Source organism: Mustela erminea, chromosome 6 (assembly GCF_009829155.1).
Source record: "Mustela erminea isolate mMusErm1 chromosome 6, mMusErm1.Pri, whole genome shotgun sequence".
In the NCBI taxonomy this organism is placed as follows: Eukaryota; Metazoa; Chordata; class Mammalia; order Carnivora; family Mustelidae; genus Mustela; species Mustela erminea.
In genome coordinates this window covers 124,626,220-125,202,935 of record NC_045619.1, presented here as the reverse complement: position 1 = coordinate 125,202,935, position 576,716 = coordinate 124,626,220, and the positions used below count along the sequence as shown (strand labels likewise).

Below are 576,716 nucleotides of genomic sequence, written 5' to 3'. Positions count from 1 at the left end.
TCCTTCCTCTCCTTTTCCTTCCTTTGGGAAGGGAAGCCAATGAGGTGGTGAGCCAGTCTGACCACAGAGATAAGGGTGCCCCCCTCCCAGCTGGCAGAGTGATGAGACAGACGGCTGCCCTAACCACCCTGAACGGCCAACACTTACCTCGGGAACCATAGGAGAGGGGAATTTGTTGTATCATCTGAGTCCTTATTGTGGGTTCCTGTTGTTATAGCAGGAACTGATACACACACAAGATTAAGAAAGAAGTTAATTTCTTGTTTTCAGCTACTGGTGTCTATTTGGTAAGACATGTTGGAAGGCAGATTTATATTGCTTTGCATTACTAAACAATTTTTTTAAAAAGATTTTATTTATTTATTTGACAGAGATCACAAGTAGGCAGAGAGACAAGCAGAGAGAGATGGGGAGGCAGACTCTCTGCAGAGCAGAGAGTCCGATGCGGGGCTCGATCCCAGGACCCTGAGACCATGACCCGAGCCGAAGGCAGAGGCTTAAACCACTGAGCCACCCAGGCACATTGCTAAACAATTTTTAAAAAACAATTCCCCCGTGTACTCCAAAGGAAAATAGTTTTCTCAAGTTGTGTCTGTGTAAGCTGATTATTTCCTCTCTTCTACTCTCGGCTCACTTAATGTCTACTTAGAAAGTTCTGTTTCACTCTAAGTTGCTAGAGGGAACTTTCTGTTAGTGAGTATGAATGTTCCATTGCTCTGTGTCTGTCCTGCAATAGCCTGCAGGGGACTACTTATTAGAAATATGGAATTAATGTCTCCTAAGCATGTTTAAATTAATAAAAATAACCTCTGGGACATGGGCTGAAGAGAAACTCTCTTAAACCCTGTTGAAAACAAGCCACTTTTTCTTCTTTTATACAATGAAAAGATTAAAAACATTTTTTTCAAAGGCAATTCATTTCAATTATTGACAAATAAAAAAATGGAGTGAAAAGAAGAAAACAAAAAAGTCTCACAATCCTACCATCCAGTTGGCAACTTGACATATACCCTTTCAATTCCTTTTCTATGAATTTATTTGTGTGGACTAAAACCAGACTGTATTGTATACAGTTTTAGAATTTCTTCTTTAAAAGAAAAACCAATAAATAAATAAATAAATAAATAAGTAAAAATAAAAAATTAAAAAAAAAAAGAAAAACCAAAAAAAGAAATAAAACCCCAGCTAACCAACCAAAAAAAAACCACAAGTATTTTGGTAAACACCTAAATTTGACCGACTAAGGTGACTACCGTAGTTGAGAAGACAGACTGGGCTCTCACAGAGGGAAGGCGGACCTCCTAAGGGGTGAATCCAGACCTACCGCCCAACTGTGTCTGTTTGTGAGCGGTGTGAGGTAGGGAGGAACGAGCAGCGCTGACCCACCTATCACCTGTAGAAATGTCACTCTTGATCTACAAGCATGAGAATTCCCTCAGCCTCTTGTAGGACTCTCTTCAACTCTGGATTGCAAGCTATTTCTTTATTCTTTCTCTTTGATTATGGTGATAAAATACTTGTTTGCCAAGTTCATTCAAAGTAAGAATCTGATATTGTTCCTCTACGTCTTACAACTTTTCCTTTAGAAAAAGCAAGAGGACGAGGAGTGTTTATTGCACGTGAGGCATGGTGTAAGCACGTCGCACAATAACGCTTAAACCCCATGAAACCTTATGGGGTAGGTGGTGCTAGTCCCTTAACCAAATTTTTCACATTGCAAACTGGAGGCTCGGAGAGACTAAGGAACTTTCCAGGTTATTGGAGCTAGCAGGTGTCAGCGCTGACATTTCAACCCAGTCTCTCGTTGTCTCCCAGACTGAGACGAATTTACTTTTGCATCTTTTTCTTGAAACACCCAAACTCCATTAAATCTAGGATACCATAGATTGTAAGACATATCATTATTTCATGTTCCAATAACACAGAGATGTGCTACTAAGGGTACTTGTGAGATGCATCTCAGTTTCTGAGAAGTGACAACCTGAAAGCATGTAAGTCTTAGAATCGATGCAATATGATAAAATTGTAGAACCATCTCTTGTCGAAATAAGTGGCTAATGGTGTGTAACCCACTGCATGGGCCGTGCTGACCACGTGACTTCTCAGCAGATGGAGTATATTCTTGGGGTGAGGTCTAGCAGGCAGGGCTGTACACAATTTTCAGCTCTCTCACAGAAATAGTGGTTATGTGGTTGGATTTGCTGCTGCAGTTGGATAAGTCATTATTATTCCTGCCAATGGTCCCAGAAGCTAGGGAGTACCAAGCTGCCTACAGCTACTTGAAAATAATAGAAAAAGGAGAATAGGAGAATAATGGATGAGGTGTAGGCAGCACTTTGTATCTGCGATGCTGAATGTGGGACATACACATCCAGCGGTTCTTTCCCCGCGATGATGTATTGAACAACTACAATAGCAACATTTTGTAATTTCTAGGAAACATCAGCTGAGAAATTATAACTGAAGGAAGAAATTAAATCAGTTCTGGCAGAATTATTCCAGGAGCGGAGAACAAGACTGGCAGAGGAGTGAGCACTGAGCCTGGAGAAAAGCCGGCAGTGAGGAGGGGAGAAAGAAGAAAAGGAAGAGAGTGGGGGACGGGAGGGGGGGCCGAGATAAGGGGGGGGGGACAGCCACACACGTGCTGAATCACAGAAGTCCAAAAAGGGCAGAGTTTCTTAAAGGCTGAAGTGGTCACTGGGGGTCACTGGGGGTCAAGACTGTGTGGTGGTCAGAGTTAACTAGATCTCTCTGGGGAGAATCGGAAGGCAGAGAAAACCCCTTGCCTTTCGTTATTTTGTCAGAAATGTTACAGAGGTAAGCGTGGGATGCGCTTCCCACACCTGGCTAGGCAGATCCGTCCGTGCCATATCTGTTCTCATTTTCCCTTTGACATCGGAGCTCACTTTCTTCCACCTTTGGAAAGCCTTCCCGGGCTGAGACCAGGACCCTCCTCTGTCCCGATTCCCTCCTACCCCTCCCGCTGCGTGTTCTCTGTTCCTTCCACTTTCACTGTTGACTTTCCTCCTGATTTTATCCTTAGCCTTGTTCTCTTTCCTACCTTGAACATGCTCTCTTTGGAAAATCTCGTTTATACCCTGTTTGTTCTTGATGCCTTAAAACACCTTCTAGCCTAAGCCTCTCACTCAGTTTTTGACTCAGTTTCCCTTCCTTCCTCCTTCCCTCCCTTTCTTCCTTTTTTTTCCCCCTCAGTTTTTCTTTTTGATAAATTCCACCGCCTACCATAGGCAGGTATGAATGTACTTTAGGTACTCACTTTGCCCTCAGCTCGATCGTATTTTTTCTGCCCTCATTTTCCTTCTCACTCTCTAAAATCTCTTACTTGAACTTCAGTAGTTTTCCTGTCTTTCGTCATGGTTCACTTTAGTTTTTTCCCAGTGTGAGCTCCTTGATGACACATCAGATCAAGTTGATGAAAATTCCTCAATGTCTCACCAGTGCCTACAGGTTAAAACAGAAACGCTTTCCCCCAGGATACAAGTCCCTTTGTGATCTGGCCTCTGTGTACTTATCTGACTTCTTTTGTACCCTTGTCCATTCATTCATTTAGGTTACATAGTAAAAAAAAAAAAAAAAAAAAAAAAAAAAAAAAAATCAAGTTCTTTCTTTTGAGGTCAACTTAGAAATATTATGACTCTTTTTATGAATCTGGCAAATCTCAACATTTTAAATGGAGGCTTTGATTAATATTTTGCCTCATCTATAGCTCTAAACTTTTATATATTTGAAACTGCACTTATGACCAGTAACTATATTGATTCCCTTCCAGAACACTTCAGATATCTGGCTGTTAAAACTTCCTAATTTTTTAGTTCCTATAAACCTGATAAATAAACATAAATATAGCCAACCTTAATTCTAAGTGTTGATGTGATATACAAACTTCATAAAATTCCAATTTAAAATCGTAAGTCTAGGGGCACCTGGAGGCTTAGTTGGAAAAGCATGAGATTCTTGATCTCAGGGCTGTGAGTTCAAGACCCACATTGGGTGGAGAGATTACTTAAATAAATAAACAAACCTTAAAAAAGCTCCAAGAAAGAGAACTCTATTTAAAAAAAAAAAATTGTTGTCTAAATTAATCTAGTTATAAGTGTTAAATAGGAATTGCAAGTTTGACAAATAACTAAAAGGCCAAATTCTTTGACGTATTTTGAGTACTATACTATCAATAGATACATATTCTTTAATATCAAGATATTAGTAGTAAAAGTTTCATACCCTCAAACATTGCTATACTTAATTCTAAATCCTCCTGAGGTTAAATACATTTACCCACTAAATGTAATAGTCATGGTTAGGGATTGCCTTCCCAAGATAATTTAATGTGACATAATTCATGTCTGTAACGTGGTAGGACCCTTGCCCTAGCCTAGTTCCTTTGTCAGGAACTCCAAAACTTAAAGAACGTGGCCACATAATTCCATATTGTTTAGATTCAACTTATTACCAAATCTTCTGTTAACAGTGTACATAAGCCTACATTCGTTGATTGGATTTTGCATGCTAATCTTTTCTTCTCGCGGCACAACCCCTCAAACTTGACAGAATTCTGCATTTCCTATCCATGGGCTTCTTGTCTGGGAGAAGCAGACAATTTGTGCAGATATAAAAATCATTTCCAGCTTAATTCTGCAGCTCTCTCAATGGAAGAGTCACAACTTCAAGCCATTCCACTGTTACCTGGCTCATGTAGTATGTGCACAGTAAACGTTGGTTCGATTAATGCCACGACTGAGTGTGTGAATGGATATCCGGTAACAGAATAATTTTCATAACTGCTACTTATTTTCTCTGCCTTCAAAGGAAGGCACAAGAGGCCTGAGCAGACAGTCTGGCACGGTCTGTATTGCAAGCAGACAGTCCCGGGTGCACAGTTCTGACATGACTGTGACAAGAACTTCAGCTCCTCATCTGTCAAACGGAATAGCAGCATCATTCCAGAGTTGTTGAAGATTAAATTATACATAGAAATACATGCATACTGGGGCACCTGGGTGGCTCAGTGGGTTAAAGCCTCTGCCTTCGGCTCAGGTCATGATCCCAGGGTCCTGGGATCGAGCCCTGCATCCGGCTCTCTGCTCAGCGGGGAGCCTGCTTCTCCCTCTCTCTCTCTGCCTCTCTGCCTACTTGTGATCTCTGTCTGTCAAATAAATAAATAAAATCTTAAAAAAAAAAAAAGAAATACATGCATTCTTATATGTGTGTTATAAACAGGATTGTGTTTCTCCAAAATTCACATGCTCAAGCCCTAACCCCCATTCCTTCAGAATGTGACCGTATTTGGAGATGGGGCCTATAATAAGTTCAAATGAGGCTATTAGGGTGGCCCTCATCCAATGTGACTGGTGCCCTTAGAAGAGATTAAGACACAGACAGAGACCTCAGGGGCATGCTTACACAGAGGGACAGCCCTGTGAATGGGCGATGAGAAGGCGGCCAAGGAGAAAGGCCTCAGAGGAACCCACCCCTGCTGGCACTTTGACCTTGGACTTCCCACCTCAAGAAATGGAAGAAAAAAACTTCCCTTGTGATATACAAACTTTTTTGTTATAGCTCTTCAAGCAGATGAATATATGTCTCTATATATGCATATTACTTAGCACAGGGTTTGGCTTAATAAAAGGCATCATTCTTGATAACTCCTCAACTATCTCAGTGAAGCCCTAACATGCAAACTGTCCATTGTTTGCTGGGTTGCAAGTGCTCTGGAGGCATTCCCTCGCTCCCCGTCTGTCTCAGATCCAGCACCCGCGTCTGCGAGCCTTTCCTGGTCTTCCGGGAGGGATCTTCAGGTTCAGGATCCTCCTCTGAAATCTGGCCTACACCGTTCCCCAGGCACTGCCGTCATCCGGATGGGTAAGCCCCTCACCAGACGGGGGTCTTGTTCATGATGGGGTCCCAGGCACCGGGCACGGTGTGTCACGGAATTTAATTCAATGAACTGTGCATAAGTTTCATGGAGAGGGTAGGTGTAGAGAGTATTTACTCTGTCTCGTTACACCGCAATAATAACGTTGTGGGTTAAGGGTCAAGGTTTCCCTTCCATGTCGGTTCCATGTTCTTCTCCCAGGGGTCCCCTCTGGAGCCTCCCAGCATGGCAGTGAGCTTGGGCCATTCTTATCTGCTCCAAAGGATAAGACACAGCCCGTTTCACTTGCCACAGAGGCCTCTTCACAGCTGGGCCTGCACAGCATCTGCTTCATTGACCTGTAAATGACAGATACCGCTTCTCATCAGAAAGGTTCTAGAACATCCCTTGTTTTCCAGAAGCTCAGTCAGTTAGCTGGGTTGGAGCAACATTTCCTGTGCTATTGTTTCTGTTGATGATAGAGGCAGCGCCTTTGACTCAGGAAGACAGATTCGAACTGTCCTTGTACACTTGATTCCCTTGTGAGGGACAGGGCAGGATGCTTACACTTTGCTCTCCTAGAAGGTCATCTTGAACTTTATATGTGCCCTGAACTTTCCCTCTGACTAAGCAACAACAACACAGCTTCTTGGCTGTATCTTATTTGCTTTTAGCGACAGCAAGGGGTGAGCCATTGCAGCACAGAAATAACCGAGATGTCTTTTGTTGTTTTAGCAACTGTTCACATCACTCTTGGCTTTCTTTATTTGATGAGAAGATAGTGGAGAAAAAAGATAACGGTTATCTTCAATCAGGATGTAGGTATTTTTACAAAGTAATCTTACCCTAGAAAATGATTTGAGAATACATTAAAAAAATATAAAGGAAAAATATAAGGAAAAGGGAAGAACAGAATTACTATAATAAATTGTAAAACATCATAATTGCCATAAGGGAAAAATCCACAGTGTAATTAAATGAGTCATTATCAGAGTGTTTTTCGTAATTTAAAAAATTGTTTTATGTGTGCTACCTCTATGAAAATAGTTGGTAGGACTATAATGGATGAAATATAATCCTTTCCTGCATTTCTCTTTCTTACATGGCATTATACTGGCTTATTACTTTTTTTGCTTGCTACACTCACATATACATTTCAAGAATTAAGTACTACCTGAAAACAGAAGAAAGGCAAAAGCATATCAAGTATGTGCATTGCCTCTTGATGTCTATTTATTTCAATATTAATGTGGTATCAGTGAATTCAGCAAACGGATTATAGATGCTAACAGATAATGGTCATTTTTATCAGCTAGGGTAAGTAATCAATTCTTAATTGTAAGTAATCAATTCTTAATTCCAATTTGGAATAAATACTAATCTGGACTGGTAATAAACTGGGCACTTTGTTTTGCAGAAAGGGGGAGTCAGTTGTTACCCATAAGGGTATCGCCAGGGGTAGAAAAACGACTAGCCGTCCACCAAATGCTGCTCTCTCCATGCTTCGTCAGAGCTAGCATGGTAGTGGGATCTTGGCTGGGTTTCCAGGGACTGCACGTCCCCGCTCTCCTCCCAACGTTGCAGCAAGGTGTGACCACACCAGTCAGCGTTCAGCCATGGAATATACACAGAAATGTTGGGAACAACTTCCAGTTCACTTGCCTCGGAGGAGATCTCTGGCCTTGAGCTCCTCTCATTCCCTCTTTCTGGCAGTCTGGTTTGCCTACACCTCAGACAGCCTTGCAGGCCATGTGTTGAAAGAACACGGTTAACCATCCTGGAATTCCTCAGATGGACTCTTAGATGAGCAAGACCTAAAGATAATCAGTCATTGAGTGCTTTTTTTTTTTCTTCCCCTAAATATGTTGTCTTTTAGTATCCTCCTTTAACACTGCTGCTAGAGGTTGGAACTGCCCCACTTTTTTTTTTTTTTTTAATATTTTATTTATTTATTTGACAGAGATCACAAGTAGGTGGAGAGGCAGGCAGAGAGAGAGGAGGAAGCAGGCTCCCTGCCGAGCAGAAAGCCCGATCCGGGGCTCGATCCCAGGACCCTGAGATCATGACCTGAGCCGAAGGCAGAGGCTTTAACCCACTGAGCCACCCAGGCGCCCCCTGCCCCACTTTTTAATCCAGATGTGTGTTTTAGGTTCCCATTGGGTACCACTCCTTTGAACTTCTCTCTTCAAACCCCCTGTAGTCACTTCCCAGCTAAGGACCGTGGCATTTGCTCAGTCTGGAGGCATGCCTCTCCCCTCCAGCCTGGAAAGTGCTCCTCCACCAGAGCTTTCCTAGGCAAGAAATTAATTTCAAAGAAAAGCCCTGGCACAATATCATTTTATTCTCAAAATTAAGTTTTCTTAACTACAATACCATTGTCACATCTATTAAAATTAATAAGAATTCCTTAATATTATTGGGTAGTCAGTCCATATTATTTTTTCTGGTCTTTCCTAAAATGTATTTTTTATTTTTAATTTAAAAAAATTTTTTTTTTTAATTTTTAAAATTTTTTTTTATTTTTTATAAACATATATTAATTTTTTAAAAAGATTTTATTTATTTATTTGACAGAGAGAGATCACATGTAGGCAGACAGGCAGGCAGAGAGAGAGAGAGGAGGGAGGAAGCAGGCTCCCCGCTGAGCAGGGAGCCTGATGCGGGACTCGATCCCAGGACCCTGAGATCATGACCTGAGCCGAAGGCAGCGGCTTAACCCACTGAGCCACCCAGGCGCCCATATTTTTTATTTTTTTAAAAGATTTTATTTATTTATTTGTCAGAGAGAGAGTGAGCGAGAGCGAGCACAGAGTGGAGGGCAGAGTCAGAGGGAGAAGCAGGCTCCCTGCGGAGCAAGGAGCCCGATGTTGGACTCGATCCCAGGACACTGGGATCATGACCTGAGCCGAAGGCAGCTGCTTAACCAACTGAGCCACCCAGGCGTCCCTAAAGTGTATTTTTTAAAAGATGTATTTATTTGTCACGGAGAGAGCACAAGCGGGGGGAGTGGCAGGTAGAGGGAGAAGCAGGCTGTCCACTGAGTAAGAAGCAGGATGCGATCCCAGGACCCCAAGATCATGACCTGAGCCAAAGGCAGACGCTTAACCGGCGGAGCCACCCAGGTATCCCTCCTAAAATGTGTTTTTACAGTTGGGCTTTTCAAATTACTATCCAAAGTCCTCACATTATATTGGATTTTTGTCTCTTACATGTTGTTTTTCCTCTATCAGTTCTCATCTCCCTTTCGCTACTTGCATTGATTTTTTTTGGTAAAACCAGGTCACTTGTCCAATCTGTTAAATATACCTCAGATTTATCAGATTTCTTTGTTGTGGTGTCATTTAACTTATTCTGTATCAGATCTTTTAGCAGACATTTTAGTTTGGCCAAGAGAACAAGCTGTGAGTTCTAGTTCCGTTACTGATAGTGTTACTTTGGATACGTTGCTTCTGTGACACCGCCCCCCCCCCCACACCCAGCATGCCTTCATTTTTCTGCTTGAAAACTAGGGGTGACAGAAATCTGTTCTATCTTTAGGAAATCATGAAAATGAAATGACATGCTCCACGAGGTAAGAATTAAGGTTCTTGGGAAGAAAGCCCTGTATAAGAATGGTTGGAAAAACTTTTCTTGGGGTGGTGGCTGTAACAGTGAATTTAGAAGTACACAAGCTTTCGTGACATGTGGGAGAAGGCATGAATTCACTGGATGTGGAGATCGATATTCTCTTCCTATCTGCACATACACCAAGGTTTCTGGATCTAAATGGTAAAGGAGGGGTGTAAAGAAGCAATACAATTCAATTAGAAGTGTCACATCACATTAAGCTTACTCTGTCTGTCTTCTTCATTACTACTTCCAATAACCAGGAGTACCAGCACAGATCTAGCAGTTTCTTCACTCCCCAGTGGGGTGATAACAGCAAAATGGCAGGAAAAGAACACTTGGGACAAGAAACTGTATTGCATGGGGTGACAATATGATGTCTGAAGAGGCCACGGGCCTCTCAGCTTCCACTCACAGACCCCGAAATCTCAAGTTAAAGATTGCTAGCCAATTTACAGACTCTGTCCTGGTGGTCTCCTTGCCACCTGCCTGCCGGCCGCCATGTTCTCTTTACAAACCCGAATTCCTGGGATGGTCTGATGTAGGACTCCCTCCCTTGTTCCACTCAAGTCCTTTACTGGGCATCTCTTGCCCTAAGTGAATGGGAAAGCTCTTAGTTACAAGACAGCTGGTCGCCATGTCCTCTGTTGGGTTGGGACACCGTGGCCAAATGTAAAAAGCTCAGGGCAGTCTTTTAAGTTCGGGAGACTGAAAAATAATTTCAATATCAAGAACCTAAGGGAAAGCACTGGTGATCTGAAGTCTGCCCCGTGTTTTGGCAGGACTTCCTACAAACCCTACTCCCCCTCCAAGCGCCAAATACTGCGTGGTGTCATTTAAGCAAGCACCTCTGGGTTCCTTAGTCAGCCTTTGTTAAGGGCATATCTGAATGGAACATGATATTAGGCAAGGAAGCTTTTTATTTAGTTAATGGGTTATGGGGTATCTTTCCAAAAGATACACATCTACCTGAAACCTCAGACTATGTATGACCCTATTTGGAATATGGGCCTTTGCAGATGGAATCAAGGTAGGAACCCGGAGATGAAATTGCTCTGCTTTAGAGTGGGCTACAATCCAACGAGTGTCCTTGAATGAGGCAGGAAAGGGGGACACAGAGAGACACTAGGGCAAGGTCAGGTGAAGACAGAGGCAGAGATGGGAGCGATGCCGCCAGGAGCCAAGGAAGGCCTTGGACCGGTAGAAGATGGCAGAGGCAGGGAACGATTCTCCCATAGAGCCTTTGGAGGGAGTGCAGCCCTGCTGACCCCTTGATCTCACTCCGGGCCTCCAGAACAGTGAGGCGATACATTTCCATTGTGGTAAGCCACCAAGTTTGTGGGAAGTTGCTGCAGCCGCTGAGGCTAACACGCTTGGCCTATGTGAAGACTTTAGTCTTTGCCTGCCCTCATACCCCTTGCAAGGAACTTCAGTTGGAAAAATTATTTCCCTGTTCAGGTAAGCCCCAAATCATACTTTTTTGCAGACAGATGCTGATAGTTCTTGGAATGGCTGAGGTTTTAGAGAGAAGCAGAGTACAGATTATAGAGTTGGCCATCTGGCCCCTTAGAAGGGATCTGACGGTTTACAGTTGTCCTCGTGAGACCACCTGGTGAGACCACCCTGGTCCAAAGTTACGTTCTCAGGTTTGCAGATCCAAAGACATTTATTCTTTTTAGGGTGCCTAGAGTGGATTGCATTCTTAGGGGATAAGTTGCAGAGAATTATAAACTAAAAAGATGGCTTGTAATTTGAGATAGGAAACATAGCTCCGTAGTGATGGAAATGTTCCTATACGTTGTTCAAGACTCTTCCTTTCTAGGTTTAGAGTATAGACAAACTAAATTATTCACAGGAAATCGCTTGCTGGGAGAGTAACTCACCCACGCCCATGTTCTCCTCCCCTTTTTTGGCTGGGGGTCATGTGAGAATGTGAGCAAAAGCTAGGAATTACCTCCCACCAAGTCTTAAGAGTGGGTGTACTTTCTCTACCCTCTCCTTCCCTATCCCCCTCCTCTCCGCGCCCCCCCAATGGATAATCCTCTAAGGACTTGGGGAGGCCAAAATATTAAATGGTCTCTGAATGACTGTGGGAGCAGAGCCTACCTGTGCCCCAACTGACGGTCGTTGGAATGCGGCCCCGCAGAGACATAAATGTTATTGCTTTAAACCAATGCAATTTCAGGGTTATCCATTACACAGCATAACTTACACTAAGAAATACATTTGGTGAGCATGAAATGAGAGTGAGGGGATTTGGGTAGTCCTAGAGAATGTTGCGTCCAGACGGCAGTAAATCTGACGGACTCCCCCTCCTGCACCATGGAGTCGGCTTTCCAGAAACTGGTGGGCTTGTGTTCTCAAAGCTAGGGACTCTTGACCTGGAGAGTCCTGGATAAACACTGACAATTCTTGCTCTGTGGGGCTTGGATTTTTCCAGCCTCTGTGCTGAGTATCCTTGTCCACTAAACATCGTCATCACGGAGGGGTCTAAGCTCAAGTCACATCCTACCACACTCCCTGAGTCCTGGTGGATTGGATTAGATTTGGAGAGTCTCAGACTTTCTCTCTCTCCCTATTTTTATATTTTTATTTATTTGAGAGAGAGAGAGAGAGAGAGTGCAAGAGAGAGAGCACGAGTGGGAGAGAGGGAGAAGGAGGATCCCCTCCAAGCAGGGAACCCCATGAGGGGCTCAGTCCCTGGACGCTGAGATCATGACCTGAACTGAAGACAGGTGCTTAACCAGCTGAGCCACCCAGGTGCCCCTCAAATTTTCTCTCTCTCTCTCTTTTTTTTTTTTTTTTTTAAAGATTTTATTTATTTATTTGACAGACAGAGATCACAAGTAGGCAGAGAGGCAGGCAGAGAGAAAGGGGAAAACAGGCTCCCTGCTGAGCAGAGAGCCCGATGCGGGGCTCGATCCCAGGACCCTGGGATCATGACCTGAGCCAAAGGCAGAGGCTTTAACCCACTGAGCCAACCAGGCACCCCAAATTTTCTCTTTTGAGTTATATATTCAGATGAGTGATCTTAACATTTATATATTATTATATATTTATAATGTATTTTATAATTTATAAATTATATGTAATTTATATATTATATAACTTTCTGCTTACTTCTTTTTAATTATAAAATTAATGCACAACATGGTAAAGGCAAAACAGAAAAAATAAAAGGTGGGGCACCCAGATGGCTCAGTCCTCCCCCTGCAACCCCGCTCGTGCTCTCTCTCTGCCTGAGACAAATAAATAAAATCTCAAATAAGATAAAAGATAAGTCTCCTTTTCTTCTTCCTCACCTATCCCCAAAGGTAAATTGTGATAATAGTCTCTTGTTTATCCTTCCAAAAATCTTGAATGCATAAACACACACACACCATTTGCTGTATATCTAAAATTTAAAAATACAAATAAATGGTATTTCATTATTTTTTACCTTGCTCTTTGCACTTTTTATACAGTAATACAATAATATATCTTGGATATTCTTGAAAGATCAGAGATGAGTAAACATACTTCCTGCCTCTTGGAGTATGGCAGGGGGCAGGTAAATCAGGAGCGTGAACGACCTAAAATCTAGAGTATATGATTAGTAGTATTCGAGGGAGAAGCACGATGTGCTATGCTATTTGAAAGGGCAAAGGAATTACATGAGTTTTTCTTGGGGTGTGCATCTATGGAAAAAGTCCCTCTTAGTGATTGAGTTCCTTCCATGTGTCAGGCACTGTACCCAGTGCTTTATGTACAGTATCTCTTGAAGTCACAAATACCTCAGTGAGGTAAGTATTGCCCTATTGTCCCCATTTTATAGATCAGATCATGGATGCTCAGAGTGCCAACTTAACTTATCAAAGTTCACACTGGTAGCATGTGGCTTTACAGCGATTTCAACTTCAAAACCCATGCACACTTTCCGCTTCACTTGCCTCCGAACAAAAACTCAGAATGACTTATTCCAACAGTGGTCAAACCGCGGAGTCGTGGGCTGGAACCGTTACAAGTCAGTAGACAGGTCTTTCCCTTCTGTGATCAACTCTTAATTCGTGTGGACAAGGAAGCTCTTCTGTCTTGTTGAGAACAGGTGGCTGTGTAGCTTCAGGCAAGAGCCTGAGCACATGTGTGTTTCAGTTTCTTTATCTTTAATATGGAGAAGTGATAGTGAATGTCTTCCAAGGGTTATGAGGGTTCAATGCGTTAATGCACCTAAAGCATTTAAAGAGCGCCAGACCCATAATGAGATCTCAGTGCATGTTGGCTATGATGACTCTGAGTAAAGGTGTCTGTGGGATGGAGAACAGGAAGGAAAGTAGGGATGGGGGGAGGCCACAAAAGGGAGGCTGAATGGAAGGGTCAACCTCCGAGAGGGCCTTGAGGCCAACATGGACACACAAAGCAGAAGCTATGGACAGTTGGCAAGAAAGTAGGCAGAAACTAGGGAGGAAATCCCCTGTCCCATGCCCTCCACCACACATACTCTATCTCCCCCACCTCCAAGGTTTGGAGGTGAAGAGAAGGCAAAACGGTCCAGATTCACTGAAAATCCCCACCTCAGTCTCTTGCTAGATCAGAGTCAAGCAAAGGAGGTGTGACTGACCACTGGGGAGTCACCCTGAGGTCACCTGGGGGAATGCAGGGCATTATGTAGGAAAGAAGACTCCAACATTTACCTTTTTTTCTTTTTTTTAAAGATTTTATTTATTTGTTTGACAGACAGGGATCACAAGTAGGCAGAGAGGCAGGCAGAGAGAGAGAGGGAGAAGGCTCCCTGCTTAGCAGAGAGCCCAATGCGGGGCTCGATCCCAGGACCCCGGGATTACGACCTGAGTTGAAGGTAGAGGCCTTAACCCACCGAGCCACCCAGGCGCCCCCCAGCATGCACCCTGAAGTCATCGGTGCTTTCAGTAAATGACAGCTTGCTGTAACTTCTCCACATACGCGTACTATTTCCAGCCTATGCCCATGGTATTGTGCTTGAGGCATGCGGCAACCAGCTCCAGAGGGCACAGCCTTGGGAAACGGTGGTGACTGCAATAACTCTTTTCCCTTAGCCACCGACCTGGAGTTCCTTCTGATACTGAATGAGGAGCAGAGCTGATGCAAGAACTTGACCTTTTCTCACCTGCCTGTCTGGCTCTCCGTTGGCCCAGGCTGAGGGGCTGTTGCCAATGTTTGCCTCTTACATTCTACTTAAAAAAAAAAAAAAAAAAAAAAAAAGTCCTATGGCCCACCATAGTCTTATGAATACTGACTGCCAGGTTAGGTCAAGTTTGGAGTCTGGGAATCATCCCATCTTCTCAGGGTAAGCGTCTGAAGACTTGCATCAGAATCACCGGTTTATGTGCTGGGGTGTTGGGTAGACAGGCAAATTCCTGGGTCTCATCCCCACAGATGGGCTGAGTCAGGTCTCTGGGGACCAGGCCTGGGAACGTGAATTCTAAATCGACATACCACTTGAGTCTGATATGCAAAAAGTTTGAAGATTATTGTTTTGGGGGTGACCTTGCCTGTCTCTTATCTACTATGAGTTGATCTTAGAGTGGGCCATCTTATCTCCAAGTGCTTATGGGAATTCTTGGTGCCAGTGATACTTTTGCTATGTTCATTATGTCTTGGGTTAAAAACTCTATTGAGTACTACTGAGTATTCCTGGGGTGCTTGGGTGGCTTCGTCGGTTAAGTGTCTGCCTTCTGTTCAGGTCATGATCTCGGGGTCTTGGAATCGAGCCCTGCATGGGGCTCCCTGTTCAGCAGGGAGTCTGCTTCTCCCTGTGCCCCTTCCCCCAGCTCATGGTGTGTGTGTGTGTCTCTCTCTCAAATAAATAAATAAAATCTTAAAAAAAAAGAAAGATTCCGGAATGGGGTGATCCTACCTAATCAACATAGTCACGACTCTGCTGCACAGAGTTGGCAAAACTGGGTTTATAGCCTTTTCTTCAATTCTGTCTTAATGAGGCTACTTTTTGTCTGGAAACCACCTTCAGTCAAAATAGCTTATTAACTGTTTCTTATAATAAAGGCATAGGCTCTTAAATGATTAGCATTTCAAATACTAAACAAGGCTGTTATTTATTTTGTGTTCCTCCTGCTCAATAGCAGTGAAGTTAAGTTAGTTAAACCAGGAGGCCCGAGGTTTGAGGCAGCTCTAATGCCATGGGGGCCTACCTGAGCAAACCAAAATCTAAGCCGGAAATGCCTCAAGGTTATGAACTTGAAATCTCAGGACAGCCAATCACAAACAGCCAACTAGGCTTTAAGCTGCAGCCAGTCAAATAATCTCCGTTCTTTGCTTCTGTCTTTCCTCTGTAAAAATCCCTTCCTTGGCTCCTGTCAGAGGAGCTCTCCTAATGACTTCCAGTTTATTACTGCCTGATTCCCATCGATTCATGCTCAATAAACTCCTAAAATTTTTGATATGCTTCCGTTTATCTTTTTTTTTTTTTTTTAAATATATTTTATTTATTTCTTTGATAGATCACAAGTAGGCAGAGAGGCAGGCAGAGAGAGAGGAGGAAGCAGGCTCCCCACTGAGCAGAGAGCCTGACGCGGGGCTCGATCCCAGGACCCTGAGATCATGACCTGAGCCGAAGGCAGAGGCTTTAACCCACTGAGCCACCCAGGCGCCCCAATTCCGTTTATCTTTTAAGGGTGACTATTGGAGGCATGCACGAGGAAAGCACTTTTCTTTTTTTTTTTCTCTTATATTTATTTTTAGTGAGAGTGAGAGCACGCATGTGAGTGAGTGGGGGCGGGGCAAAGGGAGAGAGAATCTTGAGTAGCTTCTGTGCTATCCGGGGAGCCTGATGGGGGCGGGGCAGGGTGGGGGCTTGATCTCATGACCCTGAGATCATGACCTGAGTCAAAAGACTCAGGAGAGAGGCGCCTGGATGGCTCAGTGGATTAAGCCGCTGCCTTCGGCTCAGGTCATGATCTCAATGTCGTGGGATCGAGCCCTGCATCGGGCTCTCTGCTCAGCAGGGAGCCTGCTTCCTCCTCTCTCTCTCTCTCTGCCTGTCTCTCTGCCTACTTGTGATCTCTCTCTGTCAAATAAGTAAATAAAATCTTAAAAAAAAAAAAAAAAGACTCAGGAGAAGAATAGAATAGGAGGCTTACCCAAATGAGCCTCCCAGGCATCCCAGGTAAACTCTGACAAAAACCATTATTCATTGGCTGAAGGAAATCTATCCCAACAGAAAATCTGGGTTGTGGCAGGAGGGAATACACAATAGGAGAGGGAGCTCGGAAAACAGCATGCTTGTTCTGATGAGGGTAAATGAATTCTAATGCTTGCCTAGAGAGCAGTTGGATGGTTCTCTGGTTCTCCCTGACTTTTCACATTCACCCACATCTCTCTGACCACGGGGAGGGTCCCATCCTCCTGTCGTCTCTTCTCTACACAATTAGCCCCTGGCCCAGGCACTCCAGGCGTCAGGCTGATTTTCCTGACAAAGAGGGACACGTCAGCGGCAGCGGCTTGCACACAGTGCGCATCCCCAGCTGTCTCAGGAGTGTGACCGTCGCACCCCAGCGACAGCCTTTTTGAACAGGAGACTTTTCATATAACGTCAGATTGCAACCAAGTGGCATCACTAACGACGATTCCTCTGGAACGTCTGCCTCTTAATTCGCGGGGAAATGCAAACCCCAGAACATTCTGAAGGCTTTACTTTTGACCTCTTAAGACAATAATGTGATTTGAGAAGGGAGGGAGAAACGTGAGAGTTAAATTTCTGGTCAAAGAATGTAGCATCTTCCTGCCAGGTGGCTGCACCTTAGAAATAAAAGAAGCAACAAAAAATAATGTGGATTTTGTGTCTATCATGGTGAACAGAGTACTATTTTTATGTAGTTTGTGCAGAATTAGGAGGATTAACTGCCTTCACAGTGAGTTTTAAAATGCCGACTGTAGATGTGTTTACCTATCTGTTAGGTTAAATTAGTCTACATTTTTAAAGCCTCTGTGTTGTGGATGGACGTACATTCCTGTCTGTGTACATGGGGAAGGAAGTTAGACACTGGCAATTTTCTGAAACATTCCCTCTCCTGATGCCAGATTTCCTATTGCTAATCCCTTATCCTGATCCCTCTCCTAGGGAGTCTTGCTTAACCCCAAACCTGTAAATCTTCTGGGCAAAGAATGTTGGCTGACAAAGCACGAGGCTTAGATTTTTAAAGTGACACAAGGAATTTTTGTTCTATCTTCTAGCGGGCTGAAAAAGATTTTTATCAATTTGATTCATCACTGTGAGAGCGGTCTCATGGTAGATTGAATTTCCTCTGAATTTTTAGAGAGGTAAATGAATAAATTGATCCTTTTATTTATTTATTTTTTTTAATGTCAGAGAACCGGTTGCCGTAGTTACTTCTTGATTTTTCTGCATATAGCTTGTGTACGTATGTTGTAAGCTTATTCGTGGCAATTCAATTTCTTGCTATACCTTGCGGGCACTGATACCTTCCTGATTTTGTTTTGTTTAAGATAACAATACATTTATTTTGAAAAAGTGTTTGGGAAATGAACATGTGTAGAGCTGCATTTTTGTATCCTTCTCTCTTCTATTGTGGTTCTGCATTTGCCTCCATTTCCTGGGACTGTCTTCCCGCCTAAATCTTTGGAGCTGTATTTTTCCTTTCTTTCTTCTTCTTCTTCTTTTGGTTCCCTGAAAGAGAGACTCTTCACTAATCACTAGGGAAATGCAAACCAAAACCACAATTAGATACCTCGTCACACACATTAGGAAGGCTATTAAAAAAAACAAACAAACCAAAACATCAGAAAATAATAAAGCCAATGAGGATGTGGAAAAATTGGAATTCTTCTGCATTGCTGGAGGGAATACGAAATAGAGCAGCTGCTGTGGAAACCAGTATGGTGGTTCCTCAAAAATTAAACATGGACTTACCATATGTCAAAGAACTGAAAGTAGGGACTTGAATGCATAGTTGCACACCCATGTTCATACAAGCATGATTCACAATAGTCAAGTATCCATTGATGGATAAATGGAGACACAAAATGTGGTGTATGGATGCAATAGAATATTCTTCAGCCTTAAAGAGGAAGGAAATTCCAATACATGCCAAAAAATAGATGAAAATGGAAATAAGCCAATCACAAAAGGACAAATACTGTGTAATCCACTTATACAAGGTGCCTAGAGGCATCCAAGTCATTGAGACAGAAAGCAGAATGTACAGGGGTGGTCGCGGGGTGTGGGGTGGGTAGCGGGAGGGAGGGGGAGCCAGTGGCTCAGGGGTACAGAGCTTCTGTTAAGGAAGAAGAAAAAGTTCTGGAAATGGGTGTTGCTGGTGGTTTGCAGAACCATGGAAATACACTAAGTGCCACAGAGCTGTATGCTTAAAGATGGTCAAAATTGGAAATTTCATGTTATGGAAAAGAAAGGCTTGTCCATTGTGATTTTACAAAATGCAGCCTTTCCAGTGACTCTCCCGTACTAGTGGGCTGCCGACAGCACGGATACCACCTTAGTAACACAAAGCCTGCCTCTTCACTTGGGCTTGCTTTAGCCTTCACCTTCTCCAGTCCACGCAGGAAACCGGAAGGTGGGGTGGTGCACGAAGACGGCCGGCCCTTCGCAGGGACGTTGCAGTCAGTCCTCGACATGTAAGACCCGTGCCTGGCTCTGAACCATGCTGGAGTCAAGTGTGCTGGTGTCCAAACAGTCTGGTCTCTTTGCCAAAGCATGGTGATGAAAAGGTCCAGGAGAGAGAAAGTAAACTCATGCTGTAGACATCGTAGGGTAGGTCACAGTTTCCTGAACTTTCCGGATCATCAAAACCCTTCTGGATGATTGCAAGCCTCTACCTTAAGTTTCTGAAATCAGAAAGTCCAGGGGACAGGTACTGGGAATCTGGTTTTTTTTGGGTTTTTCTTCATCAAGCATTTTGGGGGATGCCTAATGATCTGGAAAGTTTGGTATTATGTGTCCTAGCAAAATTCATTCAAGAGGCCCTAGCCCCCAAGGTGATGATATTTGGAGATGAGCCTTTGGCTGTAATTAGGGAGTAGATGAGATCATCAGGGTGAAGCCTTGATCCCATAAGGGTCCGTGTATGGAAGAGACCAGAGAGCTCACCCTCTCTCACCACATACACACATGAAGGAAAGGCCATGCGAGCCCCCGGTGAGAGAGCAAGCCATGAAGAGCGGCTCTCAGTAGCAACTGAATCAGCCAGCACCTTGATCTTGGACTTCCAACTTCCAGAACTGTGAGGAAATCGATTTCTGTTGTTTAAGCCACCTGCTCTGTGGTGTTTTATTACAGTAGTCAAAGCTGTCTTTGGGAAGTATTCACGATGGTCAGAGTGCAGGCTTGGTTACCTTCTACAAGGAGCAAAATCCTGGAAATCTTGAGGCGTTTTTTTTCTTCAAATGTGGGTTCTGTTGCTGCTCCACAGAGCCCCTGTTGGAAAAAGCTAGTTGGGATGCGTCCCCCCTCTACTGGGCTTGCTTATGCCTGTGCGGGGTGGAGGGGTTGCTTGTGCCGGTGAACCTGGAGGCAAAGCTGGTCACTGATGGCAAGTATCTCTTACTCAGGGAAAGGGACGAGGGTGCTGCCAAGAGGTTGTGCTTGTGGTGACTTCTGGAAGATGCTCAGGGTCTTCCCTGCTCCGCCAGCACCACGGCACACCCGTTAGTTGAAGCTATGTGCTCGGTAACCCCGGTAGTGTAGAGAGTACAGTGCCGGGTATTGGACGGTCCTGAGATAAAAACCGCACCAACTTCCTGCTCTGCACAAACTTAAAAATAGCTATTCTCATCTTCGCTTTAGATGTACAGAATTAAAATTATCTTACATTACATTGTATTTATAGGACACATTTTATACGTATTAAAGTAATTATGGGCAAATTGCAAGCTTCTAAAGTTCCAGGAACTGGCAGCTCTTTTGTTTTTGGAAATTGAGAGAATGAGAACCAAAAAAAAAAAAAAAAAAAAGGAGTTTTTATTTTTCCATTTTGGCTAAGCCTCAAAAATTCTCATACCTTTACAGAGGGACTCAGAGACTCTAGATTTTGTAAGGTTTTCTGGATTTTCTTAATCTTTCCTGTTTGGTCTGGATATTTGAGTTTCTACTGGTATATACTGGTTCTATTTTTGTTCAGCTAATTTTTTTCTATTTCTCAATCTTAAGAAATTACCACTTTGGGGAAGAGTTGTTTTCCATCAAAGGCTTGGATAAGTCATTTGAGCTATGCCAAATTGGCCTTAGGAAAGCTTCCTATGCAAACTGATTTTTTTCCCTCACTTGGTATTTACATCTTCTCTGGTATTTAAGATGTGATTTTTTTTTTTTTTTTTTTTTTTTTGTCTGAAAGATGAGGTGAATAAACAAACACATTCATTGGAATAAAAAATGTTTGTTTCTGGAGGTATTTGTAACCAGGCAGGTCAGATTTGTACCTGAATATGTATTGAAAGAAACAGTATTTATCTGTCTCAAAAGGCAGTCAGTTATATCCCTCAAAAAACCAGGAATCTCATACTGTGGTCCTTGACCAGGTGTGTTCTCCTTATGGGCTAACACAGACTTTAAAAAAAAAAAAGGTACTTTTGGGGGAATTCTTCCAGGTGAATGAGGCAATATTTCATAAATTTTCATTTTTGTCTTTAATTTATAGAGATACTTAACCACTAACCTATTGAGTAATTGAGAATAGCTATGTTTCTTATATAGCTCAACACCCCAAAACCAAATAACCCAATTAAAACATGGGCAGAAGACATGAACAGCCATTTCCCCAAGAAGATATACAGATGGTCAACAACTACCCAAAAATATGTTCAGCATCACTTACCATCAGGGAAATGCAAATCAGAACCACAATGAGATATCACACCTCACACCTGTCAGAGAGGCTAAAATTAACGACCTGAGAAACAACAGGTGTTGGTGAGAATGTGGAGAAAGAGGAACCTTCGTGCACTGTCGGTGGGAATGCAAACGGGTGCAGCCACTCTGGAAAACAGCATGGAGGGCCCTCAAAAAACTAAAAGTAGAACTATCTTATGATCCAGTAATTGCGCCATTGCGTAAGTCACCCAAAGAATACAAGAACATTAATTCAAAGGGATACATGCACCCCTATGTTTAAAGCAGTATTATTTACAACAGCCAAGTTGAGGAAACTGCCCAAGTGTCCATCAATAGATGAATGGATAAAGAAGATGTGGTGTAGATACACAATGGAATATTATTCGGCCATAAAAAGAGTGAAATCTTGCCATCTGCAACAGCATGAATGGAGCTAGAGGTCATAATGTTGAGTGAAATACACCCATCAGAGAAAGACAAATATCATAGGTAGAATTTAAGAAATAAAGCAAACTAGCAAAGGGGAAAAAAGAGTCAAACCAAGAAACAGACTCTTCACTACAGAGAACAAACTGATGGTCACCAGAGGGGAGGTGGGTGGGGGAGGGGGGAAACAGGCAATGGGAGGAAGGAGGACACTTGTGATGTATGGAATTGTTGAATCACTATACTGTATGCCCCAAACTAATATAACACTGTATGTTGACTGGAATGAAGATAAAAACTTAAAGAATAGCTATATTTAATATTTGATCTATTTCATTTCCAGCATTTACGGATGGTACTACCTCAATATTCTAAGACGTTGGCTGCCATGTGCGTAATTTTGGTAACATTATGAAGCACGTCCTCTGTAGATGCTCAAGGAATTTCTGGAAACTGGGGGAAAAGATGCCGTACAGTGCTTGGGTACATGTGGCTGTGCTTTCAAATGGCTGGTAATCATGCTTTTACATAACAAATTCCAGTTAGTTTGAGTGATGTTTGGTGATGGTGATAGTGGTTATGGTGTGTATTTTCATGAACACTATTTTTGGCCTATTTTGTATTTGTGTATTTTCATGAACACTATTTTTGGCCTATTTTGGTTATTTTCCAATACCTCATCTTGAATCCACACATGGCTGGGCTATTGTTCTAGTACGATTCATCCATGTGTCTTTCACCAAAGTTCGTAGTATGTAATTTTCCTAACAGTTACTTGTGCAGGGACAGGTCACTGCTGATCTGCTACCAATCCATTTGTGTTCTTTAAATAACTTATATAACACTTAGCCAATTGGAACATTTCTGGGTTCCCTTTCGGGTAGAGGTAGCGTTGGGCTGCCGTGTGAAATCATGTGATTGCTGCCTCTCCACTCTATATGGACAGAGTTCTCTCCTACAGGTAATTCGGAAAGGCTGAGGTAGGGCAGGCTTTAAGATCCTTCCCTTTGCTCAAAAGAATGTGGTTGGGAGCCACTGCTTTAAATCAAAACTTCCAGGAATTGACTATTCGAATGTACATCTATCATGAATGATTTTCCTATAAATCAGTGAATCTCAAGTCTGGCTGCACATTAGCATCTCCTGGGAATTATGTTTAAAATATTGATGCCGAGTCCAACTTCAGACCAATTGAACTGAGCTGTCTGGAGGTGGAGGCCAGGCGTTGCGTTTTTTTAAAAGCATCGGAGGTAATGACGAGGCTGAGTGAAGGTTGAGAATTGCTATGAATGAACGCCTTGACCTCCTTAGGTCTATAAAAGCAGCAACAACTGCCATTATTATCAAGGAAGAGAAATCTCATAGAGACAAAAACACGAGAAGAGTATTGTAGAAAAAAAAAAGAACATTGTTTTGGGAGAAATCATTGGTTCAAAGGGCGTCTGACTGCACGGCAGTAACAGTAAATAAAGAAAACACAGAGTTATACATAAAATCTAAGTGTGCCCTTTCACTTTACAGTTTGTATTATTAGATGCTCCCGTTAGGGACAGCATGACGGGGGAGGAGCGAGGAAACGCGTCAGGCAGAGAGGAGGTGTTAGGAGATGGGGGTGCAGGGGAGAGGGACGTTTGTGAGAGCAGGGGGCCAGGGTCATGGAGAGCCAGCTAGAGGCAACTGGTGGGGTCGTGACAAGTGGGGGAGAGCAGTGACAGAGGGAACTGGCAGAGGGAATAGATGAGGCCTCGCTGTGGGTCAGATACCGTGGACACAGGGATGGGGATTCAGGAGCAGGAGAGGGGGCAAAGAGAAGCCAAAGAGCAAACTGGAGTCGGGCAGGAAAAGAGATGGGGCTTCAGATCTTTAGACTGGAGGTGATGCACGAGCTCTCCACCCCGTGAATCAGCCAAGGGCCCAGTTTCAGGTGAACAGCACTGCAGAGGGCTGGGGCCAGCCAATAATGGAACTCAAGGTTAACCCCAGAAATCCTGAAATGTCCCCTTACCTGACACATGCCTGGGACCAGAGCCTGTAGGTACAGTAGGAAGAACCTTACTTTTTAATAAGTAAATCTTAAAAAAGCAAAAAAACCCCCCAAAGCAAAAAACAAACAAACAAAAAACAACAACAACAAAACAAAACCCAAACCGGAAGAGGCACCTGGGAGGCTCAGTTGGTTAAGCATCTGACTCTTGGTCACGATCTCATGGGATGTGGGAGGGAGCCTTGCAAAGGGGGAGGGGGGGTAATCCATGCTCAGCAGGGAATCTGATTGAGATAACTGACCGCTAACCCTCCCTCCTCTTGCCCACATGCTCTCTCTCTCAAATAAATAAATCTTTAAAAAAAGGGGGGGGGGGCGCCTGGGTGGCTCAGTGGGTTAAAGCCTCTGCCTTCGGCTCAGGTCATGATCCCAGGGTCCTGCGATCAAGCCCCACATCGGGCTCTCTGCTCTGCAGGGAGCGTGCTTCCTCCCCTCTCTCTCTCTCTCTCTGCCTGCCTCTCTGCCTACTTGTGATTTCTCTCTCTGTGTCAAATAAATAAAATCTTAAAAAAAAAAAAAAAAGAACCTTACTTCACAGGTTCTGATTGGGCATAATCCTCCCACAGTCCCAGCAAAGATGGCTTCCCCCCAGGAATGGCGGCTTCCATCACATCCTCTTCCCGCTCAGCCCTTTACATGTCCCGTTTTCTACCTCAAAGCCCAGCTCCGGGCACTGAGGAGTGTGGCTTGCCCACCGTTGCTACTCCTCTCCGAGCTAGAGAGGGTGCTAGGATTTCCCGAGTTGAGTAAATGAAGTTTTGCAATGGCTCTTCATCCCCTACTTCCTAACAGAGGAAAAGTCAAACTCACCTTAGTTAGCAGCGATTCTGCTTTGGGGTCTCGGGACTCCGCAGCACAGACCTAGGCTCATCCTGGAGACAGATAAGGCTTAGTGCTGCTGACCATCAGCTGGTGGAACTCGATGAGCCAAATTCCCTCCCGGGGAGCAGAAAAGAGGTGTAGGAAGAGGGGAGAGAATGGAGGTCCTTCAGCCTGGAGGGCACTTATTCCCAAACTGGGTCATCAGTTTGCCGGAATCACTTGAAGAGGTTTCAAAAATGCAGATTCTGCAGCCTCCCCTTTGAGGGGCAGATGTGGTGGGTGGAACTGGGCACAGCAGCTCTGCTCTGAGAAAGCTCCCTGGTGGCCCCGGGGCCCCCACAGCCAGGCCTGGGAGCCGGAAGTGACACCTGTGGGTTGTTTCTACTGCATGTCTCCCCGCAGCACAGACTCTGGGAGCCCAGTCCGGCTCCTGGGCCCCTGGCTTGCTGGTGGTCCCAGGCTAGGGTCCCTGGAGCCCCTGAACATCCCCCTCTTGCTTCCTATGTCTTGTGAGGGCTAGCTCTGTGTTCACTCCACTTGGGGAGGGCTGCGTGGGCCTGAGTTCCCGGGGCGGCCGGCAGAATCTGTCCTTGGCAGCTGCCTGAAGCTCTAATCTCAGCCGGTTCTGCTCCAGCTGGCTCTTTCTTGGCGTCAACTCAAGAATTCTGGCATGGTGGAGTTTCTCCTCTGAATCTGGGGATGAATGCCCACTGCCCATGGAGGGAGGAGCTGGTGCTAGAGGGGGCTGGGGGGAGGTCAGCCTCAGGCCTGGAGTCCTTGAGGGGGGAGGGGGGCATGCGAGAAAACACACACATTAACCCTTTAGTACCTAGTAACATTTCAGTATGGACTAATCCACCCGAAAAGGTATTTAATTCCTGGGTGAGGAAATGAGACATTGCAGTTAGGTCTTCAAGGATTACGACAAGTCTGGGAAAAGCCTTGGACTGAACTTTCTTAGCTTGGAAAGAAGGCCAAGAGTGGCTGGGCTCCAAGGCCTGCTTCTGCCCAGGCATCTGTTTGTTCTGTAATGATTAATACTGTGGGCCAGGCACTGTTCTGGGTACCAGGGACACACACAGTAAAGAGGGCCGAGAAGGCCCAGCCCTGGTAGAGTTCGCAGCCTGGTACCCGTGCCTGTAGCTGTCTGAGGAAGGTGGTCATGAGGGTGGCCACTCCAGAGGAGACCATCGGGCACCGGACGCAATTCAAGGATAAACTTCCCTTCTTTCCGGTCACCCTCAGGGCTAGCTGTGAGTGGGTAGCGGACTTCAGAGACAATGTCATTCTCCCACACCAGGAGCACAGCCACCGCTGGCCAGCTCCAGGAGGGGCCCTGCTGTCCATGTGGGCATGGCTGCCCTGGATGGCCAAATGACTCAGAGACACTGGCTCTGGGAACAGGAGTCTTCTTTTAGTATTGGATATAATAAAGAAAGCTGAAGGCTGGAGAGACACCCACAGGTCTTAAGGGACTAAAACTAAGACAGATATCTAGGAATTAGGTGCCGGGTAATGTCATACCCAAGATTTTGGCTTTGGACTTGTAAAGTGCTGGGGTCGATAGTAAGAATCTGCTTTTGGGGACGCCTGGGTGGCTCAGTGGGTTAAGCCGCTGCCTTCGGCTCAGGTCATGATTCCAGGGTCCTGGGATCGAGTCCCACATCGGGCTCTCTGCTCAGCAGGGGGCCTGCTTCCCTTCCTCTCTCTCTGCCTGCCTCTCTGCCTACTTGTGATTTCTCTCTGTCAAATAAATAAATAAAATCTTTAAAAAAAAAAAAAAAAAGAATCTGCTTTTGGCTTCTGTTCTGCAGGAAACTGAACCAGGCTAATACTGAAGGTGTAAAGGGAGCGTACAAAGGGATACCAGGAAGCCTGGAGGGAAAAAAAAAAGAATGGCGAATGAATGTATATATATGGAAGCTGATTTTCGTGTGGAAAAAGTGAGAGATTCTTACTTTGGAAAAGGACAGTTACTAAGGGCTGCGCTGAGTTCTCTGCAGTGTCTCCTTCCCTCTCCTGTGGAAAATCAATCCATTTTTCTTCCTCCTTCTCATTCCTTGCATGCCTTCTCCTTTACCTCTGCCCTGACTCAGTTGTGCGAATGCCAGAGTCCAAAAACCAGTTATGCAACTGGATGCACTATGAGGACAGACACCCTCGGGGGTGGGCGCGGCGATCCTCGCCGCGTGTGGGCGTGTGGCTGGTGGGACGCTGGACACGGGGTGGGCCTCTCCTCCCTCCCCCTGCTGTCGGGGCGCCCCGACCTGCCCAGGAAAATGAGCCCCCTTGCTGCCGAAAAACTCTAGAGGAGGAGAGGCCTACCGATCGCCCTCCATAACTTCTCCCAGGTCCAAAACCCTCATTGCCAGAGATTGTTTTCTGGCTGAAATCACTCCTGTGGAAGCCCCAGCGCATTTCCTTTTGTTCGGTCCTCACCGGAGACGGTGAACAGCTGGTCTCCAGCCTCTGCGGAATATCCCTTTAAACCTCGCCCGCCACTGTTAAATGGCCTCTGGGCCTTCTCTTCCTCAGACCAAGAATCTTCCCTTCTTCCCCCCATTCCTCATGGGTCCTATTTTCCAGCCCTTTTCACATCTTTGTTCTTTGAATGCTCTCAGATTTTTCTAAGATATTCCCCTTTGGAAGTTATTTGAAGGAAAACAACAGAAGGGTCTTTAGATGTACTCCATCCCGGCAGCCTGCTCACCTGACCACAAACCTTGGCTCTCCTCCTGGCTGGGTGGCTCGGGGCCAGCCTGTGCCCGACGACTGAGCGGCCGGTGACCACAGGCCAGGAGCGGGAGGCCCCAGCTCATCCACACTGAAAACAGAGCCCGATATTTGTCAGACTCTCAAAGACTTGTTAAGTGAACTCTTGCCCCTGTGTTGTCTCAAAGGGACTTCTCTTGGACAGAATGGGCAGTGTGAACCCTGATTACATATGGTGAAGGAGCCCTTCCCTAAGAAAGGCAAGAAAAGATGACGTTGAGAAAAGTCTCATGGTTCTGTTAAGAACACTGGTGCCTCTGGCATGTTGCCTTCTTAGTATGGGGACTGGGTAGAGTTGGGGGGCTCTGGTACCCTAGGGTAGGAGACGGGTTGCAGGTGCATGATTGGGGGGTGTGTGGATGAGGGTGAAGGCCTGTAGAGTAGTTAGAAGGACAGCTGTTCAAGCAGAAACAGAGGAACTGGCTTTGTGGACTTCAGAACAAACTGCTGATGGAGGCCAGTGTACATGGGGACTAAGCAGCTCAAGAGAACCAAAAGTGGGGAGAGATTGGGAGTAGCAGGAGGAGAGAAAAGGGGGGTTAAGAGGAAGAGTAAGTCTAATGTGAGGCCTGAGATCTTGGGGTCTGAGCAGTAAGGATACTAAGGCACTCCTTAGTTAGCATGCTGCTGGCCTCTTTGCAAGAGACCAAGGGATTAAAAGAGAGCTTTATTTAGAGGCTAAGGCATCTGTCTCCGCGATACATTCACAGTTGCATTAAAAAAGACAAAATGTCAGGGACACCAAGGGATGAGATATTCTTAAGAATGTCAAGTTAATACAGAGGGAAAGAGTGTGGTTTCTTCCTATATCAGGGTCTCATGTTATTCTTCTTGGAACCCACTGATTCCATGTAGATGCTGCCTCTATTCCCAACAGCACAGTCCTACAGACTCTAATCCACATATGTGTGTGTGTGTATGTGTGCATTTGCACACACAAACCTGCTAACCTACTGTGTGCGTATGTGGTCAGCTTTGGCCCCTGTATCTTTTTCTGCGGTTCTTGGCCCAAAAACTTGTGAAGGGGGAGGAGAAGCCCCCAGACACAGAGTGTTTCTGTGCAGGAAAATGCGTGTGGGAAGGCTTTGAATAGAGGAAGAGAAGGGTGAATTTAGGTACTAGTTGCTCGGTGGAGAGCGTCCCAGAACGTGTGGAAGAGGCAGCCAGGTGTCAGAGGAGCCAAGGTGCTTCACATGAATTAACTCCCTTGGTCCTCACAGCAATCCTGGAAAATGGGTGTTATGATCATTATCCATTTTTTACTACTGTGGAAACTGAGGCCCAAAGTGTTTAGTCACTTTCCCAAGGTAGTTCACTTAATAGATGCTTGTTGACTGAAATAAAAGCCTTAAGTGCATGGTGTTGGTTTGAATTTGAGACAATTTTTAATCCTCCAGCCTGCAAATGGGATGATTTCTACATTCAGGCTTTAAACACCTTAAAGCATAAAAATATTTCTGGTGAAAAAAAAAATATTTCTGGTGAAGCTGTTAAGGCACCTTCTCCTTTGGCAGCAACTCACTGGCCCTCCTGCGAATTTTGGTTTGAATGCTATTTCATTTCGCCTCTGTAGACTGGTAAGAGACTAACTCCTAGACCCTGGGAATAGCATTGCCCTCATTTCTGAAGCCAGGCGGTCTCAGTTCCTACCTGGTTCTGTCTTCAGCAGTGAATCGTGGCCATTGTCACTTTGGGCGGGTTACTACAACACTCCGAGTGGTAAAGAACCGGTCTGGTCTACGTGGTTATGCCTCCGACAGGCCAGACATGGGCGGGGAAGGGGTGATCTTGAAGCTGCCAGAATGTCAAGTTAACACAGAGAGAGCACGTCCCAGACTCCAACTCTGGAAGCTGTGCCATGGCTCTCACTCGCTTTTGGGGACATGAGTCATGAGACCAGACACCTGTTAGATATATTAAGCGAATTCTAGTGACACCTTTCCCATTTCCCACACCCCACCCATCATTAGTGCCCACGGTTTTGTCCCGAGTTCGGGACTGCTCCCATTTTGCTTCCTCTCCAAGTCACCACTCCAGTCCTGGCTTCATTATCTCTCCTGTGAATTGCTTCAGTCACACCTGAGCTAGTTTACCTTTCCACCCAGACTCCTTCCTTTCTCAACCCCACAGCATGTTATTTGAAATAACCGTCTCATCTAATAGTCCCCTTCAATGGCTGCTTGTTACCCATGAGGTAAAGACTGAGCTGGGAGCCATCCTATGGATCCCTGCACGTTGGTGCCCATTGCCCCCCTCCAGCTTCATCCTGCTGGTCTCGTGCGTCCCATGCCCTGTGCTCCCCGTCGCTGGCCTTCTTGGGCCCCTCACCGTCCATGCCGCGGGGCGCCATACCGACCGTGCCTTTACAGAGTGCCTGCTCTCCTTGCACTATTGCTCCCTTCTCTCCTTCCAGATGCCCCAGTCCTCCATACCTCAGCTCAGGGGGCACTTCCTCCAGGAAGCTCTCTTTGACTAAGTCAAGCCTTCGTGCCTTACTGCCAATGAACGGGGTCCTTCCTGCCAAGCCCGAGGCTGGTGTATTGCAGAGGCTTGAGGAATATTTCTTGAATGAGGTGTACAAAGTCTTAAAAGCAGCTGTGCAGGGGCGCCTGGGTGGCTCAGTGGGTTAAAGCCTCTGCCTTTGGCTCAGGTCATGATCTCAGGGTCCTGGAATTGAGCCCCGCATCGGGCTCTCTGCTCAGCGGGGAGCCTGCTTTCCCCTCTCTCTCTGCCTGCCTCTCTGCCTACTTGCAATCTCTCTCTGTGTCAAATAAATAAAATCTTTAAAAAAAAAAAAGCAACTGTGCATTTTGTGCAAGTTTGTTGGAATGAAACTTGGCTGATTCTAAATGTTCTCTCCCATTTCAGCCACATGCCATGGTGTAGAGGGCGCTGTACCGGCCACTAAAGCCCCCGTCAAACCCGAATGTTCCAGATTCCTCCACTGCCTTGAAGGCCTGATGAAGAAATGTACATGAAGCACTTCATAAGCTAGAATGTTCTTTGGAAATTAGAAAAACGCAAGACAGGATCGTGGATTAGATTCAAGAGATGAACACTGCGGCTACCTCCAGACCATTCTCATAGATTATACTGAAAATTAAGGTAGGTCTACATGGTCTTGAGTGAGTAGAAAAACATTGTGAGAGCATTGGACTAATGTCTCCTTTCTGGAAGTGAGAGCCCAAAATAGACCAAGTTAGCAATAGCAGAGACGCTCAGAAGGCCATCATTTCCCTGTGATAACTCACTGTTGTGCCTTGAAATGCAGTGTGCTCCTTGCAAGTACGTGTGCTCTGTCTGGGGGGCTGATGTGGATAGCTTGTTCCAGCCGCTATTCCGTGGGGCCTGGCATCCCACTGAAGAGGTGGTGATCTCTGAGGCTGGGCCATGGGATCAACAGGAAGCCTGTTTCTGCAAAGAGAAAGCCGCTGCCCCAGTGTTGGGTGAGCTAGGGTTCGATCCTCGTGTGGGGTGAGGGAATGACTAGAGAGGGCAAGACGGACTCAACCAGATGCCTTCACTTCAGGTAGAGGTTTGATTCCCTGATTGTTGCCTTTAATAACATCGACATTTTAATAGCAGGGGAGAGGGTGGGGGCCCTCGGGTGGGTGGCTGAGTTCTCGGGTTTACTGCGGCCATTGTGGGGCTCTGGGCTATTTTCTGCAAAGCTGCATGAATACAAAGCCTTTAGAAACTTAATTAAAGAAATAAGAAATAAGACTTTTATAGGAAAGGGTGATGGTGGGGTGGGGTGGAGAAAGATCCTATTTCTTGGTCTGCACGGCGCCCTGGGAAATCCTCCATTTATGAGTTGGTGGGGAAGCCCTTCTCCAGGGACCCTCTGTGTTCCTGGCATTTGTGCTGCGGAGTTCTTTGGAACACAGGGGGACCGGCTCTGGGTTCTGGCCACTGAACTTGAAATCTAGGCAAGTCAGATATAATTAAGACATCAAAGGGCCCAGTAGGTCAATAGTGTGTGACCAAGAGAGTGTACCGTTTTACTTGGCCAGGTTACAGAGATACTAAGAATATAACTTCGACCGAGATGATATGTCAGTGATTGATGGGAACCAGACTCAATGAATTGCCTTCTCTGATCCACTTCTGTGGCAGTAGCTGACTTTCTAGGCACCTCAGTGAAGTATTTAACCCTTCTTGAGTTTCCTACCCATCTGGTTTCCCAACTTAGACCATATAGTACATCTTTAGAAAAGTGTTTCAGTACTCTCTTAAGAAAGTATAAGCATTATTACAAGGATTGTTTCTGGTGATAGTGACCATGTGTTGATATGGGACTATCATTCTAAGAAAAAAAAATCCATCTTAGACCACTCCATTGACCCACTAGCCTTGAGTCATTTATCTCTGGTCTGTCCCTTTGCCCTCTCCCCATGGCTGTAACTGGCAAGGTCCTGTTTCCCCTCTCTGTAAGGAAAGAGGAACAGTCTGAGAGTAAAATTCAACAGTTCTGAGGTTAGCGTCTCAGAGAATGGACTTTTGAAATTTTAGAAAATTATGCTATATGCAAGATATTTTTTGAGGAACTAAACATTATTATATATATTATATATATTTATTCTTGGGTGGGACTTCATATGCTTTATTATTTTTAAAGATTTTTATTTATTTATTTGAAAGAGGGAGCGTGAGCAAGAGCACAAGTATGGAGAATGGCAGAGGGAAAGGGCGGGCTTGATCCCAGGACCCTGGGATCAGGACCTGAGTGAAAGGCAGACGCTTAACCAAATGAGCCACCCAGACGCCCCAGGAATTTATATGCCTTAACACATCATTTCACAAATTCCGGAAACACCTGTGTTTTCGTATATTCAGCTTAAATACAAATGGGCCAGAAGTGGAAGAGGAGAAGGCAGTGTCAGGAAGAAACAGACTTTTCCTCTATCCTCTTAAATTTTGTGCTTGGGGCCTGCAAATTAAATTGACATAAAACAGATCAGCAAGAGAACAAAAGATTTAACTACCTATTTAGCCATGGGAGTTCACAGAGAAATGTGACTCCAGGCAGTTGTTAGATTTGGGGGTTTATATACCTTCATAATAGGGGACAGGGCAGGGCAAAGAGGGCACTTTTGGGAGAAGAAATGACTTTTGAAAGATAAATGGGACCTTTGATAGATGGGAGATGACGATAGTTTTTCCACCCAATACTGCTCCTTCCATGGGCCAAGTGGGCTCCTGCCTCTGGACATCAGTTCTCCCCCTGGAATGACTCCTCCCCAGGGCTTCTCTAGCACCAAGCTGTGGAATCCCAGTCCCGTCTTTCCGCTTTCTTCTTAGCTCCTCTCACATCTAATATGTTTGCCTGTTTGCGTGCACGGGAATGCAAACTCCATGGAAAGAAGGGCTTTGTTTTGCTCATTTCTCTAGCCCCACTGGACACAGAGTCCTACACTCCATAAAGGTGAGCAGGGCAGACTCAGTCGCTGTTCCTCAGGGCTTACTAATGGAGGGAGAGCTAGATAAGGAAAAGATACTGAATCTGTGACACAGTAAGTGCCAGGGGAGGGGGGAGCTGTGGTCCCAAAGGCGGGGGTGGGTGTGGGAGGGGGAAGCCCTGCAGAGCCAGTAGCTCCGTGGGATTGCTGTGGGCGCTTTCCACCTGTCCGTCTGTTCATTGTACGAGGTCTCTAGAATTAAGCTGAGCGGAAGCATGGGTCTGTAGCCCCTTATGAAAGACCAAGTAGTATGAACGGCTTGCCGGCTTTGATTTCATATAGATTCAAGTATCATCATTTTATCAGTTTTAAAAAAATTTCTTCTTTGTATGCCGTTTTCGTTGAACTCCTTGTGTGGTTTATAGAAATGATGATGGTGATGCTATCAGTTGGGTGGTATGGTGAACTCACGGTGGGTTTCTCTTCTTTCTGGAGAGTACCTTTCTCCTTCAGTGAATTTCTCCATTATTCCATGGGGTACGCAGCTAATACATAATTCTCAAGTCAGTCTCCACTGAGATTCTGTCACTTGCCAGTGACCCACTCGTACAGGGACTATATGATGTTGACAGTGGGTTCATAAATTAATTGAATTAAGATCATTTTTTCCTAACATTTCTCTCTGTTCGCCTCAACGTTTGGTATGGCATTGCACACAGAGCAGGTGCTCACAAAAATTGATGACTTTGATACTTGTTTTTTTTTTTTCTTTCTTTTTGATGACTTGGTACTCTTAACACACAAACACACACCAAGAGAATGGAGACGTGTATTTTGACAACAGTTACAATCTTGGATAAGTATTAATTCAGAGCGTTTTAATTCCTATTTTAGTGTTGCTCTAAAAATCCAGTGGTGGTGGCATATGTATCCCCAGAAGAATTGTTTCTCATTTTGTGTTGGCTCGGGCTGTCCTTCAGTTGCCTGCAAATAATTTTCTTACCAAAAAGACAAGATGTGACCTCAAAAATGAATTCCCAGTGTGAAGGATACGGTAGGGGTTGAGGGGTGTAACATTAACACCACAACACCGACAATGCAAAGCTCTAAGGTAATCCTTTCCCTGTGTCTTCGCAATTAACGTCATGTAGGAATTATCGGTCCCATTTTACCCAAAGAGGAAACAGAGGTTCAGAGAGACTGTGTGATTTAAATGAAAATCAGAGCCAGAGCCTGGAGAATAGCCTGGAATTCCTGCTGAGCTCCCTTGGGAGTTTTCCCTGTTGCTGGGGGAAGATCATTAACCTCTCAGGGCCTTCTCTGCAGATTTGGGATTGTTTTGCTATCTCACGGGGAGGCCGCCTGGCTGAAGGAGATTTATAATTGTTTTCAAGCTTTCCAGGCTCAAAGCGCCTGTGCAGAAAAGTCGGGGGCCCTGACTCTTTCCAAGTCCACCGGGCACGAACAGCTTTCCAAACCCGAATCCAAACCACATTACTTCTAGTTTGGAGCCCTTTGGGTCCAGAGTCTCCTCTGTGGAAAGCTGGCGAGTGGCTCTTGGGCGATGAAATGACTGCTTAGCCCATGCAAGCCCCTTGACCTTGCCCTCCACATCACAGAGAAAGCGGCTCCGGGCCCGAAGCCTGGCAGCAAACAGACCTGCAAGCTGTAGGGATCCCTCTTCTAAAACAGATGGCTTTTGACCGCCCTGGAGCTGGGCCTGAAGTCTGTGGTGATGTGGTGGTTAGGTGGTGGCCGTGAGAAGGCACTGGGGCAGGGCCCGCTGGTGGCACCGTGTGAGGCCATCTGGCTTAGACTCATGTTAGGATTGAGCCTACCAAGGACATTCACTCTGTCTGGTTACTTGCCACAGCCGCCATTGGAAGGGAGAACCTGCTCCAGTGGTCCCTTGGAAGAGCTGAAGGGGAAAGATGGAGGGAAAGGATGGGGAGGCAAAAGGGGAAGGGCGTGGCCCGAGCATCCCCGAATCAGCTTCCTGGTTATTTTCAGCAGCTAGGTGCCCTGGGTATACCGTGTTGTCTTTCCTTCTTTCTGTCATTCTTGTGTTTTTGCTCTTTTCCCCTCATTGCATACAAATGTCTGATCTTGGGGGTGCCTGGTTGGTTAAGTGTCTGATTCTTAATTTTGGTGCAGTTGGTTAAGTGTCCGACTCTTGATTTTGGCTCAGGTCATGATCTCAGGGTCCTGGGATCAAGCCCCGACTGGACTTGGGGCTCTGAGCTCAGGGGGAGTCTGCTTGAGATTCTCCTGCTTTCTGCCCCTCCCCCACTCAGGTGCACACATGCACGCAGGCCCTCCCTCTCTGAGATAAATAAAATCTTAAAAAAAAAAGGGGGGGGTACTATCTGATTTTTGAAATACAGGCTTCTTCTAAAACTGCCCATTGTAGGGAAGGAGAAATCACTTCTTCTCTACCCTTCTGAGTTTTTGTCTGAGATCTCTGTAATAAAAGACAGATTAACAAGGAAAAAAACCAAACCACCAGGGGTTTATTAACATGTACATCTCACGTGTGGAGAGGGGCCCACCGGAAAAAATGAGTAACTACCTTAGCTGGCTTAGAATCAGGCTTTAATACCATCTTAATAGGGAAGAGGAAGGGGAGATGTAGTAGGTCTTTTAGGGGAGAATGAATGATTTTCAGGAAAGATAAGTGGGCCCATAGAATAGATGGAAGGTAGAGTAGTCTCCTTGTATCTGCGGGGATGTTTCAAGACCTCCGGATGGAATGTTAAAAAGAAAACCACAAGTCCAAGGTGGAGCTACTTGTCCTCAGAAACAGCAAACCAGCCCTTTCCAGCTGCAGTGTCACCCTCTCCAGGAGTGGGATTTTAAGCCAGTCAGTCTGGAATTTTCTGATCAGCACCAATGACGTAATCTATCATGGGGGCCCTCTGTATCCTTGCCTTCTCTGCCCTCTCCCCCCACTCCTGCAAGATGAGGTCATCTGTATGATAAGCCCCATTGCCCTTCTCCTAAGGGAAGGTAACTTTGCCAGAAATAATCTTTTCCTTTGCTAGTAACTTCTGGCTCCACCCTCCTTCCTATTAAAACCTTCCATTTGGTACAAGTCCTTGGAGTTCCCCCTCCACTTATTGGCTGGGATGCTGTCGGATTCATGACTGGCTTAATAACGCTGATTAGATCTTCAAATTTACACAGGTAAAAAAAAAAAAAATTTTTTTTTTTTTTAGGTAAAAATTAAAAAAATTTTTTTAAATGTGTTTTTTCCTATACACACATACCTATGATAAATTTAATTTACAAATGAGACACAGTAAGAGATTAATGATAACAAAATATAAAATTACTGTGACTCTTGATCTTAGGGTTTTGAGTTCAAGCCTGTTGGGGGTAGAGATTACTTAAAATAAACATATAAAATAAAAAACCCACAAATACTAAAATAGAGCAGTTCTAGCAATATACTGTAATCAAAGTTATGGGAATGCATCTGTCAATATACTTATTGGACTGTACTCCCCCTTCTTGTAAGGGGCCCATGTGATAAGATGAGTGAGGTCTATGACATGTTAGGCTACTAGTGACTGTCATCTACTTGTGGACCTATGGGTGATGGGGGGATTATCAAAACTACAAATAAGGGGGGACGACTCTATGGTAGAAAGTGATGAACTCTGTCTGGGTGTGGTGTCTACTTCTAGTCTCTTCTTTGAGAGGGGTCAGTTTTCCCTGATGGATGAAACTTAGGGGTGGCATGTCTTGAGCTCCTATGGCCATATTTCAGGGACACATGTTCTGCTACTGGTCACCATTAAGAACTTGATAGGTGGAGGAGTGTGTGTGAGTCAATGAACTTGTTGGAACCAGTTGTCTTATGGAGAAAAGCTCTGAAATCCTCTGAGCAGAGGGTGAATGTATGCTCTCTCTCGGAAAGGACAGACTTGACCTCAAAATACAGGCAACACGTTTGCATCCATTTTGAAGTTTATTTATTACTTTAGAGAGAGCACGCCTGAGTGGGGGAGGGGCAGAGGGGGAGAGAGAATCTCAAGCAGACTCTGTGCTGAGCGTGGAGCCTGATGCAGGGCTCTATCTCACGATGCTGAGATCATGACCTGAGCCGAAGTCAGGAGTCCAGCACTTAACCAACAGAGTCATGTCGTCCCCTGCATCAGTTCTAGAAAATGATAATTTCTTCTCAAAGATGTAAACAGTAATTAGAAAAAAAAAAAAAGCCAACATTAGGCAGTATTTCACAACGCAGAGAGAAGATTCTCAGAGGGAGCCTGCTGAGGTACTGTGTTTGTTATTCCCACGCGGCACTGCTTCTGAGGAAGAACGGAATTCGCTCTGAAGAGAGAGTCCCATCTGCGACCTCACTTAAAGTCCTGGTTTTACTTTGGCCCCGGTTAGAAGGGACAGAGCTGACACTTGTAACAGCTGCTCCCGGCGAGAACGCAAATACTGGGCCTTTGTCCCCGCAGCCACCTCAGGTAGCTGATGTTAGGACACAAGTCCAGCTTGACTTGCAATACAAGGCAAATGCCCTGATAAATTAGTTGTTCATCAGATAATTCATCAGGTTTTCTTTTTCCCACCTTACAACCTTGAAGGTCCTCGTAGCAGTGAATCCATAAATGCCATGTGCTCCTCTAACAAGGTTCTGCCAGCAGCACATGCCCCGGGTGCTGGGACAGTCCTTGGATACTCCTTGCCTCTTCTTGATTGTTGCAAGTACTTCCTTTTCTGAAGTCAGTGAGCCTGTTTTTCTTCCACACTAGTGGGGGCTGAAATCTGTTGTCCGAGGCCCTGAATAAAGCCCCATGATGGGCAAACGTCGCTTTCTCTCCCTTAACTTTGAAGTAGCCCCAATGCTCATGGGTGGGTCCACCTGTGAAAAGCCAACACGATCTGGTCCTCGACTGATACTGAAATGAACCAGGTTGACCTAATCTCCTCTCAAGTAACTGAGAATTTTCGAACTGACCTGTGGACAGTCAGCCAGGGTTACTGTAAAGATCCGTTCCGTCTGTCCTGCTGGGGAATGCAGTCCCGAGCATTCCAAATGGATTTAATGAGGATAAGGGGACATGCAAGCATGGCTGTCACGGAGCTCTTGAACGTCCTGCCCTCTACAACCCCAAAGAAGACCGGATTCTAAACACAAATGGAGTCGCTATGGGAAGTGCCGAATTTGTGGCAAAGTAGGTGTCAGTCACCGTTAATGGGCCATGACCAATGGGACCTTTCTGCCTCTTTCATCTTCACCCTGAAGGTTTTTCCCTAATGAAAATGTGCTAGGAGGAATGGGGTTGGGATAATGATTTCCTTTCTTTCCCTTATGTTGGCTTCGGCAGGCAACTTCTCCTTTAATAAAAAGCACGATGGGCAAGTGTGAGAGCGTGGAGCTTGAAGTCTGAGACAAAACCCTATCAGAGAATGCCAGACGTCCACCGGGGGGAAATTGAAAACCGATTCCCTTCCCCACCCGGGGAAGGCACCAGCAACCCCTCTGCCTGCCGCACTCGCTCTTCCACGCCCAGACCCTTGAAGCCGAAGATTTTCAAAGAAGTAGGGTGTGTCGCAGCAGCTGTGGCATCAAACAAAAGCAAACAGATTAAATTAATTTAGGCTTCAAAATCAGTCCCATTCTCTAATTCATAAAATACTTCAAACACGGCGAGAAATGTCATCTCCCAGATGATTGGGGCTAATCCACTTTCTCTCTTTTTCCTCTTGCATCTGAATGCAAACTATCAAGACATACCTCACCAGTCAAAATAAACTCCTCACTCCAAATGCTTCCGTCAGCTTTTAATAAGAGTCTTTGCTCCGTTCACAAAACACACTCCGTTCCTAACGGGCTTAAGGGGCTGTGTGCAAAAAAAAAAAAAAAGGAGGAACAATGTACTCATTAGAGTCTGTTAAGTTGCCAGCACTCAGCAATTAAAAGGTATGGCCCGTGGAAAAGCTGCAAAACAGCAGTTAGTCCCATTGTCTTCTCATTAACGAGAGTGTTATTTTAGCTCTCCAGGTACCAAGCCCAAGAAACAAAACATGCTTGGCTCCTAAGGCACTCCAGGAAAAATAAGAAGTTGTTGACAGCTAGGACTTGCGGAAAGCACCGTTTATACTATAAATAAATTTGCACATCCTTGTGGTTGCAATAAATACACTTCCACGCCCAACTCTGTTGGACTAGATGCAGACGCCATTTAAGGGGATGTCAAAGTCCTTCCCCAGCAAAAGGTTCTTGTCTTCCTTAGGATGTCAGAACGGGTGCTGCTGAGGAATGAATGAATGCCTCCCCTTGGGACACAGAAATTTGGATTTTTTTTTTCCCCCTGCAGCAAGCTCTGTTGTTGACGCTGTGGATGCAGGGCGGGAAGGGACTGTGGAGACATGTGTGCACTCGGCCTGAGCTCCTCGCTGCTTGGTGATCACTTAAAAAATGATGACCGGATTCTTTCCCAATTGCCAAGTGTGAGTACTTTGTGGCAGCGGGGAATGCAGCTCTTTGATTCCTGCATTCCTCCTGGTTTCCCTGTGTGGGTGAAAAAACAGCCAAGAATGTCAGTGATTCAAATTCTCTTATGTTCTAAAGAAACAAGATGAGGCAATATGTCTTTCCGATGCTGTCAATGTACAGTTTTACGTTTGATGCTGATGTGCCTTTCTATCACGACATAGATACCTTCATAGTTTTTCTTAGGATTTCGTCAGAAAAATGTAAAGCATTGATTCCCTTTTTAGGTAAGTAGAGGAAAGTTCCCTTTTTAAAAGACTAAGCACATGGAATTTTAAAAAGAAATGATAAAGACAGTATTTACTGTAAGATTAAGAGTAACACTGCAGTCACTTAAGGCTTGAACAGTTCTCCCGAAGAGACGTCCCTAAAGTTACTTTCTCAGTAAATTGCAGTAAATTTCTCAAGGGCCTGATGTTTAATTTACCCTGACCCATACATTTTCTTCCTCAATGCAGTCTTTTGCATGGACAGCGTACAGTGTGAGAGACCTCGGATAAGAACATCATTGTGCAACTTCAGTAAGATGCTGGTTTACACTTTAATGACCAATGTGCATTTTCAGGATTTTGCTGGATAAAACCATACCATGCTTTGTTCATTAAAACTTGATTTGGGAAAACATGTAAATCTTCTACAAAATAAACACACAGTCTTGAATTGCTTGCTTCTGATGAAAGGCGCCCCAGAAATACCCTGCGTGGAGAGGAAAATAAAACCACTTTCAGCTAGAGGGAACTGAACATCAAATACCTTGAAAATCAGATGTTTTGCGCTTTATTAAGTGAGACTCAAGAGCGTTACTAAGTTCTAGCCTGACTGATTTTTCACTTTTTTGGAAGAGAAATAAGTCTGGGCATTAAGCTCATAGCAGTCATTATAATCTACATGTGGATTTAATTATGCAAAAACATTAAGGTTTTTATTTTTCATAATTGTCATCGTCATGATCCAATTTCCATGTCAAGCCTGGTGCTGAGTGGAAAGGATCACAGCGGCTTCCAGCTCTTCCAGCCCTTCTTTGCCTCCGTGGCATGCCTTCCTCCTCTTTCCCAGGGATTTCTTCCCTCCGCTTCTAGTGGGACCCACTGAAAACTGATTGGAGGAGCTCAGTAAAGCTCTTAAGGAGAGGAACAACTTTCCTGAGGTCTAGGAGAGGGGACTCCTTAAGATCCCGGACAGAGATCTAGGATAGGGAAATGTGATAATTCCTTTTGCTCTGCCTGTTAACTGTGTGCATTAGGGTAGAATATCCCTGCAAATACGGGGGACGGTGGTTTCAATATCCTGCAGACAAGACAGTCGTGTGTGTGTGTGTGTGTGTGTGTGTGTGTGTGTGTTGAGAACTACAGTGAATTGGATGGCCTTTAATGTCAGATTGTTTCCAACCTGCTTTATTGCAAAATGGATTTGAGGCAGCTTACAAAACACACCATGGGGTAAAAATCAAGAGAGCAAGGTTGGAAGAAAGTACGTTTAGTGCAAGGGGGTACAGACTTTCTGCAAAGGGCCAGATTGGACAGACTTTTGGCCTTTCTGCCCACACAGTTTCTGCCTCAACTATCAGTTCTTGCTGCCGTGTCACAAAAGCAGACACAGAAAATAGTCCGGTGGACCAGCGCATTCGCTGAACAAAAAACAGGAAGCAGGCAGGTTCTGCCATGAGCTGTCATTTCTGACCTCTGGTCTAGACCCAGAATATTAAAATTAAGCCGGCATAAGCATATTACAGGGAACTGTATCACTGAAGGGTCCCCGTGATTGATCAGAGGGGTCTCCATTTAGGTATGAGTTTCCTAAAGGTCAAAGCAAAGAGGAAAACTGGGCTGATGTTTAAAAATGATGCTCTCCGCGACAGTACTGCTCACTGATCGCTCTGAAGAAGTTCTGGTGTTGAGGCTTTGATTATCTTCCTAAAGGTCCTGAGGCATTATGTGGTATACGGGATAAGATAGAGCATCATATTTTCAATTAGCAATAATCGCGCCTCGGATAAACCTCATTGGCTACGATACTGCCACTGCGCAAAGCTGAGCATCATATTTTCAACAGCTAGCTTCTTAGAGCTGCTGCTAAGCATCCCTTTAAGTGAAGAAGGGCATGACGATTCCGGGGTGCAGTTCAGAAAAACGAATTTGAGAACATAAGGCATTTGATTTGGGTTGCCGGTGGTCTGGGCTTGCATCAATGTAAAATGGAGACCATTTAGCTGAAGGAATGAGCTGCACGCTTGTCTTCGAGACAGTCGTCCATGAATAGAATTGTTCTTCTCACACCCGGCTTCGGGCAGGTGATAGGATTCCCTTATAGCTACAAGGCCCTCATTCAACCAAGGGGCGGTTCCTTTCCTATTCATTCTTTCAGGTTCAGGATCAATCGGTCCAATCAACAGGTCCGATTGCCTTTCTATCATAAAACATAAAAGAAAATCAGATGGCAATGATTTTCATGACTTGAAACTGCTTCACCCCCTGGAGGACTGGTGTCATGTTGGTCACCCCGTATTTAGTGGCTTCTAGGTGTCGGATACTCGGCCGGGCACTCCATATGCACAAACCCGTTTTATTCACACACCATCCGGGGACACATGCTACTGTGAGAATTCCTTGTTTCCAGGTGAGAAAACTGAGCTCAGAGAGATTAGCAGCTTGGCCAGCATCACTATGAGTATATAGGTACGAAGGTAGGCTCTATCTGCCTCTTAACCAAGGCCCTTAGCTTCCATTGCTCTCCACAGAGATCTCTTGACTTCCTGGATTCCAGACCTTGACATGACTTTCTGGTCTTCTTCATGATTTTCTGGATGTCGGGCTTGCTTGTCTGTTATGGTTGTGGCTCTGCAGCTTCTAGAACCCTTACCAGGCCTTGATGTCTCATCATAGAATCCTGTTCAGATTTTCACCTTAATGACTCAGATCTTGACTCTTTGCTGGTTTCCACTTCCAGTGTTCCTCTAGTCCTTACCTTCTGCACCCCACTACCCTTTTCTTGGTCATACTTGTCATTACTTCTACCTTCACCCCAGTGTGAACAAAGAAAGAATTTTCGGTTCCCATATGATTGTTATAATCCGTATAGCTATGGTTTACATCTGGTTTTCTGAAGGCCAGTTGTAGTAAGGGTATATTCAGCCTCATGGTGACACCTGCGAGATCACTTGAAATAACAGGGTTGCTTTCTTGTATGGCCGTTCTCTTCAGACATAATATTAATGGAGACTTCATAATAATATTGGTAGCATTTCATTGGCTTGGCCACACCCCACAAACAGAGAATGTTAGTAATTTTCCATGACCAGCTCTGGGTTACAAAGAATGTTATTAAATAAACCATTGAAGATATGGAGATTCCTGAAATGGCAAGTATTTTCTGTTGTCAGTGATGAAAACCAAGTATGCTGTTCACATTGGAGACATGTATAACCCACTGGACCCTTTCAAGAATGCACTGGGATGGAATCAGTGACTAAGAGAGAACAGAAAATAAAACCCATTCATTCACCCAGTCGTAGATAGGCCGAGAGAGCCAAGGTCATTGCTAGGAAGATAATCTGAGGGCCAAGTCTAAAGGGAGGGGGAAACCAAAGATGGAAAAATGGGCCATGATGTAAAAAGCCAGAAGGCATGAGAGCTGCGTGGAATGTGGCCTGAGGAATGGATCAGGGCGAGAAGTTCAAAATTAAGACCTTGACCTGAGCACTAAACCCTTATGCGACTTGGCTGCTGAGAGCACTAAACCCTTATGCGACATGATGACTCTGTGGCCCCTGAATGGGATTTTTCACAAGTGGCAAGAGTTACTCTCCTCTGTGCCGGTGGCTGCCCTCCTCAATTCTTGCAGGATCTGAAATCTCATTAAAATAATAAGTTCAGACAATTTAGAAGTGGAATAGCTTGTCTCGAAGAATTTCAGGGGAACCATACAAGCTGTACCAATTATCTACTGGTTAATGGCACGTTTTTGTGACGATGAATCTACTCTTCAAGAAGCAGAAAATTAAAATAGCCCTTTTCACGTGGCAAACTTAGACTTTAAATAAGGTCACAGTGACCCATTTAGGACGGGACTTCTTAAAGTCAGTTCACAAAAGTGAGGGTAAGAAATGTTATAACCCAGTGTGAGATTTGTTAATTTTACGCCAGACTCAGGAGAATCTTAAAGCCCTTAGTGTTGGTCAGATGTTGGCTTGTATGTGATTGGTGTTCAGTCTCTTTATTTACCCAGCTTTGAGGAAGGTGAGAGAGAGAGAGGGAGGAAGAGAGAGAGAGGGAAAGAGAGAGAGAGAGAGAGAGAGGGAGAGAGAGCGAGAAAGAGAGAGAGAGAAAGACAGGAAATCTCCCTAAGCCCTTGAGAGGGAAACTTCTTCCGAGAAGAACCAAGTTTGGCAAGTCTCTGAGGTCTTTGTGAAATACAATAAAATTTGCATTTATATAGCACTCCTTATGCTCTACTTTATATGTGCTATCCATATTAAATAAAAACACAATTAAGAGTTAGTTCTAAAATACCAGGTCAAACATATCAAACAAAATCAGGAATGGCAATTAGTGCTAGAATACCAGAACAAACAGATGGCTATTGAGTTTGGATTTAAGAAGAGAAATGGGATGTGCCAGTCGCATATCAATAGAGGAGCAAGTCTGGAGTTTGGGGGACAGGGGCTGGAGGTTGGGCTCGGAAAAGCCAAGTCAAGACAGTGATCAGGCCTGCAGAGGGGACTTCTTAGAAGCAGTGAAACGTCAGTGCAGCTAAAGTCCCCGGGCATGGACCCCGTGCCAGGTCCTGTGCCCTACGCTGAGGACCCAGAGATAATCAGATGGGACTTCTGTGGTCAAGCTGCTTACATAGTCCAGCAGAAAGAAAGAAAGCCTGTGTGAAACACACTGGGGGGGACCGTCACTGTTTGTGGCAGGATATGATTTTATTCCAGGGCAAAAATGAGCCCATTCTGCCCCAGCTGCCCCCGAAAACCAAACAGCTCTGAAAACCGGGAAGACTGTAAGATGGAGCTGAGACGTTACGATCTTGAACTTTCTCCCACAGTGTGAGTGTTTGTATGATTCACTGCAGCCGTATTAGCATGTCTGATGACGGGGTCTTACCCTCCACTCTGCTGGGTGCGTTGCATCTAATCTGATGCAGTGTGTGTGCTGTATTTCCTTTCTCAAATCCCAAACGGTCTGAATTCTGAAATCAGACTTCAAAGGTCTTGGATAAAGGGTTACGACCTGTCATAAAATGTTTTTTTCCCCAGCCTCCGTTTCTTCACTATGTATTGCCTATCATATCAATTCAATATCTGGTTCTGCTTCCCAGGCCCCGGCCGAAATCGCTCTCACCAAGGCCTCTCGTTGCCAGAGTCCCTAGCTTTGTCTTTGTCTCTCTTTTCCTAGATCCGGGGGAGAAGGCCAAGCATCCCTGTCAGCTCTGGCTCTCACCTTGACTTCGTTCTGTGAGGCCTGAGTACTTACATTTCCGGCAGCGTCTTGACCAGGACTGTTTTGTCTGCAACTTTCCTTAGGCCAGTGGTGCTCCCCACAGGGCCTCCCTCAAAGTAGGATCTGAGAAATGACTGTAATGAAAGAAAGAATGCCCCCAAACTTGGATCTCTGCCCTTGCGCTCACCACTCTCTGTTCCCAGCTGTCAGCTGAGCAGAGGCTCCTGATTCTCCACATTCTGGTCTGACTTGTCACTGGAATTCTTTTTCTAACTGTTGTGGACAGTTACTGACCCCTTCACTTACTTAATTGTCTGGATAGCACCTCCTTTTTAAGTTTCCCCTCCAAGGTCACACACACCTTTGTGTCCATGTGAACGGGTAGGAACAGACCTTGCTAGAAGGAGGGAGACTTTTGTATTTATTTATTTATTTATTTATTTATTTATTTATTTATGTATTTTTGCTATTTTTACTGTGCTTTTGGATTGTTGAACCTCTGCAAGTATTCCTGGAAAATAAGATCATTTCTTTGTCAGAAAGAAAAACATTTTGGGACCAGCAAAACTAGGAAGACAGTAGAATGATCTGTAGTTAGTACCGGTCATTGCGGGGGCGGCGGGGCGGGGGGGGGGCCGGAGGGGGAGGCACAGGAGGAAATGATAATGGCTGGTACCATGAATGGAGGGGGTACATGTCATTAGACATTTGTCACCCCAAGAGCAAATCCTAATGTCAGCTGTGGACATTGGGTGATAGTGATGCGTTGATGGAGATGCAGAGATTGTAACAAGTGCACTGCTCTGGTGGGGGATGTTGATAGTGGGGGATGGTGTGTGTGTGGGGGTGGGGGTCTGTAGGAGAGTCAGTACTTTCTGCTCAGTTTTGCTGTGGACCTAAGGCTGCTCTAAAAAACTAAGTCTGTTAAAAAAAAGAAAAAGGGCATGTAATGAGCTTGAGTGCTTGGGATTTTGTTCTGGAGGCTTACTACATTAATAGTTTTTACGGTCGTTGTGGACAGATTGATTATTCATATGAGGAAGAAATAGTCTGTTTCTGCTCAGCTCCGTGCACTCACCCAGTCTGGATCCTTGGGAGTCCCTGTGGATTCTGCTCAGTCCTCCAGGTCCGGGGAATCTCAGGCCTCCCCAACCCTCCTTTGGAAGAGCACTTGTACTTGCCTTCTCTCTGACTTTGGCCATCCCTGTGGGTCAGGCTCCCTTCGGGTCACTTCTAGAATACTGTTTCCAGAACTAGACATTTCTCCTGGATGTTTCAGCCTCTTTCTCTATCATTCTATACAGGATTATATATTAATAATAAGATTAATTATTAATAATTAATAAGATATACAATATAATTTATATTATAATACATAAAATATTAATAATAAGATGACAATATGTTAATAGTAAGAATTATATATAATTCTTGTTTGACTGAAATGCATTTGTCTGCTTTCTTCATATCATTTCTTTCCTCTTCAAGTTTGGGCTTTTTAATTGATTCTGGAAGACCCCAGTTCACCATCCATTGCGTCCTACCGATTGTCTGTTTCTCTTTCCAGCACCCCCCCCCCCCCCCCGTCTTCTCTGTCCCGGCACTTCTCCAGGCTGGAAATTCTAGAATCTTCTTCCCCAGTCATCGTGCTCCACTTCTGTATGGGCTTAGGTTTGTTTTGTTTTTCTAGTGCCTTGGGCTGTGCTGTAAGCTGAACTCTGAACTCTTGATCTCTGTGGTGTGGTGTTTATGAGAGTATGTGGGGAATCAATTTTATACATAGAGGCAAGAACTACACATCTGGAAGAGACAGTTGTGTGCCTCCTGCCCATGTGTTCTGAAGCTCAGGCTGGTGTCAGCTTGCTGAGGGAGCAACACTTGGGATTACATGTTGTGAATCCCGTCCATGTGAACGGGTAAGAACAGACCTTGGTAGAAGGAGGGAGACTTTCGTTTTTATTTATTTATTTATTTTTGCTATTTTTACTGTGCCTTTGGATTGTTGAACCTCTGCAAGTATTCCTGGAAGATAAGATAATTTCTTTGTCAGAAAGAAAAACATTTTGGGACCAGCAAACTAGGAAGACAGTAGAATGATCTGTAGTTAGTACCAGTCATTGCGGGGATTACACTTGGATTATACTTGGTCTGGAACAAACCCGGCCCATGAGAACTTGCAAGATCTGCTTTGGTACTAGGCAGGCTTAAGCATCTTATTTCAAAAGGTTAATTCAAAACTGGCTTCTTCTGGAGTCTTTAGGGGTTTTCCTGACTTTTCCAGAGAGGCAGGGTGTTTTAGAGGTTGGGCACTATGGTGTAAAATTAACCTCTCTGATCTTCATAACTCTTAAAAGGCTCAGGAGAGACAGGATTATGAACAAATCCCATGAACCGCGGCTTGGTGATAGCATAGCCCACGAGCCAGATACAGATGGTTGCCATATAGCCTACAAGCCAAGAATGGTTTTTACATCTTTAAACTGTTGAAAAAAATTTAAAAAGAACATTTTGGGACATGTGAACCTTAAATGAAATTCAACTTCAGTGTCCATAAATAAAGTTTTATTGGGACACAGTCATGCTGATTCCTTTCCTTTCTGCCTGTGGAGGCTTTTTGCTACCATAGCCTGAAGGTGTGAGACTGAATGGAATATTCGGAATATTAACTCTCCGGCCTTGACAAGAACGCCTGCCGTCCTCGGACATGAACACTCAGGCAAGTACACGCGGAGGACATTCTTATCACTGCCGCGATGTTCCCGAACGCCCCTGGGACGTTGCGTGTTCTCACTGTCGGGTCCAGGAATCCCCTGACCCCAGGGAGAGGCCGTTCAAATGAAATACAATGGGAATAGCGCCCCCTGGAGGAGGCCGGGTCGGAAGCAGCTGCGTGTGGTGGAAAGGCCCCTGCCCTCTAAGGACTACATGGCTGTGGAACTCTGGCCCATCACCTAACTGCTCTGGGCTTCAGATCCCCAAATCTGTAAAAAGGAGGAGGGGTGTTGTACTCTCAGAGGTTCTCAAACTTCCTTTCTCCCTCCCTCCTGGCCTCCTCCTATGCCTTCTTCTTAGCAGAATCTCCTACTCAATTACGTTCTCACATAGACCCCTAATACATGAAACAGCCAAGAGAGGAACATCTCCACTAGAGGAGGATACCAGCCTGGGTCCCTCCGTGGAGCACTGCCCAGAAGAAACTCGAGAAGTCCTCTTAGCCCTCCCAGTTAAGGCCCTCTCCCCGACAGCAGCCCAAGCCCACAGCTTCATCAGACTAGTTGTAGAGAGTCTGTTGGGACCTGCTGACCAGTCCCACACACTCCAGACCACGTGTTCTGGTCAACCCACCAGAATTTTCTGTGATGCTGGTTCTTCCCCTCAGGGGAAGATCATCACCCAGATGTTCTTAATAATCACAACGGCTAAAATTTACAGAGTACTTACTACCTGTCCAACGTGGCTAAGCCCTCAATGTTGTGCCTTTTGTCATTTAATGTAGATGACAATCTAGTGAGTAGGTACTTGAATTACTCCTCTGTTGCAAATGAGAAGGCAGCCCTGGAGAAGTGCCTTGCACAAGGACATTCCACTATTGAGGGTACAGAGGCTGGGAATACACCCAGGCCGTCTGACGTCAAAGCCCATCTCTTTAGAGGAGGCCTCATTCCTCTCAGGCTAATTTTTTTTTTTTAAGTTTTATTTATTTACGTAATCTCTACACCCAAGGTGGGGCTTGAACTCATGACCCCCAAATCAAGCATTGCCCACTCGCCGATTGAGCCAGCCAGGTGCCCCACTCTCAGGCTACTTTTCAATCAATGGGTACGAGGATTTATTTATAACTCACTTGCTGTGTGTCTTTGGGCACAGACTTAACCTTGCTAAGCTTCAGTTTCCTGGTAGGTCAAATGGGAATAGTGACAGGATGAATAATTCCATGTGGATAAATGGGATAAACCATGGAGGTAGTGCCTGGTGTTACTCAGCGCTCAATAACCATTACCTTCTTTTATTATCACGGACCGTCATCCGCTGCCTCTTGCCTTCTTTTTGAGTCCCAGTGAACTGTCCCTCTGAACACGAGGCTCAGAGCCTTTCTATGATAACACAGTCTGCCTGGACCATCTTTAAGGTCATGTCCACTGATTTTACGGAGGTCATTTTTGAAAGACCCAGTTCAAGGTTGCTTTCTTTAGGGGGTCTAACTCTTTTCACTTGCCCTAATGGCCAAGGTAGCATCTGGTTTTATTGAGCCTCTATCAATAATACCTTCTTGTTCCTTGATTGTTCTCTGTGTGTGTGTGTCTTACCTTTTCATCTCCACTACCAGTCTCACCGTGCTGGGACAGATACTGGCTACACAGGGCCACAGAAAAAGCATCAGCTTTTTCATCTGAAAGATCAGGGCTTAAATTCTGCACCTACCCTTGATTAACTGTGTTTTTACCTCCTCTGTAAAGCCGGAGCAGTAATTCTTCTCTTACAAGATACTGTGCCATTAAATGAGGTGGTATCTGAAAACTTGTGCCCAGCCTGCCTATAATTGCTTCCCCCTTTTTTACACTTACGATGACGGGGTTTTGTGTTCCATAGTTTTTCTCTGAAAACCAATTCAACAACTGGGTGCTGAGGGTGTAAGAGGCAAGTTCAGTTTGAGTATGTCTCCAGCCTCCCAACCAAAAGTGCTATCTGTCCCTGGAGGGTTGAGATCAGCTTGTGATTTTTCTTGAGTTTTAATCACTAAGTGAGGTCTGTAAAGATAGAGGTAGGCCTTGCCCTCTAGGCACTGAACATCTACTGGAAGACGGGATACACCTTGTGTGTGGGATGTACTCAGGACCTCAGGCCAGGGCTCTGGAAGTTTAGAGGAAACGTATGGTGCTGCCTGGTTCTTGCCCTACAGGTGCTCACATCCTGGTAGGGCCGTGTGACAAACCACATGCAGTAACGGTCTGAAGGAGGAGGCGGTGTGATTGCCAAATGAGGGTCAGAGGCAATAAGCAGATACCGTAGAGTTCAAGAAGGGCTCAATTTCCCAGAAGAAAGGCGCCAATTCAGCAAGTCTGCCTTTGAGAGAGGCCCTGAGAATGAGACATTTGGTGACCACCAGAATACCTTCCCACCTGCCAGTGGGAAAAGATGATCTCAGTGACAAGTCCAAGTAGGAAGAAAATGAGAGTAGTTGAGAATCTTGCGCTGAGGAGAGCCCAGAAGGATTTGTCAGCACTCAAGTAAGTATCAGAGGCTGATTCATTAGTCGGGGCAGAGACACTGTTGCAGAGATAGGCAAGGAGGTGAAGACTGACAGGGCCTGACATTGTAATGGTTCATGAGATGTCTGAATTGATGACAGTGGGTCCCACCCCCTCCTCCCTCCCGCAGACTTTGAGATGCGTGGAGTCAGCTTGTGAGATAGAAAGAAGGATCTGGAAATGATGCTGGGCGCCCAGTGCTGAGGTCCTCCGTGATGCCTGTGGAACACATGCCCAGCTGAATAAATCATCGAATGAGCAGAACTGGAAGAAAAATGAGAAAAAGGTAGGGCTTATTCTGCTTAGTGTAGACAGATTGGTTTTGAACTCAGATTTGTGTGAACTAATAGGGACATTGGCCCTGGGCCATGTACCTGCAGTGCATGGATAGTTAAGTTTTGTTGACATGCCTCCAAACTCCTTGCAGCTCAGTTTTGGTGAGAAAAGGCTTCCCTGAGGGAGTGGTGGAAAATTCTAGAAAGTGGGTGCAGGTCTTAAGGTCAGGACTTGGAAAGCTGCTCACAGACACTCTGTAGGCTGGGGCCTGTGGTGTTTTGTTTTTTAAATTTTTTCTTAAGGATTTTACGTATTTGAGAGAGAGTGCGAGCAGGGGTAGGAACAGGAGCATAGGGGGAGAGAAAGCAACAAGCAGCCTCAGCACTGAGTGTGGAGCCTGATGCAGGGCTTGAACCCACGACCCTGAGATCATAACCTGAGTCGAAATCAAGAGTCAGATGCTTAACTGACTGAGCCACCCAGGTGCTCCAAGTCTAGATTTTTATAAACCCAGGAAGGAGGTAAGCCAAAAGGTCTATGTTAGTTTAGGTTCTAACTTAAAGCAGACAGGCTTTTGGGTGTAAGTAGTTTTGTCAGAGGGATCCCAGGAGACACAGTAAAGGAGTTGGGGAATGAGAAAAGAAAGGGAGAGAGCTAATATAGGATATGTTACTGAGTGAGTTGCCTCTCAACGGGGACCCAACCTGCTAGGGACACATGGAGACTGTTTATTTGGAATTATCCCGTCTAAGGTCAGGAAGCTGGGGAAATGGATCCAACTGCCATGGTTGAGGGTTGCTCCTTCAGTGTTGTCTGTCAAGAGCAGGACTGTGTCTGAGGTCAGAGATACCCTCAGGTGGAGAGATGCAAGATGCCAGGATATTCGTTAAATGGTTTAAAACAACACACATTTATGATCTCGTCGTTTCTATGAGTCAGGAATCAGGACGCAGCTTAGTTTGAAGACCCTCTGCCTCTTGGTCTCTCATAAGGCTGCAGTAAATGTGTGGACCAGAGTACAGGTCTCATCTGAAGGCTCAGCTGGGGAAGAATCCATTTCTAAACCACCGACATGATTGTGGGCAGGATTCATGCCCATGAGGGCTGTTGGACTGAGACGATTGGCTTCTTGCCACCTGCTGGCTGGATTCTGCCCAGCTTTTTGCCCGATGAGCCTCTCCAAAATGGTAGCTTGCTTTTAAAGCCACAAGAGAGTCGTCTAACAAAATGGAAGTTGGAATATTTTGTGACCTAATCACGGAAGTAACATTTCCTGCCTTGCCATATTCCTTTGGTTAGAAGCAGGTTTCTTATGGGGCCACAAATATTAGAAGGTGAGGACCACTGGCGCTGCTATGGAGCCTGCCTTCCACAGCCAGGGTGGGCAGAGGGAGTGGGGAAGACTGACAGCATCTGCTATGGAGGGTAGCACATTCTGGCAGAGGGAAAGGGGGTACTGATGAGGGCGGGGAAGGAGTGAATCACTGTTTGGGTAGCCCAAGCACCCCAGGGAGTCTTTGATCCCAGAAGAGGGGACTCCCCTGGCCACCCCCCTCTTGGCTGGGCAGAGCAGCTCTCGGCAGCATCCTAGCTGTTAGGTCTCAGCCTCCAAGGGTACAACCAGAGTCTGAATTCTGAGGGGTGCTCTTATCTCTGCCTGGTGGTCTTTCTTGTGTTTGCCTGCAGAATTGTGAACATGGGACTGCACAGTAACGCTTGGTATAAGCTGTTGGGCATAGGGAGGGATTGTCTTCTCCTCACAGTCAGCAGAGCTGGGCTGTGGAGTCCTGTGATGCTTCACTCTCTGCTCAGCTCAGTGTGAGGGAGCCCCCCCAGGCTGGGAATCTCTCCCTCCCACTCCCTCCGGCACTATTACACAGAAATGAAATCTATTTCTCTGAAGCTCCTTTTGGTCTTTATTCTCCTTCAGAGAAAATCAATTCCCTCTTTCCCAGGACCAGCCCTCAAAGAAAAAACCTGCTTCTTTGGATTCTTCATCCTGATGAAGTTTTAAACATGGTGCTCTGTGTGTGGTCTGTTCAGAGCACATGTTGGAAGGGTGAGTGGGAGGGCCACCTCCCCACAAACCACCCTTCTATTAACCTTGTCCAGGAGCCCACATGGGGGCTCCCCACCCCCTTTGGCTGGCTGTCACATTCCATCACTTGAAACCTCCAATCAATAAATGACTCAGGTTGTTTTCAGCGAGCAGCTGCTGAGTCAAACCTTCAGTCTCTGGTACCTGGGCGTGCTTTTGTTTTGGTCCGAGGGAAGGTAAAGGAGATCTGTCCATTTTGCACTCTCAAGGAGAGAGATGGCTGGCGGGGTCCAGGGCTTGAAGGAAGAATTGATCTCTCAATTTTATGGTAAGATGACCCTAATGGATATAGTAACAACAACTTAGAGCAAAGATGCGCACTCAACTGTCCACGGAGGATGGATATAAGAGACACTAATAGCAACTAACAATGACTTAACCATTTACGCCGCCGTTCTGCTCTGATGACCTCATTTAGGCTTCAAAATAATGCTGTGATGGAGTGATTAACGTGCCCAATTTATGGCTATAGAAACCACCTTTTGGAGACACAATGCCACATAGCTACCCGATGGAAGATCTGGAACAAGACCCCTGGTATTTTGCTTCCAAATTCTGCACTTAGTCATTGCAGGATTCTGCTCGCCTTAATATAGACATGGTCTTGTAAACTTTTCAGTCCTTGCATGTTTTTATTGAGAACCTACTAAGATAGCAGAAAGTATAAGGTATGTCAGAGTTGAAAGACTTGCCCTTGAGGAGTTGATGACCTTTTGGAATGAGATAAAATCTATACACCAAACCACTAAAAAAATATGGAAAGCAGGCTTAGACTCTCTCAGACTGTAAGCTTCTATAACATTCTGTCACAGCTGTAATAGCTTAAAGATGTGTGGCTTAATTGAAGATGCTTCATAGAGGGGATCTCAGTAGCTTACAATCATTCCTGAGCAATGTGGCACAATTAAAAAATTAACATTTTTCACAGAAAGACGACAAAAACTTGTGGGGGAGTTGCAGTATCACTTATGTCCACCAGATGATGCCACTATTCAGTGGAATTCTAGAGAGTTTGGCTTTGGGGATACACGTACAGTTGTGGTAAGTTTGAAATAATAGCTAGAAAGTCATTTTAACCTGTTCCAGACATCGATAACTTTCCTACTATAACTTTCCATGGAGTACATGCACGGAAGCCACAGAGAGTCTGAAAACAAATAGAGGAGCAGTCAGATTTGTCTTATGTAAATTCTGTACCTTGAGTCATTTCCCTCACTACCTTTTAGCATGAGCTCTGTGCCAGTCAACAGACCATGGATGAACAGAAATGGTGGCAGAAAGTCATTTCTGGAGACGGAGGCTGGGAGGGCTGGTCACCACCTTGGAGGTAAACTTTGTACTCTGTTCGGCGTTTGCTCTCACTACATATGCAAATATATTCCCGACAGCGGGTCTTGATAAGCAACAGATCCTGCCCCATGGAAAAGCCCATGTGGACAGCCTGATGCAATTATATTCAGCATTAATGAGCTGTGGGCTCCATCCTAATGTGCTGATATTTTGTTAATATTTGATAATGAAAGAGAATAGAGCCTTTGAAGTCAAAATGTTCTGGTGTTGCTGGATATTTTTAACCACGAACATTCATTATTTTGTTTGACAAATTGGCCTGCTTTGGAATATTAAACACCCAGTCTTTAGCGAGTGAGGAAGATGAAAGACCTCCAACTATTGTGCTCACTGAGACTATTTCCCAAGAAACCCAAAGCCCTCGCAAGGATTTCTCTGGCAGGTCCCATCTCTGGGATCCCAGCCCTCTCTCCCTGGAGGGGCTGTGACAGGCGTGTTCATTTGCCTTGTCCTCTGCCAGGAGGAGGGCCTGCTTGCCTGAGCCCAGGCCGCCTGAGCCAGAACCCAGGGCTTTGTGTCACATTGCTGTGCCGGGCGGCTGGCCCCCGCTCAGAATGCTCAGGAGGCACGTGGGCTCTGGATGGCTAAGGCACTGTTGAGAATGCCCTCGTGGAAGGCCAGCTGGGGTGGCAAGTGTCCTCTGTTTCTCTGTGGTTCGCAGCAGGAACTGGGAGAACCCTAGGGTGTTTCTTTTCCCGCATTCTCGTGAGAAGCTCAGCGCTGGCAGTGGCCAAAACACAGTTTAGATATAATTGTTAATCAGTAATGATTATGATTGTGAAAATGCATTAAGTATTAGGTTCTAGACACCATACAAACTGCTATGGATGTATTATTTTTATTTAACTCTTACAACGACCTATGAGTTGTATGTAGATCCCAAATCCACCCCACACCCTTGCTGGAACAGGCTGGACTTTATAATTTCCACTCTCTTCTGAGTGGCCATGCACTGGGGGAGAGGTGCATTTCAGACACCAGGGCTGAATCATGGTGGATGGAAGGCCAAGCCAGTCCTCGGGGTCTCCTCTCCCTTGCCCGTGACTGGTTTAGGAACGAGCACGTGGTCACGTGGTCTGGGCTGCTACGCATGGGCCTGAGGGCCATGCAGAGATCTAAAGGGGCACCATTCCCATCGCAGACATATATTAACCGATGAGAGCGTTCAAGCGTGAAGATTCTGGGTCTTCTGGCTGAATTATAGGGCAGCTCTGTCCCATAGATCTTTCTGTGATGATGAACACGTGCTGCACTTTCCAATCCAGTAGCCATCAGCCACAGGGAGCTACTGAACACTGGAAACGTGGTTGGTGGGACTGAGGAGCTGAATTTTAAATTGTACTTAACTTTAATTAGTTTTAAATTAAATTTAAAAAGCCCTGGGTGGCTATAATGGCTGCTCTACTGAACAGGGCAGTTCTGGAGCATAAATTCATGCCAGCACCTTCCACTGAGAACACCTTTAGGAGAGCCAGCATGGACCAGTCACTGCCAAGAGCAAGCAGCTGGGTGCCCCCAAGGCTACATCATGGTGTCTGAGGAAGAGTTGCCTTTCTCCAATTTGCATAAAGGTGGGCTGTAGGCAGACAGCCGCTCTGAACGTGGCGCATGTCTGGACAATGAGATAGGGGGATAGGACTGCTGGAAGCTTCCAAGGAAACTTTCCAATTCAAAGAAGACATATCAGAAGAAACAGCTCCCCTTTCTTTTCCTTGTTGCCGTTGTCTAGAAAGTGTCTGGAAGTGCAGCAGCCATGGTATTACCAGCATGAAGATGAAGCCAATGTGCAGAGAAACTGAACTAGAGTCCTGATGGGCTGGGTTTAGAGGCTGCCCTGATTTTGGATTTTTTGTCATGTAAGATTAAAAAAAAAAAATCTGCGTATTGGCTAAACCCATAAGGGGTCTCCATTATTTGCAGTTGAAAGCAACCTCACAGATACTCCTGTATCTGTTTTAATATTTATTTATCTTGTATCTACTTTATTGATCTTATATTACAGATGGGATCACTCAGGCTCCAAGTCTTTACAAGCTTGTCCAAGGTCACGAAGCTAGTCCTTTGCAGATTTGGGTAGGAGTCAAATCCAGGTCTGTCTGACTCCAAATTCCCTGTCTTCATTACGGTGCTGTATTATCTTCTGAATGGACTACAGATTCCCCCGGTTTCAAGAGTCATGTAGAGCCTTTTGCTCTATTTCCTGTGAACGTGTTAGTTCCTCCATTCTCCCAGTGTGGGTTGCCTTTGAGCTGGAGAAGTTGCTTACCCTGGATCTGCCCCGGCTTCTGAATTCTGTTGAGCTATGTAGCCAGGATGTGGCAGTAAATCTAAGGGACCCAGGTTCAGTGATCCTGAAAAGTGCGGGACTGGGAGACTGGGAGAGGATGGCGACCGACCAGACCTCTGTGCTTCTGAGCTTCCTCTCTCTCTAGGGGATGGCATTCATCCTCGAGCTGCTGTGTCTCCACGTGCAGAGGATTCACACACCTTCTCCTCTCCTCGGGCTCCAGTGAACGGCCCAGAGGCTCACTCTTGGGTATCAGAAGGCCCTTCAAACTCCAAAGGTGGAGAACCAAGCTCAGGATGTTCTCTTTTATTAACCACAGTGCTTTCCCTAAAGGTTCAAGACTGCTTGAGAAAAGGGGTCACCTCAGAGAGCAGTCTGGATACATCCCATCTCAGGAGAACGCAGGCAGCCGGCTAATGCTTTGGGTGAACTGAGAAGAGTGGAGGCTGATGCCTGCAGAAGGGCGTCAGCTGGCTCCCTCTGCTTTAGCCCTGTAGCCCTCTGCTCCCCTGGGGTGCAGTGGCCCAGGTTGCTCCTGGGCCTGAGCTCCAGTTCCTCACATGGTAGCCATGGGCCGCCTGAAAGGTCCCGGAGAAGGGTGCATCTCTGTCCCACACTCCATTCTGGGGGCCCATGAGAGAAGACCCTTGGGGACCATTGGGCTTTTCCAGCCCCATCCCCTCGGCTCCCAGGCTGTGTCCCTATGACGCCACCTCAGCTGAGGCCCAGGTAAAGGCGATGTGCTTCAAACCCCAGGCAGAGTGTAAGCTTCTTAGTGCAAGACAGGGGACAGTTTCCTCAACTGCAGTTCTCTGAAAAATCGGAATACCTCAGGCAGCAAGTGGGATGATTAAATGGACTGATAGATGTAAAAGGAATTAGAATAATGCCTAGAACATAGTATGTGTTCGATTGTGGCTGCTGTTAGTATGATGACTCTTGCTTTCTTGTTATTATGAGAGCATCAAATGACAGAAGGAAATCTGGGCATCCACTAGAGACCCCAAGTAGATAACACATTTGTGCCTCCTGAAACCACCCGGGAGGAGGGGCTGTAGGAACTGTTTTCTGATGGCTTCTCTGCCTCTGACACTGAAAGAGGACCCTGTTCCCGGGTTAGTTAGTGCATTTGTGTAATCTTCTGTCTGGGTAATTGTCTCCCAACGTGCTATTTAGAATGTCTACACTGTGCATTTAAAGAGTGTCTTGTAATCATGGTGTACTGGAAATCACTACACTTGCCAGCAATTATCACAGAATCACAGGCTGGAAGGAAGGGCAGATGTCATTAAGTCCAGCCCCCTCTCTCCCCCCCATACAGGCCTGGCCTTATCTCACAAATGGGGCTCTTTCGGGGGGAAATTCTTTAAAATAAAATGTGACCTTGGGTCTGATCACTTCCTGAGAGAAAGAACAGCCAGCCCTATACTTAACTGCCCACAGCTTCGCACTGGTTAAAGCCTGCATTTGCTTTCCTATCCCAGATGAATTTTGCTTTCCGGGCCTCCGGGGTTTCCAGCCCTGGTGCCGGGGGCCTTGCAAGGGGCATGGTGTTCAGAGGCCCAGTGGGCACAGGCCCAGAGCCCCTGTGCCCTGGAGCCAGCCGAGAGTCAAGCAGCATGGGTCCCCCAGGCCAGGGGAGAGAGAGCACCGCTATTTCTAAATCCTGTGACCCCCGGGGGCAAGCTTCTTGCGGTGACTCCAGGACGCCCAGGCACTCGCTCAATCAGTTTCACCTCCTCCCCAGCCCGGCTTCAGGGGACGGCCGATTCCGGGCGACATCCATCCTCCTCTGACATTTTCCCCCCGGGGCCAAGGTCGTTCATTCTTGGGGTTCATTGGAGCTGTTTCCATGGCGACGGCCACTTGTTGAGTTTTGAATCTCCCATCGAGGTCCTTGCAATTTGCCAGCTAAGCCACCGATCACCAGGCGTGTGTGCCAGGTTAATAAGACAAAGTCTGTTTTATTTTATCCTTGCCTTTTTTGTCTGCCTTCAGCTGGGGGCAGCCTCACAAAAGAGAGGGCCCTTTGGCTTTCAGAATTCTTAGGCCTCTGCTCATTATCCCAGGCGCTATTTGGGGCTGAACCAGCGTGCGGTGCGTTTCCCGGGCTGTCTCTGGGCCACGTGGAGCAGCCATGGCAACAGGCTGGGGGCGTGGCCGCACCGGCCCGGTCACGTGGGGCTGCTTTGATTTGCACGTGAGTGTGTGTCGGACCTGTCCACCCCTCCCCCCGCCTCCCCCCATCTGTAGCTTAGAGGTAGGGGGGCTTAGGAAGGAAAGATTCCATTGCGTGGGTCCGTGGCCACTGCTGGAGGCTAGAATCAAAACGATTTTGCTTTTTTATTTGAGAGGATCCTCTAAACCCTGTGTGACCCTCCGTCGGTGACAGAGAGCGGAGAACCCTGGAGCCTTGTGGTCTCCCAGCGCCCAGCCCTTTCCTGTGTGCATAAGACGCATGGAGTCATTCTCCCATTCCCCAGGGGGTGTTTAGACTAATAGGTGTAAGTGAAGACCTGCCAAAGGTATTAGTGATGCAGGAGAATGCCTACCCCCAAGTAGAACAACAGACGAAAGAGGGCCGCTGAAGGGAGCTGCAGATCTAGGCGCTCCTGGCCATCCACCATCCTCTTCTTGGTGACTTAAAAATGCCTCTTGGCCTCGCGTCTCCTGCGGTGCTACTGCGCAGCCCCGCAGAATTTTTAAGGACCCGGCCGGCTCGTTTCTCCCTGTATTTTGCAAGTTAGTCTGCCGCATTTCGTTGTTGATTGCTGTTGAGCTTTCAGAAAAATCTCTCCAGAAAAATTCTCTGATCCAAACGATCTGCTGTTGTATGTGTGGCCGGGACTGCGGTTTGGACACGCGGGAAGGGTAACATTTTTCTCTTTTAGGAGCTACTAGGTGCAAGAGCGGGCTGACTGGGGTGCAGAAGAGAAGGGCTGGGCCTTCAGAAAAAGGCTGGAAAGCCCTGCCTGTCTGGTTTCATCACGGGTTTTAACGGAGTACTTGAAAAAGGAAAATAGAAGGACATAATGATCCAGAGCCTAAGGCTTCTTGGCTGCAAACAGACAAAATACTTGGACGAATGAACACAGAAATCAAGGGCAGTTTATAAAGCGGTGTTACAGTACAGATCTACTCTAAAGGCGGGCCAAAGAAAGAGGGGGAAATTGTCTAAATTAAAAGGAAATGTTTCTAATTGCAAATAGGAAAATGGAACACGTAAGGATAGAATAAAGAAGCCCATCAGACTGTGTCTGGAGCCAGCAGGCCCTGCCGGCAGCTTTGGCACACTGTGGGGCCTGGGCTCTCTCCAGAGTCTTCCAGCCCTCTGGGAAAGTGGCTCTTAAGCGGATTGGGTTGGATAACCCACTCTGGTCTGGGGCTGTCCTCAAAGAGCCAGAGACTGCAGAAGCCTGGACTGGATTCTCAGGTGGATTGGTTAGTTTTTGGCCTTTCTGGAGACACTGATCATGGAGGAGTCCTTCTGTTTTAACATTACCCAGGTCACATGGGTTCAAGCAATCAGGAAACGGTGATTTCGCCTAACAAGCAAGCCCAGATGGAAGGCAGGGCTAGGCTGGTTGGATCCAGTGTCTCAGTGATAGCACGAAAGATGGGTTTCTTTCTCTCTTCCTGCTTTGCTTCCAGGGGCAACAGATTTATCTGAAGGCTGGCTTCTGTCCTCGTTATGAGGTGGTTGCTAACTGCCTTCAGGGCGATGTGCTTACTCATCTGTGGGACGAGTGAGTCTACCTTAGGTCATTGCCCTGTTCCCCAGGTGTATGCTTGTAATCGCTGTGGCCATAGAGATGCCGGGGCTGATTGCTCTAGGCCTGGATTATGACCCATGATGACTGATGGCTGGATTCTGCAGCCATCACTGTGGCGAGGGGGTGGAATGCTGCTGACTGGTTTAGGCCATTTAGGGTCTCCTCTTGGGCTGGGGGTGGGGGCCAGCCCCATCCCAAATGCAGGGCTTTGCCACAGGGAAGATCAGAGCTCCTTTAAGGGAAAATCTGGGTCCTTTAAGCAAGAGAAGCATGGGAGGGGGTTGGATGCTGGTGAAACATCAGTGTCCTTTCCAGGTTCTGATGGTTTGGGTCAGAGGCGTCTAGAAGGGGATGGTGGGCAAGTGAGCAGAGGGTAGCGTTTCATCCTAAATCCAAAGAAGCCAGAGTGGGAATGAGCTAGGAGCCTCTTTGAATCATTTTCATAGTCAAACCCTTACTTCCTCCTGCATCCATGTGTTTTCTTCTTGCCCTTCCCCAAACATGGACCCACCAGCACAGCCTAGCGATTAGAGTGCATGCCTCAATGTGGGCACCGCCATGAGCTGTAGAACTTGGGGCAAGTTACTTAACATCTCTGGCCTTCATTTTCCTGGTCTGTAAAATGGGAATATAATAATAATAATACCTCTGCCACAGGATTGCCAGGAAGTTTAAAGAAATTAGAACACTTAAAACATGTAGGATAGCACCTGACTCAAAGTGGGTTCTCAATAAATATTAGCTATTATTATTGCATTGAAAAAGTCTCTTTCTTTGTCATGTCCAGCATGAGACAAAGGCGGCCTTTTGATTTATTTATCTTCCCAGGCACTTCCCCGCAGTGCCTGCCACATGGAGGGCTCAGTAGATCTGTGCTGGATGGCTGGAGAGGAAGATAGCTGGCCAGTGGTTTAAGAGAGCCGAAAACTGGGCAGAGGGCAGCTGGAGTGTAAGGCTGGCACTGTCAGAGTGTTGTCTGGCACGAATGAGGTCACTTTGGGTTTCTCTGTTACAGTTGGCCTGTCATGAAGGCAGTTTGGCTCCCAGCCCGCTTCTACCCAGCTCTTCCTTCCCGCATGTCCCTTTGATGAGGCTGGCGCTGCTGCTCACTGTCCTTTGCCATGCTCATGCCCGCTTCGCAGCCTTTGACCGCACTAGCTCTCTGTGTAGAATGTCTTTTGACTTCTTTTTTCCGTCTAAATTCCACCATCTTGCAAGACCCAGATCAGACGCAGCTCCCCTCAGGAGCCTCAACAGCCCAGTGTGATCCCTTTCTTTCCTGAACTTCCCAGATAGATAAAAGTATTACTTCCTGCCACACCTTTGGCTCAGCTCTGCTAGCTTCAGCCTCAGCCTCAGAGGCAAGTTCTGTGTAAAGCGAACCAAGTCCATGACATCCCACATCTGGAGAACACCTGGAATCACTCAACTTTTGGTCCCAAGAAACCTCTCTTGGAGGCTCAGGGGAATTAAACCCTGAGGGGGCCAAGTGAAAACCACAGTGAGGTGCCACTTCCCACCCATTAGGGCAGCTAGAGTCGAAAAGTCCAATAACAACAGATGGCAATGTGGAGAAATTGGAACCCTCATATTCTACACGGGGGAGTGTCATGTCAAATGGTATAGCTGCTTTGGGAAGTAGACTGGCATTTCCTCAAAGGGTTAGGCACACAGTTACCATTTGACCTGGCACTTCTAGTCCTGGGCATATAACCAAGAGAAATGAAAACTGAAGTGCACGCAACACCTTGTGTTATTTGTAATAGCCAAAAAGTGGAACCGCCCAAATGGACATGGACCGATGAATGACTGTGGTCTATCCAGACAATGGAATATTATTTTCAATAAAAAGAAATGAATTACTCATACCTGCTGATGGACCTTGAGTGAAAGAAGCCGGAAACAAAAGGCCACCCATCCTGGGATTCCATTTATATGGAATATCCAGAATAGGCAAATTCATAGAGACAGAAAGTAGCTCGGTGGTTGCCTAGGGCTGGGGGAGAGGAAAGGTGTGTGGGGGGGGATGGGGAAGAATGCTAATGAGTACAGGATTTATTTTTGGAGTGATGAAAATGTTTTAAGATTGGTTGTGGTGAGGGTTGCACAAATCTGTGCATGTACTGAAAACCTTTGCATTGTGTACTTCCAGTGAGTGAGTTGTTTGATATGTGAATTATAATAATGGGGCTCAATTAAGCTGTTATAAAAACAGATAAGTGAAGAAAAACCTTACAGAGGCATCTTCACCAGTGCAACATGAGTGCAGGTGAATACAATGCCCTGTCCTCCCATCCTTGAAATGGACAGTTCTGGGGAGGCATTCTGGATGTTTCTTGAAGGTTCTGCCTCCAGAACTCCTCTTGTGTATAGTAATGGTCTGGATAATGTTCCTTTTTATTGTCATTATCTCCCTCACTATCTCACTCTTCCTGCTTTCTTGGAATCACATTGCAAATAAAATACCTATACTGCAGGATGTTATTTCAGGCTGTGCCTTTGGGATCACCCAAATCTGAGTCAGCATGCAGTTCAGACATAAAGATATTAGACACTATATATATCTATATATATATGCATATATGCGTGTATATGTATATGCACATATATTTCTCTTTTTTTTAAAGTTTGATTTATTTACTTGGCGGGGGGAGAGAGCATGTGGCGGGGAGGGGCAGAGAGAGGGGAGAGATTCCCTTTTCTAGTTCAACCAAATTGTTACCTCTTGTGGAAACAGGCCATGACTTAAAGATCGTTAGTGTTTTTTAAACCCCACAGCAAGGGAGGGGACCAGTGCTTAGCAGCCATTATATACCAGAATATGTATGAGAATACATATTCTCATATACTCTCAAAAGAACTCTGTGAGGCTCTTACTATGATTCCATTTTGCCAAAGAGACCTTGGCTCAGCTCAGAAAGATTGAATTCCCAAGGCTTACTGAGGACACACAGCCAGGAAGTTTGCCGAGTTTACCGGAGACACACAGTCTGGTAAGTGTAAGCATATTTATTTAGGTATATTTGAACTTCAGTGGCATATAGTAGATTAAAAGTAATACTGGACGGTAGACTGTAGCCAAATTGGTAGCTTTTATTCCAGGAACCAAATCATATAATTTTAATATAAAATGTTTGATGGATTAATGCATTTCTAGAAAACAGTAGGGGTATGCTGATAAATATTTAGCAACTGGCACTCTGGGAGAAAAGGCGGGTTTTTAGTGGTTGTCAGTTTCTGTAGTGTCAGTATCCCCCCTGCCACAGTCAACACCAAGCTGTCAGTGTGGAGTTAGGAAAAGATACTGTCTCATACACCAGTATGTATTGTATTCTTCCTTATAGATACAATAGACAGAAGTAACCCCAACAACACAGACGGTAATAAAATGCAGAAACATAGCTAGGAAGTAATAAGGTTAAGTATTTGTTGCTTTTTGTTTTAATACAATTTATTTAATTGTAAATATATATAATTTAATTTTTAGTAATGGTCATGTTTAGCAGCAGGCTTGCAGAATCGCTGGAAATCCACCAGCTTTCAAGGGCCAGCATGAGCTGCCTCCCCATGCTTCTGGACTGTGGCTCGGAAGGGAAATTAAAAGAAATTTTACTAATGAATTTATCTTCAAAATTTGTCTCGGAAGGCAGGAGGTGAATCACTTGCCATTGTTGGATTACTCCCTGAAGCTAAAAACGCAAAATAAATAGTAGTTAAGAAGGAATGTTTTTGATGCAGTACTGCCCCATGGGACTTGCCTATTATTACTTATCCAATTGAACACTGTCCAATACAGTGGGCCAGAGCCACATGTTGGCTCTTTGAACACTTGAAATGGGACTAATGAATTTAAATGTAAATTTAAGTAGCTGCAGGTGGTTACTGGCTGCCACGTGGAACAGCACAGCTTATACTTTGGTAAATAATTTTTAGTGGGGCTTTATTGTGAAATCACGTGCCCACTCTTAGCTTGCATCACCCCACTCTGACTTAGCCTGTCTCCTCTTATTGCTTTCTACTCTTAACTTGGGTCCTGTCCCCAGCTCCACTGGTCTCTTTTTTTCCATCCCTAACACATATGCTCAGCTGATTCGCATATCTGGCCTTTGGGCACGATGTTCTTTCTCTGGTCCCTGGACATGTCTCTCAAGGGTTATAAGTACCTGACTTTGGACTCGTCTTCTTTTCAGTTTCCCCTTCAGACTGAAGTTGATTTGTGTGGGGGGTGCCTCAGAGGGTGCCATGGTACCCGAATTTGACAATTGTCACATGGGCTTCTAAGCAGAGGGCTCTAGGGAGATCAGCTTTCCATGGATCCACCGCAGCACTCTGTATGGCTAACGAGGTACTTCTCCATCAAGACTCTGACCTCAGCAGCCAGACAGAGTGGGACGTTGCCTGTCACGGACAACTGGCTTTGCTCTGTCCAGTTCATGTTCTAGGACCCCAGTAAGTAAGACACAAGCCCAAGAGGTAGGCAGTCAAAGGGTTGGGTATGGGGAGTCTGGTGGCTACTAGTGGGTGCCGCTCCAGAGGTGGTCCTAAACTCCCTCACATCATTCATATATTTCTGGTACTTTTGTCCCTTTGTGGCCGGTAGGTCTTTGGAGTGGTGTCTGAGCTAGATGCCAGTCGATGCCTTAATAACCCATGTACATTCTGCTGATTAAGAGTCCCATTATGACTTTGAAATTCTCTCTATAAAAAGTTCTAATTGGATTAGAAATCCACCTATCTTATCGTAAGACGTTTAAATATTGCATTTCACAATAAAGAAAATAAGTAACTAGTAGTCTTTAAACATAGTTCCAACTGTTGTACACTTTTCACGGTTGTAAAAATAGTTTTTAAGTTCTTTAAACTCTGTCCCATATTTGTGCAATGTTCCTCACTGATGATAACTTTCAAGAATTCGAAGACCTCATCCTCAAAAAGTTGGCATTTTGGCCATCATTGTTGCAACTTTATATAAACAACATATTCTTTCAAGTAAGCTCAAGCTTTCATTTAAAAACCTCAAAAAGATTTATTTGGAAATCATGCAAATTCATATTTAATATATTCCCTAATTATTGCCTTTTATTCTTATTATAATTGTATAAGGTGAAGAAGTAATAATCTTTTCCCACTAAGTATTTTATAAATGGTTCCCTCCCTCTATCTGTTCTAGTTTAGCCCTGCATGCCAAGTCAGTATTTCTTTCTCTGTGTGCTGTGACTTGAAAAAGTTTGGGCAGTCATGCTCGGATTATCTTTCTCCCTTCCACGCTGCCTCTCTAAATCTGCCTCTGTTTGAGACTCATGCGGGAGCCAGAAGCTTGGTTTCTGCCTTGCGGTGATAGGAAGGGCCTGCTCCTTGTATAGCTCTCTCATTGTTTTCTACATTCATATCTTTTCTTCCGAACGATGTTGTACATTCTTTAAGTGTCGTATCTATGGATACTTTTGGGTAATTCAGGTCCTTCAGAACTCTTGGCAACAATTACAAGATCCAAACTAATTCACCTAAAATGAAGAAGTGGAGTTTAGGGGTGCCTGGGTGGCTCAGTTGGTTAACCATCTGCCTTTGGCTCGGTCATGATCCCAGGGATTGAACCCTGTGTCGGGCTCTCTGCTTGGCAGGGAGCCTTCTCCCTCTCCTTCTGCCTCCTGCTCCCCCTGCTTGTGCTGTCTCTCTGTCAAATAAATAAAATCTTTAAAGAAAAAAAAAAGTGGAGTTTGTCTTCTTTCTATTTCCGTTAAAGTGCTTATCTGTGTGTCTATCTGGTCACCTACCAGCACATTTTGGCTTTTCTTGTCTGCCTTGAGCGCTTGCGTGAATTTCCACCTATTCTGCCTGGGGCACTTACTTGCCTTGGGGAAGATTAGGATTATTACACAGATATGCAAAAAGAAAGAACGAATCAATGTTAAGTGTTTGATATCCAAAATAGGTTATTTCAGTCCAGAGCAAGACTATTGAAAACCAGACTTTGAACTAGAGGAAGTGTTTTCAGAGTTTCTTAAGCTCCTTTTAATGCGTCAAACACTGGGAGGCTTGAACGTTAGGCTTTTCTGTAAGCCAAGGCTGTGATGGGTGTGGGAGGTAGGAGACTCTGGTGCCTTTCGGTCCTGAGGATGTTGAGTGAAGAGGCAGAGGTAGAGGAACTCAGCACCAGGCCCTTGAGTCCTGACTTCCCTCCTTGGATCAGTACCCCGGGATGTGGGGCTAGTTCTAGATGGGATGAAGGGCTGCTAAAAGCCGAGGAGGTTTATTATACCCCGTCCCCCATTTATTGGTCTCTTGGAAAAGAAGAAAAAAATAAGATTGCATTCACAGGTTTCAAGTGAACATGAATTTTGGGAGGATACTATTCAATCTACTACAGAGGCAGAAGAAAAAAATAAAACACTGAACATTCACCCCAAAGAGGCTGACCTAACTGAAAGATGAGGCAGAGATGCCACGAACTGGTGAGTTTAAATTGCCCTCCTGGACCCTGACCGCTCCCCAGAGGGATGGGGGACCGGGGCGGGGGCGGAGATTACGTGGTTATGGAAAACGAACAAGTTCCATTTTCCTATTCATATCTGAGTAGTGTGGAGGTTAAAATCGCCACATCGCTATATCTGGCCAGCCACTGCTCCAAAGGGGAATAAAAGAAACAGACACTACCAAATCACTACAATCAAGGTAGATGATCACAAGCGAAAATAGTGCAGTTTGTGGGAGCCCAGGATGGGGGAGGAAGGGAAGAAAATGATTATCCTAGAAACCTAGGTTTAAGAGGAACAATTACAATTCATCAAAAAGTACTGCTTCTAGCCCTGAGTTTCTTGGCAACCAAGAAAAGAAAAGAAAGATGAAAGATTACAGGACCTTATTATTTAGTACAAGGAAGCATACCATAATGCCACAAGATTAAAAAAAAATATTTTTAAAATACTGGATCTGAGAGGGCCCGTCAAAAAGGGCATTTATAGAGGGAACAGACTATCATGAAATGTGATTTAATAGAAATGTTACAGGAAATTCAAGGACACTTTTCTTATGACATTTCTTATATCTATCCTTAATATAGCTAATTAAAAAAAAAGATGTTATTCATTTATTTGACAGAGAGAGAGGGATCACAAGTAGGCAGAGAGGCAGGCAGAGAGAGGGGGAAGCAGGCTCCCTGCTGAGCCGAGAGCCTGATGTGGCGCTCGATCCCAGGACCCTGAGATCATGACCTGAGCCCAAGGCAGAGGCTTAACCCACTGAGCCACCCAGGCGCCCCAATATAGCTAATTTTAAGCTAAGGTTATAATATCAATTTGAAGTTCCCAAAGTTTTCGCATGAAAAGTAAAATAATACATTCTGAGTATATAACTTTCTGGGAAAAAACTTTGAGAACCTAGGCATTGCATTGTCCCATATGGTAGCCACTAGCCACGCAAGTTTACTTAATTATAAATTTGAATTAATTAACATAAAATGAAAATAAAAATCCAATTCCTCTCTTATACTCATCATATATTGAAGTCTCAGTGGCCACATGAAGTTAGTGGTTACTCTTTTAAACTGTGCAGAGAAATTTCCATCATTACAGAAACTTCTATTGGACAGAGCCTAGAGGAATATATGGAGGTATCTTTTGGGTAAGAATTGTTTTGCAAACAATTCCATACTGAGATTTTTTGTGAGAATACAAAGTTTTAGATAAACTCGGGAAATATCGTAAAGGATTTTAAAGATAAATTTAAGGTTTTAATATTTATTTTAAATGTGATACTAAATGAATATACTAAATAAAAATGAAATAGAATGTTTAAATAAGATATTTCCCTTACCTAATACCATACAGAAAAATTAACTCAAAGTGGATCAGAGACAAAAAAAAAAAATCAAAGATCTAAATGTTAGACCTAAGACTATAAAATTTTTAGAAGAAAACATAGGGCAAAATCCTCATGGCCCTGGATTTGACAGCTTCTTTTTGATGTGACAGCAAAAGCACAGACAACAAAAGAAAAGAACAGGCCAATTGGTCTTTATTAAAATTAAAAGCTTTTGTGCAGCAAAGGACATTATCAACAGAGTAAAAAGTCAAACCACAGAATGGGAGAAAATATTTGCAAATCATATATCTGACAAGATATTAATATCCAGCATATATAAAGAACTCCTGACTCAACAACAAGAAAAGAATTCAATTCAAAATGGGCCAGGGACTTGAATAGACTTTTTTTTTGGGGGAAGGGGAGAATGCAAGTAGGGGGTGGCAGCAGGGGCAGAGAGACTCTTCAGCTGGCTCCACGCCCAGTGTGGAGCCCAATGTGGGACTGGATTTCATGACCCTGAGATCATGACCTGAGCCAACATCAAGAATCAGATGCTTAATGGACTGAGCCCCCCAGGCACCCCTCTGTGGGTTTAAACCCAAATATAGATTCATGTTCCTACCACCACACGGGAATGTGGAATAGATCTGTCACCCTTCAAACTCCCGTGCACTATACCTTTACAGTCACACCCTTCCCATCCCCCAGCTCTTTCAACTATTGATTTGTCCTCCATCACCGCCGTTTTGTCTTTTCCAGAATGTTAAGGGAATAGAATCATGTAGTAGATCACCTTTTGAGACTGACTTCTTTTACCTAGCATAATGCCTTTGAGATTCATCCAAGTTGTTGCATGTATCAATAGTCTGTTCCTTTTAATTGCTGAATAGCATTCCCTTGTATGGATATACCACAATTTAAAAAATCAATTTATGAGGTTAAAGACATTTGTTTCCAGTTTTTGGCAAATATGAATAGAATTGCCATAAATATCCACATATAGGTTTTTCCCTTTTCTAAGATAAATACCCAGGGATGGGATTACTGGGTCATATGATGAGTGCGAGCAAACCATTTCCCACGGGGGTATGCTATTTCATGTTCCCACTGGAGGAGTGTCATTTGCTTCACATCGCATCAGGACTTGGCGTGTTACAAATATTTTTTAAGCACCTGGCCTACTGCAAGGTAGTAGAGATAGAAAGGAAGGCAAGACATAATTCCTGTTTTTGAGGCATTTGTGACCAAGTTTATTAAAAGCCTACAGCAATCACGCATCAGATTGCATGTCTCCCCCACACCACCCGCAATACTGAGTTGTTCTCTTCAAGCAAATGTAGTTTGTTGTTGTCTTTTTTTTTTTTTTTTTTTTAAGTGTTGTCTTGATTGTGATGACATACCAACCATGACTTTATAGTGGGCACAAACTATGTATTATCAATTTCAGAGATATTTTTGTTTTGGGGCCCCTGGATGGCCTGGTCTATTAAGCATCTGACTCTTGATCTCAGCTCAGGTCTTGATCTCAGGGTCATGAGTTCAAGCTCTGAGTTACTTAACCGCCCCCCTCCCCCCGGCCTTTGGAAAGCTCATTCATTTTTTCCTGTCAGAATGGTTCTGTTATGAGAAGACTGACCCTCAATTTAGAATTTATTTCAAGATTAGTAGACATGAGTAAATATAAGAATAAACCACTCCTTTCTTATGAGGGTAAACAGCTTGTAATCAGCAGTTGATTTGATAAGTATCATTAAGTTTGTCTTATCTATTCAGTAGGGTGTTCAGAAAAGAATAAAAAACAGACAATAGTTCAGAATGTACTTTGTCAAAATTGCTAAATTCTTTGACGTTTCTCAGAAGATTGGGCCCAAATCACTGGGTCCACTAGTGCTCAAACTTACTGCTTTCTTGGGTTGAGTATCTCTTTCTTTCCAAGTGTTTTTCTTCCAGCGTGTAGACCTTTATAAATGCGGGCTGGCTTTTTTTTCGTAGATGGCGTGGATTTCCTTCTTGGATGGGGTCAGGTAAGGTGCCTCCTTTCACCACCAGGGTAAACTCAGGCACCTCTCTCTTATCTCCTGATGGCTCTGGCCGTAAACAGTGGCCATAAATGGCTGATTGTAAACGGATGGTCACCAGCCAGAGACCAGGTTCTTTGTTTCATCTCTTCCGATTTCTGGAGGCTTCTTGCACAACACGTGGTTTATACCAAGAGCTTTCCTTCCCAAAATAGTAATTTTTTGTAGTATTAATGCGGCTGTTCAGATTTAGGTATTGGAAAAGGTTTTCTGATTCTCTGAATCTCTTCTCAAGCCAAAAGTAAACTCGAGACAGCCTGGAGTAAACACCCGTTCCTTCTTTCAGATTGACCGCAAGGCTCGGGCGGGACCTTTGGAGAATGGTACACCGTCAGCGGTGGGGCTGAGCTGTGTCCCACACACTCTTCTGCCATTGGGAATGGGGTGGCCCTCACCATCCTTAGGAATTCCTATTTGATTAGGCGAGTGGTTCTCAAAGAACCAGCATCAGTGCCACCCTATCTGTGAACTGATCAGAAATGCAAATTCTCTGGCCGCTTCCCAACCAGCTAAATTGGAACATCTGGGAGTAGGGCCCAGGGAAAGTTCAACAAGCTCTCCAGGTGATTCTTCTGCATATCGATGTTTGATAATGACTAGTTTGGAGGTATCCGGTTTCTAGAGACAAAATTGGCCTCTTAGAAAGTTGTAACTTGGGTGTTGGCATTATTTCCATGGGAAAACAGTGTTTAAAAAGATAGGTCCTAAAAAAAAAAAAAAAAGATAGGTCCTAAAGGCAACAGTCTTAAATTTTAATCCTAGATCTACAGCTTAACAGCTGTGTGAATGTAGGCCTGGTATTATTCTCTCTAATCCTCAGTTTTTTTGTTTAAATCTCTGAAATAGGGAGAGTGAATATACGCTTTCAGACCGCAAACTCAGGCTCACCGAGAATAACTTTTCTTTTTTGGGAAACCAGTCTTTAGGCTCTCTTGAGACTGTGTTCTACCAGATGAAAAAGAAGTTCATCATTTTCGTTAATACGGACTAATAATTATTCAAGAAAGGAAATTTAGTCGTAGTACATTACTTGGCCGTGCAGTGGAACAGGGTTCCTGACATCAAAATAGTTTACTTTAAAAAAAATGCTGATTTAACTAAAACCTACAGGATAAATGATTTGGGGAGGTTGGGGGATGGGAAAGTGGAGAGCTACCTGTTGATCTACCCTAACAGGAAGTTAACGGAAAAATACCCAATATTGGGAAGTCATTATACAGCAGCACATAGTTTGGTAATAAAATCACTGTAAAAATAAGCTTAAGGTGTAGCAAGCTGTGACTCACGATTTGGGCCAGGGAAGGGTGGAAGGGAGTGCGACAGAGGACTGCGCATTTTTGTTACAATTCTTTTCAGTCAAAATGAAAAAGAAATTACGGCTTTTCTCTCCAGTTATTTTCTTGGAGTTCCAAAAGTATACTTGGAAACTGAGGCTCATTTTTTCTTTTGCGTTTCTTTGGAGCACCTTTCCGCGGAGGGGGGGGTGAGCGTAGGACGTGCTCCCGCCGCTAGAGGGCGAGTGGGATGGAGGAAGGAGCCCAGGCGGCTGTTTGAACGGGTTCTACCACGTGGCGCTAGAGCCGTGTCCCCTTCGCAGGTCGTGGCTGTGGACGTTGCAGGAGAGAATGCATGTAAAGTGCTGGGCGCGGTTCCTGGCGTGTTGTAAAGATCCCATAGCTGTTGATAACTAATCATGATGTTAATGTCGTGATACATCACACCGAGTGCCTATCTACAAAGAGGCTAGGTTCTGCTTGACCCTGCCGGTTGACAGAGCTATTGTTTCTTTTTTTGTCAGAGGTCTGGACATCTTGATCCGAAGTCTGCAGTGATTTTAATCCCTGCTATTAGATACTGTAATAGAGTCCTACGCTCACCCCTGGAGACTCACCAAGGATAGCAATCAACTTTCTTTTCTCCCTCCCTCCCTTCCTTTTTTCTTTCTTTCTTTCAAGATTTTATTTACTTATTTGACAGAGCGAGAGCGAGAGAGAGCATGTGCACAAACGGGAGAAATCCCTGCCAGCCAGAGAGCTTGAGGTGGGACTTGATCCCAGGACCCTAGGACCATGACCCGAGGCTTAACTGACTGAGCCACGCAGGTGCCCCACAATCAGCTTTCTTTCTTTCTTTTCTTTTCTTTTCTTTTTTTTTTTTTAAGATTTTATTTATTTATTTGACAGAGAGAGAAATCACAAGTAGGCAGAGAGGCAGGCAGAGAGAGAGCGGAAGTAGTCTCCCTGCTGAGCAGAGAGCCTGATGCGGGGCTCCATCCAAACACCCTGAGATTATGACCTGAGCCGAAGGCAGAGGCTTAACCCACTGAGCTACCCAAGCGCCCCCACAATCAACTTTCTTTCTAGGTCCCTGGATCATTCATTCTTTCAGGTGTGTGTGGCCGAGAAAGCAGGCCTCAAAGGATTCTAGGACACTCAGAAGATTAGAAATGCTATCCTGTATGAACTCCGCCGCAGAAAGATCCTGTTGGATTTCCTAAAGCGGTGGTGTGCTCAGGGTTCACTGTTTCTTTTTCCTTCCTGCTCTTCCTCCTCCAGCCCTTGCTAACATTGCATCAGTCTCCCTACTTGGTTTCCAACTCCCTTGGATAGAGCTATGTGGACAAACTAGCTCTCTCTCTAGTCCTGGCTTGAAAGATAATAGTCAGTTCTTTTAGCCATTTGATATGCTGAAATGTTCTAAATACTTTGGGAATACAAACTACCTATCGAATCATGTGTAAGATGCTTCCTTAACTTCTCTTTGCCCGGGGAAGCTGTAGACCCCTCAACCAGTACAACAGAGCATTTCTTTTTTTTTTTTTTAAATTCTTTATTTTTTATAAACATATGTTTTTATCCCCAGGGGTACAGGTCTGTGAATCACCAGGTTTACACACTTCCCAGCACTCACCGTAGCACATACCCTCCCCAATGTCCATAACCCCACCCCCTTCTCCCAACCCCCCTCCCCCCAGCAACCCTCAGTTTGTTTTGTGAGATTAAGAGTCCCTTATGGTTTGTCTCCCTCCCAATCGCATCTTGTTTCATTGATTCTTCTCCTACCCACTTAAGCCCCCATGTTGCATCACCACTTCCTCATATCAGGGAGATCATATGATAGTTGTCTTTCTCAAACAGAGCATTTCTTAAATAAAATATGGATCAACTCAAGAACCAAGATGTCCCCAGACAGGTGTGAGATCCCAGGTCCTGGTGTGATGTTTTATAAAACATCACAAGTCTAGTCCCTCCTAATTCTTCTTTAATGCTGGGGAAGGTTGTCACTTTGCTGGCCCTATGGGACCTAAATGTCCCTGCGGCCTGATTTCCCCATCAACCCGGGAACCTCCTCACCCAGGGTCTTGCTCTCCAGGTGTGGAGAAGAAGCTCCCATGCCCTGCTTTCTTTCCAGCCTCTAGCAAATGACTTCTTCTGATGATGACAATTAAGCCTCAACCACAGAACATTTGGGAGAGTGTGTACACTAAGAACATTTTTCTAGCACAAAGGCAGAAACGTCAGGCAGGATTGCATTAGTGCTGTGTTGACTGCTTTGCAAAACACCCGTCACTCGTAAGGCTTGTTGTAGGAGAGATGTTTCCAGATGTCCCAGGACGGGGAGCAGCCTCAGACATGCTGCCGGAACCCAGCCTGGGAGCTGCTGGCAGCTTTGTGTCCTGGCTCTGTCCAGTCAGGCCTTGTGCTCTTCTTGGTTTTTTTTTTTTTTTTTTTTTTTCCCCGCACTGGCATCAGGGTTTTCTGGCTTTTGACTCTGTGAAGGAGGAGCTCATTCCATGTTTGAGAGCTACTAACATAAAACTGGGACATAAGCTTGAACGTATGCCCAGGAATAAACACGTGAAAGGGTAGAGAAACATGTTTCAAACTGGGAAGAAATCCTCTTTTCACAAATCTGTGCAGCTGATAAAAATAAAGCAACAGAAGCAGCAGAAAATATGAGAGTGAAAACCCAGAAAATGGGGCCCAATAGAAAATGTTCCACATGCCAAAAGTTTTAGACAGTTTGGGACATGTTCTGATACTGTTTCTCTTGCCCTGTTCTGTTTCCGAAAATGAGTGCTGTCCATTTTTTTGGGGGGGACATCATAGAAGACATTAAGTTCAGGAAATATAACTTTGTTATATATATTTCCTTCTAACCTTTAGGTTTCTCTTACTCATTACAAACTAGCCAAAATTAAGAGACGATATTTTAAATTCTGAGCTTGTAACCCCATTGGTTATGAATTTAAAAAGCACACGTAAAATCCAATAGTGAGTTGTAATGATAGTAAATGCTACTTTTATATTTAATATACTAAACATAATGACTTTTTTTTTAGCAAAACAAGTGATTAATATTCATCAGGCTAAATTTATAGGCAAAGAATAGGTATAATTCTAAACTAATAAAAGGACTTCCAATGTGTCAAATGTATTGAAAGGCTATAACCACGAGCTCAGCAGAACCCAACTTAATATTTGGTTTCAAGAATTTGTGGCTTAGCTTGTTTGAGTTTAGAAGTATTTCTTTCTTTTTTTCTTTCTTTTTTTAAGATTTTATTTATTTATTTGAGATAGGGAGTGTGAGAGAACAAGCATAAGCTGGGTGTGGGAGCAGAAGGAGAGGAAGAAGCAGGCTCCCCACTGAGCAGGGAGCCCAATGCAAAGCTCGATCCCAGGACCCTGGGATCATGACCTGAGCCGAAGGCAGACGCTCAGCCGACTGAGCCACCCAGGTGCCCCGAATTGAGAAGTATTTCTGATAGAAAGAGTGGTATCAGGCATGAATGGGTGATTAGGGCAGTCTATAAAATTCTATTTAGCTCATATTTTATGGTACCAACAGGAACACTGGTATTAATTACCACTTATGACTTTTAAAAAAAATAATTATTTATTTATTTGACAGACAGAGAGAGATCACAGGTAGGCAAAGAGGCAGGCGGAGAGAGAGGGGGAAGCAGGCTCCCTGCTGAGCAGAGAGCCCTATGCAGGCCTCGATCCCAGGACCCTGAGACCATGACCCGAGCCGAAGGCAGAGGCCCAACCCACTGAGTCACCCAGGCGCCCACTTATGACCTTGTTTAATAAGCAAGTCTGACCTGAGTTTTGACTAGGTTGCCCAAGACCACCGTTTCTCTAGTTCTGGCAGAAGGGGGTGAAGTGTGGGGTTTGCAGAGAGCACACTTCCAGCCCCCTTCGAGTTTGTAGAAGAGTAGCACTCCAGAGATTCTAGGTTTGGAGCTCTTGCAAATAGGTCCTTCTCAAGAACCTGTAAAGTGTTGGAAAGGACTGGGGCTGGCGTGGGAGGTGGTGGAACTGGGGCTACAGGCCATGGGGTATGGGGCTCAGGGGGGTCTGTTTCCCTTGGTATCTGTAGCAACTACCAAGATCTCTGAGGAAATAATTTAATCTCTTCAATGGACTATTTCTGGGAATTTTGATTTCTTTTTTTTTTTTTTTTTAAAGATTTTATTTATTTATTTGACAGAGAGAGATCACAAGTAAGCAGAGAGGCAGGCAGAGAGAGAGAGAGAAGGAAGCAGACTCCCTGCCGAGCAGAGAGCCCTATGCGGGACTCGATCCCAGGACCCTGAGATCATGACCCGAGCCGAAGGCAGCGGCTTAACCCTCTGAGCCACCCAGGCGCCCGGAATTTTGATTTCTAATGAAGAGTAAAATATTGAGCATCTGAACATAAGGCCAAAGCTAATCATAATGTGCTTGTTTAAAAAAAAATGTAAAGTGTTCCTTGCTGTTTCACCAGGGCAAATTAGAACAAAATAAGGATGGTTATTTAAGAATTTGGGGCACTAGAGATAATCAACCCAGGCCATTCAGGATAGGAGGTTTGGTGTTTCAGAATTATTAAGGCTGTGTGACTTGACCCATGAAACAAAAAGATATATTTACCTGAAAGACCATTTCTGGTGCTGTTTTAGCATATCACAGAAACAAGAGTTTCAGGCATATAGTTCTGATAAAATAGCACTAAATCTACGAAGGCTTTGAAAGGGAATTTAGAGTCAAACGTGCGTAGCCCTGGGTTTCCTGTGTTGTCAAGGTAACCAGAGCCTTCTTCTTCCCCTGTAACTTGAACCTGCCAAACCAACATGAGATACCTCACACGCTCGCTAATCAGCCACCTGCCACAGAGTTATACAGTTTTCTGTGGGGTCGAGTAGCCTAAAGGCCCCATTTTCTCCTCATCTTCTTTGCCTTCCAACCTTCTTCGGTTGGGCCTGCGTTTAGAGAGAACGCTCTGTAGTCGCTTTCGTGAAGTCGCAGAGCTGGACGAGGTCTTGAAGCTTTTAGGAAAAGGTACAACTCTTCAAGACATTCACCTGGGCTACGTGCCAGGTGCCAATCCATACACCTACCCTCTGCCCTGAGAGGACTTCAGGAAAAAATGTGGGAATGCTTACTTATTTGGCTTTCTCCCAACTGCTGTCCAAGTTGATGTCATGCAAGGCCGGCCCACGTGGTTTTCTACCTGAGAGTCCAGACTCCAGTTTTGCTTTGCGTCTCAGGAAAATTCAGATCAAAGCAAAGAAGAATGTTCATTCTGTGGACATATGGGTCCAGAGTTCCCAGCGTTCAGGGGCTCTGCCAGCTCCTGCCTGGGACGCGGGGCTGAAGACGAATGAGTCTCTGTGCTCAGGTTTCCAGACAACTGGAGGGTCTAAGACAAAAAACACAACCTTAAATTAAAGGTGAGATATAATTAGCGTCATCAGGGAGCTCTGAGGACATGAAGAAAATGCTGCATGAGCTCCAAGGAAGATGAGACATTCATTGGATGCAGGTAGCCGAGAAGGCTTTGTTGAAGATGTGGTATTTGAAACAGGCTTTGACAGAATTTCTATAATGGGCTTTTTTCCAGGAGGAGCATAAAAGGAGGACCCACAAAAACGGGCAAGTTCATTCATACAAACGGTGAAGTGTTTAGGCTCAGACTCCGGGCTGCCCGGGTTTCCATGCAGCTCTATTGCATTCTACTGTGTGACCTTGAGCAAGTCATGAACCTCTCTGGGCATCCGTCCTCCATCTACAAAGGGAGGGATAATGATGATTAAATCATTTAAAATGTATGAACTCTTGGATCTGTTCCTGATGTATAGTAAGCACTTTGAAAGTGTTAGCTATTGTTTTTGTTGTTAGGGGAGTGTACTAGGAGGTATAGTGCTTATGAGACCAGAGAGAGTTTTGGGTTCATTTTGTGGCCCCAAATATATCAGATTTTAGTTTTATTTAACTTGATCAGCAACAGGAGAGTCATTATCAGAGTTTATGTTTTTAATTTTAATTGTTTAAAATTAATTAAAGTTGGTAAGTAACAGCACCAGAACGACAGAACATCAGGAAGGAACAACACTGTAAAATTCAGTTGTTAAACATGTGGTACAGTCTTTTTTGGTTATATTTCCAACCATAGCCCCAAAGTGCTAAGCATGTTAACTTTTCCCTTTGGTGACTGAGACTGTGAATTAAACTGATACAAAACACCTGTAGAAAGAATTACTGAATGCTAATCTTGTACAGGTGGAGAGAAAATCGATTCAGGGAGGAACAACTTCTATTTTCTCATATAAATAAAAACTATGGAGGCTATGAATGTCAAAGCCGGTGGCCTTGAACCCTTCTCTACCATAAGGGGCTACAAGCCTGTGCAATATATCATTAAAAAAACAAGTCATTTCTTTTCCATTTTGTAATGTGTTCTGGGAGATTTGACTGATGACCTATATTTCAGGAAACATGAATGATTTCCACATTTCAGATGAGATCGGTATGTCATAAATCAATACATGATGTAGTAAAACACTTTTTTCTGCCTTGACACAGCCTTGATCTCTAATTAGAGGTGAGAACAAGGTAAATGTTTTTTTTTTTTAACAGCGAGCAATCTGTAAGAATTTTATTGACCCAAAATGTTTTTATTTGCCACTCTCAGTTCATAGATGGTGGTTAATGTATTGCCTCGAATTGCTTAGGCTCCTTCCCATTCACTTTTTGGAGAACATTTGTTGAGTCCTAAGAACATTCGCGCTTCCGGTTCTTCTGACCGGAAGTCAGAAGTTAGAAGTCCGTGACCTCTCCCAGGCCCTTCTTTGATCTCTGCAAGTCCGCTCCTTTCTCTCTGATCTGGAGGCCTGGGGTGCTGGTTGTATCTCCCGGCTAAGCCTGTTTTGACCTGTTCCAGAGGAAGTTAGCTGCTCCCTGTCACCTCCCTTCAGACAGATCAATGACTTTCAAGTGTTCTGAAACTAAGGGAGAATATTATGAGCGACTGGTCACTGAGGGGCTCCTGTAGATGCTGCTGTCTTCTCTGGAACCATGAAGAAAGCACTAGATAGATTTGTGATCCCTGTCTGCTGAGGTTATCTCGGGCTAGGACAAAACTGTGGGCTGGAGGAGAGAGAGGGGGATGATGAGCACGTCAATATTTAACTATGTAGGGGAGGAACAATATCTTTTTCCTTCGCCCCTTCTAGATTCTTAGCTGGGTCTCTGTAACAAAAGACCCATGAGTGAGAGAAAAGCACACAGATTCACTTAATGTCACTTTTACGTGACATGGGAGACTCTAAAAGGAAATGAAGAGCCAAAGGATAGTTAAGTCTGTGTGTTTTCACCCTAGGTTGGAAGGAGAGTGGAAAGTTGTGGAAAAACATGATAGGACAGAGGAGATGAGCTACATGTAGAAAGCTGGAGACACTTGGCAAGGCCTGTATATTCAGAGTCTTCTGGGCATCCCTCCATCTTGGAGATAAGGTGTTCCCTTCCTCTGGTGTGTGGGGGGCCACCTTCAATGAAGGTCTTATGACCCGCTTCACGGGAAGGTCAGAGAGTCCTTTCTGCATCTGCCATTTCTCAAAACCCTTCAACTTAAAATATTCAATACGCTAGGGTGCCAAATTTTGGGGGTAATGTGTCCTGAAGTCCATTAATGAGAATGATTTGATTTATCTGAATCCAAGCAACCATGGCATTGGAAAGTCAAATCCACTCACCCCCATCAAGAGCTCTTTCTTTGTAACTCCTAAAAGGAGTATTTTCCCAGATTGTTTAGATTCTTTGCAAATACGTGCTTATGCCAGACGGATGTTAGGATGGAAGAATCCTTCTTAAGTTATAAGTGGCGAAGGCTAAAGGACCAAACACACTCTCAAACTTCTGAGCAGTGTGTCAGGAGTTGGAAGCAAGTTGAGACATGCAGGGGTGGTAGGAAGAAATGATGCTGTCCTTGCTGAAAAGAACTCTGTAGCCCAGGAGCTCAGAGGGGTGGTTTCTGGGGCCACAGAAATATCTGGATGGGAGAGTGTTTTATTGACACTCCAATAGGTGACTTTTTTGTTTTGAAATAATTATAGATTCAAATGAGCTTGCAAAAATAGTACGTAGAGTTTGCATGCTCCCTGTCCAGTTTACTCCAACGGTGACATCTTATATCCCTGTAGTACAGTATCCAGGAAATAGATGAGGTAGGTGACACACCTTTCTCCATTTTTTAAATTGTGGCAAAATACACATGAAATTTCCCATCTTGACTATGTTGAAGGGCACACTTCAGTGGCATTAGGTACATTTCAGACTGCTGTACAACCACGGAACTCCAGAACTCTTGCATTTTGCCCAACTGCGACTCTGTGACTCTGTGCCCATTAAACACTAACTCCCCATTTCCCCTCCACTAGACCCTGGCATCCATCATCTACTTCCTGCCTCTGAAGTTGACTGCTCTGGCTACCTCCCGTGACTGGACTCATGCAGTACGTATTGGTCTTTTTGGGACTGGTTCGTTGCACTTAGCATAATATCCTTAAATTTCATCCATGTTGTAGCAGGTGCCAGAATTTCCCCCTTTCTGAGGCTCAGTATTATCCCACTGTACGCGTGTGCCACAGTTTGTTTCTCCATTCATCCATCAACGCTTGGGTGGCTTCTTTCTTTTAGCTGTTATGAATAATGTTGCCAGGAACATGCCTGTACAAATACCTCATATAAAATTTCAGCTTCTGTACCAAATTTTCTGCTCTCCTTACAGACCCAACTCTTCAAATACTTTTTTGGGGGTACCCCAGAGATCCCTTGCTCTCTGGGGTTCCTCCTTCCATACCACACCAGTTGGCCCTTTTGTTCTTGATAGCTCATCTTCTTCTTATGGTTGATCCTTACTCTTCAGAGCCTTCTCTACTCGGTCTACACATTCTCTCTGGAAGGTCTTTTCTAGTCTCAATGCTATAGTGATTCCTAAGTTCTGGTGAATCTCAAATTTTTCTCCAATCCAGACTCCTTCCTCGAACTCCAGATTTAAATATTCCACTGCCAGCTCACCATTGCGTGGATCAAATAAGCACCTCAAACTTAATTTGTCTGAAATAGAATTACTGACTTTCTCACCTGAACCTTTTGGCCCCCCGGTTTTATCTTCTTTGGCGAATGGCAACCCAGTTCACACAGTTGCTCAGGCCTAAAATCTAGGAGTTGTTTTTCATTCCTGTTTTTCCTTCATATCCCACGTTTCCCACCTTCAGTTGTTCAGTGAGAACTGTTGACTCCATCTTCAAAATGTACTCCAAATATGGCCACTTTTCCCTTTATCTACCCCAGCATATCTACCCCAGTCTGAGCCATAGTCATCTCCCCTTCATATAAGGACAACAGTGATTATTAAAACTATGAGTCAAGCTCAAGTCACCCTCCTGAACAAAACCCTTTAGAGGCATCCTTGAACACAACATCAAATCCAAGTGCAGCCATGCAGGTTAGAGACCCACATAGTCTGGCTGCTTCTTTGCTCTCTGAACCCTATTTCCTACCATTCTTCTCCATGTCTGCCCTTGCTGGTCACACCCACCGCTTTCTGTTCCTTGGACTTGACAAATTCATTTTGCCTCAAGACTCTTACTTTCTCTCAGAGGAGGCTTTCTCCAGACCCTGGATAGCTTGCTCATTTGCATCATGGAACTCACTGCATCTATATTCTGTCCCAACTCCTCTCATATCCCTCCCCCACCATGATCCTTCATTGCTCTTTTTATTTATTTTTTTTTACAAGGTTTTACTTAAATTCCTGTTACCGTTACATGCAGTGTTATATGAGTTGCAGGTGTACAATATAGTGATTCAGCACTTCCGTACATCACCCAGTGGTCATCACGACAAGTGCGCTCCATAATCCCCATCACCTGTTCCCCCCTCCCCCCACCCACCTCCCCTCTTAGCCTCTTTTGTTGTTCTTTACAGCAAATACCTCTGTAATAAATAATATATTTTATTATTCGTTTATGTGCCTGTCTTCTCCACTAGAATATACGGTCTAGGAAGGCGCCTCTTCTGTCTTTCTTGCTCATTTCTGCTTCCACTCAGATGTGGCAACTGCAGAGCAAGTTCTCAGTAAAAATGAATGAATGAGTAAAACTGTGTCTTTATGCCTTGAGCAATGCATTACTATGAACCAACCGATTGCCCTTTGTTCAATGGATCCCCCTTCCTTTGGGCAGAAAAGCCACAAAAAAGCCAAATTTTAGTACTTTCACTTTGTGTAAGTAAGCAGAAATCAGCTTGCGTGGAGGTTGCCTTAGGCTCTTAACACTAGCGACTGTTGGTTTCCAGTCTGCAGATAACCTTAAGTTCAAAATTCAAATGGTGTTGAAGTGGCCTCTCTCATTCCAAGAGGGGATAGAAGGGGGTCTAAGAAAGAAAGTGAGATTGTTGACACAGTCAGCCTTGAAACCACCACTCTCTTCACCATAATTTAAGTTTTAATAAACCATGTCAAAAGCTCAGAAGCACAACATGGAAAGGAAACCAATGTTTTTCTTTCCCCCCTTTTTTTCTCTTTTTATTTTTCTAAAGTGAGCAGTTACTGGATCTCAGGTAATGTGCTTTCATAGGCACGCTCGGTTCATTTTTATGTTCTAGAAAAGGTGGTATTCCTCCTTGTCGAGACCAGGAAATCGAGAATTCCAGAATGATGGGCTTGCCACAGGTCACAGTTCAAGGCAGACCAGGTTTAGGAGTGGCCTGACTCATTCTGAAACCTGGCGTTCTTTCTGTGTCCTCACAGTGCTTCCCATGGGGGAAAACTAGGGCGAGAATCTCATAGGTATATCTGAATTATTTTTATGGGCTATCAAAATTCCAATTTAAAAATGAAATCGAATGTTTGCATCTAAAAATGCCACAGCGGGGATCTCTAACCCAAGAGATGGAATTAGCTGATGAGCCATGAACTGGAGAAAGAAAAGTGGATTCATTTTGAAAAACATTGTCCGCGACTGCGTTTGCGAGGAGGCCATCCCAGGCAGAACACTGTGCTGTATAACGTGGGTTCGAAGGAAAAGGGAAGGTTCCTGCTCCGAACAATTTCTGATCATGCCAGGCCTCCGCATGAGGTTCAGGATGTGCCTGTTAGGTTGACCCCCCCGCCGGGCTCTGTGCTGGCTTGTATCGTCCCCGTTTTACACATGAAGGTACATGACACGTTCAAGGTTACCAGCTGGTGCATTACGGAGATGTGACTGAAAGCCTGGCCCATCTGCTCCTGTCTACACCTTATCCATTTGGATAGATCCCCTCCGAAAGACTTGAGAGACAAAGACTAGAAATGAAACAACTGGGAGTAAAACCATGTAAAACAACACCGCTTACTCTCCAGCAGTAACATGAGAGCCGAGAGGGTTCCAGTCAATGGTGAAATCAGGTGTGGTTAACGCCACAGGAGACAGTTGTCAAGAGTAGTATGTTTTTCTTAAACGTTCTGTAGTTTAGAGAAAATATTAATTCATTTTGGTCTTTTTATTTTTTTTTAACATTATCCCCCATTGGTGAAACTAGATTATGATATGGGATGGTCTAAGTCAAGGTAGATTAGGTTGTGTTGTGGTAACCATCAGTCCCAAATCTCAGTGGTCTAAAGCAACAAGAATTTTTTTCTCCTTGCATTGAAGGGGGGGCTTGGGTCTCCCTGGGTTGGTGGGGGGCTATGCTTCATGTTGTCACCGTTCCCACTCTGCAGGCAGACTATGACAGAGGGAAAAGAGCTCTGGAGGGTCTCAGGCCTCACTTCCATGGGCCATTACAAGACACTGTGTCCCACCAGACACAAGGGTTGTAGAATGTGCAGGCAGCTAGAAATATTCCATGAGCTAAGCCAGACTCTACCACAGGCTTCAAGTTAAAGGAAAAGTCTCATTTTTTAAAAAAAGATTTTATTTATTTATCTAAAAAAGAGAGAGAATGAGTGGGTGGAGGGGGAGGAGGAAGAAGCAGGCTTCCCACTGAGGAAGGAGCCCAATGTGGGGCTCCATCCTAGGACTCCAGGATCATGACCTGAGCTGAAGGCAGATGCTTAACTGACTGAGACCCCGAGACGTCCCTGGGGGAAAAGTTTCATGGTGTGAAATTACTGTGTATCTTGCATAAAAAATTTAGTATGATTATGTTTCAGAAATTATACTCATGGGAAATAGGATGAGATTCAGGTTAAATGCGTGATGACTATATTTACTTTTTAAAAATTACTTTGCTTCGCATTGATCACTTAGAAGTGGTTTTTAAAAATCATTTTGCTTTTTCTTAGATTCTAATCTTAAAAACTGTACCAGCCTCAAAACAAAACAAAACAAAACTGTACCAACCTCTATACCTGTGTGTAGAGAGTAATCCACTTGGAAGGCAGGTTTGAGAATCAGCAAGATGGTTTCTGATTGTCTTTCGCCAATTCAAAGGAACATTCATTAGAAACTTAGGATTATTAGTGTTAACTTCAAGGAAGCAGAATAAAACAGAATACCCATTCCACATGAAAATGCCATTATTTTCCTCTTTCCTAACTCCTGTTCTCAGAATCTGAACATTCCAGAACCACCTTTAAAAAATTTAAATGTCTAGGGGCGCCTGGGTGGCCCAGTGGGTTAAGCCTCTGCCTTCGGCTCAGGTCATGATCTCAGGGTCCTGGGATTGAGCCCCACATCGGGCTCTCTGCTCAGCAGGGAGCCTGCTTTCTCCTCTCTCTCTCTCTGCCTGCCTCTCCACCTACTTGTGATCTCTCTCTGTCAAATAAATAAATAAAATCTTAAAAAAAAAAAATTTAAATGTCTAGGGATGCCTGGGTGGCTCAGTTTGTTAAGCGGTTGCTTTCGGTTCAGGTCATGATCCTAGGGTCCTGGGGTCGAGTCCCACATCGGGCTCCCCGCTCGGCGGAGAGCTTGCTTCTTCTCCCTCCCGCTCTGCCTGCTGCTCTCCCTGCTTTGTACTCTCCCTCTCTGTTAAATGAATAAATAAAACCTAAAAAAATTCTAAAAAAACCAAAAAACAAAAAATTCAAATATCTAAGAATCAGTGCTTATCCCAAGATTGTGCCCCTTAACATGCGCATTTTTACCATCTTTCTTTCTCAAGGGGTCCTGGTAAACCGGGTGCCTCCGAATGATCTTACTGATACCTGAGTATCATTCGATGTTTCTTGATGAGATAAAATGTACTTTGCAAAACCCTATAGCTTTTCTCTGACCTGGGGGAGATGGTTTATAGCCAGAGAGGGTGGGAAGTCAAACACTTGCGAGAGAAAGGTTTCCTTAGGCCTGGAGACCACTTCCGGTGATCACGAGGAAAATCAACATTTCCATATAAAATTAATGTTCATTGCCTTTAAATTAGAAATGTGCCATATGACATTTTTTTTTTAAAGGAGAGACTATATAAATAAATAATGATCTAATGCTAAAACTCCTGAAAGTTTGGGCGTTCTTTCAATAGACAGACAATAATAGCCCTGAAATAAGGAATTCGCTGAATGGAGGTAGGAAGGAAGATCTGAAAAAGTCTCTAGGAGAGGGAGGGTACATTGAGATGAAGAAGCCATCCCATAAGTAGGTTTTTAAGTTCACAGATCAGAATATTTCCAATAGGAAAAATAAATTACACTTAAACCTAGCCATCTAGCAAAAAGCAAAAAATTATTAGTGATTTGAGATTTCAGCTGTTTTGTAGAGCAAAGTATTAAGAATTAAATTGGATGAAATCTTATCTGTGAGATTCGGGGCTGGGGGAGGTGGGAGAAATGCATATTTTAAGAAAACAGTAGTGATTTGACCAGGTTGGAAATTTTAGGTTTAGCAGCAATAAGGTATCAGCGATCTCCCTCCCTACTAAAGCTTAAAAGTTCTACCAACCAATGGCAACAATTAACTGGTAGCATTTGTAGGAGAAAATGAGACTTGAAGAGTCAAAACAAAGCAAACAAAAGGAAGCAAAATCTGCAGTTGGAATGAATTATTCTCTAAGGTTTCAAAACAGTGGAAAAGAAACTTAGACCAAATCATTAAATGTTACAAAAGCTCCTCTCAATGTCAAATATTCCTCAACTGGAAAAGGTAAACTTCAAAGTAAGATACTGGTTTAAAAAAAAAAAAAAAAAAAGGAAAAAAAAAGAAAAGATACTGGTGTGAAACCTGTGGTAGTGGGCTGGGCAGAGCTCTCCTTGTATCCCACGCCGGCCCTTTGGTTCCCCATGTGGTTCTCTGGATGGCTCAGAGGGGAGGCTGGCTACCCTCCTTCCCTGTCACCAGCCCCCCATGACCAACCCCTGGGGGGCTCCTAGGTGTGAATATTTACATGCCAATGTGGATAGATAGTACAAAGATCAGTGAGAGAGGACAGAATCCAGGAAAGTCACAGCATTTGGAAATGTGAACACTCAATTCTCGGAAAAAACTTGCCACAGTTTTGTTTAAAAAGTAAGAAATCACGCATCTGTACTGCCCCCCGCCCCCCCATCCCCCCTCAATTCCAAGAGCAACGAGAGCGGACAAGCATATGGTTTGGCAGGCTGTGGTTGCAGGGGGCTTAGTTCTCAGGACGGTAGGGGAGCTCATTTATATCAGCGATTTTTAAAAAATGCCAAAACGAGGATATTTGAGACAAAACCAGAATGATAGACATGATTGAGATCTAGGAGTACAGATAAGTTTACATACTTTAAAGCTCCTGAATCCCACTAGGTTGTAACTCCTAACAAGCACAGTTTAGTAGCAAGAGTTGTAGCTTTTAAATCCTCCCTGACTACTTTGTAATTTACACAGCCCTCAGTTACAAAATATAGAAATGCCATTACCTGTAGTCAGTACTGTCCCTTCTTACTCCATTCCAGCCCTGGCCAAAGGCACACCCACAATGTACATCCTTAGAAAGTTTTCCTTTTTTAACAAACCAATGACTAATGCAGATATCTTTTTAACCTGACCACACACTCCCAATTTTCAGTTAGGATTTTAATCCCTACTTAACCAAGGGGAGCATTTATTTCCATGTGGAAACAGGCAAGGTCACTGAACATTCAGCTGTTTCCTTAGTGTCCTGGCAAAGGAAATGGGTAAGACAGCTTTCTAATAACGACTGCTCTTTACTGTAAGCCTCATTTGGGGCAGAATTGTCACCAATAACACGAAGCCCATAGAGTTAGGTATTCTTAAACTCCTTTTACGGGTGAGAACTGAGGCTCTGAGTAGCTAAGTACTGTATCTGGGGTCTTATAGCTGATAACTAGCGAGCTTGGGTTTGAATCCTTAGTTGTACTATACCCAGACCTGTGTTTTTCCAAAAGCAGGGCTCCTTCAAGCTTCAGGGTTTTCAGGTAAACGGAAGGCAGTTTGTGCTTGGAACTTGCTGGCCTCCCTGGCAAGATCCAGGAGAGCTGTTTTGGGGGTGTGGCTCATGGAAGTGGAATTGGGGGGTACATTTAGGTGGGGTTTGGTGGGACGTAGTTATGTGGGTCAGGGTCACTCTACAGACATGCTGTGATTGGCTGCCGGTGGAGGAATGCGTCTCAGGATTATCCTCTTGCCCACTGTGGCGACTTGTCTGGAATTGTGAGTTGAAGGTGTAGGGCCAGAGGCTGGCGTGTAAGATGAGTTTGTCCTACAGTGACTTCCAGAGATAGGAGCGGACGAGCAGCTCATCTGTGAAAAATATTATGGTGGAGGGTCAGCTGGTTCATGAACAGATTATTCCATTTTCCTGGATTTTGTGATATGTGTGGTATTTATCAACCTTTAAGGATTTGTTACTAGTTGTGAATTCTTTTTTCATTCTAAATAAATATTTTTTCGTGCTACATTTTATGTTCATGATCTTCTATTCTTTTTCTTAAGGGATGCCCACCCCTGCAACCTCCTCCAATTGTACAAGCTTCAGGTCTCCTAAAAATTAAGTCCTGTCCCTTACATTTGGTGGAAATTCTCCTGAAGTGAATTTCATGAGCATCACAAAATGCCTAATTAAAGTAATTTAACACCGGTATACATTCTTACTTTGTGCAGATCTAACCAAATTTTATGTGAGTTAAGAACAGAGAAACTGAAATTTCATTTTAATTATGTAGGTCTGATCTTCAAGTTATGACGATTAGGAGTTTGGCCAAGTGGCAGGTGTCGTCTCTTCATGGGGTTGGAGGTATCAGGACGTAGTGAGGTGGTCGAGGAGTGTGGAGCCGGTGTGGGGATCAGCCTCTCTGCCACTCATGGCTGGGGAAGGGGACTAGATCCGATGAGATGGGGTGGGGCCAGTGGGTACCTCCTTTAAAGTCTGTGTTCCTCCCTCCTCCCTCTCTTTCTTTCTCCCCACCCCCCCACCGTGTGTCTGTCTGCCTTTCTTTCACACAAGATGTTCTCCTCAAAGAATCTAATGCCCCACGTTAAACCTAAAAATATCAACAGTGGTTAATTTTGAGAGACTGAATTAGAAGTGAATTTCATTTTCCCCCTTTCTACATGTATACTTTCTGATCGTTTTGTAAATAGCATGAGAGAAATAAATAGATTCATATGAGGAGCCCTTCCCCCACTGCACCCACAACCTTGTGTGTATACGTGTGTGTGTGTGTGTGAGAGAGAGAGAGAGAGAGAGAGAGAGAGAGGGAGAGAGACAGATTTTACTGCAGAGATTATTTCCCTTTCCTCCCTCTTTTCCTTAAGATAAATGCATAAAGGCTCACTAGTGTCTTCTTAACTCTCTGGGAACTTCAGAGAATGCCTTGTTTCACATTTAAAGCAGTGTGCAAAATACAAATTTTTAATTTGAGAAAACATACGATTGGAAGCAATTTTCTTGGACTTCAACTTTTTGTGTGTGAGTGTGAGCTATATGTGAAGGGGAAGTCCATGAGCAAATTACCAGTTAATTGTTGGGAACTAAAGAACATGGACGCAGAAATTAGTATCTAATTACCTGTCTATAGCATTGTCATTCGAGACACGAAACTGCCGAGTTTTATAATTGTGGGGAAAATCTGTTCCCTCACGGCACTGATATTTTTATGAAAGCCCCCGAGAGACGGCTTGGTTGCCTGGAAGGATGCATTCTGCCTTTACTTCACCAACGGTGAAGGTGTGCGGGTCTGGTGCCCACCTAGGCTGGGACGTCCTTTGGGTACAGGACATAGGCAAATTTCAGTAGTTCTTTTAAAGACCAAAATATTTAGAGTGAAAATGGAATAATTTATTTAGAACATGAGCTGAATTCATATTACAGTGAACGGCCATCATAGAACTGTTTCCAGGGTTTTCTTTATTTACTCTCGGCTTTTCAGGCCGCCCCAGGCCTTCTTCAGCCCTCTCTTTGTGCCTCAGGACATTGTCATTGCAAGGTCCTTAGAGCCCTGGCTAAACGGCTCATTAACACTGCTGGCTACTTGTCAGGGTCTCCCCGGTTTCCTTGCAGTGTCTTGGTTAAGGAACGCACACAGTAGGCTTCCAGACGGAGCTGTTTCCAATGTCCATCGCTCAGATAAAGTCCTTGAGCATGAAGCACAAGGTTCTCTCTGGCCCCCCCTTTCCTATCCTCCCCTCCCCACTCCCTTCCTTCCTGGAGTCTAATCCCCTCCAAGGTCCGCTTTCTCCGGCAGGACTGAGACCGGGCACTAGGTGTCTGGCTTTCCCAAAGGAGCCGTATCAGTTTGCAACAGAACCAAATGCACACACAAGCTAGAGGCAGTTGAACCGTTATGTGAGACGGGACTGCAAAGCCCATTTTTTTCTGCATTCTTTTGAGTATATGTGTGGAAATGGGTGCTCCATCATAAGCTATCATTTGCTTTCTTATTTCTTTATATATGATTGAAATATATGTGACAACACAATGCTAGGTCAGTTTCAGGTGTACAGCACAGTGATTTGATAGTACTCGGTGCCCATGACGATCACTGTGGTCACCATCTGTCACCGTAAGATGTTGTTACCATGTTATTGACTACGCTGTACTTTTCATCTCGGCGACTTGTTTATTTTATAACTGGAAATTTGTACCTCTGAACCCCCTTTACCTACCTTGCCCATCCGCCCCCCTCCCCTGTGTGCAGCCACCAGTTTGTTCTTGGTAAAAGACTGTGTGCTTGTTCATTTGTTTTGTTTTTAAACTAGCATCATCAATCCAGCTCCAGGCGATGGTCAGCAAGGAGGGCTTGGATTATTTTGTGATTAAATGGGCTAAAATATGGGTACATTTTCACATAGTGCCCGGCACGCGGTTGGCACTCTGGTAGAAATTCGGTTTTCTTCCTTTTGTCACGGTGGTCCGGTTCCATTTGTAGCTCTGCGACAGTGTGTAGCTCTGCTCCACACAGAATCACTAGGAACTTAATGAGCTGTCTCTCCTCCAGTGCCATGGGCTGTGTCAACACAATGCTAAACATTGTGACAATTTTTGACTGAATTGAGTTAACTGACTGAATGTTTTGAAGTATTGACACAGCAGCTAGAAGAGTGAGAAATGTAGTCAAGCCAGCTCTTCGGTACGACGACAAACGGCAACCATTTCAAGAGTAAAACTAGGATAGATACGTGAGGAACCCGTGGACATGAAGTGGCCACAGGGCCGTCGGAAATCACTTGCACACACGACCCGGCTTAGGGAGCGGACGGGGAGATGGGAATCTGAAGATACCCCCAGATCACCGGACAAGCAAAGCAAAGCAAAGTGGAGAAACCACGTGGTCTTACCCCTTATACCAAAACCTCCTTAAGTGATACCAAAGGAACAGCAGTAGAAAATGGAAAGTTTTTGCGAATTTTTGAGAAACGGTGGGTGATGGTTTATTCCTTCTGATCTCTTCAGCCGTTGTCTGCCTTCAATTCCTTCCTGTGATGGCTCTGAGGATGGGTTGAATGCTCTCTAGTGCCGGGGATGGGAAATCTTTACAAGGAAAGTTGGGGCAAGGATTGTTCTAATTGGGAAACACTCGTTCCGCAGTTTGTTAATGAATTTTTTTAGAGAGTAAAAAAATTTTGCTCTATAGGTATATGTAAATAAGTTGTTATGTATGCATATCATAAATAATACATTTAGTATTATATCTCTGCTCTCCTAAACACAGGATATATAAGTATTATATATAGTACATCTACAGTGTTACCTCTCAGATACGCAGTGTATCATTTTATATGTACTGTATATAAAACATTATAGGTATTATATGTATAATGTATAATAATTATGTATAGTACATAATATATGGGGCAGAGAGAGAGAGTTGAGTAATTTTCACTGCACACATGCTTACCAGCATGGTTACTCTTATGTAAGAGCAACTGCATTTGATGGTAGCTCAGCAGGTCATTTCTGACCTAAGCAGTCGGTGAGAAACTGTCTGCTTCCCCAACTACGATCAGGGAATGAGTGACACCATGGCTACAGGTCGGTTTCCATCAACACAACAGCTCTTCGTTTGAGGATCCTTCTCTAGCCAAGAGTGAGCTGGCAATGACCAACTTAGTTGACACAATGAACATTGGATACAGCAAAATGTTACTTGAACCAAAGGACTCAGTTTTGTTCTGAGTTGGGCATCTCTGTGTGAGTGGAGACCACAGCTAGTTCGCTTTCCTTATCAGGGAAGCCAGGCTTCTGAAGAGGCTAGTTCAGGTCAGGCGGGATCAAGGCAATAAAGTAACTATGATGACTGGTGTTTCACTCCAGGTCTTTCCCTCCTTACATGGCATTGATAAGGTTGATCCAATCACTTTGTGCAGTCATCGACTTGACACCGTCTATCACTCACTTCTCCTTGTGGCCTTTATTCCTACTCATTCTATGGCACCTGATTGAGGGTATGGATCTTTTTTTGCCACAATATTTTACAGTGTTTCCAAAGAACCTAGAGGGCACGCTTGAAACAATAAATGCAACCCAGCTGAAATGAACTCCTGCTGGCTAGGAGAGCTATAAATGTCAAGCTCCAGGATTTTAAAGACTTACACTGGCTCACACATAGCTTGTACATTTAGAAGCATTATTGAGTTGGGAGATAATGACGGTCACATGTTGAGAATAGAATATGACATCTTAACGTATGCTCTTCGTCTCTGTAAGTCTCCCGAGTCCAATTATTGAAACTTAAAAATGCCGCACTTCAGTGCGTGAACTGTGGAACCAGTGGGAATAATTAATACCCCAATTTTAATCTATTTACAGGCTTTACAAAACACCTAGAGTAACAGGGAAAAAACAGGCTTGACAAAGACATTTAATTGTACAATTTTCACTTTGAACTTTGGTTTATAAAAATGTACGTGTTCCCACTTAACAATGCCTGCCATGTTGTATTGCCTAATGTTAATTTTATTTCTGTGTCTTGGTATAATGAGAGAACAGTTGTCAAATCCATTAGAAGTACATGTACTGTGCTGAAGAATCTGGTTTTATAGGTTAGGATGTTTTCCTTACAAGGAAAACCTCAAATGATCTTAAACAGAGAGGACACTGATGGGCTCACATAACTGGAGGGATGTGGGCTTTAGGGTTACTTAGCCTGGTGGGCTGGTTTTGTTGGGGGAAATAATTCCAACGGCTGTGCCCTTATTTGGGTCTCGAGTTAATTCGCTGGCTGCTTCCCTCACTCCAACAAAGAGGTACAGCCGTGCTCCTGGCTCCTGGTGCAACTCCCTGTGATTTTGTTGGAAGAAAGGAAAGAAAAATAGGGGGAGGAGGAAGAAGGGGCCAGGAGAGCCAGGGAAAGAGAGGAACAAAGAACGAGCCACAGAGCCGTAGACATGGCTTACAAAAATCGCAGTTGGTGGTACGTCTTAAGAAGTCTGGGCTAACACAGCTCATCAGGTGGGCACAGTGGTGCAGCCATCCTTCTGGATCCATGTTCTTTCCATCTTGCTGCTGGTCCTGTAAGACTCATGTCTACCGTTCAAAAAGAAGTTAACTTTGTCCTCCTGTATCAGGACAAAGATAAAACTTCCCTGAGAGCTATCGGCAAGTGTTGTATCCTACCCAAGATCATTTTTCCTTCTTCCTCACCAGCAGAACCCTGACGGTTCTTAAGAGAGGCAATGTGGTCATTAAAAAAATACACATTTCCACAGGTTAGACTTTCCAGATTCAGAACCGCCGCCCCCCCCCCCCCCCCCCAAAAACAGGATGCCCAGCATGGGACACACACACTTATACAAAAAATTATTTGTTTTTCTGAAATTCAAGTTTAACTGAACGTCCTGTATTTTATCTGGCAACCCTACCCCAGCCTTCCTTGAAGGTAGTGTGGCCATGAAAGAGACCATCTGCTCGAGGGAGCTTCCGGAAAGTCTTTGTGAAAAGGGACCAGACTTACCCTTCTGTCCTTTGCGTTTTCCCTGCTTCATCCTGCCCAGACTTGGGACAGAATGTCCAGAACTGTTTTGTAGCCAGAGAATATGCCATTTAAGGATTGCAGAGAGACGAGGGGAAGAAGCCTAATTCCTTGGAATCTCTGAGTTGCCTACCCAGATTTTTTATTATATAAAAACAAAGCCCTTCCTCGGTTCAATCACCAGAGCTCAGTTTCGGCTACATGCTATCAAATGCAGTACTGATGCACCAGGCTTTGCAGGAAGAGTGAGCTAGAGGCTGGCTGGTGGGTCACCCAACTACTTGTTTTCTTCCTTGCCACATAGCTAGACTACACTTCCCAGCCCCTGCCGTGAGTTGAGGCTGTGTGACTGGGTTCTGGCCACTGGAAAGTGAGTGAAGGTCATGTACCTAACTTTCAGGCCTGACTCATGGTCCCTCCCGTCCCATATCTTCAGCAAGAGCAAGGGAATTGTAGGAGATACTGGATGAAAGCAGGCTGGTCTGGGATGACTCATGTGGACCCTCACTGTATTGTGATGTGAACAAGAAATCAACATTCTTGGGTTAAGCTACTGAGATAGTGGGTTCCTTGGGGTCAGCCAAGTCAATGATAGCTTTCTGAAGAGAGAGCACTTCAGGCCTAGGATTCCAAGCACGAATCCTGAGGTTCACTTTCATTGGATTACACTTCTGTCCATCCCGTACTCCGGGCAGTGCAAAGTTCTGTCGGGCTTAAACAGATCATGGTGCATCCTGGAGCTGGGGCTGGGGCCAGCTTTCCTTGAGGTCTGCAGTCAGTCAGGGTCCCAGCAGGGTCCCACAGAGTAATTTGAGGAGAGTTTAATGAAGTGACTATTTACAAAGATGGAAGAGTGTAGGGAATTCACAAAAAGACTACAGTATTCTGTAGCTACTGACGTCAGCACCTTAGTACTCCCAGGCCTGAAGAGTGGGTTGGTGAATGGTTTCCAGAGCCTAGAGACAGAGGTACCATAGATACACATAGCTAGTGGGGGAGAGGGCTGCTTGTCCAGGCACACAATGACAATGGGCTCAGGAAGGCAGCCAGCCTACATGCTAGAACCAGTGGGAACAATTATCCTGGCCTTCTTTTCCTGCTTTCTGCTCTCCTTCAGGGCTCCTCATTGACTAAACCCAACTGGAAGCCCAAGGTCATGAGTGCCCATGATGGAGCCCATGCAGATCAGGTGTCCAGGAGAAAGTAAGGTGGAGAAGTGAGGAAAGTGGATCTGGAGGGGACACCTGACGCAGGCTGTGTGTGTGAAGAGTCCAGACTAAATCCAAACCTGGGTTCTGTTAAGATGGCGGAAGAGGGTAAGGAACAGTGGGGAGCAATCTGTAGTTTCTCCCTCACGGGTTCCATCTCAGGCCCTGGGGACCAAACACATGATGATAACTTATCTTTTCGATAGAAATCTTTTGGCCAAAGCACAAGTACATAGAAGGAATGGCTTCTGAATTTTCACGCACACGATAAGTTCCAAGTTCTGGAAGATGTCAAATAACTTATTTATCAAAGCATTAGAGTTGCCAGGACAACAGAATTTAATTTAGTGGTGTTCGATTTACACATTGCTTTAATTCTCCTGTTAGAGCGACTTGTTTAATTCTGTCTCCTTTGGTTTGGAAAGAGTTCCTGCTAAGAGCGATTATAATATCAGTACTATCCACTGCTTTATTAATATTTTTATATAATCCCGTGTCTGTTTTATTGGCCGGGACTTTTTGATCTCTTGTAATTGGTTTTATTCCAGAACATCGTGTTGCAACTGATGCTGAAGACAATCTTAGTTCTGTACTTTTAGTACTGAATAAATTCCCATATTGATTCACACTTGATGGCTAATTGTTTGTGCATAATCTTAGCATTATTTTTGCACCTGCTGATATTAATCGTAGCAGCCCTGGTGATGCGTTGTTAAATTATATGTTAAATGGTCTTGAAGATTCTCATATATCACCTATGGAAGCTTTTCTTAATGGCATGTTTAGGAAATTTTTACTGACAGTCATGCTTTCTTATGCGATACTATCCCAGTGAGTTAGGTAGAGCTGGCAGGTATTGTTGTTATGTAAACTTTTCGTAAATAATTCTTATTATTGAGCACTCATAAGCATATCTAAATATACGGTGAAAATAAGCATCATCTTTGTTCTACCAACCAAATATAATTTTGATTACTATATTAGGTATATATCCCTTCAGAATTTCAGAATGTTCTACCAGATTTATCTATTTTTCTTTTGGAATCCCACTGAGTCTACTGTGTTCTGACTTTTTTTTTTTACTTACAGCATGAGGGTTTTTTTTTTTTTTTTAAGATTTTATTTATTTATTTGGAAGACAGAGATCACAAGTAGGCAGAGAGGCAGGCAGAGAGAGAAATAGGAGGAAGCAGGCTTCCTGCTAAGCATGGAGCCTGATGCAGGGCTGGATCCCAGGACCTTGGGATTATGACCTGAGCCGAAGGCAGATTAACCCACTGAGCCACCCAGGTGCCCCAATGAATATTTTTTTCATATTAAAATACATACTTTAGCAATCACTCTTAATATCTATAAACCATCCTACCACAGATATAATTTAGTATTTCTTTAATTTTAGTATTTGGTTTGTTTCTAATTTTTTGCTTTTAGATACATTGCCTTGAAAAAAACTATGAACATTCCTCTTTGAGCTTTTGTCCAATTATTTCCTTTGGACAATTAGCTAGAACTGGAACTGCTGGACCACATGGGAAACAAAATGTCAAAGCCTTTGATACCTACCAGGGGCCGATATTGTAATCATACCTTGCAGAAAGCATCCCTTCAGGGTTATCTATCTACTATTTGCCTTGAATCAGTTAAGGATGCGTTTTACTTTTGATGACTTTTGTAATTACTTTTGTAATTTTGGACAGTGAGACACTGGTAAACTCTCGTTTTCATGTCTAGATTTAACTTGGAGTGCACAGTGAGTGTTCTTAGTTGCAAGCCACAGAAATGCAACTGATGGATTTAAGCAGAAAAGTAATTTATGGAAAGGTAGCTCTCTGAATCCTCTGCAGGGCAAGGGGCAAGGCTGGTGCGACCGGGGTGCGGGGCTAAGCAGCCTGGACAAGTGATGGAAAGGGTGAGGCAAAGCTGGTCTGCTGTAAAACGCTCAAGGTCATAGCTTCCTGGCTGCCCTTCCGCAGACTCTCTTGGTGCCCTGCCACAGCCCTTTGGCCTCCACTGCTTTTTCCATGGTCATGGTTCTGGAAGTCCCAGTGATTCTCCACCTTCGGGCTGACTCTGGTGACGTTCTGCCCATCCCATGTCGGGCAGGCTGGATGTCTCATTATCTAATGATAATGACCTCAGGACAAATGAGAATGGAAGGATGTATCGGTTTGCTTGGACTGCCGTGACTGCACACAGTACACTGGGTGGTTTCACAGAAATGATTTCCTCTCAGTTTTGGAGGCTTGGGGTGTCAAGACCAAGGTTCAGGCTGATTCCATTCCTGGTGAGAGCTATCTGCCGTACTGCTGGGCTCATGTGGGCCTTCTTCCAAGTGAGGGCTCTCTGGTGTCTCTTCTTAATCCTATAGAATAAGGGCCTCACCCTTATGACCTTTAATTTTAATTACTTCCTTACTCCAAATAAAGCCACCCTGGGGGTTAGGGCTTTTAACATATGAATGTTGAGGAGGACACAAACATTTGGCCCATGACCCTCCAGATTTTTCACCTCTCAGTGGGCTATGTCGTGGGACAGTCTCTGCAGGACCAAACCTCTTGTGCCCAAAGGGGCATGACCTGTTCCCTGAGACACCCTGTATGATGTTCTTCTCTTGTCCTACTTCCTGTAATCGTGGCCTAAATAAACCACTTGTCTTCAAATCTTAATCTCAGGGTCAGCTTCTGGGGGGAGGGGCATCCAACTGGATAGTTGGGGGCCAAGGGATGCATTCCTGAAACAATGCCCCAGATGTGGGGAAGGAGCAGGCTGCACTGTGGCTGCTTCTTGACTCCGGGGTCAGCCTCTGCAAGGGGGCGCAGGGGGACCCGCCAGCATGCTGGCTGCTGGGGAGCCTGGAGAAGCAGGCATCTGAGATAGGCAATGGAGTTTCAGGTCTTCCAAGTCAAGACGGAGATCCAAACACCTGCAGTCAAAAACCACAGTAAATGTCCTCTGGGAGGGGTCTCCTGTGTATTTTTGCCGGCGTACCCTATTTTCGCATTATGGAAACAGGTTGCATTCATACCTGTTGTAAAAGCCGTTGTTGGTCAAGAAAATACTGAGATTTCCCCCTTCCCTGCTTCTGTATCCTTCAGCTCCACCTCCGTTTCAATTACAGAAGCAGTAATAAGGCATTGGCTGCAGTTCCACCAAGACAGAAAATTATCTATTGGCCACTCATAGGCTAAAAGAGAAATGAAGTGAGAAATTCTTCTCCCCAGATAAAAACCCATGGGGTTTCGGCCACAAGTTGGAGAACTTTTTTAGGAAAGCAATTTCCCAGTTCTTTTTACACTAACTTATATAGATGATTGTGGATCCTCTAGGGAAAATACCCAGCTCAGGATTTCTGAAGTTCGGATGTGGGAGCGTCTGGCCATCTGGGCCTGGGTGGTTGGCTGCACAGAGAGTCTTGGGAGAGACAGATGATTTATTGGCAGTGAGGGAACAGCATGGTACCGCCCTTGCTCCTCGTCTCGAGTCCTTGCTGCAAGAGAACAAGCAGTGTATTAATCAGTGCAGAGTTTTAAGAGTACCTACAGCAATGAATTGTTTCACGATGCATGGAGAGCACGGAGACTTTGTTCCCAATCTCACAGTGCTAATTTTTAAAGTGAATTTGCAAATACGCTTCTAGTAAGCGCCTTGCCAAACCTACTGACTCTCATATGCTTTTCCTCCTCTGCAGGGAGTTTCCTGCGGAGTGAACAGAAATTCTCCAGAAGCTGGATAAATTGCTCTAGGTCTACATTTGCCAACGATACCATACTTATTAAAGAAAATGTTTTCACTATTTTCATTTAGGTGAATCAAGGCTATTTTCTACAAGCTTATGCCACTTGCCTTGCCGTAGATATTTCTTTTCTTTTTTATTTTTTTTTTAAGATTTTATTTTATTTTATTTGACAGAGAGAGAGGTCACAAGTAGGCAGAGAGTCAGGCAGAGAGAGAAGGGGAAGCAGGCTCCCCGCCGAACAGAGAGCCCGATGTGGGGCTCAATCCCAGGACCCTGAGATCATGACCTGAGCCGAAGGCAGAAGGCAGCGGCGGCTTAATCCACTGAGCCACCCAGGAGCCCTGCCGTAGGTATTTCTAACATGTGGGTGAACTGAGAAGACATCGCAATAGAAATTTTCAGGGTATCTTTTTTAACCTTACAAAAATAATAATCGTGATAAGAATCACTCACATTTGTATGATACCTTTGTAAGCACCATAAAATTAGCTGCCGTTCCTATCCATTCACATTTAATCTTCACATTAAGGAAACAAAACAGAACACCAAAGTGACTTCATGAGGTGCCCCGGCCAGGTCTTTGCGATCTTTACAGAACTTCTTTCATTGCCAACAGTGTTGTTTATATGGTATCAGAAAGTAGAGAAGCAGGGATAGGTGTAGAATCATGAAAGAAACTGGGGGACAGTGTGAGATATTGGACGGATGCAGACAGAGAAAGATGTTTGTGAAAAGCCACAAGTCACTTTGTATTTTTTCAGACCTATATGGAATAAAAATCTGATGGAGTTCATTCTCTCAACTTTGACACGATGTATCCACTATTAATTTATGAAGTCGAAAGAAACTTTTCTAAACTATCAGTAGTAAAATGTAAATTTTGATTGACAATGCTAGAGGAAAGACTAAATTATCTTTGTGTCATCTCTGGGGAAATAGGACAAAATTGATGCTATCGGAGACAATGTATAGGAAATAGTCTTAGAGAGGCATGGCGGACACTTAAAGAATAAGGTTACTATTGCAGATTCTAGATTTTATGATGTTTGTGGCATTTGTCACCTTATGAAATTTGTAATTTGTTGTATATTGTAATATGTTGAACATATAAATACGTTCACATTGACTTTGGTATTTAAGATTTTGTATTCTTTTCCTTGAAGAAGTGCTCCAAAATTGTATTAACCTCAGAACACACAAAACCTGGATCTTCCTATCTATGAAGATAAATGTATTAGTTATGTCCCAAGGTAAATTCTTTTCTTTTTTAAAAAAGATTTTATTTATTTATTACAGAGAGAGTGCACGCATGAGAAAGAGCGAGTGAGAGAGGGCAGAAGCAGGGGGAGGGGCAGAGGGAGAGGCAGGCTCCCCACTGAGCAGGGAGCCCGACATGGGGCTCCATCCCAGGGCCCTGGGATCATGACCTGAGCCAAAGGCAGACGTTTAAGTGACTGAGCCACCCAGGTGCTCCAAGGTAAAAATTTTTAAAAGTAATCTTTACATTTAATGTGGGGCTCAAACTCATAACCCTGAAATCAAGGGTTGCATGCTCCAGTGATGGAGACTGCCTGGCACCCCAAATTCTGACGCACCCTATGGGCCCCGGGGAGACTGTCTTCAGATGAGACCTTTTCACAAATATTTATATAAATATATATATATATATATTTATATAGCATATGTAGAGACACAGAACCTAGCACAGTTAAGAAGAGCAGGGCTCCTTTCTGAGAAGAAGTGGAGGTGTCTTCTTTTATTGTGAATTAGACAGGTCATTGAACTAAGAGCCACTTGTCTCTCCATAGCCTCACCTTCAGCATATGCCTGTTTTGGTACAGCCAGCAAAATTCTGTAGGAGAGAACTGGCCAGCTGCGGAAAAATCAGCCTCTTAGATCATCTTCATGACCACAAACTCACTGAGATCCAGGATGACAGTCAGCCTGCCTACATGGGTTTGGGGGTGCTGGCTGACCACAGGTGGCCTCTGTGCTGATTCGTGGATGCGATGGCCTTCTAACCAGCAGCTACTTCGTATACCATCCTGCCAACCTCTCTGGAGTCATGGCCATTAGGAAGGTATGCTTGGGATCTGTTGCTTCACACAGTCCATTTTGACTCACCGGGTCAGTACATGAATCCCTTTGCCTTTAGTCCAGTTTCCCAGGAAATGGACTCTGAAACCCTGAGTCTCGGAATAGGTGGGTGACTGGGGAGCCCTGGTGCAGAGCAGCGAGGGACGCAGGTCCGGGGCCAGGCGGACATGGGAATGGGATTACGTTGCAGCCGGTTCCTCGGGCCTCCGTTCATCTGCATGAACCCATCTTCCCTGTGGGGTGGCCCCAGGGGTGTGCCAGAGCAGCTCCTCCGAGGGCTGTCTCTTCCCGCCTCAGTGATCAGCAGCACCGTGTTGTAGCTTGCAATCCACTTGGGCAAGAGTTTTGATACTGCAGAAAGCTACAAAGTCAGGCTTCCTCCAACCCCCAGCCAGTTGTTAAAAATAAATGGACATCATCCATGGTGGAGGTGAGAGAATCCAATATTATTATTATTATTATTATTTTATTTATTTATTTATTTATTTATTTTTAAAGATTTTATTTATTTATTTGACAGAGAGAGATCACAAGTAGGCAGAGAGGCAGGCAGAGAGAGAGGAGGAAGCAGGTTCCCTGCTGAGCAGAGAGCCTGATGCGGGGCTCGATCCCAGGACCCTGAGATCATGACCTGAGCCGAAGGCAGCGGCTTAACCCACTGAACCACCTAGGCGCCCCTTATTATTTTTTTAGAATCCAAGATTCTAATTAGCAAGGGTGTTGGGAGTTTTCAAAGGGTTTGTGGAAGGACTTCTTTGTATTTAGAAAATCTTTCAAGAGTTCAAAGAAGTTTATGTTTGTTTTTTTTTTTTTAATGAAATTTTAATTATGAATTCAGGCTGATCTTGGTGAGGAGTTTGGGGACAAGTTTCACGGACAGAAAACATTCATTTAATATTGAGTGGTTGGAAAGAGAATGGTTGCTTTGGATTACCAAAGAGCTGGGTGGGTTTTTAGGGAACGCTAGGGGACGGCCCATCACGTGGCAGCCCCTGGACAAATCCGTCACCAAAGGGGAGCTCCATCACTCTGCCCAGGAATTGTAGCAGGCCCTGGGGGCTGGGGCCAGCTGCCATAGAGGAACGGATGGGACACCTCCAGCGGCCTGGCGATGGCGGGGGTGGGGGGGGCTCTCACTTCCTGCTTCCCTCCCAGTAAGTCCCAAAGATATGGGAAAGTTCTCTGAGTTTTTGCCCCGTTAGAAAAATGAGATCTAAGTTAGTTTTATCAAGAGCTCATAAAAGGGAAGGACCCCAGTAGCCAGAAGGACTTGGGGACATCCAGGCGGCAGGCAGCTGTGCACCACAGGGAAGAAGCTGGTGTTCCGAGGACGACGGTGAAGAGTGTGACGAGCAGGTGTCAGACTCTGCGGGGGAGCGAGGGGAGATTCCTTGTTCTCCGAATCGTACGTTGTCCCTTCTCCACTGCAGTTGCTACCTAAAAACATGGGTCAGGATTGAATGGCTGCTTTTGAAACTTAGGATTCATTCATCTTTGGACCCCTTCCTTAAGAAGAAAAGCTTTTAGACATATTGTAGAACAGCAGTTCTCCGTGCTGGCTGCCCGTCCAAATTACCTGTGAAGCTTTTAAATATACAAATGCGAGCTGCAGATTCAGAATTTCTGGCACCAGGGCCTTGGGCATCTGTATGTTTAAACAACCTCACAGGGATTCTGATGTATCGCCAGGGCTGGGCGCCATGGCTGTAGGAAACCATTTGATAAAACTCACCAGAAGAGAAATAACCATTTTTTGCAAGTTGAAGATCAAAATTAAATATGTCATTATCTTTAGAGGAACCTATGCCAATGTATCCTCCTCATGCTTTTCGTTTGTAAGTCTGAGCTCCATCCTAACTGCTAACTAGCAATGTGAGAAAATGAAATAACGTCCCAGCAAATTGCACTTCGTGGAAAATGCTGCTGTGCATTTCCTTAGCAGCAAACTCGTGCTGCAAGAAAAGATAGGATTATAAGGAAAAAATTTAGAACAAGAAATTGAGTTTTTTTTTTTTTTTTTTTTTTTTAATGCTCAATCATGAGCACTCGTTGAATGCTCAGTTAGGAGACTGGGTCAAAGTGACATCAGAGAGTGGCTTAGGAAAAAAAAAAATCATTCTCAAATCAGTTGTTGAAAAGAGGCCTGGTACAGGAGAGAAGCCAAGCCGTGTCCTTGAAGCCAATGGAGTAGAGAGATCCAAAAATAGAGAGCTATCACCAGCATTAATAGTGTGAAAGTCAAGGAAGGAAACAAAATACTCTTTGCAGGGTTTTATCTAGGTAGAACTTCAACTGATGGCTTTCATTTGGGCTGTGTGGCTATAGCCCTTGTGAAATCAATTTAAAAAAGGTTTTCGCAGAATCCTTGTGGTTGGTACCATTCACCACCAGTATTTCCGTGTGCTGATAGCATATTTCAGTAATGTTGATTTACTTAGAGCTAATAAACTAATAACACAGATATTATAAATTCTAGGGGTAGTGGGAGGGAGGTGTGCTCTGTGATGTAAAGACAGAGAAGACGCATTTGGTTTTTCAACTCTTGGAGTCCCACTTCTGCAATTCCATGCTGACATCCAGTCTTTAGCTAGTCACTGAAAGCCCCCGTCTCATGGATGAGGTGGCCCGGCAGGTTCACGGAGGGAATCTACTCAGAGGGAATAAAAGTCTTCGCAGTGACAGATAGCTGATTTAATTACTCGAATATATTGTATATTTGGGTCTGTTGTGATTGTTAGGCTGAGTGTCACCCTGACAACTTGGAGATTTATGTTTTTAGAAAACCTCCTAAGTAGAGCTAATTTTACGGCTGTCACTCAAGTTGAGCCAGGTGTATTTCCTCGTTTATTATCGCCTGCTTTTCTTCCTTGTGGTTTAATCTTGCTGAGTGATGTCTCTCCCCAAATTTGAAGAGCTTCCTTTCATAAAGATGGCTGTACGTATCTTAAATTCCAGGGTGACTGGAGTGACTTGGTAATAATCCTGATAGGAGATAAGAGAGCGAGGCAGACCTTTGTAAGAGATTTTTAATTCTATCAGTTAGTAATCTGTGATATTCTAAAAGGTGCTTAGAAATGCGAGCCCGTTTAGATGCCTCCCTCTCCCTCCTTGCTTATGCTCCATCCATCCAACGGGATCTATCCAGGTCCCGTTTACCCGGTGTAGCTGCTGAACACCGACGGGGTTCTTCCCCACTGTGGTGCCGTAGGCAGATCAACCCTATTCTTTTTCTTGGACGATGTCATGAGCTTTCGATCTGATTTCCTGAAGCGAGTCTTGCAGATATGCCGATGATGCTCTGGAACGGTCAGGAGTCTTTTGGTAGTCGAGGACTGAAAACTCGAACCAAAGTAGCGAATGCAGAGAAGGAACACATTGGCTCATATAACTGAATCGGGCAGGTGTAGATCTCTGGAGAGAGATTTGCTGCGGCCTCAAAACATGGGCATAGGACTTGCTTTTTTCCCTCTATTCTTGCCTCCTTTCTTCCCAGGGCTGTTGGTTCAGAGACTGGTTCTGTGAAGCTTGGAGAAAGGTGCCCTTCCCTTTAGTAAGCAACATTTTAGGTAGTATACTTTATCTCTCTAATAAGAATAGAATTTCTCTAATAATCATTTTAGTAATGCTACATAAGTTCTTGAATATGAAATAATAAAAATTAGGAATCACTTGCAAATCAGTAATTAGAAAATAAAAATGTGTGATTTGATAATTTGTTGCAAAATAGTTACATGCCTTGCTTTTGACATCAATGTTAACTTGCTTCAGTAACTTAATTCTGTAAAAAAAAGTTTGCTAGACTGGACAGTATTTCATGTAACTTTGACAAATTTAAATATTTAAAAGTCCATTTTCATTTTGAGAAGCTTACTTCTTCAATGGGGAGAAACAGAATGGCTTGTCATTTTATCTTTGAATCTAACACTTAAGAGAAACATGCATGTAAACAGCTGCTAAATTTTAACAGCAGTTAATTTTCATGCTAAAGAAATCTCTAGGACAACAAATAAACAGTGCTATAGTCTAAGTGACAGCCCACGCAGAGTTCCTTACAGAATCCCGTAAAGATTTCAGGGCATAATGCAGGGAGAATTTTTGATACCATACTTGAATAAGCTGTAATTGGCTATAACTATTATCAATATTGGCTATAATTATTATCAATTATTACTCAGACTTCGGTCATGGAATCTACATCTCTTCTCCTTTTGTCATTCTGGTGCTCAGTGGTTGCTCTAGAATGTCTATAGAGAAGGGCTTTGGAAAGCCATCTGGTTGGAAAGAGCTCTGTAGGACTTGGCTGGAAACAGTGTTTGCACAGCAAGCTCAACCCTTCTTCAAACTTGGATTGTATGTTGGGGGCTGGGGGGGCTGCTGGAGGGGGATGAGGGCTGTACAGGTACTAAAGCTTTCCCCACGTACCCTGTGTGCGCCATTTTTGGTCTGCGGCCATCTCAGGTTTTTGGCCCTGGCTCTCTGAATTCCTTGCAGTCCTCAGTAATCACTGTTCTGTCTGCTTCCCGCCACTGGCTGAGTTCCTTCAGATCTTGGACATCCTTGAATTCCTAGACTTCTGCAGGTTCCAGGTCTCCAGGTGCTGACCTCTTGTATCCCTCATATTTCTGATCGGGTTCCTCTTTCGCAGTTCACCCTTCCATCTTGGTGACTGGCTTGCTACCTCCTGAGCTTTTGGACATTCTCTTCCTTCTGTATGGAACACCCCACCCCCTCTTGACTGCCTAGCAAACTTCTTGTCTTTGAACTGCTCGGCTCTGAGTCAGTCTTGGCCATCTTCCACCCCTGGAGTACGGTGTGCCTCTAGGGGGCTCTAATAGCATGTCCTAAAAAGATTTTATTTATTTGAGAGAGGGAGAGTGAGCCAGAGTGAGAGCACCAGCGAAGGGAGGTGCAGAGGAAGAGGGAGAGGGAGATGCAGGTTCTCCACCGAGCAAGGAGCTCCATGGTGGGGGACTCCATCCCAGGACCCTGGGATCATGACCTGAGCAGAAGGTAAACGCTTAACCTTAAAGAAGGTTAAGCGTTTACAAAAGGTTAAGCGTTTACCTTAACCCTTAAGGTTAAGGCACCCAGGAGCCCCCTATTTTATTGCTTTTAGACTGTGAGCCTCTTGAGGCCAGGAAATTTGTCCTATAACCTTTTATTCCTATGCTTATCAATACGACTGGTATTTTTAAAAATACACATTTGTTGCATTGAGGAATCACGAACTGCCTAGAAACTTCATTGCCCTGAAGAAACCACCTACTCAGAAGTAGTTTTGTTAAGAACACAGGAATGATGAGTTACCCCCAAGACACCCTCTACTGCATAAATCATTAAAGAAACTAAATCCTGGAAACCCCTTTGTGAAGAGTAATCAATAGCCTTCTTCCCCATGTTGCTCCTGCTAAGCCTGTAAAAGTGAGATTCTAAAGACTTGGCTGTACAGACCTTTTACTGTTCTTCTTTTGAGGCCTCCTGTGCAATTTCCAGTTTTACCAGTTGGGGAGCTTCCTATCATCAAATGTTCTGTGGGAAAGCATGTCAGTCCTACAAAGGGAGGGGCTGAGAAAATGATCTTGAGGTTGATGGGATTTGTTTTTTGATAAGAATGACTCACTGTGTAGCATGCCTTCAGCTAAAAATAATAATATTTTAAAAATGTACCTATTGTCAAAGGCTTTGGGTGTGTGCCCAAATGATTACATAATGGGATTCCAGAAGCCAGGCGCAGAGGCTGGGTTCATACTTTTCTTGTGGAACCAGCCTCTCTGACATATGCGAAATAACAACAAAAGTTCCGACCAGAAAACTCAGGTGTTGTCCTGGCAGCAGAATAGGATATTCCACAGAGAAGAGCTTTCATTGATGGGAAAAATGTGGGGTCTGTGTTCCTAACCTGGAATCCAGTGGCAATACAGAAGTTTCAGCTCTTTCTAATACTGAACAGTGGGGAGGAATCCCAACTCCAAAGTCAGGCAGCCTGGGTTGAAGTCCAAGGTCTTGCTTAATTTACTTCCTGTCCATGTGCCTCATTTTTCTCATCAATGAAATGGGTTTAATTAAAATATGACTAGTGTCTCTTGATGAGTAAATTAGCCAATGTATGTGAAATACCTGACATATCGTAGGCATCTGAGAAATGTTAGTTGATGTTAGGCCAGATTTAGGAATACTGGGGGCTACAAATTGGCAAATTGAGTAAGAATACTTTAGTGGAACACTAAACACTGAATATCTTTATTCTCTCTAGGGACACCTGGGTGGCTCAGTCAGTTAAGTGGCTGGCTCTTGATTTTGGCTCAGCTCACCATCTCAGTGTCCTGGGATCAAGCCCCACCCCAGGCTCCACACTCAGTGTGGAGTCTGCTTGAGTCTCTCACTCCCTTTCTTTCTGCTCCTCCCCCCACTCATGTTCTATTTCTCTCAGGTAAATAAAGATCTTCAAAACTGCATCTCTCTATTCTTCTTCTTCCTTTTTTAGAAAGAGATTTGTTTATTTGTGAGAGAGGGAGTGTGTGTGGGATGGAAAGGGAGAGAGAACCCGAAGCAGACTCTGTGCTGAGTGCAGAGCCCGACATGGGGCTTGATCCTGCAACTCTTGAGATCATGACCAGAGCAGGAACCAAGAGCCCAATGCTTAACTGACTGAGCCAGCCAGGCGTCCCTGCCTCTATCTCTTCTAAGTAGCCTTAAGATTTTCTCCATCTGCAGAGAACTCTTAAAAGCATTATCAATTATAAAGGGGGAAATATTTACAAATGAAAAAGTGATCTGTGAGCAATGCCCAATTCTTTTCTGAAAATAACCTACTCTCAGTCCTCAGAGAGAGGGGAGAGTCGAATTCTGAAGTAATTTGGAAGTATTCAGTTACCATCACTTCCCTCCAATGCTAAAATACAGCTGGTTAATAGAAAGGACACATCTATTACCTGGTTTTATTTACTTGCTGATTACATTAGCGTTTTGTTTTTATTCTATATTATATTCTACAATTCTGCTTATAGAGTAAAAGTAGTTATTCTATGTTATATGAATGTGTTTCAGTATCAGTAACTGTTCTGACCTGTAGATCTTCTATTTTTAACAAAACGGTTCTTAATGCTCATTTAGGTGTTTGATATAAGCAGATTATGACACCCAAATTGCATTAAGAGATTACTTATATTGTATAATCCACTTCTAATTATCAATAAATGGATCATCTGTACTTCAAATTAGCCTTGGATGATCCTGCTTTCCAGATTCTTATTAACTAGTCAGAGAGGGTATGGGATCCAGGACCTTTTGTTGCTTTTTTGATCAATTGATATCAAGTATTGGGTGCCCAGAACAGACCAAGCTTTGCACTGGGCCAGCAAGATGAATTATCCATACTATACCAACAGCCAAAGACTTTATAATTCCATGGAGGATGTGCCTTCTTTTTGCCCTAAAGCAAAACAGCCTTTTTATTCAAAAGACCTCAATTCTGGGATGATGTCTGGGATGCTGAAAAATTCTGAAAGGGTGACTTGATTCTAGCTGTGATTTTGCATCAGCCACAGGTGGGACCTGTGTCAGGGAGACCATTCTGAGCAGAGGAGCAGAATGATAAAGAATGGCCACGTTAGAAAAACCCTTCTAAATATGCTAAGGCTTTAATGGAAAAAGTAGAAAACACACAAAAAGAAATAGGTAATATGAGCGGAGAGAGGAAGACTCTAAGATTGAATCGGAAGGAAGGTCTAGAAACAAAATCCACTGTAACAGAAATGAAGAACATCTTTAATGGGTTGGTCAAGAGACTGGACATGGCTAAAGAAAGAACTAGTGAGCTTGAAGAAATGACAATAGAGTCTCCTAAAACTGAAATTCAAAGAAAAAAAGGACAAAAAAGATAAAACATCTATGAAGTCTGGGACAGCTGCAAAATATCTAACATCTGTAATGGGAATGCCAGCTAGAGAAGAAGAGAAAGAAACAGAAGCAATATTTGACACAATACCTGAGAATTTCCCCAAATTAATGTCAGACACCAACCCACAGATCCAGGAGGCTCATAAACTATCAAGTAAGATAAATACCAAAAACAAAACACAACTAGACATATTCTATCCAAACTGCAGAATATCAAAGACAAAGAGAAATCTTTTTTTTTTTTTTTAAGATTTTATTTATGTATTTGACAGGGAGAGCATAAACAGGGGGAGCAGCAGAGAGAGAGCGAGAAGCAGGTTCCCTGAGCAGGGAGCCGACTCTGGGATGGGCTTGGTCCCAGGATCCTGGGATCATGACCTAAGTTGAAGGCAGACACTTAACAGACGGAGCCACCTAGGCACCCTGACAAAGAGAAATCTTGAAAGAAACAAGAGGAAAGAAACCCCTTAACTACAGAAGATCAAGGAAAAGAACTGCATTGGACTTCTCTTCAGAAACCTTGCAAGAAAGAAGAGAGTGGAGTGAAATATTTAAACTGTTGAAAGAAAAAAAAATCACAGATGTAAGATTCTGTATCCGGTGAAATTATCCTTCAAAAACGAAGGAGAAATCAAGACTTTCTCAGACAATCAGAAATAGAGGGAATTGTTGCCAAGGAACTTGCCTTGCAAGAATTATTATTATTTTTTAAAGGTTTTATTTATTTATTTGACAGAGAGGATCACAAGTAGGCAGAGAGGCAGGCAGAGAGAGAGGAGGAAGCAGGCTCCCCGCCGAGCAGAGAGCCCGACGCGGGGCTCGATCCCAGGACCCTGAGATCATGACCTGAGCCGAAGGCAGAGGCTTAACCCACTGAGCCACCCAGGTGCCCCAACCTTGCAAGAATTATTAAAAAAGGATTTTCAGAGAGAAGGAAAATCATCTATGTCAGAAACTCAGATCTATCTAAAAAAGGTGTTAGAGGGGCACCTGGGTGGCTCAGTGGGTTAAGCCTCTGCCTTCGGCTCAGGTCATGGTCTCAGGGTCCTGAGATCGATCAAGCCCCGCATCAGACTCTCTGCTCTGCAGGGAGCCTGCTTCCCCCCTCTCTCTGCCTGCCTCTCTGCCTACTTGTGATCTCCCTCTCTCTGTCAAAAAAAAAAAAAAAAAAAGGTGTTAGAGAAGGAATAAATGAAGGTAAAATAAAAGATTTATTTTTTATTATTAATTGATCTAAACATAAAACAGTTGGTTTGAAACAATAATAGTGACGCATTCAGTGAGTATTGCTTATGGGTAAGTAAAATGAATGACAGCTATGTTATAAGGGACAGGAGGGAAAAACTGGGAATACTCTGTTTTAAGATGTTGCACTGTCTGCAAAGTGTTATAATACTATTTGAGAGAGGGATCGGATTAGTTGTAAATGCATGTTGCAAACTCCAGGGCAACTGCTAAAAAAAAGTTAGGAAAAAAAAGTGTAACCAATATGTGAGGAGAGGAGGAAAAAATGGAATCCTGTAAAATGCTCAAAAGACAAGGCAGAACAAAGTGGAAGGAGAAAAAAGATGGGGAGTCTGGGTGGCTCAGTTGGTGGAGGGTCTGACTCTTTTGATCTCAGGTCTTGATCTGAGGGTTGTGAGTTTGAGCCCTGCACTGGGTGTGGATCCTACTTAAAAAAAAAGAAAAAAGAAAAAAAGGAACTAAAAACAAAGGCAATGAATAGAAAATAGTTACAGATATGGTAGATATCGATCTAACTATATGACAAATTTTACTTGAGTTTATAATCAAAACCACTCCCTAATGGGGTGATTAAGAGCAAGGGCTACAATCAGACCAGCTAGTGTTCTGAAACTTTCTTTTTTAACCCTCTCTGTCTTGGGATGCCTCAGGGGCTTAGTTGGTTAAGCGTCTGCCTTCAGCTCAGGTCAGGAGCTCAGGGTCTTGGGATTGAGTCCTGCATCGGGCTCTCTGCTCAGCCGGGAGCCTGCTTCTCCCTCTCTCTCTGCTCCTCTCCCTGCTCCTGCTCTTTGACTCTCTCAAATAAATAAAACCTTAGAAAACAAAACAAAACAAAACCAACCAAAAAACTCTGTTGTTGTTGTTGTTTTAAAGATTGTATTTATTTATTATTTTACAGAGATCACAAGTAGTCAGAGAGGCAGGCAGAGGCGGGGGCTGAGCAGAGAGCCCCATGCGGGGCTTGATCCCAAGTCCCTAAGATCATGACCTGAGCCAAAGGCAGAGGCTTAGCCACTGAGCCACCCAGGTGCCCCCAAATAACTCTGTTTTAATCATCATTTTAAAAGGGCAGAATAATAGTACCAATCTAATAATACTATTGTAGGGTTTAAATGAGAGAGTGTATTTATACATTAAACTTTTATTTTTATTTTTTTAAAGATTTATTTATTTGAGAGAGAGTCAGCAAAGTTAGAGAGAGCATAGTGGGGCAGGGGGCAGGGGGTCTTGGTGCAGAGGGAGAGGGAGAAGTAGGCTCCCTGCTCATGTGGGGCTTGATCCCAGCACTCTGCGATAGTGACCTGAATTGACGGCAGATGCTTAATCAACTGAGCCATCCAGGTACCCCATATTAAACTTTTAGTACAGCATCTGGTATATAGTAAGCTTTCAATAAATGCTGCCTATTGGTATCTTCCAACAGACTTAGGTGTTCATTACATTTACTAAATTCTTACTAAAATATTTATTAAGTACCTTCAATGTGTTAGGTATAGGTGATGTGCTGATACAATTTGGATTGTGCTTATTTTATTAATAAAAATACTACACAATATGTGTATATAGAAGAATTAGAAAATATATCAAGGATGAGTATGTGTTTGAGAGAGAGAATCAAGGAAGAAAAAATCCTACCATTTAGTAAAAACCATCATCAACACCTTGACAAAGATCTTTTCAGACCTTTGAGTATGTGTATATATACACATATATATACATATGTATTTATATGTATATATAAACATACACATATATTTATATGTGTTTTATAATTTATATGTATAAATATGTATAGGCACATATAATTTGTATATGCATAATATGTATACGAACATATTATTTTTATGTATATATAAATGTACATATATACACATATGTGTATATGTGTATGTAACGATTCCATACATATATAACCATTTCTTTCTTTTTTTTTAAAAGATTTTATTGATTTATTTGACTCTGAGAGAGAGCAAGCCCAAGCAGGGTATCATCAGGCAGAGGGAGAGGGAGGGGCAGACTCTCAGCAGAACAGGGACCCTGATGCAGGGCTCCATCCCAGGACCCTGGAATCATGACCCAAGCCGAAGGCAGATGCTCAACCGACTGAACAACCCAGGTACCTCTATATGTAACGGTTTCTTTAAAGGGGATCATTATACATGTATTTTATTTGCATTTACATGTTCATATTTACTATACCTGCACCATCTATCTCTGCATACACTTTTAAGTTTTAAAAGTGTACATTAATTTACATGAAGTTTTATAGTTTAAGTCACTCTTCCCTTTTATTCCATCATGGGAATTCCAAGAGATGCAAATGGGAATGAACTACAGTCTTCTTACCAGAAACCAAAGCCTCCATAGACCAAATCTCTTGATGTCTTTAGTGAGCTTCACTGAGAATTCAGGCAGTGGCAGGAATATAATTACATTTTCCATTCTTAGCTGGAATGTTGGAAAGTAAAAGAAAGACAAAATGGAAGGTCTACAAAGGTCAGATATGAGAATTTTCCAAATAGCAGAATCTCTTGCATATACTACTGGAATTTTAGGAAAGCCGGGTTTGGTGGGGGGCCAGTGAGGGGGCAACAGAGCTGGAAGACAAGGTGAAATTCTCTTTGCTTAGCTTGATGGTGAGCTTGGAGGAGCCCCACCCTCCTTCATTCCTGCCCACAGGGAGTCCCAGGAGATGGGGTGTGTGTGTGTGTGGGGGGGGGACTCTATTTCCCTCCCAGCAGGTCTCAGTAGTCTGGGAACCAGCCTCTCCACCCCCTCGGGCTCTTCTTGGCACCTACAACAAGGGCTATGGGGTGTTACCAGGCACATTCTTTAAAATGCGAAGGAAACAAAACAAAAACCCACACCCTAAAGTCTGTCCCACAAACTGGTCATTACTTCCTTTTGGTTCCACCTTACTCTCTAATGGAGCAAATGAGGGACTACTTGAGTGACAAGTAGGACTGCCACTTCTAATGGCTGAGGGGAGCCAGAGGGAGCCTGGGTCAGGCGGACAAGGTGAAGTGGTGGAGAATATTAGGCAGTGATCTCAATCACAGAGCCCCCTTATGCTTTCCAGAAGAGCTTTCTGGTGAAAGTGATGTTTATGGTAGAAAATTTGGAAAATATGGATAGAAAAGAAAATACAAACCTACGGTAATCCCACCTCCGCTGATATTTGAGTGTACCCCAGTCCAGCATTTTCTGTGGGCATTTACTTACATAAAATTAACAAAGATGAGATCATAGCAAACACTTGTTTTTATAACCTGCTTTTTTCCCTTAACAAAATACTGGAAACATCTTTCGTGTCATTAAATGCTCTTTAACGTTATGTTATACCTTTTCACTTTAATTTTTAAGAGGTACTCGGTTACGACATTACATCTCTGTTTTGTTTTATTTGAGCTTTAATACGTATTTTTATTGGATGAAGCTGCCATAGGGGCTCGGGTTTCTCTTTTATTGAATGAAAGCTCTTTTCTCCATCTGTCTCCATGTGGTCTGTTCTGTTCATTTCATTTCATGTATATTAGTCACGCTGAAGAACACCTACTTGTTCTGGTACGGGCGGCTAATGGACACGGTTTGTACCATGCGGGTTTGTGAACTGGTGAGGTGTGGACAGCACACCTGCTTGTCTGATGAGTCATGGTGCATGGAGGGAAAACCACCTTCCTGGGCTTTCGGTGAGATGTCAGCCCTCTTGAGGGGGAGGCGAGCGGGAAGCCAGTGCATTAGCTCAGGTTGTCCCTAGGCAGTCTGGCCACAAGACTTTTTTTTTTTTTTTTTTTTTAAATAGGGAAACATCTTCTAATGACCTTGAACCCACAACCAACTGAAAAATGATAATTATGGCCGAGGAAAAGTGAAACAACAACAACAACAACAACAACAACAAAAAAAAAACAAGAAAAAACAAAACCACTGGTCACTTGAATGACCGGCTCCGTTTTCATTAGGGTGACTTGTCTCCTTCACTCATGACAAACCTGCCCAGCAATTATTTTCTCCTTAAGGGAGGCCTTCCCATGGAGCTCATTACCAGGAGCTCAAGTAGATTAAGCAACTGTATCAATTTGTGGATATAAAGTGAAACATATTCTGCTTTTGTCAACTACACAAATGGTATTTGTCCTTGACGCTGCTCTGTTGACTTTCCCAGCCTTTTGATTTTTTTGAACTGCATTTGTGGGCCTGGCTGACTTCAGCAATGACAGAGGCGCGCCTCCCTGAGTTTCTGGGACCCTTGGCTTTTGTTCCCCGCGGTGTTCCCTGTTGCGCATGCTCAGAGGTTCCTGGCTCTCTGCACCCTCCCAGCTTCCTTCTGCGCGCCACAGTGCCCTGTCTGTCGCGGGTCAAATTCCCTCCTTCCCTGTGGTCGATACCCTGGCCACCTCCATCTCTCCTTTCACTCCTTTTCTTCTGCACTTTATTTCGTCATTCCCCATCTTCTGTCCCCTTCTCACCTTGCTTTGTGGTGGCTCATTCACCTGCGTCACCGCCTTTTCCAGGCTGCCCACACCCTGTTCTGACTGGAGATGAGCGGATCAGCCGTTTAGGATAATAATATAATAATAACATTATATGTGTAATATTTATTATCATAAGATTATCTCTCAAATCCATCCAAATTATAAGGATCACAAATATTTACAATTTTAATATTAATTTTATATGATTTCATAATTATATTAATTTAAACATTCAGTTATAAATATGGATAATTATATTATAAATATAATTGTATATTTATCATTATAATACTACAATAATATTTTGGATAAATTAGGTTAAGTAAAATATATTACTTAAATATCTTCCACTTCTTCCTTATAACTTTTGAAAATGTAGCTCCTGGAAAGTGTGAGATTATACATGTGAATCCAGTTTGTGACTCTCACTAATTTTCTGTTGGGTAATACATATGCAGATCTTTGCGTGTTTTCTTGGAATGTGCTGTTTTCCAATTGCTAATAGCAATTTTCTTTTGAGGTCACTGTGATGTCCTTGTTCTTAGCTACTTTTGTTTCTTGGGAATGAGAAGACAAGAGTATATGTATCCTTCTGTTTTAATTTAAGCTTAATTTAAAAGAGAAAATACTCCCACAGCTACATCTTATCTGGGGTCAGATTTTGGTCTATGATGATACTTGGATTTAAAAAGTGAGCCAAGGGGTGCCTGGGTGGCTCACTTGGTTCAGTCTCAGACTCTTAATTTTGGCTGGGGTCATGGTCTCAGGGTCAGCAGATCCAGCCCACAGGGGGCTCCAGAGTCAGCAGACGGTCTGCTTGAGATTCTCTCCCTCTGCACCTCCTCCTGCTTGCCTGCATGCTCGCCCACGCACGCGCTCTCTCAAATAAATAAACAAATCTTTAAAAAAAATAAAAAAGGTGAGCCTAGCCCTTCCTTCATTTTTGTTCTTGAACTTCCCTTAATATTCTTTTTTTTTTTTTTAAAGATTTTATTTATTTATTCACTGGAAGAGAGAGACATGAACAGGGAAGAGAGGCAGAGGCAGAGGGAGAAGCAGACTCTGCAATGAGCAGGGAGCCGCAGTGCGGGGCTGGATCCCAGGGCCCTGGGATCAGGACCTGAACTAAAGGCAGATGCTTAATTGACCGAGCCACCCGGGTGCCCGAGCTTCCCTTAATATTCTTGATGGGTCAGGCCATCAAATGCCTGTATGGCCACATGCTCTGTGGAAAGGTGGGTCCCTGTTCCTGTGATGCTGTCGTCCCCTTCTTATTTCCTCTAGAGCTGCTTAGACCTGATATCAGGACAATGAAGAAGTGTACCAATGACCCAGAGATCTGAAAAAATGAACTGGGCTGATCAGCATGTTTTTCTGACCTGGAAATAGGGAGAAAGAACGAGACTGTTATTTCTGGGAGGTGAATATGGAAAAAGGTGCTAAGAGGAGTATGTGGGGCTACATGTGGTCATGGCCAGCCAAATTTATAATGAAGAAATTACAACAAGATCTATGAATAGGGAAACCTGTCTATGGAGAAGCATGGGAGATAGATAAATGGGGGTGAGAATAAGTGAGTAGTGACAGAGAGAAGCAGCTGTGTGGAGATCCCCTGAATTACCCTAGTAACAGGTACCTGTGCACTCAGGCTGCTGTCCCAGAAACCAGTGACTGGTAGACCAGAGAGCGCAAAAACAACAGAAATTCATTTCTCAAAACCCTGGAAGGTGGAGAGTCTAAAACGGAGGCATCAGCAGATTCAGTGTCTAGGAGGTCCCTCTTTCTGGTTCATAGGTGGCATATCCTTGCTCTGTCCTCACATGGTGGTGGTGCAGGGGAGCTCTCTGAGATCTTTCTTATAAGGGCACTAATCACATTCATGAGAGGTCCACCCTCATGGCCCAATCATCTCCCCAAGGCCCTGCCTCTCAATGCTATCACCTTGGGGTGTCAGGATTTCAATACATAAATTTTGGGGGAGATCTAAATATTCAGACCATAGCAATAGGTCACTAAAATAAAGATTCTTAAGTTGATTCTATTATAGATTTTTCTTTCTTTCTTTCTCATGGCTTCACAAAGATTCCATCTTTTTTGGAGCTGGGTTGTTCAACTTTTCCTGGATTTCTGTATAAAGGGAACATTATTATCAGTCTTTAGTGATAATGACTAATTCATAGTGAAGTGACTGTTTCTTGTAACTAGAGTCTAAAGGAAATGCTACCTTCATTTTGGATAAATTTTAGAGTTAATGTCTTTTTTTCCCCCTAAACTAGTTTTGATTTTCAGGCATATTCTAGCCTTTCCCTCTCCTACCTTTCTGTTAGGTCCACACAGAATTTTAGTCAACCCAAGCTAACCCTAGGTTTTTTTTTTTTTTTTTTTTAATACCTAAAACAACCCTTTTTTGACTGTCAATATTATATTTTATTTTTTTAAAGATTTGATTTATTTATTTGGCAGACAGAGATCACAAGTGGGCAGAGAGGCAGGCGGGGGTGGGGGGAGCAGGCTCCCTGCTGAGCAGAGAGGCCAATGTGGGGCTCGATCCCAGGACCCTGGGATCATGACCTGAGCTTAAGGCAGAGGCTTTAACCTACTGAGCCACCCAGGCATCCTGTTAATATTATTTTAAAAAATGATTAATTTTTTATCTGTTTCTGTGTGTATTAAGAAGAGGATGATCTTTTAATTTGTCACTGAACATAATTGCAAATCTTGCCAAGCAGGTTCGAAATCTCTTTCACTGAAGTTAAGAATTAATGCTAACAAATGAGTCAGAGTTTTGGTGTAAAAAGCATAAGAAGTATCTACAAGGAATAAAAAACATGGTCTTTATTTCTATTACTATTATTGTTGGGCAATAAGTACGTTTTCCTTAATCTAGTTCTCAACTGACTGTAAGCCACCTTGAGGTAGAGTGTTAGCTCTGGTTACCATCACAGCATACCACGCCTGGGTGGGTTAACCAGTAGGAATTTATTACTCACAGTTCTGGAGGCTGGGAGTCTGACCTCAGTATGGTTGGGTTCTGGTGAAGGCTGTCTTCCTGGCTTGCATATGGCTGTCCTGGGTTCTGGTTGGGTTCTGGTGAAGGCTGTCTTCCTGGCTTGCATATGGCTGTCCTGGGTTCTGGTTGGGTTCTGGTGAAGGCTGTCTTCCTGGCTTGCATATGGCTGTCCTGGGTTCTGGTTGGGTTCTGGTGAAGGCTGTCTTCCTGGCTTGCATATGGCTGTCCTCTTGTTGTGTGCACACATATGGGGGAGGGGGAAAGGCAGGGAGGGAGCGGAAGGAGAAAGGGAAGGGAGCGAGTAGTTGGAGGTCACTGATCACTGAGAGGACATGATTGCCTGTTGACCCACGAGCTAGACCGGGCTCATGGGGGCCTCCTGAAGCCCTCTGCTGTTCCTTCTAAGTACATTTCCCACACCTTCCTTGTGCTAGGAGCCACTTGAATGATGTAACCTTGAGAGAGTGATGTGTCATTCTTGACTGTATACATGGCTGAACCCTGCTGAGGCCCTTCTGTAAAGTTAAGATTCCAGCAGGAGGATGTAAAGATCTTCTCATCTTGTAGCTGCCCAAGATAAACCCTGTAGGTAAGTTCCCTTGTTTAAAATGGTCATGGGCCATCTGGGTGGTCTGCCTTTGTCTTCCATCTTTCCTCACCCTCCAGGTATGAGGGCCAGTTTCCAACCTCACCCTGGAAACTCCCAAGGTTGTGAGTGAACACAGGCTCTCTGGTGCCCCTTCTTCCAGGGGCACTAATCCCATCAAGAATGTCTCAACCTGGGGCGCCTGGGTGGCTCAGTGGTTAAGCCGCTGCCTTTGGCTCAGGTCATGATCTCGGGGTCCTGGGATCGAGCCCCGCATTGGGCTCTCTGCTCAGCAGGGAGCCTGCTTCCTCCCCTCTTTGCCTGCCTCTCTGCCTACTTGTGATCTTTGTCTGTCAAATAAATAAATAAAATCTTAAAAAAAAAAAAAGAATGTCTCAACCTAAAGTCCTCATCTAAACCTAATTATTCTCCAAAGGTCCATCTCCAAATACCATCACATTGGTGGTTAGGGCTTCGGCATATGAATTTTGGGGTGACATGATTCATGGCAGGTTATTAAAGGCAAATTATAGGTTTTTTTCCCCATGTGGATATTTTAAGCAAAGTTTGTTTGTTTTTTTTTTTTTTTTAGGATTTCTGGCTAGCAGGGTTTTCACCAAGGCTGCCAGGCACTGAGGTAGGAACCGACCTGTTCGGAGGCAGCAGGTGTGGGCAGCTGCTCTCCATTTTCTTCAGCCCTCCCTCTCCAGGCTCCAGGAGTGGGGTCGCTGTGCTCTCTGGATGTCAGTCTGGGATCCCCAAGGCATCGGGCATCCTGTGAGCCCTGGCCTGGTGCCGCCCCCACTGCTGTCCTTGCGACCACAGCCTGCGTCTGCCTCAGCTTGCCACTGGTGCCCCACAGTATTTTTTGATATTTTGTGAGTTTTATATAATGCAGGTTTTATTTTTATAGCTTGATATTTATCAAGTTTGGCAGATGATTCATTCAGAAAGTAGTCTTGAGACACATGAAAAGGGTAATAATAACTATCACATACTTGTCCCCTCCTATTTGATTTGCATTCAAAATAGAGCAAGGAGGTCATGCTTATTTACTTATTTTTCTAGTTGTTCAGTGACTGAGCACATATTTTAGTAAGTTCTTGCTGGATGCCAGATGCTGTGTTCCGGTGCTTTACATGGATTAATTAATTTCTCTTTGTTAAATTCATGTGATAGGAATAATTTCTCTTTGTTAAATTCATAGATAGGAAATCCCACGATTTCCTATCTATGGCGCCTCCAGGAACTGTCTGGGAGAGTGAAGTCCTCCCTCTTTCTGTGTCCTGTCTGCTGATAAGACTTCTTAGAGGGTTGTCCCAGAATGATCCAAGGTGGACATGGTAAGTTGCTAAGCTAAGGCAGTGATGGTGGGTATGGAGACAGATTCATGAGTTCTTTTGGAGATAAAAATCCATGGGATTGGATAACTGGACAGGGTTGATTCGGAAGAGAGGAAGGACTTTAGGTTGATTTCTAGGGTCCTGGCTGCAGAGATGAGGCTGCTACTCGTTAAGTAGTTCTATAGAGAAGGAGAGGAAGGTTCAGGGAGATTAGGAGAGAAACACGGCAACTTTGTAAACTGCTGGTAATATTTGTTATGTGCACATGAAAAATTAAGTGGAGAAATGAGATTAATTATGTGAAGACTGCAAGTAAAATAAGTTCTTTTATTAGGACAAAAAGTGAAGGTATGTTCTACTGTTAAGCACTTTGCTCTGGGATCTCTCCCTTGGAGACAATGCTGGTGAAGAATCAGCCAGCTTGATAGCCCAGTGCTTCCTTTAGAAGTTCTGGAACTCACTGAGGTCCTCAGACACAATTCACACATAGATGGTGTCTTAGTTTCTTCTTGCAGCTGTTATAACACAAACTTATCGTTGTGTTTTTAACAACATACATGTATCATCTTCCAGTTCTGCGGGTCAGACTTCCTAAAATCAAGATGTTGGCCGGACTGTTCCCTGTGGAGGTTTTGGGTGAGAATTTGTTTCCGTGCATTTTCGGGCTTCTTAGAGACTGCCTACGTTCTTGGCTTTGTGGCCCCTTTGGTCATTGTCCAGGCCAGCAGGTTAGCATCGTCAAATCTCTCTATCTGACCTCTGCTTCCGTTGTCACATGTCCTTTTCTGACTCTGACCCCCCTGCCTCCCTCTTCTGAAGGACCCCGTGATTACATCGGCTCACTGGGATAATCTAGGATCATCTCTATCTCAAGATACTTAGTTTAATCACATCGGCAAAGCCTCATTTGCCATGGAAGGTGACATAGTCATAGGTTCTGGGTCTGGGCATGAGGACTTATTTGAGGGCCACGTTTTGCCACCAAGGGGTCTGTCTTGCCCATCATCCTCGGGGGCTCTGTCTCTTGAGGTGCTGCTCCTCCTCCTGCCTTTCTTCCCCTCTTTGCAAATCGTTAAGGTGTTGGGTCAAACTTACAATTATGAGTTGATATGTTGACAAACACTCTTGGCAAATTGGGGGTTTGGTGGGGCTTGTTTGATAAGATGTGTCATTGATTAAGAAAGGTTTCACTGTAATTGAAATTTTTTTGGGCTATGTAGGGACAGGGCATCAAGGTGACATAATACTTTTAGCATTGTGTGTAAGAGCAGAATAACTCCTCAAACAGAAGAAAGGGAAATCACCCTAAACCCTCCCTGTAGGGGACCTTGCATTCTTGGGAAAGGGGTGCCAGCTAGTTCCTACTCCTTGTAGAAAGTGTAGTGACCACTTCCTCTAGTAGCATTTCCTGACTTCCTAGCTGAATTAGAAGTTCCTCCTCTGTTCTTCCATGATGTCTGGGCAGAGCTTTATTTTGGAGCATTTATCACATTGTAATTCATTGCTTGCTTATCCGTCCCACTAGATTTTATCATGAGGAGAGATTATGCCTTATTCCCCATTGCTTCCCCTCATACCTAAGACCTGCCTACCAATAACTGTATCTTGAATGAATGAATGAAAGGAATTATTTCTAGAACAGCTTCTGAATCTAGAATTTTGCTTAACGTTTTTATTTTTTCTCACTGACTTGCAGGAATACTGTAATGGTAAATGAGATAATTTCTCTAAAGTGTGTAAGATCTTTGGAGAAATGTTTCATTAAGCTAAGGCTCAGGCACAGCTATCAAACGAAGCTAAAACTTATTCTCTTTCTTTAATTTTATTTATCAAAGTTGTTGGCTGGGAAAACTTGCCTTCATGATGAATTTGAGCCAACTGGCAAAAATGTATGCAATTTTACATAATGTCTGACAAACAGAAGACACATAATAATAAAGCTTCATATAATGAGGGAATGAATAGTGAATTAATTAATAATAAGAGCTGTACTGTATTAGCCACTATACTTTTAATAGCATGCCTTTTAGGAAGGTAAACAAAATAAAACAAAACACATATTGAATCTTGTACGTAAACCTATTAGGTCCTTGTTTTTGATGCAATTGAAAGCATTTTTCTTCAATTCTCATCATTGGTGTATTAGTCAGCTTTTGCTGCAGTAACAATAAACCCTTGAAATTTCAAAGGCTCAACAATTATTTTTTACTCTCATTATGTGAGGGTTGTGCCTTGCTGTGGCTGTGCTTGGTACGGCTGGGTTGACGGAACTCAATTGTGCTCTACTGGTTAGATAGGTCTTTTCGTTCTTGGGCAAAGTCAATAAAGCAGCCACTCCCTGGGATATGCTTTTCTCATGGCTGGGTGCCAGAGCTCAAGGGGTGGGAGAACAGAGGTGAACTGTACAAGTACCTTAAAGTGTCTGCTCCATTGCCCAAGGAAGTCACATGGTCAAGTACAGAGTCACTGCAGTGGAGAAATACACTATACCTATAGGAAACATTGCCGGGATGGAAGGGAGCAAAAAGTTGTGAACCAGTAATACAATCTGTCATATTCTGTGCCCGAGGTAATGTTTGTCAAAGTGCTTTTTGGCTTTCTGTAATAGTAACTGCTCATGGAAGCTTTTATTTGAAGTTCAATTTATTTAATTTAAATAGTAAGCTGATTATCTGGTCTTCAATAGGTTCTGTATAAATAGGCCCCACAGGTAAAAGTAAATAGATTTGGGAATTTTAGCTACAGAAAAATATAATTTTATAAGTATCTAAATGTTTTCATGAGGGTCATGATGGTTAGCTGTTCTTTATATCTGTGGATATCCAAGCCAGCAGAAAAGGATTTAATTAAAGTAGAGATATTGGGGTATATTTACCGTAAGGAACAATTTCTTGACCAGTCAAGTGAAAAAGACATGAAAGGGGCAAAAGGTCTCCCTAGTGGATAATTAAATCATTCATCTGCTTGAAGGAGGAAGGCTAGGCCAGATGACAGGTTTCTGCCAATTCTCTTGTTTATAGTACTTTGAATTTTGAAATAAAGAAGTCCTTTTAAGACAGATGGTATTAAAATTCCTCTTACATCAGTAAAATGACACTAAGAAACTTAGAAGCTGGCTTAATGCAGAAAATGAAAATAGTAAGAGAAGCAGATGTGAGAGGAAAATACAACTCTAAGCATTCGTTTGTTTACTTTTGGGAGAATAGAACATCATAGTTAATTCCAATTTTAATATATTCATTTGTTTTTTTTTCATACTTTCTTCCAACAAACGTTTAATCAGTACCTACTATGTGTCCTGCATTATGATAGATGCTGGTTGGCTAAGAAATTATATAATTCATAGTTGGAAGACCGGATAAATCAGCTATAAATGTCATGATCACCATCAATCTTCCTCAGAAAATTTTGCACACCATTTGGAAAAGAGAATAGGATTTTAATTTTTTATAAATATATATTTTATATAAATATATATTATTTATATTTTATTTCCATGATTTATAGTCATGAAAATCTAAATGTTAAAAAGATTATGCCTTTCAAATGATCATAGATGCCTTTCTTTGGCCTTTGTTTTCTTTCTTTCTTTTTTTTTTAAGAATAAATATCATATTTAAGAATACATATTCTTTCTTCTCCCCTCAGCTTTATTGAGGTATCATTGACAAATACAAATGTAAGATATTTAAAGCATACATTGTAATGATTTGATATACGTATACCTTGTGAGGGGGTTTCCCCCGTTGGGTTAATACATACATCATCTTTCATATTTACCTTGTTTTTGATGAGAACAATTAAGTTCTACTCTCTTAGCAAATTTCATTTATAAAATATGGTGATCTCAACTGTAGTCACCATGTTACATATTAGAGCCTCAGAGCTTATCCATCTTATAGCTCAAAGCTTTTATTCTTTTACCAACATCCCTCTATTGTCCCCACTCCCAAGCCCCTGGCAACCACTTTTTTTAAAAAAAAAATCTGTTTCTGTAAGTTACTCTTTCTTTCTTTCTTTCTTTCTCTCTCTCTCTCTCTCTCTCTTTCTTATTCCACATGTAAGCGATACACTGAAGTATTTGTCTTTCACTGTCTGGCTTATTTCACTTAGCATAAAATCCTCCAGATTTATCCATGGTCTCAGGCATTTTTAAAGACCTCCGAGGTGTTTTAAAATGACAACGGATCCTCTCTGACAGCAAATTATTGTTTTATTTGCTTTTGAGGGGGATTTGTGAGCAGGGCAATGAGGGGTTCAAAGGCTCTTGCACTGGTGAATCTCTTTTAAGAAATTATCTCTTTTGAAAAGTCAAACAGCACAGCATCATCACGAATGAGATTTCATCAGCGCAGACGGCCACAGAGGCTCAGAAATCAATACTCTTCTTTTTTCATGAAAGGCTGCAGCTATGACTTTAAAAGAATGACAGAAATATTTGTCACAGTAGTTGCTGTGTGGCATTACTGAGTCTTTATCTGTGTGCTAGCAACGGAATGTGTTTGCTTGTTTGTTGTACCCAACCTGTGATAATCCTAGTTGACACTTATGTAGTGTTCCCCGAGAGGCTGGCAGCTTGAAGCACTTCAGAACTGCTGACTCATTTAATCCTCACAGTAGGAGAGGAGGAGCTCTTTCGGTAGTGCTACGTTATCCCCATTTCGTAGATTAGAAAACTGAGGCATAGAGACGCTAAGCGGTTGCATAAAGTCACAGGACTTGTAAATGGCAGGCCTGGGCTTTGAACTCAGGCATCGTAGCTCCATTTTGCTGCTTTTTATAAAGCGAGTCTAATAACCTGAGATCTTTTTAAAACTTAAAACTGATTTCTATTCTATTCCGTTTGGTTTTATCCTACCTCAGCCTTGAGCTTGATTACCTGGATTTACTGGTGAGGACCATGGGTTAGTAATTGCTTCCCTTCCTGCAAGTGAAGAACTTTTCGTAGATTCTGTGCTGTTTGACTGTAAAAATAAACTGCACACACGCACACACACACGCACAGCGGAACGAATGACGACCGTTTATTAACCCAGAAAGGCTCGACAGGGGCCTAAAATGACCATCCGTTCCCCAAGAACAGACAGAAAAAGTGCAGCGTCTGGGGACCAGTGAGAGAAGTCGCGTCCTCCTCTAGGGTCTGACGACCTCACACAGGCGCGCGGGGGCCGCTTTTCTCCGAAGACGCCCCCGCGAGCGGGCGCGACCCCACGTGCGGCGCCCCGCGGGGGGTCTCTGCCGGTGTCTCGGCGGCTGGGCCCCCCCGCGTGGCTGCGCGCGGCCGTTTCGAAAGCCTCGGCCGCGGACCCGGCTCGGCGTGGGGCGTTGGTGCGCCGCTGCCGGCCGTGCGGGGGCTGGAGGCGGAGGGCGGGCTCAAGCCCGCGTCCTCCGGGTACCGGGAACGCGGGTCTGCGCGGGGGTGACCCGGCTGGGGCAGCAGACAGAAGAGGAAGGGCAGGGAGTGCGCGGGTCTGAGCACCCCAGCGCGTTTCTCCCACCCACATCGCTTCCCTCCCCCGCCGCCGCCCACCTGGCCGCCCCCGGCGGCGGCTGCGGAACCAGGCTCGCCCTCAGGCCTCACCGTCGCAGCCCGCGGCTGTCTGCGGGGCTCTCCGGGTCTCGCCGCCCCCTCCCCCCGCTGCGCCCTCCCTCCCCGGTGCCCGACGTGCTCGTTCCCTGCCTCTTGGGTCCGGGCGCGCGGGTGGGTTTGGCCTGCGCGGCGGCGGCGGCGGCGGCGGCGAGGCGGGGGAGCGAGTGAGCGCGAGGGGCGGGAGCCAGTGTCTGTGTGAGTCACCGGTACCTGGAGTGCGAGCGACGCAGAGCGAGCGGCGCGGAGCCCAAGCCGGAGCCGAGCCGGGACCAGCGAGCGCGGCCGCCCCCCCGGCGCCAGGCCCCGCCGCACACCAGCCCGCGCCCCCGCCGCCCTTCCCGCGCGTCGCGCGGCCGGCTCGCCAGGGGTCCGGCGCCGACTCCCGACCCCGGGGCCCGGCCGCCCGCAGCCCTCCCGCCTGCCCAGAGGCGGTGCGGGGCTCTCCGGGGGATGTCACAGCGGCTCCTCGGAGCCCCCAGCCGCTGTCGCACAGCCGCCGCCCCTGGGAACCGCGACAATGAACCCCCAATGCGCCCGCTGCGGAAAAGTCGTGTATCCCACGGAGAAAGTCAACTGCCTGGATAAGGTGAGCCAGGGGGCGCCGGGCCAGCCCGGACCTGCCGGGCGCCGGGCTGCACCTGCTCCGAGAAGTTTTGGCATCTGGGATGGAGGGAGAGGAGTGGGTCTCTGTTTGTTAGGGTCTTGGCCCAGGGTGAGGGCATGCAAAGGAAAACGACCGCAGGAGTATCAAGACAGCACGCTTGGCGCTGGTGATGTTGGAGCCGGCAAGGGTTTTCGTCGGGGTGCGGGCGGCGAGGGTGCGGGGCTGCGCCGCGCAGGGCGCGCGGCGGAGCGCGGCCCCGGGGTCCCGAGAGCCCAGGCTGGACCCCTTCCCACCTCCACTCCTGCCCCTCACCGCCCCGCATCCCCGCCCCAAGGATCCGCCCGCACCCACCTCACCGCCGCCCCAGCGCCTCCCGTGTCGGCGGCGAGGCGGCGAGGCAAATAATAATTAACCTGTCGTGGGGCAGCCGCTGCGGCATTGCTAAGAATAATCCCCGCCGGAGACCTGGCTCGGCGCGGCGGGCAGGACCCACGGGGGGTTCATCCACCCGGCTGGGGAATTCCAGAGGAAGTGGCCTCGGGCCGGCCCCCGCAGCCCTGCTCCCTGCCCTTCGCGGGCGTAGATGGAGTAGAACAGCCTGAGAGGACGACCCCTGCGCTCTCCGGAGTGACCGATCATTGAAACCAGCCGGAGGCCGTCCCTGGGAGATGAGCGTGTGGTGATGGAAGCGCCTCACGAGGGCACCCCGTCACCTCGTCAGTCAGACCGGACTGAGTCCCCCCTCCCCACAATTTAGTAGAAGCTGGACAGGGATGGGGGCGCCGAAGGGTGCTTATACGGCCCCCCTCCTGCTCCTTCGGGTGGCCTGACTTCCGGTGGACCCACATTTGTTGAGATGCTACAAACACCATGTTCAGGCACTTTGAACAGGATTCGTCTTCCTTTTGAAGCCACTGCACAGGTTCCATTTCTCCATCAGCCCGGTTAGGATTCCATTCTGGCTGCCCATACAAGTGCGCTATGGGGAGAGCCTTGGCCGTTCTTCCCTCGGAGTCTGTACTTGTGGAGGGGATTCATTTAAAACTCAATTCTAATAGCGCCCTGCCTCATTTACTTAAGTGAAAGTAGGCAAACACATCTCCTGTTACCTACAATCATTTTGTTGTAGTATTTTCAAATAAGGGTGGGGCGGCAATGCACTAAAAATATCCCCTCTGTACCCATCCTGGAAAGCGCTGGCATTGTACTGAACTTTTACATTTTTTTTTTTTTTCAGTACTGGCATAAAGGATGTTTCCATTGTGAGGTCTGTAAGATGGCTCTCAACATGAACAACTACAAAGGCTATGAAAAGAAGCCCTATTGTAATGCGTAAGTATTGTCAACATAGCGTGCCAGGTGTGGGTCGGCATCAGAGAAGGAAGGCGAGTGGATCTGCCTTATTCTGGAGACCTGACTCAGGATGTGGGGCAGGCAGGGCAGTGGCCAATGATTTGTTTATGCCGCACACTCTGGGGCCAGGTACTCTGTTGGAGGGTCACGGCTGGATGGATGTCTTTCTTAATGTGGAGGGTAATTCGTGTGTGTCTTCAACAAAGTCTGTTTTTGAGGTGTTGCAGAGTTGGGAACATTTGTTAGAAGCTGCAGAACTACACCCTGAGAAAGTGTGGGCTCTGAAGTGCATGTCAGCTTTCCATTTTAATCATATGATGTTGCCATGTTGCAATTTTATATCTGAACCCAGTTGCTAGGGAGAGGAGTCTCGCCTCATCTCAGCCGAGACCACTCCAGACATCCTAGGGCTTGCACAGGGAACTGAAGAATCGAGACATAGGTATTTCTGGCGGTTAGTAGTAGGTCTGTTGGTGGGGATTAAAGAAAGTAACCTTTTTTTGGGCAGGCTTTTCTGTAGGCATGCTTTTAGCCTATACTCCTAGGAATTAGCTAGCATCTCCACAGTGCTTACCATGTGCGAGGCCCTGCTCTCAGCACTTTATGCATACTGATGCATTTAATCTTTACAGACTCAGGAAGGGGCTCAGATCATATCTCTAATCTGGAGATGGGTAAACATTGGCCTTTGGTTCCATATGTCTCCCTTGTTGCCCTAGGGCATGTGTCTCTCTACTTCTTGAGCATCCTCTCAGGCCAGAGTGTTTTCAGTTGTGAACTCTTGGCTCTGATGATTGAGGTGCCTTCTTCCCTGTTCCTCTCAGGCCTGGATGTGGCAGAAGATCCCTAGCTTTTTGGCTGGAATCTTGCCAGAGATTCATTTCCTCTAGAGTTTTTGAAGTAGGTTGGTTCTGGTCTTCTAGACATGGAGGGTTCATGGTTATTGGCACTTCAGTCATGGGACTGTGTTTTCACAGATAGTAAACTTTCGATAAACAAATGTGTGCTCGTACCTCTCCGGGGAAGAACTATTTTTTTTTAAATCTCTTTGTGTTTCTGTTGGTTCTAGCCTAGTGCTTATGGATAGGCTAGAAATCAGAAATGAGGGCACTAAACAGAATTCAGGACTTTTTGGGATAAGTCAAGTTCACAGATGTTGCCCAAACTCATCAATGTTTTCAACCCTCCTCTGCCATGCCTTTCATTGGGATAACATGAAGCCCGAATGAGCTTTCAGTGTCATGGTCTCCTGATTCTCTTAAAGAGAGGTATGAAGGTCTGGTTAAACATCAAAGGCAGTCAGCAATACCTAGATGGGAAGGGTCTCCTACAACTTATAAACGAGATAATTATTCTTTAGTTTAAAGGAAAGTGAGCCATTTCCCCCTAACTCCTCCAGCCTGTGGCCTGATTCGATCAGGCTTTATGGGCCACGTCAAGATTCTTTATAGCTCCACAGCCTGGAGTTTAACCTGGTGATAACAATGCCTTTGGGTGGCCTGGGAGGCCTGGAGGAATTGGGGGAAAAGAGGAAGGACAGGAAAAAAAGAAATTGAAGAGAGAACAATTACATTTAATATGACACGACGGAACATATATACATATCTAATTATGTGCGTGTATACATACACACATATACACACACATACATGTACCTAAAGATAAAGAATTGAATTATGGAGAAAAGAAATGATAAAAATAAAAGTCCAGGAAAATAAAAGAGATACAACGGGAGGAGAGAGTGTTTGGTTTCATAGGGCAACTTGACAATTCAATGCTTAATTCTTGGTTTTAGTTCAGTCCAATTAAAAAAGATTATCAGATTCTGCAGCAAGTCATGGATGGCTGGTTTGCACTCTGACCTAATAGTGGACCAGAGCCCAGAACTGGTGGGATTTGGACCCCAAAACAAAATGCCTGTAATTGTAGGTGGGGAACATCCTGCTGTGTTGTTTCATAGGACTGAGTCTCGTTTTAAATACTCTGGGTATATCTAAATCAGGTTTTTCTCTCTCAACTTTCTTATGTAATTCACATACTTTGGTATTAGGTTTAAGTGGAATTTGGGAGATAGCCTCTCAGATTTCTTGCTTAATATGAAACCTGGTGGTGCACTTTTTTGAGCAGAGCGACAGGGGAAGACAGAAATCTAGCTTTAGTGGGTGAATGATTCGAATTGATGGTGTCAATTTGTTTAATTTAGCTTTAAGTTCATGTCACAGCTTGATATTCTGTCTCCAGAAACAGAGCCTGGCAAAGTTGCAGGTTCTGTTTGCTGTGAAGGTTCCAGACTGGAAGGTCCCTATGTTCAACCCTTATTTTTCCAAAGGCACAGGTTGCCATGTAAACTCGCTGGGCAGCGTGGATTACCCTCTGGGGATTCTCATGCCTCTGCTCTAATTCAGGTGGTGTATGTCAGTCAGCTGTTGTTCCCTGTGGTCTTGGCCAGAAGGGTTGCCATAATTTCTCTGGGTCAATGGTGGAAAATTGATTCTCTGAGGCATACTGTTACTGGAAAACGAAACATTCTGTTTCCATGTAGAGCAATATTTTATCTGTACCCTTTGGCTCAAGAGTCAATATATGCCCATGTTTAAATGAAAATGACGATTCTTCCTCCCCTCAATTTGTTATTGTGAAAATTTTCATATACACAAAGTGGTTGAAAGAATAATACAACAAACATCTGTTTATCTTCCACTGAAATTCCAACATTATTAACATTTTGCCACATTTGTTTCATATTTATGTTCAGTTATATGTCCAAATATATCATTGTCAGACCATTTGTCAATTTCATACATCAAGTTAGTTTCCTATGTTGTTGTTTCTTTCCTGAAAACTACATCATCCACACACTAAGAGTAAGGATGTTTTCTTAAAGAGTCATAGAGCTATTGTCACACCTAGGAATATTAACCAAAATATCATAATATCTAAAATCCTATTTTCACATTTCCCCCAATTGTCCTAAGAATGTCTTTTATAGCTGCTTTTATAGCTGCTCTAATTAAGTTTCATACTTTAGTTGTGAAAATGACAACTTTTTTTGAGTATTGAAGATTCAGTATTCTTCACTTTCATTTCTTTTTTTTTTTATAATTTCTTTTTTTAAGATTTTATTTATTCAACAGACAGAGATCACAAGTAGGTAGAGAGGCAGGCAGAGACAGATGAGGAAGCAGACTCCCCATGGAGCAGAAAGCCCGGTGTGGGGCTCTATCCCAGGATCCGGGATCATGACCTGAGGCGAAGGCAGAGGCTTTAACCCACTGAGCCACCCAGGTGCCCCCCCTTCAATTTCATTTGTGTTGATTTGCATAATCTGTCGGAATTTTCATGAAATGGATTTACATGGCATTTCTTGTGGAAAAAAAAACCTTTAAAATAAATATCAAGAATATGCTTAATAGTTTGGAAGGATAAACAGACATTTAAGTTTATTTTAAGACTATGTAAACGCTTTTTATTTTAATTGATACCTGGGGGCATTTTTTTAATGGGATGAAGTAGCGAGTATTTTCTTCACTTTAAATATGTTGCTTGTTTATATTCTCATGTGTTTAGAGAAGAAACAGGTTTTCTGTTTGATTTCATGCAGAGGAGAACACATATAAAATATAATTTACATAATATTTAAATTTTGATCTTTTGATAGAATGATCAAAGTGTATTACACACTAGATGTAAGATCGGCATAATACACATTAAGCTCCTAATGCAGTCATGCACACTATTAAAATATTTAAAAACAAACTGGTCTACTTGAATACATGCCATGTTTTCATAGCCTTTATGTTTCATAAGCAGGCGGTGGATTCTTCAGCACATTCAGGACTTTTTTTCATCATGGAATTTGCAAAGAAAAGAGGACTAGGCAGCATTGTTATTGCTAAGAGATGCTGAGAAAATAACAACACATAATTAGATAAAAAAAACTCTCATATTTGTATGTGAATTTATATACCAGATTAAACTACCCAACAAGCTACCCAAAGAATATAAACTCCAAGGCCATTCTACAAATAAATTATTTAACTTACCATGTGTGCAAGTAAAAATTGCACTTGTTATGTGTTTGTTAAAAAATACCTCATTTCTTCAGATTTTCTGAGAACTATTATAACTTCTAAATAACAATGTCAATGGCCACTTCACGTACTGGCACCAAAATCTAGTTATTTTAGGTCAGGGGAGGCCCCCGGTAATGATGCAGTAGTTTTAAGTAGGACCTTGTCAATAATTTCCCCAAGTCATCACTTTGGCGGAAATTTTTTTGGGGGCCGAGAATTTGTTCTGATCTGCCCACGTTGGATATACCTGGTATCTGTGTCAAGTGTATCTTTGAATACGGGGCTGAAAGAACAGAAATATCTGTGCTCAATATGTTTAACTATCTTTCCAAATAAGATTCCCTCTCAGCAAATAGTTTCACTTAACATCATTTTGGGAGATGTTAAAAATAAAACAGTGGGAGCTGTGCGTGGTGTTTACTTTCACTCTGCCTGTGTTAGCATTCGTCTTGTGAATATTTATGGCCTCTCCTCAGCCTGGGAGATGCTGAGCCAGTGCCGCTCATTCGGAGCCGCCCAGAATGGTCAGTGCCGTTCAGCCAGCCTGTCTGGAGGGCGATGATCTAGGCCACTAGCTCTCAGCTGCCGTTCCTCTGCTGCTCAGTCCTTGTCAGTGCCTTTACTAAAGCGTGCTCTGAGGACACGGAAGGAAATTGAATTTTAACCATAGAGTTTTCCACCCGTGTATTTCCCTTATCTCCATTTAGACTTCTCAAACCCAGTTCTATAACCCTCCAAGGGCTTGAGTTATCTCAGGGGGACTTAGGAAATTCTTGCTATTAAGTTTGCTTTAATTACTTAAGAACTTTTCACGAAAGGCACTGTGGTGTAATTGGAGTTTTGAAGCAAGACACAACTGAATTTGAATCCTGGTTCATCATGTTCTGCTAAGCAGTCCCCTTGATCTCGAAGCTTCAGTTTCTTTATCTGTACAGTGGGAATGGTAATGCTTACACTTACAGGGCTGTGTGGGACTAAGGAGACAGTGCAAGTCAAGGTTCCAGCAGTTTCTGGCGTGTAGCACACCTCCAATAAACGGTAGTGCTTTTGTTTTCTCAGTGGTACTTTTTTGAGGGATGAAAGAAAAAAAAGAGAGTAGAGGGAGAAGAGGAAGTATATCAGAGAAATAATAGCTGTGCCTCTTAAAGGTTTTTACCCATGTTTTTCAGATTGTGGGTTGCCACCCTTTAGAGGGTTGTATCCAAAACTGAAAGAAAAAGCAAGAAAGAGAGCAAAGGAAAGAGAAGGCTATCAGAGTGTATCTGAGTAGTGAATTGAGTATTGTTTGGCAAACATTTTTTTTCCGCAGTTGTTTGTGTACAACGTGTACTGAATCCTGATAGAAAAAATATTTTTACTGGGAGTGGCGGTCAAAAAAGTCTGAGAAATACTAGTTTAGTTCTGTATTCTTAATGCCCCACACATCAGAGAGCTCTGAAAGTTGCCGGTAAGGACCATGCCGTGTGCACTGAATTCATGAATTCAGAGAGCCCTTGCTTTCCCACTCTCAGGGCCAGCCACATCCTATCCCACACCCGTCAGCCTTTGGGAGTCCGCTCAGCCGTCAGAGCCATCACCGCCCCATGAAGGCACCGTGTGCGCATTTCTCTGTCTGTACCCTCTGCTAGCTTGGGGTGGCTCTGAGGGCATCTGTCTTGCTCACTCTGCATCCCCAGAGCCCGGCACTTAGCACTCGATGAAGATTAGCTGCATCAGTGAATGTGAAGGTCGTGCTGCATCAGTGTAGTTCTGCCTCCTCTCCCCCTGCCCCCCACTGCCACGTCAGGGTGCGGCTCAGCCTACTGTCTCGTGGGCAGGCAGACAGAGGTTGGACAACGTGAGAAGCTGGCTGGGGAGAGGAGGCTTGGAGGGACCTGAATGGTGGGTGTGGTGGTCAGGTTCCACAGAGTCTGAATACCAAGGGCGGAAGTCTCCCCACGGAGGCTCGCCATTGCTAAGCCATAAGGAACATGGTAGGATTTCCCTTCACTGCTTGCAGCCTCGGTTTCAAAACTGGATATCGTTCTAGAAGCTTCCTTACTGATGCTCATTTATTTTCTTCTGGGTGTAATTAGAATCTGTGAAATAAGGTAATTTCTACCTAAGAGGAGCTCTGTGGAAGTTAAATGGGGGAACTCTTTGTAAGCCTTTGCACATCAAATGACACGACTAAGTATGCAAATGTTAGCCCCCTCCCTTAATTGTAATGAATTGAAAATTGTCTCATATTTCCCCCTTAAAGAGAGGGATAAGTGTCACATTGTTAAAAAGTAAAAGTTTCTCTGGAGGGATATTGTGGTTTGTGGGAGTTCTAGTTAGCGTCAATTATAATATGTCTTGCCTGACTTTTTAGTTACATACTACATAGAAAACAATTCAACCTCTTGCTCCATGACATAGACTTGCCGTGGGAGGATGATAGGGTTTTTTTTTTTTTTTTTTCTTTTTGGTTAAAATTGGATCATTGAAAGTGAGGGATAGAGACATTTTCTTTGAACCAAACCAAAAGGTTTCCAGTGTATATGCAAGCTGGATTCTCAGTGACCTTATTGAACCATTGATGGTATCTCATGAATTTTAGTATCTTTGGAAATCATTCTAGAAGACCGTATCTAGTGTCAGTTCTGCCACATTTAAAAGTCTTTGGGAAAGGGGCACCTGGGCGGCACAGTCGGTTAAGTGTCCGCCTCTTGGTTTTGGCTCAGGTCATGATCTCAGGGCCGTGAGGTGGAGCCCTGGGTTGGGCTCTGAGAGAGTCTGCTTAAGATTTTCTCTCCCTCTCCTTCTGCCCTATCTCTTCCCCCTTCCCACTCTCCCTCTCTCTGAAGTAAATAAATCTTAAAAAAAAAAAAAAAAAGTGTTTGTGAAAGGTGCCTTCAATGTGTAGTCTCTTTATGATGATGTATTTATTATGGAATGATGTCAGATAAGAAAAGATTTGGAGATGAAGCACAGCGAGTATGTCCTAAATCACAGTGAAATGCAAGGTTAACGCAAGATACAGATGTGTGTGCTTCGAGGGATATTGATTATGTGTCAGGGGCCTGTGTAAGGGTGCGTTTCGGTATGTCTTCTTTAAACGTTTTCAGAGGAGGGCTTTACAGAGGCAGAGTGGTTCCTGCGGATGTCAGGAGTGAGAGAGAAGCAGATATACCCTCCGAGGACACCCTCCTTCTCCAGAGCCCGAGGCCCCTCCAGGATCCCCCTCTAGAGGAACGGAAAGCTGAGTTTCTTTTCCTTTCTGTTTCCGTTCCCCTGTCGTTAGTGTTACTAGGAAGCCCTAGGCTTTTAGCAGTGTGAGAAGTGGGATCTAGAGTAATATTTATGAGCTAAGTGCCCAGAACATTTTGCAGGCTTAGTGGAAGCATTGTTATTGATTTGGAAGTTCTGCTAGTGAAGAAAACATTCTGCAGCCTTTCTTGTCCAACTGAGATGTGGGGGCACAGGCAGAACCAGAAAATGGGAAGTTGTGAGAAGGACCAGGTTGGAACTGCAAGGATTGCTTATTCCAGCCCTGGAAACCCATTATTAATTTTTTCTGTAGTCATCTGTGCCTTTTTCTTTGTGGCGTCCTTGAGGGAGTGACTTTGTGTCCAACTTCTGTTTACTTTTCTGCACTCTGTTGACTCATTCCTGTTGAGTGGGGAGCTAGAAGAAAACTAGCTCGATGTGCGTATTTCTGAATAGCATCAGATCGATAGGTAGACAGATGGTCCGCTATACCTCTGCTTCAGCTCCGTAGCCTAAAAAGCCATTTAGACAAAAATCTTTGATTTGACCCCCGGATGCTCATTATCCATCAAAGGCAGGTGCAAGTCAGCTCCAGAGAGCACGGAGAGAACCGGGGGCCCGAGATCTGGGATGTGGACTTAGATACTTGCCCGTCAGTATTGAGTCTGGGCTCCAAGTAGGACTTCATTATCCATTAACTGATCAAGAACATGAGCTCCAGCAACTCAGGCGGGCGCAGAAGGATCGAGAGCAGTCCATGGAGCTCACACATCAGTACGGGAAGACACGTCAGATGCACAGACACATTTCTGATGATACGTTTGGATGTCTGTGCCATCCTCTCCTCTTCCCACCATCCAGCTTTTTGCTGCAGCATTAAGCATCTCTGTAGTCTTCCACACCTCCCTGCCCTCATCCTTGCCTGTGCTCGGGCTCTCTTATCTTATTTGGTCAGTGACCTGAACAATGTCCCCTAACTGGTCTCCCTGCTCCGGTCTTTCTCTTTCTGAAGGCTTTTCCTGCCACCGTTACTTATCTTCTGAAGCCATGGCGCTGGTGACTTCGCTCCCTTGCACAAACACCTCTGATGGTTTCCCCGCCTGCGGAAAACACGACGGGCTTTCTGACAGACACCTGGGGGCTTTTCACCACCTACCTTCCTCTGCTCACTTCTGTCTCCCCTCCTCCCCTCCTGTCACCCTGGGCTGCTTGCCTGGTGCGTTCAAGTGTCTTCACGAAGTCTCAGTGTCCTCATCTGTAAAATGGGTATAATAATGGACTAGGATTGAGGCGTCATTGGAATATCAAAATAATAAGTTGAGCACAATTTCAGACACACAGTAAGGAGTTAATAAAAGTAGAATTTTCATTATTATAAAACTGGACCCATGATCTAACCCTTTACTCACGCTGTTTTTATGCCTTTCTGCCCTCCCCTCTTTTAAAGTTAGTTTCATCTTTAAGGTACGCAACTGTGACAGCCTTTGTGAAGCCATCCTAAATCTCTCCATCAGTCACTGGACTCTCTTTGTGTGTTCATTGTAGTTTTTTTTTTTTTTTTAAGATTTTCTTTGTTTCTTTGTTATTTGAGTGGGGGAGGGACCTAGAGGGAAGGAGAGGAGGGTGAGAGAATCTCAAGCTGACTTTGCACTGAACGCAGAGCCTCACACGGAGCCTGATCTCACAACCCTGAAATCAGGATGTGATCCGAAATCAAGAGTCAGACCCTCCATCAGACCAGGTGTCCCGGTGCCCCTCATTGTAGTTTTTATACCTCAGCTGTATCACTTATTGAAAGGGCCACCTTATACGATAGTTGTATTTGTCTCCCCACTGGGGCCAGTTTCCTGCAGAGAGCAGACCATGGATGTTCACAGCCTGAGTTGGGGGTAGAGAGGGGGCTGGGGAGGTCAGGTCAACTGCAAGAGCTTGACTTCTTAAAGGCATTATTTCTGGCATGTGTTTAAGGAATTGAGAATGGGTGTTGCAATGTTGCAGCGGAGTTCTGCCACCAGCCACCCGGAATTAGTGTCAGCTCCACAAGTTAAGGGTGTGGTCCCCAACAAGACAGATGCCAGCTGCTTGTTCAGAAGTCCCCAGGGACATCCACACTTCTGACCAACTGGCTACAAATTGGGGGGTTCCCATAATTAATTACTTAGCTAGAAATGACTCAAAGAAATCAGAAAAGTGCTCTACTTAAGATGATTATTTTATGCTAAAGGATACAAATCTGGACCAGCCAAATGAGAATACATGTAAGGCAGGGTGAGGGAGGGTTCTGGGCATGTGTTTTCTTGCCCTTGCCCTGTGGAAATCAGGATGTGTCTCCCTGTGTCCACCAGTTAAGAATCTCCACTGAGCTTTGGTGTCCAGGGTTTTTATTGAGGTTTCATTACATAGACCTGATGACTTATTGGCCAAGTGTGATTATTCAGTCTCTAGTCCCCCTCCCCTCCTTGGAGAAGGTCCACTGATACGGCCCAACTCAAAGCCCCAGCCCATCTGAGCTGTTGATAAGGTGTTGCTCTCCGACATCAAGAACCTTCCTGTCCCATTATGACTAGGAATGAAGATCAAACACCCACCAAGTCTATTTAGCCTATCAGTAGAAATTGGGTGGGATTTGTAAACTGTTTGCTGACTGCACAGAGGAGGCCAGGCGGGAAGACCTACTTGTGGAAGGACACTTGATCCAGCTCTCTAGATTAGGTGTTCATCAGTAAGCAGAGCTTTCCAGGAACAGATGACATTTTGGAGAGTGGGAATCATCCCAGTTGCCTTTGTGTACTCGAACACCTACGTTGTACTCCGTAAATGGCCCTTCGGTAGAGCCTGCTGCCCAGCTAGCTTTGTTGGGAAGGTGGGGAACCTCTCTGACTGGCAGAGCAATATGGTTCAGCCCCAGGCAACCCTTGCTAACAGAGCTGACTCAACAAGAGGGGATAGACTTCTTTCCGTAAGGATCCCTGTGGTGATCCCAGCTGGAGTTGGCCATGCTTGGACTTAAGATATCCATGAACAGCAGCTACCACTAGAGAGTTTAGGTGATGTATTAAAATTTATTGCTAGATTATTTGTCACTGACATGCAACTGAACAAAGAATGACAGGAATAATGTCTACAGAGATACTTTGTAAAAATCGCTTTGTGACAACTATGTTTTTCAAAGTCATGTAAGTGAGCCCTGTGTTTAGACATCAGACCATGTGCCTATTCATTTACATATCCATGTATTTTCTTTCCTGGAAATAAGTATGCCTTATTTACTTGCTGAGATAAGATGTAATCAGGGATGAAAGTGTTAATCCCCGATAAATGACAAGTCTTTACATTCCCTTACAGAATAATTTAATTTTCTTTGGTGACTTTCTTCGGCACTCTGTCTTTTCTTTAAGATTTCCAGAACTTCAAAAGCAACTTGTCAAGATCTGTGCTTCTTCCCCTGGCCATCTCCCCCATGCCAGCTCCCTCTTTCTCTCTCTGTTTAAAGTCTTTTCTGTTGCCACTGATGTAGTTCTCTGATTTTCTTAACATTAAGTGAAATTCTATTTAAAAATTTCTAGATGCTTAAGGCACATAATAATTAAGGGTTATTCCTGTCAGGAATAGAAACACCATATTAGAACAGTTCTTCCTCAGAGACTGCTAAAGAAGGAAAATCCTGTTTAGAGGGTTTGCCTCTGTGGGTTTTCTTTCTTTCTTTCTTTCTTTCTTTCTTTCTTTCTTTCTTTCTTCCTTCCTTCCTTCCTTCCTTCCTTCCTTCCTTTCTTTCCTTCCTTCCTTCCTTCCTTCCTTCCTTCCTTCCTTCCTTCCTTCCTTCTTTTTTTTTTTAAATGGCAGTTATGTAATGCCAGGTTTAATTGGCTGGGAGTCAGAAAGCTGGTTTATTTGTGCATCTCTTGTGTCATATGTACCTGAGGGGTGAGTGGTCAGTGAAAGCACCTGTGATTTGTTCCTGAGGGCTGTTGCCCAAGAAGTGTCCTGTGCAATGGCTGTCTGACAGATGTTGAAAGAAAAGCATATTGGTTTTTCTTTATACAGTGGTGAGTGTATAACAGACACTGAATAAACACGTGTGGATTGGCTTTAAAAGCACATTTATTGTGAATGGGAACAGTCCTTCATTTGACAGAAAGCCTCCTCTAACGGGCATCCTTCTCTGGGGGGTCAGGAGAGATTGCTACTTGGGATTTAAACAGGAATTCCCCAGCAGGAGAAAAACAGGTGGAGACATAAAAGAAGTACCTGAGAGGGGGAGGGATCCCGTCATCCTCGGAAGGCACCGACGGAGGAGTGCCGATGACCTCACCCATCTGTGCCAACGCGCAGAGACACGAAGGGAGTTTCACGAGATCCTGCAATGTCAGCGGGGGTGTGTGTGTGTGTGTGTGTGTGTGTGTGTGTGTGTGTGTGTGTGTGGTGGGAGGAGGATGATAATGAAATTCCGACAGCAGGGAGGCTTGCTCTGCTAAAACAGAAGCGTCTAATAGGTGGATCCATGTATAGAAAGAAAGATCCTGGAAGGTGGAAAGATGATGGAGAGCATGGGGGCGTGATGAGACGGAGGAGAAGCGGAAGTGGCACCTCTGCGGGCCGCGGGAGGATACAGCCGAAGCTTTCCCAGCGTGCTTACGCTCTGGCACAGCGGCAAGAGGCAGCGGGGAAGGGAGGCTTTCATGACACAGCTCCTGAAAGTTGACAGGAGAGGATCAGTTGATTTTTTTTTTTTTTCTTGCTTTTGTTTACAGTTTCACTGTTTTCAGGCTGCTTTGGACTTGATGTGGAAAGGAGCGATAGACTGACTGGGGAAGGAGCGGTGGTGAGGGCTTTGGAACAAGTGGTCTCTGTTGCCTTGGAGCGAAGGGAGGAGCTGCGGGTCACAGCACACGGCCGACTTTAGGAAAGCCCGGTGACCGTGTGTGTGCAGGAACTCTGGCTCGGGAGAAACTCGGTGAGGCCAGAGCCCGTGTACCCGGTGACCGCAAGGGTCCTGGGCTTGCAGTTGGCCTTTATATGATTTACGGAGGAAAGGAAAGAAGGAATAAAAAGAAAGGTGGCTCAGTGAGGCTGGAGCCTTTGAAAAATAAGGTTTTGATTGAAAATGTGGTATTTCAGTGAGTGAGGAAAGAGGAATGCCTCTTAAAACAAAAGCCAAACCCCGAGCGCCTGGGTGGCTCAGTGGGTTAAAGTCTCTGCCTTTGGCTTAGGTCATGATCCCAGGACCCTGGGATGGAGTCCCACATCAGGCTCTCTGCTCAACAGGGAGCCTGCTTCCCTTCCTCTCTCTCTCTGCCTGCCTCTTTGCCTACTTGTGATCTCTGTCTGTCAAATAAATCATAAATAAAATTTTTTAAAAACAAAAAACAAAAAGACACACAAAAAAAACAAAACCAAAAAGTTATATACGGCATCTCCTGGGGGCTTTTTGAGCTCTGATTACCACAATACACCTTTTAAAGGATGGAAGACTGAGCATTCCAGAATGCACAAAAAACAAGAATGGGGTCAAGAAAGCTAATGGCTGGGGTGCCTGGTGGTAAGTCAGTTAAGTGTCTGACTCTTGGTTTCTGTTCAGGCTGTGATCTTAGGGTTGTGAGATCAAGCCCTGAATTGGGCTCCAGGCCAGGCATGGAGCCTGCTTAAGATCCTCTCTCTCTCCCTCATGTTCAAGCATGCTCTCTCTCGCTTTAAAATAAATAAATATATTAAAAAAATGCTAATGGCCAATGTGCTCAGTGGCTTATTAAAAACTCTAAAGATAAGTTTTTTTTTTTTAAAGACTTTATTTATTTAAGAAACAGAGTGAGCGAAAGAGAGAGAGCATGAGCAGGGGGAGGGGCAGAGGGAGAAGCAGGTTCCCCATTAATGGGGGAGCCCGATGTGGGGCTCAGTCCCAGTGCTCGAGGATGGTGACCTGGCCTGAGGGCAGACACTTAACTGACTGAGCCACCCAGCGACCCCTAAAGACAAGTTTTAAACACACTTAGAGTCTAAGAAAAAAGATGAACTATGGCTGGGGAAAGACGGAGTGATGATACAAGATGACAAAGAAGGAAGTAGAGTTACTCGATTCCTAGTTAGCTTTTATCTTCTCAACTGAGAAGAAGCTATTTAAAACCAGAAAAGTTTCGAAAACATCAGTAAGAAATTAAATATTAGGAGAACCAACAGTAGGAAGACACCAAAGTATTCACTGTAAAGCTGAGAAATGTTTGAGCTTCTAGATCCAGATGAATGGCACCTCGGGGACCTGAGGACACCCCGGAACTGAAGGCCACGAACCGTGGCCCCGAACCACAAGAAAGCGTGTGTGTGGGGGGGTTAAGGGAACAGACTCTGGCCCTCCTTGGGGTCAGTTACTTCACCTCACTGTGCCTCAGTTCCCTCGTCTGTAAACTGGTGCTGCTGTGTCTGTTACTCCACCTGCAAAAGGAGGGGGGCTCTGCTCTCTTCGTGATAGCAATAGTACGTGCCTCTTCTGGTGGCCGTGAGGAACAAACAAGATAACCCGGGTCAATAACCGACTCAGAGCTGATACCATGTAGGATTAGTTAATGTTCATCATTTCCCATTCTCTTTGAGAAATTATCGGCAGAAGAGAGCTCTGAGAGTTTTGGAGATGGGAAAATATCCCAAGTTTCAGAAAGTGGAAGAAGAGACAGATTGTAGAAATTACAGCCTAATAAAGTTGACATTAATTCCTGGCAAATTTTCCCTGTGGTGAGTACAGAGATGGTTTGTGAGGATCAAAATAAAAAGTCCTCATCGCTTCTGTGTTAGTTTGCCAGGCCTGCTGGGCACAGTACCGCAAACTGGGTGGCTTACCTAACAGAAAGAAATGTATTGTCTCACAGTTGTGGGGGCTAGAAGTCTGAAATTAAGGTGTCTGTGGATTGGTTTCTTCTGGGGGCTTGAGGATGGATCTGTTTCAGGCCTCTCTCCCTGGCTTACGGCTACCTTCTTCCTGTGTCTTTTCACATCATTTTTCTTCTGTGTCTCCTCTATGTGCAAATGTCCTTTTTTCATGTGGACAGCAGTCATACTGGACGAGAACCCACTCTCATGACCTCATTGTAACCTAATTCTACCTCCACATAAAGTCACACTCTGAGGTATGGTGGGTGGGTGGGGGTTTAGATCTTCGTCGTATCTTTTTTTAGGAGTGGGTTGGGGGAGGGGCACAATTCAACCAGCCCATACCAGTTTCACTAACAAAAGTCGAGTAAAGCAAAATTAGCCTTCTTTTTCTAATTGTGTAGAAGAAGGAAGACGTATATATAATGACCTTTGGATTTTTAAAAAGACATTCAATGCGGTGACTTTTCATAAATGAAACTTATAGTGAGTATATTCTCTTTCCCTCTTCCCTGCAAGCACTTAATTTAATCTGCATTTGAATTACGTGGGTCTGTTTCATCATTTGATGAGTATGTTTTTCAAGACCTCACTATTATTTTCAAGGCTTAATAATAATCTTTTCCATTCAGGACCTTTACTTTGTGACATTATATGCATTGTCAGCTTCTGAAACAATTATGGAATTGTTCTCTGATAGATTGTTCCTCCTCGTAAGAGAATGGCATTAAAATATTTATAGGGAAATGAATTTCAGGTTCAAATGGAAAAGGCCAGAAGAAATATGGTTTAAAACTTCATAGAAAATGACACAGTTCTTATCATTTTATTTTTAAAAGAAGGGGGAAAAAAAATCTCATGACTGTGACCTAGGCTCTAGCACAATTGAAGGATTCTGGTGTGGAGATTGATAATCGCAACATTCCCACGATTTAGGATTTATATTTCATTTTCGGGAATTAATTATTAATTTTATCATGAAACGTACTCAGATGGCTTTACTTTCTTTTATTATTTTATGAAGTAGGAGGAATTTTGTCTGTGTCTCAGGACTCGGTTGGGTGGACTTGTTCCGCAGCACTGGCAGTCTCGTGGAAGTTCGGGGCTGCCGAAAGGAATGGTACATGCTCACAGCACAGGTGGCTCCTGGGATAAGGCTTGTGTTGGTTCTGGTTTGTTTTCAGTGGACACTCTCTGGTTCACCTATTCTCTCAGGTGAACGTTGATACCAGATAGAAATCTTACCCACCTACGGGGTTCACACATACTTTGAAAAATAGTATTTCTCCTCCACCCTTGTGCTCCTGCGCCCCCGACTTTGAAAACAGATCCCAAACACACGCCTCCTTTTTCCTCTTCATAATCAGATCTTAACTTTGAATGCCTCCACCTAACTGTTGATGTTTCTGTCTTGAGATAGTTTTTGGATAACTCTTTGTCCACTTACACAAGACTGCTTTTTGCACGGTGTTTGTAACACTGTTTTCAGGATGCCAGACAGAGACCTCTTTGGACCTTAAAAAAAGGGACACAACTACTTCTCCCCAGTTACACTATTATAACCCTCCCTCCTACCCCACCCCCCAAATAAATGAATGACTCTAGATTTTTTCCCCCCTCTAATTTCTACTGGTCCTTTCTGTTTTTATTACTTGAGTGGTCAGAAATTCAGCTTTGTGATATGATGGACACTCTTAACTTTTCTAAAAACCTTTGTTCTCCAATAGGATTTCTGCATGAAACTGTAGTGCAGTTACCTGTCTGGTAGAGACAGCAAAGGCTGGTGGTGGCTGGGCCAGCCCCACCCCTGTCCTCTCGTGCTGTGGGGCTTAATCTCTGCAGAGGCACTCAGTGTGGGAAGGAGAAGAGAAACTCAGTACAGCCCTGTCTGTGTGGAAGCAGTAAGGCCCCGCACTGTCGCCTTTCCGAGGTGTGCTCAGTCTGTTTTCTTCTCTCCAGAACCAGGCAGTGCTGTACCCACCTGCTGTCCACTTTTCAGAGGTAGCCATTGTTTGAACCCCAGCAATGCAGTGATTACCCGGGTTTTGAGTGTGAATTTTAAAGCTGGACACTTAAAGTTTGACAGGCACTGTCCTTGTGTCTATTTTTCAAATTGTTAATATGAACATATATTGTCTCTTTAACATTTCAAATAACGTTGAGAGCTGTGCTTTCTTTCATACTCTTCAATACTGTGAGCCTCTGAACACACTGGTGCTGTGGAAGCCCGTTGAGTGCAGAAGACAGAGGGGAAAATTTAGTGGTACAGCTCATTTACATGAGGATTCACTTTCTACATTTGGCTGTAGTGCTTGCTTTAAAGAATATTTATTTTCTGTGTAGTATTAATAATATACGGCCTTCTGAACTGAGGAATTGTTCTCTTTATCATTAAGTCCATGTTTAGTAAACATTTCTCAAAAACTCTGAAGACAATGGAACATTTCTGAAAAACATCAATTCATGTGTAGACTCATTATGAATTTTCTATTTTGCCTGCTCTATTTTATGCGGCCTTATTACATTATGCATCATTTAACAGATACAAATGCAGTCCCGCACCTTACTTTTACGCTGTAGAGACATTTTATTTCCATATAGACTTATTTCAAGAAGTTAATTGGTAATACATTAGCCTCTGTAACCTTGCTGTGTGGTGTAGTCATTAGGAGCCCAGGCTTTGAAGTCAGGCATTTCGGTTTGAGCTCTGCACTCCACTTGGAAAATCACGTCGTGTCTCCAATCTTTGTTTCCTAATCTGTAAAATGAGGGTGCCCCTGAAGCTGTTGAGGGGGGTCACATGAGACAGTGCCTGGGAAGAGCCTGACCCATCGTCACTGCACATTTCTGAGCCAGAAGACGCATGGTGTGGGGCAAGCAGTTGGGGACCAACAGACTGGATATCTGGGATTCGAGGCCAGAGAAAAATCCACAAAGGCAGGAAAGAGAGGTTGAAACCAGGGAGACCCAGACTTTGGTTCTCCCTGTCCTCACCGACCACCTGTGATGTTGCTTTTCGCAGGGTGATTCTATTATTCATATATCTACAAACAAGGAAATGGATACAGAGTGTAACCCTCAGCCTCCCACCCCACCTCCCAAAGTCACGTGTCCCTTTAGCAGAATATATGGGAAAAGATCTGTAGTCATTGGCGTGCTGGACTAGAACTTGATGCAACTATCTCTATATTTTATCCAAATAGGAAGTTATATTACTGTTCTGAGGTTCATGAGTTCAGAGCAGAGTTTGCGCCTGGAACCAAGTATGTTTCCTGATCTGCGCTTGGCTAGGCTAGTTAAGTGTCTGGGTGGAATGATATGCTTTTCCTTTTCTTTTTATGGCTTTTTCAGCTCCGAAATATCAGTGGATATTTGTTGAGAGTGGGTACCTCTGTCCTTGTAGCCTGTGTGGTGAGGTGTGGCCCGAGGGCATTGTGTGGCTTGGGGGAATGGATGTGGATCAGTGTATGCTCATTGGGTGCCAAAGGAGTTCATGGGATTAGTGGATTTTAAGTATGACACTGGAGTCATAACCAGAAGTTGAGTTTATAACCGGAAGCTTGGTGTTGAGGACAAAGGCATTGCCCGATGGAGAACATGAAAAGAAGCTCCATCCTGGTTTGCACTGTCTTGCGATCCCAGCCTCCTTGGAAGCCGAGTGGGTGAGAGTAAAACTGGGCTTGACTCTGCCTGCATTCCTCTCTAGCCCAGTAGGGCTCACCTTACAGCCCCATTCCTTGAATGGTAGAACTCCAGTCCTGTCTTCATTTATTTATTGAATGGTAGAATTCATTCATTCATTAATATTGACTGAACATCTGCTGTGACCAGACACTGTCTTAAATATTTGGGAATATAGCAGGGAACAGAGCGCACAAAAATCACCGCCCTCTTGGAGTTTCCGTTTTAAAGGGAAGAAGCAGACAATATACAGAACAGCACCATAAGCAGTATATGGGAAAGGGATAACTACTCTATAGAAAATTTAAGCAAGGAAGGGAGATAGAGTGTCCGTGAGTCAGGTGGGGTTTGGAGGGTGGCTTGGAACTTAGAGTAAGATGGTCGGAGAAATGGAGGTCTTATATTTGGGCAAAACCTAGAGGAGGCAAAGGAGTGAGCTCTGTGGAGACCCAGACCAGGCAATAGGAAGGACACACAGAGAACCTGGAGGGGTGGGAGCGGCGGGCCCGTCAGGGAGCCTGTGGGGAGTGTGGGCAGCGGAGGTGAGATGAGACGGTGGGCGGCCAGCTAGTGGAGCCCGGGGGGTGAGGAGGAAGGGGCAGTGGAGATGGGGGCCGTGAAGGGCCGTGGAGACCATTATAGCCACAGTGGAGCTGGGGGAGCTGGGAGTGAGCGAGTGCTGCTGGGGGGTATTTAGCACAGGAGTGACATGGTGTGTGACTTAGGTTTTTTAACAGGATCGCGCTGGCTGCTGTGGAAACAACGTACCTACTAATAGGCCACATAAAGGCTTTCCGTGTGTGTTTGCATGCATGTGCGTGCGCCGAAGGGACAGTCACGTGGAGGGTGTGCTGAGTTCACCTTTGGTGTAAAACAGGAATAGATTTTATCATAAGATTGCAGGATTTGTCAGATTTGGGGAGTAAAATCTGAGATTTTACTCCCCAAATCCCAGATCTCAGATTTGTCCTGAGGCCCCAGTCCTCGAGGAAGCTTCGTCCCCCGGGTGTTGCTGGGACACGGGGTCTGAGGAAAGGGGCAGTGCAGGGCCATTCCGTCGTCATCAGTGACTCCCCACCACTTCTGACTTCAGCAGGGTGGACACATTGTGCACGTGGTTTTATTTCCTGGGTGTCACTTACGCCTCGATTGCTTTAGAGGGGAACTTGGAAAAATCCTGCAGAATGCTTGAATCCTGTGGATTTCCCGACAGACGACCGCCTTCTTTCTCATGCCCGCCCTCATTCCATCCTCCCCTACCTGCCCCTCCATGACGATCAGGGCTGAGGGCATTGCCCTAACAGACTGTATATTTCTGAGTGGTGGTCATTAATTTCCCCTGGCTTGGCTGAAGAAAGATTCCAGTCACCTCTTTTGAACGTAGAGCACCACCTTGGCGTGAATGAGTTTTGACAACAGAACCTTGTTCTACAGCTAGAGGTTGGCCCCCTCCACTTCCTCTTAATTTTCTTGTACAATTAAGGCATCGAGGAAAACATTTGAAGAAAGTTTTCATTTCGTGGGCTAATAATAAATGCCATAAGGTAGTTAGCCTGTCTTTTGGCTTTGGTTGTGATTTTTTTGCACAGAAAGTGTACCAACAGTGGCCACTACAAAGGTGAATTAGAAGCAGATAATGACTCTGTCTTTTGAACGCCTGAATACGGAAATTGATTTAAACAGATAATTGTTCTGAAGTGTTCACTTCTCGCTTTTATATTTGCCAAACATCCTTGCTAGTTTCGCTTCTTGGCAATGCAAATGTTTGGAGACACGTTGTATGTTCTCCAGCGTTCATGACTTAGTGTCCCCCCTCCCCAGTTCTGTAATTGTTCAGGTTTGTGGATGGAGCCAATCTGGGGGGACTCAGCCCATCCTTTCAGTTTTAATTAGTTGTGAAATATTAGCAGGAAGGCAAAGTTATTTTACATTGAAGTGACTTTTGGTGGGGGGGGGAGTGGCAGATTAAATTTTATGGTAGCAGCTGTTCTGAGTGGAATTTGTCACAAAGTTGATGAGAAGCGAATGCTTCCAATACCCTGATATAAATCCTTAGTTTAGAAAAGGTACATGCTGCGAGTAAATGAGGGTTTTGAAATAGAGAACAATGTTTTGGTAAATATATGTTTTATTTATTTTTTTAAAAGATTTTATTTATTTATTTGACAGAGAGAGATCACAAGTAGGCAGAGAGGCAGGCAGAGCGAGAGGAGGAAGCAGGCTCCCTGCTGAGCAGAGAGCCCGATGCGGGACTCGATCCCAGGACGCTGAGATCATGACCTGAGCCGAAGGCAGCGGCTTAACCCACTGAGCCACCCAGGCACCCTGTAAATCTATGTTTTAAAACTGAAGCTCTGAGGTTTGTGTCTTTCTTCCTCTCTTCTATCCATCACTTCCTTCCTTCTTTCTTTCTTCTTTGCCTTCCTCCCCACCCCCCCTTTTTTTTAAACATTACAGCTTTGGTCTTTCAAAAACAACGATTGCTCTGATTTTGCAATGGGAGTCTTTGTTTAGTTTAGAAGCCAATAATGATACACTGCAAAAGAAAACATGACCGAGTAGGGAGGCTCCCTAACGGTGAGCACACTGGAGAAAGAATTTGCGAAGGAACAGGATGTTTGAACATGTTGTTCCTCTTCCTGGAGCACCACCTCCCTCGCCCCTACCTCCCGCCGCGAGACGTTGCCTCCTTGATGACTTTTCCTCTCAACAGGGACGCCTTCCCTGACTTGGCTAGTTCTTTCCACTGCAAACTCTTAGAAGCCTTATCTAGTTCTTCTTCTTAGCACTTATAGTATATATGTTTGAATAAGTCCTTATTCTATGAACTCCATGAGAGAAGGGAGAGTTTCCTTATTATTTTTTGTTATGATGGTATCTTCTCTGCCTACACACAATGCATGACACAGTGCTAAGTATTTGTTCAGTGAATGAGTCCATATATGTGTTGAGTTTGGGTGGCTATAGGAAGGCTGGTACAAAGATTTAGGTCTATGGCCTCAAGTTCAGTGCCTCGGGGATATGGTGGTGGTGGTAGGGGCGGGGCGGCAAGCAGCCATTGTAAATGAATGGAGTAGAGCTTTGAAATGTCCTGAGATGTGCTGGGCAAACTAGGTAGAATGTCTGTGGCAGGGGCCTGCTGAGTGGATGCTGTCCTCCCTTCTTCCGTGGCAGCTCATTCTTTTTACCACAGGGATGTAGGCTTGGATGGAGGCACATTAGAAGGACTTACCCCTCCCTCGCCGCCCCCCCCACCGCCCCCCTCCAACCCCCGTCAGATGGGTTAGGGCGGGGTGGACTTAGCAGTAGGAAGAATGGGGAAGGAAGGTTGCGGGAGGGTGTGGAGTGCCGGGAAGGTTTTTGAGCAGAGGCGAGAGATTGTCAGATTAGGAAGTCTTTAGGAAGTAAACTTTGGCAGTGTGGGACATATTCAAGTAGATCAGGAGACTTGTAGGTTCTCAGGCTGGCATAGTCCACACCAGAGCTAAATGAAGCTGGGCCCTGGGAAGAAGTGTGGTGGTAGAACCAAGAATTTATGTCTGGCAGCATTTTTGCAAATACAGAGACAGACATGTATCAGAAAAATAGATTTCTGAAGGGTATACTACTCTTCATCAGCGTCTTTCTAGAAACAATGGATATGGTGACTAGCAAAGGAGAGCATGAGGTCAGGTCCAATTGCTGTGGGTTGAGGACCGAGTGGGAGGTGAGAAAGGAGCACCAGTGAGCAGAGATTCCTCTTCTGAGAGGTTTTTCAAAAATAGGAAGAAAAGAAACTGGAGCAGAAGCTAGGGCAGAGGAAAATGCCAGAACGATCCAAGGGGATGGATTTACTGTGCCATTGAGGGTCCCTTCTTCTGAGATGTTGAGAGCAGAGCTTGGTGGGGGAAGGTGTCCAGCCTCTGGGGTGGGCGTGGCCAGCGGATGGCGAGGTCTTGCCAGGGGGGCAGAGGACACATGCGCTCAATGAGGATTGTACCTGAGGTTGAGGCTTTGCTTTGGGGAAGACATGTGTAGGACCTAGTGCTAAAAGGCATTTCCATTTCCACATTTATTACAGATTTTATTAACAGGTGCTAAAGAAATATTCTTGGGAAGATTGAGGGAAATCATCCCTTGGTTTTCCCTTCTGACTTGAAAAGTCACCAGAAGCCTCAGACCCCTCCTGAAATCTTGAATAGAAGCAGTCTCAAAACTATGCCATGGAGGATAATTCAGACCCGTGAAAATCCACAAGCTATTGCTCTTCTTGGACAGAAAGTCCAAGGCCAGTCTCACAGAGCTTTGGTAATCAGCTGCACCAGAAGTGGGTCTGAAAAGAATAGACTGGTAATCAAATATTGTGAAATATAATGTAATATAAAAAATAAATATAATATACTATTATGAAATAAAATATGATGAAACTTACTGTAGACATTCAGTAACATCTTTGGAATGAGGGAATACCTTAAGTTTGCTAGCACTTTCTCAGTTAAAAAAAATTTTTTTTTTTTTTAAATTTTCCCAGGCCCTTGCCGTTTCTCCATCATGCTCAGGTCTTTTCAGAGTTTCTCATAATAAGTCAACAAATCTATTTCAAATGTGTTTGTTACTAAGCAACGGTTACTAAGAGCGTCTGTAATGAAGATGAAAGTTCCAAGGTAACTGGGCCCAAACACAGCCCCATTTTCAGCGTTTTCCGATAAGGCAAGGGTAGGGTGAATAAAAGTGGAAGAAGGCTGTTTCGGCGAGCGCCCAGTGCCTGACGTTTTTTACTGTGTTGGCTGTCCTCTAGCTTCTCTGGGGCAGGGAGTTTGTGTTTTACAAATCAGCTAGTACTTGCTCCTCCCGCGTTGGACATACACGGCTCCAGTGTGAACAGGTGAGGCCGGTTGGAGGCCGCACCCCAGCACGCCGGAGGCTCGGCGGCCACGTGCTACCAGGCGTGCGCTGTCTGCCGGGGCTGGTAAGAGGCCTGTCCGGAGGGAGCCCCACGTGAGCTCAGCTGCCTCTGCAGCTAGGACTGACCTAGATTAAGCGGCCATGCAGGCATGTTCTGCGCACTTTTTAACAGCGCACAGTGTCTTCTTCCCTTGGAGATTTGTAAAGGAAGGCTCAGATGAATTTTTTCCTATTCATCGGGCCTGGCTCCTTGCAGGCGTCTCACAAATGTTCCTCTTTCCCTCCCTGCTCCGTTCAGTTCCAGGGGTGAGGGGAGGCGGGTGGGGTTTCCATGACGACCTGTGGTTGAATGACCTCTTTTTAGACCTGTTGTCAGATGTCCAGTGGCGCGCCATAGGTCTAGAGAGCCAGGCCTCACCTAAGGGGAGGCTTCGTGGTAAAACAGGAATCAGTCTGTCCCCCAGTCAACAAGCAATTGCTGAGTGACCTTCCAGCTGCCTACAGATTTGGCATTCCCCTTTAGGGTTTACTTACAGCTTGTCCTTACTGTAGGCAGAGTGAATGTCAGCCCCGAAAGAGTGCTGACCTAGAATACCTTAGGTTTATGATCTTGGGTAAGTCATAACTACCTTGAACTTTAATTTCCTCATTCTTACACCAGGGACAGTAACACCTGCTGGGTTCCTATGGTAGGGTTGCCATAAGAATTAGGTGAGACAGGGTATGAAAGTGCTAGGACATGTGTGTATCTAGTCATTCATTCAGCAAGTATCTACTAAGTGACTCCTATGTGCCAGGCACTGTTCTGGTTTCACAGTATAGTCCATGTTGGAAGAAATAAATACATCAGCTTAATTCTTTTTAATATGTGTTTAATATCCCATAGTTTAGGTGTTCCACGATTTATTTAACCATCTTCCAATTAAGTGAACAGTGCTGCACTGAACATCTTTAGACGTATATTTTTGGCGTATGTGAGAATATTTCTCTAGGAGGGTATCGTAAGTGCTCTTGCCAGATCAAAAGCAGGCAAATTTAATATTTTGTTGGATATTACCAAATTCCCTCTGAAAGACAATGACAACCTTCGCACCTGGAATATCCATAACCCCCATTTCCCAGTACCCTGGCTAATACAATCTTTTAAATTTTATAGATCTGTTGGATGAAAAATAATATCTAGTGGTTGTGTTTTTTCAGCTCCTTGATTTATTAAGGAGCATATTTTCATCTTTGTTGGCTGTTTTTACTTCTGTGATTGGTCTTTTTAGCTCCTTCTTTATCTACTGGGAGATGTATCTTTTTCTTAGTAATTGGAAAGGGTGTTCTCTATATTTAAAACCTATCTGATTTTACTTACTTTTCCATTGAGACGACAGGTGCAAAGTTAAGTGCTATGTGTCTTACCGAGGAGTAAGAGGCGTATGAAGTTAAATAGTGAGTTGTAAGTCACTCAGCCAGTTAATGATGGGACTTGATTAGAAGCCAGGATCCTCCTAGTCCAGTCTGCTTTCATTGAGCACAAAGGGTTATTTGGGAGGCTCAGCAGGCCAAGGAGGGTGGGTTACCTCAGTGGAGCAGTTGGATGGCTGGAAGCAGCAAGAGGGAGAGCATTGGGTTACAGAAGGGAGCCAGGGCTGAACTCCCAAGCTTCTGCCTCTCTTTCAGCCTGACCTGCAGGAGCTACCTAATCCTGGGAAATAGGGAAGGTAACTGAAGAATCCAGGGCTAATGACCATGGCTTTGTTCCTTAGGGGTTGGGTCCAAAGGCAAAAGAACGAGAGGGACAGCCTCTGTGAGGGTGCTGCCTTCCCTCTTTGCCAGGGCACTTGTAACTGTTTCAGCAGCCCCTGCTGCTGGGGAGACCAGAGAATGTTACTATTCTTAATAATCACAAGAGAAACAGAACAAAGATCCTCTTCTTATTTGAGTTTTCTACAGTACCTCCTTTGAATCATCGTAACTATTTTTCTGATTGAATAGTTACCATTTCCTTTTCTGTGTAAAAGAGTAGACTATGAGATAAAGCTTTTCTGAAGTGGCCTTATTTTAAGCTTTCTTTTCCTTCTTACCCTGATCTGGCTTGTTACGTAGGGCCAATGGGGCTAAATCCGAGGCTGGAATTCTAGATTTTTTTTTTTTTTTCCAAGGCTGGAAGCCACTTTAGGGGCCATCTGGTTTAACTCACTTATCAAAGGAGTAGGGAAGCCACGATTTTGGGAAGTGGGGTGGTTTGATTAAAAGATTACCCATTGGGGCACCTAGGAGGTTCAGTCAGTCAATCATCTGACTCTTGGTTTCTTTGTGACCTCACAGTTGGTCATGGGTTGTGTGATCCAGCCCCTCAGTGAGCTCTGAGCTCAGTGGAGGGTCTGCTTGAGATTCTCTTTCCCTCTCCCTTTGCCCCACTTGCACTCATGCTCTTTCTCTCTCTCAAATAAAAAATAAATCTTTAAAAAAACGAATACCCAGTCTTCCAGATTCAGGACTAGCATTGGAGACTCTTCTATTTTATTAGGACTTCTGGTTGTGCTATTTAACATCTTTCTGACATGTGCCTGTCCCCCACCCCCCTAGCTTTCTTACATTGAAAATGAGGCTGATTGTATTTATTTCATCAAATTGTTGTACTAAGTATTGAATAAAGCATTTCTCGTGTTTGAATTTTAACCTCCACATCCGCATGGTTTTGAAATCCCCTCCTTTCTCAGCTTTAATGATGCATGTATCTTTTGCTTAGTCAACATTGACTGGATTAACAAAAGGGTAAAGTAATTGTTATATATTTCCATGCTTCAGTCTCACACACGACACGCGTCTGCGCATGGACACACACACACACACACACACACACACCCATAGTCTCACATTCATCAGTGTATAACCACTTCAGGGTTATATAGTGTGTCTCCTGGTTTCAGACATGAGAATATTTGAAATATTCAGAGTAAAAAAAAATTCTCCCATGACTTTAAAGAATTTAGAGAAGGGGATACCACAACTTCCTTACACGTTCAATTTTGATTTTTGGTAACTGATACTGTTCGACAATGTCTTTGTTTTAGCTTCTCTTTCACAGGCTGCTGCTGTTCCTGTTTTCTCTTCTATAGTGAGTGTTCTCTTCTGCCCACTGACCGAGTAGATTTCCCCTGGAGTGAGAGGTCGGGCAGTCTGTTGTCCTGCAGAGTGCCCTCAGAGCAAGGCAAGCGGGAATCTGCAGGGTTACAGAGGGCAGGGTGGCTCAGGTCATGCTAATCGATGGGGCTGGTGCAACCTGGGGTCAAGCCATATTTGGTTAGTCTGCCTGGGCATGGTCTCAGGGTAGGGTTGGGCACAGTTGAAGTCAGGTATCTGTGTATTGGGAACACCACCCACAGGGAATGCTTAGGAATGATGGGTTATATTACCAAGGAGAAAGCTAAGAGAAGTTTCCCTACTGAATAAGCTCTTTTGTCCTGTTACAAAGAGTGATTCACAGGTCCTTAGTCCTGCCCTGGCTGGGATTGAGCTGTGGATACCAAGGGTAGGAGCTGCCTTCTTCCTAGAAGGATTTGGTTTTAGATCAAGAGACAGATTTTCCAGAAGATGGTTTATGCTGAAGGGGGCGAGAAGGTGGGAGGAGGGTGTGGGTAATGATCCTGAATATTAGCTCCTTTGCTCCATGAGACCTCGGGACCAGGCGTTTGCCGTGGGCACTGGACACTCCTGGTGTCAGAGCTGTCATCCGAACTGACTTGTGGTTCAAGGTAGAGGAAAGCTTAATATCCTTTAAGACATCTTTTCTCTAAATTTCAGACTTTCCCTGAGAATGGAAGTTTTCCTCTTGTCCATTTTACTCAGTTCTCCTCTACTCTGAGATTTATTTTTCCCATTTTTAATCATCTTTTTGTGGGTCAGTGGGTGATTTTTGATGTTTGAGGGTAGCATTTTTTTGAACTGTTACTTTATTAGTTTTTCTTGAACTTTCATTTGGGCATAATAGTGGACACGTAGAACAGTGCATGTGTTTTGCAGGGAATTCCTGTATACATTTCATTAGAGTTTGCCACATGACATTTTGATACATTTGTTTTTATCTGTTTCTCTTTCTTTTCTCTCTGAACCACTGAGATAAGTATAGACACAATGTCTCTTTGTCCCTAAATAGTTAACTGTGTGTTTCCTAAAAACAGAGGAATTCTCTTACATGAATACCATCCCATTTTCAAAATTGGGAAATTAACATTAATACCATAGTACTATCTAATCTACAGACCTGATTCAGAGTTTCCCAGTTTAAATAATAATGTCATCTTTAGTGAAAGAAAATCCCAGATCATGCACTTTATTGAACTGTCAGATCCCTTTGGTCTTCTTTGATTTGGAATAATTCTTCTTCGTGTGTGTGTGTGTGTGTGTGTGTGAGAAAGTGACATTTCTGAGAAAATTTCATCTTTCTTTTCTTATAGTAATGCTCCTTATTTTACATTTCATATTTCCTCATAATTAGATTCAGTTAAACATTTTTGGCAGAACCAAAATTAATATTACTTTTAAATGAATATTAATTTTAATTAATACTAATGTAATTTTTATTTTAATTAATATTCATTTACTAAAGTAAAAAACCAAACTTATTTTATCTTACCTAGAATACTTATTATTCTATATATGAATCTTAGAAGCCATATATAAAATAAGAACAATTTTTGGGTGTTTGCTTTAAATAATGGTGAATAAATTCAAGTTGAATGGGCTAACTTCCCATTAATTAATTTAGTTTATGAGTGAATCACATTTCCTTCAACATTTAAATTTGCACTTGTGAATTAATATATCTGATTTTCTTTTTAATCACTTCAGATGCCTACTAACACAAACCTAAAGTTCTTAGCAAAAAATACCTTAACTACTTAAAAAATTCTTAACACGTTTAGAAGTTGAACTTATAAATATGGAGAATTTCTCATTTTCCTTACCATCCTAATATCGTTTAAAAACACCCATATTTTCACCTTTTAGTCAATGACAAGCCTAAAATAAATTACAATCTGGCACATTCTCAAATATGTCAGATTCTCAAGCATTCCATTTAGCTTAATACCTAACGTACAAAGATTATTCTGAATTTAACACAAGACTGTTAATACTATGACTTTCATTAACTTTAGTGTCTCTGTATTTTATTCCATATCTTATCAAGACAAATGCTCACTGTGGGAAAAAGAGGTACAAGAGGTAGGCTGAGGTCGCCATGCTAATTGTTGAGGTGACTGGGCCACCCTACAGCTGTTTGTCTGGCAGAGATTTGGGGTTGCGGAGGCACAAGTCCAGGTTCTTTTTGAACTGCCAGTAAGTCCATTTTAAATCACTATGACAACAGGAGGCTAAGCCCTTTATGGTTGCTGTGACAACATAGAGCTGTCCACACCCTTCAGATGTGATGGATTTTCTTTTTTAAAATTTATATCTATTTGAGAGAGAGAGAGAGAGAAGGAGAATGAGCAAGCATTGGGGGGGGGGGAAGGTCAGAGGGAGAAGCAGACTCCCCACTGAGCAGGGTGCCTGATACGGGGCTCCATCCCAGGTCTCCAGGATCATGACTCGAGCTGAAGGCAGATGCCCAATCGAATGAGGCACCTGGGTGCCCCGTGATGGATTTTCAACCTTGACCTTCTGGGCTGATATCCCTATGTCCTTCTTTCGTCTGATTTAGGTAGACATCTGTCTGCATCCCCATCCACGTTGCAACTGGTTTCCTCCCCTGCTTGATTCCATTTTGCATTTCTTTAGCTCTTGGCAACATTAAGTAGTCATTTTCTTCCATCTGATTATATTTTGCATTTCTACTCCAATTTTTGGCCACAAGTCTAAAGCTTCACGTTAATGAAAATGTCTTTCTCTAATTTCTCCATGTTACTTTGAATTCTAGCTTTGAGAGCTTGGCTTGGATTCCCAGAAAGAGTTCCACTAGTGCTATGTAACTTGATGATGAGAATTCCTACGCAAGCAACTGCCTTTAAGATCTGAGAGCCCTGTGTGTGTATTGTAACTAGAGATGACAAAGTGTGTTCTCCTTTGAATTTTGTGATTGGATTGCTTTTGAACAGACTTGAAGGCTTAATCACAGTTGAATATATCGACTCAAGTAGGAACAAATCCTGTATAAGAATATCATGAAGTCACGGATAACGGCCACTGTTTATTATGATGTGCTATTTACTTTTGGTAATTTAATTTCATTTTGCTTACTTACAGTGTTTGGGATAATTGTGGTCACTGTTTTCTTGGCAAGAATTCTGTCCCATTATTACCATTTCTGATTCTCTAACTTGTCATCCTTGTGTTTTGGTCATCATCTGCAGTTGCCTCTGGTCTGCCTCATCTCCTCCTCTGACATCTTGTTGAACCCTGAGCTTTCTTTTGTTTTTTTCTATAATCTATTCATTGCTTATATTCACTATTTTTTTTTTTTTTTGTAAACCTTGTAATCATGGTAGAGGCATACTTGATGGCCCATTTATCTTAAAGAGCTCTTTGTCTTCTGGAGGAGCCGTTCAACTTTATGTCCTGGGCCACCACATGTTTAGTGTGTTAGGAACCCAAAGGCCATCAACTCTCCCTACCTTAGAGGGTTATTTCTTGTATATGTCCTTCTCTTCTTGGTCTTGGAAATGCCAAGTAGAAAACAGACACGTACTGTAGGTGGTTAGTGAGTTGGGACAGTGCCATCAATTGTCCCAGGGATGCAGGACTGTCTCGGCTTCTACTGTTGGAAGAAGCCAATTGGATGCTCCTTCCAAGCTTGCCTTTCTGGAATAGTCATGATTACTTAGTAGGCCGGGTGATGGTGGGGGGTGTGGGCTGGCAAAGAGGAGCTGACTACTGACCACTAGAAAGCCCAATACCCACCGTATCATTCCCACTATGCTCAGCTCCTCTCCACATGCTCAGCTGTGCTTTTCCTTAGGTGGTGCCAAGTCTAGGAGGTGGCCAGCCAGGCAGCAGCCTCTGTGGCCAGGCTGTTGAATGGATTTTAAAGGCTGAAAAGCCAGGAGGCAGTTAGAGGCAATAGTCACGGTGAACTCAGACACTGCCCAGGATCATTTGGTAAACTGGATTAGTTTTTTCCCCTTGTTTTGTCGAGTTGTAAATGAAGAACCAAGCCTATATGAATAATTAAGCACGAAGACTAAGCACACAAGGGCAGTTTTGTATAGCTGAAAACAGCAAAGTCATTTAGACGAATATTTACTATCTGCATACTCTTGTAGTGGAAATAATAATTATTGGTGAAGTATGAAATTCCAGATACTATGAAAAATTGTTCTCCTGGATGCGAACAACCTTCTGACCTAAGTCTTAGGATCATCTCCAGTTTTGCAGGCAAGAGGTTACATATGTCGGGAAGGAAGAACCAGCCAGCTGCAGGAGCTGATGGGGTTAGGCTGGGCTCTGAGGACTCAGGACTGTCAGCTCTGACACCAAGACCATCCCAGGCACACAGGGATGTTGGGCTACTACCTGCACAGAAGCCCTGGTGTAGACCCAACAGTAACTGCTTTGCGTGCAGAAGGGCTTGCCGTGGTGTTTCAGGCCAGGTGCCTTGCCCAGCAGGTATGATCTCTCTGTCAGCTGGACTCGGTCCTTTTCCTTAATGGAGAAGCCCTTCGTGCTGTCATTTCTTTGGCTCTTTAGGCTCATTTCCTGTAGCTGTAGGGGGTTGAAGGCAGGTAGCCTCACCTGGCCTGAGACATTACTTCTCAGTGCCTTATTTTGTCAGATGTTATTATGCCAAGGCTCTTTGCCAGCTTCCCTGCCCACCCCCCCTTCTCCATGGAGGCCGTAACTAGGGTGTGGGTTTCAGATCTTAAAACAGCCCTTTGGGAGGTTAGGGATGAGAAAATGCCAGAGAAAGGGGTTTAGGGAGGTTTGGGGGAGGATGGGCTGTTCTGTTGCCAGAGGCCCTGTGGCCTCACCTCACCTAGGAGTTCTCCTCTTTTATTAGCTTCCTGAATTCAGTTTGGAAGAGGGAGATGTGTTTTCTTGTGTGAGGACTGTCCAGAGGGTGGAGCTCAGGCTGCTTTGCTCTCAGCTTGGGATCTGGGATGAAATGAAGCCCTACAGACACAGCTCTGTTTGAACTCAAATGACTCACAAGCGGGTGTCCGTGGAGGAAATGAATGAGTACCCTGGACCTACACAAGGGTTGCCCCCACCCCCCCAGGGTAGACTGAGCTAATGTGTAAGCTGAAGGAACCCAGTTTTGGTTTTAAAAAAGGTACAAAAATATTGAAGTGTGTATACATAGCTGACCAGCAGACTGAGAGGAATTCTTAAAAGGAATTCTGAAAACTGTTCTAAGCCAAAGTGACAATGTCGAATCAGAGCAGCGTACCTTACAGGCGAAGAGGGAACCACGTTCTTCTGGATGAACAGATCCTGAGGTTTGTTATTAACCGTGTCCAAACTCAGCAAACACCCAGTACATGAGCTGATCCCAGAGGGTTCCCTGTTTAATTATATTTTGCAAATACTAATATTACAACTAAGTTTCAATTGCTAATTGACGGGATGGTTGGGAAGAGAGAAAGGAAAGTGTTCCAAAAGGCTTCTTGTGGATGGGAAATCACCTTAGAAGGGAAACTTGTCCAAACCTGGATAATTAGGCAGCCCTTAGAAGAGATACTTAGACTTGTTTATACCGTGGGTTGACATGGATTGATTGGTGTTTCCTATTATTTCTGAGATGTGTAGGAAACTCCTGAAAGAATCCAGATTGAGGGCATTAACTCTGCCCTCTGACTCTAGGGTTACAGAGTATTTCTAACACTGTTGCTAAAACGACCTGGAAACAAAAACATTGTAGAGAAAGAATACTTGTTCCTTACTTGAATCTAACAGAGTAGAGCACTACTACAGTAAATTCAAGCCGCCTTTTTTTTTTTTTTTTTCTTTTTGGCTGGAAAATTTGGTGCCTGTTTAGCATTTGCCTTAGGCAAACTTGCAAATCTATGGAAAACAAAAACTGTACCCAGGGCAAAGGTGACTCACCATCAACATCCACTGGAGGCTCTGAGATTCAAGGGCACCACCGGGGAGTACTGGAGACTTTGTTGAGGAAGCCCCACGCCCATCCAGGCTCTGTTCTGCTCTTATCTTGAGACTTGTACTTCTTTGGACCCTGTAGCCCTACGATTAATATAATCAGATTTTCCCCAACAATAACAGCCACATGTGTGGATGCTCACAGTGCGCCTCGCACTCTTCAATTTTGCCTGTATTAAGTTGTAACTCTTAAAAATCTCTGAAGACACTCTATTTTTTCCTCTCCTCATTTTTTTTTTAAAAGATTTTATTTATTTGACAGAGAGAGACACAGTGAGAGAGGGAACACAAGCAGGGGACTTGGGGAAAGGGAGAAGCAGGCATCCCACTGAGCAGAGAGCCTGATGCGGGACTTGATCCCAGGACCTTGGGATCATGACCTGAGCCGAGGGCAGACGCTTAACAACTGAGCCACCCAGGTGCCCCTCCTCTCCTCATTTTAAGGTGAGGAGAATCTGAGTTGAGAGAAGAGAATAACTCCACTCAGAATCCCACGGCTTATAAATAATACTATCAAGACCGAATCTGGCTTCAGAATGTGTGCTGTTGGCCACTGTCCTGTGTACTTCCTCTCTAACAATTTCATTTTGTTAAAAACGGTACCTGCTTCTCTTGCCTTGAAGCTATGGCTTGTCCTGGGGTGACGATGTGAGGGCTGTAGCCCTTCGAACAGACTGAAAGTGTCACAGAAAATAAGCTGCCAAATGAATGAAAGACTCCTGCCTCATATCGTATAAAGATATTAACTCGAAACGGATCAAAGACTTAAACGTAAGAGCTGAAGTTATACATCTGTTAGAAGAAAACAGGCACAAGTCTTTGTGACCTTGGATTAGGTGGTAGCTTAATATATGACACCAAATCACAAGCAGCAACAGCAGCACAATAAATTAGATTTCATCCAAATTTGTACTTTAAGGGACATTCTCAAGAGAGTGAAAAGACAACCCTCAGGATGTGAGAAAATATTTGTAAATCATATGTCTGAAAAAAGACACATATCCAGGATATAAAAAGAATGGTTACAACTCAGTAATTAAAAGTTAACCCAATTAAAAATGAAAAGATTTGAATAGACATGTCTCCAAAGCAGATATATAAAGGGTCAATGATGACATGAAAAGAGGCTTTGTCTTTAAGGAAATACAAATTGAAACCACAACGAGGTGCCGTATCACACTCATCGGAATGTGACGTCCACAAAGATGGACAAAAGCAAGTGTTGGTGAGGATGTGGAGAAATTAGAACCTTCATACATTGTAGCCTGACTGTAAGATGGTGCAGTTCCGCTAAAAGTTAAACATAAAGTTACCATCTAATCCAACAGTTCTACTGCTTATTATCTACCCAAGAGAACTGGAAACACAAAAACTTGAACGTGAGTGTTCAGAGTTGCCTTATTTACAGTAGCCACAAAGTGGAAACGATGCACCAAAAAAGAGGAATCCATCAAAAGAGTGAATCCATTAAGAAGTGGAAATGTCTATCAGCTGATGATTGGATAAAAAAAAACATTGTATGCCTATACAATGGAACATTATTCAGACCAAAAAAGGAATGAAGTACCCATACATGATGCAACATGAGGAACTTTGAATGAAAACATTATTCTGAATAAAAGAAACCAGACATCAAAGGTGATACATTGTATGATTCCATTTACATGAGATCTTCAGGCAAATCCACAGAGACAAATTAGTATTTGCCATAGGCTTTTGGGGGAAAAAGTCAGAATGGAGAGGCTGCTCATGGCTACAGGGTTTCTTTTTAGAGTGATGAAAATATCCTGGAATTGTATACTGGTGATGGTTTTACAAATTTAAAAGTATACTAAAAAGCTCTGAATTGTATACTTTTTGCTAACAAGGCAAATGTTATGGTATCAGAAATATCTCCATATAGAAACATATATACATACTAAAAAAAAAATAGAAAGGAAAAAGAAAGCTGTATTTGCTCTTCTGGAAAAGCAGAAAACAAAGTTACTATTGACCATTCAAAAAAAATGCAAAAAAGGCAGGAAATGTTACCAACTTCATTCTGAGGACAGGAACTAAGAGAAACTGGGATCCAAATCCTTGCCAAACGAGCTTCCTTTTTTCTCCCCACCTCTTTCTTCTCCGTCCCTCTCTCAACCTTTGCGGTTAGAAGAAACGGCTCTTTGGGGAGGGGGGAGAAAAGAAGACAGTGCTTCTGTTTCAATCTGGAGGCCGGTGTTCCATGTCACGGCCTGTCAAACACTCAAGAGGTTCCAAACGTATTACAAAACAACATTTCGCAATGTTGTCTCTTTGCACACTGCCCTCCTTAATTTTGTGCTGCGCTGTGCTTTTTTCTGCCTGGGTATTTTTGTTGTTTGGTTTTGTTACTTCTGCTTACATACTTATTTTGACAGAGAGAATCCTCATAATGAGGAAAGTATAGCGTACTGAGACCTCACTGGAGATTACATGCTGTCCTTGTTTCAATTAATATACTTGGGGGCTCATCTGATAGTGGGCTCTTGGCCCACTGTCATCCTTAATCCTGGCACGTCCTTCTTTCTTGCTGTTCATTAAAGATGGGAGGTCAGGTGGGACTTGGAGGATCAGCTCTTTTTTTTTTTTTTTAATTGAGATATAGTTAACATATAGCATTGCATTAACTATAGATGTACAACGTAATGATTGGGTATATGTATATATTGCAAAATAGTCACCACAATAAATTTAGTTAATATCCATCAACACACATACTTTCTCCTTTTTTTTCTTGTGATGAGAACTTTTAAGATTTACTCTTACAGTAACTTTAACTTTCAAATATATGAATATTACATCTGCATATGACATCCCCAGAACTTTTCTTATGACTGGAAGTTTGTCCCCCTTCAAAACTGGAAGTTTTGACCCCCCTTCACCCATTTTACCCACTCCCTGTCGCCACCTCCAGCAACAACCAATGTGTTCTCTGTATCTATGAGTTCAGTTTTTCAGATTCCACTGTAAGTCAGTCTCTCTCTCTAACTTATTTCTTTTTTTTTCTCTTTTTTAAAGATTTTATTTATTTATTTGACAGAGAGAGATCACAAGTAGGCAGAGGGACCCACAGAGAGAGAGAGGAAGGGAAGCTGGCTCCCTGCTGAGCAGAGAGCCCATGTGGAGCTCGATCCCAGGACCCTGGGACCATGACCTGAGCTGAAGGCAGAGGCTTTAACCCACTGAGCCACCCAGGCCCCCCTCTCTGACTTATTTTATTTGGCGTAATGCCCCCAAGATCCATCCATGCCATTGCAAATAGCAGGATTTTTTAAAAAAATGGCTGAGTAATATTCCATTGTATGTATGTATATATCCCCATTTTCTTTATCCATTCATGTGTTGATGGATAATTAAGTTGTTTCTGTGTCTTGGCTATTGTAAATAATGCTGCAGTGAAGAGGACCATCTTTTCTTTTCTTCTGCCCTTATGTTCTGCTTCCATACTTTTTGTACACTCTCACTTTGGTCACACTTAAAAAAATTTTTTTTGAACAATCCTTGGCTAAATGGAGACTTGGAAAAGGTGTTGACGATGTTCTTTTGTCTCCCCCGCACCATGTTTTTGGATGCCCCATTTCCATTCTGAACTTTCTTTTCCAGATACTCCTTTTATGTTTCTAGTAATTAATCGCCCTGATTGTATTCCCCTTCACTTAGCTGTCCCATGTTCTATCTCTTAGGACCTGGCTTACAGACTAAATGCTATCTGACAAAGCAGCCCAGGTGCATGGGGCTCAGTGCATTATTTCTTCCAAATGGTAAACGTGCTTAGGAATCTGAAGCATCTCTTGGCATCTCAGCATCTCTTGGGATCTCATGGGTCTTTGGTGTAGGGAGCCTCGTGTAGGGACCTTCTTCCTCCTCATTTCTAATTTAATGCACAAACCCCACAGTAACTACCAGACTCTATGAGATTATTGGGTTATCTTGTTTACATACTTTTGGTTTTTTGTTCCCAGATGGAGAAAACGTGGCTTATCTGTGGTGTTCAAACATACATTGTTTCTTACTAAAGGAAAGAAGAGAGGACACAAATGATGCTTGGCATTATTTTTGTTTCAAGAACTTCAAAAAAGTTTCCTATTTGTATATCCTTTGAATTTGGTTATAATGCCGAGAGCGTGCACCGGGGATCATAATAGTAATCCTGAGTCATTATTTTCCTTTTCTTTTTTTAAAAAATTTCATCCCAAAATATTATAGTGTGCACCTCTAATTAATAAGTACCCTTACTTTATGTATAGCTACAACATAAATATTGCCTAACATTTATAATTCCTTTACATCTTCTAACACATAGTCCATAGTTACATTTCACTCTTTAACAAGGTTGTTCTTTTTAAACAGTTGGTCAAGTTAGGAGTCAAACACGGTACATTCTATTGACCTGGCTATTTTTTCTCATAAGTATTTTTACATTTATGATTGTCCCCTTCTGCCTCTCTGTTGTTTTTAAATTTATGTATTTATCTATTTATTTATTCCCTTTATGTGTTGGAAAAGCCAGATCATTTACCCTAGAGAATGTCCCACAATTTTTATTTGACTCATTGCTTCCATGTAGCATCATGTAACTTATGCCTCTGTCCCCATATTTCAAGAGGTCTGATTAAGTTTTAGTTTATTATTATTATTATTTTCTGGCAAGAAACCTTTATAGATGGTGCTCTGTATTTACTATTGCATACTTTAGGAGGGTTGTGTGTCTGGCTAACCCAGTTTCACTCCTCTTAAGATGGATCAGAAATATTTAGCTGTGCCTGATGTATCCTTTGTAAAACTCCCCATCCAGCTTTCACTTAATGGTTTTTGCAACGACTTACCTGGGAGAGGCAAAATGGAAATTTTCTAATTCTGTCATTATTTCTGTTCTTACTAGTTGGGACTCTTATATGGGTGAATTTTCCACCATCAGTTATTTGGTTAGCTTGAAATAGAGTTGGATAAGAAAAAGCAGGACACATTCTTCATTTTTGCCTTTCACGTAGCAATTGTTGGAATAGTGAATTGGGACTTTAGCAGCTTCTGCCGGCAGCCATCGGTGAACAGTTTTCTACTATTCTGGGGATGGACGTGGAAGAACATCTCATCAACTCATCATCAACCTGTGCATTTTATAGACTGGATGTATTTGAATCAGTGGCTGTCATTCTTTTTGATATTCATATTGTCCCATCTTTGGCCAGTGGAGGCTTCTGCTAATTGGCTTGTATATCTTCTTGACACTACCCTATTAGTCTGAGCCATTAACTTCTGGGCAGCACTTTCTACCTCTTTAAGTAATTGGATTAGTTGGTCTTTAAGATTTCTTTTAGTTCTAGCTTACCTTCCTGAGAAAAGAGGCTGTATTCTAATATTCTACAGTAAAATCTTTTATGCGGGAAAAACACCATTTTGATTTTTTTCTCTTTAGAGGACACATGGTGGATGAATTGATGCATTGGAAAATATGAAATATTTTTGTTTCTCTCCCTTTGATCTTTTAGCACCCATTCATGTGATGCCGGGTCAGGACACTTCCAGACTCTTAAGCTCAGTATCTAGGTAGAAAACAAAACCAAACAAATGATATGAACATTTTTGTACTTAGGCTGTTGTGAGGTTTCCCAAGAAGGTTCCTGATTTTGAAGTTAGATTAGTTTTGAAATATTACCAGCATTATAGTTGTTATACTCCAAATATGATACTTTTCTCACCTTCTATGGGGGGCACAGGCAGGAAGAATGGATAGCTGCTGTTCGTCCCTTAGCCCTGGGGAGGCAGAATGGGGAAAGAAGATGGGCTGAGGCTCCCCAGTGAGCTGTTCAGGGAAGTCCAGAAGGCTGCAAAGCTGGCCAAGGCTTGCCAGGTGGCCACAGAGAGTCAGCCTCAGTCCCTACAAGCCAGGAGCTGGAACCCATCCATCCAGGCAGCACCTGAACCAGATCCAGGCAACTGGGCCAAGTCCCCGAGGCTGTCCCTGGGACCAGAAGGTATAACCAGAGGGAAGCATGGATTTAAATTCCAGGGCATACGACAAAAGCTTATCATATCTAAGAAGAAGAAGCTGAAAATGACTTTTTATAAGTGCTTGAAGGACACGTCTTATACAGTGAACCATATATAATAAAACTTAAGAAGGGCCTGAGTTTTGTTTCTGTCTGTACCCTGTGGAGCACATGTGACTTCAAAGGCAGCTCTGTAGGGTGCAGGGAGAAGAGAGCGTGCTTTTATTTCTAACTTTGGCACAGATCCTCCAAACTATTTTTGATGGCCAGGAATAAAAAAAAAAAAAAACAAAACCAAACCAAAAACTTACATTCCCTCTAAATTCATTTGCATTTAGCAGATCCACCTTTGTTTTTCTACCCTGACAGTTTCCACTTCCTCAACCTGTATGTTCTCCCTACTTTGAGGCTTTATCTTTCAGGGAAAATGCAAGGGTGGGATTCGATCATTTCAAGTGAAGTCTCAAACAACCCTGTTCATTAATCACCCTTCCCCCACCCCCACCCCCCTGCGACTGCTCCTTGCTTCTTACCCTAAGTGCCTTCCACATTTAAAAGTTGTTTGCAAGACTTTAAAACCACCTCTAATAGAAGTCTGATGTACAAAGGAGCTCCTGCCTTCACTTTAATCTGATGGGACCCTTTGGTGATGCACGGATATAGCTTCAGCCTAATGCATGTACACAGTGTCTGTGTGTGTGTGTGAGCTCCTGCAGACCTCAAGATTGCATTCATTATAGAAATTAAGGACATCAAGGTTTTCAGTGACTCTGTCTCTACCTAACACAAGATGGTTCCTTCTGGCATTAAAATTTTTTTTAAATTCCAGTAGAGTTAGCACACTCTAACTAGTATTAGTTAATACTAATTAGTATTAGTTTCAGGAGTACATTACAGTAATTTTGCCCTTCCATACATCACTCCGTGCTCATCAGGACAAGTGACATCCTTAATCCCCATCACCTGTTTGGCCCAGCCCCTGCTCCCCAACTCACTTCTGGCAACCCAGCTTGTTCTCTATAATGAAGAGTCTGTTTCTTGGTTTCTCTCTCTCTCTTTTTCCTCTTGCTTTTTTTTGTTAGTTTGTTTTTTAAATTCCACATGAGTGAAATCATGTGGTATCTGTCTTTCTCTGACTATTTCACTAGACTTTTACTCTCTAGCTGCATTCGTGTCATTGCAGATGTGAGATTTCATTTTTTTTATGCCCAAATCATATCCCATTGTGTATCTATACCGCATCTTCTTTATCCATTCATCTACTGATGGACAGTGGGCTGGCTGTTGTAAATAATGTTGCAGTAAACATAGGGATGCATGTATCCCTTTGAATTAGTGTTTTTCTAGTTTGTATTTTTTGGTAAATATCCAGAAATGGAATTATCAGATCATAGGGTAGTTCTATTTTTGACTTTTTGCGGAACCTCCCTACTGTTTTCCAGCATAGCTGCCAGCCCTCTGGCTTGTTTCTGGGGGCAAGTTTCCCTTGTGGCTTCTTTGCCCTGCCTTTCCCCAGCTTCTCCTCTATCCTTGGACTTAAGTGCAGACTGATTCAGAGGATGCTGTTTTTATTTCTTTTGGCCCATTTATTTCTGATTATTTTTGTTACTCTTTTCCAAACTCTCCTGAATTTAAAAGTTGTTTGCAACTTTTAAGCCCTATCCTGTTTGAAACTTTGAGTCCTCATATATTGAGACGGTGGTTCTGCTTAACTTAAAGAGCAGACTTTAAACTTCAAGTGTTTGTTTTCTTGCCCTAAGGGTCTTGTGACTTCTCAGGAAGAAACTTCCACTCTGTGTGAACTTAGCACCCCTACTAGGGAGAAGGGACCCTGGTCTGATGATTACAGGTCAGCAAATGAAGGGCAAGATATTATAAACTTCAATACATTTGGTAGTAGAATTTTTTTAATCTCTATATTAATAACTCATAACTCATTAGTCTTTTTGTTAGTAATGTTGCCTTAAGTTATAAAGGACAGCGATACAGTAATGATAATAGTTATATTTATATGCTATAATATTTACCCCATCCTATCCTTTTTCATCCTTTATCAAAATATTACCTTCTCTGAGAGTTGGAACATGAGTAGGATTAATTTGTGTTGGCCTAGTAAGCAATATTGTGATCTAAAAGCATTTTTTTATCAAAGGGACAAGTGTGTAAGGTATTAAATGGAATTCTCTAAATACCAAGAAGTATTTCAGTCATTTGCATATATTTTCCACCCTTTATGTGTACAAAATTGCACAAAATGATGTTAGTAAGCACACACATGCTCATACATACACTGGGATTTCCCTCAAAGAGCTTACTGTTAGATTCTAGTAAAGAGAAGGAGAAAAAATAAACATATGAAATGTTTATTGAATAACATAAGAAAACTTGAACCTAAATGTTAAATTGGTGGAGGGTGGCTAGACATATATCATGGGAATTCAGAGAGGGGAGACCATAGAGTAGATAAATTGGAGATGCCACAGGAAAAGGAAGAATGATTTGGATAATCTGGGTGGGGAGGAGAAAGTTAGGCACTGGTAAGATGAGAGAGAAGGACCAAGTGGTGAAGACTGATGGTCCATGGAAAAGGCAACGATGGTTTGAACTGAGGCCTTAGGTACACAGCAGATGTAGGGGGCTCTTTACTGAGAGTTTCAGGAGAGAACTGTAAGAATAGGAAGTTTTATCTACAGATACGAAGCAGCAGTTATGCTCAAACCATATATTGCTGGTTTCAGTAGTTTAGACTGTTTTTCAAGACAAAGGAGAACTATAAAATGAAAAGCACTGTATTAGTAGATATAGCAGAGTACCCTAAACTGATTCAAGGTATAAATTTGTCTTTGACTTTGCAGAAGAGGATTGGAATATTGTAAGATCTACAAGAGTGAGGACCTTGTCTTGTTGAACTTTGTGTTTCTCAAAATGTGTGTCTTAGCACAGTGTGCTGCACATAGTGGGTTTTCATAGTTTTCATTGAATGAAACCACGAATTTAATATAAACACATCCTGTGGTTTTGACCTCAAAGAGGCATTGTAAATGACAATTCAGAGTGCCCATTAAAGTTGTGTTTCATTGTCCAAGGAATTTGATATGCTCTGGTGAAGACCCACTGCTAGGTTTTTCAGGAATCATTTTGGGTTTTTATCAGAACCAGCCTAAATTATTTTACTGAAGTATCTTCTATGACTAGAGTAACAAAGAAGGTATGTGAGACCAGATTCTTGTTTTTTTTTTTAAATTTTATTTATTTGAGAGAGAGAGAGAGACAGAGAGAGATCACAAGTAGGCAGAGAGGCAGGCAGAGATAGAGGAGGAAGTAGGCTCCCTGCCCAGCAGAGAGCCCGATGCGGGACCCAATCGCAGACCCTGAGATCATGACCCGAGCTGAAGACAAAGGCTTTAACCCACTGAGCCACCCAGGTACCCCTAGATTCTTGGTATTACAGAAATTATGTGACATTGGGGAGATAAGAATGTTCATTGGGGAAAAATCAGGAAATCAAGAAAGGCGATATGCAAGGCAGAAACTAGAGGGGGTGTTAATAGGTGTCTTCACTGCTGCTGTCTTCTTCATTTGTCTTTTTCTTAGGAAATTGACCTCTGTCATATCTTCAACTGCTGCCTCTACTGATGATGCACATTAATATCTGTTCTGGGTTTCATACCTGGACACTGAGCATTTTCCCATCACCTCAAACTTCATATCACTAAACCCAACTAGACTGTCCCTTTTCCTTCCCCTGTTTTAGCACTTTTTCTAATCACCTAGGCTCAAAATCAGGGACTGTTTCTGTATATCCATATTGCTGTGTGTTTATCAGTTGCCATGGACACTCTATTCTGAATTGTGAGTAAATCAAGAGAATAGAAGGAAGATATTTTTAATCGAGTGAGCCCAAATATGCAGAGCCAGCGGACAGAAGGAAAGAAAGTGATGTTGATGAGACTCTGATGGAAGACACAGATGATAGGGTTTTGACTTAATGGTACCGAGAAGGATCTGTTTCAGGGCAAGAGAGACCCCTACATTCCTTGGCTTGAAACATGTGTTACCTGTTAACTTGCTTAATGTTGGTATATCAAATTTCGATATATAGAATTTTGCTTTAAATGTTTTGGAAAATCTTAGTATTGAAAGGAAGCCTATTTTTAAGTGCGCATCTTTCTATTACTATATTTTGTGGTATCCTGGTAGGTTGTCACATGATACACATTGATTCTTAGTTCCATGTTCACTAGACTGTCTTGTGTGTGGCTCTCAGTGGAATGAGCTGTCACGTGCAGTGGGCTGTCTCTCGCTGGTGGTATTGAAGCAGAGACGGTATTAGTATTTCTGATACCAAAGACACGAGCCTGGCATTGGGTAGGAGATTGGACCATCTGTCTACGACCCTTTTTAAGATTGAGATTTTATCATTTTATAGTGATTTGTAAGAGGATTATTGAATAATTTATTTCTACTGTTATGTAATATGCTGGCAGTAGGCATGCGTTGATTTTGGCTTTCTCTGTGGCACTGTGGAAGGCATAAGGTTAAACACAAGTGATATCTAAGGATGGGACCATTGGTAGAGTGTTCGTGTATTACGCTGTGATTATTGAGTTAAACTAAAATATTCTTTTGATTTTGTCAACGTGGAGCTCTGCGGTAGGACACGGAGGGGAGCGGCTGCATCTTGGAAGCACTGGGTGTGGCAGTAAGGTGGTCTGCAATTAGCTTGACCTAGTTAATAAAGTTAGCATCATTATAAAGGCTCAGAGTATATCTCTATAAGAACAGTAGAAAGGGATAGAAAGAAATACCCTTTCCTTCTTTGAACCCAAGCCACGCAAGACAAGGGATAAAAGAGTGCTTGATCTACACTGTTTAAAAAAAAAAAAAAAAGTTTTGGAGTCAAGCATACTTTAGAAATGACCTCCTGGGTTTTTCAGCCATGTCTAATTTTCTTGGTCTGACACTTTAAGAGGTTCTCCCTCTACTTCAGAGAGGAAGCTTGAGGTTATTCTATGAAGCTTAAAAAGTGTGGTTCCTTTAGATCCTTTGCCAGTATTCTATCATCATCTTGAAACAAAGAACCTGGTAAACATCCACAGCTTACTAAATGGAAGAATTCCTTTGAAGCAGATTGACCATAGAGAAAAACCTTCATAGCAGCAATTGCAAAGCTGTATGTATCTAGCACTTGCTCCAGACTTCACACGGGTGTGTGCCGTTCTTCTGGAAGGCTTAGCTCTCTCTAGCGAGCATTGTCATTCTTGTGCTAACCTTGACCTTTCGGTGGTCTTGGTGGTTTTCTGCTATCATGAAATACGTTTGAAGAGGGCTGATTAATCAATGTAGGAAGAATGATGGAATAGGAAACCATAGTAATTAATAGTAATTAATTGATTCAGGAAAGAATGATCTGTAGATGCTAAAATCAGTGAGTGAAAGATTGTTGGGAACAGAATATTGTATAAGTGTCACCCTCTGAGCTGCTCAATTACAAAGGAAAACAGGTACCTTTACAGTGGAGAATACTTGAAACGTGATCAAATTTAAGCAATTTAACATCACCAAAAGAGGAACAAATTGACATCATGTAGTACTGATTCGATCCCTGCCTGTCACTTAGGCAGCATTCCTGTCCCAAATGTTCAATCCGAATCTAATCATGAGGAAACAATCAGACAAATTCAAAAAATGAGGGCTTGTTTTCTTAAGAAATGCCAGTCATTATAGACCAAGAGAGCTGGGGGAGCTGTGTTTTGGCTAGAGGAGACCAAAGAGATGTGACATCTGAATGCAGTATGTGATCGCAGGTTGCATCCTGGGTCAGGGGAACAGCTATAAAGGACATGTATTGGGTCATTTGGGGATATCTGAAAATGGGCTGTATATTAAATAATAACATTATGTAGGTGTTGTTTCCTGAATGAAATATTTTGGCATATGTAAAGAATGTCTTTATTCTTAGGAGATTCATATTGAAGTATTTAGGAGTTGTCATGTTGCTTACTTCTTCCATGTGAGTCATATAAAAATATATATAATACTATTATCTATAATTTATAATAAATGTAAATACTATATATAAAAATTCAGTATAATCCATTATACTGTATATACATATTTGCCTTATACATACATACATACACACACACATACGTTTGTGTCATGTATAAAGCAAATATGGCAAAATGTTAAAAATTGATAAATCTCAATAGAGGGCATATTCATTGCACTCTTTTTGAAACGTTTCTAGGGTTTGAAATTCTCAACCTAAAGCACTGGGGAAAAAAGAACTTTTGTGTTAAGGGTGAGGTGGTGGAGAAAAATGTTGAGTTGTTAAATTCATGTGTATGAGAAAATGGCATTTTATTACTGTGGAATAAAGTAGAGTTAGATAATACAGTCATTGAAAATAAATAAATGAGCACCTGGGTGGTTCAGTTGGTTAAGTGTCTGACTGTTGATTTTGGCTCAGGTCATGATCTTGGGGTTGTGACATCAAGCCCCACCTTGGGCTCTGTGCTCCGCAGGTCGTCTGTTTGAGATTCCCTCTCTCCTTCTTTCTCTGCCCCTTCCCCTGCTTGTACACATGTGCTCTCTCTTTCTCTCCAAATAAATAAAATCTTAAAAAAAAAGAAAATAAGTGTTCACAAGCATGCACTGTTCAGTGAGCATGATTTATATAGTCTTGAATTCAGAATTTTTAGAGCAGAGAAATGATTGCTGTTGGACATCTTAGTGTTTCTCTTTTGTTTCTGCAATATTGACGTTCTCCTGTTGTGAATTCTTAGCTCACAGAATTGTTGTAAGAATTAATGAGATAATGTATGTGAAATGCTTTGTAAGCTGTGAAAATAATGTCTCCCAAGTTCTTTTATGTTTAGGGTGTAACTTGTGCTGAATTATAACACCCAGTGTTGTATTTTATCAGTGTACAGAATACGCATTCATAGGAAGACAAGCTGGATAGGTGGCTTTATTAAGACTCATTCCATAACAAATGTAATTTAGAAAACTAAAGCTGCCTCCATTTAGATGAGATTAACACAGTTCTGCCTCTTGGCATATCTAGAACAGTGTCTAAATACATATAACAAATATTAGCTTTTTCAATAATGAAACAAACTTCACTTACTCTTTATGCTCATTTAACCAGTTGCACTTATGAAAAAATCTTTCCCCAGGGGACGGAAAAAGAACAAACAAGAGATTTAACATAAGTCAATAGAACATTAAGTAGAGAAAAGCTGAGAGTTGCTTGCTGTGGTGTTATCTTGTGATAATTTCAATTTAGGTTTTTAAGTATGCTTTTAGAATTTTATTGTTATACTAAATATAAAATTGTGTCAGTGCATATGGAGGACTTGGAATGACTATGGAAAATGAACATTTTGCTCCTTCAGAGGGAGGCAGGCCAGAATAGCTATTAGAGGGTGATATTTTGACCTTGCTGAAAGAAAACTATATAGAAAGAATGATGAAAAGGAAGGAATTGGGGAACAGCAGATATTACACATTAGCTAGAAAAGACATTCTTGTCAGTTCTTGAATTTGACCAGAGTCTAAAGCTAGCACAGATCGTTCAGATGGAGCCATGGTGGGCACAGGTGTCATTGGTAAAAGCTGTGAGGTTGCTAGATTAGCCAGTGACACTGGGTTGTAATCTTTGTCAGCTGGCATTTGAGAAGATTACGATGACGGATATTTTTTAACAACAACTATCATTGAATAATTAACATGCACTAGGAGAGACATTAGATGCTTTATGTGTGTTTTCTCAGTTGAATCTCACAACATTCCTATGAGGGAGGTGTGTCCTTACACCATTCTTATTTTTCAGGTAAGCAGGATGGACTGAGAGAGGTTGAATAACTTGTGTAAGGTCATACAGAGAATAGTGGCAAAGTTGGCACTTGAACCCATGTTGTCTGACTCCAGAGCCCATTTAGGCACCAGGATATACTCATTTGGCTCTCTAAAGTGGATATTGGAGAGAACAGATCAAGATGCAGGGATTTTTTAGAGATAAGACATGTTTTTGGCGATGACAGAGTAAAAGGGGCTGGATTACTTTCTCAACTTAAAAAACTAAAAATAACCAGGGAAAATATGTGAAACAACAGTTTTCAGACATTAGACAAGTAGCACAAAACAGTAATCTTTCAGAGAAGGGAAACAAATGTGATTGCTCCAACTTACTGCTTGGAGTATATATTATATTCTCAGACATAAAACTGAGCCTAACTATCACCCTCATTTGAGCAGATAGTTTGAAGAGGCTACCGCCACTAGAAATCACAGGGTGGCAAGGTATTTAGTTAGGAGAGAATGACACAGAGAGAAAGCTCCAAAGATCTGCATACTTTTCAGTGAATGCATGTGAGAAAACTGCCTGAGACCAGGGAAAGACATGGCAAAAAATCAGGTGGAGTCCACTACCTACATACAGGGTATTAATTGGGGCTCTCTGAAGACCAGTGTCTCAGTTGCATGGCAAAATTAGCCCTTAGAGTAAAGACTGTCTAGTCTTGCTTAACAAAGCTTAAAGGCAAGCCATGGAAGGATCTAACTTTACTGAATCCAACACAAAGCCCCAAAATATTTAAAGGAATGTAGAAAAACTCCAGCATTAACACAATATACTTCATATTGCCTGACATCCAACCAAAAATTACTAGTCATTCAAAGAAGCAGGAAAATATGACCCAGGATGAGGAGAAAAACAATCTATAGAAAAAGACCCAGAAATGGCATAGATCCCCTGTTCCCTACTTGAAAATAGGCAAATTGAGTGACTGTATTTTTTTTTTTAAATTTTCCATGTTCTCTTCTTTTTTTTTTTTTTTAAAGATTTTATTTATTTATCAGAGAGAGAGGGGGAGAGAGCGAGCACAGGCAGACACAGTGGCAGGCAGAGGCAGAGGGAGAAGCAGGCTCCCCGCCGAGCAAGGAGCCTGATGTGGGACTCAATCCCAGGACGCTGGGATCATGACCTGAGCCGAAGGCAGCTGCCTAACCAGCTGAGCCACCCAGGCATCCCGAGTGACTGTATTTTTATTAGAATTTTAAAATTTGTATTTAAAGACATTCCTACAAAGATAACTCCATACTAGTTGCTTTCACTGATGAATTCTATCAAGTATTTGAGGGAGAAATATTAATTCTATACAAACTCTTTGAGAAAATGGTAGAGGTTATGAGGTCAATAGTATCCTAATTCTGAAACTAGACAACAAAACTATAAGAAATGAAAATTACAGACCAGTATCCTTCATAAACACAGACATAAAAGTTCCTAATCAACTTTCAGCCTGTCAAATCCAATAATATATAAAAAGGATGATAACACATGGTGAAGTAAGGGTTTAATTCCAGGAATGCAGGGTTGGTTTAAAATTTAAATATCAATCAGTGTTATTTGTGTCAGGGACTAAAAAAGAAAAACGTATATGTGTACCTTGACATAGAAAAAGCATTTGACTGCATCTCACATCCCTTCCTGGTGAAAACTCAGCAAACTAGGAATAGAAGGGAATTTCTTCATCCTGATGTGGGGCCTCTATGACAAACATAAAGCTAACTTCTTAATGGTGATAGACTGAAAGCTTTTTCCTAAGATGAGGAACAAGGCCAAGGATATCTGCTTTCAGACTTCTATTGAACATAATATTGGAGGTTCTTGTCAAGGCAATAAGGCAAGAAAAAGAAATAAAACACACATAGACTGGAAAAGGATAGGCTGTCTTTATTTACCGACATTATGTAGATATTCCTTAAGAATCTTAAAAAAAAAAAAAAAAAGCTACCTGAAAGAGTAAGTGAGTTTTATAGGATTTGAGGATGTAAGATCAAAACACATATTGATTACATTTCTATATACTAATGATGAACAGTTAGAACTAAAAATTGAAAAACAATACCATCAAAAATTATGAAATACTTTGGGATAAATTTGACAAAAAATGTATAAGATCTCTACACTGAGAACTATAAAATTTTGCTGAGGAAAATTAATTAAGGTCTAAATAAATGCGCAGATATACCATGCTAGGGATTGGAAGACTCAATGTTATTATGTCAGTTCTCCAAATTGATCTACCTATTTATTATCCCAGTTGAAATCCCAGCAGCCTTTTTGTTTTGCAGAACTTGACTGCTGATTTAAAATATAATCTTTAAAGAAAGAAGAAGAAAATTGGAACATGTGTATTGCCCGATTTCAAGACTTATAAAGTTATAGTAATCAAAACTGTGTGGTAGTAGCGTGGAGGTAGGCGAGTGAGCACAGTGATTTTCCACAAAGATGCCAAGTTAACTCAACTGGGTAAGGAAAATTCTTTCAACAAATGGTGCTGGAACAATTGTACAGCTATCTGCATGAAAAAAAAAGTTTTAACTCTTACCTCATACCATACACAAAAATTAACTTGAAGTAGATCATAGGCATAAATGTTAAGACAATTAAATCCCTAGAAGAAAATGTGGAAGACAGTTTTAGTGATCATGAGTTAGGTAAATATCAAAAAATATACAAAAAACAGAAACAATAAAAGAAAAAACTGGATACATTGTATTTCCTGGAAATTCAAACTTTTTTTTTCCTCAAAAGATGCTAATAAAAAAGTGAGATGGAAAGCTAAAACTGGGAGAAAATATTGCAAAATATGTGTCACACAAAGGACTTTTATCCAGAATATATAAAAGTCTTTTTTCTAGTGTTTATTACTATCATTACTATTATTATTATTATTATTATTGAAGTATAGTTGACATGAGAAACTCTTAAAACTCAACAGTAAGAAGACAAAAAACTCATTAAACCCATTAAAAATGGGCAGAAGAGTTGCAGAAGCATCTTTTTTCACATAAGTAGTCATTAGGTAGATGTAAAATAAAACCTCAGATATACCACTGCATTCCTGTTATAATGTGTAACATCAAAAAGACCAACCATATCAAGAGTGGAAAAGGATGTGAAGAAACAGGAACTCTCAGAGCTGCTGGTAGGTATATAAAATGGTACAAAATTTTATAAACGCTTCCTAAAACATTGGATACCATATTCTCCAGCGATTCTACTCCCAGTTATCCAAGAGAAATAAAACATATGTGTTCAACATGTGTGTGTAAAGACTTGTACATGAATGTTCATAGCCCTGAAGCTTCGTTTCTGATAACCCCAAACTGGAGACAACCCTAATGTCTATCGGCGTGAATGGATAAACGTGAATTTATCTGTGATGGATAAATTTTGCTATCTCCATAAAATATAATACTACGCAACAACGAAGAGGAACAAAATGTCAGTACACTCAACAACTTGGATGAATTTAAAAATAATTATACTGGGGAGAGGAATCAGTAAGTAACATGTACACACTGTGTGATTCCATTTGCAGAGAGAAAGAGGGGGAGAATGGGGGGGCAAGCTGGGGAAAAGGGAGAAGCAGACTCCCCATTGAATATGGAGCCCGACATGGGGCTCAACCCCAGGACTCTGAGATCATGACCTGAGCCAAAGGCAGACGCTAAACTGACTGAGCCACCCATGCATCCCAATTGTACACTTAAATATGTGCGTTCTATTGTGTGCCAGTTCTGCTTCGTTAAAGCTGTAAAAAGAATGCTAACTTCTTTCACTGGTGAGATGCCAAAGCAGCATATTAACAGTTGTGGTAGAAGCCTAGATATTTAAGAGCAGATGAGACCTTAGAGATGCTCTTCGTCATCACACATTGTTCAATTAAGCCTAATCAAAATGTTACATCTCATGACTCCCCCATGAGAACATTAGTTCCGGGAAGACTGGCATGTCCTGTCCATCTTCGTGGCTTCCACTCTGTGTTAGGCAGTGTTTTTTGCCCAGAGGTGCTCAGTAAACATATGCTGGTTAGTTGGAAGCGTGATGTTTCCTAAACTGAATTATAGATGAGAACTGCTTCACATTCTTGGTTTAGTGGAAAGATGCACTCAGTGAGTGGTCGATCTTGTTACAGTTTCCACTTAGAAAACTTTTCAGAGTTTCCTTTAGGGACAGAGTTGTTTTACTAGCATGCTTGACACTTCTTAGGTCTGGGACGGCCTCCAAGGTAGAACATAAATTACCGGGGTGCGTATTATTTTGGGTCTGCAAGTGACAGAGAAACTAAGTAATAGCAACCTAACCAAGACCGAGGCGTATCTGTCCCTGAGGTCTGAGCTGATCTGGCAGCTCTACTCGGTGAAGCCATCAGAGACCCCGCTGCTTCTTGTTTTTCCACCCAATGGTTTTGTAATGTCACCAGGAACTTCACTTCTTGCATTGGTTCAGGAAGTGATACAGAACGGAATGCCTGAGGGCTGGGACTGGGGCAGGGCAGGCTCGGTCTTCCAGCTCATCACTGGCCTGCCTGCCCCAGTTTCAGACTAGGAAAGGGAGATAACTCCACCTCCTCCAAAGTTACCTCCCGGTGGTTACTATTTCCTCCAAAGAATTCACAAAATGTTTCCACGGAAGGTCAGCATGAGAGAATGGAACCTGCCCATGAGAAAGTCTGCTACAAGGGACCCCTGAAGAAGACTGGCAGGAAATGTATCAGCATCATTTAATAACTTCGATTATGCTTTAGCCATGGCTGAGGATGTTTTCATACTGCTTACAAAATGAATTTCTTGCAATTTTGTGAGGCAGTTCAGTTGGTTTTGATTTTTCAGTTTTTAAACAGAAGAAACTGAGTCATGGAATAATATATAACGAAGCATCTGTGCTCGACAGGGAAATCTGTGGCACCCATCGATCCTGGAAACCCAAATTATGGGTTTGCCATCTACTTCTCTGTGCATTAGGTCATGCTCCTGTTGGAGAAAATGAGAAATGATCTAAAGGCAAAGAAAGAAAATTTAAGAACTGCCCCCCCTCCCCAAGCCCCGTATTAATAGAATAGACATTTCTCTGTTGATTGTCCCGAGGTCGGCCCCCCAGAGTTCACGGGGAACTGGACTGCCTCGTCCTCAGAGCCGGGCATGGTGCTCTTTATCTTTGACTCAGGGTGCAAAGTGTTGCTTAGCAACGGCGATTCTCCCAGCTCTCACAACCGCCACAGCCCGCAGACCTGACAATAGAGCGGAGTTTGAGAGTGAGATCCTCATTTTTCAGCTTCTTCACTGTGGTAAGGGGGAATAAAGAAAGAAAAGGCAAACAGGATGAAAGCATCTCCGTCAACAGCCCAGTGCAAAAAAGCATCTGCCGATGTCGGAGAATGGGAGGTGGGGTGGGGGGCAGCGCCACGCTCTTCCACGTGATTAGTAAATGCCGGCCGTGAGAATGAAAAGGGAGTGATCACAGCCGCAGAGGTTAATTAGGGAAGGTAAAGAGGCAAGGGAAACGAGATGGCTGGGCAGTCTTAAACATGGAAGTTTCTGACTGACTGGGTGTCTAGAGCAAGTCTATGCTCTTTCTGTTTTGTGGTTTTTGTTTCTTTCTCTTTTGCGGGGAGGGGGTCCAGATTATTGGGCAGGGCTTGGAAGGGAAATGGGATGAAGGGAGGCTTTTTGCAAACTCTTACTGGCTTCCTTAAAAATGGGTAGGCAGCTTCTTACTGACTTCTAAGTGTTTAAAAGGTGTTCAGGATGGTGACTTTCAGGGATGGCCTTGGGTTGGCTCCTTTGCAGTCCTGGGCGACAGGGCCGAGGAGCACGGGACCCTTGGAAGTGTTCTGCGGCACTCGGGGTCATTTTAGTGTTAGAAATGCCCTCGTCTCCTGGTTCGTGTTCCTTCTCGCCCTTTCCATCAGCTCATGCAGATAAAATGGAGGAGCATGTGCTGACCACTCCAAGGAGGTATTTCAAACCTGAGAGATTACAATCTTTCCTAGCAAATGCAGGAATGGCCCTTTGTAGAGCGGCTTTCTGAAGTGAATCAGATGGGTTTTTCAGAGCCGAAGGAAGTCAGAGGATGAAATAAATAAAAGCAGAGAGGAAATTGAAAGGGGTGTGTGGGGGGGAAACATATGTTTTCAGATGATATTTTAAAATAGATGGAGACTTGATGAGACAGAGATACTGAAAACCGACTCCAGATGGTGGGAATAGCAGTGGCAGGCTGGTGTGAAGGGACAGAACGCAGGCGGCAGGCGTGGGAGGAGGCGAGGGGAGAAGGGGGAAGGGGCTGAGGGAGGCCTCCGTGTAGGTGGGCGGGGTACGAGGAGTGTTTGAGGTTATACGAAAGAAAGTAGAATTATTGAATCCATACCCTTCACCTTCAGCTCAACAATTTACTCAATACGTTTCTGTCTTGTAATGGATCTTTTTAAATGGTATGTTTACGAAAAAGGCAAACTTGCTTCACTCTGCCTTCTTTGCAAAGGCTGTGCCCAGAGACAAAACAACTATTCCAATCATCACCGGGGCGGGGCTGTGGAGGAAGTGGGCCAGAGGGGGACTCTATCAAAATTTGTTTTTTCCTCTGTACATTCAAATCACGGCACTCCCTGTTGAAGGATATTTATGCTTTCCTGTGACAACTTTGTAGAGCCCTAAAATATCAAAATTCATCTTCATGAATTGATTGGAGGGAAGGGTTTATTGAGAGAAAGGAAATTGAGAAATAAGAAATTATTCCACGTCTAGCATTAAGATACCCAGAGTGGCTTCTCATTCCCGAGAGAGAGAGAGAGAGAGAGAGAGAGAGAAATCCATCCACATTCCCTGGATGTGAAATGATGCCGTTTTATTTGCATAATAATCACTTAACATCAGTGGGTTTCCTGACTCTGAGTTTGGCGCTATGTTTTCATTCGGTGAGCATTTATTGACTGCCTACTGTGTGCCGGGGGGAGTTCTAGGGCTACAAAGAGGAGCAAGTCATAGGTCTGCCTTTGTCTTTTGCGTGAATGAGTGAGTGTCTCCGTTCCCATCTGGACTCCGTGTGTTCTGCCGGTATTCCCTGAGAGGGGCCTACAGCTTGAGTTCTGTCACTGCCAGAAATCCACACCCACACCTCACTCTTGCGTTTTCTCAACTGACCCGTCGTCACAGATTTCTGCCTTTTCCAACCACTGTTTACGCTGAGATAATTGTTGGTATCAGCACTTAGCTACCAGGGTTACAGAAAACATAAAGATTCAAAAGGAGATGGTGATGATGTTCGTTTTATGTAGGGCCATGAGTTAAAATGGCAACACTTGTCTAGTCCATTAAACATGGATTAGAATTTGCATGCAGAGGGTGACTGCCCTTGGATCATTAGAGCCTTTTGCACGGAGCTGTGTGTGACTATTACATCCAGAAACAGGCCAGTGTCTTCGTTTTATTGTGTGGTTCTTGTCATGTTCCTGGGAAATGTCGGTAGTTTCAGTTGTTGCGATTAAAGCCGTTGCTTTCCGAAGGGCCGTATTTCTGTTTTCATCAGCCTTATCTTTTCTGTTTACCGTTCTCTCCGACTTTTTCATTTGTTCTTGTTGCTCACCATGGAAACCTGTTTGTAAATCTTCTGTGGGTGATGATGTAACCAGAGTAGTGCAGGCAGAGTCCCCAAAGCCTGACAGTACATGAAATGACTAGTTTAAGCAATGCTGAAATAGAGACAAGCCCATCACTATAGGGAACAGAAGGGATGCACTCTATTATTGGTTTTTTTTTAAATTTTTTTTTTTTTTTTTTTTTTTTTTGCGCTGAAAGGCAACAGTTGTTGTAAATTTTGTTTGGAAACAGTAAAGAATTGGCAGCGTGTGGGCAAAAGTTTCCAAAGTAGTGGTATCTGAGAAGTCAAAAACTCCTACTAGTGTATTTAAAGGAAATAGAAGCTGAGAGAGAATTACTTTTTTGGTTTTAAGGACAGCTCTGGGTTATGACTGATGCTGTGACTAAGAAGGGTAGAAGAATCGGGTGGGGACGTGAGGGTAAAATGCAGGGGCCCATAGTCGGGGAAAAGTAGGACAAGTTGAGGAGAGATAGACGGATGCGGCAAAACTAGCCTACATCTCCGTTAAAAATATGCACTCAAAACCGAGCAGCTCCAAAATGTGTCTAATATTCTATACATCTAAGGATGTTTCGGTGACTTCTTTGGATTAATCTAAGATACTACCCTCAGCTAAATTCTTCGGAGGAGTAAGTTTTACATGCAAATCTGGTTATGCCCAGCGGGAGCTGGAGAAATTTGCTGGTAGAGGGTGAGATTAGGGAGGAGAGAGAGCCTGAAGGAAGGTGGGTGGAGGGAAGTTAAGGAAGAGAGAGCTTTAGAATTTCAGTGGTATCTGAAGCCCAAAGTAGACTTCATTTTTCTTTTAGTCAGAATCTTTTCCGTTTTCCCAGTCGAAGTCACAGTAGTAACAACAGGATCATTTTGGCATATTACATTTCTCTTTGGGGAGAATATAAATTAAGATGCCTCTGGGTTCCGTCCTCTTTATTTATTTATTTATTTTTATTGAAAGATTATTCATTTATTTGAGAGAGCGTGTGCACGAGCAGGAGAAGGGGGAGGGGCAGAGGGGTAAGCAGACTCCTTGCTGAGCGGGGAGCCTGATGCAGGGCTCAATCCCAGGACGCCAGGATCATGACCTGGGCCAAAATCAGGCACTTAACTGACTGAGCCACCCAGGCGCCCTGTTTATTTCCTCTTTAAAGCAAAAAGCACAGCGTGATAGTTGTGTTTTAGAGTTTTGGAGCCGGAAGATAATCTGGTCTAACCTTGTCATGGTACTGGTGAGGAGGCTGCAACCTACATGGTTAGATGATTTATTCAGTCAACTAGTGGATTAGAAGAGACCAGAATCCAGATTTTCTTAGGTTCTGACTCGGGTCCCATGAGGATTGTTGGGGGAAGGAGGATGAGAAAACCAAACCCACCTCCCCCCGTCACTTTCTCAGAAGGCTGACATGAACAGACTAGTTCTGGCTGAGACAGAAAGAAGCCAACCAGTGGCTGGGAGACAGACACCACTGGGGTATCTTTTTGTCCTTGAGCAAAGAGTGCTCTGAATTCAATTCAAAGTGAATCAATAGAGACAATATTGAAATTCAGAAGAAAAATCAACAGGGTGCCTGGGTGGCTCAATGGGTTATAGCTTCTATCTTCAGCTCAGGTCATGATCTCAGGGTCCTGGGATCAAGCCCCGCATCGGGCTCTCTGCTCAGTAGGAGAACCTGCTTCCCTTCCTCTCTCTCTGCCTGCTTTTCTGCCTACTTGTGGTCTCTGTCTGTCAAATAAATAGATAAAAATCTTTAATAAAAAAAAATAAAAGAAGAATCACCGTTCTGGTTTGAGCCATACTTCCCACACTCCATCATACTTCGCTGCATATATGTTATATATGTTCTACATAATTTAGTTTGCTTCAAAATCCTTCAGTTCAACAATTTGGATAGCAGGTTAGTGCTTTGATTTTAAAGGTAGACATACCATGGTTTAATACCCTTAATTCAGTGTTTTCCAAAAGTTTACTGACGTAGAATTTTAAAAAGTTTCTGGAAGGGAACTTGTAGGTAGTTTTAGTTATCTCTCCTTGTCAATTTACCTTTTCTGACCTTTATCCCCTTATTGTTCCTTCTGCCTCCATTGTTCCGTAGGCTAGATTTTTCCCCAGCTCAATCTTTCCCAGCCCAATCCATACCTTGGCCAAATCCAGTCCATACCTTGGCCACTGGATAGCTCTCTCTTCATCTTTCAGGGCAGGGATTCTGGAACTTTAGTGTTACTTAAGAATAGTTCTGGGAGCTCGAACCCCACTTCTGAGATTCCAGTATAGTTGGTCAGAGATGAGTCCTTGGAGCCGGTGTTTTAAAAACCACTCCTGTTGACTTTGATGTAAGCAGTCCATGCATCACCGTGCTGCATGGTGTCAGATTTCGAGTGCACTAATATAAATCATAAGAACACCTACACTTGGATCCCTTTACCTAATCATAAGAACCTTTTTTATCTGTGCTACTCTGGCCACTGGCTCTGTCTGTGGGACCTAGTGTTTTCTTCACCTGCACTTAAACACCGTTAACGGGGAAGAATTCTAGTTTCCCATACAGTACTGTCATCTTCTAGTTGATGAATCTGGTCCAAGGAACTCTACTTTCAATGATGTGAGGCTTGAAGGCTGAGAGGTAAGACACCTGCCACCACCAAAGAGTGACCTTTGGGAAGGAACAAGTTTTAAAGAGTAGCTGGCTGCAGGCTTTCTTTGGATTCTAAGGAACTCAAAAGAGCAAATTAAGTTGAGTAATAGTACTTAAAGTACCAGACCACAGAGAAATAGAATTTTCTATGGGAAGTTTGGAATGGAGAATAGCCTTTCACAAAAATGATAAAATGTTTCCTGGTTCTTAGAAAAAAAAACATTATCTCTACAAAAGGAGGTCAGTGAGAACTCTGCTGTGATTCATCGACTGTGAATAACACATGTGAGTGGAGACTTAGCGAACCTGTCTAGGACATTATGAACATTTTTTTTTTTTTTTTTCCACGAAGAGTGTAGTGGTTTGTGTATGAAGCAGTAGATTTTTTGGGAAAAAATATTTTTCTCCTTTTCTAGTGGGTGAACTGAGAGTATTTGATGAAGATAGAGATTTGTAGATATAGGATTGTAGATATAGGAGCTGACGAGGCCCTACCGATCTTTCTGTATTATTATTATTTTTTTAATAAAGATTTTTATTTATTTATTTGACAGACAAAGATCACAAGTAGGCAGAGAGGCAGGCAGAGAGAGAGGAAGGGAAGCAGGCTCCCTGCTGAGCAGAGAGCCTGATGCGGGGCTCGATCCCAGGACCCCGGGATCATGACCTGAGCTGAGGGTAGAGGCTTTAACCCACTGAGCCACCCAGATACCCCCCGATCTTTCTATATTCTTGATTATACCAACTGTCTTTAATCATGAAGGAAGCATTTAAAATGTTTTGACCATGTATAGATGGTACGTTCTCTTGTTTCAGCCCGTTGGCAAGATTGGTGATTTAGAAATGTTACTCAGTTTTCATGGGGGTCATGAACTCGCTAAACCCTGATGGAGTTTTCTTATTGCTGGGAGAGGGACTGATGAGCTTGGCTCTGGATGCTTGTTTTTTAGAAGCATTATTTGACAGGAGGAGGAGAACGAAACAAGCGGAGTGATGGAAGCCACTTTTTACTGCTAATTTCTTCCTTTCTCATATATAAGATCTTGCTCAACTTATGGTCCTCTAATAAAATGCGTTGGGAACTCTAGGCCAGTAGACTCTGGTGCCAGCATGCAAATTTTCTTCTTCTCTCTCTCTCTTTCTTTTTTGCCAAATAGTTCTCCTTTGAGTCATCAAGGTAGACAAGGTGAAAACAGATCAAATCTTAAAGAATCTTCATTTGCTTGTGTTAAAGTGAAAAATGGGCTGACTTGATTTTAAATAAATAGAAATGTCCTTAAAAAATTCTCCCCTGTTTTTCCTTCCTCTTGCAAGGTGCACAAGAAACTGAGAGAGAGAGAGAGAGAGAAAATATATATATAGAACAAATTGAAAAAAGGCAATCCATATTCTCTCTTATACTCTTGTCATAAACTTTTTCCACATCAGAGAGAATATAGTGTTAGTCCACTTTGGACCCTGTCCATATGGGCTAGTTACTGCAAGTTTTAGAAAGACTTTGTTGTAATATAATTTCACCAGTTGCTTGGCATGGGTCCCTGATAGACAGGCCAGGAAAACCGGTAACAGAAGCTGGTGAAAAGGCAGAGGCTTTTAATGTCTTATTCAATTCACTCTTCATAAGAGGTATCAGATGTGAAGGAGCCTGGAACAGTTCCCAGTTTTGATGAAAGTAAAGAGAGTCAAAATAGAAAAAGAGTTAAAAAGTGCTTTGAAGAACGGGAACTATTTGTATTAGTCAGGCATGCGGGGTATTGAAAGAACTAGCAGGTGCCACTGGGGTGGCGGTCATTATTGTTATTATTTTTTAATTATGGAGATAAAGTGAAGTCTCTCAGAATTAAAATATGTTAAGTTTTGTGACTAGCTTAAAAAATGCACAGCCAAAACAGATTGACCATGGAAATTATAGACACGTCAGACTAACATCAAATACATGAAGAGATCTCAGAAAAAAAAAATCATCAAGTAATTTATTACTATTTTTAGGTGAGTCTAGTAACCAACTGGGTTTTGCATAAACTAAATGGCATTAGGCTAATCTGTCTTTTATATATAGAAGGAGACGACAGGTAAATAATGGATATTGGGTAACAATGGATAATAATGTATTCATCTTAACTTTAATAAGCTGGTACTTTCTCTCAACTGGAGTAATGGTATATGCAGGAATGTCACATCCATAGAGCATGTAGAATTTTTCACACTGTCAATGAAGGGATATTTAGGCATGATAGCCCGTAGTGATCACTTGTATTGTGGGTAACTCGATTAAGAATTGGGGAACATGACATCAACTTTGTAGACTTCACGAAGTTCCTGATTCTCTATAAAATCTGGAAGAATTAAAACTGACTTTACCAAATTGGAAAAATGACATGCTATCGGATTAAATTAATTTTGGATAAAACATGAGTAGCAACTACAAGTTGAGGAAAAATTACCCTTATTGTAGCAATCTAAGCATGACATGCTAAGGAGAGATGGAGAACATGATTGGATTTGGGAAAGATTTTAGAGGAAAACTTGAAGGCTCCTGATAGCTAATTGGATAAGGAAGTGAGGTGTTTATGTTTTGTACTGACACTTTGTATTTTTACAGGCTGCCTATTAGTCTCCTACTCTATTTCTTTGTAGCAGAAGGAACATAACATCTAGCTAGAATCCTTAATCCTTTATTCTTTCTTCATTTATTAAACATCACAACCACATTATACACTGTCAGTTTTGTTTTATTTTGTTTGTTTTTAAGGAAAATGAGGATCCACGTTCAAATGTCCCAATAGGAGATATTGTAACTGAGACATTTATTGTGAAGTACTACCTTGTTTTCTTGCTTCCAGTCCAGGGCTATTTTACTAAGCCCGGAGAGAATGGAGGCTGGGGTCAAGGCCGGAGTGGTCGGAAAGGAAATAGGCAGATCTGAGAGAGATTCAGGAAGTAGAGGTGATGTTGGGATGTGGAGGAGAGAGGGAGGTTCAAACCTAAGTTCCAGTTGGGATGGCTGGTTGGATGGAGGTGGGACCCTAGCAAGGAAGTAGTAATTCTCTTTTGCGGGGACAGGTGGTGCATTTGGTTTTGGTTACGTTGAGTCTGAGGTGTCCGCAGGCCATCTGAGTGGAACTCTTCCCTCGTCGTTGGATATGTGTATCTGAATGAACAGCAGGGACCAGCAACCATAAACTGTGTGTTACTTCTGACCCAGGTGGAAATGGCTGATGACAGATCTACGTGGGAAGAACAGGGAAGCTGCTCAAATTTCTAATTCCTAAAAGCTGGCATTTGGCCCCAGGTGACTTAGTGTAGCACGGGTCAGTGAGGCGGACTAAATAAAGGACTAAAATAAAAATGTTAAGTGTGACTAATTTGATCATTATAAAAATATATATGCCTGTAATTAAGGGGAAAAAGCAGAGGTGAGAATGCATATGTACTTGTGATTTAGGAGATAGACCTTATCTTTGTTTATATCAAGAATCTGTGTTTGCACTTGTAGTAGGCTGAGATTCTGGGGGCGATACTGCTTTGGGGAGACCGTGGCTCTCGAACAACAGAAGTTCTAGCATGTTCTGACTAGACAGAAATTCCTTCCTACCTGGCTGGACTCACCAATGGCCATGCGACTTGCCTCAGCCAGTGAAACAAGGGAAAAGGTGATGCGCGTCCCTTCTGGGCAGAAGTTTTATGAGACCGTATGTGGTGCTGTACCTCTCTTTACTTCTGCCAGGAGGCTGACAATAGTGAGATCGGAAGTTTGGTCCCAGAGTGAGAATGCAGAATGTGATTCATGCATGGACGTGTAGCATGAGTGAGGAAAAGAGCACAACACTGCCAGTGGAAGACATTGATAGTTGTGAGTTGTTCGTTCCCACGCCATCATTTAGCCTATCCTGATTGATATGCAGTATCCGGGCATAGTGAGTAGTTTAAGGACGTTTCCTCTTTTGCCAACTGTCAGATTTAGTCTAGAAGTTTATTAGCCTATTTCAGAATGTACCAAGGACCATTGAATTCATTTTAATCTTCCAATTTCAGAGTGAAATTTCCATGTGAGTCTTTTTCTTCTAAAGAGGGATTATGGCAAATCATATCTAAGATGCTTAATTATTATAAAGTCTCCGTTATGTGGAGGTCAGGACTACAAACTAGGGCAGAGAACGGGGAAGGAAATTTCTAAGACCTCAAACAACTCAAGTGTGTAGTGGTCACACATTCCAAAAGCCAGAGCCCCAAGACATTATTACTATATAGGCACCAGTTCAAAGATTATTTAGTTTTAGTTGCACAGGATTAACAAGCTTCGTTATCGCATTCCTCTACCCTTAGCAGATTAAAGGCTACCAATTAAGAGAGGCGGACTGTGAGCACTAGTGGAGGCAGTTATACTGAAAACCGGGGGAAGAGAAAGTCTGACAAAAAGAGGAGAAACAGGGAAACTTGAGAAGTAGCTTCAGAATTCCTAAGTCCCTGCTATGGGGAAACTTTTGGGATTGTGGCAGTAGTCCCACACGTGTCAGTAGCCGGAGGGGTGCGGTGATATTTTATAAAATTAGGATGAACCCTGTCCTCAAGAAGAAATAAAGTTTATGTGTTATACCCTGATAAGACAGGGTTCTCCTACAAAGTTAAGCCTAGAAGGGACATGAGGTAAAAAGGAATAAGCTCTAGTTTTCAGAAAACTCATTCATTCATTTAGCCAACAAATGTTTATTGTTGACTGCAATGGAAATGGCTCGTCCTCAGGGACCCAATGATAGGTTCGCTGTCTCTGTCCTCCAGGGGTTCACAGAGATAGAAAAGTAAATGTTTGCAGCACTGCTGTGACCTGTGTCTTACTGGAGGTGTGTACAAGGTGTGATGGGACCTGGAAGAGAGAGGCGGGCGAGTTTTTGTTGCGGGAGGGTGGTGCCTTGAGAAAGATCCCACGGAAAAGCAGTGGTTCTGCTGGGTCTGCAGTGGTTGGTTTAGCAGATCAACCAGTTGGCTGGGATCAGTATTGCGGAAGGGGAGGAGAGAGGCCCTCCCAAGCAGAGAACAGAAAGAAAGAACAAGTGCGGAGGCGTGGAAGCCTGTGGTGTGTTTGTGGCGAGGAAGGGGCATGTGGTTCTAGAGGGAGATGAGCCTGGCTGGGGCGGTGGGGCTTGCCAGGGGCCCCAGGGGTGACAGATAATAGGACGTGTGACTGGACTCAAGCAGACCAGTATCTATTCTCGTTTTTTCTTTTTACCAGCTGTCTGATTTCTAATTCACACCTTCAGAGACGAAATTCTCCAGGTCATTCTTTGGCCTTGAATTAGAATTCTCTTACGTCATGGATTTCTTCTTGCACAAATTGTGCAGTTTCGCAGTTTTCGCATAAACTAACATTTACTGCGGGGTGTTCCTAAACACAAATATGAAAGAGCTCTATATTGTTTCGGCCCGAATGATGAACAGCACAGAACTGAACGTTTAGATTCCTCTGAAAACTGTGATGGAGCACAACCAACAGTAATGTCAGGTTTCTTTTGTTCGCTTTCTGTATCAGCGCACCAACAGAATACTAAATTCGGCTGGGCGGAAACATATTTGTGGGTTTCTTCAAAATATAATTTATTGAGGAAATATTGTGAAGGTAAGGCAAAATACAGGTGTAGGCCATTTCAGAAGATCCTAAATGAAAAAGTGCAGATTTCCTTTTAAAAGTCCTGCAATGTGTCAAAACTATATTTTTTTTACTTTTATTCGTGATCATCTGAGTGACTTGTTTGCCCCACAGAGTAAGATGCCAATGAGGAAGAATATTTTCGTCTCCTTTCATCCTGTTGCCTTGAGGTTCTTTTATATATTTATATAAAATATACTCATATAAATATATTATGTATATATTTATATATATAAGTGAACCTCAGAGCAACAGGATTAAATATAAATATACATATTCATATTAGAATAACATTTTACTTTAATAAATGTAAACTTTTTTACGTTTCTGGAGAAAAATCATTTTAATGTATTAACCAAACAAGCATTTGCATGTTTGTTGTTTTAAAATGTAGTAACTGAAGATGCACTGTTATGAAAATGCGACGTTTCTAAAGCAATGGGAAGAAAGTCAATGCAACGCAATAATATCTCTGAAATACACTCTACCTTTGGAAGAAATAAAACATTTCAAGAATTGCATGTGATGTAGCACGCAAAGTAACATGGACCCTAATGTGAAAATCAAGCACTTTTAGAGGGCGAATCTTTCCACTCGGTGGTCATTTATCTTCCAAGAGTTCATGGTATTGGTTCATGGCTAGGAAGAAGCTGTTTGGGCACAGCGAGTGTGACAAGGAGTGACGCCGCCTTAGGATAGAGGAGATCAGATTGGCATAACCCTTTCACATTTTTCTGCGCTAATCCACTGGTCTCTTTTCTAAAAAGCGTTCATGTGCGACAGGGCTAGCCATGCATAAGCTCCCCACCAGGCTTCCTAATGAGTTGACCAAGAACCATGACCAGACCAGGTGGTAAAGTCACGTCAAGGCTTGGCAGCAAGCAGGCTCGCTCTGTGCTGGTGTGCGTGACCCCCTTGCTCTGGCTCCACCGTCGCTGGCGGTTTAACAGGAGGGAGAAGGCAAGCTGACTTCCTTCATTCAGCATTTCTTGGACGTCTCTCCTGAAAGAGGCGCTGGCTGGGACTTCACAGTGAGACTCTCCTGCTCTCTGTAGTCTCATTTTTCACGCACAGCCTTGAGTTACGATGTTTGCTGGAAGCGTGCGGACATGCTCATGGAGTGTTCAATCAGCAGTTTGCAGTGGGAGAGAAAGGGACTCTAGGTCTTGCCCATAAAGCAGTGTGTCTTTAAGTGTCGTTGAGGACATGAGCGGTGTAAATATAAGGCGATGATGTATACAACTGCATTCAGCTTTCAGACCATAAATGCGTACACTGGACAGACTTGGCCATTCGTGGTTAAATTAAAGGGTCAGAGAAGTATAAGGCTGTCTCAAGGCCATTGCTCTGGACGTGAGGATCTCCTCCCCTAGCTCCACCAGTCCAGGGCCTCTGTGGCTGGTTTTTCCATCCAGCAGTTGGTTAAGGCCTGGAAACCAGAGCATGGTTCCCAAACATGGGGGACTCGGTGCCAGAGATTTAGGACACCAATTTATACCCGAGACTTTCTTTTTACAAGTTGGTAGTTGTATTAGTCTTTGGGGACAAAAGAGAGAAACCCAGTCACTGGTAGCTTCAGTAAGAAAGAGAACACTGGCTCCGGGCAAGCACCAGGTCTGTTGGACTGACAGGAAGAGCTAAGTGACCAGAGTGCAGAGAGAGACCGTCTTTTTTCTAGCTTGGCATGTGGATGTCAGGAAGAATTCAGATTGGCTCTTTTGGGTCTCAGGTACCCCGTAGGACTACGGTGGGGAGGGGGGTGAGGTGCAGTAGTGGTGGGGGGAGGGGTAGGCTCCATTCCCAGAGAAGGGGCAGGGAAACTTCCCTAGTTACACAGTTCCTTTTGGTGCTCCATTGGTGAAACCAATTTCAATAGATTATCGCTTATCCTGGGGTCACACTATTCTGTCCCTAGACTGCTCTGATAGGCCCTCCTAACTTACTTTGTATTCTTATTCTCTAAAGAATCCTTAAAACTTTTTGAAGGAGCTTGATGGGCTCTGGTGAGTGTAAATGTTTCTTCTCATGGTCTAGGAAGCAGTCAATAAGAAAACATCCCTCCTGCATTTCCCATAAGTTTCCCGTGTTAGATACATGTATTTTCAAGTCCTTAGTGATCAGTGCTGTCTTTTTTCCCTTTTGTGCAAGTTCATCAGCATAGGATCAGACTGGGCAGGGGGTGGGCTGAGGGAATGGCCTCCCCATTGCTATTGCATTGCATTGCACTGCATTGCAGTGCCAAGCTATTTATTCTACCTTTTTACGCAATTTTTAAAAATCCTTTTTTTGGGGGGGATTTCAAACTTATAAAATTTTAAGGTACAGTATAAGGAACAATTTCTTTGGAATGTCCATTGCCAGCAAGATGCCTCATCACCACCAATTATTTGAGTATGGATTTCTTATAAACCAGGGCGTTCTCCCGTGGTCACAGGACAACCATCAGAATGTGGAAACTAGTATTGATTTATCACTGTCATCTGACACCCAGGCCCCATTCAGGTTTTGCCAGTTGTCCCAGTGACGTCCTCTATAGCAGAGGCATCCAGGCTGATACCCTTTGCTGTGTTTACTTATGTTTCCTCAGCTTCCTTCCACCAGGATCAAGTCCTTAGTCCCTCAGTCTTTCATGACATCTTTGAAGGTTAGTTAATGTTCCTCAACTTGAGTTTGCTTGAGCTTCCTCCAGGATTATATTCAGGTTAGGTGTTGTTGGCACGGATTTCAGGGACATGGTTCTATATTCTTTTCACTGCACCCTACCGGGTGACACATATTTTGTCCCAATACTGATGATGCTCACTTTGATCACTTGATTAAGATCATGTCTGTCGGGCGTCTCCAATATAAAATCACTTTGTTTTCCTTTGTAATTAATCCAGTTTTTGTTCGAATCCTTTAAAAAAAAATTTATATATTTATTTGACAGACAGAGATCACAAGGAGGCAGAGAGGCAGGCAGAGAGAGAGGAGGAAGCAGGCTCCCCGCTGAGCAGAGAGCCTGATGCGGGGCTTGATCCCAGGATCTTGGGATCATGACCTGAGCCGAAGGCAGAGGCTTTAACCCACTGAGCCACCCAGGCACCCCGTGGGAATCCTTTGGGACTAGATCTATATATTCATCTTCATGAAACTGTTACTTTTTTCACTTATTCATTTTTTATCAGTATAGACTCATGATTTCTTATTTCACTCAGCAGGTTATAATCCATCATTTCCATCGTTTATTTCGATCCCTCTGTTGTCCCACACCTGGCTCGTGTGAACTCCTGTCAGCAGGTTTCTCTCTCTTTTAGACACGATTCTGTCATTCGGGCACCTCCTCACTTTCTGGGACATTCAGATGTCCCAGGCTCATCTGATATTTTCCCTGTTCATTCCTGGAATCCACCATGTCTCCAGGGATCCCTGGTTCCTTTTCGTGAAGAATGGGAGTTGGAAGTGGAGCATTAGAGCATCAGGTATGCTCATCGCTCTTGGGGTGTTGCTGCTTCCAGGTGCCTCTCAGTTGTCAGAGCTAGGAAATATATGTGTTTATTTTTATTTATTTATTTTTTTTAAAGATTTTATTTATTCATTTGACACAGAGAGATCACAAGTAGGCAGAGAGGCAGGCAGAGAGAGAGAGAGGAGGAAGCAGGCTCCCTGCGGAGCAGAGAACCCGATGCGGGACTCCATCCCAGGACCCTGAGATCATGACCTGAGCCGAAGGCAGCGGCTTTAACCCACTGAGCCACCCAGACGCCCAAATATATGTGTTTAAATGTGTGTTAAATATCATTAATTTCTGAGTTCACACCAATACCTTCTGTTATAATTTTTTTCCTTTCCCTACTTGTAACTCCCTTCTCCGACAGTGAGAAACCTGCCTCCTATCATTTTCAATGTACTTATTTATTTGACCAACAGGCATCCCTGCCACCCCAGTACAGAACAAGTTGGCTGCCACTGCCGCTGGCTGCCCCTCAACCCCTGACCTTCATGGGAGGCTCCTGTGCCAAGCCACTGTAGTGATGTCTGTAGCCACTACAGGCACCTTTAATGGTGGCTATGTCGATTTTAGGCCAGCTTAGGAAACATAAGGGAAAGATTTCTTATCATTCGGTATAACCCAGGACTACAGTTTTGTGGGGATTGGTAGATGGGGCTATAAAATAATATCTAGATCAAACTGTAGAAGTAACAAGTACCATGATGTAGCTGTCTGGACAAGCTTCCTTTGTGGGGGTAGCATTGCTGGGAGGTTACATACTTATACCACTGGAGATGTTGCTGCTCACACAGTTTTGGAACATCTCCTTCTGGAACTGCTTTGATAACTGCCTTAGGAGCCAATCCAGAAATTCAACCTTAAATGGTCCAACATCAGAACAATGAGAGCTGCTTAGATATTTGGAAAAATTGTATTATTTTTACTCCAATTCCTTGCTTACATGCTTTTCTTCCCTTCTAGACTGTGAGCCCCTCAAGAGCTGAGGCTAACTCCCTATTGTAGAGTGTCCAATGCAGTATCTGTTGCATAATTCAATGAATGAATCTTATTTTTGATTCAAGCCATTTTCTCTAGCTTATATGCCAGATTTAGTTCCAAATGACTCAGCTGTTTCCCAAAACGAAAACCACCCTCAAAGGATGAATATTTACCACAACTGAAAAAAAAAAATCAAAAGTAGATGTCTTAGGCATTGGATACAATATCAAAATAGGAGTTTTCACAGAGTTTTAAGCAGTCTCAAGAATATGCATCTAACATGCCAAAATGTCTGTTTAGAAGGTGGTGACATTCTTTTATTGCATCTCTGAGCTGTGGTGTTTGTTAAAAGATCCACATCACTTCTTTATAGCCAGTTATATTGTATCTGCATCATAAACTAAATGCTGATAATAAGATCACAGCCACCAGAAATATCTCCCTATGTTTTATACTTTGCTGCTGATGATTTATGGCCTGAGCTAGCTAGACATCGTAGAGTGCTGTTCTCACCCCTTAAGAATGTAGCACGTGTTGTTCAAAGCAATACACAACAATTCTTGATATAAAATGTCCATATTCTGCACTCCCCCCCACCCCCGGGTTCTAAACTGTCATCATTCAAGGCTTCTGCCAGGTCCTCTTTTCTACAGAAGGAGAAGGAAGCAGAGCTACCCTGAAGGGTGTACAGAACCGATCATCTATGTTCCTTGTATAGTGCTTCCTCCAGATGTTTATGTAACGGAAATGTTTTAAAAAATTAACCACCTTGGAAATCTTAAGGGAAGAAAGCAGAATTGAACAAAGGAAGGAACGCGCAGCTCGGTATGTGTGTATGTGCTTGTGCAATGGACGGGCTGTGGGTGAGTGAGGACGAGAACCGTAGGCTTTGAGAGGCAGGCTGCCTGCTTCTCTCCTTAGACTTGTGTTAATGCTTCTTGGGTCTCTGTAGGTGCTTGCACTGGGAGCTTTCTGGTGGTCCCTGTCCTTGGGTCAAGGCAGGGTGGTGTTGGGGCTGGGAGAAGAGCCTGAGGTTCCAGGTTTCACCCACGAATTCTGCCTGCCCTTGTGCACGTTTCTTAAGGAGGCTCATGCAGATGTGTTGAAAGGTTTAAACTAAAGCACTCACCAGATAAATGATGGAAAGGAAGGTCTACCAAGGGGTTGTTTATCCTGCATTTTATTTTGTGTTTTTAAAAATCTCAAGATGGTGGAGTGGAAGGAGGTGGGAGGGGGGTGGCCGGGTGATGGACGCTGGGGAGGGTATGTGCTATGGTGAGTGCTGTGGATTGTGTAAGACTGATGATTCACGGACCTGTACCCCTGAAACAAATAGTATATTCTATGTTAAAAAAAAAAAATCTCAAGATGGTGGTATTGCTTCCAACTCACCAGTTCATTTTCTTCCCCAGTCCCTGCCTTGTTGGCCTAGGATGTCACACCGGAGACGTCCCCGATTGCTGTGCCCAATGAGAGACCGGCTGGCCTTACTAGGGCAGGGTTCACAGAAGCAGGCTGAGATAGGCACCTTGAAGGAGAGGTTGGATTTCTGTATTTGGAGAAAAACCAAGGGAAGGTTCTACGTGGAGAGCATTTGCTATGACTTTACCATTTAGATTTGGGGGGATAGGACTATAGACATTCTGATGTTTCTATTAAGGCTGTCAGGGCTTAATGAAGTTCCTCTTGGAGCCAGAGCCACACGTGCTTCTGGTGGTTGGATCAATTGATTTACCCACCCCGGGATCAGGGAGCAAACTGGAATCAACAGTGCCACCAAGTGGCAACAGGCTAATCAGCAAGTGGAAACTTTGAGTGCTTTGCCCAGAGTCTCTGTGTGTTTTTCTCTCTCTAAAAATATGATCAAGTCTCTTTTTCTTTTGATGGGTATAACGAGGCTCATCTGGGAAATGAACATTTATCTGGCATGTTGCAAAGTTTGAATAGATGATTTCTCTTTATTAAGCCATCAAAACCACTGCAGGTTTGCCCAACGGAGCACGTCGTGGAAGCCATACCTGGGCATAGGTGTGCACAAGCCATTTGTGAAAGCACAGGTATGGGGCTGTGTGTGTTGGGATCTGAGAAGTGTTTCAAGGTGCACTGAACAGGGATGAAGGTCCAAGATGATAAATCAATACTTATAGAGAATTTGAAATACTACAGATAATACAAATGTCTGTATTTAAGAAAGGAAAACATTTATGTTATTACAGTCCATAATCCTTTCATTTTTTTTATTTAGAGGATTGGTTTTTCTTGTGAATGTGTTTGTTATGATAACTTGGAAGATTGTTCTAAAACAGTACACTTTACTTGCTATTAAATACTTTGTAAGTAACATATAATGTTAAGATTTTAAAGATACACAACTGACTTCATTCTTGTCCATTCTTCTGTCATGAAGACAAGAGTTTATTTCTGTTTATGCTGAGGTGTTCATTTTTAGATCTAATTTGAGATCTGAAATGTGAGATAAGCTTCTAGCTTTGTTGCTTTCCCCTTACTTTTTTCTTTCCCGTAGAATGCATTCCCTCCAACCATCTTCCTCTCCACTCCCTACAAAACCTGGTTTTCAGAATAGTGCCAGTGTCGAGAGCCCGTGCTCTAGAGCCAGTCCCTCAGTATCTTTTTTATGACCCTGACTCTGCAGTATCCACTTTACTTGATCTTTTAGATGTTCATGATTGCTTTTCTAAGAGCTAAAGAATTTTTTGGTCCTTAACGGTGTTGGGAAGCCCATAGCTTGCGCTGCTAAGACGTCTCTCAGTTATATTGTGCCTAGGAGACATTAACCCAGGGGAGAGAGATTTCCTCCTGCTTTCCAAGTTTGTGGTGGGAGGGACTGGTGCTAGGAGACTTACGGATGAGGTGGAAGTCAGGCAGAGAAAAAGAAGAAGGGGTACAAAGGTGAAAGGGAAGCAACGGATCATCAGCTGAATTCTGACCATGGAAATGGCAGTGGTTTCATTTTTATTGCCAAAAGCAATTTAAAGCGCACTTTACTCCTCAGCAGACATGAGGGGGATGAATTAAGGGAAAAGCTTTTATTTCTCTCGCTCCCACTTCTTAAAAGAAAGGTAGGTGCATGATTTTTTTAGTACTGTGCAAAACAAGAAGCAAGATAGACTAACAACATAATTATAAAGTTGGCATTGTAATGAAGATCATCTTTGAACTGGGGTGGCTGTGATTTGAATGTGGTCATTTTTTGGGGGGGTAAAATGTACGTAACTTAGAAGTTATCATTTTGACCATCTTTAGAAGTATAGTTCTGTGGCTTTAAGCTCCTGTTGTCATACAGCCATCACCACCATCCATCCATCCATCTCTAGAATTTTTTCATCTTTTAAGTGAAAATGCAGCTCTGTCCTAATAAACACTAACTCCCCATTCCCTCTTCCTCTTGGCCACCGACAACCACCATCCTGCTGCCTGTTTTCTGTGAATTTGACCACTTTAGGTACCTCATGTACAGGGAATCAGACAATATTTGTCCTTCTCCGACTGGCTCAATTCACTCACCACAGTGCTAATCAAGATTCATCCATGTTGTAGCCCGTGTCAGAATTCCCTTCTTTTTGAAGGCTCAGGAGTATTCCATTGTTTGCGGATGCCACGTTGTGTTGGTGCCTTCATCCATTGATAGACGCATGGGTTCCTTCTACCTTTTGGCTGTTGTCAATAATGCTGCTGGGAACCTGGCTATCCAAATATCTGTTGGAGTTCGCGCTTTCAGTTCTTGTAGGTGTATTCCCAGAAGTGGCAACGCTAGGTCACATGGTGACTCTGTGCTTCCTTCTTTGAGTCGCCGCCATGCTGTTTTGCATAGCGGCTGCCTCACTTTGCATTCCCACCAGCACTACACAAGGGCTCCAGTATCCCCACATCCTTGCCAACACTTGGTATTATCATTTTTTATAATAGCTACCCTAATATGGCTGAAGTGTCATTTTGTGGTTTTGGTTTATGTTTTTCTAACAACTGGTGATGCCGAGCTCCTTTTCATGTGCCTTTTGGCCATTTGGAGATTTTTTTTTTTTTGGACACCTGCCCATTCAAGTCCTTTGCTTCGTTTTAAAATTGGGTTGTTTGTTATTTTGTTGTTGGGTTGTAGCAGTTCTTTGTGTATTTTGGATATTAGTCCCTTATCAGATAAATGATTTGCAAATATTTTCAAAGGGTAGCTATATTGAAGGGAATTGATTATTTAGGTGGATGATGTCCTGGGCTGGGGAGATCTGCCATCCTGCGATGTGCCTTAAAAGCTACTGAAGCCAAGACTGGACAAAAAGGAAGGGCGCCCTGTCGCCAGCCAATCTGTGCTGCAGAGAAGCTTTTGCTTTTGGGTGATGACATTGTGTTTCTAGAAGGATTGGGTTTGCCATAGTAAAGCAACCTCTGCCACCTCTTTTGAGCGTGACAGCTTGGTTATGTGACATTGCCTTTGGGGGGTATGACATCACAGATTGCAAATGGAACTGCGGGAGACCCAGGTAACAAGTAATGGTGGAGCTGTTCTTAGGTCTTATGAAGTTGGGGGGCCGAAGAAGAAAAACTAGCTCTCCGTTCCAGCTCTCCTGTTATCGATGTGTGACACAGCCCAGTCAGTCTCAGCCACACCGAAGACAGGAAGAAACTGGTGGGGGTTAGAGAGGTAGTTTTTCCTTGGCATTTATGTGAGTGTTTGTTGCCATGTCACTTCGTGCATTTGCTGTTCAAAATGCCATCACTGTATTTCGACATCCATGGGAATCCCACTCTTATTGTAGAGTGGAGGAACATTTCTTTCATCCTATTTCTTTCTTTCTTTTTCTTCTTTTTTGGGGGAAGTAATATTCAAAAAAGAAGTTAAACGAGTCAATGAGAAACAACATTTTACTAGGGAGGCATTAACAAGAGAGTCTCTCAGTTAACAACATTCTCTGTGCAGTGGATGGTATCAGTGTGTAGGAGGAACCCCACAGAAGCTCGTGGCAGAGTTTCTGTCCACAGTGAGCCATCAGCCTTGTTGGGGCTACATCTAAAAAGACATAGGGATGCGTGGAGCAGGCATATGTATAAGTCCAAGCAGACCCAGTTCAAATCATAAATGTTGGCTAATTGAATTTAAATTTTAAAAAGAAGAAAAAAAGTAAGACAAAAAAATCATAAATGTGCTAAAAGATGTGCATCATACGGTCCTTAGGCTTAGGTGTGGAGAGAAACCATGAAAAGGCAAGGATTTTGAGCATAGTTTTGAAAGAAGGGAATGATAATGTGGATTGGCATAAAAACAAAATTGTCCCTGTAGTGGAGCTGTTTCATATTCTCCTCTCTTTTCCTCCTTGCTGTGTATAACAAGACTCATGGAAATCCATTAGGTAACAGGATTTGTTTGACTTCGGGTAGGGGTGTAGTAGTAAAATTATTGAACATGATGAATGAAACCCTTTGTCCAGGGTTAGGAATGGTATAACTTCTTCAGAGGTCATGATGGGTCTTTTAGACTCAGGCTCCTCTTTGTGGAGGTCACACAGCGTGCGTCTCTTCGTCCCATTCTCTGTTCCGGCACGGAGTCGGCCCTGGTGGGGCCTGTGTGGGGCAGTAACTGCTTCTCTCTAGACTCATTTTGACTGTGACTAGCGTAGAGCTGACCTGACAGCCGAGTCCTGAGCTGCCTGTGGGGGCTGGCCTGGAGCCACCTTGGTGTGCCCTTCTGTCCCTTGTCTTCCCTGTTATGGCAGCCAAAGCCCCACGGCCTGCCTTTTCCTTGTCCTGCGCCGGTTTTGGAATTTTGTCATTGGCTTCTGATCAAAGTGGCACAGCACCTCTAGCATAGAGGGTAGAATAGTGATCCCCAAAAGATACCTACCTAGAGCCTCAGGATGTGACCGTCTTTGTAATAATGGTCATGGCAGATGTAATTAAAGTATGGTTCTCTGGATAAGAGCATCCTACATTGGGGAGGCCCTTGATCCAATGTAAGTGTCCTTCTAGGAGACAGAAGAAGAAAGGACACATCGAGACTAAGATTCTGGGAAGGGGGAGGCATGAAACAGATCCTCCCTCAGAACCTCCTGAAAGAACCAGTCCTGCTGGAATCTTGATTTCAACCTTTGGGCCTCCAGAACTGTGAGAGAATTGTTAAGACCCCTGTAGGAAACCAATCGATCGTGTTTGCTGGACACCTGAGCTAAACAGTGGTTCGGTGAATAGAAGGACACACAGAGCTTTAGGATGGGAAGAATCCTGGAGACACTTAGGTCAGACCTTTTCAGCCCTGGTTGCACATTGAGATCACCTGGAGAACTTTTAAAAAGAATAGGATGCTTTTGAGACAGGGTTTCTGGGGGCGAGGTTAAGGGAAGAAGCGTCCTAGGCAATTTTCCTGCACAGTCTGGGTTCGGAACGAGCTGCCCCATTTTACAGATGAGGGAGCCGAGACTCGTCAGACCTGCCCTGTGGGCCAAGAGAAAGCTTTAAAAATCCTTCTGTGGCGCATGGGAAGGAGAAAAAACTCGCCAAAGAAGGACAGAAGAGGGTGTTTGTGAAACAAAAAGGGAAGCAAGGGGAAAGAGATGAGTGAATTTATTTCATTCTTGGGTTTTGTCTACTAATATTTTTCGGTCACCCCCACGCCTGCAAACTTGCTTTTAAAAAAGCATTTATTTGTTCACATAGTACAAGTATTTTCCTTTTTGGACATGTCTGCCAATTTAAAATATGTATGAATTTTATTACCACCACAGAGGAAGATTCTTAGTTTTTGTTCCTTTAAGAAATCTGATAGTCTAGATTTCCGTTATGGTAAGGGGGGGGTGAATAATTGTGTTTGAAGTCTTATTATGCTAAGTGTTTTAGTAAATAACACGGAAGATTTAATGTTCAGAGTAATTGTTTAAAAAAAAAAAAAAGAGTGTCTGTTGAAACAGGACCTGGGTTTCAGGGATGTGGTATTAAATCTAATCACCCCACTTAGGTTATCCCTCCTTTGGAGACTCATAAAGATAAGGGCAACAGGATAATTGGGATATTATGTACTCTTTAAAACAGCATGATTTAGTCCAAGTAGGAATTGCTGGGGCTCTAAATTAATCCCCTGGGGAATAAATGAAAAATATATATGTGATATATTATGGAGGTATGTTTTTTGGTGCTTTGATATCGTGGAGTGTCTCCCATTAATCTGTCATTAATTTTAACTGGAGCAATCTGACGGTGATTAAAGCATATCTAGATAATCAGAAGCTAAAGAAGCCCACCGAGAGATTTACTTAAATGATCTAATCAGCTTTTCTTTTCACAGAAGACACAAAACTGAGGTCCTGACAACTCGAGGGCATTAACAATCCCAGGGCACTTTTCATAAGAGTCTGGGTATTTAGCCCCAGTGTCCTGGCCAAATTCCAACTCCAGTAATGCCATTTCGCCTCCCGAAAGTCCCCCTGCAGCTACCAGTGGCTACAGTATTATTCTTCCTTCCTGTCCAAAGTGTGAGGCTTTGTGGGGAGGTGGCACCGTGCGCCGCAAATCTGATGCTTCCTTTCTGTTCCGAGGGCCTGCGTGTTGGCTAAGCTGCCGTAAGGACGTGGCCGGGGATGTTTACACGACTTCCATTATAAGGGGGGATTGCAGAAGATTTACTCTTTCGGAGAACCTGTTTTCGTCTTTGGTTAAAAACGATATTGTGACTGATACTGTAAGATAAAATCAGAAAACCATCAGCTGTGAATACCCGTGTGTACATTTGTATCTCTTTGTACCTTATTTTGTTCTGTAGGCTAGAAACAGTGAGGACGATGGGTGAGATTTCTGTTCTTGCGCTGACCCCTGCAAGGCTGTATTAAAATTTGTAACAGGAACGATTTCTTAGTTTGTTAAGAAAATGTAAATAAAGACTTGGAAGTGCTGCAGAATACAGAAGACTTACGTGTGGAATGATGAGATTTGGGATGTGGGGGTGAACAGGTCGAAGGTGCCTTGGGAAAATCCTGATTTGGGGAGCAGAGAGATGGTTTATATTTATTTATTTATTTGGTTTGGCCAGTGGACAGCTTGATAAGGTATTTGGGAATCTTGTTTTTTGGAACAGTCTGTTCCCTCAGAGAGAGGGGTGATTTCTAGCTGATAGGCAGGAGTGCAATGCTTTTCATGAACAGCCCTGCTCATGGCATTTGTAGATGTCTCCATGTCACCTCTCTCGCGCGGAGGACTGGGAGAAACCAAGAGAGAACTTCTGGAGGGACTGAGGGAAACCGAGGCAGAAAGCCGCGGAAAAGGGCATATAGTCATGACCCCCGAACCCCCGCCCCCCCAAAAACAGAAAACAAAGCAAAACAAAAAGATGAGAAAGTTCAAAGGGTCCCAGGGGGATAACCTAAATATTTCGATTTTAAAGGTTGAAACTTGCAGAGAATTAGATCATTAGCCAGCATCTAGACCTTCAAGTCCCTTTCTCATGATTTCCTTCTTTGACATCAGCTAGGACTTGTTGGTTGCAAACACAGCAACTCAACAGGAACTCTTTCCGCAGTAGAGGACGCCCCAGCTTGCCGAGGTCATGGTCCCAGCGTTATCACGTGTCAGCCCTTCCATCCTCCCTCAACTCTTTTCCAGGTAGCCTCTGTCCTTTGTCAGTGATAAGACGGCTTCTTTTCAGCTCTAGGCTTACATCCCAGCCAGCTCAGCAGAGAAGAACTTTCCTTCCGCAGCAGTCTCAATGAAAGCTCCAAGAGTGTTTGGCTGGGTCTGATTTCGGTCACATGCCCATCTCTGTGGCCAGGAGGATGACTCACACGGAAGGGGTAGGGGTGAGATGAGCTGACTCAGGCCAGGGACTGGGTGCATTCCAAAAGCAGAGGGCAAGAGGATGCTACCGGCAGAGGAATACCGGCGCCGGGCACCGAAACGCAAACGTCTGCCTCTGACGTGTAAATTACAGTGCATTTATTGGACCGTGCTGACCTACACTTGTTTTCATTTTGTAAAAGGGTTCAGCACGTTTGACCGTGGGCATGTTAAATGTAGAATCATGGAACTGGCCGCGCAGTCCCGCTTCCCACCGAGTGGACAGAAGGTCACAGTTTCGGTGTCCAAGCCGAGTAGTCTTTCAGCTTCTACTTGAATTCCTCTAGGGATATTGTGTTTATTACTCCATAAGGCAGTGTATTTCATTAAAATATGACTTTATGCTAATGGTTGTTAACGGTTTTTGTGCTAATGGTTCCCCTTGATCTGTGCTGATAGTCCCTTTTCTGCACTTCGGAGTTATATGGAGTAAATTTAATTTTTCCAAGTCATCGTCTCTCAGCTCTTTCAAATTTCATTTCGTCTCTCGGCCATACACGCCTCTTTCTCTTCGTTGTTCCCAACTCCTTTCCCTCCCTCTTTCTGCTCTTTTTCATAACATAAAGAAAGCTTATAGGTACTCATTATCAAAGAACTCTTGCCTCTCCAATTTCATGACAGTTGTTAGACATGTGATTCATTTTCAGAAGTTTCTCGAGTTTCTTTATGAATTACAGGTTGGGGCTCAACGTAAAGAGCTTCTCACAAAGTGAAATTTAAAAATAGCACTCTCAAAACATTTATGTACCCAATTTTAAAAGTAAAGTCGAATGATTTCAGAAACATAGGCTGTTCAAGTTTGCCTGTGTGTGTTCTAAGTATTTCCAAGGTGGAACCAATGGAGTATGATGAAGGTAATTCTCGGGTGTCCTTAGGTAACCCATGAATAGAAGTATTCAGCTAAATTGCAAAAGAACAATGATTTTGTAGATCAGACTTTAGATTCTAATGCATATTTGATCTAGTAAATGAGCTCCTAAGAAAGGATGTCGCGCTGTTCTCTGTGTTGCGATGTTTTTAGCATCATAAGTCCGAGCAGAGACTATTAACATCTTGGCCTTTCAGAGGAAATTCAGAGGCTTCGATTCCTCATAATTCCCTGCTTGTGTTAGCCATTGACGGTTCTGGATCAGTGTCATTTTCCTTTAGCTAAATAGCTTCGACAGTATTTGTTAGACATGGTGTATCTCGTTCCATTTCCTGGTTTTTCTATTTTAAATCAGATCTCTTTAATCACTAAATTGTGCTGTAATTCTTAACTTTTAGTTTACAGGCACTAACAGGAATACAATTCATCGACAATGAATTTCTACCATCTTTAAAGGAAATCAAATGTACTCATTCATTTAGGTGATTTTTATTGTTTTCAAGGAAAGTTCACCAATAACTAGTTCACATATCGTATGTCTGGCCTGTAAGAGTATGTGGAGAAGGAAATTTGGCTTCATCAAGATGCTTCTGACAAGATGAGAGGGAGAGACTGAGTGGACTTGAACGAGTTATCCAAGCCGGGGAGGGAGGGACCCATACATTCTCTCCTCCCTTTTCCACAGAGCTTAATGCTGATGTGGAAAGATTGATGGACCCCACGTTGGCAGAACTATTAGTCAAAGAAGAGGATGAATTGGGGGTGAAGGTGTGGAAGGAGAGAGCGGAGAAGCTAGCACGTAGCCGGGTGTAATAGAGGTGTGCAGCTGCCGACGGTGAGACCAGAAGAGCTACTTGTCACATGTAATTGCTACTGAAGCCCATCACCCTGCCTTTGTTAATGTTCGTACCCGGTGCAATTTCTTTTCCAGTGACTGTTCCAGGAATAATGTGCCAGATGGAGTGCAAGTGTTCCCGGGTCGGGTGATACCCTATTACTAGTCCCATCTGCTCGCTGCCCCTGGGGCTTTTCAGCTGCAGATTAAAGACTAATACTGAGTGACAGATGCCAAATGGGCAATCCTCATATATAGTAGGTGCTCAATAAATGCCACTGGGTTTGAGTGAAGCCACTAGAGGTGGACGGGCAGCTTTTGCAGCAAGAAACATGGGTTAAGACATTAGCGTGTTTTAGAACAGTTTCTACCTACAATTTAGAAGTAAACAATTTCCTTCCTTCCCGCTGTTCTTTCTTCACAAACAAGTATTTTTTGCGAACTTGCTAACCACTCAGTTCTTTTTAGGTACTGTGTGTGGGAAACAATCATGTCAGACTTGTTTTTCACAAAGTTGAAGCTGGGTACCTAATTTTTTGCCCCAACGCTTGCTTTTTTCCCTTTTATCATCTCAAATCCTTCCAAATTATTGTCAGCGTTGAAGAAAACAAAACAACACTTTTATTCACTCATGTTAAACAGTAAACCGGGGTCAGTTTCTTAGCTTAAATACAAGAGAAACTTGCAAGAGTTCAGTGTTTCTCTGTAAGGAAGGCATATGTTATAGGTCAGATTTTTCTCTTTACCTAAAAGGGGTTTTCTTCCTGTTCCTTAAATCTACTTCCATCTTTGTGAAGGATCTTTTTCCAGGCCCATCAAGAAAAATAACAACAACAACAACAACAGCTTTCTATTCAATAAAAGGTCACAATGACTGGTTATTGGGTAGACTCAGATATATAGGGAATACTACCTTTACTCAGTATTTATTCCAACACAAGTTCCTGCGGCCACTTTTACAAAGCCCCTTGTCCCCTTCATTTCTTCCTTCTTTTTGCCTATCTAATTCTCAAAGATTTTTTTTCCTGCTTGCATACACGGCTTAATTTTCTTTTCCAGCTTACTTTTTTTTCTTTTTACATCTGTCTTTACATTTCTGTGGCATCTACCACCGTAGTATGGAGTTTTTAATAGTATTTGGGCCAATTATTCTGTCTTTAAGGTTGGTTTGATAGAACAGAATTTTTTTTAAAAGAGTTTATTTATTTGATAGACAGATCACAAGTAGGCAGAGAGGCAGGCAGGGAGAGAAAGGGAAGCAGGCTCCCCACTGAGCAGAGAGCCCGATGCGGGGCTCGATTCCAGGACCCTGAGATCATGGCCTGAGCCAAAGGGCAGAGGCTTAACCCACTGAGCCACCCAGGTGCCCCTAGAATAGAATTTATACTGCATTTCCATTTCTGGGCGTTTCCAGGTAATTGTTAATTTTGATATGGTGGAATCATGGTTTGCAATAATTTTAGAAATAGGAATTAGAAATGCATCTCCTAAAATCATTAGTTTTAAAACTTCAGTGACAACAAAGAAGCAGAATACATTTAATTAGGAAAAGTGAATAAAAACTTTCAGTTGCCTTAAATGGTTAATAAAACTAGACTTCTAAAGAGAATTGTGTGTATTATTAATTATTTTTTTCTTAAGAGTTCGTTAGAGCCCTGTTTACTAAACGTGAAATCTCAATTTTTTCTTTCCTATGTCCTTGGCCATTGTGATTACTATTATTGTGATGGTTGGCCTGGATTGTTTTTCTGAGAAGGAAACACCCTTACCAGATAAAAATCAGGGCTTATCTTTGCTTTGCAGCGAAATCTTAAAATAGCATACAGGTTTTTAAGGAGTGAACAAATCCATAGAAATCAGAAAGGAAATATATATATATTTAGAAAATTCATTTGAATTCTAATTGTTTTTTTGACCTCGACTATGTATTTAAGTATGTGCTCGTTTTCTATTTAAAGCGTCGATCATCAGTGTGATTTTTAAACAACAAAGCAAAATGAAATAAACCTCAAGTTAAGAAAAAACCCTGACAAACTTGGAGATATTTAAAAGCAATTCTGGGGGCGCCTGGGTGACTCAGTGGTTTAAAGCCTCTGCCTTCGGCTCAGGTCATGATCTCAGGGTCCTGGGATCAAGCCCCGCATCGGGCTCTCTGCTCATCAGGGAGCCTGCTTCCTCCCCTCTCTCTCTGCCTGCCTCTCTGCCTAGTTGTGATCTCTGCCTGTGAAATAAATAAATAAATAAAATCTTAAAAAAAAAAATAAAAAATAAAAGCAATTCTGTTTGGCAGAGAGAATTAGAAGGAAAATATAACCAACATTGATTTTCTGGGTTTGAACAGAGAACTGCGATGATCTCAGTCATGTTTCCATGGATTTCATTAAAGAGGAATTTCAGCTCCACGTTACTCATTACTACTTACTTATTAAATTTGATTAAATGTGGTATTCTAACGCTGGTCTAAAAGATTAAGTATCTAATGACTATTAGTGATTTAATATTAATTGCAAATTTAGAGCACTAGGTATCATACAGATACAGGAGACACAGCTTGAGTCCTCAGTGGCGCATGAGGAATGATCTATGAGGATTCCCACACATGGGACATGCACATGGGTGGGCATCGGAGGAGGTCGGAAATAAGGCTGAAGGGTATGAAGGTGTTAGAGTGTCCCTGTGCATGTGTGGCTGAGTGTCCTGTATAAATGATGCTCTTTCTCGGTCCTCAGAACAGCTGAGCATAGATCCCAATGTCCCAGGTGTCCCCAGGCTAGCATCACTCTGGCCCTCCTGCATCTGGGACCTCTTATGAGACCTTTATTTCTATTGCTTGGTCATCTGCATATTCAGCTTCCAACTTCATTTCTCCTCTGTGGCAGAATCACTGTTCTAGATTCATCTCCTTGAACACCACTTAGTCATCCTTTTCCTTCTCTGTTCTCTTACTGTGCACACTGTTCTCAAATGCTCAGAACACCGGTACACATTGACATCACAGTACTCTTCCCTTCTAAAGACCTCGTTTCAAGTCTGGGTTTTATTGTGTTGTAGTAACAGACTGCTGGGGACTTAGGCGTGGGCCAGAGAAGACACATATATAAATCCTTCAGCTACTGAAACAGAGCAACACAATTCCCAACAGCATGCCTAGGCGTACACAACAGATTCCTGTGAAAATCTCATCTTCTTCTCTTTATTTCCTTTTCCGTATTTCCTCTCCCACAACTTCTGCTGTCTCTCACCCTGATGTGTTGTGATAGGGGTTTTCTTAGCTCAGTGGCTAAGAATTTAGCTGTATTGATTTGTCACATCGCACCTGCTGAAATCCGAACAAAAAACTTGGCTCAAGAAATAGAAGTTAGTCTGATAAAATTAAAGCTCACAAACTACGCAGCTGTTGTGCGCGTATAGAACACAACCAGAATCTTCCTCCCTGACTGCTTCGATATTCTTGTTTTATGTCTTCATTCATCGGGCTTGCCTTTTTGGGTGTTGGGAAATAGGAAAATGAATGTCATGACGGTCCTTTTATCCAGTATAAGCGGACACTTGACTTGTGGGCCATGTGATTGTTAGCAAGAAGATGTTAGCAAGAAGTGTGGCAATTTGCAGACTTTTGGTCTAGAGGTTCCTCACAGCTGGAAGGGCACAGCCCCTCAGGGGAGAGATTGATGCCAAAGAGTCATTTTATTTAGGTGGCTTAGTCCCTTGTGACTGTGAGATTGAGAAGGACCCAGCCATCTTTAGGGGCAAATCATCGTTTAAATGAAGAAAGATATTGGCATAATTTTTTTCCTCCTCTTTTCTTTTCTTGATTTAACCAAAAGAGTTTTCCTACCCCCCAGAACCCCTGAATTTTATTTTATGGCCACAGAGTTTGCAATGCTGAGATAGAGCTGTACTTGCTCCTCCCTCTGGAGAAGTTTAGGGAGACAGACCCGTGAAAACTCTGTTTATACAAAAAACCAATTTCACTTCATGTTAGGGATTTCTACCTGTTAATTTATTCATTTGCTCAAAAAAAATGTGTATTTGGGGCACCTGGGTGACTCAGTGGGTTAAGCCGCTGCCTTCGGCTCAGGTCATGATCTCAGGGTCCTGGGATCGAGTCCCGCGTCAGTCTCTCTGCTCAGCGGGGAGCCTGCTTCCCTTCCTCTCTCTCTGCCTGCCTCTCTGCCTACTTGTGATCTCACTCTGTCAAATAAATAAATAAAATCTTTAAAAAAATGTGTATTAAATGCCTTCAAAGTACAAGGCTCAGTTTAGGAGCTGAGGATATCGCAGTTTCCTTGCTCTCGTGGAACTTCATTTTAGCAAAGGGAGACAGATTAAAACAAGAAGGTAAATAGCTCATCTGTCACCTGCTGCTGGGTGCTATGGAAACAGTGAGGCAGAGAAAGAGGGATGCTGGGCTGAGGGGCAAGTTATTATTTTATGCAGGATGTCAGGGATGGTCTCTAATAAGGTGACATTTGAGCAGAGACCTGGATTGGAGTGAGGGTGTGAGCTGTGAAGACGTTTGAGAGAAGAGCGAGTCTGAGGGAGGAGGTAGAAGCATGGTGGTGTGTTGGACACAAAGTAAGAAGAACGATGAATGGAGAGTGTACAGGGCACAAGAGTGGGAAGATGAAGCCAGAGAGAGGAGGTTGGATGACAGCAGGAATCGTATAGGGTCTCTCAGGGGATTTTAAGAGTGTTGGCTTTCACTGAGTGTTGCTGTCTGATTTATGTTTTAGAAGTTCTGCCTGGTTGTATGTTGAGAACAGGCTTTAGGATGGGCACAGGAGTCTATCACAGTAATCCAGGTGAGAAATGATGGGATTTGCATCATGCTAGTAAAGTGGAAGAGATTGGAAGAGCTCATGTTCTAAATATATTTTGGAGGTGGAGCCTTCAGGATTTACCTTGGGGTGTAGGGTGTAAAAAATGCACGGAGTCAGATATCACTCTTTTTTTTTTTTTTTTCCTGAGTGAGTCGTAAATTACTGAAATGGAAGGGACTGGAGGAGGCACAGATTATTAGTGCTGAGATGTCTAGAAGACATGGAAAATGAGGTATCAAGGAGGCCAGGGAATGCAATGAGTCCAGAGACCAGGACAATTATGGGCTGAAGTCATGGGTGTAGAGTAGGTGTTTAAGGCCATGAGATTGTCAAGATCAACTAGGTGTGGGTACAAAATAGAGAGGTACCGTGGCTAATCCCTGAGCCATCCAGGGTTAGGGTGACAAGAAATGATCCACGTCTGAGAAGAAGGATGAACCAGGGTATTAGTTTCCTTCAGCTGCTGTAACAAGGTACCAAAAACCGCGTGAAATAAAGCAACAGAAATTCATTGCCTCACAGTTCTGGAGGTTAGAAGTCCGAAGTCAAGATGTCAACAGGACCATGCTACTTCTGATGGCTCTTGGGCACAATGCTTCCCTTTCCTCTAGCTCCTGGGGTTTTCCCACAACCTTGGCATTCCCTGCAGGTGCTCCACTCCCGTCACATGGCCTTCTTCTCCTGTGTGTTTTCACTCTGTGTCTGCATCCAGATTTCCCCTTTTCATAAGGAAACTAGTCATTTGGGGTGAAGGCCCACCCTAATGACCTCATCTTAACCCGGTTAAATCTGCACAGATCTTATTTCCAAATAAGGTCACATTCTCAGGTACTGGGCTTTAGGACTTCAGCATATCTATATCTATATACATCCATATATATCTATATCTATGTATATCCATATATATAGAAATATATATATATAGAAATATATATGGATATACATAGATATAGATATATATGGATGTATATAGATATAGATATCTATATATTAACACTGGGAGAAAGAGCCACATGTTTATATACCACCAATATGAGTGAACCACTAGAGGGGGAAATATTACAGGGAAAAAGGGTACAATTTCCAGAGCGATGTCTTTGGGTAGGCATAAGGGTATGGGATCTAATAAGCTCTCCACCGAGCCCTTCAGGCAATTATAATACACACCCAAGATTGAGAATCACTGTTCCAGATGATCTCTAGAATGTCTAGTGATACAGTTTACCCCATGACTGAATCTGAAATCCTTTGTTTGTTTAGAGGGATGATGACTGCCTACCAGGCCCAGAGAATGCGTTAAGATGAACTTGACCACAGTGTTGTACCTGGAGATGTGCCTTAGGGAACGGCGGCTCTCCATCTGTGCTTTACTGCGGGAGCTTAAAAAGCTGTCCTGTGTCTTTAAACTGCACCTCCTGCCATTCTGAGACGCCTCTTCAACATTGCCTGGGAGACCTGGCTGCCTCTCCTGCCGCTATTTTTAGATGACCCTGCCTCAATCCCCAGCAGAGGGAAGAGTGTGTCATGGGGACTTGAAATATTTGTCTTTGACAGGATTCAGGCTCTGTATAACAAGTTAATGTTCTAGTACCCAAATGCTATTATATCGCATTTTCGTGTATTGAGTTTACTTAAAATAGGACCTACCCTTTCCATGAAAACCCTTTTAAGGAAAACTCTCCAGTTTTGATCATCTGACAATTGTATGATTTTATTTTGTTCATTATAAATTGTAGTTGTGGGTTAGTATGATTACCGAATGTGATAGCTCCTTTGAGCCACCTTTATTCGAAAATAGGCAGTTTCTAATAAGATGTACAGTTTCCATACTTTCTTTCTCAAGTTGGTTAATTCTAAAAGTTGAGACAAGAGAAAGAGTTTTAATCAGAAGTAGCATTGACCTCAGTTTGAATAAAATAACTTCCTGCAAACAGATGGTTGGTTAGAACAGAGAATGACGCCTTACTAGCTGTTGAACTTACTTTGAGAATGTTGACTATGCGTTATTTGGTGAAAGATGTGATTATTGAGACTCTATATCCCCCGCTCTCTGAGGTTTACATTTCTCAAGAGGACATTTCCTCCTTTCTTCTTTGAAGTATTCAGAAAGGATTTGAATCACCTTTTGATAATGGAAAATTATTTTCCTTATTTTCCTGAGTGTGTCTAAGGAAATTCAGAATAAGCCTTGTCTTTTAGTGTTCTGGAAGTTTGCTAATTCTGTTTGTGCTTGTCGAATATTAACATTATTACCCTGGAATATGCCTTCACTCATTCGACAGCCTACAGATAGGGGTCTCTGTGCCCAGCACAGGTGACATAGAGCATGAGGGGCACAGCACCTCTTCAGGCTGACAGTCTAGCAAATAACATTTATAACATGTCCACTGTGATAATAGCAATGGCAGATTAAGGGGCTCTGTCTGCCCAGGTGAGAGGGCTTAACTCTGGCTGGCTGTCGTGGCAGTCCGGGCTCAACATGGTCAACGGAGGGAAGCTATAGCAGAGTTTTTCCAATATATGATCTTTAAAAACTTTATAATAACTTACACTACAACATTTCACATTTTATATTTAATTGCTTCTAGAGCCATCTATTTTATCTTCACAAACACCCTACATCTAGGCAGACCAGGAGAGAAAGTCAAGGCTTAGAACCTTTGACCTGTTCAGTTCCACACTGTTGGTATGTGCAGGAGCCAAGCCTAAAACCCAGGACATGAGTCCTTGTTTAGATGTTTTATACCCATAGTTAGGAAAACCTTTAGTTCTGTAATGAACCAACTTATGTTCTAGAACAACTGACGGTTTGACAGTCATTTAAAGGACGTTTGAACTGTCTTTAGGTTTCCTTGAAATTGTAGATCTTTAGATGCAACTCTCAAATAATAATAGGTTTGCAAAGCTTTAAGAAAGTTTGAGGTCGATGACTGAGATGACTTCGTGTTTAATGTTGCATTTGATAATCATGCCATAAAATAATGTTGCTTCGTTTAGGAGTTATTTTTAAAATGTATTATAAAACTTTACGCACACTCTCATTGTTCCCGAAGGAGTTATTGGCTTGTACTTTTCAGATGCGATGTTTTATGACAGACAGCCGATAGGTTTTCTTTTCTTGTTTTTTCCTTCCTGTCATTCCCCATCTTTTTAAGGCATATCTTTATGAGTGATTGAAGTTGTTTATTGTGGTTTTGAAATGATTTCTGTTCGACTGCTTTAAAATCTGCAGTGAAACTTTATCTAACAAAACCATTTAGTGCCCAGTTTTGCTTAAAACTCCTTCCACAAGTCTAGAAGAGCCAGAATAGATCCTATGTGTGTTCTGCTGGGCCAGAGAGAAGGTGCTGCTGTAAGGCAGGCAGAGTGCAAGGAGACACATCTACCCTATTTGAACTAACCCTGACTCTTGACCAGAGTGGAAAGCCAGGTCCCAGAGCCTCCAGAGTGAATGGTATTCATTTTGATACTTAGCTTAGTTCTTAGTAATATTTATGTTATAATGTTCTTAGTATGTTATAATGTTCTTAGTAATATTTCTGAGAAAACACACAAAACTGATCGCGGTTGACTGTAAAAATGACTCCAAGTTTGCCCTGTTTTCAGTTAATTGATGCATCTTCCAGTAAAAATAGCTTTAAAGTGGGAGGTTTTCCCTGTGATGGTGGAGTAAGCTGATGATCGAGACTGTCTGATCGACTGAAGAAATTTGGGGAAGCAAAATCAGTCTAGTTTTAAACATTCTTTTTTTGTCGTATTAGGTTATGAATCAATTAACAATAGTGACATTTCTAAGAGAGTCTTGGGGATTTCATATGCCATTAGAGGTTATCCAGATTGTTAACAGATCTCAGAATTGGTAACCTCTGTCTCTGGCTATATAGAGTTAACACAAGGATACAAACTGGAGTGTTTGATGTTTCTTGGGCATGTCCAGTGTCCCTCTGCTGCCCTCTTTTGAAATGTTGCTTTCTTGGCCCGAAGATCCACCTACCTACTCAGAAGCATGACCCAATCTTTTGGCAGGAGTCAAATAGCAGCCCTTTTTAGGAAGTCCTGCCCCCAAGCAGGCATCATCTCTCTTTCCTCAGGAAACCCCCAATAACCTCTGTGCTTTCTTTTTAGGAAGTTACTTCTGTGAAAGTCCCCAGCGCTGACTTGGCCCATAGATGCCCAGAGAATGTCAGCCTTCCATCTTCCTTTTATTCTTTCTTATTTTGTGGCTTATTTGTGTCTATGTCTTTTTTACTTTTAGCAATTAATAGAGTCAAGGTAACTGTTTCTACTTGTCTTAAAATTCTTTATTTAATAAAATATATTCTATACGCAAATGGCCGTAAATTAAACACAAGGTTTAAAGAATCAGAAAATCTGCATACCTGCCATTGAGCTTAAGGGAGATGGCCCACACTGCCTGGAGCCCTCTGTCTCAGTCCACTGGGGCTGCTGTCACAAAATATCATATGCGGCTTGGGTGGCTTCAACAACACACATTTCTCTGTCAGAGTTCTGAAGGCTGGAAAGTCTAAGATCAAGATGCTGGCAGATTCGGTGTCTTGTGAGGGCCATTTCCAGTTCATAGATGGTTTTCCTCCTCCGGCTTGGCAGAAGGGGTGAGGGAGCTCTCTGGGGCCTCTTTGGTAAGGGCTCTAATCCCCTTCTTGAGGACTCTACCCTCACGACCTAATCACCTCCCACAGGCCCCACCCCCTAACGCCATCCCCTGGATGGGTAGATTTCAGCATGTAAACTTGGGGGCGACGGGGACATTCAGAACGTAAACACCCTCTCTGACATCCTCCTCTCCCTCCTGCAGTAACCGCCATCCTCAATTCTGTGTTTAGAGTTTCCTTTTAAGCTAATCGGTGTGTGGACAATTCCAGAAACAATATATTCCTCGACCTGATGTCTCCTTGAACTTGATATTAGCGGGATGAAATTGTGTGTCTTCTCCCGTGACTTGCTTTATTCGACATCACACTTTTGGGGCTCATCCATGCGGCCGTAGGTCGCTCTGCGTCACTGCTGTGATTTTCACTGTGGTGTGGTATTTGAGTGTGGAATATATCCGGGTTTTTTGTTTTGTTTTGTTTTTGTTTTTTTTTTTTTTCATATGGCAGTGTGAGTGTAAATATGCAAGAGATCCAAGTCTAGAAGTACCAAGGACTGAAATGACCAGGCAGGTCTATGTGCATTTTCAACATTTCTGGGTGTGATACCATTTGTTTTCCAAAGTGCTTGTGTGACTTATTCTCCCTCCAGAAGTGTATACTTGCACCTGTTGCTCCAAAACATTTCTCTGTTGCTTTTCCAGTGCCCAGACGGACCCTAGCTCTCTTAGCATTTCTACTTTATAACCTCAGACTTTGCACCAATTTGGGAAGTAATGGATTCAGTTTCGCCTTCCTCTCCGAAATATTATTTATTCATTTTTATAAGTAAAAGGGAGCCCGTGTAGGACAAAGTCCCAGCTGGAATCAGGAATCTGAGTATGAGCTGTGGCCCCACAACCGAGAGTGTCATGTTGACAAAATGTCTTCTGCTGTGCAGGACAGATCATCTTCCCTACGCCATGGTTTGGCGACGTCTTACATGGTGGCCAGCCCGTGTTGGAGTTCGGCTAATATTAGATGCCCTATGCTTCCCCTCTAAGTCAGCTCCATCATTAATGCAGGACGTGTTGAACATGGTTCATTGGTCTGCATTGTGATGAATCACCCAGAGACAACGAAGCCTCAGGACAAACAAAGCATTTGTCTGTGTAGCCGCAGGGCAGCCCATGGCCAAGCTACTCTGGCTGATGTTAACGTGTGTGTCCCTATAGCATATCCCCTTCGAGTCATTCCGGATAGTTTCTTTTCATGCTCACACTGGGGCTTTGTGAACTCTCCCATAGGAATTGCGGTGACTTCTGCTGCTAATTTAGTTGGATTCTCTGGACGACAGGCTTGTCACGGTGTTGGGTGGCAGAAGCCATTGTGTAAGTTGGAGTTAATTTAAACACAAACCGCTTACTGTGTGCCAGACCCGTTCGTAGCCCTTCACAGATGTTCGTTCCTAGCATCCTCCTACCAATATCCTCATAATAGTAACATATTGCTGTTATTGCCTTCAGAGATGAGGGAACAGAGACATGGAGGGGTTCAGTAATCTGCCCAAGTGACAGAGCTGGTGGCTGGCTGGGCCAGGAGGCAGTGACATGTAGAATAGTCACCTTAAGTTAGCAAAGCAGGTGAGTGCATGCCCTTGTATTTCCTATGATCCTTTCATGCCCTAACGTTTGTGTGTCAATACAACATCAACACCAAGGTTCAAAGAAGTGTAGCTTTGACACCGGAGGGTCCCCGCCCTAGTACTGCTTCTTACAGGTGCACCAGTGGACAGATTTACAAAATTCTTTCTTTACAGTGTCTCTTGAGGTCTAAGAGAAACTCGTCCTCAGAACTGTAAATATTTTTCCTAAAATGATGGATTTAAAAAGAGTTGCTTGGGCTCTTTTCCAATTTCTTGGTCTTAGCTCACAACTGTAACTTGTTACAGGGCTTCTGATAAAATTAAGAAAGTATATGGTTGTAAAGCTTTTTAATAGCAGAAGCTTAAAAAATATTCTCAGTACCAATGACTCCTCCAGACAGAATGAAGTATGTCAATTTGGAAATTAACCGGATACATTTTCTGCTTTTAGTGTAGAAATTCACATCCTTCTCAAAAAAAGGAAACTTCCTTAGTTCGTATTTTCAGCCAGAAGTAAGAACTCTTTAAAAGCAACTCTGTTTTATGAGGTTAACATTAAGACGTCTAAATCTGCCTTTGTGTTTATACAGCACTTATCTTGCAGTGCCTGGGTAATAAAATCTTAAGAGTCCCGACCCTGAAATATTTGGGCATTTTGGGGTACTGGAATTGTACTATATGCCTTGGAGTAAATGCCAAGTCATACTTTTTCTTTTTTAAATCCCGAATTTCAATAAAATACAATTAATTTGAATGGCATTCATAGGGATCTCAGATGGAGCCTGGCATTTTCATAGTTTTTCAGAAGTCTTAGAACATTTTGGAAACTTCTATTTGTGCTGTGGTCCTTCCCTTCATCTACGTTGGAGAGAATTTAAATGTAAAACGTGAATTGAAAAGGACTTACAAGAGGGAAGATAACGGAGATTCTTTGAATCGCTCACATTGCAAAGAAAACAGAACAAGCTTGTTCTGGAGCCTGGGAGAGAACAGCGGCCTGACCACTGAGCGCTGTCAGAGCTGCGCATAGCCAGCTGGCAGCTTCACAGGGCCGGTGCTGTGACTGGCTGTCCCTCGAGGCAAATGGTTAACTTGGAGGATCCAGGACAATGCCAGCAGGTTGCCAGCAGGTTAGGAAACCAACCTGGAAAAACGATCCTTAAGCATGTCTGCCCGGGCTTTGCCTAACCAGCATTTTCTGGTTTTTCTCATTAACCCTAACAGCGATAAAAACAGACAGAAAACAAACAAAAAAACAGCCCAAGAAAGAGAATATGTCAGTGGATCTGAAACCACCCTGATACTCCTTCCAGCTAATTAGTCCCAGAACTCTCATAGCACAAGTTGGTTAGAAGCTCTTTTGGAAAAGTAATTTTCATGAAACTTTCCTTTTTTTTTTTTAATGTCTTAGCTGACCTCCTGAGTGTTTCATCATCTTTCTTAAGTCCTGCTTTGTCATGCGCACACAAACACTTCATACTAGTACAGTCCAAGTCTCAGAGACAACCTTAAAAATAAAATGCCAAACATTCATTTGCCATACCTCCTTGGGAGTTACCATAATGAAGGGCCATTGGATGAGGTTTGTAAAGAAGCCAAGGGATTAGTTTATTTTTATATTTGAAAAATGAAAATGGCTCTACTGTTTTCCTCATCTTCATGCTCATTATAAATGTTTTAGATAATATAAAGGAAGAAAGAAAAAAACCCGAGATTCCTATCACGCAGTAGCCGTAGTTGTTAATATTTTGTGTCTTTCCTTCTGGACTTTTTTGAGTACATATGAGTGCTCCTGGACACACAGAAAACACCCACAATTAAAAAAATAAGTAGGAAATGAGATTATAACCATGAAGTCAGGTCAACACCCCATCCTCTTACTTTTGCCTCAACATTTTCCAAACTACAAATCTTGTATCATATATGGTCAAAATGGCTGAGGTGAAGAACATTGTGAATTCTCTGTGTGGATCCCCCGATCCTTCACTGGGGTCACCGAGAAGACCAGGCCAGGTCAGGTATATTCTGAGCATTTCATGTCCGCATTTAATGGTGCCACCATATTTGTTACGGCTCCAGCTCTCACGGAACGCGAGGAGGTGGCATTTCCATAGCAACGGGCTGAGAGGACCCACGTTGTAAAATCCCAAACTGAGGCCTGGGATGAAAATGCTATTCCTGATGGCTGGTGACGTCACTGGAGTATCCATGTATTTTCAAGAAAATGCCATTCAGTCTTGGTTGTAGCATCTCTGTGGACTTCACCTTATGTACCACGAGTTTCTATGCAGATGGCCAATTGATGACAGTCAGTTGGTGGTTGAGTTTCTCCAGGTAGGGAAGGGATGAGTTCTCTTCTTCACTTTGTGGATCCTGAGCAAGAATGGATTGGTCTCCGAAGTATTTTTGCTGGTTGCTAGATTTTCTTTGGTCTTACTGTACTTTCAGCTGCCATTATTCTTATGATGGACAGAGAAGGAAGTAGTTGAATTGAGGGGGGAAGCTTAAGGTTTGTCTTAGTGAAATGCAGACTTGGCCTGTCTCATCATTTTCTGTGAACCTTTTACATTCATTCGCGCTTTCTTCTTCATGTTTTCTCATGATGAGTGATGCCTGTTAACAGCACCCAAACACCACATTTCTGATTGCATTGGTAGCCCCATTTTTGCTTTGACCAATTACGTGAAGTTTTTAGTTGAATTAAATATTTATAAATGAATGTTATCTCTGTACACAAATCCCCAAGGGTTATAGAGTCTTTCTTTAAATAAATCTTTAAACGAGTTTTCCTTTTTTTCTTCTCTTCCTCCTCCTCCCCCTCTTCTTCCTTAAATGAGAGTGTCTCTATAGTGTCTCTTATGGGGTGACTGGCTTGCTCAGTGGTTAAGTGTCTGCCTTCGGCTCAGGTCACCCCAGGGTCCTGGGATTGAGCCCTACATCGGGCTCCCTGCTTGGTGGGAATCCTGCTTCTCGCTCTCCCACTCCCCCTGACTGCTTGTGTTTCCTCTCTCGCTGTCTCTCTCTCTGTCAAATACATAAATAAAATCTTAAAAAAAAAGTCATTAAAAGTTAGAAAAAAACCCCACTTCATTGCTATAGCTTCTTAATATCTCTGCCTTTAGTTATTATATGCAGCTTTCTAGTACTTTAGGTTTTCCTTATTAATTCAAGTTTGTTCAGATTTACTTTTTAGGTCACATGGGTGTGATTTTTGCACACCGATGGTCAGTAGAGTTTTTCTGGGTGCTTCATTTCCCGCCATTCGACTGTTTTCACAGATCTAGCTTTGAAGGGCTTGTGTGTATGAGGAGAGTGAGGGGATTGCCCTCAGGTTGAGGTTGCTGTGGTATTTTCCCATCTCCAGACACCAGGGTTGGTGTTTCTTCTTCTTTTTAATGCTGCCTCAGCTTTGGGGGTTTGTAGTTTCTCCTAAAGAAAAAGGATGCTCATTGTAGTTCATACGTGGTTGGTTGGAGACTCCACAGTAGAAGAAGGCCAAATCCAGGAGTGGAGTCAGTAGGCAAAAGAACAAGTCATCAGAGCTAGGGGCCTGAAACACCACATGACCAAAGCTGACAGGAGCCCACATGGTGGCTGTACTTTCCACCTTCAGGAAACAGATGACCAGCCATCATGGTTTACCTGGAACTACTGGGTTTTCATGTTGAAAGTCTTGCTTATTAGGAAAGCACTCAGCCCGTGGCAAAACAGGATGGTTGGTGACCCTAGAAGCAAACCTAGCCTGAGTAACCAGTTTCCTCATGTGATCTGAGGTAAGAAAAAGGAGAGAGAGTTAGGATGCTTTCCTCATGTCCTCAGGAAGCAGTCCGACTCTGATGAAGTCAATGAAAACTGGTGTATTGACTTGGGAATTCTAAAGCACGAACCCGAGAAGTAGTGTTACGTCCTGGAGAAAGCACAGGCCCTGAAGCCAGACAGCTTTATGACTTTGGGCAGAGTATTTTGTGTCTGTTAGTTTTCTCATCTGTAAGATGGAGGGAATGAAACAGCCCTCTTGCATGTTGGTTGTGAAGATTGATGTTAATATGTATAAAATGCAGTTGTTATGATGATGGTGTAAAAGGTAAAAAAAGGTTAAAAAAAAAAAAAAGGTAAAAAACCCCCAGAAGTCAGACAGTCCCAGTGGAAATGTAGAAAAAGTAAAATTGGGAAATGAGAATTTATAATTTATCTAGTCGTGTCCAACAAAAAGAGAGGCTATCTGGTAAACCCAATTTTTAAAAAAACATTTTATTTATTTATTTGCGAGAGAGGGAAAGTGAGGGAGAGAGAGCGAGAGCACACAAGGAAGGGGAGGGGCAGAGAGAGAGAGAGAGAAGGACAAGCAGACTCCCCACTGAGCAGGGAGCCATCCTGGGACCCTCGGATCAGGACTTGAGCTGAAGACAGACACCCGACTGACTGAGCCACGCAGGTGGCCCTGGTAAACCCAAAGAACAGTGTGCAATTAGCAGATAAAAGTTTATCAGGTTGAATTATCTAGAGCTCAGAGCTTGAAAGAACCCTAGATATTAATTAGCTCCTCTTTTCCTTTCTTCAGTCATCCAAGGTCATCCAATTCCTATGCTTGTTCATCAGTAAGCTTTGATTTTTATCTTGGTTTCTTGGGAATCTGACACCCTCATTCTCCAGGGAAGAAGCATTTTGGAGAGGCAATATTTTCCAGCCAGTTGAGGTTTTATACCAATAAGAACCAATGCTTAAAAATTAAAAAAAAAAAAAAAAAGAGTATGGGGAGGGAAAAATTTCTGTAATACATAATTCACTTTGCCTTGAAGTGGCCTCCTTCTTCCCAGCTTAGAGGATAGAGATGTGGAAACATAGTCTCGGCCAGCAAGGAACCAGATTATGTCACTACAGTGGGGAAGGGGGTGGGGGGGGGAAGCATGAGAATAGTCACCAACCAGCAGAGCAGGAGGAAGCGAGGGAGTAACAGGCCAGAGTGGACAGGTGGCTTAATTTGGTTGGGTGGACTGGGAAAGACTTTTGGAGATTATGGTATTTGATTAGACACTTCAAAGAATAAAAAGAATTCAATAGGTAGATGAGAGGTAGATGAAATGCACCCTAGGCGCTGGGGGAGTGTGGTATCTCACACTATGTCATTAGATTTGTTTCTGATTTGTAATGTCTTTTTAGGAGCTTGGTTAAGATAAGTGAATTTACTAGGTTCTTACTCACATAGCCAGTAAACTGGTAAAATACCTCCTCTGAAAGTGCAAAGTAGGGGTTCCTAGACCTTGAGTGTGGGGTGAGTCTGCCAGACAGTAGCTACCTCTATAGTGAAAAATATACCCCCAATATGAAAAACAACGGTGATGCTTAATTTTGTGAGTCACCGTGGCCAGGCCCTGGGACCCAGTTTTTTGCTAAATGGCAGTCTGGATGTTGCTACGATGGTATTTTTTAGATGGGATTTATATTTAGGTTGTGGACTTTGCGTAAAACAGATTACCCTCCGTAACTGGGTGGGCCTCATCCAATCAGTTGAAGGCCTTGAAAGAGAGACTGAAGTCTTCCAGAGAAGGAACAATTGTGCCTCCAGACTTCAGATGCAATATTTAACTCTTCCCTGAGTCTCCAGCTGCAAGAATAGTCTGCAAATTTCAGACTTAGCTAGTTCCTTAAAATAAACATTTCTTTCTCTCTCTCTCCATATCTATCAATCTCTTATATATAACCAAATTTCTCTTGGTTTTGTTAATCTGAAGGACCTGGCTAATTTACATCTTTACCATTTTCGTGCTTTTAAAACTCATATGGCACTAAACCTATTGTTTGCCTTCTGTTACCTAGTGCTTTTATTATTTATTTATTTATTTATTTATTTTTAAAGAAATTTATCATGTTCAAGAGTAGAATGGCCCTTGAAGGAAGAAGTGCACTCTGGGAGATTTTCTGAATGGCAGCCATCAGGAGCTGTCAGGGCACGTCTGTATTTACATGTTTTCCAGCCATGTTTTCCCAGCATGTTGTGGATCTGTGACTCTCCTTGGAGGAATTTGGTATTCAGAAGTCAATAAACAAATTACATTGATCTGTAATGTGGGGCTGTCACAGTGACTGATGGAACACCGACTCCTTCAGCCCAGTGTGTGAGGGGAAAACAACAGCGTCGAAGGTACCCAGGCAAATGACAAGGGATCCTGTAAGAATTCAGTGCAGGATGTTCCTCTTGGTGAAGCTGCCACAGTGGAAATTTTTGTCTTGGAAAGCTGCTCATTTTGCTCAAAGATATGTTGATATTGAGACATTCAGAAATCTTTTGTTGAAAAGATTCTGGATTTATCAGCTGTATAAATATTCTGTGGTGCTTGTGTACCCCACACAGGAGGGAAACTTAGAAACTGTATGGTAATATCATTGTGGGCCAGAAGTGGCCCTCTTGGCAAAGTGAGTAATACTTGAAATTTATTATACCCTTTCATGATTTACTTCAGTGGATGGTCTTTGACAACATCACTCAAGGTATTATAGTCTCTCTTGACAATATGAGGAAAGGGAGTCTCTTGAAATGAAGTCAAGGTCACAGAGAATCATCTCTTCTGACTCATACCATAGTCGTTTTTTCTACTTTGGTACTAGATTTCCATAAAACTCCAGCACATTGTTTCGCTCCTACTATGAATTTAGCCACTGTTTACGTGGCCTTAATTAATTTTACATTTATTGTAATATGTTTAAATGTTAATTTACGTTTGCTTTAATTTATGTGTGGGACAAGGTAGAATATATTAAAAAATAGTTCTTCTTGTGGCTTCATTTGGGAAGATATTAAGTACAAAGAGACCTGTTATTGAATGAGGTTAGAAGAAATGTGAGTTTCAAACTTCTTTAGAAATAACTAAAGCATTCCAGAGTCCTGTAAAATATTTTTATTCTGTCCCATTCTCCTTATCAAGTGCCTGCCTGGATACTGTCCTTGGGAATAGGTCTCCTAGACAGGAGGTGATTCATTCAAATATTGACAGACATTTTGACAAGGAATGTCTCAATCATCACTTGGTTCATGACCATAATCAATGTATATAACTTGCAACAATTTTTTATTTGTTCCTGAGTAAATCAGCAAGACATAAAGAAAAAAAAAACCCGTAAGTATTAAGTAAAAGTGACTAAACAATGATTTGCTTTTTTCCCCATGATTTAAATTTGTGGATTTTTTATTATTAGGGTGTCATTAGCAACCTATTGCTGGTGCATCTGAAAAGGCTGGTTGGCAGACACATTCATAAAATTTTTATGCTATAAATCATGCTTCCTGGAAAATGTAAAACTATAAGAGATACACTAAAACTGTATGTATGGTTCTTTTTCTTTCTCTATCCAAAACAGACATTTCCCCCTTCAATTATTAAAAAGAAGTGGCAAACAATAAAAATATCAAAATTTGGTTTTTAATGTGGCACTGCAGAATCCCAATATTTTAGAGGTAGGAAGCAAATGAGAAGTCACATGTCTGCTTTTATTTCTTGGCCAAAGAGGATTTATGTTTTAAGAAGTCAGACATTCACCATGTTTCTGGTGTCTTCTGAGTTTATGAGTACTGAATTCAATAGCATTTTTTGGTGGGTTTTCAGTTTTCAGCAGCTGGTGCTGCAGGACTGGGCTTGTGACACCTACAAGAAAAGGAACATGTTTCTCTCAATGTGTAAATTAAAATTTTCAACGAATTATGATTTGTTCAATATTTGAGCGTCCAGATTTCATTTTGGGATTCTCTTAATTTACTGTAGCATTTCCCACAATTTAGAAACCACAACAAAGTTCCTGACTTTAAACATGTGGTCCAGAGTCAAAGGAATAATTTTAAGGACTTTTAAAGGTTCAATTTTAATTTTAACAATTTATGGAAGCCAATGATAATCTGGATGTCCCTGCAGAGAAAAGCTTTATCTTCATATGAAAATACGAACTTCTGAATGTCTGTATGTCATGCCCGCCGCACCGTTTAATTTTCACTAGTTTCCAGTGGCCTGTTCACTCATCTCTTCATTCACTATTTTTTGCAAGTTCCCCTCCTCCCGTTGGGAAGCATATGGGCAGTTAGGGACACAGCGCTGATACGGTGGGTTGTCTAGTGTGAGTTCCACAAGTGCTGCTTTGAGGGGGTGGCTAGGGGAGAGCAGAGGAGAGTCTGGGAACTTGGGCATTTGAACGGGACACAGGCAGGGACAGGTATTGGCTGTTCAGCGGCCAGGCAGAACAAGTTCAAGGGAAAGCAAAGGGAGAGGCATTGTGCTGGCCACCTCAGTGCCCAGCGAAGAATCTGTGGACAGTCGTGTGAACTCATTTCCTGTTCTTCTACACATTCCTTTCCAATCTAAGTATGACTTAGGCTGATGTGCTGATAAATGAGCATTTCTCAGGATGTGTTCTGAGGAACAGCCACCGTGTAAGTTGTTCCTGGCAGAAAAGGACCAAATCTGAGAAGTCGTGCCGTGAAGATCTGTTTAAATTTGTTCGTCTGTGATTGTCCAAGTCTGTTTGATGACAGAGCACTCCCCATTCTTTTTCTTTTTTTTTTAAACATCTTTTTTTTTTTTTTTTTTTTCTTTTACATTCCATGGAATTTGTCGTCTTCCATGGAGCACTGTTTAGGGAAAACATAAGCTTGTGATCACATTACCCAACACCAGCTTCCTGTTTAACGGAATGTCCTACCTTGTTCCAAAACCGTTCTGTAGGAGGCAGCTTTAGGCAGTGGTGTGCTCGTGGTGATATAGACTAATGGCTCAGATTTGTCGCTTGACAATTCTCTCCTCCCAGCCTGAACTCGGGCAACTCTTTTTATTTATGATATTTGATTGGTGATAATAGAAAACAAATACATAATCATATATATGGGATTGCATAGTCTGATACGTCTGTGTTGAATAAATATAACAATATTGTTATTAGATACCTAATAATTACTTGTTGAAAGAATGAAGGTTTGAGAGACCTCAGTGTTCTGGCTTCCCAGATATTTTACTGAGGAGTGACAGTTCCAACATTTGCAACCTTCTCAGTAGGAAAGGTGATGATAGTAAAATATTTCCCTTTTACAGTATTCCCATCTACAGATTTTTTTGGGGTAAAAAGAAAATCTAGTTTATAAATAAATTAATAAGATAATTCTTTTAATCATATATGTGTGTCTGTACGCACAGATAGGAGTCACACGCGTGTTATTTTGTTAGAGAAAATTAAATTTTGAAGAATGATATCTAGCAGCTGTCCCTCTTACACGGGAAAGTTAAGTATTCAAGGAAAGGAGCTAATTATCTCTTTCATTGTGCATCGAAAGCACACTTGAAGATCTTGGATTTTTATGATTGCAGGCTTTCAAAATTCTGACAAGGCTGCTTCTAAATTAGTCAATGCCGAGTGCTGTCTTTTTGTAGATTGACAACTGGTTGGTGTTGCTCCATTTTACTGAAAGAAGAAAAGCATGGAAAATGGTGCTACCATCTGTTGGATGTGAAGCATCGGACGGAAGGGTGCTAGTGTGGAGTGAGGAAAGGGGACTGCTGAGCTGTACTCTCAGACCCGTTTCGGGACACATACCAAATCTACGCTATTTGGGAAAGACACCTACTTCTGTCTGACCTGAGTCTTCAGTAGAAGTGGTGAAGTAGGTTGCAGGAAGATCCTGGTGGAAACATATTCCTTTTTGTTTGTTTGTTTGTTTGTTTACAGAGCAGACTTTTCCCACCCTCTCTTGATTCTTGGGAAATGTTATTTTTGAACCAGAAAGCAAAGTCCTTCTCTGAGAACTCAATTAAATGGTTCAACGGAGTGAACAACTTTTACTTTTCATGTGGTTTAATTTTCTGAGTGAAAGCAAAGCCTCCCTGTGAAAGCCATTTGTTTTTGTTAATCAAAATTAATGTATAATGTTTTTATCAGGTGACAGAGGACAGTGTTGCGTGAAGAGCTTGTGGTCCGCAGGAGGAATCTGGGGGAGTGCTGGAGAATGGTTAACAGTCGGCTCTGGGGGAGAACAGAAGGCCTGATTGGCAGTGTCTGCCTCCCCCCTCCCCCCCCCCCCCGTGGTGAAAATATAACCACCATGGTTAATTTTAAGACACCAACCTGACATTACAGAACATAGGATTGGGAAGAGATACACAACGGCATACATTTTAGAGTGTTTTCCTTTGTAGACAGAGTAGGTGTAAGTAGCACCAAGGGCACAGAAATAAAAGATATGGTCAGATAACTAGGAAGTGATGAGATTAGAGTATTTATTAACTTGGATTGTATTATAACTTATTTAACTCTGAAGTTTTACACCCTTTAAGTTTTTAAAACGGCGTGTTTCGTGTTTTGCCCACAAAATTCCCCAGAATTTAACAGTCTGCTCTCAGAAGCCAACCTGAGCTGGCTCTGTGCACACACCACTGGTGAGGCGGACACGTGTTCCATTTCTGGACCCAACCCTGACTAGCTGTACGATAACAGTACCTACCTCATAAGGTCTTGAGGAGAATTAACTGAGATATTGAACACAAGTCCTCCAAGAAGTGCCTCCCTTCACAGTAAATGCTCTCAGTAGATGTAGTTATTATTAGTGTTGGATCTTTCACAGTAAAGGGAATGCAGTATGGCTCTCTACATACGTATCCTTCTAGTTATTTTAAGTTAAATGGACTTAAGAATGGGCTGAAGGTTGGCAATAAGGGGTCATAAACAAAATTAGTCTAACCTTTTACATTTTATATTTTGTTTTTTGTAAAAGCAATTTTTCTTTTAAATAAAACACTCTTTTTTTCCTCCTCCATGGCTTTTTCCATGTAGTCTAAATCTTCCCTCAGTTTCATTGGCAAGCATGGTGTCATCTTTATTCAGTCTTCACAGAGCTATTATAGTATTGAATCTTTGTAGACTTTTGATGTAGGAGCATCTGTCGCTCTAGAATGAAGCTGGCAGGTTATTCAGTCCAGAAAAGACCTCTGAATATGAAAGTGGCAGTAGCTATTTTGGGGTTTGGGATAAGAGGGAAAATCAGATACTTGAAAATTAAATAACCAGTAAGGTAATTAAAATCTAAATTATTTATTATTAACCATTACTTTTCAAATAATTAATAAATACCACCTCATTAAATTGAATCTCACAATTTAGAATCTGGAAATTCAGACAAAAGGTCATTAAAGTTTTCTTTTCTTTTTTTAATTTATTCATTACGTTTTTTTTAAATTAGCAATAGCAAAACATTCAAATCATTTTCCTTGTCTGAATTTTTCTGGATCTCATGAATAAGCAAAAGCTGATCTAAAACCAGAATTCTTTCATGTGTACTTTTACTTCAGTCCAGTACCCAATTCTGTTGATTAGAAATATTTACAATTTAAAATAAAAGAAAATTTTACTCACAGTGGTTTGGACCAGTGGTTCTCAATACTTTTGGTCCCAGGATTCCTTTAAACTCTTAGAAATCATTGAGAAATCTTTGTTTTTATCTGTTGATATTTACCATTGAAACAAATGAAGTTTATATTTATAATATTTACATATATGCAGTAATTACAGTTAAGTTTTCTGTGCTCTGTTTATAGACTGAGCTTACAAAATTAAGTCTTTTAAAAGTGGCACCAAAAGTAAAGCTCATATAAATAGTCTTCACTGGAGAATTGTATATATGGTTTGGCCGAATCAGAAGGAAATGTTAAGTGTTGTGTCAGTCTTGAACTAATGTGTACGGAAATGTACCTTTATTTTCCTATAACGACTTAATTTCTACTCAAGCCCTCATTCTTTTGGGGCAATGAAAACTCAGTATAAGTAGATGTGAACTCCCTCTCCTTTTCCCTGAGATTGTGGGTAAATTATAGGCATTTGCAGACCATCAGGACCTGGAGGAGGCCCCATCTTTGTCTTCTTGTCTGGTTCTCACTCCCGGGCCTGCACAGGTCACTTCTCAGAATCTCATTATTGTATCCATGACCTTTTGGTTTTAGTGGTTCCGTGTCCTGCCTGGGAGTGCACACTTGTGCACCACATAGCCTCAGGCCCCGGACCCACAGGCCACTGCCTCTCAGGGCTGCCTATGACCATTTCTGCCTAGACTTGGGGCTCTGAGCCAGGCCTCGGGGTACACCGTCTCCTCTCTCCCTTCTTTTCACTCCCCTCACCTCTTCATCTGAGGGATATTCCTTTAAGGTCACTCTCTCTCTACAGTGTTTCTCCTCTAGGGACACCTGGCACAGCCCTCTCAGTGGTTTTCCAAGTCAGGAAGTACACAAGTAGAGACTAGCTGGCCATTTCTGCTTTCTTCCCTGTCACCCCAGACGAGGGAGCTAAGGTGGCGAACTCTGAAAGGAGTGAGAGTGAGTGAGAAGCTGGGGAGATGGAAAGGGAGATGCTGAGAGGAGAAAAATCAGTTGGTATTTCAAAAATATTCTCCAGCACATAATCCTGTGTCAGTAAACTTCTGTGGGTCAATGGAGTGTCCCATCTGTCGAGGTCCAGCGGATCCTCTCTTTTGTATGGTTATGTCTTTATTTTTTCTTGCTTTGCTTCTGTTAGCTCTGTGTTTTAAAACTGTGGATTGGACCCATTACTGGGTCAGGACACTGAATGGGTCAAGACCAGCATTAAAAATAAAAAATGCTCTCTAACATTTTCTACTTTGTTCTAGAACTAAGCTGTGAGGTAAGATGCATTTCATACTGTAGGCACCAGTCCGAGTTTTGAAAACATGGTGTTAAGTCATTCTCAGCTGCCACTGAATTTGGCATATCTTGAATCTTTTTGTCATCATGGCAATGTCCTGTATTATATTTTAAAAACATAGGTTGCAGACTTGAATCTCTGACTACAAATGTCACATTTTTGTCCTCATAGTTTGATGAGATATAAACCTGTTTTCCCTCAAAATTTCCAAGGCATGGTTTTGCTGACGGGAAGACTAATAGTATCATAACTACATAGGTGACCTTTTTTCCTCTTTCTGGAAACTTCTGCTGATTTTCATTATTTTTAGAATTCTGAAATCTCACTACGGTGCATTTTATAGGGCCTTTTTCTTTTGTGCTGGACACTTAAGTTTTGTCATTTAGAACTGAAGGTATATGTGATTCTTCATTTATTCTATTCTTTGTTTCTGAACCTCCTATTAAATGGATTTGTTTACAGATTAATTTTTTAAAGATTTTATTTATTTATTTGACAGAGATTGAGAGAACAAAAGCAGGGGGAGCAGCAGAAGGAGAAGGAGAAGCAGGCTCCCCGCTGAGCATGGAGCCTGATGCAGGGCTTGATTTCAGGACCTTGGGATCATGAGCTGAGCCAAAGGCAAACACTTAACTGACCGAGCCACCCAGGTGTCCTACAGATTTATTCCTTCCTTCTTTTCTTCCTCCCTTCCTCCATCCTTTTCTTTCTTGATATTATATATTTTGAGAGAGAGAGATAGAGAAAGCAAATGAACAGGCAGAGGGGCAGAGGGAGAGAGGGGGAGAGAGAGTCTCAAGCAGACTCTTTGTTGAGCACGGAGCCTGATTTGGGGCTCGGTCTCAGGACCCTGAGATCATGGCCTGAGCTGAAATCAAAGGTCAGATGTTTAGCTGACTGAGCCACCCAGGCACTCCTGTTTAGAGATTTCTTAACTTTTCTTTCATATTGCCCCTCTCTTTATTTTTTTGGCTCTTTGTTATGTGAGGTTTTCTTCTCTCCATCTTGAAGATAACTAGTTGCTTGTTTGTTCCATTACTGTATCTCTCCGTTGGCTATTTTATTTCCATATTCATGTATTACTAAATCCACTTTTAAAAGTTTAGAGAGAGTACAATTTACTCTTTTTGGAATATGGTTCTATGAGTTTTGACATATGCATGAAGTTGACTGAGCACCACCATGATTAAGATACAGAACACTTCCACACTCCAAAGAACTCTCTCCCACTGTTCCTTCGTAGTCAGCTCCTCCCCTCCCCCTCCGCCCCCTCCTGCAGTCCTTGTGAGGCATTAATTTCAAGTATACTTTTATTTTTAAATCTTTAAGTAAGTCGTTGATTTTTTTAAAAAGATTTTTATTTATTTATTTGAGGGAGAGAGCAAGAGCCCAATCAGGGTAAGTATTAGAGGGAGAGGGAGAAGCAGGCTCCCTGCTGAGCAGGGAACCCGATGTGGGACTCGATTCCAGGACCCTGGGATCATGACCTGAGCCGAAGACAGACACCCAACCAACTGAGCCACCTAGGCGCCCCTCGTTGGTGTTTTTGATTTCCCTTTTCTCTGTAGCAATTTGATGCTGTTGTTGATATAACTTAATTATGTTCTAATATTCTATGTAATATGATATGATATCCTCTTGAATGATTTTCCAAGTTTTTATGCATGAATTATATTTCCTCCAGGATTAGCTGTGTTCTCTTGTGTGCATTTTCTTTCTTGCTGTTTTTTGTCCATTTCTTTCTTGCTGTTGGGTTTTTTCTTACACAATTAGGGGTGGTTGGCTGTCTGTCCATTTTTATGATCCAAGAGGAGGCTGAGGGGTATAGGAAGCCGGAGTGGGTCTCCACTGAAGTTGGGAAGGCCTGAGTTCCCAGCAGAGCTTACCCTGGAGTGGGAACACTGACTGTGACCTTCTGCAGGTGCTGTTAAGTGGCTGGGGCTATCACCAGGCTAGGTCGCCAGGTACCCAGATGGGGCCAGTGAAGGTGGAGACTTAAGGTCTGAGAGCAAACTGAGAAAACAAAAACATAAGCAAGACGGCTGTCCTCTGTGGTTTGGGTGCTTTAGAATACCCCTCCTTCCCCCAAACCCATGTCTGATGTGGATGTCGCAGGTCATCTCATGGCTTGTCCTCCTCATCACAGGCCTCAAGACAGGATTTGTCCCGAGGCTGGTCTCTCACTTTTTTCAGAGACGGGCCCAGGCGTCTGCATGGGGTGAATACCTCTCCACTGGAACCAGTGGAATATACTCTGTACAGGGAGTAAATGGAGAAGGGAAAGGCCTGGAGGAGCTGGTCCGAATGCCGTTCTCAATAGCCTGGTGACCCCGGGGACGTTCCCAGTGTCCCCTTTCCTTTCAGTCTGACACTCTCTATCGACTAATAACTAAGGTGTCTTTGATCTTTCCTCTGTTGTTGCTTTTATTCTTTAAACAACTAACATTCTTTCTCTCTCTGTGTATGTGTGCGTGTATATATATAAATATATATTTAAAAATATTCCCCTTGGGCTTTGGGTGGGACGTGCTTGGTTTGCCATTTCTGCCAACTCTATTGAAGTTATCTGAGTCAAGTATATTGAAGCTAACGTGTACAAGTTTGAAGGTAATAATTATGTTTCTTTTAAAATGGTAAACTTACCGCAGACCTCTCACAAAGCCCTTCTTCTTCCCATGCCATTCATCCGTGATGAAAACATTTAAAGCTGCACATCTTTCTTTTCATCCTTGGCACTGAACACAGTAGAAGTACAGTGGCCTGTTGGGTCTTAGTGCAATTATATAATCAAATAGCAAGAAAGAAGTACATTCATTCATTCATTCGTTCATTTGTTTATCTATTCATTTATATTTATATGTTTATTTTTTCAGAAAGAAGTACACCACAAGAAAAGTTGATCTATTTTATGCTTAGGTTGTGCCTTGAGGTACCTGGGAAAGGAATGTGACTTGCTCAGGGAGCTGTTCCGATGAGGCCGAGGGGGCAGGTGGTAACACCGTAGTTGACAATGTTGTATCTGACATTGAGTTCATTTCCTTCAACACATATTGGTGTGAAAGATGCCAGTTTTGATATAATTCCCTTTGTTCTCCTCAGTCTGTCTATCCTAAAACCACATTAAATGGATTTAATGTACACAGTTTAGAACTGAACAAATTGAAGTGTGTTGAAGAGTTCCCCTGCTCTCTAAGAATAGTTCTCTCTCTGCACAGTGGAGACCAATGATTAAATAGATTTTAGTTTCTTGATGTTACTTTTACAGCCTGAAAAATTAGGAAACAACAGATCTGCCCATTGTCAAAGAAGTAGAGTCTATTGGTGGCAAGGAGATCTAGCCGGAGGCCCAGGATGTTTGGAGGTGGCTACTTGGAGTACTGTGTTGAGAAGAAAGCTGGCTCTTTTCTGGATCATTCAGACAGAGTAGTGTGATTAGTGGTGTCTGCCTTGAGTATGGGAGGTAGCACATGGACGATGTACAGACTATTATGACAATGGTGTCAGTTCTTATAATTACTCATTATAAGTTTCCCATAATTTATAATTATGGGAATATTTTATTTGACTTGTTTTTGGGCCGTACATTCATCTGTGAGTCCATTTTTATGGAAAATGTGCAGCTGGGTGCGATACTACATTTCTAGTTTTATGTAGGCTTTTCCTTAAAAATACAGTTGTTTTATTATTATCCCCCATCTTCAGGCCTTAAGTAATTATTTTATTGATACTGAGTATTTATTTTATCTATTTTTTATTTACTTTTAAGATTTTATTTTTTTTTACTTGAGAGAGAGAGCACAGAGGGAGAAGCAAAGTCCCCGCTGAGCAGGGAGCCTAATGTGGGGCTCAGTCCCAGGATCCTGAGATCATGACCTGAGCCAAAGGCAGAGGCTTAACCAACTGAGCCACCCAGTTGCCCAATAGTGAGCATTTAAATAGGTGCTCTATTTGTTATTATCTTTAGCAAAGGAATATAATGGGATGTTTTGTGTTTCTAATATTGTTTTCCCTTAAACACGGTTTTAAATATTTTGGGGACTATAGGACTATCTTAGATACGTGAGTCCCAAATCTGCACGTGTTCCTCTTGGCCATGATCACCTGTGGTGTTTGGTGTCCCTGGGCACAAATCCCAGAGCGGCTCAGCCACAGGTACTTCCCTGTTTGTACATTCCCATGGTCAGTGTCAGCAACAGCCTGGGGAATACAGACTGTCCCCAAGAGCTCCTGTTTCCCTTAAATAACATCTCTATGTGTCTGCGCGTGTGCATGTGTGCATGCGTGCATGCGTGTGTGTATTAATTTCTCACCTTTTACACCCTTCTTCAAAATCTAGGTGACGTGTCCCAACAGCTGATAAGCATTTCACACTGTGGTAGGTCAGGTTTGCCGTGTAATCCCTTTGATAACGCCTTCTTTTGTAAATACGTGGTGGAAGTTAACAATGGAGTCCTGCCGCGGAAGTAAATCAAAAGGTGGCAAGTTCTTTGACCCTTCCAGCCAGAAAGAGAATTTGGTAAATTGTTAGACAGGTTATCGACTGCCCTTTGGAGAGCCGGGGGTTTGTATTCTGTACTTCCTTTCAGCTGGGGCTTGTATTTCATGTGTGAGAGGCCGGCATTATCATAATCCATTTTTCGCTTTTATGTGATCTACCAGCGGTGCTCATAAGCCTCCTTTCTGAAGAGCATTCCCCATTTACTTGCTCTAATTCACTGTCTTTTTTTTTTTTTTTAATCATAAAATTGATGTTTTGCAACCAGCAGCATTATGTGCGAGTTGTTTATAGAAGTGCTACGGGGAAGAAGATTAGTGGTCGAATGAAGAAAGAGATGATGGCTGTGGGAGGAAATTCATGAATAGGCGTCACATCAATGACACAGCAAGATAGTGAAAGATGCATTTACACCCAAAGATCCTGAAAAATGTCAGGAGTAAAGCTGTAACATGTCTTTGGCTGATGTCGAACGGTGCTAATGGTAAACTAACAGATTTTTTACTTAACCGTTGTAGTAGGTAGAAAATGCCCAGATGGACCCCAACATGTAAAAAAGATATTTTAAAATGCCTCTGCCCATTAACTGGTGATTCTACTGATTGATTCAGTAGAAACAATGTAGAATTGTCCCTTTATTCATGTTATCATCTGAATCTTAAGACCGTTGATGGGAGAGTATTTTTTTTAAAGATTTATTTATTTATTTGAGAGAGAGAGAGAAAGAGAGAGTGAGTGAGCATGCAGGGGAGGGGCAGAGGAAGAAAATATCCAAGTAGACTCCCATGGAGTGTGGAACCTAAGGTGAGGCTCGATCTCACAGATCGCGACCCATCTCATACATGATCTCATAGATCACAGTCTGAGCCGAGACCAAGAGTTGGATGCTTAACTGACTGAGGCACCCAGACACTGTGAGAATTTTTTTATTTATGCAATTTTACACACCTGAAAAGATAACCCAAGTAGGATTATTTTTGAGCATCATTCATAGTTATAAAATTTTGTAGGAGCTTTTATTCAAAGGAAGAGCTTCCAGATTTTCTCCTTCTCTCATATGATCTGCCATTTTTCTTGATGACTCTTAAACTAACAGCAAAATCTTTCCTACCCAATGACTGTGAGTTTTAAGATATTCTCTCAGGGAATGAAATCTGACCCAAGAGTAGGAACGGGAGCACACCCATGGCTTGCCTCGGAGAGCGGAGTGAAGAAACCCAGCTCTTGGCCTTTGGCTGTTCAGACCGAAAAGAAAATGGCCCCGGGAAACTCTCTGGTGTGTCTGGCAAAGTGTGCTCAGGCAGCAAAAGCCTTTACAAAGGAAAGTATGCTGCCGTTTTCCAACCTCGTGCTGTGGCAGCCTGGTGCTGGCTTCAGTTCAGATATTCTAGGCATCGGAGGAGGTCTTCCTTAAACAAATCTGTTAACATTTTAGTTTTTGGGAGAACACAGTGCGACTCAGATGTAAATGCATTCGTTCATACTTCAGTCGGAGGCCGCTCCATCGCGTCCCTTCGCAGGGTCCCCACGTCCTTTCAAGAGTCAGATGGTTTGGTCCCATCTTCAGAGCTGGGCCTGCTGGTGTGTCCTCATGTGGTTCTTCCTGTTGATTCTTTGCTGTTAGAAGCCTCTCTGGGCAGAACACGAGGCTCTTCGGGCTCCTCGTGCTCAACACTTTTTCCTCCCGAGGGTGGTTAGCGGTTGTTTCTCTTGTCTAGGGTGTGATGGTGGATCCCAGTTGGAGCTCCGGTCTTTCTCTTCTTCTCTCCCTCTCCCCCTCTTCATCTTGCCTCTCTGCTCCCAGTTTCACGCTGTTACCTTTTCTCATTGCATCTGGGCTCAAAGGCACACATCCCCAGGGAAGCTCTATCAGAGGGAGTAGGAGGCCATGTATAGAGAATCAGGATCCCAGCAGAGAGAGTTTTCCTTTCCTTTTATTATTCTGCTCCTTCCATATGGTGCATGTTGGCATCCTGCTTTTCCTGCACATGGGAGTGCTTGGAGGGAGGCCGGCGGTCCTCAGTACACACTGGTGAGTCCTGCTAGTAACTCGTGCTCGAGCATGCTCTGAGACCTTTTTGACTGATGGTTGTTAAGTGGGTTGAATGCCACCCCTGTATGGAGACATTACCAATATATATTTTTTAAAGATTTATTTATTTATTTTAGGGACAGAGAGAGAGCACATGTGTGTGATTGGGAGTGGAGTGGTGGGGGGTGGTCGAGAGAGGGGAGGCCAGATGGGAGGGAAAGGACACAGAATTTCGAGCAGAATCCCTGCTGAGCATGGAGCCCGATGCGGAACTTGATCCCATGACCCTGAGGTTATGATCTGGGTCCAAATCAAGAGTCAGAGGCTTAACCCACTGAGCCACCCAGGCGCCCTGAGACATTACCAGTATTATTGCCATGAATTCCATATTCCACATATTTGATATATTTATTGGTTAGAAATAATTGGGAGAGGGGTGTTGAAATCTTTCCTCGTGTTGGCGGATATGCCATTTTTTCCCCCTATCAATTTTGCATACATGTATGCTCCTTCCCCCTTTCTCTATAAATACACATATGCACGCACAAATCTTAAATGATTGGTTGATACTAATATCAGGTACATTTAAATTCAGGATGATACTTTTTTTTTTGGGCATTGAAACTTTATCACTGTGTAGTGTTTCTATTCTTATTAATGTCTTTATTTATTTATTTATTTATTTTTAAAGATTTTATTTATTTATTTGTCAGAGAGAGAGCAAGCGAGAGCGAGCATAGGCAGACAGAGTGGAAGGCAGAGTCAGAGGGAGAAGCAGGCTCCCTGCAGAGCAAGGAGCCTGATGTGGGACTCGATCCCAGGACGCTGGGATCATGACCTGAGCCGAAGGCAGCTGCTTAACCAACTGAGCTACCCAGGCGTCCCTGTCTTTATTTATTTTTAAAAAAGAATTTATTTGAGAGAGAGAAGGAGAGAGGGAGAGCTTGTGTGTGGGGGCTGGGGGGAGAGGGAGATGATTCCAAGCAGACTTTGCACTGAGCATGGAGCCTGGCATGGGGCTTGCTCTCACGACCTGAGATCATGACCTGCGCCGAAATCAAGAGCTGGAAGCCCAGCTGACTGAGTCACCCAATCTCCCCAATGCCTTTCTTTTCTTTTTCTTTCTTTTTTTTTTTTTAAAGATTTTATTTATTTGACAGAGAGAGATCACAAGTAGAGAGAGAGAGAGGAGGAAGCAGGCTCCCTGCCTAGCCGAGAGCCCGATGTGGGACTCCATCCCAGGACCCTGAGATCAGGACCTGAGCTGAAGGCAGAGGCTTAACCCACTCAGCCACCCAGGCAGCCCCCCAATGCCTTTATTTTTAAAGTGTGTGTTGTCTTACACAAATGTAGTTATTTTACAGTTAAGTTAAAAAATATGAATCTATTAGTGTTTTAGCTGGCAATTTTCACCCATTCTATTTTTGTGATTATTGAATTGTTTCTCCCAATGGTTAAATTTCTATTTGTCTTGTTTATTCTATGCTTCTTTTTCTTTCTGTCTTCTTTCTTTTTTATTTTATTGCATTAGCATTTTGGTATTTTTTAAATATTTTTTTTACTTTATTTTTATTATTTTTAAAGATTTTTATTTATTTATTTGACAGACAGAAATCACAAGTAGGCAGAGAGGCAGGTAGAGAGAGAGGAGGAAGCAGGCTCCCTGCTGAGCAGAGAGCCCAATGCGGGGCTTGATCCCAGGACCCTGAGATCATGACATGAGCTGAAGACAGAGGCTTTAACCCACTGAGCCACCCAGGCACCCCAGCATTTTGGTATTTTAAAAAAATTTGATTTTCCCCTTCAATAGGACTTGACTTCACATAGTGTTTTCCATTTTCTGTGGTCACCCTTAAAATATTACCACATTTGCTGAAGCACAGTCTAAAATTCAGCAAGGATTTAACCTTTGTCCTTCACCTTTAACCTAACCTTTCTCATGAAGAAAGGACCTTAGAATACTAATTTTCTACTACCCTCTCAATCTGATTTCCAATATGTTAGCTTTTCCTGGAAAAACAACAACAACAACAACAACAACAAAAACAACCAGCCTCAGATAATACTGTTATCATTCCACACAATGTGTGTGCATGTGTGCATATGTGTGTGTGTTGCACACTTACCATTTGATTTGCTTACCATTCCTCTTCGCATGTTAGCTTGTTCTGGAGGTATTTTCTCTCATGCTGAAGTGCATCCTTTCTAAATAAATTCATAGATGATCTGCTGGTGGTAATCTCTCTCAGATTTATTTTTCAATGTTTTTTTCTTTAAAGATAATTTTAAATGATGCGCAACAATGGATTTGTTCAGATCTGGGAGAAATACTCAAAGTTACCTTGAAACCTTCTATCATTTCCCCACCATACAAAATATCAGTTATGATCCTGGCCCTTGGATGACATTACTTCTTTGGTTAAGACCAGAGCGTGTAAAGACAGTGTAAAGTCAAGTCATTGGGCCCTGACCTAATTCCGAAAGTCAGGGCTGAAAAGCCAGGTTAATAATGTGAGGTCAGAACTTTTACCTTTTAAAAGTTCTTAAGAGTTGAACTTGCTTTTTCTTGAAGTAGATAGTATATTAAAAATGTTGGTACACTTTTTCTTTCATGAACGATGTGTTGTTAGGAACAAAGTGTCCTATGTTGGCAATCTCCAAGACCTCCAGGTTTGATGATTCTCTAGAAGGTTTCTTAGGACTCAGCATAGAGTTGTATTCATGGCTGTGATTTATTATAGGGAAAATACACAAAGCAAAATCAGCAAAGGGAAAAGGTGCATGGTGCCAGATCCAGAGGACAGCAGACAAGCTTTCAGGGTCTTCCCCCAGTAGAGTCTCACAGGATGCACTTAATTCTCCCAGCAACGGTTCGTGACGTGTGTGAAGTGTTGCCAACCAACAAACTCGTTAGAGACTCAGTTCCCAGGGTTTTCACTGGGGGCTCTTCGTAGAGGCAACTTATGTCTGGCAGGTACCCAAATTCCAGATTCCGAGAGAGAAAGCAAGTGTTCAGGGTAAACCCTATTGTTTGTACAGCTTGGACACAGTCTTATCAGTTAATGGTGGTGGGAACCCTCCCCAAGTCCAAGTTCTTAGAAATGGGCTGAGGGCCCACCATGTAAGCGGGCCTGCTGTGTTCACTCTCTTCTGTGCGAGACCCGTAAGGAAACGATGATGTCATAACAGATTCTTCTGTCACCTGAGTTCTGCTCTCACATTTTCTAGTTTGAGTGGAACTTTAACATGGTCAAGTAAACAAAAAGCTACAGAGGAAAGAATTAAGTGCTCACGGGGGAGAAGGCTCAGACAGGAGTAATTGACCGGCAGTGTGGCAGAGGACAAGGGGGAGGCGGGGGGTGTTTGACTTTGCAGGGCAGATGGGAATGAAAACAGAGAGTGGCCATTGGTTCGAAGGAGCTGGCAGTTTTAATATTAGTAGACTTCTATAATGCTTGAGGTTTATATCTATTATTTAGGGTTTCTCAACCTTAGCAGTATTGGCAGTTTTGGACAGGGTTTCTCAACCTTAGCAGTATTGGTGATTTTGGACAGGCTAAGTCTCCATTGGGGTGGGGGCGGAGGTTGTTCTGTGCATTATGGGATGTTCAGCAGCTTCCCTTGCCTCTGCCCCCAGCTGTCCACCCCACCACCTGCCCTAAACGACGGGTAATCAAAAATGTCTCCAGACCATGCCTGTTACCAGATGTCCTGTGCAAGAACCATGCTAACACACGACTTACGATAAATAAATTCATAAAGACCTTACCTTCATACATCTAGTTGGCTTATTAATATCTCACATTTACAGTATTTTTCCATTTATAAAGTTCTTTTATGTGGTTCTGGCAACAACCTGCTGACTTTTATCTCCCTTATATAGATGACATAAGGAGGCACTGAGGTTAAGTCAGTTTGCTGTGCAGAGCAAAGAGAAAGTACTCCTACTGGTAGTTATGGTAATAATGATATTATTATCAATAATAGATATTTTATTAAATTCTTATTATGAGCCAAACATTATTTGAAAGGCTTTACAGGTGTTAATTTTGGAATAAGACTAAGAGGTGTAACCATTATAGTGATTTTGCTGATGAAGACAGTGAGCCCAGAGAGGTTATGAAAGCTGCCCAAAGGCACACAGCTAGAAGTTGGAAGATCTAGGTCCAAACCTGGGAAATTTGGTTTCAGGGCCACTGGGCTCTGGATAAAAAGTGAGGTTCTGGATGCTCACATTCTTGAGCGTGTTTTTTCTCATAACTATGTCCGTGGAGGTTCCAATTTGCTTACACTGCGTTTCTCAGCCTGACCAGCTCAGTGGTTTGCATATCACTCTTCCTCTGTTCAAATCAGTGAAATCTCACAGAGATTAAAAAAAAAAAATTGGAAGTCTCCTTTCTGTAACCTAACTTTGCTGTTTCAGATGTTGTCTTCTGTTATTCTCCTGCTTCTTTCTCTTTTTATTCTGATTGTAGCATTTCACGGGAATCTGGGTTTATTGCAGCTGGCAGCCTGGTTTGATATAGACATTTCCTCCAATTCTTGTGTACTTCAGCTAAGAGACTTCTATTTACGATGCTTCAACATCCCGCAGTATTCTCCCAGATCTTTCAACAGCTCCCAGTGTATGATATGCCGCATTTCCAGGAAACGTGTCAATGTACCAATTCATCCACCTTTTCTTTTGTACTATTATTATTATTATTATTTTAAAGCTTTTTTCTTGGGTCTCTTTGAATATACATTTCTTGTGCCTTAATGCCTTCTGTCTTAAATTCTCATCCCTAATATGGGCAGGGAGAAAACATACCTTCTGTAGGCCTGGTGATGAAATCTACCTTCATTAAGATTTCTATTCAAGGCATTTATTTTCCAAAGACTTTCTATCACCATTTAAATATGGTATTTAGAAAGAGCTAGGATTAACTGTATGGTACCATCCGTTAATTTGCAGATGCTCTGCTTCTCTGTACCTATGATCCTGTGAGGGACAACTGTGCCCTCAGTTTATTTCCACATCTGTTTTTTTTTTTTTTTCCTTCTTCTGTAAGTGTGGTGGTGGGTGGGGAAGAGTTGCGAATAGAGCAGAATATTATTGGATTACTGTAGACGGATGTGACTACATAGACGCGGTGTTGAGAAATCCATTATATTACTCATGATCCCTAGTAGTTTCAGATATAAACTCCTCCTTTCTCCCAGCATTTATTATTTTGGTTATTAATATTAAACTTTTTCTCCTAGGTCAAAATTTTAGATAATTTCTTCCCATTAGGCATCTTTATTTTATTTTTTTAAAATTTGTATTTATGTATTTATTTTAGAGAGGGAGTGGGGGAGGGGCAGAGGGAGAAAGAGAATTTTTTAAAAAAAGATTTTATTTATTTGACAGACAGAGATCACAAGTAGGCAGAGAGAGAAGAAGAAGCAGGCTCTGCATGGAGCAGAGACCCTGATGTGGGGCTCAATCCCAGGATGCTGGGATCATGACCTGAGCTGAAAGCAGAGGCTTTAACCCACTGAGCCACCCAGGCGCCTCCTGTTATGCATCTTTAGACGAAGTTACGGGATGTATCAATGAACCTACCCTTACAGAATCATTACATTTCAGGGTTGGAAAGGTGCAAAGTATTGCTGTCTGTTTCTAGTCCTCCGTGAAATTGTGAGGCCTGTTAGGTTCGCTTCTGTGGCCACCAGCTCGTCTTCTAAAAAAACCAAAGCACCAGAAGATTTCATTTTGTTTCCTTGTCTTCTAGTGCAGCCCTTGACCCCTGAGAACTCAGCATGGTGTGCCAGAAGCAGACTTAGAAAAGTGGCGTTTTATTTCTATGCACGTACTATTTAAGTTCAGAGCTGTCACCTCGTCTCATGGTCAAATCAAATGAGGAGAAGACTTAGATGATTTTTCAGGAAATGATACTTCAGGATGGGCAGTATGGGTGGTGTGGGCAAGTGAAGTTTCATCAGTATCCAAATAAAAATGATTTTTGCCTGGCATTGATGAACTTCTCATGCCCATAGAGAAGCTGTTACAGACGGTACCTACCCCACCCACGTTCACTTTGCCATCTCAGGATGCTGTTTAATTTAAAATTCTGCTTAGTTTTAAAATCATGTCTACTTAAAAAATTCTATTTACTTTTTAATTAACCAGAAATAAGCAGGATCAGGTTATCCCCCAATGTCTGGCCCCCAATGGGGTTAGTCTGTGGTACCGCAGGGTCTCTATGGGCTAAACTTCCTGAGAGTGGATTTAATTACCACTTTCAGAGTAGCACTAGTCCTGCTTTACATCGTGATCTGTTAATATCTACGAAGCTGACGCTAAGGTATGATGACAAAATTTAAATTAGCGTTGTAGATGCTCTAGGAAGGCAGGATAATTATATAAAAGGTTTTTGAAGGATATTGATTAAAATAGTTCAGATGTGTTCAGCAGTGGTGGGGTTTTGAGCTTCAGTTAAATGGAGTCTTTTCTTATATGGGACGTTTAGTTCCTGAAGAATGCTGGGAAAATGAGGCAATGTTGCGCATTTCCTGTTGTGAGTCTGACTCCACGGGACTACAAAATATCTTTAATCCTGATTTCCAAAGTGCTGGGGACACTGTTGGAAGGACATGCAGAGTTTATTGGCACTGACCAGAGATGGCTCCCTCAGCCTTCTCAGGGGAAGCCAGGAACGGGAGGCTGGAAAGAAGCGTCTACAAGGAGAGTGAGGTGGAGGGGACTTTTGAGAAACCAGAGTAAGAGACACAGGGTGGACGTCACCAACGAGAGGGGCCAGAGAGGGAGGGAGCTCTTTGAGGGACAGCTCTGAGCGTGGTGACAGAGTCCCAGAGGTGGTGATACCCGTCCTGGGTCAGCTGAGCGTGGGGAAGAGGCAACCATGAGCCAGTGTTTGTACCCTTCCTCACACAGAAGGAGCAGATGCCCTCACTTGGTCACAAGGAGGGCCTGTGTGTTTGCATGTGTGTGACCATCTATCCCACAGCATGGTGAAGCTTTACTGTGCTTGACCATGGGCTGTGGTCACATGACTCACTCTTTTTTTTTTTTTAAAATATTCATTTATTTGAGAGAGAGCGAGACAGAGAGCATGAGTGGATGGAGGGGCAGAGGGAAAGGGAGAACCAGACTCCCTGCTGAGCAGGAAGCCTGGTGTGGGACTCGATCCCAGGACCCTGGGATCATGACCTGAGTCGAAGGCAGATGCTGAACTGACTGAGCCACCGAGGTGCCCACACATGGCTCACTCTAATCTCCCTCTCTCTCCTACCTCTCTTCCTTCCACAAATATTTGCACACATTACTGAAGTCCTATGATGAACCAGACTCTGGTAGGTGGTCAGTGTGCTCTGACAGGAGACAAGATGGCCAGCTCTCGCTGACACAGAACTTCCCTTGTTCTTCGAGACAGGACATGTCAGTAGGAGCACGCAGATGAATTTAAAAATTACAGCAGGAAGCAAAGTACCTTCCAGAGCCCACCAGGGAGGCCAGGAGGGCTTCCTGGAGAAAGTGACATCCAAGGCAAGGCCTGGCTGATGAAGAGGAGTCAGCTAGAGAAGCAGGGTGTGCGGAGGGGTGGGTGTTCTGGGCCAGGAGAGCAGCCTGTGGGGGAGGGGGTGGGAGGGACAAGGGTGAGCTCCATGGGTGGAGCATGGCGAGTGAGCAGGACAACTGTGGAGGGGGATTTAGGGGCAAAAATGCCTGGACTTTGTTCTCCAGTCACTGGGAAGACATTGAACAGTCATACTCGGAGGTGTTGTAATCAGATTGGTATTTTAAAATGCTTGTTTTGGCAGTTTGGCTTGGAAGGGAAAAGCTGGCAAGGGTTACAGTTACCTGGAAGGAAAATGTGGCCTATCGTGAAAAATGCAGTAGAGAGAGAAATGTAAATATATCCGTGGTGTGTTTAGGAGATAAAATCAATAGACTTGGCGATTGATTGAATGTGTGAGAAGACATGATTATCCCCTGGTTTCTGGCTTGGGCAATGGGCACGAATAAATGCAAGAGTGAATAAGAGGGAGGACCCTGTCTTGGGGATGGGGTGGGGGATTGGACAGTTGAGTTTCAGACTGGTTGAGTTTATGGTGGGTGCGGAACATACACAAGTGGAAATGCCAGTGGATCTGGGGTCCTGGAGAGCCTGCTGGGCTAGATTTGGGAGTAGTCTGCATGTATGCAGAGATTACCCAACAGCTCCCTGATGTAGAGTGAGAAGAGAAGAAGCTGTGTTAGAACCCTGAGCGGGGGTGGGCAGACAGAGAGGAATCCACAGGAGACAGAGAAGGGACAGCCAGGCCAAGAATGTGCGGTGACATAGAGACCAAGAGAGAGAGAGGACATTTCCGATGGAGCAGCAGTCCAGCAGAGGAAGACAAAAAGATGTCTGTTGCATGTGTCCACAGGGAGTTATTACAGCGTGCCCAGAGAAACTTCTGGAAGCCGGAGCTAGAAGCCAGCATGCACGGTGTTGAGGAAGGAGCTGGAGAGGAGACGAGCAGGGACCGTGAGTTTAGGCCTCTTCGAAGGAGAGAAGAGAATCCAGCTCCGCGGGCTAGATTAGTGTGTGGTCGGAGGGAGAGGTAGTAAAGGTTAGGAGAGCCTTGAGCATGCTTGGGTGCTGATGGCAGGCAGTGAGTAGAGAAGCCAAGGTTGGAATTTGGGGAGGTAGTGGGATGACAGGTGACAGAGGGTCCTGAGGATGGAGGAGAGGAGGGGCCCCGCAGTAATGATCCAGACAGAGGTCCAACCACGTGGAGAGACGCCTCTCTGCAGCGTGATGGGAGGAAAGGATAAAGCAACTGGTGCGAAATCATCGCTTAACAATATAATGTTTTAATTACGTTCTTTTAACACATTTCTCCACAGACACTACCCCAAGCAGTCCTTCACTACCGTGGCGGATACACCTGAAAACCTTCGCCTGAAGCAGCAAAGCGAATTGCAGAGCCAGGTAACTTCTCACACGCCTGTTTTTGTTCCATCAGCCCTAACTGGTAGCCACGAGGCCACCCTCCTGAGATTCCACCCTTGTTCTGGTTCTGCCCGGTCCCCGGCCGGAGACCGAAGGCAGACCCGGGAGGGCCTCCCCGGAGAAAGCGCGGCACATCTGTTGAATTCCTGGGCTCGGATCGTCCTGACATTCCTGGTTCTGTTATTCACATGGGACTAGGGCAACTAAATGAGTTCTGGTCAGAGGAAGTGTTTCCCAACAATATTGATTTATTTGGTCCTAAATATTTAAAAACATTTTATAAATAGCTTTTCCACACCGCATATGTAGGGGAGAGAAGAGGTGTTAACTTGACCCAGTTGCAGTGCGTGTGGGGCTCACACCCTGTCTGTGTATCTCACACCAGCCACGAGCTTTGTTTTCATCCTGTCACTTTATTCATATTTCTTTCATATGTCACACTGACAGCATGAACAAAGATTAGAACACCACAGTTGGCTCCCACTCAACCATTTTGGACGCAAACTTGCCTTCAATATGGTGAAACACACTGGTGAAGACTAGGGATTTAAATGGCACTATTTTCTGCAGGGACACCCCATGTCTTAAGAAACGCAGGGCGTTCTCTTTCAGAGAGGTTATCTTGTCTGCCACACTGTGGGAAGACGGTGAACAGCTAGGTGGCAGCCCTTTGGTCAACGGTGTAGGAAAACCCACCAAGGAGAGGGCAGGGAAGGCTGAGTCGTGGTCCCCCTTCTGCTGCTCATGGGTTGGGTCCTGGGGGCAACCACTCTGATTCTTTGTGCTTCTGGAAAGTGAGACCTTCTGTGTTACCTGGTCTACCTGTCTTGGGTGGCTGCAGGAATCAAATAGGTGGTGAGGTGTGAAAGCATTTTGAAAAATGAACAGATTATAGGACTAGGAAGGCTTCTCATTTTTATTAGGGTCCCTGAAAATCCTTGCTATGAATAAAGGAGAATTGCAGACTCTGCAAAGGGAAGAGGAACCTGGCTAATAGGCTTTGAAAATGCCAGTTGTGGCTATTCTAAATGAGAGCCGTTAGCTCTCAGTTGCAGTGGATCTAATTATTCCTTTGCAAGCTTATGTGTTCACAGGGGACATTGTGGTTCCTCCCACCCCCTTTCTGGGGGTCTTGGGACCACTTCCCAATCCATTTAGTTGAAGGAAGTAGAACTCAATGTAGAGTTTGCTGTTGGTTAACAACACCATGAAGACTTGGTTGGCAGTTAGTTTTTGGTTTTGTAAAATGCTAATTCTTGTGTGCTAAGCCATTAGTTCAAAAAATTGAGTGCTGGCCAAGGAGAGGCAGTGTTGCAGAGCCGGCAAGAACACCCCTGCTCATTCACACCGTAGACGGTGCCAGGACTTGGCTCCAGTCTGTGCAGATCCAATATGCCTTTCTTCTCATCAAGTTAGGATTAATTAGATAATTCTGGAGAAGTACTTCGAGCACATTGGAAAACAGAACTAAATCAAGCAATCAAATATTTGTTTCCTGCCTATTACATGTCCTTGTTCGGTGCAAAAGAATTCATAATTAGTTAATCTTCCCTTCCCCGAGCTCACAGGATGTGTGAGGAAACAGGACTAACATAACCTTTCCCCCCCACAAACGCCCAGAAGGCTATCTTTGATGTACAATAAAGATTCCAAAAGGGAGGGATGATTGTGGGTTGGACTGGTTGGTGGTTCCTACTAGAGGTAGATTTGAATGGAGTCTTGGAGGTTGAGAAAGGATTGGATTTAAACACGTCTCCTTCCTTGGAAGGCATACCGCTCCCTTTGGGTTCAATTAATGGTGACAGGTGGCTTGAGCTAGGCCCAGGAACAAGCATTTACTGTTTTCCTCCTGCGTGCCTGACTCTGGAAATGCAAAAAGAAAAGGAACTCCCTGTTTTGTAAAAGGCTGATTTGATTCTATGTCACAGAGCAGCCTGAAAGCTTGAGAAGGTGCCGGTAGGCTGGCAGGACAGAGCTGATGCAGGATGGCACAAAGCCCTGTGGGGTCTCCAAGCAGTGGTCAGGTGAAGGCATTGGATTCTCCCCGAGATTTTGTTCCAATATCATCTGTAGAAAGACATACAGGACTTCTTCAGACAGATAGTTTGGGGAAATTCAACTCAATCCAAGAAACACATGCTGAACATGCACTATTACAATGAACTGTGCCGGGCACGGGGGACATGAAGGCGTCATCATCATCAATGTTGCTATATTCTGGGCACAGAATTTTACATACATTGTCCCATATAATCTCAAACAGCCCTGTGAGGCATGTATTTATGATTATTATCCCTATTTTATGTATTTTATTTTTAAAAGATTTTATTTATTTATTTATTTGAGAGAAGAGAGAGAGAGAGAGAGAGGGTAAGAGCATGAGTTGGGCACGGGAGTGGGAGAGGGAGAAGCAGGCTCCCCACTGAGCAGGAAGCCCAACAGGGGCTCGATCCCATGATCCTGAGATCACGACCTGAGCCGAGGGAAGATGCTTAACCCAGGCACTCGTGTTATCCCTATATTGTTGAAGCACTCAGCCTTTAGGGACTTTAGATAATTTGTCCTTGCCAACTTAGTAAGGAACTGAACTTGGAATAGAACCTACGTCTGGGGGCGCCTGGGTGGCTCAGTGGGTTAAAGCCTCTGCCTTCGGCTCAGGTCATGATCCCAGGGTCCTGGGATTGAGCCCCACGTCGGGCCCTCTGCTCAGTGGGGAGCCTGCTTCCTCCTCTCTCTGCCTGCCTCTCTGCCTACTTGTAATCTCTGCCTGTCAAATAAATAAATAAAATCTTTAAAAAAATCAAAAACCAAAAACCAAAAACCTACGTCTGTGAAGCCCCATTACCCACACTCTTAACCAGTGCGCTGGTCCTTTTATTCAGAAGGCAACTGAAAAAGAAGATCCATAAACAAATAGTTGTAGTGCAAGGTTATAGTGCAGCGTATGCAAAGGTGGAATTTTGCATAAAGTACAGAAGTCACTCATAGGAAGAATTCCTTCTCCTCCTCCTCCTCCCATTATTAACAGTGGTATTTTTCTGGGTGACAGATGAAAACACTCTGTAAGAGCATTTCTGCTTTTGCAAAGGCATAGAGAGGTATCTACCCAAATGGTAATATTCATTAATGGCAGTTGATTTAATTTTAGCATTTTAAATAACCTGATCCTGTGGCAGAGTGTTTTGACATCAAGAAATCTAAAGTTTTGGTGGAAAATTGAGTATTAACATTTTATTTCCTTGTTTGTAATTATTCACGATACTAAGTGAGTCAGATCTGCTCCTAAGTTTGGAGATTCTGAAATCCTCTTTTAGCATTGTTTGGTTAACACTAGTTCTTTTCTTTCAGTTCATTAGCTTATCAAATGAGCCAAAATGAAGGAAAAACAAAAACTAAATTGTGGTTTGACCTAAAAAGTTATTTATAGATATGCATTGTTAAGTTCTCTTTTTTCTTCCTTTATCTTTTTATTTTCCTGTTTCGAGAGGGTTGTAAACACTGCCAGAATTTTTTTTTCCCCCTAAGTGTTAAACCCTCTCAAGCTTTTTTGGGATTTATATTAGGTGCCAGATTGTCATAATAAAATGGTGAGAAATATTGGAAAGTAAACAAGCAAACCATGAGTTAGTTTTTTCCAGCTGGTGTTAGGCAGTGGTTTCCAGGCATTCTCCCGCCTACAAACAACAGGTGCCCGCCCACTTGGCCAGCCACCAGCTGCAGTGGGACAGGGACTGCCTTGGCACCCGGCAGCGGCAGCGGCAGTTGAGCTGGATGGTGGGGGGTGGGTGGGAAGAGGGGGAAGCGCTTCCATTGTCACTCACTCTTTATCGCGTATCACGGGATGGACGGATGCAAAGAAATAGTAAATAGTGGTTTGGCACCCCCACCGGCCCACAGTAGCCCACTCTACAAGGAGCAAAAGCAAATCTCTACTCCTAATGGTGTTAGTAACATTAGGCTTCACCTGTGGGGCATCAGGCTGTCATTCCTGCAAGCCTGAGGACCAGCATAATGTCCTCTTCTTGTAGGAAAGTGAGCCTGGGGTTCCAAAGCCCTACCTTATAAACTAAACTGGAATGGGGGCCCTTTGTAGGCTGGGGAATCCCTAAAGCTTAAACAGTTGAGTGACATGAAAATCCCCTGAGGAGAAACATTTTCTTGATGTATTATTTTAATATTATGCTGTTGCACACATTTCCTTTTTCAGGCTGTGTAGCATACTCTTTCTGGAAGAAAACACACACCTCTTTTGAGTGCTTGGATCAGGGGTCTGCAGATTTCTTAAAGCTGTGGAAAAGGTTCTTCAGGGGCATGATGAGGGGAAGGCCCCATAGAAAGAGCACTAAGTGGGGTCATTCAGGCTGGCACGAGGGGAAGCCAGACCCCCCTTCTCTCCCTACCTGCCTGCTTCTCGTCTCCCCACTCCCAGGGCCGGGGGGATGAGGGGGGTGTCTCCCTCCGGAAACCCTGGCCCTCTGTAGGGCAGAGTTCTGCGAAATACTGCTCGAGGGGAGGACACAATGTTAGCTGCATCCCCACTTAGTTGTTTATGTGATTGGCTTAGCTGTTTGCAATCATGCTGAAAATAATAGAGATTTTGGGCTCACTGTGTTCTTAAATGGAGTGTGTGTAATTTATGAGTGCTGATAAGATGAAAGATGGAAAATGATTATGGAGAGAATACAAATAACCTTTGAGTCTTCATTTTGTAATCTGCGCTGATTCTTTTTTAATCTTCCGTGTCTCTGTGGAGGCATAAAACACATGGCTCCCAGGGAATACAATAGAGGCTAGCAGGAAGGGTGAGAGGGAATGTGGTGTTTTATAGGGAACATAATCATTAGACGTCTTTGTGGGGGAAATGAAGACACGTGTTTAATAGAAACCTCTGGAAGCTCAAGGAGGTCGGGCGGTGGCATGCTCTCTCGTTCTCCAGATTGCCCTTGGCACCTTTCTGCACCTCCTCATTCTGTGGGTGCATTTCTGGAGGGTTCGTCTTCCAGTTATCTGCCATCTAAACATCTGGTAAGGTGTTAACTCCCTACCTAAAGCGTGTTGCGTTTTACTAGTGTGTCATGGAAGACTGACTTCCTTCAAAGCAGCAGAGCTCTGACTTGGGACCTGTGGAAGGACAGTGGGGGAGACACTTGGATAGCATCCTCTGGGTGCTTCCGGTCCCATCCCAATGGCCCCTGCCTAGCCATAAGTCTGACCTGCCCACGTCACTTGCCACAGAGCACCAATCCGAGGCCACCCACCGGGGACACCGTAGTGAGCAAAACCCAGGGAAAGTCCTCTCTCTGGAGATTTGGTCGGGGAGAGGATAGTAAAAAGAAAATAATAAAGATAGGTAACATTGCAGCAGTGACAAGATCTGCAGAGAGAGAGGTGTGTATTCTAATTATATTTTAAAACGTTTTCAGGGAGCGGGAGGCTGGAAGACTCTTCTGCTGGAATACTCTTCTGAGGACAAATGCATAACGGGGTGTCAGTAGGGTCGGCTGTCCCCCGCCTGGCTGTGGATCCCATTTCTAAATGCCCACCAATTTCTTGGTTTCCCCTTCCTGAACGTAGCCGACTCTCCTTTGCTTTTCCCTGAGTCCTCTTCCCACTCCTATCTCATCCGACACCCTCAACCTTCCAAAACCATCTCTAGGTAGATTGTGGGTAATTCTTGTATTCTTGGGCGAGAAGCCTTCCATATGTGCCTTTTTATTTTCTCTTTTCTTTGAACCCAATTTGGACAGCTTTGTAGTTCCCATCTTCTGATTTTGCACCGTTCTGATCCTATGGCGACGCTTTTTACTTCCTGCAATAAGCACTTTCTCGTGTGTGTGAGGGGGAAAGTTCATAGAGAGAAGCTTTGGTATATTTCTTCGCAGGGTTTCGAGGCTGCGAAAATGATGAGAGATTATGTTTCCCATCTAGGAAGGGATGAATGTGAGCGAGAACTTCAAAGGAGAAATATTAATTCACTTAATGTGGCACATTTCTTCCAGGGAACGTAGCATGCTGTGCAGATGTCAACTCTAACCCTCACGATTTCCCACAAGTCAGATTGTTTTGCTCTCTGTCTTCTGGATAAAATGATGTAAGAGACAAACATGTCAGTCGTGACAGACAGCAAAATAACCAAGATGTTTTGATTTGCTGTGTCATGAAGGGGTTTTAGAGCTTTTCATCATGGGGGCCTGGCCTTCTGCTCCCCAGCCTCCGGAAATGACCCATATTCTCTGCATCTGGTCCCGCAGTCCCAGCATGCTGGTGCTTTGGTGTCTTCCTGGCTCTTCTTGTCTCTCTTTCCATCATTCCCACAGAGGATGTGAGCCCTGTACTTTGGGTGGCCAGCCTACAAGTTATTGGTCATTATTCTGTGTATGGGCCAGAATCAGATGACTGGTCCTTCAATGAGGCATTTGAATATGTAGCTGATCCATTTTGTGGCTCTGGGATCATGACTATGAGAGAATATTTTAGCACTCCTAGGTGAATGTGTCTTTCATCTTTCTCTCCCATAAATCATGTTCTGCCATAGCCCCTCACATTTATGGCTCTAGAGAAAAGTGAAGAGTGAACCCTACTTTGGGAAGGATAAAGTATGGTCCCCATGGAAAGAGGACTGTCCATCCCCTTTTGGCCATGGTAGGTTGTAGGAAGAAGGCAGAAAAATCAGTCTGAAGCATGACCCCCCTTTCTCCTCTGGCTGAAGTTCCTGCAAGGGCAGATGGGAGGTGTGGTGGGTAGATTGAGGGAGAGCCAGAAGCAGAGAAGACCACCCCACAAGACATACTTTTGACTTCTTCCCATGTGAACAGTGAACCTCCACAGCATGGTGGACAGGGAGGGAGAGACTGAATTCTGTTTCCTAGCATCTCAGTGTCTCATGGGGCATGGAAGGTGACAGATGTCCCAGCACCTCTTGCAGAAGGATGCTGAGGGCACTTGCTGGGGAGCTGCTGCTGTCGGAACAATGTGTCCCTGCAGCCAGGTGTAGCTTACACAGGTTGGGAGAAGTTGTAAGATCTCAGCGAGGAGGCACTGACTTGACAGGCAATACTGCCAGACTTCTTCTGAGGCAAGAGGAGAATGCGCCATGATGTCACCAGCCACAGCCTTCAGCAGTGGACGCTAGTGACCAGGCAGACAAGGAGATGCCACTGAGGCCAAAGTTAGAAGAGAGAAAAGAGTGAATGTGAACATGGATTCAAGACTTCCCTCCTCCTTCACTCTGAAGTCACACACTTCCTTCACTTCCTGCTCTCACACACTTGGCTGCCACATTGGAGCAGAGACAGGAAGCACGAGGAAATGCGAATATACCTAAGTTATTTAAATCATTGAATGGATTTGCTTCAATGACTGAGACTAAAGTTAGTTCCTTCTACTTTAGTGTGGTGGGGACTTGTGAGGAATAGCAGAGCAGCTGTGGGAAATGGACATTTATTTTGCATCTGAATACATTGTAAGTAAATCCCTAACCTTTGGTTTTATTGGATAAATAGACTGGCCAACAAGAGATCTGGGTTCAAGATCTACTTCTGCCACTAAGTGTGACTTTGGGTACCATTGACCTTTGATCTTTGCAGGACATAAAATAGTAGGTTGTACTAGATGATTTTTAGAATTCCCTCCAGTTATAATGATCTTGACTATAGTACAAAAATGTTCTGCAGCCACATATCAGGTTAGCAAAAATTGAAAACTTAAAGAAAAGGAATTGCTATTCTTTTTCTGTCTGCCAAAATAATAATTGTCAAACCTTCTCTTTCATTTGACTATTCCTTTAAAAGCTTATTCCCCAGACTAATCTCAGATATTGGTTGATGGTCATGGGTCTGAGATAGTTGATAGGCAAATCAGTTTCACACTGGGAGGTACATCTAATTTTGCACTAAACATGTTTAAAAATAGCAGAGGATAAAAGAAGACAAAAATAGCTACCATCCTAACAACCATCCACTGATCACTAGTATCATCTTTAGTTCTATTTCTCACATTTTCTATGTAGAAGTAGTGAGAATAACTGTACATGTTAGTATACTTCTAGGAAGTGTCTTAGTTATTTTAGCTCACTTCCTTTATGCTTTCTTATTTTACATTGTTTTCTTGAATGGCTTTGATTGATTATGTGGTAGCTTTTGGACTTAAAAAGTTAGTGTTTTTTTTCCCTACAGTGTTATTTGTTTTTTATCACCTTGTCCTTTCTAGAAGCAATTTGTTCCGCTGAGTCTTACGATCTTGTGTTGGTTCAAGCCGTCGCTCCAGGGTGAATGATGGTGCTTGTTCAGTACAGAGAAGCTCATTTAAAGCAGTCTCATTTCATTCAATTAGTAGCTTCAAGAGATTGAATATTTCTCAACATTCTTAATTAATATATTTTCCCCTAATAATGTTCTTCCGAAGGAAGTTGCTGCTCTGAAATCATGGCTTCACCATGGAATCAGGCAATAGAACCACATCTATAGTACACTGTTGAATTCAGAAAAGGCCTCTTGGGGCACCTGGGTGGCTCAGTCAGTTGGGCAGCTCCCTTCGGCTCAGGTCATGGTCCTGGGGTCCTGGGATCGAGTCCCACGTTGGGCTCCCTGCTCTGCAGGGAGTCTGCTTCTCCCTCTGCCCCTGCTTATGCATGTGTTTCTCTCTCTCTCTCTCAAATAAATAAAGAAATAAAATCTCTGTGGCAGCCGGCAGCACACAGCAGACTTCCTCAGGGCGTCCAGTGTTCTGACTCTCTTAAATACATGTGTTTTCTTTTATCAAAAATTATTTGGCTTAGTTATCATTTCACTTTATCTCAGAACTTTGCTTCTAGCTTCCACTGACTTCAGAAGGGCCGCCCACTGGGATTCTGCAGGGGCCTTGTAAAGATGGAAATTGGCCTGCCAAATGCTGTGCAGAAGGAGGGCTCTGTTGGCTTCATTCTTTTAAAGAGCTTCTATTTGGAAAAATCATTATGTGGCGTTCTCAAATGAGATCTCTACTTGGACTTCTGAGAACACTGACGGTACTCTCTTAATGGAGTGTGTCTCATCCCCAAATGTCTGAGGAGAACAATTTGAATTTCCCTCCCTCCCTTCTCCCCTCCCTGCCTCTCTTTTCATTTTTGGTGACGATCAAGGGTCAAGATAATGGTGAGTCAGAAATTAAATGAAATGAACACAAATTCGCTCCTAACTAGCAGAGAGGTTCTGGCCTTCTTTTGATTGGCATACTGAGTTTCCATGTATGTGGAATTGTTTTTCCTTCCAGGGGATCTAGAATCTGCAAATATCTATGAAGGGAAATCTAACAAGCATCTCCAGCTATAGATTTAGCTTCCCAGGCACACAGTACTTTTAGACATCAAACAACTAAATACACCAAATTTCACATTCTTACTTAAACTAAAGAAGTGAAGGAGAGTGACGCCAAGGATCCTAACTTATTTTTAAACAGTCAATCTTAGAACCATTACACAGTCTTTTTTCTTTATTCCTAGAATAGCTCTAATGCTTTATAAATCATTAAAATTGAAACTAAAATAAATCTTAACTATGTCTGTTATTGCACAGAGAACATATACTTAACCAGATTTTCTGGGGATCGGATAATTGTCAAAGCCCTGAAACTTTTCATTCGAGACTATTTTACTCTTTAGAGGGATACCACTTAAAGTCTTAGATATGTGTATGTACTATATATATATATGTTTGTGTATATATATAGAACTATAGATAATACATATAAAATGTGTAGGTATATTGCATATATGCACACATGCATGTAACACGTATATACAATATGCATGCATATACATATGTATATAATATGCATATATATTCATACATTTGTACACATATATAATAAAACTAACTTGGAAAGACGATGTTCAGGAAATAGTCTCTTTGAAATCCTGAAAGCCTGAAAAAAACACGAGGTGTTTTTTCTTTGTTATCAGTGACTATGATTCACGGTCAGAGGCTGAGATAGCCACACCACTGCAATCTTAGTTCCCATCACATAAATTAGCTTTGCTGTTCCTGTGTCTTTTAGTCATTCCATATGTTTTCAGAAAGATCAAAAGTGAAAAAGTCTAACAGAGGTAGTATTATTTCTGGAAGTGAGGTAATGAGATCTTTTTCAAAATATGGCCTATTCAGAGGACAGACCGCTCATTGCACAATATAACAAGCAGAAACACAGTTCAAGCTTTCTCTGTTTTGTTCAGTAATTTGCTAATTATTCTGTTGGTAGTTTGTTAATTAACTTGATTTTTTAAAATATCGGTTTCATCTTTGTCCCTTGTTTTAGATGTTAAACTAGAGGCCAGAGATTTATTAATTTAGTGGTTATTATTTAATAACTGTGCTAAGCAACTGCCAGGATTATATTTACTATTTGATGATAAGGGTGATAATGCATGAAATGAAGTAGGAACAATACAAAGTAATTTCATGAAAATCAGGAGTTCATGAGAGTGAAGAATTAGGGGTGCCTGGGTGGTGCACTTGGTTGAGTGTCTGAGTCTTGGTTTTGGCTCAGGTCTTGATCTCTGGGTTGTGAGTCTGAACCCCAAATTGGGCTCCACACTCAGTTTGGAGTCTGCTTAAGATTCTTCCTCTGCCCCTCCCCCTTCAAATAAACAAATAAAAATCTTCAAACAAAAGAATGAAGAATTAGACACTTCCTTGAGGGGTAGACAGAGATGCCTTTCTAATTCTTTTTTGCCATTAACCACAAATCAAGAAAAATCATGGTATTCTTGATTTTAAAACTTTACTAGGGAAGAAATCTCACTTAAGGACTTACCCACATTTCCCGTGATTTAATTTCATAGAAAGCTGCTTCAGTTACTTACTGGTTTAATCTATGCTTACTGAATACCTCCTTTGGTCAGACACTGCTTGCCTTCAAGGTGAGGGGGTGTGGAGACAAGCCAGCCCAGTGGGGGAAGAGAAGTGACCAAGGAAAGACACAACTTCTGGCTTAGAAGGGTTTGTTGCATCTCCTCAAAAGATCTTCTCCCAAATTCAGTAAACTGTTATGTTTTTCTGTATTCCATTTAGTTTTCTCTTCTCACTATACTGAAATGTTTACTCCTTCTTTGAAAGGAAGCCCAGAATATCTCTCCCTTACATGGATCAAATACCAACTGCTCCAAGAAACAATATATCAAAAAAGAAATGACCTTTTATCTGGTTTTGGAAATAGTTCTCTCTGTTTTTTGTTTTCCAGCATCCATGTCTCCCCACCCCCACCCCTTATAAGCACCCATACCATTTTGTAAACTATTTGTAGAGCTTGCTTCTTAAAATAATGTGGATGAAAAAAGTTTTTGATACTTTACGGATACCGGAAAACTTCCCTAATAAAGTTCACTTTTTTTGGTTGTCATTGAGAGAATTAAATCATGTCATTAGCAACACCCAGACCTCTTGTTATCCTCCAGACTCCAGAGGAGAGACTCCCAACTCCTTTTGGGTCAAGGGCCCCTTTGGAAATTTGATGAAAGCCATTGAACTTCTCTTTTGAAAAAGGTACACAAGCAAAGATATGCCAACTTTAGAATATAATTGCAGGGAATTCATGGGAGAGTGAGGGCCACTGGAGTCCCAAGCTTGTAGGGGAGTGGCCAGATTGGCCAGTGGGAGCTAGAGGACTGGATGAGCTTAATAATTCAACAGAGTCTAGAGTATTGTCCCAGAAAGATTATGGATTCTCTGCCTTCTAAGGACGATTTTATCTTGATTAAAACAGTAGCCATTGGGGCACCTGGGTGGCTCAGTGGGTTAAGCCTCTGCCTTCAGCTATGAAGTTATGATTTCAGCATACTGGGATCAAGCCCCACATCAGGCTCTCTCTGCTCAGCAGGGAGCTGCTGAGCAGCTCCTTTGCCTGCCTCTCTGCCTACTTGTGTCCTCTCTCGGTCAAATAAATAAATAAATCTTAAAAAAAATAAAATAGTAACTATTTTGGAAATGTGAAACATCACTGCCTTAAAAAAAAGCTATCTAATAATTAGAAAAGTACTAAAATATAAAAATACATGTATTTTTTTTCATTGCTTTTTCCCCCTAAATTAACATATATTGTATTATTTGCCCCAGGGGTACAGATCTGTGAATCATCAGGCTTACACATTTCACAGCACTTACCATAGCACATACGCTTCCCAATGTGCATAACCCAGACTTCCTTTTCCACACCCTCTCTCCCACCAACAACCCTCAGTTTGTTTTGTGAGATTAAGAGTCTCTTACAGTTTGTATCCCTCCTGATCCCATCTTGTTTCATTTTTTCCCTCCCTATACCCCATGACCCCCAACCCTGCCTCTCAGATTCCTCATCTCAGAAAGATCATATGAGAATTGTCTTTCTCTGACTGACTTATTTTGCTTAACGTAATACCCTCTAGTTCCATCCATGTCATTGCAAATGGCAAGATTTCATTTTTTTGATGGCTGCATAATATTTCACTGTATATATATATATATATATATATATGTACATATATATATATATATATATATATGTACATATATATATGTACATATATATATATATGTATATGTATGTATACCACCTATTCTTTATCCATTCATCTGTTGACGTACATCTAGGTTCTTTCCATAGTTTGGCTATTGTGGACTTTGCTGCTATAAACATTTGGGTGCATATGCCCCTTTAGATCTCTACATTTGTATTTTTATAGTAAATAACCAGTGGTGTGATTGGGGGGTTGTAGGGTTGCTCTATTTTCAACCTTTTGAAGAACCTCCATGATGTTTTCCAGAGTGGTTGCACCAGCTTGCGTTCCCTCGAACAATGTAGGAGGGTTCCCCTTTCTCTGCATCCTCGCCAGCATCTGTCATTTCCTGACTTGTTAATTTTAGTTATTCTGACTGGTGTGAGTTGGTATCTCATTGCAGTTTTGATTTGTATTTCCCTGATGCTGAGTGATGTGGAGCACTTTTTCATGTGTCTGTTGGCCATGTGGATGGCCACATGAATGAAATGTCTGTTCATGTCCTCTGCCCATTTCTTAATTGGATTATTTGTTCTTTGGGTGTAGAGTTTGATAAGTTCTTTATAGATTTTGGATACTAGCCCTTTATCTTCTCCCATTCTGTTGGTTGTCTTTTGGTTTTGTTGACTGTTTCCTTTGCTGTGCAAAAGCTTTTGATCTTGATGAAGTCCCAATAGTTCATTTTTGTCCTTGCTTCCCTGGCCTTTGGCAGTGTTTCTACAAAGAAGTTGCTGTGGCTGAGGTTGAAGAGGTTGCTGCCTCTGTTGTCCTCAAGGGTTTTGATGGATTCCTGTCTCACATTGAGGTCTTTCATCCATTTGGAGTCTGTTTTTGTGTGTGGTGTAAGGAAATGGTCCGGTTTCATTCTTCTGCATGTGGCTGTCCAATTTTCCCAACACCATTTGTTGATGCGACTCTCTTTTTTCCATTGGACATTCTTTCCTTCTTTGTTGAAGATTAGTTGACCATAAAGTTGAGGGTCTGTTTCTGGGCTCCCTATTCTGTTCCATTGATCTATGTTTCTGTTTTTTGTGCCAGCATCGTACTGTCTTGATGATGACAGCTTTGTAGTAGAGCTTGAAGTCTGAAAATTGTGATGCAGCCACCTTTGGTTTTCATTTTCAACATTCCTCTGGCTATTTGAAGTCTTTTAGGTTCCATTCAAATTTTAGGATTACTTGTTCCATTTTTTTGAAAAAAAAATTGATGGTATTTTTATAGGGGTTGCATTAAATGTGTAGATTGCTTTAGGTAGCATAGACATTTTCACAATATTTGTTCTTCTAATCCATTAGCATGGAACATTTCTCCATTTTTTTGTGTCTTCCTCAATTTCTTTTGTGAGTACTTTATAGTTTTTTTCCGTGAATTTTTAAAAATTCTTCTTTAATTTCCTGGTTGACCCTTTCATTCTTTAGTAAGATGCTCCATGTATTTGAGGTCTTTCCAACTTTCCTCTTGTGATTGAGTTCTAGCTTGAGAGCATTGTGGTCTGAAAATATGCAGGGAATGATCTTAGTCTTTTGATACCAGTGGAGACCTTATTTGTGATCCAGGATGGATCTGTTCTGGGAATATTCCACACGCACTAAAGAAGAATGTGTATTCTGTTGTTTTCAGGATGGAATGTTCTGAATATATCTGTGATGTCCATCTGGTCCAGTGTGTCATTTAAGGCCTTATTTCCTTGTTGATCTTTTGCTTAGATGATCTGTCCATTTCAGTGAGGGGGCTATTAAAATCCCCTACTATTATTGTTTTATTATCAATTTATTTCTTTGATTTTGTTATTAATTGGTTTATATAGTTGACTGCTCCTGTGTTAGGGGCATAGATATTTAAAATTGTTAGATCTTCTTGTTGGACAGATCCTTTGATTATGTAATAGTGTCCTTTCTCATCTCTTATTATAGTCTTTGGCTTAAAATCTAATTTATCTGATATAAGAATTGCCATCCTAGCTTTCTTTTGATGTCCATTAGCATGGTAAATTGTTTTGCACTCACTCACTTTAAATCTGGAGGTGTCTTTGGGTCTAAAATGAGTTTCTTGTAGATAGCATATTGATGGGTTTTGTTTTTTTTATCCATTCTGATACCCTGTGTCTTTTGATTGGGGGCATTTAGTCCATTTACATTCAGGGTAACTACTGAAAGATATGAATTTAGTGCCATTGTATTTCCTGTAAGATGACTGTTACTGTATATTGTCTCTGTTCCTTTTTGGTCTGTTACTTTTAGGCTCTCTCTTTGCTTAGAGGACCCCTTTCAATATTTCCTGTAGGGCTGGTTTGGTGTTTACAAATTCTTTTAGTTTTTGTTTGTCCTGGAAGATTTTTATCTCTGCTTCCATTTTCAATGACAGCCTAGCTGGATATAGTATTCTTGGCTGCATGTTTTTCTCATTTAGTGCTCTGAATATATCATGCCAGTTCTTTCTGGCCTGCCAGGTCTCTGTAGATAAGTCTGCTGCCAATATAATATTTTTACCATTGTATGTTATGAACATCTTGTTCCAAGCTGCTTTTAGGATTTTCTTTTTGTTTTTGAGACTTGTGAGTTTTACTATTAGATGATGGGGTGTGGACTTATTTTTATTGATTTCGGTGTTCTCTGTGCCTCCTGTATTTTGATGCTTGTTCCCTTTGTCAAATTAGGGAAATTCTCTGTTATAACTTTCTCTAGTATATCTTCTTTCCCCCTCTCTCTTTCTTCTTCTTCTGGAATCCCAATTATTCTAATATTGTTTTGTGTTACGGTATCACTTCTCTCTTAAATTCTCCCCTCATGGTCCAGTAGTTGTTCATCTCTCTTTTGCTCAGCTTCTTTTTTTCTGTTATTTTGTCTTCTATATCACTAATTCTGTCTTCTGCCTCATTTATCCTAGCAGTAAGAGCCTCCATTTTTTATTGTACCTCATTAATAGCTTTGTACAATTTCAGCTTGGTTAGATTTTAGTTCTTTTATTTCACCAGAAAGGGATTTTATTTCTCCAGGAAGGGATTCTCTAATATCTTCCATGCTTTTTTTGAACCCAGCTAGCACCTTGATAATCGTCATTCTGAACTCTAGTTCTGACATATTACTAATGTCCATATTGATTAGGTCCCTAGCTATTGGTACTGCCTCTTGTTCTTTTTTTTTTTTTTTTGTGGTGGGTTTTTCCACCATGTCATCTTATCCAGATAAGAATATATGAATGAGAGAATAAAATACTAAAAGGGTGGCAAAGACCCCAGAAAAATATACACTAGCCAAATCAGAAGAGATTTGAAACCAGTGGGAGAAGAAAGGGGGAAAAAAAAAAAAAAATATATATATATATATATATATATATATATATATATATATATATTCATTAGACTGGTGAATAAAACAGAGCCACACACTTGATTTTAGGTCTATTTTGGTCTGCTAGAAGAAACTACCTCCCAAAATTTTAAAGAAAGAAAAACTTATATATACACAAAAATAAGGTAAACATGATGAAGGGATGGAATGTGATTGAAAAGATGAAAACTAAAAAAGAATCTAAAAAAGGAATTGATAAGAAGTTGGTTGAAAAAGGAAAAAAAGAGGAAAGAGCATAATTAGACTGGAGACTAGAACAAAGCCATGTGCTATATTTAGGGTATATTTTAATCTGTTAGAAGAAACTATATCCCAAAATTTTAAGGTTAAAAAAAAAACCTATATGTATACAAAAAATAAGGTTAAATACAATGAAGGGAAAAAATATGACTATAACAATGAAAATTTAAAAAGATTTTTAAAAAGGTATTGATAAGATCAAATAGTTAAAAAGGGTTAAAATAGAAAAGAGGAAAAATAAAAAAAATAGAATAAGAAAAAAATAAAATTAAAAAAGTTTAATTTCAAAAGACTAAAGGATCATCGGAAAGAAGGCATGAATTCCATGTGTTGCTTTCCCCTAGCTCTGGAGTTCTGCCGTTCTCATTGATTGGTGAACTTGGTCTTGTCTGGTTGTTCTTGCTGATCTGGGGAGAGGCCTGCTGCCATGATTCTCAAATGTCTTTTCCTGAGATGGAATTGCATGGTCATATTCAGGGGCCAAAGCTAAGTAATCTGCTGGATTTTTGGTCTCGGTAGCTTTTGTTCCCTGAACATTTTCCATACAGCTTAGGAGGTGGGGAATGAAAATGGCAGCCCCCCAATCTCTGGCCCCATAGGAGGCAAGAGCTCAGAGCCCCACTGCTCACTGTGCCTTCAGAGAAAAGCAGTCAATCCCTCCCGTCTCCCAGGTCCCCAGCTGCTCACCTGGCCTGTGACAGAGTGTTTCTGTCTCCAGCACATAGCCCCATTTGGAGTCTCCAAACTGAGCAGATTCCTGCAGTGTGTTCCCGTGCTGCTCCTTCCAGAGGAGGAAGGAGAGGTCTCTCTGGATCTGCCACTTGTGGGGTCCCTGCTTAAACAGCAGTATCCCGACTGTGCCTCAGATCATGGTTTAAGATAACCCTGAGCTGAGACCCCACTGCTCAGCACTGTGTCTACAGCCAGCTTCTCTTCTCTGATACCTGGGGGTTCTGCCCCATTCAGGGAAAAGAAAGACCCCTGGTCTTTCTGTGACCCTGCAGGCCCTGATACTACACTGTCCCCGCAAGGGCTCCACCCCTGCTTGGCCTCTGGAGTGGCCTCTCTCAGTGGAGCAGACATCTTAAAAGTTCTGATTTTTGCTCCGTTGCTCTACCACTTGCTGGGAGTTGGCCCCTACCCCTGCGGTCTCTCTTCCGGCCTATCACCACGGATTCACTTCTCTGCACGTCCTACCTTTTGGAAAGTGATTCTTTTTCTGTTCCTAGAATTGCTGCTTTTCTTATCTGCTATCTCCTGTTGAGCTTGTTGGTCTTCAGAAAGTTTGATGACCAGCTGAACTCCTGGGACCTGAGGATATCTAAGTCTCTTACTCCTTCCTCATCTTGCTCCTCCCTCCAAAAATACATATATTCTTTAATCCAGTAGTTCTATTCTTGGGAATCTCTGTTGTATGAACAAAACCATCAGCATAAAAGGCATATGTAGAAAGATCTCTAGGACAGCTTTCTTGGTAGTAGCAAAAACCAGGAAGCATAGTGAAAGCCCATCAACGAGGTAATATTAGAATAAATTATGATAATCCACACCCTAGAATATCATGCAGCCACTAGAATGAGTGAAATGTGGTAGATCAGATTCCTTGTGGGGATGTCCATGTGATATTATTATTCAGCAAGAAACACAGAGAGAGAAAAGCCAAATAAATTTAAAATTCTATAAATTCTATAAATTCTAAAACTTTCCCTGTGTGCATGTGTCTGCATAGCTATGTCTGTATTTGCATATGTCTGATGGAGATGATATCTGTAGGGAGAAAAATATGGACTAATACATACTAGCTATTGACACTGATTGAGCCAAACAAAGAGTAAAAGAAAGTATGTAAGTATCATTGTATATATGTATATACATACATGTGGGTAGATGTAAAAAGAAATAAAATAATGATTTAGAGGCATATTTGCTCATATGCATTTGACAGTACCATTTTTGACTTCTTTCATTGACAGTGACACTAGAGCTTTTCTGTTCAATTTGGAGGGACTTACTTGGCCTATCTGGCCCACTTGGGATCTCTCTGCCAACTTATTAGATGAATTTCCTGTGATTTACTGCTCTAAATTTATTTGGCTTTTAACAAATGCTTATTGTATGTCTATTTTATGTGTAAACTAGGTTTGTGGTGGGGAGTACTCAGAGAAAGAATCCATTTGCATGTGTGTTTATGTGTACACATATGTGCATGTGCGTCTGTGCACACACATGTGTGTATGTATGTGCATGTGTTTAGGTGTGTGTAACTGTGCATGTGTATATGGCTTTAGGTGTGTGTGCATATGTGCATGTGTATGTGAGTGTGTATGTGTGTGTACATGTGTGTAGGTGTGTATATGTGTATAGGTATGTGTACATGTTTGTGTTGGCGTGTATATGTATGTGTATGTAGGTATGTGCATGTTTCTAAGTGTATAGATGTGTGTATGTGTATGTGCACATGTATATGTGTGTGCACATGCGTGTATGTGTGTATGCATATGTTGTGTGTGCGTGTGTGTCTCTGTGTGTGTGTCTGTGTGTACAAATCAGAGACTGTTTGCAGCTGCACTTAAGCTTCTCCCCTTTTGTCTGTTATGTCTGTTAACTTGGCTGTGGGTGTGTCAAATGGAGAACCCAGGTGCTGCTCTCATGTTGATAAGAATTTAAGAATATGGGATGAGATCTTGATTTTCCAGCTTTTGCTTGATTAAATATCTTATTGTCTGATTGTCCAGCTTTTCTTCAGAAATGCCCAAAGATTTCAAGAGAGGACAGTACTGAGAAGATTTTAGAGGGAAAAAAAGTGTGTGAAGTTCTTCCTGTATGTCAGTATTTCTCAAAATTGGGGTTTTCTGTGTCACAGTTAACTGGGGAGCATGTGGAAGGTGCTCCCTTGTGGGCCTGGCCTCAGACCCACCTGGAGGGAGTCCAGAAATCTGCAGTTACGATGTGCCCTTGTCATTCCTAGACAGGTGAAGTCTGAGAGCTAGTTATGTCAAATTTTGTTTCAAATAATGAGGCTTTCTGGCATTTTTACCCCCAGAATTTTACCAAGATTTTTCCTTTTCTTTTTTCTTTTTAAAGATTTTATTTATTTGGCAGAGAGAGACACAGTGAGAGAGGGAACACAAGCAGAGGAAGTGGGAGATGGAAAAGCAGGCTTCCCACTGAGCAGGGAGCCCGATGTGGGGCTCGATCCCAGGACCTTGGGATCATGACCTGAGCTGAAGACAGATGCTTAATGACTGAGCCACTCAGGTGCCCACTTCTCCTTTTCTGTATGGCTTTAGAAAGCTCTGCTATTTTGCCACGTGGAAGTTGGCTCATGTTCACTGGTTTCTCATCCTGTGGCTTTTTAGGATTGACCTGCATGTGTAAGGCAGGATCCTTGGAGTTCTGTGCTGCTCAGCCAGGCTTCTGAAAGTATATGCCATTAGCTCCAGTTCTAGGTCATGGGAATATAGATAAGAGGAGGGATTATTTAATTCAATTTTAAGACATTTAGGTATTTGACTCGGCAGATGCTCTTATAAAATTTTTTCTAATACTGATAGTTTTTTATTTTCATCTTTAAAAAAAGATTTATTTATTTTTAGAGAGAGAGAGAGAGAGGAAGAGAGAGAAAGAATGACCATGAAAGCAGGGGGAGAGGGAGGGAGACAGTCTTCAGACAAACTCCGTGCTGAGCTCTGAGCCCACTTGGGGCTCGATCCCAGAACTCTGAGATCATGACCTGAACCGAAATCAAGAGTTGGCCACCTAACTGATTGAGCCTCCCAGGTGCCCGGTACTTTCATATTTTTTATTCATTAGCAATGTCTTCATTTTAGAAAAGATTTTATTAAGAGAAAACTTGTTACTACCGAACACGCACAATTTCTTTTGGACTATAAGGAAATCAGTGTAGGTCCGAAAGGGACAAAAGTGGTTTGAAGAATCAACAATCTGAGGGTCAAATTAAAATGTTTTTAATGTAACAGAGTAAGTTACATCCATACATATAATAGAAAATTTCGGATTATGATGTATTCTGTTGTTTGGAGCTATAGAAATAAAATTGGAATGCACACATTATGTGAAAGTTTTTTGGGAATTCTTGATTCTTTGGACAATTTTTGGTTTATTTATAGACATTCCTAATAGAGACAAAACCTGAAAACATTCTTTAAGATGTCTGAGATTTATCCCTTTTCCCACATTTCTCCCCCAATCATTTTATCTGAAATGTGAAAATAATTGAAAGGAAGGTTAGTAGTTCACATGATAAGAACTATGTAACCAGGGCGCCTGGGTGGCTCTTTGGGTTAAGCCTCTGCCTTTGGCTCAGGTCATGATCTCAGGGTCCTGGGATCGAGCCCCACATCCGGCACTCTGCTCACCAGGGAGCCAGCTTCCCTTCCCTTGTGATCTGTCTCTGTCTGTCAAATAAATAAATAAAAATCTTAAAAAAAAAAAAAAAGAACTACATACCCATTTTTCCCATTGCTCATGTGATTGTACCTGTGTAGACAACCCCTTTCACATTTGGATTAAATAGGCCCTGTCTGAGAAGCTTTTATCTCCACAGCAGGATATGAACACCCCAAGTCGATGCAGGAAACCCATGACATCATCCCTCAATCAATAATCATCGATTGAATAGAGTTGGTGTCAGACTGGTATATTAGATTCTACGAGGGATACAGAAGGAAGAGTCAGAGTTTCTGTCTTTGAAGAACAATCTGGTTCAGCAAGTAGTTCAAATGTGCATGTTATCACATAGCACTGTAACAAAAGACCCTTTCAACAAATACTAGGGAAACCACCACCAGAGGAATGATCATGGGACAGGGAGGTGCTGAGCAGTGAGGACATGAGTGGGGGAAGAGACAACTGAACAGCAAGATAGGAGGTAGGTACAAGCACAATCCCAGAGCTGGTCCCATCCAAAATGTGCCAGCAGGACTGTGTGGGAGGTCAGTCCAGAGAGCCGGGTTGGAAACAAACCTGATTAATTGACTTGTAAATCTTTAATTCTCTGTGGATTCATGATTTTAGAAATTCATTTGTATCATAAAATACAAAGATCATTGAATAGATCTTTGACAAGGTAAGTGTTCTATAGTTCAAGCTTTCACACAGTAGGTGGGAACTAAGTGCTAGATGACTAATTTCTGGTGTTTATCCGCAATTCTAGAACACATTTTTTTTTCCCCCTGCATGGGACACAAAACTCTGCTACAGTTATTTGTGAATAATTTTTTATGACTCACATTAGTGAGACTCTTGTAAATTAATACTTAAAAGAACAATGTTTCATCCACATTAAAAACACCTCCCTCTTTACCACCTCAGAGATATTTTCCTCTTGTCTAAGAAGTACCTATTTCTTTTTAGAGGTTGGCATTTATAAAGAGCTAGTATTTTTTTTCCCTCTGGAAAGGAAAAAAAGAAACAGAAAAACCCACTAACCAAACAAATCACCTGATTACTACCTACAGAGAAAAAAAGCTGGCTTTGTTTTTCTCATGCGTGTTTTTGGATCAATTCTTAGATGAGAAATAGTTGTGTTAGAAATATAGAGAGCTGTTTGGATATTTGGTGTAGTGGGTGTACGGAATGGGTACATTAAATTGCTGTCTAACAGAACAAGGGAGCAGGTTTGCATTTTCTGTTGGGAAACCAAACATAATGACTATTAAAAAGAAACAAAAAGACTTAGTTTTGAAAGAGAGTGTCGACTTGCCAAGGAACATTAAGCTTCTCCTGCCTGCTCACCCATGAAGTGGGAAGTCGGTCACCTCCTAATTACTGACACCTGGGTTGACCAATAGTCATATTATTTTTTCTGAGTTTTTATTTCCCTGGAGTATCTGTGATAATGCACTGTGGCCATGTATCATCCTGTAAATCATTTATTTTGGTAGACCATGAAATGATGTCTACCTTGCAACTTGAAAAGACCCAGTGAGTTCCTGGTCTATGTGCCATGGGCCGCACTCCAATGCCTTACCTGCCGGTCGTCCTCCTGTACCGAGTCCCGATTCTCCCCGTGGAAGGTGGCAGCCAGGCAGTGCCAGCTGGCTGGCCTGGGAGGGGTAGGACCCCGTGTCCAGGTCTGACAATAGATGAGCTTTTTCCTGACAACCTTTGTCTCCCTGACACCTTGCCTATTATTTGCTGGAGAGAAAGTGGACTTTCTAGAAGCTTTGCTGGCTATCCACCTTTCCGCTGTGCGTCCTGCCCTCATCCTCTGCCCTTGGCTCCCAACGTGGACATTCATGACCATCTGACCACTGCCTTCCTTCTGCGCTTTCATTGTGCTTGGTTTCCGGAAACTTCAGCATATCAGCTTTATTCCAGATCTTTGTCAGTCTCCCCAGTGGCAGAGCACCCAGAAAGACTAGAGATGAATGTTATGGGGTGTCCTCTGCTCCATGTGAAACTTCCGCTGACTTACATCCATTTCAGGACAAGACTTTCTTGTTTCAGAGTTTTTCTTTCTGTTGGCAATACGTATTTAACCCTTCCATCTCCAAATGTGTTCAGAGTGTAGATTTAAAAAAAAAAAGATTTATTTATTTGAGAGAGAGAGAGAGAGAGAGGGCAAACATGCATGGGAGGAGAGGCCAGAAGGAGAATCTTCAAGCAGACTCCCTGCTGAGCACAGAGCTTGATGCAGGGCTCGATCTCACGACCCTGAGTTCATGACCTGAGCTGAAACCGAGAGTTGGATGTTCAACCGACTGAGCCACCCAGGCGCCCTCAGAGTTTAGATTTAAAGAGCTTCTAAGCCCACCTCATTATTTTATGTAGATATTTCATTCTCTCCTTTGCAAGTGCTGGTTTCCCCTTCAGTCCTTTATGTGGGAATGGCCTCTTTTTCTGCAGAGACTTCTGGGTTGTTTGTGGGAGGTCTGGCATCTGTGACCCTGTGTAGACAGGGAAGGTGATAGGCTCTGTTTGGGCCAGGACAAGTCTCTTTTGACTGAGAACACAAGTAAAACCAGCATCATCCCACAGTGTGGCATTGGGCACTCAGCTAAACCACCCACTTCAACAGTTGCTAAGGGCCCCTTGCGTGGCTGTTCGCGTGGGTCATGCTAGGGCCAAACCAGTCCTTCACAGTGAAAGATAATATATGCATCGTGGTGGCCACAGTCGCCTTTGGCCCCATCTGCTAGCCCTCTGCTTGGTGGCCAAAGTCCTTTCTGAGTCTGAGATTCACCGATGAGTCCGGTGGTACTGACCCCGGGGGCAGGCATCCAACATAGAACAGTTCATGGCTGCAGTTAAAGCTTAATTTTTAAAAACCTTTCATCAGGGAAGGAAGCTCTTTATAGTAATGACTGCATTGCTGGAAATCATCTGCTGTGTAGCCTTCATTCTGTTCCTTAGTCATTATGGTTTGCATCACATGGTCTTCTCAAACATCAGCCTGGTGAACCAACGATGAAATTGCATTTCTTTGAATTAGAGTACAGATTATTATGGGAGAAAAAAGACATTATAGGGGAAATGTTCATGTTTATGTTTGAATAAATGTGAAAAGCTTAACGGCCTCAGAGGCAGTTAAAGGAGAGCTGGTGGGGGAACATGGGGCCGTCGCCCCTCGTTGCTCGAGATGTGTCTCTGGATGAGTGGCGATGAAACACTCTGCTTTTCAAATCCCGACATCGAGTCAGGTTGGGGTGTACTTCCCATGGGGCGAGGAAAATACAGCGTTCCTGAGAGTTCTTATTTTCATCTCCAAGCTCTCTCACATACGAGGCAATCAATAAATGGTTGTTGAAATACACTGGTATACACTGGAATACTCCGACAGACCCCCATGCCCCTTCTTTCTTGCCCACACACTTGGGCTTCTCTGTAGTTTCCACATGGGAAAGGCCAGTCCTAGGATTGGAACACTTTTGGTGCTGCTGATAGGAATAAGCAAGGAAAACGGAAGCCTGGGAAAGAGACTGATTGCTCGCTTGGCCTTATCGCTGTAGCTGTGACGGCAGGTGTTGCCTGGCTGGGATGTGCAGAGGGTTGAAGAGTGCCAGACCCTAGTGTGAGTGTGACCTGTTGCCCAGCCCCCCCTCGTCAGCCTGCAATCTCCCCCGCACCGCCGTTCCTTCTAATCTGTGCCCAGGACAGATAGGAGCCACTCGATGGGAAGTGAAGTGATAGAATTCAATGACATAATTGTGACTGGCTGTGAACTCTGATTGTGGCTTTTATAGGGTATCAGGGGCATCTTTTGGGGTGCTCAAAGGCTCAAATATACAGATAGGATAGGATGATTGCCATGTGCTTTATTCTACTTTCTGTTTTTCCTCACAACCATCTGCTGGTTATGTTATGTATTTGTTTATGCTGTCTCAAGTGTGAGACCTAGATAGAGCATTTTTGTTGTTCTATTGTTTCTACTGCCCTCTTTTATCTGCAAGTTCTCATAGCAGTCAGGGCCCATGGTTTCCAAATGCCTGTGTTGCGAGAGCTCCAGTAAGGGTAGAGACTCCAGAGATTTGTTTTGCCCACAGATTCTAGATGAATGGATGAGTGCAAGGTCATAACCTATAATGGACGTTATTTAGGGCAGGGTTCCCATGAACCAGTCTCTGTATTGATTGCTTTTGAGGTAGGATCTCCCCAATAACTTTCTTAGGTAAGCATGATCTCATTTAGTAGTTGTAGAAGCTGCAGCTCAGAGAGGTTGTATAAACAACTTGGGAGTCACACAGCTAGTAAGGGCCTTTCCTAGTATTAGGGCTCACATCTTTCTGACCCCAAAGTGGGAGTTGTTCCTTAGCAGGCCTGACTATCTTGGTGTAATCGTTGCAACAAATGACATTTCTGTGATGTCAATGCCATATCCTAGCAGTGTTAGGATGCTTCAGGTTTAAACTTCTCTAAGTTCTCTTCAGGAAGTGAAATTTTTGTATCTGCATTCTTAGCAATTTGTAATTCCTGGTAAATGTCTCATTACTTTATTTTACTTATTTTGGGGAGTTATTGTAGCCCTCAGTTTGGATTTTTATTGTTCCTGGAGGTTTTTAATACTTTTTAATTGTTTGCAACGTAACTTTTCATTTGCGTATCAATTATTTTAGTCAGTTCAGCTACTATTTTTAACAGCTTTGCTCTTTTTTCTTTGCTCCATCCATTTAAATTTTATTGAATAAATGTCCTCATGATTCCTGAGCTACTGATTTTGTATTCTAATTCCGCATGGCCTTGTATCTCATGCATCTAATTTTTAAACTTTATTTCTATACAACTACCACCGACCAGAGTACTAACATTTAACTTACTATAAAGCCAGTGAAAGAAGGATAGGTTATTCAGGTTTTAAAAACATTTTTAAAGTCAGCCGGATCATAGAAAGTCCTGCTGCATTAGAAATTTGATTTTTAGTGGAGCTATATCTTATTTGTTGAGGAACTGGTCAAACACTTTGATCCATAGTGTGTTGGAGGACAAGTTGGTCATCCTAAGTTCTTCAGGAGCTGTCTTTCTCTTCTGACATGGCTCAGCAAACCCGAGCACTCATTTACTCCATGACTGTGAGAGTGTTCCTTCTGGTGCTCCGAAGTCCACGCCATGCCTGCTGTGGTTTCTGACTTGGCTCAGCACAGAGTTTTGTAGGATACTCGGGAATGCAGCTGGTGCCTGAAGGCAGCAGTAGCCGTGCTCTGAGAAGGACAAGTTCATTGCCATGGGTTGGGCAGGGCTCGCTGGTAGTTTCCACGTGTGTGCATGCCTGCACACTTATGTGATCTTTCTCCTGTGCTCTGCTGCTACCAAGGAGGATTTAAGAGCACTCTCAGTGGAAAACACTTAAGGGGATATTTATGGGTATAATGAGAAGGAAAGCAAGGCCTTTTAGAGGAGGACATACTTTAATGGAAGAGCTGGGGCTTTGACAGGTGGGAGGAGGGATGGCAGGGCCCAGGATATTTGTGGGCAGTGCTGGAAATGAGGCGGATGTGTTGATGGACCCTCAGTGGACTGGTGACCCCACAGAAAATCCAGAAGAGATAAGGCTGTTTGTGGAAGAGCTGAATGGCATGGTAAGGGGGATGGGTTTTATCATGAGGCATGGGGATTTGTACGTACTTGGGCAGGAGGGTGATTTGTGGAAAATGATGTTATAGCAAGATTAATCAGGCAGAAAAATGGATTGGATGGGAAGAAATATGAAGGAGAGAGTCAAGTTGGGAAATGTTTGCTATAATGAAAGTGCATGATAATTAAGCAGATAATCAAGGGGATGGAAAGGAAGGGAGAGAGAACTCTGAAGGAGGCACATTATGAAGAGTGAGTGTATGTGAGGGGAAAGGGGGTGGGCGCTCTAGAATTTCTGTTGAAGGAGCTTCCAGTCGGCAAACGAACTGGAAGGAGAAAGGAACCGTAGGCAGTGTGCTTTGATGTTGTATTGAGGTAACAAGCTGACTGTTTTTAGTAAGATTGTGTGTTGATTTGGTGTGGTCTGTGTGGCAGTGTTCTGCCTAATGAAGACAGTGGCTGCTTCTCTCCCCACCCCAGACTCTTTTGGCAGGGCCCCCGGAGGGAATTGGAGTCCAAGATGGCTGAGGCCCATGAGGGTGCAGGCCTGAGAAGAGGGCATTGTTATCAGGCATGTGGTCAGAGATAGGTTGGTCAGGGGCCCAGTAGCTCTGTCATCCCACCAGTCAAAGGTTTGAATGAACGAAGGCTTGAGCATGAGGGAATAATTTCAGGATTAGTGTTGATTTGAAGAGTTTGGTGAATATTTAGGAGGAAGTAATGTCCCTACGGGTGAAGGGCGACAGTCATGGGGGAAAAGCCAGTTATTAGTGATGGAGGCTTTGTAAAACCATGTTCCATTGCAATATAGAAAGATTGAGTTTTGAAAATAAAACACTTACGAGGCATGCTTAACTTACACAAATATTATAGATTCTCCATACTGCATTGTTATCTTGTTCTTGAACATTTGTTTTTCAAAATGGCCAAGGCAGGGATTGATTGTACACACATTTCAAAATTTGTTCTGGGGTTTACAGAGAAAGAGAACAGAGCAAAGTCTTAGTGCAAAAATCGTGTTAGGGGTTGGGCTGTTCTTGAAATTTGTTTAGCTTTGCATTCCTCTTAATGTTGAGGGATATCAGAAATGCCCCTGTAAAATTTTCTGGTTTTTTAGGCTCTACATATGACACTTTAAGAAGGTACCTCATACAGCTTAATAGCTTTGTGGCGAAACTGGCTTTCACGTAATCCAACCCCGAGAGCCAGTGGAATGTGGAGGAGGGTGAGAATAAATACGGGTTTCGATCTGTCTCCACCACCTAATGCTGTGTGGTCTTGGACAAGTTTCTTCAACTCTCGTGTTCTTCATTTTAAGATGGTGATTTTTCTCTCCCTCTTCCCTGGTCGCTGTGAGGTCGGCAGTAATGTACGGAGCCGGCAGCCCTCCACATGTCTTACCCCACGGCAGACACCTGGCAGATGTTATTAGTTCACTCACTTTCCTCTCACAGGATCCTCTCTGCTTCTGCATCACTGTCCTGAGAGTGCTACAGATCAGTTCTGTAAGCGGAGACTGTCGTTCTTACCTTTGGAAGTGGTTTGGAGACTTGTGACCAAGAAAGCCTTCTGGGAATAGCACCCCCGATCTTTGCTAGCTGCCTCACCTCCTAGGGAGAAGTGCGGTCCTGGAACTTGGTAGGGAAAAATCTGTAAGATCGAGCAAAGGAGTATGGATTCTGAGCAGGCTGAAAACCCCTGCTGTCCCTTACTGGTTATGTGGCTTTGGAAAGTAACTTAACTTTTGAGTCTATTTCTGCAAAATATGATTGAGATGCCAGCACACACGGATGTTGGGAGGCTCACATGGGGTGATGTGTGTCTAAAGACACACAACAGAGCTCAGGGATAGGCTCGAAGGGCAAGTGGGAGACAAGGTCCAGATTATGGAGCCTCTCCGGGCATATTCTGGTGTTGCTGGGCCTGTTACTTCCAAAGTTCAAAGAGAAAATAAAGGGGAAAAGGATATTACCGGTTGATCTTTTTAAAGCGTAATGAAATTCTTATTTATAAAAAAGGCAAAATTACTTACAAAATAACTTACCATGCTTGCTTAAATAACCTGTTAACTTGTTAGGGGACATAGCCAAGGCACAGAGATAATTTGAGAGTTTAGAGAATCATAATGGAGTCCCAGGAGACATTAATAGAGGCAAACCAGTCAGTTACTCCTTCTGACCTGCGTGGTCCCTTTCATTGAAGGGCCATCTGCCTACCTTTTGGGTAGTTGTTGAATTACTGGAATTTTAGGGAGGTAGTGAGAGAGATAGTTGCTGAATTAATGGAATTTTAGGGAGGCAGTAAGAGAAATAAAATAAAAACAAGTAAACCTATTTTTTAAGTCTGTAAAACCTTTGACAAATCACAAGGCTTTATGAGTGTGATGATCAAGATACATGAACTTCTCCTATTGTATTCAATGGCTTAAGCCAAGAATGAAGTTTTAAAATCATATTATTTGGATGAATGAATCAAGCCAAAAAGTATGCTCATGCTAAAGAGCATTCTGGATGGCAGATCTCAGTTTTGTGAGATAACATATCTGTTCTGGTATATTTCATGTAAAGTAGACTCTATTGGGAAGGAAATATGTCAAAAAAGCTTGGGCATTTCCTAGCAGTCCTAAAACTCTGGGCCATGGTGACATACCACGTGGCCACAGTCCATCCGCTGATTCTGCGTTGCTCCACACAAGAGGCATCTAAAAGTGTCCAGCCTCTCAAGACTCATGATGAGTTATGAGCTGGAGGAGCCCTTCTCCAGACCTCCTGGTAGAGATCAGCTGGGTAGGGGAATGCTCCTTTTAAAAAAATGGAGGTGCAGATTCTTTTTTTTTTTTTTTTTTGATACACTGTAAAGGAGAAAGAATTTGTACCCCAAAGAGTAAGCCAGTTGAGACCGCGGTAAGAATTGCTGCTGGCAGCATCTAGCTTATAGCCAGCCTTACCCACTCAGAAATAATTATTTTCAAACTGAGCAGCATTTGCAGAGAGATAGCTCCCAAACAGCTGTGTCAGCTTCAGAATGTGTGGAAACGTCTCAAGAATAAACCGTGAAGTAGGGTTTGGAAATTAAAAAAAAGAAAAAAGAAAAAAGAAAGAAAGAAATTCAAGGATATTTTGATGTGGAGGGGTTATTAGCAACAGTTTACAAAAATACTGAACAGTCGAGTTGGGAGTTCATTTCGTTCCGGCGGCGTCTTCCTATTTATCTTCCTGATATATTTGTCTCCTCGGTTACCATAGCGCTGCTCATTGGTATTCCTCGGCGCCGCGGTGTTGCTGTGAATCCCTTTGTAATTGCACCAAACTCAAGAGAATTTTTACTTTTTTTAGGCCTCGCTCAAGCTCAGGGCCCCCGTTTTCTTCTTTTGTGGGGCAGCTTTGATTTTGCGCAAAAATGATAGCCACCGTCCTGCTCTTTTTGTCTCATAGACAGGACGGTCCAGCAGCCGCCTTCACGTCTGATGTCACTGCTAATATATTTCCTTCCCAAGAAGGCAGTGCGTGCTGTCTCCACCCCCGGGCACTATAAACATCCTTGTTTTCTGAGCTGTGGGCTCTGTCAGCCCTATGCTCCCGTTCTCAGTCATGGAGAGAGTGTGTGTGTGCTGGGCCTCTTTCAGAGGGGAATAATTATTCTCTTCAAGAACACTTTCCTCTTGCACTTCCCTTTGCTTCAAAAGTGAGGGGTTGGGGTGCCTGGGTGGCTCAGTGGGTTAAAGCTTCTGCTTTTGGCTCAGGTCATGATCCCAGGGTCCTGGGATCAAGCCCCACATCAGGTTCTCTGCTCAGCAGGGAGCCTGCTTCCCCCTTCTTATCTGCCTGCTGCTCTGCCTACTTGTAATCTCTGTCTGTCAAATAAATAAAATCTAAAAACAAAAACCAAAAATCAAAAGCGAGGGGTTCCCAGGGCCCTCGCCGTTTTCTCCAGCCCCGGATGGGCATCTGTGCTTGGCTGCTGGGGCAGGTGTTTGCAAGTGCGGTGACACCTGCTAATTACTTCCAGGAGGTAACTGGGTTTAACAGGTTGTAACTGTTGGCTTCTTCGATTGTGGCCGATGAAACTGCTTTTATCTTTCAGTCTGAATGTTGAAGGCAGAAAGACATGGAATTAATTACATGTGAATTATCCTTGTATCTGTCAATTACTGCAGTGATTTTGGGGGTCTGGAGTAATGTATATTGTAGATACAATTACTCTTTTTGGATCCCATAGATTAAATTCATTGAAAGATCCCTCTAGAGATGCATTAGCCGCACTTCGCCTCTAGCTTCTCTTCCAGGGAGTCAGTTTCAAGTTCAAATACATTTTGTCTGATAAATTGACTACACATGGAGGAACTAAAGAGAGCAATTATGTGTGACATCAAATAAATGACTCAGTGGCAAGGTATATTCTATTTAGGTCAGAGCAATTCAAAATGTGAGAAAACATGATTTAGCTGGCTGGACTGAAAGACAGTTAAAATTACTGGATGGAAAGAATCACTTTGCATTCTGAGGTTGGGTAATGGGAGATATGTAATATTTATTGTGTTTGCTGTGAGATGATTGTGTGTGAGATGGTTGCCATTGTTTATGTGGGTATTGTTTAATGTGACAATGTGTGGGTCCAATCTTTATGTGTAATATACAGTGGTGCTGGCTAAGGTGAGGGAGGGTGATATGCGGCTGAACCTGTTAAACCATGATAAGCCCATATATTTTGCTCATTAGAGAGTTAATTGGGGAGGCAGTGATTAATTGTGATTAATTGGAGTGTTTTTCCCCCCAATTTTCACTTCCCCCTTTTAGAACTGTGTGCCTATGCCTTTGCCTTGTGACTTTGTAGGACCTTCCATTAGAAGAAGTACTAATGCCCCACTGATGTTGGGTGTGGCCATATGTTTCATGCCTGTCAGTGGGGTTTTGCAAAAATTATGTCCCCAGAGATCTTAGGTATGTTTCTGTGCATTGGCTTGGCCGCTGGTGCTCCTGCCATCCACTCTAGGAAGAACATGTTCTGGTTAGGAAGAACGTGTTCTGGTTAGCTTCCAGTCGAAGGATAATATAGAGACACAGGGAGCAGAAGTGAGTCCAGTCTGAAACCTAGAGCCAAGCAGACTGTGACAACTGACTTGCAGACCTAGGAGCAAGAAAAATAAATGATTATAATTGTAAGTCACTGACTTTGGGGGTTTGTTATGCAGCATCATTGCAGAAATAGCTAATAGATTTACATACTAAAAAATAAAATACCTGCTTTTGTAAGAATTTCATTTCAGCTCATAAGCTCCTTTTATGTTCAGATCCTTGTTTTTACCCTATCAAGACATCAGTGTTCGGTCGCTCATAACTTAGTGGTATGCTTTGGCTGCAATGCAGTGATATCCTTTGCTGGCATGATTGCATCACCAGAAGTTGCATGACTATATCCGTTTAAATATTCATATAATTAGATACCCCCTTAATCACATATTTGGAGGATTTTATATATTTTTAAAACTTTATGTAGGCTTTTTTGATTTTTTCCATAAAGAACACTTAAATGACATTTAAATAACTTAAAAAAAAACATTTAAAAGAGTTTATAGCTAATTTCAACATAGTTTAGGGAGGAAAATACTAGAGGTTGTTAGGAAGGCAGTTCAGAGTGAGGGCAGGAGAGATGGGGTGTCCCTGTGCCACCCAGGGACAGTGCTCTGAGGTTGAACTATGACTCTGTCACCCAAGGACAGTGCTCTGAGACTGCACTATGACTGTGTCAGCAAGGACCCTCTTAAATCTGCTGGTGGGAGTTCATGGCTCCTGCTGCCCTCTGGGACTTGTAGACTGTGGCCTTCTGGCACTAGTGTCTCTGCAAGCCCAGGTACCTTTGTCATCACCCTGAGCAGAAAGAAGATTCTGCTCCTTGTGTTCTCTTCTGAATTAAAGGCTCTTATGGGTCCGTTTGTTCCGTAGTGCTGATGTCACATGCCTGTTGTGCAGCTTTGAGCAAGGCTGAGAAAGTGAGTTTACAGCTCCTTCCTTGGAGACTTAAAACATGAGAAGTCCCCAAAACTTAGGTAGGTTGCTTAAAAGATTCGCAATAGAAATGAAATCTTGCCATTTGTGATGACGTGGTTGGAACTAGAGGGTATCATGCTTAGCAAAATAAGTCAATCGGAGAAAGACAACTATCATATGATCTCCCTGATATGAGGAAGTAGAGATGCAACATGGGGGGTTAAGGGGGGTAGGAGAAGAATAAGTGAAAAAATATGGGATTGGGAGGGAGACAAACCATAAATGACTCTTAATCTCACAAAACAAACTGAAGGTTGCTGGGGGGAGGGGGGTCGGGAGAAGGGGGATGGGGTTATGGACGTTGGGGAGGGTGTGTGCTATGGTGAGTGCTGTGAAGTGTGTAAACCTGGTGATTCACAGACCTGTACCCCTGGGGGAAAGATATATTATATGTTTATAAAAAATAAAAAATTAAAAAAATAAAACAAACAGAAAAACAGTGAAGATATTAAGAAAAAGTTAAAATCAATACAATAAAGGTGTATGAGATGATAAAAAAATTCTCAATAGTCATAGAACATGAACAATATCCACATAAATACATAATACCCATTTTAAAAGCAACCCTTAATTACTACTAATTAGTATCGTAATCTTTAAGAAGTGAAAATGAAGGTAATTTATCCAATTACTTTTTTTCAAAAGAGGAATGCTAATATAAAACAAAAAACCAACAGCACCTCTGACCTTATAGACTAATATTTTTCAAACGTGTACTTACCTCACAATACCCCAAAAGGCAAATATCAACTAAAATTTTTCTTTGACATCAAGGTTTCATTGATTTAGGTTTCATTTTTTCAAAATTTATGAGAATAAATTTGATTAAGTTGGTTTATCAGTTTTTCAGGAAGGCAGCGATTATAATTCTACTTAATTCAACATTCTTTTATTTTTTTTCCATCAAGCCGGTTGCGTTGTTCAGTTTCCTTTAGACCTTGACAGTCATAAATCCACCTTTAAAAATCTCTTGTATAAACTCTTTATTAAGTCAGAAACCCCATTCCACATTTAGTAAAAGGAATGGCATCTAGAACATTTCATTTGCTGCGGAGAAAATTGTTTAATGAGCCTGGGAAGAAATAGCCCACACCCCTCGATATGTCTTGGATGTTAAATTACAACCCCTGTGTCCCCGTAGAGAAAAGCTGCCAGATGTAAGAGTCTGTGTCAGGGATGCTCATCTGTTGTATCGCAAGAGCATGGCTGGGGAACAGCATAGTTGGGATGTGCCCCCTGGAACTCCCAAACGTGCGTGAGGCAGGGAGCGGGGTGGAGGAAGGAGAAGAGAGAGCTGTTAGGTCCAGCAGAATCTGGAGAAGAAGGAGGAGTTGGATTGGTCATCAGAAAACCGGAGAGGGGCCACGTAACCTGAAACGGGGGATTATGAGGTAATAAAAAGTGGAAAGTGGTGTCTCTGGCCAGAGTTTAGGAAGCAAGGCACCCTAGGGATGAGAGAGAAAGAAAACTGCTATTTTGCGAGGCTGGCTAAGCTGAGTTTGGTGAGTAATTTTAACTTGTGTAGGTTCTCTACATCGTGCCAGTACTGTAAGATTTATTTGGCCTAAAGATCACTATCTTAGTCTGTTTGGGCTGCTATGATGATACCACAGACTGGGTCGCTTAAACATCAAAATGTATTTCTCACAATTCTGGAGGCCGGGAAGTCCAAGATCAAGGTACTCTCGGATCAGATTCTTGGTGAGCACTGACTTCCTCGTCTGTGAAGATCTGTTTCTTGACATGTCCTCACATGAGTGAGGAGTGAGAACTAGAGCTCTAGTCTCTTCCGAAAAACAAAACAAAACAAAACACAACACTAATCCCAATTTTGAGGGTTTTACCCTGGTGTCCTCCCAACACCCTACCTTTGAATACTGTCCTATTGAGAATTAAGCTTCAAAATACAAATTTTCAGTCCATGGCAGTAAGTATTGTTGCATTTCCAAAGCAGAGGTTTTTAACTTTTTGTGTGCCTTGGACCCCTTTGGTTGCTTAGTGAAGCTTATTGGTTCCTTTTTAGAGAATATGTTTTTATTAATGTTAAAGACACAGGTTCTGCTAATAGTCCATTGATCATTCATGTGAATGTTAAATTTCATTTGGAAGTGGATGAAAATAAAGATGCCTTTCCCCTTCATCTAAGTTCATGGACTCCCTGCATTTTTATCTATTTAAAGATAAATAGATAACTATTTATATCTACCCACCCCCTTGCAGACTTCAGGGTAAAGACCCCTCGCTCCACAGGATTGACTGAATGTTCATTGAGCTGGTGTCCCTTCAAATCCCTGACATAATGGTCATAAATCAAGTGTCTATTGCCGGGCCTTCTGGTTTGTTGTGTTGATCAATGTATGTGTCCCTGTGCTGGTAATACACTGTGGCTTTATGTATTTCCTTCTATCTGGGAAGGCAAGCAGTCCCTTCCTTCACATCTTCTCATACTTCAGGAGTGTGTGGCTCCTTTTGGTTCTTTGTTCTTCCATAGAAGTGGTCAAAGTCTAAAAAGATAATCTGTTGGGATTTTGATTGGAATTACACTGAATGCATATATCAATTTGAAGAAGAATGGACATATTTATTGAGTTTCTCAGTCCACAAGGGGGAACATCTCAGTTATTTGGGTTTCCACATATTGTTAATTAACACTAAGACATGTTTTAAATAATCATTTTTGGAAATTATTTCCTGCAAGAAAGGAGGTAAGAGTGATTTTATATATATTTTTAAACTAGGTAAATTGGGAAAATAGTTGTTTTGAGATGATTTTGGTTGTCTCAAGAGATAAGCATTGAATTTATTATGTGTATACCTCTCATAAATCTTCTGTTTATTTGTATGAAAGATGCCACTTTAGAAAATTGACCACATATTTAAATATGTGATAAAATAATTCTGAAATTCTTAAAACAATCATGTCCTTGACATTTACTGTAATCTTGTACTAAGACTATTTAGCTTGAAACAGCTGAGCAGTCAACATTTAAGCAAATAAATTCATTCATTCATATAGTGCATATTATGTACCTAATATGTGCCAGGCACTTCTGTAGGTGCTGGGGATGTAGCCAAGAGAAGGAGGTGATTCAAGGAAGTTGGGTCATCTGTGTCAAATGTGTTTGCAGGGTTGATGACTGAGATTTGTCCACTAGATTCAGCAATGTAGAATTTATAAGTAGCTTTGTCAAGAGTAGTTTCTAGGGTGTGGTGGGACAAAAGTCTGCTGGGAATGTGATCATGACTCGTAAATGGAGAGAAATATGAGGTGTGAGTTTTTACAACTATTTGAAGAGTTGCTGCTATAAAATGAACAGAAAATACAATTCTAGGTAATATAGTACGGTTGTATGCTAATGGCAGCAGTCTACTAGAGAGGGGAAATTTGATAATGGAGAGGAGAGGGGCTAATTTTTGGAGCAAAGTTTTTGACTGGGCAAGAGGTGATAGGACCTAGTGCACAAGTGGAGTGGTTGGCCTTATGCAGGAGCCAGCACAGTTAGTCCTGCTGAATGAGAGAAAAGGCAGGGTCACATGGGCACAGACACAGAAAGGTTGGTAAGTTTTTTGTTGAGTAAATAGTGAAACATTCTTCTGAGTAGTTCTGTTGCTACAGGAAATAAACATTAAATTAATTATCAATTGAAAATAACTGACATGGAGACAGATAAATTGATCAATGGAATAACTCAGAAGGTTCCTACTTGGGGAGTGGGTGTAGAATGTTGGGGAGACACAGGATTATGGAAATAGCTTCATGACTGGTGAGAAAGGGTGAGGTTGCTCAACAGAGCTGAGGACATGGTTGCAATGACCATAAATTTAACTGAGCTTAGATAGCATAGCTGTGTGTTTTTCTCTACCACATTGCACCTTTTGGATACAATGCAGAGTGTTGGGCTAGGAGAGTGCAATAGAGGGAAGGAGAGGAGTAGTATTTAAGGGCAGTTGCTGGGAAGTGATCATAATGATGGGTGTGGAGTCTAAGTCATATGTGAGGGAGTGAAGACATGGACAGTGAGGCAGCACAAGAAGCAGTAGGTGGGATCAGGGGACTCCGAAGATAGTCAAGGGTGGGGGCACTAAAAATTCCCCATAGCAGGATGAGATAAAAAGAAGTCCTTGTAAATATAAAGTCACTAACTGGCATTTTCCGGGGAGATGGCAGAGTAGGAGGACCCAAAGCTCATCATACTATTATAATAGGGGACTTTAACAGCCCAGTTACATCAATGGATAGAGAACACCCACACCAGTGTAAATAACCCAGAAAATGACCCAAAGACTAGCAGAACAAATTCTCCACAGCTGAATGTAGAAAAGAGGTCACATCAAAAATAAGTACATGTGAGGGTACCTGGGTGGCTCAGTGGGTTAAAGCCTCTGCTTTTGGCTCGGGTCATGATCCCAGGGTCCTGGGATCTAGCCCTGCATCGGGCTCTCTGCTCAGCGGCAGCTTGCTTCCCTTTCTCTCTCTGCCTTCCTCTCTGCCTACTTGTGATCTCTGTCAAATAAACAAAATCCTTAAAAAAAAAGTAAGTACATCTGTAAGAATCAGTCAAGGGATTCACAAAGTAGAAGGATGTGAAATATGACACAATATACCTAAAACGTGGTGAAGGAGACAGAGGAATAAAGTTTAGACTCAAGTGACAGTCAACTTAATATACACTGCTATATGCAGAAGATGTTTTATACAAACCTAATGGAAACAACAAATCAAAAACCAGTAATAGATATGCAAAAAAAAAATGAGAAAGGAATCCAAGTAGATCGCTAAAGAAAACCAACAAATCATGAGAGAAAAGAGCAAGAGAAGAAAGAAACAGAGAACTACAAAAACAACTATAAAACAAGTAACAAAATGGCAATAAATAAACACCTGTCAATAACTATTTTGAATGCAAATAGACTAAATGCTCCAATCCAAAGACATAGGGTAACTGAATGGATAAAAAATCAAGACCTATTTATATTCTGCCTACAAAAGACTCATTTCAGACCTAAAGACATGCAGACATATAGATTGAAAGAGAAAGGATGGAAAAGCATTTATCATGCAAAAAAGAAAGCCAGGATAGCAATACTTATATCTGACAAAATAGACTTTAAAATAAAGACTGTAACAGGAAACAAAGAAGGACACCATATAATCATAAAGGGAACAATCCAACAAGAAGATACAGTAATTATAAATATTTATGCAGCCAACATAGGAACACCCAAATACACAAAGCAGCTAATAACAAACATAAAGGATAACTGATAGTAATACTATTATAATAGGGGACTTTAACAGCCCAGTTACATCAATGGATAGATCATCCAAACAGAAAATCAATAAAGAAACAATGGCTTTCAACGACACGCTGGACCAGATGGATCTAACAGATATAGTCAGAACATTCCATCCTAAAACAGCAGAAGAAACATTCTTTTCAATTGCATGCAATGGAACAATCTCCAGAATAGATCACATACTGGGCCGTAAAACAAGTTTCAAGAGGTTCAAAAAGATTGAAGTCATACCATACATCTTTTATGACCACAATACTATGAAACTAGAAATCAACCATAAGAAAAAATCTGGAAGGAACACAAATACATAGAGGTTAAATAACATGCTATTAAACAATGAATGGATCATCCAGGAAATTAAAGAGGAGATCAAAAAATGCACGGAGACAAATGAAAATGAAAACACCGTGGTCCCAAATCCTTGGGATGTAGCAAAAGTTGTTCTAAGAGAGAATTTTATAGCAATACAGACAGGCCTACTGCAAGAAGCAAGAAAAACCTCCAGTAAGCAACCTAGTTTTACATGCAAAGGAGTTAGAAAAAGAACAGCCCAAATGCCAAACCAGCAGAAGGAAGGAAATAATAAGATTAGAGCAAAAAGAAATGAAATAGAAACTAAACAACAACAACAACAACAACAACAAAACAGTTCGATGAAACCAGGAGCTATTTCCGTGAAAAGGTCAACAAAAATCAATAAATGCTTAGCCAGACTCATAAGAAAAAAAAAAAAAGGAAAAGACAAGAGGAGGAGGAGGAGGAGGAGGAGGAGAGAGAGAGAGAGAGAGAGAGAGAAACCCAAATAAAATCTGAAATGAAAGAGGAGAAATAACAACCAATACCAAAGAAATACAAAGGAATATAAAAGAATATTATGAAAAATTATATGCCAACACACTGGGCAACCTAGAAGAAATGGATAAATTTCAAGAAACATTTAACCTCCCAAAACTGAATCAAGAAGAAATAGAAAATTTGAACAGACCAGTTATCAGAAATGAAATTGAATCAGTAATCAAAAAAAAAAACCAAACCTCCCAACAAGCAGAAGTCCAGGACCAGATGACTTCACAGGTGAATTCTATTAAACATTTAAAGAATAGTTAATATCTATTCTTTTCAAACTATTCTGATATATATAGGAAAGGAAGGAAAGTTTTCAAATTTATTCTGTGAGGCCAGCATTATTACCCTGATATCAAAACCAGATAAAGATGTTACCAAAAAAGAGAACTACAGGCTAATATCTCTGATGAACGTAGATGCAAAAACCTTCAACAAAATATGAGCAAACTGAATCCAGCAATACTTTAAAAAAAATCATTCACCATCATCAAGTGGGATGCAAGGGTGGTTCCATATTCACAAGTCAATCAGTGTGATACATCACACCAAAAAAAGGAAAGATAAAAAAACATGATCTTTTCAGTCATTGCAGAAAAAGCAGTTGACAAAGTACATCCACTCATGATAAAAAACCCTTAACAAAGTTGGTTTAGAGGGAACATACCTCAACATAATATAGGCCATCTATGAAATCCTACCATATATGAAATACTTATAGCTAATGTCATACTCAGTGGTGAAAAACTGAGTGAGAGCTTTCCCCCTAAGATCAGAAAGAAGACCACTCTCACCAATTTTATTCAACATAGTACTAGAAGTCCTAGCCACAGCAATTGAACAAGAAAAAGAAATAAAAGGCATCCAAATTGGCAATGAAAAAGTAAAATTTTCACTATTTGCAGATGACACGATACTAAGAAAATCCTAAAGACATAACAAAAAAACTACTAGAATTGATAAATGAATTCAGAAAGGTCACAGGATGCAAAAATCAAAATACAGAAATCAATTACACTTCTCTACACTAATAATGAAGCAGGAGAAAGAGAAATTCAGAAAAAAAAAATCCCATGTAAAATTGCACCAAAAATAATAAAATACTTAGGGGTGAACTTGACCAAGGAGGTGAAAGACTTGTATTCTGAAAACTGTAAAAAGTTGATGAAAGAAATTGAAAATGCTACAAATGGCAAGATTTTCCATGTTCATGGATTGGAAGAATACGTTTGTTAAAATGTATGTATTATTCAAAGCAATCTATAGATTGAATGCAAACTATATCAAAATACCAACAGTATTTTTCACAGAACTAGAACAATCAAAAATTTGTATGGAACCACAAAAGATCCCGAATAGCCAAAACAATCTTAAAAAAGAGCAAGGGGTGTTTGGGTGGTGCAGTCAGTTAAGCATCACACTCAGGGTCATGAGATTGAGCCCCACCTTCAGCTCCCGGGTCAGTGTGGAATCTGCTTTGGACTCTCTCTCCCTCTCCATTTCCCCATGTGCTCACTCTCTTTCTCTCTCTCTTTCAAATAAATAAATAAATGTTTAAAGAAATAGAAGAACAAAACAAGGTATCACAATCTCAGATTTTAAGATAAAGTACAAAGCTATAATAATCAAGACAGTAAGGTATTGGCACAAAAATAGGCATAGAGATCAATAGAACAGAATATATGTGCTGCCGAAGCGAGCACTAGAACAGAATAGAAAGCCCAGAAACAAACTCACAGTTATATGGTTAATTAATCTTTGACAAAGGAAGTATGATTATACAACAGGAAAAAGTTTCTTTAACAAACAGTATTGGAAAAATCGAACAGCTACATGCAAAAGAATGAAACTGGATGAATCTCTTACACCATACACAAAAATAAACTTGAAATGAATTAAGGACCTAATTGTGAGACCTGAAACTGTAAGAATCCTAGAAGAGAGCACAAGCAGTAATTTCTTTGATATTGGCCCTGGCATTATTTTTCTAGCTCTGTCTCCTGAGGCAAGGGAAACAAACAAAAGTAAAAATAAACTATTGGGACTGCATCAAAATAAAAAGCTTCTGCACAGCAAAGAAAAAATTCAACAAGACAAAAAGATAGGCAGTGGAATGGGAGATGTTCACAAATGACATACCTAATAAAAGGTTAGTATCCAAAATACATAAAGAACTTATACAACTTAATACCAAAAAACCCCAGTAATCCAATTAACAAAGGGTGGAGGACATGAGTAGACCTTTCTCCAAAGCAGACATCCGGATGATCAACAGACACATGAAAATATGCTCAACATCATTTATCATCAGGGATATGCAAATCAAAACTGCAATGCGATATCGCCTCACACCTGTTGGAATGGTTACAATCCAAGACTCAAGAAACAACAAGTGTTGGTGAGGGTGGGGAAAAAGGAACCCTTTTGCATTGGGGGTGGGAATGCAAACCGCTGCAGCCACTATGGAGGTTCCTCAAAAAATTAAAAATAGAACTACCTTATGATCTGGTAATTGCACTACTGAGTATTTATCCAAAGAATATGAAAATACTAATTTGAAAGGATATATGCACTCCTATGTTTATAGCAGCAGTATCTACAACAGCCAAATTATGGAAGCAGCCCAAATATCCTGCAACAGATGAATGGATAAAGAAGATGTGGTACACAGACACACACACACACACACACACACGCGCGCACACACACACAAGTGTGTGCGAATATTCCCTAGCCATAAAAAAGAATGAAATCTTGCCATTTGCAGCAACATGGATGCATTCGGAGAGTATAATGCTAAGTCAGCCAAAGAAAGAAAAATACCATATGATTTCACTCATATGAACTTAAGAAACAGAACAAATGAACAAAGAAAAAAAAAAGACAAACCAAAAAACAGGCTCTTAAGCATAGAGAACAAACTGATGTTTTACCAGAGGGAAGGTGGGGGGAATGGGTGAAATAAGGTGACGGGGATTAAGTCATGCATTTGTTGTGATGAGCACTGAGTAATGTATCGACTTGCTGAATCACTGTATTGTGATAATAGAAGATAATAGAAGGTAATAGAAGGCTGTACATTACCTGTACTGGAGTTAAAATTAAAAAAATAAAGGAATTATTATCTTGCTTCTTTTGTTTTGGTGTTTGGAAAAAGTTTGTTTTCATTTTTTTATTCTCATTTGTTTAATTTTTAAAAAGATTTTATTTATTTATTTGACAGAGAGAGATCACAGGCAGGCAGAGAGGCAGGCAGAGAGAGAGGGGGAAGCAGGCTCCCTGCTGAGCAGAGAGTCCGATGCGGGGCTCGATCCCAGGACCCTGAGATCATGATCTGAGCCAAAGGCAGCGGCTTAACCCACTGAGCCACCCAGGAACCCCTCATTTGTTTAATTTTAAAATTTAAGTTATGGCTAAGGTATCATTGAAAAGTAATACTTATAAAGGTTCTAGGTAATTTATCTAAACATAGGAAATGAGATTATGAAATTGACTTCTTTGTTGTGATTTGACGCTACTTTGTTTCAAGGACCTATAAATCCTATGCTTCTGTATCTGTTCATCTATTAAGATAACTAGAGAACCACAGAATTTATTTTTGAAGCAGATTTTGGGTATCACTTAGTTTAATCTTCCTCAAGCTGTCATTTAGGCTAATTAAAACCATTGAAATCCAGCACACTTTTTGAATGATGACTGCCTGGGCTGGTTGTAATACTAATATCGAATTGCCCGTTAGGCTCTAACCTGAATCTTCTTGGAAAATTTTGAAAGGAGGAGAAAAGTTACTGTGTTACTTTCAGCTCATTATTTTGCTTAGGTCAGTGATACATGTCACATTTCCATTACTGTTAGCCCTATTTAAAAATTTGCATTTGTTTTTGTGTAGCCTAATCTGGTTATTACAATAGCTGAACCAGACTTTTAAATGGTTCTATTGCTTTGCATTAATTATATATATTATATATGTATTATGATATATATTATACTATACATATATTATTATATGGATTATGTATGATCCATAATGATATATATGCATTGCTTTGCATGAAAGATACATATGGTATATATTGTGTGGTTATATTTTCTTCATTTGGAAAAAGCATGTATACACCACTGCATATATATTAGAACTTGGCAGGAGGGCAGCGAACTATGTATGATTGCCCTGGACGGGTGTCCTCCATGTAGCACTTTGCCTACTGTAATGTAGTCCATTTCCCCTTGTAGAGCAGGGTCCGTCCTCCATGCTTGGTATGCTACTGGGTCCAGAAAATACAAGTACCCTTAACCTGAAGGGATGTGCATTTACACTTTTAGTTTATTGTACAAATAATTTTGTAATAACACTAATGGAAATAAAAATCTAAAATCACCCAGAGACCCTTTTTCTAAGTACCTACTAGATCAACCATTTTATTTGTTTTTTTCAACCCTTTAATATATAGATACATGCTTTTTTAAACCATAATTTTAGTCATAGCTGGCATAGATCTTTTTATTCAGCACCATTCCACTTCCTGAGTATTATATGTACGGAATAGATGAGTGTTTGTAATTATGGAATGTATTTGGGACATTTTTTTTGGTGTGTGTGTGTCAAACACAAGAGTTTTGTTTACTGCTGTGGACATTTTTGCCTTACTGAAGTGAGCAGCAGGATTCAAGGAGAAATTTTGCTGAAGTTAGCCCAAGACTTAATTAGCAGTTTAGATTGAGATTTCATGGTCATAATGTTAATCCATGTTCTGGTATTTAGGCGAGGATAATCTTATTAGAATGTCACAGAGCTGTATTTAAAAATATATTTTTTGAACACAATTTTCTGGGGGTGAAGGTATCTTCTTTCCTTGACCCCTTTGTCCATGAGGATAGAGTTTCAGGCATTATGGAAATGTGGGACATTTTCTTTGGAGCATAAAATCCAGACTAATTTGTATGTGGCCAAGGAAGGTCTACAATGGACAAGTGCTCAGGAATGCACGGGAGGAAACTTTTCCGGGACTCCTTGTAAACCCTAGAAAGAAATGAGTGACCCTAATTTATACAATGCCTCCTCATTCTTCTTTTCTCTAGCTTAAAAAAAAAGTTGAATTCAAAGTTTTGTAAGGTAAAAATTGCTCGTTATCAAAACCTGATGAGACAAAGATATTATTGTGTCAGGTTAAAAGGCTTTTAGCTCTTTACTTTCCCTCTAGAAGGTAATAGGTTTAGTTCAATATTTTATTTTGTTTTCTATGAAAAACATAAATGACTTTCTATTCCACTAGATTATTCAGTTTTGTCCCTTAGACCTTGTCAAAGAAACTGACAACTACATCGTTCCGATAGCTTGGAAACAAATAATTTTGTTATTAAGTTGAAATAACACCATGATAACATCATGATGGTTTGATTTAAAATGGTGGCGGAGATCAATGTGGCTTACACCAGTGTGATATTAGATTTTTGCTTTGTGTTCTTTGTGTGCCTTCTTTTAATATAATCTTCACTTTTTTAAGTTTGTGGAATTATTTGTCTTTCTTTATTATTTTTTAAAAAGATTTTATTTATTTGTCAGAGAGAGAGAAAGAGCAGTAGGCAGGAGGAGAAGCAGGCTCCCCACTGAGCAGAGAGCCCAACTCAGGACTCGATCCCAGGATCTGGGATCATGACCAGAGCCAAAGGCAGATGCTCAATCAACTGAGCCCCCCAGGAACCCTGTGAAATTATTTTTATAAACTAAACTTTTTGTTGGATTTTTGAATGTTTGTCTGGAATGCTTCAATATTAGAAAGTATTTTTCCCTCTCTTTATAGATTTCAATTAAAGATTAATTATTGGGTGAGCTGTTTAATATCTTTACCTTTTGATAAATGACATGATTTCCAAAATAGGTAAATTAGGGTAAATTACTTTCTCTTTAAAAAAGTAATTACTATAAAAGAATTTTAATACCAGCTCCCTAAGGCATTTAAAATGAGACTTGATTAACTAAAGTGTAACTTACAGTCAACCATAGACCAGTTTTTCTTAGTTTCTGATATGTTTAAGCATTTTTTCTTGCTCTGCGTATCATTTATAGCATTTTTCTGGAACCTCTCACAGCAGAGGTAAGTGCATATGTCTCATTACTTTGTGGCTGGGCTGCCCAGTTGGCGCAGATAATTTATTAATGATGCCAAGGTTTGGGTTCTGTCCCAGGGCAAGCCAATTACTGTAATTTCTCTCTGCCTTCTATGCATTAGGCTGGACTAGTTATCGCTGAATGTCTGTGAAAGCGTAGGAACAGATATTTTGGGCACAACTCTGCAATTTGAGAGCACCTGGTATGTTTATTGCTACAGAGAACAGGAATGATTATGGAAAGAGGTTTTCCCCAAGTTCAGTGTTATGGTTAGCCAAAGGTTAACCAGAAGAGTGCCTTAACTTCTGTGATGATTTTTGAAAATAATTCCAAAACACATGGAAACTAAGCCATGGTTGAATCTTAGTGCACACTTTTGCACAAAAATAGAAGCATACTCATTTTGTTTTCCTTCGGTGTTTATTTTAAGTGGTCTCATGATAATTCTTCTCACCATCTTTTACGGTTAATTCTCTACATGATTTTGTAGGCTGAATCATAATTGTTTTGCATTCTAGGAGACCTGTAAAGATCATCTGGTTTAATTTTCTCACCTTACATGTAAAGAAATATGATTCTTGGGGAACATGGAAAGGTCACACTGTGTATTAGATTCAGCTCCAAGTTTAGAATTCAGGTTCCTGTACCAGCTTGACTCACTCTTCCAACTCTGTTCCCAGAGAATAGGGCCTCTACCCACCCAGGATATCAGTTTCTAGCCTTAGTATTTTCTTTATTCTTTATTGGAGTTAGCTTATGGGTAAAACACTCTAGTGAAATGTTCTGAAGTACTACTGTGATACATTTTAAATTTAGAGTATATATCCCCTGATCCATGTAGGACTTGACAGGCTTACTGAAGACATGATTGTCTGGATATGGGAATTTACCTATTATTTTTTTATTCAGCCATTTCCAAACACAACTGTGATTAAAAAATGAAATACTAAAATGACCAGAAAAACCCCAAAAGATAGGAAAGATATTTTTTGGAAGGGAACAGTAAGAACTTTTGAGTATATGCTATGTGTTAAGAGATTAAGGAGTATTCAGAAGGGTATCTTTAGGATGCTTGCCAGTTCCTGTTCTTAGGTTTTTAGGAATTTTGCATAATGCAGAAACACCTTTTAACAGAAACTGGGTATATACAGCTAAGTAAGACACAGTTACCTTGTTTTCAATCATTTTGTGGAATTATCTCCTTTCCTGAGAATTGTTTTAAGTAAAACTTTAGTTTAGTTATTGTTTACTTTGCTCAATTGGGTGTGGCTGTCACCAGCAACCCAAATAGTGACATACCAGAAAATTCTGGAAAACAGAATTCCTGCTCAAGTTTATATGTATTCTATACGTTTCCATGAAGGGGACCCCCATCTGGGCAGTTGTTAAAAAATATTTAAGTAATGTTTTGTGATTTTTTTTGTTTCCTTAATAAGTTCATGACAGAGTCCCAAACCATATGCAAATGATTTTCAAGTGTCTGCTGTTTAGAATGATCTGAACCACTTCTCTGTTAACGTGTGTAATTGAACTTTGATCACAAACAGCCGTGCTAAGTCTTAGCCGGACAGAAGAAATGTAGGATATTGAGAGGAAAGTAATCTGGAAAGCCCTAAAACCCATTTCTGTATTTTATATGATAACAAAATGTATGTGAGTGTTTCAGTTAGGACTTTCTTGTTGCGAGTGCCAGAAAATTCAACCCCCTCTGGCATTAGTATTGTTGGCTCAGGTGCCAGGGGAGTGCAGGGGTGAAAGTGGTTTTCAGGCAGGGCCGCCTGTGGGCGCTCAGAGGATATCATTCAGGACCTGGTTTCTCTCCATCTCTCAATTCTGTGTCCTTCTGTGACAACTCCATTTTCAGGCTGGCTTACCTTATGTGGCCATACAATGGCGGCCACACGTTTGACCCACATCCTTGAAGGTGCCAGTCCAGGAAAAGAGAGGCCCCACCAATGATGTCACCATTTCTCGGTGGCCCCTATTGGATACGTGTCTGTGGCTGACCGGATCACTGAAATACAGGAATGCAGAACTCCTGCCAACCCAATGTCGTATTAGCCACCTTTGAAAGAGCTGAGTTTTCAAAAGAAAGCATGGGTGTTTTACAAAAGGAAGGAATGATGGAGAGTGGGTGGTCAAAGGATAACAAATACTGACCACAACATGGATATTTTATATTTTCCACCTTAGAAAAGAATTATTTTGTAATTCTTCATTTATTGTGAAATGCAATAGAATCCTTTATTTTGTAATAATGGGAAGGAGTGAGACTATTTTCCTATGTTTGTGAAGCCAACATTAAAATTACTTTTCTTTTTTCCTTGGCCTGAGTTAGTATTTGAAGCCCTTTGGAACCACGTGTCTGTATTTGAACTCTATGTGTTCCCTATCTAGCCCGTGTTCCTCTGACGTGAGGTTTGAGCTTGAACCCGTGGGGTAAGGCAGTGAATGCAATCACTTCTGTGTTAGAGCTGGGCAGACGCTGAGGATTTTAGTGAGGGAGCTGTGCATAAAAGTATGATGACTCCGAGGCTTCAGTGGAATTTTCTGAGCATGGTTCTGATCAGACTTTGGAAAGTATTAAATTCTTTCCCATTAGAAGGGAAAAATACTAAATTTAAAATATGCTTGGGGAGTCTGGGTGGCTCAGGAGTCCTGGGATCCAGTCTGGCATCGGGCTCCCTGCTGAGCGGGCATCAGCTTCTCCCTCTGACCTCCCGTTTCACGCTTTTTCTCTCTCTCCCTCATTCTGTCTCTCAAATAAATAAATAAATAAAATCTTTAAAAAATATGCTCGGTTTATAAGATGGTCTAAAGAAGTATTGATACTTTTGTAGAAAATAACTCAAAGTATTGCTAACAAAAGCAGCAAGAAGGTCTGGGTGCCCGGCCAGTGATTACCTCGCAGAGCTTCTAACCAGTGCCTTTTCTAGAGCTCAGGGTGGTGGGAGCAGTGCCTTGAGGTACAAGAGGCTCTCTCTGTTTCAGTGACCCCTGATGACAGTTTGCCGATTTACTGGTAAGGACAACTACTTAGTGGTGGTCACCTCCACTCCACCGAGTGTTCTTGGGTGAGAGAAGATGAGGCGGGGGTCGGGGGGGAGCGTGAATATAGGGCGGAGACCAGGGAGGGATGTAACCAGAGAGGAATGCAAGTGACCCGTTCCCAAACTGCGGTGTCCAGATTTTACCCCAGTGCAATGTGGACACATTGATGAGGTTTTTTTTTTTTTTTTTTTTTTTTTTTTTTAAAGATTTTATTTATTCATTTGAGACAGTGAGATATGGAGAGAGAGAAAGCATGAAAGGGGGGAGAGGCAGGAGGAGAGGGAGAAGCAGACTCCCTGCTGAGCGGGAGTCCGACCTGGGGCTCGATCCCAGGACTCCAAGACCTTGACCTGAGTGGAAGGCAGATGCTTAACCATCTGAGCCTTCCAGGCGCCCTATGTTGATGAGTTTTAAACTAAGAAAGGGAGACCCCAGATATGGAGTTTTGAAAGCTCCCTTTGGATGCGTGGTGCAGAGGCAAGGTGGAGGGGTTGCCGGGAAGGTATTGCAGTGGTTCGAGTGAGGGACGGCCAGGGCCTGTGACGGGGCTGGGTAAGAGTGGGCTGGATTTGAGATATTGAGGAAAGACACTCATTCACTTCTGTGGCTGGGAGTTGGGCGGAACAGGGTGGAGGAAAAGGGAAGAGAGAATGAGAGGAAACTGGAGAACGAAAATTCACTTGTTAATTTTGCCTAGCTATGTTATGAGGTGGGTAGACTGATAGAGAAGTAATCCTGTACTTATAAACCTATGTATTCTTCACTTAGAACGGTAAGAGGGTTTGGAGCTCTGGTTACAGTATTTAATCAGGGATGTACCTTTCCTCGGACTGGGATTAAAAGGTCTCAAACCAGGGGAGTGTTTAGGAAGCTGGGAAACTTATGGTTGGGTGAACTGAAACCCAATTTTGGGTCTGTCCCTTAACTGGCAGATTGCCTAGCTGTTGCATATACTTTTTATATTTAATCCCTTAATTTCTTTTTGCATTATTTCCGGAAGTGTTGGGAGCCTGGATTACTTAAACTTAGAAAACATATTTTTAAAGGTTTCAGGTTTCATATAGTAATTTAAATTTAATTTTAAAATATGATATATTATTATTTGGGGGCAAATAATATTTCCTTCCAATCTTCTTGAACAAATACTAGGGATAAGCCAGGAGATTTGGCTTGAGTTCCAGATAAAATCAGAGAAGTAATGATTATTCTTTTCATTGCACTGCTGAATTAAGGAATGGTACTTCATAACCCATACAAGGTTCATAGACAATGTGTTACAGCAAATGATGTTTGGCAGGAAACTTTCAAAGGTAGTTTTCTGATGCTTTTGTTCCATTTGCCTTTTAAGCCTGGGAGCTAGTTGGAGCAGACAGACACCACTGCTTTCAAAATGTTATCCACCTCTGGTGCGAGGCCTTTTGGTTGTTTCAGTTTCAGGCAGAGCAATTGCAGAGCGATTGGATTTGGTGGAATTAGCCTTTATCTGGCTCAGGCTCCGCCCTCTCCCCCTCGCCTGGCTGGGGGGCCAGGGTGCCCCAGTGGCTCTCTCCTCTCCTGCAGTCAGCCTGCTGGCTCTTTGTGTGAGCTGTTATCAATTTCACTGGCTATGGTTTGTTACTTCTATTTGTACTCTAACTAGAAATTTGATAAGGTTATGTGCCTGTCAAATGATTTAGATGTCAGGTGGAGATGCAGCAAAGCAATTTTGACAAGTCAAACATTGGTGCAAAGAGGGGGGACGAGGATGACCTGCCCACAGAAGAAAGTAAAATCTCTTACAGCCTCGCTTTCTTTCCCTTTTAACTTTAGGTCAGTACTTGAACCTCTTTAATTTGTCCCTTCTTAAGTGAATGTGACATGGTGACTTCCGGCTTCTCTCTAAAGGGCAGGGAAATGGAGGCCTGCCTTTGGAGGTAGACGCTGGCATTTAAGGACCTTTGACTTCGGATGTCCTGATAAAAACATCTAGGGCTGGAAACTTTTATCTCTGACTGAAGCTGGGATGAAGGTCTTAGAAGACAAGATTTATTAATGCCTGTGTCTGTCACTTGCATGTATCACAGAGAGCCTAGTATTTTAAAATCTTTTTTCTATGACTTCTGTAGTTGCCACACAATGTTACATTAGTTTCAAGTGCACAACTTAGTGATTCAGCTTCTCTTTCTGCTAGCTACATTTATGGTGAGGATAACCTGCCATCTGTCACCATACAGTGCTGGTACAGTATTACTGAGTCTCTTCCCTATGCTGTACCTTTTATTACTGTGACTGATTCATCCCATAACTGGAAGCCTGTATCTCCTACTCCCCTTTACCTAACTTGCCCATCCCCCTACCCCTTCCCTTTGGCAACCATCATTTTGTTCTCTGTATTTACAGATCTGATTCTGGTTTTTGTTTACTAATTTATTTTGTCTTTTAGATTCCAGATATTAGTGAAATCATGTATTTATCTTTCCAGTCTAACTTATTCCTCTAGGCATCATACCCTTTAGGTCCATCCATGTTGCACATGGCAAGCTCTCGTCCGTTTTCATGGCTGCATAATGTTCCATTATATATATTATATACTACATCTTCTTTACCCATTCATGTATTGATGGTCACTCAAGTTGCTTCCATATTTTGGTTATTGTAAATTACGCTGCAGTGAACATAGTGGGACATATATCTTTTTGAATTAATGTTTTTGTTTTCTCTGGGTAAATACCCAGTAGTGAAAGTACCAGATCATATAGTATTTCTGTTTTTAATTTTTTTTTTAAAGCAGTCTCCACATTCAGTGTGGAGCCCAATGTGAGACTTGAACTCATGACCCTGAGATCAAGACCTGAGCTGAGAGCAAGAGTCAGGTACTTAATTGACTGAGCCACCAAGGCGCCTCTCTATTTTTAATTTTCTGAAGAACTCTTCTACTATTGTCCACAGTGGTTGCACCAATTTACCACCAATTTACATTCCTACCAACAGTGCACAAGTGTTCCTTTTTCTCTACATCCTTGCCAACACTTATTATTTCTTATCTTCTTGATTTTGGCCAGTCTGACAGGTGTGAGGTACTATCTCATTGCGATTTTTTTAAAGAATTTATTTATTTGACAGAGAGAGAGAGTGAGAGACAGAATGAGCTGTTGGGGGGGTGGCGGCGGTTAAGGGAGAGGGAAAGGCAAGCTCTCCATGGAGCAGGGAGCCTGATGTGGGGCTTGATCCCAGGACCCCAGGATCATGACCCGAGGGGACGGCAAATGCTTAGCCTACTGAGCTACCCAGCCTCTCCCATCTCGTTGTGATTTTGATTGGCATTTCCTTGATGATGAGTGAGGTTGAGTATCTTTTCATATGTCTGTTGGCCATCTATGTATCTTCTTTGGAAAAATATCTATTCAGTTCCTCTGCCCATTTTTTTTTTAAAGATTTTATTTATTTATTTCACAGAGAGAGATCACAGTAGACAGAGAGGCAGGCCGTGGCGGGGGAGGGGAAGAAGGCTCTCTGCTGAGCAGAGAGCCCGATGTGGGGCTCGATCCCAGGACCCTGGGATCATCACCTGAGCTGAAGGCAGAGGCTTAACCCACTGAGCCACCCAGGTGCCCCCCCCCCCCCATTTTTTAATCAGGTGTTTTTTTTTTTTTTTGGCACTGAGTTGTATAAGTTCTTCATATATTTTGGATATTAACCCCTTACTGTTTATATCATTGGCAAATATTGTCTCCCATTTAGTAGGTTGCCTTTTCATTTTATTGATGGTTTCCTACATTGTGCAAAAGCTTTTTATCTTGACATAGGTCCCATAGTTTATTTTTGAGGAAACCTAGAATTTTTAATAAACTTTAGGCACCTTCCTTTTAGGTGGAGGTAAAGGCCCAGGCTTGGCAACATATGTTGTTGTCCTGCGTTCTGTTGTCCAGATCGTGATCCGAGGAGCATTGCTCCTTGTCTTGTCATACTGTCTGTTGAATGAGGAAGCAGTTAAGACTAGGAATGATGGGTTTATATTCGTTAAACACTTTCAGTTTTTTTCTTGATTAAATAACATGTATCTCTGAGCTTTCATGATATCTGCATCTTTTTGCAGCTTACATTGAATCAATGTGTATGTTCACACACACACACACACACACACACACACACACACACACACACATGGCTTTGCTGTGACATCTGCTTCAGCAGGACATTCCCCATTTTGCCAGTGGGAGGTTGGGCAGTAGATACCCCAGAAAAGGCTAATGTGATCAAGAGGTCCTGCTAGAGTTATGGGCACGCGTCTACTGTTCTGCCCCTGGGTTTTGTGAGGTTATGGAATGAATGTAGGTATTCAGTGTAACTCATCTTGACAGGGGTTTCATTATACTCTGCAAGCACAGTTCAAAGAAATAATAAATTTATATTCAGGGGAGTTTTGTTTGAGTTTATTTAAAGAAATGAAAGACGCACAATCACTGTAATAGCTCTTGCTACTGGAGTATTGATGGTGCTGACAAAGAGAAGACTCAGACCAGATGGTTTCCAAACAGTGAAACCACCTGGCTCTTTGGCAATGCCGGCGTATCCCTGTTTCTCAAATAGCTATACTCTCATGGACTGCGAAATGTGTAAGTGAGACATTCATGGGCTCAGGCAGAATGACATCCCAGAATCTGAATTACGAAGAGACTTATTCGAACACTTACCCACGTCAGTTCAAACCAGCTTCTCTCTTCCACTTCCATTACCTTTAGAGTTCCATAGCTTCCTTCTTATTCTTCGTGACTTTTTACAGGTATTTATTTCCATATTGCAAAGAAATGAGTTATACGGCTTCTTGAGATATATGTTCTGGAGGGAAAAGAAAGACCTTTTGTCCTTTTGGGAAATGGACTCACCCAGACCCTGTTAGTGTTTCAGACCCAAGGGAAGTCTCTTAGGTCAAGTTAGCAAGGGAACAATATAATGGCACCTGTAGCACCATGAAATTACACTGAAATGTGAAACTTGAAACTTCATAAAAATACAACCAAGATAAGGTATTAATCAGTGTGCAGACTTATGCAGTAGTTTTTCTCATTATAATGTTAAACTTGGGAAATTCCTTGAATTATTTTAGTGTTTGATTTTTCATGTTGGAAATCAGAGTCAATTTAAAAGTAAAAATACTGAATAATCTACAGAACTAAGTTGGGGTTTTAAGGAAGACAGCAATCATTTTAGGGACAGAGGGGGCTCCGTTGGTTAAGTGTCCCACTCGATTTCAGTTCTGGTCATGATCTCAGAGTGCTGAGATCAAGCCCTGTGTGGGGCTCCTCACTGAGTGCTGAGTCTGCTTAAGATTCTCTCTCCCTGGGCGCCTGGGTGGCTCAGTGGGTTAAGCCGCTGCCTTCGGCTCAGGTCATGATCTCAGGGTCCTGGGATCGAGTCCCGCATCGGGCTCTCTGCTCAGCAGGGAGCCTGCTTCCTCCTCTCTCTCTCTGCCTGCCTCTCTGCCTACTTGTGATCTCTCTCTGTCAAATAAATAAATAAAAAATCTTTAAAAAAAAAAAAAAGATTCTCTCTCCCTTATCTCCCTCTACCCCTCCACTCCCCTCCTCCCATCACCACACCCACTCTCTCCTCTCCTCAACCATTTTTTTAAAAAAAGATTTATTTATTTATTTATTTGAGAGAGAGAGAGAGAGAGAGAGTAGGGAGAGAGAGGGAGAGAAGCTTGGGCAGACTCCTTACTGAGCTTGGAGCCCGACGAAGGGCTTGATCTCATGACCCCGATATCGTGACCTGAAATCACCACCTGAGCTGAAACCAAGAGTTGGGTGCTTAACGGACTGTGCCACCAGGTGCCCTGACAGCAGGGATTTTAAAGTGTCATTTTGAAGTACTGGAGGTACTTTATTTACCCACTCGTTTGATGAATGCTTACCAAGCATCTAATGGGTTGTGTCTACAACCATTAAACAGCCAGTAGCGGCTAATGTATCACATGTAAGACAATTTAAAAATTATTTAAGATTTTGTTCATGCTGTTGTTTAAAAATCTAATCTTTTTAAAGAAATAATGGTATATTTTCTTTAAAATTGCATTTCAGTCTAAGTGAATGAAGTTTACAAAATGTTTGAATCACTGTCTTGTAGCATGATATGGTAGAAGGAGCAAAGGCTTTGGGACAGCAGATCTGGGTTTGAATCCTGACTCTGCTGCTTACAAGATGCTGGTGCTTGACTTGTGTCTTAATCACTAAGCCACAGTTTCCTGTATTAGTTAGGGTTCTTGGCTGCAAGGGATGGGAAACTCAGCCTTCGCTGAGCAAAATGGTAATTTCTTTGGAGAATATTAGGGTACAAAAATTCAAGATAGGAATGTACCTGTTTGAGCTTTAGGGGTGGTAGGAATCAGAAATCAAATGCCATCAGATCAGGACTCTTTCTGGCAGATGGGCTGCATCCATCCCTCTGGATTCTGGTGGTGGTAAACATGCCTGTAGACAATTCCAAAGTTTTATATCTTAGAGATTTCACTGGCAGAGGCCGAGACTCACTCTACACTTTGGGTCCCAGTTCCCAAATCCCCCAAAACATGATGACTTGGACTGGCTTAGGCCAGATGACGACTACCTTTGGGTCCATTCGATGGTGGTGAAGGAAGTGGGTCATGTAGGAAAATGGCACCTTTTGAGGAAGCATCAATAGATGGAGTGAGGCATGAAACCATTACGAGAAAGATGGAGGTTTTGGGTGGGACCAGAGAGTGGGTTTCCATTACACTTCTCATATGTAAAAAATGGTAAAGTAAATATCTCTTTTGCAGAGTGATTTTGGAGATTAAACAAGAGAGTCTGACAAATGTCTAGTATGTTAGTCTGATAACTTGTAGCTCTTGAATAAATCCCAACTGCTACTACAGAGCAGGAAGGTAACAAACCAACATTTCTCAAAACCGACACCTGCAATCAATGTGAAACTCTCACTCTTCACTAAGAATCTTAGGAAACCATTATTCTTCACTTCATTCTTCAACATTGCTCATATATTTGTTTCTAATCATTTCTTCCTTGTGGAAGACCTGAGTTACTACTGAGTTTCTGGTTGTAGCATAGATATATTAATAGCCTATACAAATTTCTAGGCCAATTTATGTTTTAAACAAAATTATGTATTAAGAATTTAATCTTGGGGGCACCTGGGTGACTCAGTCACTGAAGTGTCTGACTCTTGGTTTCGGCTCACGTCGTGATCTCAGGGTTGTGAGATCAAGCCCCGTGTCAGGCTCTGCACTCAGCGGGGAGTCTGCTCCAGGATCCTCTCTCTCTCCCTTTGCCTCTCTCTCTGCTCTCTGTTTCTCTCTACAATAAATAAATAAATCTTAAAAAAAAAATTCAATCTCTTAAATTTTTATTTTTGATTAAAATATTTTGCTGTGATCCATGGGGTTTTCTGGCTGGCAAAGGCTGTCTGTCACGGAAGCTATTCTCAGTGTCATTTGTGCATGCATTAAGTATAATGCATTTAGATTTATTCTTCTTCTGCTTTCTTTTTGTTTGTTTGTTTTTGCTGTGTTACAGGTTTTATTTTCCTGTTTTTCAGTTTTGAAGATGGGAAAGAAGCATGTTTTCTTATAGGAAAGCAGTCGGTGTTGCCCCAAGGAGAATGCCATTGCAGGTGTGGGAAGGTTGTTAGGACCAGTTTTAATGACATTGCCAATCTGTTAGGGAGCAGGCATATGTAAGAAAAGGGAAGAATCATCTGTCACTTTCATCAGCTGTGACTCTGAGATTAAGGACAGGTTATTTTCACTTTCATGACTGTTCTGTGTTTGTTCAGCTGTTTGCATTTGCTTGATTCTTGATTTTATCCTTATTTCTTTTCTTCTCTGTAGTTTGGATGTAGCTCTCTTTCCTGAGTTATGAATTTCCTAATTAGTTTTTTAAACCGGAAATTACCCATTTTCTGATACTTTGTCACTTAAAACATGCAAGCAGGAATCTTCCTTCTTGTAACTTACTATTCTCTCCTTAATTTAACCTTGTGTGATAACTTCTGGTTCAAAATAATTTCAACAACGTTCTAATCTGTGTGTGAATTAGGTTGTTTATGTTTAAAAATCTTTAATCATGTCATGGAATGAGACTGGCTCTCTCTAAATGATTAAGAGTTAAGAGAACACGTGTCCAGAAATCAAAATTCATAAATTGCCTGAATTATTAAATATTGTTTAAAAAGGAACATGGCAACATAAAACAGCAGTATTCAGGCCCTGTGAGTCAACTACTCGTCAGTAATATATCAGGTATTAGAATATTAATTGTTTTTTGCTCCTTTGGTATCCCAACAGTTAATTGGATGATACTTTAGTTTCCTGAAAAAGTTAATCATCACCAAATACTTAGTTTATTCCCCGGAGTAATTTATAACTCATAGACAGAATTTGGTGGATTAGTTACACTCTTCTCCAGTAAAATTCCTGGTAAAAATATGCATTATGGGGCGCCTGGGTGGCTCAGTGGGTTAAAGCCTCTGCTTTCGGCTCAGGTCATGATCCCAGGGTCCTGGGATCGAGCCCCGCATCGGGCTCTCTGCTCAACGGGGAGCCTGCTTCCTCCTCTCTCTGAATGCCTCTTTGCCTACTTGTGATCTCTGTCTGTCAAATAAATAAATAAAATCTTTAAAAAAATATGCATTATGTGTATAATATAATTTAGGCTCCAATTTTCTTCATTAATGTAGATATGATTTTCTGGTTTGAATCCATACTTGCATTAATACTACAGTTTTGGGAATGGCATTCTTTCTCCCTGACCTGATCCTTACCAATAGAAAACATAAACAATTGTTTCTTTCAAAAAAAAAACCCAAAAACCAAAAACCAAAAACCAAACCACATGTTGGATAAAAAGTGTGATAGTTCTTGTCCCTTTTATGGAGCTGGAAGTTCCATTGCAGATAATGAATTAGCAAAAATTTTAAGTCACACAAACCTTCTGGTATCTTCTACTAAGAAATATTCAATCAGTTCCACTTTCCTCTCTGCTTATTTATAGGACACTGTCTCTATCTTATGTGTATTTGTGACGGTTTTTATTTGGTGTTTTTTTGTTTTGTTTTGTTTTTTGTTTTTGTTTTGTTGTTTTGTTTTGTGTTGTTTTGCCAGAGGAACTGAAGAATAATGTCTGGGGAGGTGCCAGAGAGAGATTCGGTCCCCTGTTCTCTCTGTCACTTCCTTCACACTCCCTTTCTTCATCGATGAAAATGGGCATTGAAACGTGTACCTGCGAGGATTTATCTGAAGCTGATACAGGCAAAGCCCTTCTTAGTTGTTTTTTCACTTATTTATTTATATTCTCTTTCAGTCCCCTAAAAGACTGAAGGAGCTCTCCAATTCAGGGGCCCCTGTGCTGAGATGGGTTCTCTAGCTATTTGGCTACTGTTAGTAAGTCAAGACATGCCTGTGGGAGTGGAATGCTGAGTGCTCCTTACACAGCACGGTTGGCCTCCCCACCCTGCCTCTGCTCACATGATACGGAAAGGGCTCAGTGCCATGCCTGGGACATCGAGAGCGCAGAGATGTCAAGTGTTCTTACCATCATCTCACTGATTCTCACAAAGGTGCTACTGATACTGTTACCATTATGCTTATTTTGTAGTGGAGAAAACTGAGGCTCAGAGAGATTAAGTAACTAGCCTAAGGTCACACAGCTATTAAAAGGTGGAGTCAGGGCCCACGAAGAGTTTATCAAAATCCTGTTAGGGTTGTGAATTTTAATTATCTTAGGGGTGAATTTTAATTATCTTAGCTTATTGAGAAGTCAGCTAAGTTGTGCAGTTAAGATCTACTTTATGTATTTAGAGTACATGTTTAGAATAAAATGTAGATTTAAATTTTGTTTAAAGATTTTATTTATCTATTTGATAGAGAGGGCACACAACCAAGTGGAAGGAGAGGAAAAAGCAGGCCCCCCCGATGAGCAGGGGCTCCATGTGGGGTTTGATCCCAGGACCCTGGGATCATGACCTGAGCCAAAGGCAGATGCTTAACCAACTGAGCCACCCAGGCGCCCCTAGATTTCAATGTTTTCTAAGTAAAGGAACTCCAAATCTGTTGCAGCTGTATTGCGAATATACATGAAATACTGACAAATCTGTAAATATCAGTAAGTACATCTGTGAATGCAATGGAAGGCTAATTTAAGGCTTAGAAATCTATGAATTTAAAAAGATTTAATGCTTTTTAATCATGTTTAAAAAGGTAATTAAAATTTTAATTTTATTTAATTAACCATAAATTTACAAATTATAAGATTAATTTAAAGAAAAACGAATTCTCTTTTGCGCTCATTTGACTTAACATTTGTTAAAATTAACTTCATCTTAAAAAATGCCCTTAATCAGATTTTCCTTTGTAATTGTTTAATTCCCATCTAGCGTTGTGAGATTAGCCAATTTTCTGCATTTTAGATGTTAAAAATACAAAACCAGATAGTAATCAATCATGAAATAGTTATTAAGCTTTTAATATATGCTTAACATGAAGCAAAATGCAATGAGATAGAAAGAAGCATGTGGTCCACATTCTCTAGTACTTTAAAATCTATAGAACTGTACATGATGGTACGTAATTGAGTGCTAAATTTTGCATATCAAAGTAGGAATTTTGCATGTAGTTTAAAAATGATGCAACTCTCACAATTCCCCCTTGAAGAAATGTCAAGTATCCATCATGTCATAAAAGATAATAAAATTGGTCATTGATTTCATTGTATCAGATGGACACTGTTAAATGTATGAAATAAAGAGCAGGATAACATGAATCAGTAATAAATATTCCTGTAGATTTTAGGCCTCCGTTAAACATATTCTGACAAGGTAAGCTGCTTTAGAGCTAAAGAATGTTCTCCTTTTGCTTACGATTCGGCCCCTGGATTCTTCTTAGCCATCTGGTCTATTGTGATAGACCCAGGACCCCCTTGTACTGCTCCTATTCCTTGTTAATCCATGTTTGCAATCCCTTTTGCAACACCCTCTCTCCCTCTCTCCATTTCTGTTATTCCAACCTTTTTGCTTCAACCCTGTGTTGGCCACTGTGCGAAAGAGCTTCATTAAGATGATGAAATGAATGAGTAACTTAACTTTCCACATATGGACACCCGCCAGCCAAGTCCCTCACCATTTATGGAAAACCCAAGTCTGCATACCTCAGCTTCCCCATCTGGACTTTTAAAACTCTGTCCCTGCTTTCTTTGAAAATGCTTTATTGTAAGATATTTAATCAATACACAATACACAAGAACAGGCAACCCTGCTATAAAACTCACATGGCTATTCCATGTGAGTTTTATAGCAACATTGCATGTGAATCTACCTTCCAACAACGTGGACATCAGCACCAGTGAATCTCCCCTCACATCTTCCCATGAGCAGATCTCACAACAGCCTTGGATAATGTCCTCATCAAGTTTCTTTCCCTCCTTTATTTACCGTGTATGTATGTATTCTTTGCATCTTTCCCCTTCAACAGAATGTTTATGGGATTTGTATGTATTGGATCCATGCAGCTGTAGTTCATTTATTTTTTCTCCTGGATTATAATATATTATACAAATATAATATAATCCATTCATTCTCCTGTGGATGGGTACTTGGGTTGTTTCCAATTTTCTTTTTCTTTTCTTTTCTTTTCTTTTCTTTTCTTCCTTCCTTTCTTCTTCTCCTTCTTCTTCTTCTTCTTCTTCTTCTTCTTCTTCTTCTTCTTCTTCTTCTTCTTCTTCTTCTTCTTCTTTTAAGAAAGAGAGAGAGTGTGCTTAAGCTGGGGCTAGGTGAGTGAGGGGTGGGCAGAGGGAAAGAGAGAGAGTCTTAAGCAGACTTCACACCCAGTGTAGAGCTGGACACAGGGCTTGATCTCACAACCCTGAGATCATGACCTGAGCTAAAATCAAGAGTTGGATGCTTAACTGACTGTAGCACCAGGGGCCCCGAGTTTTCTTTTTTTTTTTTTTTTTTAAAGATTTTATTTATTTATTTGACAGAGAGAGAGATCAAAAGTAGGCAGAGAGAGGCAGAGAGAGGAAGGGAAGCAGGCTCCCTGCCTAGCAGAGAGCCAGATGTGGGGCTCAATCCCAGGACCCTGGGATCATGACCTGAGCCAAAGGCAGAGGCTTTAACCCACTGAGCCATCCAGGTGCCCCCCCAGTTTTCTTGATAATACAATGTTATCATGAACATGCTGGTCTCTGTCCCTAGAAGCTCGTGGGCAGGGGTTTCCAGGGCCTGAGAATACTTGGGCATGGAGCTGGTGGGCTGCGGGACATGTTGGTTTCACTTCCGCCTCTGAATTCTTTTCCTTTCAGTTCGTCGTCTGACAATTTATCAGTCTCTGGTTGCACCCGGTTTCTTTCACCGGACGTGGATCCCTGGCTTTTCCGTGTTGTGGTTTTCATTTTTATAAAAATTTACTTATACTGTTAGAATATCAATAATTGTGGTACTTGCAGCATCTGGAAGAGAGAATTTATATCTCAGAACGAGCACATCATTCAATTTGCAGCTGTTTACCTTTTGCTTTTGAGGAGTCTTCCTTTTCGGTCGCTGTGAGCCTTTTTCTTAAGCTCGGCCAGAACCTTGCCAGTGTCCGGGCTCTTCCTCTGCATGAACTTGTGAGTACCGTTAGCTGATGAGTCCAGACAAAATACCACCGAGCAAGTCCAGGCTGGCAGCAATGATCATATTAAGCAACAAAGGTCATTTTTGAAATTTAGTGGGAAGGACAAAGCTAATTTGCTAGTGACCTTCTGCAGGCATGTCCTTGCCTGATGCTCTCATAGTGTTAACTTTAACCACCCAAACATTACGTAGCACGTTGCTCTTTTTTTTTTTTTCCCTGTTTCTTTTTCTGTTTTATAGCTGAAGATCAGGAGTATTGGAGAAATTGAACAAATAAAGATCACAGGACAGAATTAAAGTTTAAATTCAGGTCTTTTGATTCTTAGCATAGGGTTCTAATCCATAGTACAGGAAGATTGTGTGTGTGTGTGCATGTGTATGTGTGTGTGAACGTGCACAAGCGCGTGTACATAGCATGTAATATTATGTCGCGTTCAGCATTTGAAATACATATCTAAGTTCCTTCTGAAGAAAAATATGTCAAATCAAATTGCCTATTGTGTGGATTTCTTACCTATGACTTAAAGAGCACATTTTTGAAGTGGCTTCGTTTAGTCTTGGAGATGAGCCTAAAGGATGCTAAGACGACATTGCTTTTCAGCTGCGGCCCATCCTTTTTCTGAGCTCCTGGCGTGTCTTAGTTCTGTCCTCTCTCCTCCTGCATCCTTCCTGTCCTGTATTAACAGGAGACACGGCCTCCAGGATTGGTCTTCTGGGGAAGCCAGGATCTGGGACTGGGCCCAGGAATTCTCTCTGTCTTCTGTGGTCCTGGGTGGACTCTCCAATAGGGAACAGTTGAGGGAGGAGGAGCAAAATTGCCTGCTCCCTAACCAGTTTCCAGCTTCTCTCCTGCTCACCTTGAGCAGGTTAGTGCCTGTCAAACCAGATGCCCAGCGTGTCCCTGTGCTGCTCGCAGTCCTCACCCCTCAGGTCCTGTTGAGATGCCACCATCTTACTGGGGCCCTCTTGGGACAGCGCTATCTCAATGGACAGCATTCCTGGCCCTACTCACCTCATCTTCTCACTTTGTTGTTCTCTTAGCACTTACCACGAACACACCGTTTGTTCAGCTTCCTTAGGTCTTGTGTCTTTTCTATCTCTCCCACTGTAATGGAAGCTCCAAGAGGGCAGAGATCATGACTGTTGTCTTTGCTGTCCTGTTCCCACACCTGGAGCAGTACTTAGCTTATAGTAGGTGCTCAGTAAATCTCTCTTGAATGAACAAAGGATTGAATGGGTGAACATTTGAGGGGATTCCAAAGAATGACATTCCTAAGATACACTGCCATTGTTGTTCATGAAATTATAGTGAAATACTTTTTAGCAGGAGAGTAGGCAAGAGACCAGAGGTGATCATTTTCTATCTAGTTCTGACGTATAAGGGAAGGAAAGGCATTTTTGCTGGGGGAAGAGCTGGAGTTTCAAAGGGCAGCATAGATGAAGTTCAACGAATACAGAGTTCATGTTGACAAAGTTAATATGGAATAGCACTGCTTGTTTGTGTCTCCCCAAATCCTCAGTATGATGACATTCGGAAGTGAGGCCTTGGGAGGCGATTCGATCATGGGGTCTCTTGTAGAAGAGAACTTGGAGAGCTCCCCTGCTCCTACCATCACGTGAGGACCCAGTGAGGCAGGCTCTCACCAGACACGGACTCTGCCTACCCCTTGATCTTGGACTTCCTCCTTCCAGAACCAGGAGAAATAAATTCCTATTGTTTATAAGCCACCCAGTCTGTGGCATTTTTTTGTTACGGAAGCCCAAATGGACAAGCGCTATGGCTAGCATTTTTTTTTTTTTTTTTCTAAATATGATCTAGATTTGTGTTCCTCAGTTTAAATGTCCTGGTCTTCCCTTGTCCGCACCCTGCTGCCCCCACGGTTGGCTCCTGCCGGATAGAGCCATGTTTGAGGCCCTGCATATGTGGTTCTTCTCTTACCTCTGGAACTGGGCCTCTCCGCCGTCACCTCTCTCCTTTCTCTTTCTCTTCACCCTCCCTTCTTTTTCTTAATCATTTGATAATCAGCTCCCATGGGCTGGGAGTCTAGGCTAGGCTAGGTTTTGGGATTAGAATGATCATGAAGACTTTGCTCTCATCCCTGAGTTCTGTGTGTTCTAGAGCGGAGGGCTGAGACCCCATTGTAAGTACAGTTAGCATGAGAATGGCTCTACCAGGCGGGTGTAAAGCTACGGGGCTCCAGACTGCGGGCGGGCGGGGCGGGGAGGCCAGCCCAGCTCACAGAGGAACATCACCGGGGACGCTGTGCTTTCATGAATAAAGGGATTATGCTTCCCATGGGCTCAGGGTAGGGAGCAAGAGAGAACATTCTGTCAGTGACAGGGAACCCCCAGTTGACTTACGAGAATACTCTTCATCCAGTTCTTACAGATTTGCACAGCATGTGGTATGACTCTTGGCAAAGACAGATTGTCGCCCAGCACCTGCACAGATGGGGCTCAGAATTCATCTCCACCTGTGTGATCACCAGATGACATATCTGAGGTGCCATGTAGGGGTCTGATCGCTGGCACAAATCCAACAACAACAACAAAAATCAGTTTCTGTTCTGGAATAGCTTGAGTAAAATTGATAAATGTGAACTAAGAGCTGATTCTTAATATATTTTGCTTTGTGAGCTGTAATCTTTCTTATTATTGTAGAACTATTCTCTTTAATGTTTCATGATAAATATTACATGATCCTTTCACATCAAGCAAAACCAATATAAGGATGGCGATGCTGGGAACTGACGCAGCCCCTTATTCTTTCTGAAGTTCTTTCTGGTGTTTTCTCTCACCCAATCTCCACAGATCAGTTAGTTAAGAAGTTACTAGAATCTCTAATTAGAGAGGAGGAGACTGGCTCAGAGAAGGTGAGGTGGCTGGCAAGTAATAGGGAATGGGATGAGATTTCAGGGCTCTTGCCCACTAAAGCAGTGCTTTTCCCGAGATAGAATCCACTGTTTTTGTAAACTATTAAATCCTGTATCACAATAGGAAGAATCAGTGGAGAAATTTACATGTTCATACTTACTGGGAAGCTTGTATGTGTGCAAACATTTTGGGCACGGTGAGAGTAGGTTGAATTAATCAGAGTTCTTTGGATTATAAAGGGAGAGATAGATGAGCTCACTTAACTGAAAAACCTGGTGGCTGAATAGGACTTCCTTGAGGTCTCTTGCTTGGCTTGCCGAGGTGTTGGCTAGTGGTGGTGGTGCCTGGGTGGTGACCAGCAGCTCCGGTTTGCTAGCCCGAACTAGCCGGAGCTGGAGAAAGAGCACCCCTTTCTCAAGGGTTCCTACCAATGTCCCAGACCTGGGGCTCATGCACATACGCTGGATTATGGGTCCAGTGTGGGTCAATCTCTGGGCTCAAAGGTGCAGTATTCTCATTGGGAGGGTGGGGTCGTGTCATGAGGGCAAAAATTGAGGGCAAAAATCCTGAGGGCGAAATTGAAGAGAAGATTTTCCCTCTGCCCTCTGATCTCTTTCTGTATCCACTTGTCTCTCGGAATCATGACTGGCAAATCATCAGATATAATATTTAAAATTTGACCTAAATAGAGAGAGAGGGTGTAAGTGGACAGGGGAAAAGAGAGGGGGTGACTATGGCTTGGAGCTCCGTGCACGGGGTAAACGTGTACTTGGCAGGCGGCACTTGAGCTGGTCCCGAGCATCTGTGAGGCTTGCTTGCGGATCGTACCATTAAAAATGATTACACATCGTCTAAAACTCTGCAGACTGATTATGGAGATGATTGTATAACTATACAATACTAGTCCCTTAATGAGATAAGCCCAAGTCCGGTGATTCTTATGTGCCTTGTGGATGTGGAATGGACTGTTAAATTGTGGCCAGCTCAAAACCTGTGGCTCTGGAACTTGACAGGTTTTCTTTTCAGTTTTTGCCTTGGGAATTTCCATTAGGAAAAAAAAAAAAAAAATACCCTTAAACTGATCCCAAAAGAATGTATGATTTTGCCTTCCCTGAAACTGGGGCTCGGGGTGTTTGAACCTGGCTTTTGGATTTTTCTCCTCACTTCCTCATGCCTGTAGCTGTTATAACCTTGTCATCTTTGCCACTTTTCTTATTTTATGACTCTGTGCCTTGTGCTTACATCAAGTGAAGCTAAATGGCTTCCTTGCTTAGTTGGGCATAAAACCTCAAGAATGTGTGGGTGTGAGTATTTTCACTCATGCTGTGGGAGTGGGGGGTAGGAGGCTAATCTCATTCAGCACTTTCTGTAAAAGAAAAACTATGCAGGTTATTTGACCTTTTATTTATGGGAATAGTAAGAGTAAGGGCTTTATTACTTTTATATATTTAGACGAAAATATGGAGAAAAAGTGAGATATTCTTAAGCTACTAGTGACGAGAGGATCTAGACCTTTCTATTTGTAGCCATCTGGGATTTTTTTTTGTTTTCTTTCAAGCTTTTCTGGTAAAAGGGAATTTTTCAGAGGCCCCAAGGACAAAAATACCTGGGGGAATTGAGTGTCTAAACACAGACATGACTCAACAAACCCAGTCATTCCATGCTCAACTAACTGAACCTTTCAAATTTATATAGAAAGTTGCACTTACAGAATCACATTTTTATTAGTCATCCTAAATGTTAGCTATTAATTGAAGTGCTAATTTGAGCCTAATAATTATGAATGTAAAATGAGGATGATATGGGTTATCAAAAATGTGTTTCCATATCACTTAATATTTAGATTTTAAAGAAATAAGAACAGTCCAAGTGATGTAGCGTGTCAGTCTTTAACAAGCAGCATATTTAACTGGTGTGACAGTTGTTGTCATTATGCTAATAACAGGAGATGGGGCTCTAGTAAGATTAAGCATCAGCGATTCCAGTCCCTCGAGGAAACTATAAAATTCAGCTTCACTGGGTCGTAATTAGAAAAGAAGTGTATTTAAATACCGGAAAAAAAAAAAATCTTAGGTACCTCAGCACACAGTGTGCCAGGAGCATGTGCTGGAAATCTTTTAATCTCTAGGTGTGGCTTATTTTATAAATATTTCCATATGCATTTACATACTTGACACTTGGCCATATAGCATTGTATAACCATATCCATATGTTTTGCCTTATGAAATAGAATGAACACTTTGTAAGGACAGGGCTGGCTGTTGATGATTCTGTAGGTCTTCTGCCTCCGTAGGGCAATGGTGCTTAGTCACTGACAAGATGGGCACGGGAGCAGATTCAGCTGTCTTTTCCCACACTTTTGTCTTGAGCAGTAGTACAACTATTGAGGGAGGTAATAGTAATGATTATGGAGGCCTTGCTTGCTTGTTCACAGTTAGGTACGTAACTTAGGACATTTGATCCCATCCTTATGACTTATTAAATAGCCTTATTTAAGTATTGTTGCTGTTCTCTGCCTACTTGTGATCTCTCTGTCAAATAAATTAAAAAATAAATAAATATTGTTGCTGTTATCGCCATTTGATGGACGGGACCACTGACGCACAGAGTAGTTAAGTGACTTGTCTAAGGTCACACAGTCAGTGACCTTGTTGGGATACAAACTAAGCCTTCAGACTGTGCTTGGCGGCCTCTCCCTCCGCCAGCTGCTGATGGGGTTGGCTCTGGAGGCCTTGCCCAAGTGTAGCTTCCTTGGCCCTGGCCTCTCCTGAGTGGGATTTGTGACTCCTTGGTTTACTTTTCTTTTTCATTCTTTTGTTCTCTCTTCTGGTAGGTCAAGTACAAAAGAGATTTTGAAGAAAGCAAAGGGAGGGGCTTCAGCATCGTTACGGACACTCCTGAACTACAGAGGCTGAAGAGGACTCAGGAGCAAATCAGTAACGTAGGTGACTGCTTGTTTGGTGATGCGATCGCCCTGACTTGTGTGTCTGGGTGGGAGAATGATCCTGGGATTTGGAAGTGTTCTTGGTGCTTCAGTGTGCAAGCAGGGCTCAGAGTTCCTCAAGTATGCCAGGTGCAACTGTTAGATTGCTTCCCTTTGATTTTGTCACAGTTATCGAGAGCCTAGCACTTTCATAGCAATGACTACATTTCTGACTATATACTTAATGTATTTAATTACAGTGATTTTCTAAATCAATTTCCTAAGTAAATCAATTTAATTAAATAAATTAAATGTGTATTTAGACAGACAGTCATGGCTATTAAAAGAGGTATTGTAATTTAGCATCTTATTCCATTTTTAATGGTCCCTTGGCTTTGGAATTTTTCCAAAACGGGACTTTTATAGTTAAATTTAAAAAACTGACAGTTCTTTTTTTTTGCTGGGGATAATCATATAAAAATATACATATAAGGCTAAATATCTTAAGAAATCTTATATTTATTAATGTTGTATATGTCAGGTTTCATACTTTAAACCAGATATTTGTTGAAATGATGCAATATGTTTAATTTTGGAAATAAACATCCACATATGAAACTGCTTTGGTTTTGAAAGCTGCGTCATGTTAAGTAATATATTTTTCTTGAAAAAGAAAATCGAGAGTAGCAAAAGTTCAAAATCTATTAGGGACTGAATAGTGTTAATTCTGTACTACCTAAAGGTGGGTAAATAGCTCGTCTTCACTTTTCTAATTCATGCCTGTAATTATGTTTCTTCCAAAGTTTTATATGAAGTTTATCAAAATGTAATTTTTTTCAGAAAAATATCAGTTTCAGTGTTAGGTAGTCAAGAGGACAGATGAATGAAAATGAACAACTGTATACATGATATAAAAATATGTGCAAATATGCAAGATTCATGCCATTTTTCATGAGAAGTCTATCTTGTGTGTCTCTCGTATGGTCACTGAACTTTTGTGTATCCTGATGTTATAAATGATGCAGCCTTGATTTCTAGGAAATGTTTAATTAGCAGATGATTTATACTCATTGGTATTTGGCCATCATGACTGTATATAATGACAATTTGGAGAAAGAATTGTAGTGTTTCATTTGAGAAAGAATTTTATTTGTGAGAAGTTCAAAACCAGAGTGATATGATGTTCAAACAGCTTTCGCAGAGACTTGGGGGAGGCAGAGTAAACACTTTGTTTTGCCATATTCCCTAAAATTTACGCATTGTTTGCTCTTTAAATGGACATTTTACATTTGAAAGGACTTGTTTTTTCCTTTGAAGAGAACAGGTTGAATTTTAAGGCTTCACGTTTTTGTCCCCTCATTTTCCTTCCCTGTCCCAACAACCTACTGGTCATACGTTACTCCCCCAATCTCTCTTCCTATTCATTCTTTTTTTAAATTAAAAAAAATATTTCTGCTTTTTAAAATGAGAGATAGAGATCTATATTCCACTATGATTACATAGAGTAACATTTCTTTCTTTGGATTGTTTTTGGAAAACTTAAAGAAAAAAACAAAACTAATTCCACACAAAAAAGTTATATGATAAATCGTAAACTATCACAGAAATTTATTTTGAAAAGAACTAAACATTTCTACTTGAGACATCCACGGGACAGCTAACATAAGGATTGCAGTCAATTCAAAGGTAAGCTCTTTCATTTATATTCAAATTAAGTCAATATTTGTTTTTAATAAGAAGAACTGATCATTTCACCAACCTTTATCATTAGCAGGAATATACATTTTATTCAATACCAGAAGGTGTTTGCAGATCCATTCCTAATTTTGCAAAAACCCTTATGACACAGGTATGTATAAATTGGTATGTATCATGTACATAGTAGTGTATGCAAAATACCTTTTGGATTAAGCCTAAAATTTAGACAACATTGATTCTTGAAAGCATATAATTTAGATAACATCTTAATTTTTTTTTTTTTTTTTTTTTTTTGGTAATTGTCTTATGTTAGCCCCCATAGCAGCTTTCCAAGTGGTTCGTTTAGCCATGATGAGGTGTATTCATGTTTGGATAGCAGTAAAGAATATATATTTCATAATGTTATCATTAGGGATTTACTCTTGAAGAAAGGAAACTGTTAAATATTCTGAGGTCTAGTGAATTTACTATTCATTTATAAGGCTGCAACTTCATGAAATTTTTCCGTGACTTCACAAGGTTTTCCATATTACTCAAGGACCTTTTTTTTTTTTCTATGAGAAACTTGGATTAATCTGAAAGGTGGTACTTTGATTTAGTCCAATTTTCCACATTACTTTCAGATAAACTCAAATACTGAAACATATGGGCCAAATCCAGACAGATATTTTTGACAGTGGCCTGGACTCTGTCTGTTTTGAGAGGACGGGGGCTGAGAAAATGTTCAGACTGGTCTCCGCCAGAAGTTCCCACCGGAAGGGCTGGGATGAACAGCCATTTGCTTCATTTTCCTATTTGTTTTGACTTTTGCTTACTTGTTTTGCTTATGTTACCCTTGACTATCGTATGGATTGTTCTAAGTTGCCTTTAATCCCTTTTGGACTAAAGAAAGTAGAGAGACATAACACTGTGAATTTAATGACACCTCCTAGGTGTTTTGGGTAAAGTGTTGTGGATGAATGGGCATTTTTGATTGCTTGGGTCTGGGCGAGTGTTATGAAATGTTATCTGCCACTCTCATATTCATTTGTGCAGGATTTGAAATCATTTGGAAATACCCACTCAGTCTGCATCTGTTACTGAGATGTGGGATAGAACACAACCATAAATTTGAAATTGTGTGTAATGAAAGGGGCGAGCATGGGTTTAGCCTTGACTTCTTTCTTTTGGGGTCTGTAATGACAGCATATTGAATCTGGGGAGATTTATTAAATGCTACAGTTTAAAATTCTTCTGTTATATGACTCAGTATAGCTGCAGAAAGAATAAGAGAAGAGGCAGGGTTTCAGAATTTACTGAATGGTTGGAAAGAAACAGAACTGGTTTCCTAAAAAAAATTTTTTTTCTGTACAATTCCAGAACATGTCTAGTTGTGTCCACCTACACCTTGCCAAATCCAAGGGCAGAAATCCAGAAATGGCAGAAATGACCTAGCATAGCTTCCCATCTTTGCTTATTGATATTTTAGGGAAATGTTCTTAAAGGACAAGGTACAGACCTGAATTGAAGGAAAATGTGCCTTTGGACATTTTTAAGAGCCCCCTTTCCTGTTGTCCTCATAGCTATAGCTTGTGTGGGTGTCTGTAAAGTCTGTTTCTAATTCAAGTGGTTACTGCCTTCAATTTTCTAAGCAGTGTGTTCAGGGTACCTGCAGCAGGAAAGCCCGGGAGCATCACTGCCAACATCGAAGGGTGAACTCAGTCCAGCCTTGAGAAGATTATTGATGTGTTTCATTCTGCCTGTTTACACACTGATTTAAGCTGCACTTTTAATTAGCTGGGACAGTCTATAGATAAATTGTGAAATAAGATGGTAAAGTCCAACCCCAAGAGACTTTTACAAGCTCTGTGCTGTAGATAAAATCTGGATGTTTATTTTCTAATTTATTTTAGGTAATGGAGAAATATGTGGAGGGGAAGGGGGAAAAAAAACCCCAGATGATAAAATCCTGTATTTTACAGATTGACTGAAATAGTAAGTATACCATTATGTGATTTGTCAAGATTTGTGTCTGTCCTTGACTCAGAGAGGAAATAAGTGTGTGTGTATGTGTGTGTGTGTGTGCGTGCGCACGCAGGCAGCGGGGCTGTGTGTGCGGTTTCAGTAGGAATCTTTAGAACCCCCTTTCCTTAGCTCACTAGCCCACAGACAACACAGACACTGGGATTTTCAGCTGCTCTATATTCTTTCTCTTACCCTCTCAGTACCTATAATTTTGGTTATCTTTCCTATTTCCCAAATACCCTTTTTTACTACCATTTTCTGTTTAGCGTATACATTCATAAGACGCTCACTTGCTTCACAAGAAAAGCGAAGATTGAAGCCTTTGGAAAAAAAATAACATAGAGAAAAGAATATCTCTGTAATCTGATACTGAAATGTAATTATTTTTAGTTTTTTTTTGATACAGCTACATAATTTTTCATTGACTTCTTAGAATGCAAAATAAATTATATGCCCATTAATAAGCTCACGTGGATACTGATGATTTAGTTCCCTGAGATTTTTGTGAGTTCGTTTCAAAAATATTAGATTATTGGAGGTAAACGTGACCTAATAATTGAATAGCAGTGTCTATGGGCGATTAAAAGATTTGATTCAAAGTTGGGCTGAGTGGAAGGGTGAGCATGAGGGTAGGGATGATTATCTGGGGATCTGGTCTCTGTTTGTAATTTAAATAAATCATTTTGACAGAGACTGACTGTGGCCACGTTCAGGCTGCTGACGGTGTGAAATTGAGTTGTATGGTGGACAGAAGACAAGCAGGCAAGACAAATCCCCCAAGGCACAATTTGTTATGTAATTGGGTCAACTCATGCATGAGAAATGCATGCTAATTGTAAACTGGTGGCAAAATTATAGTGGTTGAAGCAATTAGGTCTTAGATGAACCCAAACAACCGATACGGAAGGGTCTCTCGTCCTTTTTAACATTCAGCGAACATAAGAAGTTTTCATTAAAAGGTGAGGGAGGTAAAAATAAGAAAGACATTCAGTGTTCACATAGAGTATTTGTTAGTTTTGTTCCTTATGCAAGAAGCATAACTGTTTCCTGAGCACTGCAAAATGTATATGAAAGCTTCCGATTTCGAGTAGTCAATTCTAGTACACAAAGTACTTAGAAAGGAGAATAGTGTGGTATTTTTGATATGACTCTTAACGGGGTTGATGATTGCAGATGAAATAGCAGCTAGTTATTAGGTCAGTGGCTTAGATTTAAGCCCTTGGAGGCTAGTATTTTCTTTTTTAAAGATTTTATTTATTCATTTGACAGAGATCACAAGTAGGCAGAGGCAGGCAGACAGAGAGATGGGGAGCAGACTCCCTCCTGAGCAAAGAACCCAATGTGGGGCTCAGACCCAAGACCCTGGGATCCTCTCTTCACCTGAGCTGAAGGCACTGGCTTAACCCCCTGAGCCACCCAGGTGCCGCATGGCAGATATTTTCACAGAGTGTGAATTTATCTGTCCCTTTAATGGACTGTACCTCATCTCCAACTTCTCTTAACTAGTAACTCCAGTGTTTTCCTGAGTCATCATGGGTTGGTAGCATCATCTTTAAAGCAAAAATCAAATATGCCTAAGAAAGTGATAGGAGGGGCGCCTGGGTGGCTCAGTGGGTTAAAGCCTCTGCCTTCAGGTCAGGTCATGATCCCAGGGTCCTGGGATCGAGCCCCACATCGGACTCTCTGCTCCGCGGGGAGCCTGCTTCCTCCTTTCTCTCTCTCTGCCTGCCTCTCTGCCTACTTGTGATTTCTCTTTCTCTGTCAAATAAATAAAATCTTAAAAAAAAAATTTAAGAAAGTGATAGGAAAATGACACATATTTCTTTGTAGTGTCTAACACATGTATGAATGCTTTATTTGTTTTAAAACACATTGACATACCCAGTCTAATTAGATGCTCTGAACAACCTCTCCTCAGGGAAAGTGTTTCTATAAGGAATACTTAGACTTTCCTGAGAACTACACACAGAAAATCACCACTTGGTACTTTCTCATGTCCAAATCCATGGTTTCCCTGACACCTGGTTTTGCTTTATTTTTCCACCTAGGGCAGAACTTCAAAGGTTGATCTCTTCTTTTTAGCCTCCAATTTTTAGCCACAGTCACTTAAAGAAACAAATACATCCCAGACCAGTAATTACTTGTGCCTGGCACATACGAGAGTTGTGGCTATAAAATGGCATTGTCTCAAGGGGAGGTGGGGAAGGGCCCCCCTAATAAAAGAATTAACACACATGACTTTTTTTCTTTCTTTCTTGGAACAGAGATTAAAGATCCAACACCTCATTTCTGAAGATCCTTCTTCTGTGAAATCTCCCTTCTTTTCACTTGTCCTGTATTCAGGCCCTTTTTCCTGCCCGAGTTACTGCAGGACCTCCTGATGGGCCTTCTCTCCTTCCAGCCTCCTTCTGCTGCTTTTCCATTGTATCTTAAACACTGCCACCAGATGAGTCTTTCTAAAAAGTCTCTTTCTTCAAGACCCTAATTATGATTCACTAGGAACTTCCCTTGGAGCACTACTCTGCGTTGGACCCAATCTCATCTCCACAGCTCCTCCTTTCAGACTCTAAGGACCCTCCACGATCTGGTCCTACACTATTTTTTACCTTATCTTGGGCTGTCCGTCCACACTGTTCCTCCATTTCTTTTAGGTCTGACCAGCTTACTCTGTTCTGGGCCTTTGCATGAGTCATTCCTCTTGTGTGGAACCATTTCACAGTGTCTGTAAACGACCCTGGATCCACTCTAAGACCCCAGGTATCACGATCTTTCTCATCTCTGAGACATAAGAGCTGTTTGTTCCATGGTGCCCTTAGCTCTCCTGCTCATTTCACGGGTCATGTTCCACCGTTTGGTTTTAAGGAACATTTCACTTGTTATGTGTTTTACCTCTTTACCTTCAGGAAGACAAAGATCATCCATGCCTTTTTCAATGTATTTTTTGCATCCCTACAAATGCATATCATGGCATTTGTACTTTCCCTTTCTTGTCACATCCTGAATTTAGGCCCTCCCCGTCCCTTGCGTGGATTGTGGGAATAAGTCTCTAGACTGTTCTTGTGGGCCACTGTACTGCCTCTTCTCCTTCCTGAGCTGTTCTTGTGGTTTCTTGCAAGTTCCTAAAATGCACATTGGATCATACCAGTCTCTTCCTTCGAATCTGTCAGTAACTCCTTGTTGGCTTTGGGGTAAAATGAGAAACCTTTAGGATGGGAAATGAGTCTGTCCCTGAGTATCAGCTGAGATCTCCAACCTGGCTGTCCCTCTTGGACCCTGAGCCCTAAGCCCTTATGCCTTCACCTGGAGGGCTCTTTGTACCCTTTCCCTATCATCCTACGACCCAATGATGCCTCATTTTCCCTATGGCCTTGTTCTTCTCTTGCTGCCCTGAGAGTCTGAATTATGAGTTATCATCCTGCTAGACTGAACTCTATTCTGAACTCTAAGATTCAGGCTGCCTTTTTCTCTGTAGCCCTAGCGCCTGGCACAGAACATCGGATAAATGGATTTAACTTCTTGGGCCAACATATCTTCTTCCCGTGGCTTTTCACTGTGCCCCAGGCTGCCAGCCCTGGGATGGCTTCCCAGAGACTGTTCCAATAAACACACCCATTTTGATGCCCCCTAGTCTTGTATGCATTTCATCCTATAATGGAGGCTATTCCAAGGAGTTCTAATATTTCTAGATTTATTTTAATCAAAACATCTCTTTTGGAGCTGCATAGTTACACATTGATTTTCTTCCTTTAAACTCTCAGTTCTGTCCTTCATTCCATCATTCTGTAGCACAGTGAAGTTCCCTAATAAATATTTGTTCAGTAAATGACTGAATTCTTTAAAGAGTATTATTTCCTCAAATTTTCCTTTTCTTTTTCCTTTTCAGAAGAGTCTGCCTTACCATTCACTTCTCAGTCTAGGCACAGCAATAGGGTAGGGGCTAGCCTATCCTTTCAACACAAAATTGCTAATGCCTAGAATAATGCTTGACACAAAGTGGGTACTCAGTAATGTATGTTGAGGTGGGGCGCCTGGGTGGCTCAGTCAGTTGAGCATTTGACTCTTAATTTCGTTCAGGTCATGATCTCAGTGTCGCGAGATCGAACCCCACATCCAGTTCTGTGCTAGGCGTGGAGTCTGCTTAAGATTCTCTTTCTCTCGGGTGCCTGGGTGGCTCAGTGGGTTAAAGCCTCCACCTTCGGCTCAGGTCATGATCCCAGGGTCCTGGGATCGAGGCCCACATCAGGCTCTCTGCTCAGCAAGGAGCCTGCTTCCTCCTCTCTCTCTGCCTGCTTCTCTGCCTACTTGTGATCTCCGTCTGTCAAATAAATAAAATCTTTAAAAAAAAAAAAAAAAGGTTTTAAGATTCTCTTTCTCTCTCTTGGCCCCTCTCCTCGCTTGGACACACACTCTCTAAAATAAATAAATAAATAAATAAAATCTTTAAAAAAATGTATGTTGAGTACATGAATGATGCAGTCATATTTAAAATATTGACTAATTTTGCATTCTTTCTCTTGAAATCTCTGTTTGCAAGACAGTTCTTAGCGTCTCAAGTTGCTTTGACTTTTGTCATTGGTGTTACTTCATAAATATTTGTTCTTCTCTTTTTCCGATTTTTCATTAATTATTCAGTGATTTCTTGTAAGGACACCAGCTGAATTGAATTGAACATCACCCCAGCCTTTTACCTCAGTTCGCCTTAATTACATTCTTATGGGCCCCATCTCCAAATACAGTCACATTGGGTCTTGGGGCTTCAAGATATGAGTTTTGGAGGGACACAGTTCAGTCCATAAGAGGGCTTAAATCAGCAATGATCTCCATACATCATAGGTAATTTTGAGGTAATTAAGTAACAAACATCTTGTGAGTATAACCTACTATCATCAGCCAGTTTTTTTTAAAAGATTTTATTTATTTATTTGATAGAGAGAGAGAGATCACAAGCAGGCAGAGAGAGAGAGGGGGGCTCAGTTCCAGGACCCTGAGCCAAAGGCCCCGAGGCTTAACCCACTGAGGCACCCAGGCGCCCCAAGCCAGTTTCTGTGGTGGAGGTAGAGTGCGCTGCCTGTTGCCATCCCAGGGAAACTTCTACATCCAGTTTATAGATTTTTTTCTATTTTCAAACTGAACAATTTTAACTAAAAAAAAAAAAAAAATTTCCTTCTAGGTCCTATTTCTAGTCCTTAATTGGCCCTTGCGAGCCTCCTTTTATCTGTGGTCTCGAGCCATGGTCATTTATAGAAACAAAGATAGCGTACAGTAGTAATTATGTTTTTCAGTTTTCCAGGTCTCGGTGAAATTATGGGGGTTGGAATATAGGTTTCGCATGTCCTTTGCTGGCACTTTGGCCTGGACTGACATGAGGAAAAAGGAGGGAGAGGTGTGACAGTAGAAAAGAAATATTCCTATGCCACTGGGAAAAAGTCCAATCAAGATGAACTTTTTAAAAAAAAATTTATTATTATTTTTTTTTAAGATGAACTTTTAAAAAAATGTTGCCATATCCAGTACATTATACAGATTAAAAACTTATAAAAGTATCTGAATTTTCTTCCAGATTTTATTTTACCCCTTGGGACATACCTACAGTGAGCACATACTGGACGTTAAAGAACTGGCAATCTTCCATGTATATTTGTAGAGTCCCCAGATGCAACTGTCATTGATAATTATGCCACCTCGTTATAATTTCAGTGGATTTTTACAGGTATGTTTCAAACCTGTTGTTTGTCCAGTTAATAAGTGTAATGGTCGCATGTCATTTTGACTTAAGAGGCCATGAATCAAAGGAGACATTATAAAGAGATTCAATTAGAGCCCATTGGTAACCCAAGCCAAGCTCGTACAATTAAAGAAGATTGCACCATTGGAAGTTAGAAGCCAGAATGTCTTTGTTTTCATAAGCCTATGCAGATATGTCCTCTAATTTGCATGCCATGTTCCTAGAAGAATTATGTCATGAACATCGCTTTCCTTTATTTTTTGCTTGTTCTTTCTGCTGTAGCTTCTTTTTTCTTTCACCATCGTCAGGTCTGCGCTGTAGCATTTTTTGTCTTCTGTATGGAATGATATGCAATGCTGTTTGGAAAAGGATATGTCTGAATTTCTGTTTGAAGGGTCTGTTGCTTTTGGGCAGGACCCCCAACCCAGGCTTGGTTCCAAGGACAAGAAGCAAAAAGGGATGATCATTTTCTTCTTTGTTTGTTTGCTCATATTTCTGATTGATTTTTCCTCCTGGGGCTGTATTACCTATAAGAGAGTCAACTTTTGATTTGTTCGAATTCAGTTTTTGTGTCCTGGCATTCTGAGAGCAATGAAAATGGCAGAGTTTGTCTGTTTAGGACACTGTGAAGTAGAGTTGAAATGTAGAAGAAAGAACAGAAGGAAAAAAAACTTAAAAAAAAATCATTCTGTTCTTCTTAACACTTGTTATTTTCGATGGCGGGAATTGAGTTCCCCAAGACAAAGTGATGTAAATGTTTGCTTTTGTTGTGAAATTATGGTGAGAAGGTGGAGGGCAAGCAGCATTTCCTACTCATGTTCGAACCTTCCAGAACATGGTGCTTTAACTACAGTGAAGAGGATAGAAGTGGAAGTTGCCTTCACAGTTGTCTTACGTAGGCAGGCATGTGTTTGTTCTTTAAACATTTGCTGTGGACATCACATTCACTGGGCCCCGCTGATGGCAGAAAACACGAGAAACCATGTTTTGGCACTTGTGCTCTTGCTCTAGTGCATGACGTGGCTGGCGACGGTTTCCTTTGGAGCAGGGGAGTCTTAGCTGGAAGTTGAGGATGGCGGAGAAGATGTGGTGAGAGGAGCAAAGCAAGCAAGGAAGAAAGGAATATGATCAAATTCAGAGCACCTAGCTTCTACTTGTCAGAGTGTTGGGGGAGACACCATTACAGAAATGTAGATTGAGGTAAGATCGGTAAAAGACTGGTCGCATATGTTCAAATATGCGTAATTTGTTATCTGTAAAACAAACAAAAAAAAAATCTGTGAAAGAAACCATTTTGAAAATGATGACTGACTTGAGATTTTTGAGTGTTTACCAGACATTGGGCACTTTGCCAAAAGGGGGGAGGGGATATCATGAGAAACAGACTAGATATGACCCCTGACCTCATGGAGCTTAGTGTTTACCCTTTCACAGCACCCAGATAATTGCTACACAGTACTATAAAAGCTTGATAAGAGGGAAACACTGTGCTATTATCAGAGGGTTAACTAGCCAGCTATGGGAAAAGGAACGGAAACCTTGCCAGTGCTACATTAAAATAGTTTTTGAAGGATTTTACTGAATCATTTTTTTGAATAGTGATGCCTGCTGTTCCGTTGGTGTAATAGGTGCCATCAATTTTGCTTTTAAGTTTGCCTGTCTCCCTCCGTCTGTTTTCTCTGTTCCCTGTTTGCCTGTCAGTATGGGTGTCCAGAAAATATCATTCAAAACTAATCAAGCCACAGATTCCATATACAATATAAAAAAAATGTGCATTTATAGAAGAGCATCAACCAGCTTATTAATTTTGGGGTGGTTAAGAAGATCAATATATTACTATCTGCGTTCATTTAAAAATTCAGACACATGTTCTCTGCCTTGTGGTTTTCAGGACTCAAGAAATTGAAAAGTATTGAGAGTAAAACTATGACCGTTTTTCTTCATCTCTTGCAAACTCCCACCCTCTGTGGGGATAGTTTGGAATTAAAAGCTTTTCAGGACTGGGCCTCAGATTTTCAGAAATTATTTTTCATTTTAAAAGTGTACACCAGGGGCACCGGGGTGGCTCAGTCGGTGTAACGTCTGACTTCAGCTCAGGTCACGATCCCAGGGTCCTGGGATCGAGCCCTGCATCGGGCTCTCTGCTCAGCTGGGAGTCTGCTTCTCCCTCTCCTTCTGCTCCTGTCCCTGGTCGTGCTCTCTCTCTCTGTCTCAAACAAATAAATAAAATCTTAAAAAAAATTTAAAAAGATACATGCATCTGAAAGTGTCATATGTGTACGTGGGCCGCGTATGTTTTGGCTGTCTAGGTCGAGTGTACGTGCATGTTTGAGTGGAGAGCTCCTGGAAGCTGGTGGTAAACATTGGTTTGCACTGTTTGGTTTCCACCTTTGGTGTTCTTGGCCCAATCTGTGCTGACAACGAACCTCTGGGACGTCCCCTTAGTGCTGTGCGGTCTTTTCCTGCCAAATATTGTTCTCTTGCAAGATTAAATAGCTGAATCAGTGTGGCCTGAATCTTGATCCTGCTGAGAATATTAAGACTCCTGCAGGTTGTAATACAGATTAGCTGGTGAGAGCTCTGTTGGAAAAATAGAGTGAGTTTCCCTAAATGAATTTAACAACTGCTGTGAACCTTTTTGTGTCCTTTAACATGAGTGTGTGCGCTGGCAGTTAACCACTTATTTCTCTCATTTTCCCCAAAAGTTGCTCCTGCCCACTGCCTGGTCATTTACTATACATTTTCATAACTTTATTTCACATTCCTCTTTCGCCAGAATAAGGCATTTGACATGTTAAAATGATTCAGTATCGTTCATCGTTATTTATTTGAGGAGGAAAACCATTTTTTTCTGAAATTATATGATGAATTTAACATTACTTACCTAATTAAATGAACCACATCACTGGCTTGTTTAGAATAAACTGATGGGCGTGTTGTATTTCTATCACAGGCTTTACATTATTGGTCGAAAAACAGCGAAATATCTAACAAGGGGCAGGAAGGATGGACTGGCCAGAATGATTTACCTCGTTTCCAGCCTCCATTCCATTCCTATTTCTGCTTCTCTGGTTAGATCATAACTTTTGAGGGTTCTGAATTCGACAGAGATTATGGTGTTCCCCCTTAAATGAAATAAATTAAAAAAAAAATCAACACCAATAATGCGAAATGTGAAAGCATAGTATACACAGATAACCTGAAAATGAGAAGTTGTTAGATTTTCTGATTGCAGTTCATTGAACACTTTTCTATTTTGGGGGGCCCTTACCTCGTGTGTGTACAAAGCATGCTCCTCTGCTTCTGAGGCAGCCTTCCCATCTGCTGCCCACACAGTTCATCTCCTGACACCTCATGTGCGTGTGCGCGCGTGTGTGATTTCTCAGTACAAGGGTCTGTGACCAATTTGTTAATAGCAGAGCATCACACAGTGGTAATACTGTTCCCCTTATTAGCGCTGTATTTACTTTTGCAGATCCCTCCGTAGGTTATTACTGGAATTATTACTATGAATATTTTAAAAGGTACATGACTAGTTAAATTATTTTTTGAACTTGTTGGCATAAATGCACCAAACACTCGGGGTAAGAAATGTACTGAGAGAAGGCGTGGGAAGAAGGCAGCATAATGGTTTGGCAGTGTCTAGTGCGTCTCCATAAAATGGACTCTATTTTGCAGTTCTCCTATATAAGGGTGTTAGGCAAAGCACTGCCTGACCTTAATTTCTGGGTACTTTGGAAGTTAGCTTGTAGCTTCACTGGCAGTAAAGAATTGGGGTCAGAACGGAGGTCTTCCGTCTGCTAATCTGGTTTGCCTTTTTTCTGAATGCTTGACTCTCCGAGTCACGTTGGTGGCATTGTTGGAATTTGCAGTCCTTCAGAATTTGACTTGCAAGCTGCATTGAAAAAGGAACTTTTAAGTATTAAATCGTAAATCCTCTAAAACATTATCAGTGGCTTAAAAAATTAATCAGTTCAAGTGGACAGAAATATTAATGCATTATCCTTAGCAAATGTCAGTGGAATGTCCATACCTGGGATTTTTCCATATTAAGACTAAATCCCCCCTTTTAAATTGTGAAATAGATCACACATACAAAACAGTCCACAGGAACTCATATGGAGTTTAAAGAATAGTAATAAAGTGGACATGCCTGTACCCAACACCCAGCTGAAGAAATAGAAATTTAGAAAATTTGGAAGGCCCCTCTGTTCCCTTAGGTTTATACCTCTACCCTCCAAGTAGCTATCAGCAACACAAAGACCACGGCATCCTGAAAACACACATTTTCATAGTAACATGATGAAAATCCAATTGCCATGCATGGAAGCCATTCACGGGATTTTGGAGAAAACCTGTTTGGCCTCTTGCACTATTAAAGCCTGCATAGTCTCTAAGGACTTACGCTCATTCAGCAGTTTGGAACTCAGGCAGGAGCATGACGATCTCTGTGCCCATGGGCATCCTGCTCTGTGCTCAGAGGACACCTACTCCCTGAATAGAGGACAAGGAGAGGAGCAAAACTTCACGAAGGCCACACTGTGTTGGGCACAGCCTTTCCCACTTATTTCATCTGTTTTTCTCAACATCCTCAGAAATAACTATCATTGCCCGCATGGCACAGATGAGACAAAGCTCAGAGAGAATGGACAAGTTGCCTAACCACATACAGCCAATCAAGACCAGAGCTGGGACTTGGGGGCCCGCTTCTTTTTGTTTGTTTGTTTTTGCTTTTTGTTTATTGTTTTTTTCTAACTTAAAATGCAGGATTCTCCCTCTACACCAGAGTTTTGGTATTATGTGTTATCTGGAGCCCTTGGGTCATAGAGCACATAGAGTCACAGATAGGAGGTTTTTTGGTTGTTGTTAACGCCGAAATAGATTTATCCTTAAATGGCATTTTGGAGATCATATGGTGATATTAGGACCCAATTTAGAAGTTTCCAATTTCCTAACTCCAGGACCGGAGCTCTTGGAGCAGAACCTCCCATTCAAATGTTCTTCGTGTGTTGGCGTACAGGAAGGTTTCGCATGGGCCCTGGCAGCACGAGCATGGGCGCTATTCAGGTGGTCCCTGATGTCGAGGTTGAATGAATATTCCCCCTTAGGATATAGTTACCTTCCTTGTCCTCCCCTCCTCTGAAGAGACCTTCTCTGTGCGTGGCACTGTTTCGGGAGCTGAGGATATAAGATGGAAGCAAAAGTCTCTCTTAGCCCAGAACATGTCACACAGCTCTCATAAGCCTGTTGAGAGGGAGGTATGGTTTCAGGGTCTGGGCCCCCCAGAGTCAGGAACCTTGCCCTAGCTGGGGTTTGATGATGGTCACAAATGGCTTACACAAGAAGGTGGCGCGAGATGAGTTTCTAAGAATGAATACGGGTAGAAGCAAAAAAGAAAGAAATGATGGTGAGCCGTGGCTGGTGAAAACGTCCCACTTGGGGGACCAGCATAGATAAGGAGTTGAGAAGGGGCCTGTTTGGTGCATTTGAGGAACTGTGAGTACGAATTTTATCCTGAAGATTTTGGGGAGTACCCAAAAGATTTATTTAGTTAAAGATGTTAGGGTCACTGTTGGCATAAATGCCGGAAGTGGTTTAGGTAGGCTTGTTGTCAACCTGGCCCTCCGCTGGGTGGGATTTCCCGGTCATTGTCTCTGTGGGATCCTGAGAGCCCCCAGGTCTGGCTGTCGGGCCTGGGATGGCTTTAGCACTAGTATTTGTGGGAGTCTGCATTTGGGGAACAAAAGAAGAAAATAATGAGTTCTGGTATCTCTATTTTAATGCTATACCAATGGAAAAAAAAAAAAAAAGGAGAACTTAAGCAGTTTCATTGCATGGGTTTAGAATTGAATGACAAACACTGAGCACAGGTGTCTGTATGGTATGTAAATAGGGCAGTGGTGTGTTCACGCCCCAACTGCGGTACAAGCCTGGGATGGCTAGTCTGCGACACAATGTCAGGTTGGCAGGTCTGAGAGTGTAAACCCCTATTAATATGTATGCCTTCAGCATTGCATGCAAATGTTACATTAGTTCCATACAGATATGGGCAGAAAAATCTCAGTGAACGAAGCTGTCTACAGTGGGGTCGTGGGGGGGTGTTCTGGTAAACTTATTATTGAGGTGAAACCTCAACCTTTGTTGCTTTGCCAACAGTGTCTCCAAAACTTAGATGACACACCAGGGTGCAGCTAGCTTTAACTAAAAAATGTAACTTCCTTTTCCTTATTGTACCAACCGGAGGTGACAGATACTCATCAGCACAGATCACTATATGGGGCAGGCAGATGGTCAAAGAGGTGACCTCTGGAGTCCCTGGTATCCTCAGGGCACCGTCTGGAAGCGATATTTCTGGAAGTTTATGAGGACGCCTGTTTGAGACTGTTCACCTTTGACTGCCTTGGGTCCTCAAGTCCGAACACACAGGAACAAAATCCTAGCAGTAGAATCGTTTTCAATGACTTAGTATTATGTGTGTAAGGAACTGAGGACTGGATTTTAGTTAAAAGCAAAGGAAATTCATTTTGAATTGTAGCACACACAATGTGAGTAAGAAACAAGAAATAACTTCCTAGGGGCGCCTGGGTAGCTCAGTGGGTTAAAGCCTCTGCCCTCAGCTCAGGTCATGATCCCAGGGCCCTGGGATCGAGCTTCGAATCAGGCTGTCTGTTCAGCGGGGAGCCTGCTTCCCATTCCCGCCCCTCTGCCTACCTCTCTGACTACTTGTGATCTCTGTCTGTCAAATAAATAAATAAATAATCTTAAGAAAAAAAAAGAAGCAACTTCCTATAATATGTGGGTTAGATAAGAAAGTCTGAAGGCTCTTTTGACTTTTAAAATGACCTATTTTAGGGACGCCTGGGAAGCTCAGTTAGTTGAGCATCTGCTTTCGGCTCAGATCCTGATCCCAGGGTCCTGGGATCAAGCCCCATACTGGGCTCCTTGCCCAATGAGGAGCCTGCTTCTCTGTCTCCCTCTGATACTTCCCCTGCTTAAACTCTCTCTCTCTCTAATAAATAATAAAAAAACAAACTAAAGGGGCACCTGGGTGGCTCAGTGGGTTAAGCCTCTGCCTTCAGCTCAGGTCATAGTCTTAGGGTCCTGGGATGGAGTCCCGCATCGGGGTCTCTGCTCAGCAGGGAGCCTGCTTCCCCCTCTATCTCTGCCTGCCTCTCTGCCTACTTGTGATCTCTGTCTGTCAAATAAATAAATAAAATCTTAAAAAAAATTAAAAAATGACCTATTTGAGCAAAACATTGTATCTCCATCATTATGCCTCTTTTCACCCATGTCTCAAATGGGAATGATCCATCACAGTTGATGCTTATTTTAAGCTGAGATGATCAATGAAAGCCTGATGGAAGAGCCCTTTGTGTGTCGCAGAAGAAAGACACCATTACGTAGACATATGAAATCAAGCTCTCTCTATGGAGACAGGTGCACAGAGGTCTGATTGGCTTTCCTTTTGGGGCCTTTATAATTTTATGAAAATGCGATTGAGAAACACGGGAAAAACAGTGTAGTCTGGCTTGGGAGAGTCAGTGAACTGCATGTACCCCAATGTAGGGGAGTGGAGGGGAGAGCAGTCTTCATCACTGGTTGCTTGGGACTTGGCAGATTCTCTTAAAGCCCTCCAGATCGCACATCGTAAACCAAGTGGTGGTAATTATCCCTGAGGCCCCATAAATGTTATGTTTTGAAATGGGAATTAATACCAGGCAGAAAGTGCCATGTTTTAGGAAAGATCCAGTTTTCTTCTTCCTCATGGTTTTTTCTTTTAAAAAGAATTATGTGAGATGAACTGACATGTATGGCCCCAAAAAGGAGTCAACCTAACCTTATTCATGAGGCGGGAGAATGTCGAAGTCTGAACAATGTTGGATTACAAGGTCATTTTGAAGGACAGGATGTGCAATAATTAGAACAGGCAGAAATTAAACCACAATGAACAGTAATCCTAAAGAAAATTAAAACACAGAAAACACTGCATTATTTATTTGGATTCAATGGGAACTTGCCAAGGGAGAGGCAGCTGGCTTTCTGCTCTTTGAAATGTTTGTAGACTAGAGGAGAAGCTGTCAATCAGATTTAAGCCCTCACTTAATTCTTGCTCTTAGGCCAGATCTAACTGTATGGAGAAGTGGGGAAGAGACACAGTTAACGAAGTGACTCAGGACAGCAGAGACTCGGGCCGTCGTGACAGGTAGACCAGAGCTTGGATCTTCCTGTGCCAATTTCATATCACTACCTGACATTTAGGCTCTGTCCTCAGACCTTGGGGACCTTAGGAGCTGATTTTAGAGGCAGACGAGGCCTGGCTTTGAAGGACAGTATCTGCTTTTATTGTGTCTGTTACTCTAGGAAACAGAGTAATAAGGGTTTCTGCCTCACTCCTTTCCCCATATCTAAATTTGCACATTTGTAAAATGGAAATAAAAAATCTGTAACTTGGGATGCCTGGGTGGCTCAGTGGGTTAAGCATCTGCCGTCAGCTCAGGTCATGATCTCAGGGTCCTGGGATCGAGCCCCACATTGGGCTTCTAGCTCAGAGGGGACCCTGCTTCTCCCTCTGCCTAACGTTCCTTCTGCTCCTGCTCTCTGTCTCTCTGACAAATAAATAAAATCTTTAAGAAACAAACAAAAAATCCGTAACTTCTAAGATTATTTTAAGAATTACAAATTAGCTCTTATTTGTAATTAAAACACTTGGCTTAGTGCTTAATAACTGATAGTTTTGTTATTGCTGTGAAGTAACTTAGGAATTGAGACACAATCTTGGCACAAAAATGTATATAAATCGTCACTTTGTTTTGTCTTTGGAGAAAAAGGAATACTATTTCTAGTCTTCAAACTGATCGCTGTGGATAACAATTTATTTTATTTTCTTTGGACTTCCTTGAAGTAACATTATTTTGATTACTGTCACTCACAGTGTTGTATGAAACGTCATCATTAAACAGGCTGCAAAATTTTCCTGGGCGCTAATGTCCATTATAGAATTTTCACTGATGAGCATAGAAGTTGATCCTTTTAATAAAAATAAGCATACTGACTTAATGATTCCCATGTATTCAAGGTGAAAAAAAATTCTCATCAATGCAGCTTGGCACAACACATATTATTTTAAGTTCGCCAATGAATTGTTTCCCAGTTCAGGCCCAGGACCCTGTGATTTTCAGGCAGATCATTCATGATGTCTTGCTTCCTCACAAGCATTAGGATAAACATCAGGGTTATTTAAATGTCAGCTTTTAAATAGGATAAAGGAGACTAGACGGAGGGTAGATGGAAGAGAACCTATAGTTCTGCTGCAGTTCTGCATTTTAACTGAGAAGGGTAGGAATTAACATTTAAATTCTGCTACTGCCTCCTGAAAGGGCACAGTTTCCAGAGTCAGTTTTTGATCAGAAGGAGGAGATCTATCAGTGTCCATGGCAATTTCCAGGCGATGCGTATATATGAGGGCCCCTCACTGCAGTGGGCTTGCTCACTGGGGGCGTCCCCCGTTCTGTTATCTGTGTTCTTCCGTGCAGTGCTCCGTGACTTTGATAAAGAGAAGCCGATAATCATCTACAGCGTCTGTTACAATTAGTATTACCCGTGAGCTCACACTTGCCCTCCGTCATGCTCAGCGCAGTCTTGGCAGGTCCAGAATTTCTGCTCTTTTTCATCCAGAAATGAATTTATTTTGTGACCTTTGTTAGGGATAACCATGCTGTGTATGACACATAACCCACACCTGCAGGAAGATTCTAGATGCTTCTGCAGGGCGACTCTTCAGGCACTTACCGCACTGTGTCAAAGCACTGATTGGATTTTTCTCTCTCCCCAGCCAGGTAGACTGGGGTTCCTTGAACTCAGGGAATGTGGTCAGTCCTATTTTTAACCTCAGCACCGGACATGGTGCCTGGCGTGTCTTAGCCTCCAGTAAATGTTTTAACGAATAAATAAAAGTGCATGGCATTTTCCCTCACTGTTGCACAGCACGCAAGTTTATTTCCAGATTCATTTTCACTCCAAACTCTTAATGAGGCCCTGACCTATTTTGCCATACTCCTGGCTCCCTTCTCCTTCCATTTGCCTCCTAGCAGAGACACATTGCAGTGTCTCAAAGATTTGTCTGTCAAGGAATGATGAGGGATGTTGCCTGGGCTGACTTGCTTGAGTAGTAGTTAATTGTTGAAACCAACAGTCCTTGGGTCTGAGCACAACAGAGGTTTATTTCTCTCTCATGAAATGGGTCGATGTGGGTTGGCAGCAGACGGGGTGGTGTCGGGACCATGCTTGGTGCCTTGATGTCTATGCTGCCCCCTTGGGTCTGAGAATGCTGCGCTGGTTGAGCTACAGGTAGATGCAGGCAAACAGCAAGGAACCCTGGTGGGTGATGAGCGGTCCCAGGGGCTTGGTCTTGAAGCTGCGTCCCTCACGTCGATCCGTATTTCACAGGAGACAGTTCCATTTTGGGAGCTTGCGGGGGGTCAGGAGGAAGACAAAAAGTAGGACTTGGTGGCCATTGTCAGTCCTTGTCACAAACCTTCAAGACGAGGCAGAAATACTGTAGGCCTCCCTTATCTGTGGGGGTTACATTTCGAGACCTCCAGTGGACACCTGAAATCCCCAATAGCTCTGAACCCTATATATACTGTGGTTTTTCATATGCATCTACACCTATGATAAAGTTTACTGTGTAAATTGGGCAAAGTAAGTGATTAACAATGACCACAAGTGATTAAAGAGCAGTTATAACAATATACCGTAAAAAAAGTGGAGTGAATGTGGTCTCTCTTTCTCAAAGTACCTCATTGAACCGTGTTTGCCCTTCCTCTTGTGACGGTGTGAGATGACAGAAATGACAGAATGCCTGTGTGAGAAGGCAGAGTGAGTGAATGGCGTAGTCACCGTCACAGAGTGTCAGGTCACTATTGACCTTCGGATGGTAAGTGGGAAGGAAGATCATCTGCTTCGGGGCCATGGTTGACCATGAGTAAGCAACACTGTTCAAAGCAAATCTATAGATGACGGGGGGGGGGGGGGCGCTCTGTAGTGCCAAATGTTTGGTGTGTCCATTCAGCCTTTAATATGCTTGCCATGTTCTCACAAGAGCTGAATTTGAGTTTCAGGGAGAAGATGGCACTGCCTATAGTAGAAGTAATACTTTGAGTTGAGAACTCTTTTTCTCTCTTCTTTGTTTTGACTGTAGACCCGTCAAGCCTGGTTCAGTCACAGCTGACGCCCAGTCTCAGGTGGGCAGTGAGATCTCATCATAATATGATGAAGAGGGGATACAGGTTCAAACGTGAAATGCATACTTGATTTTTTCTCTCAGAGTTCATGAAGAAATATTTTTAGGTTAAATTGTACTGTCACAAAAAGTACAAAGTAAAGAAAGTGAAACTCATAGTGTACCCAGCTGGCCAGATCCTGAACTGAGAGGACTCACACAGTCTCTAGGAAGTTATTTCCTCAATACCCCTCTCCCCCAGGTAAGAACTTTAGCCTGCCCCCATTTGAAAATTGGAACTGGCTGGAGGATAGGAGCCAACTTCCAATGGACAACTGTGTTATGTCCAACTTCACTAAACCATGAGGCTTTCTTGTATTTTCTTTTCTTTTTTTAGCTGAGATATAGTTGATATGTGACATATTAGTTTCAAGTGTATAACGTAATGATTTGATATTTGTATATGGTGTGAAATGATCACTACAATGTCTAGTTGTGATCCATCACCACACATAGTTAGATGTTTTTTTCTTGTGACAATAACTTTTTTTTTTTTTTTAATCTATTTTAGAGAGGGAGAGAATATGGGGGGGAGGAGCAGAGGGAGGGAGAAAGAGAGAATCTAAAGCAGACTCCATGCCTAGCGCGGAGCCTGACTCGGGGCTTGATTCCAAAACCCTGAGGTCATGACCTCAACCCTAAGGTGGTGACCTAAGGCGAAATCAGGTCAGATGCCCAGCCGACTGAGTCACCAAGGTGCCTCTCTTATGACAAGAACTTTTAAGATTTACTGTCTTAGCAACTTTGAAATATAGTCTGTGTTATTGTTGACTGTAGTTATAATTCCATACATTACCTCCCCAGGACTTATTTATTTTAGACCTGGAAGTTTGTACCTTCTCACCCCCTTCACCCATTTTGCTCATCCTCTATCAGCTGCCTCTAGTAACCATTAATCTGTTCTCTGTGTATTTTCTTTTGTAATTTTTTAAAAGTTTGCCTTTATCTGACATGACTATGCATGAATCAGACAGATAATATAATGTTATCCAGGTAAGCTTTGAGAATGATCTTTGAGAATGATCTTTGAGAATGAAAATTATTTTCAAGTCATGTTCTTTGTGAAAAAGCTCATGTCTGAGGCCATTCAGTGACCGAAAAAAATGGACATTTCCTTTTGGGGTCATATGTAACAATTCATAAGTTTATTCTAGAAAAGAATTTAATTCCTTTCAGCTCAGGAGAGATACATCTAAGTGTAAAAATTACGAATTATCTGAAGGCTTCAAAGAGTTTGTGGCAATCCCCAGTTTGTGACTACAGGATAGCAAACACACTGAGAGAATCTGGTCTCTTCCAATGGGTTGTGCCTTTTTTTTTTTTTTTTTTTTTGTCATGCAAACTTGTGCATGTATTTTATGAAGTGTTAATGCAGTTAGTATCTAATGTTCCTAATTTATGCAATTGGATATTTCATAAATGGGCTTTCTGCATGCAAGCATTTGTACACATTAATATTTATGCAAGTATTCAAATCAATGCAAGGGCATCTGTCTGAGTATGTGATAAAAATATGCATATGCATGAACATTTGTACCAGGGGAGAAGTCCCCAAAGTTAGTGATTGCTGAGGTTACAGTTTTCAACTTTTGTCCTCGTGACGAAATCTCTTTGACTAGAAAAGGCAGGCAGAGAAACAGCACCGGCATTCATAGTGACAAACGAAATTGTTTTATTTGACTGTATTAAATAGATGTAAATGACAAGTCCATGGACGCTTCTTTAGTCAGCAATGCCATATGTAGAAAACAGTATTTTAGAAAATGTGGCAGTTGTCACAAAGAGCATGTATTCTCATTTATTGCCAATACAAAGAACATGCTGTTAGTAATGAGAAAATTTTTGTCAGACCTGTTTTATTTCTTTATTATTTCTTTATTTCGGCTTGAATTTGACCCGTAGAAATAATCAGCAGAGTCAGTACGGGAGTTCCTGAGCTGATTTTAGGAGGCATATACAAATGGAAAAGGTGACAAGAGAGGAATCTGGGAAGGAAAAATTCTCATTTCAAGTCCACTGGTCACTGTTGATGTGCTTGTACATGACATCCCAGGGGATTCTGGTTTTGGAGTCTTTTATAGGCTGGAAACCCCAGTCTCTGGGAGGCCAGGACCTTCTGGGGCACTGCTTTGGAACCTAGAAATCGACAGCCCTCCCTGCTTGGAGATCTCCTGACCTCTACCCTATATCTTTGTTATTTTAGAGGAAAATCGTTCCTTGATCTCTTCATACTTTTGATTCTGCTTTGTCTACTCATTAGGTTCAACTAGCAAAGAATTTCTTTTAATTTATAAACTTAGTTGTTGGTAAATTTCTAGGCTCCCATGTTTTCATTTCATGGTAAGCTACAAGTAAACAGAGTTGATTCTGAAATAGCAGTTTTGCAGTTTGAAGATGTGTTGAAGACTTTTCTTTTCCTTTTCTCTTTCATTTCTTTCCTTTCTTTTTTCTTTTTCTTTCTTTCTTTCTTTCTTTCTTTCTTTCTTTCTTTCTTTCTTTCTTTCTTTCTTTCCTTCTTCCTTTCTTTCTTTTTCCTTTCTTTTATGCATTCCTTTGCAGAGGAATTTATAATCTACCAGCTGTTTGGAAGAGATTGAGAATTGTGGTGTACCTTTGTCATGCTTGAGCAACATCTTCCCAGTAAAATTTTTATTGGCTGCTTTTGAGCTGAAATGTCAGCGAATTAGCATTTTTTTTTTCCCTTATGGGAAAGAAAAGGTTGAGAAAATTATGAATGGCTTAGGTATGAATTGAAAGGAATTGCTTGCTCAGTTATACTGTCCTTTCTCAAAGCCCCATTAGTGCTTGCTTTTCATGATTCACTGAAGGGAAGGGGCAGGTTTTGTATCATTGTGTCATATGTGGAGGGCAAGGCTGTCACTATGCATGGGACAGAGATGGCTGATTAAAATGTTCTCATGGGCATAGAGTGTTGCCTGCTTTCGTGTTTTCCTGTTTTATCATTCTGGGCTATGGAGAGAGACTGTGCTTGGATCACCTATGCTTCTTGTGAACTGGAGGAGGCTCAGAACCATTTGCAAGGATTTTGTCTGCCTTGGTGGTGTTTACGTGGTCTGCCTCTAAGAAGAGGTCCTCCATTTAGGCTCAAAGAAGAAGCGGCATCAAATTTCCCAGTGGGAAGGAGTTCTATATGTTGTGGACTTGAAGATGAGGCTAGAGTGAACAAAGGAGAAAGTGGCACAGGATGTAAAGGACAGAGAAGACAGGGCCATGATAAGAGTTGGTATTTTACGACAAATACAATGGAAGCCATAGGAAGTTTTAAAGGAGGGGTGTGACATGATTTGATTTACATTTTCAAAAAGATTACTTGGCAGATGTGTGGGAAAAAAATGAATTGCACGGGGCTAAGAATGAACACAGGAAATGATGATGGGGGACAGGTAAGGTAGGATGGTTAGGGGTAAGCTAGTGGTAGAAATGGAGAAAAGAGGACAATTTTATGGTTTTTTTGGGGGAGGTGGGGCTCTTTCAGCTTCATGCTAAAGAATGAAATGTGGAGAATGAGGAAGAGAGAAAACAGAGGTGTCTCCTAGAATTTTCGTTCTAGCAAATGGGTGAAAGGTGTGGTCATGACACTTAGACAAGGAAGACCAGGGAAGGAACAGGCAGTGGAAGGTAGAAGTATATCGGAACATCCAAATGGAGGTGACCAGTAAGCTCTTCTCCCTACAGCATGGAACTCAGCGGGGAGAGCAGGGAAGGAGGTATAACCTGGAACTGGTCATCAGCATGTAGATGGTGTTTCAAACCCTGGAATTAGCTGAAGTCACTTAAAGAGAAAATGTAGAGATGAGAAGGGGAGCCAGGACTAAGCCCTAACTCTCCACCTGGTACAGGTCTGGGGGAAGGGGAGGAAGGAGCCATGGTGGGTCCAGGGCGATGACAGAGAAGTAAGATAAGTTAGGAAACAGAAACCAAGGGAGGAAGATATTTTTAAAAAGGACAGTGGTCAACCGGCAAATGCTGCTGAGGGGTTAGATAAAGGGAGGACCCCGAGAAGCTCATTAAATCTGATGCTGTCAAGGGAGTTGCTGACCTTGGCAAGAGTGGTGTCAGTGACGTGGTGGACCGAGGGTCAGGCTGGAGTGGGAGATGATGAATTGGAAACAGTGAACAGAGGTAACTTGTTGAACAAGTTTTGCTGTGGAGGGCAGCAAAGAAGGGACTGAAGCTGGAGGTAAATGTAAGGTCAAAACCTTTTGGAATACATTTTTCTTTTTGTTGTTTGGTTTTCGTATGAGAGCTACTAAAGCATATTTGAATTAACATCGATGGGATTGATCCAGTAGAGTCAAAGCTGGGGATGCACCTGGGGAAGAGAGGGTTGGGGCGAGAGAAGGGGCAAAGCAGAGGTGAAGGGGTCGGCCTTTGATAGGGCCCAGGAATGTTTCCTCCACTGTAGCAGGAGGGAAAGCACAAGGTGAGGAGTTTTATGCTTGGGTACAGGTTGGCTTGTGGTCAGTGGAGGAAGGCGAGGTAGTCACAAAGGGCTGCTCCCGGTTTTTCTGGATCTGCGCCTGTGGGCTCTGCTCGCCATACCTTTTCACTGCCTTCCCCTGATCTCCTTTTTCTCGGGGCTTCAGAGTCTGGTCTCTGCTCAGTCACGCATACCATATACGTCCAAGTCCTTCTGTGGGTGTTTGCAAGTAGTGGTGTAGCCAGGCTTGGAATGAGTCTGAGTAACGCCTTTACCTTGATGCTGAGCTGCCCAGGAAGGTAGCCGACTGGCCATATGTGGCTGCTGAGTGCTGGAAAGGTGGCTTGTGTAATAGAAGAATTGAACATTTAATTTTATTTAATTTAACTTTAAAACTAATACTTGATGCAGTTATTAGAAAACTTTTACTCTGTTTGGGACAATATAGATATCTGAATCTATACCAGGTATCTTCAGTAAAACTGAGCACCTACACTGTGAGTGTAAATTGGACCCTGGGGGCACCTGGGTGGCTTATTGAGTTAAGGGTCTGCCTTCTGCTCAGATCATGATCCCAGAGTGCTGGGATCAAGTCCTGCATTGGGGAGTCTGTTTCTCCCTCTGCTCCTGCTCCCGCTAGTATGCTCTCTCTACCAAATAATTATATAAAATCTTAAAAAAAAACTTGAAAAAATGAAAAAATAAATAGTATCCTGATTTCAAAGACTCAGCTAAAATATATGTAAACTCTCATGGATAGCTTTATATTGATGGCAAACATGTTGAAAGGACAATAATTTGAGCTAGACTATATTGCTAAATTAATTTCACTTGATTTAAAAAATTTTCTTTTTTCAAAGTAACTACTAGAGGGGCACCTGGGTGACTCAGTGGGTTAAGCCTCTGCCTTTGGCTCGGGTCATGATCTCAGGGTCCTGGGATCAAGCCCCACATCGGGCTCTCTGCTCAGCAGGGAGCCTGCTTCCCCCTCTCTCTCTGCCTGCCTCTCTGCCTACTTGTGATTTCTCTCTCTGTCAAATAAGTAAATAAAATCTTAAAAAAAAAAAAAAGACTACTACCATGTCATCATCTCCAGAAATCCAATGCGTGTGTTAAAAAAAAAATAACAAATAAAATAAAAGTAACTACTAGAAAATTTAAAGTTCATAGCTTACATCGCATTTCTAATGAGTGGTACTGTTTTATGGGCTGTGCCTTTAAGAAAGGCTCCTGTTTTAGATATACATTTGGTCATGACTACATAGGAGTCAACCACATATCACCTTAAGGAGCAGTGACTATTCAGGAAACATGACTTCTCAAGGTTGGTACAAAACCAGGACTTGAATACCAGCTCTCCAGCTGCCCGCAGGCTGTGCCCTGGCTCACAGGCTACACGAAAGTCATTTGTGCATTCTTGCTTTCAAGTTATTCTGTGTTTACCCTAGCAAAGGATATTTACAAGGACACTTAAAAACAAGAATTTGGTTTCTAACTTGAGTTGTTGAAATCATGACTCTCGGGATCTGGCTTTTAATGTACTGTTACTGACTTGGCTTTGATTTAGTGGAGGATACACAGTTTACAGTCAGGCCTCTCTCTGTCCTTGAATTCAAAGACTGACCATCGGCTCTTTCACATCTTATTCACTAGTAACGAAGACCACCATTTGCTCCGTGCACTGGGTCTCCTATCGCCAAGTGCCGGCGTGCCCTTTGTCCATTATTCTGTATCTGATGATGCCCTCCCTTCGTCTTGCGACTGTTCGGCTCTCATTAAGAATCCCTGTGAAGAAAAGAATTATGAGTTTCTTATAGGAATAATTTAAAGTTACTATAAATTTCACATGGTTAAGCTAAAGTTTGTGACTCACCACAGAGTTCCGTGGGCATCTGAAGGTCGGTGCCCAGGAGGCAGAGGGAGAGAGGGCAGCAGGCTCTCTGCTAAGCAGGCAGCCTGACGTGGGGCTCGATCCCAGGACTCTGGAATCATGACCTGAGCCAAAGGCAGCTGCTTAACCCACTGAGCCACCCAGGCACCCTTTGGCATCTCTAACTGTTCTCCGGGCTCTAGCTCATCTGTGTTCTCTTTCCGGAGAGGGGCCTTTGTATCTCGTCTTTGAGTCCTGAGGCCCAAGGGGGGAAGCTTGTTCTATCGACAGGAGTGTTGGTAGGTTATGCTTCTCTCTTCATGCCATCGATCCTCCCTCCCTCCTGAATCCTGTGAGCAGAGCTTAGGCAGCGTGACTCCTCAGCCAGCTGCACGAGCAGCACTGGGGTCACGTGCTCTCACCGAATGCAAGAGTGCGGGCTACTCCGTTGGCTCACACAGATCCAAAGAAAATCTCTCCCTGGCCCTTCCAGCTAATGAGGGACAGATTTCTATCTTGGAGACTAAGTCCTATAGTAACATGTCCTTGGGGAAAAGAATTGGCTGGAAATCCCTAGAATAAGCTCTACAATACTCAATAACCTTGGGACAAACCCTGGGTAATTTCCACATAGGTGTACGTAGAGGCCACGCATTTGGCTCGTTGTTTATGAGCCAACGCTTGCAATAGGAAATTAAAAAGAAAAGAAAAAGTGAAAAACGGACCACAGAAGAAGAAGAACTTCATATAATCAAATCCCAAGTTTGTTTAAGTCCTCTTTGAAAAATTAGTCAAATTCCGAAAGGATAGCAAATGAATCCCGTGGATATAAATCACGCCCACGGCACCGTGTTATCATGACTTCAGCATGTACCTTGGGTCTCTCTCTGAACAGAATACAATTTCAGAACTGAGAGATTTCAGAATTTCATCCTGACCCTGGTGAAAAGGGAATACATCTGTCTGTAACATGGCAACAAGATACCAGTAGCTACTTAGGCAATTTTGGGGGGCATCTGATGAAGAGATATTGGGATTTTTATATGGCATGTAGGATTTCGTAAGAGTTATAATGGAGAGTTTAGCTAAAATGTTTTTTTTCTGCTCTTTCTCAGTTTACTGGTGGCAAGTTTTGCAGTGGTGGGTTCCTATATTACAAATTCACATATGTGAATGACCCATATTTACAGACAGCTGTCCCCCACTCCCAGGCCCCCTGCTGAAGAAGAGTATTATGAAAAGCCTCAGAACTTTTGAAGAATGAGTGAATTTTTAGCCAGAGGAAAAGTAGAAAGTGCCCAAAGTACCGTTCCTGATTTTGTTTTTAAATTTTGTTGTTCTCCCTGGAATTCCAGTAGTTGGGCTCTCTTTAGTTAAGAAACATCTCCTTTTCTAAAAGTGAAGGCTAAGGAGAGGTCAGTAATTCCTATGTTAAGTGTGAATCTGACTGCTTTCTTCAGTGAGGGTCAGTGAGGTCAAGAAGAAGCTAGAAGAGAAGCTCAATGTGTTTGGTGGAGAGAGGAAGCCCATGGTTTGGAGAGTGGACGCTTTGGGAAAGGGGACAGAGCAGAACCAGTGAAGAGAAGAAAGCAAGGGGTTTGGAGCAACTCTGCCCTGAGGACAGGAAACCTTTGGGGCTCGGGCTACTGAGTTGTAAGAGGGGAAAGACGAACTTTCGCTTTTCCAGAATGCTCCTAGGAATCATCCCACATTGATACAAATGGTGCATCCATATGATAGAATATTCTGCAGCCATTGAAGAAACAGGTAGATTTATGGTTAAAAAGAAAGTACAAAACAAACTGTACAGTCTGCTCCCATTTCTGCATATAATTTTGAAAGGTTAATATGCATATATGCATGCCTTTTTTACATGCATATATGCAGAGTATTTTTGGATGAAATGTAATAAACAGTAACTTGACTGCCTCTGGGAAAGGAGCCTGGGGACCTGGGTCTGAGTTAGGGTTTTTGTTTGCAGTTTGGGGGGTACAGTTTGACTTTTTATGTACATTACTTTTAAGTTTTAAAAAAAGAACTAGTTGAAAGTTTTCTAGGATTACTCTGACCCTTAGGAACTTTGGTGTGTGTGTCTGGGGAGGTGGGAGGTTGGGGAGGGGGTGGGGCAGGGGGAAAGAGGGAGGAGGGGGCAGGTAGGGGAGGGAGGGACGAGGCACATAATCTCTTTGTCCTTCCTCCTCTGAGTCGCAAAGCTCAGGGCTCTTGTACGCCAGAACGCCTCTAGTTTTATTACTTCAGCTGGATTATGGTTAAATAAGCTTTCTCTGGGCCAAACTGGAACTGAACTACTATTTATAATCTCTTTCTGTGGGGAAAACTCTGCAGTGTTCCAGAGAGCATGCTAAACTAAATTGTCTCCACCCATCCTCTCTCGATATCATGTCTATTACATTCCTAGCGGGGGGGGGGGGGGGAAGAGGTCCTGCCTGTCCACATTCCCACTCAGCTCATCAGAAATGACAGAAACACTATATGCAGTTATGTGCTTACATACCTTCTGGGTTTTCATTTGTTCCAGCAAGATACTGTCTGTTTTGTACTTTATTTTCCAGCTAACTTATAATATTTTTCTGAGGAGAGGTAGTACCTTCTATTTTTTTCCACGCCTAGTAGAGAGCTCTAGGCATCTGGTAACTATTTGTTGGCTCATAGGTTAAGGTGTGGGTAGGTGTCTAAGCAGATTGGTCACTGTAACCCGTCATGGATTAAAACCTTCTTGGCCTCAGAGACATTGTAGCAGGGACTCTAGCCTAGTACCCGGATTCTCGACATTGGCAGTGTTGACACCTTAGTCCTGGTCGTTCCTTGTTGTTTGCCACTGTCTTGTGCCTTATAGGAGGTTTAGCAGCATCTCTGGCCCCTCCCCACTAAATACCATTATGGAACCCCAGTTGGAACATTCAAAAATATCTGTGGACATTGCCCAATGGCCCCTGAGTGCAAAATCACCCTAGCGGACAGTCACCGATTTGCAGTGATTTTGGATTTGCTAGTTAGTCTCCAAGAATTTTTCTGGATTGGCAGAAAAGTCTTCAAATCTTGGAGACCTAGGGGTGAGGTCAAAGCAAGTCTTTCTGAAAGCTTACATCGTGCTTTTGTGCAGAATTAGCCCCCACAGGGCACATAATTAGAAAAGGAACACGGAAGGAATTGTTGGCTGGCTTTCATCCTCCATTTGTCATTCCTGCTGGCTTTTTGAATAGGAAGAGTTTCTATGGCCTGGAACAAAGTCTGGAAGTCTACCTGAATTGGGAAACAACAGGTTCTGGGAGCCAGTGCCTGTGTGGAAGGGTGGAATGACAGACTAGACTGGCTTCCATGTTAAGTCAGCTGTGCTCTCATTGCTTCCGAATAGCATAGCAAGAAAACTCTCCCTCATTAAATGAACATGGGACCAATTATGCTTCTCAGGTGCATTCACCTAACAAATGTTTACTGAGCATCTACCATGTGCCAGCAGGGAAAAAAAAATACTCTCGTCCCCCCGCACCCTTATTTCTCAATGAAGCATTCTGTTTCTGTGCCCTTGGTAGGCTCATTTTATTTTTTATTCATGAGAATCTTTCTTATTAATACCGTCTTCTTTTTTCCACTTCCACTTAATTTACTCAGTTTCGGAAGGACCAATTATAATTAAAAGCAAGAGGAACAGCAATCAAAGACATGGCTGGAATTCTCAGAATAATTCTTAGCTGTGTGTCAGTGCTCCGTGAAAGCACACACATGCTGGGCTGCATTCTGGAGACCCTCTTTAACGGTTCTTATATTTATACGTTTTCCTCCAGCCCATTGGCGCATCAGCTGCCAAGGCAGTTTGTAGAATCTCCTTCCCTGGAGGTCTTTAAAAATAGAACTAAATACCCATCTGTCCAGAATGGTTTTGATACAGTCCCGCTGCTTAGAAGGAATAGGGCGTGAGTTTCCTGTCAAGGTTTGTTTCAGTCTTGAGTGATCTTCGGTGGCTAAGTTTGCTTTTTGGTGGGGGAGGGAGGGATATAAAGTGATACCATATGAATATATTGATGTATCACTCTATGTGTCCTGGTTAAGTAAGATAAATTATATATTTCTCATGCTTTTAATGTTTCTGAAGTACCTGGCGCATTTGGAGTCTTGCAAACAAACCTGTGAGGTAGGTGGGCCCCTCCTCTGGGTCCCTGGGGCACAGGGCAGTCAGCGAAGCCCACGGATGTTCAGCTTGTCGGCCCAGACTCAGTGCGGGTTTGGGGTGCCTACTGTCAGCCCTCCAGGTTCATGGTGCTCTTTTCTTCTTCCCCACCCCCTCCCCCACCTCTTATCATCATGCTTTTCTCTCTTGACCCTCATCCTTCTTTGAGTTTGTGAGTTTTGCTCTACCTTTTGGATATAAACACAATTGATGAGGAACTAAAAAATTTTTTTAAAAATTGGGGGGACCCTATTTAGGTCCATTACCTATTCTATTTCCCCTTCCAAAAAAAAAGTGCATTTTCATGTAAAATTCAAGTAAAAATTATTGCCTACCTCACACCCAGACGCACACCTATGTCTACATATAGGTATTTATGTGTATGTGTATGTGAGTTTGTGTGTGTGTGTGTATAAATATAGAAGAGCAGTGGTATGTACGTAGATACGTGGATGTATAAGGATAGCGGTTGCTGTATTGGTCAGGGTTCAGCAGAAAACAAAGCAAACCCATGTGATAGCAAATAAAGAGATTTTTACTGAGGTTTGGGGATAGTTAGGGGAAAAGGCAAGAGATGGTGAGGCGCCCAGAGAGTCGGAGGGCCATGACCCCCTCTTTGGGTTGAAGCACATGGAGAACTTGGAATCGTGGTGTTGTAGTTGTGAGGACCGAGCTTCTGCCAGAGGACGGCACTGCCAGAGAGTGGGGGAGGGGAAGAAATGCCCCCTCCTCTCCCTTCCTTCCTTCTGTTCTGTCCCTGCTTTCCACTGGCCAAACTCAGAATAGAGCCGGCAAGGAGACCAACCGGGGGGGTGGTGTGCGCGCGTGTGTGAATTTGTCCTTTCCTTAAAATTGAAGTATGGCTGATACACAGTATTCAAATAATTTCAGATGTACAGCGCAGTGATTCGACAACTCTATAGGTAATGCTGTGCTCACCACAAGTCTAGCTACCATCTGTCACCATACGGCTGTATTAAAATACCGTTGATGATGCTCCTTACACAGGTACCATTCATTCCCATGACTTACTCATTCCGTAAATGGAAGCCTCGAGCTTCCACTCCCCCTCACCATTTTGCCTATCCCTCCACCACCATCCCCTCTGGCAACTAGTTTGTCTCTGTATTTAAGAGTCTGTTTGTTTTGTTTGTTAGGTTTCACACTTAAATGAAACCATATGATATGTGTCTTTCTCTGATGGTCTAATTTCACTCAGCATAATATCCTCTAGGTCCATCCATGTTGTTGCAAATGGCAAGATATTTTTGTTTTTATGGCTGAGTAATATTCCATTATACATATAAAATTATATATAAATACACATATAATTACATAAATTATATGAAAATATATAATTAATATAATATATATATACACACCACATCTTCTATTCAATATCCATTCATCTATCATTGGGTGCTTGGGTTGCTCCCATATCTTGGCTATTGTAAATAATGCTGTAATGAACATAGGGGTGCATGTATCTTTTCAAGTAACTGTTTTAATTTTCTTCGGTTAAGTGCCCAGTAGTGGAATTGTATTTCTGTTTTTAATTTTTTGAAGACCGTCCATTCTATTTTCCATATTGTGCGTATGTATGTTTAAGTATGTATGTATTTATTTATTTATATCAACATATAATGTTATTTGCTTCAGGGGTACAGGTCTGTGAATCTTCACTTTTACACAATTCACAGCACTCACCATAGCACATACCCTCCCCAATATCAATAATCCAACCACACTATCCGCCCCCCCATCCAACAACCCTCAGTTTGTTTCCTGAGATTAAGAGTATCCTATGGTTTACAATGAGATGCTACATCACACCAGTCAGAATGGCTAAAATTAACACGTCAGGAAATGACAGATACTGGCAAGGATGCGGAGAAAGGGGAACCCTCCTACACTGTTGGTGGGAATGCAAGCTGGTGCAGCCACTCTGGAAAACAGTATGGAGGTTCCTCAAAAAGTTGAAAATAGAGCTAGCCTCAACCCAGCAATCGCACTACTGGGTATTTACCCTAAAGATGTAAATGTAGTGATCCGAAGGGGCATGTGCATCCAAATGTTTATAGCAGCAATGTCCACAATAGCAAAACTATGGAAAGAACCTAGATGTCCATCAACAGATGAATGGATAAAGAAGATGTGGTATATATATATATACAATGGAATACTATGCAGCCATCAAAAGAAATGAAATCTCACCATTTGTGACGACGTGGATGTGATGATGGATGGAACTAGAGCGTATCATGCTTAGCGAAATAAGTCAATCAGAGAAAAACAACTGTCATATGATCTCCCTGATATGAGGAGGTGGAGAAGCAACGTGTGGGTTTGGGGGGTAGGAAAAGAATAAATGGAACAAGATGGGATCGGGAGGGAGACAAATCATAAGAGACTCTTAATCTCACAAAACAAATTGAGGGTTGCCGGGGAGAGGGGGCCAGGGAGAGGGTGGTGGGATTATGGACACTGGGGAGGGTATGTGCTATGGTGAGTGCTGTGAGGAGTGTAAGCCTGGCAATTCACAGACCTGTACCTCTGGAGCTAATAATATATTATGTGTTAATAATAATAAAAAAGAGTATCTTATGGTTTGTCTGGATGTCTTCTTTGTAGCAATGTCTGTTCGTGTCCTCTGTCCATTTCTTGTTTGGATTATTTGTTCTTTGGGTGTTGAGTTTGATAAGTTCTTTATAGATTTTGGATACTAGCCCTTTATCTGATATGTCATTTGCAAATATCTTCTCCCATTCTGTCAGTTGTCTTTTGGTTTTGTTGACTGTTTCCTTTGCTGTGCAAAAGCTTTTGATCTTGAAGTCCTAGTAGTTCATATTTTCCCTTGCTTCCCTTGCCTTTGGCAGTGTTTCTAGGAAGTAGTCATTGTGGCTGAGGTCAAAGAGGTTGCTTCCTGTGTTGTCCTCAAGGGTTTTGATGCATTCCTGTCTCACATTGAGGTCTTTCATCCATTTGGAGTCTGTGTTTGTGTGTGTTGTGTAAGGAAATGGTCCAGTTTCATTCTTCTGTATGTGGCTCTTCAATTTTCCCAGCACCATTTATTGAAGACACTATCTTTTTTCCATTGGGAATTCTTTCCTCTTTTGGTGAAGATTAGTTGACCATAGAGTTAAGGGCCCATTTCTGGGCTCTCAATTCTGTTCCATTGGTCTATGTGTCTTTTTTTTGTGCCAGTACCATACTGTTTTGATGATCACACCTTTGTAATAGAACTTAAAGTCTGGAATTGTGATGCTGTCAACATTCCTCTGGTTATTCGTGGCCTTTTCTGGTTCCTTATAAATTTTAGGTTTATTTGTTCCATTTCTTTGAAAAAAAATTGATGGTATTTTGATGGGGATTGCATTAAATGTGTAGATTGCTTTAGGTAGAATAGACATTCTCACAATATTTGTTCTTCCAGTCCATGAGCATGGAATGTTTTTTCATTTCTTTGTGCCTTCCTCAATTTCTTTCATGAGTACTTAATAGTTTTCAGAGCACAGATTCTTTGCCTCTTTGGTTAGGCTTATTCCTAGGTATCTTATGGTTTGTGGTGCAATTTTAAGTAGGATTGACTCCTTAATTCCTCTTTCTTCTGTCTTGTTGTTGGTGTATAGAAATGCAACTGATTTCTGTGCATTGATTTTATATCCTGATGCTTTACTGAATTCCTCTATGAGTTCTAGCAGTTTTAGAGCAGAGTCTTTTGGGTTTTCTGCATAAAGTATCATATCATCTGCAAAGAGTAAGAGTTTAATTTCTTCTCTGCCAATTTGGATGCCTTTAATTTCTTTTTCTGTTTGCTGAGGCTAGGACTTCTAGTACTATGTTGAATAGCAGTGGTGATAATGGACATCCCTGCTGTGTTCCTGACCTTAGGGAAAGAGGTCTCAGTTTTTCTCCATTGAGAAAGGTATTCGCTGTGGGTTTTTCATAGATGGCTTTGATGATGTTGAGCTATGTACCCTCTATCCCTACTGTGAAGAGTTTTGATCAAGAAAGGATGCTGTACTTTGTCAAATCCTTTTTCAGCATCTATTGAGAGTATCATATGGTTCTTGTCCTTTTATTAATGTATTGTATCACATTGATTGATTTGTGGATGTTGAACCAAACTTGTAGCCCAGGAGTAAATCCCACTTGGTCATGGTGAATCATCCTTTTAACGTACTGTTGGATCCTATTAGCTAGAATTTTGGTGAGAATTTTTGCGTCTGTGTTCATCAAGGATATTGGTCTGTAATTCTCCTTTTTAATGGGGTCTTTGGTTTTGGGATCAAGGTTATGCTGGCCTCATAAAATGAGTTTGGAACTTTTCCTTCCATTTCTATTTTTTGGGAAAGTTTCAGGAGAATAGGTATAAATTCTTTAAATGTTTGGTAGAATTCCCCTGGGAAGCTGTCTGGCCCTGGCTCTTGTTTGTTGGAAGATTTTTGATGACTGCTTCCATCTCCCTACTGGTTATGGGTCTGTTCAAGTTTTCTGTTTCTTCCTGGTTTAGTTTTGGTAGTTTATATGTCTTTAGGGATGCATCCATTTCTTCCAGATTGTCAAATTTGCTGGTGTATAGTTGCTCATAATATGTTCTTATAACTGTATTTCCTTTTTGTTGGTTGTGATCTTTCCTCTTTCATTCATAATTTTATTAATTTGGGTCCTTTCTCTTTCATTTTTGATAAATCTGGCCAGGGTTTATCAGTCTTATTAATTCTTTCAAAGAACCAGCTCGTAGTTTCATTGATTTGTTCTACTCTTCTTTTGGTTTCAATTTGATTTCTGCTCTGATCTTTCTTATTTCTCTTCTCCTGCTGGGTTTAGGCTTTCTTTGCTGTTCTTTTTCCAGCTCCTTTAGGTGTAAGGTTAGGTTGTATATTTGATAGCTTTCTTGTTTCTTGAGAAAGACTTGTATTGCTATATATTTTCCTCCCAGGACCGCCTTTACTGAGTTGCCATGATTTTGAACACTTGTGTTTTCCTTTTCACGATTTTTTTCAACTCTTCTTTAGTTTTCTGGTTGTCCTATTCATTCTTTAGTAGGATGCTCTTTAGCCTCCATGTATTTGAGTTCTTTCCAATTTTCCTCTTGTGACTGAGTTCTAGTTTCAAAGCATTGTGGTCTGAAAATATGCAGGGAATGATCCCGGTCTTTTGGTACCAGTTGAGACCTGATTTGTGACCCAGAATGTGATCTATTCTGGAGAATGCTCCATGTGCACTAGAGAAGAATGTGTATTCTTTTGCTTTGGGATGGAATGTTCTAAATATATCCATGATGTCCATCTGGCCCAGTGCGTCATTTAAAGCCTTTACTTACTTGTTGATCTTTTGCTTATTAGATGATCTGTCCATTTCAGTGAGGAGTATGTTAAAGTCCCCTACTATCATTGTATTATTATCGATGTGTTTTTTTGATGTTGTTATTAATTGGTTTATATAGTTGGCTGCTCCCACGTTAGGGGCATAGATATTTAAAATTGTTAGATCTTCTTGTTGGACAGACCCTTTAAATATGATATAGTGTCCTTCCTCATCTCTTATTACAATCTTTGGCTTAAAATCTAATTTATCTGATATAAGGATTGCCACCCAGCTTTCTTTTGATGTCCATTAGCATGGTAAATTGTTTTCCACCCCCTCAGGTTAAATCTGGAGGTGTCCTTGGGTCTAAAATGAGATTTTTGCAGACAGCATATTGATGGGTATTGTTTTTTTAATCCATTCTGATACCCTGTGTCTTTTGACTGGGGCATTTAGCTCACTTGCATTCAGGGTAACTACTGAAAGATATGAATTTAGTGCCATTATATTGCCTGTAAGGTGACTGTTACTGTATATTGTCTCTGTTCCTTTCTGGTCTGTTACTTTTAGCCTCTCTCTTTGCTTAGAGGACTCCTTTCAATATTTCCTTTAGGGCTGGTTTGGTGTTTGCAAATTCTTTTAGTTTCTGTTTGTCCTGGAAGCTGGGTTATATCTGCTTCTATTTTCAATGACAGCCTAGCTGGATATAGTATTCTTGGCTGCATATTTAGTGTTCTGAATATGTCATACCAGGCCTTTCTGGCATGCCAGGTCCCTGTGGATAGGTCTGCTGCCAATCTAATATTTCTAATATAATTGTATGTTATAGACCTCTTGTTCCTAGCTGCTTTCAGGATTTCCTTTTTATTTCTGAGACGTGTAAGTTTTACTATTAGATAATGGGGTGTGGACCTATTTTTATTGATTTTGGGGTTCTCTTTGCCTCCTGGATTTTGATGCTTGTTCCCTTTGCCAAATTAGGGAAATTCTCTGCCATAACTTGCTCCAATATACCTTCTGCCCCTCTCTTTCTTTCTTGTACTTTTGGGATCCCAATTATTCTAATATTGTTTTGTCTTATGGTATCACTTATCTCTCGAATTGTCTCCTTGTGGTCCAGTAGTTGTTTGTTTCTCTTTTTCTCAGCTTCTTTATTCTTCATCATTTTATCTTCTATATTACTAATTCTGTCTTCTGCCTCATTTATACTAGCAGTAAGAGCCTCTGTTTTTTACTGCACCTCATTAATAGCTTTTTAAAATTTCAACTTGGTTAGATTTTAGTTCTTTAAAGGGATTTTATTTCTCCAGAAAGGGATTCTCTAGTATTTCCATGGTTTTTTCCGAAACCAGCTAGCACCTTGATAATTGTCATTCTGAACTCTAGTTCTGACATATTACTAATGTCCATATTGATTAGGTCTCTAGAAGTCAGTACTGCCTCTTGTTCCTTTTTCTGTGGTGAGCTTTACTGCCTTGTCATTTTATCCAGATATGAATAGATGAAAGAGAGTCAAAAATACTAAAAGGGTGGCAATGACACCAGAAAAATATACACTAACAAAATCAGAAGAGACCTGAAACTGGTGGGAGAAGAAAGTGTGAGGGGGAATATATATATATATATATATATATACACACATACACATACATACACACACACACATTAGACTGGTGAATAAAACAGAGCCACACACTTGATTTTGAGTCTATTTAGAAGAAACTACCTCCCAAAATTTTAAAAAAAGAAAAACTTATATATATAGAAAAATAGTGTAAACATGATGAATGGATAGAATGTGACTATGATGATGAAAATTTAAAAAGATTTTAAAAAAGAAATTGATAAGAAGTTGGTTGAAAAAAGGAAAAAAATGAAGAAGAAAGCACGTGATTAGGCTGGATCCTAGAACAAAGCCATGCTCTCCATTTAGGGTATTTTTTGATCTATTAGAAGAAACTGTATCCTAAAATTTTAAAGAAAGAAAAACCTATATGTATACAAAAAATAAGGTTAAATACAATGAAGGGATAGAATATAACAATGAAAATTAAAAAAGATTTTTGAAAAGGCATTGATAAGATAAAGTAGTTTAAAAAATGTTAAATAGGAAAGAAGAAAAATTTAAAAAAATAGAATAAGAAAAAAAACTTTAAAAATGTGACTTGGAAAAACTTAAGAATCATGGGAAAAAAGCCATGAATTCTATGTTTTGCTTTCTGGTAGCTCTGGAGCTCTGCAGTTCTCAGTGAATAGTGAAATTGGGTTTGGCTGGATGTTCTTGCTAATCTTCTGGGGGAAGGGCCTGTTGCTGTAATTCTCAAATGTTTGCCTGAGGTGGAATTGCACTGCCCTTGCCAGGGGCCAGGCTAAGTAATCTGCTTGGGTCTGCCCTCGGGATCTTTTGTTTCCTGAATGCTTTCTGCTTTCTGTAGAGCTCTGGAGGACAGGAATGAAGATGGCAGCCTCCCAGTCTCCAGTCCAGAGGAGGTGAGAGCTCGGGCTCCACTCCTCTGTGCACCCTCAGAGAAAAGCAGTCAATCCTTTCCCTCTGCCTGGTCTCAGGCTGGGCTCTGTGCTCACCCAGCCTGTGACTGAGCATTTCTATCTCTGGTGCACAGCCCCATTTGGAGTCTGCAAACCCAGCAGATTCCTGTAATGTGCTCCCTTGCTGCTCCTCCACGAGGAGAAAGGTGAGTCTCTGGGATATGCTGCTTGTTGGGTCCCTGCTCGAAGAGCAGTGGCCTCACTGTGCCTTGGATCATGGTTTAAGGTAACCCCAAGCTGAGACCCCACTGCTTGGCACTGTTTCTACACCCGGCTTCTCTGCTCTGATACCTGGGAGCTCTGCCACACCAGGCACCCCTGGTCTTTCTGTGACCCTGTGGGTCCTGAGACCACACTGTCCCCGCGAGGTCTCCACCCCCTGCTTAGTATCTGAACGATGTCCCTCAGTGGAGCAGACTTCTAAAATTTCCGATTTTGTGCTCTGCTGCTTGCCGGGAGATAGCCCTTCCCCCCACAGTCTCTCTTCCCGTATATCGGCTCGGATTCACTTCTCTGCACATCCTCCATCCCAGAAAGTGTTTGCTTTTCTATTCCTAGAATTGCTGCTCATCTCTTGGATCTCCTTTTGAGTTTGTAGGTGTTCAGAATGGTTTGATAACTATCTAGCTGAACTCCTTGGACGTGATGATACTAGGTCTCCCACTCCTGCTCCATCTTGCTCCTCCCAACTGTTTTCCATAGTGTTTGTAAAAATTTACCCTCCTACCAGTAGTGCACACGTATTCTCTTTTCTCCACAATCTTGCCAACACTTGTTATTTTTTTGTGTGTTTTCAGTACAAACTATTCTGACATGTATAAGGTGATATCTCATTGTAGTTTTGGTTTTCATTTCCCTGATGGTTAGCGATGTTAAACATCTTCTCAGGGCCATTTGTATTTCTTTGGAAAAATGTCTATTTAGGTCCTCTGCCCATTTTTAATTGGATTATTTGTTTCTTTAGTGTTAAGTTGTATTAGTTCTTTATATGTTTTGGATATTGGGTATATCATTGGTAAATAAATATCTTCTCCCAGTCAGTAGGCTGCTTTTTTGCTTTGTTGATGGTTTTCTTTGCTGTGTAAAAGTTTTCTATTTTGTTGTATTCCCAATGATTTATTTTTATTTTTATTTTCCTTGCCTGAGGAGACATCTAGATAAATGTTGGTAAGGCCGATGTCCAAGAGATAACTCTCTGTTTTCCTTAAGGAGTTTTATTGTTTTGGGCTTCATATTTAGGTTGTTAATACACTCAGAATTTATTTTTGTGTAAGGTGTAAAAAAGTGATCCATTTTCATTCTTTTGCATGTGGCCATTTGGTTTTCCTAGCACCATTTGTTGAAGAGACTGTGTTTTCCCAATTGCATCTTCTTGCCTCCTTTGTCATAGATTAATTGACTGAATGTACACAGATTTATTTCTGGGCTCTCTATTCTGTTCCATTAACCTTTTTGTCTGTTTTTGAGCCAGTTCCATACTGTTTTGATTGCTACAGCTTTGTAGGATAGCTTGACATCTGGGATTGTGATACCATCCACTTTGTAATTTCTCAAGATTGGTTTATTTTTCTAATTTAACCTTAGACCTGAAAACTTTGCCATGGATCAGCACGACTGTGCATTCTCTTAACAGCTTACATAAAATCTTGACATTTGTTTCCTGAATTAAAATAAGGTGAGAACTCAAATTGTTCATGAAGATAGACCGAAAAGAGTTTTTTAAAATATTTTGATTACCGGTTTTTACAAGGTTGTCATTACTTCTAGACATCTTCAATGGACAGAGCTAGTCAAACACATTTTTTTTTTAGAAAGAGAAAAATATATTATTTATAAAATAACAACCTTATTGGTACCAAATATAGTGAATGCAGCAGGCAAAATACTAAAAAAAATTATTTTCTCTGAAGTTATGCTACTTAAACTGATGTGAAGTTAGGTCCATTTATTCAGTTTGATTTTGAATTTTAGAGGGTATTTTATTTTTGTCTTCTTGAGTTATTAATGCAACACTAACTGTATAAAATGTTTACATGATTTTGCAAAATCAAAATATGAAATGTAGTATATTGGAAGAGATCTCACTTTTAACTCCACTTCTTCCTTTTTCATAAAAATTGTTCTGTTTTCTCCTTTTTATTAGTTTTGATTTATTCTTTATTTTAAAAATTATGTAAGTAGCTGTGTTTCTATAGCCTGCATTCTCTTTCCAACCCAAATGGACACTAACATTCAGTACACACTCTTCTGTACTGTGCTTTTTTCCTTTCTTGGGATATTCTGGAGAGCATGCCATAGGAGTATATGGGGTCTGCCTTATGGATTAGATAACTTTTGTGGCAATGCTATAGTTTATTTAACCAGTTCCTAGTTGTTGGACATTTGGGTTATTTACAGTCTTTTGCTATTCTTAGTCTTATAATGGATAGTCTTGTACATATATCATCTCATATTTTTTTGCCAGTACTTTTGTGTGTTGTTTTTTATAAGAGGTCAAAGAGTAAATGCATCTGTAATTTTTCTAGATACTTCAAAGTTTACTGCCATCAGAATTGGAATGATTTTGTGTTCCCAACAGTAATATATAAGATGGCCAATGTCTCCACAGTCTCACCATCAGACTATTTTGTATACTTTTGGAGTTTTTGCTAATTTGAAAGGTAAAAATGAGGCTTCATGTTTGAATTTGTGTTTTTCTCGTCATTACCAAAGTAGAACATCTTTTCCAAAGCTGAGGGCCATTTGCATTTCTTTTTCTGTGAACTATATGTTCAGTTTTTGTCCACATTGAGTTGTTGATCTTTCCTTCTGAATTTTTAAAAGTTCCCTTTGTTGGGGCTGTTATTCCTTCATAATCCATTGCAATTACTATCTGCCCCCGCCCACTATTTTGTTTATAGTGTTTTATTTTTGTGTGCAAATTTTAGATTATTATTTGTGTTTATATGGTCATTCTTTTCTCTATTGGTTCTGGATTTTGAGTTAGGAATGGTTTCCCAGGTTATAAAGTAACCCCTCCATGTGATCTACCCCAGCTTCATATTTTACATTTAGAAATCATTTAGAATTTCCCTTGGTGTGGGGCTTGAGAAGTGGATCTAATAATGCTTGTTTCCCATATTGTTCTAACATTATTTATTAAGGCATCTTCCTTTTCCACACTGACTGGAATGCCCTGTATCATGTGAACTTGGGGTCTGTCTCTGGACCATTGATCCCATTCTATGTGTGAATGCTCCAGTAGCACACAGTTCTAATAATAAAGGCTTTATAGAAGGTGTTAAAAAAACAAAAAACAAAAAAACTTCTTTAAACAAAAATTATGGTGACATCATTCCTGCGTTTAGAAAAACAGGAAGTGTGAAATGGAAGCATTTTTAAAGATACCTCATGTGTGAGCTACATTTATTATTTTATTTTGCAAAGAAGGGAAGCAGGGCTTATAGAGGTTGTTCAGACTCATCCTACATCACCCAGGGGGGCAGCAGTGGGACTAGAACCCATGTTCTCAATCAACACATTGCATGATTTTTTTTTTCATAGAGATATGGTTTTCTCAGAAAACATGGATCTCTTAGTCAGGACCTCAATCCAGGTTGGATGCCTTCTCCTGCCACAAAATATTTTCAGAGTTTTGAATATTTAAAATAACACGTGATTTAGTTTATTTTTAGTGATAATGTAAGAATTTTAGAATACTTGGAGAACCCGAGTACTGACTCCCAGTAATATGTTAGCATTTTGTTCAGTTATTTCCAGAATCTTTAAATACATAGTCTTTTGCTTTATTACGATTGTGTTAAGTGGAAACAGTTTTGAGAGAATGGAAATAATATTAAGTATTTATTAAGCACTTACTTAAGTGCATTGATCAAAGTGCTTTGAATACATGATCTTCGTTAGTTGTCATTGATCAAAGTGCTTTGAATACATGATCTTCGTTAGTTGTCATAAAATCCAGCTAGGGATGTGATCCTTATTATTTCAGTATTACTGATGAGGGATGCTCAGCTCCCAGAATTTAAATAATTTGACTAGCCACCCAGAGCTGGTGAATGTTGGAGCTTGGATTCTAATGTGGCGTTTAACCCTAGTACCTGTGTCTTAACCACTGTGCTCATTGTGTTCTGTGCAGATCGGTTTGGATTCTATTATTTGGATTCTATTATTTGGATTCTATTAATTACTAATACATTAGCAGAAATGATTGTCCTCATTTCCTTGATGGTCATATTAAATTCCATTTATAGTATCACCTTTCTTTTAACGTAATGAAATTGTTTATACCAGGTTGTAACAGGGTGGAGTTAAAAAAACATTTTTCTTTTTTTTTCCCCCTTCGAATGTTAATCATAAGATCTCAGCGTCTACTTAAAAAAGGGTTTTGAAAAATGAAAGAGTAAATGTGGAAAGGGCCAGTGTGAGACAGAAAAACACATTCGTTTTATAGATATGTTTGCTGCTCACGCATTTTATACGATGTTCAGAGGGAGGTTTCTGAACATCCTCCCTGCAAGTTGGTTTATATCAAAATTTGCATAACTACCTTGATTTTTTTTCTAGCCTTTCCCAGATCCAAATCATTCCAAATTCCAAGTTAGAGATGAGAGATGCAATACAGAGTTATGGGTGGCTGAAGTTGTCCTAATTTGGAGCTTGATGTGCAATCCGAAGTAAATAAAATAGCCATTTTCTGAACTGCCTCAAACTGCCAGCCAGCTCAGGGATACACAGCCCACCGTTTACTTTGGCTGTGACATCCATGGCCGTATCAGTAAGAAAGAGGAAAGCTTCATTGCCGTTGTACACTTGTTCCCTTGGAGAAATGGTGGAGAGGACATTTTGAAGAGAGAAAGGAATGAAATGTATCAGGCCAGTGTGAAATTACATTAGTGACCATTATAGGTGAGTGTTTTGGCTGGCAACATTTTGAGGGCAATTTTGTATGTGTGTCTGTGCTGGGAGACAACAATAGAGTAGACTTTGGATTCACAAGCTGATTTTTAATTTTGTAAAATGTTAATGCTCTTATCAGTTCTGTTCTATGTACACATTGGATTATTAGGGTAAACGAGGGTAGTTTCTGACATCAGGAGGTTGATAATTTAGAGTATTGAATTCATCATTTTTTTACTCTGCCATTCCTCTCAGTAAGTAAAAGCCTGAGATCATTCTCCAGTATATTTTATATTTACTTATAAATTACACACACTTGCTACTGTAGATCCATAAATCAGAAAGATTTTTCTTAAAAATTTTTTAAAAAAGATTTTATGTATTTATTTGACAGACAGAGATCACAAGTAGGCAGAGAGGCAGACAGAGAGAGAGGAGGAAGCAGGCTCCCTGCTGAGCAGAGAGCCCGATGCAGGGCTCGATCCCAGGACCCTGGGATCATGACCTGAGCTGCAGGCAGAGGCTTAACCCACTGAGCCACCCAGGCACCCCTTTCTTAAATTTGGACTAAAAAATATTAGTTGGCATTCTCCTCATTTCTCTTGCAAGTCAATGCAGTACAAGATGCATATATCCTGTTTTAAATATCACCAAGCTGTCACTCTAGTGGCAGAGAGTAAAACAGGCTATTGCTTTAAGGAGCTTCAACTGGGGACACATTTTATCCCTAACAAGGTTAGAAGATTTTCAGGAGGATTTGAAAGTTGAATTGTTTTCTTCGGAGCTGCCTGAGAAGGATTTCATAAGACTCTAGATATTCCTACATTTTAAATTTTTTATGGATTTTTCTGGGGCACCCGGCTGGCTCAGTCAGATAAGCATCTGCCTTCAGCTCAGGATCCTGGGATTGAGTTCTGCATCAGGCTCCCTGCTCAGTGGGAGTCTGCTTCTCCCTCCGCCGCTGCCCCTCCCTGCTACTTGTGCTTACTTGCTCTCTCATGCTCTCTCTCAAATAAATAAATAAAGCATTAAAAAAAATAAAATGGATTTTCCGTCTAGTTCCACCCCTCCTTTGTTGCTTGTTCCAGTATAGTTACATTTCAGGGTTGACTAAGAAATTGGGAACTGCGTAAGTAACAGTTCTTACCTGTGGTTTCAGAATTCTGATGTTTAGTGATGTGTACTCATCAAACATCTTGTCAAACTAGATGACTCGCTAATCACCTGGTGATTCATTATGTTTCACTTCTTATGTAGGAAATAAAAGGCTAGCTATTTCTGAAATAAGGGATGACTTAATCAGGATTTATCCTAGAAAGACAGTCTTTTATGTCTTACTATGCTGTAGAACTAAGTGATAAGTTATGATAACATTTGGAGATGAGTTTTAGTTATTATGTTTTTAATAGAATGTTCATTTACTCTCTGGATGTAAATATGTTCTGTTAGCTTGCAGAGCCAATTTAAAGCACCAATTTTAAAATTTTCAATGTGTGGTGCTTTGTATATGTAACTCTCTAAAAAGAATTTTTTGGTGAAATATTATTGTAATGATAGGTTCTTATATTTCCATTTATTAGATCCTTGCTCTGTTCTATAAAGAACTTTTATTAAGAAATATATAAAAGTAAATTTTGAGAGCTAGAATCATCAGTGTATATTAACTCTTATTAAAGTTGTCTTTATCATTTAAAATCCTCATTTCCATTATTTTTACCCTCTCATACATTCCTTTCAAGTTTTGAACATCTTCTTGGATGTGTAGTTTCGTCTTCTAGCTCAGAATCTGATTAGATTATTATTAAATTCACAACCCACAAGAGGACATTATGGTAATAACTCTTGAAAATATAAAGGAAATGGATTTTTAAAAGAAATATGTAGACTTCCAAAATCGGTGCTAGAGGAGTTAGAAAAGCTGAGCAAAGCAATAACCAAGGAAAACATTGAAAAATATTATGTAATAGTTACCTTTCTAAAAGGGTCCTGTCCCTAATACTGTCTTAGGGATGTTTGATTCTGCGGAAGGGCTAAAGAAAAAACAAAGGGTATATAGGAAAGATATAGGATAACTAATGGGAAAACAATTCCAACAGGGAGTGTTGGACTTCATGGGAATTGTGAAGTCATAGAAAGCAAATCACAATCTCTTTTAGGGTTTGTATGGTTCTTTGTCTCTGTTTTTCTCTGAACACAGGGTTTCTTAGGTTGCTTCTTGGCCTTTGATTAATTAAACAGCCACCTGCCTGAGTCTATCTGGTGTTAGAGCCCCAGCACTCACCACCATCTGATTGTCTACAGTGAAGTGTCTCCTCCTTCAAACTCACAAAACATATTCTTATTAGTCACTGGCTGGCCAGTGCACTTTCTCTCCCCAAGTGCAGGGTCTGCTCCTGGTCTAATGAGCTATGGCCAGGTATCAGGTCATGTGATTCACAGGGACCTGAGCGTGGTTCACTCAGATAACTTTATTGGCATGACTAATGTAGCTTTATCATTGAGTCTGTCTTATTTTCAGGGAACAGCCATTCCAAAGGTACATAGATTGACGTAGATCCCAAAGAAGGAAATAAACTCCAAAGAAAATTCCAGTTCGGGAACATAAATGACTCTAGTCATGAATATAAATGTGCATTATTACATACATTATATATCATTATATAAGCAAATGTTATGAAATCATATTTTTTTTTTTTTTTTTTAGAGAGAGTATGCAGGGGGAAGGGCAGATGGAGAGGGAGAGAGAGAATCTTAAGCAGGCTCCATGCTGGACTGGATATGGGGCTCGATCTCATGACCCTGAGATCTTGACCTGAGCTGAAATCAAGAGTCAGACACTCAATGGACTGAGCCACCCTGAAATCACATTCATTCAAGGAATAATCTACCAACAGCAACTAGTATTTTACCCAAGATTACAAAGATGGTTAGATATTAAGAAATCTATTAATATCATGAATATGCTCAAATAAGTCAAATAAGAAAAGCCATCTAATGCTGAAAAAGCATTTGCTAAATTTACAACAGCAATTCCTGATGCAGTATTTCAAACACTTGGTTTTGATGCTTTTTGCTATTTCCAGTAAAACCGTGCACATCTGATATTTTTACAAATAGACGTGAATATGTAAACCGTTTTAAAAGCACCTTTTTGGGAAGATAATAAATTTGTTAGTATTCTAAGTTCCTAGCTCAAAGAATGGTGTCTCAAGAAATATTTTTAATGAAACATTCCTTTAAAACAAAATAGTCTCATTTTTGAGAATTGGTAAGAGAACAGAAAAGAGAACATTTGTCCTTGTCTCATAGAGGACCTTGTCTGAAGCGTGTACAGCACTCCCTTTTTCTTAGGTACAGCACGAAACTTCAGCAGTGCCTTCGAAGGACACTTCGCCACTCTTCAGGTGGTGCCTTTAAAGCTTGTCTTCTTTGCTTTTTCTCCACCATGTGCCTGTGGCTCCCTGAGCTCGGACCCAGGTCCCTGAGCTGAGCCTGTGCCCAAATCTGACCACTGTGGGCACCTAACTGATAGCTGCCTCCCCCGGAACAACTCTACCTCCGACTCCACACGCCATGCCCTTTCTCTTTAAACAACTCAAAATACCTTAGAACGGCCTCTCATTCTTCCTGTCTTCTCTGTCGTTCTGCCTACATCTTTCTAGCGTCTCTCAAATCTCTATCTCTGGCAACTTCACGACCCCGGTCTCCGTCTTTATTGTCGACGTGGGCTGTTCTGCAGGAATCTTCTGATACTCTCTTCCCTTTCCTGTCAGTCTGTTGCAACTAGATTAATTTTTCTATATTGGATTTATAGGTCACTCCTCCACTTAAGACTTCAAAATGCAACATTTCTGATTGAATTATATATAAAATGGTTGGCTTGACATTTGCAGCCGTCCTATTCTGCCTTTCCAGTAGTCCTTACTCCTACACTCTCTATGCACACTGTGCTTATCTCTCACGGGGCCCCTCGTCTGGCCGTTCTGCTGTCTTTGCTTGTGCTCTGTCCGCCAGCCTTCCTGTTCTCACTTCGGAAAATCTGACGCATCTTCATAATGTGTGGATCAAAGGCAGTGGTCCTTGATTAGAGTCTGCTTGGTATTTCTGGTTTCTTCTATCTTCCGAACCCTCACAGCTCTCTGTAATTCTCTGATGGCTTTGGTGTACTCTTTAATTGCCTCATCTCTGTGAAAGGCTAGATTTTATTTAGTTTTCTATTTCTTGCAATGCCTAACATAGGCCTTTATACATCGTACTTCACATATGGGTATTTTGATTCAAATACTAAACTATTTGAAAATACTACATAGATACATGGGCAATATACATTTAGATTTAAAAACATGTCAGTGCCATTGATTGATTTACTCTTCTTGTAAGCCACAGTCTCCAGCATTCCTTTGGGAGGTGGTAATACAACTGAAAATATTAAACAGAACTATCACAAAAGAGAGTCGTGTCGGTCATGTAGTTTATTTTGAAAAAGTGAGTTTTGTCCTTTCATGTTCACATTCATATTTTCAGAACTAAAATATTATTAGGGTGAAGACTAAGAAACGTTATTATTATAACCTGGAGAGAGAGTGTTAATTAAATTGTGGGACAAGGAAAGGGACAAATGCTGAAGAGTACAATTTCTTTCCCCATTTGCGATGATGTGAAAACTTTATTTTCTCATACTGAGTCAAACTGCCATGCAACTTTTGCAACAGATGGAATGGTATGATAAATATCCACTTTGTAGGGTTTTGGACAGTGTCGTTGCTTGAAAAGCAAGCTTGAACTCCCCATGAGATCACTGTCGAGCTAAACGCTTAAAAGCTTTTCAGAGCCGTACTCTTGGCTCTATCAGAATTTAATTTCCCACTGATGATGTTTATATTGATTTTGGAACACATACCCACGAATATACTCAGCATAGCTACATCACTGATGATTTCCCGTGCCTTGGGAATACAGCCCTATTTTATGTGCTCGTGGAACGCTCTTATACTTTCATATAGATGGATACCTTGAGTTAATCCTCTAGTTTTTAGACGAGAATATGAAAATGTCCTTGTGGTTGCTTAAAGGCTATTTCTTCATAACAGAAACAAATTGATGTATGTGGGAATAGGTTTTATAAATATCCTGTGCTTTCTTACCTCTCTGGTCATACCTGCTTGGTTTCTGCACTATAGTTAATGAAAGGGGCATTTGTTGTTGTTGCTGTTGTTGTTGTTTTTAAGATTTTATTTATTTATTTGGCAGACAGACATCACAAGTAGGCAGAAAGGCAGGCAGAGAGAGAGGAGGAAGCCGGCTCCCTGCTGAGCAGATAGCCGATGCAGGGCTCAATCCCATGACCCTGAGATTATGAACTAAGCAGAAGGCAGAAGCTTTAACCCACTAAGCCACCCAGGCGCCCCAAAGGGCATTTTTGAAAGAAGATTCCAGCCGTATAACATTAAAGTTCTGAAAACTCACGATGCATACGTAAACGGATCGAAGATCTCAGGTCTAGTACTGTTGATGTTACTTTTAAGCAGATTACTCTATGTTTGAGCTTCAGTGTGGGGATCCTGGCAGTACATACTTTCTAGAGTTGAGGCATGTGCCGTGAGACATGTGAGGGACTCAGCATAGTGTCGACTGTCCAGTACAGCTTACTTCACTTCCACTGTTACCAAAACCCAAACTGATTTGATAAAAGAATTTGTCAACAGATGATGTTCTTATCTTCGAAGGCTTTGCACCCCAGCAATTAGTGGATAAAGTTGGTAACATACAATTGCAGACCCCAGAAAGACTGATGGTCCTTCTTGACCAAGGAGAAAATAAAGAACCAAAGACTTCAAATGACACACTCACACACCTCCCCCCCACCCCAGGACCGGTCACTAGCAGACCGGGGTTTCGAACTCAGATCAGGGGACTCCTCTTCGTGGGGCTGGTGCTCTCTGCACTCCACACACTGGAAGTCGTGCTTCCTGGGTTCACTCTTTTTCCAGTGATGGTTCCGGGATTAAGGTTCATTCAGTGAGGTGCTAGTGGCTTCTAATCTCTTTTGTGCTTTAGTCATTCTTTCCTGGTCCATCATAGTGTTTTTGCCAGGCTAGAAAACAGCGTAATGTCCTGTTATCTATTCAGTGTAGAATATAATCTTGGGCACGCATTTTTTTTTTTTTTTAAGTAGAATAGAACTTGAGCAGAAGCCTCCCTGTAACATAGTTCATGAGTCAGTTATAATCTTCATCAAACATGGCTCCAAATACCATCACTGATCCTGCTTCTGAAACAGAAACATCATAAAAGCCTGGAATGTTCTCTGAAAGATACATTTCTGATGGCGTTTTGAAAACTAGTTAGTCCTTGTATCATAAACCTCTCAACCTTTGAATATTTAAACAAAGGTGATTTGTTTAAAAAGGCCATTCACTATTGCTGTGTTTTAGAAAAGTACTATATATATCTATATAGATATAGATATATATAGTACTTTTCTAAAAGTTCTATATATATATAAAATACTGAATTAAGTATAAGTAAAAAGGTAAGTTAAATGAAACACTTGTTAAAGCATAAAACTGTGTGTAATTTTCTTTCTAATAAAGTCTTCTGCAACTCTATCCCAGAAGATTCGGTTTTGTCATATAGATAATTTATCCCTTTCCAGGAAATTTGTAATTTGGATTAACCACACTTAATCAGCAAAGAGATGATCTCTTAAAAAAAAAAATCTTGGGGCACCTGGGTGGCTCATTCATTAAGCAGCTGCCTTCGGCTCAGGTCATGATCTCAGGGTCTTGGGATGAAGCCCTGCCTCCCTGCTCAGCAGGAGGCCTGCTTCTCCCACTCCCCTTGCTTGTGTTCCCTCTCTCTCTGCATCTCTCTCTGTCAAATAAATAAATAAAATCTTAAAAAATAAATCTTGTAATGTTTGTTAATAAGCAAATCTAAAGCTATTGTAATAAGTTTAAAAAAATCCATACATATGAATATTTTAACATAGGATAATATATTTAGCTATTTATTCTGATTAAATTAAAATATGAGGTTTCCCTAACTCATGACTATTTTGTACAAGAGAAAGTAAAGTAAATATCATAAATAATTATCAAAGGAAATCCATATGTAGTGATTTTAAATCTTAAAATAAGGGACTAGGTACAGCCTTGATCAGATGCACATGTAGTAATATTTCTGTAGAAAAATTATTTCACAGGGTTAAAATAATGGTCTGGTATAAAGCTTAAAATCTTGAAAAAAGGTGTCCTTGCTACTTTCTTAATGCATATCAGCAAAAATACCTCCTTTATGGCAAACTTTATACTTAAATAAAAATTTTGACACAAAAGAGACCCTCATAGTGTGATTACTCTTTAAGGAGTTCACTTTTATTGGAGAGTTTGTCATAGAAAACCTTGAAAGTAGCTATTCCGTGCTTTAAAAATGGTTAGATTTACAAGAAATGGCCAGAACACACACATTTAAAAAATAAGTGATCTTGTTAAATGAACTTTGAATTTTCAGCTCAGAGTGCCTATAAGGTCAGCATTTCTTTACTATTATTGTCATTATATTTTGTGATTAATTTTTCCCAATATTCTAGTATAAGTCTAGAGAATTCAGTTTTTTGGCATATTATCAGTTTTGTGTAAATCAGGGAATGAGTACTCTAAAAGTCACGACTGTCACACTATTTTCAATAAATACTTGCAATTATCTGAATTCTTAGTGTTTTTAAAAAATTTTTGTGGAGGCGCAATTGACCTATGACATATTAGTTTCAGGTATAGAACATGATGATTCAATATTTGTATACACTGTGAAATGATCGCCACAATAAGTTTAGTTAATATCCTTCACCATACAGAGTTACAAAAAATTTATTTTCTTGTGATGAAAACTTCTAAGATTTACTCTCTCAGCAAATTTCAAAAGCACAATACAGTGTTATTAACTATAGCCACCATGCTGTATATTACATCCCTGTGACTTATTATTTTATAGCTGGAAATTGATACTTTCTGATCCCTTTCACTCTTTTCACCTCTCCCCCCTGCCTGCTTCTGGTAACCGCCAATAATCTGAATTTGGTTTGGTGTGGATTTTTTGTTTTATTGTTTTTAATATTTTTAGATTCCACTTATAGTGAGATCATACGGTATTTGTCTTTCTCTGGTATTTTCCTTATTTTATTGCATTTGGCATAATACCTTCAAGATGCATCCATGTTGTCACATATGGCAAAAATCCCTTCCTTTTTATGGCTGAATAATATTCCATTGTATGCATATACCACATTTTCTTTTTTCTTTTCTTTTTTTTTTTTTAAAGATTTTATTTATTTATTTGTCAGAGAGCGAGCGAGAGCGAGCACAGGCAGACAGAGTGGAAGGCAGAGTCAGAGGGAGAAGCAGGCTCCCTGCGGAGCAAGGAGTCCAATGTGGGACTCGATCCCAGGACGCTGGGATCATGACCTGAGCCGAAGGCAGCTGCTTAACCAACTGAGCCACCCAGGCATCCTAATTTACCACATTTTCTTTATCCATTCATCTGTCAATAGACACTTAGGTAGTTTCCGTATCTTGACTATTTTAAATAATACTGCCTTGACCATGGGGGTGTAGATCTTTTTGAGTAAGTGTTTCTTATTTCTTTCAGAAAAATACCCAGAGATGGAAGAGCTAGATCATGCAGTATTTCTATTTTTTTTTTTAAGAAATGCCATACTGTTTAAATTGTTATTTATTGAATCCTCCCCCCGCCCAAAGATTTTATTTATTTGTTTGACAGAGAGAGAGCGAGAGAGGGGGAACACAAGTAGGGGGAGTGAGAGAGGGAGAAGCAGACTTCCTGTTGAGTAAGGTACCCTAGGCAGGGCTTGATCCCGGGACCCCGGGATCATGACCTGAGCCGAAGGCAGACACTTACTGACTGAGCCACCCAGGTGCCCTTCTTATTGAAACCTTTTAAGAGAAAACTCAACAAATCTTTTTGGGTGTCAAGGCAGCTATGTAGAAAGGGTCGACTCCACTTCTTATAATTATTCTCCACTCCCTTTCCTTCATTTGTGTGTACAATATCTTCTATATATTTAAATTGCCTTTAAGAGTGCCACAAACACAGAATTTATGATCTCAGGGAATAGTGATCAGTAGAGAAAAAGTGTTGCTCAAATAAGTTTATAATCTTATTCATTAGCCTGATTTAATCAACATGCAGATACAGAACAGAATAGCACTAGGGGTAGAACTGTGTATCTTGAGATGTCTATTTTAAAATTTGGAAGATTAGTTTCTCAGGTTGACTGGCAGCCTTTGGTCCATATCCGAGGAGATACAGGCTTTTATTGTTGTTAATTACAGTGTTTCATATTGTTGGCTCCTGTCAGCTCATCTGAGCCCGTTGTGGTCAGCCGTCCATTCCTTCCTTCCTTTCTTCCCTCCTTTCTTCCCTCCCTACCTCTCCCCCTCCCTTCCTTCCCTTCTTCCCTGGGAGAGATGGTTGTGAAATATTTTCCAGCTTACTGCTGCTTATACATTTTCCATTAATGTATTAAGGAGGGCACGTATCGCATGGAGCACTGGGTGTGGTGCATAAACAATGAATTCTGGAACACTGAAAAAAAAAAACCTGTAAGAAAAAAAAACAAAGAATAAAAAACAGAAAAGTTTCTCAAATTCGGTTCCTGCCAGATCCCGGATGCTCCTAATACTATCATTATTACCTGCTTTACCATGGCTTCTGACTCCTGGGGAGTTCTTGTTTTTGCCAATCTCAGGAACCCAACAATTCTATTGTTCAGTGTTTCCATAGATTTTACACAGATTAAAGCAGTACAGACCTGGGTTGGAATCTCTTGGTGTGAGAACTTCGGCAAGTTATCCACTCCCGGTCCTAGTGTGTCATCTGTGAAATGGATGTTGTGAGGGTTAAATGGGCTTCTATATGGGAAACCCACAGTCACCGTGCTTGGCATATGGTGGTCACCCTTCTCTGCCCTCCCCTAGAAACAACAGGGGAGCTTCTAAGACTGTCTTCCCTTGACTGTCTTCCATTTTTATATAGAGTTTAACTTTCTCCAGAATTTTCAGCAGATCTTGGGTGTGGGATAACACAAATATAATTTAAGTCCTTGGATATCACTTCATGTAACAGTATTTTTGATTCAAAGCACTTCATTGCATTTAGATATTATTGAAGATCTTAGTAGTTACAAAATATCCACTTTTGTTGGTAACTTGGAGAAAAGAAGCTGGGTCCTCTGTGCAACAGAAATAAGAGATACTGTGTTTCCTTTCATTGATCAAGGACTTTTCTGCTGAGAATGTGAAAATTTAAAATTTTTTTTAAAGATTTTATTTATTTATTTGGCGGAGATCACAAGTAGGCAGAGAGGCAGGCAGAGAGAGGGGAAGGGAAGCAGGCTCCTTGCTGAGCAGAGAGCCCGATGCGGGGTTCAACCCTAGGACTCTGGGATCATGACCTGAGCCGAAGGCAGAGGCTTTAACCCACTAAGCCACCAAGACACCCCGAAAATTTAATGTTTTTAATGGAAAAAAATCTCATTTCAGTAAAAGACTTAGCTTCTTTAAGTGATCTATCATCTCTTTAGTAGGGTATCATTGTAACATTGCTTTGTAACATGGTTTAAAAAGGATTTACCTAGCCCAACTGAGAAGCAGTTGCTGGTGTGTTTTAAATTGGGTTATATGAGTTAAATGGGAGGACCAATGAAAGATACTTCACTATTTGGACTTTTTTTGTCGTTAGGTAGAGAAATAAAGAGTGAATAGCTATTATTCACTCATATAATTATCTATTTATTAGATAGATAATTAAAGAGTGAATATTTATCCTAAAAACTGCTGGGACTTTAAATATGTCATTCTCATTAATGAAACAAGATAGGATTTTGAAAATATACCTTTGGTGAAGTTAATTAAAACATCATTTAAAGAGTTAGTTCATTATTTATAAGAACAATTTAAACCTTTAATAAAATACATTCCCATACAGAGGACTCTGATTTAAATAAGTCTGGAAATGAAATTAGATTGCAGTTTTTATTGCTTGCTTATTAGGATTCTGAAATTCTCATCTTAAGAAGTTTAATGTTAAATGTATCTTTTTCACATTTAAGATATATACAATCAAAATGAAAAAGAGCTAATGATTTACAGTCTTATAATATTACTACAGCTACACTGGGCAATCATAGCCACTATCCAGTAAGATCTCACCTGAATTGAGATGTACTACAGATGTAAGATTAAAATACATTGGATTTCAGAGACTTAGTATAAAATAATGTAAAATATCCCAATACTTTTCATATTGATTACCTCTTCGAATGATAACAGGTAATAACCTGTTCGAATGATTCCAGGTAAATTGAGCTGAATCAATTATATCATTAAAATCAGTGTGATATATTTCTTTTTTTAATGTGATAACCAAAATATTTAAGGTTACATATGTAGGTCACATATGTATATTTCTACTAGTCAGAGCTGCTCTAGAGAATGTTTCTGAAATAGTTAAAACATCACAGATAGATGTTGCCTGAGGAATGCCACTTTAGGAGCAAATAAAAAATATGCCAAACATTGGGGTTATGAAGGAAAATTTCACATGCACAATTTGAGAAAAAAAAGAAGGCTGGAGAAGACCATCTATAGATAGGGAGTAGGAAATTGGATAGAAAATTGACATCTACAAAATTAATTGAACATTGAGAGAATTTCTTTAAAGCATCCTGCTCCTTTCTTGAAATATAGGTTTTATAAGTCCAACAAATTTTAAGAAAATTTACATTTTCACTGACTTACCATTGAATACTAACTCTCATATGCATATTCAGTATCTGAAATACTCCTGGGACACAATGCTTATTACAGCTCATGGCATAAAGTAGATGTTCGATCAATATTTGATGAACGAATATGTGATTGACATAGGAGAAATGGGAAGGGATGTTTATCGGTTTTGTTCATTGATTATCTGAGGAGATTAAGATAGTGTGCCTGGACCATAGATTGCACACAAAAATATTGGTGCATGGTGAAATAAATGAAGACAGACACCCACACACATATTAAATTATAAAGAAGACAAAGTACTCAGAAATTACCGCCAATGTATGTTCAACTACTTCTCACTACTCAAAGAGTACCAAATATTTTAAAACATCACTATATGGCTGCTTTAATTACACCTTTGCTTTAACTATGATCCTGTTTTGATATTATGTTATATTTTGAGTTATACATGAAGAAACTCAATTGAAACAGTTGGAATACGATGCAGAAATTAGTTATTGGTTTTGTTGTCTTCTCTGGCTTGCAACTATGATGAATTCATGATCTCAGGGTCCTGGGATTGAGCCCCATGTTGGGCTCCGTGCTCTGTGGAGAGTCTGCTTCTTCCTCTCCTTCTCCCCCTCCTCCCCTTCCCCTTGCTCTGTGTGCGCTCTCCCTCTCTCAAACAAAGAAGTAAAATCTTAAAAAAAAAAATCAAGACTTGAGGATAAATCAAATCTTTAGTGAATATAGGTATAGTTATTGGATGCTTTAAGGTTTCTGTTGAAAGCATTGATTCCACTTATTCAGGAAAGAGTAGAAAAAAATAGGTGCATTCCAGTAATAAACTTGTAATTGTAGAAATGTGGAAGTGTGAAATTTATATTTTAAACACGTTTAACATCAATTCTATTTATTGGGGGTATATACAACACGCATGTATTTCCCTTCATTAAACCAACAAACCTGGGAGTAATTTCTCCACTATGAATTTTCATAAATTCCAGATACACAGTATTTAAATAGGCTAATGGTGAAATGAAGGGGTAGAAATTAAATTCAAGGCCTATCTATGAAGGGAATAGAGGAGGTGTAAAGGTGCTGTTTCTGCAGTTAATTGACCAGGAACTGTGTTGTTTGTAAAGGATTCACGGTTCAAACGGGCTTAAGCTTTTTGTGTTAGGATAAGCGATTTCCACCCATTTACTTCATGAGTCTGTCCCCCAGGACCGCTTTGCATCTCTCCTTGCTGCTCTGCTGCCCTCTTTCCCCTCCATTGTGTTCTCCAATGACATTGAACTTTTAGTTCCAACTCTTGTCTCTGGGTCTTTGCAAATGCTTTGGATGCCTTCCCTAAACCCCATCACTTTGTCTAATTCTGGCTCAGATATCCTCTCTAGGGGGAGATCTGCCCATTGCTTGGTTCCTACTAAATCTTCTTGTTAGGAGCTCATGTAACTCCCTGCTTCCCTTTGAGGAGCATTATTACACTGCTTCCAAAAAAGAGCAGAATCGTCTAGCTTTGCATGTATTTATGTAAATTATTGTTCTAATGGCTGTTTGTTTTCATGTGCTCCACAACCCCAAAGCCTTCCCTTCATTTCCGGAATTTAAGGATTTCCTTATTATTTCCACATTTTAAAACAGTATATGATTTTTCCCCCCTGAAAACATGACAAAAATGGCTTTTCTCCCTAAACGACTAGAATATCATTTACTTCCTGGTGTTTTCCTAAAATTCATAAATCTTGTCCCTGCTTAGGACATGCTATGAATTAATTGGTAGAACATCTATCTCTGAAGAGTTAAAGAATTGCCAGCCGTGATCAAGCCCACGCGCTCTCTCTGGCTCTCCATACAGTGTTGACAGCCAAGCAAAGAGCTTCTTCAATAAATCCACTCTCATATTCAAGTTTTTCCAGATGTGAGAAGTAATTAAGTCTTTGCATTTATTGAGGCCTTGTATGCTTTTCAAGAGGGAACTGGCAGCTGTGGTGAATTAAATCTGCTCCCGCGCATGTGTATGGGTGTGTGTGTGTGTGTGTGTGTGTGTTGTGTGTGAATGTACACATATACAAGCACACATGTGGCATTTGCCAATAGTCAAGCGAGATCAGACCTGAGGACAAAACAAAACAAAAAGCTAATTTCAACGAACACCAAAGATTTTTACAATTATGTTTCACAGCTGAGAGCCGAGCACTTTGTCCGGTGATAACTTTTCCCTTTCTACTTTTGCCAAATGTTGAAGGAAAGCAATGAGAATAATTAAATCATTTGCATCCATTAAAGGATTTTTTAAAATGGTGAAATCATGATTCTCGTGTAACATAAAATAAACACACTTAAAAGATTTTAACTCACTGGGGCGCCTGGGTGGCTCAGTGAGTTAAGCCTCTGCCTTCAGCTCAGGTCATGATCTCAGGGTCCTGGATTGAGTTCCACATCAGGCTGTCTGCTTCGCGGGGAGCCTGCTTCCCATCTCTCTGTGCCTGTCTCTCTGCCTACTTGGGATCTCTCTCTCTCTCTCTGTCAAAAAATAAAAATCTTAAAAAAAAAAAAAAAGATTTTTAACTCATTAATGAATGAGGGCACCAATAAGACATTAAGATTGGTTCATAGGTGAATTTGAAGAACACGCGTGAATAAGTAATAAGGAATTGCTGAAATGAATTTAGAAATAAAGCAAAAGGCTCTATTGATAGGACCAGTAATCAATTGCTTTTCCCCAGGACACAATTAATTTGCATTTGTATGGATAAAGCATCATTAGCATTGTTATCAGTTTTTTAACATTTTATGGTCCTGTGAAGCAGTTCAAAGACGGCAAAAGGCCAAATTAGCCAGAGGTAACTAGATAACACAGGAGGGTTTTTTTTTTTTTTTTTTTTTTTTTTTTTTGCCAGTTTCAAAGTCCTTCACAATTCTTCCTGACACATCTCACACAAAATTCTAGGAAAGGAATACTTTCTGGGATAGCCAAGCTGTTTGATTGTGCCTGACCCTTTGGTTCTGGTTACAAGGCTTACAGAGGCCACCCGGAACTTTGGCTTCTCTCAGTGGGAAGGCTTGTGAAAGCGATTGTATGAACTTCACTGTTGTTCATACTGAACTACTGTCTTAAGTAAGCAGAGAATTAAATCAATGTCCTTCAGTTTGCTGGATGCTTATGTTAATGTAGACTCTGAATGAGAACGCCCCAGTCAGTACATCTGGAACATACTTTTGATTTTGGCATCCCAGCCACACCCGACCCAGAAATTTTGCCAAAAACAATTTGCAGTTTCTTGTTCTTCTCCTCCAACACCAGTTTAGATGCATGGCTCTCATTTGTGAATAGGATCTCTACATGTGAAAACAGGAATATGAATTTTAAAAAACACATTCTATTAAATCTTATTTTAATGGCATAATTAGTAATGGTGACAGTTATTCAGGTTGCTTTGTATTCTTTTGATTTCTAATTAACAAACAGTAATGAAATGGCCATTCAAAAGGAGAAGATGGGCTTAATGAATGTAAACTGTAAAAATAGATTGGGCTAATATTAAGCGGAGCTCTCATCTTTTATAAAGAAGACAAATTGCCCAAGAGAGCTTACATTTCTGGTTTGAAGAAACAATTTCATCCCCTCATCTACTAGTAAAGTTCTCTTTTGGACAGTTGCCAAACCACGAGGAACTATGTGAGGCAAAAGTAAAATGACCAGGAGTTCAGCTGAGAACCAAGAACCTTTTGGGAGATAGACATTAAAAGAAAAAAAAAAAAAAAAAGAAAGAAAGAGAGAAAGAAAGAAAAAGAAATGTAAAGAACCCAGGCAACTGAAAACAAGTTTATAAAAGACTGCCAAGACAGGCAAACAAGTCAAATGAGCTAATTCGTTTCTCACCGAACCATTCAGGGGGAATATTTTGCAGTAAGAAATGTAGAATTAATTTTAAAGTGGAAAATTTCAGTTTATCCCTGGAAGTTTTCCTCAACTCAGAATTGAATCTCCATCTATTTTAATTATTAGGGATTTTCATTTGCAAGGCTCTCATCACCATGTTGGCAACAAGCACATGTTCTATCATGATCAAGAAAAGGGGGGAAAGCGAAATAAGTATGAAACGTTGGTCACAATCTGGGCAATTCTTACTGCACGTGACCTTAAGAGCATTGCAGACAGGAGCTCTGCAGACAAGAGACCGCTGCAGACAGGGGAGCATTGCGTATAGGGGAGCACTGCATACAGGGGAGCTCTGCAGACTAGGGAACACTAAAGACAGGGGAGCACTGCAGACAAGGGAGCACTGAAGACAGGGGAGCGCTGCAGGCAAGGGAGCACTACAGACAAGGGAGCACTACAGACAGGGGAACACTGCAGACAGTGGGGCACTGCAAACGGGTGCTGATGGTACATAGGAGTTTCCTTGGCCCTGGGCTCTGTCCCAATACCTGAATTACCCCATATGACTTGGCAGTTGCTATGGAAATATATTTGCTTACACAAAAACATCAAACTCTAAACAAATTAAAGACTTCTGGGGGCACCTGGGTGGCTCATTTGGTTAAGCATCTGCCTTCAACTCAGGTCATGATCCCAGAGTCCTGGAATCGAGCTCTGCATCAGGCTCCCCACTCAGTGGAAACTCTCCTTCTCCCTCTCTCTCTGCTGTGTGCACACTCTCTCTCTCTTTCTCAAATAAATAGAATCTTAAAAAAAAAAAAAAAAAAAAAAGACTTCTGTATTGTCATATGCAACCGAGCCCTTATCTTTAGGCTGTTAGGCTATAGGGGCTCTTCTGGCCTTTTCAAGTATGTTGATGTTGTAGAGTCTTACCCTTTGACCTGAGAAAACCCTTTCATTATCAGGTGCTTTTCCTGGAACTGTGTACCTTTGTTGGATAGTTGACAAATCTTGTGTTTGTCAGAAGCCTTGTTATTTTTTAAGTGCTTTGCTTTTAATAACTTCTGGCAATTTGGTTTTTTTCTTTAACTATGGAGAATTAGGGTGGAGAGGGTAGAGAATGTGCCCTAGAGGATGTGGGGGAGCTATAGCTGGAAGTAGCGGGTCTTGCCATAAATAATGTGATCCCCACACTGGTCTCATTCTGTATCAGGGCATGGGGTCCAGTACTAAAGTAAGAGGTAGACAATATACACAATAAGCAAAACACAATAAGCAAAAGTGATAGCAGTTATACAGCTATTCCCTTATGGGGGTGCTCCAGGGTGCAAATATATATTAAAACACAACATTTAACTTGGTTTAAAAAATAAAGAGGAAAATAGGGAATTTTGAAACATGATAGCTATCCATGAAGAACTTTCTTCTTATTCCCCAAGTTGCATCTGGGAGCTACTGACAAGAGAGATTTGCTGTGATAAAGTGCAAGGCTTAAAATGTTTTAAAGAAAACTTTACATGACTTTTGTATCATACTTACAGGTGAGAGGGGAAAAAATGAGACATTCAATCAGAAGAAATAATGTATGTAGCTTGCCAGACAGACCATTAAAGAGTTCATCCAGCAGGTCTTGAATGATGTTTTTATTTTTTGTTTGTTTGTTTGTTTTTTGTTTTGTTTTTCAAATTTCCTGCTTTATCTTAGCAGGAGTATGCTTTATTCACCATCACGTCCCCAGCACCAAGCACAGTGCCTGACATAGTAACACTTATTTCGATGAATGAACATAAAGCTCGGGTTAAGCTTTGGTCCTGGTATTCCATTGAGTAACTTTGTGGATGAGACAAAAAATTAACTTCTCTTGGTCTTAATTTTGTCCTGTAAAAGAGAGGGCTTTTAGTAAAATTGATTTCTTAAGGATCCCTCTGGCTTTAAAATTCTGACTCTAAAATCCACAAATGGAAAATGTGTGTTTACGGTGCATATGGTGTTTGGTTTTGCTTTCAGAACTTCTGTGCATAATCTCAACAGATTATTTTCTTCCAGCACAGTGGAGAGTCAATAAGGACGTATTACATGATGGGAAATGAGAAAAAGCAGCCACTGAAGTCCACTGCAGGTAAATCCCCATGGGGATTAGATGTCACCGCGAGCCGCACAAGTCATCTCAACTAGCTCTGGTGAAATTTTCTCCCCATGCTTCTAGAGGTTTTCTAGAAAAGCTTATAGAAACTGTTCTTCCCCTTTTCCAAATAAAGATAATGTAATAGATCTTCTATAGAATATTAGAACAGTCTTTTGGCAGAAGGCTTGAGGGAAACAGAGTTCACACATTCTGCTCCCTTATGGAACAAATATAATGTGCGGAGAAATTCCCTGTAGAATTCTCTACATAGCTATGTTTAAAATAACATAGTTGTTATTTTAAAAGTGAAGGTTTCCAAATTCAGCACCCTGGGGGACTTCTTTTTGGCATTTTGCTAGTGAGCAGGATATGTGATGCCATTAAGTTAGCCTATACCAAAAATCATTTCATGAAAAGACTATTCTAGAACACAACCTTTTTTTTTTTTTTTCCCCCCAGAATAGGATAATGCTTCCCTTACATAGTACTTCACAGAAGAACACTAATTTTCTGGAGCATGAGGAATCATTAAAGAAAATGATATGTAGGTAAGTAGGTAGATTAGATTAGATGAATAGGATTTCATGTTTCAGAAATACTGGATTAATAAAACCTAACCAGTTTTCTTGATTGTGGGTCTTCTTGGAGCTTCCAACTTGTCATTATGCCATGTGGATCTCTAAGTGACAGGGGTAGAGATGAACATACAAGTTTTTCCAAACACATTTGCTTACGAAACCCCCTTCCCCCTCTAGAGAGTATTCTGTGGAACTTTGGCCTCATGGAAAAACAATCTGAAGAATAATCCATGCTTAATGACTGTTTAGAATATTTTTCTTGTCAGAATTTTTAGTTTAGGTAAGGCCAAAGCAATTAGATAAAACTAGATGCGACATAAAGAGAAAATAGCATGATTCTTGGCTACTTAATGATTTGGAATAAATTTATGTTTTATATTTCGTTTCATTATTCACTATGGGGTATTTTTTTATGTCCAACAAGTTAATTTACCCTGGGTTTGAATAACCAAACTGATAAATTATGAGTTGTTATTGCCTAAATTGACAATAAAGCTTTTTTTTGAGAAATATACTTTTAATTATATTATCGATAACACATACTCCATTATAAATAGTGTTATAATTTATTTTTCCAAAATTTTCCAGGCGTGTAGTACACATTGAGGAATACATAAATAGTGAATATTTTATAATATAAAGACTAGTGAATTTATAAAAATTGACACAATGGGCAGAATGGAAGAGCATTGTTATTATTTTTTTGAAACAGTGGTGTTTCTAGAATTCTTAAATGATATATCAACCTATGTTAACTGCAAGTTCTCGTATTTAATGATGTTTACAATTAAAATAATGCAATAGCAATATAAGAGTAATGATCATAATTAACTCAGAATAGATTCTTTAAGGTGGTTCAAAGGGCTTTTCATAATAAATTACTAGCCTTTAATCAGCTAATTAAAGTTAGTATCTTTTAGAATGTGAGAAGTATGTTTTTGTGTCATAAAAAATTTAACCTAGATTAACAAGACAAGTTTGAATGATCCAGATTCACTATACCAAATCTGAGATATGTCTGACGTTCCAGCAAAAGCTTTATTTAGAGGGAGCTGGGAAATCTTTGAGATAACAGGCTTTGGACGTGCTATCTTGAGTGTTACATTGTGGAGTTGTTTTCCCACAATCTTTAAGTCTTTTTCAAACTATTTTGTGAATGAATTAAATTAGTGAAATATAAATAAATGGTCTCTTTTGGATTGCTTACCCAGATTAGAGAATGTTGACTTTAAAAGGTCACAAAATTGAATTTTGCCTGTTGGACCGGTATTTCCACTTGGGAGGCTAGTCCTGGCTGACCTCCACAATTCCATCCATCCACTCACACGCAGTCATGATAAGAGCTTGAAGTGTGAGCTAAATAGGGATGAGGCCTGGGCAAGGTCATTTCTGCCAGAACACCAGAGACTCCAAGAGCTCAAGGGTGCTGTAGTACAGAGAAAGGGGGTGTCCTCGTGAATTAAAAAGAAAAGAAAAAAGAAAGAGAGAAAAGAAGAAAAAAAAAACCCTCTATACACAGAGTAAAAATGAGGGTCCTTGTATTTGAGGATGTAAAAGATGAGGCAGAAGAGGGAAAAACAGAGGAAGAGGAAGATGAAGACGACACGGTAAGTGGGAACACACCAGCTAAAGAAGGCTACTTGTTCCTCTAAGCCGATCATTAGAAAAAATGTTTCCTTCCTTTGTTTTTCTGCACAGGTGTTCTTCAAGCCTGTTATTGAAGACCTAAGGATGGAATTGGCCAGAAAATGCACCAAGCTCATTAGTGATGTAAGTGACTTCAGTGATTTTTTTTTTTATTTTTCATTATGTGTGTGTGGCACTATTATGCCATCAGATCATCGAGTTGGGGAGAAAACCCTACAATCATTGTTAAAACACAGTTATTTTCCAGATCATGGAACTAAGTCCCGAAATTTCCATTGATTTCCTCAAGGTGACCTATACAGAGAGTATCTGTAGGAACAGATTCCTGTGTTCTCAGTCCAGAGCAGTGTCCCTTATGAATTTCATTGTCACTCGGGCATGAAATCATAAAGCATTGAAATTTCAGAGCATGTTCCATGTGTGAACTGCCTTTTAGACTTTGAATGGGGGTGGAATTTGTGTCAGGAGGATCTCTGTCTAAACGGATGGTTTTTTAAAAAACAGTTCGGGGATTTTTTGAGGACTCCGATGAATGCAATAGTTCTTGAAACCAGGGAAAAAAATACATATTTACATAAAATGCATTTACAGTTTGGGGTTCTTGAGTTACTGAACTGCATGGTAAGAACCCTGTGTGTGGGGAGAGATGACCCGTGAAAAGCGAGCGTCATACTAGCCATTTCTGTTGTAGTAAATGAGCAAAGTGATCAGAATATTTTGCACATGTTTGTTTTGTTTTCTTTCTTTTTTTAAAAAAACATTTTATTTATTTATTTGACAGAGAGAGATCACAGGTAGGCAGAGAGGCAGGCAGAGAGAGAGGAGGAAGCAGGCACCCTGCTGAGCAGAAAGCCCGATGTGGGACCCTGGGATCATGACCGGAGCTGAAGGCAGAGGCTCTAACCCACTGAGCCACCCAGGCGCCCCAACACATGTTTGTTTTCAAAGGAGGTCAATCTGGGGAAGTGGGGTAGTACGTTGGCATGTTCACTGAAGTCAATCTGCCTGCATCAATTTAACAGTAAGGTTGGGGCAGGTTATGTAACAGGACTGGGCTCACTTCCTCAAGGGCAACATCTATTCCATTTTCTAGAAGTAATGGTAATACGTCTGGAATGTTTAGTGAACTGTCCGGAACACGGTGAGCACTCAAGGGATGCTGGCGGTTATTAACTGCTACATCGGAAAATTACTTTTGTATCCATCCAGTCACATTTTGTATATGACTGTCTCCTTGTGGGCTTGTCGGAAAGAGCCAGAGGATGGTGGGAATCCTACTCTTTCCATATATTTGACATGTAATGTAATAGAATTTTAAATGAAGTATTTCTTTGTGCTCTTACCTGGGAGTACTAAGCTACTGCATGAGAAAGTTCTTTGTAAACTCTTTTTTTTTTTTTTTTAAGATTTTATTTATTTATTTGACAGAGACACAGCGAGAGAGGGAACACAAGCAGAGGGAGTAGGAGAGGGAGAAGCAGGCCTCCTGCCAAGCAGGGAGCCCGATGCTGGACGTGATCCCAGGACCCTGGGATCATGGTCTGAGCCGAAGGCAGATGCTTAACGACTGAGCCACCCAGGCTCCCCCTTTGTAAACTCTTAATAGTGATGGAATGATGACCACCACAAGACATCAGCCAAGTTAAGATTTCTCGAGGACTCTGTGCCAGGCTTTGCAGCTTCTGAGGTGGACTCCATTGTTTCTCTCATTTTAGAGGTGAAGAAACAAAGGCTCAGAGAGGTTAAGTATCTTGCCAGGGTCACACAGTTGAGCAGTGGGGAAAAGGACTGAGCACAAAGCCTTCTCAGCCTCAGCCATTCTGCTGTGTTTGCTCTTAACCGTAGATTTCCCTGCACAGGTTACCTTTACTGTTATTGATTACAATAATATTGGTAATGGGAATGCTACCATTTAAAACCTGAAGTTTCCTAACTCTGGAAATAGTACCTCTTCCAGGTGTAATGTTTTTTATTAAATGGTAGTTGGGGATGAGCTAAGTATATTATATAAACCATCGGAACTCAAGGGGCAACTTCAGTGAGTAGGTGATTTTGTTGGAGTTGTTTCGGATAAGATCATTTTTCAGTGACTGCAGAACCAGCCTCGTGGCGAGGGGCGTGGCCTTTACTATTTAGCAAAAGTCAAAGCCATGTTATTCCTCTCTGAGGTAGGAGAAATCTAATATGTGGGAGTGATTTCTGTTTATTACAGATTTATGCTGTACGGCAGAATGTCTGTACGACTTGAATATTTAGATCACAGCCTGTGGCCTGATATACATCTGTGTACATGTTCACCTTCTGTTTCAAAATAGAATTTCATACTTTTAAAAATACTGTTCTTTTTTTTAATATTTGCAATTTGTGTATTTACCTGCAAAGAGTCGGAGCAAGTACTACTGTTGTCTCTAAAACAAAACTAACAAGAGGAGTTTGTGCCATCGTTTTACAAACAAATTTTAATTTATATGTTCTGGAAGAACTTTATGTATTGGACCCAAAAGAATTTCTAGTTTTTCGAAATTTGGTGGAAAAGGTATTTATTAAGTACTAACTGCTTTATCCACAGTCCACGTCATCCGTGTCCTATATGGAGCCGATGAACTTACATGGGAGGGTCTCATGTCTATTATGTTGCCTGCATCACTAGGTCATTGTCTAAATGTGTGTTTGAGTTGCGTCGGTCATGGAGCAAAAACAGACAGAAGTGGACAAATGCTTGGGGCAGTTAGATGGGAGCCCCCGTCGAGGCCCTCTCCTGCTTCTGATGGTGCCCTCGGTTAGTGTCCACATTTCATTTAGCACACGGGTCTTTTCCCCGGGTCTCAAACTTAAAGACAGACCTTCAGGTCTTTTCGTTTGTTTTCTGATCCCTTGTATCCCAGAGGGACACCTGTGTGTTTACCGGAGCCTTTTTCTCTGTTTGGAGGCAATCTGTTTGTAGCCCTTGTCACCCGGTGAAGCTGGTGTCTTATTTGTCCGGTCTGCACGGGTCTTCATTTTGAAGCCGTGAGAAGCGGCCTCACGTTCTGTTCACCGGATCACACAGCTAGGGAGCCACACACCTGGGATCTGAAATGAGGTCCTCATGACCCCCAGACCCCCAGACCCCCAGACCCTCCGACCCCCCGACCCCCCGACCCCCAGACCCCCAGACCCCCAGACCCCCAGACCCCCAGACGTGGCCATCGTTGCGTCGTCCCTCTCCTGCTTTGTGCCGGGCCCTCCTCATAGAGTACTGTGTTCTGTGGCATAAATGTTACAGAGGACTGGTCTAGAGATAAGCCCAGGAACTCACAGTTTTCCCTAGAAAGAGTTGGATGTTTTTCAGGTCAGGTGGCTTCACTTTGGGGGATCAGTGTGAGGCATTTTTCTGGTTTTTTTTTTTTTTTTTTTTTTCCTTTACCTGGTTTCCCTTTGTATAACTCACTTCCCCAAATTACCCGTCCTTTGAAGCCACCTCTTTTACTTTTCTGTTAACCACATAATGCTTTTTACTTTCCCAGATACTCTCTCTCTCTCTTTCTGGACCTATTGGCTACCTACTGAGTTTCTTGAGTAAGTCAAACCTATGAACTATATAGAGACATCGGAGTCAGGAATCTAGTAGCTTTTCGTCAGGTGGCCATAGGACGTATTAAGTTAAGGGGGATATTTTTGTATGTTTCTTGTAAATTAGGCATCCAGGGTTTCTGCGGAGCGAGTTTGGCCCCATCTGCCTGAAGCCTGTGATGCAGTGTTTTGGTATCAACCCTTTGGAGGGTGTTCACTCGTGTGGCAGCAGAAAGACATTTTCCAGGCAAATGAACATTGTTTGTTGTGGGTAAATCCTCCCAGGGCTAATGGCATTGGGATTCTGTGGCTATTCCCCCAGAGAGAGCTCTGATTGCGTTAAGAGAATGACATGGCATTCTTGGGATGGTATCCCATGGCATTCTTAATGCCATGGCCGCCTTGGCTCTAAGTGTCCCCCGCCCTTTTACCAGGTAGTGACGGGGCTGTGGTTCTTTCTTCCAGGGTCGGATACATTGAACCAACATGGCTCCACTTGAGAGAAGACTTTCTTGATACTTTTGGTTAAGAGTGCCTGTAAAAAGAGGGGTGCCTGTGTGGCTCATTCAGTTAAATATCTGACTTTGGCTCATGTCATGATCTCAGGGTCCTGGAATTAAGCCCCGTGTTGGGCTCCCCGCTCAGTGAGTCATATGCTTGTCTCCCTTCCCTCTGCCCTTTCCCCTGATCAAGTCTTTCTCTCTCTTTCTTTCTCTCTCTCCCTCAAATAAATAAATAAAATCTTTTTTTTTTTTTTTTTTTTTTTTTTTTTTAAAGGAGTGCCTGTTAAAGGAAATACTCTCAGATATTTCTACATCTGTCTTCCAAGTTCAGCCATTACTTGGGGTCACACCAAGTGAAAGAAAGCCTGGGCTAAGAAGAGAAAGCCTCACCGAACTGACTTACCTCTAATTGTAGTTGAGACATGGTGGGATTAATGGGTGCAGTCAGAGCAGAAGGTCAATATTTGGGGTATCTTACTGACTAGTAAGTCATCAACCTTGCCCACTTCCCCCCGCCCCATTAGAAAGTAGCTTGGATAGTATCTGAGTTGTGAGGGCAGATGGCTATAGGTGACAGGAAGACCCTAGCACAGAGGCTTACCATATAGGTGGGATTTCTTGTTTTCACAGAGTGTAGAGGTAAGGGGTCCAGTCTTGGTATGGTGGATGTTCTTGGGTTCCCAGGTTCCTTTCCTTCTGCTCTGTCATCCTGGGTATGGTGACTTACTGCCTTGTGGTGACCCCATGCCTGCTGCATCGCTGTGACTGGGGAACGGAGGAGGTGGAAGAGCAAAGGTGTCAAAGGGCCGTGCCAGCAAGGTTCTTTCCCTTTGCACCAGCAATACCAGGAACACCCCTGGGAAGACTTCTACAAATGTCCTGTGGCCAGCGCTGGGCACCAGGGGAGACCAGTCACTGGCCAAAGGGAAGGAGCAAACCATGCCTGACTTAGAGCAACTCATCCTCTAGGGCAGGGGTCTGGCTACGCTCATAAATACGTTCGAGTTCTGTTATTTGGAAAGAAGGAGGTCGCATAGGCAGTCTATGCAGTGGACAGGGCCATGGCTGTGTTAGGAAGTGGCCATCTCTTCAGTGATTTTATTATACCTAGGATGTTGTGTCCTCATCAGTGTAGTTCGCCCGTCTTTTTTTTCTATTATCCTGGTAGAGGAAAGCTAACACTATGTGACGTTCTTTATATAAAAATGTAAGATCATTTGCTTATCCTCAGTCATGTTGTAAAATTCATTAGAAATACAATAGGAGGGGTGTCTTGGGGCCTCAGTCATTAGGCATCTGCCTCCAGCTCAGGTCATGATCTCAGGGTCCTGAGATGGAGTCCTACATCGGGCTCCCTGCTCCTCGGAAAGCCTGCTTCTCCCTCTGCCCCTCCCCCTGCTTGTGTTCTCTCTCTTGCTGTCTCTCACTCTGTCAGATAAATAAGTAAAATCTTAAAAAAAAAAAAGAAAGAAATACAACAGGAGTTACAATAGGCAAATAATATGTGTCTCTCTCTCTCTGTGTGTGTGTGTGTGTGTGTATGTGTACCTTTTGGACAAAGACCAGAGAAAGGACCGGAGACCCCACTTAAGACCGTACTATTCGCCAGCACAGTGAAGGAAGGAAATACTTCACCCTTATCCTGTGCTCTCGCCCTGAACATTCTGCTCAGGTCAGAGCTTATCAGAGGCCGGTGGCCATTGCACATACTGCTGCAGTCAAGACTGTGACTGTGAGGGGAAGAAGATAGTGGTGAAAGATAAAAATAATGAGCCAAACTTAAGCCTAATGATAGGTTATTTTCTCTTACACTTAATGATATAACGGGGATACTTTTTTTTTTCTCCTTATGATCAAAATAGCCTACTATTTATCATACTGCCATTAACGGTTTAATTACTAGTGACTGAGGAGGGTGATTTGCAGAGCCCTAAAATTATGGCTAATCTCTGAGAAGAAAAAAAAAAAGTAATTTAGTGCTCAGATAAGATAAATATGTTCCAATGTTGATTTCATGAATAAAGCAAGTGTTTAATGTGGTAGGCGTCTAATACCTAAGAGTCGCAGCAGTGAGAAACGGTATTTTGCAGTAACTTTGCTTCGATGTCCCTGTCTGGTCATACCTCAGGTCAAATGATGCCCCTCAAGTCTGATTTACCTGTGGTAAAATCTCTGTGTAATGTTAGTGTTGCAACGTCGTGTTAGTCATGTCCTTTAAGAGCCAGGTACATAGTCAACTAAACTTCACTTTTAGGTTGTAATTAAGAACATATAATTATCATCTGACCTGGAAGCTTTTTTTCAGCGTAAGTATTTACAGTGTTGGGTAGATAAACATGACTTTATTACAGGGTGATATAATTTTTAGCAAATTACCTTCATCCTCTCAACTAGTCATAAATTTTGCCTCACCAGTTTTCAGATTGGATGGCAATTAGCGTGAGAATGGGATGACATTTTCGGGCCTTGTCCATAGTTTCCTGACTTCAGCTCATGTGTTCCTACAGGGTCTCCCGCCAGAGTAACTATTCTGGCTTCTCCTCAAGGGGAAAGGAGTGACTCCTTTTACTACTGATTTTGAGAGAAGGAATGAGCATGCTCAGCTCAGCCTCTCTGGGCTTTCTCTTGTGCATCTGTCCGCCCATAGCATTCTGGAATGATCTCCTCCACCATGTGGCAAACTTTCAGAGCAGGTTCTGCTCTTGTTGGGGGAGGGAAGGCAGATAAGGAAGCCTGTAGATGCTCCTAAATTGGGTAAGTTTGATTTGAGCAGAGTTAGTTCATCTAAAGGAAGCTCATTGTGGCCACTGTTCGAGCTCCTTCCTCTAATCATGCATGCATAGGTAATGATGCTAACAGTAATTTCAGTTGTTTGATCTTTGCCTCTGCTTCTTAATTGGTTCCATCTGTCCTGATGACTACTTATCTTAAACCTAGAGGTAGGCAGCTATGTTTTTGTTTGATTGTGGCTTAACTGTTCAGCCAATGGCTTGAAAGTAACAATAAACTAGGACACTTTTCAAATGAAATGAGAGTGTTGAATAATTACGTTCAGCTAGCTGGGCCGACAGGACCCTTAGTCCATGTGCGCCCGCCCCTGTGATCCTTGATGTTAACAGGACTTTTACTTATCTAAAGACCAGGCTTCCCCCCCACCGCGCCTTATGTCTCATCACCTTTGCAGCTCTGTGCTAGATGTCCCTTTTCTTGATTTGGCTGGTTTTAAAGATCATTCCTCATTTGAGTATTTCCTTCAGAAAACAGACTTCCTCAAGTAATTCTTCTCTTCGAAAAGGGGGCATTAAAATGGTTTTTCTTCTTCCTCATCATCCGTAAATTGTTCTCTCTTTTAGATTCATTATAAAGAAGAATATAAAAAGTCCAAGGACAAGTGTACCTCTGTGACTGACACTCCCATGCTAAACCATGTAAAAAACATTGGTGCTTTTATTTCTGAGGTAAGGCATCAAAACATGCAAAATGGTTTGCATTTTCATTTTTTATTTATGTAGATAAAAGTCTGTGCATCAAAATTAGAGAATAATATTTTTAAGAGTGCTACTGAGTGTTGGTAATCACTGCATAATTATGTAATCCTATGCACAATGTCAATTAACTCTCTGGTTGATCTATTTCATTATATATGTCTATATTTCGACTCTGATCCTTTCATATTTATATAGAATTACTCTTGAAAAGAGATATTTTCTTAGATAAGTAGAAAGTACTAGAAAAATAGTTTTAGAAATGCCATTATTTTATTTCCTTATGGGTATATTAGATAAAAATTGTTGAATATCATTTTGGAAATAAGTAAAATTTAGCAGCTGATTCTCTGAAACATGGTATCTTTGGTAAGTAATTTTAGATCAATTTAACCTATTTTTGAGTACGATCAGTTCAACAGAGACACTTAACTATGAAACAGAGAAAAGCACTACATTCATTTTCCAGCTGAAAAAGCATAGTTTCTATCTGAGAGCATTTCAAACTGCAGATTATGCTACATTAATAAGCACCATGTTAACAGTGATTTGAATCTGGGAGGAGACATTTCTGTTGTCTGTGACTAGATCACTTAGGAGAGATAAGTTTGAAAAGAGGATGAATAAAACTGTATTGTAAATGACTGACCTCTAGTGTCTCATAAGTTATGTTGGAAACAGATCAACACGATACTCTCAGGATTACTTCCGGGGACGTGAAAACATTTTGAGGAAACCTGGCAAATTATCTCTTCTTGAGTACCCACATCCAAAGAGTTGTGAGAACTCAAGGTTTACACAGGGTCTACACTCAATAAATCCAGGCTCACATCTGGCTCTGACTGGGGGTAATATCAGAATGTGGGAAATCATGGTTTGGTTGGTTTGCATTACCTGTTACTTCTCCTGTGCAAAGATTCACACGATGTTTATCATTCCTAATTGACTCTTTTTCCTGAAGGTGTTAACTATAGAGCAAAAAAAAAAAAAAAAAGTAGGCAATCTCTTGTGGTTCTTTGATCCTAATCTCTCCAAGAGAAATGGTGAAGGAGCATTTCTTTTTATTAGTACTGAATTTGGGGGATCACTTTGAGACAGTGCAAATTGGGTGGGAATACACAGAAACAACAAAAAAGGGTTCTCACTTCCCACCAGAGTTGTGGAAGAAGGGGGTTAAAAAGATTTGAAGATTTGAAGGAACACTGTCTGTTACATTCACGCTCTAGACACTACATTCTACCAATCTGTATTTTCTGGAACAACTCTAGTGTCACTTCTTTCTTGGGTGTTTCTTTGCTGGTCAAACATCAATATATACAAACGGATTTACTTTTAGAAACTATATAGGTTAAATTAGAAAAGTCATCATTATTTTCTTGAGTGGCTCCTTTTAAAGATTTTTCTGTGATCAATTAGATTTACCTCTCTTTAGAATATGTTCTTCAGTCTAGTATCTAAGGTTTAAATGGTCTTCAGATTTTTAAAATAATTCTGTTTCTGAAGCAAGTTTCCTTTTATTTTCTTTCAATATTAACAGTAAAAAAAAAAGTAATGCTTATTAATTTTTTTTCCTTTTTCCCCGCCTCTAGGCAAAATACAAAGGCACCATTAAGGCGAACCTCTCCAATTCTCTTTATAAGCAGATGCCAGCCACAATCGATAGTGTCTTTGCAAGAGAAGTTACGCATCTTCAGAGTGAGGTGTGGTTTTCCTAAATTGCTATATAATCATATATATAAAAATTTAACCACTTAATAATTAGCACCTTAAAATATATTAATATTTAAAAATACATTTAAACATAGTTAGCAAAGTAGTAGAAAGTACTGGAAAAATAGTTTTTATCTTGGGTATCGCATATTGGATGAAAACTGCAAGCAGGGGACTCATGTGTTGTCGGTAGTCATTGCCATGTCACAGAAATTGAAATGGATGGACAAATTCGTTAGTCACGTGATGCTGTTTTTCCTAATCCCATTCACAACTATCAATAGAACAAATTTTAATCTTGTGAGGACAGCTTACTTAGATTAAAATTGGACAGCAAATACTAAAGCTGTCTCTCATTTAGCATGTGATCTCTAAGTGGAGGACATTCCAGTAGCTTCCTCAAAGTCCCATGAAGAGTTAATGGTTTAATTCAGGATCCACAGGTCTGTGCTTCCTCAGTTAGGCGAGAGGTTCCTGAATTTCTTTTTCTGTGGGTTGTGGATTTCATCTGGATTATCTCAGGTGCAAGTGGTCGCTCTAGTGATTTCAAGTTGCAGATGAACTTAAGAATTGTCATCCTGTAAGCTCATTTGGAATTCAGAATAATTTCCCCCTTATGTACATTAGACATAAGGAACACATAGTACATTTAATTTGTTGTATTTCTTCAAACAGAATTTCAAAATAGAATATTTCACCTCTTTCTCGGTCATCTTACCTGCTTTGTGTTCTCCATAATACAGTTGTTTTGTTTTGTTTTAAACCCTTCGAATCTGCTACGTGGCTCCCCTAAGTGGTATGACAGCAGGGACTTCCCATGTCTTGTTCTCTACTCTACCCTTGGGCTTAGCATCAGTCCTTGGCACACAGGGAGATAGTCAATAAATACTGGTAAAATGGATTTTGTTGAATTTGTTGATTCTCTTTTTTAGGAAATATTTCCTTTTATGTAGCTTATATTCTTCATGCTACATTTTAGGTTAAAAATAATAATGGACACATAGAAATGCTTACTATGTATCAGGTGCTGCTCTCTATATTCCACATATATTTGTATCATTTAATCCCTATAAGTACTCCATGAGATAGCCCCATTTCAGAGATGTGGAAACTGAAGCACAGAGGAGTTAAGTAACTTGCCTGAGATCACACAGCCAATAAATGGCAGAGCCAGCGCGTGAGCATGGATAGTCGGGCTTCAGAGTCTAGGATCTTAAACACACACTGTATCAGCTAGTTCTTACCATTTCCACCTCTCCTTTTCTTGTTAAACAAGTTGAAATCTTCCTTCAGAATCTTTTTAGTTTTAAGTAGAAGATGCCTAGGTAATTTTAAAATAGTCTGAAAATAAAGTACTCTCGAAAAAGACTGAGCGTTGTTATCCTTTGCAGAACATCTTTAAGTACTTTATTATTACCAATTTAAATGTCCTCTGTGTACACAGCTTGGAAGTAAGCTGATCTCAGCTGTACAACAGGACGCTAAAAATATATGATACCAGCGTTTTGCATGGCTGACCATGACTAATATGTCCCCCCTTTTTTCCCTCACAACATCTGGTCACCTAGCCACTTGCTGATAATATTTGGACCACTTTGTAAAGCAAATAAGTACAACCCAACACTCTGTATGTGACAAACAACAATTATGTAGAAAAGAAAGAATTGTCTCTTTTTATTTTTATACCTGGGAAGGTAACCTTGTCAGATATCTACATCCTCATTGCTGTGTAAGTGCAAAATTTTCTTCACCTTTTCATGGCAGAAAGGGAACTATAGTACACAAGCACGTGCAGTGTAGGACTGAATGGGGAAGATAATCCACAGTGTGTATTGTGGAATCTATCTTTTTTCTGTTAGCATGTGTTATGCTCTAGTGGGGTTTGCCCCCTGCGAAATACAGGTGTGTGCTCCCAACACTGCCCACCGTTGTAATTAGTCATTGAACTTGTTAGTAAGGAAACACCTGGATTCCGAATAAAGTATCTATTTCAATGGAATCATGTAATAAAATTTCGATGTAATGTAATAAAATTTCTTGAGGTTTGTGTAAATCAATTTTATCGTGGCTAAAATTGCAATTCTCAGAGCTTACCTGGTAATAAGACTGGCAAGAAAGTAAAACTATTCAACTGTGTCTGAGAAAATGAAACAGCTAACCTTTTGCTGTGTCCAAATCATATCCGATTTGTGGTAATCTAAATTAGAGTGGTTAGACACATTCTGGAACCTCAGGTGTTCTGGATTCTAATGAAAAAGTCTCCCAGACCAAGGACACTGGATCAAAAGGTTGTGTTAAAACCAATTTGCAAACATTCTCAGAAACTTAATCCAAACTAGAATGATACTGTGAGGTGAGCTAGATTAATGCTCCTTATAGAAAATGACTGAGGAGAAGTCATTTTAAAAGAAAAAGAGATGTGGAGACTTTAGGAAGCCATTTTATGAGATATCCCCCATGAAAAATCTTATAAACAAAGATCACAAAGAAAATTTCTGGACATGGACGTGCCATGCCATTAAATGGTGAGATCTTCTCCCCAGGGCTATTTCAGGCAAGGGCTAAATTATCTCTTATCACAGAAGCAATACAGGGTATTACTCAGGCATCTGGACTCAGGAGATGTTTGACCGCCTACGTTTTTATCTGTGGTGGCTCCGGGGTCCGGCCTCAGGAGCTCCAGGCATGTCGGTGCTTGGGGACTGGCAGTGCACTTACTGACACAGTAGTTGTAAAATATCCTGAAGTTAGAAATGTATAGAGGTCTTATCTATATATATGATATAAAAATATACCATGCTATTAAGTATACAAGATAAACATACATATTACTATACTACTGAAACATATTTATATGTAAATCAGTAAGATTATTTTAAGTGTCCTCCACTAGTTAGGTATCCAGTAGCAAGGCGACCTTGATTCTCAAGGTATAAAGACAACAGTGTTAATCTAGGGAACTGCTACACAATAATGACAAATCCTAAGAAATCAAATTTATCAGAAAATGTATTAGCTTGACATAATTTTCCATTAGCTATTTTAAGGATGAAAATTAATATGATAAATTAAAGTTCAGCTGCCTCCAATTTGATGTAATCTTAATTCTAAAGTGGTGCTGCGTTGCAGCTATAAATGAAATGACTTTTAATGCTGCGAGTAGAAAATTACATAGCCTTTTAAAGAAAGAGTGCTTTTTAAAATTGTGCTTGATGACTCACCATTTCTATGATAACCCACCAAATGATCGGCTGTGTTGGTTATGTTTATAAAGTCACAAGTCATACAGTCTAAACCAGACACCCAGCAAAAAGGAGCTAGGTACACGCTATCTCCTTTATATTTAAGAAGAAGGAACAAATCTGATAAAGGTTTCTTCTTGGCTTAATAGACCTGGTCACCCATTAAACTCCTCCTCCATTTCCCCCAAATTATAATACAGAATGTAATGGAACTGACATAATGTTTTTGCCAACTTAAATGGAGGTCCTTCATGAATTTCTTGTTTGACATAACTAATTGTTGAAAATGTAAAGATATGTTCCTGAGAATTAGATATCCTGATGGATTAAATCAATGGACAGAGTCTAACAAGATGAATGATCCCTGGAAAAACATGGGGGTCCTGCGTGTGAGTCCCTATATTCAACTAGATATGCAGGATTGGATGTGAGGACGGAGTGGGGCAGAACTGAATAAGGCTTAAGGAATATAGGTGACAGAAATCTCAACGTAGCTATCAGAAGGAAAACCCTGTGATCTATGGATACATGAATAGTAGGTAGAGCACATAAGAGATCATAACCCAGACTAAACTGGACAGTACTAATTAGGAGAGGTCAGACCATATCTAGGACATTCTGGGCATTTTGAGTGGATTAATTAGAAATTGGACAGACAAGGGCATTCTGAAGTACGGAGTTTCAGGACCTTACTCCATGCAGATGGTTTGGAGTGCAGATGGGAGTTGTTGACAGCTGTGTGCCCATATCTGAAGTTCTGTCCACTGAACTAGACTCTTCCTACCTGGCCGCAAGGGGAAGACAGATTGGGGCTTCGTTAGGGGAGGGGATTTGTGTCAAAGCTTCCACAGTTTAGAGACTGTGACACCCCAGCATGAGGTCCATTTCAGTAAATGTTTTCAAGAAGAACTTGGTGGGGGAGCCAGAGAAGAGATTTAAATATTGATAGTTGTAAGAGATGGCTTTCTTTCTTTATGGCAAGAGGCAGTGATTTTATTTTTAAAAAATTAGTTTTGTGAGGGGCGCCTGGGTGGCTCAGTGGGTTAAGCCGCTGCCTTCGGCTCGGGTCATGATCTCAGGGTGCTGGGATCGAGTCCCGCATCAGGCTCTCTTCTCAGCAGGGAGCCTGCTTCCTCCTCTCTCTCTCTGTCTGCCTCTCTGCCTACTTGTGATCTCTCTCTGTCAAATAAATAAATAAAATCTTTAAAAAAAAATTAGTTTTGTGAGAAGATATTTGCAAATGACAGTACAGACAAAAGGTTGATATCCAGGATCTATAAAGAACTCCTCAAACTCAACACACACAAAATAGACAATCATATTAAAAAATGGGCAGAAGATATGAACAGACACTTCTCCAAAGAAGACATACAAATGGCTGATAGAAACATGAAAAAAATGTTCATCATCATTAGCCACCAGGGAGATTTAAATCAAAACACATCAAGATACCACCTTACACCAGTCACAAAATTAGCAAGACAGGAAACAACATGTGTTGGAGAGGATGTGGAGAAAGGGGAACCCTCTTACACTCTTGGTGGGAATGCAAGTTGGTGCAGCCACTTTGGAAAACTGTGGAGATTCCTCAAGATATTAAAAATAGAGCTTCCCTATGACCTTGCAATTGCACTACTGGGTATTCACCCCAAAGATACAGATGTAGTGAAAAGAAGGGCCATCTGTACCCCCAATGTTTATAGCAGCAATGGCCACGGTCACCAGACTGTGGAAAGAACCAAGATGCCCTTCAATGGATGAATGGATAAGGAAGATGTGGTCTATATACACTATGGAGTATTATGCTTCCATCAGAAAGGATGAATACCCAACTTTGTAGCAACATGGATGGGACTGGAAGAGATTATGCTGAGTGAAACAAGTCAAGCAGAGAGAGTCAATTATTATATGTCAATATAAGAGTCAATAATTATATAATATATATATTTCACTTATTTGTGGAGCATAACATATAGCATGGAGGACAAGGGGAGATGGAGAGAAGAAGGGAGTTGAGGGAAATTGGAAGGGGAGGTGAACCATGAGAGATTATGGACTCTGAAAAACAATCTGAGGGGTTTGAAGGGGTGGCGGGGTGGGAGGTTGGGGGAACCAGGTGGTGGGTATTAGAGAGGGCACAGATTGCATGGAGCACTGGGTGTCATGCAAAAACAATGAATACTGTTACACTGAAAAGAAATTTAAAAAAAATTAGTTTTGTTTATATGTTAATAAAAATTTTAAAAATAAATAAAAAAAATTAATTTTGTAAATATCACCTTAATCCTCTAGACAAGTATATTATTGAAGTTAAATGAATGGTTAATAATGTTTATTAAAACCCATGAGGGGTTTAAGTTCATGAGAATATTTAATAAACTCATTTATTCATTCATTCACTAAACATTTATTACATTTCTACCCTCTGTCATTCAGTATGAGAGGCACAGGATATTAAAAGATGTATAAGAAGATAGAGGCATAACTCTCAAGGAGCTAGTATTGGTGAAAAGTTTTTCCTTAAATTGAGCTGCTATTCCTTTCCATTAAAAATTAAATCTTATTTTGTTCTTGTGACTACTCTTCTTTTTTTTTTTCTTAAAATTGCCTCCATTCTCCTGTGTCAAGTTATTCTAGTTCTGTATAATATCTTTTTATTAGAAAACTTTTAATATATATTTGAATTAATTTTAAAATAAGTTATTCATTCATCCATTCCTGTTTTATTTTTATTCATTCATATATTGAGCAAATATTTCTTGATCCTTACTTTTTGCCAGTTTGTGTTCTGAGCATTCACCGAGCTAGGTAGTTATGTTCTCATGAGGGAAGAGAAAATAAGTAATCCTACAAAAATAAAACAAAAGTAACTGAAAATTGGGAAGGAAATACATAGGATAATGGAATAGAATGTGAGTAAAGGAATAATTTCTTTGTTGTCTTCTGGATTTTTTTCCCCCTAACTCTGTCATTGAATTTGCTTATTTCTACTTTTGAAGTAATCATTCTCACGCCTTCTCTCCATCCCAGGAGGGGACAAATTGAAATGGTAGCAATGGGTGATATTGGCGTGATGCTCTTTTCCCTTGCAGAGGACAGGCCTTGACAGATCTCAGAAATCTGCCTGCATGTTTTATTTTCTCCCAAAGGTTGGGGCATTTAATGAGCTTTATGTTATATTATAGCTGTGCCTACAGAAAGTCATTAACAATTAATCAAAAAATGAAAAATTCACCTTTAAATGTCTGGTCATTTCATCCACTTTGTCAGTTGCTTTCCCAAGATTTAAACCTTGGACATTTATGACCCTAAAAATGCCTAGATTTGAAAGGTTTCCCAAAATAGTCCCTGAGATTTAAGCTAGCTAAATACGAGTGGGGTTGCAGCACGCCTGTGGTTGAGGACTGTTGAAATTAGCAGGAAAGAGTCAGAATTAGGATTCTAACCTGAAGCACCAACCTTAAAGCACTGAGTATATTCTCTTGTTACAGAGGCTTAGGCAAATACAACCATGGTGGTGGAACTCAAGTACACAAACTCCTAGCAAAACACTGAAATTTAATGGGTAGGAACGTAGCGTACTCCTGAAGAAACTAACAATGGTTTGTGTTTTTAAAGGTTGCCTATAAGCAGAAACACGATGCCGCCAGAGGATTCTCAGATTATGCCCATATGAAGGAGCCACCTGACGTCAGACATGCCATGGAGGTCAATAAACACCAGAGTAACGTAAGGACACCATCTCCCATGATTTTCTGGGAAATCGCGGTTACCCACATCAGGACTAGTGGATATGTCGTTGCAATTTATATATGACAACTTTCCTGTTCAAAAAGGACTTTAGAATATCTTGTCTTTAAATCTCTCAGTGTTCAGTCATAAATCCTTCTGAGCTATTCTATCAAAAGGCATTAAAACCTCATGGAGTATCTTCAAAGTGTCAGTTCCTTGCAGTTATTAGAAGTTCTGCTTGGGACCAGTTGGGTTGCTGGCATTTCCTGGAGTACCCTTGACTTGATGGTAAAGCCTTCATAGTTTCTAGTCTAGAATTGTAGTAGAACTGGGAAAGAGGGCACCAGAAATCACTGGCCTGGGAAAGAGTCACTCACAAAGGCTAGTGAGATTATACCCCAGTACTGCCTCTTTTAGAACACATGTAGAGAGCCAGTGGTCAAGGTCAAGACCCATGGAGAACATGAAAGCAGTTGCTGCCTAATGACTGACTTAGCAGCAGAAACCAAGGGAGAGGAAACAAGCCCATAGAAAAGAAGTTCTTTTCAAAGTTATGAGTTAGCAGATGCGTCAAAACTTCCATGTGTTTGCTCAGTGACCACCACTACCCTGGTGACCCAGAAGAATAATTTCTTCCTGAAATTTCAGTGGCAGCTCATTTGTCTCCCCATTAGGAGTTCTCTGCTCTCTAAGAGGCATGTAGGAACTTTTCGTTAGGTTCTTTTAGGGCTACGATCAGTTCAGATAAACTTGTCTGCCTTAGTTGGGTCAAGAATCTCCCTTTCTTTGGAAAGTACCTGATACAGCTTTGTCATCTCCCATGGACCCTGTCCACTTAGCTCCCTTACTGAATGGTGTTTTGCTGGTACTCTGTTCCCCCTGCCTCAGCTGGGCCGTATCTCTTTCCAGGATGGCAACAGTTATCTGGTATTAATTTCAATAGATCAATGCTTAAGTAAAAAACAGAGTGAGGTTTTTACATTTTAACTCCAATGTGTAAACATATGCTAGAACCAAGACAATTTCCCAAGATGGTTTAACCCAGATGAGAGACGAGAAAGCTGCACGTCTGTAATTACCAGCAAGGCCATTGGAAGGGGATGCTTCGTAAGAACGGTTCGCTTATAGAGTGTCAGTTGTAATCAGAATAACTACCACTTAGCTAGCACTGCTGAGCAGCAGGAGCTCTGCCAAGACTCCTGTTGTTTCCAGCTCTCACCAAATCCCTGTACTGAGTCCCATTCTGTAGGCAAAGAAATGAGACGAAAGAGTCGAACTCCCAAGGCCACTCTTTCTGTTAGGCCCACTGCCTGCCTCTTAAAAGGCACTGGTTATTGGTCAAGATTGTGAATGAAAATTTTAAAATGTGGGACAAAATAGTTTATCATCAGGATTTAGATCACCAGATGCAAGGCGCTGTGGGGATGAAGGCGTCGTGGTGGTCCGGGAGCGGCTGGAACGCCTCACACGGACCCTGGGGAGGCCGCTTCCAACTCTATAATTCAATGACATTCAAATACGGAAGTTCCTTATCATAGAACTGGGGTTATTATTTTAACTCTGCCTTTTCTTTTAAAAGGTCTTTGATTGTGGGATTGAGGGAATAGAGTATAAAGGCCTTTTCTCTTTCATTCAATACTGTGTACTTTTGGGAGAAGGATGTATTTACTTACACTCCTCTGCCTACTCGGCTCGACCTTCACATGCAAAGTTTGTACATATAATAGGATTTAGAAAGTGTTTAAGACTATTTACTCAGATTTAAAGTGCGAATGATAATTGTATTCTACCTGTGAAGTAGTTGATATTCCTCTAGAGTCAAGGCACTTAGAATAATACATTTGTTGTCCCTACAATATGAAATTTAAACAGAGGTCTCAAAAGCCTCAGGAAAGCAAGCACCTTTCCTGGTTTGTAGGTGAGGCTAGTACATCTCCACAAAAGATGAAACTCTGTCTCCCACAAAACTCCACTCCAGTGAAACCCATTTGCAGAGAATCTACTAATAGAATTACCCTTTGGTAACGTGGGATGTCCCTTTACATGCTGCCTATAAATGACCTGATTTAATTTAAAAGAAAATGTGTTGTCACACATACAACCAATTTGCTTAGAAACAATGCATCTTTGCTTACCTTTTTATTTTATGTTTCCACCAAGGACAAGTCAGCTTTCTGATATCTGCTAGAGAACCAAGAAACTGGGCCAACAGCAGTTTAAAACTTTTACGTTCTGCCTTCTTTCAGCTCAAACTTTTATAAGAACATTTATCAGTGGACCAAAGGGCACAGAACCGTTCTCTCCCTCAGCCTTTAGAGACCTGAATAGGCAGGAGAGGATGAGGAAGGACTTCAGGGAGGGCCAGCTGACTTCTCCCCTCTGTGGAACTGAGAGCTTCAAGAGGAAGACCGTCCTAGGGGCACAAGTCTCTTCTGTTCGCCTTCCCCACCAATTCAGTGAGCACAGAACGGGGTTGGAGATCATTTACCCAATTGCTCTCCACTGTAGCGTATAGTAGAAAAGGAATTTGGAGTCAGACCAGAGGTTGCCTGGATGATCTTGGACAAGTTCCCTAATATCTCTAAATCTCAGTGTTCCTATCTGTAAAGTGGGGCCGTGATATCTCCCTCACTGGCCTCTCTTGAGTATTAAATGAGATGGTATATAGGAAGAGCTTTGCAGAAGGGCAGCTCTGTGAAATATGAGTCCTCTTTGGTCCCCTTCCAATCTTAAAGGGTGATTGGAGAGGTTAGGATGATTTCATAGTCAATTTGAAATAATTAACAGATCTTAGATTGAATAAAAGGCCAACTCCATGTGAAATTTATATTAAGAAGCACTTAGGTCAGAAGAGCATGTTCAAAATGATCCCGAACCCATATAACTACCTATTTTTGTTGATATTATAATCAAGAAATGATTAAAAACAGCCAATCTAAATCCTTTTGTATCTTAAGGGATGTACCCCTGCCAAACTCTTCTGATGTCATTAGAGAAACTAGAGATAATCTATCCTGTTATTTTCCCCTAAGATGGCCTCAAAATGAAAACCCCAGTAAAACATTATTAGTTCTCATCAATCTTATCAGAGACACGAAACCCAATAGTTCTGAAGAAAGTCAAACAAATTTTGAACTGCCATCTTAAGTTTCGTAAGTGATGTGGTCTGAGTAGACTTGTGATGAAATTGGAGTGGTAAACTCTTCCAAAAGACCATATTGGTAATCAATTCAGTGTGCATTAGAAGGAAGTATTCAGCAGGGGAAACCAGAGATTGAATGTTCAAGAATGATATATATATTTTCTTAGTGGTAATAAAAACTTATCAGGAGATAAAATTTCTTTTCCATCAGAAAGTGAAAGTGATGAATCAGTAAAGTGGTACCGGAGAGGCAGTCATGGTTCTGTGTGCTTCCCTCGATGTTGCTTACGATAACAGCACTTTGGGAGTGAGTATTAAAATGGATACATTAGTGCTTTGCTCGTCTCTGAGACAGAAGAGTTAGTAATGCTTATTCTGCCTTCTTTACAAGATTTTGGTGGTGGTAAAATTAACTCATGAATTAAAAAACTATGAACTCTAAAATGCTTTTTATAAACAATGACAACAATAATAACAAGAAAGATGCAGTTCTGTATTTTACTTCATCTTTTAGGAGATTGAAAACTTTTCTGCCTTCTGATGAATATCAGATCCTACGTTTACCTGTATATAAAATGCATATATTCTCTCCTAAAAATAATACTTACTATTTACTTATTTATTAAAGACTTTTATTTTATTCGTGAGGGGGAGAGAGAGGTAAACAGAGGGAGAAGCAGGCTTCCCGTTGAGCAGGGACTTGATGCCAGGACCCTGGGATGGTGACCTGAGCAGAAGGCAGATGCTTAACCGTCCTAGCCACCCAGGCATCCCAATAGTTACAATTTAATACTTTACTCATTTTTTACATACGGGATGCCCAGACAGAAGCCTGAGATAGAATTTCCAGTCCACGTGCCTTTGTGAGATACCTGGGACCTCTCTAATGTGAGAGTTTTAGGATACAAGTGTTTCTTGGGAATGACTGTACAAGTGCTTCAAGATTATAACGAAACACAGGCCATGCTCCTCCCTTCTGTTCCGCAAACTTAACGTGTATATCCTTTCTAGTCTCTTCTCACCAAGAATCCCATCAGCCCTCGTCAGAGCAGCAAAGGGAATGATGATTCTGAGCCAGCTGGGGTTGATGTTTTTACGTCTGCTCACCAGCCCTAACTCCCCCAAGGTTGTATGTCTGTGACTGCCATCCTGGCTGTCCCCTCACCTCTCAACCTTGGTCCTTAACTAAGGACCTAAGTCTGAGTCTCTCATTGGCCAAGCCCAACTCAGAACAATACAGGGAAGGGGACTGCGGATAACTGGTTCCCGTCCTGGGAGGGAATGTTGAGGAAGCCCGGTTGGACACAGACACTGCAGCAAACAAAGTTGGGGTGATGATTTAATGCCTTCGTACGTGTGAAGTGCTCAGAACAACGGCATGTTGGACCTTCCACACAGGTGTTAAAAAAACCCGCAAAAGATGTTAAACGCAACTAATGAATCATGGAACAGTAGGTCAAAAACTAATGATATGCTCTATGTGGGCTAACTGAACATAATAAAAAAAAATCTGTAGATTATAGGAAATAAGCTGAGATTAAGAGACGATAAAATGATGACAGTACAAACTGAGGGACAAAGTGAACGTGGTGAGACAAGGAAGAAATTCAAAAACAGATTTGATAGAATTAATATCTTTATTGGAAGCAATAGAGAACAGATTTGACACGGCAGAAAAACCGGAGATGGAGACTGTGTTAATCGGGAGTTTCTAGGTTTAGCAACAGAACTCCGTTTCAAGTTAGCTAAGGAAAACATGAGAATTTATTGGTTTACATAACCGGAAGTTCAAGTTACCTTTCGAGGTAACAGGATCCAGAGGCTCACAGTGTCCGTGGGGCTCTTTCTGTCTCCCCACTGTGTGGCTTTGCTTTCAGACAGACTGTCTAGGTGGTCTCAGGATGACGGCTGGTGTTTCCAAAATTAAATTATCCCTAGAGCCGCTGATTCCAGAGGGAAGGACAGCAGCTCTTTCTCCCCCAGCCCGAGATCCATCAGTGACTCTGGTCCTCCCTGGGTGCTGTGTCTGCCCCCCTTACTGATCATGGTTTCTGAAAGAATGAGATGTCTGATTGCTGAGCTTGTCATGTGACCACGCCTGCCACCAAGAAGGTAGGGTGCCTAGGATACAGCCCACCAAATCACCTGGAGTGAGGGAGAGCAGTTTCCAAATAAAAAACCCCAGGATACAAAAATTACATATGTCCATTACAAAGACATACCTTAGGGAAATGACCCAGATAAATGGAAAAGGGACAGGAAAGAAATTTAATGTGGGGGGGGGGGAAGGAGGAAGAGATCAAGCATGTAGGGTAATCATTTCAGGTGTTCCTGAGAAAGAAACTAAAATCAGTCTTTACAGATAAGATTGTATATTGTTATGTTATTAAAAAGAAAAAGTAGTTTATCTTGGATATAAGATCAAGGTATAAGGAAATGATCACCTTATGATAATTACTTTATGGCCTTGTGTGGGACCTCTAGAAGGAAATGAGGAAACTTCATGGAAGGTATAACACAAGGTTTAAAGAAGTGGGGAAATACACCTACTTCTCTTGGGAACACACTGAAATAGTATTGAGAGATTTTTCCCGGAGTTGTTTTGTAGGTTGAGTTGTAATGCTCACTATATTTCCATGTGTTTCTGTTGTGGAACTGACTGGAGTTACTCTAATGTTCATTAATGAGAATAAATAGTTAAGAATTAAGAAACATTTTGAAATAGAAGAGTAGTAGACAGAACTTGGTGTAAGGAATGTAAATTCTTATAGTCATCCGTTCAAGAAATGCGTGAGTGAGGCAGTGAATGTCAAATCCTTAATATGCTAGTCGGCCCTTAGTAAATGGTCCAAAGTGGCGATTATTACTGGTGTCATGATTTCTTCTCTTCCCCCTCTTCCTCTCTTTTCTCTTTTATGTCCTCCCTTCTTCCATCTCCCTTCTCCTGCTTTTTCCTTCCGTCCTCCAAGGATGCAGTAGGGAACGAGACGTTAAGTAAAGTAAGACAAAATCCATCAATGACTCTCAAGCTTGCACCCATCTGGGGCTGATGATTTTCATCAGCCCCAGATAGGTGCAAGCTTGAGAGTCAATGATGAGTCTCCTTTTCTCTTCTTATTCAGCAGTATTGTACAGGACACCATCTTGTCAAGAGAAGACAGCCCAAAGGATGGACGCTGGTCCCTTGTGCCAATACAGTTAGCACTTAGGGGTTGAATTTATTCAGGAAATAGGAAAAAAATATATGTATTCTTTGACCTTCCCCTGCCACATCTCTCTTCTGCCATGTGCCATTTTTATTCTTCCTGGGTTCTGACAGACTGCAGAACGAAGCAAAGACATATTGCAGACGTGAGAGAAATGTCAGGCGAGCTCCCCTCAGACCCAGGTTAGGAGGAGGAAGATGAGCGGTCCGCCAGGCAGCCATGTTGCCGCACCGCCCAGTTCAGACCTCCTTGCAGATAGGGAAGACCAGGAGCCCACGGCCCTGTGCCTCTCCATGGACAGCCTCGTTCCTGCGGGATGTCCCCGTGCACGGTGGTCTTCTGGAAGATCTGGCTTGTGACGGGGCTCCCGGGCCGTTCTCCTGTGTGGCTCTGTGGTGTCCGCTTGTTTGAATTTGCAGCTCTTGTCAATCTTAATATTTGTTTTGAGTCACATATGCCGGCCTCTAATTTGCAATTTACATGGATGATGGGGCCCTATTCAGAGTCCTGCTCCTGCCGCCTTTGTGCCCCTCACCTCTCTTCATGCAGTCATTAGGCTGAGCAGCATATAATTACATAACCCAGGCGAAGCTGAGATTTCTGGAAGGTTGCAGCTCTTTTCAGAAAGTAAGGGTTTCCATTTTTATCCTCATTCTTTTCTAAACAAAAAGACATTACCCCCCTGTGGTTTCCGTATGAATGCAGTAACTTAGGAATAGTTAGTCTTGTAGGTGGGTAGTAATTTTGGTTTGTTTTCACCTGAGAGTCCGTTTTTTTTTTTTTTTTGTTTACACAGCTTGTGTTTAACTGGGTGCAGGCGGAAGTGGGGGGAGTAGGGGGTGGGGGGGTGGGGGGGGTAGGGGGTGGGGGTAGGGGGGGTTGGGGGGGTAGGGGGTGGCTGGCCCTCGTTGGTGCACGAGCTTGTGGTTATTTGAAGCCAATGAAATTGGCTTAATTTTACATCCTTAAAGATTTAAAAAAATTCACCCAACAATATAACTCAGTTTTCAGCCCATTTTCCTGTTTCTTTTGCTACCTGGGTGCACAAAACTCACCTGAATTATTTGTTAAGGTGAAGCCTATGAGAACAGAAATGCTGAGGAAAACAGATGTTCTTGCTGAAATTATGTTAATTCTGTTGAAGTTGTGTTCACTTTTTAGACAGATGCATGATTATAAACACTGTTTAAAAAACAGTCATGGTGGTGAGACAAATGCAAGGCCTTACAGGACTAAATAGAAATATATATAAATATTTCACTGAAATAAAATAATAGAATGCGTAGGGAGCTTTTCATTTCTTATACCTGATATTTTTGAAAGGAGTAAGAAAGTACATTTTTTTTTCTTTAACTCTGCAAGACTGAAAGGAAAATAACCAGATACGTTGATATTATCTAGAACACACACTGGCTCATATTGATCAACAGGAGAATTCATTAAAATGCAGATTCTTCCGCCCCATTTGCTGAAATTCTGCTATGTAAGGTTGGGGATGGACCTCTGGAATCTAATTTTTGAATAAGCACCTTAGATGATGCTATTGTAGAAAGTTTGCAGGCAATATTAGAAATACTTGTTTCATGCAAATATAATTAATAGTGCATTTTGTATACTTGTCCAGTTTTACATTTCTATGTTCTACCTTTGCATGCCTTGAAAAAATGAAGGGGGGTCCTAAAAATAACCATTGCTACTCTCTTTGCCTTAGAACTCTTTTTTTTTTTTTTTTTAAAGATTTTATGTATTTATTTGACAGACAGAGAACCCAAGTACGCAGAGAGAGACAGAGAAGCAGGCTCCCTGCCGAGCAGGGAGCCCGATCCCAGGACCCTGGGACCATAACCTGAGCTGAAGGCAGAGGCTTTAACCCACTAAGCCACCCAGGCACCCGCCTTAGAACTTTAATAGAACTAATGTAATGGACAAATCGACCAGCCCCTGGTGATAATTATCTATTTTCTGGTGGAAAATAGATGAATACTCCTTCAGCTCATGACTGAGCTCAGGAGGCAGAGAAACGGACAGACTGGTGAGGTGTTGACTGTGGGACGTTACACCAGTTCTCATCTGGTTTCTCCTCCTGTTTGTCTGTCGAGTTAATCTAAATAACCACCATCGTTTTAAGTATGCTTGGTAAAATGTACATGTATTTTTTCTGTTGAAATGTCTATTTTCCACACTTTGGTTTGATTGTATCTCGTGCATTCAGAGAATGAATGTTCCTTAATGTCATTGCTTTTATTTTCGGAGGCTCAAGTCATTGCGATGGTATTTGCTAGGTAATAAAAATATCAGTACTCATGACTAGACTTGCCAGACATGGGCATTTTAAGAGTCCAGTCAGAAAAAGAAAAAGAGAGCTGGAGAGAGCAGCTTTACGTGCCCTCACCCCAGGAAGTGATTTTCTACGCTCATGTGCTGGGCTTATCCTACATCCATTGGGGGTCAAGACTGTGTGATGGGCAAGTTACAGCCCTCGCTGGGGATTTTCTGTATGTGAACATGTACATACACATTTACATGCAATGACATGCTTTTCAGGTGATAATTCACGAAGAATTCCATAAGATTCTCTAAGACTGGTTTTGTGCTGAAGTCTCGGGCTCACAAATTTTAGATTGTATGACTCCAGTTCACACGTAATAATGCTAGTGAGACTTAGGCATGGTAGAAAAAAAATAATGTATCTATTCAAATAAATGTTGTGCATACAAAAAATTAAAAAAACAATTTATGGTCGCTGGGTTCTCTAAGATGATGATGGCAAGAATAATTGATGTGATGAACATTAAGATTGGTAGCCCTGTAACATGATTAATTTCTTCTTTCTTTTTCTTTCAATCAAAATTGTCTCTTTGATCAGATTTCTTATAGAAAAGATGTGCAGGACGCCCACACGTACAGTGCGGATCTCAACAGACCAGACATCAAGATGGCAACACAGCTCTCCAAGCTCATAAGCAATGTAATCTCTCTTTCTTATCTTGAGCAGAAATGATTTCTTATTTTTTCAGAGACGACACGTGGCTTTGGTGGTTGACTGGTTAATTTAATTAGTGAAATTAATCAATCTGAATTAATGATACCTCAAGTTTTTTATCTGAACTATCCCTTTGACTGTGTAAGTTATTCAGGTATATGCAGAAACTGCTCAAATTTGCCTTGACTTTGGCTAATGCTGTCATACTTTTAGAGAAGTAAGTGCTCTTTGGGTGTAAGGTAACATTCAGATGCCTCAGTCTGAAAGTCAGTTTTGTTAGTCGTCTGGTCTCTCACCTTACCCTGTCCCAACGAACTTCATTTGGCCGTGTTCCCATTGTGTTACTGTTAATTGCGCAGATTCTTTTTTGTCACCATTTACCCTTGTACATTTTCTATACAGGTTGACTGTTTTCTTGTTTTATCTTCTCCAAGATATCATTATTGGTTAATACCATTTTAATTAAATATATGTTACACCCTGGTTAAAAATGATGACTTCAAACAAACCAAATGTTTGAATAACAGAGACTATACGTGCTTCAAAATTAATAACTATTTACAAGATTTAACTTGATGCTAACCAAACGGGGTTAGATCAGTTCCTAAGGTGAAAGGAACCATACAGGCTATCTGTCTGCAGAAGGCAGGGTCTCAATTATCCAGAAATTTCTCCTAATTTTTTTCAGTGTTTATGCATCAGCACAATGATGAGGACAGGGTACATAGACTCAAATTTAGTAATTATTTTACTACAAAAAAGGTTGAATTTATTTACATAACTACTTAAAGTCAATTTCTGCTCTACCAGTCTGCATTTTAGCATTTGGTGAGTTGTAAAAAATGCTTTTTTTATGGACTGAGGGTCTATTATAATTTTTTCAGCTAATATTAATATAATTCTTCATTGGGAAGTAGAAATATTTAACATTCTCTTATTTATTCATTTTAGGCAGAGTACAAGAAAGGGCAAGGAGTAATGAATAAAGAGCCTGCTGTGCTTGGAAGACCAGATTTTGAACATGCTGTGGAAGCTTCTAAACTTTCTAGTCAAGTAAGACTCTAGTGGTGATTCCACAATGATTTTATTCAGAGATTTTGTTTCTAGTGGCACAGGAAACTATTTCATTTTAGATAATATCTTTAATTGCAAGAATATGCAAGGCTTATGTTTCTGAAACCATTTCAGATAGGATTGCAATAATTACAAGTTTTAGTAAGAGATAAAAGGAGTCCGGTTTTAAGCGTAAAACAAAGTTTTCTCCTGGCTCAAAGTCTAATCTTTTTCATTGAGGTTAGCCGTGTTGTCACATTTCCTAGGATTTCTGGAATTCAGCAATCATGATATCAGTTAGATTAGATTAGATAGATAATTAGATTGCTGTTTATCTGTACACCTATACATACAGTTTTTAACTAGGTAGTAAAATATCGATTTTCATATGCTCTAGTTTAGTCACAAAATAAGAAAGAGGTGACGCAAATGAAGAAAACTTTGAAGTCTTATGGAAGAACATCAAACAAGATCTGAAAAAGTATAGACATGTCATGTTTTTGGCTGAATGTCTCGGTAGATAAAAATGGTGATTCTCCCCAAATTAATATACAAATGTCATGCAATTTCAATTACAAGCCAATAGATTTTTTAAAGTATATGGATAAATGATCTTAGAGTTTGAATGGAAAGGAAATGCCTGAGAAGAGCCTTTAGAAGTATGAAAATGAAGACCAGTGAAGGAAAACTTAAGTTATGGGTTACCATAACATAATATAAAGCCACTGAAATTAAATCAATATGGGATTAGTACAGTAAGAGATAAAATGATCAGTAGGATAGAATAGGGAATCCTGAAATAGAGTTCAATATGTATAAGAATTTAATATATGATGAAAGTGTTGGTTCAAGTCAGTGGGAAAAAAGTTATATTAGTTCATAAATGGTGCTGACATAACTGTCCATCCATCAGGGTAAAAATAAAATTGGACCTGAATCTTAACCTATATACAAAATGAATTCCAGATGGATTAGAGATGGGAATAGAAACAATAGAATAATTTTAAAATCTTAAAAGAAAACCCAGGAGAATATATATATACCACATAGGGGTGACAGATATGGTCTTAAAAAGACTGGAGATCTAGAAGCCATAAAAGGATAGTTACACATACCTGACCATAGAATTTAAACTCTTTCCATGGAAAATGATAATATTTGCCAAGTTAATAATAATAGAATCAAAAGCAACCTTTATACAGTTATGGTGTTTTCAACTTTGAAAATACACATTCCTCAAGTTGCAAAAGTTGGATGACATTTCAAAATGGAGAGGTGTAAATGAGGAAAACTATAAAATCGGACTGAAGAACGTGAAATGATACCTGAACCAATGAGAAAACCAACTGTGCTGTAGCTCAGGAGTATCATAGAAATGTTAATTCTTCCAAAATTAATTTTAAAATTTCATGCAAGGGCCCCCTCCTGGCTCAGTCAGTAGACCATCCAATTCTTGATCTAGAGGTCATGAGTTTGAGACCCAAGTTGGGGTAGAGTTCACTTAAAAAAAAAAAAAATTTTAAAGTTTTTTCTAAAAACAAGACAAAAAACTGCAATTCCAGCTAGAATCCAAAGAGACTTTTTAAACAAAATTAAAAAAAAAATTTTTGAAACAAATTAAATATTTGAATAAATTAAATATATTAGATTAGCTACGGAGAAGGAAGGGTCTGAGAAAAGCTTTTTAAAATGTAGAAAGAAGAGCTGCTGTCTTCAGATATTTGGAAAAGCACTTGTAATGCAAATGATAAGAACATTTTCATATCTAGAATATACAAAAGTTCTTTAATAATGAAAAGAAAAAGACTAAAAAGCCCTGTAGAAAAATAAGTAGAGGAGATGAATGAGCAGTTATAAAGGGCAACATAATAACAAAATAGTCAATAAACATTTTAAAGGGTGTTCAAATTTATTAGCAGAAAGAGAAATGCCAGTAAAGCATGTACACCTGTCGCATCCGGTGAGTGTGGAGAAAAGGACATCAGTGAGGGTTGTGTAGTTGGAAGGGTTTGGTGTAACAGATAGATTTGAGCTAAGATGGACTGGGAGGTCTGCTCAGGGGAAGGCCCCAAATAAAGGTTGGGAATGTGCAGGACAGAGAAGAGCGGTCTGAGAGACAGCAGAGGCTTCTCAGCAGGGACAGGGGAGTCGTAAATATACAAGGAAATCCAGGAGGAATTGAGATGCTGTGATGACGGTAAATGGGTCAGTGTTGTATTCCTTTGGACTGTGGGCCATATTTATGGAGCAGAATAGGAATAATGTGTTCTCTACAAAAAAAAGGTAAAGAAGAAAAAGGGATTTCAGTTGTAGTAATTGGGAGTATTGTAGAGTTAAATTCAGAAATGGAGTCACCACTGCAACTTCTCACCATTTTAACTATAATCTCTCAAGTACCCTCCACTTTCAGGTAGGAAATGGATTGTCACAGAAAATGTTGAGCAGAGAAGCATTGTAAAGAAGATATTACTTAAGGGAGGTTAGCGTGGCAGCACCGTGCAGGAGACAAAGCCTCATGAGAGGCAATGTCCTGGAGGCCAGCTGGGAGGCCGCCATCTTGGTCCACAGCTGGGGTGCTAAGAAGCTGGGACAACTCGCTGGTTGTGGGGTGAAGATGAACAAGGAGGGTGAATGAGAGACTCCTGAATGCCAGTGTGCCTCATACCCATTGTTTTATGATGTATAAGGCCCTTTTACTTACAAAACAACTATATGATTCAGGAGCCTGTGGATGTGCTGAGAGCCTGGGGACATGTGCTTGTCTGGGACCCGAGGTGGGCAGGGGCTCCTGGGGTCTCCGCTCATGCCAAAAAACACTTGTTGGAAGAAGCAGGGCAGAGCAGCGTACATTTGGCAACTCTTCTCCAGTCTCTTCTGGGGACAAAGACCTCCCCTCGATTGTATAAGTGAAGCAGCATATTCTCGAAAAACTCTACGGTTTGGTTGAGGGGTTGGGAAAATGGGCTCCAGAGCAGGACTGCCTGAGCTAAACTCCTAGTTCTGCCTCTTGCTGGCTGAGTGAACTTGGACAATCTTTCCATATGCAGCAGCCTCATCTGTAAAATGGAAACGACTGCAATACCTCCTTCTTAGGCTTGTTGTCAGGGTTAAGACGCTGTCCGGCTCATAGAAACGTGCTGTCACTTCACAAGACTACTTTAACTGCCGTTATTCAGAATAGCTTTCCACTCCTGCCTTTTTGCAGGAATTTACACCCAGATTGAAGCAGGAATAGTCACACTGGCCTTTCGATACCAGTCTGCAAATCATTCCTTTATGATCTTATTTGAGAGTTTTTAGCAGAAAATTTTGGTATTTGAGCTTTTCTTTTGATATTTCAAATTCAGTTACCAGAAATCCTACCCTTCGCTCCAATCTCGGTTTTTAGGGAGGTCTTAAAAAAAAAAAAAAAAAAGAAGAAGAAAATCCAAATCCTTTAGCAACTGAATGATCAAATACCTAAGCAGGTTGTAATTTGCAAGTTACACTGTATCTATCATCTTTATTTTTACCACGACATTTTTGCATTTTAGTGTAAAAACTCATCAGAAGAAAGGAAAAGTGGGCAGATGAACATATAGGACTTCTGGAATGAACTTGATATACTCCATTTGTATTTTCAGGTATATGAACTAGAGACAAGGGTGGAAATTATGGTTTATTGTTTTCATTGGCATCTCTGAAGATCACATACATATTCTCTTGCTCCTAACCTAATGTCAGATTGGGAATACAGGAGCACTCAAAGGCAAAGAAACACCCAGGAGGGAAGTGACTTAGCAATGGCAATGAGCAGGGGACCTGGGGGCAGCGGCAGGAATGGGAGAGCAGATGGTACCAGGAGCACTGTACGAGGGAGGGAGAAGTGAGGAGGCACTTGAGGTTTGTGGGGCTAAGACCTGCCTGACGAAGAGCTGAGAACAAGAAACCAAGGGGCAGAATTCTCCCAATTTACCAGGAAATTATGCTCTATGGGATTGAACCCAGAAAAGGTAACAGAAACACAAAACCTTTCCTGCTAACTTGTACAATAGATTTGTCCCCCCAGTGGCCCCCTCTAGTTTCCTTGTTTAAACTTAGAAGGCACATAACATTACGGTCAAGTAATTAAGAGAAAAATCAGTAAAAAAATTAAAGTGAAATCTCATCTGCCAAGATAATGAGATTGGTGTATTTACAAGTATCTTAAATGTTAGTGGAGTAACTGTTGAAGCCATCATCTTAATTCTTCCAAGAGCAGTTAATTTGTTAATATATTCATATATCGTCTTAATTTATTACTGGAAATTTATCTCTGTGCTGAATGGAATTCTTTTAGTTTTATAACATCAAGGAAACTTTTGTATTTATAATAACTAGTGTTTGTTCTAAAATTGCATGTGATGTATTGATAAGAATGGGTTTGAAACATAAAAAGTACATTTTAGATTGCCATTAAAATTTAATTATAAATATTGTCCTCAAATTGAATGGGAATGTTAATTGGTTTGGAGAATCTCCCATTTCCCTTCCTGGCAAGCGCTCTCCCAACCAACCTCTTTACACCCAAGTATTGGCTTCAAGGTCGTGTACTTGAGTTGCCAATTGAAATTGTATTCCTTTATTCTCAGTGCTTTTTCTTTATTATTCTTAATACAATTTATATTAGTCACATTTATATATGTGTTTATGTTCTTTAAAAAGATTTTATTTATCCATTTGAGGTAGAGAGAGCACGAATGTGGGAGAGGGGCAGTGCGAGAGGGAGAAGCAGATGGGAGCCTGATGTGGGGCTTGATCCCAGGACCCCAGGATCATGACCCCAAAGGCAGACACTTAACCGACTGAGCCGCCCAGGTGACCCTATATGTGTATGTTTTAAATATCTCCTTTATTACCACCCAGCAGGCTTCCTGGGGACATGGTTGACATGTGTTTAATTCATCATTATAGAATGGCACAGACTGGACCTCTGTAAATATACATAGACCAATTAATTAAACACATTTCTCTAGCTCATTCACGGTGCAAAATCAGTAAGGTGTTATTTTGTTGCAGAAATAAGGACAGTGATATGATTTTGTGTAAAATTCAGACTTGGAAATACTATTAATTTTATGGCAACTTCTACATAAAAATCTAGTTACACTGTCTTCTTTGATAGCTTTTAGTTCAATTTCATCCAAAATTGGAGGTTTAGGGATGTGGCATAGTGTTATTTGTTTACTTTCCATTTTTGCCGATAATTAAGGTATATTATCAAAGTTTCCATTTTCTTCCTAACAATTGTTTCTCTGGCTGTGATGAAAAGATGTCCTTTGGGGTCTGCTTTTTTCTGCCTTTTTCTGTCTCTCTGAATCTGATCCATAGGTGGTGCTGCAAAGCCCAGTGCCCCTTGTGGCGAAGCTTTGAACTACAGAGTTTAGAAGTCAGGCTTCAGATCATTGGAACACTGCGTTGTCCAGAAATAGTTAAGAGGAATGAATTTAAGAGATATTATTGTAGTTTAACTCTTCCATTGTTTTATCCAAGTGTGGGCCTCTGAAAGCCTTGCTAAATCTGTTAAAATTCCTTAAAAACTTTTAGGATCCTCTATACCTTTCATTCATATATATATATATATATATATATATATATATATATATATAATTATTTTTTTTTTTTTTGCAGATTTTATTTATTGATTTGACAGAGAAAGACATAGCCAGAGAGAGAACACAAGCAGGGGGAATGGGAGAGGGAGAAGCAGGCTTTCCACAGAGCAGGGAGCCTGATGTGGTGCTCAATCCCAGGACCCTGGGATCATGACCTGAGCCGAAGGTAGACGCTTAATGACTGAGCAACCCAGGTGCCCCTACCTTTCTTATAATTAAAAAAAGAAGTTGGTAAACATCAAGATCATTAGATTTGATGATATTTATAATGTAAATGAAATCAATCACGAGTGTAAGTAAACTTAATTATTTCCAAAGGGATCGACTTAAGCATAAGGGGTAACATTTATCTTAAAACCATAGCAAAACCACCCAACCCAACACCTATTTCTCCCTTTCTCAAATGGTCTTGGGGAACCAGTTGGTCAAGGGAATGCATTGCTTCTGGAGATGTGAGTGTGGGTAAAGAGACACTCAGATGTGTGAAGTGTGGGTTGAAAATAGGATGTTGGGTCTGTATGTATAGCGAGTGAATGAACCAGTCAGAGGTGAGCGAGGGACCTGTTGAAACCATTTGGCTCTTCTCTCACCTCATTTAATACGCAAACCTTACAGCAAGAGGTAAGAAACAGTTGGGTCAGAGTCTGCCAAGTGTGTTTTTTATGTAATGCAGTTATTTTACTCTGTGGTTAATTAATGGGAAACACTTGCATTTTTGTTCCTTAGGCATCTTTGAATTAGATCACACAGAGTACTCAAGCGTAGAGAGAGATAAATTTTACAGCACTTTGCTTCTCACTACATTTATTACAAGGATAGGAGTGGCAGATATATTTTAAATAACTAATATGATATTATAGAAATAACCTGAAAAGACTAGACAGATTTTTAAAATTCAAGTTTTAGGGTGTCGAGCTCAATGCATAATAGTGGTAGAAATCTTCAAAAATAAATTTCCCCAGAAAGGAGTCATGTACTGGTTAAACCAGTAAGTCTGAGGGAGACAGTTTGATATTGAGACAGTTTGTAATCCATTTCTGTATTTGAATCATGAATTAAGGGTGCGAATGAGAAAAAATGGTGCGAATGGATTTCAAACCTCCGGGCAGACATAACCATGATTTTGCATGAAATATAATCACAAATTTTGGGATCATTTGCATTACTCTGTGCTTAATTAGTGATGTCACGAGAGTACTTTTTTATAATTTGTTATAATTTAAAAATATCAGACTTCTATTAAATACTTTCAGGAGAATATTGCGTTGGAATGGCATTTAGTTCTGAATAGCTTATTTTATGTACCCAATTATTCCTAAGAAGTATAATTTATGCCCCCAGTCCACCCTCATTAGGACCTAAACTGACCAATGCTTGCTACATGTGAGGCATGCCAAATTCCCATGCATATTTTGGAAGAATGTGAATTTGGGATTTTTATTATTCTTCCCCAAAACATCAATTCTTTTTTTTTTTAATGGATTGAATTTTTTTTTAAGATTTTATTTATTTATTTGACAGACAGAGATCACAAGTAGGCCGAGAGGCAGGCAGAGAGAGAGGGGGAAGCAGGCTCCCCGCGGAGCAGAGAGCCCAATGCGGGACTCGATCCCAGGACCCTGAGATCATGACCTGAGCCGAAGGCAGAGGCTTAGCCCGCCGAGCTACCTGAGAGCCCCCCAAAACGTCAATTCTGTGATCTCTAGTATTCAGTAATGCCTACTTGATCATTTCTGATTATGTCACCTAAATGTGAGTTTGTTTGTTTTCCTCAGGAACAATAAAACCAGCGCCCACTATAGAGGTTAATACAGAGACTGCCTCAGGAAACACCAACTGAACAGATAGGATCCTAATAATTTTTGAAAGTAGAATCATATATTTAGATGATCCTTCAAAACGGGTATTTCCCCATTTTAGAAAGAATAATATTGAGGTTTTGAAGTGGAAATTAAAACTTAAGAATGATTATTATAGATAAAAATACGGGGAAGGAATGAAAAAAACTAAAGTTCTCATCAAAATCTATCATAAGGCTATATCAAAATTTGAAGACATCATAGCGTTACCTGGCCCTACTTTTCAGTGAAAGAATTGCCTCTCAATGTTACCCTCCATGTGTTTGTTCAGATGAAACCATTACTGAAGCAGGTATTATACACTAGACACTGTGTTTGGGGCTGGGTTTTCAAGGGTGAACTCCCAGGACAGATGCAGCTCCTGCCCTCACTTGAGCTTACAGCCCAACGGGGAAAACCCACGGCTCAGAGAGCTTTGCAGCAGATAACCTTAGCCATGCGTGACTGGGGCAAGCATGGGATGTTTCAAAGATCTATCAATGGTACATATTCTACTCTGAGAGGTCAGAGAAGGCTTTCAGGAAAACATTTCATCAGAACATTGTTGATGAACATTGTTCATCAGAATAATTTCTGCACATCCTACAGGTGGTAGCTGAAATTTAACTTCTTTACATTATAATCAGCAGAAATCTCGACAAAAACTTCTGCCTAACGATACTAACTTTACCTTCTGCAGTAGAACAAATGCCTTTTTTAAATTCAAGTATTTGAACACAGTTATCAGCTGATTCTCAGTCTCTTCAATAGAGCCCAGTAACTGACATAAGAGTATACATTACATGAATATTTCTTGAATGAATGTATGCATGAATGAATGAATGAACAAATGGATAAAAGTCTAACTGGAACTAGAAAGTGCAATGCAGATTCAATAGAATATTTTATTTTTTAATTTTTTAAAAAATATTTTATTTATTTATCTGACAGAGAAAGATCACAAGTAGGCAGAGGCAGGTAGAGAGAGAAGGGGAAGCAGGCTCCCTGCTGAGCAGAGAGCCCGATGCAGGGCTCCATCCCAGGACCCTGAGACCATGACCTGAGCCCAAGGCCGAGGCTTAACCCACAGAGCCACCCACGTGCCCCCAATAGAATATTTTAAAATCTATTGTTTTTCATTTCTTTTTACATTCTTTTTCTTCCTAATGGGATATAGTTTATAGTTCCAATCAATTTAACAGTGCCTGTGTGTGTGTGTGTGTGTGTGTGCGTGTGTGCTCGTGTACTTGGAGAATTAAAGGAGTAGTATTGGAGTTCCAACACCTGTCTCAGGGTGTGACTCATTCTATGAGCCATAAGAGTCTTTGCCTATCGCTTTCATCATTAATTTATATTTCTTTAAAGAATATATAGTAAGTGCCAAATCTATTCAAAGCCTTATGCCAGGCACTAGGAATGAAGAGAGGAGTAAAGATCTATTCCTTGCTTGCTGTCAAATGGGAGAGCAGACATGCACAGATAACTAAAAATGTCCAAAATTAGAAAATAGCCCAATCTAGTCTTTCCAGGGAAAACTCGTCTTTAATAACAGGGTAGTATTACTATAAATTTATCTTTTAAAACATCAGGTGAAAAAAGCGCAGGCTTCTGCTTATATGGAACTATTTAAATCTAATCAAAATCCAACAATGCCGTGCTGGCTTGCATCAAGTTTTCCTTCAGTTATTCATGTTCTCCGAGCTCAGGCACTGTGAGCGCATATAAGTATCTATTAGCTAAGTGGCAGAAACAGATTATATCTGTCGCACAGGGAACCGCTCCTACTCTCTGCACGCCAGCAGTTACACGAGGGGCAGAGGGCACACAGAGGGGGTGAAGCTTGGAAGTTAACCCGACACGTTCTCACCTGCTGGGAAACCTGGCCGGTGTTCTTCCCAAGAGAAAGCACGTTTCTGAAAAGCAATCATCAGTCCATAATGCGACAACTCCTTTTCGCTCTACTCATTACGTTGAGTGTGTGTTGAGGTCCTACCGTGAGGTGGGAGGAGTTCCTTCCTGAGGTTGGGAATGTGAGCAAGATGCCCTCTGTCAAGACTGGAGTCAGAGATCCTTCCAATAGCAAATCTGCTCAAGTCACAGACATGCATAAAAGGACTTCATACTGGCCTTTGGATGAAGACCAAGGTCCACGACAGCTGCAAGGCTCTGTAGGACCTGATCATTCCAGCTCTCCAGTCCCTCCTGTAACCTCCCAACCTCTGCCACCAGTGTGTTCTGAAATTCCTTGACCATGCTGTGCGTGCCTCTCTCTGGCCCTTCCACATGCTGTTCCTCGGGCACACGCCATCAGGACGCCTCCTACTCAGCCCTCTCCTCCCTTCCACTCACTAAGCACACACTCTTCAAGCTGTAACGCAAATACCTCATTTCCCCTGACTTGAAGAGCGTCTGCAACAACACGGTCCATGGTCTCATTGCCCTTTGTGGCTGCAGCCAGCTCACCCTTCCAGCGTCTGCTTAACCAGCGCCAGGCATGCCTGGACGTGATCAAGTTCATTTCTTATTGCATGTCCCCGGGGCCTCGCTCACAGATGGGGACTTAGTGGGCACAGGTGTGTAAACACACATATGCATGCATACATGCATATTTATATATATGTGTGTCTAGAGGAATGTCTATATCTCTATATCTCTATCTATCTATCTAGTAGAAACCTTTTATTCAGAGCTGTAGTCAGATAAATGAAGAAGTTAGTTGAAGGAGGAATTATAAAGACCGGACACGTACCTTAATATTTCAGTTTAATACAACACACATAGGTGTACATTTATTCACCAATCTTTTGATTATAGTGAAAAGTCTTTTTCTTTGTAAATAAGGCTGCAGTTTGGAGTTTTGTGTTGTTTTTCTCGCAAACTATAATCACAATGCCTTGGTCTATGATTTGCATTTTGAAAGACACTTCGCTCAAAGACACACTGCCAATCTACCTGAGTTGCAGAACCTTTTACATTATTTACGTCCCACTCCTGACTTTCCCGGTTGTCTTGACTACCCTCAATTTGATAGCAATTTATTTTTAGGGAATTGCTCTCATTAAGTCTTTCATGGAAATAACATAGTTTTCATCAGATAACTTTCTTTTTAACAGTAAATTTGTCAGTGTTTTCAGTATTAAATTAAGTGATGTGATTATGATAAATAGAGCTAGCATAAACGGGGTTAGGGACAAATTCAGCTGACTTTTGGCAAATTTATATTCCTAGCTAATGGGAGCAGAAGCGCTGGGAGTGTCTTTAAACCACTTTAAGCGAGTGTGATCAAGTCAGACTTGCTGTTGGAAAGATTACTGACCCCAGTCTTGAGAGGGTCTATCTTGGTCACGCTCCCAACCTCAGGAAGGAATGCATCCTACCTCATGGACTTCTGGAAAGGAATCAATCATCAGCCCATACTGATGATTCCTTTTTGTGTCTACTCATTATACCAAGCCTGCGCTGAGCTCCTACCATGAGGTGGGATGAGTCGTTGCATTGTGGATTAATGATTGCTCTTCGGAAACGTACCTTCACTTGGGAGGAACAAATTTCAGGGCAGGTGAGAATGTATCGGGTTAATTTCCAAGTTCCACCCTGTCTGTGTTGTGTGCAGACAGTAGGAAAGGCTGATACAACCTTTTTTTTTTTTTTTTTTTTTTGCCACTTAGCTAAGATCTAGCTAAGAAGCTTATGGTGGCCGAGGTTGGAGAATTTGAATAACTGAAGGAAAATGTGATGCTGCCAGCCAGGATTGCTGAGCTGGATCGGTTAGTGGGTTAAATAGCTATCAGTTGCCAAGCTTGTTCAGGGCACCCAGGCCATCAGTTAGAATGTTTTGCTCAGTAAGTGGAGAGTGTTAGGGAACCTGGCTGAGTCAGGAGTGCCATTCAAGTAGAAGTCAGTTAAGAGAGCCTTCTCTCATTGTCAAGTAAATATTCTTTAGGCACTAAAAACCTAGAGAGATGAAGCACAGATTGAAATAGGGTATAGAGTGTGCTGGCAGAGGGATGTGGAGAGTGCAAAAGGGAGTAGAATTGTGTATTTAGGGGAGGACCAGGTCCGGAAAACCTTGGCTGTGGTGCCAGCTACTGTGGAAAGTTGTGAATGAGATCTAAGTCTGTTTCTTTCATTGGTGATCCTGTTCCTGATTCCAAGACATAAAATATTGTATTTTTTACAAAAATCAGAATTTTTTTCCTTGTTTTATAGAGTCCTTCCCAAACTAGTTAGAATAAAGGAGGTTTTGCTTGGGTTTGTAAGGCAAGATAAAGATCAGAAAGCTATTATTAGCAATTCGAACTGCAACAGAAAATATTTCCTGTAAGCCTTGTTGGAATCTTTTCCAAATGTATTCCCCCCCAAGATTTTCGCTAGCTGCCTCCCTCCCACAGGTGTCACACGCGTATCCTTGAGGAAGATATCACCCAATATACATTCGATTAAAATAGATAATGTGAAGTGTTCCCAAATTTCTTCTTAATAAAAATTACTTCCAGGCCTGGGTGTAAGACGTATGAATAAAGGTGCATTGTGTGAGAATGCTGTAAGAACACAAAATATGATGAAAATTGTAATATTGTAAAAATCCTACAAGAGAATAAAACATTTCTGCTGTTGTGGTCTGTGCATTTCTTCCTGGAGACAGGCATCCAAAGGGTTGTGAGATTTGAGTAACTAGTTTTTTGGTTTTTGTTTTTGGTAAAGAATTTATATTTCAGATAGTTATCACAACCTACATTTGCATATTTCTCTATCCTTAGAAAATTATATAGTCCTATAGGATAAGTGGATAATCCTTTCTTGGATTGCCCTAAGATTACTGTAAAAAGGAGAAAATATAATTCAGGGTGCATATTACAGGTAGTTTGCTGCTGAATACAACTATAGGGAGCTGAAGCAGAGGAATAAAAATTCACATTAAACAGACTCAGGACATTTCAGAAAATGTAATCCCTAAAAATGAATATTTGAACAAATGGGAAATGATGAGAAAAAAAAAAAAAAAAAACCGTAGTCCAAACCATGTCCTGTATTTGGGATAATTCCCTCAGGAAAATTCATATTCAAATTCTGGGACTCAGGTTCCATTTTCTAAATGTGATAGACTTTCATTCATTTGTGGTCTCAATTTCTAATTGATCATAGATTACAAGAGTGCAGAAGTGGAAACTGACATTTAAAAATCCTGAGATTTTAGTGTATAATTCTTGTTAATAGGATTTGAGTTCATGCCTAATTGCATTTATGATCAATGTTCAAGCAGAGGTTGTTTTTGCATAAAAAAATTTTTATGCCTAATTAAGCTTTACCAGGGGAAAAAAAATACCAGGAATTTAAACTTTGCTACCATTCGTTTTTAAGGTAGCTTTTATCTGATCTAATTAAAAGTCAACTCTGTCATTCTGAAACCTTAAAGATAAATGTGCTATTTAATTTATCCTGTTTTTTTTTCCTTTTATGGCAGATTAAATACAAAGAAAAATTTGATAATGAAATGAAGGATAAGAAACATCATTACAATCCTCTGGAAAGTGCTTCTTTTAGGCAAAGTCAGCTTGCCACCGCACTGGTGAGCGATGTAAGTTACTTCGTGATTCGGGAATTATGACTCATAGAAAATTTTTTTAAATATCTTTTGACTCTTGCATTTTCAGAACCCAAGTGTATTGTAATTACTTATACTTAAGATCATGTAGTTTCCAAGTAATTTTAGTTGAAAACACTGAAGCATATTTTCCTGAAGTTTTTTTGAGAAAAATGTATTATTGTAAGTTACTATTAATGGTTACTGATTGCTATTTAGTTAATCAGTAGGAATAGTATTGCTAATAAAAACTATTATATGGGATCAAGCATAGAAATAGATTACAGAGTTTGGCAAAAAAAAGTAGTGTGTAGTATCTTAAATTAGTGGTTGTGACAATAGTTAACTCATGTAATTATGCCCAGGAAATTGGGCTTCTATAAAGTACAACCTAGTGTACGGTAGTTTATAATAAAGAGATATTTAGAAATTGCCCTTTGTAGTGGTTTATGGGTTCTTTCCCATCCCTTATGTAAATGCTCGGAAATACTTCTTTACAGATTTGATTTCATTCTGTTTTTTTTAAAAATAATTTTCAGTTTACAAGAAAAGATGCCTTAAAATTTTTATTAGAATTAGGCGGAGTGTGAAAATGGAAACGGGGAAAATAGACCCCTTTGCTATAGTTGAAGGACATATGGAGTCCCTTCACACATATTAAGATGAAGAATTGCTGAACTGTTGCTTTGTTAGATCACTTAAACCTTTCAACTCCTGCCAGGTGGTTGGGACTCAGCATCTCTTACTTTCACTAATGTTTAGTATGTGTTATTTGTGTGCCTTAACTCACTTGTGTTTGTTACCAGCAATTGAAATGGTCTTTTGGGATCACTGGGAATATCAGAACGGCTTCCTTTTCTTTTGTTTTTATCCTGTGTGTGTGTTAAAGTGTAAAGCAAATAGAGTAGGAATACACTTAAAGGAACCCAGAGCATGGAGCCTGGGAGCAGGAGGTTTAGAATCAGACAGCTAGGATTTGAATCCGGTTCTACCTCCTCTAATATTGTCCCTTCATCTTTCTGTGCCTCAGTTTACTTATCTGTAAAATGGAGATGCTTAAAATACCTCTCCACTAGGGTTGTTGTGGAGATTGAATACGTACTACATGTAAAGTGGTTAGAAAAGTGTCGGCACACAATAAGTGGTCAAATATTTTGTACTAATATTTTAATATTATGAGTACTAATATTATTATATTTTCAAAACAGCTGGTTAAAAAAAAATAAGTTGGCAATAGGATGAAAAACACTGAAAGCCAAAATGTAATTGCTCCAAAATGTAATTAAAATACTGTAGTAATTTCTAAAGAATATAGTAGCTGGTATTTTTGTTTCGAAGACAGAGTGCCTATTAAAATTACTTGATTCTGTGAACATCACTCTTTTAAAATATGTAAACAATGAAAGCAATTATCAAAATATGTGCAAGTCCCGGGAAGTTAACTTTTTTACTCATTCACTGGTAAACGAGTACCACCTAGTGGCTACATGTATATTTGCCTGTTAATTTACCACGGCCTGGTACTTCATGATGTATTAAAAATTAATGATGGCCATAAGGCAAAAGCACCTTTTTCTTCTCTTAGATGGTATTTTGTTCCATGTTTATTTTCATAGGTGAAGTACAAGAAAGACATTCAAAGTATGCACGAGCCAGTCTCAGGTCTCCCAAACCTGTTTTTAGAGCATGCTTTGAAAACCAGCAAAATGATCAGCGGAGTAAGTCTGTTGGATGGCAACTCAAAGTGCCTTGTGTCTCCACGGAGCCAACCTGCTTCCTCCCAGAGTGCCACGCCTCCCTGAATAACTAACTCATTGGGAAAGTAGTGGCTTGCTTTCTTAAACCCCACCAAAGCTGCGCTCTACGAAGGGGCTTCTCTCTGGCTCTTTAATATCTCTTCAATGCAAACTCTCTCGTTGAAACAACTATGCTTCAAAACCCATGGACAAGTGTTCTTTCTGTCTTTCTTCTTCCCAGTTAGATGGAAGCCACTTGGCGGTCAGGCTTAAATCAAGGATCTCTTCTTTTATGCCCTCTGCTCTTTTCTGGAGCAGAGTGTCTGGGATTAGGTCCCAGTAACATACAAAATTGTCTAATTTGTATTTTTCCTGAAAATAAATCCCACATCACATGACACTCTACTTTGAGACTTGTGAGGGTTTCCCCAGTTTCTTCAGAGCGATTGGGGGAGTGAATGGTTTTTCCATGTCCTAAAGAAAATATTTGTGTACGCTGCCAAGTGATCATTCCATCAGAACTCACCTCCAGGATGCTGTTTCAAACATTTAATGCGTGTGGATCCTGACTCCGTGGGTTCTCAAAAGTGATGACCCCGGCTCACCTGTGCCCCACTGCCGACTTCTCAGAATGGCTCATGGTGACGATGAACTATAATTTGACCTCACGTTTTTTCTGCATCTATTTTCATAATGACTCACACGCTCACCCACTTGCTCAGAATTATCCAGATGTATTGAATAGCTGCTTTGGGCCAGGTATGGTCAGATGGAAAATTCTGTTGGGCAAGAAATGTGAAAATAATTATCTTCAGGAGATATGCTCACAGTCCTGGATTTAAAAAAAAATCTGTAGTCCAGACCTGGTTCCTGAACTATTGAATAATGAGATACAGCTTCAATTCAGGTTTAAGAATGTCTGCCTTTGGCTTTGATGTGTTGAAACTTCTGTTCATTATTTGGTAATCTTCCTTTCTCAACTGATGTCATCCTTCTTGAAGTGCATTACGTGTGTAAATAATTCATATTCTCAGAGATTTTAAAATTAATTAACTGACTTTTATCACTGGTCTTGGGAGGAAAAGCAGTCTGTCATTCTCCCTGTCTGTTGGGTGGGCTAGGAGACATGGAGGATTATCAGGCACGGAATTAGACTCTGGGCCCGCCCACTTCGTTCATACTTCTTGCCATTGCAAGCCTCCTCTCCCCACCTCTGCACACATTCCTCCACTCCTCAAGTGGTCCCTTCAGATTCACATTTTCCTCTAGGACCCCTAGGGATGTTTCTAAAAGTTGGTACATTTCTATTCTCGGAGCCTGCTTTCTTCATGTTTAGTCTCTGCCATCCCATTTTGATCATTGAGTCGCATCTGCCCTTGACTCTTCTCCATCCGTGCTTGAGTTAAATTTCCTGAGGACATGAGGATTTGTGCGCAAATAAGACAAGAAAAATATCACTTAAAAATTTGGTCACTTAAAAATTTGGTAGTTGGAAGAATACACGCCTCTCCTAGGCAATATTATCTTCAAGAATACTGACCTTTCTGGGGCGCCTGGGTGGCTCAGTGGGTTAAGCCGCTGCCTTCGGCTCGGGTCATGATCTCAGGGTCCTGGGATAGAGTCCCGCATCGGGCTCTCTGCTCGGCGGGGAGCCTGCTTCCCTCTCTCTCTCTCTCTGCCTGCCTCTCCATCTACTTGTGATTTCTCTCTGTCAAATAAATACATAAAATCTTAAAAAAAAAAGAATACTGAGCTTTCTCTCATAATAATGGTGAAAAAATCACAACTTAATACAAATTGTTTCTATCACAGATAGATAGCAGAGAAACTCAGCAAAGACATATATTACATATATTGTATATGCCATTTTAAAAGTTTAAGTCTTGGTTCAGATGGTGCTTTTGTCTAGGTTATAGATATTTTTCCCTCACAGAAAAATTGTGACTGAATAATTACTTCATGGGAGAGAAAGTTTAAGACTCAGATATGTTACCCTGAGGTATCTATTTATTAAAGATGTATGATAATACATTGGCTGAAATTTATTGTACATTAGAATTGCCCTCTTTTAAATTTTAATGTAGAGAGAATTGGAATTTTGCTGATTTATAAAGGCAACTTAATTTTAGCCAAAGATTGAATAAGAAAGTGCTTAATAAACAGACATTCTGCCAAAATTAGTTGTCAGTTGGTTATAAATGACTGTTTTTTAAAGACCTCTAGATGTCTTTGGTATAAATCACCATTTTTTTAAAACACATAGTGTAAGAGTAAAATTAATACTTATGAGTTTGAACAGCTGTACTAATTAAAATTTTGAAGGACCATTTTGCCCTGGAAAATAGAGCTTTCGATTTCTTTTATAACTTTGCATTAACGTGAAATATGTATTGCATGTTACTCTGTGTCATTCCCACTAGGAGGCAACAGAGACTATTACATAAGGAGCAGCAAGTCTTGAAAATTCTTTTGCAGATCTTCCTTCAAACAGGTTCTGTTTTTTGTTTTTTAAAGAACGGTTTCTGAAATTCTCTGCCACTAAAATAGATCACTGGGGACAGCATTTATTGACCTTTCCTGAGTCTATTCCATTATTGCAGGCATAATATCCTGGGCTTTACTAGTTCTGATTTTAACTTGATATGAGTATATTCTAGCGTGTTACGTTTGATTCATAATTATTTTATTTACATATTATAAAATAACTTTTAAGTAAATTATAAAGTCCCTAAGTATACTGTTATTCTTTGAGGTTATTTAATTAGCAGAGGAGCCGAAATTTAGAATCTGTTCTCTTCTTGACAAGATGTACTATGGGAACATTTTCATGAGCTTCCTGGGGTGTTTTACTCCCTCACTTTATTCTGGCTAGAGTTTTGGGAGACACATGTCTTTGTACTCTAATATCTCAGAAGTGCCTCTGGGGACTGTTGCTGTGTCCCCATGGAGCGGTGGTTCTCATATGCATCCTTCCAGCCTCCCCATCCCTGGCGCTGGGCCTCTTCCTGGTTCACTCTCAGATCCCTGGAGCATCTGCTAAGACTTGAAGGTCAGCTCTGTTCCAGCCTGCTCTTTCCTGCTCCCTTTCAAACGTGGCATACCTCCCCCTACATCCTGTAACACTGCCATTTCCCCTGAAATCCTCACTGCTGAATGAGCAACCAGCTTTGGCTCAAGTCTTGAGTCTTTGAGAGTGACCATTTACCTCTAGAAGTGAACTAACGCAGTGTCCAGTCTCCAGTGAGAGAAATTACAAAGCAATTTTTGTTTCATCGTGGCCTGTTGTACTCGGTGTCCTTCGGTCGCCAGTTTTAGCATCTCTTCCAAATTCACCACTTTGTCTGTGTCTCTAAATCGTAGTCCTAATCCAATTTCTTCACCTTAAAAATTCAACAGACTATACCCAGACCCCTCTGTTTCTCTTCCAGATATCTCCTACCCTCTCTTTTTAGGAAAATTAGTTGAATTAATCCTCACTCCCTTATTTTTCTTATGCCCTTTCAGTCTTCCTCAAGGCTGAGCCCTCGTGCGGAACATCTTTCCTTTACTCCATTCTTTCTTCTTTTCTCCCTTTACTTCTTGTAGATGCTATCAAACACACTTCTGTTCTAGGATAAGCTCTGAACAAATCACCTTTATTTTGCCCACCTTGCTTGTTCGCATGAGTCCCGTGGCTGGTTTTTCCGTTGCCACTCCCCAGCATCTTTTTCATTGTGCTAAAGCTAATCGTGCCCTGCTCCTCTAGGGTGTCCCCCATGGACCACCTCGAGCTGCTGGTCTCTGGTGCCTTGCCCGCTTCCCTCAGTGTCCAACATCTACAAGGGCAGCAATGAGACTTGTTAGCTTTGCAGCTGTTGTTGGCTTGTTATTTTTCAGTTTGCGCTCCTACGTATTGACTGTTTTCTAAGGGGTCTCTTTTATTTTGAATGTATGTTCATGTTCTCTATTTTAGCACGAGTATAGAAAGCTTTTTGAGGAAAACAAAGGAATGTATCATTTTGACGCGGATGCTGCTGAACACCTGCACCATAAAGGCAATGCCACGCTCCAGAGCCAGGTGTGTGCCCCTCCCCCACACCCATCCAGACCCTTCACCCACGCACTGCCACACACCTCCCCCAAGAAGGGGGAGCAGAGCCTACCTCCTGAGGAAGTGAGCATCGCTTCGGAAAATCTCAGACGCTGCTCTCTGTGACTGGGGTGGGAGAGCAGGAACCATGTTTCCGTGTAAAAGCATTTCATAAAATAAGTTACTTCACACAATTTTAAACTTACAGTATATCAGTTAATTAAACCATGATCAAATCTCATGATAATTTCAGTTTTCATAGTGTACTAATTTGTCATTGTGAGCTGCAAAATTAATTTTCCAGGTGCCAAGTTTATTAGAATTTCTCAGATCAGTTAGAAGTGTTATTAAAAATTATCTTACATTAATGTTTCTTTCAAGTATAAAATTCTGTGTATTCCCTGAAAGAAATTAAAAAAAAAAAATCTTCCCTGTGAACTTTTTAAGGGTGTTATCTATACATTTTTTTATTCTGAGTTTCAGTAGTTGCAAAAGATGTCATTCCAGCATCTACTAAAATATAATTTTACATCACTCCATTAAATGTATCCTGTGGAACATAAACTCCTTAATGATTTGATACCCATCTTCATTTAAAAAATAAACAAATTGGCTATCCTTTAAGGTTTGGAAACCTACTTTTTTTTTTTGTATTCTTACTTTTATTTATTTAATTTTTCCTACAAAATTTTATCCTCACATATGTTATTACGTATCCTAGTATGTTACAAACACTTTCATTGATCACTCTATCATACTTCTCTAAAACAAAAATAGGCCTACAAATAGGAATTTAAAAACCTGTTACATTTCCTGCTACCACAAAGTCCTAAGTATTGAACAACTACTTTTGGATTTAATCATCATTAAAAGTGCTATTACTACATAAGTTAAGAAACAATTTCAAAAATTTATTTATACATAAGAATTTTATTATTTTTAAAAAAAGATTTATATTTATTTGACAGAATGATAGAGAGCACAAGTTGGCAGAGTAGCAGGCAGTGGGGGGGAAGCAGGCTTTCCACTGAGCAAGGAACGTGGTGTGGGAGCTCGGTCCCAGGACCCTGGGATCATGACCTGAGTTGAAGGCAGCCATTTAAACCACCTGAGTCACCCAGGTGCCCCACAAATAAGAATTGTAATGAAGATGCATTTCTGAATGAAATGACTCATGATCAAAACTTTTTTGTGAATGTAATTCTAAAAGGCATATTATTGCTAAGAAAAAGCTGATCATTCTGACACCTTATATATAATTCTCGTTTCTGTTATAAGGAATTAGAAAATATAGATCCTTTTACAAACTAAAATACGAAAGAGGTTGGTTGTAACTGAAATAAATAATTCATGATATGATATTATTAAATAATGCAGGGCAAAACTGAAAGCAATTACATAGAATCTCTGTGTGTGGGTGTTACTCAGTGTCTGTGGAAGAAGATAATAGTCCCAGAGAACACTGTCTTCCCTTTGAAAGGAAGAGAATCACACCTGTGTTTTCCTCCTTGTTCATGATTTTCTGATAGACATTCGAAGGCATCACAAGGATCTGTCTCTATGTATATATGTGTGTACCATTAGTGTATATATATTAACCCCATGTACATGAGATATATCTATATATCCGAGCAATTTAAATAATTCATCCAAGTCCTAGAACTGCATTTAGTAGTTCTAAATTATTTTTAGTCCACAAATATTTCTTTATATTACCTGTTTACTTCTTTTATATGTCATTTACCACAGGGAATCCAGTGACCAACCCAAAAGGCCAGAATAATACAATGTTAGAAACTAGGATGATTAATTTCAGATGTATTTATTTTATTTTGCTCTATTGGTACAAGGGCTTGTGAGCTTTATGTGCTTTTTATACTTTTTTTCAATGCAGGTTAAATACAAAGAAGAGTATGAGAAAAATAAGGGGAAATCAATGCTTGAATTTGTTGAAACACCCTCATATCAAGCTTCAAAGGAGGCTCAGAAGATGCGGAGTGAGGTGCATCCCTTTGATATGTTATGAACTTTTTTTTAAGTTTATTTATTTTTAAGTGATTTTGTGTCCAACATGGGGCTCAAACTCAGGACCTTGAGATCAAGAGTCACATGCTCTCCCAGCTGAGCCAGCCAGCTGCCCCTGTTATAACTGTTTGATGCGCATTTGGTGTTTTAGCATTTGAAAGGAACTGGCGAAGTGATTCAGAATGTTGAATGGGTCTAGAGGAAAGCACACTGCCCAGGAAGGCCAGGGAATCCCCGTTCTAGATCTGGCATCTTGTCTGGGTCTTTGAGATTCTGTGGCCCTAAGTTTTTCTTATTTGGCAAATACAGTATGAGGCCAGGTGAGCTCTTTGAAACTGCCCTTTCACATTCTATGATTACAAAGTTGACACTTTCAGGTTGTGTCCATGTAAAATTATGATGAGCAGAAAGAAAATGAAGAGCCAGGTTGCTATATTTACCTTTTTTTTTCAGTGACAATAGAACTAGCATTTATTAAATGCTTACTCTGTGCTAAGCAGTTTGTTAAAAGATTTATATATGTCTCATTTAATCTCCTCAAGGTAATGATGCTAGGTGGGCATATCCCTCAATTGATAATCATCTACTGAAATTAACTGTCTTGTCTGAAATCACATATCCAGTAAATGCCAATGATTTAGGACCTGGTCAAATCATGAGTGATTCTCTTTTTTTCTGTTCCCTTACTTGGTTGATTCTCCCCACAGTCCTCCCACCCCCCCAAACAGTGACGAAGGAAGTTTTAAAATATCAAGAGAAAAGAGCAGTTAAGAATTTTTTGTACATATGCATTCCATGTTCTACTTAAAATGATGCCGAATCATATCCAGATATTGCCCAAACAGTTTTGCTTCATCCTAGTGAGATTTCTTCTGCTCTTTCCTTCTGTACGTTTTTTGGGACCAGACACCAGACAGAGAAGGTTTTCTCTGCCAACACCCAGATTCTGTGGGTGCACCAAGTTATTACCTCAAAGAGACAGAAATAGTGGAGAGCAGATCAGCCAATTACAGCCACACGCCAGGTGTGCTCTGTGGGCGTGATCTTGTCTATTCTCCAGTAACAATAAATACCAAAACAGGGAGAAATGAGAACTTCCGGACAATGAAACTCTCATAGGAATTTTGAAAACAGCATATGTGCTATTGTTGTTATTTATGCTGCTGTGTGTTATAATTCCTCTTTCCAGGGAAAGGGCAGTCAGACATTACGGGGGCTTGTTGAATTGTCCAAGTTGTTTAATTGTGTCTTCAGACAAGAAAAGAGAAAATGGCTTGTTTGGTCATATCTCATAGCTTCTGAAGCCATTGAGAGAAGTTCGACCAAGAAATAAGTGAATATTTTGACGAAATTAGCTGTTTGTTTTAACTGAATTAGCAGAGAGGTAAATTTGGTCATAGTTCAGAAGCCTGACAACAACTTACATTTAATGGGAGAACTTTTATGGGACAATCATTGTCTTAGTTTTGGCCGCTATTAACCAAGTGCCACAGACAAGGGGTCTTAAACAACAGAAAGTTATTTCTTACGGTCCCGGAGGCTGGAGGTCCGAGATCAGGGTGCCAGCAGGTCAGGATTCTGGAGAGACTGTCTTTGGGGTGCCTTCTCGCAGCCTTCTCACTGTGTCCCCACATGGAGGATAGCGGAGAGGGAGCAAACTCTCTTGTGAGGAGTTTGAGGGCACTAACCCCATCGCGAGGGCTCCACCCCCATGACCTCACCTGTCCTTATCACTTTCCAAAGTCCCCACCTCCAAATGCATCACTTTGAGGGTGGTGTGGGGTTTCCACGTATAAATTTTGGGGCAATACAGACATTCAGTCCATACCACCTTTTCTGCATTTCGAGAATAGTATGCAGAGTACTGTGCCGTTACCAGGTGGGGAGCTGGAAGGCAGCTTCTGGGTTGAGCCTCCCGGTTGGGCTTCCATAACTTGTGGCCTGTGTCAGTTGTCACCAGGCTCTCACTGATAGTCACGCGTCATCCTTCAAGGAGAAGACCGGCACCTTCAGACTGGGCTTTCTGTCTTCTTCCCGCCAGCCCCAGGCTCTTATTATTCAGGTGTTTGGGCTACATCTTCTTGTCTTACTCATAGAGGGACATGTTCCCCTGTTTTCCGCTCTTTGATCCTCTTTGTACTTTCTCTTCTGAAGCCTGCCTTTTCCCTCCGCTTCTTTCTCCCCATGGCTCCGGTACTCAAACCGTCTGTGGTAAGTCTCGGGGAAGCATGTCGGGAATGCACATCCCCACGCCGCTGCCTCAGGAGGTCCTCCATGAGTCGGCCAGTGGAGACTGGGAATCCTACTTAACAATATCCCAGGAGCTTCTGATGTCGGTGGTTCCGCAACCATTCTTTGAGAAACACAGACTCATTGAAGAAAACGACTGTTCCCCTAACTTAAAGTCATAAAAACCAGATGGATTTAAACAAACAAACAAAACCAAAATAGATAGATAATCTGCCTCTCAGAGATGCAGTGGGCAAAGTAGACCAAGTTGTTTTTCTTTATATGAAATGCTTAGTTGATTTTTTTTTTTTTTTCCTGCTGGAGATAGACCCTCAAGAGAGGAAGATTCCCCAAGACCAAATTTCACTATACAGATGACAAGGCCTTCAAGAATACCTTCTGAAAAAGTGCTGTTGTTTCTACATAGACATGTTTCCTTGTGCTGATCTTGGAAATCTGAGAACCAGCGCTTTGCTTTTACAAACATTGCTATGCCTACGTGGTACAAAATGAAGATAAAATGTCGACAACTGAAAAAAACAAAACAAAACAAACAATAACCCCCCCCCCAAAAAAAACCCCACTCCAAATCAGTCAAATGAACTAATCGATTCCTTCTGGTTGGCTGTTTTGACATCAGGTGCCAACAGCTTTAAGGTTTAACTGTAGTAATGTATTTATTATATGCTACGGAATTCGCCTACATCGGGGACTTTGTGGGCCTTTTGTTAATATTGGCTTTCAATTTTTGCTATTCTGATTTCTGGTATTGTCGCTAAGGGGAAATTATCCTTTGCAGGGGCTGACACATGTTTTCCCTTTAATTATAGCCCCTGGCTATTAGATTTTTAGGCTCAGCAGTTGTGTTTCTGCTCAGCAGGGTTTGAGGAGAGAGAAACCTTTCAATAGAAAATATTTTTGGCCCAAATTTATACTACAAAGGCTAGAAACATAAAATATCTAAAAATCATAGTCAGACCGAGGTTGATGTGAAAGATGCCTTTAGATATAGTACCAATGAAGTGGACACAAAGAGAAACGTCTGGGTTACAGATGCTTTTTATTCCTACGAGGTAAGCTTGACGATGATGAGGTAAGCTTGAGCCTTCTCTGGGTAAAGCTAAATGTGTATGATGTCGAGGGTGGTCACTCATGTTTCTGTTAGGCCTATAATTAAGCTTCTCTCACATTTCTTCGAATGCCAGATAGAGGTTTAATCAATGTGTTTTCTAGAAGAAATCTCCAAATCTGGCTTTGCAAATTTCTTTGTCTTCTGTTTCATAAAAAGTATACTAAAGTTTTGTTTGTTTGTTTGTTCCGGTCAATCAACCTTCCTTAATGACTTATTTCAGCAAGATAAATTTTTCACAGGAGAAGGGCTTTTTGAAGTGGATGATCTGAAATAAATAAATATATAAAATTTTTTATTTTTGCTTTTTTAAGAAGACATTTTTGGCCTGGAAATACAGCCTTATAACTGTATAATTTCAGTTAGTTCCACATAAAGAAGAGGGTGGTTTCTCATTGTTCTTTGGGAATATCTATAGTTCCTTTAACTCAGAATGTTCTCAGTGCAACTTATTAATCACTTTGTTAAATTTTAGTGTTTCCAGGACATCTCTTGTGACCTTTTTTTTTTTTTTCTTCTTCTTTCCTGTGGCTTTCCACAGATCATTTGTTAAATAGTTGTATGTGACATAAACGTAGTAGAGGCAACAACCACCTCTCTGATCGTCCCTCGTGGTTTGGGAGAATTTCTTTACACAATTACCTAACTCTGTAATAGGTAGCTTATGAACCCAGAAATGGCCTTTTGTTTTGCATTAATAACAATCTCTTGTAGAATTTATATTTATTATCTTTGTGATGTAATTTGAATAAAACACTAAGCTGGTAAAATACAGGCTTTTGTGTGTCCGATAAATACTTCACATGGATGGAGATCTCTGTTATTTAGAGAGACTGTTTTTACAGTCCTAAGGTGAGACTTACATTGGCTTTCAAATCCATGGGTCAAATGCTGGAATTGAGGGATTCTTAGCCAAAGGGTGGCCAAGAATGTCGAAGGGGCAGGTGAGGGTACGGATGTCCGCCTTCACAATCACCATCTGCGCCTTTGACTTCCTAGCTGAGAGCTCTTTCCTAGAGAACAATTTATCAGGTTGAAGATAAGACTCCTCACAGTATAACTTGATTTATAGGTGGTAGAGAAACAGTTTCAGGGCCATAATCATTAAAGAAAGACACGGAAGCTGCAGCGTGAGATGGTCTTTGCCACGTTCACAAAAGGCTTCCAGTGAAAGGGGTGATGAGAACCTCAACATTTATGCTCCTATGCTTTGAATGGCTTTCCACACGGCCAGACTTTCTTCCAGTGGATGGATCCACTCCGTTAAGAATGAACCCGTCCGGGGATTCTCAAATAACCAACTTTATTGGCTTTCCTCTCCAATCGGGCTGGAGTCAAATAGTGTCAGTTTGATAAGGTGTTAAACAGCGTCACTCTGAGTGCTTTCCCCAGAGGCAGCTGGTCCTTGATGATTCTTCTTTTGTTTGGTAAGAATTCTAAAATTTACAGTAAATTTGGAGTGATTTCCTTGTGGCTGTGAAGACTCCAAGGTGGTAGGATTCTATAAGGCAAACCTCAGTTTTGTTCTGGGAACTCTTGTTCTGATACCTTTCTGACAGTGATGAGTGTTTTCTAAATTTCAAATTATGTGGTCTTATTTAACAGAAAGTTTACAGAGAGGATTTTGAGAAGGAGATTAAAGGAAGGTCATCACTGGATTTAGACAAGACTCCAGAATTTTTACATGTAAAGTACATCACCAACCTTCTGAAAGAGGTAGGGTCTTGCGATTTACTATTAAATATTGTGAAAGAAAACTAAAGAAATAACCCAGGAAATATTTACTCCGGAATTCCCTACTAACTGGGGTATTAATCTATTCCTCTTTCTCTCATTTTGACCTTTATAAACAGAGTTTTTCATTTTCATTAAAGACAGGAAAGTGTGTGCTCACATTTCCATTTAAAGTTGGGGGAAGAAATCACCCAGAGTTTCTGGAAAAACTTGAAAAATATTCTGACTCTGTGTTTGTACCTCAGAAGCTCTGTAAACAGTTTTATAGCAGATTTTTTTTTTCTTATTCTGCCTATGGGTGAGGCAAACTTCATTCTTTCAAATTTAGTTATTCAAAAATGCATTTTAGAACCAGCGTTTTCTGCAACTCTCCTGTAGCATTCTCAGGACGTCTGATCATCAGAAATGAAGGGCTTGGATGTGAAGGTCTGGGTAAATGACACATTGTTTCTGAGTGGATTGTGTTCTAAGCAGGGGAAATATTTAGCATAGAGAACATAGGGACTCACATTGATTTTTTATTTTACTCTCAGCAGGAATCTGCTCCCCTCCCCCCCAACTTGGTGCATTTTGGCTCACCATGTATTACATTTGCTGAACATTAAGGTCTTCAAACCAGCAATTAAAAATGTCACGCTCATAGTCCATCCCTTTCAAAGTTTCTCTTTCTTTTTCTTTTCTTTTCTTTTCTTTTTTTTTTTTTTTAGTGGCTGAAAAGGAACTCGGAGCTCTTCGAACTCCCTGTTTAAATAGAGTCTCTTTACATATAAGGGGAAGTATTACAGAACTTTTCACCCTGAATTTTGACTGAAGAAACTACTCCTGAAAGAAATATCTTAAATCAGTGAAATAAATTCGAGTACGATTCTGTACATGAACTTCCTTAATAACTGAATGCCAACTGGCCTTTACCGTTTAACTGCTTTTAGAAATTTAATGTGCCTCGCTGTCGTAAAGTATGTTGGGCTGAAATGGGCATATGGTTTATGCAAGAGTGCTTTTGCTGTCCTACATTTTCTCACTCCTAGTTCCTCTCGAAATTTTTGAAGTGGAAGTCTAATCAAATGGCCACTTCCTGCTATTTTCTTTCCTTTACAAAATATGCACTGTTTATATGAAACTTTGAAAGGAGACTCTCTTTTATCATTTACATGCAAATGGAATGTTAGGTCCAGTTTAAGGTCCATAAATGACATTGACTGTCTCTTTTATTTCTCTTTTTGAAAGAATCTTATTTTAGGTGTATTGATTCAGAATATTTGCATCAGGATAGTAAAAGACCCATAAGACTATGATTAAAAAATCTTTTAAATTCAATTTTAAAGAAGTCTAATTTTTAAAAAGGAACTCTCAGTGACTTAATGAAATTAAAACTTTTCTTTCTAAGTATATGCATTTAGCTTTAAATTGTCTTTGCGTTTTTTACTTTATCATGGTTTTTACATTTATATTGCCATTTAGAATGTTCAAAGTATTGTTTTATAGTTCCATTTCATTTGATTCCCCCAATTGCCCTTTAACATCAGTATAATAAGTATTTTTATTTTCATTTTGCCTGTGCGTGTGGAAATCAAGGCTCAGTTACTTAAAGTCATTTGAAGGTCACATGTCCAAACAAGTGAAAGAATCCCTACTTTCATCTAGGTCATTCGACTCCAGAGCTCCTTCCAAAATTATATTCAGGTCATTACAGTGTCTTCTAGACTATTAGTTAAGCAGAGGACTAGCTAATGTAATTATACTGGACAAAGAGAAAATAACATCAAATGAACCCTAGAATTTACTGGAATATAACTTCTTATTATTAAAGGAAGCCTCATCTTTTATCTGGCAAGTTAGTCCTAAGTGCAACTCAGTTGAATTGGATCAAGATATATATTGTTTTCATAATACAATTTACTAAGGGAAAAAAAAAAGAAATTCATTAGCAGAACAAAAACCTCAAGTTATATATGAGTATAAGTAGAGACATTTGGATCTACTTAAAATATAATATTAAAATGGATGACATTCAAACTATGTATTATCAATCTGTAGGAAATTATTTGGTTTTATGAATCTGAATAAAGTTGATTTTTTTTAAACTTTCTCTACATCAATCCTTTTGATTTTGTAATTTCCAATTCTTTTTCAACTATGGTCTTTTGGTGATTCATATTTTATAGACAGCTTTCAAAGAAATACTTCAAATAATTAATAAGAAGCATCCATTCCTAAGATCTTCCTCACCACTTAAAAGGAAGACATCTTTTTAAAATATGGCACCAATATGGTACCAAATATACTGGAAGTCAGGATGAAAGGGAAAATCCTGATAAAATTGGAAGCCACTCTAAACATGACTAAAAGAGAAAATAGAGTCTCTGTAGAAAATTAGGAGCATAAATACTCGGGAGTCTGATTCATAACTTCCTAGAAATATTTTCTCCTTTCTTTGGTCTCTAGAAAGCATGTGACATGGTATGTCAATTAAAGGGTATCCCAGAAATTTTTGAACTGTCATGTTCTTGTCTCATAGAAGGAATATAAGAAAGATCTGGAAAATGAAATAAGAGGCAAAGGAATGGAACTTAACCCAGACGTTCTTGATATTCAAAGAGCAAAACGTGCATCTGAAATGGCTAGTGAGGTAAGTTTATTTATTTAGCAACTGAAAATGTATGAATTTTCAGCTGACTTCCTTGTCTGTAACTCTTTTTCAAAGATTTATATACATTCTGTAACTTTTATGTGCCAGGTGATAAGAGGTAGCTATTCCTAGTAGTCATTTTCCAGTCAAGGAATTAAAGGAAAAAAAAAAAAGAAAAGATATTCACCATCTCCTTTCCATGTGGTATGAGAAAAATGACCATTTCCCCCTTGCAGAGAAAAAATGTGTTTAATAAACTAGAATAATTATAGGAGATTCAATTTGAATTTTTAAGGAAGTAAAAGGCAGAGGATTGGGGATGTGTATTACAAGCTCTGTCAGTTACTATGGTGCAGGTCACGTGCTCTCCCGCTCTCTACCCAACGGAGCCCCCACACCGTGCGTCCACTGCTCAGTGAGCCCACATAAAGCTCTTTATGAAGTGAGAATGACTTTGCTCACTGTACATGGAATTTGTGGGGAAGAATGAAATGCCCCCGAAGAGCTCGGTCCTTTCATCCTTGTGTTATGTCATTACTTTGGTATCAGATAATGACCCTGCACTTTGAGGAGAATCTAGCTGAACTGAGCAATGAGAAATGGAAAGTGGTGTCCCCATAGGTTCATAAACTGAGGTAATCATGATGACGGTGACCCTATAGGCAGGCTGCAGATGACAGGGACCCAACTCAAACTGGGTGAAGCAACAAAGGGAACGTTTTGGCTTATGAATAGAGAAGTCGGAAGTCAAGTTTCCTTCAGGTTAATCCAAAAGACGTCTCTCTTCCTTCCTCTCTCAGTTCTGTTGTCTTTATTGCTTCAACCTTGGGAAGCTATCTCCAAGTGATGGCTCGTCCTAACAGTAGGATAACTCCTATCCATTCCAGTAATCCAATAGGAAGTGAGCATCTGTTTGTTTGTTTCTTTCTTTCTTTCTTTTAAGATTTTATTTATCTTCTGACAGAGAGAGACACCGAGAGAGGGAACACAAACCCGGGGAGTGTGAGAGGGAGAAGCAGGCTCACTCCTGAGCAGGGAGCCCATTGCAGGGTTTGATCCCAGGACTCTGAGATCATGACTTAAGCCAAAGGGAGATGCTTAACCAGATGAGCCACCCAGGTGCCCCTGAACATCTGTTTCTTATATTTACAGCTAAGGTCCTAGGATTGAATCTCACTGGATCAGCTTCTATCCTGTGTCTACTTCCGCCCTAATCATTGTGTCTAGGGCAGAGGAGTGTAATGGTATGGTTCTCGTAATCCCTCCTCGGTTGTTTAATTGCATTCTAAGTGTAAAAGATTCAAGGCTTGCCTGGGTGGCTTTGTCGGTTAAGTGTCTGCCTTCAGCTCAGGTCAAAATCCTGGAGTCCTAGGATCAAGCCCCATTTTGAGCTCCCTGTTCAGCAGGGAGCCTGCTTCTCCCTCTCCCTGACCCCTGCTCTCTCTCTCTCTCTCTCTCTCTCTCTCAATCTCAAATAAATAAATAAATCTTTAAAAAAAGATTCAAAGTTGTTATGTGTTTTAAAAATATTTATAATCATCAAGAACATATCCATGTTCTTTAAATGAATTAAAGAATTGGGGCACCTGGGTGGCTCAGTGGGTTAAAGCCGCTGCCTTCGGCTCAGGTCATGATCCCAGGTCCTGGGATCGAGCCCCACATCGGGCTCTCTGCTCAGCAGGGAGCCTGCTTCCTCCTCTCTCTCTGCCTGCCTCTGCTTACTTGTGATCTCTGTCTGTCAAATAAATAAATAAATAAAATCTTAAAAAAAAAAGAATTAAAGAATTGAAAACTAGTATGATGTCTTTGGCTAATATTACATCACATGTCCCTAAGTTAGTAATTCTGTACAGATTCTTCTGTTACGGTGACACGTACAGCCCACCTTCAGAGGTAGATCTCGTACTCACTTGTTTGTAATACCTGGAAAAATCATTTTAGACTCTCAATGGCGGAGTCCGTCTAGATACAGCTGCATGGCAGGATGGTGGCAGGAACAGCAGTAAGTCAGCCTTAGCCCTACAAGTATAGGAGTAAAAGACCAAAAGAAGCTATCAGTTATTGAACACCTACTGTGTGCTGAGCACTATACTGTATGCTCTCATTGCTCCTCAGACGGCTGGTGCCTGGAGGAGTTATTGCCCCCATTGTTCAGATGAGTAAACCGGAAAGGTTACACATTCTCAGTGTCACAGAGCAATTGAGTACTCTGGTCTCCAAATCAACCTTCTTTCTGTGGCATCAACTCATTGAAACCTGCCTTCCTATCCCCCAGCCCCTAACACAGTTGTCAGTGAAGCTTCTCAGCATGTGTAGTAAAAACCTCAAAGCTGCACATACCCTTTTCCAGTGAGAATGGTGATACCCTTCTAAGCAGTCCAGAAAACTTAGTTCTAGGTGATCATTTCATAGTACAAAGTAAAGTGTGTTTTCTTCTTCTTTTTTTTTTTAAATATGTTCAGCAATTTTTTGGTATCATTGATTACAGATACAGGTTTGTCCTTAGAGTGTCTGAATATTATAAAATACTGGTTTTTTGTTTGTTTGTTTGTTTGTTTTTTACAGAAAGAATATAAGAAAGACCTGGAGTCAAAAATTAAAGGGAAGGGAATGCAGGTTGGCACTGACACCCTTCAAATACAGCATGCCAAAAAAGCTGCAGAGATAGCTAGTCAGGTTAGTTGAGTGAATGGTACAGAGATGTCTTAACACCTGTATTTCAGGGGGCTCCTGGGTGGGTTAGTCGTTAAGCCTCTGCCTTTGGCTCAGCTCATGATCCCAGAGTCCTGGAGTCAAGTCCTGTATCAGGCTCCCTGCTCAGCAGGAAGCCTGCTTCTCCCTCTCACACCCCCCCTGCTTGTGTTCCCTCTCTCGCTGTCTCTCTCTCTGTCAAATAAATAAATAAAATAAAAATAAAAAACAAAAACAAAAAAAACCTGTATTCGGAACTTCACAAATCATATTAATCTCCCAATTAGTACATGGAGTTCCCCAAAGCTTTGTGATTAGTTTAAAAGTTTGGAATGGAGACCATTCCAAATCAGCATGTTTGTTTGAAAATGTTTAGTTCCTGCTTTACTTGTTTCCTTTAAATATATCAAAGAAAACTAGGGGGAGGGCATTTTAATAGAACACACACACATAAAGAAACCCACACCCCCCTCTTTCTTATCTTATTCTTGGAATACAACAAATTTCACATTCATCTGGGCTATAATAAATGTTTTCATGCTATGTTTTCTTTAAGGATAGGTCATGTGCCTCTCCGTACATCTGCGTTTCCCACTTTCTGAACAGACCTTGAAAATCACATATTGAGACTCTAGCCTGGGAGTGATAACCATTTCTGTATGATTTGGTTGCACGTTCTGAAAATACCCCATTGACCTCATCACCATGCTGGAAATTCCTACCGGGTTAGCATTTTGGATTGAAGTGTTCTATATCCTGAATGACCGTGTTCTTTCATCTACTATTTTCCTCTTCATGTAATGCATGTAACAGCAGGATATTAGTTTAGAAGTTTTGGCTTAGAGGCTATGATGTGATAGAGAACAGATAACAACGTTGTAGGAGTCAGACCATAAATGCGTAGTCTTTTGAAGGCAATATCCCAGAACCAGTTCCATACCTCTGGAACTCCTCCAGAAATTTCGAGAATGTACGAGCGTCACTGGAGAAGAGGGTATTTGGGAAGAGCTGATTTTGTGAGAAACATTTGTAAAGAGAATTTTGGGGAGAAGGCTAAGGAGTGCTGCCCACTTACCTCAAGACTGGTTGGGGGTGTTTCAGTGGGGCTACTCTGAGAGCTGTAATGTAATGTGTTTGCAGTTAGGAAGAGCTGGCGCAGGACCGACTCCCCGCAGGAAATCTGGAGGGTGAGAGGGAGCTGATTAAATGCCCTCTAGTCTGCTGCTGCGTTGGGATCTGCTTACATTCCCAGGGTTAGGGTCTGGCCAGGGGAATGGAAGGGTCATAACTGGTTTGGAAAAAGGATCTGGAGATGGCATAGGAGTCTTGAGCAATAGAGGTTTTATTTAGAAATGACAAGAGTTGGGGGGGATGCATACTGAACAGGCCCTTGAAAACCTCCTTTGACTTGACCCCTCCTTCCATTCTCCTGAAATATAGCCATTGTTGCAGATTTGTTGTAGAAACTTCTGGATATATTTTTTATGTGTATATAGATAAACATAACACTTATGTACACGTAGACTTAAAAAGTCCTTAAATACCATGTATTTTTTTCCCGTACTTGGTTTTCTGACTTAATATTATAGACCTTTTTCCATATTACTTCATATAGTTCTACCTCATTCTTATAGCAAAATTGTTTCATAACTTAGATGTGAATATGTAACCATTTACCTTTTGATGTCTCATAGGCATTACCACATGTAAATGACATGTAAAATGTAGTAACAGGATCTCAATATTAACACAATAAAACCAGAAGGCTTAATTTTCCCCCGGATCTGCTTTCCTTTTTCACTCCCTTCTTAGCAAATGTCATCAGTGAGATCTCTGAAGTCGCTTGAATTCTTCTCATCAGCAACTTTTATTGACTCTGCCCCCAAAATGATTTCTAAATCCATCTACTTCTCTCCACCCTAGTCCAAGCTACCATGTTTGTCACCTAGATCCCTGCAATGGCTTCTAACTAGAATTCTGCTTCCATTTTTGTCCTCTTCATAGCCATTCTTTACCCAATAGTCAGAAGCATCCTTGGAAAATTACGTTAAATTATGTTAGTCTCACTACTTAGAACTCTCCAATGGTTTCCAGTTATGTCCAGTATAAATGCCCCACTCCTTGCTGCTGCATTCAGAGCCTCTCTTCTGCCATTCTTATCTTATTCCCCTCTTCCCTTGCCCATTATGATTGTGCTCCAGCCTCACAGACTTGCAGTCTCTGCACAGTGCTGTTTTCTTCTGGGAAGTTCTTTCCCTGGTCTTTGCCCAGTTGTTCTTTCTAGTTATTCATTCCTTAGATGTAAGGGTACTTTTTAATGGTGGCCTCCTTGGGATTCCAAGTAACTAGCTACTTGAAACTATCAAACTATTACTTATAAATCTCGGAAATGCTTCTTTTTATTAGGAGGAGGAAACATCCAGTGTTAGTTCAATGTACTGGCTTAGATAAGAGGTTTGGGAGTGAGGAATTCAAGGCTGGAGAAGAGCCTTCAAAATCAGTCTGAGAGTTGAAGCCAAAAGAAGGTATCCTTTCCATGGAGAGAACAATGTGGAAAGACTACAAATTATGTATTTCACACTTTTATCTAAGGGTCTCTAAGACACTTTCTTTTCATGAAACGTTGGAATGTCATGTCTTTCCTTGAACGGTATAGACTTGTTTTATTCAACAATATGCTGCTTTCAATTTCTGTATGTAGCTTAGGAATGTCTGCTAGTTCTTGAGAAGCTAGGGGAAAGAAAGGCCTAGGGGAGTCAGGTGTCCTATAGTTATATGTACATCATGATTATAGCCGTGCTGTTATTTTTGCAATCCAAAGGTCTCATTTGTATGTAATCCTAGCCATGTCCCATTTTGCCCAGTTGCTAGGTTCTCGCATCCATTTCAACCAAACTTTGGGACTTTTGAGGCTTAACTTTTCAAGGAAATTAATGTGGCATATATTGTTACATGAATCACTTTCAATAGTTAAACCCTCCAGAACCTATGGAATTGACCATGTGACTTTCTATTAGCCAATAGGAGATTAGCAGACATGATTCAGGCAGAACCTATAAAACTCTTGTGCATTGGGGCTTGTCTTCTTGGAATATAGGTGCCATCATGTTTTTTTTTTAAAACTTCAGAATTTTAGGGTGTTTTATTATACATTAGTATGTAAATGATGTAACTAAGGTCCTATGTAATCGATTGATGTGCTTGAGGATGCTTTTAGATTTGAACATTCATATTGCAAAATTAAATGACATACTTTTACCCTGGGACCTTGGTGACTATCTATGATTAGTGCCTCACTTTCTATATACATTGTCCTTCAAATGAGGTGCTTTGTTGGGGGTCTTAAAGAGGCTTACTAGAAATTTCTTTTAATACACACAGTAATAATGGAATATTATGATTTGAAGGTTAAATGCTATTATTTAAATTGTATTCAGAAATGTGAAACCGAGACTCCAAGTCCGTGAAAATAAACAGAGTTATGAGTAGAAGATAGGAAAAAATGTAATATTTTTCTGAGATTGAGATCTTCGTTTATACCTTTTAAAATAAAGGATATCACAAATAAGCAAGCCAACATTTATGCCATTGCAGGAAAACTGCAAATCTAGATTATGTCACATCTAGGCTACGTCAACATGATCGGAAATAACTGTTTTAGAAGAGATGTAATTAGATACAGCAATGTTTTTTTTTCTTGTAATACAATTTTTCATTGAAGAATCCATACACACTGAAAAGTGTACAATTTAAGTCTACAGCCTGCTTGATTTTTTATAATCTGTTTTAAAATGTGACGAGTCTTAGAGACATGTTGTGTCTGGGTAATTATGACTATTTTGTAGTAACACATAATTCAATTCAGGCTACTCAAAATAAGCAGATAATTTATGGTTCTTAGAACTAGACAGTAGAGGAAGCCCTAGGCTGGGCTTGCTCTGGAGCTCAGACAATGTAATTGAGTTTCAGTCTCTATCTTCAGTTCTCAGGCAGGCTTTCTTTTGTTCGCAAAGAGGTTCTTAGCAGTTCCTGGGGCTTCTTCTTTCTCCATCAATGTCTAGAAGAAGAGGGAAAGCTTCTTGATAGTATGTGTGGAAGAAGAATCCTACTCATCCCTAGAGAATTCTGGAAGGGCCAGGGATGGAACTTCACAAATCATATTGTGATTATACCCCATTCCCCGTACCCCAAGGGATGGGGTATAATGGTAAATTTATGTGAGCCCAACAGGACCCCCTGACTTGGGCCAGCCTCACCCAAGCTGAATGGTCTAGTATCAGGGAGCTGTGAGTTGCCCAGTGGCAAAGCAGGGAGCTAATGGGAGTTGGGGGTAACAGTGGTTGGATTCCAAGGAAGCAACCAGCAATAATTATTCACTGCAGAGCAAAAAGTGACAATTTTGCAATGACATCCTACTGATACTCATCAGATGAGTTATATGTTAACCAATAACTGATCAATTTTATTGTACTGAAATAGAAAAACTTCCTCTTTAGCTAACTGTGTTTCCTTTCTTAATTCAGTTTAGTGGGCAGGAGCCTTCTGATCCCTTGTGAATAAGTCACTCCAAGCCATGTTCCTCCCACAAGTTTTAAAACTCTTCCTAGTTTTGTAGAAATAAGAGTCCAAAGCCATGATCTTGATGTGAGATGCCAGCACAGTTGTTAACAGTTTTTCACGTTCTTGTGGAGCCCTCACTGCATGTTTTATTTTCTCCAGAAAGACTATAAGAAAGATCTGGAGACTGAAATAAGAGGGAAGGGCATGCAAGTGGGCCCAGACACTCCTGATATCCAGAGAGCCAAGAAAGCATCGGAAATGGCCAGCCAGGTGAGGAACCCACAAGATACAAAGTTTACAACAGACACGATGATCTGTGTATAGAAAAAGCATAAATGGCATTTTCGCACGTGTAGCCTTCAGATTCAAACACATACATATCAGCCTTGCTCTGGAAGGAGAAGCGAAGCTCTGAAGATTATTTTCTGTTCGTTTAGAAAGAATATAAGAAAGATCTGGAAAATGAAATTAAGGGGAAAGGAATGCAAGTGAGCATGGACATCCTGGACATACTACGAGCCAAGAGAGCATCAGAAATCTACAGCCAGGTTGGTAGAGGGAGTAAAGAGACTCTGAATACCATTTTCTGATTTTCAGTCCCCATGTGCCTTGTGTGTCTCTAAGACTGGTATTTTTTGGAGGGCACTGTATTCAAAGTCACTGCACTCTATTCTAGGAGCTATTGGTCAAACTTGATTAAACTCACTAATGAAAGGAAATTTGCTATAAATTCAATTCAGTGGCTGTTATTGAGTGTCTGAGCTCCCCTGTTTGAGTCCAACAACACTGTGATCCTTTTTATTTTTAGTTTTGACTCTAGTGCACGCTTGAATCCAGAGCTCACACTACAGAGAAAAGATTACAGATGAGTTTGTCTATTAACCATCTCATAGTAATAATGAATATTACCCCTAAATAGTCAGCTCCAATGAAGAATGAATAAAACAGGGTGCAGGGTGGAAGGTGAAATTGAACATTAATTAAAAATTAAGAGAAGAATGGTCTTCTTTGTAAAATTTAATTTACCAAGTCTGACCTGTCACACATCCTCTCTAAAGACTTGTTGAAAAAAAGTTCTAGAAAAGCTGGATTTGGATATAACCACAAAAGAATATATCTCATGGAAGAAGTTATGGATAAAATCTGATCTGGGCAAAAAAATTTAATTAGGGAATATTGTCTTCACTATAAAATTTACAAGGAAAAGAATGAATCCCAGTGGGAAAAAAAAACAGTAAAGGGGAATGAAAAAATTAAAATGGTGATAGAAAATTGACAAAGGAATTGCATTTGATGAAAGGGATTTATGATGAGAAGAATTTTCAACAAAATCTGACCAAATTTGTTAGAATTCTGATTAAAGCACAAGCAGAATCTGAACATCTAAATGGCGTCTCCAGACGACAGAGTCAAATGTCAAAGGAATTGTTTGCTTCTCGGCCTCCTCAGATGTCACAGCTGTGGGATGGTCCTGAAGTGCATGGCCATCTGCCCTCAGTGTCTCCTGGTGTCACCTGAACTAGGAGAAGTTGGCTCTAACTATATCAAGTGACTAAAATTATAAATAAATACATAAACCAAGTAAAGGGTCATAGGAGTCAGTGGAGAAAAGTTACTGTTTCAAGAATGTCAATCTCATTCATTCATTCATTCAGTAAATACTTTCTGAGCACCCACTTATGTGTAAAATTAGACACGGTTTTGCCCTTGGGGAACTAATCTCATAGTTTAATAATCAAATAATCACACAAATACAGTATTACCCACCATGATATATGCCACCATGATATATGCCACTCCCTCCAAAGGTAAGGGCTTCCCATGGGAAGCGATGCCTGAGTTGTCAGCATTCCTGCCTTAGCTTAACAGTGTTGCTTTGTTTGTGTGGGACAGAAGGATACATCTAACTTCAAGGAATTTTCATTATTTTAGGATACAATGGAATACTTATGATATTGTAACAATGCTGTGCTGAGTCTCAACACGAACAATAATTACCTTTCCTGACAAGCATGTGTTAACTTCACTGACTTTGGGCCCAGAGTGCCTGGGTTGAGTCCTGGCTCTGACACTTCTTAGCGAGTGTCTCAGTTTCCCCATCTGTAAGAGGGGATAGTAACACCATCTGCTTGGAGAGTTGATTTAATGAGTTAATGTGTATTTCGAACCATACCTATGACTATATAAACGTGGGTACTCGTTGAAGGTATGGCCCAGATTGGACCAGAGCTTATAGTAATACATTTAGTACACAGAAAATTGAGATTTTAATCTCAACTACAGAAATACTAGTATCTTTCCATTATACAAATGTATATTTTTCTGAAGTAGGAAACAGAGCACAAATCCGGAAGCATGAAAAATAGTGCATATAGAGAGCCATGTTACTCGTAGGAGCTATAGGACTACCTTGAACAGGGACTGGGGCTGCTCATGAAAGACTAGGTTTCTTCAGGGTTCTGGTCACCAATTCCAATGCATGTATGTGGAGGTTTCCCCACACCAACAAACAATTCTTGGACATTAGCAGGGGACTAGAGAATTCAACTCAATTCTGGCACTGTCTACTAGAAGCTGGCACCAAGTTCTACAGGTTTTGGGCTCAGTCCTAAAGGATGGTTCCCCTCCCCTTTTCAGATGCCAATTGCAAGCTCAGTTCTTCACCTGTGCTTTTTGGTCAACAGGCTGTAGATCACAGGTTCCCAGGACCCCGTACTCGGGGTTCATTTGCTAGAGCAGCAGATGGAACTTACTAGATCAGCAGTTTTTTATAAAAGGATATAACTCAGGAACAGGCAGATGGAAGAGATGCATTGGAAGAGATGCATTGAAGAGATGCATGAGGAAGGGTCCTGGAGCTTCCAAGCTCTCTCTAGGTTCATTCCCCATTTCCCCCAAATCTCACCATGTTCACCAACCTGAAGCTCTCCGAACCCTCTCCTTTTGGGTTTTATGGAAGCTTCATTACATTCAACTCTGGGGATTGGTGATTGATTTAGGCTCCAGCTTCTCTCCTCTCCCTAGAGGTTGTGGGTTGGGGACTGAAAGTTCTAACCCTCTAATCGCTTGGTTCCCCCTGGCAACCAGTCCCATCCTTAAGTGTGGTCCAAAAATCATTTCACTAACATGACTAAAAATATTTTAACCATTCTCATCACAGGAAATTCTGACAGTTTTAGGAGCTCTGTGCCAGAAATAGGGACAAAAACCAAATATGTATTTCTTATCATAAGTCACAATATCACAAGTTTCTAATCTTAGAAATGGCACAGAGGCCAAGGCCTCTGGAAGTCTTTGGATGGACTAGGGTGGGAACCGTTTCCTGAGAAGAGGCAGCCTGTTTCTCTGGACTCTTTGCTTACTGTTTTCTTATTCCTTTTATTTCTGCTGTCCCATCAACAACTGCTTTGAACCATAAGATATAATTTATGAGGATATGAGCCATGTGGAATAGTAGAGTTGGAAGCTGCATTATTTTCTATCTCTCATACATGTACATCACACACAGTCTCAGATTCATATTAAATGTTTATATTTTTAGAAAAAGTATAAAGACGAAGCAGAGAAGATGCTTTCTAACTATAGTTCTGTGTTAGACACTCCTGAAATTCAGAGAATCAAGATAACTCAACAAAACATTAGTGCGGTGAGTAACAATTACTGCTTCTCAGTGGGCACCTTGAAATTTTGTTTCCAGAAAGAGGGCATTTTTCCTCATTGTCTGATTGTTGCGTTGTTTGAATTTTCTATCAAATGTATTCTCTTTCCTTTGTTAAAATAACAAGAGTACTGTTAACCAAAATTCAGTCAAGTCAATTTAAAGATCTGATTGGTTTTATTCAATAATTCATGAATCAGGCAGTGTCCCCTCTAACAGATTTGAGAATGATCAGTAGAGATGTACAAAATGTACGACTTTGATAGGCAGAAGCCAGCAGGACAAGGAAGTTATTAGCAAGAGAGAAAATAGGATTGCTTCAGACAAGGTCACGTTCCCTTAGGGAAAAAGATGGGGGTCTGTCATGCAGATTACCTCTCTAGTGCTGATGAGGAAATTCCAGACTGATTGGTTTAAAATTCCACTCTTGGGAGAAGCTGAAACTGCAATTACTTTAAGTATTAAGTCTTGATGGGTCTTAACATGAGTGATTCCATTTTGGGCCTGTTGTTTCCTTTTAATAGTACCAAATGTTCTTATATGGTACAATTTATTATGATTGTTTTGGAATTACAAATTCAAATTTTCTTCTGTGGTACAAGCAAGAGTTCTTTTTAACTGAAATTTAAAATTTTACTCACGGAAGAGGTCTTAATCTTCCACACATATTTAACTTTGGAGATGAGAATAATACTATAAAATGACTTCCTTCCTGATCACTGATTTGCCATGATAATGTATTTAGGAATTTACTAGTTAATAACCAACTCCTAAACTTTTATTTTTTTTACTTTGAGGAATAGGAGTTGTATCAGCAATCATTAATTAAGGGAACGAGTCTATGTTTGATGGATATACAAACCTGAATTCTAAAATTATAAAAATTGACCATACAGCCAATATTTATAAGTAGAACTAGCTCCTTAGCATTTAGTAGTTAAGTAAAGGCCCCATCAAAATACAAATTCTATGAAGTCTGAGGACTTTCGGAATATTTCTACTTTGTAATAAATTGGCAAACTCAAAACCTCCAGGTGTGCTAGTCAGGTACCATTAGGGCCTTCAAAGCAAGTGTACTAAGAAAGGGAAAAGTCTGGCTTGAAGGGATGATCAGGGGGAAAAAGCTGTTTCCACTCATCTCCTGTGATTCTATGTGTTATAGATTTCTTCTTTGGGGGAAAACATCTCTGAGGCCATACTTTCCCAACCCCCATTAGGGCTCACTGAATTACCAAATCTTAACAGGGGCAATAGTTTAGTCCTCATCTGCCTTTCTGATGTTTACTCTACTATTTGGTAAAACGTTTTGTTTCTTCGTTTTGCTTTGTCTTAGAAAGGCCCGGATTGTTGGTAGGAGTGGAGAGCCACGTGGGAAGGTTAATGAATAAGTAGAAGAGACGGAAATAGACTGAATAAATTTTTTTTTTTAAGATTTTATTTATTTATTCGTCATAGAGAGAGAAGCGAGAGCAAGCACAGGCAGACAGAGTGGCAGGCAGAGGCAGAGGGAGAAGGAGAAGCAGGCTCCCTGCCAAGCAAGGAGCCCGATGTGGGACTCGATCCCAGGACGCTGGGATCATGACCTGAGCCGAAGGCAGCCGCTTAACCAACTGAGCCACCCAGGCGTCCCTGAATAAACTTTTGATGTTGATGATGAAGCCACTATTTTCTGTGACGAGAATGAGGGCATCTTTGTGTTTGGAGAATAGCACTTGCTTAAAATTTCTTGCCATTTTTGAATTAAATGAAACTGCTTAGTAAGCTTTTCTAATATGTGCTTTGCTTTTTCTCAAACGCACATATGATATATGTTTGTATTTGAAGAAGGAAACTCTAGTTTGCCAACTTTTTTTTTTTAAGATTTTATTTATTTATTTGACAGAGATCACAAGTAGGCAGAGAGGCAGGAGGTGGGGGAGGGGAAGCAGGCTCCCCGCTGAGCAGAGAGCCAGATGGGGGGCTTGATCCCAGGACCCTGAGACCATGACCTGAGCCGAAGGCAAAGGCTTTGCCTACTGAGCCACCCAGGCACCCCAAGTTTGCCAACTTCTATTCTTAGACCACGTAATCTGCAGCCATGTCATTACCACACACGAGGTATCGGGGGTTACCTGTGGAATGCTGTGGAATGTGAGACCCAAATTGGACATTTATTCTCATAATGGATTATTTAATTGATTGATATAACCTCGTTACTCATAAACAGAAGCTGTATTCACCTTACCTGAGAACCTAAGAAATTGTCTTTCTTTAATAAGAACCTGATCTAGGACCTGAATTCCAATAAGCTTCTAGTTATTCTTTCCTTCTCTTATAATAAAGATATTTTATAATAAAGAAATAGGAGCTGGCACAGCAGTAAAAAATACTCCAGAGACTGAACGAGTAAAGAAAAATCAGCAGAATATTAGTTCAGTAAAGTGCTTTACAACATTAATTATCCTTTCCAAAAGCAAACATAAGCTAGATAAATGTTTTTAGTTCTTTGCTAAACTGGCTGCTTTTTCTTTTAGTCTTCACTTTGTTAAAATGCTATTTCATCAAATATCAAAGGTCTCACTTTCAGAAGGAAAACTGTAGCCTTGTTCCCCTTGAACCTAAAGCAGTGTTTCATCTTGATCTATCATAGTGTACGAGAGATAGATCACTTTAATAGTCCTGTAATGAAATCTAGGATTAGATTTCATCTTTTGAACAGAATTTTAACTGCATTAAATTTTTCAGAGGAAAGATAAATTTCAGTACCTCTCCACAACTTGGAGGAAAGAAATTTTACCCTACAGAACGATTAAAGGCCCTTAGTACATTTATTTGGTGGCTTAAGAGAAGGTTCCAGAGGCCCTGTTTGTGTTCTACTTCTTCCAGCTTTCAGCAAAGCAAAAACATGCACCTTTGCTATAATTTGTAAAATAACTTACCCTCCAACTCTCTTTGAGCTTGGAGGGGGAGGCTAGAGGAGGTGCTTACTATTATGGATGAAAACTTTTTCATTCGGTATTTGACATTTACAGTGGAGACTTGCTATCCTTACCAACAGGAATTCTCCCATGGATATGTAGTATATTTAATTGCATTCATTCTTTCTTTCCTTTCTTTTTCTTCTTTTATTTTTTAGCATTTTGTAGCCATAAAGTATTTTTATTTTATTTTATTTTATTTTATTTTAGGGAGGGAGAGAAAGAAACTTAAGCAGTCTCCTTGTCCAGTGAAGAGCCCCACATGAGGCTCGATCTCACAACCCTTAGATCATGACCCGAGCCAAAATCAAGAGTCGGATTCTTAACTGACTGAGCCACCTAGGCACCACATATATTTAGTTCCTTGTTGAGGAAGTCTTAAAGGTTCTTTCCTGAAATCCCCCTCTCCTTTCTCTTCACCTTCCCTCTTGAAGGCAGAGCCTTTAAGTAATTTAAGTAGAACAGCCCGGGTTAGACATCTCTGTCAGGATAGTTACGGGGCATGCTAGAAGATGAGTGCACATGGGTTTTTGTGGAGAAAGAGTACGAAAGTCAAGGTAAGAACCTGATTCTAAAAGCACACTTCAAAAAAATCTGCAGAATACTAGTGCAATAAAATTTCTGCAGCATGAATGAACACAGCTTTCTCTTGAAGAAAGTGTGAGGAGTAGGAGCTTACGGTGAGGGCGTGCAACTGTGTTCCGATCCACTGTGGCGAGAGCCTCGTGTCTGGCCATGCTGGGGTCCGCTGGGGAAGTTAGTTTGGCAGAAAAGGATACTATGTTTGTTTCCTTCACTTCCAAATGATAATATTTGAATCGTACCCATCAGCGTCCTGAAATACAATGTTATAAATGTCCTGTAGTGTGCAGTTCCATCACCTATAGGAAGATGACTGTGCCATTTTGATTAGTTTAAAGTCCTATGAAAAACACAAATGTTCATCTTTAATCACGTTTAGCTTCTCACCCGAGGAAAATCACGCAAAGGAGTATGGTAGATCATTTCTTGTTCCAGCGTTGCGCTGCCTCTCCTAGCAAACAATAAATGCATAGTTCTGTATCTCTGTGAGGTTGGGGCCATAAACTCCTGCTTAGTATTCAAATGGAAAGTTGCCCTTTCAAGATTAGCCAGATCTGTCAAACCAAGATATGATTCTCTAACATTTAAAGATCTCGACATTTTCCACCTCCCCTGTACAAGCGTTTTAGCTATTAGCTTTCCCTGTTAAGAACTATTTTTGAATCTTTATTTAGAGGTGGTCTTTCGCAGTGTATTCTCGATTTAACTGTTTCAGATCTGGACTTATATTGCCGTTGTTACTCATATTAAACCTAAGGCTCCTAGGACATAGACATGTAGGTTACCATTTCTTTGCCACCGTCAGCATGGATTTCAGCCTGAATCATTTAAACATTACCGAGTGATTTCTTTCTTTTGTTTTTTTTTTATGATTTTATTTATTTATTTGATAGAGATCACAGGTAGGCAAAGAGGCAGGCAGAGAGAAAGCGGTGGGGGGGGAGCAGGCTCCCTGCTGAACAGAGAGCCTGATGCGGGGCTTGATCCCAGGATATGACCTGAGCCAAAAGCAGAGGCTATAACTCACTGAGCCACCCAGGCGCCCCTACCGAGTGATTTCTAAAACCTGGTTTGGGTAGATTTAAGTCTTTGCTAAATTTCAACATGGGCCTCTTCATTTTTGCCTGCATTCGCTACATATAAATATTGATGTGTGTCCTTTTTCTTGAATCTAATCTTCCATGAATCTTAGACTTCTTAAAATACCACTTGATACGATGGTATTACTAATCATTTCATAAATTCAAAGAGCTGTTTCTCATCTCGTGCATAACCGTGTGCTGACATGACCATTTTTGTCTGGTTGATCTTCCTCTAAATAGATTTGAGGGAAGAGCTTTTGAATAAAGTGGGTGCCAGGATATAGGTTGGATTTGTAGAACATGATTCTGTGGGTAGAAGACACAGGCCCTTCAATACAAATCAGGAGTCTTGGCCTCTGCTTTTTTGTACATTTCCCCCCACCTTCCACTTCCTCTTCTTTTGTTGTGGCCACTTTATTTTTTTCCTTATTCCAGAATATTTGCATGCTCTCACCTAAATAAGCAGTCTTCCCAAGGCTCTGTAGCAAACGCAGTTTGGCTTTTGTCTTTAAATCTATGATACATTTAAATTCACACGTTAATGAGTAGAAACTGCTTTTTGGCTAGAAACTTGAAGTTATTATATTCATTAGGAGGATTTCCAAGGTTTTTTGTGTATCTGCCTAATGATAAAATTTATTTTCATGAGCAACATTTGCTTATTTTAATGAAATAATTCCTATGGTGATGGCTAGGTGAATAGATATGAGTTCATTGGCACGTTTGGATTAAAAAAAAGCATCATCCCATAAAATAAAATAAAAATTTCTGTTCCCACTGAAGGAAAATTACTGTTGAGAGTTTAAAAATTCAGCTGTGTAATAGTTACGAATGCAGGAGTCTTAACTATCTTTTAAGCCTTGCATTGAAGAAAACCCACATTGTTTTTTTCTGTTGTTTGTTTTGTTTTTAATAATTTACCACCTTATTTCTTAAACACATACTGCAGGTAAAATACAAAGAAGAGATGCATCAGGCAACGGCCATTTCCGATCCTCCAGAGCTAAAGAGAGCTAAAGAAAACCAGAAGAACATCAGCAATGTGTGATCATATTTCTTTGAGTACCGTTTTCTATTTCTTTGAATGGCAGTAGGCAGGGAGGGCGTGCACTTGTACGAGCAAAGCCCCAGGACAATGCACACTGTTGCAGGAGGCCCAGTTGCTAAAAGATGGAGCTAGATGGCCCCCGTCTTCAGGCTGGGCTGGCATGGCCCCGCCTGTGTGCATTTATGCATCAAAGGACATGTTACTTGTATGCCCGCTCTGTTCTTGTTCTGGGGAAATTCAAAGCTGAGTGTGACTTCTCCAGATCTCTAGGAGAAACAGACATGGGAATAAACACCCACTGTGCATGAAGAGCTATCACAATAGTTAATATTGACTGACTGACCGTTTGCTATGCTTGTGGAGTACATTACATGTGGTGTCTCATTTAATGATAAATAATGTTTCCTTTTGCGAAGTGCTGTGGAAATGCAGAGGAGGAAGGCAATGTTCGCGGCAGAGAGGGGAAGACCCTCCGGGGAAGTGTGACATTTGAGTTAGGTCTTGAAGGGTTAATAAAAGTTGGGGTGGATTTCGTGAGGAAGCGCCTTCCTGGCCAAGCAGAACGCATCTGTACACGTTTACATGCCGGTCAAGGAGGGGAAGGTTTAGTGTGATGAGTGCATAGGGTAGCAGGTGGCAGGGACCTGCTGGTGCAGAGAGAAGTAATTCCGGCCCTAAGGAGGTGAGTTGGGAGTCTGGTGTTTCCCGAAGTGCGGTTCACGTGTAACTGACAGGTGCTCCTCCCATGAGCAGGTCTTGGCTTAGGGATTATAATGTCTTAATGTGTCCCTTTTTCTAAAAGAAAGGGTAGTCATTTTCAATGTGTCAGAGAGATCTAACACCCCCTTAAAATAACTTTATTTGCAAATAGTAGTGAGTTAATTTAATGAAAGACTAATATTGGTGAGCATGCTTGAGAGCCAGCCTGGCATACAGTAAGGGCTGTGCACGTGGTAGAAACTGGCACCATACTGGAGTTGCAGGAAATACGGGGACCCTGGTCTGCTGGCTGGATCCCAGCTCCAGCCTTTACTCGCTGTAAACCCTTTACAAACCCTCACCTCTCCCAGCCTCAACTTCCTTATCTATGAAGCTGGCACGAGGGTATGATGTGAGATGGTGCCTGGAGAGCGCTTAGCCTCTCTGTGAATGAATGAATGAAAACAAGACGCGAAGAGTCCCCAGTATCAGATTTACATCCCCAGACTTACATCCACTGCCGAGTGGCTACAGCAGTTTCTCCACCTCCGTCACGCCGGTCAGCAGCATTTTCCCCCTCCGTGCTCTACCTGGAGTAATCTTTCCTTACATCCTGGCCATCAGGTAGAGCTGACACTGGACCTCTTCTCACTTTAACTGAGACAATTCATTATCCCAGATACAGAATCTGCCTAAATTCTCAACCACATCTCCGGGCACAAAGAAAGGCACCCCCTGAGGAAAGCAGTTCCCCCAGAAGGGGCCTGACCCTTTGTCCTTTATTTCCCGGCTGATCAAGCTTCTCTTCACTGTCACGTTTGCGGCTGAGGGGTGCAGCTCAAGTCCATTTTTATCCACAGGCCCCGCAGGTCCTGTGATGTCTCGCAAGAAAAAAAAAAATCTCTTCCACTAATTTTAAATTCCAGAAAATCATTAAGACCATCCCTGTGGAGTTCCTCATAATAGGATTTTCACCTTCAGTTTTACTTTTTGCCTGTCAAAAATTCGTTTGACGGACATGCTGTTCCGTTTCTTTGTGCTGGATGCTCATTTATTTCCCGGGGGTGTCAAGGGGTTGCTGGAAAACTGACCACAAATGTCAGGATCTGATCCTCCCAGCCAAGAAAGAGCACGTCCTAGGCAGTAGGTCAGGCAGATTTCCATAATGCCAGTCCGAGCGCAGGCCTGCCATTGTGAGCACTTGGTAGAGAAGGGAAATGTTGAGGTTCGGGGTGTGTTTCCCTGGTGACAGTCTGTCACAGAGGTGCACGTGTGGGACAGGGGCAGCCCTCCTCGCTGATGACAAGAATATACACTTTTTTAAATAAAGATTTTATTTATTTATTTGACAGAGATCACAAGTAGGCAGAGAGGCAGGCAGAGAGAGAGGAGGAAGCAGGCTCCCCGCTGAGCAGAGAGCCCGATGCGGGGCTCGATCCCAGGACCTTGGGATCATGACCTGAGCCAGAGGCAGAGGCTTTAACTCACTGAGCCACCCAGGCACCCCAGAATATACAGTTTTTATTGTTAAATATAAAATGGTGGTTTGATAGTGTTGCTTTAGTGCTATGAAGAAATGAATTCACAGAAGGGTTAATTTCTTATGACCAATAATGGCCAAACTCAAACCACCAATACATAAGACAATTCCAAAGAAGCACCACCAAAATGTGGTGGAAATATGGAAGTTTAAAACATTCGGACAAGAAGGAGCTAGGAGTCTGGGATGAGTGTGTTAGAATCGTCTGTTAGGAATGCCTATTTCATATTACAATCCTAATGAAGATTTTAACTAACTTAACGCCCTCTAGCCGGGGGGCATTCCTTTTAGTCTGTTCTGGACGGTGGGTGCACACCTCCTTGCCTAACTCCATGTGGTCTTGGACCTTGTCCCACAGCTCCAGTACAAACAGCAATGCCCCAAGGCCACACCGGTGAGCGTCACGCCGGAGATGGAGAGGGTGAGGAGAAACCAGGAGGAGCTGAGTACGGCAAGTGGTTCTGAGTTCTCTATTGTCAAGTGTTACGAATTTTCCTCCTTCACGCTGCTCTCTGAAAACCTCAAGTCCTTCACGGGACTGGATGCTCCTTCTCATGGTCATGTGCTTGAGGGCATGAACTTTGGTTCTTTCCTGTGATCCCGGAAGTGCAGGACTGTCTTGCTGTGATTTAGCCGTGCTTGTTTAGTTAAGAAGTCTTCAGTAAGCCCCCCAGTCTGTATTCTGCTGTACACAAAGATGGGCAAGACCTAGTTCCTGTCCTCATGGACTTCATAGTTGAGTAGGTAAATCTCTAGTTTCAGGGAAGGATCTGGAGAGAAGCAGATCTGTTGTCAGTCTGAGAAAAAAACAAAACAAAACTTGTTGAAATAGAGCAAAATGAAGAGCCGGCTGGACTGGGATTCAAAGGCATCATGTCAGAGCAGGAAAACTAAATAAAATGAAAAACTTTAGTCAGTCAGTAATGTGTTGCTAATAAATCAGTGAGGGTTAACAGTCAGGAGAAACCTCTAACAGGGCTCCTGTGTGAACTGCTTTATGTGAACCTGTAAGGTTGCCACAAGTTATTTCTCTGGTTTGTAGGTACCGAAAACTGAGTCTTGGGGAGGTCAGAGGACATGCCGGGGACCCATAGTTTGAAGGACAGAGATGGGATTTGAACCCAGGCCTTCCTCAATTCAGAAATCCCTTTCAAAGTACCCCCTACTGGGTATTTTGCCCATTTGGGGGATACTTTCATGGAAATTTTATCAAAATAAACTTTTGAAGAAGCCTTCTTCTCCCCCGAAAGGGAATTTTGAAAGACTTTAAAATTTGAGTGTGAGTTTTTCCAGGTAGAGGAGAAAATCAGGCTGAATACTGCTTTATTCGTATAATACCCTTGGAATGTGGGAGGAACAAGGGGTCTTCATCTTCTTTCGAAAGCCTCAGAAGGCGAGTAAATGGCCGCCGCCATTTGGCTACCTCACTGTGATTCTCTTGCAATGACCTCATTCCCTGTGTCTCCCTTATGTTTCCATGGCTTTCAGTTAACAGAATTGGCAGTGAGCTTTGGTATTCAACAGCAAAGTATTTATTGAAAAATCTGAAGAATCAGGATCTAGGTGTAGATATGAACTGAAGGGTGGGCGCTTAACTACAGTGGGGGAAAACGTGTACAGAAAGGGTCAATTTTGAGGTTCTTCCTCTGCGGTGTTTTGGGGAGACCATTCTACCATCTGTTGAAACTCTCGCTTATCCTCTGCAGGTGAAATACAAAGGAGAAACTAAACAGGCAACGGCCATTTCTGATCCACCAGAGTTGAAGAGAGTTAAAGAAAATCAGAAGAACATCAGCAATGTGTGACCTTAGTAGCTTTCTTTCTCATGATAGCAAACGTATTATGGACATGTTGTTGAAGGGATCACGTTGATAACATTTTCATAACCTTGAGTTGGCTGTTCTGCTCTCCATTGCCTGCCAGTTTACTTGAAAGGTTGTAGGGTCTGCGGTGGGGTGGGTACAGACAGGCATTCCGTCCTCTAGATTTCCCAGTGACCGCCAGTACGATTTTGGTCTCTCGATGACTGTGTGTCCCTCTCATCTTGTCTGCATGCTTACAGCTGCTGTGTTTCCCCAAAGGGATGTGGCAGTGGCTTCTAGCATCTTGGCCCTTCAGATAAGCTTTCCCACTGCTTTTCCTACTAGTATGTGCTCTTGTTCACTAGCCTGTTCGGTTCCATCGCCCACTCCCAGCTACTGTCATTTTATTTTTGGACAGCGTCTTGGGGTACATTATAAAGTGTGCATGCCTGAAGAGATCACAAGGGACGGGCCCCATGGGAGCTGTCAGTTTTTACTCAGGCACCAACCCCTGGCGTGTTCTTAACCCCCTTCTATTTTTTTTTTTTTAATTTTTAAATTTTTTAATAAACATATAATGTATTATTAGCCCCAGGGCTACAGGTCTATGAATCACCAGGTTCACACACTTCACAACACTCACCATAGCACATACCCTCCCCAATGTCCATAATCCCACCACCCTCTCCCTACCCCCCTCCCCCTGGCAGCCCTCAGTTTGTTTTGTGGGATTAAGAGTCTCTTATGGTTTGTCTCCCTCCCTTCCTACCCCCAAACCCTCCACGTTGCATCTCCACTTCCTCATATCAGGGAGATTATATGATAGTTGTCTTTCTTCGCTTGACTTATTTCACTCAGCATAATACCCTCTAGTTCCATCCACGTTGTCACAAATGGCAAGATTTCATTTCTTTTGATGGCTGCATAGTATTCCATTGTGTATATATACCACATCTTCTTTATCCATTCACCTGTTGATGAACATCTATGTTCTTTCCATAGTTTGGCTATTGTGGAAATTGCTGCTATAAACATTCGGGTGCACGTGCCCCTTTGGATCACTATGTTTGTATCTTTAGGGTAAATAACCAGTACTATGATTGCTGGGTCATAGGGTAGCTGTATTTCCAACTTTTTGAGGAACCTCCATGCTGTTTTCCAGAGTGTTAACCCCCCTCTGTTTATGTAATCCATAGCTGTAGGTCACTGAGAGAATCCTTTCTCAAGGTCATTCAGGTCATTAACATATAGTTTGGGTTCTCTGGAAGAGGAAATCTGGAAATCTATTAGGTTCAAAGAAATCTTTTCTTCTTTAAACCTTTAAAGTCTTATGAACTTATAAAACAAAGGCAGGTCACTGTTTGGCACTTCTCACAACTGTGTTTTGGAGAAGTAGATGCTCATCTTTTCCCGATCTATGTAAAATCACAGTTGACATAACTCCATTAGTCTCCGAAAGGAACATGTTACTGGGAAGGAAGAATGGAGCCGTGGGAAGCACGCCGGCCTGTTTATGGGTGACGTCGGTCCCCTACTTAGGCATCTTTTCAAAAGTTCTGCCGCATGCAGTTAATTACTGACAAACTGTAATAGTGTATGGGTAGGAACACCTTTAAGGAATATCCATGAAGACATTTCTCCTCTTCCTTTGTGATACGGTGCTTCTGACAGCTTTACTGATGGTGTGCTCATATATTTGAGTGACTTCATTCCCAGGGATTCATGCTATGGGAGGAATGAAAATAGATTGATTTAAAATGCAAGCATTTTAAATATGGTCAGCCCTCTAGATGGCGTTCTCCTTTTTTCGTAGTTCCCTTTCTTGGCTAGCTCCTTAAGATAGCTACTGTGAGATGCTTATTTATTCGAATTGATTCACAGTCCCCTTATTTTTTATTCTCTGAAATGGCAGGTTCATTATAAAGGTCAACTGGGAAGAGCTACAGCTTTAAGCATAACTCCTGAAATGGAAAGAGTGAAGAAGAACCAAGAAAATATCAGTTCGGCAAGTGGTTTTATCCGTTTTGGTCTGTTACAAAGGATGCGTCCGTTATTATTTACTTGCAGTCCTGTTTGTCTTTTTTTTTTTTTTTTTTCTTTTGTGAAAATAAAAAGTATTTTCAAGCAACATTTGTGATACACGCAGTAAGTACATGTGTTATTTCCAATGACTTCCATTGCAAAACTTGACGTTATCCCGCAATCCTTCATTGCTCTTTCCAGATGTGACCAATGGTTACCTTCAAAGCTTAGTTCAAAGCTTAGTTTCAGACTCTCTCATACTTATTTAAACAGTGATTCAGGTTATGTGAGCCAGTGTCTTTGAAAGTGGTGACGTCTTTGATGAGCAAGTTACGGGAGTGTCACTCTGCAGATGTACTCCATTGGCTGCGGATTGTTAAATGTTCTCAGCGAAACAAAATCAGGAATGACTCGTTACACCAGAGTAAGGACATAGAGTAAAAAAATCTTTCAATGCATTGAATATAGAATTCAGTTAATCATTAAAGTCCTTATTTGAACAGGATGCTTTCTCTTAGTAAGTATTGGGATTTTTGCTCCGAATTGCACAGGGTGCCCAAGTCCTCGGTGATTGCTATCTTAATGGCATGCATAAACAGCTTCATAAACAGCAGTGTTCTGCCTGCCGGGTGTTAGGAAGAGCTTGCTTATGCCTGGGAATCAGCATTTAGGTTTTACAGTTCATGCCTCTCCAGTGGCATTTCTGCCCAGAGATGCTGACTGTATTTGACATAAATTACCTTTAAGCTGTGGCTGCTTAGAAGGAAATTCGATTTTGATATTCCTTGTTTTTCTTATCCTTTACAGTGGGAAAAAAAAAAGAAAAGAAAAGGAAATAGAGGGATGCTTGGGTTTGGTATACATTCAAGAGTGTTGTGGTGGAAAATGGGGAAATCTTAGAAACAGGACAACGCATTTAGGTTTCATTTGGTTTGGGTTTTTCCTGTTTAACGGAAGTGTGATAAGCACTTTTCCTGACTACATTGTTAGTGGATATTGGTCATTCACACACCATTCTTGATTCATAGAGAGACTTAGGTTGTCTTCGCTGTAGCTTTTCAAGGTGAATTTTGAGAGTAAAATTTTAGATTGTTACCCTAGAATGACAGATAACTCACTGAACAACTTCCTTTGGAAAGAATTGGGAATATGTTCTATGTGTTTCACTCATTTGGAAAGTCTGAAAAGTCATGTAATGTTTTCTCTTAAAATTGTCTTCTTGTTAAGTACATTCTACTATTTACTTTGCAGGTAAAATATACCCAGGACCATAAACAGATGAAAGGTAGACCAAGTCTGATTTTAGATACACCTGGTCTGAGATATGTCAAAGAAGCACAAAATCATATTTCAATGGTAGGGTACAACCAGCTCCTTCTTCTCATGACTAAAACATACTAAGGAATGGCCCCACCCAGTGTACTGACGGCGTCGCTCACCATTAATCTGGATAACTAACAACGCATGAATGCAAAGCAGAATGTGGATGGGCCCATCCATTTGAGGGGACTTTCTAATCACACTGAAATGTAATGGACATCTTTAGTCCTAATAAAGTAATTTTTCTCAGTGATATTTTGGGTGTGTTTTTATTTCTAACATGACTACTATGAATGCATTTTATGAAAAACATTTGCTCGGACTTCTTTTCAAGTAATTTTACGACAGAGCTTGGTATGTTTACATGTTGCAAAGAATATAAAAAATGTGTATGTCTTTTAAAGCAGTTTCATGAAGTACAATTTATACACGATAAGGTTTATTCATTTAAAGTGTACAATGCAGTGGTCTATAGTAAAATTTACAGGTCCAATTTCAGAACATGAAAAAAGTGTATGTTTTGAAGTACGTATATCCATTTTTGCAATAATATACAAAAATTATATGTATCATTATTTTTGACTTTCAATCTAATTTTAAATAATACTGTTTTCTTGCATAATTGTGTGGAAATAACATGTCATTTTAATACCTGTTAAAGGTTCAAAGATAGAAAATTAATTTGTACCTAAGTTAGTACATTTTAGGAAATCACCAGGATTAAAATATAGATGTATCTTTTAAGCCTTCTCACTGATATACTGTACTGGTTTATATATAAATTTAAAAGAGTTGCTAACCATAATGATGGAAAACTGTGAAAATATCAGCAGTTGATTCCTGATGCGAGGAAGCTGACATTTCAGACACTATTTTCGGAATAATTGGAAAAGATACATATATATGGGAAACACACTAGATGCAGCTGAATCTAGATGCAGTTGATTGTAGATACGTGAGTGTGGAGAGTGATCTAGAGGCAGCTGCCGTATCAACATGTTGTGAGGTATGTAACAACCAGGAAATTTCAGATTGAGTTCATGCTGTTTTCCTTTTTTTCAGGTAAAGTATCATGAAGACTTTGAAAAGACAAAGGGAAGGGGCTTTACTCCTGTTGTAGATGACCCCGTGACGGAGCGAGTAAGGAAGAACACCCAAGTGGTTAGCGATGCGGCCTACAAAGGTGTCCATCCTCACATTGTGGAGATGGACAGAAGACCTGGGATCATTGTCGGTAAGCTGATGGTCCTCCTTGGCAGGTCCACACAGTCAAAAAGATTGTCCTTGGCCTAGCTTTTCAATCAACCTACTTATTCACTAGACGACTCCTCAAATGTTTGATGTGGTGCCCATCTAAGCACAAACCATGGGCTAAGTGTTATTGTTGGTGCCATGTTGAATGGGATCCGTGGTTCTTGCCAGGTTATCAGTGCCAATCCGTTCTGTTATTGGGCCTTCTCTGTCTTTAATAACTTTCTGGCCTTAAGAGTGTATTTGTATTTAAGCTCAAATACAAGACGTGAGTGAGAACAATGGTTGAAAAATTATTTTGTTTTCCTTTCGCTTATGTACCTGACCAATGCATTGTACTGCAGACATCGTCTACATGGGGGACACAAATGGCAGAAAAAATCCCATTTTGGTTCTTTTACCACAAATAAAAGTGCTAGAGAGATTCTGATAGTATTCCATAATATGAGTAGCTCTTTTTTTTTGAATATTATCTCTGAATGGGGATAATCAGGAGCTGTCTACAAATGCCATAAATCTGAGATGAAGGAAGTTTCTCTCCTCAATGTTCTTCTCTTCTATCTGGGGACATCTTAGGAATGTAGTCTTGAATGGTGGCTGAGATAGCAGGGACCACCCCAGAGTATAAGGAAGGGCTAGAAAGACAGTTATTGACTTTTCAGTACCTATCAATGGCCCATACTTCCAAATGACTGTCATCTGAATTTTCATAGCTAGTCCAGTCCTAAAGCTTAGGTAATATTTTTGGGAACCATTCCACACGCTCATCAATAATCTGAGTGTTAGGTGAGCTTCTTCTTCACAGGGGAAGAGCTTATTTTTTTGGAACTAGTGAAAGGCCATTTAGAGGTGGGCTGGGCAAAGGAAGTGTGTATCTGACTCGGTACTGTCTTAACGTAAAGCAACAATACTGAGATCAGGGCACTAAGTTCCTTGAATGATTTAGTGAGTCTGAAAGTCCTTCTCACAGAGGGATTTCACACACATTTGCACACTACTGACAGCTCGTCCACATCTTCCAAAGGTGATTTTGTAGAAGGATCACCGTAATTCAGATGGATGAGCTGAGATGTTTTCATTGAAAGTAACATGGTGTTAATTTCATTGCCTTGGTTTAACATCTCACAAGGGATGGTGAGAACAGAGACTCCGATTTGTCCCTCAAGGGTGGAGAGAGATGCTGAGAGTCTGCACAGCTTACACCGGGATCCTCTGCTCTAGATCAGGGCCTGAGTGATGGCGAAGTTCTTGTTAGAAACTGGGAGATTGTCTAGTCTTCAAGCTCTCAGAATTCAGTCCTCGCTATCTTTGAGATAGAAATCATTATTTATTTATTTTTTAAAATCGCAACATCTATGTCTTTAAATTATTCCCTTACTGGAAGTCACTTTACTTCTTCTTACTGGGGGAGACTGTTTTCCATTGAGGACTTTTTTATGAAGCCACAAAATGAAGCACATTCAACAAACAAACTTCTGAGCCAGGCAGGGAAATGCAGATTTGGAGATTTTCTGAGCAATTCAGACTAAGCCAATTTGTGCTGCTTCTACCTTTGCTGGAGGCTCTGCTATCTCCTAGGTGCGTCCCTGTGGCCAGGCTAACTCCATCTCTCTATGTCTTCATTTCCCCCTCTATGAAACGGGATAGTAATAGTGCCTACTTAAATATGGCGTGACGCGGAAGTGAGTTACACTGTTGACCGACAGTGGTGCCCACACGTACCTCAGAGCTCTACTTCTAGTTCATTAATTGTTTTTACTCTGTAGCTAGATTTTTCACTCTCCGCTGGTGAGGACAGCGCTGTGCAGATTATTTTAGGACCTGAGCACCATTAGTTGGAGACGCAGGTGAACCTGGAAGTTATTATATTTGGATTTTGCCTCTGACTTAAATAGGAGAGTGGACTGGCCTGCTCGGTCTGGTTGCTAAGCATGGCAGTGAACACATCTCCCGTCCTCTGAGAGCAGGAGGCTGCTCCTCGCTTGTCTTTCCATCCCTCATTGTTCTTCTGTCCGTTCCTGCACTTTTCCCATAAATGTGTCTTGTGAGGGTTAAGCTTGCACTCACGGGCTCCCAATAAAAGTTGGGCTGGCCACTTACCTACATTTTAAACCATTTGTTTTAGGGAGAGAAGTTTTTGTTCTTCGTTTTCTCAGACAAAAACCTCTCAGTCATGAATGACTCAGGCGCCCTTGCTCAGGAGCGTAAATCAAACGTTTTACCTCTTTCAGCCTGTGGAGAGCACGAGTGTTGGGGGTTCGGGGATGCGGGGAGTTGTTGGTGTGTTGGGTGATGAGTGGCGGGCTCCAGGTGGCGGGTCAGTGAAGGATAAACCAAGCAAGTGAACTTTGCTTACAAAGTTTTCTTACTAAAGCCTTGTGGACGTGACTGTCCCTTTGTTCTCCTCTGAAGTGCATCGGGTTTGTTCATTACCGGTTTGCTGATGACGTGCTTCTTTTTCCAGACTTGTGCTTGACTCTGATGCTGACTTTTTAAAGTTCATTCTTGATTTTTTGATTTCTTCCTTTTGGTAAAAGACCTCAAAGTTTGGCGTACAGATCCTGGCTCCATCTTCGACCTTGATCCCCTGGAAGACAATATTCAGTCTAGAAGTCTCCATATGCTTTCTGGTACTGCTTACATTTTGAGTTCCTCCCCGTTTATGTGATTTTGTCCTGAGAGTGAAGCTACCCTGAGCGGTAGAGGCTCGTGGTATCGACTGTGTGATGTAAATTGTAAAACTGAGGATTTGAAAAACAAAACAAACAGAGAAACAAATACTATGCTGCTTTAAAATACCATTAATCATTTATGAAAGCTAACTCGCAAAAGGGCTTTTTAAATATATTTTAGATTCATTTGCTCTAGATTCACTTAGAAAGGTGTCCAGAGATTCCTGATGTCTGCTTTTCATTAGTGAATGTGATTTTATAGGTTTTTGGGGGCTTGCAAGTGCAGTCTTTGGAGTGCACTAAAGTGCTGAGACAGAAGTTTGTTTCATGGAAAACACTGTTCCAACATTTTAAAGGTAGATGTTAAGAACCATATATAAAACAGTGGGGAGGTTTTCTAAATAGCATCATGAACATGTTAACATAAAATAGACTTTTAGGTACCCTTAAAATGTATCTCTGAGTGTTTGTATAACACAAAATTTATAGTGTATAGATATGCAGGTTTATTTGACTTTTAATTTAGACCACATGTTTCCAATTAAAAGCAAAACCTGAATGGTTTGGCTATTTGGGTACAGTGATAGCATGGTCTAACATTTCAAGCTCTTAGATAGTGTTTAACAGACTGAAGCTGTGACAGTTATGCAATTATTTTAAACAATATAAATAGATGTATCCTACCCATTGGGTCTAACTCTATTCCCTGATTTATACTCCACATTTAATTACTGACATTAATGAAACTGAAAGCCCAAGGCAAAGTAGGGACTCTAATACTTTTGTAATCAGTTTGATCCACCTCCTCTGCCAAATTGCCCTTAAACTTTCTGAAAATAAGGAAAAGGCAACAAATGCTGTATGCTTGGGGATTGTTGAAAACGATTTTGTCTAACCAGACGTTAAGTTTGATAGAAATATTTTAGTTTGCTGGAGTTTCTTAGTTCTTGTCAATTTCCCATCCCCCATTTCTCCTTGAAAATCTAGACTTACAATGAGTATAAATGATTGTTCAACATTTTTGACACAATGTGCGCTGAGATTTGGTTGTAGGTGACTAGAGCTTGTAGTAGTTGAGCTTTGGGTTTTTTATTTAGTAAGAGATTGTTTTTCTTCCTTGTTAAACTTTTAAGTAATTTTTCTTCTTCTTCTTCTTCTTTTTTTTTTTTGTGGGTGTTTTTTTTTTGCGTGTGTGTGTGTGGTTTTTTTTGTTCTTCAAGTCACTTAACTCACAAACCTGAATATTTTCCCTCCAATATAGAAAAGGCGAATCACTACAGGAGACTCCGTTCTCGGTCTCACTCGAGCAGTACTTTTGGTACAGGTCTGGGAGATGACAAGTCAGAAATATCTGAGATTTACCCTAGCTTTTCATGCTGCAGCGAGGTAACCAGACCGTCGGATGAAGGAGGTAGCAAACATTAACCAGTCTCAGAGAACAATAATGCATTTTTGTACACACGTCGCGAGTGCGTCTAACATTCTTACATTCTTTACCTTTGCACAAACGCGGGTGCATTTGAAAATTTTAAATTCTGTTTAGAAAGTTGAGTCCTTTTCTTTTAAACTACTAATTTGCATTCCTGCATGTTTGTTTTTCCTGTCTTGCTTCACTATTTTCACCGCCAATGGATCTTTAATGACAGAAGGGTCTTGGGGCCTGCTATGTGGGTCTGTTTCACAGTTGGATGTGACGGACACATGCAGCCAGAGTGGACACTGGAGTTCTGTGGAGCTCCTATCTGATTTCCATTAAGGAAAATCCGTCTTATAGTTATATTTGAGTGAGTAAGAGGGGTTGCTCCGAATTTGTATGCATTGCAATATCAATATGTATTTGCAGACAGAGCTAGATCTTGCCTAAAGCAAATTGGATGTGATACTTGAGATATGAGATTTTTTTTTTAAAAAGTGGAAAAATGCTATTAATTGTTAATAATCTTCCTTATATTTCCTACAGTCATCCTCTCTTCTGTTTCTGCATCCAAGCTAGTGGGTTAGGTCTACACCTTTTCATTGCAATTGTTTTGGATGTTAAAGTAATCCTGAAGATAAAAGTCTTACATCAGATGTTTAAGACTGTGGCGCGGCTACATTTTGGTGCTGTGGACGGTAGGGCGGGGGGGGGTGAGGGGCCAGCAGGGCACAAGAACTACTGGAATCCTGAATTTCCTTTTCAACTGCAGAGGTCATATCGCTGGGAATAAATCCCTGAGGCAGGCAATTTTGATGCTGAGCAACTTAACATCGGGGAGCTTGGGGTGGGCGGGGGGTTGGGGAGAAAGTAAAGTGACGGAAGACCAGATGAGACCACGAAAACTGCAGTTTTGTGGTGGTTATTTCCATTCGTCCGAATAAAGGTTAAAATCAGTTACATCCCGTTACTACTTAAATTACCCATTTAGGCAGGCCTTAGCTTGGTAGGAAGGTTTTTTTTGTTTCGTTTTGGTTTTGGTTTTTGGTTTTTAATGTTTCAGCTTTACTGAGGTGCAATTGACATACAAAGTTGGAAGATATCTGATGTGTCCATTGGGACGATCTGACATATGAGGACTTGTGAAGGCACGCCACCCACCCCCGCTCCCCTGCCCTGTCTAGTTAATTAGCCCATCCGTCACCTCACAGAGTTCTCTCTTATTTGTGTGTGAGAGAACATTCGTGTTCTACTCTCCCAGCAGATTTCAACTAGGCAGTACGGGGTTGTCAACCATTGTCACCGCGCTATATGTTAGACCCTTGGACTCTATTCGTCTGAGAGCCCAACGTGTGCAGCCTTTCCAGCTCCCCCTCTTTTTGCCCCACCCCCCAGCCCCTGGCAGCCACTTTTCTACTGTTTCTATGAGTTTACTTCTTTTCTTCTTTTTAAGAAGAAAGTTTTAAAAGATCTCCTTTGCTAGAAAGTTTTAAAGTTTTAAAAGATCTCCTTGCTAGAAAGTTTTAAAAGATCTCCTTTCTCTACGATTCTTGTGAAGAATTTTTCAGTTAGTTTTGCTCTCCTGTAGATAAGATAGACATGGGCGATCTCCCTTTTCTGTAACTGCCTCTCTAGCAAAGGGTTCACGTAACTTCTTGAGTTTTTCGATTAGGATTTAGGGATCTTGATTTCTCCCTTCCGTGTCCTTTGTGGTTCTGGAGGTGCATGATACTGTTGATGCTTGATGAGATGAACAACACCCAAAGCAAATACAAGAATAAATTTTGATCCCTCTTAGTCAACGTAGCTCAGTGCAGCATTTTAGAGTTGATGCAAGGTACCTTGGAGGCTTTGCTTCAGCAGCGACCCTTCCCCTTGTCTGTGTACACCCAACACAGCACTCATTCATTTATTCGCCAAATGTTTATCGAGTGTTCTTTGTACCCCAGCCAAGAGCCGGGATCTGGCGATGCATATAGCAGCAAACAAAAGAGATGCGCCTCTGGTCTAAGGGGTTCGAGTTTGGTGGGGGGCCCTGACATTAAACAGATACTGACCCAACTCCTATATAATTAAGAACAGAGCAAGTGCTGTGAGGGGAGAGCATGGGGGCTCCAAGATGCGTAACAGGGGACTTCCATCTGGCCTTGATGTCAGCGAAGCCTTTCCAGGGAAGGAGGATTTGAGCAGAAACACCAATGCTCGATGATGTGAACTAGGCCAAGAGGGCTTTGGGATAAGAACGTCTTTGAGAGGACAAACAGATCTCTGAGACAGTGTGTCAGGGAGGTGTTCAGACGGAGGGGTCGAGTAGGCAGAGTGCTGCGGGAGGGCTCCGTGGCACACAGCTGTGGGAGGTCTGGGATGAACCTGCAGGGAGAAGGAGAATTCAGACCCTCCCCCTGATGGGTCCGGTCCCTGCGCTGCTGTGAACTCCCTTCCCTGCCTCCAGGGGGCACCGTGAGAACCCACTGTTGCTCGATTAGCCTTTCTTTCTCCTCCTCTGCCCTGCCTTCTTTTTTCTAACTATTTCTAGCAAAGGGACCCTCCCTATACTGTGCCCAGCTGAATGAGAAAATGTCTCCCTTGAAATATGGTATATGTAAATATTCTTACAGTTAGGCCAGAATGTAAGAGGAACCCATGGTTAATAGGGAATAATTACATTTTTTTTTTTTTTTAAGGGAGGAATTTCAGACTCCGTGGGAGGGCAGTGAGCCGGGGGAGGAGATTTCTGGCAGAAAGGTGTGTCTCAGGAGCTTAAATAATGTCTTATAAGATACCTTTAAAGATGCCTTTCATGCTCATCCCTCTGTTAGAGGGCCAAGACGCTCTGCTCATAGTGACATTCCCTATTTTGGAAAATAGTTATTGAGGTATGAAGCAAAAGTCAAGATGTGTCAGTAAGTGTTCTAAAGCACATCCAAGTGATGGTGGTACCATAAGATATCTGCATTAATTCAAGAAGAGTTCGGACTACATGGGAATAGACACCCAGTTCCATTTATTTTAAGGGAAGCAGGCACATTCTATCGATTGGCACATTATGTCTGTATTCAGATGATTAGTGATGTAGCAAACCTAGTATGTTCAAAACAATATCCTCACTCCCCACCTCCCCACCCTCCCCAGGAACCTGCTCATTCTCAGGTTCCCAGTTTGCTAAGTGGCAGCCGCAGCTGTCCAGATCCTGAGATCCAACCCCGTGGAGTCATCCTGGGTCCCTGTCTTTCACTCACACCGGCCTCTAACCTGTCAGCAAATCTTGTCAGTGCTACCTGGAAAAGTGCACGCAGAATCCAAGTGCTCGGGACCCGTCTGCCTTGAATCATCATAGTAGCCTCCAAACGGTTTCCCGCTTCTGCTCTGGCCTCCCCCACCGCCAACCCTCTGTTCTCCACTTGGCAGCCGGAAGGAGCTTTCTGAAACACAAGTCAGACCACATCTTTCTTCCACTACCATTTCATTCTGAATATAACCCAGACCCTTACCATCACCTACAAGGCCCTCACCTGCTCTGGGCCCTGGCTGCTAGTCTCAGCTCATTTCCTCCCATTTTCTGTCCACCCCCATCGTCCTGTCTCCCTGCTTTACTCAAACCGTCCAAACAAGCTCCCATTCTGGGCCTTTACACATAAAGTGCTTCTCTGCCTGGAACATTCCTTCTCATCCCTGTATTTGCTTTTGCCTAGTCCCACTTTTTCCCACGATTCTGCTCAGATGTCACTTTATCAGAGAGACCTTCTTTAAAGACCAGAGATAAAGTAGTGCCCATTCCTTTCCTGTCTGTCTCTTTACTCTCCTTATTTCCTTCCATTAGCACTTGGCGCTCCTGGAGATATTCTATATTTCTTTTTTATTTGCTCATCTGTATCTGCTTTGCCAGAATAGAAGCCTTACAAGAGTGGACTTATTGGCTCTTTTGTTCACCGATCTCTCTCCAGCCCTTAAAATTAATGCTCAGCAAGTATTTGGTGAATGCACAAAATGGCCGAGTTAATATTTTTTTTCTGTTCATTCTTTTTTTTTTTTTTTTTAATGGAGGTATAATCGACCTATAACATGGTATTAGTTTCAGGTGTACAATGAACTTAGATCTTAAAAACTAGAACTGCATCTATAAATATATATAGCATAATTATTTTTTAAAATACAAGTCTACTGTGGAAGGCTTTTAAAGAAATTCTTCCATTTTTGTTTGGATGATGTTTTGATATGTTTCAAGGACATTAAAGCATAGCTGAAAAAAAAAAAACCACACCAACCCCAAACCCTAAAACGGAAACATTCCCAGTGTTGTGTTTTGTTTTGTTTTCCCAATGAGAAAGGGAAGGAGTGGTATTCATGACTTTTTGGTTACTTTGAAATTTAGGGTCCCCTTTGAAATGTGTACTATGCTGGGACCTGGTAAAGAGGTGCTGATTGACTCCACAGAAGGAAGAAACTTCTATGATCTTGATGGCTATTTGATGAAAACCTTTAGTGTCTTGAATAAATCATATGTGTTGCTTTAAATACCATTCTAGAAATTGAAAAGAATTTTAAAACCATACTTGTTAGTGGTAAGATGAAGAAAAAAAGAAAATGTAAGTATTCAGAAATGCCATTTTTGGGGTCCAGACTTTGTTGATTTTTTTTTTAAGATCTAGATTAGGATTTTCTATGATGGAAGGCACTAACTCCCAGAGAGAGGCCCTGTAATAGTGGGTTCTCTCCCTGCCGTGGAGGGGGTGGGTGTGTGTCCACGCTGCATTGCAGAAGACACAGCGCCGGGCCACAGGGCCTTCAAGAGTGTGGACTTGACCCTTGCTCTCGCCCATGTGGCCTGAGTTCTCTGGAGGCCACCTGATGTTACAAGGCACATCTGTAACCCGAAAAAGGCTATAGAACAAGAACTCTCTAAGAGATTTTCCATTCTCCTAAGCTAAGTGCCGTCAGTTCAAACAAACTTTTTTTTGTTGCCTTCTCACTTCTCCACGTGCGAGGATGTGTTTCTGTTTTAAAGATAATCCATTGCACTTTGTGAATTAAGTGGCTGGGCAGTTAGGCGAGTTATGTTTCAGGGTCCTTCCTGTGAGTCAGAGGAAATTCTGATTTTGGGGACAAAGCGTCAAACAATTGGCTCCTTTCCTTGAGGCAAAAGTACCCTGTTTTCATTGTTCACATTTGGTTTTCATGAGCATTAACATAGAGGCTCTCTCCTTTAATTTTGTATCATTGTTTCCATTATGTGTTGCTCATGATATTTTCTCCCTCTTGCTTTGATTGCTGAATATTTTCATTTTCTTATGTGATTATTTCAGGCTTTCTTACTCTTCCATCTACTTTCCAAGGTATTAAGTTACCAAAGGATTTTCATTTTACATCTCTACTGTGTTACTTTGATTCAATAAAAGAGGCTTTTATTTAAACTTGATCTAATTTTGTTTTGATTCTTGAATAGTATTATTTGAAATTATCTTTATTGCCTTTTGGTATCAGATTAGGTTAACTCATTTTCACTTGACACACGGTTCCGTGACTGGCAATTCTCCTGATGGTTCTTGCTTATTTCACTGCGAGATTTTCTTTGATCTTTGTATTTGTCTTCAGGTCACTTGCCTGCAACATCTTTTTGCCTTCTGGTGCAGAGATTTCTTCTGTTGCCCCAAACTCACAGTGGTCCTTGTAGCTAGTATTTGTGTTTACAACCTTGCCCAGGGTTTGCCCTTCTCAGTTTGAACTGGAGTTCCATTTGGCTTCAGGTATTTTGTGTTTTCTGATTCCCTATACGAGGCTATGGGAGGGCGATGGGGAAGGAAAAGCAGATGCACTTTTTAAGACAGACATTGGCGGTTTTCCAACCCTGTGAACTTTTCCATTTTGTTGCGAAGAAATCTGATGGGGATGACCTAGTCCTGCCTTCACTGATGAAAAATGAGGTTCTGAATTCAGTGACTATGTCCGCAGGGCGGTGCTTATAGCGTTCCAGCCCAGGCACCATGTCCTCAACAGAGGTTAGGTTGAGGGAGATGCTTTAGCACCTTCTGGAACTCTCCGTCAATTGCCTGGAGGTGGACCGAGAGGGTGATGCGCCAAGTAGGGAGCCAAGTACCTGAAATCTATGGGTGTTTAAGAGCACCCATAATGCCATCTGTTTATTCACCAAACACCTATCTCCCCGATGCATGAGACACTAGAAACAGAGAAAATAAAGATACAGTTACTGGCCTTGAAGAACTCACCTTTTGGAGGGAGAGCTGGCTGCATTAACCCATTGTGCTCAGGAGGGTGCCATGTGGAATGACACCTGGAATCAGAATGGTGTGGAATGGGGAAGGAGTGTTTTTGGCAGAAAATCAGCAGACGACAGAACACAGCACTTTGCTTGCTGTGTTCTGGCATATCGGAAGCCCAGGGGCTGTGTGTCAGGGAACGGGGCTGAAGACCAGACCAGAGCGTGGGGAGGGCCAAGCCAGTCTCTGCAGACAGGGTGCAACTGAAATCTCCTTTCTGGGCATGCTGCATGAGCTCCTGTCCTGCAGGAGATTTAGAGGCTGCATAGAGCTCCAGTTCGTGAGGCTGGTAGGTCACTGGGTCTCTGACTTGGAAGTTTAACCCCTCTGGGAGCTTGTCTCAAGATCTCGTCTGCACTGGCTGATATAGACTCTGCCAAGAGAACGGACTCCATGGGCTCCACGTGACCAGAAGGCCTTCTGAGCAGTCTTGCAGAGGCGCTCGTGGTGCAGAGACAGCATTGTTGGTTTTTATTTGAAGTGTCACAATGTTTCTCATAGCTCAGTGACATTCAGCACTGTTCTAGAAGAGCAGGAATGTCAAAACCATAGCCCCTTCTTACTCTCAGGACTTCCAGACTCCAGGCAAAGGAGCCCACGGCTGGGTGTTGGATAGGCAGCTCAAATCTTATGTCTGAACCAGTGTCTTATTTCCTGTCTTCCCAAACACACAAACACACAAACAAACATCTGTTCTTGTCTCTCTTCACCATCGCAGCTGATGACACAATCATTCAGAAAAATAAGCCAACAAAACCAGGGGCATCCTTGTCGCCTTTCTTCTCTCACACTTGACATTCAAGCCATCTGGACGCCCATTGGCCCTGTTCATGATGGAGCAGTGCCCACTCCAGCCTCGCCTCACCGGGTGCAGAGCTCCCCGACCAAATTCCCTCCCATCTCTTTGAGAGCTCAGAAATAGGCTCCTGGTCTTTGTCATTCCGTTCTTGCCCTCTTTGATCTGGCCTTGGCCCGACTGCCAGTGATCCTTTAAAAACCTGCATCAGCTCTCATCTTGCCCTTGCTCAAAATTCTCTAGTGGTTCCATTCATGCTTCAGCTGATACTCAAGAGCCACAGGCTACAAAGCGTTACATGGCCTGGCCCTTGGTCATGTCTCCAGTTTCATCTTGTCCCAGACTGTCTGCTGCAGCCACCCGGGGCCATCTGCCTATTTCGGCGCGTTAGGCCTTCTCTGGTCATGGTTCTTTGCCTGCAACAGTCACTGATGCTTCGTGGCTGGCCTCCCTTTCTTCAGGTCTCTGATTAAATCTCAACTAATCAGAAATGCTTTCCTTGACCTCTCTACTAGAGAGATCTCAACCCACATACAACTCCCTATTCCTTTACCCTGCTTTATTTTTCTCTGTAACTCTCTTTTTAAGATTTACTGAAGCATAGTTGACATACAAAATTTGCACCAGATGTCCAAAATTTTGATGGGTTTGGACATATGCATAGACCCATAATACCATCACCACAAGCAAGGCACTGACCTTGTCCACCACCTTGAAAACTTTCCTTTTATGTGTGTGTGCGTGTGTGTGTGAGTGATAAGAACACTTAAACATGGGAGCTAGCCTCTTAACATCTTTTACAGTACAGAGTAGAGTATTGTTAACCACAGGAATTGTGTTGCACAATAGATCTCTAGAACTCATTCGTTTTGCATAATTGAAACTTTATACCCATTGAGCAACAATTTCCCATTTTCCCCTCCCTCTGCCCTTGGCAACTGCCATTCTGTTCTCTGTTCTATGAGTTTAACTGTTCTAGACATCTCATATTAATACAATCATGAGGTATTTGTCCTATCATTGGCTTATTTCACTTAGTATAATGCCCTTTAGGTTCATCCAGTTGTCACAAAGGGTAGGATTTCTTTCTTTTTAAAAACTGAATAATATTCCATTGTATGTCTATATCATTTTCTTTTTCCATTCACCTGTCAATGGCCACTTGGGCTATAGTTATATCTTGGCTATTTTGAATAGTGCTACAGTGAACCAGGATCAAAATCACAGTGAGATATGACCTCTTATCTGTTAGTTTAGCTGATATTAAAAAAAAATCCCTCAAAAAACCACAAAAGATAAATGTTGACAAGGATGTGGAAAAAGTGGAGCCCTTTACACTACTGGTGGGAATGCAGAATGATGCAGCCACCATGGAAAACAGTATGGAGGTTCCTTAAAAAATTAAAAATAGAACTATCCAGCAATTCCACTTCTGGATATACATCTGTCACTCTTTTTTCTACCTGATATTTCATTATGTACTGATTAATTATGCCTCTCCCAGAATATAAACTCTATTAGAACAGAATTTTTCTGCCTGCTTTGTCCTGAATTTTATAACTAGTATCTTGGGCAGTACCTACCAAACACTTAATAAATATTGTTGATACATAAATATATTCAAATTAAAGTTTGGTCTGAAATACAAAGAAATAGCTTTGCTACATGTGCTAAATCATTAAACCTTGGTGTTAGTCTTTATTAAGTCTAATTAGAGCCAGTTTGGTTGAGGGTAACAGTGCAAAAGTAACGCTTATTATAGTTTCTTTAAAAAGCAGGAATGTAAGGCTAAATGTTTGTGTCAAAAATAGGTTCTTGGGACGCCTGGGTGGCTCAGTTGGTTGAACAGCTGCCTTCGGCTCAGGTCATGATCCTGGCGTCCTGGGATCAAGTCCCACATCGGGCTCCTTGCTCCGCGGGGAGCCTGCTTCTTTCTCTGACTTTGCCTTCCACTCTGTCTGCCTGTGCTTGCTCTCGCACGCTCTCTCTCTGACAAATAAATAAAAATCTTAAAAAAAAAAAAAAAAGCAGGAATGTAAGATGTATCACTGAAGCGTAACATTGTAACATGTTTATTACAAAGCCCAAGTTGGCCCTGAACTTTCATAACCAAGCAATCAGTAAAGTATTCCCACCTTACCACTTCTCTTCTCATACAAATACTTCTCATTTCAGTGTTTTATTTCACTTCTGACAACTCTCCTTAGTAGGGACTTAATAAAGTGAAAGTGCCCATCAGAATTCTGACATTCATACCTCGTATGGCTTCTGTCTCAGCGTAGTCTAGTTTACTGTTTGATCATGAACTCCACAGTGGCAGAGAATGAACATGCCTTTTAGCTCTCTTTACAATACCTAACTCAGGTTGGGGAATGCTCCATGAAGAAATGGTGAATGGAAGGAGACAAAATGAGAAGACAAGTCATCTCTTTCCTAGACACAGTGAAGTCCACAGAATGTATCCTTAATTCCTAGGGATAACAAGCATCATTAAAATTTCAATTTACCATTACATTGAGAACAGAAATATCAAATACAGGCACAATAATAAATTCTTAGTATATTTTAAAAGTGATGGATTTGCATCCAAGCAGCAGTGTTTTGAAATCTCCTTTAATATGAACAGTGTCCTTAAAGCCACAATCCTTTGCTCAGTATGTGCATTAATTTTTCTCTTGATTTCTCTCTGCCCATTGAGGATTTATGTTTTATGATTTACAGATGGCATTCGGCCCCAAATTCAGCATTACTTGTTTTTAATGGTGAGCGTGGTTTTAAAATTAGATAACCGGGACGACCAACTAGGAAATGCACTCCTGATTTTGAACTCTTGGCCTTCATTTAATCTAAATGTACCAGTATTTCTCTTGGAACCAGTACTTTGTTTTTCTGGTTACTGATCAGCAGGCTTAACCCTCTGAAAAAATCCAGTCCCTTCCTAGCCTGACTTCTGCAAAGGAAATACCTTCAACAAGAAACTTTCATTTGTACCACTTCCCTACTGTATTTGAGCGCTGTTGCCAATCTGAATATTGAGAAGTGTGTGATATCCGTCAAAAAGTGTTGTTTTAAGTGTCCACATGGAAGTGTATGAAGATTTAAAGAATTGATGACTGGGATACTTCTGTGACAAATTTCGGAGACAAATTTCTGTGATGAAAGTAGTATATAGGAAAATAAATGAGTCCTTTATAACGGAAGAGGCTACTGCTGCCGATTACGTGATCATACTTAGCTATTGAGCTAGTGCCTATAGAAGTAGCCTACAGGAAAGCACGCCCTGCACGCTGTTAGGAACTTTTAGTTAGTCCTGTTGCACCCCCAAGAAAAAGGATCAGGGTTCTGACCGAATTCGAAGTCCTTAGAGAAACTCTTATTCCTGGTATCATTAGACTGGGAATGAAAGAAATGTCCTAAGTTTCCTTTTCTGAGTGTGAAGTTGGGAAAAGGATCAAATACTAATGAATAGCACTTGTTCTGAGACGCACATGTGTCTTTCATTGATTTGCCAAAATTAAATCAAAGGGTTCCATATGTGTCTGAAGGAGAAACATCTGACACTTAAAGTAGCAAACAATAAAGCATTAAAAGTATATTTCCTGTGAAGCTGAGCTGATTGGGGGAAAAGAGAAGGTTTGATCATCAGGAAGGAGATAGATGTGGGCCACAGCATATGCGTCCAAGGGGAAACTTTAGAAGAGCTTTGAAAATGGTACAGTGACACACGCGGAGAGGGAGAGAGTAGCTTTTCCATATTGGTGAACATTAGTAATGAAAATGGAAATAGTCCTTTTTGGTTTGTATGGATCAAATTTGATGTCCGGATTGAGTAGTAGACTGAGTATACGTGTGTTACTTATGTATCTGTCTTAGATATAAAACAGTCATAATGTTACCTTTGTAGTCATGAATTGCCTTGCTCTCCCCCACTTCCTGTATCATCCAGGTGCCCCACGTCCCTCCTCCCCAAGCCCCAGGCTAGGAGGTCATGGGGATTGGATCCTGACTTTAGATTTCCAAGGGCTGCTGCAGCTGGGTGCTGGACTGAGTTTCTGCGTTTTGTTTGGTCATGATCTGTAATTGTCCCAGCTCATAGCTGCGTGGTTCCCCTCTGGCAGCCAGATTCCCTACTCCTTAGTGCCTAATCCTGTTCCAGAAATATTCCTAATCCGCCCATGCCACATTCTTCAGACATTCTGGTTTTTGAACTCTGTCTTCTACCATGTACCTGACCCACGCTTAGTGAACTTATTTACCAGCCCGTTGGACTCTTACCTGGATCCTGTCTTCATGTCTTTAACACTGTGTGCCTTTGATTCCAGTGAACTGTTGCTCATTTCCCTACCCAACTGTGGCTTTTACACGTGCCTGTTTGCTTAGCCCCAGCCACGCCATATAAACTGAAGCTAGGGCTCTAGGAGAGCGGGACAATCTTTTACATTTGTTTCCCCGCGTTTCCCTATCTTCAAATTATGTCAGGGACCCACTGGTTCCATTTCGTATATGTCTGTTGGTCGAAAAAGTGTTATACTTGCTCATTCAGAAGTATTACCATTACTGAGATGTGTCTACATGTGATATTTAGTGTGGCTTGTCACTAAAGGCATCTCATGTAAAATGGTATCTGGGAATGACTCGTGGATTGGTCATATTTCCTAAGAGTCAGTATTAGGGTTGATCAGCACAAGAATAAACCACATGCACAGTCTGTTTTTAAGCCTTTAAAAATGTGCTATGAAAAACAGTGTTACATATGTTTATCTGAGAGGTATTTATAAATATCCTCTACAATGGCATAATGAGACTCCCTTTCATTATACTTGAATAATGAATCTTCCTAAATGAGATTGACTCACACAATATTGGTGGTAGTGTTCACTGAGGAAAACTGGGATTTGCTATGAGCTGACTTTACGGTCATGGCAGAGTTTGTGTCCAAAAGCTAGATTCAGCACTGTGATTTACCTAATGGAAACAGTATTCTGTGTCCCTGTTATCCTTAAATTCTTTATTGTTTTTATCTGATCAAAGAACTGCCCCAAATTATGTCTTTCTTGTCAGAAAAATACAGATATCTTATATATCTGTATTTTTCTGACAATAAATATATTTCTGATAAATTTCTGACAAGAAATATATATATATGTGTATATATATATATCCACACACATCCATGCTGTGCATTCCTTTATTTCTTTATTTTCACTTTTGTTTTATTTTGGAACACAGTATATATGTGTATGTGCAGTTACATACCTCATTGATTTTGTGCCATGAGAACATGATATTCAAGACTATAATTTGGGGCAGAAATTATTTCTTTTCTCTCAGTGACAATCCTACTTATATCTGTGGTTTTTGTTATAGTTACAAGTTGGGGAGTTTATCCTGGATCACAGAGCTAAAAATTAGAAACAAATCTGAGGGAAAAATACACAAGTTGATATTTAAATCAAAATGTAAGAGTAAATTGGCTAAATTATTCTGAAGCAAAATAGCAGATATTCTTATCTATAAATCTCTCTAGTTCTTTTCAAACCACAGTATGTCTTGGTTTACTTCTGCCAGAGAACATTCACAGACATTTTTTTCTAGAGAAAAACCAGCTAGTTTTGAAATGAAAGTGCACTGCTTTTCTGAGCTTGTGAGACTAAGTTTAACTGGCTGATCATTTAAAAATAACTAATTTTGTGTTCCTTTTTTTTTTGAGCCCCAAAACAATATTTTAGAAATTCTTACTTGGGGGCAACTCAGCCAAATATATAAATGAAATGGTCAGGTGTAATTCACATAGGCATAGTTTTGAAAAGTACATAATCTGCATGTTTCCTTTTATACTTAATAGGTAATTAGGAATCTTTTACATCTGATTTATATTTGACTAACACAACATAAATCTATTATTTAAATTCAGAGAAAAAATGGTTAAACAATCTTCTGGACTTAATTACGTTTGCAAGTAAATTCTTAGCATGTCTGTAGAGCTTGTCACTATTCTGATGCTGACTTGGGGAAATATCATTTTGCAGCCTGTGTCCTACAGAAAGATTTTGAAAATTGTCAAGTGGCATCATGATGGGGTCTTCCTTGCTCAGTGGGAGAGTGTTGAAGTTATATTAGGAGATGGGGCTTGAGCACAGACTTGAAACTATTCATACAGAATAAAGTGACCAAATGACGATTGCTTGGGCTAAAATAGGATACTATTGACAAAGGGAAGAAGAAACACACACATACACACACACACACTCCAGAAACTTACCAGATGCCAAAATGACCCTTAAAAGAAATTTGAAAGCCATTGCTTCAGAAATAATGCTATTCCCTATGATTTGAGCTGGCTTTTCCGAAACGAATGCCTCCTTCTCACTATAATTTCTTCCCGAGGTGTTCTAGCACCCCTTGTCAACTACAAACACCCAAGCTTCCGGTGGCGTTTGTACCCCCAGATGTACTACAGAGAAGTCAGTGAGAGCGAGAGTCACCTCTGTGAGCAGAACGAAGCTGCCCCACGCACCTCTCCACACATGCAACCTTTCTCCTGCCTTTCCCTTCCTCTCCAGTCTGCCCGCTGCAGGAGTGAGTGGTCAACTGTGGGCTCTTCTGACTTCACATAGAGGCTTCCGTGCTAGAACCTCCTCTGCTCCCCAGACCACAGAGCCCTCTTTCACATTTCTGACCTCACAGTGTTCATTTGCAAACTGATCTTATTCTGTCTTGTCATTTCTTCCATATCATTTTGGTGTCATACGGTCAAGCGTTTGGGTTCTAGAGTCAGACCGTTGGCATTTAAACACTAACTCCGTGGGGCTCTGATTTTTTTTACTGAGTTAATAACTCTCTGTAAACTTCAGGTTCTCCATCTGTAAAACGGGCACTTTGCCATGTGTAAAGTGGTGTTGGTTTCTCCAGCTAATGCATGCGCCACGCTACACACAGGGCCTGGCGTGTTATAAGTAGGGGGACAAGCTGTGTTAACTGGCCTGAGACCAAGGGGCTCCCAGACAGCAGAGCTTCCTTCACTGCAACGGGGGGAGTCCTGAGCAAACCGAAGTTGTCCTCCTACTTGTAAGATTTCATTTATGTAAATGGTATTGTGTTCATATTTGATAGTTTGGAAAGCAGAGTCCTGTGATACATCTCTCCCCCGCTAAGTTTCACCGGGACATATACAGGTGGTAAAATACTTGCACATTTTTGGATTTTCTCAAAGGAGGGTTGCAATTGTAGTAATAGCATTCATCTAAGAATAGAAAATGAAAATAAAGATAGTATTGGGGTATAGTTGGAGAAAATTGTTAGGAAACTAGCATGGGCTTGAGGGATAATTTTTGAATCTGTAAAGACATTTTTTTGGCTGCACACTCCCAACCCCTACCTTCCCTCTGAGACGGTAACCAGGTCCGGTTCTGGTCAGCCCCCAGGAAGTGGGGTCGGCTTCTCCTGGCCTGCCCTCCTTGGATGGTGCTTCACGGCGCTTGCCTTGCCCTGAGTGCTGTATGTTAGTGGCTGAATGATTCTCCAGTGAGCTTCCTCACCCTGAGATTTCTTCCCATAATCCCTGGTCGCTTCTCCAGTTCAGGGTTAAACATTTGCCTCCACAAATACAAACAAGTCATGGGGGAGATACGTGTTTTAGCCCCTTCCCGCAGAACACAATAGAGTAGATAGCAGACTAACAACAGAAGTTGATTTCTCTTGGTTCTGGAGGCTGGAGGTCCGAGACTGGGGTGTCAGCATGGTTGAGTCTGGAGAGGGTCCTCTTCCCAGGTTGGAGATGGCTCTCTTCTCTGTGTGTCTCCACCCAATGGGAAGAGAGCTAGCTAGCTCTCTGGCCTCTTGTGAGGGCACTAATCTCATTCATAAAGCTTCATTCCCATGACCTAATGACCTCCCAAAGGCCCACCTCCCTAGAACATCTTGGAGGTTTGGGTTTCAGCGGATGAGTTTTTGGGGAGCTGGGGGGAAACAGAAATATTCAATCCATTTCAGGGGGAGAGTGGGAATTTGGGAATGACATATAAAGGGTCACATGAGCCTCTAAATTTGTGTCGGGTTGGGGAGAAGGAAGCTGACAGTAACTAGTGGTCCTTCGCTGTGGCTGCTCATTTCAGTCACTTGGAAGCCTTCAAATAGAAGACACCGATGGTCATTCCCTCCCACTCCCACCTCAGAGATTCTGATTTCATTGGTCTAGGAGACCTGGACATACCATGGTTTTAAGAGATCCCAGGTGAGTTCCATATGCAGCCAGAGTGGAAACCCAGGAAGTAACTGACTCTCCCTGTCTCAATTCCCTTTTCCTTCCCACAACTTCTGGACCTCGCAAGAGCTAGAAATTTAACATATGAAACAGTAATGATTGCTTTTATTTTTACATATGATTTCCAAAGTTTGAGCACTTGTTTTTATGGCAGTGATGATTATGCATGTCTTTGGAACTTGGTGGTTTCAACTCAATTGTAGATTATCTCATTTTTATGATAAAGTCTGTTTATTCTTGGTTTATTATGCAGCAAGCTGGTTTCTTAGGCACTTGTCTCTTCACAGCTTATAATTAAAAACCAACAAACTAAAACCTGGAGGCAATCTGGCTTGTTTCTGTCTTCTGCAGTGAAGGAGAACTTTCTGTAGTGCTCAGAATTCTATCAGATTAAAAAAAATCATCTTACTGCTGTATTTGGCATGAATGTGGGTTTAGTACCCACTTGGGGATTGTGGAGAGAATCAGATGTCATGAGGACCTGAGGCTCTGATTTGGAACCCTTGATGGCACCTGAAAGAGCTATTTGAACAAAAAGGTCCACATCCGGGCCTATCTGATGACCAATTAGCTCAACCCCCTTGCTCATGGCCTAGATGAGATCTAATAAGGGTTTAGCTCATTATTTAATATTTATTTCACCACCAGCAGTATCTTCATACTTTCTCACTTATAGTCACGTCTTCATTCATTTTAGCAATTCCCCTGTGATTGTCCAAATCAAGATTCTTTGTCTTTAAAAAACAAAACAAAAAAACAAAAATGCACACACACACAAAACATCCCACAACTCATTAAGTTCTTTGACCCCCATTAGCTGATAAAACTGTCGTCAACTGTTAAAAAAATATGACAGTAATGTCATTGCATCCTATATTCTTTATTGGAAAGCTTCTGAAGGGTAATTTTTTCCTTATTCTGATTAAAAGAAAAAAAAAAAGCAAGCCTCTGAGAAAAACCCCCAAATTATTTTCTTTGTTTGTGTTACATCTGTAGTTAGCTAATTGTTACAGACTGAATGCTTGTGTCCCTCCCAAATTCACATACCAAATTCCTGAACCTCAGGGTGATGATTTTAGGAGATGTGGCCTTTGGGAGATGACTGGGTCAAGAGGGTAAATTTAGTGCCCTTATAAAAGAGATCCCAGAGAGCTCCCTCATCCTTGCCTGCCATTTAAGGACTTGGGAAAAGGAAGCATTGTGTCTACGAGCCAGGAAATGGACCCTCATCAGACACTGAATCTGCCAGCGTCTTGAGCTTGGACTTCCTCATCTCTAGAACAATGAGAAACAATCTGTTGCGTCAACTGCCCAGTCTATGGTATTTTTTTAAATACCAACCCTAATGGGCTAAGACATCAATAAGGCACTACTTTTATTTCTATTTTTGCCTTTGGAGTTTGGCCATCTACTATGACGCTACTGTCATTGTGAGGCTTTCAAAACCTCCCCCTCATTTTGAAGGACATCAGACCTTTATCTTGGTGTTCCTTCTGTGCAGAGACCATTGCTCTGCTGCCCTCCTGCTTAATCTCCAAGCCTCTGAATTTTATTCTCTAAAGAGGGAATGATACCTATTTTAGAGAGTTTTTCTAGCAACGACATGGCAATGTGGGACACACTGTGCACACCAGGGACACTTCCATAATCCTCCTCCTCTTTTATCTACCCCAAAGGAATTCCCCACAGTAGGCTGGCTTCTTTTTGAGAATTTTTTCTCCTTTATTATTGTTGATTTACTCTACTGTGCATGTTTACACATATTTCCTTACTTTTCCAATTTCAGATTTATGAAGCCTCCAAAAAAACGTTTCTTCTTCCATTTTCACCTTCTCTTTTATGATCTTCTTGTCTGCTTACTTCTCTATCTTGGTTTTATCTCCTTTCATTGTAAGGAGAAGCATTAAATAGAAAATATTACTATTGGCTGCTTGTGGAAGAAGTTTATTGTGCTCTAAAAGACAGATTTAGGTTTTATAAATACTATGGGACATTCCAAATAGAACCTCAAATCCTTAGAACTTTAGTGAGCATCCCAATCTCCAGTCAATAAATCTTACCAATGTGAAATAAAAATTGAGTTACACTTGTGTGTTTTGTTATTGCCTTATAAAGCTATTATTTTTTTTTAATTAAAATTAATTTTTTTGAGAGATAGAGAGGGAGCAAGTACACATGAGTGGGGAATAAGGAGGGCAGAGGGAGAGAGAGAAAATCTCAGATAGGCTCCACACTCAGCATGGAGCACATGTGGGACTCTATCTCATGGCCATGACGAGATCATGACCTTAGCTGAAACTGACAGTTGGACGCTTAACTGATTAAGCCACCCAGGTAGACCCTAAAGCTATTGTTTTATGGCTTTTAGGCAAATTGCAATAAAAAAACTCTCAACCTCAGGACTCTCCTTCTGGAAGACCATCATGGAACCACCATCCATCTGTATCAGTGTTGGTGGAATCTGACCACTGTTTTAAGGAAGAGGGCACAATGTGTTTTTTTGTGATAAGAAGTCCTTGTTAGTTGCAAAATTAGCTTAATGTCTTGCTTTTGCAAAACCTTTTGGGTTCCATTATTTTCATGGAAGAAATAGCATACTCATATGGAATGGCTATCTTTCACTCAAATTCTTAATAAACCCAATTTCCAAAGCCATTGTTTTAAACTTCCTATTGCTTATTTTGCCTACGCATTGCAAAAAAGAAATTGTATAGCAAAACAATAAAAAAAAGCAATGCTTGCCTTTTTGTAAAATTGGCATTTGCTTTTAGTAAGTTGATTCCTCTGGGCTCTTAGTTATGGTTTTCATAGCTCTAATAGGAGCTTCCTAAAAACTCTTTTATTGTATCAGGTATTAAGTAGATAACGAAGTTTGATAGCCCTGAAGGAACATGCATTAAGTAATGCAGCTGAAGAGAGAAATGAAAATAATAAAGGCATGAGAAGAAAATGTAATAATGAGATAGATTATATTTGCCCCAATGTTCCTCCTTCTAAACTCTTTCCTGCTCTCTCCAACCTACACAGAAGGACAAATACTTCACTTTCTTTTCCTGCTATATTTGACCATAGCTACGGGAGCTCTTTGAAGGTCAGATCTGAGTGGAACGAGTATGAATATACTTGGTTTCTAAAAATCCAACATTAGAGAACACTGTTCAACAACATTCTCAAATTATCACTAGGGGGATGATGACCACAACCATTTACACATCAACACATCACAGCATACAAGATAGCATGTTTAAAAATATTTTCATCATCGTCTTTTCCTGATAGTTTTTCCCCCCAAATATTTTAAGAGGGCTGTGCTTAATTCTGTACATCAAAATGTGAAGGTCACAGTTTGATAGTGTAATGAAGGATGAAAAGTTCAGTTTTTAGGTAGATTTATGGGGTTTTTGAATTTAACCTTTAGAATTTATAAGTAGATTAAAATAATAATTAATGAAGCAATGACTTGTTTATGTGGTGAAAACCCAGTCTGGAGTCCTTGACTTACATATTTAACTTACTAAAAGTGACTTACATATTTAACTGAGTATTCAGAGCCATTTCTTCAGCTGGGGAAGGGACTGATGTCCGGGGTCATTACTGCTCCAGAAGGGCAATTGTTTCTGTCACCCCTTTCCTTTGATGCTTGGCATGTCTTGAACATAGTGGACATTGATAGTTGCTAAGATTTATGGAGGCTTACTAAGAGATGGGAAGTGTAGTAAGCCCTGTGCACACATTAACTCACTCAGCCAATATTTGCTGAGAATTGAAGGAGGGAAGAAATGAATGGTCCATGCTTCCAACACACAGAAATGGCTCTGTTCCTCAGCTAATTAAGTGAGCTTATATATTTTTAGGGATTTCATTATTTTTGCTTCATGAGTGAATTTTGACAATATTCCTGACATCTCTTAGCATTAAATATTTAAATGGAGTTGATAATGTTAAAAAGTGCTGTTTTCTGAAGTATTTTATATTTAACACTTCTAACAACTTTGGAATGTACCATGGTCCAAGTAAAGATCTCAGAGCTTTCTCTTTGATGCCACATCTAGACTTTAAATAAACATGATTTCTAATAGCATTGCAGTATAAATTAATTCAAGAACTTTTAAAAAATTCCTATTCAACCTAATACCATTATCATCTGGAGAACACATTTATGATTTGTAATTTTCTGATGATTAAACTTCTTTAAAGTTTGATGTTCTCATGTATCATTAGAATGAACATACCAGGGCACCTGGGTGGCTCAGTGGGTTAAGCCGCTGCCTTCGGCTCAGGTCATGATCTCAGGGTGGGATCGAGTCCCGCATCGGGCTGTCTGCTCAGCAGGGAGCCTGCTTCCTCCTCTCTCTCTGCCTGCCTCTCTGCCTACTTGTGATCTCTGTCTGTCAAATAAATAAATAAAATCTTTAAAAAAAAAAAAGAATGAACATACCAGTTATAAAATATTAATTACTCATGGTACCCCAGAATTATATCTGCTTTATTCTTTTATTATAAAAACTGTCCTAAATAAATCAACCTCGATTAATTAATGCTCAACCTGATTGAACAACACTGGCAACCTATTGTGGATTTTTATGGTAATTATATCATACAAGTTTTACTAATATCTCATGTGAGTATTCAAAACCCAATGAAGAGTGTTCTACTAAAATCTTGCCATTCATAGCCAGCTCCTTGCTCCTGTTTATAAGTACTTACATTTACTTAGAGAGAAACACACACTCAAGCATACATCTACTGATTTTGTGGGGTTTTTATCTAGTTTCTGTGTTCGTTTCTCTAAAATTGGGTGTTCTTCAAAACAGGAGCTATGTCTTTTGATTGTCATATTTAGTGGTGAGAATAGCACAAAATGAGTGAATGCTATTTTGGTACTATTTTCTTTTCTTGAGATGTAGAAGGATGTTTATGAAATTCTTTACATGGTTTGGTTTTTTAGGCTTTTGTAACGTATTTAGATGACTTAGTTTTGACTTACAGCCAAGATAAAATGGAGAATTTATATATTCTAAATAAAGTTTTCTTTTGGGGTATAGACTCATTATTAATTGCTTAACAAAAATAAGTTGCTAACTATATGCTATATTACCATTTTTGTAAAGGTAAATATTTAGCTATATGTCTCGAAATATTGAGTGCATCTGTTACATGAGTATTCTGTGAAAACATTTATACTCTGTTCTTGGTTTGACGATCTAATGTAATTTTTAAAAAATTTCTTATTTGTATCTTGGAAAATGTTTAGGAGGATTACATAGCTCAGTAAAAAGGTGATTTTTGTTAAAAGGTGATGGTAAATTCTTGTTTTGTACTTGTGCTGTTTGAACTGAGCCTCTGCAGTAGAGAATTACAACTATTTCTAATATATTTAACTGCATGTTAAACTGATTTCCTGTATATGTCCTTAATTGATGAAATTTATACTAATCTAGAGATCACTTATAACGTCACTATCCAAATTTCACATGGCACTGAACACGGCATTTTCTTTCAGAAGAGTATAGCAGAGCATGAGGTTCCTTGAGGGCTCGGGAGGGCTATTTTGAGGCTCGCTTTGAGGAATCTTTGTGTGTGTGTGTGTTCATGTACAGCGCCTGTTCTTCCTGGAGCCTACCAGCAAAGCCATTCCCAAGGCTATGGGTACATGCACCAGACCAGCCTCTCATCCATGAGGTCAATGCAGCACTCACCAAATCTAGTAAGTATCAATTTCAAGTGTCTCCTTTTCCCATTTTATCTCCAAAATAGAAATACTCGTGGAACAGACTTGCATTGAATAGTGTCTATTTTCACATAAGGGATGAATGTCAGCATTTTGCTTTCTGTACCCCTTTGAAGAAAGCAGAAGACTTACAGAGGTAAAACCACTGAGAAAGGAAGGCATGCCGTGAACATGTGTAAAGAGCAAAACATACAAAGACTGTCTCAGAACGATATCCTAGTTGTTACTTCATGATTGGTTTTAGCCAACTGTGATCTTCCTTCAGGTCTAAAAGTACAAATATCTGGTCACATTAACCTGTCAATTTTGACTGTAATCAAAATGGCCACTAACCCCCACATGACATGGCCAACATAAGTCTCTACATCCTTCTACTGGAAATCTTGAAGGGCTTACAGATTCATTCACTGAATGTGCAGTTTGGAAGCAGTGCTCTAGGTCATCTTGCCTGATGGGCATTTCATGCTGAAATTGTTTCTCCAAACCTCTGTCTTACACAGAAGCCTTAGCCTGAGCACGGAGAAAGAGGTGGTCCTTCTAAGCAGTTGTCAGTTCTTCTTAACTGCTCTAAAGTTCTTCTTGCCTCCATCAGTTTCCTCAGCCCATGGATTCACTTAATTTTGAGACTGTCTGATGCTAATATTAACTAAATTCATGGTCTTTAATGAAAACAAGTATGGCAAAACTCAACGTATATTCTGGCTATGAACCCCTTGTCGGACATGTCATGTGCCGATATATTCTCCCAGTTGGTAGGTTCATTTTGTTGGTGGTTGCCTTTGCTGCACAGAAACTTTTCAGTTTGATGTGGTTGCACATGTTTATTTTTGCTTTTGGTGTCAAATCCAAATAATCATTTATAAGGCCAATGTCAGTGAGCTTACCGCTTATGTTCCCCCCCGCCCCAAGAGTTTGATCTTTTTAGGTCTTACATTCAAGTCTTTAATTTATTTTGGATTAATTTTTGTGTATGGATAAGATAGTTGTCAGTTTCACTCTTTTGAAAAAAAGTTTCCCTTTTTACCACTTTTCCCAGCACCATTTATTGAAGAGACTGTCCTTTCCCCACTATGTGTTCTTGGCTCCTTTGTCATAAATTAATTGACCATACATACATGGGTTTATTGCTGGGGTCTCTCTTTGTCTCATAGATCTGTTTTTAATGTTACTCTCAGAGTGTTTTGATTACCACAGCTACAAAGCTTCAACGTAGTTCGAAGTTAGAAAGTGAATAATTTCCTCATTATAACAAGGATTCAGCTATGTGTCCCTCAATATTCAGAACATTTAGATGCTAAACATCTATCATTGTGATTATAAAACCTACAAAAGGAGTGTATTATGTATTTTTATTTTATATACATGTATTTTTAAAAGAAAGCAAAAATTCTTTGTTCCTAATTAAGAAAAATTCATTTCCTCTGCCAGGGGCCCGTGGCAGGGACTTGGTGGTGACTTGGTTCTGTCTGTCCCTAGGGCAGATTTTGTTCTCTGAAGAATGTGGAATAGGGGAGAATCTACATAATCTAAAGGGTTAACTGAAGCTGGGAGAAGTTGCTTTTACTGCTTCAAAGCTTACTTTTTCATGGGCTAGTTATTGTATCTAGAGGCTTCCTTGATTGCCATTCTGGGCCCCCAAACATTACCCTTTTTGCTAGCCTGGTCAACTTGAGATGCATGCAACTGAGGTCAGTGCTAGGCTCTGGTTTGGAGATCTCCAGAAAGAAATATACTTGGGAATATTCCTCATAGTTACTTCATTTTGTGTGAGCTGGTCTGTCATGATTGGCATATGTGGCCGTAACTATTTGGTCTCCATCGTGTGATCCCCTCTTTCCTTTCTCAGAGGACCTACCGAGCCATGTATGATTACAGTGCCCAGGACGAAGATGAGGTCTCCTTCAGGGATGGCGACTACATCGTCAACGTACAGCCCATCGACGACGGCTGGATGTATGGCACGGTGCAGAGAACTGGGAAAACAGGGATGCTCCCAGCCAATTACATTGAGTTTGTTAATTAATTCTCTCTCCTTGTCTTTGAGCTTTATTCTAATGTATACTAAACCCAATCTTTTTAAAAGATAGAAGATACTTTTAAGACAACTTGGCAGTTATTTTACAATAATCTATCTTCACTTTGACAATGAGACACATAGGTACCAGGAAAAAAGACTGACTTCTGGGCTCAGAACAGCAGCATTTTCAGTAATTCCTGTACACAAAACCTTAAGGTCTGGAGGCCCGGTGCTGCTAATTGGGTTAATGGTTTCCTTTGATTGGCTATCGAACACTTCTGGGAAATGTATTTTTGTAGACTTTAATAGAGATGTTGATTGTCCCTTACACGTAACAAGTCTATGAAACTTATTAGCTGTCACTTTGGAATCACCAGAAGCCAATTCTTGTAATTCAGTAACACAGCCAATAATTTAAAAACCATTTAGCTTTTGAGTCATTAGGGAATTTCCAATTCAAGTGAAAATTGCCTAATGTAATAAACGTCAGGAGTGGCAGAACGGCGATTTGGTTAAAATTATATTGACTGGTGGCCTTCGGGACCTAGAAACTTCTCCCAAACAAAGACATTTCCTTGTTCCTTAGGCTGACTTGGGTCTCTTTGTTTCTCATTTGTACCAAGGCATATCCTACTCTTCATTTACATTCTGTGGGTCCAAGTCTATGCTTGACTCCATAGAATGTCAGGACCAAATAAGGTCACAGCTACTCTGCAAAGGGCAAAGTTGAAGGTCATCTCTATTATTTCCCTAAGGGCGTTGACCCTGTTGCATGTCACGTAGGTTCAAGCTTCTGTAACATAGGCAGCTGCACTGCCCATCCCCGTTATTAAAGCAACAAGTATGGCTGATAACCTAACAGCCTTCCCTTCTAGTAGCCTGCTCATCAGAAAAACATGTTTTTGAAAAGTTGCTTGAGATTCTCCTGCTGCCTTGCACTCTAGTTTCGAAGGATTTACACCTTTAGGAAATAGACGCCTACTCTAGCAAATAAGTGATTTAGGTGTTTACCGAGCAGCTTTCTTTAACATAATGCCGCTGTCAATTTAAAAGTAAAGCTAACTAAACAGGAGCCAAAGACTACAAGGTGTGCGAGAGACACAACCAGTGAGCAAAACGTCACCCACTCCACAGAGAGATGATCAGGTTTATGTGTGTGTGTGTGTGTGTGTGTGTCTGTGTGTGTTTCTGGAAAATGCTATTTACATCCAGGAATGGAAGTCCAGCCACTGAAACCAGTGAATGGAAAGACGTCTTTTCTACTTTCTTCTGGTTTTTACTTTCTAACCCATATTGGGTGGAGGAGGGGAGATGAAAATGCCGGCAGAGATTTTAGATCAAGGCCCAACAGGTTGTTCACTAAAAAAAGAAATTGTTGTCCTATCTTGAATTTCAAATGCAAGACCCTGCGGGCACTTTCTGGGTTCACCACAGAGCTGCAGCCTTGCTGGTCGGTCGTGATGATTGGCCTGTAGTCTGCAGTCAAGGTGGCTGGAGAAATTAACGTCCATCAGCCACTCTGTGTTTTGCTGATGTATTTAGACCTCAGCAGGGTAGCATTCATGTAGGGCTTGCCTCTGGAGTTGTGAGGAAGAGGCTAAAAGCAAAGTTTAAAAAATGTGATAAAATGTATCGATCTTGAGGCTATCTCCTTTAGGTAACATAGGCAAAGAAATTAAGGAAATATCTTATAAAATACCTTTTACGGAAGTGTTTAGGAGTCCAGAAACAAATGCTAATTTGTTTTTGCTTGTGGAAAGTTAGCACCTACTTTTTGAGAATCTAGAGTTTTATTTTCTCTGGCTCAAAGAGCAAATAAGCTTTATTACACTCAAGCTGCATCTATAGGAACTCACACAAAAAGAGATGAGAGAAATTCAGGTAGAAGACTAGAGTATTTTTTGAGGGGTTTTTACAGATTCCTTCATACCCAGCGGGACTGATTTTCTGGCATTGGAATGGGCAGTCATGATTAAATTAACCCCTATCTGTTTAGATGTCTTGTCCACAAACCAACAAAGGCAAGCTAAACTTGCAACATTCTTGCAAAAAAAAAAAAAAAAAAAGATTCTGTGCATTAAAACTGGGGCAATAAACTTACTCAATTTTATAGTATCATTAAGCAAATATTTATGTTTCACCCAGACCACTTTTTTTGTGATTAGGAAAAAGAGTAGTTGTTGATTAAATTTGCAGACTAAATGTAGGACAGGTACAATTTTTGAGAAATAGCACATTTATAGGAAGCTCAAAGGAAACGGATTTGAAGTGATACTTTTAATTGGGGAAAAGTCCCATAAAATAGCAGTTGGTTGTTCCATTGTCTTTCTCATCTATTAATTTTAAAATCAGATTCATGGAATGTAGAAGTCAATAATTATTAAAGGAATAATTCTAAAATTTTTAGCTTCGCATAATGTTTGCGTAGCGAGATGTTTCTCCTTCCAGCCTCTAGGAATTAAGGTCTGTTCAGAATTTAACCAGACAGCAATTATTTGTTGTCACTGTTACTAATGCTTGTCAGGATCTTGGGCATCTCAGCAGAAATATTGGAAACATACATGTATAATACCAAAGCGCTATTTTTACAGCATTATTTTTCAAAACTATGTTCTCCAACAGTTTTTCCACTTTGCACATGGCTCCCCTCCCCTCAATTTGGCGGCATGCAGCTCACACATAAATAACACTAACTGCTAAAGAAGGGTGTAAAAAAAAAAAATCTATTTTTTAGAAATCAAGCTAAAGACTGTGAAATGTCCAAGCACAGAAGCATGCACCTGATTCTCTGAACATGATGCATTCTCAGGCCTGAAAAAAGCACATGGAGCAGGTTGGTATATCTTATAAGGTTCTGAAAACAAAACTCAATGTGGATCATCTCTCTCCTGAGAGAAGCTGAGCAGCAGAATAGATGACTTTCGTTGTACGTCTTTGTAGTCAACGTTTTTACTAATTCTCGTGCTCGAGGAAAGCTTCCGATTTCTAACCTGTGACAAAACGAGTTCTTCACGTCTTCTTGTTCTTGTTTATACACCACAGCGTAGCCCAGGTTGAAATACTTATCTGGTTGTCAGATCCCCTCGGCATCCCTGCCTCTTCCCAGGCTTCCCCACCTCCAGAGACCACACGGGAATTTGCAAGCACAATTTCTACGGGCACCTTGTATGAAGGTGGATGAGATTAGACCCGCCCCTCTCTCGTCACTAGGTTCACCGCTTGAAGATGACGAAGAGGCCATTTGGGCAAGTTGACCCCAGTCTCTCCTCTCTTGTCCTCTCCCGGTTGGGCTTGGCAACAGTCTGGGAGGTGGGGAAACAGACTTTTCTAGAACAGTGAAGTTCAAGAGGTGCATCTCTTTTTTTGGGTGTGTTCACCTCCAGTGAAGTGTTTTTGATGAAAAGATAAAGAAAACGGGCATGACCCTTTAATAACGCATCCTTATATAAAGTGGATATAGTTTATACCAAAATTATAATAGAGATATATTTTTTAAAAAGGTGCCTTTTTGATGACCCTTGTTTATCCATGATGGTCTCAGAATGAGAACCAAGCAACCAAGCTTCTTGTCTATTCTATAGTAATATTTTATTATACATGATCGGTATTTTTCTTGTGGGGAAATATGATGCTCCTGACAGGTATGAAAGGTGATAGCTGATTGTATTTTTACCTCTAAAGGTGTAGAACTTTAGAAAATACTGACCTTTCCCCGTCTATTTCTGAAAAGTTCTTGGTGGATTTATATACAGTCAGGATGCATAAACATTAACTTTAGGTTTGAGACTTAAAATACCTATTGCAAGACAGAAGAATTATGTTATGAGGCTGAATTCATTACACAAGATGAAATTCACTTCATAAATTTCTATTAGACCTTAGCTATTTGCTTCTGATGCTCTAAAAGTGGCTCGAGCGTGGGTGATTTGGGTAATGAGACACAGAGGTGAGAAAGCTTTAGTTAAGTAAGAAGCTATGTGAAGTAAGTTAGGAATGCTAAAAGGAAAGTCTCTTTCTGAAGGATCCCACGCCCATTCGGGTCCTTTCCAGGCAACTGGCTGTCAACTACTGATGATCAAAAACAAAAACAATAACAATAACAAAAAAACCAAGATATTGTATGATGTTTCTGTGGCCATCATTTCATGATGCTTAGACTACTGGAATCCACTAGCCTGGAAGGATCCCCGGGCAGATATCTCCCCGGATGTCCATATTACTTCCATATATTCATGGAATCCCATATGCTTTTTGCGTTTGACACATGGTACCCAGTTGGCATAGTGTCTACTTCTTTGTAATCCAGTTGTTGTTAAGAATGATTGACGTTGAAGGAAGAAAGAAAGCTGCATGCTAGTCCCACTCTTCAGTGTCCATACGATAAATGGCTGAGCATTGAGAAGTGGCACCAAGTGTGTTGTGGGCACGGTGTGGAAACGTTGGCCTTTGACTTGTGATAAAAATACAAAATTGAGTCACTGCGCAGCTTGGCTTCTGTCTGCTTCAAAAATGTAGAATTGTGGTTGACGAATTGGTAAGACCGTACTAACTTTGAGAGCATACAGTTTTAATGGAAACACTTTATGGTTTTAAAATGAAGGGGCTTATAGAATGATACGATGTTATTACTATAATTTGGCTTTTGTTATGCAAATTAACACCAGCTATTAAAATATATTTTAGTAGAAATGCTTTAATTCATGTTTTCTTTCCTCTACACTGTGAATCTTTAAGCCTTGGTGGACTAGAGCAACATCGTGCTGCCCAAAGGACTAACCTATGCAAACTAGTTCACATTTTAGTGGATGTCACAGTAATCGTGTAATAAGACATTATTTCCCCCCCTGCATAATGTACAGCGGCATTGGAATAAACATGAAGCCTAGCATCTTGTATGTATAGTATAGTCACTCACAAACCCTTCAAGGCTACTATAATCATTAGTATTATTATTTGTTTAAAAGCGAATCGCCAAGTTATCTCTTAAATCTACTTGAATGATGTCAGAACAAGAATGAGAGATGGACGTGTCGGCTGTGGCTTCATTGTGGTCACTGCAAGTGTCCTCCTGTGATCGAGCTGTGTTCGGATGCACTTTCTTCAGGATATTATTATTCTGTGTCTTCTTTCTGTATTTGTAAAATGTTATAACGCTCTAATTTTCCTATCTCTACACATCTGGTTTGCTTAAATAAATGCAGGATATAACAAAATGGTTCTACGTCTTGGTTCTCACCTGGGTTTCTTAGAGCTGGGGTCATTGACGGTGCCCCGGGGACAAGGTTTATCATGACAATGCACAGTAAATCACATTGGAGGCCCCGGCTGGCTTCGGTGCCCTTCCATTAGTGAGTCACTCAAAATGTGTCTTCCTCCCCCAAATAAACTTAGTTTTAAATGATAACAATATTATGCTTTTTCAAGCTGAGTATCTTTCTGATTGTGTATCAGAGTACTCCAATAATACAGCATTGTAGTTCACTTCTTTCAAGATTAAATCCCTCATATGTTCCCAATAGTAGAATTTTAATTTTCTTATAGTAGTAAGATGAAAGAAACAGCTTGAAGCAAAGAATAGAAAATGTGCAAATTGAGTACATGAAAAGGAGAGATGTTCTGATTTCTCAGCTAAGAATGGCTCATTTATCATAGAACATAATTGCTTTTTTCTCCTAATTTTCCCATAGTTGGAAAAAGTAAGTTAGTCCCTATTTTTACCCTAGTATAAATCTATTGAGACTAGGATCTTAGCCTTACTATATTATTGTGTAGAAGTTCCTCTTTGAAGGGGCATAAACCCTCCCAATTGTACACTGATGAACAGTATGGATGACACACTTATTTAAGAAAAAATTTTAAAAGATTTTATTTATTTGATAGAGGGTGTGTGTTCATGTGAGAGACAGAGAGAGAGAGAGAGAGCGCACAGCCGGGGGGGAGGGGTAGAGGGAAAGGGGGAAAGAGACTCCTTTCCTCTCCCCTGTGCTGAGTGGGGAGCCCAACATGCGACTCGATCCCAGGACCCTGGGATCATGACATGAGCAGACACTTAACCGACTGAACCATCCAGGTGCCCCAGATAACATATTTAGAACACTTGCTCACAGAACAAACATGTCTTCCTGATCTTGAAATTTTCTGCTTTTCGTATTCTAAAAGCATAAAATGAGTATTTGTGTGATATTCATCATCAAATATACTGATGATATTTCAAATTACAAAACAGCCTGTTTATTTATTTGAAGAATTTGCTATCTTTTTCTCCCGCCAAGATTTTTTCCCCTCCATGATAATAAATTTCTTCCTTGGAACCCAAGTCACAGAGTAATGAATAACTTAGCAGGATTTTTTTTTCCCCTAAACTAAAATAATTGGGATTTAGAATATTTTATGCTTATAATTTTATTAACCTCAACATTGTGACATCAGTTTTATAAGTCCTGAAACGCACATGACCACCAGAAGCCTACTAAAATAACCTTTTACAAAAATACTCCGACATAATAAATTAAAAAGTAGATAAGAGGAAAGCTTTGTTCCTTCCTTTATGTAACCTGATTCTCCCACACAGGGGGACTGAATAAGAGTTTTGTGGTGGCAGAAAACTGAATATGGGCCAAATGTGAGCTTCAACTACTCTCTGCAGTTCTAAGCAAAATTCTCATGGCTTGGTCTATTATATTAGTATTTGGGAGCAACAAAGTTATAAAAAAACAGAAGGAGAAAATAGATTAAAAGTGTGCCAGGTCAACATTAGAACAAAGGACCCAGTTACAGATTTTGTTTTTACTGTGGCACTTGATCTTTGCCACTTTCTACTTTTTATTTTATTTTAAAGATTTACTGATTTGAGAGAGAGAGAGCAGGGAGAGAGGGAGAGAGAGACAATCTCAAGCAGACTTCCTACTGAGCTTGGAGCCGGAGGTGGGACTCGATCTCATGACCCTGAGATTACCACCTGAGCTGAAAACAAGTCTTGGTCACTTATCCGACTGTACCACCCACGCACCCACCTTTTCTTTTTCTTTGTAAAGTAGAAAACATGAAAGAGAATAGTAGAGAAATGAAAAATCAGAACTCTTGTTATTCCACTCAACAGAATAAGGAATTTTCCTGCATCTCAAATTTAGTTATTAGATTACTCTTTGAATGGACTAGTTTCTGGTTCTTGACCTGGGCTAGCCATATTTACTGCCATTATTCTGAGGGTTGCTCTCTAAGACCACACTGGCGTGACTTTATTTTTGTTATCTCACATGATTTCACCACTGTGATCACAGCTGACTGGGTCTAGATGACCAACTGATGTGCTGTCTGGGGGGCCTGGATGGGGGCTCCACAAGAACTTGGCCCGACAGGGATGGTGACTGATTCTGTCCAAATCTCTCTGAAGAGTCTGAGTTCCAAAGGGAGAGCGAGTTGGCTAACTGGTTGTATTATTCAAAGCTAAAGGACGCGGAGAAAGACGGAAGTCAGGAGTAAGCCTAGGCTTAGGGAAGGCAGGAATCATGAGTAAGAAACACCACAAAATGGGGGACAGATATTTAGAGGAGATGGAGTGAAAAGTAAAGTTGGTGGTCAGTAGCGACATATGGCACATGGTAGAGCCATAAAGAGATGGGAAGAAAGAAACTCAATTCTTATTAATGAGTGGCTCCCATCATTCAGCAGCCCCGACCCTTGCTGCTGTGGGTGGCCACACACCACATCAGACGCTCGAGGCTCAGCCCTAGAGTCACTACGAGACCACCTCCTCTAACCTTGACAAGGACCCAATTTCATGAATGTTGGAAAGATTTGCACCATGTCCTCCCCTTCCCCCACAATGAAACACTAAATAGCAGAAGTAACTGAGATGCCAATTACATTATTACAGTTCAATTGTTCCCAGCTTATTTTATGTACTTTTCCTTTGTTTTCTTTTATGATATAGTATACAGCCTATATCCTACTGAAAATCCCTTTAGTTAGAAGTTGTTTCCTTGGACCCCATGAAGGGTAACCACAGTGGACAATCAAATGCATTTAACTGCAGCCAGTGTGTAGGTACAAAGAAGGGACTGGCAGTTCAGAGGAATGTTCTCGTTGATTTGTACATTTGGCAAAGAAGAAGGGAATGTCTGGGGCCACCGTTGAGAGTGACATTGGCACTGGTATTCCAGGGATGAAAGAGGACTGGTTTTTGCAGAACTTTCAGGAATACCCAATTCAAGGTGGGTTTTCGTAATATAGTGGTTATCGTTTGCCCAATAGAAACATCTACCTCTTCCAGTTTACTCTGGTGATCGCTCTTGTTGAAGGTGGTTTATGAGTTCAGCATCTATTTAGGGTTTATGGGATTCAAGGAACAGAACACAGAACTTTCCTCATCAAGCTTACATACTGGTAAGAGAGATTAGCATGAAGCAGCTAAGGATGTACATTTATGCACTTGCATATGATTGTGTACATTTGCATATAATTGTGTACATTTGCATGTAATTGTGTATATTTGGTAATTAATTGCCCAATTGCAGCATAGGAGACACTGTAAAGGGGAAGTCTAGTGAGCCCTGGGGCTCTTGCAGCTGGGTAGGGGTGAGTTGTGCACTGGCCAGGAGGGGGCAGAAGGCTTTCCTGAGGAGCACAGGTGAGAACCTAGGGTTGGAAGCTGCATGGATAGCAGTCTCTGTTCATCTAGGCATTAGACATGCAGGAATATTTTACCATCAGCAGCCAGTGCTAGAAATGCTGCAGTCTTCCCTCTGCCAAATTTTAATATAAGTAGCAATGACAGGTTTTTGTAATCTTAATAAAGTTAAATGTTTTATGGACAAAATTCAGAGTATGCACGTGCATGGGTTTATGTGCATGGACTGCCCTCTTATTATTCTAATTAAGATTTTTTTCTCTCAAAAAAAAATTCAGCCCATTGCAAAGAGTTAATTATATACACAGTTTTACAAATTGTGGAATACTTCGCTGCCTTTTTGGATAATGAGTTATTACATAGCCTTTCCCGCGTCCTTCCCTCCTCCCTGAATATTTTTGGAAAGCGCGTGTTTACTGGAGTTTATTTTCATACAGTCTGCCACAGACATTGATTCAAATGCTGTTTTTTTTTCTCCCATCTTAGATTTCGTAGATTTGGGAGTTGTCATTTCCACCTAATATGTGGTAGGAGTTAGATTTGCTACATTAACCAGGCAACACAGGGAAAAATCACTGGCAATGCAAGAAAGTCGCTGGTAATTACTTATAATAAGTCCTCGCTCTGAGGTAAGTCATAGCTGTGTGTACGGAATTGTAGCAAGAATGTTGAACATCTGCATCCTTTAAAGTCTGGTGGTGCATTTGCACACATTTCTTGAGGACTTTTGCCCCCGTTATATGAACGATTGCTAATGTTTTGGATGTCTGTGGTTCCCTTAACCTATGCCTAATAAAATGCCTGTTGTGGGAAAGCCCTTTGATACACACAAACACCCCCTGGCTTCATCACATCTTTCATGTTTGGACTTTCAAGACAGTGCCACCAAGTGATTTCTGGTCTATATGGCTTCCCCCTCCTCCCCAAAAGAGAAATTCTGATGAGTCAAGTACATTGTCGTATTTACATTGCAATGACACACGGTTTCTTTTGTTCACAAGTTGTATTCCCATAGGTTTACATTAATTTAGTGGGGTTGGGAGAAGAGGTGCCTGAAAAGCCAATGGGACATTGTAGGACCCACATGCCAAGGCTCCTTCTGGCCGTGTCTAGGCATGAGCTCCAGGGAGCCAGGCGATGTGTCTCCTCTCTGCCTGTAGCCTCCCTCCCACCGGAAACAGGAGGCATAGGACCAGAGAAATGTTTCCATTTTCTGTGATTCATGTCCTGGAAAGTGGTGGGGTGGGGTGCGGGGGAATGTGTGGCTCCAGTGATGATTTTATTTTCCCACAGCAGGCAAATAAAAAACATTTCTGGTATGAGAACAGTAATTACGTTGTGCGAGCCTCTTAGTATCATTGAAAAGCTCCATGTTTGAAGGACACCGAAATATTTTCAGAACTTGGAAATGGGGCTTCTGGTTTTGATGTAAGTCCCTCGATGATGACAGAGACCCTACCAGGGTAGTTTCATAATATATAATAACCCTTCAGGATTTGACAGACTCCGTTTTATGTTTACGCCCAGATCAAAAGTCTAGATTATGTTTGCCTGGGATGGACGGAGCTTCAGCAGGGAGATGTCCTGGTGAGAAAGATGAGTGTATCAGGTGAGCGAGAACCCGGGGGGCAGTAAGTAGTGTTACTGGCAGAAAGGGAAGAATGGAAATAGGTGAGGAACAAGGAGACATGAAGCTCCCAATGGTCTCACTTGGATAAAAAAACCTCAACGATGTAGTTCCCAGGGCAGTTGGATCTTTCAAAAATTATTCCAGTGACAGAAAGTAGACTCTCCTTGCATTGGTTTTATTTACCTATAAGGCTGTATTCTGTTGTATGACTTACCTTTCTTTTTGGAAAGAATGCATCTGGAAATTGCTGAAAATTGACTTCATGGGAGTATATGTTGGGATACACTTTTGGAGTTTAGGACAGTGTGATGCCCTAGCTTTTTTTTTTTTTTTTTTAAGATTTTTTTTAATTTATTTGACAGAGAGACAGCAAAGGAAGGAACAAAAGCAGGGGGAGTGGGAGAGGGAGAGGGAGAAGCAGACTGCCTGCTGAGCAGGGAGCTCGATGCGGGGATCAATCCCAGGACCCTGGGGTCATGACCTGAGCCGAAGGCAGACACTTAATGACTGAGGCACCTAGGTGCCCCTGCCCTAGACTTTTGATGTTGGTGTTTTAATGTGTGTGTGTTTTTTAATTTATTTTATTTTTTTGTTTGTTTTTAAGTCTGAGAAAGTTGTGTTCACCTGAGGGGAGCAAGTAGATTCTGCGCTGTGACTTGGGTAGTTTCATATTCCTGAAGTGGACGATTCTGGCCAGAGTCTTATTTGACCTTCCATGCATGTTCCCCTGAGACTCATGGATTTTTAGGGGAGCAGAAACCTTGAGTTGGACCCCTCCACCCCCGACCTTCAGAAAGACATGGCATGACTATTTCACTCTAAAGACCAGAAGACCAGGCCCTGAGAAAATTGGTGACTGCCAAAACCAATGGCACATAGCTTGGAGGGTGGGTAAAAGTACAGTCCCCCTGTCTCTCATCTGTCTCTTATCTCTGTATGAGTTCTAGCAGTTTTGGGGTGGAGTCTTTTGAGTTTTCCACATAAAATATATCATCTGCAAGAGTGAGAGTTTGACTTCTTTGCTGATTTGTATGCCTTTTATTTCTTTTTGTTGTCTGATTGCTGAGGCTAGGACTTCTAGTACTATGTTGAACAGCAGTAATGATAGTAGACAGCCCAGCAGTGTTCCTGACCTTAGGGGGAACGCTCTCAGTTTTTTCCCATTGAGAATGATATTCACTGTGGGTTTTTTTATAGATAGCTTTGATGATATTGAGGTATGTACCCTCTATCCTTACACTGTGAAGAGTTTTGATCAGGAAAGGATGCTGTACTTTGTCAAATGCTTTTTCAGCATCTATTGAGAGTATCATATGGTTCTTGTTCTTTCTTTTATTAATGTACTGTATCACATTGATTGATATGCAGATGTTGAACCAACCTTGCAGCCCAGTAATAAATCCCACTTGGTCATGGTGAATAATCCTTTTAATGTACTGTTGGATCCTATTGTCTAGTATTTTGGTGAGAATTTTTGCATTCATATTCATCAGGGATATTGGTCTGTAATTCTCCTTTTTGATGGGGTCTTTGTGTGGTTTTGGGATCAAGGAAATGCTGGCCTCCTAAAATGAGTTTGGGTTTTCCTTCCATTTCTATTTTTTGGATAAGTTTCAGGAGAATAGGTATTAATTCTTCTATAAATGTTTGCTGGAATTCCCCTGGGAAGTCATCTGGCCCTGGCCCTGTGCTCTGCCCAGATTGCCCTGGGAAATCCTTATATCAGATAAATTATATTTTAAGCCAAAGACTATAATAAGACATGTGGAAGGACATTATATCATACTTAAAAGGTCTATCCAACAAGAAGATTTAGCAATTTTAAGTATCTATGCCCCTAACGTGGGAGCAGCCCATTATATAAACCAATTACTAACAAAATCAAAGAATCACATTGACAATAATATAATAATAGTAGGGGACTTTAACACCTCCATCACTGAGATGGACAGATAATCTAAGCAAAAGATCAATAGGAAATAAAGGTTTTAAATGAGGCACTGGACCAAATGGACATCACAGATATATTCAGAACATTCCATCGCAAAGCAACAGAATACACATTCTTCTCTAGTGCGCATGGAACATTCTCTAGAATAGATCACATCCTGGGTCACAAATCAGGTCTTGGCCAATACTAAAAGATTGGAATCATTCCCTGCAGTTTTTCAGACCACAGTGCTTTGAAACAAGAGGAAAGTTGGAAAGAACTCAGATACATGGAGACTAAAGAGCATCCTACTAAAGAATGAATGGGTCAACCAGGAAATTAAAGAAGAATTGAAAAAATTCATGGAAACAAATGAAAATGAAAACACATCTGTTCAAAATCTGTGCGACACAGCAAAGGAGGTCCTGAGAGGAAAGTATATACAATCCTTTCTCAAGAAACAAGAAAGTTGTCATGCACACAACCTAATCTCACACCTAAGGAAGCTGGAGAAAGAACAGCAAAAAAAGCCTAAACCCAGCAGGAGAAGAGCAATAATAAAGATCAGAGCAGAAATCAATGAAATAGAAACCAAAAGAACAGTAGATCAGATCAACAAAACTAGAAACTGGTTCTTAGAAAGAATTAATAAAATTGATAAGCCTCTGGCTAGACTTATCAAAAAGAAAAGAGAAAGGACCCAAATTAATAAAATCATGAATAAAAGAGGAGATATCACAACCCTCTTCTCTCTTTCTTCTTCTGGGATCCCAGTTATTCTAATATTGTTTCATCTTATGGTATCACTTATTTCTTGAATTCTCCCCTCGTGGTGCAGTATTTGTTTATCTCTTTTTTTCTCGGCCTATTTATTCTCCACCATTTGGTCTTCTATATCACTAATTCTCTTTTCTGCCTCATTTATCCTAGCAGTAAGAGCCTCCATTTTTGATTGTACCTCATTAATAGCTTTTTTAACTTCAACTGGATTAGATTTTAGTTCTTTTATTTCTCCAGAAAGGGATTCTCTCGTATCTTTTATGCTTTTTTTTTTTTTCAAGCCCAGCTAGCAACTTTATAATTGTCATTCTGAACTCTAGTTCTGACATCTTACTAATGTCTTTATTGATTAGGTCTCCAGCAGTTGGTACTGCCTCTTGTTCTTTTTTTCTGAGATGAATTTTTCTGCCTTGTCATTTTGTCCAGGGAAAAACAGATGAATGAGAGAACAAAATGCTAAATGGGTAACAACTACCCCAGAAAAATATATATTAACCAAATCAGAAGAGATCCAAAACCAGGGGGAGAAGAAAGTTAAAAAAAAAAAAAAAAAAAAAAAAAGTATGATTAGGCTGTTGAATAGAAAAGAGCCACACACTAGGCTTTGGGTGTATTTTGGTCTGTTAGAAGAAATTGCCTCCCAAACTGTTAAAGAAAGAAAAAAATATGTATGGGTACACACGATGAAGGGATGGAATATGACTCTAAAGATAAAAATTTAAAAAGTATTCTAAAAAAGGAGTTGATAAGATAAGAAGTTGTTTGAAAAAAGAAAGAAAAAAGGAGAGAATGTGATCAGGCTGGAGACAAGAACATAGCCACATGCTAGATTTAGGGTATATTTTAGTCTGTTAGAACAGACTGTATCCCAAAATTTTAAAGAAAGAAAAACTTACATGTATTAAAAAACAAAGTTAAATACAATGAAGGGATAGAACATGACTAAAAAAATGGTAATTAAAAGGGCATTGGTAGGATAAAATAGTTAAAATGTTAAAATAGGAAAAAGGAAACATTTAAAAAAAATATAATGAAGATTTAAAAAATTTAACTTTGAAAGATTAAAGAATCATGGGGGAAAAGCCATGAATTCTATATGTTGCTTTCCCCTAACTCTCATCGATCCCATAAACTTGGTCTTGGTGGGGTATTCTTGTTGATCTTCTGGGGGAGGGGCCGTTGCACTGATTCTCAATTGTTTTTGCCGGAGGCGGAATTGCACCGGGCTGGGCTAAGTACTCTGCCCGGTTTGCTCTTGGGAGCTTTTGTTCCCTGAACGCTTTCCGTAGAGCTCTGGAGGACGGGGATGAAGATGGCGGCCTCCTAGTCTCCACCCGTAGGAGCCGGGAGCTCACTCAGGTCCCCAGTCCTCAGTGCGTCCTCGGAGAAAAGCAGTCAATCCCTCCCGACTCCCTGGTCTCCGGTCACACTCCGTGCTCACGCGGCCTGTGACCGAGTGTTTCTGTCTCTGGCGCACAACCCCGTTTGGAGTCTCCAAACCCAGCAGATTCCTGCAGCTTGTTCCCGCCACTCCTCCCGGGGAAGAGGGTGAGTCTCCCTGGACCTGCCGCTGTGGGGTCTCTGTTCGAAGAGCAGGGGTCTGACTGTGCCTGGGATCACGGTTTAAAGTAACCCTGAGCTGAGAGCTCACTCCCCGGCTCTGTCTCTGCTGCCAGCTTCCCCACTCCAATACCTGGGGACTCTACCACACTCAGATATCCCCAGTCTTCCTGAGACCACACTGTCCCCGTGAGTGCTCTAACCACCCCTTAGCCTCTGGAGCGAGGTCCCTCAGTGGAGCCAACTTCTAAAAGTTCCAATTTTGAGCTCTGCTGCTGTACTGTGTGCCAGGAGCCCGCCCCTCCCCCCACCGTCTCTCTTCCCGTAGGTTGCCTCAGATTCACTTCTCTGCACATCCTACCTTCCAGAAAGTGGTTGATTTTCTGTTTCTAGAATTGCTGCTCTTCTTCTCTTCGATCTCCAGTTGAGTTTGTAGGTGTTCAGAATGGTTTGATAACTATCAAGCTGAACCCCTGGAACTTGATGGTATAGGTCTCCTACCCCTCCGCCATCTTGCTCCTCCTTCATTGTTTTCTTTTTAAAATGATGCAGAGTATATTTTCATGTTGTTATTTCCTTCAGTGGACTTGTTCCAAATGGAATGGCTGGGACAAAAGGAACCTATAATTTTAAGGCTTTTAATAAATATTGCTTATTTGTGACACAGCAGGATTTACCAGTTTAGAGATACCTGCCATTAGTAGATTCCTCTCTTTTGTATCTTTTTACTTCTGTGATTGTGAATGAGATTGCACACTTCCTTCCTGTGCTTATTGGCCATTTGCAGTTTATTTCTTCCTAACTTTCTGGTCTTCTATTTTATTGCTTGGGATATTCAGCATTTGGGTATGACTTTTTATTTTTTTTTATTTTATACTTTTGATGTTACTCTCCAGAAAACTTCTAGTAATTTATACTCCCAGCAAGAGTGCGTTTGTTTCAACAAGCCCTCTCTAACCTGGGATGCCATTGTTTGTGTTACTTTTTTGAGTACTCCCTTTACTTACAGAAACTGTGCTATATCTGGTGGATGCCATCATTTTTATGTATATAATTGGTGTGTGTTAAAACCTTGCTGATGGTACACAGACCAGAGAGAGAGAGAGAGAGAGAGAAAGACAGAGAGAAGAGAAAAATGGAGAAGGAGAGGTAATTTTGCAGGAGAGAAGGCTTGGAAGGGTGGAGTGGAGAAAGGGTCCCTAAGTATTTGAGATTGCTAAGTCAGAGGAAGTATATATAGAAAGGAAAATGCAGAGATAGGTCTGCGTACGAAAGAGGATGGACCACTAAGGACTCCGTGGAGTTGTATCAGTTTGCTAGGTGGTCATAACAAAGTACTACAGACTGGTGGCTTAAATGATGGCAATTAATTTTCTCAGAGTTTTGGACCCTAGATCTTCAAGACCCCGATATGAGCACGATTGGTTTCCTCTTCTAATAAGGACATCAGTCTTACTGGATTAGGACCCATCCTCATCCCCTCATTTTAACCTAATGACTTCTTTCTTAGCTCCCAATATAGTCACATTCTGGGGTACTGGGAATTAGGACTACAATATATGGATTTTGGGGGGGTCACGGGGCAGCCCAACATGAATGCACAAAATGTTACTGTGGTCAGCCAGACACAATCAGGTGTAACTTGGAAGCGGTTGGGTTCTAAAAAGGAAGGACTGTCTTGAATGTCCACAGAAGGCATTTGAAAAATGAAGACACCAGGAGCCACGAACGTGAGGTACTTGGCCAAAAGTCACACAGCAAGTTTGTTGTAGAGTTGAGGAGAGGAGCCCAAGACCTAGATTTTAGCTGTCATGGTTCTCTTGTTGGGCCTTACTGCCTCGGGCTGCTGGGCTCTGCTGTGAGGCTGGGCCCTGGCTCTCCTCTGACTAAAACCCGTGGCAATGATCTTGAGCCAAGTAATCTACAGCTACACAGCCCAAATCACCACTCTTAAATTATATGCTACAGAAGGATGGTTTTTCGGACAAACCACTCAGGACGTCTCTCTTCTCTCAGGTTAGCATCGATGTAGCAGGATCAATTTCATTTTATACCACCTGCCATACCAGAGGAATCTGGTTACTATATGAACACAACATAGAGGGACAGTCTCCCTGTCCTACTTCTCTTCCCCCTTCCCCAGCCTCATGGCCTCCCCAACCTCCCCTCTGCCCCTCCATGCATACCTGGTTATGGTCACAATGTTGTACCACAGCTCGCATTTTCTTCACCACATCTTGTTCTTCTCTTTTTGTCGTAAGTTCTTCGAGAAGCTCCATCTACCAGGAGGTGGGGGATGAAAGTGCACAACTGGGTAGTCCCTTTGCATCACTCACAGCTGGGTCCTCTCTCTACATGCATATCGTATGTAGTCATCAAATCCATGTTGACCAGCGCAGAAGTACAGTTCTTAATTTCCCCAAAACTTTGTGTTTTGGTTTCAATTTTTTTTTAAATCCACCCTTTCCTGATACAGGAAAATTTTATACAGAACAAGAACCGGGTAGCACTTAATAAGAAAACAACAACTGAATAAAGACACAGAGCATCTGTTTGTGTCAACACTGATGATAAACTGGTTTTCCTTGTCTAAGCTTCCCCTCAGTTTAATCAGACTGTTTCCAGGATGCTGAACAGCTGGCTGATCATGAACTTGTGGAGAGGGTTTATTATGGTGGAGGAATGCCAAAGAAAAGACCAATTGTCTTGGTGGGCAGAGCTCTAGTATGGAGAATGTGCTTACCTTTTGCTCCTTTAGAAGGCATTACCAAACTCCTGTGCTGTGTTTCTTTGTTCAGTGGAGCTAAGTCTTTCCTTTAAGCATGTTCTCATGGTAGGTGCCTTAATAAATGGCAATAAAGACCCCCAAAAGACCCAGCTGGCCCTCTGTGAGGGATACTTTTATCAATTGTTATAAAAGAGGACTCACTTTCATTTCATCTTATTTTTCTTTCCTTTCTTTCTTTTTCTTTTTCTTTTTCTTTTTCTTTTTTTTTTTTTTTAAGATTTTATTTATTTGGGGCACCTCAGTGGCTCAGTCCGTTAAGCATTTGCCTTTGGCTCAGGTCATGATCTCAGGAACCTGGGATTGAGTCCCACATCAGGCTCCCTGCTCAGTGGGGAATCTGCTTCTCCCTCTCTCTCTGCCTGTCTCTCTTGCATGTGCTCTCTTTCTCTCTCTCTGTCAGATAAATAAATAAAATCTTTAAATATATATATATTTTCAAAAAAATTTTAAATGTTTTATTTATTTATTTGACAGAGGGGAAGCAGTAGGCAGAGGGAGAGGGAGAAGCAGGCTCCTTGCTGAGGTCGGAGCCCAGTGAGGGGGTTGATCCCAGGACCTTAGGATCATAACCTGAGCTGAAGGCAGATGCTCAACTGACTGAGCCACCCAGGTGCTCCTCCCTTTCACCACCTTTGGGATCGTGGACTAGTGGGTAGGAAAGGATAAGTGCAAAGCCATGCACTCAGTGAACACAGATTAAGTATTAATTGAGCACTAACTGAGTATAAAGAAACAATACAAAAGCTTGTTAAGACTTCTGGGTATGTGGGCTAAGAGAGGACCTGGACAGAGTAAATTATAGTACTTTTTAAATATTTAGATATTTTTGCCAATGAGTTTTAATTAAACTGATAGATCTGGTATATTTTTCCATATTGTGCTTTGTAAATTACCATTTCTGATATTAATATCAGAAGTAGAAGAGTAGTGGAACATGGTGACCTTTAAAAAGGCATCACTGATGGAATCACTGGTAGTTAAACATTAATCGATTTAATTATATGAAAGTGACACAAGAGGGCAGCTGTGCACTGTTTCTGAATACCTTTTGCTACAATATATTAGGCTAAAATTGAATATATGAATAATCAAAAGGATAGGAAATTGTCTTTCATAAACTTCCTATATAGAAGTAATAAAATTATTTTATTTAGAAACAAGTGAATTTTTTATACCACTTTAATCCTTACTGGCAAGTAAAAGTTGACAAGTAATAATTTAATTAACATCCTACTGATGAGCCATAGCTCCTACATTTACGCAGAACTTCCTGGTGATGTCTTAAGAATCATGTACAGATCTGAGGGTGAGGGGGGAGAATGGACGGGGGTGCTCATTAATCAGGGATATCCTGGTCCCCATGGGAGCATGTATGTTGAAATGAAATGTGTGTCCTGTGCACGAAGCTTAGCAATAGTGTAGAGCTGGAAAGAAATGTCTCAGCTCCTATATTTTCATATAGATCCTGGAAGATGTTTCACTTCTGGCACCTTTTGGTTGTTATTCTTTGGACCCACAGCAGGTAAATATTCTGCATGTTACCTAGGGTCTCCCGCCAGAGCAGTGCTGGGGCTTTGCAGAGTGGATTCCATCCTGGAGGTCAAGCAGATCCTAGGCAGTAGGACAAGGTGCCCTGAGCCGAGGGATCCTGCAGAGGATGCCCAATTTCCCAGGTCTGAATTACGTCCGGTTTAAAATGCAGCTGCATAGGGACAGAGAGAACTGTGTCTCAGCACAGACGGAAGAATGGAGCTGAAACAGATCTCCTGGGCTTCCGCAAAGACGACCTTGTGTTTGGGAGGATGCATCTGCTTTGTGAAAATGGAGAGCTGCAACACCTACAGCGCCATCTCCAAAGGGAATGTGGATATTTCATTATTACTTAAATCATTTCAATAAACATTTGTTAATTGTCTACATATGGCAAGCTCCAGCTCATGGTGGGTGCAAAGACACTGTCTTCTGACAAGAACTGAATTGATCAGAGAAGAGATGGGGGTCAGTAGTTTGTGCTTCAGTGCGTGGTGATCTGACGACTTCATAATGATACCAGTGGAGCTGGGGAGGAGATGCTTGAGACACTGGTGTGTGAGTTCACCACGAGAAGCACGGTGAACTCACACTAGAAGCAAGAACAGGGCAGGCTGGAAGGTGGGCTGGCTTAAAGACTTGAAAACTGCCTGTAGGGTCTTCATCTGGAAACACCATGCTGGGGGCTGGTGTATGTCCCCAAATCTCAATGTCAATTCCAATCTAAGCATTAGGGACACCATCTAAGTCCAGAAGTTCAAGCTGGATATCCACACTGGACATGGGGCATGGGGGTTTTCAGTGAGAGGAAACAGACTGGTTGGGTGGCTCTGAAGTTGAGAAACCAGGAAGAGCGTTCAGATCAGAGAGTAAACCACGCTCCCATGACTCTAGATGCCATTGCCAATCACAAATCAGGAAGCGCTTTGCTTTCTGAGCTGGTTTAAAACAATAATCCTGGCAAGGACAAGAATATCCCCACAGCTGCTGTTTCCCTTGAGTTACAGAATTCTAACAGCATAGAAGCATCTATATAGAAAGGAAATGCAGCTCAAAATGAACAAACAGAGCAAGCATTAATTGATGTCATGAGTTCATGTCTCCAGGTACAGCCAACTCTTTTCCTGGGGTGCTGGAGGAATTCAAATATGTAATCAGGGAGTCACCTCCAGTAATCTCTAAAAAATCATGTACAACAAAAGAGGAGCCAGAAAATGGAGGACAGTAAATGTCACAAGTTTTGAAAAGGGGTGGGCTCCAGAAACCACAGACTAATAACTTTGGTCAATGTTTGGTCAGATTATAGAATGCTTTTTAAGCAGCTGTCTTATGAGCACTTTGAAAGGAATGTGTTGACGGCTAGCAGACATGGAGTCACCAGGGACAAATCATGCCAAACTAATCTCATCTCCTTTTGTGAAAGCATTTTCTTGAGCTGTGAGATCAGGGAATGACATAGATCTAGGGTTCCTTGGTTTTAGGACAAAAGTTTGGCAAAATCCATTAAGATAATGCTATAAGGGGCACCTGGGTGGCTCAGTGGGTTAAAGCCTCTGCCTTCAGCTCAGGTCATGATCCCGGGGTCCTGGGATCGAGCCCTGTGTCAGGCTCTCTGCTCCGCAGAGAGCCTGCTTCCTCCTCTCTCTCTGCCTACTTGCGATCCCTGTCTGTCAAATAAATAAATAAAATCTTAAAAAAAAAAAGATAACGCTATAGATAAAATGGCAAAATGCACCTAGTATGAAGGTACTTTGGATGGCCAGGACCTGTTGGAAAACTCTGTGCTTAGAATGGAAGAACAAAAGAATTCAGTACACAATGACATTTGCCACCAGCTAATGTTGTCTTTTGCAAATTCTTACTAGGCTACCTGTGAAGACACAAGTGAGGAGAAAAGAGGAGTGAGGGTGGCCTATCACATTAGTGATAATAACGGGAAGAATTTTTACTAAATTGAAAGCTGGTGAAAATGACAATTAGTAACCTATAACTTATTGTCTATGTGTAGGTAGAAAGACCCATTCTTTTCTCCACTTTTAGTCTCTGCCTTAGAAACATGGATTCTATAAAACTAGGAAACTGAACATTTACCCCTCTGCATGGGAAGAGATTCTAGTCCCAAGAGCAACAAAACCTGGGAATAATTCTGGCAAGAAATAAATGGACTTATAAGAAGAAAGTTATAGAACTTCGCTGAGCGACATAAAAGAGTATGAATAAATGGAGAACCCTATTCCTGAATGGGAAGATTAGACATGGTAAATATGTTAATTCTTCCATAATTAATTGTAACCTTAATAGATCCTAACAAAATCATGAAGAATTTCTATTTTTGGACTTGACAAAAAGATTCTGCGTGCATCCAGAAGAAGTAAACAGTAAGAATGGTTAAGAAAAAGGTTCCTAGCGTACACTGGAAGTGAAGTTCATGCTTGATAAAGGAATCAACCAGTGGAAAATGGACAGATTCATTAACAAAAAAAATTGTTTTTGAAAAATCAAATTAGAGCTTTTTTTATATCACATACCAAATGTCAGAATAAAAATGTAGAAATTTAAAAAAAATGTAGAAATTTTAACTACTAAAAGGAAGAAAATATAGATGAATATTTGATAATGTTGGAATAAGGAAGGATTGCTAAGCATATTATTATTTCTTTTTTTTTTTTTTAAAGATTTTATTTTTATTTATTTGAAACAGAGAGAGAGAGAGATCACAAGTATGCAGAGAGGCAGGCACAGAGAAAGAGAGGAGAAAGCAGGCTCCCCACCGAGCAGAGAGCCTGATACGGGCCTCGATCCCAGGACCCTGAGATCATGACCTGAGCCGAAGGCAGAGGCCCAACCCACTGAACCACCCAGGTGCCCTGCTAAGCATATTATAATGGGAAAAAAACACACGGAAACGTGAAACACAGAAAAAGAGCTATTGACTTGGATGTAAATTTTTTTTTTTTTTTTTTAAATTTTAGAGCGGGAAGGGGGCTAAGGTCAGAGGGAAAGGGAGAGAGAGAATCTTAAAGCAGGTTCCATGCTGAGCATGAAGTCCAACATGGGACTCAATCACACAACCCTGAGGTTATGACCTAAGCCGAAATCAAGAGTTGGACACTTAACTGACTGAGCCACCCAGGTGTCCCAAGGATGTAAACTTGTTTGAAATTCTTTTTATTAAGCATTTCATTTCGAGGTAATTGGGAGATTTAAATTCATTTGTAAGAAACAGTACAGAGTTTATGTTCACCTTACTCAGTTTTCCCCAATAGGAATATCTTGTAAAACTATGGCAAGAGACCCCAGCTAGGATATTGACATTGATAAAGTCAAGATATGGACCATTTGCAACATCAGCAGTCCTCATGCTGGTGTCTCTTAGCCACACCCCATGGTTCCATCCCTAAACCCTACTAGTCACTCACCTGCAGCATGGGTGTACCTTTGCAAATCCATTTACCCCTTAAAGGACTTGTGGGTTGTTTTCAGGTTTTGGTGATTATAAATACAGCGACTATGCAAATTATATATAGCTTTTTGCGCAAATGTAAGATTTCATTTCTCTGGGATAAATCTCCAAGAATGCCACTGCTGAGTCACAGGATGGTTGCAGGGTGGTACCATTTTACATTCCCACCGGTATCGAGTTTCTCTGCATCCTTACCACAATTTGGTGTTGTCGCTATTTTTTTTGAATTGTAGACATTCTGATAGATGTCTTATGATATCTCGTAGTTTACATTTGCATTTTCCTAAGGACTGATGATGTTGAACTTGCTTTCATGTGTTTTTTTGGCACTGGTTATTTTCTTTTGTGAAATGTCTGTGTATGACTTTGTTCATTTTCTAGATTTTTTTTTTTTACTGTTGTATTTTGAGAGTTAAAAAAACCCAACAAACCCAAACTCCAGTTTTTTGTGAGATGTGTGGCTCGTATATAGTTTATCCAAGTTGGTAGCTTATCTTTTCATTCTCTTGAAAGGTCTTTCATAGAAAAAAAAAGTTTTTAACATTGATGAAGATCAATTTATCAGTTTTTTAATTTTATGGATTATGCTTTGGATGTTAAGTTTAAGTTAATTAGTTCTTAGATCTTGAGGATTTTCTTCTATGTTTTCCTTTTTAAAATATCATATGGAAACAGAGACAGGTCTATGTCATTTTTCCCAATCCATTTGGCCTCTTTCCTTTTCTTGCCTTCTTACATTGGCCAGAACTTCCATCACTATGTTTAATTAGAATCTGATCTTTTAGGCAAGCATTTAGTCTTTGCCCATTAAGTATAATGTTAGCTGTAGGTTTTTTGGTAGATGCTTTTTATCAAGTTATACACAGTTCCCTTTATGCCTGTTTTTCTGAATGTATTGAATTACTAAAGGATGTTGAATTTTGTCATGCTTTTACTCTACCTGTTGATATGATTATATGATTTTTCTGGTTTAGCCTGTTAATATTGTGGATTATACTGATTCAGGCATGTGGAGCTAGATTTGTATGAATCACACTTAGTTGTCAAGTATAAATACTCTCTTTGCTAATGTATTTTTAAAAATTTTGTCTTTATATTCCTGAGTGCTCTATAGTTTACTTTTACTGTGCTTTTTCTGATTTGGATATCAGGATAATACCAGTTTCGTAAAATGAATCGGGAAGTGTTCCATAAAAATCTAATCTCTGTGAAAGCAGGAACATAGTTTGTCTTTTTCACTGAATTATTTCTAAAACTTACAACAATGCTTAGAGCATAGTAGATGCTCAGCAAATATTTTGAGCAAATGAGTAGGCAATGTAATGTTCCCAAGTCATGTAAGATAAATTATATATTAAAATTGGAAGTTATAATTGAACTGGTTTTTCCCTTCAACAAACTTTTTCTTTTCTTTTCTTTTTTTTTTTTTTTTTTTGATAGATGCTGGAGATGCCATGATGAGGGAAATGAGTATCTCTTCGGAGCGCTTATAGACTAGCAGAATAGTTATACACACACACACACACACACACACACACACACACACACAAATAAATACATAAATTACATAAAAAATATGTAGTTAGAAACTGTGTTGAAAGTCCAGAAGCTAAGCACAGGATGCTTTCAGAGCAAACACTAGAAGGGCCAGATCTAGCGTGGTGTGTAAAGGAGGACTTCTCTGAGATCTAAAATGTGGAGGAAACAAAGCTATAGGGGAAGAGACTTAGGATAGAGGGAAGATCATGCTTCTAGCCTCATGGTAGGAGGAACCACAGAATGTCCAGAGTGGAACAGAGAAGGAGGAGAACCGTGAGAGAGGTAGATGGGGAGGTGGGTGTGGCCAGACCATGCAAAGCCTTGGAGCTTCATTAATGGTGTTGGTCTTTATCCAAAGAGCAATGAGTAGTTTTAAAAGTTTTCAAGCCATAAAATAAAATTATTAGACATAGTTTTTAAAAGCTCCCCTTTCCTGCTGTGTGGGGAATAAATTGGAAAGGGACAAGAGTATACAATCTACTTAGCAGGCTACAGCAATAAGCAGGTGATGTGGTTTGTACTAGGCTGGTGGCAGTGGCAAGAGAAATAGGAGAGAAGGGTGACATATTTTCATTCACCAGCATACTGAAAACTGAGGATATGATGCAACTCTTGGAAAATCTGACAACTTTCGATATAAATGTTCTCTTAGTATAAGAACATACTGAAGAAATAAAATATTCTTTGGTATAAAATTTTCCAACTTAGGTAGTGGCGACAGCACATTCTAGATGTGGGACCTCAGGCAAGTTTCTTAAACACTTTGAGCCTCAGTTTCCCCATTTGTTCAATGAGTTTAATAACGGCTTTGTTGTAAGTTATGGTAGACGTTACTGGTGGCCCCTAAGTGCCTATTCTTCCTGTTTCACGGAGTAAAATAAATGTTGGCCATCAAACAGAAGAATAAATTTCCCAGATGCTTTGAAGTTACATGTGGTTATGTGACAAAGTTCTGACCAATGAGATAGAAGAGAAGAATTGTGTGGCAGTTATTAAGAAGCTTCCTTAAGAGAGCTCTGGCACCTTCTCTTTGCCCCTTCTCTTTTTCTTTTCTTCCTCAATATTGCCATCTGGAAGGAATGCTTCCTTTGACCACAGAGCAAGGGTGACCATCTAGTGATGACAGAATCCTGAGCTGGAAGGCTGTTGATCGCCAAGAAGCCCCCAGGCCTGAATACTGCTTTTTTGTTTCATTGTTTGTTGATTTTTCTGCAAAAGAGAGAAATCAACAGAGAAAGACTTTCTCTCTTACTGCCCCTTTAGCCTCCTCTTACCTGCTACATAAAGATTAGCACATGTAATATACACGAGATGCCCAGGACATTGGAAGCAGTCACTAAAGTTTGTCTTCCAAGCCTCTCCTACCAAAAAATTAAAAAAAAAAAACAAAGAGAAAGAAAGAAAAGACATAAGACCTTATAATTCTGTCCACCAGTAATAGAGAATTAAATTATATTCTTCAGGGGTACCTGGGTAGCTCAGTTGTTAAGTGTTTGCCTTTGGCTCGAGTCATGCTCTCAGGGTCATGGGATGGAGCCCCACATCAGGCTCCCTGCTCATTGGAGATCCCGCTTCTCCCTCTCCCTCTGCTGCTCCTCCTGCTTGTGCTCTCTCTCTCTCTTTCTCGTTTGCTGTTTCTCTCTGTCAAACAAACAAAATTTTAAAGAAAATAAATTATATTCTTTAATTTTAGTTTTTCTTTGACTCTGGCAAACTAAAAAACATCCAGGAGAAAACTCTCAAGGAAGCGAGAAGGTGTGGAAACCATATTATAGAGGGAATGGTTACTTGTGTCAAATTTGCTATTTTTAGACAAAGTTTGCCTATGACTAGGCGAGCGGGATCCTGTGTGTCCATTCTTTGGGCTGGGATTGTAAGAGCATTGCCAAACCACCTGCTGGGGGCCCAAGCTGGTGCTCTTAGCTGAGAACTCTGGGGGCTTGGGGTGCCTTTGCAGTGGCTGGGTGCTGGCCGGGCTTGCCACCCAGCACAGAGACCAGTGGTTTCCAGGGAGTCCGGGGACTGTGATCGTGGCTTAGGGGCTGCTGAGGAGGGTCGGGAGAGGGAGGGCTGGGGGCAGCAGGACAGGCATCTTCTTCTTCCCCGAGGTCCTGGAAAATAGGGCTTTTAAAACAAAAAAGGTGTGGCTTTCAGTTTGTGAACTAGATAAAGTCCTTTATAGGACTTTAAACCTGGAGTGGAGACTAAGAAGGAAGCACCACTGTTTTCCATTTCCATCTGCTCAGTGACCTGCTCGTGAGAGCGCCAGGTCTGTTTGAACTCACGTCCAATTTAAACCTGGTGGACCTCAGAAGGGAGTCAGAGCTACAGAGTATAAGCGAAGACACTGAAAGGGCAAAGAGAAGCTCCCTCTGAAGGAAGCACGTAAGCCACATTCCTCAGTGCGTATCTCCGTCCACATAAAAGGAAACTGTTTGGTGGGGAATCAGTCATATCAGTGGGGGGATGTTGATGTTGGCGGTAATGTTTTACCGCAGGAATTGGACCTGCTGAAAAAAGATCCAGAAGGATAATTTTCAAATAGAATGCTTCTAGCTTAGTCAAGTGACTGATGCCCCTGAGGACACCAGAGGTGGCCTCATCACCTTGAGGGACCCTTCATGTTTTGCTTAAATTGGTGTAGCCACCACCTGCACTGTCCCTAGGAAAGTTCTTTTCCTTCCATCCCTCCTGCCACACTGTCTTGTATCTTGTGCTTCAGCCATCCTAAGGGACTTGGAGTTATCAGGAGACATGATCTGGGGATGCCTGGGTGGCTCAGTTGTTAAGCATCTGTCTTTGGCTCAGGTCATGATCACAGGGTCCTGGGATCAAGTCCCGAGTCAGGCACCCCCTCCCCCTGCTTATGTTCCCTCTCTCACTGTTTCTCTCCCTGTCAAGAGAGAGAAACAAATAAATAAATAAAACCTTAAGAAAAAAGAAAAGGAGACACGATCTTCTTCCCTTATATGCTCCTGCTCTGAAAGTCTGTCCCTCCCCTCGTCAGTGCCCGTGCACCTGTCATTGCCCTTGTCACTCCGGAGGCTGTCTTCTTCTCTGCCTTCCCCACTAGACTTCTAGCTAGGATGTTTTCTCTTACTTTATTCCAGTAATAGCCTGGCACTTAGAGGTGATTAAAAATATTTTTTGAGTGGTTGAGTGAATTCTCCAGTGCACAGCCTAGTTCCATAAAGCCTGAGTATCCCTTACCCTTAGAGATTTTGGCTCACTGCAAGGGGCACTGAACTAAATGCAGCAAAAGCCTCAGGAGCTATTCCAAATGCTTCAGATGGTCTGGTGAGTGGACAGTTGTTTTCACAGACCAGCAGATTCTATGGACAGGTAGCCAAGTAGAGAGTTTCCAGAAAGTGGGGCTAGATATGTGGGCCCAGGTTTCAGCTTTGTCCCCAACTTGCTGTGTGACTTTGAGCAAGTCTCTTAACTTTTTTGTGCCTTTCTTTCTGGACTCCTGTGTACCCGACCTCACAGTCAGTGTCCTAAGAAGCTAGCGAGGCCACACTCAGGTAGCTCAGTAGAATCTGCTGGGAAGAAACATGAAGGAGATTGCAGGTGTTGAGGAGGACGTCCTTTTTCTCTGGTCTAATGTGGAGGATGTTCTATTTGGAGAAAACCATTGGAAGACCACTTCTGGTCTTTCCTTGCCCCCACTTTTACCCTGCAAGTGTGGAGGAGAGATTTCTCTCACTGGCAGAAGGAACAGAGCATACTTGGCTCAGGCCTTTATTGTCAGAGTCAGTCTTCCCATAGGGACGTGATTCTGGTACCTTCTGTACCCTCACCCCGTCCTCAGTTGAGAGGCTGCCTTATGGTAGAGGCTCATGACTGGGTAGATGCTATGGATGGAAAGTTGTGTACCACCCCCATGCCCTCAAATTCATATGCTGAAGCTTTAATCCCCATGGTGATAGAATTTGGAAGTGGGGTCTTTGGGAGATGATTAGTGTTAAATTAATTCAGGGGGATGTAGCCTCCTTGATGGGATTAATGCCTTATGAAAAGAAAAAGAAACACAATATTTCTCCCTATGTGCTCACACCAAGGAAAGGCCATAAAACATGAAACCAGGAAGAGAGTTCTCACCAAGAACCTGGCCATGCTGGCAGCCTGATCTCAGACAACCAGCCTCCAGAAGTGTAAAATAAATGTTTGTGGTTTAAGCCACCCAGTGTGTGGTGCTGTGTGCGAGCAGATGAAAATGGTAGATAAGCATGGTGGACCGAAGAGCAAAAGGAAGCTCTTTTTTAAATTTTATTTTTTAATTAACATATAATGTATTATTTGTTTCAGGGGCACAGGTCTGTGAATCATCAGGCTTACACAATTCACAGCTCTCACCACAGCACATACCCTCCCAATTTTCATTTTTATAGTCATATTTGATCCCTTCATTGTATTTACCCTTATTTTTGTATATATGTGTAAGTTTTTCTTCTTTAAATTTTGGGAGGCAGTTTCTTCTAACAGACCAAAATACATCCAAAACCTAGTGGGCCTGTTCTATTCACCAACCTGATCAGATTCTTTTTTTTTTAATTCTTTTCCCCCCTGGTTTTGGGTCTCTTTAGATTTGTCTAGTGTATATTTTTCTAGGGTCATCATTACCCTTTTAGCATTATGTTCTCTCATTCATCTATTCTTCTTTGGACAAAATGACAAAATGGAAAAACTCATCTCAGAAAAAAAAAAAAAAGAATAAGAGGCAATACTGACTGTCAGGGACCTAATCAAACATGGACATTAGTAAGATGATGGAACTAAAGTTTATAATGACAGTTATAAAGATACAAGGTATGCTTTAAAAAAATGCATAGAAGATACTAGAGAATCCCTTCCAGAAGAAATAAAATCTAATGAAATAGAAATTATAAAAGCTATTAATGAGGTGTAATAAAAAATGAAGGCTCTTGGGGCGCCTGGGTGGCTCAGTGGGTTAAGCCTCTGCCTTCGGCTCAGGTCATGATCCCAGGGTTCTGGGATCGAGCCCTGCGTCCTGCTCTCTGCTCAGCAGGGAGCCTGCTTCCCCCTCTCTCTCTCTGCCTGCCTCTCTGCCTACTTGTGATCTCTGTCTGTCAAATAAATAAAATCTTCAAAAAAAATGGAGGCTCTTATTGCTAGATAAATGAGGCAGAAGAGAGAATTAGTGATAGAGAAAACCAATCAATGGAGAATTAAGAAGCTGAGAAAAAGAGAGATAATTACTGGATCATGAGGGGAGAATTTGAGAGATAAGTGATACCATAAAGCAAAACAATATTAGAATAATTGGTATCCCAGAAGAAGAAAGCGAGAGAAGGGCAGAAAGGTATATTGGAACAAATTATAGCAGAGAACTTCCCTAGTTTGGGAGAGGAAACAAGCATCAAAATCCAGGAGGCACAGAGAACCCCCCCCCCCCCCAAATCAATACAAGTAGGTCAACATCCTGACATTTAATAGTAGAACTTACAAATCTCAGAGACAAAGAAAATCCTGAAAGCAGCTCAGGACAAGAGGTCTGTAACCTTCAATGGTAGAAATATTAGATTGGCAGTAGACTTATCCACAAAGACCTGGCAGGCCATAAAGGACTGGTGTGATATATTCAGGGCACTAAAGGAGAAAGTATGCAGCCAAGAATACTATATACAGCTAGGCTGTCATTGAAAATAGAAGGAGAGGGGCACCTGGGTGGCTCAATGGGTTAAGCCTCTGCCTTCAGCTCAGGTCATGATTTCAGGGTCCTGGGATCGAGCCCTGCGTCCTGCTCTCTGCTCAGCAGGGATCCTGCTTCCCCCTCTCTCTCTGCCTGCCTCTCTGCTTACTTGTGATCTCTCTGTCAAATGAATAAAATCTTAAAAAAAAAATGAAAATAGAAGGAGACATAAAAAGTTTCTTGGACAGACAGAAACTAAAAGAATTTGTGATCACCAAATCAGCCCTACAAGAAATATTGGAAGGGGTCTTTCAGGCAAAGAGATAGCCTAAAGGTAACAGACCAGAAAAGAACAGAAACAATATAAAGTAACAAGTCACCTTATAGTCAATACAATGGGATATGCTTGAATTCTGTGTCTTGTTTCTCAGGGAAGAAAGGAGTAGTATGTATAGACACACTAAACAACATAGAGAGCTATAAGGCCTAGCTTTGTAAGGATGTGTTGTGTGGTCAAACCCACTTTGGTTTATAATTCCTGAGGCAGGATTTCCAGAATTTCTGGTCCAGGCTCTAAAACCCCTGCCTCTGCTGTCTCAGCCAAATCCAAGGGCTTTTCTGGCCCTTCATTGCTTCACCTATAAAATGCAGATGTTGGACTAGTTGATCTTTCTAAAAGCTTATGAATCCATCATTGTAATCCACACAAAGAAGGTTCCAGATGAACAGTGAGCCTTTTATCTCTTGGTAACTGGCAGAGACTCTTAATTCACTATTGAATATCCATCCATTCTTCCTTCTTTAGTAAGAAACTTCAGTCTTTACTGGCTGAGAACTAGAAGATACAACGTTGACTTTTCTTGAAGCTGGGAAGCTTTGTATAGAACATCTGAGACAGCTTCTTAAGGAGGCTACAGACAGCTGTTAGGTCCTCTTTTGCCCTTTCTCCTTCCTCCTGCTTCCTCAGAATGTGGAAACACTGACTGGGAGCCTTAGCAGGCTGTTTCTTGGCTGGGCCAAGCAACCATATTAACAACGGAAGCCATACGCAAAGGTTGGTAGAAAGAAGGATCCTGGGTTGTCAGTGACAGGGAGAACTGCCACATAAACTCTACATTGCTTGCCTCCAGATTTCTTTATGTGAAAAAGAAATGAAAAAGTCACTGTTCTTTCTAGTCTTAGTTGCCAATAGTTGAATGAAATTTCTATTTGGCTTTCTCTTGTAATGATAAATCCTTCAACAGGATGGAGAGTCTAAACCAGAATGGTATGGTCCACATAGCTCGTCTTTAGAACAGAAAGGTTAATTCACATCCAGAAATCTGTGCCCTGAGGGGTCAGAGAAAATTAAATGCCCCTTTATTTTTGGACACTAGTGGTGTCATAGGACTGGAGATTCTTACTTTCGATTGACCCCAGTCATCAGTGACACATTTTAACCAGCCCAACCTAAATGTTTTTTCAGGCATCTCTAATAGTTAACAACTGTGGATCTGAGCAAAACCTGTTGGCCAAAAATTCTTTCAGGCTGACAAAACGTACTAGTCCCTGCCAAACATGAAATAACTCTTAGTCATTTAAAATGAGCACTCTAAATCTTCGCCGTCAGGACTTCCTGTGTTTTGCACCCTTATGAAGTAAGTAGTGACAGGAAAATAGATATTCAGCTAAATCAAGCAAGTGACACTCCTCTTGAAGTATCTCAAGATGCTTTTACAGAGCTCCTGGAATTAATAGAGGCAAGACTTTCCATGAAGAGCACGGCAAATATTTCTTCCACATTGTTGCAGATGGTAACTGTGGCATCATGGGAAGCACCTGGACTTGGAAATGGGAGGCCTGGATTGGAACTGGAGTTTTTCCAAGTATCTCCATGACTCGGGACAAGTCATTCCGCTTGCAGCCCTCTCTTTCCTTATATACAGAATTGGGATATTGATATTTATCTTACAATGCCACCATCAGGACTAAATAATATTGTGTGGAAAAGACCTGGCAAAGAGCCCAAAGGAGGGGCAGGGGCCATTTCAGAAACTTTATATTGGATCTATGGCACCACATTGGTTCCCTGAAATCTAGAATTTGATCTTTGAGCTTTTGGATTATTGATTGGGTATATTCAAGTGTAGTCAGACTCCACCAAGACATTTGACGTTCAAACAAGTTAAACTCTAGCTCTTAGTGGTGAAAGGAAGTGATTGACAGAGTTTGAGCAATGTGACCCCCCACAGGGCTCTGGGGATGACTTGCAGACAGCTCCAATTGGTGTGTATGTGTGTGTGTCCAACAGTGTGAAGGATGGGATTGGAATTAACTATGGAATTTGACAAGTTTACCAATGAGCAAGAGGGTGAAATTCACTGAGGGAGGGAAAGCCCCGTGTGTGTGTGTGGGGGGGGGGTGGCTCCGTGTAGATAAGCCAGGAGAAGTGGGGTTTGGTAGCAGTACGTCAGAGAGGGCTGTATTCTCTCCATCAGCCCAATGCAGCGGCTGGAAGACCTCCTAGTCAGACCACCTACTTATCAGCTGCTTCTTTTGCCTGCTTGGGAATATTTGTGGAGGGCCTGAAGAAGTTCCAGATGAAAACAAAACACCACAGCAATAATGCACCCTTCCATCCATACACGTCTCCCATGAGGGGGCTCTCTCATTTGATCCTTAAAATAATGATTGCATGCAGCCAAGGGCAGGTGGTCTTGTTACTTTTCTTAAGAGTGGATAAACTGAGAAAAAGAGAAGTTGAATGAAGGACTGTTTGGAGGAGCGACTAGAACCCAGTGAGACCTTGGGTCTGTTATGGGCTTCTGAGACAAGGGCATGGCGCGTCATTATTATTTTGAGCTGGCACTCAATAAATGGCCATTGTTGATGATGCTGGTGGGCTTGGAGTTCTTCCGGCTGGGAAGGAGGGCATTCATGTGACGTAGTCGTGCTCTTAAAGGACTTGTGGAAGAAGCCAGCCAGCTGCTTTCCATCTTATCTGAGGACAAACCAAGAGGAAATTGGTTTCAGTCACATGTGGAATCTATACATTCATTCTGAAGTGCACGTCCTCTTTAAAAGAAAAAAAAAAAGCCTCAGGATGCAAGCTCTGCAAAATCAGTCAATAAAATGATTAAATTAATGGCAACCATAACCTGTTCAAATAAAAGCTAACTCAATACATACTGCGGAAACAGCGTGTTTCCGTCATGAAGGACTCAGTTGTGAGCACATTTTTAAAAATGGGACCTTCTCATTTGATACTCAACTTGCCCCTGCCCACCTCCCCACTTCTGGTGAATTCCAGGAGACTGGTGTCCTCTTTTTATAGCGCCTGCCTTTGGGGAAGGAAGCCATCAAGAGAGCCACAGGGCTTCCTCATCTTTTTTTTTTTTTTTTTAAAGATTATTTATTTATTTATTTATTAGACAGATTGAGAGAGAGAGAGACAGTGAGAGAGGGAACACAAGCAGGGGCAGAGAGAGCAAGAGGGAGAAGCAGGCTTCCTGCTGAGCAGGGAACCCGATGCAGGGCTCGATGCCAGGACTCCGGGATCATGACCTGAGCCCAAGGCAGATACTCAACCAACGGAGCCACCCAGATGCCCCCCGATGTAGGTCTTGATCCCAGGTCCCTGGGATCATGACCGGAGCTGAAGGCCGACACCTAACGACTGAGCCATCCAGGCATCCCTGCAGGGTTTCCTCTTAGGATGATGGTTCGCCTCCAGGACTCTGAGGACTTTGTGGCCATAATTGACACCTGTGACCCCCAGCTGCTGATGTACACCTGGAAACAGAGAGCAGGTGCAAGGCCCCAGTTCACAATTCAATAGCCTGGTTGGTTCACATTGCTTTTGCTTTTTCTTGGGCCTCTGGGGTCTGCACTCTGTAGTTGTCTGTCATCATTCTCCCCTTTCTTCTACCTTTGCCAATTTACTCAAATTGTTCCCCCTGCTCCCTTGGACCCACTGTGTCGTCAAGATCAGTGCTTTCAAATGTTCATCCCCTGGGAAGCTGGTCCGGCTTCTGAATCAATGGGTCTGGGTGGGGCCCAAGACTCAGCATTTCTAGCAAGCTCCCCAGTGATGCTGATGCTGCTGGTCCTCGAGCCACAGGGTTTGTTGCATGGCTCTCCAGTGTCCCTTGCTTGGCAAGAGAGCTTGTTTCCCTGTCCTGTATCCTCCTGGGCAGTTTGGAGGGCATGACACCAATCCTCCTGTGTGACTGGGATACAAGAACAGAGTTAGGCAGAGCTAGATCAATGAGAACCTTCCTTCTGAGATTTGTTAGCACCGAAGAAAGCAGAGGAACATCTCATCTTCGCATCTTTTAAAATTCCCTCTCTCTCCTGCATTGGGTAAGTGTTGACCTTGGGCTAACCTAGAGCTAAGTGCAAAAAGGAAATTATAACTAGAAGTTTCTCTGAACCATTATGTTATGGAACCCAGGAAAGGATGATGGATAGGACCGAATCCGAATCCCAAGTAATCCAATCATTGTTTGGTCCTTCTCAGTTTTGTTTTTTTGGGTTTTTAAATTTTTTTTTTTTTTTTTTAGCCAAATGCCAAAGATCCTAAATCACATATTTGAATAGTTTTGCATTTTCAAAGCAAAGCTCCAGCAGGGGGTACCTTCCATGTACACATAGACTTCATCATTATAATGATTTTCCTGTTCTATGTGCAATGAGCCAAGAGAGTCTTCAAAGGCCTTTTACCAAAAAATGCATTTTCCCCCTGAAATATTCATTTAAGCAATTCAGCTACCTACCCCGGGCTCATGATAAATTATTTAAATAATTGCTCTAATTCTCTGCTTCAGTTTGCTAATGTAGATTTGGCCTCTGCCTATGGATTTATTGCCAGCTTCATGTTTTTCAGGGAGCAAGAATTACTGAAGGGTTGATGGTTTCATGGAGGTCTACTGTGGAGGCATTAGAAATAATACCACTTCCTCATATCCTACGATTAGTTTTTTATGTGAGTCTGCTTATAAGATGCAGTAGAGAACATCTCATGTGGGAGTGGTTGGTGAGGGAAAGAAGTCTGTCAAATCACTGGACAGGTTACGTGTGGAGCTCTACATATTAGTATTAAATATTGCATTTCAGTTAGGCTGTCACATTTAATTTTTCCAAAAAGTAGCGTAATATGTAAGTACATTTTCTAGTAATTTGCTCAATGTGATTCACAAGGAATGTGTCCTCATTGTGAGTCCACATCTAGTCCAGCCAGGATCCTCCCTGAAGATGTTCCAACTCCGGAAAAGCTCCTCTTCATTCTGTTCAGCCTTGATGCCGCTGTGGCTAGAGCTAGTTTGGTTGGTAGCTGCTGGGAAGAGGAAAGTTTGCAGAACTGGCTCGAGACTGGTGCCTGAATGTGACTGGATGATAAGGGGTGATGATAATAGGAGCCCACATTTTAAAAGTCCTGGTGACATCTTAGGTCTTCAAGTGAGAGAAATAAAAAGTATAATGGAGGGGCACCTGGGTGGCTCAGTGGGTTAAAGCCTCTGCCTTCGGCTCAGGTCATGATCCCAGGGTCCTGGGATTGAGCCCTGCATCGGGCTCTCTGCTCAGCAGGGAGCCTGCTTCCTCCTCTCTCTGCCTGCCTCTCTGCCTACTTGTAATCTGTCTGTCAAATGGATGAATAAAATCTTTAAACTATATATATATATATGTATTTATATTTATATATATGAATCTCAAAGACATCAAAACCCAACGCATATGGTAGAATTATGGGTGAAGGAAAAGAGAGAAGCCAAACCTTTTAGCAGCTGTGTGCAGACTCTGAATAAGGCTCAAACACATGTGTCTAGCCTAATTCTACCTTTTCGCCAAATAGGCATGTGCAGTAATTGGGGAGGTGAGCCCGCTCCAGGTTCTGACTTTCCATGGTGCTCCCTCCTTCCCTGAAACACACAAGCCAGGACTTCTGCACAGGAAGGTGGAGGGCCTTCTGAGCTCTTAACCTCCAAACTGTTTAAACCGCTACTTTAAAAAAAAATAAACCAAGGCTTTAAGAAGCTTGCTTTCTCGTTAACCCTGTTGAAACTATAGTCACCACCAGGGCCACTACGATGTTCTATTTGGAAGCTCTTAGAGTCCTCCCTTGGACTATTTATTACTCACCTAACAATCAGCGCCAGGAAGTTTTCTTTTGCCTTCAGTGACTTCTACCCAGTGGGTATTGCAACACTCTGGCTGGTGGAACTGAACTTTTCCAGGCTCGTCAGATTTCTCGTGCTAAGAAAGCAGAGCAGACATTTGGCTTTTAAAATATTCCATAATGCCGCAAATATTTTCTAGATGGCTGGCCCAGTCTGGAGTCTCGTAGAAGTATTCCAACCTCACTCCATTATCTAAATTGTTTAATTTGAGTGACACTCAATATGGCACGGGGGGGTGATCATTTGTCTTCTCATTTCGTTATTGATGAGCTGCTGCTGTTTTCATGCCGCTGAAAGGACTGTTGGTTTATTTGCAATTCGTTCTGTTACCATCGCCACAAGCAGCTGTCGCTTTGGACTCTGATGGCGATACTGGGCTTTGATCTCAGCTTTGTTTTGTGGCCCCATTGTCTACATTCCGGCTTTTGCTTCCATTTACCCAACTTCCTAACCCAGAAACCTGGACGCCATTCTTGACTTGGCCCTCTCTTTTCCTGGGATCTAATGACACACACAGAGAACCTAGTCATTTCCTTCCCTGACCACGTCTTTGCTTAGGTCATTTCCCTCCACTGGGACCGTTGCCCTTGGGATGAAACCCAACCATCTTAGGGCCTGTCAGCATCTGTTCACCTCTCCAGCTTCGTGTGTCCCCACTTCCCTCCCTCAGCTCTATCCTCATGCCACACCAAGCTGCTCAGGGGGCTCAGACATGCCACACTCTCTCCACAGGCCTTCAACCGTGTTGTTCCTTTGGCCTTGAATGTCCGCTCTTTCTTCTCTTGGCTAACTTGTATGAATCCGTCAGGCCTGCGTGAGGTCATGCTCCCGCCTCGAGGCATGCCCTCACCCAGAAGCACACCTCCTCCACAGCAAGCCGGAGTGACAGAGGAAAGCTTTCACCCAGGTCTGCCTGAGCCTCAAGTCCGCATTCCACCCACCATCTCATTCTGCAGCTCCAAAGAAGTATGGCCTTTGTCTTTGTCCTCTGTGGGGCTCTCCCAAGTTGGATAGAAATAATTTCGCTTGCTCTCATTCATGGTAATCCCCATATCTAACAATTCTGGAAAGAATGACATTCACATATTTCCCTATTTATTCCTCAAGCCAAAGAATCAGTAGCCAGGCCCTTGAAGTTGGGATCCCTGAGCCCTTCCTGATCCAGTCTTGCCTTATGAATATACATATTACTACATATAGGTAACTGATGAATCAGGCACATTGTTTATAGGTAGGTTAGTGTCATGGATAGGCTAGCATTTTCCAAATCAGTATCCTAAGGAGTTGTCATCATCTCAAGCAATATTTCATGAAACAAACACCCCCCAAAACCAGCCGATCTCTGATCAAATATATCTGGCTAGAGTGCTGTACTATAAACACCTCTACACTTCTCTAGGAGGCGTTTATGACATGGGAATTCCTCTTGAGTAGAAAACAGTTTAATAGAGATTGTAAGTGTCTGTCTCAAGATGAGACAGCTGGTTAGTGATGAAGCTGATAGAGAACCAGATGTTCTGTGACTGTCACTGCAGCCATTTATACAGTTTAGGCCACCCTAGCCCTGAGTCTTCCTGCCTATAGATGATAGACATTTGGAAGATAGAGTCACCCTTCCAGACCACAGAAGTCTAGGTCAGACAAGGTAGATACTGTGGCCTATTAGGCCAGTCACTTAAAACCTAATAGTCTGGTGAACAGAGAAAGATCTTGGGAGCCAGTCTCTGGATAATGATTCCTGATATCAAATTAATTTCCCTGGCTAAGACTCTGTTGCAAGATAGAATTGCTTTGAGTTTTCCTCAGCTGTGTTCTCCAAGTAATCACATTTAAAAGAAGACACAATGAACCAGACACCCATCTCATCGGATGGCACGTTGAGATCTGACTATCTATTTCCATTTCCTATAAGCCGTTGCTGCTACCTCACACTTGGCAGATAGATGCTGTGCCTCAAGCAGCTATTTCCTGGAGATGGTTTGCATTACCAGACAGCTTGCTCCCTTATTAGCTGTCAGGACTGTACTGAACTTTGAAACACTGTTAACTCCAAACAATTTGATTACTTACTACATTAAGCTAATAAATCAAAGAGCAACCATAATAAAATATGGACCCACCCATATATAGATACCATAAGGGAACACTGGGGTATATGTAAAACTGTGGAGAGGGTAGTTTTACAAATGTGTTGTTGCCACAGCAATTAACAATTTGGTTACATGTCTCTGATTGGGGCTCTACAGTCCAAAAGGCAGGTAGTGGAGGACATTGCAGGGGGGCAAAACGCATGGACACGGGGGTGTGTAATCTCCATGAACAAGGCTGCAAAGTTCCTACATTTCTTTCATCATTACATCTGTTCCACACATTGGCATCTTTTGGTGACTTGACATTTCTCCTTGATTTCTGTTTTCTTATTTACAAACATATTCATACCTTTATCCTCATATTTCTGGAGTCTGAGCTTGTTCTTGTCTGTGCCTTCTTCTTCACTCTTTGGATTAGATGTCGTCTGAAGTCTCTCATTTTCTCTGTTAGGCTGTGAGCACTTGGAGGACAAAGGGTCTGTCTTTGCTTTTGAATCTCAGATCCTTAGAAGACAGTAGTCATTAGACTGTTTGCTGAGCAAAATATGATAGTTCCATAGGCCCCCGTGCAGCTGAATGGGCTACACCACAAGAGAAGACTGATCACCTAATGAGGAAATTAAGAAATTACGATTGTAAAGTTTTTTTTAAGATTTTATTTATTCATTGGAGAGAGAGAGAGACAGTATTTGCTAAGGCAAATTTTTTTAAGATTTTATTTATTCATTGGAGAGAGAGAGAGAGGGGAGAAGGTCAGAGGGAGAAGCAGACTTCCCATGGAGTTGGGAGCCTAATGTGTGGGACTTGATCCTGGGACTCTGGGATCATGACATAAGTGGAAGGCAGCCGCTTAACCAACTGAGCCACCCAGATGTCCAAGAAATTACGATTATAGACCAATATTCCTCATGAATATAAATGCAAAAATACTTAACCAAATGTTAGCAAATAGAATGGAAGAACATATAAAAGGATAATGTATCATGTTTATGGGTTGTGTTGTGTCCCATTACCAAATTTATATGTTGAAGTCCTGACACCCAGTACTTTACAATGTGAGTATATTTAGAGTCAAGGTCTTTAAAGAAGTAATTAGGTTACAGGGAGGTCATTAGGGGAACCCTAATCTAGTGTGACTTATATCCTGGTAAGATGAGATTTGGACACAGATATCCACAGAAGAAAGTTACTGTGATGATCCAAGAAGACGATGACCATGTGCGAGCCACAGAGACTGGAAACAGATCCTTCCTTCATGCGCAGAAGAAAGCGCTCCTGCTGACACCTTGATCTGGGCCATTTAGTCTCCAGAACTATGAGGAAATAAATTTCTGTCACTTAAGCCACTCAGTCTGCAGCCCAATAAAACCAATATGCATTATAACCAAGAATTAATGGAAGAAAGAAAAAAAATTATATGATTAATTCAAATTGTTTCAAATTTTAGAAAAGGCATTTGAAAAATTCAAAGCCTGTTTATAATTACAAATTTTCAGCAAACTAGAAATAAAAGGAAATGTTCTCAATCTGGAAAAGGGCGCCTACAAAAAATTTGAAAGGGGACCTTGAATACTTTTTGGAACAGGACAAGGGACACCTGCTCTCACTACTTCTTTTCCATATTGTATTGACGAACATAGTGCAATAAAACAAGAAAAAGGAATAAAAAACCCAATAGTAAAAAGCAAGAAATGAAACTGTCTTATTTTCATTTGCAGATGACATGTTTACATATGGAAAAAACAAAAACAACAAAACAAAACAAATTCTCAGGATACAAGGTCAATATGCAAAAAGTCAAATATACCTCTCTGAATAATAACAAACACTTGGAAAGCAAAATTAAAAAAAAAATTTGCAAGAACATAAATCTTAAAATTCTCAGAGATAAATTTAACAAAAAAATGTGTAGAAAAAAATGTGCAAGATTGCTTTACTGAAAACTATGAAATATTGCTGTTCATGGATTGGAAAACTCAGTATTTGCTAAGGCCTCCATTCTCCCTAATTTCATTCAACGCATTCAAAATACAGCATTGTGGGGTCAAAGTTGACAAGCTGATTCTAATATGTTATGGAAATGCAAATGACCTAGAATAGTCAAAACAATCTTGCAAAATAATAGAGCTGGAGGACTTGTAATACTTGATTTTGAGACTTTTAAATTATGGCAACCAGGGGTGCCTGGGTCGCTCAGTTGTGTAAGCATCTGCCTTCCACTCTGGTCAGGATCCCAGGGTCCTGGGACAGAGCCCTGCTTCAGGCTCCCTGCTCTCAGCTCAGCAGGGGGGCCTGCTTCTTCCTGTGCCTCTGCCTCTCCCCCTGCTTGTGTGTGTGCTTTCTGTGACAAATAAGTAAAATCTACAAAAAAACCCAAAAACAAAAACCAAAAACAAACTTAAGGCAACCAAAACATTATGACAGTAGCATCAGAATAGCCTAGAAGTAGTCCTATGCTTATGTGGTCAGTTGATTTTGACAAAGATGCCAACGCACTTTAAAAGGAAAGGTGTTGGAACAACTGGGTAAATTGGAAAAGTTGATTGGAAAATTTTAAAAGGTGGCATTTGTGGCCCAGAGAAGTTAAATAAATTACTCAAAGCCCCACAGATGGGCCATGACTCCTAATTTGGTGGTTTTGAGTGGTTTCTATTGCCCACAAAGCTTCTTTTGACAGTAGTTTGGTATATTTATCTTTAGTTTGTATGCAATGTAGCCTGAATTTACATGGCTAGGTAATTTTTCCAGTATGTTTCTGGTATCTGCTTCATTACAGAGGAGTGAGATTTGATCGTAGATGTGCTCCTAGAATGGCACACACTTAGCCAGCCACAGGAGCTAGAGTCTGATCTAATCAAAAGTCTAACAGCGGGATCTTCTCTCTCAAGGGTAGTCTTTACCTAGCACTTTCTTAATGCTATGAATACCTATATTTTCTCATTTACTTTTTTGAGTTATTTGCTTTTTTGGTGATGCTCCTGAAATGAGCAATGAAAAAGAATATCTTAAAAAAAAAACTGTTTCTCGGGGCGCCTGGGTGGCTCAGTGGGTTAAAGCCTCTCCCTTTGGCTCAGGTCATGATCCCGGGGTCCTGGGATCGAGCCCTGCATCCGGCTCTCTGCTCAGTGCAGAGCCTGCTTCTCTCTCTCTCTCTCTGCCTGCCTCTCTGCCTGCTTGTGATCTCTGTCTGTCAAATAAATAAATAAAATCTTAAAAAAAAAAAAAGAAAAAACTGTTTCTCTTATATTGATAAATAACGAATCATAATTGGATTAAGGTAGAATTGGGTATTGAGCCAGATGGAAAAGAACTGACCGACAGCTTCAGGTCAGAAAACCATGGTGTCTGCATATCGCAAAGTTCTATTTTCTGAGCTTGAGTCCAGGAGATGGGTGATTTTTATTTTGTGAATCTGGTTTGGATATCTTGAAAATATTTTTTAAAAAGTATCAGGTAGAAACCCATGTAAATATGACCAAGCATGGGAAAAGAAATTCTGATGATAATAGATGTTTGTAAAGGGAGGGCAGGATATGCTAGGCAGTGGGGTTTTAGAAAACAGCCCAAATTCCAGATTCTTGAGCTTGACGGCTTCATGTCCTTCATCTGCCAGGATGTGAGTTCCGACATGTCCGAGAGTTACTTTGTGGAACTCTCCTACTAAGTGGGTTAGAACATTTCTAATACTTTGGGACTATGTAATATTTGCAGTTACAATTTCATAGGAAACTAGTATACCAGATACGGGAAAGAACTTTGAGATGTCGTTATCCAACCAAGTACAGAATATAGATGAAGTAGGCTTAGACAAGTTCGTTGACTTGATCAGGCTAACGCAGCCAGTAACTATTACAGGGAAGGAGTCCAGCAGGTGTTCTGATGTCAAGGGCAAAGCTGCTGTCATTATATCTTGACATTTTACAACTTCCATCCCCCTCACATCCCCAGCACACAGGTGGCTTTAATGATACAAAAGAATGTTAAATGGGACTTTACTGGTCTTGGGTTTTTTAGCTGAGAATAACGCATAGTAAAGACCAGTGTTGGCGATTACATTTGTAGGATTTGGTAAGAAGGTGGCTGAGAGGTGATCACCGCCCCACAGCTACCTCCAGCCACATGGAGGAAGAGCCCCCATTTGAGCATCAGCCCCCAGCCACCACAGAACCACTCCACTAAGACCTTCTGTCCATTTACCTTTTTTAAACTTCTCTTGGCCCCAATCCTAGAGGAATCATGACAGTTTTTGGTTGGTAGAGGACATTGAGGGAGGAGAAAAAAATGTCTACTCCAGTTTTTGAGTGTCTAAGTTCTAAGCTGTGGGGAAGGGGAGAAGCTAATGATGAGATGACAAGTGGAAATTTTTAAAACCCACTGTGCGTCATTTATTAATATTTCTTTATTAATACCCAGAATACCTTAAAAATTATAGTCTATATCAGGGTAGGAAAGGGAGATCCACCAAAGAAGCTTAAAGAGAGTAGAGGAGAGGGAGTTCCTTCCCGTTCCTTCCTAACCCAGCCCAGCTGGTCCAAGACATTGGTTAAATTCCTCTGGGTGTTTACGTACTCTTGAAGCACTTATACAGAGTTCGTCTGATTCACACTTGACTGGAGGGGGTTTCCTGATGCAGGGGAGTTTAGAGGTCAAGCGGAGACGGTTTAATCTATCTTCTTGGAGAGCACACAGGGCTACACTCATTGCAGTGTGACTTATCAGGCCACTCTGAAGGAAAATGAATTTCTGACTCTGTCTTCTCAGATATGTTGGGTTCAGTTTATTAGGCAATTAAGCTTCCAGAATAGTCTTGGTCCTTGATTAGGAGGTGTGGTTTTTCAACAGAGGTGGCCCTAAATGGGAAGAAGTGTGCCTGTCAGGAATCACATTTCTCAATTTTTATAAACCTCGAATTTTAGTAGTTTCTTAAGTCATCAAAATTTCTGCGAGTATGCTTATGTGGTAAAGAAAAAATAATGAACAAGAAGGCCTTTCATGGAGTGAAACGTTATGTAAGAACTTTAGGTTGTGTATAACACTGGTTGATTCTAGTTAATTCCATGAAACAATAAAACCTTAAACCTGACACCATCTGAAACTGGTGCAATCTCTAAAGTCTGATTCTCTGCCTTAAGTTTTTGTTCTATTATTTTTAGCTTCAGGGGAAAGTATATTTTTAGCTTTCAAAAAATACAATGATTACATAAATTCTTTTCGGCCCTGGTAATTTGGTTGGCAGCCCTTCTATCTGCGTGTATGTAGATGGTGGGAACATAGCTTTCTGATGAATTATTCTCTTCTCCCTTTGATAAAGGACTTTAAAATATATTATCGCTCTTTCTCCAAATAGAAGTGGGTCATTATTTCCCCTACATTGTTCCCTCGAAAAGATGGGAGTCTTTTCCATGAGCTGTGCAGATAGACTATCAGCTTCACGTGTGCAATCAGCAGTGCCATATCCTTTCTCATTGTTTCTAAAATCACCACGTGGCTCTAACCAGTTGTAAAGCTAGGGCTTAGGACAAAGCTTTGCTACCTAAGGTTTTGTCCTACTTCATTACTATGCTGGATGTTTACAAATTACATTCCTACCTCCCTGTCAAAACAGTCTCTGCTGGCCCATCCCAAGTCATAGTCTACCCCCTTTTTGTTCTAGAGGCCTAGATTGTTCAAATTACATAGACTGGTTCCTTCAGTCTCTGGCTTCTCATTGGATCTGCCCAGTGGAAATCACCAGCAGGAGATGGGAGGGAGAAGGAGAGTGAAGCTGAGGTGTTTATTTTTGTGCCTTCCTTTAAGTGCAGCCAACAGCAAACAGCGCATCCAGACTGAGGACACAGCTCCTGTCCAAGGGCCCTTTCTGTCTGCGCGTTCATACAACTCTCTCCTTCTTTCAAGTCTAGGGATGGTGATGCACTGCTGTAACTAGTCTGGGTCAGTGCGTTATCACTTGTGGGTCCCTGTCTCTGCCCTTACTTTGTACGTTGTCTCTTGGTTGCACGCCCCTCAACACACCCAATGTGAGAGGGACATCCTTTATTGGGACTCTAGTACAATTTCACTCTAATGACTCCTCATGAAGAAACTCACAACAACCATTCCGACCCTCCAATGACTTCTGCTGTCATTTAATTAAAACCTTCTTTAACTCATTTCTATATCTCTATCACTTTCTAGAATCTTCTATTGCAGACCTTTGGTTGTTAACAGTTGCAGAGCAAAGATTTGTATTTCTGTTGGCACCCCCTAAACCATGAGTTTTTCAGTTCTGTGTGTCCTCATCACTTGGTAAAGAGATTTTCTAGTATATAGACCTTTGTCAATATCCATTTATTTGGAAAAGGTCTGATAAAATGCACACAAAGATGAAAGTGAAATGGGAATAATTAGTTGCTTATTTGTTCTCCTACAGCAATTTTTATTTTAATGGGGATCAGTATAGCATATCAATGAGCTGATATAATCAATCAAACGTGTCAATAATTTGCAATCTAGATCTCCAGACATGATCTTATTGGTGACACATTTTGAAGAAAGGAGACCATATTGAGGTCAACATTTGCTCTGAAATTTTGCCAATGTCCTTCTGCAACAGAAAGTGGAAAATGAACTTTGTGGCCAGAGAGGCCTGGGTTCAGGTCCTGGTTCTACTACTTTTGACCTGGATGACTTTGGGAAAATGATCTCTTTTCCACAGAATTCTTATGAAAAACTTGCAATCACCTTTTCCCCTCTCCAGAAAGAGATTAGGAGCTCAACAAATATTATTCATTTGGTAAATATTAGTTTATTTTCTCTTCTCCTCTTTCAGACCAAATAAATCACAGGGGCCAAGAAATGTATCCCAAAGCAATGGAGAACCAACAGCAACTAAAAAGCCATAAGGATCAGTAGTCATAACAGTAAAGCCAAAACCAGTTCTGGGGTTTTAATTAGCTCTCCAATGTGGCTTCCTGCAATTTACCCAATGTAAGCAGCTTCTCTGGGAGTTGGAAAATCTAAAAGCACATTTGTTTAGCCTAGACATTCTGTTACTTGGGTCAGGAACTAAAATCCTGTGATTCACATTCTCACAACAAAAAATTTCGGATGTAACTTGATATTCTAATATCTGTTAAAGCTTAGGGGATAACACATATATTTAGCCAAAGTGGCACAGTTAAGTATCTTAGAAGCACAGATGCACCATGAAAATGAACAAGAGGAGGCTTTCTGTTGGGTCCTAGAGCTAGTTGGTGGCAATGACATGATTTGAGTCATATATCCACTCTCTTACCTAGTACTCTTTTTAGCACATTTTAATTAATTTATTTATTTGGACAAGGAAGAAGGATATTGAAAAATTCACTTATAATTCTTGGCATAGGCAGTTTTAAGGACTGCGATGCCCTTCTTTCTGTTAGCTTGGGAAGGCTAGATGCATTCAAATGAAACCATTTATCTTATGGCTTGATAGATACGGAGAGTAATGGATTTGCGTAATACCAAAATAGCCAGTCAGTCCCATCAGTTCAGGGAAACGATTGGGAGCCTTAGGGAAGCCATTAGCCCAAAGGTTCATTTAACTGAGTGAGCCAGTTTATTCTAAAAAGCTGCATCATTTATCCTGGGTGGATTGTGTCCAGCTAGGAGAATGTGCCTTAGGATTTGCCAGTGACTGCCTCTCTCCGCTTCAGCGGACTTCTCCTTCAGCTCCCATTCCCATCAGAAAACTGGCTGTGAAGGTGTCTGTGGAGAAGTGGACAGAGCCAGAGGAAACGGAGCCATCCTGCTGCCGTCTTCCTACTTAGCGGCTGCCCAAGATACTTACATTGAACCAAGATTTTGGATCCTGGCTTCCCTTTCGAATGTGGGATTTTGTGCCGACCTGAAAAACCCAAGTGGTATCTTTAGACTTTCAGCCAAGCTCTGCCTGTGCTGGTAACGTTGGAATTATTCTGAAGTTGGAGCAAAACCAGAAAGAGAAAACATTTTAGAGCAAATGAAGTCACGTTTGTTTTAGAATGTTTACTTCACAAGGATGTTGATTTTCTTTTTGGTCTGCTTTGTCCATTTCTATTTCTGCAAGAATTAATAAAACAGTGACACTGATAAAAATTATTGTACAGGTCAACAGTCATTCGCTGTACTAATTAATTAATTTTAGGGATTTCTGACTAAAAGAAGGCGTGGTTCCAAATTTTTAATTGAAAGCGTCCAGTTTGGTTTCCATGTATATTCATTGCCGTAGCATCAATATATTGAAGTTACACTCTTGTCAATGGATTTCAGGGTCACAGCCTTTTCAGAAACATGCTAGAGAGCATGTTGTTTTGAGTTTTCCTCCCAATGAAAGCATCTTAACAGTTTGAGAATAACAACAATGGGGACCAATTCCTACAGATGGAAATTAAAGAAGAAAATGGTTTTCTGGCCACCCATTGCAGCTACTAGTTGGTTAACAGATCACCCGGAAGAATACAGATGGAAAGCAATCATTTTTTATGCTAATGTATTCTGCTGGTTTGGTAGCTAGAAGGGGCCTGTGGAGACAGCTCGCCTCTGCTCCATAATTTCTGGGACTTGAGTTGGGAAGATTCAATGGCTGGGGAACTGAAGTTATATTTACTTGCATGACTGGCAGTTGATGTTGCTTTCAGCTGGGATCTCTGCTGAGGCTGTGGGCCGGAACATTGATTCTCCACATGGCTGTCTGAGCTTCTGCAAGGCACAGCACCTGGGTTCCAGCAGCAAGTACCCCCAGAGAACCAGGAAGAAGTGTATCATTTACTATCTGGCCTCAAGAGGTCACACTGTTACTTCAGCCCTTGTAGTAAGTCTGCCCCCAAAGCCAGCCTAACAATATAGATCCTACCTCTCAGTGTGAAGAGTGTCAAAGTCACAATGAAAGAGGCCATCTTTGGAAAATGCAGTCTGTCACACCTGCCACCGTCCATGTCTTCCCTGATGAGGGAGAAAGTATACTGCGCCAAGTCTCCGTGCGCTTCCCATGACCTCGTGCCCTGCCCTGGTTGGGCTGTTCCTTCATATTTTACAGGCTGTGTGATTAGCTGAGTACTCCCCACCTTATGTATCGAAAGGAAACCCTGGTTTTCCTTCTTCCTAATCCCTTTCCTGAAGGTTTCATGAGAAATTATATATGCCTTGCAGCGTCTACTTTGCCTTGAAAATAAAATAAAGAAATAAAGAAGTCATAAAAGTATATTTTTTGGATAAAAAAAAAAAAGGTATAAAAGACAGATAGTACAGACCCAAGATTAGTAAACCAAACTTGTCAGGGCATAAATATTTTTGCAGTTTTATTAAAGAGTAATTGAAATACAATAAACTGCACATATTAAAAGTGTATCATTTGTTCTCTTTTAACAAATGTATACACACATGAAATCATCACTTCAGTCAAGATAATGCACGTATTTAGCACCCCCTACACCAAATTTCTACATGTCCTTCCTTCCTCCTTCCTTGTGATTTTGTATATCTTCTTTGGAGAAAGAGCCATTGAAGTCTCTTGCCAATCAAAACATCTTCTTGTCTTTTTTTTTTTTTTTTAAGATTTTATTTATTTATCAGAGAGAGAGGGAGAGAGAGCGAGTACAGTCGGACAGAATGGCAGGCAGAAGCAGAGGGAGAAGCAGGCTCCCTGCCGAGCAAGGAGCCCGATGCGGGACTCGATCCCAGGACGCCAGGATCATGACCTGAGCCGAAGGCAGCTGCTTAACCAACTGAGCCACCCAGGCGTCCCACATCTTCTCGTCTTTTTAATTTTTTGAATTTTGAGAGTTGTTTATGGAATCAGGATACATGTTCCTTATTAGATAAATGATTTTCCAATATTTTCTTCCCTGTGGTGTGTGGCCTTTTCGCTTTCATGATCATGTGTTTTGGAGCACAAAATGTTTTAATTTTGACAAAGCCCAGTTTCATCTTTATTTTTCTTTCCTTGTTTGTGCTTTTAGTGTTGTATCTTATAAGAGGTCAGAGCCTGACACATCCAAATACTGTGTAGGTCAGAGGTTTGCAACTGTTTCCTTCTAAGAGTTTTGTAGTTTTAGCTTTAACATTTAGGTCTTTGATCCATAGATATGGTGTCAGGTAACGGTCCAATGTTACTCTTTTGCAGAGGAATATTCAGTTGTCTCAGACATTTGTTGAAAACCCTCCATGCTCTCCAGTTGCATTTTCTTGGCACCTTTATCAAAAACAAATTGGCCATAAATGTTAGGGTTTATTTCTGGACTCTCAGTTCTCTTCCTTTGGTCCAAATGTCTGTCCTAATGCCAGTGCCACACAGTTGTGAGTACTGGAGATCTGGAGTTAGTTTTGAAATAGGAAAGTATGAGTTCTCCCACCTCATACTTCTTTTTCAAGATTACTTTGATTATTCTGGTTTTCTTGAACTTCCATATGAATTTTAGGTTCAGTCTGTCTGAACTTGATACTTGGTCAGAGGTTACTTTGGGCTTGTCTGTGAGTAGTTTTTGGATGAGAGTAATGTTTGAGTTTGTAGACTGAGTGAAGCAGATTGCCTTCCCTAATGTGGGTGACCCCCAACCATTCAGTTGAGGACCTGAATAAAACAAAAGACCCTACCACCACTCCTGCCAGAAGAAGCTCCTCTTGCCTGAATGCATTATTTGGGACAGGAGTGTTTTGTCTGCCTTCAGACTTGAACTAAAACATCAGCTCTTCTTGGGTCTTGACCCATTTGGCTTTCACACTGGATTGTATACCATTGGCTCTGTTGGGGCTCCAGCTTGCTGACTGTAGATCATGGAACATCTCAGCCTCCATAATCATGGGATCCAGTTTCTCTATTTATGTGTGTAAATATTACGTAACATACTATATATACATATATATATACATATACATATATATATATATATATATATATATATATATATATATATTTGGTTCTGTTTCTATGAAGAATCCTAACCCAGGGATTTAGGGTCTAGCTTCTTGCCAGTTCCAACACTGAAGTACCATTCAGTATATTTTGGGTCCTCCAAAATAAGTAGGTGACATTCCCATAGTCCTCCGAGTTCTCCGCCTTGATCCTGAATGTGGAGAACGGGATGGAAGAATGTGGGATGGCAAAGGTGGGGATAATAGACAATCAGAGAGTTTCACCTCAACATCTTTTGCCACTATGATGTATGACAGAAGCCCCAGGGTAGAAGGTATTTGGGGGATGTGAACATACCTGATGATACAGGTAGACCTCACATCAGTCTGGATACAGCATATGCTCATTGGCGTTAGGATACAAGATCAGTGACTTGGAAAATGTTGAAAGATGGAGCAAGTTAATTCTTCAAAAGCATACCCTTCGGCAGAGGTCCTGTGATATCTGGGAGGCTGTAGTGATGGACAGATGTATGCTGAAAGATCATAAAGAATCCTCGAGATTGAAATGAAGGTATCTAAGCAAAGAATGCAGGGGAAACCATGCTAAGCATAAGTAATGTGAAATCAAATCTGTTTCTGGCGATGTGATGCTTTGCAATTTGTGGGGGAGAACTAGCAGCAAAATCCACACAATCAGCTCATGGCTGTTCCCCAGTTAGTATGGGGAGAGACATAAAGTGTGGTGTGGAAATTAGCTCAGCCCTGTGCTTTGCTATTGCTGGAAAGGCTTTTGACCTGTGTACAGCATATATTTTTATTCTTGAACAGGGAGCGATTTTGTAGTGTTTGTCAGAGACAATGTTCACAAACCACTTGTCATCTTCTGATGAGAGGGTTTGCATTACTTAAACGGAGAATGAAAATTATTTTTCTCTTGCAGATGATTGAACAATTGCAGCATTTGAAAGGTTTGGCTCATTCTACCTCGTGCACTGAACATACACATACCCACCCACCCACACACACACACACAAGCTCTTTCTGTGATAATTTACTGCTTATTTGTGTGTATGGGCTAGGTAGGTGGGGAGAAGGACATAACTGAAAACCAACCACTTCACATTTTGGATGCCAAACCTGCCAAAAACCGAAATGTTTTTTCAGTGAGCAATGTGACAACTGATACTGGCTGAAGTCAGTTTTCCAGAGCAGGGGTCAGCTATCCAAACAGAAGAATCTCTCTGAAGTTCATATGGGGCCAAGAGAACTTGGCTTTTTATACTTTGAGCAGTGTGTGGAAACTTCTTTCTCCAACTATCAATATTTCACAACATTCAAAAAATATTCCTAGGTATTTATCATGCCTATGCTACTGCCTATAATCATTTTACTGCTTATGATCTTTTTTATCCCTTTCAGTTTCTTCTCTTGAATATGTCTCACCTACACAGGTACATTTATGTGTCAGAAAATCCAAGGTAAAGGAGTTTGTTTTCGAAAGTCCTCCTGGATTACTTTTGAATGTATTAGAAGATTTCAAGAACGATTAGAAACTCTAAGTTTCCTAGTTTCTGCTGCCAAATTATTTCTTCGGCATTACAAAAAATTAGGTATGAAATACACACCAATGTTTAGGTTTCCATCTGTGGTACATGGTGATTCATGGAGAGCTACTCAGTTGACTGGCAGTTTGCAACCCGGGACACTTTGCTCCGAAGCAGGATATTTGTCTATGATATCTAAGAGCAAAAGCACTGGAATTGTCCAGGAAATTACCTGCACACATTTCCAAGGAAAACTTCCCATTTTTACATATTGATTTTATGTCATTGGATCTTATATATGAATTTGTGCATGCGGAATGACCTGAAAACATGTTCAGGTCACCCAGGAGATGTACATGGATTGTTTTGTTATCCTTGTCTTAATTTCCTTGGGCTGCTGTAAGAGAATGTCATTTCCAAGGTAGCTTGAATACCAGACATTGAGTTCTCACAGTTCTGGAAGCAAGAAACCCAAGAACAAGGTGCTGGGAGATCTGGGGTCTGGTGAGGTCCTCATTCCTGGTTTGTACACGGCTGTCTACTCCTTGTATCCTCACACAGCAGAGGGCAGAGAGAGAGGCAGCAAGCTCTTTTGTGTCTCCTGTTATAAGGGCATCCTCATGATCTAGTTCCCTCCCAAAGGCCCCATCTCCAAACATCATCACATTGGGGATTGGAGTTCTGACATATAAACTTGGGGGGTGGGGGGATACATCCAGTCCATAGGAAACTTCTCTCTTGTTAGCTGTTTTCTTCACACAGGTTCATTATCTATTCAGGTTAAGGATGTCAGATTAATCACATATATTACCTTTTCTCTCTCCAAAGACGCCATTAAAAAGATACTAAAGAGACAAAAGGGGATAAACCTACAGGGGCAAAGTGAATTGATTGGAGTGTCTGAGTCTGAGCAGTTTAGACAGAAAGCAGATGAGGGAGGAAAGCCAGTAGAGCTAAGTAAGACTCTTTGAGACAGGCAATGGACACAGTAAGAAGACCACAAGACCCCAATGTATCCCAGAGCACCCGAGATCTCAGGTTTAGGGAGATCAGATATGGTGCTAGTGAGTCGAGATCCCCAATTCACCTTCCCCATTTTCCTACAACTTTTTGGTCACTGGGCATCTACGTTATCTCCATGTTTTGGTATCTGGAAATCCCGGAGCACCGCAGACTCCTGGCTCCTGGTCCCCTTGCCCTTCAGTGAATCCCAGCAATCAGCAAACTGTGGGTTCAGACTCAGATCTGCCAGTCTTTTACTATTTCATTAAAATCAGTAGAGTGGGGGTGCCTGGGTGGCTCAGTGGGTTAAGCCTCTACCTTCAGCTCAGGTCATGATCTCAGGTCCTGGGATCGAGCCCCACATCAGGCTCTCTGCACAGCAGGGAGCCTGCTTCCCCCCCCCCCCCCGCCTGCTTCTCTGCCTACTTGTGATCTCTCTCTTTCTCTGTTGAATAAATAAATAAAATCTTAAAAAAAATCAGTAGAATGAATAACAAATCATAAAAAGTCCACCTGAATAACCACAAAGCAGCTTTATTAATTATAACTCCTTTGTCATATTTATTTATGATATTTTTAAGAAATATGTATCAGGAATACAGGAGAAGCCTCTCTGATCTTATTTTTCTTCCTTTCTGCATCCTGAAGGTAAATCTTCTGAATTTTGGGCTGACCATTCCCATGCATCTTTTTATACTATTAATAAATACAAATCTATCAACAATAAAAATATTGTTTTGCACGTTTTCACATTTATAGAGCAGTATTATCCAGCTGCTAGCCTTTTACTACTTACTTTCTCATTCAGTATTTAAAAAAATCTATTTAGACAGAGTAGATGTAATTGGTTCATTTTGGATTTGCCACAAATTATTTATTTTCTGCTACTCTTCCCAAATTTCAAATATTAACACCAATGCTCAGTGGATGTTCGTGTGCAGGTGTAAAAGCATTTGTTCAGAGTAGAGACTAGAAGAGAGAATTATTGGTTTGAAGGGATGCACATATTAATTTCTATTAAATATGGCCAAGCTGATCAGATTGCTTTTTCATATTTAACAATGGTATTTCAATTTTAATTTGCATTTCTTTTATTATTAGTGAGATTGAACATCTTTTTTTTTTTCTTTTTCTTTTTTTTTTTTTTTTGCCATTCAAATTTCTTCTGTAAATTGACTCTGTCTTTTATCAACTCGGTTTTCTTTTCTCAAAGGTTTTAGAAATTTATAAAATTACTTTAAATAATACTGAATTAAAATATTTACAACAGGGGCACCTGGGTGGCTCAGTGCGTTAAAGCCTCTGCCTTCAGCTCAGGTCATGATCCCAGGGTCCTGGGATCAAGCCCCGCATCAGGCTCTCTGCCGAGCAGAGAGCCTGCTTCCTCCTTTCTCTCTGCCTGCCTCTCTGCCTACTTGTGATCTCTGTCAAATAAATAAATAAAATCTTAAAAAAAATATTTACAACACATATATAAGGAAAAATGTGTTAGGATTTCTAAAACAATATATTTTGTCACCGTTTTATTGGCTGCATGCTTAACATGGGTAGACTTTTATTAAATGCTTTTTCTGAGTCTGAGATAACATTTTTCTCTTTAATTTTTTAATTTATTTTTAAATAAATTTTAAATTTAACAATTTAAATTTAACATTTGTTAAATTAACAAATTTAACAAATCCCACTTTAATTTTAAAGTGGGATTTGTTAACATAGAATTATCTTGAATTCCTGGGATAAATCCACATTCATTTTGCTACTCTTTAGGAGAAGTATTCTTAACATTATCTTTAGGATTTGTGTACAAAGGATCTCAATGTGATCTCAATTTTGATCTGTTTGATCTCAATTTTTCCTTTTCTTGTCTTTGTCTGTTTAGACCATCAGAGTGTATTAACCTCATAAAATCAGCCTGGCCAGTGAGGAGAAAGGAGTTAGCTGCGCTGTCATTCCTTTTCCCCAGGAAGGAAGATAGGTGTCTGGATCCTTAGAAATCTTTGGGAACATGCTAGTAACTTTGTGTCCTGGTGGATGGACTGACCCTCCCAGGAGGAGAGTCCGTATTTTAAAAGTGCTCTTAATCATGTAAATTGAAAAAGAATGACAGTGTATCTTTCAGACCAACAGTGCTACTCAGAGTCATTCCCTGATTGGCTGACTAGCATATTAAATTAGGAGCAAATGTAATCCAAAAGAGAGAGCAGGGAGTAATTCAATGAATCACTAGTCATCAATTTCACTTTTTACTGAAATACCAACTTTGAAGACAGTTGTAATGTGTTTTATGAACAGACTGGAACTTGTTTGGTATGAATTGCTAAACAACCTATTTTTCACTGGTCCTTCAGCCGCCCCTGTGATAGTTGAGTTTGATGTGTCATAAAAACCAGTGTCCTCTGAGTAAATCTCTCTTCTTTCCCTTCCTCCCTCCCACTCTTTCTTTGCTTTCTGCCTTCTCAGCCTCTTCCTCTTCCTATTTTTCCCTTCCCCTTCTCTTTCTGCTACCTCTTCTCTTCCTTTTCTCTTTTTCTTTGTTAAACGGGTACTGTGCACATCTGTATTTCTCATTGTCTCTTGAAACCTCCCGAACAAGCTCATGAAAGATAGTTTAACAAACAAACTGGACTTTGATAAAAGTAAAGCTACAGAGTAAGTTAATGTTCTTCTTAACGATATTCCCAGGGTGATATCTTTGATAATCTTGTAGCTTTTTCAAGTCACTTTCATGTGTTCATGTAGAGACTTATGTCCACATTTTTCAGTTTACTTGGCTATAATAGGGGGAAAAAAATCTCCTATGTCTTGTGAGGATTGAGCCTCTTTCTGTAGGGATCAACTTTCTATTGGAATCAACTCATTCCTTGGCAGATCTCTTAGACAGTGTCCCTTTCAAGATAAACCAAGCCTGGCTGACATCTGTGGGGTCTCCTCTTCCACAGGCAAATTATTCACTTTTTGCTTTCAGTATATCCTCTCTGCTTACTGTGCTAGCAGGAAACTCCAGCAAGTTTCAATCTCTCTCTCTCTTTCTCTCTCTCTCTCTCTCTCTCTTTTTTTTTTTTTTTTTTTTGAGATAGAGAAGGGAGTGCATAGGAGTGGGAAGGGGCAGAGAGAGAGGGAGAGAGATAATCTTAAGCAGGCTCCACGCCCAGGGTAGAGCAGGATGCAGGGCTCAATCTCACAACCCTGAGATCATGACCAGAGCTGAAATCAAGAGTTCAAAGCTCAACTGACTGAGCACCCCCAGCAAATTTCTTACCTTCAGAATTTCTTCAAGTATGCACCAGGCAGCAGTCTCTGTGTTTCTAACCTCAGGGGCACACATAGCAGGTCTTTCAAGATATCTGTCTTCACACTGTTCCAGGCCCCTAAATAGAAAAGGACTCGAGTATTTGTGAAGATAGGCAAGGATCTTGTTAAAAAATGTTCCTGTCCTAAAAAGCATCCCCATGGTCTATGAGTGGTTCTCTGGAAGCCGTCCTTACTTGGCTTGAGGTGGGGACAGGGGAGCTAAGTTCACCAGGCTTTATAATTTTTTAAAAAAATTTATTTAAATAACCTCTTAGCATGCTCGATATTGATCATCCCTTTTACTTATAGTTTGTGTTCTCATCTCTGAGGCTACAGTCAAAATTCTGTGTTAAAAGACAAAGCTGCTCACCTAATGCCTTGCTAAGGTCTTTATCCTTTTATTTTATAAATGTTCATCTTTTACTTGACTCATAGTTTTATATATGGGTGGGAAGTATGGAAGTGTTATTTTTGAGAAGGACCAGAATGTAAATAAGTAGCCTATTGTTGCTAAGGGAACAGTCTTCCTTTTAACCTTTTTCACAGAAGCTATTAACTTCACTTTCAAACTACAGAGAAAAGAGAAACAGCCTGTCCAAGTTGTTAAGCATAGGGTCTTGAGAGGTAATTGGACTAAAGGATTAGAAAATTCTAAGCAAGAGGAGAAATGGCAAATGTTCTACTCCTTGACTTCTGTACCACACAGTCTGGATCGATTATTTGTGCACATATGGAAATCCTAAGACTAAGGTTAATTGTTGCAAGAGTCCTTCTCAACTAGGCTCTATTACTCTATTTTTCATTTTTTTTCATGGAAAAGCGCCCCCCCCTTTCTTTTGCTTTTTTTAGGTAACATTCCCATGGCCTAGTTAGACACAAATGGTTCTCTGGAAATCCCAAGAATTGTTTCTAGAGAGAAGCATAAAATATGGCCTGGTGCTGGGAACACTTACTTACACAAGTGGTACTTAAACACCAGCCATCCTTGAGTTCAACCAAATCACTTGTCATTGATTTGGTGGCTTCTTGGTCTGAGGTTGCACCATGGAATCAAATCTGAGCTGGTTGCCAATTGGGCAACCTAACCATTATAATCTCCCAGATTATTCACACATTCATATCCTGGGGTTTGCTGGCTGCTGCTGTGTCCACAGCAAGGCAGGATAGAAGTCATTCTAGAAACAGATGCTCTGAGGAACACACCTGACTCTTTTACATAAATAGAACAAAGTGCTTTCAGATCTTTCCCTTGGGTCATTTGCCTGAGTGTTACTTTTACAGGTTCAGGTCCCAAACCTAGGGAGTTAGGGAGTATCATGTACCATTATAAATCCTGGCTCCTGGGTTGGGTAACATTGGCATCAGCCCCTGTAGCATGGGAAATACATACAGGAATCTTCAAAGTTCCATCCAACCGTTCAAGTCTTAACACAAAGGGCTTCTTACTGTAAAGGAGCCAAGGATCTCCTCATAACCTTTGAATTTATTTTATTTTTTAGACAGACCGTAGAGGTCATGTTCACTGTTACAGTAAGTTTCCAGTGTGTTCTCTATATGTTCTCTAGTTTTCTACTTTATTGAAAATGCACCTTCCAAAAGGATACATTTTTTATTACTGTCACAGAGAAACCATAAGTTGAAGAAAAGCAAAGTGATTTTTCCTTTGGTAGAAACTGTTCTGCAAATGTTCCTTCTGGCTTCCCTTCAGTTTTTGTTTCTCTCTGAATTCTTCACTGTATGCAGTTGATTAATGTAGTTGACTGCTAATCAATATTAGCAGCCAGGGTAGTAGAGATATTACTGAATTATAAATGATCTTTAAGATACATTCCAAGAAGCAATCACTTCTAGGCCTGTATTTGTTATCACAATGTTGACAACCTTGATATCAAGATTTTAATATCCTGTAGGATAATGAAATTTCTACCCAACACAGATTTTCTCTGTCTTTGTACCATGATAACTAAATATACCTTCAGGTTGGCGAATGGTAATATTTTCTTGGCCTGTATTCATATTATTCATATAAAGGTTCTTAAGAGAGGTTCCCCCCGCCAAGACATAGGAGTTCCTAGACATGAGGATAAAGTAACAAAGGAGAGGTACTTATCTGAGAAGAAAAAAATTGTGTTCTCTGAGCCTTCTAGTTGGTTCTCTGCGCTAGGTAGATAGGTGGCAGGTTATGCTTGGGCTCTCGGCTCTCATCAGCGGTTGACAGGAGCAATGACAAGAATCTAGGAAAAGAAAGTGCCTTTGTAGAAGTGAATGCTGGAGAAAGGCCCAGAGGAAAGCTTGCCGATAAGATTGATTCACGGGAACAGAAAGTCAGAGTATCACAGGATCTCAAATATGTGTTGAATTACTGCAATTGCTGGCACCCAGGGGAGAAATGACCCTCATTCCATTCATCCTGCTCCGGCTCTCTCTGCAACCTTTCTGGGATTTAGTGTGTTTTTTTAAAAATGTTTTGTTTCCTTTATTTTGTTTCATTAATTAGTGTAAAAACAAGATGCCAACTCTCATTGACCCTATTGGTATTTGTGGCTGGCAACAATCAACTTTTGCATTTTGAAAATTATTATCTTGTGGTGCCCAGGCATATACTACCTGATGTTATTGGATATAAATTCTTACTGGTATTAGTCAATGCTGAACCATTAGTGAATAGTTCAAGAGCACCAAACTAGGCCCTCCTGATTTCCAACTCTCATTTGCTTGCAATTATAGTCCGTCCTATAGTGACTCCAGTCATGTGCGTAAGTCTGGTTTAGAAGCTTCTTTGAGTCAAAGACCCAGTTATCTCTTCTCTTGATTTTCCAAGGGGTGTAGCATGCTCCTGCATGCAATACCTATTGATTGAATAAAAAGAAAATGAAAGAAAATCAGCATTCTGGAGAAAATACTGTCTGGGTAACAGGGATTATTTTTTCATCTGTTAGTCTAGAGTTGTTTTCTTTTCTTCCATATGGTTTATTTTGCAATACGTATCTGATTATAAAGGTCCTAAAGAAAACTCAAGAAAGTTACTCAAACACAAAGGAAGTTATTCTAACCCCAACGTGCTGTAAATCACCAAGATCTTTGAATAAATGAATGAGAAGCAATGAACACTTCTCTGAAGCCCTACTGATAAAAGTACTAATAGCTAATACCGAGCGCTTTGCATGCATAGTATCTATTCTGCCCCCCTGCAACCCTGGAGGCAGGCCAGGATCTGGAAGGTTAAGTAATTGGCCCAAGACCCCACAATTAGTAAGAGGTCCAGCTGGGATGCCAATTGACAAGCATGTAATTCAGAACGTGCACTCTACCTGCCGCCTGAATTGTCTGGAAAACCCTGGAATTAGAGTCAGTCCTCAGAAACTTCATCTGGTGGAGGATGTGGTTGGTTCTGGGTGTGGTTGCCAGGGACCTGTGCTAGCAGGTCCCTGGCAAACTGAACTGGAATTTGGCCTTCACTTCTGTTCCCTCCTGCTGATACACTATCCTTAGTGGAAAGGAACTGCTTAGGGTTAATTAGGTCAGTTATTGAATGGCAACTTGTCATCTGAGGCCAAGAAGAGTAGATTCAAGATATAAAATTTTTCAAAAGCCTAGTTAAGACCATGAGCAATAGAAAAAAAAAATCCTAAAAACCCAAGAGCGCATAAGCTGTTCCATAGGCATGTTTTTTTTTTTTTACAGATGACAGCAGAATCAGGCCGTTATACTTAGTACAAGTTCTTTTGGAAGTGAATTTAGAAACTGAGTCAGCTTGCTGCACCAGCAAGGAGAGCTAAAATTCACACGTGCATTGCAAGCTTGGGAGCCTCCCAACAGACAGCATGATAAAATGCAGCAGACTTCCTTTCTTTGAACAGGAAAGTAGAGTGAAATGGCCTGTATTGCTTCAGTCTGAACTTCTGAAAATCCTGTCCAGGCCTGAGAGACTAGGGAACCGTCAGATTGAGCAGATTCATTAATTTGGGAGCAGCTGGGGTAGAAAGTCCCCACAAACGGGAAAGCATACTGTGGGGCTTAAAGGAAACCAAGAGGAATTTTTAATGAAATGATATTAGACTTCTTAGGGACTATGAAAAAGGGGCTGCAAATGAGAAGTCCCATCAAAGGAATGAGGGAGGGAGACCGACATCAGAGAAAAATAAGACACTTCTATTTAGCAGAGATTTTAATGGGTGAGAAAAATGTGGAACATAGGACAAGAAAATCCTGCGAAGCTAACACAATACCTTTCTGCCAAGGGCAAAGACTAGGGTCATAGATGGGAGTGTGTTTTATACAATCAGTGATATAATGAGATGTGGGCTGGAAGGAGCAGTTGTCTGTGAGGTTTTGAAAGCCCTTGAACCTGTTTGCCAAAGACAAGCAGTTGACACCACATTCCCAGGTATAAATAGCCTAAGTTAATTACTAGGGCTTTTAAAGCCTAGTCAGCCTAGAACACTGCCCCTGCACCAACTCTCTCTCTTTCTTCTATGTAATAGGGACTTAGTCATCCATATTACTGAATAAGTAAAAAGAAATTGAGAATGTTCTAGATCTCATATATATAACTCATATGCTACCTAATTTTTTTCAAGCTATAATGCAAATTTTATTGCTAAGGGAAAGCTGGACTATATGAGAAAGTTGAGCTTCTATGCCAGGAATATGTATGGTGTCTATGTTTGTGAAATAATTTAGTGGGTACTCTGATCCCTGTGATTAAGCATATAGAAGAATGTCTGTTTTGCATGCTGTATGAAATTGAATTAATCAGCTTAGCTTACTGCTCTTGCATTTTTGAATTGGTTTTATGTAAAATGAATTTTGACCTTCTAAAGCTGTGATCGTCCGAATGGCTTCTGTGGTTTGTCCCATGGTGGAGGAATTGCCACTTTACCCCAGTAACTTACTTCTTCTTTCCACCTGCATCACATTTGCCCAGTGGGGTCCCTGAGGGCCAATGGAGTGTCTGATTTTCTGTGGATTATGAATTACTTGATTCCTCTTGGCAGTTAGGGGCCATTAGCTTAAGTAAAATAGAATGGAACAAAGAAGATAAAAGACGGAAGATTGATGATTCAAGTCTGTATTTTCTCTGGCAAATCATACTCCCTTCTGTAAACTTCCTCAACTGTGGAACCATGTAGTAAAATTCAAGTGGGCTCTACTCATAAATTGTCTTTGCCAAAGGATCTTTGTAAAACTCAGGGTGGTGTTTTAGCCTATGTATTGAAGATTTTCTCCATCAGAAATGTTCATACCTTCACCATGAGATACTAGGATCCAAGCCTATATCTGAGAAGCCATAAAATCAGCATGTTGAATTTTGAGATTAGAAATCAAAACCCAAGCAAATATTCATATTATTTTATTTTATGGCATCTTTATTCAACATAACATCCTGTCATGAATTTATATGTCTTCCTGGTTGAGAAACACAAGTATACTAATACCACTTTTATTGAGTTTCTCATTTTAAAATATGCTGTGGCCTTCAGTGGAAAATATGGCTATTTTTTTAGCTACTGATTTCAAAGTGTTCCTACTGCAACTGGTATCATTTTATTTGTTCTCGCCTATTTTTTTTTTTTTTTGAGCATAAAGAAAAGGGAAATAAAATGGAACATAACCTGGACTACTTTTTTTAGCTGAAGCAATTGCTTTTTACCATTTTGAAATTTCTCATTCTCAAAACCTTTAAAAGTGCTATTTTAAAATAAGGACATTATATGAAAGTATAGAAAAAGGGCCAAGTTATGAAAAAAATCTTTAAAAAACATGCTTGGTAGCTTAAAAACCGAGAGTTCAATAGCAGAAATCAGCAAGTTGGGGGCTTGCGATCGTTGCAGAAAAATAGCATCCAAAAACTTGGTGAGAATGATCCAGAGCTACTGCTCTCTAAAAGCAGGCATCATGATTCCACACTCATGCAGGGGACCATCGAGGTACTTCTCAAATAGAAACCCATTTCCTCATGGGACTGGATGTTTTGTTGCTGGAAAGGAATTGTTCCTTAATTAGCTGAGCCCAAATTTGTCCTTTACAATTCTTGCTTTATTCCCACAGTTAGGACTTAGCTGTAGCCTAAGACTATCTGACCTTGAAGGCAAAATCCATGACCCACTTTCGGTGTGCACTTAACCTTGCAGAAGAGAGGTCTTTGGTTTGTATTTTATTGATATTTACTAGGCCTTTGTGAGAATGGGTCCATATGAAAGAATTTGACAGTCCAGGTTGGGGTTGAGTCAAGCAGATGCTACCCAGACACAGAGCGAGAGCTTGAAGTAACAGCTCATACTTTTGAAGTTGGGATTGTTGTGACAGTTACAGTCTGAGAGCCCACAGTTTAAGAATTGATATATACCCCCTCCTCATGGGCCTCATTCCCCCATATCCAACCTCAAGGATATAAGCACTGCCTTTGGGTTAGGAGCCAGACTGAGGGTCACTGTTATCCAAAGTTAAGTTCAGTGACTGGTCCTCAAAATGTGGAGGCAAGTGTGGTAGTTGTCATCTCAGAAGACCACAGATCAGGAAATGGCTGATACTCCTGGTGGATTCATTATACTAAAATAGATGAAATGCCTTGATGAGCTCCTCAGCACTTATCTGCTGCTCTAATCAGTGCACATTTAATGAAGGGCACACAAATTAATTAGTGTAAACTGTAAATGCTGAGTAAGCTGAAAGTAAAGGGGTGAGGAAGACGACTATATATATTTTTTTTTTTTAAGAGAAAGAGTTGCTCTCATTAGAAATGACTTTGGGGATGACAAGTATTATGTAAAGAAAAAGGCAATATTAGTTCTTTTCACACATAAAATAATTATGTTTAAAATTCACAGTTGAAAATAAAACCTAAGTCATTTACGAAAATTGTTATGTGGCACTTGAATTTTGCAATATTTCCACATATTGTATGTGATGAACTATTAACATAAAAATAGAGGGATGATGAAAAATGATCAATTAGCTGTGAACCTGTTGTAAAGCACAGAAATATTTCTTATTTTTTATGTTTAGGCTTTAAAAAAGGGGGAAAGAGATCACAATATGCTAGAGCTAGAAGGGATTTTATATAACCTGGTTCATCCCTTTTGGCATTGAGTAAGCACAAATCATTTTTGGAAAGAGATAGGAAGAAACAAAGCCACACTTAAGGGCTAAAGTAGAACAGAAACAGCACCTTTTATGTTCAACAACAGTTTCGAACTTTTCTGAGTTGCCTTGGATATTTATTGCCTTTTCCTTCTCTACTTACCCTCCTGTTCCCCTTCCTCGTCCTTCTCGCCTCTTCTTCTTTTTCTTCTTCTTCCTCCTCCTCTCCTCCTCCTTCTTCCTGTTCCTTCTCTTCTCTTCTTCTCCTCCCCTTCTCATCTTCCTCCTCCTCCCTCCCATTCTTCTTCTTCATTGTTAGCAATTTCACTGCTCTTTAAATAGCTTGTCTAGCAGGTTGACCATACATCCTAGCTTACCTAGTACAATCAGTTTTGGATTACAGCAGTTGCCTTAGGGTCTACCCAGATTTTATCCCAATTCTTTTAAACATAGTTTTTTAAAAAAAAATTATTAATAGTTGCATTGGTATGGTCCTTAGTTATTACTATCAGTCTTACTGTTAATAGCTACATTTAAAATTATGCTGGAGGTTGATATGCCTCCATTTTATCCTCTATCTTTTGGTATGATCTTATCCTACATGATATTAAAAGCATGTTCTCCCTTCCAAAAAAGAGATAAAAAATACTTTTTTTAAAAAATAAAAGAGCAATTAAGCAGGGGTTAAGAATGTGATAGCTGAACTGAAAAATTTGCTAGAGGGGCTCAACAGCAGATAAATAAAAATACCTGTAGAGTGTACACACACACACATACATGTAAAGGAATCAAAGCATATCAATACAAAAATCAATAAAACATAAAGGAAGACAGTGAGAGAAGAAAAGGCAGACAAAATAGCTACAAGACCAACAGAAAACAGCTAACAAAATGGCAGCAGTAAATCCTTTTCTATAAGTAAACACTTTAAATGTAAATGGATTAAATTCCCTGATCAGAAGAAATAAAGTGATGGAGTAGATTAAAAAAAGTAATCCACCTATATGCTGCCTACAAGATGTTCTCTTTAGATTTAAGGGCATACATAGGCTTAAAATGAAGGATTAGAAAAAGATATGCCATGTAAATGGTAACCAAAAGACAGTGAGCGTGGAGGGGGGCTATACTTGTATCAAATGAAACAAATTTTCCAAAAACTGCCAAAGAGACAAAAAAAAAAATTTCATAGTGATACAAGGGCCCAATTACCAAGAAGATATAACAATTATCAATATATATACACCTGACTTCAGATTAGCTAAATATATAATATATAAAGCATTGACAGAACTAAAGGGAGAAGCAGGTAACAACACAGTAATAATAGGAGATTTCAACTCTCCACTTTCAACAATGGATAAAACATTTGGACAGAAGGCCAGTAAGAAAATACTGGACTTGAATGACATTATAGACTGCATGGACCTAAAAGACATAAATAGGAGATTCCACCCAACAATAGCAGAACCATATTCTTTTCAAGCACACATAAATCTTTCTCAAGGATGGATCACATGTTGGGTCACAAAACAAGACTCAGCAAATTTAAGAAGGCTGTAATTATACCAACTACATTTTCTGATCACAGTGGAATGAAACCTGTAATTAACAGCAGAAGAAAACTGGAAACTTCACAAATGTGGAAATTAATGGCACTCTTGAGTCACCACTGGGTCGGAGAAGAAATAAAAGAATATATCGTGAGACAAAAACTCCCCAAAATACAACATACCCAAAGTATGGGATGGAGCAGAAGCAGTTCTAAGTGGGGGAATTTATAGCAATAAACACATAAATTAAAAAAGAAAAAAGACCCCAAATAAACAGTCTAACTTTACAGCTTAAGGAAGGAGCTAAAACAAGAAGAATGAAATGACACCAAAGTTAGCAGAAGGAAGGAAATAGTAAACATAGATCAGAAAAAAATTAAACAGAAAATAGAAAAAAAATCAATGAAAGTGAGGGTTTTTTTTTTAAATGATTAAAAAGTTGACAAACAGCTACACAAAGAGAGAAAACGTAAATAAAATTAGAAACAAGAGAAGACGCATTACAACAAATGAAGTAGAAAGGATAAAAATGGTCTACTATGAATAATTATTTGCTAACCAGCTGAATAACCTAGAGGAAATGGTTACCATATGACCGAGGAAACAGAATTCCCATATGATCTCACTTCTGGATATATATCCAAAAGAACTGAAATCAGGATCTTAATAGTCACAATTGTTAAGATGTAGAAATAATCTCAATGTCCATTGCCAAATGGATGGAAACTCAAATGTGGTACATAGAAACAATAAAATACTACTCAGTCTTAAAAAAAGAAGAAATGTTAGAATAAACAATATGTCCAGCTTTCCCCATATATCTCTCCTTAAGCCACTTAAAAATAAAATATGCCTATATTTGCCACTACTTTCATATGAATTAAAAGGGGGTATAAAATTCCTTGAAGAAGGAGAAGATTTCTAAGAGAATGGAAGTTAAAGGGAAAGGTGATTTATGGAAAGATGGGAAGCAGGGAACACCTTTATTGGATTCTTGATTTTCCCTGTGGCCAAATCCAAAAGGGTTGAGGCTTTTGTCCAAGTGAACTCTATTTGTTTTTAAGATTTTATTTATTTATTAGAGAGAGAGCGATCATGAGCAAGGGGGAGGGGCAGGAAGAGAAGCAGAATCCCCACTGAGCAGGGACCCCTACTCAGGACTCAATCCCAGGACCCCAGTGCCATGATTGCAGCTGAAGGCAGATGCTCAACCGACTAAGCTACCAAGGCACCCTCAAGTGAACTCTATCTTTTAGCAGAAACCTCCCAAGGCAAGAACATTTTCCCTCTTATTATTTACTTCAGCTATGGGAAATACCTTTTAAATTCGTCTAAGCACTTAGAAATCTTAAATAGATTGCAGAATTTAGTGAAGCAATTACTGACTCTCAGTTGAGTTGTTGAAGGTAGCGGCAAGAGAGCCAGAAAAATCTGAATGCTTCCTGGAACTAACTCACTCTGACTTGCATAGCCTTCTGTGTTCACATACACACACCAGTGAAAGAGATGTATTTGGGGCACCTGAGTGGCTCAGTGGGTTAAGACTCTGCCTTTGGCCCAGGTCATGATCTCAGGATCCTGGGATCCAGCCCAGCGTTGGGCTCTCTGCTCAGCAGGGAGCCTGTTTCCCTTCCTCTCTCTCTCTGCCTTCCTTTCTGCCTACTTGTGATCTCTCTCCCTCTGTGAAATAAATAAATAAAATCGTAAACAAAAAAAGAAAGAGATGTATTTGTTGTTCTGATTTTCTGATTTGCAGATGGAGATACTGAGGATTAGTGAGGTTGCCTAATAAACTTTCGAGTCAGTGTTTGCACTCAGGTCTTCAGATTTGAAAGACCATTTTTTTTCCCCTACTGCACACTGTTTATACTCTTAAACTTCTCTCAATATCAAACAACTGAATTTCAAAATACCTGCCATTCTTAACCAGGAAGTATAAGTGTAAGATAAATATTTTGGGGAAATGCTATATACTATGTTCTCTTACAGGGTATTATATCTTCTGAGAAATCCTATAATAGAGAACTGCCTGATTTACTTTCAACCAGTGTTTTCAATCCAAACAATGGCTTGGTGTTGTTTCTTAGAACTCAATTTGGTGAACAGTGAACAGGCTGTTGTGGGTTTAAAGAATAATGGTCGTAATATTAACTGCTTATATTTATTTGTACCCTTTCTCTTTCTTTTCAAGGGTTAATTTATTCCTTAAAAACCCCTCTAAAGTAAATGTTCAAGTCAAATATCTAATTACCATTAGTTTAAATGGAAAAACTTTTGAAGCATTCTTAGGCTTCCAAATCAGTACCCATTTATGCCAACAGAATCCTGAAATATATAAAATGGCGCTGATTATCTGAACAGTTAACATTCATGATTGTGATGGCAGGCTGGGGACTCTCTGTGATGACTCTGTGGTATCTATACTATAATATACGTAGTATCTATAATATCTCCTATGCTTGTTCATCCAGCTCTTGTGTCATTGATGTATGTAATAAATTGTATGTAGTATGTAGGATGCTTAGGACAAAGCTCACAAAAATTGGCCAACATAGGATACACTATATCTTTATAATTAAACATTTAATTAAAAAACAAAACCAGAAAAGTAGAGGCCAAGGAAGTCAATGAAAGCAAGGCACCCATTCCAGGAGATCCTGTGGGCTATAAAATGAACACACCATGAGTATCCCAGAAGAACCACATGCCACATGTGGCCACAATACAGTGTGAGGGTGATGAGAGGTGGCTCTTGGTTTACTGTCCCTGCTGCTCAGTGTGCAAAATCTAAATTTGCCCTTGTAATTTAGAGGAACTGTACTAATTAAATTCTTGTAATCCAAATGGATTTATCCTGGAGTACCATCATGATGCCACCATGATGTTAATATTGAGATTCTAGCCATTTTCTCATTTGATCTTTGCAGTAACTCTGAGGGGGTCGTGTTGGGGCTTACCACTGCATTTTCTTTCAGTCCCATTTGTTTGCTATTTGGGGCTCATTGTCTTAGCTCCTAGACTCTTTGGCACCACCACAGCAGAAGATCTAAAGTCTTGGCTATAGGTTCTTGAAAACTGTCATTTATTTTGAGTATTAACATAAAGGCACCATTGGGCACCCGGGTGGCTTTGTTGGTTAAGCGTCTGCCTTCAGCTCAGGTCATGATCCCAGGATTGTAGGATCGAGTCCCACATCCGGCTCCCTGTTCCATGGGAAGCCTGTTTCTCCCTCTCCCACTCCCCCTGCTTGTGCTCTCTTTCTCTGTCAAATGAATAAGTAAAATCTTTAAAAACAAACAAACTAAACATAAAGGCACTGTCCGGTTCATATTAAAGAAGGCTAGGACTCTGGAGTGGGGCACCTGGATTTCTTCAGCTGCAAAGTGGAGTGGTAACCGGACTCAGAGAACTATTGGGAGATGAGAGTTAATCAATGAAAAGTGCTTGCAATAGTGCCCAGCAGGTAATAACCCTGCAATGGTAGCCATTACTCTCAGCCATCGTAAGTGACAGGTACTTACTGAGCACGGGCTGTGAACCAAGCCAAGCCCTGGGAAGTCACCCCTCCACTGGGATCCTTTCCTGCTAGAGCTTCCTGTCCACGGTGGAGACACAATCATGCATGGAAGGGAGGCCCTTGAGAGCTTACATTCTGTTTTTATTTTTGAACAGTTTTATTCAGGTATAGTCAGTATACAATAAACTGCATATATTCAAAGCAAACTATCTGGTACATTTTGGGGTATGTCTGTACCCATGAAACCATCATTATCAAGACAATGAGCATACACATAATCCCCCAAAGTTTTCTCCTGCTCCTTCAACATCCCTCCGTCTCCGCACTCCTACCTCTCTTTTTGGGACATTCACTGATGTGCTTCCTGTCATTATAGACTAGTTGTCATTTTTCAGAATTTTGAGATGGAGCCCCACTGCTGTGTGTCGTGGATCACTAGTTTATTCCTTTTTACTGGGGCCCAGTAGTGTTGCACCCTACAAATATGTCATCCATGTGCTGATAGAAATTTGTGTTGTTTCCAGTTTCTGACTGCTACCAATAAAGTCACCACAAACTTTTTAAAAAATAAAACATTTGAAGTGTACATTTTAATAAGTCTTGGATGTATACACCTTTGACACCACTGCCTCGGTCAAGACAGAACGTTTCTCATGATTTGTCACGAAAAATTTCTCTTGTGATTGTCTGCAGCCCATTCCGGCCCCAGGCAGCCAGTAAACTGTCATCTTTCACTACGTAGTAGTTCGGGAGAATTTTATATAAATGGAATCACACAGTATGTCTGCTTTTGGGCTTGTCTTTTTTTATTCAGCGTAATGATTTTTATTTATTTATTTTTTAAAGATTTTATTTATTTATTTGACAGAGAGAGATCACAAGTAGGCAGAGAGACAGGCAGAGAGAGAGAGAGAGGGAAGCAGGCTCCCCGCTGAGCAGAGAGCCTGATGGGGGGCTCGATCCCAGGACCCTGGGATCACGACCTGAGCCGAAGGCAGAGGCTTTAACCCACTGAGCCACCCAGGCGCCCCAGTGTAATGATTTTTAAAATTCACTCTGTAACTGTGTTTATCAGTATTCTACCCCATTTTATTGCTCAGGAGTATTCCACGGAATGTAATACCGTAATTTGTTTATTCATCAAATGGCCATTTGTGTTGCTTCCAGTTTTGTGCTGTTGTCAATAGCTACTAAGGGTATTGTAGAGTTCTGAGCAGACCTAAGAATTTCATTTTATAAGTTCTGTAAAGACTATGCCCACTCAGAAGCTGGGTTGGTTACTGTTGAGTATAGTTTCTTCTGAACTGTATTTTCCATGTTATAAACTCTGTGAATTTATAACTAGCTACATTTTCCCTTTGCTTTTGTCTCTAGAACGCTGGGGGGTAAACTTGGGGGCCAGTTCTAGCAATCATTCAAGCTGTTACTGGGTGTAGATTTTGTGTGCTAAAATTATCTCTGACTTAACTTACCTTCCATTATGATTTGTACTCTCACCCCTAATTTTATCATTAAATTTTTATTACAGCATATATTTTATAAAGTACCTCAAATCCACTATATTTTTATGATTTTATTTATTTATTTTTAGAGAGAGAGACTGTGTGAGCAAGGGGAGGGGCAGTGTGAGGGAATTTTTCAAGCAGACTCCTCGCTGAGCGGGAATCCTGGTGTGGGGCTGAATCACACACCCCATGAGATCATGACCTGAACCAGAACCTAGAGTCATATGCTTAACCAACTGAGCCACCAGGTGCCTCTCGAATCCACTTTTCTAAGGAGGTAGAGTAGATCAAAGCATTAAATCTGGTGTGATTTGAGAGACATCAGAAAAATTTAGCCTGCACTCAAATAGCTTTCCTTTCTACTTGTCAGGAATGCTTGAAATTCTTCCATTACAGATTCATTTCTTTGCATCAGAAAGTATTTCCTATTAAGAAGAAATCCTCAGAAAAAAGAAAGGACACCTTACGCTCAGGTCATGGAAAAACAGATTCATTTATCTGAACTTTTCCAAGTGGACATTTGAGTCTGGAGTGAATGGGAGGGAAGATAGAACAGGGAAAACAAGAAGTCACCATATTATGAAAAGTGAAATGGTGCTAGAAAAGCATTGAAAGGAAGAAACCAGAAAGGTATCCAACATTTTTTTTTAATTTCACTCATCTCCTTGCTGAGAAGTAAGAATTTTATATTTACTTATTAATTAATTAATTAATTATTATTATTATTATTTGCTTTTTGGGGAGGGAGTCTTCACAAGGTAAGAATTAAATAACAATGGCCACTGATGTTTCTTTGCTGACCTGCCTGAAAAGCTTTGATTACTGAAGTATCACAATGGAATAAAAATAAATGTACAGGGTCCCAATTTAAAGTCACCCAGTTCAGAGTGGAAACCATTTACTTGTATTTTGTTCCATGTGGTGCTGAAGCTGATGTGTTTGCTGAGGCAGGGACAGGCAAAATAGGGACTGTTGTGGAGGGAAAATCCTATTTATGTGCTACAAAAAAGTTGGTATCAGATACAATGGGCAATCATGAATACACACCCCAAAATCAATAAGCTCAGAAAGGAGTCAATGTAGTGCCTGAAAGCAATTCTACAAGGAGAATGAGAGAGAAAGAGACTCCCCACCCCCAAACACATCCACCAAACAATACCGTGCTAATATGAATGAGAAACTAGATGTCAGAAAAAGTACTAAGTGCTGGAAAGGGTGATTCAGACAGCCGAAAAAAAAAAAAAAAAAGATAAGCAAGCAGTTGAATTGTAGATGAGAGCACTTGGCAGTTGCACACTCCTTGTTGATGAAAGTCTTGTTGATGGAAACAAAATTCTTTGACATTGAGATCTTGCAAAAACGTTCCCTTTATAGACACAAGTCTAATGTCGTTCCATGACTTGGTAAATTTAAGCTAAATGACTCAATAGACTTGAATTTGATTAAAAGTTCATTTTTGTAGCTATCAGGAGAGAAGGCAATTAGGCACTCCTCCATTCTAGACAACAGGCTAGAAAGGGGAAAATCAACAGTAGTAGGTTCTTGGAGGCAGTGGCTTATTGATACGTTTTCTGCACGAAGCTAAGTTTCTGTTATAGCTCGGTACTGAATCCTGATCTCAAGTGGGAGGTGGCATTTCCTTTTAGAACCAAGCTATAAATATTCTGGGTAAGGAAATTCAACTAGGAAACATACAAGGTATAAACAGATGTACATTACAGCATTTTTCTATGGAAGGGGACTTGTGGGATAGTTTAATTGTATCACCCCCACAGTGTGGGAGCCTGAAAGGATTACAGTAAAGTGCTTCATGAATATTTATTAAAGTGGTAAATAAGGATGACTAGATGGCTCTCTAGATCTCAATGCAGCAATATCCTAGGCAAAGGAAACTAATGTTGGAAATTGTGAAGTTATTGCCACATGTGTCAGAGAAGCAGATGACTCACAATGGCACAGCCATCCAGAATCGTAGCTATTCTCCCCCAAATCACAGTTATATTTTACTACCCACTCCATTCTCATCTGGTTGCTGCTACTTACCTTCATGGCCTGTGAGTCCCCAGACCCGTGGGTTGGGGAGATACGTTGTGCAGGGGCTGAGCTTTGCAAAGCATGCCTTGTGTCTCCAATGTATCTAGGATTCACTGGCCAGAAAGTTAGTTATTTGAGGCTTTTCACCTGCAACTGGATGTCTCTCCTCTGACCTCTGGGCTCTTTAGAGCACTCACAGTTCCCCTCTTTCACTTTCCCCACAGCCTGGGAGCCTCATGTGTTTCCCTCGGAAAACCTCATACCATTGCTTGTCAGTCGGGTGCTGAGGTGTTATGGAATATAACCAACATTTAATAGTGTGCGAGGATCTCTTACTGTTTTGATACAAAGGAGTCTGTATCTTTTACATGTTGTGTTAGGCTACCTGGGAGCTGTTCTGGTAGCAGGAGTTGTATCACAGTTCCAACAAACCAACATTTCTAAGTTGCAGTAATTTCTTATATATTCATGGATTCTACTTAACGTCCCCCCTCCAAAAAAAAAGAGTTACAGGTTTAAATATCTTTATCTTAGACTTCCCATTTTGTCCTATATGCTAGGAGGACATTGAGGTTCACCAAAATTCTCCTGCAGATAAATCCCAAGGTTTAATTTTGAAGACTGATTTATCCCTCCTTTCCCAAATCAAAGCTAAGATTAGTAAGCTCTTCTAAATTGAATTCATTGGTTGACCCTTTTGGACAAGAGTCTTTCCTGATCCATTTTAAATTTATGTTTAAAGCCCAAATATGGCACTCTTACTGTTTTTCAAAAGGAAAGAAGATAGGAAAGGAGGAATCTCTTATGTTTTGTGCTGTAGCTTAGCTGAGAATCTGTGGTAATTGCTAGACTGACTCATTGAGGCCTTACTAAACTCTTGTTGGATTGAGCTACATTGAACTAAGGTCTATATTGGAGTAATTAGAATTCTGCTTTCATGCATAGTCTGTATGATTTTTGAAATCCTAGTGTTTTCCCAGGCATATCTCTGCCAAACAGTGTGACAATCAAGATTTCGTCTTTTGTTCTTGTCCCTAAATCTCCTCAGTATATTAGTCTTATCAGGTGATGTCATTTACTCTATAGGCTCATTTTTGGACTTGAATCCAAGTGTGACTTCTCTAGCACTTTCTCTTACTTTACAAAAACTCTTTGAATCCAAGGAAAGTTATTCATACACCTCCAGACTATGGTATAGGTCCTTCAAAAGCCACTGTTAGAGCTTGTTTCCATCATCTTGAGGAGACGTGATTGGTAAACACTGTTTACTCTGTCTCGTTTATATCATTGTGTTTAGTTGGCTGGGGTGTAAGTCAGGCAACCCCGAAGGAATCTAAGCAAGTTATGTCATTTTGCATTTCACATGGTTAAGGTTTCCCAACCCAGAGAAGCAGTATTTACTGCTCTATGGCTTTCCTTCGGGTCAGTGACATTTGTTTCATGAACATACTGTCATCTCAATATTTGTGTCCACCTTTATGATTCTGAGGGGAAGTTTAAAAATATTGCTTGCTAGTGCATGTGGCCGGCTCAGTCAGTTAAGTAGCCGACTCTTGAATTTGGCTTAGGTCATGATCTCAGGGTCATGAGATCAAGCCCTGCACTGGACTCTGCACTAAGCATGGAGTCTGCTTAAGATTCTCTCTCCCTTCCCATCTGCCCTGCCCTGTCTTAAAAAACAAAAACAAAACAAAAAAACCCCCAAACAGTGCTTGCTGCTTTTCACCCATGCTGTCTCGTGCTTCTCTTCATAGCACATAATAAGATAGGAGACACATTGAGTTTCCGGTAGGTAAAGGAATTTTTTTTTTTTTTTTGCCCTTTTTAGCAGCACATAGCTGCATAATATATCACTGGAGCTAAGACCTCATTTTCACAAGATTGATATTTTAATGTACCTATATTATCTACCTATCTAATCTATCTATCATCTATCTATTTTCCAAATCCATACAGTATCCTGGTTGAAGGCAACCAGTAATAAGATTCTGAGTGGAGACTCTGAGGAAAAACTCCTATTTAAAATGTAAAAACTTGGGGTGCTGGGGTGGCTCAGTGGGTTAAAGTCTTTCCTTTCAGCTCAGGTCATGATCCCAGGGTCCTGGGATCGAGCCCCGCATTGGGCTTTCTGCTCAACAGGGAGCCTGCTTCCCTTCCTCTCTCTCTGCCTGCCTTGTGATCTCTGTCAAATAAATAAACAAAATCTTAAAAAAATGTAAAAACTTAATTCAGTTGTAAATTTGAAAAGCCTGGTAAAGATGCACCTTCTTGCTTTGGTCTCTGCCTTCACGGTTTTTAGGGACATGAATTCCTAGAACATCAGAGCACACCAATGTTCAAATATTAATGTCCCAATTTACCTCAAAGGTAAATATAAATTTAAAAATATTATGCTTTTGTTGTTGTTAATAATGGCTTCACCATCCGGGTCAACACACTGAAATTTGGGAATTGAAGGACTACCTTTCTTTGCTCATCAATTTCTCATCTTAATTAGGGTTATCAGATTTAGCAAACAAAGATACAGGACACCCAGTTAAATTTGAAGTTCAGATATTTAATGGGTAGTTTTTAAGTGTAAGTATGTTCTATGCAGTATGTGGACAAGTATTGCATGGGACATACTTTATACTATTGTTCTTTGTGAATCTGAAAGTCCAATGTAAAGGTACTTTTTCTGGTTACTTTCACCTTAATGTAACCAAATAATCCAATTAAAACCAGTCTTCACTCTGCCTTTTCCTGGTCACTCTCTGATTCTGAAATTTCGAATGAATAAAGGATTGCTTAGCGTATCACACTAAGAATCCCACAAATTCAGTATTGTCGGCATCTGCAAATAGAGGTAGAGGTCTTAAAAAAAAAGATATAAAAAAGCAAATCTGAGTTCTTAACTATAGCAATTCACATTTACAATTCTTTCCCAGTTCACCCTAACTCGAGCCGTTAGCACATGGTATTTTGCAGCTGGTTGGGCCAGCTGTTGTTATCACGATTCAGGTGGGGATAGAAGGACATTTACAATTTTTGTATCAGAGTGTCTTCACAAACCCAGATAAGTAAATATGTGGCAAGCAGGTGATGCAAAGAACCAACGAAAGAGTTGAGAACAGAATCTCATCATTTGAGCAAATGTAAAATGCAAAATCTATTCTGTGGTGTAAAATTCTGGAATGTAGTGCCTGCCATTTGCTTTTCCCCAGGTGGGATATTTTATGCCTTTAGAATGCAGATATGTGAGGTTTATATTACCTCACAGTGTCTTTGCAAATGGGCCATCAGGGCCACTCCGAGGTATAAATGTGTCCACCAAAATGGTCAAATTACTAAATTATCCTCCTGATTCCCATGTTCAGCCTCATTTTCTGAGCCATAAGTTAGGAGAACACAGCCATTACTTTTGAAGTTTCCACTGTTAAGTGTCCAGACCTGAGGCACTCAGGACTGTACCTCCCACCAAAGTGCGGTCTATAATTACTTCAGAGACACCACTTAGGCCCTGCTCTTCTTCTATCAGAGGCCTGCCATGTTATTGTGCTTTGTACTTGAAGGCTAATGACTAAATCTCCTGGCAGGGCCACTGGGGACCGCGGGTAAAATTAAACCATCATTGCTGTAACACCTCTGGAACTGGGTTCAACTTCTGACATCTGTTTAACGAGGCATTCTTTTTGAAAAGTTGCTCATTTGAAGTCTTTTCCAAAAGCAATAAAAATGTCTTTCAATTTCACTCTCAACTCAGAGTAAAACAATTTTTTTTTTTCCTTTCTAAACCAACCTTCATCTCTCTGAAGAGCTCGAGGAGGTCCAGAAACAATTCCTGTGGAGCTTCAGTGTGCTCAACCAGGACACTTGGAGGACAGGGGAAGTACCAAGGCACTATTGGCAGAATGAGTTCTTGGCCAGAATGAGTTGATTTCCACCTACACTTGAGGAGGCTCAGGGAGTTATTCTGTTTTCATGGCCATTGCTAATTGTATCATCCCTGGGATGTGACCACAGTGTCATGGAGATGTGTAAGAAGTAAAGGTCTTATTCTTTAAATATTGTGTGCATACCATAAAGCCTTTTGTCACTTCCCATTAGCTACCAAAGAATGTTCCAACTCCTTAGCCTGACTTTTAAGAGCTCTGAGGATGTTCAGAGTTGGTCCATAATGACCTTTCACCAAGACAGTCTTTCATTGTGAGGAACTGCCCTGTACATGTTTAACACACATGGCCTTCCTGTCACTCTGACAACCAAAGATGTTTCTAAATTCTTCTGAGGTGTTGGTAATGTTCCTAGACAGAATGACCCTTTCAGAGCATGGCCTCAGTTTACCCTTCCCATCCATTGTTCCACTGAGTGAGTACTATGCTCCAGATATCATATGTACTATTTACTGTTACAAAGAATAAAGGGGATAAATTAATAAAGAAACTTGTACACTCTTTGCTCCAAGTAAGAGTTCTGGATGCTCAGGATCTCCTCTGTAGTTACATCGATCTTGTGCATGACTTTGCTCTTGCTTTCATTCCCTCTTGTGGGGGAACACCCTCTTGTGATCTCTGAAAGTCCAAACCCTACCTTCTTTTAGGTACAACTTAAATAACACGTGAACTCGTCTCTTAATCTCCTAATTTTCTAAGTTTTTCACCGCTCAGGGTCTTTGTTAGGCATTCAAGGACATAGCTGGAAAGACCAATGAAATCGTGTTTCCTATGCAGGTACAATGACAAAGAGAAGTCTAGGCTTCCAGGGTGGCAAAGGAAGGTTCTTCCTGGAAGGTTTCCACAAAAGCAATGCTTGGGTCAAATTTTGAAGAAGGCAAAGGGTTGATTGGATGAAAAGTGAGACGGGAAGAATATTCTAGCTAAAGGGGAAAATTATGAACAGAAGCATAGTGGTGGTAGTTCATTTTGGTGGAAGTAAACAGAGCATAGAGAGAAGCGTTGGGAAATAAGGCAGGGAATGTAACCAGGAGCCAAATCACAAAGGCTATTATGTGATGAGCTGTGGAGTTTGGACTTCATTCTGCAAGTCACGAGAGTAGCTGAAAGATTTTATTTGGCATATTATCTTTTTCTGCCTCACAGTATAATTACATATTTATATGCACATTTTTCCATACTTGACTTTTTCTGCTGCATGGACAGAGTCTATATTTTCTGCTTTGGATTAATGAATGAATGAAATAATGAGCATTTTAGAATTTTTTTCTTATCCAAAGAGTGCTGATTCATTTGTTTCATTTTAATAGACTGATGGTAATTTGGGGTTTATCTTTAAGCTTATTTAGCAAGTAACTTTTTTGTGTGTGAGCAGTTGGCTTCCAGTTACTTTGGTATCGATGGTCAGTAGCATCATTTACTCTTTGTTCTATTATTCATTTTCATATTCATAACACAGTATGTTGAATAGCCAGTAGTCCCCTGGGCAATGACAAATCAAAGGTAAAAACAGAGTGATTACAAATTAGAACCTAAAACCCATAGAGCTACCCCTTCTTTCTTTGGAGAACATCTGAATCCTGGGTAATCCTGTCACTCTGGCCTGAAGGTGAGCCGACTCCTGCCAAATAGCTTCAAGAGAGGCAGGGAGTCTCCTCTGTAGAAAAAGACTTTGTCTTCATTCCTCAATCTGTCAACATTTACACCCTGGCTTATCACAGCTGACAGAAAATTGGAGGAGAAATATTTTCAAATCCTCTTGGGCCCTCGGGCTCAAGAGCAAGCGGACTCCTCCATTCCAAAGAAGCTGAAAATTTGAGTGATGAATTATCTTTGTAGAACATAAAACAGGGCACGTTTCTGTCATCTGTCCATCCATACTCACTCACTGTCTGTGGTGCTCATTTTTCTCTTTCTTAGGAAGGGGGAAATGTAGAAAGTCACAGGGTTCTGGTTCAAGAGGAGGAGTTAAGTGTTAAATTAGCCTTACACAAGCCCTAGGGCTTCTGGAAAATCCTGCTGGGAAGAATTTTTATAGCTCTGATGGTCAAGATTAATTAAGCTGATTTCATGTTTACATTAAACTCACATAATGAGGTGAAACTTTCGAAGAAGTGCCAAATTTTGACCAGGCCATAAACTTGTTTTACCAGCTTCTTCATTCGTTAATTTAAAGGAATAGAGAAAAAAACAAAACAAAATCAACGTTAGAAAGAATTTGCTCGAGGCAAATTGGTCTGCCCACGTTGAAGATCTCCACAGATCAGTGATGAAGGTGATGCTCTCTTGTTTGTTACAGCTTCCCCGCTGTTTTGCATTCTGTGATATGGAGGGAGATAATGTATGAGGAAGAGCAAAGAGAGAACGCACCAGAGGATGTAAGGCATGTGTTATGTAATGCCATTTGGACTATTTAAAACGGTCATGACTTTCCCATGCAGAAGCTTAGAAAAATTGGTTAAGAGTTTACTTACTTCCTGCCCCAATCTGATCTCATACAACACATCGTTATGCCACATTGACTCATTTATGATCCTGAAACAGGAATGGTCTCCTGTTAATATTATGGCCATTACATATCAACATTACTTTGAGGCAGAGTTTCTCAGCCTCAACACTATGGACATACTGGGCTGGATAATTTTTGTTGCTGGGACTGTCCTATGCCTTATGGGATGTGCAGCGTCATCCCTGGCTTCTGCCACTAGAGAGAGTAGAAACCTCTCTCCCTACTACCAGTGAAGACAGAGATGTCTCTGGACATTTGACATGGTGGGCAAAATCCACTGTTTCAAAATGTATTGCACTTAAGCATTCACTAAATAGAATGAGAGCCTTAAAGAAATTAAGACATCTACCTCCCCCTATATATCTGTATCATTAACCACCATCCACTGCCTTTCCTTTCACAACCAACATTTAGCAAGAAGCTAGTTCAAAACAAAGAAGAATACCCAGCAGTCACTGTTTTGAGGTGCTAACAGCCCCTAATGGGAATGGTGAACAATAGTTAAGTGTATCAACTATTACACCAACATCCGAATATAGACTAGGTTCCGTTTGCAGATGGACATGTTCCACGAACTAAACAGCATGTATCAGCAAGTTCTGGAGCAAAACTCAGCCCCAAACAGGGTCTGGACACTGTAAGGTTTGGTTTGGGGTGTTGCTGTCATTGTATAATAAATTGTGTATAATAAATCCAAGATTGTATAATAAATTATGAGGGGGTCACAGATATTTTGAGAGTCAGCTCCTCCAAACAATAAGGAAAGCCTCTTGCTTTTTTGTTTCTATCTTGGCCACTTTCTAAGAGGACTTAAGGGTTTTTTTTTTTTTTTAAATAAAAGCATCATTAATAACTTTTTGACTTTTTCTACTGTCCCCAGGGAATCTCATGCAAGCCTGTGACTTCAAAAATCACTGCTACATTATGATTGATTTTTCTTCTGTGTCCAAAATACTTTTTTTTATTGAGATATAATTCAAACATCATAAATCATATATAACTTCACAAACATAAATTATACATTTTTAAAAGTGCATAATTCAGTGGGTCTTAGCATATTTACAAGGTTGTATAACAATCACCTCTGTCTAATATCAGAATGCTTTCATTACCCCAGAAAGAAACCATGTACCTATTAGCAATCCCCCCTCAATCCCTTCTGCCCAAGCTTCTGGCAACCTTTCTATCTCTAGATTTGTTTGTTCTGGACACGGTTTAAATAGAATCCAACCATACGTGGATGTTATGGTCTGCATGTGGCAGTTACTTTAAATTCATAAGTTGAAACCTAACCACATAAGTTGAAACCTAACCACAAGCTGATGGTATTTGGAGGTGGAACCTTCAGGAGGTCATTAGGTTACGAGGGTGGAGCCCTCATGAATGGGGTTAGTGACCCTTACAAAAGAGAGCCCGGAGAGCTCCCTGCCACTTCCGCCCTGTGAGGACACAGCGAGAAGACAGCCGTCTAGGAGCTGGCCTCTCACTAGACACTAAATCTGCCCGTAAATTGATCTTGGATGTCCCAGGTTTCAGAACCACGAGAAATGAATATTTGTTGTATAGAAGCTACCCTCTTTGTGGTACTTTGCTATCACAGCCTGAACAGACCAAGCAAGCTGCCTTTTGTGTCTGGCTTCTTCCATGTATCACTGTATTTTCGAGGTCCATTTTGAGCTCAAGACCTATTTCTCCAACCATTCGTTTCCCTGGCTTGCCTTAATCTCACCCTGCTTGGGGCTAACGGAGCACATCACCTGCCTCTCAGACTATTCCTGTTCTTTGTCTCTAGTGCCCTGTTACCCAAACCATAAGGCCTGGAGACTGTCCCATGCATCTTTTTTCCCTCACTGACAACATCCAGTTGATCAACAAACCTCATCCACTTACAGTGCCTGTGCCTTACTTCAGATCCTCATGATCCCTCCCCTAGCCTGGTTTATGGGCCCCTTAGCCAGGCATCTTGTCTTCAGGATCATCACGCCCCATCCATTCTCTACAGCCCTTCTGTAGTGATCTTCCAGCTGTCTCCTGCTTCAATCCCTCTGTGGTTGCCCTTTGCCCTCTGGCACAAGGCTACACCCCTCAGCATGGCAAGCCAGGCCTCTTCTGATCTGGCCTTTTCTACCTCTTCAACTGTTTCCTCACTCCCCCTCCCACTTTCAGCCCACACTTCAGTTATGACAAACCTTGTGCACTTTCTCAAATGCCTTGCGTGTTTTATCTGTCTTTGAATATATGCTGTTTTTTTGGGATGACGGTAGTTCTCCTTCTCCAGGAAGCCTGCTCTCTCATCCGCCCTCAGTCTGAGCAGGAGCTCTTCTCCTACACTTCCTGTGTCACAGGAGTCATCGGTATCACAGAAGTCATCTTTCTGTTTCCTACCTGTCCCTCTCTTTAAGTTGTGAGCCCTTTGATGTGGGAATTGCTCCTTCATATTCGCCTGCCAGGACGGTGTAAAAAAATACCATGGAATAGATGGCTTACACACAGAATTTTTTTTTTTTTTTCAATTCCGGAAGATAGACGTCCATGATCAAGGTGTGGGTTCGTTTGGTTTCTTCTGAGGCTTCTCTCTTTGGCTTGTGATGGCCATCTTCTTGCTCTGTTCCCCACATGGTCATCTTCTGTCTCTGTGGTCTATGTCATAATCTCCCCTTCTTATAAGGACACCAGTCATATTGGATTAGGGCCAGCTAAAAGGCCCTGTCTTACCCTAATTATATCTTTAAAGGCCCTATCTCCAAATAGAGTCCCATGCAGAGGTATTAGGAATTAGGTCTTCAATAGATGAATTTCAGGGAGATACAATTCAGTCCAGAGCAGCCTTCCATTTTCACTTTGCCAACACCTACTCCTTAAATGGAGTCACAATAGGTATGAGAATGAATGAAAGAGTATAAGATTCAAGGTCACTGGGAAAGAAAGTGATCAGAAAGGAGGAAGGGTGGAGAAGACAAAGGAAGGTATACATAAGAAATCATACCAGAAACCCAAGGTAATGATGTTGCTAAATCTGTGCATCGAATTAGTGCTGGGCTCAATTCTGACTTCCTGAGGCCAGAAGAATAAAGGAAAACACTAAGAATTATGTTATACACGACAAAGGATTAATTTAAACATCAAGAGTTAATAAAATTTAGAGAGAGAGGTATATTTTATAATTTTAAAATTCTTCCTATTCGTTAAGGGTACTCACCTCTACCATTTCCTTTTGGATTTTTGGATTGTGTTTAAATGTAGAGAACTAGAAAAACTCTGTGTTCTGGGATTTTTAAAGTTAGTTATAAAGCTCAATTTCAGTTATTTACTTGGTCAGGTGGGGGACTAAAAATAAGCGGCATTTAATGTAATTCAATAAAATTCACTTCTAAAAACAACTTTATTATGCTTAGTATAAGCCACATTTTCTGTTTCCACCCTCGGTATGATTAAATCCTCCCACTGAGGATTTAACATTGACATTTGAAAGGAATTGATAGAAAACTAGGTCCTGATAGGAAACAGTTCATTAGCCTGTGCTTTGTTTTCAGGAAAGAGCACTTACATAAGGTTGTGTCTATTTGAAGAGCTCAGCGAAGGTCTTTGATTCTGAGTGCCATTGACAATGAGAACCAGAGATACTTCAAAGTGGCCTCATGTGATTCTTAATGCATCCAGAGCTTAGCTTCTTCCTCCAACAGATGTGGAGGCTGGACCAGGATCTCTAAGGGCAAGTTTAGCTCCGTCCTTCTGAAATTTTATAGCTCTGACATCACCATCAATCATTATTGCCAACACTAATTGAATAATTAGCACATGCCCAGGCTGTGCTGAGTGGGCACTTTGTATGCATTACTTAATATGATGTTCATTGCAAAATGCGGTAGGGGCTGTTCTACCTTTACAGATCAGATGACTGGAGTTTAGAGCAATAGTAACTTATAGCTGGTAAATCGAGATGCTTCCAACTGAATGCCGTTCATGTGGTTTTGTGTTATGATTACAAGCTCTAACCTCTGTATTATACCACCCAGCTTTAAGCATTTGGTTAGTACTGGGCTTAGACTGGGCTGTTAAAGCAGAGTTTAGCAAAACATGTCACATTTACTGTGGTGGTAAGACAATCCGAAATGATAAAACTTTTGAGGTCCTAATGTCCAAGACCTCCAGGAACCCATCTGAGGTCAAAGTTAAGATCATTCAGCTTGTTGCAGAAAGGAGATGCATGGAGGAGCTGTGAAACATTCCAATAAGAGGGAGTGGGGAAGTCACCTACTACTGAGTTTGGGCTGTGCTGACTGGTTCTAAGAAAGAGCTATTATGGGTTGAACTGTGTCGCCTATAAAGATATGTTGATATCTTAACCCCTACGACTTCAGAATGTCATCTTATTTGGGAATAGATGCTTTACAGAGGTAATCAAATTAAAATTAGGTCATTAGGGTGAAACCCAACCCAATATGACCAGTATCCATATAAAAAGGACAAATGTGGACATGCGTGGAGGGAAGACAACAAACCAAGGAATCGCCAAAGACTGCTGGTAAACACCAGAAGCTAGAAGATATATATGATATATGTCATATATATAATATATATATATGATATTATATATGGCTCTGGTAAAACCCAAGAGCCTCCAGAACTGTCTGTTGCTTTAAGCCCCGAGCTTGTGGGACTGTTGCAGCAGCTCTAGCAGGCGAGTATAGGGGTTGAGAGAGCCGAGCCCAGTTTTGGATTGCTGTTAGTTCAGCAAATGGATATCTCTGTGAACTTTGCTCAAGGATGGAAGGAAGAGGGGGGAACTGGGAATGTTGATAATAAGAAAACATTGATCATTAATTTTTTTTTAATTTTTAAAAAGCTTTTTTTGAAATTCTAGGTAGTTAACATAAAGAGTTATATTAGTTTCAGGTGTCCATTATAGTGATTCAGCGCTTCCATATGTCACTAGGTACTCATCATGAAAATTGTACTCCTTAAGCCCCAACACCTATTTAACCCATTTCTCCCCACCAACTTCTTCTCTAGTAACCATCAGTTTGTTCTCTATAATTAATAGACTCTTGGTTTGCCTCTCTCTCTCTCTCTTTCCCCCTTTGTTCATTTGGCTTGTTTCTTAAATTCCACATATGACTGAAACCATATGCTTTTCTTTCTCTAACTGACTTATTTTGCTTAGCATTATACTTCCTAGTTCCATCCATGTTGTTGCAAATTGCAAGATTTCATTCTTTCTTATGATTAATACTCCATTATATATATACATATATATTTATGTACATATATATGCTACCGTTTCTTTATCAATTCATCAGTTGATGGACACTTAGGCTGTTTCCATAAATTAACCATTACAGATAATGCTGCTATAAACATTGGGTGCATGTATCTCTTTGAATTAGTGTTTTTGTATTCTTTGGGTAAATATCCAGCTGTGCAATTGTGCAATTGTTTGTCATAGGGCAGTTCTATTTTTAACTTTCTGAGGACACTCTGTACTGTTTTGCATAGGGGCTGCACAAGTTTGCAATCCCACCAACGGTGCATGAATGTTCCTTTTAGTCCATATCCTTGCCAACACCTGTTTTTTCTTATATTACTGATTTTCTCCATTCTGACAGGTATGAGGAAGTATCTCATTGTCATTTTGATTTGCATTTCCCTGATGGTGAGTGATAATGAACATTTTTTCATGTGTCTGTTGGCCGTCTGGAGGTCTTCTTTGGAGAATTGTCTTTTCGTGTCTTCTGCCCATTTTTAATTGGATTATTTGGTTTTTGGGTGTTGAGTTGTCTAAGTTCTTCATATATTTTGGATACCAACCCTCTGGATATGTCATTTGCAAATATCTTCTCCCATTCCATAGGTTGCCTTTTAGTTTTGTTGATTGTTTCCTTCACCCTGCAGAAGCTTTTTATTTTGATGTAGCCCTAGTAGCTTATTTTTGCTTTTGTTTCCCTTACCTCAGGAGATCTTTGTAGGAAACAGTTGCTATGGCTGATGTCAAAGAGATTACTGCCTGTGTTCTCTTCAAGGATTTTTATGATTTTAGGGTCTCACATTTAATTCTTCAATCCATTTGAAATTTATTTTTTTAGAGCACTGATCATTTAAAAGAAATAATTTTTGGCCATTTTGCAACTATGTTGTGGTTTTGCATAGGTTCTGTTAGAAATATTGTTGATGTTCTATTAGGAACATTTCAGTCCTGTAGGAAACCCTTCTAGGATTCTAATTTCAATAGGACTGATTTTTATTTTCTCAAGTTTTATCTTTAGAGTAAAATATTTATTTATTATTACTCTATTATATAAAAATAGAGTAAAATATTTATTTTAATTATTTTTAAAAAAAATTTTTTTTTTTTTACTATTCTCAATATAGTGTTCTTAAAAATATCTATATTCCAAGTGTTCTTAAACACTTCTCTACATGTTTTACAGATTGACTATAACTTCCAATCATTGTAAGTGGTAATATAAAATTTCCTTTTAATGTAATTTCAGCTAAAGAAAGATTTTAAGGGCATATTAGCACAGTGGTCCTGGGTATGGCAAAAATTATGAAGGTAGTGCCCAAATGATTGAAGCTTGGGAAAAATTGTGCAGCAGGATTGCTTCAGGTTTCTACTACTTTGAAATAAAAAGAAAAGCTGGATTTTTATTACACGAATTCATTTGCAAATGTTGAGAACTTACATATATAAACCCTCCCACTTGTTTATGTAGAGGTTGTAGGAATAAAGAACAAAGCTAGGAAAAACACAAGTGGTATCAAGAATTAATTCAGTCGAAAACATTAACTTTGTTTATATACACTGAACATAAAGGCCTGGCTTCTTCTATTTTTTTTTTCTTTTTATTTTGTTATGAATTTGTGATTTTTGTCTTGGGCTAAAAAGATCTTGTCTTGGGCAAGAAACTTCATGTTAGGCCAAACTTTATTTAAAAATAAGTTGTGTTAAACTAGATAAATGATCAATTTTCCTTCTGACTCAGTGATATATTTCTCTTTAATTCTAAGTCCCCTGGAAGAATCAAAGATCCTTTTTGTTCTATGTACTGTAATGTGAAGCAAAGTATATAATAGGAAGTCATTTCTCTCCTAAAACTCAGCTGGTGAAGTTGGTGGCAAGGGTGGACTTGAGAAGGACTGAAGTCTCTTGACAACAGTCACCGAAGATAGATTGGGAAGAGAGTTGTGGAAAGGGCAGCTGACCAAGGCATCAAGTCGTGTACCATTAACTTTTGTCTAGGACTGGCCAAGCAATGAGGAAAGCATGTGTTGATCCAGACCCCCTTGCTCCCCTCTGTACATGCCTTGTGGCCACTTATTTCCAACACTGACTAGACCTGAGAGTTCCATTATTGACCTGCCTTCTAGGTAGGCAGGTTTCAAGGGCCTGCTTGGAAATTCACTTGCAAGGTATAACCCTTTTCATTCACTACACCTCCTATTTACAACTGTCTTTGTAAGGGGTCTTGGTAGCATGGCCCATTCATAAATTTAAATTTACCTGTCCTTATACAAGTCCTAAACTATGATGACAAACTATGAACAGGCACCAATGGGGAGAAAACATTGAGGGAGGCAAAAATTGTATGTACTTGATTCTTCTAATTTTTTTCTTAATTTTTCTTATAACTTCTTGATTTATCATTTAGTCATGCCCTTGAATCTGGAGACTTAACATCAACCACAGGAGAGTTCAGCCTTGGACTGAACCTATTTCTCTTCATCTCTCACATGGCCTCACTATTATTTTAAATTTCTAATTTCAAGTGGATGGAAGTTATTAATTTATTTTTTCACTTGTTTTATTATAGCATAATTTGCATACCATTTAATCTCACCTATTGACAAATGCATATAGTCGTATAATCAACACAATCACAGAACAGTTTCATGATACCTCAAATTCTCAGGAGCTATTTTTAGTCAGCCCTTCTGAAGCCCTGACAATCACTGATTTGTTTTCTGTCCCTTTAATTTAACATTTCCCAGAATGTCATATAAATTGAATTATATAGTAGGTCTTTTGAATTTGGCTTCTTTCACTTAGCTTAATGTATTTTAGGCCTTTGCATGTTTCTACAGGGTTCGAGAGTGATGAAAATATTCCTGCCAAGTAGCATTACATTGTACGTACATAACACCCTTTGCTTACCCTCTATACAGGTGATTGGCTTTCGGTGATTATGAATAAAACTTCTAAAAATATTCTTGTGCGGGTTTTTGTGTGAACATACATATCCATTTTATTTATTCATTGTTTATGTTAAATACACTTAAGTCAATTAAAAGTGGCAGGGAATTTCTTTTTTTTTCCCATTTTATTTTATTTCTTTTCAGTGTTCCAAAATTCATGAATTTCTAACTTATTGAAGAATCTTTAACAGCTTCGTTAGGAAAATGAGAAACAGAGAAGCACCGACCCTGGGGAGTCAGGAAGCAAGAGAATCTAATTAATTCAGCTTTTATTTCTTAGTCGACAACTGAGCCTGCAAGCATTTATTTTGGGAAAACATATTTTTGGAAGTATACTCTTCAGTCAAAGCAAAGGAAGGTATTTGGTCAGGTGAAGGGAAGTCCCAGAGCAAAATATCTTGTGTAAAGAAGGCAGACATGTGGTTTGACAAAATACATCTTCTTCAACGAATCCTCATCACTGTCTGAAGAGAGGATATGAAGTCAGCTTAAGCAACCCTGCCAATTTATCAGTATCTCTCACTATGTAACTTAGACAAGTTAGAAGCTGATTGATTTTGAAGAGCTAGAAGTGTGGACCTGAAGAAGCCAGGTGTAAAATGGTTCTAGCCAATTGGCACCAGGGTGAGTTTAATCATGTGATGGTCACTGTCATGGCAGCCATGTTTTTATCTAACTGGACCCATTGTAGCTCTACTGGTCTTGTGTAGTCATGATTGCAATGCCCGGAATAAGAAAACTCAGTGAGCCAGATCCTTTACAGGGCAACATATCACAAATTCTTTAAGACTCTTCATTTTCTTTTTTTCATTTCTTTTCTCCTGTTTTCTTGGGTTTCCAGTCAGCTTTTCTCAGCTTTTTTTTTTTTTTTTCATATGTCAATTCCTACATGGGAACTTGTGATTCATTGAAAGCAGAAGAAACATTATAGCATTTCTTTGAGACCAGAAGCAGAGAAAAGATTACTTTAGATTTTTGTAGATTAAGTCTTAGCTACAAAGCATAGATTTGAGCAGCTTTGCTGAGCTCAAACCCTTTGTGGTTGTTACATAGGTATTAGGTACGAACACAGTAGTTTTATTTCCTTTCTCGGTGAGTGTTTTTGCTCCTAAGAAAATGTGTTTGCTATTAATCGGAACCTTGCGTCTTTAAGTTGCTTTATCAACTGGCCTGTAATTCGTTCTCATAGCCTTCCCTCCAGGCATTTGTTTTTCTTTCAGTTTGCCTCTAAGGAAGCTGAAATGGATGCAGATTGTCCTGCCATGCCAGGATCTCTTTGAACATCTGTCCAGTCATCTGATCATCCATTTCCTCCTCCCACTCACAAAATCCCACAGAGACAGAACTTGCCCAGGTTTGCACATATGGCTGATGCTCACAGCTTGAAAGTGTCTAAGCTCTTTAAGATTGATTTTCATTTTAATGAAAGCTCATAGTTTTGCCTAGAGATGAAAGCAAGGTGTTAGAAATCCCCAGATTTCCAGGTTGTTAGATCACGTATGCAGTAGCTCGGCCACGGCGGCCGCTCCATTTTTAGTAGGGAAGCATGCATAAATGAGCCTGATTTCAAAAATATCCACCTCAAAGTTTTAGGGGGTCCAAAATGTACTGTAGGGGTCTGGTTTCAAGAGTTTCCTTTGAACTATTAGAATTCCATGTTGGTGGAATTGTATGTACGGTTACCAAATAGCTTCTAAAAACAACCAGGAAAGTAGTTCATGGAAATATCCAATTGGGGAAAAGAGTGAATGCATTTTGAACATGCAGCACCCCCAGCTGGATGAAAGTTTTAAGGCAGAATTCTCCAGTTAGGAGGCTGACTGACTGCACACTGTCTCTGGCCCCTGGAATTGCGACTGGTCCTTTGGGCTCCACCTGGCTTGTAATGGCAACATTCGGAGGGAGATTTAACTAGGAATTGTGAAAACGTAAAAGGATTTTGAGAATGATTGAGCTCTACTTTTTGTATCTCCAAGGGCCTATCTAGTGTGTTTTCTTGTCTGCAGAACTTTTCAAGTAAATTTATTTGAAACGGAATTAATTTATGGAATGAGAAGAGTTCACCACACAGTTAACTGAAGCGCAATTATGCCGTGAGCCAGACATAATATGTCATAATGTTCAGATAGGAGCTTCTAAACTTCTAATTCTTCCTCAGTAGAAATTGATGGCATCTTCAGCCAAGTAGGGCTGGTGACTTCTCTTACTGCCTCTTACATGGTTTGTGTTCTGCTGATTCTGATTCTGTTTGAAGAGTCCTGTCCCAGACTCATCTTATGTCATCCTGTATCAAAATCTCCTGATGTGCATCAATAGATAGAAAAAAATCACTATTTTTGAGATCTTGAAAACAATGCAGAAGCTGAAGTTGGTACTTCTAAAAAAACAAAACAAAACACCAACAAAAACCCAAACCACCAAACTGAACTTCACCATGAATTTGCAGAATTTTTTCATGGCTTTCCAAGTGGTTCACTCTCCACCCAGCATTCTGCATAAACACCCATTGTGGCTATTTATCACCCCAGAAATGTTGTCATCCCAGACGCAAATGTAGTATAGCGCTTCTCTGTTTATCTGTACCTCTTGCTCAAAGGCACCATGGACTTAACTTCTTAGCAGTGATGGGAACCATATTCTTAATTTTTCTTATTTTCTTGGGAAGAACAACTTGAACCTTGAGACCAAGATGAAAACCTTCTCTGTAGCACAGGGAGCCCTTTTGTGCTGCTCCCCTGTAACAATACCCCATCATCTCCCAATGAGGACTTGCTATTTTCCCTCATTCTATGCCTATGTGAAGTGAGCAACACCCCATTCCCAGAAATGGCTACTGCTTTCTCCTCCAAATTTATGAGAGAATCCCAGCAGAGAAGACTATGATGGCATGGGGAAGTGATATTTGTAGCTGAAATTTTTCCCCATATGCCCATATTTTCATAATACCAACTATAGAAAGTAAAATGTGACACAAAACTTCTAGGTTGGTAGAGAGAAGACGACATGGTAAGGGCTTTCTCTTTCTTTTTTTTTTTTTAAGTTTAAGAAATTCTGAACATAACGATTAATTTATCAACACGTTCTTTCTAGTCCTCATGGACTGACATTCTGACTGGTTGGTGTGGAGTTGTGACTCTAATGTAATCCTCAGGGTTCTGCTCATTTTCCATGGAGTCCTACTTCAAGTGTGTCTGAGCTTTCCTGTTCAGTGTCTTCCCCCCTCTGCTCACACCACATGTGCAGCTTTGGTGTATCCCAATGTGCTTTGAATGGCAGTCTCTCCTCCTTCCCCTCTTTCTCCCATGGGTCCTTACTGGGCCACACCCTGAGGCAGCTGTAAAAGTCCAGTCAGACATGGTGTCCAGCGTTAGCTCACAGGGGAACTATGTCCAAACCCAGTCAGAAGACCTTTAGTCAACAGTTCAACATTTAGCCTTATAAGTAGGACATCTATAAAACATGGTGACAGAGTTTATGATGGGAAATATGAGGTAAAAGTTGATGTCCTTGGTGCCAGAGAAAGGAGGTTCCTTCCATAGAAGGGAGGGCTATTTGATGCTCTTGTCTTGCTTTCAGAACACTTTTCGGTTCTGGGGGTTGCAAACAGAATCACAAGCTTAGTGTTTTGGCGAGAGCAAGGGACCAGATGGAATTCAAGAGTTTTAGTGTCTTTTCATAGTTTTTTTCAATAACTTATTTGATCTTGAGCAACTTCCTGTGAGATTCAATTTTCCCAGAATTGTAACTAGGGCACTTATTAGAAAGGCAGATTGCTTTCTCCGTTTGAGAAGTTGGAAATACAGCATATGGCTTTTCAACAATTTTTAAATGGCTGGGGTTTTTCTTGTTGTTTGTGGAGCGCGTTGGGCATATTGTGTTGGGTCTACTGGTCTTCATGGTATTGCTCCATGTTTTCTGTCAGAGCTGGCCCTACCTCTCCACTTAACGCCTCTCCTCTTCAGTGCCAGTCATTTCTACGGTGACTTCTACCTAGTTTTAAGGACTCTTGAAGCATATCAATCATATATTCATATCTTTCCTTCCCTTGATAAGGTGAGAGTGTTAGCAAATCGGCACTCATTCATGAAATTGATCTTTAAATAATAATGGTGTGAACTTACTAGTCAAAGTGTCCAAGATAATCAGAGCTCTCATGAGTACTCCGAGTCTGATTTAAGTTTATTGTGACTGACATAGTGCTCATATAGAAGTCTCTCCATAAATGTCAGCTACAGTGAAGAAGAAACTTGTATCCCTTTTTCTTGGGTCACTTATCCCTGGGAAGAAAATCAGGATGACACGAGGAATCTCAGATAAGTGGATTTCTCTGGCTGCTCCTCCATCCGCCCATGGCACTTCCTTAAATTCCTGTAGAGTAGTTAATTCCTGGAAAATGTTTTTTACATGCTCTGAATACAGTTCTTCTTGCCCTGTAGTAGATTTACCCCCTCATTGATGGATTTGCTTGTCATTCCTGGCACAGGTATGGATGTTCCAGAAGCAGCTTTCTATGCCTTCAGTGATACTCGCCATGTGCATTGCATGGTGTGTGGTCCTCTTTGGGGGCTGAGAGTATTCATTCTTTTTTTTTTTAATTTTTTAAAAGTTTTTATTTATTTATTTGACAGACAGAGATCACAAGTAGATTGGGGGGGGCAGGCTCCCTGCTGAGCAGAGAGCCCAATGCGGAACTCGATCCCAGGACCCTGAGATCATGATCTGAGTTGAAGGCGGAGGCTTAACCCACTGAGAGACCCAGGTGCCCCCGAGAGCATTCATTCTTAACTCTCAATGCTACAGACCTTTAACTTTTACTCCTGCTATGTATACTTTTTCCCATGAACCCATGGGGGCAGGGGCTCAAAGGCTGTCTGTACTACAGAACATCTACTGTGGTGCTCAAGAGTGCTTCTTCCTTTCCATAACTTTCCCCCAGTGTGAGTCCTCTTTCTCCTCAATAACCTCAGGAAATACCTTGGTTCATCATATGAACCATCTTCAAAAGCTTCTGTCCTACCAATTCTCTGCTCATTCCTGAACCCCAAAGGGGATATCACTTAAGTTAATTTGGAAATTCTACTACAGAAGCTTCACCCTGGTGATCACTTCATTTCACCCAACTTTCTAATAGGGAAATCTGGCCTGTGTCAGAGCTTTGCTCTGGGTGGTCTCCCACCTGAACTCTGCCTGCCTGGGAATGCAGCTGAATATGCAGGCCCATGGGACAATGTACAGTGATTTCTGCCCAGGTGGAAGCTGAGACTCACCTGGGACTTTTTATCCTGCATCCAGGATGGAGAAGCCCTGAGTGAGGCAGAAAGGTTCTTCTGAGTTGGATAAGAAAAAAGTATAAGTTTTTGAAAGAAAGGGATCTTTTAATGAATATAGCAGTTCATAAGGAAGGTTGAGTGCTGCGGGGGCATGCAAGGTCCTTGAATTATTTTCCCAGGCCTAAGTACCACATGTTTCTTCTGAAGACTCAAGGGAAGGGTCTGTTTCCAGGCTTCCCTCCTCACTTCTGGTAGTTTCTTGGCTTGGGGCATCATAACTTCGATCTTGACATGCGACCTCCCTGAGCGTATGTCTTTTGTAACAGCCCCGGTTATATTGGAAGAGGGGCCCATCTTCCTTCATTATGGCCTCATCTTAACTAATTACATCCACACTGATCCTGTTTTCAAATGAGGTCACATCTGAGGTGCTGAGGTTAGGACTTTGACATATGAGTTTTGGGGGGACACCATTCAGTTCCTACATTGTCCTTTTTCCTGCTCTATGCTTGGATGTAGAGCCAGTTTGCAACAGAAGTCAGACCAAGATACAGCTCTAGTCATTGCTGGGATGTAAGTGCCATTTTCTCTGTTTGCTTTCTGTAGACATGACCTGGATGTGCTATCCAAACATTCTGAATTTCTGACATTCTTCTCCCAGTCAGACTCGGCTCCTGAATGAGAGATCGGTCTTTAAGATATATTTGTTGTGCAACTCAGAGACTGTCTAAAGGTAACCAGCCTTAAAGTGGTCACTAAATATGGGAGAAGAGCAACACAAATACAATTTAAAAAGAGTGTTATTTGTGTTATGTACTAACATTTGTGAACCAGATTGCATTAGGGCAGACCCTTCTAATTGAGAGAAGGATTTTTGTGCTTGGATCAGTGTCTACTTTGGCCAGAATTATGATTTTGAATACAGGACGTTAATGGTGTTCCATGTTCTACTGTTTGAAAGGAACAAATCTCCTGTGCACAACTATTTATTTTAAGTCACTTGTAGTTTAATGATCAGACTTGAAAATGAACAAGCCTTGCTGGTATTGACTGTGTTATGGCAAGAACCCAGGAGATGAAGGAATGTCAGGACTGAATTTTTCGACTTGCCACATTCCACAAGAGGGAGAAGCCCATTTCTGGAGGTGGTTTTGAGAGAGCATTCTTACAATTCTGCTCTGTTTCTACACATGAAGAGTCTATGTACTCCCAAGGTGGGGTTTTCTTACAATCACTTTGTACTGTGCCCTGTCGCTTAGAGAAGGAGAAGAACCTTCCTTAGGGGTTGCCTGTGGTGTGGAACAGAGAGCAGGCCAGGACTCGGGTGCTGTGCTGCACAGCTGTCCTCAGAGATAGGGGCATCATGGGATACAGCAACTAAACATCCATCTTATAGGAGGGGTGTGTGGGGACTTTCCTTGAGATTACATTGGTTCATATGATTAAATCCCTCTCATGTTAGTTACATCACCAGTGGGTGGAGGTTGTAATTTTAATTGTGGTCTCTCTAGCAGATTTCTTATGAAAGATAATGGTTTCTGGTTTGATGACAATATGTGCCATTATCTCCTGCTTTTCTTTCTTATACCATTAAAAGTGTTATTTGAGAAATGTATTTTAGTTATTTCCATTTCTTACATATAACACTGCCTAAAACCAGGATGCTTATTTGTTTGGGGTTTATTGCTACTAAACCTTCCTTTAACTTGAGGCAGGAAGATGGCCCCATGAATTGCATTCTATAAAAAAAAATTGTTAACAGACCGTGGAATATACATGTGGAAGATGAGGAGAGAGGTGACCAGACATTCTTGTGTTCCTCTTTCCTTCCCTCCTCAACTCCAGACCAGCAATAGATCTCACCTGCTCTACCTGCAAACGGGTCTGAACTCCTCTAACTTTTCCATTTCCCTCTAACTACTCGTCCCAGGCTGAGCCACTCTCCGCACACACAGGGGCTACCGTGATACCAACAACTCCTACGCTTCCGTTTTGTGTCCTTCAAACCTCATCTCCACCTGGAAACCAGGGTGATCTTTGAAAGCATAAATCTGTCACGGTGCTGCTCACCCTTTGGCTGAACTTCAAACCCAGCCTGTGAAGCTCCTCTGTTCCCACAGCCCCATCCTCTTACCCAACACACTCCAGACAAAAATGTTCCCCTTTCGGGGTCTTCAAATAGGCTGAGGACCCTTCTGTCTCAGGGCCTTCCCATATACTGCTCCTTCTGCCTGGAACAGAAGGCTATCTCACCACTTTGCCAGCACCAGCATGCTTACACACACGCATACACACACGCGTGCGCACTCACACACGCACACACACACGCTCTCCCCACCCTCACCCCCCACCCAGACAGGCACAGGCACAGGCACAGGCACACAGCTGGTTCCCGGGCATCCTGCAGGTCTTGGCTTCAATGTCTCCCTTTCATAGAAGCCCCCTGAGGCGCCCGTGCTTGAGTGTTTTCCCTCTTGTCATTCTTTACCACTTCATTTTGTTCCTTTATCGTGCAATCTGGCAGTTTTGCTGTGAGCATGCTTTATTCGCCTACCTCTTCCTGCCCATTTTCTCCCTGAAGTAGGCATTGTGTCAGTGTTTCTCATCAGTGTGTACTGTGTTCTCAGCACATGCCTGACAAATGATAAGCACTAACTATTTGTTGAATGGATAAGGAATGTAGAGCTGGCAGGGAGAGGGAAAGGAGGAAATTGCGAATAAATGGGCCTCCCCCCTTCATAATTTTAAAGTTGGAAGAAGCTCTCAAATTTCAAAAGAATTGTAGAGAACACAATGGGTAAATAGTTATTATGTAAAACTATCTACTTGGGTCATTGCATGTAATGAGTCCAGAAATTCTATACTAGGCCCTGTGTGTTTTTTTAAGATTGGTTTATTTATTTGAGAGAGAAAGAGAGAGACAGTTCACAAGTTGGGGGGAGGGAGAGAGAATATGAAGCAGACTTCCTGCTGAGCCTGGAGCCTGAGATTATGACCTGAGCCAGAACCAAGGTCAGACGGAAAACCAACTGAACCACCCACCTGCTCCAAGCACAGTGCGTTTTGAGTAGAACTTTTACAGAAGGAATTATGACACAATAGATATACTTTCCTCTAGTTGTGAAAGGAAAGAAAGGAACTTAGAAAATGATTATTTGAGGTAAATCTCCAGTATTTTTTGTATCTCTAATAAGATATCAGGTTTGTATTATTATTCTTTGTGGCTTTCCTGTACTACCAAATAAATCTTATTTCTCATGGTGGTCCAACTGTGCACCCTTAACTACATTTATTTATGAATTTTTGAGTGCCTACTGGGTTGTAATACTATCCAGAATTTGGGCTAATTTACACATTTTTTCCTTTGTTTATGGTACTTTTCTACACTGGGAAATCAGTTCCTATTATTTTTTTCTACTCGCCCTTCAAAATCTAGTTCTGTCTCACCTTCTTTGGGAAAGCCACTCCTATTTCAACTCAAGGGTGATTCCTCCATATTTGAAACTCCAGTTTTATTTATGGTTTTATAACTTCCATTTGTGGATTAAAATTTATTTACCTGTGGTATTTTGCCTTCCACAAACAACAGCTTTTGGGGGCTGGGTTATATCTACTGCCTCTCATGTATACATCGTTCAGCCCAGGCAGGCACGTAGTAGGTGCTCATTAATTATCAGGGGATTTATTGATTGACATAATTGCTGCTGTGTACACATGGAGAACATGCACACATAGGCTTATTTGCTGTGGTTGTGAACTAAAGGAAACCAAGATATTATTCATAAATGTATGAGCCAACAGGGGTTGGTCAATAATGAAAGCTGAAACAAAGGAACACCCATTCCCCCAGCTCAATGCTGTGACAACCAAATACCACCAGGGAAGGGAGACTTCAGTTATAATCAATTGACATTATGGCTTCATTGGCAGAGCTATTCCTGTAGCTGGTGAGAAGGTCTTGATGCACCTTTCACCAGGAGATGCCTTTTAAGATCATCTCACTCCTGTGTTCTGCTTTCACGCTCTCCATGAAACCCTCTAATAACTTGGCTTCCCATATGCTCACTTCTCATTATATAATAATAAATAGGCATTTGGTCTCTGTGAACTTGATTAAGGCAAGTTTGTCTCTAAGGGGTGACAGAGCTAATTCCAGCGTATTCAGTAAAATCAGGTTTCTTAACCTTCAAGCTTGATACCAGACCCTGGGGTGTGTGAATGCATCAAGGTAAATGTAACCTTGCGGGAACTTTCTGAACAGCCAGCCATAACATTTGAAACATGAAAAAAATGTCTCTGTATAGTAATTTTAACCTGCATCTTGTAGTATTTTATTTGAATAGAGGAAGGAGGATTCATTCCTTTGCACAGTCTGACAGTAGTGAAGAAATCCTAATTGAGACTCCTTTATAGGGGAGAGAGGGCAGGGTGTGTGTGTGTGTGTGTGTGTGTGTGTGTGTGTATGCACGCATGCAAATTCTCCTACTTGTGTTACTGTCTCCTGCTCTTTTCTTTTAGGTCAGCTTTCCTGAGCTGCAAAATTTCCTTAAAGAGGAAAGCAGGGAGAACAAACAAATTCTCAATCCATGATACATTTAGGCTTCTGTAGAATTCCCAAAGGTCAATTTATATTCATACAAGAATCTGTCACCTATTCTTGAAATTCAGAAATAATTTTTAAAATTACTTAGACTAATTTTCCTGGGACAAGGTTACTTGCACACATATTAGCAGCATAAGGTGGCTCCAACAGATGAATTGCAGTCAAGTTAACAAAAAGATTCTGCAGCTGTCATTTCTTGAATGATTCTTTACTCTTACTTCTATTGTTGCCACCCAACCAAATCCAGTGCAGTGAGTAACCTCAGCAAATTCAAACAGCAGAAGCTCCAAAGAGTACATATTTGAGAACTATTATGCTGTTTTGGACAAAAATTAAAGTGAGATAATAATTTGCTTCTTTAGTTTTGTAAGGAATTTCTGAAAGCAGTGTACATTTTACCAGCACATATGCTGTTTAACTTTCTTCTCTATTTAGAGAAGAAATTTTACAGCATCAGTGATACTCCATCTCCTTACTGAATTAAAAAAGCTAGAATTCAAAACCTCACATTCAAACAAAACAGAATGATTGTCTCATTCAATAACTGGTGAGAAACTTCTGTTTCCAAGAAAAAGGGTACTTCAGATTCCAGTTTATCTGAAGAAAAATCAGTGATTCTGAAACATTTAACCTATGAATATGTTTTCCTGTGTCTCTCTGAGTTGGCAGTATGGTTGAAAAATAATTGTCATGTCCTATTGCATAGTATTATTCCAATAATCTCTGAAAATGAGATTCTAATTTTTTAAAATATTTTACTTATTTGTTTGAGAGAGCAAAAGAGGGCATGAGTGCAATTGGGGGGGGGGCAGAAGGACAAAGAGACTCCCTGCCGAGCATGGAGCCTGATGTGGGGCTTGATCTCAGCACCCTGAGATTTGACCTAAGGCAAAATCAAGAGTTGTCCACTCAGCTAACTGAGCCACCCAATCTTTGGTCAAGAAATTTGATTTAGGAATTTGATAACTGTATGAGGGGATGGGTTAAACTAACACAGGGGTCAGAGTGGACAAGAATAAATATTGAATATAACAGATTTCTTTCTATTCTGATGAAGAAACCAAATATCAAGCCAGACATCTGACACCTAAGAAAGTACATATGTTAAAATAAGTCAAGATGAAGTTGTTTCATTTTGATTTTTTAAGCTCGAAGACTTTGCTCTGCAGAATTTGTCTTCACAAGGGCAGATGAGGCATCGAGTTCTGAAGTATTCAAGAAGGTGTATGAATGGGTGCCTGGGTGGCTCAGTTGGTTGGACGACTGTCTTCAGCTCAGGTCATGATCCTGGAGTCCTGGGATCGAGTCCCACATCGGGCTCCCAGCTCCATGGGGAGTCTGCTTCTCTCTCTGACCGTCTCCTCGCTCATGCTCTCTCTCACTGTCTCTCTCTCAAATAAATAAATAAAGTCTTTAAAAAAATTTAAAAAAAAAAGAAGGTGTATGAAGAACAAAGAGTGTGACCTAAGTCCCCATATTTGATGCTTTCCTTGTGACAGAGCTCAACAGTGTGCTTCCTATGAAATGTTTTCCTCCAAACAGAAATAACCAGCTTGATAACTTACCCTAGTCTTTTGACTTGCCTCTGAACAAAATTGTGGGTATGCAATCTAGATGTGTATCTGTCATCATTCTAACTTTTGAGACTCAAAGAAAATAGATTTGTCTCCACTCCCCAAGTGCTTAGACATCCAGTGTCCTTGAAATATCTGAGTCTTTTGTTTTTGTTGTTTGTTTGTTTGTCTGTTTTGAAGAAGAAGGAGGAAGTTATTTTATATGGTGTACACTGGGTCTGAGCTTTATTTCCCTAAACTATTTCAGCCTCTGAATGATCATGCATGTTCTTTTTGTTTGGCCTTATGCACACACCACTGTCATTCCGTCTCTCTAAACTACAACAAATACAAAACTCTAACAGGCAGCACAATTTTAATGACTTCTTGTAGCAATGTTGATGGTTGTATTTATTTGATGTTGCTATTTCTAGGCACATTAGGATAGATTATTAGCCCTCATCTTAGAAGTGTCCATGCATTTTGTTACCAAGAATTTCTCCCTGGCCAGTTTTTGTAGCTTCCTGCATTTCACCATGTTCCTCAGGCCGGTCTCTTTTCCCTCATTTTCCCCTGCTCCTCCCTTACCTCTCTAAATTCCTATTCATTTTTTTTTTTTTAATTCAGAGATTAGCTTTTTCTGGGTTTTATGAATTCCTTCTAAAATAGTGCTTTTCAGCTTGCAGATTATGACCATGCCTGAGAAACCTATTCCATAACTTGAACAAGTGTTTTAAGAAAATTTTAAGAAAACAGAATAGAATCAAAGAGCACATATCCAAGTGCCTTGTCAATGGTAAAGTGAAAAATTGCTGTAGATTCATTCCATCATGTTATGAAACATGTTTAATTCCACGGTGGTAGGCCACACAGTACCATCTTCTGTCCACCCACAAGTGTTCTATCAAGGTATTTTCCTCAGCAAATGATGCTTTTTCTGCTATATGTGTTCTCAAAAATCAAATCCACTACTCATGGAAAGTTATGCTCCGCCATTGCTGCTGTTGAAAAAAATGTGGCACCAAAGGCTTTAGAAGCTTTCCAGGGGGAAGTTTCAAAATGTTTTGCACAGGAGAAGCAAAGCCACCTGTGATGGCACTTTCTGGACAACAGCCTTTAGTTGTATGCTGAACTTTGTTTAGGAAAAAAATCCAGACCAATCATTAATATTCATACTATTTCTTTATTGCTAAGCACTTTTAAGAGGAGTGTGAAGTGTATGGTCAAAGAGACCCAGAGGAATGACCAAAATTTTCTCATTCAGGGCTTCCTCACCTAGGTACTGGTGTCAGTACTGACCAGTACCTGCCATGTCACGGTGCTGAGGAGAAGTGTGTGTATGTTTGCATTGGGGTGGAAAAGTGAGTGATGGGTACTTAGGACAAAGGATACCAGTTCTGTAAGCAACAAAAGCTGAGATAAGTAATTTTTTTTTATAATTTGTTTTCTCTTTTTTTAAAATTTTTTTTTGGTTTATTTTCAGCATAACAGTATTCATTATTTTTTCACCACACCCAGTGCTCCATGCAATCTGTGCCCTCTATAATACCCACCACCTGGTACCCCAACCTCTCACCCCCCCCACCACTTCAAACCCCTCAGATTGTTTTTTAGAGTCCATAGTCTCTCATGGTTCACCTCCCCTTCCAATTTCCCCCAACTCCCTTCTCCTCTCTAACTCCCATGTTCTCCATGCTATTTGTTATGCTCCACAAATAAGTGAAACCATACGATAATTGACTCTCTCTGCTTGACTTATTTCACTCAGCATAATCTCTTCCAGTCCCATCCATGTTGCTACAAAAGTTGGGTATTCGTCCTTTCTGA

General features: G+C 41.4%; 1 protein-coding gene, 1 long non-coding RNA gene and 1 pseudogene across 13 annotated transcripts; 2 read left to right on the top strand and 1 right to left on the bottom strand.

The window, feature by feature from the left end:
- The first annotated feature begins 9,343 nt into the window (after positions 1 to 9,343).
- Positions 9,344 to 39,934, top strand: LOC116594315. 2 transcript variants are annotated; one of them, XR_004287156.1, is made up of 5 exons: positions 9,344 to 9,443; positions 26,421 to 26,549; positions 30,247 to 30,483; positions 39,113 to 39,245; positions 39,747 to 39,934. It is a non-coding gene; the product is annotated as an uncharacterized LOC116594315 (long non-coding RNA). The 2 variants fall into 2 exon arrangements; XR_004287155.1 differs by lacking the exon at positions 26,421 to 26,549.
- Positions 39,935 to 41,189: 1,255 nt separating this feature from the next.
- Positions 41,190 to 41,320, bottom strand: LOC116594533 (annotated as a pseudogene).
- Positions 41,321 to 123,774: 82,454 nt separating this feature from the next.
- On the top strand, positions 123,775 to 483,918 carry NEBL (nebulette). 11 transcript variants are annotated; one of them, XM_032349568.1, is made up of 28 exons: positions 316,558 to 317,752; positions 368,769 to 368,880; positions 371,163 to 371,234; positions 378,520 to 378,624; positions 380,241 to 380,351; positions 387,222 to 387,332; positions 396,550 to 396,651; positions 397,618 to 397,719; positions 410,655 to 410,768; positions 412,391 to 412,492; positions 416,463 to 416,567; positions 418,474 to 418,581; positions 423,568 to 423,678; positions 426,215 to 426,325; positions 428,891 to 429,001; positions 433,736 to 433,846; positions 434,014 to 434,124; positions 437,118 to 437,222; positions 442,805 to 442,897; positions 445,501 to 445,593; positions 446,849 to 446,941; positions 448,857 to 448,949; positions 450,218 to 450,322; positions 451,349 to 451,520; positions 454,075 to 454,167; positions 455,471 to 455,620; positions 476,558 to 476,664; positions 478,535 to 483,918. In XM_032349568.1, the coding sequence occupies exons 3-28, from the start codon at positions 371,196 to 371,198 to the stop codon at positions 478,709 to 478,711; spliced, it is 2,835 nt and encodes a 944-aa protein (XP_032205459.1). In that variant the 5' UTR covers positions 316,558 to 317,752; positions 368,769 to 368,880; positions 371,163 to 371,195; the 3' UTR covers positions 478,712 to 483,918. The 11 variants fall into 11 exon arrangements, with proteins under 11 accessions (XP_032205464.1, XP_032205465.1, XP_032205459.1 ...); XM_032349570.1 differs by lacking the exon at positions 316,558 to 317,752 and adding an exon at positions 369,346 to 369,434 and having other exon boundaries at positions 368,835 to 368,880; XM_032349575.1 differs by lacking the exons at positions 316,558 to 317,752; positions 368,769 to 368,880 and adding exons at positions 369,441 to 371,071; positions 439,557 to 439,649.
- The last annotated feature ends 92,798 nt before the right edge of the window (positions 483,919 to 576,716 follow it).

Bases quoted from the DNA above. Each gene is read 5' to 3' on its own strand.
- NEBL (XM_032349575.1), top strand. From the start codon at position 370,991: ATGAGGGTCCTTGTATTTGAGGATGTAAAAGATGAGGCAGAAGAGGGA. The intron at 451,521-454,074 runs GTAAGCTGATGG...TTTTGGTAAAAG, and splicing joins AAGACCTGGGATCATTGTCG to ACCTCAAAGTTTGGCGTACA. The intron at 454,168-455,470 runs GTACTGCTTACA...CCTCCAATATAG, and splicing joins AAGTCTCCATATGCTTTCTG to AAAAGGCGAATCACTACAGG.